Raw genomic sequence first — 576,716 nt, 5'->3', positions numbered from 1 at the left:
TTTTTAACTTTAAGAACTTCAAATTTTAGCCTGCACATATTTTTAACACACTGTAAATCATTTAAAAATTTTCTTTGTCTTTGAATTTCTGTTTACTCTATGTCTCTCTCTGTTTTTCTGACCACATGAGTCTTTCATTTACCAAGCAATCTCAGTAGGACTAAAGCCGTGGCTTTGCTGGCCAGATGTAGCCCATTCCTTAGCTTTCTGCCATTCCAACCTTGTGGCTGAGGTACCGAACAGAGCCGCATTCAGTACCACAAGTCTACAGTGTTTCAAGGTCCTTGCCATCAAAGAGGCTGCAACAGACAACACTCAAGCCCTCTTTCTGTAGCTGGTCCTCCTTCCTCAAACAGTCAGAGTTTGCCGAGGAAGGTCGGCCCAGAAACCCGGCATTTTAAAACAACACAGTTGTTTTCCTGCTACTGCTGAAAACATACAAGCATTCAGTTGGCTTTTATCAACACCATTTAAATGTTTTGTGGCAGGACTTCTTAAGGGCTGCAGGGTTTTGCAGCTGAAGCTGAGTCAGCAAGCCTCTTTAAGATGAGAGCCCTTGCTTTCTTCTAGCAAGCAGAGCAGACCGAGAAATCGCTGCTACCAAGAAAACATGCTTTACTCTTTCCCAAGCTTTCTCAGGCTTTCAGTGGATTCAGTTGTCCACAAGGCTGCAAGCCATTCTGTAGTTATTTGAGAAGCGAGGCTGTGTCCCCAGCACCACGGCCGCATGAAGGTTATGCCTGAAATAAATACACAAAAACTGTATTCTTTTAAACACTGCTGGCCCATTAGATTCAGCATTTTAACCCATTTCTAATAATCAGTGTAGTATAACGAGGTGCACTTACCAGGAAAAGTTCAGCATGTCTGACATGGTGGCTGGCTGCATCGACATCTGCCTCAGAGAGCAGAGCTATTGCATCTGCCGGGGAGAGGGGAGCATGGCTTTTCTGAGCTCACTACCTCTTCCTCCCGGCATTCTATTTTGTTTACTCCACCTACCTATGTTCTAACCTATCAGCTGAAGCGGATTCTTTCTTTAATTAATCAATAAACTTCTTCTGTCACTTTATCCTTTCAACAGCTTGCCCATATAAATCTCCCATGTGTCTTCTGTTGTATAATCTTTCATTTGTAAAGAACTTGCACTCTCAGGGGAGGATTTTTCTGACATCTCTGTGGATGGAGATCATATGAGGAAGATCAGATGAGCAACCATGACAACTCTAATGCTGTAGAGTTAGGTGGACCAGAGATTGATGGCTGACATTCCTGTGCTATGCATCAGATGCCCCTGAACTCTGGCCCTGTTGACAGACAGGCAGACATCAAGTTGGTCACACATACTTAACTCATTCGGGTTCGCAGATACTGTAAATGGAGTTTTAATTCTTCTCCTAAACTAATAAAAAAAACCAAGATTAGGAGAAGAGAAGAGCCTGAAGTAAGGCCTCAAAATGGGTCATTTTGCAAAGGAAAGGTTACCTGCCTCCATGTATGCTGTCTCCCTTTCTTAGTCAAATCCATCCTTCCAGTGTCTAGCTAACAGCTAACCATAGGATTGAACCCAACTGCCTTTGATTTCTGAAATAAGTGCTGTCCCCTTAAGGTCTCATAACAGCACAGGGAGGTTTGTAAGACTGTCCCAGCAACAATTTAAAGCAATTCTAGGACACCAAAGATGCAGCAAATTTGGTTAATTGGTAATATAGATCATTCTGATGGGACAAAATAATTTAGAATTAAAAAAAACAGATTGGTGTACTCACGATGAATTTATGTGATATGGCACACACAGGCTTCTGGTTCTGAATACTTCATGCTCCGTGGGTTTTGGAGATTGTCGTGACCCTGAACCTAGCTGGAGGCTTTGGGGCCTTGAAAGGACAAGACTTAATATTTCAGGACATCCTTATACTTGGTCCCCACTGTTTACTGATTTCCTTACAGAGAATGAGCAGCCATCTACTCCTGCTGCCATGCCTTCCCCACATGAACAGAGAGAAGACCCTATACACACAGGTCGCTTGTATCACATGTGAAGGCATAAGTCACAAACAAACTCCCACAGCAGTTTAGAATTGTGATTAATAGAATGATTAGTTCTTGAAAGGGGAAAAACTTAGAGATCACAATCCCTTACAAAAGCCCTCTGCAGCATCAGAAAAGGAGCCTAGTAGCCGGAAGGGAAGCTCAAGCAAGAGATCAAGCTGAAGGTAGAAGTTGCTTTGTAAAAGAGAGAGAGACCACAACTCAATGGGCTGGTATCTCAGTGGCTATTCAGGAAACATCACAGAGAAAGGATCTGCTTCATGCGTGAGAGTCACCGATGGTTTCCCTTTAAGAAAAAAACCCATCAAAACTCCCAATAACATCATCAGCATTAACAACATGTCTATGATTTCTTTGCCTTGCCTTTGATTGTGCAGTAAATGATGCTGATAGTTAATCTGTGCAATTAATGCAAATTTCCTTGTAACCGACTAGACAGAATTGACAGATTACCTTAAACACAGCAGGGAGTCACTCTACGATGGAACTGGTTCATCATCACCTGTGTGACAGTGACATAATTGAGATCTTTCCTTTGTCTATAAGTCTCATTATGTTCAACATGATATGTTGTCATACAGATTTCTTAGGGTTTTGTCCCACTGGTGGTTTCCTTGGTATGCTTACATAATTTTTTCCAGATCCAATCAGTTTTGACATGCACTCTCAGCTCCCTGTCATTGTGTTCCCCTTATGTTCCAGTCCAGGCATTTTAGACCTCTTGTAACTGTTGTAAGAGTATCTCATGTTCCACCTAAATGATTTAGGGTTTTATTTAGGCTGGGATTTATCTTCCATCACTGAGTTCATTGACTTTCCTTGGGTGTAATTCCTGGGACACTGAGCCTAACTCCTGGGGGATTCCTCCAGTTATTTCTCCTTTCGTAGATAGTTTACACTCTCACTATTACTGTGAGAGTGTTTCTGTAGCAAATATTCTTCTCAAGATGAGAAGAAACTTCAATATTACAATCCATTTGTTATTGTGATTTAAATACACACACACAAACACACACAAGTTAATGCACATACACTGATGATATCTCAATTTATGGGGCCATTCTGGGGATTTCAAGATCGATATCTCTCGAGTGGTTCTCAGAAGGCCATAGGGTGACCCTCTCTAGGTACTTAAGCAGGGAGGAGAAGTTGTCCGCACTGTGACATGTCCCTAGCAACTATGTGTGCCTTGTCCCATAGTCAGACTGATGACTGACTATCTTGAAAACCACCATGGAACTTTTGTTTGGCAAATGATGGAGATCAAGTCAGGGTCAAAATCAGAAAACTAGATGGAGCTTCCAAGCTCCAGTGGAAGAGCAGATGGATGGAGAAAAAGAGCAAGGATGTCAGGAATATAAGGGCTTGGTCCACACTATGAGACACTGTGCCTGAACTAAGGGGATTTCAACTAATCCAGTGACCTGGGAATGAAAGAACATGGGATCAAACTGGAGGCTCTGAATGTGGCTGACAATTGGGGCAGACGGAGAAGCCAAAGATAATGGCACTTGCAATTGTCTGCATATCATACACTGGCTTTTTGTGATCAAATTTTTTGTGGATGCATACCTTGCTAAATCTGGATGGATGAAGGGTGGGCTTGGACTTCCCACAGCTCAAAGTACCCTGCCATCTATTTGGACTGGTGTTTGAGTGGAGAGGTTTATTTGCGGAGCAAGAAGAATGTGGGAGGAGGAAGAGAAGTGGAAAGTTTGATAATTATTATTATGAAGTAATGGAAAAATCAATAGAAAATAACCAATGAGGACATTGGAGCTAGGAAAAAAAAAACATTCATGTGAGTTGTTGACTCAGACCAAAAATTATTTTACAGAAAAAAAAAAACACATAAAGGGGTTGAGTTACTTGGAAAATATGTCTCAAGTAATTGGGAAGAAGATCGGGGTTTTTATTTTGGGTCTTCATGGGGCTGTATGAACAGCATTTTAGGACCTGTATGTTGGATATTTCTGGGGGTTAGTAGGGAAGAAACCTGGCTAGGAGGAGTTTTATGACATAAGTAGAGCCTTGATGATGTCACAAAGCTTTGGTTGGGGGTGGCAACTCTGTTCCACATGAAGCACTAGTCTTCTGTGAAGGTGGGCTTACTATGTTCACGGTGGCTGAGGAGGTCAGTTCAGCTCTTGGGCTCCACAACTGTTCAACCGAATTTCCAGAAGTTGGAATCTAGAGAGCCAAGATATTTTCTTTTGGTAAATATGTTTAGGAAGCAACTAGGACCTCTGTAGTCAAAGAAAGTTTTCTTTCAAATCTGCTCTGGATCCAAAATTTATGTCGTTAACAGCTCCTATATTTGATAGCTGGGGGACGGTTAATGTCAGGTCTTCTCCCCACTCTATCTTTGCTAAAAATGTCCAATTCCCCAGTCCACTTAAATGGCAAAGATCCTCTTTGTCCATATGTGTTTTAAAAGATAATTATTTCTAATAGGTGCTGTTGCACAGATTAATGTTTCTTTCTTTTGGTAGTTTGACTCACAGTACTCACTTTTCTAATGAAGATACAGAATATCTTTATGTAATCAACCTGGATCTGGATCAGGAGACACAATAGAGAGAGCCAGTGGACTGGAGTGCCATGACCTTGGGCAGGTGGTTATAGATCAGCCAACTAACCAGTAGCTTGAGTGGTAAGGAGAGGAGTGGCTGTTCTTTGAATTCTTTGCCATCTGTACAGATATTTCTTTCTCACTTTAGGTATACGCATAGCTTCCTCTCTCATTGATATAGTAAGTCAGGAAGTAGGTTTCTCAGTAGAGGTCAATTGCATTTTGCAGCAGGAATATGTCTCTGATACACATATACTGAGCTGTAGACAAGAGTTTGATAATTTTCCTATTAATTTCTTAAGAACATATTCCATTTAGGTATCCAAATCTATTCAGCCCTGCCTTTTTCACCTGCTCCAAAGTTATTCCTAAAAAGAGCCTTGACCACACATCCTCACCTTCTTATCCTTGCAGGCACTTATGGTGGAGGAAACCACTTTGTGTCTGATTTAAACTGAAGAGTTCTTCCTATGCAGAGATTGGCAGCTATGAAGCCCAAGCACAGAAACAGAGCCAAGAGACAGTGGAACAGGAGTGCTGTGGCCTATCTCAGAAAGTCTCCCGCCAAGATGAAGATGTCTCTTAGTATGAGTTGCATGCCACATCTCCAGAAGAAGAATGGGCCATCGCTCCAGAAGCAAAAACTTAGTAAGCCTTTTGAGGCCCTGGAGAATATTGTTGGCCGCAGAATTTCTCATGGCTGGAAGGAAGCCAATGAACCAGTCACCCATTGGAAAGCCATCATTCTAGATCAACTGCCAACATATCCCTCTCTCTATTTGTTGAAATATGATGGGATTGATTGTGTCTATGGCTTGGAGCTTCATAGTGATGAAAGGATTTTAAACCTGAAGATCCTGCCTAATAATGTGCCATTTCCTCAGGTGACAGACACTCATCTCTCAAACACCATAGTTGGCAGAGCAGTGAAACATACATTCATGGGCACAAATGGCTCTAAGAATGACTGGAACGGGATGGTCCTAGAAGAGGTGCCAATCATGAAGACCTGGTTTTATATTACCTACAGGAAAGACCCCGTCTTGTACATTTACCACTTTCTGGATGACTACCTGGAAGGCAACCTCCACATCATGCCAGGCTCTAAGGAAGAGTGGAGTGGCGTGGTCCCAGATGAGGTGCAGACCATAACGACCTGTTTCTACATTGTCAACGAGAATGATCCGGTCCTGTACCTTTACCACCATCATGATGATTCCATTGAAGGCAACCTCCACATCATGCCTGAATGTCCTACAGTAGAGGTGACTTTGGAATTAGGCAGGGATTCCTTGCAGGGCAAAAGAGTGCAGTACAACAAAAAAGATGGAACCCAAGAGATAGGTAAAATTATTTGCCAAGTTCCCAACAAACCTTCTGTGTATTTCATCAAGTTTGATAATGACTTCCATATCTATGTCTATGATTTGGTGAAGATCTGTTAAAGTGAAATTCTCAAATTTTGAGGGGCAGACTTAATTTTCTCTTTGGGAACGTGTTATTTTCAGAGATACCTCAGGTCTTCTATGAATCCTGGTATCTTTTCCAATGGATTATCCTTTCTCAAAGAATAAAAATTTGTTAACATGTTGTGTTATTTGGTCAATGATGGATTGTGTTTGGTGGATGGGGCATCACAGGAATACATGCCTCCAAACAAAGCAGGATTTATGGTCTTTTCCCCTTGGAGAGTAAAGGACTGGGGATGCGTGGTGTGGTAAAGGACAAGATGGCTGTCAAGGAAGCAGTGGAGAGGGGACAAAAATTTGTATGATCTCGGGGCGGTATGAAGCTTGAGGGAAAACCATGTCAAATGGAATGATGTGACAGATATCAGCGTGAGGTATTGGGACTTAAGAGGATAAAGAGTAGATTAATCAGGAAGGGACACAAATGTATACTCAAAATCAGAGAAAATTAGGTTTCATTTGATGAAAGGGTTAATTCGTACTGGCTGTAAGTCAAAGGATGTTTGATCTCCACTAGAGCATGTTGCTTAGTGAAAAGTGTCTCCGCTCAGTTGCTCTTCTCCAGTAAGTTGGACATCAAGCTACCTACTTAGTTTTGCCAGAATTCTGTCTGCCACCTACTTTGTCATGCCTGGATTCGGTATGCCTTGAACTCTCATAGGTCTTATCCATGCCATCCAACCCTTGTCAGTTCATTTAAATAATTGCCCTGCCATATCTGGAAAACAGTGTTCCCTTTCATTGATCATGTTCTGTAGTACTTGGGCTATAAAACTCATGAACACACTCACCCACACACAGGATAAACATGGACATATGATGCCCACTAGTGTGTGACATGCACACATATGATGAATGCACCGAACTCCATAATATCAGTAAAGTAGGGAATCCCTGATGCTAGGTGGAGTCTGGCAAAGACCCCACACACCCATCAAACCGCCAAATACCAGTATGGTACTGATGTCTGACTCCCATCCTGTAAGGAACCTGCCATCCTGTAACTGGGCTATTTTTGGGTCCTTCATCTTCACAAATTTGGTTAAAATGTTAGAGTTGTCAAACTGGAAGTTAGGGTCCAGCATGTAGATCAGCTGTCCCAGGTCAGGTGATTTGGCTACAATTTGGGTGAGAAATTGTACCAGGGAATTCTGGTACACCCTCTTCTCTTCTTCTCCCTGTCCTCATCATCACTCTTGTGGGTGGGCCTGGAGCACAAAGAAGGTAAAATGGAATAAGCCTCCTCCTTAGTGGAAAACCTTGTCAATCCTTAATTTGACCTGACTCTGAGGGAATGCAGCACATTTTTTCCTACTAGGTCTCCTCATTCATTGGTTCACTCATTTTTCCAAGGAATGATTGAATTCATCCATTCTTCCTTGTCTCTCTCTCTCTTCTTTCTTCCCTTCTTCCACTTCCCCCTTGATTGTAGAAATTTGAGCAGCAGGGCTGCATCCCCATGGGGCCGCCTTGTAAGGTTATGCTCCGAAATAACAACACAAAACTATTCATTTCAACACTGCCTGCCCCATTATTTTCAGCCTCTTAACCCATGTCTAATAATGTATGTTGCAGCACGAGGTGCGCTTAGAAGGAAAGATTTAGCATGTCTGACCTGGTGGCTGGCTGTATCGCCATCTGCCTCAGAGTGCAGAGCTACCATTTCTGCCCATGGGAGAGGTGCATGGCATCTCTAAGCTCAATTCCTATTCCTCCCAGCATTCTCTTATGTTTATTCCACCCACCTATGTTCTAACCTTTCAGGCCAAACAGTTTCTTATTTAATTAACCAATGACCTATACTCCATCATTACTCCTATTTCTGTTTAAACAAGAACGGAATCTTTAACTTTAACATAGCAAAATTACATATAACAAAACAGTTATCAAGCAAGAATTACAGTTACAATATTTATATCTATTTTATCTTTTATCATAACAATGGAAAACTATAACTGTCTATCTATTCTTCAACTCCATCAGAGACTCCAGAATAATACAGTATTACCTAAGCAAACAAAAAGTAAGCCATTTTCAAACTCTATAAATGACAGAGACATCTCGCTGCCTGGACAGTCAATCAAAGTTCCTCTGTACCGTTGGTGTTTCCATCCTCAGCCTACAGGCCCATAGTTTCCAGCAGACATTTCCATGAAGCAGGAAATTTCAAAGGCAGTCACTATCTGCTTGTCTTGAAGAATGTTTTGCTGACCCTTTCCTGAATCAGGAACCCGAAAAGATCATCTGACCTTTAGGCAAGTTCAGTAGTCCTCTCTCTGAGTGTTTTCTGTGTACAGTTTATGCAACAATCCAGGCAAGAGCAGTTTCTTCCCCAAATGGCTATCAAACTCCATAAGGATCCTTTTTGATGCCCATCTTCTTCCTGAAGTAGATATGTGCTGCCAAGAGTAGAGTGTCTCACTGTCATGAAAAACCCTAAGGTACTAAAACATTAAATAGCCTATTTTGTAGTCTAGAGAGATATGAATAATGCCAATCTAACTGAAATATATATATATATATATATATATATATATATATATATATATAAATATATATATATATATATATATGTAGCTAGAAAATCTAACTAACATGACTACAAACTTGATGATTATTAATGATTATCCATTAATAACCTATATACATTATATTTTTAAATGAACTACACAATCACAATACCTTAATGAAGATCAAAAATGCATATACATATAACAAAATTGACCTAAAATCTCTATCAGTAAAGCAAAATCTATACTAATGCAAATATTCATATCTATATCACATCCCACTTTAAATGTAAAAGAACGTTTATAAGCCATATTTGGGAACGTGGGTGCAGTTTTTTCTCTCCAAAATGCTTCCTGCTGAATGGTGGCATCATTATTGATTTATCTCAGTTGGCAGTTGAGCGAAGCAATTTTTTAAAGGTGTTCACAGCAACCTTTAAGTAGGGCGTGGTCCATCCTACCATATTAGGATAGAGGCATCCACAGACTATCACCCTCTGTGAAAACAAAATAGAAACTCCTTTCCAAAGCATCATGTCCTTAGATCCAAATTTCACAGTCAAGGCATTTTCAAAATTTCTATGTTGGATTATTTCAGCAGCTTTTATAAAGAAACATCTTTTAGCAGCTATTGCTACTGCCTCAAAATTCAAATGATTCAAAAAGAGCATAATAGCATACAATATCAAAATTCGCTGTGAATTTTCCATCTTTATGCGCTTCAATTTAACCTCTATTTTGTTTACTTTTCCTTTTTATTTTTTGCCTTTTGAGACAGGTTCTCTGTATCTTTGACCTGGAATAACTCTGTATACCTGTCTGTCCTTGAAGTCTCAGAGATCTGCCTCTCTCTGCCTTTCAGGCATTGGGATTAAAGGTGTATGCTACTACACATTGAACTCACAAAGATCTGTTTGTCTCTGTCTTCAAGGCACTGGGATTAAAGGCGTGTGCTACCTCACCTTGAATGTACAGAGGTGAATCTCCCTCTGCCTCCCATGTGTTGGGTTGACAGGTGTGTACTACCACACCCAACAACTCTCTTCCTTTTTTTAACTTTAAGAACTTCAAATTTTAGCCTGCACATATTTTTAACACACTGTAAATCAGTTAAAAATTTCCTTTGTCTTTGAATCTCTCTTTACTCTATTTCTCTCTCTGTTTTTCTCACCACATGAGTCTTTCATTTACCAAGCAATCTCAGTAGGACTAAAGCCGTGGCTTTGCTGGCCAGATGTAGCCCATTCCTTAGCTTTCTGCCATTCCAACCTTGTGGATGAGGTACCGAACAGAGCCGCATTCAGTGCCACAAGTCTACAGTGTTTCAAGGTCCTTGCCATCAAAGAGGCTGCAACAGACAACACTCAAGCCCTCTTTCTGTAGCTGGCCCTCCTTCCTCAAACAGTCAGAGTTTGCCCAGGCAGGATGGCCCAGAAAGCCGGCATTTTAAAACAACACAGTTTGTTTTCCTGCTACTGCTGAAAACATACAAGCATTCAGTTGGCTTTTATCAACACCATTTAACTGTTTTGTGGCAGGACCTCTTAAGGGCTGCAGGGTTTTGCAGCTGAAGCTGAGTCAGCAAGCCTCTTTTAGATGAGAGCCCTTGCTTTCTTCTAGCAAGCAGAGCAGACCGAGAAATCGCTACTACCAAGAAAACATGCTGTACTCTTTCCCAAGCTTTCTCAGGCTTTCAGTGGATTCAGTTGTCCACAAGGCTGCAAGCCATTCTGTAGTTATTTGAGCAGCGAGGCTGTGTCCCCAGCACCTCGGCCGCATGAAGGTTATGCCTGAAATAAATACACCAAAACTGTATTCTTTTAAACACTGCTGGCCCATTAGATTCAGCATTTTAACCCATTTCTAATAATCAGTGTAGTATAACGAGGTGCACTTACCAGGAAAAATTCAGCATGTCTGACATGGTGGCTGGCTGCATCGACAACTGCCTCAGAGAGCAGAGCTATGGCATCTGCCGGGGAGAGGGGAGCATGGCTTCTCTGAGCTCACTACCTCTTCCTCCCGGCATTCTATTTTGTTTACTCCACCTACCTATGTTCTAACCTATCAGCTGAAGCGGATTCTTTCTTTAATTAATCAATAAACTTCTTCTGTCACTTTATCCTTTCAACAGCTTGCCCATATAAATCTCCCATGTGTCTTCTGTTGTATAATCTTTCATTTGTAAAGAACTTGCACTCTCAGGGGAGGATTTTTCTGACATCTCTGTGGATGGAGATCATATGAGGAAGATCAGATGAGCAACCATGACAACTCTAATGCTGTAGAGTTAGGTGGACCAGAGATTGATGGCTGACATTCCTGTGCTATGCATCAGATGCCCCTGAACTCTGGCCCTGTTGACAGACAGGCAGACATCAAGTTGGTCACACATACTTAACTCATTCGGGTTCACAGATATTGTAAATGGAGTTTTAATTCTTCTCCTAAACTAATAAAAAAACCAAGATTAGGAGAAGAGAAGAGCCTGAAGTAAGGCCTCAAAATGGGTCATTTTGCAAAGGAATGGTTACCTGCCTCCATGTATGCTGTCTCCCTTTCTTAGTCAAATCCATCCTTCCAGTGTCTAGCTAACAGCAAACCATAGGATTGAACCCAACTGCCTTTGATTTCTGAAATAAGTGCTGTCCCATTAAGGTCCATAACAGCACAGGAAGGTTTGTAAGACTGTCCCAGCAACAATTTAAAGCAATTCTAGGACACCAAAGATGCAGCAAATTTGGTTAATTGGTAATATAGATCGTTCTGATGGGACAAAATAATTTAGAATTGAAAAAAAAACAGATTGGTGTACTCACGATGAATTTACGTGATATGGCACACACAGGCTTCTGGTTCTGAATACTCCATGCTCGGTGGGTTTTGAAGATTGTTGTGACCCTGAACCTAGCTGGAGGCTTTGGGGCCTTGAAAAGACAAGACTTAATATTTAAGGACATCCTTGTACTTGGTGCCCACTGTTTACTGATTTCCTTACAGAGAATGAGCAGCCATCTACTCCTGCTGCCAGGCCTTCCCCACATGAACAGAGAGAAGACCCTATACACACAGGTCGCTTGTATCACATGTGAAGGCATAAGTCACAAACAAACTCCCACAGCAGTTTAGAATTGTGATTAATAGAATGATTAGTTCTTGAAAGGGGAAAAACTTAGAGATCACAATCCCTGACAAAAGCCCTCTGCAGGATCAGAAAAGGAGCCTAGTAGCCGGAAGGGAAGCTCAAGCAAGAGATCAAACTGAAGGTAGAAGTTGCTTTTTAAAAGAGAGAGAGACCACAACTCAATGGGCTGGTATCTCAGTGGCTATTCAGGAAACATCACAGAGAAAGGATCTGCTTCATGCATGAGAGTCACCGATGATTTCCCTTTAAGAAAAAAACCCATCAAAACTCCCAATAACATCATCAGCATTCAACAACATGTCTATGATTTCTTTGCCTTGCCTTTGATTGTGCAGTAAATGATGCTGATAGTTAATCTGTGCAATTAATGCAAATTTCCTTGTAACCGACTAGACAGAATTGACAGGTTATCTTAAACACTGCAGGGAGTCACTCTATGATGGAACTGGTTCATCATCACCTGTGTGACAGTGACATAATTGAGATCTTTCCTTTGTCTATAAATCTCATTATGTTCATCATGATATGTTGTCATACAGATTTCTTAGGGTTTTGTCCCACTGGTGGTTTCCTTGGTATGCTTACATAATTTTTGCCAGATCCAATCAGTTTTGACATGCACTCTCAGCTCCATTGTGTTCCCCTTATGTTCCAGTCCAGGCATTTTAGACCTCTTGTAACTGTTGTAAGAGTATCTCATGTTCCACCTAAATGATTTAGGGTTTTATTTAGGCTGGGTTTTATCTTCCATCACTGAGTTCATTGACTTTCCTTGGGTGTAATTCCTGGGACACTGAGCCTAACTCCTGGGGGATTCCTCCAGTTATTTCTCCTTTCTTAGATAGTTTACACTCTCACTATTACTGTGAGAGTGTTTCTGTAGCAAATATTCTTCTCAAGATGAGAAGAAACTTCAATGTTACAATCCATTTGTTATTGTGATTTAAATACACACACACAAACACACACAAGTTAATGCACATACACTGATGATATCTCAATTTATGGGGCCATTCTGGGGATGTCAAGATCGATATCTCTCGAGTGGTTCTCAGAAGGCCATAGGGTGACCCTCTCTAGGTACTTAAGCAGGGAGGAGAAGTTGACCGCACTGTGACATGTGCCTAGGAACTATGTGTTCATTGCCCCATAGTCAGACTGATGACTGACTATCTTGAAAACCACCATGGAACTTTTGTTTGGCAAATGATGGAGATCAAGTCAGGGTCAAAATCAGAAAACTAGATGGAGCTTCCAAGCTCCAGTGGAAGAGCAGATGGATGGAGAAAAAGAGCAAGGATGTCAGGAATATAAGGGCTTGGTCCACACTATGAGACACTGTGCCTGAACTAAGGGGATTTCAACTAATCCAGTGACCTGGGAATGAAAGAACATGGGATCAAACTGGAAGCTCTGAATGTGGCTGACAATTGGGGCAGACGGAGAAGCCAAAGATAACGGCACTTGCAATTGTCTGCATATCATACACTGGCTTTTTGTGATCATATTTTTTGTGGATGCATACCTTGCTAAATCTGGATGGATGAAGGGTGGGCTTGGACTTCCCACAGCTCAAAGTACCCTGCCATCTATTTGGACTGGTGTTTGAGTGGAGAGGTTTATTTGCGGAGCAAGAAGAATGTGGGAGGAGGAAGAGAAGTGGAAAGTTTGATAATTATTATTATGAAGTAATGGAAAAATCAATGGAAAATAACCAATGAGGACATTGGAGCTAGGAAAAAAAAACATTCATGTGAGTTGTTGACTCAGACCAAAAATTATTTTACAGAAAAAAAAACACATAAAGGGGTTGAGTTACTTGGAAAATATGACTCAAGTAATTGGGAAGAAGATTGGGGTTTTTATTTTGGGTCTTCATGGGGCTGTATGAGCAGCATTTTAGGACCTGTATGCTGGATAATTCTGGGGGTTAGTAGGGAAGAAACCTGGCTAGGAGGAGTTTTATGACATAAGTAGAGCCTTGATGATGTCACAAAGCTTTGGTTGGGGGTGGCAACTCTGTTCCACATGAAGCACTAGTCTTCTGTGAAGGTGGGCTTACTATGTTCACGGTGGCTGAGGAGGTCAGTTCAGCTCTTGGGCTCCACAACTGTTCAACCGAATTTCCAGAAGTTGGAATCTAGAGAGCCAAGATATTTTCTTTTGGTAAATATGTTTAGGAAGCAACTAGGACCTCTGTAGTCAAAGAAAGGTTTCTTTCAAATCTGCTCTGGGTCCAAAATTTATGTCGTTAACAGCTCCTATATTTGATAGCTGGGGGACGGTTAATGTCAGGTATTCTCCCCACTCTATCTTTGCTAAAAATGTCCAATTCCTCAGTCCACTTAAATGGCAAAGATCCTCTTTGTCCATATGTGTTTTAAAAGATAATTATTTCCAATAGGTGCTGTTGCACAGATTAATGTTTCTTTCTTTTGGCAGTTTGACTCACAGTACTCACTTCTCTAATGAAGATACAGAATATCTTTATGTAATCAACCTGGATCTGGATCAGGAGACACAATAGAGAGAGCCAGTGGACTGGAGTGCCATGACCTTGGGCAGGTGGTTATAGATCAGCCAACTAACCAGTAGCTTGAGTGGTAATGGAGGAGTATCTGTTCTTTGAATTCTTTGCCATCTGTTCAGATATTTCTTTCTCGCTATAAGTATAGGCATAGCTTCCTCTCTCATTGATATAGTAAGTCAGGAAGTAGGTTTCTCAGTAGAGGTCAATTGCATTTTGCAGCAGGAATATGTCTCTGATACACATATACTGAGCTGTAGACAAGAGTTTGATAATTTTCCTATTAATTTCTTAAGAACATATTCCATTTAGGTATCCAAATCTATTCAGCCCTGCCTTTTTCACCTGCTCCAAAGTTATTCCTAAAAAGAGCCTTGACCTCACATCCTCACCTTCTTATCCTTGCAGGCACTTATGGTGGAGGAAACCACTTTGTGTCTGATTTAAACTGAAGAGTTCTTCCTATGCAGAGATTGGCAGCTATGAAGCCCAAGCACAGAAACAGAGCCAAGAGACAGTGGAACAGGAGTGCTGTGGCCTATCTCAGAAAGTCTCCCGCCATGATGAAGATGCCTCTTAGTATGAGTTGCATGCCACATCTCCAGAAGAAGAATGGGCCATCGCTCCAGAAGCAAAAACTTAGTAAGCCTTTTGAGGCCCTGGAGAATATTGTTGAGCGCAGAATTTCTCATGGCTGGAAGGAAGCCAATGAACCAGTCACCCATTGGAAAGCCATCATTCTAGATCAACTGCCAACATATCCCTCTCTCTATTTGTTGAAATATGATGGGATTGATTGTGTCTATGGCTTGGAGCTTCATAGTGATGAAAGGATTTTAAACCTGAAGATCCTGCCTAATAATGTGCCATTTCCTCAGGTGACAGACACTCATCTCTCAAACACCATAGTTGGCAGAGCAGTGAAACATACATTCATGGGCACAAATGCCTCTAAGAATGACTGGAACGGGATGGTCCTAGAAGAGGTGCCAATCATGAAGACCTGGTTTTATATTACCTACAAGAAAGATCCGGTCTTGTACATTTACCACCTCCTGGATGACTACCTGGAAGGCAACCTCCACATCATGCCAGGCTCTAAGGAAGAGTGGAGTGGCGTGGTCCCAGATGAGGTGCAGACCATAACGACCTGTTTCTACATTGTCAACGAGAATGATCCGGTCCTGTACCTTTACCACCATCATGATGATTCCATTGAAGGCAACCTCCACATCACGCCTGAATGTCCTCCAGTAGAGGTGACTTTGGAATTAGGCAGAGATTCCTTGGAGGGCTAAAGTGTGCAGTACAACAAAAAAGATGGAACCCAAGAGATAGGTAAAATTATTTGCCAAGTTCCCAACAAACCTTCTGTGTATTTCATCAAGTTTGATAATGACTTCCATATCTATGTCTATGATTTGGTGAAGATCTGTTAAAGTGAAATTCTCAAATTTGGAGGGGCAGACTTAATGCTCTCTTTGGGAATGTGTTTTTTCAGAGATACCTCAGGTCTTCTATGAATGCTGGTATCTTTTCCAATGGATTATTCTTTCTCAAAGAATAAAAATTTGTTAACATGTTGTGTTATTTGGTCAATGATGGATTGTGTTTGGTGGATGGGGCATCACAGAAACACATGCCTCAAAACAAAGCAGGATTTATGGTCTTTTCCCCTTGGAGAGTAAAGGACTGGGGATGCGTGGTGTGGTAAAGGACAAGATGGCTGTCAAGGAAGCAGTGGAGAGGGGACAAAAAGTTGTATGATCTCGGGGCGGTATGAAGCTTGAGGGAAAACCATGTCAAATGGAAAGATGTGACCGATATCAGCGTGAGGTATTGGGACTTAAGAGGATAAAGAGTAGATTAATCAGGAAGGGACACAAATGTATACTCAAAATCAGAGAAAATTAGGTTTCATTTGATGAATGGTTTAATTCGTACTGGCTGTAAGTCAAAGGATGTTTGATCTCCACTAGAGCATGTTGCTTAGTGAAAAGTGTCTCCGCTCAGTTGCTCTTCTCCAGTAAGTTGGACATCAAGCTACCTACTTAGTTTTGCCAGAATTCTGTCTGCCACCTACTTTGTCATGCCTGGATTCGGTATGCCTTGAACTCTCATAGGTCTTATCCATGCCATCCAACCCTTGTCAGTTCATTTAAATAATTGCCCTGCCATATCTGGAAAACAGTGTTCCCTTTCATTGATCATGTTCTGTAGTACTTGGGCTATAAAACTCATGAACACACTCACCCACACACAGGATAAACATGTACATATGATGCCCACAGGTGTGAGACAAGCACACATATGATGAATGCACCGAACTCCATAATATCAGTAAAGTAGGGAATCCATGATGCTAGGTGGAGTCTGGCAAAGACCCCACACACCCATCAAACCGCCAAACACCAGTATGGTACTGATGTCTGACTTCCATCCTGTAAGGACCTGCCATCCTGTGACTGGGCTATTTTTGGTTCCTTCATCTTCACAAACTTGGTTAAAATGTTAGAGTTGTCAAACTGGGAGTTAGGGTCCAGCATGTAGATCAGCTGTCCCAGGTCAGGTGATTTGGCTACAATTTGGGTGAGAAATTGTACCAGGGAATTCTGGTACACCCTCTCCTCTTCTTCTCCCTGTCCTCATCATCACTCTTGTGGGTGGGCCTGGAGCACAAAGAAGGTAAAATGGAATAAGCCTCCTCCTTAGTGGAAAACCTTGTCAATCCTTAATTTGAGGGAATGTAGCACATTTTTTTCCTACTAGGTCTCCTCATTCATTGGTTCACTCATTTTTCCAATGAATGATTGAATTCAGCCATTCTTCCTTGTCTCTCTCTCTTCTTTCTTCCCTTCTTCCATTTCCCCCTTGATTGTAGAAATTTGAGCAGCAGGGCTGCATCCCCATGGGGCCGCCTTGTAAGGTTATGCTCCGAAATAACAACACAAAACTATTCATTTCAACACTGCCTGCCCCATTATTTTCAGCCTCTTAACCCATGTCTAATAATGTATGTTGCAGCACGAGGTGCGCTTAGAAGGAAAGATTTAGCATGTCTGACCTGGTGGCTGGCTGTATCGCCATCTGCCTCAGAGTGCAGAGCTACCATTTCTGCCCATGGGAGAGGTGCATGGCATCTCTAAGCTCAATTCCTATTCCTCCCAGCATTCTCTTATGTTTATTCCACCCACCTATGTTCTAACCTTTCAGGCCAAACAGTTTCTTTATTAATTAACCAATGACCTATACTCCATCATTACTCCTATTTCTGTTTAAACAGGAACGGAATCTTTAACTTTAACAAAGATAAATTACATATAACAAAACAGTTATCAAGCAAGAATTACAGTTACAATATTTATATCTATTTTATCTTTTATCATAACAATGGAAAACTATAACTATCTATCTATACTTCAACTCCATCAGAGACTCCAGAATAATACAGTATTACCTAAGCAAACAAAAAGTAAGCCATTTTCAAACTCTAGAAATGACAGAGACACCTCGCTGCCTGGACAGTCAAGTTCCTCTGTACCGTTGGTGTTTCCATCCTCAGCCTACAGGCCCATAGTTTCCAGCAGACATTTCCATGAAGCAGGAAATTTCAAAGTCAGTCACTATCTGCTTGTCTTGAAGAATGTTTTGCTGACCCTTTCCTGAATCAGGAACACGAAAAGATCATCTCACCTTTAGGCAAGTTCAGTAGACCTCTCTCTGAGTGTTTTCTGTGTACAGTTTATGCAACAATCCAGGCAAGAGCAGTTTCTTCCCCAAATGGCTATCAAACTCCATAAGGATCCTCTTTGATGCCCATCTTCTTCCTGAAGTAGATATGTGCTGCCAAGAGTAGAGTGTCTCACTGTCATGAAAAACCCTAAGGTACTAAAACATTAAATAGCCTATTTTGTAGTCTAGAGAGTTATGAATAATGCCTATCTAACTGAAATATATATATCTATGTAGCTAGAAAATCTAACTAACATAACTACAAACTTGACTATTATTAATGATTATCCATTAATAACCTATATACATTATATTTTTAAATGAACTACACAATCACAATACCTTAATTAAGATAAAAAATGCATATACATATAACAAAATTGACCTAAAATCTCTATCAGTAAAGCAAAATCTATACTAATGCAAATATTCATATCTATATCACATCCCACTTTAAATGTAAAAGAACATTTATAAGCCATATTTGGGAACGTGGGTGCAGTTTTTTCTCTCCAAAATGCTTCCTGCTGAATGGTGGCATCATTATTGATTTATCTCAGTTGGCAGTTGAGCGAAGCAATTTTTTAAAGGTGTTCACAGCAACCTTTAAGTAGGGCGTGGTCCATCCTACCATATTAGGATAGAGGCATCCACAGACTATCACCCTCTGTGAAAACAAAATAGAAACTCCTTTCCAAAGCATCATGTCCTTAGATCCAAATTTCAAAGTCAAGGCATTTTCAAAATATCTATGTTGTATTATTTCAGCAGCTTTTATAAAGAAACATCTTTTAGCAGCTATTGCTACTGCCTCAAAATTCAAATGATTCAAAAAGAGCATAATAGCATACAATATCAAAATTCGCTGTGAATTTTCCATCTTTGTGCGCTTCAATTTAACCTCTATTTTGTTTATTTTTCCTTTTTATTTTTTGCCTTTTGAGACAGGTTCTCTGTATCTTTGACCTGGAATAACTCTGTATACCTGTCTGTCCTTGAAGTCTCAGAGATCTGCCTCTCTCTGCCTTTCAGGCATTGGGATTAAAGGTGTATGCTACTACACATTGAACTCACAAAGATCTGTTTGTCTCTGTCTTCAAGGCACTGGGATTAAAGGCGTGTGCTACCTCACCTTGAAGGTACAGAGGTCAATCTCCCTCTGCCTCCCATGTGTTGGGTTGACAGGTGTGTACTACCACACCCAACAACTCTCTTCCTTTTTTTAACTTTAAGAACTTCAAATTTTAGCCTGCACATATTTTTAACACCCTGTAAATCAGTTAAAAATTTTCTTTGTTTTTGAATCTCTCTTTACTCTATTTCTCTCTCTGTTTTTCTGACCACATGAGTCTTTCATTTACCAAGCAATCTCAGTAGGACTAAAGCCGTGGCTTTGCTGGCCAGATGTAGCCCATTCCTTAGCTTTCTGCCATTCCAACCTTGTGGCTGAGGTACCGAACAGAGCCGCATTCAGTGCCACAAGTCTACAGTGCTTCAAGGTCCTTGCCATCAAAGAGGCTGCAACAGACAACACTCAAGCCCTCTTTCTGTAGCTGGCCCTCCTTCCTCAAGCAGTCAGAGTTTGCCCAGGCAGGATGGCCCAGAAAGCCGGCATTTTAAAACAACACAGTTTTTTATCCTGCTACTGCTGAAAACATACAAGCATTCAGTTGGCTTTTATCAACACCATTTAACTGTTTTGTGGCAGGACCTCTTAAGGGCTGCAGGGTTTTGCATGTGAAGCTGAGTCTGCAAGCCTCTTTTAGATGAGAGCCCTTGCTTTCTTCTAGCAAGCAGAGCAGACCGAGAAATCGCTGCTACCAAGAAAACATGCTTTACTCTTTCCCAAGCTTTCTCAGGCTTTCAGTGGATTCAGTTGTCCACAAGGCTGCAAGCCATTCTGTAGTTATTTGAACAGCGAGGCTGTGTCCCCGGCACCACGGCTGCATGAAGGTTATGCCTGAAATAAATACACCAAAACTGTATTCTTTTAAACACTGGTGGCCCATTAGATTCAGCATTTTAACCCATTTCTAATAATCAGTGTAGTATAACGAGGTGCACTTACAAGGAAAAATTCAGCATGTCTGACATGGTGGCTGGCTGCATTGACAACTGCCTCAGAGAGCAGAGCTATGGCATCTGCCGGGGAGAGGGGAGCATGGCTTCTCTGAGCTCACTACCTCTTCCTCCCGGCATTCTATTTTGTTTACTACACCTACCTATGTTCAACCTATCAGCTGAAGTGGATTCTTTCTTTAATTAATCAATAAACTTCTTCTGTCACTTTGTCCTTTCAACAGCTTGCCCATATAAATCTCCCATGTGTCTTCTGTTGTATATTCTTTCATTTGTAAAGAACTTGCCCTCTCAGGGGAGGATTTTTCTGACATCTCTGTGGATGGAGATCATATGAGGAAGATCAGATGAGCAACCATGACAACTCTAATGCTGTAGAGTTAGGTGGACAAGAGATTGATGGCTGACATTCCTGTGCTATGCATCAGATGCCCCTGAACTCTGGCCCTGTTGACAGACAGGCAGGCATCAAGTTGGTCACACATACTTAACTCATTCGGGTTCAGAGATACCGTAAATGGAGTTTTAATTCTTCTCCTAAACTAATAAAGAAACCAAGATTAGGAGAAGAGAAGAGCCTGAAGTAAGGCCTCAAAATGGGTCATTTTGCAAAGGAAAGGTTACCTGCCTCCATGTATGCTGTCTCCCTTTCTTAGTCAAATCCATCCTTCCAGTGTCTAGCTAACAGCTAACCATAGGATTGAACCCAACTGCCTTTGATTTCTGAAATAAGTGCTGTCCCCTTAAGGTCTCATAACAGCACAGGAAGGTTTGTAAGACTGTCCCAGCAACAATTTAAAGCAATTCTAGGACACCAAAGATGCAGCAAATTTGGTTAATTGGTAATATAGATCGTTCTGATGGGACAAAATAATTTAGAATTAAAAAAAAAACAGATTGGTGTACTCACGATGAATTTATGTGATATGGCACACACAGGCTTCTGGTTCTGAATACTTCATGATCGGAGGGTTTTGGAGATTGTCGTGACCCTGAACCTAGCTGGAGACTTTGGGGCCTTGAAAGGACTAGACTTAATATTTCAGGACATCCTTGTACTTGGTTCCCACTCTTTACTGATTTCCTTACAGAGAATGAGCAGCCATCTACTCCTGCTGCCAGGCCTTCCCCACATGAACAGAGAGAAGACCCTATACACACAGGTCACTTGTATCACATGTGAAGGCATAAGTCACAAACAAACTCCCACAGCAGTTTAGAATTGTGATTAATAGAATGATTAGTTCTTGAAAGGGGCAAAACTTAGAGATCACAATCCCTTACAAAAGCCCTCTGCAGGATCAGAAAAGGAGCCTAGTAGCCGGAAGGGAAGCTCAAGCAAGAGATCTAGCTGAAGGTAGAAGTTGCTTTTTAAAAGAGAGAGAGCCCACAACTCAATGGGCTGGTATCTCAGTGGCTATTCAGGAAACATCACAGAGAAAGGATCTGCTTCATGCATGAGAGTCAACGATGATTTCCCTTTAAGCAAAAAACCCATCAAAACTCCCAATAACATCATCAGCATTCAACAACATGTCTATGATTTCTTTGCCTTGCCTTTGATTGTGCAGTAAATGATGCTGATAGTTAATATGTGCAATTAATGCAAATTTCCTTGTAACGGACTAGACAGAATTGACAGGTTATCTTAAACACAGCAGGGAGTCACTCTACGATGGAACTGGTTCATCATCACCTGTGTGACAGTGACATAATTAAGAACTTTCATTGTCTATAAATCTCATTATGTTCAACATGATATGTTGTCATACAGATTTCTTAGGGTTTTGTCCCACTGGTGGTTTCCTTGGTATGTTACATAATTTTTGCCAGATCCAATCAGTTTTGCCATGCACTCTCAGCTCCACGTCATTGTGTTCCCCTCATGTTCCAGTCCAGGCATTTTAGACCTCTTGTAACTGTTGTAAGAGTATCTCATGTTCCACCTAAATGATTTAAGGTTTTATTTAGGCTGGGTTTTATCTTCCATCACTGAGTACATTGACTTTCCTTGGGCGTAATTCCTGGGACACTGAGCCTAACTCCTGGGGGATTCCTCCTGTTATTTCTCCATGCTGAGACAGTTTACACTCTCACTATTACTGTGAGAGTGTTTCTGTAGCAAATATTCTTCTCAAGATGAGAAGAAACTTCAATATTACAATCCATTTGTTATTGTGATTTAAATACACACACACAAACACACACAAGTTAATGCACATACACTAATGATATCTAAATTTATGGGGCCATTCTGGGGATGTCAAGATCGATATCTCTCGAGTGGTTCTCAGAAGGCCATAGGGTGACCGTCTCTAGGTATTTAAGCAGGGAGGAGAATTTGACTGCACTGTGACATGTCCCTAGGAACTATGTGTGCCTTGTCCCATAGTCAGACTGATGACTGACTATCTTGAAAACCACCATGGAACTTTTGTTTGGCAAATGATGGAGATCAAGTCAGGGTCAAAATCAGAAAACTAGATGGAGCTTCCAAACTCCAGTGGAAGAGCAGATGGATGGAGAAAAAGAGCAAGGATGTCAGGAATATAAGGGCTTGGTCCACACTATGAGACACTGTGCCTGAACTAAGGGGATTTCAACTAATCCAGTGACCTGGGAATGAAAGAACATGGGATCAAACTGGAAGCTCTGAATGTGGCTGACAATTGGGGCAGACGGAGAAGCCAAATATAACGGCACTTGCAATTGTCTGCATATCATACACTGGCTTTTTGTGATCATATTTTTTGTGGATGCATACCTTGCTAAATCTGGATGGATGAAGGGTGGGCTTGGACTTCCCACAGCTCAAAGTACCCTGCCCTCTATTTGGACTGGTGTTTGAGTGGAGAGGTTTATTTGCGGAGCAAGAAGAATGTGGGAGGAGGAAGAGAAGTGGAAAGTTTGATAATTATTATTATGAAGTAATGGAAAAATCAATAGAAAATAACCAATGAGGACATTGGAGCTAGGAAAAAAAACATTCATGTGAGTTGTTGACTCAGACCAAAAATTATTTTACAGAAAAAAAAAACACATAAATGGGTTGAGTTACTTGGAAAATATGACTCACGTAATTGGGAAGAAGATTGGGGTTTTTATTTTGGGTCTTCATGGGGCTGTATGAGCAGCATTTTAGGACCTGTATGCTGGATATTTCTGGGGGTTAGTAGGGAAGAAACCTGGCTAGGAGGAGTTTTATGACATAAGTAGAGCCTTGATGATGTCACAAAGCTTTGGTTGGGGGTGGCAACTCTGTTCCAAATGAAGCACTCGTCTTCTTTGAAGGTGGGCTTACTATCTTCACGGTGGCTGAGGAGGTCAGTTCAGCTCTTGGGCTCCACAACTGTTCAACCGAATTTCCAGAAGTTGGAATCTAGAGAGCCAAGATATTTTCTTTTGGTAAATATGTTTAGGAAGCAACTAGGACCTCTGTAGTCAAAGAAAGGTTTCTTTCAAATCTGCTCTGGGTCCAAAATTTATGTCGTTAACAGCTCCTATATTTGATAGCTGGGGGACGGTTAATGTCAGGTATTCTCCCCACTCTATCTTTGCTAAAAATGTCCAATTCCCCAGTCCACTTAAATGGCAAAGATCCTCTTTGTCCATATGTGTTTTAAAAGATAATTATTTCCAATAGGTGCTGTTGCACAGATTAATGTTTCTTTCTTTTGGCAGTTTGACTCACAGTACTCACTTCTCTAATGAAGATACAGAATATCTTTATGTAATCAACCTGGATCTGGATCAGGAGACACAATAGAGAGAGCCAGTGGACTGGAGTGCCATGACCTTGGGCAGGTGGTTATAGATCAGCCAACTAACCAGTAGCTTGAGTGGTAATGGAGGAGTATCTGTTCTTTGAATTCTTTGCCATCTGTTCAGATATTTCTTTCTCGCTATAAGTATAGGCATAGCTTCCTCTCTCATTGATATAGTAAGTCAGGATGTAGGTTTCTCAGTAGAGGTCAATTGCATTTTACAGCAGGAATATGTCTCTGATACACATATACTGAGCTGTAGACAAGAGTTTGATAATTTTCCTATTAATTTCTTAAGAACATATTCCATTTAGGTATCCAAATCTATTCAGCCCTGCCTTTTTCACCTGCTCCAAAGTTATTCCTAAAAAGAGCCTTGACCTCACATCCTCACCTTCTTATCCTTGTAGGCACTTATGGTGGAGGAAACCACTTTGTGTCTGATTTAAACTGAAGAGTTCTTCCTATGCAGAGATTGGCAGCTATGAAGCCCAAGCACAGAAACAGAGCCAAGAGACAGTGGAACAGGAGTGCTGTGGCCTATCTCAGAAAGTCTCCCGCCATGAAGAAGATGCCTCTTAGTATGAGTGGCATGCCACATCTCCAGAAGAAGAATGGGCCATCGCTCCAGAAGCAAAAACTTAGTAAGCCTTTTGAGGCCCTGGAGAATATTGTTGGCCGCAGAATTTCTCATGGCTGGAAGGAAGCCAATGAACCAGTCACCCATTGGAAAGCCATCATTCTAGATCAACTGCCAACATATCCCTCTCTCTATTTGTTGAAATATGATGGGATTGATTGTGTCTATGGCTTGGAGCTTCATAGTGATGAAAGGATTTTAAACCTGAAGATCCTGCCTAATAATGTGCCATTTCCTCAGGTGACAGACACTCATCTCTCAAACACCATAGTTGGCAGAGCAGTGAAACATACATTCATGGGCACAAATGGCTCTAAGAATGACTGGAACGGAATGGTCCTAAAAGAGGTGCCAATCATGAAGACCTGGTTTTATATTACCTACAAGAAAGATCCGGTCTTGTACATTTACCACCTCCTGGATGACTACCTGGAAGGCAACCTCCACATCATGCCAGGCTCTAAGGAAGAGTGGAGTGGCGTGGTCCCAGATGAGGTGCAGACCATAACGACCTGTTTCTACATTGTCAACGAGAATGATCCGGTCCTGTACCTTTACCACCATCATGATGATTCCATTGAAGACAACCTCCACATCACGCCTGAATGTCCTCCAGTAGAGGTGACTTTGGAATTAGGCAGAGATTCCTTGGAGGGCTAAAGTGTGCAGTACAACAAAAAAGATGGAACCCAAGAGATAGGTAAAATTATTTGCCAAGTTCCCAACAAACCTTCTGTGTATTTCATCAAGTTTGATAATGACTTCCATATCTATGTCTATGATTTGGTGAAGATCTGTTAAAGTGAAATTCTCAAATTTGGAGGGGCAGACTTAATGCTCTCTTTGGGAATGTGTTTTTTCAGAGATACCTCAGGTCTTCTATGAATGCTGGTATCTTTTCCAATGGATTATTCTTTCTCAAAGAATAAAAATTTGTTAACATGTTGTGTTATTTGGTCAATGATGGATTGTGTTTGGTGGATGGGGCATCACAGAAACACATGCCTCAAAACAAAGCAGGATTTATGGTCTTTTCCCCTTGGAGAGTAAAGGACTGGGGATGCGTGGTGTGGTAAAGGACAAGATGGCTGTCAAGGAAGCAGTGGAGAGGGGACAAAAAGTTGTATGATCTCGGGGCGGTATGAAGCTTGAGGGAAAACCATGTCAAATGGAAAGATGTGACCGATATCAGCGTGAGGTATTGGGACTTAAGAGGATAAAGAGTAGATTAATCAGGAAGGGACACAAATGTATACTCAAAATCAGAGAAAATTAGGTTTCATTTGATGAATGGTTTAATTCGTACTGGCTGTAAGTCAAAGGATGTTTGATCTCCACTAGAGCATGTTGCTTAGTGAAAAGTGTCTCCGCTCAGTTGCTCTTCTCCAGTAAGTTGGACATCAAGCTACCTACTTAGTTTTGCCAGAATTCTGTCTGCCACCTACTTTGTCATGCCTGGATTCGGTATGCCTTGAACTCTCATAGGTCTTATCCATGCCATCCAACCCTTGTCAGTTCATTTAAATAATTGCCCTGCCATATCTGGAAAACAGTGTTCCCTTTCATTGATCATGTTCTGTAGTACTTGGGCTATAAAACTCATGAACACACTCACCCACACACAGGATAAACATGTACATATGATGCCCACAGGTGTGAGACAAGCACACATATGATGAATGCACCGAACTCCATAATATCAGTAAAGTAGGGAATCCATGATGCTAGTTGGAGTCTGGCAAAGACCCCACACACCCATCAAACCGCCAAACACCAGTATGGTACTGATGTCTGACTTCCAACCTGTAAGGAACCTGCCATCCTGTAACTGGGCTATTTTTGGTTCCTTCATCTTCACAAACTTGGTTAAAATGTTAGAGTTGTCAAACTGGGAGTTAGGGTCCAGCATGTAGATCAGCTGTCCCAGGTCAGGTGATTTGGCTACAATTTGGGTGAGAAATTGTACCAGGGAATTCTGGTACACCCTCTCCTCTTGTTCTCCCTGTCCTCCTCATCACTCTTGTGGGTGGGCCTGGAGCACAAAGAAGGTAAAATGGAATAAGCCTCCTCCTTAGTGGAAAACCTTGTCAATCCTTAATTTGACCTGACTCTCTGAGGGAATGCAGCACATTTTTTTCCTACTAGGTCTCCTCATTCATTGGTTCACTCATTTTTCCAATGAATGATTGAATTCATCCATTCTTCCTTGTCTCTCTCTCTTCTTTCTTCCCTTCTTCCATTTCCCCCTTGATTGTAGAAATTTGAGCAGCAGGGCTGCATCCCCATGGGGCCGCCTTGTAAGGTTATGCTCCGAAATAACAACACAAAACTATTCATTTCAACACTGCCTGCCCCATTATTTTCAGCCTCTTAACCCATGTCTAATAATGTATGTTGCAGCACGAGGTGCGCTTAGAAGGAAAGATTTAGCATGTCTGACCTGGTGGCTGGCTGTATCGCCATCTGCCTCAGAGTGCAGAGCTACCATTTCTGCCCATGGGAGAGGTGCATGGCATCTCTAAGCTCAATTCCTATTCCTCCCAGCATTCTCTTATGTTTATTCCACCCACATATGTTCTAACATATCAGGCCAAACAGTTTCTTTATTAATTAACCAATGACCTATACTCCATCATTACTCCTATTTCTGTTTAAACAGGAACGGAATCTTTAACTTTAACAAAGATAAATTACATATAACAAAACAGTTATCAAGCAAGAATTACAGTTACAATATTTATATCTATTTTATCTTTTATCATAACAATGGAAAACTATAACTATCTATCTATTCTTCAACTCCATCAGAGACTCCAGAATAATACAGTATTACCTAAGCAAACAAAAAGTAAGCCATTTTCAAACTCTAGAAATGACAGAGACACCTCGCTGCCTGGACAGTCAAGTTCCTCTGTACCGTTGGTATTTCCATCCTCAGCCTACAGGCCCATAGTTTCCAGCAGACATTTCCATGAAGCAGGAAATTTCAAAGGCAGTCACTATCTGCTTGTCTTGAAGAATGTTTTGCTGCCCCTTTCCTGAATCAGGAACACGAAAAGATCATCTCACCTTTAGGCAAGTTCAGTAGACCTCTCTCTGAGTGTTTTCTGTGTACAGTTTATGCAACAATCCAGGCAAGAGCAGTTTCTTCCCCAAATGGCTATCAAACTCCATAAGGATCCTCTTTGATGCCCATCTTCTTCCTGAAGTAGATATGTGCTGCCAAGAGTAGAGTGTCTCACTGTCATGAAAAACCCTAAGGTACTAAAACATTAAATAGCCTATTTTGTAGTCTAGAGAGTTATGAATAATGCCTATCTAACTGAAATATATATATCTATGTAGCTAGAAAATCTAACTAACATAACTACAAACTTGAATATTATTAATGATTATCCATTAATAACCTATATACATTATATTTTTAAATGAACTACACAATCACAATACCTTAATTAAGATCAAAAATGCATATACATATAACAAAATTGACCTAAAATCTCTATCAGTAAAGCAAAATCTATACTAATGCAAATATTCATATCTATATCACATCCCACTTTAAATGTAAAAGAACATTTATAAGCCATATTTGGGAACGTGGGTGCAGTTTTTTCTCTCCAAAATGCTTCCTGCTGAATGGTGGCATCATTATTGATTTATCTCAGTTGGCAGTTGAGCGAAGCAATTTTTTAAAGGTGTTCACAGCAACCTTTAAGTAGGGCGTGGTCCATCCTACCATATTAGGATAGAGGCATCCACAGACTATCACCCTCTGTGAAAACAAAATAGAAACTCCTTTCCAAAGCATCATGTCCTTAGATCCAAATTTCAAAGTCAAGGCATTTTCAAAATATCTATGTTGTATTATTTCAGCGGCTTTTATAAAGAAACATCTTTTAGCAGCTATTGCTACTGCCTCAAAATTCAAATGATTCAAAAAGAGCATAATAGCATACAATATCAAAATTCGCTGTGAATTTTCCATCTTTGTGCGCTTCAATTTAACCTCTATTTTGTTTATTTTTCCTTTTTATTTTTTGCCTTTTGAGACAGGTTCTCTGTATCTTTGACCTGGAATAACTCTGTATACCTGTCTGTCCTTGAAGTCTCAGAGATCTGCCTCTCTCTGCCTTTCAGGCATTGGGATTAAAGGTGTATGCTACTACACATTGAACTCACAAAGATCTGTTTGTCTCTGTCTTCAAGGCACTGGGATTAAAGGCGTGTGCTACCTCACCTTGAAGGTACAGAGGTCAATCTCCCTCTGCCTCCCATGTGTTGGGTTGACAGGTGTGTACTACCACACCCAACAACTCTCTTCCTTTTTTTAACTTTAAGAACTTCAAATTTTTGCCTGCACATATTTTTAACACCCTGTAAATCAGTTAAAAATTTTCTTTGTTTTTGAATCTCTCTTTACTCTATTTCTCTCTCTGTTTTTCTGACCACATGAGTCTTTCATTTACCAAGCAATCTCAGTAGGACTAAAGCCGTGGCTTTGCTGGCCAGATGTAGCCCATTCCTTAGCTTTCTGCCATTCCAACCTTGTGGCTGAGGTACCGAACAGAGCCGCATTCAGTGCCACAAGTCTACAGTGCTTCAAGGTCCTTGCCATCAAAGAGGCTGCAACAGACAACACTCAAGCCCTCTTTCTGTAGCTGGCCCTCCTTCCTCAAGCAGTCAGAGTTTGCCCAGGCAGGATGGCCCAGAAAGCCGGCATTTTAAAACAACACAGTTTTTTATCCTGCTACTGCTGAAAACATACAAGCATTCAGTTGGCTTTTATCAACACCATTTAACTGTTTTTTGGCAGGACCTCTTAAGGGCTGCAGGGTTTTGCATGTGAAGCTGAGTCTGCAAGCCTCTTTTAGATGAGAGCCCTTGCTTTCTTCTAGCAAGCAGAGCAGACCGAGAAATCGCTGCTACCAAGAAAACATGCTTTACTCTTTCCCAAGCTTTCTCAGGCTTTCAGTGGATTCAGTTGTCCACAAGGCTGCAAGCCATTCTGTAGTTATTTGAACAGCGAGGCTGTGTCCCCGGCACCACGGCTGCATGAAGGTTATGCCTGAAATAAATACACCAAAACTGTATTCTTTTAAACACTGGTGGCCCATTAGATTCAGCATTTTAACCCATTTCTAATAATCAGTGTAGTATAACGAGGTGCACTTACAAGGAAAAATTCAGCATGTCTGACATGGTGGCTGGCTGCATTGACAACTGCCTCAGAGAGCAGAGCTATGGCATCTGCCGGGGAGAGGGGAGCATGGCTTCTCTGAGCTCACTACCTCTTCCTCCCGGCATTCTATTTTGTTTACTACACCTACCTATGTTCAACCTATCAGCTGAAGTGGATTCTTTCTTTAATTAATCAATAAACTTCTTCTGTCACTTTGTCCTTTCAACAGCTTGCCCATATAAATCTCCCATGTGTCTTCTGTTGTATAATCTTTCATTTGTAAAGAACTTGCACTCTCAGGGGAGGATTTTTCTGACATCTCTGTGGATGGAGATCATATGAGGAAGATCAGATGAGCAACCATGACAACTCTAATGCTGTAGAGTTAGGTGGACCAGAGATTGATGGCTGACATTCCTCTGCTATACATCAGATGCCCCTGAACTCTGGCCCTGTTGACAGACAGGCAGACATCAAGTTGGTCACACATACTTAACTCATTCGGGTTCAGAGATACCGTAAATGGAGTTTTAATTCTTCTCCTAAACTAATAAAGAAACCAAGATTAGGAGAAGAGAAGAGCCTGAAGTAAGGCCTCAAAATGGGTCATTTTGCAAAGGAAAGGTTACCTGCCTCCATGTATGCTGTCTCCCTTTCTTAGTCAAATCCATCCTTCCAGTGTCTAGCTAACAGCTAACCATAGGATTGAACCCAACTGCCTTTGATTTCTGAAATAAGTGCTGTCCCCTTAAGGTCTCATAACAGCACAGGAAGGTTTGTAAGACTGTCCCAGCAACAATTTAAAGCAATTCTAGGACACCAAAGATGCAGCAAATTTGGTTAATTGGTAATATAGATCGTTCTGATGTGACAAAATAATTTAGAATTAAAAAAAAAATAGATTGGTGTACTCACGATGAATTTATGTGATATGGCACACACAGGCTTCTGGTTCTGAATACTTCATGCTCGGAGGGTTTTGGAGATTGTCGTGACCCTGAACCTAGCTGGAGACTTTGGGGCCTTGAAAGGACTAGACTTAATATTTCAGGACATCCTTGTACTTGGTCCCACTCTTTACTGATTTCCTTACAGAGAATGAGCAGCCATCTACTCCTGCTGCCAGGCCTTCCCCACATGAACAGAGAGAAGACCCTATACACACAGGTCACTTGTATCACATGTGAAGGCATAAGTCACAAACAAACTCCCACAGCAGTTTAGAATTGTGATTAATAGAATGATTAGTTCTTGAAAGGGGAAAATCTTAGAGATCACAATCCCTTACAAAAGCCCTCTGCAGGATCAGAAAAGGAGCCTAGTAGCCGGAAGGGAAGCTCAAGCAAGAGATCTAGCTGAAGGTAGAAGTTGCTTTTTAAAAGAGAGAGAGCCCACAACTCAATGGGCTGGTATCTCAGTGGCTATTCAGGAAACATCACAGAGAAAGGATCTGCTTCATGCATGAGAGTCACCGATGATTTCCCTTTAAGCAAAAAACCCATCAAAACTCCCAATAAAATCATCAGCATTCAACAACATGTCTATGATTTCTTTGCCTTGCCTTTGATTGTGCAGTAAATGATGCTGATAGTTAATATGTGCAATTAATGCAATTTTCCTTGTAACTGACTAGACAAAATTGACAGGTTATCTTAAACACAGCAGGGAGTCACTCTACGATGGAACTGGTTCATCATCACCTGTGTGACAGTGACATAATTAAGAACTTTCCTTTTTCTATAAATCTCATTATGTTCAACATGATATGTTGTCATACAGATTTCTTAGGGTTTTGTCCCACTGGTGGTTTCCTTGGTATGTTACATAATTTTTGCCAGATCCAATCAGTTTTGCCATGCACTCTCAGCTCCACGTCATTGTGTTCCCCTCATGTTCCAGTCCAGGCATTTTAGACCTCTTGTAACTGTTGTAAGAGTATCTCATGTTCCACCTAAATGATTTAAGGTTTTATTTAGGCTGGGTTTTATCTTCCATCACTGAGTACATTGACTTTCCTTGGGCGTAATTCCTGGGACACTGAGCCTAACTCCTGGGGGATTCCTCCTGTTATTTCTCCATGCTGAGACAGTTTACACTCTCACTATTACTGTGAGAGTGTTTCTGTAGCAAATATTCTTCTCAAGATGAGAAGAAACTTCAATATTACAATCCATTTGTTATTGTGATTTAAATACACACACACAAACACACACAAGTTAATGCACATACACTAATGATATCTCAATTTATGGGGCCATTCTGGGGATGTCAAGATCGATATCTCTCGAGTGGTTCTCAGAAGGCCATAGGGTGACCGTCTCTAGGTATTTAAGCAGGGAGGAGAATTTGACCGCACTGTGACATGTCCCTAGGAACTATGTGTGCCTTGTCCCATAGTCAGACTGATGACTGACTATCTTGAAAACCACCATGGAACTTTTGTTTGGCAAATGATGGAGATCAAGTCAGGGTCATAATCAGAAAACTAGATGGAGCTTCCAAGCTCCAGTGGAAGAGCAGATGGATGGAGAAAAAGAGCAAGGATGTCAGGAATATAAGGGCTTGGTCCACACTATGAGACACTGTGCCTGAACTAAGGGGATTTCAACTAATCCAGTGACCTGGGAATGAAAGAACATGGGATCAAACTGGAAGCTCTGAATGTGGCTGACAATTGGGGCAGACGGAGAAGCCAAATATAACGGCACTTGCAATTGTCTGCATATCATACACTGGCTTTTTGTGATCATATTTTTTGTGGATGCATACCTTGCTAAATCTGGATGGATGAAGGGTGGGCTTGGACTTCCCACAGCTCAAAGTACCCTGCCCTCTATTTGGACTGTGTTTGAGTGGAGAGATTTATTTGCGGAGCAAGAAGAATGTGGGAGGAGGAAGAGAAGTGGAAAGTTTGATAATTATTATTATGAAGTAATGGAAAAATCAATAGAAAATAACCAATGAGGACATTGGAGCTAGGAAAAAAAAACATTCATGTGAGTTGTTGACTCAGACCAAAAATTATTTAACAGAAAAAAAAATACACATAAATGGGTTGAGTTACTTGGAAAATATGACTCACGTAATTGGGAAGAAGATTGGGGTTTTTATTTTGGGTCTTCATGGGGCTGTATGAGCAGCATTTTAGGACCTGTATGCTGGATATTTCTGGGGGTTAGTAGGGAAGAAACCTGGCTAGGAGGAGTTTTATGACATAAGTAGAGCCTTGATGATGTCACAAAGCTTTGGTTGGGGGTGGCAACTCTGTTCCAAATGAAGCACTCGACTTCTTTGAAGGTGGGCTTACTATCTTCACGGTGGCTGAGGAGGTCAGTTCAGCTCTTGGGCTCCACAACTGTTCAACCGAATTTCCAGAAGTTGGAATCTAGAGAGCCAAGATATTTTCTTTTGGAAAATATGTTTAGGAAGCAACTAGGACCTCTGTAGTCAAAGAAAGGTTTCTTTCAAATCTGCTCTGGGTCCAAAATTTATATCGTTAACAGATCCTATATTTGACAGCTGGGGGACGGTTAATGTCAGGTATTCTCCCCACTCTATCTTTGCTAAAAATGTCCAATTCCCCAGTCCACTTAAATGGCAAAGATCCTCTTTGTCCATATGTGTTTTTAAAGATAATTATTTCTAATAGGTGCTGGTGCACAGATTAATGTTTCTTTCTTTTGGCAGTTTGACTCACAGTACTCACTTCTCTAATGAAGATACAGAATATCTTTATGTAATCAACCTGGATCTGGATCAGGAGACACAACAGAGAGAGCCAGTGGACTGGAGTGCCATGAGCTTGGGCAGGTGGTTATAGATCAGCCAACTAACCAGTAGCTTGAGTGGTAAGGAGAGGAGTGGCTGTTCTTTGAATTCTTTGCCATCTGTTCAGGTATTTCTTTCTCACTTTAGGTATAGGCATAGCTTCCTCTCTCATTGATATGGTAAGTCAGGAAGTTGGTTTCTCATTAGAGGTCAATTGCATTTTGCAGCAGGAATATGTCTCTGATACACATATACTGAGCTGTAGACAAGAGTTTGATAATTTTCCTATTAATTTCTTAAGAACATATTCCATTTAGGTATCCAAATCTATTCAGCCCTGCCTTTTTCACCTGCTCCAAAGTTATTACTAAAAAGAGCCTTGAACTCACATCCTCACCTTCTTATCCTTGCAGGCACTTATGGTGGAGGAAACCACTTTGTGTCTAATTTAAACTGAAGAGTTCTTCCTATGCAGAGATTGGCAGCTATGAAGCCCAAGCACAGAAACAGAGCCAAGAGACAGTGGAACAGGAGTGCTGTGGCCTATCTCAGAAAGTCTCCCGCCATGATGAAGATGCCTCTTAGTATGAGTGGCATGCCACATCTCCAGAAGAAGAATGGGCCATCGCTCCAGAAGCAAAAACTTAGTAAGCCTTTTGAGGCCCTGGAGAATATTGTTGGCCGCAGAATTTCTCATGGCTGGAAGGAAGCCAATGAACCAGTCACCCATTGGAAAGCCATCATTCTAGATCAACTGCCAACATATCCCTCTTTCTATTTGTTGAAATATGATGGGATTGATTGTGTCTATGGCTTGGAGCTTCATAGTGATGAAAGGATTTTAAACCTGAAGATCCTGCCTAATAATGTGCCATTTCCTCAGGTGACAGACACTCATCTCTCAAACACCATAGTTGGCAGAGCAGTGAAACATACATTCATGGGCACAAATGGCTCTAAGAATGACTGGAACGGGATGGTCCTAGAAGAGGTGCCAATCATGAAGACCTGGTTTTATATTACCTACAAGAAAGATCCGGTCTTGTACATTTACCACCTCCTGGATGACTACCTGGAAGGCAACCTCCACATCATGCCAGGCTCTAAGGAAGAGTGGAGTGGCGTGATCCCAGATGAGGTGCAGACCATAACGACCTGTTTCTACATTGTCAACGAGAATGATCCGGTCCTGTACCTTTACCACCATCATGATGATTCCATTGAAGGCAACCTCCACATCACGCCTGAATGTCCTCCAGTAGAGGTGACTTTGGAATTAGGCAGGGATTCCTTGGAGGGCAAAAGAGTGCAGTACAACAAAAAAGATGGAACCCAATAGATAGGTAAAATTATTTGCCAAGTTCCCAACAAACCTTCTGTGTATTTCATCAAGTTTGATAATGACTTCCATATCTATGTCTATGATTTGGTGAAGATCTGTTAAAGTGAAATTCTCAAATTTTGAGGGGCAGACTTAATTTTCTCTTTGGGAACGTGTTATTTTCAGAGATACCTCAGGTCTTCTATGAATCCTGGTATCTTTTCCAATGGATTATCCTTTCTCAAAGAATAAAAATTTGTTAACATGTTGTGTTATTTGGTCAATGATGGATTGTGTTTGGTGGATGGGGCATCACAGGAATACATGCCTCCAAACAAAGCAGGATTTATGGTCTTTTCCCCTTGGAGAGTAAAGGACTGGGGATGCGTGGTGTGGTAAAGGACAAGATGGCTGTCAAGGAAGCAGTGGAGAGGGGACAAAAAGTTGTATGATCTCGGGGCGGTATGAAGCTTGAGGGAAAACCATGTCAAATGGAAAGATGTGACAGATATCAGCGTGAGGTATTGGGACTTAAGAGGATAAAGAGTAGATTAATCAGGAAGGGACACAAATGTATACTCAAAATCAGAGAAAATTAGGTTTCATTTGATGAAAGGGTTAATTCGTACTGGCTGTAAGTCAAAGGATGTTTGATCTCCACTAGAGCATGTTGCTTAGTGAAAAGTGTCTCCGCTCAGTTGCTCTTCTCCAGTAAGTTGGACATCAAGCTACCTACTTAGTTTTGCCAGAATTCTGTCTGCCACCTACTTTGTCATGCCTGGATTCGGTATGCCTTGAACTCTCATAGGTCTTATTAATGCCATCCAACCCTTGTCAGTTCATTTAAATAATTGCCCTGCCATATCTGGAAAACAGTGTTCCCTTTCATTGATCATGTTCTGTAGTACTTGGGCTATAAAACTCATGAACACACTCACCCACACTCAAGATAAACATGGACATATGATGCCCACTAGTGTGTGACATGCACACATATGATGAATGCACCGAACTCCATAATATCAGTAAAGTAGGGAATCCCTGATGCTAGGTGGAGTCTGGCAAAGACCCCACACACCCATCAAACCGCCAAATACCAGTATGGTACTGATGTCTGACTCCCATCCTGTAAGGAACCTGCCATCCTGTAACTGGGCTATTTTTGGGTCCTTCATCTTCACAAATTTGGTTAAAATGTTAGAGTTGTCAAACTGGGAGTTAGGGTCCAGCATGTAGATCAGCTGTCCCAGGTCAGGTGATTTGGCTACAATTTGGGTGAGAAATTGTACCAGGGAATTCTGGTACACCCTCTTCTCTTCTTCTCCCTGTCCTCATCATCACTCTTGTGGGTGGGCCTGGAGCACAAAGAAGGTAAAATGGAATAAGCCTCCTCCTTAGTGGAAAACCTTGTCAATCCTTAATTTGACCTGACTCTCTGAGGGAATGCAGCACATTTTTTCCTACTAGGTCTCCTCATTCATTGGTTCACTCATTTTTCCAAGGAATGATTGAATTCATCCATTCTTCCTTGTCTCTCTCTCTCTTCTTTCTTCCCTTCTTCCATTTCCCCCTTGATTGTAGAAATTTGAGCAGCAGGGCTGCATCCCCATGGGGCCGCCTTGTAAGGTTATGCTCCGAAATAACAACACAAAACTATTCATTTCAACACTGCCTGCCCCATTATTTTCAGCCTCTTAACCCATGTCTAATAATGTATGTTGCAGCACGAGGTGCGCTTAGAAGGAAAGATTTAGCATGTCTGACCTGGTGGCTGGCTGTATCGCCATCTGCCTCAGAGTGCAGAGCTACCATTTCTGCCCATGGGAGAGGTGCATGGCATCTCTAAGCTCAATTCCTATTCCTCCCAGCATTCTCTTATGTTCATTCCACCCACCTATGTTCTAACCTTTCAGGCCAAACAGTTTCTTTATTAATTAACCAATGACCTATACTCCATCATTACTCCTATTTCTGTTTAAACAGGAACGGAATCTTTAACTTTAACAAAGCAAAATTACATATAACAAAACTGTTATCAAGCAAGAATTACAGTTACAATATTTATATCTATTTTATCTTTTATCATAACAATGGAAAACTATAACTATCTATCTATTCTTCAACTCCATCAGAGACTCCAGAATAATACAGTATTACCTAAGCAAACAAAAAGTAAGCCATTTTCAAACTCTAGAAATGACAGAGACATCTCGCTGCCTGGACAGTCACCCAAAGTTCCTCTGTACCGTTGGTGTTTCCATCCTCAGCCTACAGGCCCATAGTTTCCAGCAGACATTTCCATGAAGCAGGAAATTTCAAAGGCAGTCACTATCTGCTTGTCTTGAAGAATGTTTTGCTGACCCTTTCCTGAATCAGGAACACGAAAAGATCATCTCACCTTTAGGCAAGTTCAGTAGACCTCTCTCTGAGTGTTTTCTGTGTACAGTTTATGCAACAATCCAGGCAAGAGCAGTTTCTTCCCCAAATGGCTATCAAACTCCATAAGGATCCTCTTTGATGCCCATCTTCTTCCTGAAGTAGATATGTGCTGCCAAGAGTAGAGTGTCTCACTGTCATGAAAAACCCTAAGGTACTAAAACATTAAATAGCCTATTTTGTAGTCTAGAGAGTTATGAATAATGCCTATCTAACTGAAATATATATATCTATGTAGCTAGAAAATCTAACTAACATGACTACAAACTTCACTATTATTAATGATTATCCATTAATAACCTATATACATTATATTTTTAAATGAACTACACAATCACAATACCTTAATTAAGATCAAAAATGCATATACATATAACAAAATTGACCTAAAATCTCTATCAGTAAAGCAAAATCTATACTAATGCAAATATTCATATCTATATCACATCCCACTTTAAATGTAAAAAAACGTTTATAAGCCATATTTGGGAACGTGGGTGCAGTTTTTTCTCTCCAAAATGCTTCCTGCTGAATGGTGGCATCATTATTGATTTATCTCAGTTGGCAGTTGAGCGAAGCAATTTTTTAAAGGTGTTCACAGCAACCTTTAAGTAGGGCGTGGTCCATCCTACCATATTAGGATAGAGGCATCCACAGACTATCACCCTCTGTGAAAACAAAATAGAATCTCCTTTCCAAAGCATCATGTCCTTAGATCCAAATTTCAAAGTCAAGGCATTTTCAAAATATCTATGTTGGATTATTTCAGCAGCTTTTATAAAGAAACATCTTTTAGCAGCTATTGCTACTGCCTCAAAATTCAAATGATTCAAAAAGAGCAAAATAGCATACAATATCAAAATTCGCTGTGAATTTTCCATCTTTGTGCGCTTCAATTTAATCTCTATTTTGTTTACTTTTCCTTTATATTTTTTGCCTTTTGAGACAGGTTCTCTGTATCTTTGACCTGGAATAACTCTGCATACCTGTCTGTCCTTGAAGTCTCAGAGATCTGCCTCTCTCTGCCTTTCAGGCATTGGGATTAAAGGTGTATGCTACTACACATTGAACTCACAAAGATCTGTTTGTCTCTGCCTTCAAGGCACTGGGATTAAAGGCATGTGCTACCTAACCTTGAAGGTACAGAGGTCAATCTCCCTCTGCCTCCCATGTGTTGGGTTTACAGGTGTGTACTACCACACCCAACAACTCTCTTCCTTTTTTTATCTTTAAGAACTTCAAATTTTAGCCTGCACATATTTTTAACACACTGTAAATCAGTTAAAAATTTTCTTTGTCTTTGAATCTCTCTTTACTCTATTTCTCTCTCTGTTTTTCTGACCACATGAGTCTTTCATTTACCAAGCAATCTCAGTAGGACTAAAGCCGTGGCTTTGCTGGCCAGATGTAGCCCATTCCTTAGCTTTCTGCCATTCCAACCTTGTGGCTGAGGTACCGAACAGAGCCGCATTCAGTGCCACAAGTCTACAGTGTTTCAAGGTCCTTGCCATCAAAGAGGCTGCAACAGACAACACTCAAGCCCTCTTTCTTTAGCTGGCCCTCCTTCCTCAAACAGTCAGAGTTTGCCCAGGCAGGATGGCCCAGAAAGCCGGCATTTTAAAACAACACAGTTTGTTTTCCTGCTACTGCTGAAAACATACAAGCATTCAGTTGGCTTTTATCAACAACATTTAACTGTTTTGTGGCAGGACCTCTTAAGGGCTGCGGGGTTGCAGCTGAAGCTGAGTCAGCAAGCCTCTTTTAGATGAGAGCCCTTGCTTTCTTCTAGCAAGCAGAGCAGACCGAGAAATCGCTGCTACCAAGAAAACATGCTTTACTCTTTCCCAAGCTTTCTCAGGCTTTCAGTGGATTCAGTTGTCCACAAGGCTGCAAGCCATTCTGTAGTTATTTGAACAGCGAGTCTGTGTCCCCAGCACCATGGCCGCATGAAGGTTATGCCTGAAATAAATACACAAAAACTGTATTCTTTTAAACACTGCTGGCCCATTAGATTCAGCATTTTAACCCATTTCTAATAATCAGTGTAGTATAACGAGGTGCACTTACCAGGAAAAATTCAGCATGTCTGACATGGTGGCTGACTGCATCGACATCTGCCTCAGAGAGCAGAGCTATGGCATCTGCCGGGGAGAGGGGAGCATGGCTTCTCTGAGCTCACTACCTCTTCCTCCCGGCATTCTATTTTGTTTACTCCACCTACCTATGTTCTAACCTATAAGCTGAAGTGGATTCTTTCTTTAATTAATCAATAAACTTCTTCTGTCACTTTATCCTTTCAACAGCTTCCCATATAAATCTCCCATGTGTCTTCTGTTGTATAATCTTTCATTTGTAAAGAACTTGCACTCTCAGGGGAGGATTTTTCTGACATCTCTGTGGATGGAGATCATATGAGGAATATCAGATGAGCAACCATGACAACTCTAATGCTGTAGAGTTAGGTGGAGCAGAGATTGATGGCTGACATTCCTGTGCTATGCATCAGATGCCCCTGAACTCTGGCCCTGTTGACAGACAGGCAGACATCAAGTTGGTCACACATACTTAACTCATTCGGGTTCACAGATACTGTAAATGGAGTTTTAATTCTTCTCCTAAACTAATAAAAAAACCAAGATTAGGAGAAGAGAAGAGCCTGAAGTAAGGCCTCAAAATGGGTCATTTTGCAAAGGAAAGGTTACCTGCCTCCATGTATGCTGTCTCCCTTTCTTAGTCAAATCCATCCTTCCAGTGTCTAGATAACAGCTAACCATAGGATTGAACCCAACTGCCTTTGATTTCTGAAATAAGTGCTGTCCCCTTAAGGTCTCATAACAGCACAGGAAGGTTTGTAAGACTGTCCCAGCAACAATTTAAAGCAATTCTAGGACACCAAAGATGCAGCAAATTTGGTTTATTGGTAATATAGTTCGTTCTGATGGGACAAAATAATTTAGATTAAAAAAAAAAACAGATTGGTGTACTCATGATGAATTTATGTGATATGGCACACACAGGCTTCTGGTTCTGAATACTTCATGCTCGGTGGGTTTTGGAGATTGTCGTGACCCTGACCCTAGCTGGAGGCTTTGGGGCCTTGAAAGGACAAGACTTAATATTTCAGGACATCCTTGTACTTGGTGCCCACTGTTTACTGATTTCCTTACAGAGAATGAGCAGCCATCTACTCCTGCTGCCATGCCTTCCCCACATGAACAGAGAGAAGACCCTATACACACAGGTCGCTTGTATCACATGTGAAGGCATAAGTCACAAACAAACTCCCACAGCAGTTTAGAATTGTGATTAATAGAATGATTAGTTCTTGAAAGGGGAAAAACTTAGAGATCACAGTCCCTTACAAAAGCCCTCTGCAGGATCAGAAAAGGAGCCTAGTAGCCGGAAGGGAAGCTCAAGCAAGAGATCAAGCTGAAAGTAGAAGTTGCTTTGTAAAAGAGAGAGAGACCACAACTCAATGGGCTGGTATCTCAGTGGCTATTCAGGAAACATCACAGAGAAAGGATCTGCTTCATGCATGAGAGTCACCGATGATTTCCCTTTAAGAAAAAAACCCATCAAAACTCCCAATAACATCATCAGCATTCAACAACATGTCTATGATTTCTTTGCCTTGCCTTTGATTGTGCAGTAAATGATGCTGATAGTTAATCTGTGCAATTAATGCAAATTTCCTTGTAACTGACTTGACAGAATTGACAGGTTATCTTAAACACAGCTGGGAGTCACTCTACGATGGAACTGGTTCATCATCACCTGTGTGACAGTGACATAATTAAGATCTTTCCTTTGCCTATAAATCTCATTATGTTCAACATGATATGTTGTCATACAGATTTCTTAGGGTTTTGTCCCACTGGTGGTTTCCTTGGTATGCTTACATAATTTTTGCCAGATCCAATCAGTTTTGCCATGCACTCTCAGCTCCACGTCATTGTGTTCCCCTTATGTTCCAGTCCAGGCATTTTAGACCTCTTGTAACTGTTGTAAGAGTATCTCATGTTCCACCTAAATGATTTAGGGTTTTATTTAGGCTGGGTTTTATCTTCCATCACTGAGTTCATTGACTTTCCTTGGGCGTAATTCCTGGGACACTGAGCCTAACACCTGGGGGATTCCTCCAGTTATTTCTCCTTTCTTAGATAGTTTATACTCTCACTATTACTGTGAGAGTGTTTCTGTAGCAAATATTCTTCTCAAGATGAGTAGAAACTTCAATATTACAATCCATTTGTTATTGTGATTTAAATACACACACACAAACACACACAAGTTAATGCACATACACTGATGATATCTCAATTTATGGGGCCATTCTGGGGATGTCAAGATCGATATCTCTCGAGTGGTTCTCAGAAGGCCATAGGGTGACCCTCTGTAGGTACTTAAGCAGGGAGGAGAAGTTGACCGCACTGTGACATGTCCCTAGGAACTATGTGTGCCTTGTCCCATAGTCAGACTGATGACTGACTATCTTGAAAACCACCATGGAACTTTTGTTTGGCAAATGATGGAGATCAAGTCAGGGTCAAAATCAGAAAACTAGATGGAGCTTCCAAGCTCCAGTGGAAGAGCAGATGGATGGAGAAAAAGAGCAAGGATGTCAGGAATATCAGGGCTTGGTCCATACTATGAGACACTGTGCCTGAACTAAGGGGATTTCAACTAATCCAGTGACCTGGGAATGAAAGAACATGGGATCAAACTGGAAGCTCTGAATGTGGCTGACAATTGGGGCAGACGTAGAAGCCAAAGATAATGGCACTTGCAATTGTCTGCATATCATACACTGGCTTTTTGTGATCATATTTTTTGTGGATGCATACCTTGCTAAATCTGGATGGATGAAGGGTGGGCTTGGACTTCCCACAGCTCAAAGTACCCTGCCCTCTATTTGGACTGGTGTTTGAGTGGAGAGGTTTATTTGTGGAGCAAGAAGAATGTGGGAGGAGGAAGAGAAGTGAAAAGTTTGATAATTATTATTATGAAGTAATGGAAAAATCAATAGAAAATAACCAATGAGGACATTGGAGCTAGGAAAAAAAAACATTCATGTGAGTTGTTGACTCAGACCAAAAATTATTTTACACAAAAAAAAAAACATAAAGGGGTTGAGTTACTTGGAAAATATGACTCAAATAATTGGGAAAAAGATTGCGGTTTTTATTTTGGGTCTTCATGGGGCTGTATGAGCAGCATTTTAGGACCTGTATGCTGGATATTTCTGGGGGTTAGTAGGGAAGAAACCTGGCTAGGAGGAGTTTTATGACATAAGTAGAGCCTTGATGATGTCACAAAGCTTTGGTTGGGGGTGGCAACTCTGTTCCACATGAAGCACTAGTCTTCTGTGAAGGTGGGCTTACTATGTTCACGGTGGCTGAGGAGGTAAGTTCAGCTCTTGGGCTCCACAACTGTTCAACCGAATTTCCAATGTTGGAATCTAGAGAGCCAAGATATTTTCTTTTGGTAAATATGTTTAGGAAGCAACTAGGACCTCTGTAGTCAAAGAAAGGTTTCTTTCAAATCTGCTCTGGGTCCAAAATTTATGTCGTTAACAGCTCCTATATTTGATAGCTGGGGGACGGTTAATGTCAGGTATTCTCCCCACTCTATCTTTGCTAAAAATGTCCAATTCCTCAGTCCACTTAAATGGCAAAGATCCTCTTTGTCCATATGTGTTTTAAAAGATAATTATTTCTAATAGGTGCTGTTGCACAGATTAATATTTCTCTCTTTTGGCAGTTTGACTCACAGTACTCACTTCTCTAATGAAGATACAGAATATCTTTATGTAATCAACCTGGATCTGGATCAGGAGACACAATAGAGAGAGCCAGTGGACTGGAGTGCCATGACCTTGGGCAGGTGGTTATAGATCAGCCAACTAACCAGTAGCTTGAGTGGTAAGGAGAGGAGTGGCTGTTCTTTGAATTCTTTGCCATCTGTTCAGATATTTCTTTCTCACTTTAGGTATAGGCATAGCTTCCTCTCTCATTGATATAGTAAGTCAGGAAGTAGGTTTCTCAGTAGAGGTCAATTGCATTTTGCAGCAGGAATATGTCTCTGATACACATATACTGAGCTGTAGACAAGAGTTTGATAATTTTCCTATTAATTTCTTAAGAACATATTCCATTTAGGTATCCAAATCTATTCAGCCCTGCCTTTTTCACCTGCTCCAAAGTTATTCCTAAAAGGAGCGTTGACCTCACATCCTCACCTTCTTATCCTTGCAGGCACTTATGTTGGAGGAAACCACTTTGTGTCTGATTTAAACTGAAGAGTTCTTCCTATGCAGAGATAGGCAGCTATGAAGCCCAAGCACAGAAACAGAGCCAAGAGACAGTGGAACAGGAGTGCTGTGGCCTATCTCAGAAAGTCTCCCGCCATGATGAAGATGCCTCTTAGTATGAGTGGCATGCCACATCTCCAGAAGAAGAATGGGCCATCGCTCCAGAAGCAAAAACTTAGTAAGCCTTTTGAGGCCCTGGAGAATATTGTTGGCCGCAGAATTTCTCATGGCTGGAAGGAAGCCAATGAACCAGTCACCCATTGGAAAGCCATCATTCTAGATCAACTGCCAACATATCCCTCTCTCTATTTGTTGAAATATGATGGGATTGATTGTGTCTATGGCTTGGAGCTTCATAGTGATGAAAGGATTTTAAACCTGAAGATCCTGCCTAATAATGTGCCATTTCCTCAGGTGACAGACACTCATCTCTCAAACACCATAGTTGGCAGAGCAGTGAAACATACATTCATGGGCACAAATGGCTCTAAGAATGACTGGAACGGGATGGTCCTAGAAGAGGTGCCAATCATGAAGACCTGGTTTTATATTACCTACAAGAAAGATCCGGTCTTGTACATTTACCACCTCCTGGATGACTACCTGGAAGGCAACCTCCACATCATGCCAGGCTCTAAGGAAGAGTGGAGTGGCGTGGTCCCAGATGAGGTGCACACCATAACGACCTGTTTCTACATTGTCAACGAGAATGATCCGGTCCTGTACCTTTACCACCATCATGATGATTCCATTGAAGGCAACCTCCACAACATGCCTGAATGTCCTCCAGTAGAGGTGACTTTGGAGTTAGGCAGGGATTCCTTGGAGGGCAAAAGAGTGCAGTACAACAAAAAAGATGGAACCCAAGAGATAGGTAAAATTATTTGCCAAGTTCCCAACAAACCTTCTGTGTATTTCATCAAGTTTGATAATGACTTCCATATCTATGTCTATGATTTGGTGAAGATCTGTTAAAGTGAAATTCTCAAAATTTGAGGGGCAGACTTAATTCTCTCTTTGGGAATGTGTTTTTTCAGAGATACCTCAGGTTTTCTATGAATCCTGGTATCTTTTCCAATGGATTATTATTTCTCAAAGAATAAAAATTTGTTAACATGTTGTGTTATTTGGTCAATGATGGATTGTGTTTGGTGGATGGGGCATCACAGAAATACATGCCTCAAAACAAAGCAGGATTTATGGTCTTTTCCCCTTGGAGAGTAAAGGACTGGGGATGCGTGGTGTGGTAAAGGACAAGATGGCTGTCAAGGAAGCAGTGGAGACGGGACAAAAAGTTGTATGATCTCGGGGCGGTATGAAGCTTGAGGGAAAACCATGTCAAATGGAAAGATGTGACCGATATCAGCGTGAGGTATTGGGACTTAAGAGGATAAAGAGTAGATTAATCAGGAAGGGACACAAATGTATACTCAAAATCAGAGAAAATTAGGTTTCATTTGATGAATGGTTTAATTCGTACTGGCTGTAAGTCAAAGGATGTTTGATCTCCACTAGAGCATGTTGCTTAGTGAAAAGTGTCTCCGCTCAGTTGCTCTTCTCCAGTAAGTTGGACATCAAGCTACCTACTTAGTTTTGCCAGAATTCTGTCTGCCACCTACTTTGTCATGCCTGGATTCGGTATGCCTTGAACTCTCATAGGTCTTATCCATGCCATCCAACCCTTGTCAGTTCATTTAAATAATTGCCCTGCCATATCTGGAAAACAGTGTTCTCTTTCATTGATCATGTTCTGTAGTACTTGGGCTATAAAACTCATGAACACACTCACCCACACACAGGATAAACATGTACATATGATGCCCACTGGTGTGTGACAAGCACACATATGATGAATGCACCGAACTCCATAATATCAGTGAAGTAGGGAATCCATGATTCTAGGTGGAGTCTGGCAAAGACCCCACACACCCATCAAACCGCCAAATACCAGTATGGTACTGATGTCTGACACCCATCCTGTAAGGAACCTGCCATCCTGTTACTGGGCTATTTTTCGTTCCTTCATCTTTACAAACTGGGTTAAAATGTTAGAGTTGTCAAACTGGGAGTTAGGGTCCAGCTTGTAGATCAGCTGTCCCAGGTCAGGTGATTTGGCTACAATTTGGGTGTGAAATTGTACCAGGGAATTCTGGTACACCCTCTCCTCTTCTTCTCCCTGTCCTCATCATCACTCTTGTGGGTGGGCCTGGAGCACAAAGAAGGTAAAATGGAATAAGCCCCCTCCTTAGTGGAAAACCTTGTCAATCTTTAATTTGACCTGACTCTCTGAGGGAATGCAGCACATTTTTTCCTACTAGGTCTCCTCATTCATTGGTTCACTCATTTTTCCAATGAATGATTGAATTCATCCATTCTTCCTTGTCTCTCTCTCTTCTTTCTTCCCTTCTTCCATTTCCCCCTTGATTGTAGAAATTTGAGCAGCAGGGCTGCATCCCCATGGGGCAGCCTTGTAAGGTTATGCTCCAAAATAACAACACAAAAATATTCATTTCAACACTGCCTGCCCCATTATTTTCAGCCTCTTAACCCATGTCTAATAATGTATGTTGCAGCACGAGGTGCGCTTAGAAGGAAAGATTTAGCATGTCTGACCTGGTGGCTGGCTGTATCGCCATATGCCTCAGAGTGCAGAGCTACCATTTCTGCCCATGGGAGAGGTGCATGGCATCTCTAAGCTCAATTCTTATTCCTCCCAGCATTCTCTTATGTTTATTCCACCCACCTATGTTCTAACCTTTCAGGCCAAACAGTTTCTTTATTTAATTAACCAATGACCTATACTCCATCATTACTCCTATTTCTGTTTAAACAAGAACGGAATCTTTAACTTTAACATAGCAAAATTACATATAACAAAACCGTTATCAAGCAAGAATTACAGTTACAATATTTATATCTATTTTATCTTTTATCATAACAATGGAAAACTATAACTATCTATCTATTCTTCAACTCCATCAGAGACTCCAGAATAATACAGTATTACCTAAGCAAACAAAAAGTAAGCCATTTTCAAACTCTAGAAATGACAGAGACATCTCGCTGCCTGGACAGTCACCCAAAGTTCCTCTGTACCGTTGGTGTTTCCATCCTCAGCCTACAGGCCCATAGTTTCCAGCAGACATTTCCATGAAGCAGGAAATTTCAAAGGCAGTCACTATCTGCTTGTCTTGGAGAATGTTTTGCTGACCCTTTCCTGAATCAGGAACACGAAAAGATCATCTCACCTTTAGGCAAGTTCAGTAGTCCTCTCTCTGAGTGTTTTCTGTGTACAGTTTATGCAACAATCCAGGCAAGAGCAGTTTCTTCCCCAAATGGCTATCAAACTCCATAAGGATCCTCTTTGATGCCCATCTTCTTCCTGAAGTAGATATGTGCTGCCAAGAGTAGAGTGTCTCAATGTCATGAAAAACCCTAAGGTAATAAAACATTAAATAGCCTATTTTGTAGTCAAGAGAGATATGAATAATGCCTATGTAACTGAAATATATATATCGATGTAGCTAGAAAATGTAACTAACATGACTACAAACTTGACTATTATTAATGATTATCCATTAATAACCTATATACATTATATTTTTAAATGAACTACACAATCACAATACCTGAATTAAGATCAAAAATGCATATACATATAACAAAATTGACCTAAAATCTCTATCAGTAAAGCAAAATCTATACTAATGCAAATATTCATATCTATATCACATCCCACTTTAAATGTAAGAGAATGTTTATAAGCCATATTTGGGAACGTGGGTGCAGGTTTTTCTTTCCAAAATGCTTCCTGCTGAATGGTGGCATCATTATTGATTTATCTCAGTTGGCAGTTGAGCGAAGCAATTTTTTAAAGGTGTTCCCAGCAACCTTTAAGTAGGGCGTGGTCCATCCTACCATATTAGGATAGAGGCATCCACAGACTATCACCCTCTGTGAAAACAAAATAGAAACTCCTTTCCAAAGCATCATTTCCTTAGATCCAAATTTGAAAGTCAAGGCATTTTCAAAATATCTATGTTGGATTATTTCAGCAGCTTTTATAAAGAAACATCTTTTAGCAGCTATTGCTACTGCCTCAAAATTCAAATGATTCATAAAGAGCACAATAGCATACAATATCAAAATTCGCTGTGAATTTTCCATCTTTGTGCGCTTCAATTTAACCTCTATTTTGTTTATTTTTCCTTTTTATTTTTTGCCTTTTGAGACAGGTTCTCTGTATCTTTGACCTGGAATAACTCTGTATACCTGTCTGTCCTTGAAGTCTCAGAGATCTGCCTCTCTCTGCCTTTCAGGCATTGGGATTAAAGGTGTATGCTACTACACATTGAACTCATAAAGATCTGTTTGTCTCTGCCTTCAAGGCACTGGGATTAAAGGCGTGTGCTACCTCACCTTGAAGGTACAGAGGTCAATCTCCCTCTGCCTCCCATGTGTTGGGTTTACAGGTGTGTACTACCACACCCAACAACTCTCTTCCTTTTTTTAACTTTAAGAACTTCAAATTTTAGCCTGCACATATTTTTAACACACTGTAAATCATTTAAAAATTTTCTTTGTCTTTGAGTCTCTCTTTACTCTATTTCTCTCTCTGTTTTTCTGACCACATGAGTCTTTCATTTAACAAGCAATCTCAGTAGGACTAAAGCTGTGGCTTTGCTGGCCAGATGTAGCCCATTCCTTAGCTTTCTGCCATTCCAGCCTTGTGGCTGAGGTACCGAACAGAGCCGCATTCAGTGCCACAAGTCTACAGTATTTCAAGGTCCTTGCCATCAAAGAGGCTGCAACAGACAACACTCAAGCCCTCTTTCTGTAGCTGGCCCTCCTTCCTCAAACAGTCAGAGTTTGCCCAGGCAGGATGGCCCAGAGAGCCGGCATTTTAAAACAACACAGTTTTTTTTCCTGCTACTGCTGAAAACATACAAGCATTCAGTTGGCTTTTATCAACACCATCTAAATGTTTTGTGGCAGGACCTCTTAAGGGCTGCAGGGTTTTTCAGCTGAAGCTGTGTCAGCAAGCCTCTTTTAGATGAGAGCCCTTGCTTTCTTCTAGCAAGCAGAGCAGACCAAGAAATCGCTGCTACCAAGAAAACATGCTTTACTCTTTCCCAAGCTTTCTCAGGCTTTCAGTGGATTCAGTTGTCCACAAGGCTGCAAGCCATTCTGTAGTTATTTGAGCAGCGAGGCTGTGTCCCCAGCACCACGGCCGCAGGAAGGTTATGCCTGAAATAAATACACAAAAACTGTATTCTTTTAAATACTTCTGGCCCATTAGATTCAGCATTTTAACCCATTTCTGATAATCAGTGTAGTATAACGAGGTGCACTTACCAGGAAAAATTCAGCATGTCTGACATGGTGGCTGGCTGCATCGACATCTGCCTCAGAGAGCAGAGCTATGGCATCTGCCGGGGAGAGGGGAGCATGGCTTCTCTGAGCTCACTACCTCTTCCTCCCGGCATTCTATTTTGTTTACTCCACCTACCTATGTTCTAACCTATCAGCTGAAGCGGATTCTTTCTTTAATTAATCAATAAACTTCTTCTGTCACTTTATCCTTTCAACAGCTTGCCCATATAAATCTCCCATGTGTCTTCTGTTGTATAATCTTTCATTTGTAAAGAACTTGCACTCTCAGGGGAGGATTTTTCTGACATCTCTGTGGATGGAGATCATATGAGGAAGATCAGATGAGCAACCATGACATCTCTAATGCTGTAGAGTTAGGTGGACCTGAGATTGATGGCTGACATTCCTGTGCTATGCATCAGATGCCCCTGAACTCTGGCCCTGTTGACAGACAGGCAGACATCAAGTTGGTCACACATACTTAACTCATTCAGGTTCACAGATACTGTAAATGGAGTTTTAATTCTTCTCCTAAACTAATAAAAAAAACCAAGATTAGGAGAAGAGAAGAGCCTGAAGTAAGGCCTCAAAATGGGTCATTTTGCAAAGGAAAGGTTACCTGCCTCCATGTATGCTGTCTCCCTTTCTTAGTCAAATCCATCCTTCCAGTGTCTAGCTAACAGCTAACCATAGGATTGAACCCAACTGCCTTTGATTTCTGAAATAAGTGCTGTCCCCTTAAGGTCTCATAACAGCACAGGAAGGTTTGTAAGACTGTCCCAGCAACAATTTAAAGCAATTCTAGGACACCAAAGATGCAGCAAATTTGGTTAATTGGTAATATAGATCGTTCTGATGGGACAAAATAATTTAGAATTAAAAAAAAAACAGATTGGTGTACTCACGATGAATTTATGTGATATGGCACACACAGGCTTCTGGTTCTGAATACTTCATGCTCAGTGGGTTTTGGAGATTGTCGTGACCCTGAACCTAGCTGGAGGATTTGGGGCCTTGAAAGGACAAGACTTAATATTTCAGGACATCCTTGTACTTGGTGCCCACTGTTTACTGATTTCCTTACAGAGAATGAGCAGCCATCTACTCCTGCTGCCATGCCTTCCCCACATGAACAGAGAGAAGACCCTATACACACAGGTCGCTTGTATCACATGTGAAGGCATAAGTCACAAACAAAGTCCCACAGCAGTTTAGAATTGTGATTAATAGAATGATTAGTTCTTGAAAGGGGAAAAACTTAGAGATCACAGTCCCTTACAAAAGCCCTCTGCAGGATCAGAGAAGGAGCCTAGTAGCCGGAAGGGAAGCTCAAGCAAGAGATCAAGCTGAAGGTAGAAGTTGCTTTGTAAAAGAGAGAGAGACCACAACTCAATGGGCTGGTATCTCAGTGGCTATTCAGGAAACATCACAGAGAAAGTTCTGCTTCATGCTTGACAGTCACCGATGATTTCCCTTTAAGAAAAAAACCCATCAAAACTCCCAATAACATCATCCGCATTCAACAACATGTCTATGATTTCTTTGCCTTGCCTTTGATTGTGCAGTAAATGATGCTGATAGTTAATCTGTGCAATTAATGCAAATTTCCTTGTAACTGACTAGACAGAATTGACAGGTTATCTTAAAAACAGCAGGGAGTCACTCTACGATGGAACTGGTTCATCATCACCTGTGTGACAGTGACATAATTAAGATCTTTCCTTTGTCTACAAATCTCATTATGTTCAACATGATATGTTGTCATACAGATTTCTTAGGGTTTTGTCCCACTGGTGGTTTCCTTGTTATGCTTACATAATTTTTGCCAGATCCAATCAGTTTTGCCATGCACTCTCAGCTCCACATCGTTGTGTTCTCCTTATGTTCCAGTCCAGGCATTTTAGACCTCTTGTAACTGTTGTAAGAGTATCTCATGTTCCACCTAAATGATTTAAGGTTTTATTTAGGCTGGGTTTTATCTTCCATCACTGAGTTCATTGACTTTCCTTGGGCGTAATTCCTGGGACACTGAGCCTAACTCCTGGGAGATTCCTCCAGTTATTTCTTCTTTCTTAGATAGTTTACACTCTCACTATTACTGTGAGAGTGTTTCTGTAGCAAATATTCTTCTCAAGATGAGAAGAAACTTCAATATTACAATCCATTTGTTATTGTGGTTTAAATATACACACACAAAGGCACACACAAGTTAATGCACATACACTGATGATATCTCAATTTATGGGGCCATTCTGGGGATGTCAAGATCGATATCTCTCGAGTGGTTCTCAGAAGGCCATAGGGTGACCCTCTGTAGGTACTTAAGCAGGGAGGAGAAGTTGACCGCACTGTGACATGTCCCTAGGAACTATGTGTGCCTTGTCCCATAGTCAGACTGATGACTGACTATCTTGAAAACCACCATGGAACTTTTGTTTGGCAAATGATGGAGATCAAGTCAGGGTCAAAATCAGAAAACTAGATGGAGCTTCCAAACTCCAGTGGAAGAGCAGATGGATGGAGAAAAAGAGCAAGGATGTCAGGAATATAAGGGCTTGGTCCACACTATGAGACACTGTGCCTGAACTAAGGGGATTTCAACTAATCCAGTGACCTGGGAATGAAAGAACATGGGATCAAACTGGAAGCTCTGAATGTGGCTGACAATTGGGGCAGACGGAGAAGCCAAAGATAATGGCACTTGCAATTGTCTGCATATCAGACACTGGCTTTTTGTGATCATATTTTCTGTGGATGCATACCTTGCTAAATCTGGATGGATGAAGTGTGTACTTGGACTTCCCACAGCTCAAAGTACCCTGCCCTATATTTGGTCTGGTGTTTGAGTGGAGAGGTTTATTTGCGGAGCAAGAAGAATGTGGGAGGAGGAAGAGAAGTGGAAAGTTTGATAATTATTATTATGAAGTAATGGAAAAATCAATAGAAAATAACCAATAAGGACATTGGAGCTAGGAAAAAAAAAACATTCATGTGAGTTGTTGACTCAGACCAAAAATTATTTTAAAGAAAAAAAAAAAACACATAAAGGGGTTGAGTTACTTGTAAAATATGACTCAAGTAATTGGGAAGAAGATTGGGGTTTTTATTTTGGGTCTTCATGGGGCTGTATGAGCAGCATTTTAGGACCTGTATGCTGGATATTTCTGGGGGTTAGTAGGGAAGAAACCTGGCTAGGAGGAGTTTTATGACATAAGTAGAGCCTTGATGATGTCACAAAGCTTTGGATGGGGGTGGCAACTCTGTTCCACATGAAGCACTAGTCTTCTGTGAAGGTGGGCTTACTATCTTCATGGTGGCTGAGGAGGTCAGTTCAGCTCTTGGGCTCCACAACTGTTCAACCGAATTTCCAGAAGTTGGAATCTAGAGAGCCAAGATATTTTCTTTTGGTAAATATGTTTAGGAAGCAACTAGGACCTCTGTAGTCAAAGAAAGGTTTCTTTCAAATCTGCTCTGGGTCCAAAATTTATGTCGTTAACAGCTCCTATATTTGATAGCTGGGGGACGGTTAATGTCAGGTATTCTCCCCACTCTATCTTTGCTAAAAATGTCCAATTCCTCAGTCCACTTAAATGGCAAAGATCCTCTTTGTCCATATGTGTTTTAAAAGATAATTATTTCTAATAGGTGCTGTTGCACAGATTAATGTTTCTTTCTTTTGGCAGTTAGACTCACAGTACTCACTTCTCTAATGAAGATACAGAATATCTTTATGTAATCAACCTGGATCTGGATCAGGAGACACAATAGAGAGAGCCAGTGGACTGGAGTGCCATGACCTTGGGCAGGTGGTTATAGATCAGCCAACTAACCAGTAGCTTGAGTGGTAAGGAGAGGAGTGGCTGTTCTTTGAATTCTTTGCCATCTGTTCAGATATTTCTTTCTCACTTTAGGTATAGGCATAGCTTCCTCTCTCATTGATATAGTAAGTCAGGAAGTAGGTTTCTCAGTAGAGGTCAATTGCATTTTGCAGCAGGAATATATCTCTGATACACATATACTGAGCTGTAGAAAAGAGTTTGATAATTTTCCTATTAATTTCTTAAGAACATATTCCATTTAGGTATCCAAATCTATTCAGCCCTGCCTTTTTCACATGCTCCAAAGTTATTCCTAAAAAGAGCCTTGACCTCACACCCTCACCTTCTTATCCTTGCAGGCACTTATGGTGGAGATAACCACTTTGTGTCTGATTTAAACTGAAGAGTTCTTCCTATGCAGAGATTGGCAGCTATGAAGCCCAAGCACAGAAACAGAGCCAAGAGACAGTGGAACAGGAGTGCTGTGGCCTATCTCAGAAAGTCTCCCGCCATGATGAAGATGCCTCTTAGTATGAGTTGCATGCCACATCTCCAGAAAAAGAATGGGCCATCGCTCCAGAAGCAAAAACTTAGTAAGCCTTTTGAGGCCCTGGAGAACATTGTTGGCCGCAGAATTTCTCATGGCTGGAAGGAAGCCAATGAACCAGTCACCCATTGGAAAGCCATCATTCTAGATCAACTGCCAACGTATCCCTCTCTCTATTTGTTGAAATATAATGGGATTGATTGTGTCTATGGCCTGGAGCTTCATAGTGATGAAAGGATTTTAAACCTGAAGATCCTGCCTAATAATGTGCCATTTCCTCAGGTGACAGACACTCATCTCCCAAACACCATAGTTGGCAGAGCAGTGAAACATACATTCATGGGCACAAATGGCTCTAAGAATGACTGGAACGGGATGGTCCTAGAAGAGGTGCCAATCATGAAGACCTGGTTTTATATTACCTACAAGAAAGATCCGGTCTTGTACATTTACCACCTCCTGGATGACTACCTGGAAGGCAACCTCCACATCATGCCAGGCTCTAAGGTAGAGTGGAGTGGCATGGTCCCAGATGAGGTGCAGACCATAACGACCTGTTTCTACATTGTCAACGAGAATGATCCGGTCCTGTACCTTTACCACCATCATGATGATTCCATTGAAGGCAACCTCCACATCACGCCTGAATGTCCTCCAGTAGAGGTGACTTTGGAATTAGGCAGGGATTCCTTGGAGGGCAAAAGAGTGCAGTACAACAAAAAAGATGGAACCCAAGAGATAGGTAAAATTATTTGCTAAGTTCCCAACAAACCTTCTGTGTATTTCATCAAGTTTGATAATGACTTCCATATCTATGTCTATGATTTGGTGAAGATCTGTTAAAGTGAAATTCTCAAAATTTGAGGGGCAGACTTAATTCTCTCTTTGGGAATGTGTTTTTTCAGAGATACCTCAGGTCTTCTATGAATCCTGGTATCTTTTCCAATGGATTATTCTTTCTCAAAGAATAAAAATTTGTTAACATGTTGTGTTATTCGGTCAATGATGGATTGTGTTTGGTGGATGGGGCATCACAGAAATACATGCCTCAAAACAAAGCACGATTTATGGTCTTTTCCCCTTGGAGAGTAAAGGACTGGGGATGTGTGGTGTGGTAAAGGACAAGATGGCTGTCAAGGAAGCAGTGGAGAGGGGGCAAAATGTTGTATGATCTCGGGGCGGTATGAAGCTTGAGGGAAAACCATGTCAAATGGAAAGATGTGACCGATATCTGCGTGAGGTATTGGGACTTAAGAGGATAAAGAGTAGATTAATCAGGAAGGGACACAAATGTATACTCAAAATCAGAGAAAATTAGGTTTCATTTGATGAATGGTTTAATTCGTATTGGCTGTAAGTCAAAGGATGTTTGATCTCAAGTAGAGCATGTTGCTTAGTGAAAAGTGTCTCCGCTCAGTTTCTCTTCTCCAGTAAGTTGGACATCAAGCTACCTACTTAGTTTTGCCAGAATTCTGTCTGCCACCTACTTTGTCATGCCTGGATTCGGTATGGCTTGAACTCTCATAGGTCTTATCCATGCCATCCAACCCTTGTCAGTTCATTTAAATAATTGCCCTGCCATATCTGGAAAACAGTGTTCCCTTTCATTGATCATGTTCTGTAGTACTTGGGCTATAAAACTCATGAACACACTCACCCACACACAGGATAAACATGTACATATGATGCCCACTAGTGTGTGACATGCACACATATGATGAATGCACCGAACTCCATAATATCAGTAAAGTAGGGAATCCCTGATGCTAGGTGGAGTCTGGCAAAGACCCCACACACCCATCAAACCGCCAAATACCAGTACCGTACTGATGTCTGACTCCCATCCTGTAAGGAACCTGCCATCCTGTAACTGGGCTATTATTGCTTGCTTCATCTTCACAAACTTGGTTAAAATGTTAGAGTTGTCAAACTGGGAGTTAGGGTCCAGCATGTAGATCAGCTGTCCCAGGTCAGGTGATTTGGCTACAATTTGGGTGAGAAATTGTACCAGTGAATTCTGGTACACCCTCTCCTCTTGTTCTCCCTGTCCTCATCATCACTCTTGTGGGTGGGCCTGGAGCACAAAGAAGGTAAAATGGAATAAGCCTCCTCCTTAGTGGAAAACCTTGTCAATCCTTAATTTGACCTGACTCTCTGAGGGAATGCAGCACATTTTTTCCTACTAGGTCTCCTCTTTCATTGGTTCACTCATTTTTCCAATGAATGATTGAATTCATCCATACTTCCTTGTCTCTCTCTCTTCTTTCTTCCCTTCTTCCATTTCCCCCTTGATTGTAGAAATTTGAGCAGCAGGGCTGTATCTCCAGGGGGCTGCCTTGTAAGGTTATGCTCTGAAATAACAACACAAAACTATTCATTTCAACACTGCCTGCCCCATTATTTTCAGCCTCTTAACCCATGTCTAATAATGTATGTTGTAGCACGAGGTGCGCTTAGAAGGAAAGATTTAGCATGTCTGACCTGGTGGTTGGCTTTATCACCATCTGCCTCAGAGTGCAGAGCTACCATTTCTGCCCATGGGAAAGGTGCATGACATCTCTAAGCTCAATTCCTATTCCTCCCAGCATTCTCTTATGTTTATTCCACCCACCTATGTTCTAACCTTGCAGGCCAAACAGTTTCTTTATTTAATTAACCAATGACCTATACTCCATCATTACTCCTATTTCTGTTTAAACAAGAACGGAATCTTTAACATTAACATAGCAAAATTACATATAACAAAACAGTTATCAAGCAAGAATTACAGTTACAATATTTATATCTATTTTTTCTTTTATCATAACAATGGAAAACTATAACTATCTATCTATTCTTCAACTCCATCAGAGACTCCAGAATAATACAGTATTACCTAAGCAAACAAAAAGTAAGCCATTTTCAAACTCTAGAAATGACAGAGACATCTCGCTGCCTGGACAGTCACCCAAAGTTCCTCTGTACCGTTGGTGTTTCCATCCTCAGCCTACAGGCCCATAGTTTCAAGCAGACATTTCCATGAAGCAGGAAATTTCAAAGGCAGTCACTATCTGCTTGTCTTGAAGAATGTTTTGCTGACCCTTTCCTGAATCAGGAACACGAAAAGATCATGGCACCTTTAGGCAAGTTCAGTAGTCCTCTCTCTGAGTGTTTTCTGTGTACAGTTTATGCAACAATTCAGGCAAGAGCAGTTTCTTCCCCAAATGGCTATCAAACTCCATAAGAATCCTCTTTGATGCCCATCTTCTTCCTGAAGTAGATATGTGCTGCCAAGAGTAGAGTGTCTCACTGTCATGAAAATCCCTAAGGTACTAAAACATTAAATAGCCTATTTTGTAGTCTAGAGAGATATGAATAATGCCTATCTAACTGAAATATATATATCTATGTAGCTAGAAAATCTAACTAACATGACTACAAACTTGACGATTATTAATGATTAATCATTAATAACCTATATACATTATATTTTTAAATGAACTACACAATCACAATACCTTAATGAAGATCAAAAATGCATATACATATAACAAAATTGACCTAAAATCTCTATCAGTAAAGCAAAATCTATACTAATGCAAATATTCATATCTATATCACATCCCACTTTAAATGAAAAAGAACGTTTATAAGCCATATTTGGGAACGTGGGTGCAGTTTTTTCTCTCCAAAATGCTTCCTGCTGAATGGTGGCATCATTATTGATTTATCTCAGTTGGCAGTTGAGTGAAGCAATTTTTTAAAGGTGTTCACAGCAACCTTTAAGTAGGGCGTGGTCCATCCTACCATATTAGGATAGAGGCATCCACAGACTATCACCCTCTGTGAAAACAAAATAGAAACTCCTTTCCAAAGCATCATGTCCTTAGATCCAAATTTCAAAGTCAAGGCATTTTCAAAATATCTATGTTGTATTATTTCAGCAGCTTTTATAAAGAAACATCTTTTAGCAGCTATTGCTACTGCCTCAAAATTCAAATGATTCAAAAAGAGCATAATAGCATACAATATCAAAATTCGCTGTGAATTTTCCATCTTTGTGCGCTTCAATTTAACCTCTTTTTGTTTATTTTTCCTTTTTATTTTTTGCCTTTTGAGACAGGTTCTCTGTTCTTTGACTTGAAATAACTCTGTATACCTGTCTGTCCTTGAAGTCTCAGAGATCTGCCTCTCTCTGCCTTTCAGGCATTGGGATTAAAGGTGTATGCTACTACAAATTGAACTCACAAAGATCTGTTTGTCTCTGCCTTCAAGGCACTGGGATTAAAGGCGTGTGCTACCTCACCTTGAAGGTACAGAGGTCAATCTCCCTCTGCCTCCCATGTGTTGGGTTTACAGGTGTGTACTACCACACCCAACAACTCTCTTCCTTTTTTTAACTTTAAGAACTTCAAATTTTAGCCTGCACATAGTTTTAACACACTGTAAATCATTTAAAAATTTTCTTTGTCTTTGAATCGCTATTTACTCTATTTCTCTCTCTGTTTTTCTGACCACATGAGTCCTTCATTTACCAAGCAATCTCAGTAGGACTAAAGCTGTGGCTTTGCTGGCCAGATGTAGCCCATTCCTTAGCTTTCTGCCATTCCAACCTTGTGGCTGAGGTACCGAACAGAGCCGCATTCAGTGCCACAAGTCTACAGTGTTTCAAGGTCCTTGCCATCAAAGAGGCTGCAACAGACAACACTCAAGCCCCCTTTCTGTAGCTGGCCCTCCTTCCTCAAACAGTCAGAGTTTGCCCAGGCAGGATGGCCCAGAAAGCCGGCATTTTAAAACAACACAGTTTGTTTTCCTGCTACTGCTGAAAACATACAAGCATTCAGTTGGCTTTTATCAACACCATCTAAATGTTTTGTGGCAGGACCTCTTAAGGGCTGCAGGGTTTTGCAGCTGAAGCTGAGTCAGCAAGCCTCTTTTAGATGAGAGCCCTTGCTTTCTTCTAGCAAGCAGAGCAGACCGAGAAATCGCTGCTACCAAGAAAACATGCTTTACTCTTTCCCAAGCTTTCTCAGGCTTTCAGTGGATTCAGTTGTCCAGAAGGCTGCAAGCCATTCTGTAGTTATTTGAGCAGCGAGGCTGTGTCCCCAGCACCACGGCCGCATGAAGGTTATGCCTGAAATAAATACACAAAAACTGTATTCTTTTAAACACTGCTGGCCCATTAGATTCAGCATTTTAACCCATTTCTAATAATCAGTGTAGTATAACGAGGTGCACTTACCAGGAAAAATTCAGCATGTCTGACATGGTGGCTGGCTGCATCGACATCTGCCTCTGAGAGCAGAGCATCTGCCGGGGAGAGGGGAGCATGGCTTCTCTGAGCTCACTACCTCTTCCTCCCGGCATTCTATTTTGTTTACTCCACCTACCTATGTTCTAACCTATCAGCTGAAGCGGATTCTTTCTTTAATTAATCAATAAACTTCTTCTGTCACTTTATCCTTTCAACAGCTTGCCCATATAAATCTCCCATGTGTCTTCTGTTGTATAATCTTTCATTTGTAAAGAACTTGCACTCTCAGGGGAGGATTTTTCTGACATCTCTGTGGATGGAGATCATATGAGGAAGATCAGATGAGCAACCATGACATCTCTAATGCTGTAGAGTTAGGTGGACCTGAGATTGATGGCTGACATTCCTGTGCTATGCATCAGATGCCCCTGAACTCTGGCCCTGTTGACAGACAGGCAGACATCAAGTTGGTCACACATACTTAACTCATTCGGGTTCACAGATACTGTAAATGGAGTTTTAATTCTTCTCCTAAACTAATAAAAAAACCAAGATTAGGAGAAGAGAAGAGCCTGAAGTAAGGCCTCAAAATGGGTCATTTTGCAAAGGAAAGGTTACCTGCCTCCATGTATGCTGTCTCCCTTTCTTAGACAAATCCATCCTTCCAGTGTCTAGCTAACAGCAAACCATAGGATTGAACCCAACTGCCTTTGATTTCTGAAATAAGTGCTGTCCCCTTAAGGTCTCATAACAGCACAGGAAGGTTTGTAAGACTGTCCCAGCAACAATTTAAAGCAATTCTAGGACACCAAAGATGCAGCAAATTTGGTTAATTGGTAATATAGATCGTTCTGATGGGACAAAATAATTTAGAATTAAAAAAAAAACAGATTGGTGTACTCACGATGAATTTATGTGATATGGCACACACAGGCTTCTGGTTCTGAATACTTCATGCTCAGTGGGTTTTGGAGATTGTCTTGACCCTGAACCTAGCTGGAGGCTTTGGGGCCTTGAAAGGACAAGACTTAATATTTCAGGACATCCTTGTACTTGGTGCCCACTGTTTACTGATTTCCTTACAGAGAATGAGCAGCCATCTACTCCTGCTGCCATGCCTTCCCCACATGAACAGAGAGAAGACCCTATACACACAGGTCGCTTGTATCACATGTGAAGGCATAAGTCACAAACAAACTCCCACAGCAGTTTAGAATTGTGATTAATAGAATGATTATTTCTTGAAAGGGGAAAATCTTAGAGATCACAATCCTTTACAAAAGCCCTCTGCAGGATCAGAAAAGGAGCCTAGTAGCCGTAAGGGAAGCTCATGCAAGAGATCAAGCTGAAGGAAGAAGTTGCTTTGTAAAAGAGAGAGAGACCACAGCTCAATGGGCTGGTATCTCAGTGGCTATTCAGGAAACATCACAGAGAAAGGATCTGCTTCATGCATGAGAGTCACCGATGATTTCCCTTTAAGAAAAAAACCCATCAAAACTCCCAATAACATCATCAGCATTCAACAACATGTCTATGATTTCTTTGCCTTGCCTTTGATTGTGCAGTAAATGATGCTGATATTTAATCTGTGCAATTAATGCAAATTTCCTTGTAACCGACTAGACAGAATTGACAGGTTATCTTAAACACAGCAGGGAGTCACTCTACGATGGAACTGGTTCATCATCACCTGTGTGACAGTGACATAATTGAGATCTTTCCTTTGTCTATAAATCTCATTATGTTCAACATGATATGTTGTCATACAGATTTCTTAGGGTTTTGTCCCACTGGTGGTTTCCTTGGTATGCTTACATAATTTTTGCCAGATCCAATCAGTTTTGCCATGCACTCTCAGCTCCACGTCATTGTGTTCCCCTTATGTTCCAGTCCAGGCATTTTAGACCTCTTGTAACTGTTGTAAGAGTATCTCATGTTCCACCTAAATGATTTAGGGTTTTATTTAGGCTGGGTTTTATCTTCCATCACTGAGTACATTGACTTTCCTTGGGCGTAATTCCTGGGACACTGAGCCTAACTCCTGGGGGATTCCTCCAGTTATTTCTCCTTGCTGAGACAGTTTACACTCTCACTATTACTGTGAGAGTGTTTCTGTAGCAAATATTCTTCTCAAGATGAGAAGAAACTTCAAAATTACAATCTACTTGTTATTGTGATTTAAATACACACACACAAACACACACAAGTTAATTCACATACACTGATGATATCTCAATTTATGGGGCCATTCTGGGGATGTCAAGATCGATATCTCTCGAGTGGTTCTCAGAAGGCCATAGGGTGACGCTCTCTAGGTACTTAAGCAGGGAGGAGAAGTTGACTGCACTGTGACATGTCCCTAGGAACTATGTGTGCCTTGTCCCATAGTCAGACTGATGACTGACTATCTTGCAAACCACCATGGAACTTTTGTTTGGCAAATGATGGAGATCAAGTCAGGGTCAAAATCAGAAAACTAGATGGAGCTTCCAAGCTCCAGTGGAAGAGCAGATGAATGGAGAAAAAGAGCAAGGATGTCAGGAATATAAGGGCTTGGTCCACACTATGAGACACTGTGCCTGAACTAAGGAGATTTCAACTAATCCAGTGACCTGGGAATGAAAGAACATGGGATCAAACTGGAAGCTGTGAATGTGGCTGAAAATTGGGGCAGACGGAGAAGCCAAAGATAATGGCACTTGCAATTGTCTGCATATCATACACTGGCTTTTTGTATTCATATTTTTTTGGATGGATACCTTTCTAAATCTGTATGGATGAAGGGTAGGCTTGGACTTTCCACAGCTCAAAGTACCCTGCCCTCTATTTGGACTGGTGTTTGAGTGGAGAGGTTTACTTCCGGAGCAAAAAGAATGTGGGAGGAGGAAGAGAAGTGGAAAGTTTGATAATTATTATTATGAAGTAATGGAAAAATCAATAGAAAATAACCAATGAGGACATTGGAGCTAGGAAAAAGAAACATTCATGTGAGTTGTTGACTCAGACCAAAAATTATTTTACAGAAAAAAAAACACATAAAGGGGTTGATTTACTTGGAAAATATGACTCAATAATTGGGAAGAAGATTGGGTTTTTATTTTGGGTCTTCATGGGGCTGTATGAACAGCATTTTAGGACCTGTATGCTGGAAATTTCTGGGGGTTAAGGGAAGAAACCTGGCTAGGAGGAGTTTTATGACATAAGTAGAGCCTTGATGATGTCAGAAAGCTTTGGTTGGGGGTGGCAACTCTGTTCCACATGAAGCACTGGTCTTCTGTGAAGGTGGGCTTACTATCTTCACGGTGGCTGAGGAGGTCAGTTCAGCTCTTGGGCTCCACAACTGTTCAACCGAATTTCCAGAAGTTGGAATCTAGAGAGCCAAGATATTTTCTTTTGGTAAATATGTTTAGGAAGCAACTAGGACCTCTGTAGTCAAAGAAAGGTTTCTTTCAAATCTGCTCTGGGTCCAAAATTTATGTCGTTAACAGCTCCTATATTTGATAGCTGGGGGACGGTTAATGTCAGGTATTCTCCCCACTCTATCTTTGCTAAAAATGTCCAATTCCTCAGTCCACTTAAATGCAAAGATCCTCTTTGTCCATATGTGTTTTAAAAGATAATTATTTCTAATAGGTGCTGTTGCACAGATTAATGTTTCTTTCTTTGGCAGTTTGACTCACAGTACTCACTTCTCTAATGAAGATACAGAATATCTTTATGTAATCAACCTGGATCTGGATCAGGAGACACAATAGAGAGAGCCAGTGGACTGGAGTGCCATGACCTTGGGCAGGTGGTTATAGATCAGCCAACTAACCAGTAGCTTGAGTGGTAAGGAGAGGAGTGGCTGTTCTTTGAATTCTTTGCCATCTGTTCAGATATTTCTTTCTCACTTTAGGTATAGGCATAGCTTCCTCTCTCATTGATATAGTAAGTCAGGAAGTAGGTTTCTCAGTAGAGATCAATTGCATTTTGCAGCAGGAATATGTCTCTGATACACATATACTGAGCTGTAGAAAAGAGTTTGATAATTTTCCTATTAATTTCTTAAGAATATATTCCATTTAGGTATCCAAATCTATTCAGCCCTGCCTTTTTCACCTGCTCCAAAGTTATTCCTAAAAGAGCTTTCTTATCCTTGCAGGCACTTATGGTGGAGGAAACCACTTTGTGTCTGATTTAAACTGAAGAGTTCTTCCTATGCAGAGATTGGCAGCTATGAAGCCCAAGCACAGAAACAGAGCCAAGAGACAGTGGAACAGGAGTGCTGTGGCCTATCTCAGAAAGTCTCCCGCCATGATGAAGATGCCACTTAGTATGAGTGGCATGCCACCTCTCCAGAAGAAGAATGGGCCATCGCTCCAGAAGCAAAAACTTAGTATGCCTTTTGAGGCCCTGGAGAATATTGTTGGCCGCAGAATTTCTCATGGCTGGAAGGAAGCCAATGAACCAGTCACCCATTGGAAAGCCATCATTCTAGATCAACTGCCAACATATCCCTCTCTCTATTTGTTGAAATATGATGGGATTGATTGTGTCTATGGCTTGGAGCTTCATAGTGATGAAAGGATTTTAAACCTGAAGATCCTGCCTAATAATGTGCCATTTCCTCAGGTGACAGACACTCATCTCTCAAACACCATAGTTGGCAGAGCAGTGAAACATACATTCATGGGCACAAATGGCTCTGAGAATGACTGGAACGGGTTGGTCCTAGAAGAGGTGCCAATCATGAAGACCTGGTTTTATAGTACCTACAAGAAAGATCTGGTCTTGTACATTTACAAAATCCTGTATGACTACCTGGAAGGCAACCTCCACATCATGCCAGGCTCTAAGGAAGAGTGGAGTGGCGTGGTCCCAGATGAGGTGCAGACCATAACGACCTGTTTCTACATTGTCAACGAGAATGATCCGGTCCTGTACCTTTACCACCATCATGATGATTCCATTGAAGGCAACCTCCACATCACGCCTGAATGTCCTCCAATAGAGGTGACTTTGGAATTAGGCAGGGATTCCTTGGATGGCAAAAGAGTGCAGTACAACAAAAAAGATGGAACCCAAGAGATAGGTAAAATTATTTGCCAAGTTCCCAACAAACCTTCTGTGTATTTCATCAAGTTTGATAATGACTTCCATATCTATGTCTATGATTTGGTGAAGATCTGTTAAAGTGAAATTCTCAAATTTTGAGGGGCAGACTTAATGCTCTCTTTGGGAATGTGTTTTTTCAGAGATACCTCAGGTCTTCTATGAATCCTGGTATCTTTTCCAATGGATTATTCTTTCTCAAAGAATAAAAATTTGTTAACATGTTGTGTTATTTGGTCAATGATGGATTGTGTTTGGTGGATGGGGCATCACAGAAATACATGCCTCCAAACAAAGCAGGATTTATGGTCTTTTCCCCTTGGAGAGTAAAGGACTGGGGATGCGTGGTGTGGTAAAGGACAAGATGGCTGTCAAGGAAGCAGTGGAGAGGGGACAAAAAGTTGTATGATCTCGGGGCGGTATGAAGCTTGAGGGAAAACCATGTCAAATGGAAAGATGTGACCGATATCAGCGTGAGGTATTGGGACTTAAGAGGATAAAGAGTAGATTAATCAGGAAGGGACACAAATGTATACTCAAAATCAGAGAAAATTAGGTTTCATTTGATGAATGGTTTAATTCGTACTGGCTGTAAGTCAAAGGATGTTTGATCTCCACTAGAGCATGTTGCTTAGTGAAAAGTGTCTCCGCTCAGTTGCTCTTCTCCAGTAAGTTGGACATCAAGCTACCTACTTAGTTTTGCCAGAATTCTGTCTGCCACCTACTTTGTCATGCCTGGATTCGGTATGCCTTGAACTCTCATAGGTCTTATCCATGCCATCCAACCCTTGTCAGTTCATTTAAATAATTGCCCTGCCATATCTGGAAAACAGTGTTCCCTTTCATTGATCATGTTCTGTAGTACTTGGGCTATAAAACTCATGAACACACTCACCCACACACAGGATAAACATGTACATATGATGCCCACTAGTGTGTGACATGCACACATATGATGAATGCACCGAACTCCATAATATCAGTAAAGTAGGGAATCCATGATGCTAGGTGGAGTCTGGCAAAGACCCCACACACCCATCAAACCCCCAAATACCAGTATGGTACTGATGTCTGACTCCCATCCTGTAAGGAACCTGCCATCCTGTAACTGGGCTATTTTTGGTTCCTTCATCTTCACAAACTGGGTTAAAATGTTAGAGTTGTCAAACTGGGAGTTAGGGTCCAGCCTGTAGATCAGCTGTCCCAGGTCAGGTGATTTGGCTACAATTTGGGTGAGAAATTGTACCAGGGAATTCTGGTACACCCTCTCCTCTTCTTCTCCCTGTCCTCATCATCACTCTTGTGGGTGGGCCTGGAGCACAAAGAAGGTAAAATGGAATAAGCCTCCTCCTTAGTGGAAAACCTTGTCAATCCTTAATTTGACCTGACTCTCTGAGGGAATGCAGCACATTTTTTCCTACTAGGTCTCCTCATTCATTGGTTCCCTCATTTTTCCAATGAATGATTGAATCCATCCATTCTTCCTTGTCTCTCTCTCTTCTTTCTTCCCTTCTTCCATTTCCCCCTTGATTGTAGAAATTTGAGCAGCAGGGCTGCATCCCCATGGGGCCGCCTTGTAAGGTTATGCTCCGAAATAACAACACAAAACTATTCATTTCAACACTGCCTGCCCCATTATTTTCAGCCTCTTAACCCATGTCTAATAATGTATGTTGCAGCACGAGGTGCGCTTAGAAGGAAAGATTTAGCATGTCTGACCTGGTGGCTGGCTGTATCGCCATCTGCCTCAGAGTGCAGAGCTACCATTTCTGCCCATGGGAGAGGTGCATGGCATCTCTAAGCTCAATTCCTATTCCTCCCAGCATTCTCTTATGTTTATTCCACCCACCTATGTTCTAACCTTTCAGGCCAAACAGTTTCTTTATTTAATTAACCAATGACCTATACTCCCTCATTACTCCTATTTCTGTTTAAACAAGAACGGAATCTTTAACTTTAACATAGCAAAATTACATATAACAAAACAGTTATCAAGCAAGAATTACAGTTACAATATTTATATCTATTTTTTCTTTTATCATAACAATGGAAAACTATAACTATCTATCTATTCTTCAACTCCATCAGAGACTCCAGAATAATACAGTATTACCTAAGCAAACAAAAAGTAAGCCATTTTCAAACTCTAGAAATGACAGAGACTTCTCGCTGCCTGGACAGTCACCCAAAGTTCCTCTGTACCGTTGGTGTTTCCATCCTCAGCCTACAGGCCCATAGTTTCCTTCAGACATTTCCATGAAGCAGGAAATTTCAAAGGCAGTCACTATCTGCTTGTCTTGAAGAATGTTTTGCTGACCCTTTCCTGAATCAGGAACACGAAAAGATCATCTCACCTTTAGGCAAGTTCAGTAGTCCTCTCTCTGAGTGTTTTCTGTGTACAGTTTATGCAACAATCCAGGCAAGAGCAGTTTCTTCCCCAAATGGCTATCAAACTCCATAAGGATCCTCTTTGATGCCCATCTTCTTCCTGAAGTAGATATGTGCTGCCAAGAGTAGAGTGTCTCACTGTCATGAAAAACCCTAAGGTACTAAAACATTAAATAGCCTATTTTGTAGTCTACAGAGATATGAATAATGCCTATCTAACTGAAATATATATATCTATGTAGCTAGAAAATCTAACTAACATGACTACAAACTTGACTATTATTAATGATTATCCATTAATAACCTATATACATTATATTTTTAAATGAACTACACAATCACAATACTTTAATGAAGATCAAAAATGCATATACATATAACACAATTGACCTAAAATCTCTATCAGTAAAGCAAAATCTATACTAATGCAAATGTTCATATCTATATCACATCCCACTTTAAATGTAAAAGAACATTTATAAGCCATATTTGGGAACGTGGGTGCAGTTTCTTCTCTCCAAAATGCTTCCTGCTGAATGGTGGCATCATTATTGATTTATCTCAGTTGGCAGTTGAGCAAAGCAAATTTTTAAAGGTGTTCACAGCAACCTTTAAGTATGGCGTGGTCCATCCTACCATATTAGGATAGAGGCATCCATAGACTATCACCCTCTGTGAAAACAAAATAGAAACTCCTTTCCAAAGCATCATGTCCTTAGATCCAAATTTCAAAGTCAAGGCATTTTCAAAATATCTATGTTGGATTATTTCAGCAGCTTTTATAAAGAAACATTTTTAGCAGCTATTGCTACTGCCTCAAAATTCAAATGATTCAAAAAGAGCATAATTTCATACAATATCAAAATTCACTGTGAATTTTCCATCTGTGTGCGCTTCAATTTAACCTCTATTTTGTTTATTTTTCCTTTTTATTTTTTGCCTTTTGAGACAGGTTCTCTGTATCTTTGACCTGGAATAACTCTGTATACCTGTCTGTCCTTGAAGTCTCAGAGATCTGCCTCTCTCTGCCTTTCAGGCATTGGGATTAAAGGTGTATGCTACTACACATTGAACTCACAAAGATCTGTTTGTCTCTGCCTTCAAGGCACTGGGATTAAAGGTGTGTGCTACCTCACCTTGAAGGTACAGAGGTCAATCTCCCTCTGCCTCCCATGTGTTGGGTTTACAGGTGTGTACTACCACACCCAACAACTCTCTTCCTTTTTTTAACTTTAAGAACTTCAAATTTTAGCCTGCACATATTTTTAACACACTGTAAATCATTTAAAAATTTTCTTTGTCTTTGAATCTCTCTTTACTCTATTTCTCTCTCTGTTTTTCTGACCACATGAGTCTTTCATTTACCAAGCAATCTCAGTAGGACTAAAGCCGTGGCTTTGCTGGCCAGATGTAGCCCATTCCTTAGCTTTCTGCCATTCCAACCTTGTGGCTGAGGTACCGAACAGAGTCGCATTCAGTGCCACAAGTCTACAGTGTTTCAAGGTCCTTGCCATCAAAGAGGCTGCAACAGACAACACTCAAGCCCTCTTTCTGTAGCTGGCCCTCCTTCCTCAAACAGTCAGAGTTTGCCTAGGCAGGATGGCCCAGAAACCCGGCATTTTAAAACAACACAGTTTGTTTTCCTGCTACTGCTGAAAACATACAAGCATTCAGTTGGCTTTTATCAACACCATTTCAATGTTTTGTGGCAGGACCTCTTAAGGGCTGCAGGGTTTTGCAGCTTAAGCTGAGTCAGCAAGCCTCTTTTAGATGAGAGCCCTTGCTTTCTTCTAGCAAGCAGAGCAGACCGAGAAATCGCTGCTACCAAGAAAACATGCTTTACTCTTTCCCAAGCTTTCTCATGCTCTCAGTGGATTCAGTTGTCCACAAGGCTGCAAGCCATTCTGTAGTTATTTGAGCAGTGAGGCTGTGTCCCCAGCACCATGGCCGCATGAAGGTTATGCCTGAAATAAATACACAAAAACTGTATTCTTTTAAACACTGCTGGCCCATTAGATTCAGCATTTTAACCCATTTCTAATAATCAGTGTAGTATAACGAGGTGCACATACCAGGAAAAATTCAGCATGTCTGACATGGTGGCTGGCTGCATCGACAACTGCCTCAGAGAGCAGAGCTATGGCATCTGCCACGGAGAGGGGAGCATGGCTTCTCTGAGCTCACTACCTCTTCCTCCCGGCATTCTATTTTGTTTACTCCACCTACCTATGTTCTAGACTATCAGCTGAAGTGGATTCTTTCTTTAATTAATCAATAAACTTCTTCTGTCACTTTATCCTTTCAACAGCTTGCCCATATAAATCTCCCATGTGTCTTCTGTTGTATAATCTTTCATTTGTAAAGAACTTGCACTCTCAGGGGAGGATTTTTCTGACATCTCTGTGGATGGAGATCATATGAGGAAGATCAGATGAGCAACCATTACAACTCTAATGCTGTAGCATTAGGTGGACCAGAGATTGATGGCTGACATTCCTGTGCTATGCATCAGATGCCCCTGAACTCTGGCCCTGTTGACAGACAGGCAGGCATCAAGTTTGTCACACATACTTAACTCATTCGGGTTCGAGGATACTGTAAATGGAGTTTTAATTCTTCTCCTAAACTAATAAAAAAAAACAAGATTAGGAGAAGAAAAGAGCCTGAAGTAAGGCCTCAAAATGGGTCATTTTGCAAAGGAAAGGTTACCTGCCTCCATGTATGCTGTCTCCCTTTCTTAGTCAAATCATTCCTTCCCATGTCTAGCTAACAGCTAACCATAGGATTGAACCCAACTGCCTTTGATTTCTGAAATAAGTGCTGTCCCCTTAAGGTCTCATAACAGCACAGGAAGGTTTGTAAGACTGTCCCAGCAACAATTTAAAGCAATTCTAGGACACCTAAGATGCAGCAAATTTGGGTAATTGTTAATATAGATCGTTCTGATGGGACAAAATAATTTAGAATTAAAAAAAAACCAGATTGGTGTACTCACGATGAATTTGTGTGATATGGCACACACAGGCTTCTTGTTCTGAATACTTCATGCTGGGTGGGTTTTGGAGATTGTCGTGACCCTGAACATAGCTGGAGGCTTTGGGGCCTTGAAAGGACAAGACTTAATATTTCAGGACATCCTTGTACTTGGTCCCCACTGTTTACTGATTTCCTTACAGAGAATGAGCAGCCATCTACTCCTGCTGCCATGCCTTCCCCACATGAACAGAGAGAAGACCCTATACACACAGGTCGCTTGTATCACATGTGAAGGCATAAGTCACAAACAAACTCCCACAGCAGTTTAGAATTGTGATTAATAGAATGATTAGTTCTTGAAAGGGGCAAAACTTAGAGATCACAATCCCTTACAAAAGCCCTCTGCAGGATCAGAAAAGGAGCCTAGTAGCCGGAAGGGAAGCTCAAGCAAGAGATCAAGCTGAAGGTAGAAGTTGCTTTTTAAAAGAGAGAGAGACCACAACTCAATGGGCTGCTATCTCAGTGGCTATTCAGGAAACATCACAGAGAAAGGATCTGCTTCATGCATGAGAGTCACCGATGATTTCCCTTTAAGAACAAAACCCATCAAAACTCCCAATAACATCATCAGCATTCAACAACATGTCTATGATTTCTTTGCCTTGCCTTTGATTGTGCAGTAAATGATGCTGATAGTTAATCTGTGCAATTAATGCAAATTTCCTTGTAACTGACTAGACAGAATTGACAGGTTATCTTAAACACAGCTGGGAGTCACTCTACGATGGAACTGGTTCATCATCACCTGTGTGACAGTGACATAATTAAGATCTTTCCTTTGTCTATAAATCTCATTATGTTCAACATGATATGTTGTCATACAGATTTCTTAGGGTTTTGTCCCACTGGTGGTTTCCTTGGTATGCTTACATAATTTTTGCCAGATCCAATCAGTTTTGCCATGCACTCTCAGCTCCACGTAATTGTGTTCCCCTTATGTTCCAGTCCAGGCATTTTAGACCTCTTGTAACTGTTGTAAGAGTATCTCATGTTCCACCTAAATGATTTAGGCTTTTATTTAGGCTGGGTTTTATCTTCCATCACTGAGTTCATTGACTTTCCTTGGGCGTAATTCCTGGGATACTGAGCCTAACTCCTGGGGGTTTCCTCCAGTTATTTCTCCTTTCTTAGGTAGTTTACACTCTCACTATTACTGTGAGAGTGTTTCTGTAGCAAATATTCTTCTCAAGATGAGTAGAAACTTCAATATTACAATCCATTTGTTATTGTGATTTAAATACACACACACAAACACACACAAGTTAATGCACATACACTGATGATATCTCAATTTATGGGGCCATTCTGGGGATGTCAAGATCGATATCTCTCGAGTGGTTCTCAGAAGGCCATAGGGTGACCCTCTCTAGGTACTTAAGCAGGGAGGAGAAGTTGACCGCACTGTGACATGTCCCTAGGAACTATGTGTGCCTTGTCCCATAGTCAGACTGATGACTGACTATCTTGAAAACCACCATGGAACTTTTGTTTGGCAAATGATGGAGATCAAGTCAGGGTCAAAATCAGAAAACTAGATGGAGCTTCCAAGCTCCAGTGGAAGAGCAGATGGATGGAGAAAAAGAGCAAGGATGTCAGGAATATAAGGGCTTGGTCCACACTATGAGACACTGTGCCTGAACTAAGGGGATTTCAACTAAACCAGTGACCTGGGAATGAAAGAACATGGGATCAAACTGGAAGCTCTGAATGTGGCTGACAATTGGGGCAGACGGAGAAGCCAAAGATAATGGCACTTGCAATTGTCTGCATATCATACACTGGCATTTTGTGATCATATTTTTTGTGGATGCATACCTTGCTAAATCTGGATGGATGAAGGGTGGGCTTGGACTTCCCACAGCTCAAAGTACCCTGCCCTCTATTTGGACGGGTGTTTGAGTGGAGAGGTTTATTTGCGGAGCAAGAAGAATGTGGGAGGAGGAAGAGAATTGGAAATTTTGATAATTATTACTATGAAGTAATGGAAAAATCAATAGAAAATAACCAATGAGGACATTGGAGCTAGGAAAAAAAAAACATACATGTGAGTTGTTGACTCAGACCAAAAATTATTATACAGAAAAAAAAAACACATAAAGGGGTTGAGTTACTTGGAAAATATGCCTCAAGTAATTGGGAAGAAGATTGGGGTTTTTATTTTGGGTCTTCATGTGGCTGTATGAGCAGCATTTTAGGACCTGTATGCTGGATATTTCTGGGGGTTAGTAGGGAAGAAACCTGGCTAGGAGGAGTTTTATGACATAAGTAGAGCCTTGATGTCACAAAGCTTTGGTTGGGGGTGGCAACTCTGTTCCACATGAAGCACTAGTCTTCTGTGAAGGTGGGGTTACTATCTTCACGGTGGCTGAGGACGTCAGTTCAGCTCTTGGGCTCCACAACTGTTCAACCGAATTTCCAGAAGTTGGAATCTAGAGAGCCAAGATATTTTCTTTTGGTAAATATGTTTAGGAAGCAACTAGGACCTCTGTAGTCAAAGAAAGGTTTCTTTCAAATCTGCTCTGGGTCCCAAATTTATGTCGTTAACAGCACCTATATTTGATAGCTGGGGGACGGTTAATGTCAGGTATTCTCCCCACTCTATCTTTGCTAAAAATGTCCAATTCCTCAGTCCACTTAAATGGCAAAGATCCTCTTTGTCCATATGTGTTTTAAAAGATAATTATTTCTAATATGTGCTGTTGCACAGATTAATGTTTCTTTCTTTTGGCAGTTTGACTCACAGTACTCACTTCTCTAATGAAGATACAGAATATCTTTATGTAATCAACCTGGATCTGGATCAGGAGACACAATAGAGAGAGCCAGTGGACTGGGTTGCCATGACCTGGGCAGGTGGTTATAGATCAGCCAACTAACTAGTAGCTTGAGTGGTAAGGAGAGGAGTGGCTGTTCTTTGAATTCTTTGCCATCTGTTCAGATATTTCTTTCTCACTTTAGGTATAGGCATAGCTTCCTCTCTCATTGATATAGTAAGTCAGGAAGTAGGTTTCTCAGTAGAGGTCAATTGCATTTTGCAGCAGGAATATGTCTCTGATACACATATACTGAGCTGTAGACAAGAGTTTGATAATTTTCCTATTAATTTCTTAAGAACATATTCCATTTAGGTATCCAAATCTATTCAGCCCTGCCTTTTTCACCTGCTCCAAAGTTATTCCTAAAAAGAGCCTTGACCTCACATCCTCACCTTCTTATCCTTGCAGGCACTTATGGTGGAGGAAACCACTTTGTGTCTGATTTAAACTGAAGAGTTCTTCCTATGCAGAGATTGGCAGCTATGAAGCCCAAGCACAGAAACAGAGCCAAGAGACAGTGGAACAGGAGTGCTGTGGCCTATCTCAGAAAGTTTCCCGCCTTGAGGAAGATGCCTCTTAGTATGAGTGGCATGCAACATCTCCAGAAGAAGAATGGGCCATCGCTCCAGAAGCAAAAACTTAGTATGCCTTTTGAGGCCCTGGAGAATATTGTTGGCCGCAGAATTTCTCATGGCTGGAAGGAAGCCAATGAACCAGTCACCCATTGGAAAGCCATCATTCTAGATCAACTGCCAACATATCCCTCTCTCTATTTGTAGAAATATGATGGGATTGATTGTGTCTATGGCTTGGAGCTTCATAGTGATGAAAGGATTTTAAACCTGAAGATCCTGCCTAATAATGTGCCATTTCCTCAGGTGACAGACACTCATCTCTCAAACACCATAGTTGGCAGAGCAGTGAAACATACATTCATGGGCACAAATGCCTCTAAGAATGACTGGAACAGGATGGTCCTAGAAGAGGTGCCAATCATGAAGACCTGGTTTTATATTACCTACAAGAAAGATCCGGTCTCGTACATTTACCACCTTCTGGATGACTACCTGGAAGGCAACCTCCACATCATGCCAGGCTCTAAGGAAGAGTGGAGTGGCGTGGTCCCAGGTGAGGTGCAGGTCATAACGACCTGTTTCTACATGGTCAAAGAGAATGATCCGGTCCTGTACCTTTCCCACCATCATGATGATTCCATTGAAGGCAACCTCCACATCACGCCTGAATGTCCTCCAGTAGAGGTGACTTTGGAATTAGGCAGGGATTCCTTGCAGGGCAAAAGAGTGCAGTAAAACAAAAAGATGGAACCCAAGAGATAGGTAAAATTATTTGCCAAGTTCCCAACAAACCTTCTGTGTATTTCATCAAGTTTGATAATGACTTCCATATCTATGTCTATGATTTGGTGAAGATCTGTTAAAGTGAAATTCTCATATTTTGAGGGGCAGACTTAATTCTCTCTTTGGGAATGTGTTTTTTCAGAGATACCGCAGGTCTTCTATGAATCCTGGTATCTTTTCCAATGGATTATTCTTTCTCAAAGAATAAAAATTTGTTAACATATCGTGTGATTTGGTCAATGATGGATTGTGTTTGGTGGATGGGGCATCACAGAAATACATGCCTCAAAAAAAAGCAGGATTTATGGTCTTTTCCCCTTGGAGAGTAAAGGACTGGGGAAGCGTGGTGTGGTAAAGGACTAGATGGCTGTCAAGGAAGCAGTGGAGAGGGGACAAAAAGTTGTATGATCTCGGGGCGGTACGAAGCTTGAGGGAAAACCATGTCAAATGGAAAGATGTGACCGATATCAGCATGAGGTATTGGGACTTAAGAGGATAAAGAGTAGATTAATCAGGAAGGGACACAAATGTATACTCAAAATCAGAGAAAATTAGGTTTCATTTGATGAATGGTTTAATTCGTACTGGCTGTAAGTCAAAGGATGTTTGATCTCCACTAGAGCATGTTGCTTAGTGAAAAGTGTCTCCGCTCAGTTGCTCTTCTCCAGAAAGTTGGACATCAAGCTACCTACTTAGTTTTGCCAGAATTCTGTCTGCCACCTACTTTGTCATACCTGGATTCGGTATGCCTTGAACTCTCATAGGTCTTATCCATGCCATCCAACCCTTGTCATTTCATTTAAATAATTGCCCTGCCATATCTGGAAAACTGTGTTCCTTTTCATTGATCATGTTCTGTAGTACTTGGGCTATAAAACTCATGAACACACTCACCCACACACAGGATAAACATGGACATATGATGCCCACTAGTGTGTGACATGCACACATATGATGAATGCACCGAACTCCATAATATCAGTAAAGTAGAAAATCCATGATGCTAGGTGGAGTCTGGCAAAGACCACACACACCCATCAAACCGACAAACACCATTATGGTACTGATGTCTGACTCCCATCCTGTAAGGAACCTGCCATCCTGTAACTGGGCTATTGTTGGTTCCTTCATCTTCACAAACTTGGTTAAAATGTTAGAGTTGTCAAACTGGGAGTTAGGGTCCAGCATGTAGATCAGCTGCCCCAGGTCAGGTGATTTGGCTACAATTTGGGTGAGAAATTGTACCAGGGAATTCTGGTACACCCTCTCCTCTTCTTCTCCCTGTCCTCATCATCACTCTTGTGGGTGAGCCTGGAGCACAAAGAAGGTAAAATGGAATAAGCCTCCTCCTTAGTGGAAAACCTTGTCAATCCTTAATTTGACCTGACTCTCTGAGGGAAGGCAGCACATTTCTTTCTACTAGGTCTCCTCATTCATTGGTTCACTCATTTTTCCAATGAATGATTGAATTCATCCATTCTTCCTTGTCTCTCTCTCTTCTTTCTTCCCTTCTTCCATTTCCCCCTTGATTGTAGAAATTTGAGCAGCAGGGCTGCATCCCCATGGGGCCGCCTTGTAAGGTTATGCTCCGAAATAACAACACAAAACTATTCATTTCAACACTGCCTGCCCCATTATTTTCACCCTCTTAAACAATATCAAATAATGTATGTTGCAGCACAAGGTGCGCTTAGAAGGAAAGATTTAGCATGTCTGACCTGGTGGCTGGCTGTATCGCCATCTGCCTCAGAGTGCAGACCTACCATTTCTGCCCATGGGAGAGGTGCATGGCATCTCTAAGCTCAATTCCTATTCCTCCCAGCATTCTCTTATGTTTATTCCACCCACCTATGTTCTAACCTTGCAGGCCAAACAGTTTCTTTATTTAATTAACCAATGACCTATACTCCATCATTACTCCTATTTCTGTTTAAACAAGAACGGAATCTTTAACTTTAACATAGCAAAATTACATATAACAAAACAGTTATCAAGCAAGAATTACAGTTACAATATTTATATCTATTTTATCTTTTATCATAACAATGGAAAATTCTAACTATCTATCTATTCTTCAACTCCATCAGAGACTCCAGAATAATACAGTATTACCTAAGCAAACAAAAAGTAAGCCATTTTCAAACTCTAGAAATGACAGAGACATCTCGCTGCCTGGACAGTCACCCAAAGTTCCTCTCTACCGTTGGTGTTTCCATCCTCAGCCTACAGGCCCATAGTTTCCAGCAGACATTTCCATGAAGCAGGAAATTTCAAAGGCAGTCACTATCTGCTTGTCTTGAAGAATGTTTTGCTGACCCTTTCCTGAATCAGGAACACGGAAAGATCATCTCACCTTTAGGCAAGTTCAGTAGTCCTCTCTCTGAGTGTTTTCTGTGTACAGTTTATGCAACAATCCAGGCAAGAGCAGTTTCTTCCCCAAATGGCCATCAAACTCCATAAGGATCCTCTGTGATGCCCATCTTCTTCCTGAAGTAGATATGTGCTGCCAAAAGTAGAGTGTCTCACTGTCATGAAAAACCCTAAGGTACTAAAACATTAAATAGCCTATTTTGTAGTCTAGAGAGATATGAATAATGCCTATCTAACTGAAATATATATATATCTATGTAGCTAGAAAATCTAACTATCATGACGACAAACTTGACTATTATTAATGATTATTCATTAATAACCTATATACATTATATTTTTAAATGAACTACACAATCACAATACCTTAATGAAGGTCAAAAATGCATATACATATAACAAAATTGACCTAAAATCTCTATCAGTAAATCAAAATCTATACAAATGCAAATATTCATATCTATATCACATCCCACTTTAAATGTAAAAGAACGTTTATAAGCCATATTTTGGAACATGGGTGCAGTTTTTTCTCTCCAAAATGCTTCCTGCTGAATGGTGGCATCATTATTGATTTATCTCAGTTGGCAGTTGAGCGAAGCAATTTTTTTACAGGTGTTCACAGCAACCTTTAAGTAGGGCGTGGTCCATCCTACCATATTAGGATAGAGGCATCCACAGACTATCACTCTCTGTGAAAACAAAATAGAAACTCCTTTCCAAAGCATCATGTCCTTAGATCCAAATTTCAAAGTCAAGGCATTTTCAAAATATCTATGTTGGATTATTTCAGTAGCTTTTATAAAGAGACATCTTTTAGCAGCTACTGCTACTGCCTCAAAATTCAAATGATTCAAAAAGAGCATAATAGCATACAATATCAAAATTCGCTGTGAATTTTCCATCTTTGTGTGCTTCAATTTAACCTCTATTTTGTTTATTTTTCCTTTTTATTTTTTGCCTTTTGAGACTGGTTCTCTGTATCTTTGACCTGGAATAACTCTGTATACCTGTCTGTCCTTGAAGTCTCAGAGATCTGCCTCTCTCTGCCTTTCAGGCATTGGGATTAAAGGTGTATGCTACTACACATTGAACTCACAAAGATCTGTTTGTCTCTGCCTTCAAGGCACTGGGATTAAAGGCGTGTGCTACCTCACCTTGAAGGTACAGAGGTCAATCTCCCTCTGCCTCCCATGTGTTGGGTTTACAGGTGTGTACTACCACACCCAACAACTCTCTTCCTTTTTTTAACTTTAAGAACTTCAAATTTTAGCCTGCACATATTTTTAACACACTGTAAATCATTTAAAAATTTTCTTTGTCTTTGAACCTCTGTTTACTCTATGTCTCTCTCTGTTTTTCTGACCACATGAGTCTTTCATTTACCAAGCAATCTCAGTAGGACTAAAGCCGTGGCTTTGCTGGCCAGATGTAGCCCATTCCTTAGCTTTCTGCCATTCCAACCTTGTGGCTGAGGTACCGAACAGAGCCGCATTCAGTGCCACAAGTCGACAGTGTTTCAAGGTCCTTGCCATCAAAGAGGCTGCAACAGACAACACTCAACCCCTCTTTATCCTTCCTCAAACAGTCAGAGTTTGCCCAGGCAGGATGGCCCAGAAAGCCGGCATTTTAAAACAACACAGTTTTTTTTCCTGCTACTGCTGAAAACATACAAGCATTCAGTTGGCTTTTATCAACACCATTTAAATGTTTTGTGGCAGGACTTCTTAAGGGCTGCAGGGTTTTGCAGCTGAAGCTGAGTCAGCAAGCCTCTTTTAGATGAGAGCCCTTGCTTTCTTCTAGCAAGCAGATGAGACCGAGAAATCGCTGCTACCAAGAACACATGCTTTACTCTTTCCCAAGCTTTCTCAGGCTTTCAGTGGATTCAGTTGTCCACAAGGCTGCAAGCCATTCTGTAGTTATTTGAGCAGCGAGGCTGTGTCCCCAGCACCACGGCCACATGAAGGTTATGCCTGAAATAAATACACAAAAACTGTATTCTTTTAAACACTGCTGGCACATTAGATTCAGCATTTTAACCCATTTCTAATAATCAGTGTAGTATAACAAGGGGCACTTACCAGGAAAAATTCAGCATGTCTGACATGGTGGCTGGCTGCATCGACAACTGCCTCAGAGAGCAGAGCTATGGCATCTGCCGGGGAGAGGGGAGCATGGCTTCTCTGAGCTCACTACCTCTTCCTCCCGGCATTCTATTTTGTTTACTCCACCTACCTATGTTCTAACCTATCAGCTGAAGCGGATTCTTTCTTTAATTAATCAATAAACTTCTTCTGTCACTTTATCCTTTCAACAGCTTGCCCATATAAATCTCCCATGTGTCTTCTGTTGTATAATCTTTCATTTGTAAAGAACTTGCACTCTCAGGGGAGGATTTTTCTGACATCTCTGTGGATGGAGATCATATGAGGAAGATCAGATGAGCAACCATGACAACTCTAATGCTGTAGAGTTAGGTGGACCAGAGATTGATGGCTGACATTCCTGTGCTATGCATCAGATGCCCCTGAACTCTGGCCCTGTTGACAGACAGGCAGACATCAAGTTGGTCACACAAACTTAACTCATTCAGGTTCACAGATACTGTAAATGGAGTTTTAAGTCTTCTCCTAAACTAATAAAAAAACCAAGATTAGGAGAAGAGAAGAGCCTGAAGTAAGGCCTCAAATTGGGTCATTTTGCAAAGGAAAGGTTACCTGCCTCCATGTATGCTGTCTCCCTTTCTTAGTCAAATCCATCCTTCCAGTGTCTAGCTAACAGCTAACCATAGGATTGAACCCAACTGCCTTTGATTTCTGAAATAAGTGCTGTCCCCTTAAGGTCTCATAACAGCACAAGAAGGTTTGTAAGACTGTCCCAGCAACAATTTAAAGCAATTCTAGGACACCAAAGATGCAGCAAATTTGGTTAATTGGTAATATAGATCGTTCTGATGGGACAAAATAATTTACAATTAATAAAAAACAGATGGGTGTACTCACGATGAATATGTGATATGGCACACACAGGCTTCTGGTTCTGAATACTTCATGCTCGGTGGGTTTTGGAGATTTTCGTGACCCTGAACCTAGCTGGAGGCTTTGGGGCCTTGAAAGGACAAGACTTATTATTTCAGGACATCCTTGTACTTGGTCCCCACTGTTTACTGATTTCCTTACAGAGAATGAGCAGCCATCTACTCCTGCTGCCATGCCTTCCCCACATGAACAGAGAGAAGACCCTATACACACAGGTCGCTTGTATCACATGTGAAGGCATAAGTCACAAACAAACTCCCACAGCAGTTTAGAATTGTGATTAATAGAATGATTAGTTCTTGAATGGGGAAAAACTAAGAGATCACAATCCCTGACAAAAGCCCTCTGCGGGATCAGAAAAGGAGCCTAGTAGCCGGAAGGGAAGCTCAAGCAAGAGATCAAGCTGAAGGTAGAAGTTGCTTTTTAAAAGAGAGAGAGACCACAACTCAATGGGCTGGTATCTCAGTGGCTATTCAGGAAACATCACAGAGAAAGGATCTGCTTCATGCATGAGAGTCACCGATGATTTCCCTTTAAGAAAAAAACCCATCAAACTCCCAATAACATCATCAGCATTCAACAACATGTCTATGATTTCTTTGCCTTGCCTTTGATTGTGCAGTAAATGATGCTGATAGTTAATCTGTGCAATTAATGCAAATTTCCTTGTAACCGACTAGACAGAATTGACAGGTTATCTTAAACACAGCAGGGAGTCACTCTACGATGGAACTTGTTCATCATCACCTGTGTGACAGTGACATAATTAAGATCTTTCCTTTGTCTATAAATCTCATTATGTTCAACATGATATGTTGTCATACAGATTTCTTAGGGTTTTGTCCCACTGATGGTTTCCTTGGTATGCTTACATAATTTTTGCCAGATCCAATCAGTTTTGCCATGCACTCTCAGCTCCACGTCATTGTGTTCCCCTTATTTTCCAGTCCAGGCATTTTAGACATCTTGTAACTGTTGTAAGAGTATCTCATGTTCCACCTAAATGATTTAGGGTTTTATTTAGGCTGGCTTGTATCTTCTATCACTGAGTTCATTGACTTTCCTTGGGCGTAATTCCTGGGACACTGAGCCTAACCCCTGGAGGATTCCTCCAGTTATTTCTCCTTTCTTAGGTAGTTTACACTCTCACTATTACTGTGAGAGTGTTTCTGTAGCAAATATTCTTCTCAAGATGAGAAGAAACTTCAATATTACAATCCATTTGTTATTGTGATTTAAATACACACACACAAACACACACAAGTTAATGCACATACACTGATGATATCTCAATTTATGGGGCCATTCTGGGGATGTCAAGATCGATATCTCTCATGTGGTTCTCAGAAGGCCATAGGGTGACCCTCTCTAGGTACTTAAGCAGGGAGGAGAAGTTGACCGCACTGTGACATGTCCCTAGGAACTATGTGTGCCTTGTCCCATAGTCAGACTGATGACTGACTATCTTGAAAACCCCCATGGAACTTTTGTTTTGCAAATGATGGAGATCAAGTCAGGGTCAAAATCAGAAACCTAGATGGAGCTTCCAAGCTCCAGTGGAAGAGCCGATGGATGGAGAAAAAGAGCAAGGATGTCAGGAATATAAGGGCTTGGTCCACACTATGAGACACTGTGCCTGAACTAAGGGGATTTCAACTAATCCAGTGACCTGGGAATGAAAGAACATGGGCTCAAACTGGAAGCTCTGAATGTGGCTGACAATTGGGGCAGACGGAGAAGCCAAAGATAATGGCACTTGCAATTGTCTGCATATCATACACTGTCTTTTTGTGATCATATGTTTGTGGATGCATACCTTGCTAAATCTGGATGGATGAAGGGTGGGCTTGGACTTCCCACAGCTCAAAGTACCCTGCCCTCTATTTGGACTGCTGTTTGAGTGGAGAGGTTTATTTGCGGAGCAAGAAGATTGTGGGAGGAGGAAGAGAAGTGGAAAGTTTGATAATTATTATTATGAAGTAATGGAAAAAATCAATAGAAAATAACCAATGAGGACATTGGAGCTAGGAAAAAAAAAACATTCATGTGAGTTGTTGATTCAGACCAAAAATTATTTTACAGAAAAAAAAACCACATAAAAGGGTTGAGTTACTTGGAAAATATGACTCAAGTAATTGGGAAGAAGATTGGGGTTTTTATTTTGGGTCTTCATGGGGCTGTATGAGCAGCATTTTAGGACCTGTATGCTGGATATTTCTGGGGGTTAGTATGGAAGAAACCTGGCTAGGAGGAGATTTATGACATAAGTAGAGCCTTGATGATGTCACAAAGCTTTGGTTGGGGGGTGGCAACTCTGTTCCACATGAATCACTAGTCTTCTGTGAAGGTGGGCTTACTATCTTCACGGTGGCTGAGGAGGTCAGTTCAGCTCTTGGGCTCCACAACTGTTCAACCGAATTTACAGAAGTTGGAATCTAGAGATCCAAGATATTTTCTTTTGGTAAATATGTTTAGGAAGCAACTAAGACCTCTGTAGTCAAAGAAAGGTTTCTTTCAAATCTGCTCTGGGTCCAAAATTTATGTCGTTAACAGCTCCTATATTTGATAGCTGGGGGACGGGTAATGTCAGGTATTCTCCCCACTCTATCTTTGCTAAAAATGTCCAATTTCTCAGACCACTTAAATGGCAAGGATCCTCTTTGTACATATGTGTTTTAAAAGATAATTATTTCTAATAGGTGCTGTTGCACAAATTAATGTTTCTTTCTTTTGGCAGTTTGACTCACAGTACTCACTTCTCTAATGAAGATACAGAATATCTTTATGTAATCAACCTGGATCTGGATCAGGAGACACAATAGAGAGAGCCAGTGGACTGGAGTGCCATGACCTTGGGCAGGTGGTTATAGATCAGCCAACTAACCAGTAGCTTGAGTGGTAAGGAGAGGAGTGGCTGTTCTTTGAATTCTTTGCCATCTGTTCAGATATTTCTTTCTCACTTTAGGTATATGCATAGCTTCGTCTCTCATTGATATAGTAAGTCAGGAAGTAGGTTTCTCAGTAGAGGTCAATTGCATTTTGCAGCTGGAATATGTCTCTTATAAACATATACTGAGCTGTAGACAAGAGTTTGATAATTTTCCTATTAATTTCTTAAGAACATATTACATTTTGGTATCCAAATCTATTCAGCCCTGCCTTCTTCACCTGCTCCAAAGTTATTCCTAAAAAGAGCCTTGACCTCACATCCTCACCTTCTTATCCTTGCAGGCACTTATGGTGGAGGAAACCACTTTGTGTCTGATTTAAACTGAAGAGTTCTTCCTATGCAGAGATTGGCAGCTATGAAGCCCAAGCACAGAAACAGAGCCAAGAGACAGTGGAACAGGAGTGCTGTGGCCTATCTCAGAAAGTCTCCCGCCATGATGAAGATGCCTCTTAGTATGAGTGGCATGCCACATCTCCAGAAGAAGAATGGGCCATCGCTCCAGAAGCAAAAACTTAGTAAGCCTTTTGAGGCCCTGGAGAATATTGTTGGCCGCAGAATTTCTCATGGCTGGAAGGAAGCCAATGAACCAGTCACCCATTGGAAAGCCATCATTCTAGATCAACTGCCAACATATCCCTCTCTCTATTTGGTGAAATATGATGGGATTGATTGTGTCTATGGCTTGGAGCTTCATAGTGATGAAAGGATTTTAAACCTGAAGATCCTGCCTAATAATGTGCCATTTCCTCAGGTGACAGACACTCATCTCTCAAACACCATAGTTGGCAGAGCAGTGAAACATACATTCATGGGCACAAATGGCTCTAAGAATGACTGGAACGGGATGGTCCTAGAAGAGGTGCCAATCACGAAGACCTGGTTTTATATTACCTACAAGAAAGATCCGGTCTTGTACATTTACCATCTCCTGGATGACTACCTGGAAGGCAACCTCCACATCATGCCAGGCTCTAAGGAAGAGTGGAGTGGCGTGGTCCCAGATGAGGTGCAGACCATAACGACCTGTTTCTACATTGTCAACGAGAATGATCCGGTCCTGTACCTTTCCCACCATCATGATGATTCCATTGAAGGCAACCTCCACATCACGCCTGAATGTCCTCCAGTAGAGGTGACTTTGGAATTAGGCAGGGATTCCTTGCAGGGCAAAAGAGTGCAGTACAACAAAAAAGATGGAACCCAAGAGATAGGTAAAATTATTTGCCAAGTTCCCAACAAACCTTCTGTGTATTTCATCAAGTTTGATAATGACTTCCATATCTATGTCTATGATTTGGTGAAGATCTGTTAAAGTGAAATTCTCAAATTTTGAGGGGCAGACTTAATTCTCTCTTTGGGAATGTGTTTTTTTTTCAGAGATACCTCAGGTCTTCTATGAATCCTGGTATCTTTTCCAATGGATTATTCTTTCTCAAAGAATAAAAATTTGTTAACATGTTGTGTTATTTGGTCAATGATGGATTGTGTTTGTTGGATGGGGCATCACAGAAATACATGCCTCAAAACAAAGCAGGATTTATGGTTTTTCCCCTTGGAGAGTAAAGGACTGGGGATGCGTGGTGTGGTAAAGGACAAGATGGCTGTTAAGGAAGCAGTGGAGAGGGGACAAAAAGTTGTATGATCTCGGGGCGGTACGAAGCTTGAGGGAAAACCATGTCAAATGGAAAGATATGACCAATATCAGCGTGAGGTATTGTGACTTAAGAGGATAAAGAGTAGATTAATCAGGAAGGGACACAAATGTATACTCAAAATCAGAGAAAATTAGGTTTCATTTGATGAATGGTTTAATTCGTACTGGCTGTAAGTCAAAGGATGTTGGATCTCCACTAGAGCATGTTGCTTAGTGAAAAGTGTCTCCGCTCAGTTGCTCTTCTCCAGTAAGTTGGACATCAAGCTACCTACTTAGTTTTGCCAGAATTCTGTCTGCCACCTACTTTGTCATGCCTGGATTCGGTATGGCTTGAACTCTCATAGGTCTTATCCATGCCATCCAACCCTTGTCAGTTCATTTAAATAATTGCCCTGCCATATCTGGAAAACAGTGTTCCCTTTCATTGATCATGTTCTGTAGTACTTGGGCTATAAAACTCATGAACACACTCACCCACACACAGGATAAACATGTACATATGATGCCCACTAGTGTGTGACATGCACACATATGATGAATGCACCGAACTCCATAATATCAGTAAAGTAGAAAATCCATGATGCTAGGTGGAGTCTGGCAAAGACCCCACACACCCATCAAACCGCCAAACACCAGTATGGTACTGATGTCTGACTCCCATCCTGTAAGGAACCTGCCATCCTGTAACTGGGCTATTTTTGGTTCCTTCATCTTCACAAACTTGGTTAAAATGTTAGAGTTGTCAAACTGGGAGTTAGGGTCCAGCATGTAGATCAGCTGTCCCAGGTCAGGTGATTTCGCTACAATTTGGGTGAGAAATTGTACCAGGGAATTCTGGTACACCCTCTCCTCTTCTTCTCCCTGGCCTCATCATCACTCTTGTGGGTGGGCCTGGAGCACAAAGAAGGTAAAATGGAATAAGCCTCCTCCTTAGTGGAAAACCTTGTCAATCCTTAATTTGACCTGACTCTCTGAGGGAATGCAGCACATTTTTTCCTACTAGGTCTCCTCATTCATTGGTTCACTCATTTTTCCAAGGAATGATTGAATTCATCCATTCTTCCTTGTCTCTCTCTCTTCTTTCTTCCCTTCTTCCATTTCCCCGCTGATTGTAGAAATTTGAGCAGCAGGGCTGCATCCCCATGGGGCCGCCTTGTAAGGTTATGCTCCGAAATAACAACACAAAACTATTCATTTCAACACTGCCTGCCCCATTATTTTCAGCCTCTTAACCCATGTCTAATAATGTATGTTGCAGCACGAGGTGCGCTTAGAAGGAAAGATTTAGCATGTCTGACCTGGTGGCTGGCTGTATCGCCATCTGCCTCAGAGTTCAGAGCTACCATTTCTGCCCATGGGAGAGGTGCATGGCATCTCTAAGCTCAATTCCTATTCCTCCCAGCATTCTCTTATGTTTATTCCACCCACCTATGTTCTAACCTTGCAGGCCAAACAGTTTCTTTATTTAATTAACCAATGACCTATACTCCATCATTACTCCTATTTCTGTTTAAACAAGAACGGAATCTTTAACTTTAACATAGCAAAATTACATATAACAAAACAGTTATCAAGCAAGAATTACAGTTACAATATTTATATCTATTTTTTCTTTTATCATAACAATGGAAAACTATAACTATCTATCTATTCTTCAACTCCATCAGAGACTCCAGAATAATACAGTATTACCTAAGCAAACAAAAAGTAAGCCATTTTCAAACTCTAGAAATGACAGAGACATCTCGCTGCCTGGACAGTCACCCAACGTTCCTCTGTACCGTTGGTGTTTCCATCCTCAGCCTACAGGCCCATAGTTTCCAGCAGACATTTCCATGAAGCAGGAAATTTCAAAGGCAGTCACTATCTGCTTGTCTTGAAGAATGTTTTGCTGACCCTTTCATGAATCAGGAACACGAAAAGATCACCTCACCTTTAGGCAAGTTCAGTAGTCCTCTCTCTGAGTGTTTTCTGTGTACAGTTTATGCAACAATCCAGGCAAGAGCAGTTTCTTCCCCAAATGGCTATCAAACTCCATAAGGATCCTCTTTGATGCCCATCTTCTTCCTGAAGTAGATATGTGCTGCCAAGAGTAGAGTGTCTCACTGTCATGAAAAACCCTAAGGTACTAAAACATTAAATAGCCTATTTTGTAGTCTACAGAGATATGAATAATGCCTATCTAACTGAAATATATATATCTATGGAGCTAGAAAATCTAACTAACATGACTACAAACTTGACTATTATTAATGATTATCCATTAATAACCTATATACATTATATTTTTAAATGAACTACACAATCACAATACCTTAATGAAGATCAAAAATGCATATACATATAACAAAATTGACCTAAAATCTCTATCAGTAAAGAAAATCTATACTAATGCATATTCATATCTATATCACATCCCACTTTAAATGTAAAAGAACATTTATAAGCCATATTTGGGAACGTGGGTGCAGTTTTTTCTCTCCAAAATGCTTCCTGCGGAATGGTGGCATCATTATTGATTTATCTCAGTTGGCAGTTGAGCGAAGCAAATTTTTAAAGGTGTTCACAGCAACCTTTAAGTAGGGCGTGGTCCATCCTACCATATTAGGATAGAGGCATCCACAGACTATCACCCTCTGTGAAAACAAAATAGAAACTCCTTTCCAAAGCATCATGTCCTTAGATCCAAATTTCAAAGTCAAGGCATTTTCAAAATATCTATGTTGGATTATTTCAGCAGCTTTTATAAAGAAACATCTTTTAGCAGCTATTGCTACTGCCTCAAAATTCAAATGATTCAAAAAGAGCATAATAGCATACAATATCAAAATTTGCTGTGAATTTCCCATCTTTGTGCGCTTCAATTTAACCTCTATTTTGATATTTTCCTTTTTATTTTTTTGCCTTTTGAGACAGGTTCTCTGTATCTTTGACCTGGAATAACTCTGTATACCTGTCTGTCCTTGAAGTCTCAGAGATCTGCCTCTCTCTGCCTTTCAGGCATTGAGATTAAAGGTGTATGCTACTACACATTGAACTCACAAAGATCTGTTTGTCTCTGCCTTCAAGGCACTGGGATTAAAGGCGTGTGCTACCTCACCTTGAAGGTACAGAGGTCAATCTCCCTCTGCCTCCCATGTGTTGGGTTTACAGGTGTGTACTACCACACCCAACAACTCTCTTCCTTTTTTTAACTTTAAGAACTTCAAATTTTAGCCTGCACATATTTTTAACACACTGTAAATCATTTAAAAATTTTCTTTGTCTTTGAATCTCTCTTTACTCTATTTCTCTCTCTGTTTTTCTGACCACATGAGTCTTTCATTTACCAAGCAATCTCAGTAGGACTAAAGCCGTGGCTTTGCTGGCCAGATGTAGCCCATTCCTTAGCTTTCTGCCATTCCAACCTTGTGGCTGAGGTACCGAACAGAGCCGCATTCAGTGCCACAAGTCTACAGTGTTTCAAGGTCCTTGCCATCAAAGAGGCTGCAACAGACAACACTCAAGCCCTCTTTATGTAGCTGGCCCTCCTTCCTCAAACAGTCAGAGTTTGCCCAGGCAGGATGGCCCAGAAAGCCGGCATTTTAAAACAACACAGTTTTTTTTTTCCTGCTACTGCTGAAAACATGCAAGCATTCAGTTGGCTTTTATCAACACCATTTAAATGTTTTGTGGCAGGACCTCTTAAGGGCTGCAGGGTTTTGCAGCTGAAGCTGAGTCAGCAAGCCTCTTTTAGATGAGAGCCCTTGCTTTCTTCTAGCAAGCAGAGCAGACCGAGAAATCACTGCTACCAAGAAAACATGCTTTACTCTTTCCCAAGCTTTCTCAGGCTTTCAGAGGATTCAGTTGTCCACAAGGCTGCAAGCCATTCTGTTGTTATTAGAGCAGCGAGGCTGTGTCCCCAGCACCATAGCCGCATGAAGGTTATGCCTGAAATAAATACACCAAAACTGTATTCTTTTAAACACTGCTAGCACATTAGATTCAGCATTTTAACCCATTTCTAATAATCAGTGTAGTATAACGAGGTGCACTTACCAGGAAAAATTCAGCATGTCTGACATGGTGGCTGGCTGCATCGACATCTGCCTCAGAGAGCAGAGCTATGGCATCTGCCACGGAGAGGGGAGCATGACTTCTCTGAGCTCACTACCTCTTCCTCCCGGCATTCTATTTTGTTTACTCCACCTACCTATGTTCTAACCTATCAGCTGAAGCGGATTCTTTCTTTAATTAATCAATAAACTTCTTCTGTCACTTTATCCTTTCAACAGCTTGCCCATATAAATCTCCCATGTGTCTTCTGTTGTATAATCTTTCATTTGTAAAGAACTTGCACTCTCAGGGTAGGTTTTTTCTGACATCTCTGTGGATGGAGATCATATGAGGAAGATCAGATGAGCAACCATGACAACTCTAATGCTGTAGAGTTAGGTGGACCAGAGATTGATGGCTGACATTCCTGTGCTATGCATCAGATGCCCCTGAACTCTGGCCCTGTTGACAGACAGGCAGACATCAAGTTGGTCACACAAACTTAACTCATTCAGGTTCACAGATACTGTAAATGCAGTTTTAATTCTTCTCCTAAACTAATAAAAAAACCAAGATTAGGAGAAGAGAAGAGCCTGAAGTAAGGCCTCAAATTGGGTCATTTTGCAAAGGAAAGGTTACCTGCCTCCATGTATGCTGTCTCCCTTTCTTAGTCAAATCCATCCTTCCAGTGTCTAGCTAACAGCTAACCATAGGATTGAACCCAACTGCCTTTGATTTCTGAAATAAGTGCTGTCCCCTTAAGGTCTCATAACAGCACAGGAAGGTTTGTAAGACTGTCCCGGAAACAATTTAAAGCAATTCTAGGACACCAAAGATGCAGCAAATTTGGTTAATTGGTAATATAGATCGTTCTGATGGGACAAAATAATTTAGAATTAAAAAAAAAAAAACAGATTGTTGTACTCACGATGAATTTATGTGATATGGCACACACAGGCTTCTGGTTCTGAATACTTCATGCTCGGTGGGTTTTGGAGATTGTCGTGACCCTGAACCTAGCTGGAGGCTTTGGGGCCTTGAAAGGACAAGACTTAATATTTCAGGACATCCCTGTACTTGGTGCCCACTGTTTACTGATTTCCTTACAGAGAATGAGCAGCCATCTACTCCTGCTGCCATGCCTTCCCCACATGAACAGAGAGAAGACCCTATACACACAGGTCGCTTGTATCACATGTGAAGGCATAAGTCACAAACAAACTCCCACAGCAGTTTAGAATTGTGATTAATAGAATGATTAGTTCTTGAAAGGGGAAAAACTTAGAGATCACAATCCCTAACAAAAGCCCTCTGCAGGATCAGAAATGGAGGCTAGTAACAGGAAGGGAAGCTCAAGCAAGAGATCAAGCTGAAGGTAGAAGTTGCTTTGTAAAAGAGAGAGAGACCACAACTCAATGGGCTGGTATCTCAGTGGCTATTCAGGAAACATAACAGAGAAAGGATCTGCTTCATGCATGAGAGTCACCGATGATTTCCCTTTAAGAAAAAAACCCATCAAAACTCCAAATAACATCATCAGCATTCAACGACATGTCTATGATTTCTTTGCCTTGCCTTTGATTGTGCAGTAAATGATGCTGATAGTTAATCTGTGCAATTAATGCAAATTACCTTGTAACTGACTAGACAGAATTGACAGGTTATCTTAAACACAGCAGGGAGTCATTCTACGATGGAACTGCTTCATCATCACCTGTGTGACAGTGACATAATTAAGATCTTTCCTTTGTCTATAAATCTCATTATGTTCAACATGATATGTTGTCATACAGATTTCTTAGGGTTTTGTCTCACTGGTGGTTTCCTTGGTATGCTTACATAATTTTTGCCAGATCCAATCAGTTTTGCCATGCACTCTCAGCTCCACGTCATTGTGTTCCCCTTATGTTCCAGTCCAGGCATTTTAGACCTCTTGTAACTGTTGTAAGAGTATCTCATGTTCCACCTAAATGATTTAGGGTTTTATTTAGGCTGGGTTTTATCTTCTATATCTGAGTTCATTGACTTTCCTTGGGCGTAATTCCTGGGACACTGAGCCTAACTCCTGGGGGATTCCTCCAGTTATTTCTCCTTTCGTAGATAGTTTACACTCTCACTATTACTGTGAGAGTGTTTCTGTAGCAAATATTCTTCTCAAGATGAGAAGAAACTTCAATATTACAATCCATTTGTTATTGTGATTTAAATACACACACACAAACACACACAAGTTAATGCACATACACTGATGATATCTCAATTTATGGGGCCATTCTGGGGATGTCAAGATCGATATCTCTCGAGTGGTTCTCAGAAGGCCATAGGGTGACCCTCTCTAGGTACTTAAGCAGGGAGAAGAAGTTGACCGCACTGTGACATGTCCCTAGGAACTATGTGTGACTTGTCCCATAGTCAGACTGATGACTGACTATCTTGAAAACCCCCATGGAACTTTTGTTTTGCAAATGATGGAGATCAAGTCAGGGTCAAAATCAGAAAACTAGATGGAGCTTCCAAGCTCCAGTGGAAGAGCAGATGGATGGAGGAAAAGAGCAAGGATGTCAGGAATATAAGGGCTTGGTCCACACTATGAGACACTGTGCCTGAACTAAGGGGATTTCAACTAAACCAGTGACCTGGGAATGAAAGAACATGGGATCAATCTGGAAGCTGTGAATGTGGCTGACAATTGGGGCAGACGGAGAAGCCAAAGATAATGGCACTTGCAATTGTCTGCATATCATACACTGGCTTTTTGTGATCATATTTCTTGTGGATGCATACCTTGCTAAATGTGGATGGATGAAGGGTGGGCTTGGACTTCCCACAGCTCAAAGTACCCTGCCCTCTATTTGGACTGGTGTTTGAGTGGAGAGGTTTATTTGCGGAGCAAGAAGAATGTGGGAGGAAGAAGAGAAGTGGAAAGTTTGATAATTATTATTATGAAGTAATGGAAAAATCAATAGAAAATAACCAATGAGGACATTGGAGCTAGGAAAAAAAACATTCATGTGAGTTGTTGACTCAGACCAAAAATTATTTTACAGAAAAAAAAAACATATAAAGGGGTTGAGTTACTTGGAAAATATGACTCAAGTAATTGGGAAGAAGATTGGGGTTTTTATTTTGGGTCTTCATGGGGCTGTATGAGCAGCATTTTAGGACCTGTATGCTGGATATTTCTGGGGGTTAGTAGGGAAGAAACCTGGCTAGGAGGAGTTTTATGACATAAGTAGAGCCTTGATGATGTCACAAAGCTTTGGTTGGGGGTGGCAACTCTGTTCCACATGAAGCACTGGTCTTCTGTGAAGGTGGGCTTACTATGTTCACGGTGGCTGAGGAGGTCAGTTCAGCTCTTGGGCTCCACAACTGTTTAACCGAATTTCCAGAAATTGGAATCTAGAGAGCCAAGATATTTTCTTTTGGTAAATATGTTTAGGAAGCAACTAGGACCTCTATAATCAAAGAAAGGTTTCTTTCAAATCTGCTCTGGTTCCAAAATTTATGTCGTTAACAGCTCCTATATTTGATAGCTGGGGGACGGTTAATGTCAGGTCTTCTCCCCAATCTATCTTTGCTAAAAATGTCCAATTCCTCAGTCCACTGAAATGGCAAAGATCCTCTTTGTCCATATGTGTTTTAAAAGATAATTATTTCTAATAGGTGCTGTTGCACAGATTAATGTTTCTTTCTTTTGGCAGTTTGACTCACAGTACTCCCTTATCTAATGAAGATACAGAATATCTTTATGTAATCAACCTGGATCTGGATCAGGAGACAAAATAGAGAGAGCCAGTGGACTGGAGTGCCATGACCTTGGGCAGGTGGTTATAGATCAGCCAACTAACCAGTAGCTTGAGTGGTAAGGAGTGGAGTGGCTGTTCTTTGAATTCTTTGCCATCTGTTCAGATATTTCTTTCTCACTTTAGGTATAGGCATAGCTTCCTCTCTCATTGATATAGTAAGTCAGGAAGTAGGTTTCTCAGTAGAGGTCAATTGCCTTTTGCAGCAGGAATATGTCTCTGATACACATATACTGAGCTGTAGACAAGTGTCTGATAATTTTACTATTAATTTCTTAAGAACATATTACATTTAGGTATGCAAATCTATTCAGCCCTGCCTTTTTCACCTGCTCCAAAGTTATTCCTTAAAAGAGCCTTGACCTCACATCCTCACCTTCTTATCCTTGCAGGCACTTATGGTGGAGGAAACCACTTTGTGTCTGATTTAAACTGAAGAGTTCTTCCTATGCAGAGATTGGCAGCTATGAAGCCCAAGCACAGAAACAGAGCCAAGAGACAATGGAACAGGAGTGCTGTGGCCTATCTCTGAAAGTCTCCCGCCATGATGAAGATGCCTCTTAGTATGAGTGGCATGCCACATCTCCAGAAGAAGAATGGGCCATCGCTCCAGAAGCAAAAACTTAGTAAGCCTTTTGAGGCCCTGGAGAATATTGTTGGCCGCAGAATTTCTCATGGCTGGAAGGAAGCCAATGAACCAGTCACCCATTGGAAAGCCATCATTCTAGATCAACTGCCAACATATCCCTCTCTCTATTTGTTGAAATATGATGGGATTGATTGTGTCTATGGCTTGGAGCTTCATAATGATGAAAGGATTTTAAACCTGAAGATCCTGCCTAATAATGTGCCATTTCCTCAGGTGACAGACACTCATCTCTCAAACACCATAGTTGGCAGAGCAGTGAAACATACATTCATGGGCACAAATGGCTCTAAGAATGACTGGAACGGGATGGTCCTAGAAGAGGTGCCAATCATGAAGACCTGGTTTTATATTACCTACAAGAAAGATCCGGTCTTGTACATTTACCACCTCCTGGATGACTACCTGGAAGGCAACCTCCACATCATTTCAGGCTCTAAGGAAGCGTGGAGTGGCGTGGTCCCAGATGAGGTGAAGACCATAACGACCTGTTTCTACATTGTCAACGAGAATGATCCGGTCCTGTACCTTTACCACCATCATGATGATTCCATTGAAGGCAACCTCCACATCACGCCTGAATGTCCTCCAGTAGAGGTGACTTTGGAATTAGGCAGGGATTCCTTGGAGGGCAAAAGAGTGCAGTACAACAAAAAAGATGGAACCCAAGAGATAGGTAAAATTATTTGCCAAGTTCCCAACAAACCTTCTGTGTATTTCATCAAGTTTGATAATGACTTCCATATCTATGTCTATGATTTGGTGAAGATCTGTTAAAGTGAAATTCTCAAATTTTGAGGGGCAGACTTAATTAATTCTCTCTTTGGGAACGTGTTTTTTTAGAGATACCTCAGGTCTTCTATGAATCCTGGTATCTTTTCCAATGGATTATTCTTTCTCAAAGAATAAAAATTTGTTAACATGTTGTGTTATTTGGTCAATGATGGATTGTGTTTGGTGGATGGGGCATCACAGAAATACATGCCTCAAAACAAAGCAGGATTTATGGTCTTTTCCCCTTGGAGAGTAAAGGACTGGGGATGCGTGGTGTGGTAAAGGACTAGATGGCTGTCAAGGAAGCAGTGGAGAGGGGACAAAAAGTTGTATGATCTCGGGGCGGTATTAAGCTTGAGGGAAAACCATGTCAAATGGAAAGATGTGACTGATATCAGCGTGAGGTATTGGGACTTAAGAGGAAAAAGAGTAGATTAATCAGGAAGGGACACAAATGTATACTCAAAATCAGAGAAAATTAGGTTTCATTTGATGAATGGTTTAATTCGTACTGGCTGTAAGTCAAAGGATGTTTGATCTCCACTAGAGCATGTTGCTTAGTGAAAAGTGTCTCCGCTCAGTTGCTCTTCTCCAGTAAGTTGGACATCAAGCTACCTACTTAGTTTTGCCAGAATTCTGTCTGCCACCTACTTTGTCATGCCTGGATTCGGTATGCCTTCAACTCTCATAGGTCTTATCCATGTCATCCAATCCTTGTCAGTTCATTTAAATAATTGCCCTGCCATATCTGGAAAACAGCGTTCCCATTCATTGATCATGTTCTGTAGTACTTGGGCTATAAAACTCATGAACACACTCACCCACACACAGGATAAACATGTACATATGATGCCCACTAGTGTGTGACATGCACACATATGATGAATGCACCGAACTCCATAATATCAGTAAAGTAGGGAATCCATGATGCTAGGTGGAGTCTGGCAAAGAACCCTCACACCCATCAAACCGCCAAATACCAGTATGGTACTGATGTCTGACTCCCATCCTGTAAGGAACGTGCCATCCTGGAACTGGGCTATTTTTGGTTCCTTCATCTTCACAAACTTGGTTAAAATGTTAGAATTGTCAAACTGGGAGTTAGGGTCCAGCATGTAGATCAGCTGTCCCAGGTCAGGTGATTTGGCTACAATTTGGGTGAAAAATTGTACCAGGGATTTCTGGTACATCCTCTCCTCTTCTTCTCCCTGTCCTCATCATCAATCTTGTGGGTGGGCCTGGAGCACAAAGAAGGTAAAATGGAATAAGCCTCCTCCTTAGTGGAAAACCTTGTCAATCCTTAATTTGACCTGACTCTCTGAGGGAATGCAGCACATTTTTTCCTACTAGGTCTCCTCATTCATTGGTTCACTCATTTTTCCAATGAATGATTGAATTCATCCATTCTTCCTTGTCTCTCTCTCTTCTTTCTTCCCTTCTTCCATTTCCCCCTTGATTGTAGAAATTTGAGCAGCAGGGCTGCATCCCCATGGGGCCGCCTTGTAAGGTTATGCTCCGAAATAACAACACAAAACTATTCATTTCAACACTGCCTGCCCCATTATTTTCAGCCTCTTAACCCATGTCTAATAATGTATGTTGCAGCACGAGGTGCGCTTAGAAGGAAAGATTTAGCATGTCTGACCTGGTGGCTGGCTGTATCGCCATCTGCCTCAGAGTTCAGAGCTACCATTTCTGCCCATGGGAGAGGTGGATGGCATCTCTAAGCTCAATTCCTATTCCTCCCAGCATTCTCTTATGTTTATTCCACCCAACTATGTTCTAACCTTGCAGGCCAAACAGTTTCTTTATTTAATTAACCAATGACCTATACTCCATCATTACTCCTATTTCTGTTTAAACAAGAACGGAATCTTTAACTCTAACATAGCAAAATTACATATAACAAAACAGTTATCAAGCAAGAATTACAGTTACAATATTTATATCTATTTTATCTTTTATCATAACAATGGAAAACTATAACTATCTATCTAATCTTCAACTCCATCAGAGACTCCAGGATAATACAGTATTACCTAAGCAAACAAAAAGTAAGCCGTTTTCAAACTCTAGAAATGACAGAGACATCTCACTGCCTGGACAGTCACCCAAAGTTCCTCTGTACCGTTGGTGTTTCCATCCTCAGCCTACAGGCCCATAGTTTCCAGCAGACATTTCCATGAAGCAGGAAATTTCAAAGGCAGTCACTATCTGCTTGTCTTGAAGAATGTTTTGCTGACCCTTTCCTGAATCAGGAACACGAAAAGATCACCTCACTTTTAGGCAAGTTCAGTAGTCCTCTCTCTGAGTGTTTTCTGTGTACAGTTTATGCAACAATCCAGGCAAGAGCAGTTTCTTCCCAAAATGGCTATCAAACTCCATAAGGATCCTCTGTGATGCCCATCTTCTTCCTGAAGTAGATATGTGCTGCCAAGAGTAGAGTGTCTCACTGTCATGAAAAACCCTAAGGTACTAAAACATTAAATAGCCTATTTTGTAGTCTAGAGAGATATGAATAATGCCTATCTAACTGAAATATATATATCTATGTAGCTAGAAAATCTAACTAACATGACTACAAACTTGACTATTATTAATGATTATCCATTAATAACCTATATACATTATATTTTTAAATGAACTACACAATCACAGTACCTTAATGAAGATCAAAAATGCATATACATATAACAAAATGACCTAAAATCTCTATCAGTAAAGCAAAATCTATACTAATGCAAATATTCATATCTATATCACATCCCACTTTAAATGTAAAAGAACCTTTATAAGCCATATTTGGGAACGTGGGTGCAGTTTCTACTCTCCAAAATGCTTCCTGCTGAATGGTGGCATCATTATTGATTTATCTCAGTTGGCAGTTGAGCGAAGCAAATTTTTAAAGGTGTTCACAGCAACCTTTAAGTAGGGCGTGGTCCATCCTACCATATTAGGATAGAGGCATCCACAGACTATCACCCTCTGTGAAAACAAAATAGAAACTCCTTTCCAAAGCATCATGTCCTTAGATCCAAATTTCAAAGTCAAGGCATTTTCAAAATATCTATGTTGGATTATTTCAGCAGATTTTATGAAGAAACATCTTTTAGCAGCTATTGCTACTTAATCAAAATTCAAATGATTCAAAAAGAGCATAATAGCATACAATATCAAAATTCGCTGTGAATTTTCCATCTTTGTGCGCTTCAATTTAACCTCTATTTTGTTTATTTTTCCTTTTTATTTTTTGCCTTTTGAGACAGGTTCTCTGTATCTTTGACCTGGAATAACTCTGTATACCTGTCTGTCCTTGAAGTCTCAGAGATCTGCCTCTCTCTGCCTTTCAGGCATTGGGATTAAAGGTGTATGCTACTACACATTGAACTCACAAAGATCTGTTTGTCTCTGCCTTCAAGGCACTGGGATTAAAGGCGTGTGCTACCTCACCTTGAAGGTACAGAGGTCAACCTCCCTCTGCCTCCCATGTGTTGGGTTTACAGGTGTGTACTACCACACCCAACAACTCTCTTCCTTTTTTTAACTTTAAGAACTTCAAATTTTAGCCTGCACATATTTTTAACACACTGTAAATCATTTAAAAATTTCCTTTGTCTTTGAATCTCTCTTTACTCTATTTCTCTCTCTGTTTTTCTGACCACATGAGTCTTTCATTTACCAAGCAATCTCAGTAGGACTAAAGCCGTGGCTTTGCTGGCCAGATGTAGCCCATTCCTTAGCTTTCTGCCATTCCAACCTTGTGGCTGAGGTACCGAACAGAGCCGCATTCAGTGCCACAAGTCTACAGTGTTTCAAGGTCCTTGTCATCAAAGAGGTTGCAACAGACAACACTCAAGCCCTCTTTCTGTAGCTGGCCCTCCTTCCTCAAACAGTCAGAGTTTGCCCAGGCAGGATGGCCCAGAAAGCCGGCATTATAAAACAACACAGTTTTTTTTTCCTGCTACTGATGAAAACATGCAAGCATTCAGTTGGCTTTTATCAACACCATTTCAATGTTTTGTGGCAGGACCTCTTAAGGGCTGCAGGGTTTTGCAGCTGAAGCTGAGTCAGCAAGCCTCTTTTAGATGAGAGCCCTTGCTTTCTTCTAGCAAGCAGAGCAGACCGAGAAATCGCTGCTACCAAGAAAACATGCTTTACTCTTTCCCAAGCTTTCTCAGGCTTTCAGTGGATTCAGTTGTCCACAAGGCTGCAAGCCATTCTGTAGTTATTTGAGCAGCGAGGCTGTGTCCCCAGCACCACGGCCGCATGAAGGTTATGCCTGAAATAAATACACAAAAACTGTATTCTTTTAAACACTGCTGGCCCATTAGATTCAGCATTTTAACCCATTTCTAATAATCAGTGTAGTATAACGAGGTGCACTTACCAGGAAAAATTCAGCATGTCTGACATGGTGGCTGGCTGCATCGACATCTGCCTCAGAGAGCAGAGCTATGGCATCTGCCGGGGAGAGGGGAGCATGGCTTCTCTGAGCTCACTACCTCTTCCTCCCGGCATTCTATTTTGTTTACTCCACCTACCTATGTTCTAACCTATCAGCTGAAGCGGATTCTTTCTTTAATTAATCAATAAACTTCTTCTGTCACTTTATCCTTTCAACAGCTTGCCCATATAAATCTCCCATGTGTCTTCTGTTGTATAATCTTTCATTTGTAAAGAACTTGCACTCTCAGGGGAGGATTTTTCTGACATCTCTGTGGATGGAGATCATATGAGGAAGATCAGATGAGCAACCATGACAACTCAAATGCTGTAGAGTTAGGTGGACCAGAGACTGATGGCTGACATTCCTGTGCTATGCATCAGATGCCCCTGAACTCTGGCCCTGTTGACAGACAGGCAGACATCAAGTTGGTCACACATACTTAACTCATTCGGGTTCACAGATACTGTAAATGGAGTTTTAATTCTTCTCCTAAACTAATAAAAAAACCAAGATTAGGAGAAGAGAAGAGCCTGAAGTAAGGCCTCAAAATGGGTCATTTTGCAAAGGAATGGTTACCTGCCTCCATGTATGCTGTCTCCCTTTCTTAGTCAAATCCATCCTTCCAGTGTCTAGCTAACAGCTAACCATAGGATTGAACCCAACTGCCTTTGATCTCTGAAATAAGTGCTGTCCCCTTAAGGTCTCATAACAGCACAGGAAGGTTTGTAAGACTGTCCCAGCAACAATTTAAAGCAATTCGAGGACACCAAAGATGCAGCAAATTTGGTTAACTGGTAATATAGATCGTTCTGATGGGACAAAATAATTTAGAATTAAAAAAAAAACAGATTGTTGTACTCATGATGAATTTATGTGATATGGCACACACAGGCTTCTGGTTCTGAATACTTCATGCTCGGTGGGTTTTGGAGATTGTCATGACCCTGAACCTAGCTGGAGGCTTTGGGGCCTTGAAAGGACAAGACTTAATATTTCAGGACATCCTTGTACTTGGTCCCCACTGTTTACTGATTTCCTTACAGAGAATGAGCAGCCATCTACTCCTGCTGCCATGCCTTCCCCACATGAACAGAGAGAAGACCCTATACACACAGGTCGCTTGTATCACATGTGAAGGCATAAGTCACAAACAAACTCCCACAACAGTTTAGAATTGTGATTAATAGAATGATTAGTTCTTGAAAGGGGAAAAACTTAGAGATCACAATCCCTAACAAAAGCCCTCTGCAGGATCAGAAAAGGAGCCTAGTAGCCGGAAGGGAAGCTCAAGCAAGAGATCAAGCTGAAGGTAGAAGTTGCTTTTTAAAAGAGAGAGAGACCACAACTCAATGGGCTGGTATCTCAGTGGCTATTCAGGAAACATCACAGAGAAAGGATCTGCTTCATGCATGAGAGTCACCGATGATTTCCCTTTAAGAAAAAAACCCATCAAAACTCCCAATAACATCATCAGCATTCAACAACATGTCTATGATTTCTTTGCCTTGCCATTGATTGTGCAGTAAATGATGCTGATAGATAATCTGTGCAATTAATGCAAATTTCCTTGTAACTGACTAGACAGAATTGACAGGTTATCTTAAACACAGCAGGGAGTCACTCTACGATGGAACTGGTTCATCATCACCTGTGTGACAGTGACATAATTGAGATCTTTCCTTTGTCTATAAATCTCATTATGTTCAACATGATATGTTGTCATACAGATTTCTTAGGGTTTTGTCCCACTGGTGGTTTCCTTGGTATGCTTACATAATTTTTGCCAGATCCAATCAGTTTTGCCATGCACTCTCAGCTCCACGTCATTGTGTTCCCCTTATGTTCCAGTCCAGGCATTTTAGACCTCTTGTAACTGTTGTAAGAGTATCTCATGTTCCACCTAAATGATTTAGGGTTTTATTTAGGCTGGGTTTTATCTTACATCACTGAGTTCATTGACTTTCCTTGAGCGTAATTAATGGGACACTGAGCCTAACTCATGGGGGATTCCCATGGAACTTTTGTTTGGCAAATGATGGAGATCAAGTCAGGGTCAAAATCAGAAACCTAGATGGAGCTTCCAAGCTCCAGTGGAAGAGCAGATGGATGGAGAAAAAGAGCAAGGATGTCAGGAATATAAGGGCTTGGTCCACACTATGAGACACTGTGCCTGTACTAAGGGGATTACAACTAATCCAGCGACCTGGGCATGAAAGAACATGGGATCAATCTGGAAGCTCTGAATGTGGCTGACAATTGGGGCAGACGGAGAAGCCAAAGATAATGGCACTTGCAATTGTCTGCATATCATACACTGGCTTTTTGTGATCATAAATTTTGTGGATGCATATCTTGCTAAATCTGGATGGATGAAGGGTGGGCTTGGACTTCCCACAGCTCAAAGTACCCTGCCCTCTATTTGGACTGGTGTTTGAGTGGAGAGGTTTACTTGTGGAGCAAGAAAAATATGGGAGGAGGAAGAGAAGTGGAAAGTTTGATAATTATTATTATGAAGTAATGGAAAAATCAATAGAAAATAACCAATGAGGACATGGAGCTAGGAAAAAAAAACATTCATGTGAGTTGTTGACTCAGACCAAAAATTATTTTACAGAAGAAAAAAAAAACACATAAAGGGGTTGAGTTACTTGTAAAATATGACTCAAGTAATTGGGAAGAAGATTGGGGTTTTTATTTTGGGTCTTCATGGGGCTGTATGAGCAGCATTTTAGGACCTGTATGCTGGATATTTCTGGGGGTTAGTAGGGAAGAAACCTGGCTAGGAGGAGTTTTATGACATAAGTAGAGCCTTGATGATGTCACAAAGCTTTGGTTGGGGGTGGCAACTCTGTTCCACATGAAGCACTAGTCTTCTGTGTAGGTGGGCTTACTATGTTCACGGTGGCTGAGGAGGTCAGTTCAGCCCTTGGGCTCCACAACTGTTCAACCGAATTTCCAGAAGTTGGAATCTATAGAGCCAAGATATTTTCTTTTGGTAAATATGTTTAGGAAGCAACTAGGACCTCTGTAGTCAAAGAAAGGTTTCTTTCAAATCTGCTCTGGGTCCAAAATTTATGTCGTTAACAGCTCCTATATTTGAGAGCTGGGGGACGGTTAATGTCAGGTATTCTCCCCACTCTATGTTTGCTAAAAATGTCCAATTCCTCAGTCCACTTAAATGGCAAAGATCCTCTTTGTCCATATGTGTTTTAAAAGATAATTATTTCTAATAGGTGCTGTTGCACAGATTAATGTTTCTTTCTTTTGGCAGTTTGACTCACAGTACTCACTTCTCTAATGAAGATACAGAATATCTTTATGTAATCAACCTGGATCTGGCTCAGGAGACACAATAGAGAGAGCCAGTGGACTGGAGTGCCATGACCTTGGGCAGGTGGTTATAGATCAGCCAACTAACCAGTAGCTTGAGTGGTAAGGAGAGGAGTGGCTGTTCTTTGAATTCTTTGCCATCTATTCAGATATTTCTTTCTCACTTTAGGTATAGGCATAGCTTCCTCTCTCATTGATATAGTAAGTCAGGAAGTAGGTTTCTCAGTAAAGGTCAATTGCATTTTGCAGCAGGAATATGTCTCTGATACACATATACTGAGCTGTAGACAAGAGTTTGATAATTTTCCTATTAATTTCTTAAGAACATATTCCATTTAGGTATCCAAATCTATTCAGCCCTGCCTTTTTTACCTGCTCCAAAGTTATTCCTAAAAAGAGCCTTGACCTCACATGCTCACCTTCTTATCCTTCCAGGCACTTATGGTGGAGGAAACCACTTTGTGTCTGATTTAAACTGAAGAGTTCTTCCTATGCAGAGATTGGCAGCTATGAAGCCCAAGCACAGAAACAGAGCCAAGAGACAGTGGAACAAGAGTGCTGTGGCCTATCTCAGAAAGTCTCCCGCCATGATGAAGATGCCTCTTAGTATGAGTTGCATGCCACCTGTCCAGAAGAAGAATGGGCCATCGCTCCAGAAGCAAAAACTTAGTAAGCCTTTTGAGGCCCTAGAGAATATTGTTGGCCGCAGAATTTCTCATGGCTGGAAGGAAGCCAATGAACCAGTCACCCATTGGAAAGCCATCATTCTAGATCAACTGCCAACATATCCCTCTCTCTATTTGTTGAAATATGATGGGATTGATTGTGTCTATGGCTTGGAGCTTCATAGTGATGAAAGGATTTTAAACCTGAAGATCCTGCCTAATAATGTGCCATTTCCTCAGGTGACAGACACTCATCTCTCAAACACCATAGTTGGCAGAGCAGTGAAACATATATTCATGGGCACAAATGGCTCTAAGAATGACTGGAACGGGATGGTCCTAGAAGAGGTGCCAATCATGAAGACCTGGTTTTATATTACCTACAAGAAAGATCCGGTCTTGTACATTTACCACCTCCTGGATGACTACCTGGAAGGCAATGTACCGGCACAAAATAAAGGCAATGGAGATATCAAAGAATATTTACCAGTTTATTGTTAAACTTACTGAACCAAAGTTCCAGCGTAGCACAGGTAGCAAGGAACAAAAGGGACGAGCTGCCTCTCCGCGCACCCTTTATTGGCATGGATTCGCCTGAGGCAAACCCCGCCCTCTAAAGGGAGCTGATTTAACCCCTTCATCTCCCCCTTTTGTCTAAATAAGACACAACTAAACCAAATATAACTATAACAATAATAACAAATGATAAATATAACAAACAATATTGAGAGCAAAAGTTTTGCTAAAGAGTAACTACAATTAAATAATCTTCAACTCCATCAAAGATCTGAGAAGGGAGTAAATATTACTTAACAAAAAAGAGATATCCAAAATGTGCAACAAATGACAGAGACAATTGACTGCCTGGGCAATCACCCAAAATCTCGTTTGTAATGTTGAGTCAACCAACTTTGGCTAAGGCCTAACATAACTGACATACCATTCACATGCAAGGAACTTTCTTAGGATTATCCTACCCTGTCTTGGCAAGATAAGACAATCCTGTTTATATCTTAGTCAGTAGTTGAGGTATGGGTTTTTCTTAACCCAAAGGCCAGTTCTGCCAGGAAGACAAGCTCCCAGTGGAGTGTCTTTGGTGCTCAACGTTCTCTCGGGAGTAGAGTGGTGTTGCCAGGAGTAAATTGTGTCTCAATGGCACATAATTCTAGGTTAGATTAAAGGCCATTTTCTACAGCTCTTCAAAGAGGCTGAAGATTATACTATCTATACTGAAAATAATCTCTATGTATCTAAAAAACCTAATTAACCTAAAAATAATATGACAAACATGTAATTCTCAATACCTATCTAATTTGAAAACTAAGGGAATAAACAATTGTGCAATGTATGAAGACAATGATCTTCACTTGTAAACAATGTCATTACTTATCAAATGTAAACAATGTTATTACATAAATAGGACCAGAGGTAGAAATGTACATTGTGATATGATAGATGTATCCATACAATATAAGCATACCAAAATAGAGGTAGGAACACTCACATTCAATATTCAATATATCAATATACAAGAAACAGTACCAACATAATTTTCTAAAAACAGTAAGTCACAAATACCAATCATCCCATCAACCCAGTTAATCCCCCTCTTTTTTTTTATTTTTTTATTTTATATATATATATCCCTAATTCTATACAATATCTCCCCATCCCCTCACCCCTAAACCAACCACTAAAAGATGTCCCTAACCCTGTGGGCAAACTCTGTTGGGAGAGGGGACGTCGTCCTCTTAGATTGCTTCTAGCTGACATGGGGGCGACGTTCTTCTTAGGGGCCCCTGTGAAAGCAAACGATGGTAAAATTCCCAAATTAACCTTTGACTTAAGAAGACTATAACTAGTCTCTGTGTGTTTCGAGAAGGTCCGGCCAGAGCGTTGTCAAAAATGTGCATCATATGAAATTGTCTCTTGCAATTGGTACCAAAAAACAGATCCAAAATTAGTGCTTAAAAAAAAAAAATTCATGACGTCATAAAAACCAGATTGAGTTGATGTTGTGGGGCCCCATCTTCATCCTGGAAACTTCAACAATTACTGTAGGAAAATATGTTGCTTGTTATGGGAAATTTAAACATTAACAACAAGGACTTATACTGACATATAAAGAAAGACACAGATGTGAGGGAAGGCAAAGAAAGTTTATCAAGTATAAAATTATTCTTATTCTGTCCCATTTCATGGCTCCTGACCTGAGACAGAAACTTTGAAATACCTCTTATCAACAGGCTTGGAATTGAAGAAGGACTGAGCCATAGTCCAACTCCAAAACCAGCTCTACACATTTATAAAGAAGTGTTCAATAAAACATATAAATATACATAAATATATATAAAACCAATACTTACGATACGTATAGAATTTTATTGTTGATGTTTAATGGGTCGTATCTATTTTCCATCCATCAATAATTAAATATTCAGGGTCCCTCAAATTCTTTGGAGATGAATATTTTCCTGTGGAGATAAGAAAAGAACCCTGCCCCCATCCTATTAGTAATCCTTACCATCTGTATGTCGGTCATCCTTGTGAATGAATTGTTATTTATCTTTTCCAAGTGACTTCTCTTCCTCAAACCGAACCTTTATTAATTTTGACGGTATCCATAATTTTTCCTCACCTGTGGAGATAAGAGCAAAACCCCTTCCCCAACGCAGCACATCTCCTGGCTTCAATTGGGAGGTTAGTACATCCTTGAAATAAACTGGTTGATTTAGTTCAGCAGACTTTTCCATTATCCAATGTCTTTCTGCAGCCGTCGTTCCCTTCTCGTTAGCGTTGAGAAAATTCAAGGTTAACAAAGCATTATGTAACCTATTTCTAGGGGTGTTTTCCACCCCTTTCTGTTTGTTCAACATATCCTTTATAGTTCGATTTGATCTTTCTATGACTGCTTGACCTGTAGGATTGTATGGTATACCTGTAACATGCTTGATATTGTAATGATCAAAAAACCGTTTCATCTTCCTAGAGACATAAGCAGGACCATTATCTGTCTTTATTTGTGTAGGTATATCCATGATAGCCATGACTTCTAATAAATGAGTGATTACTGAATCAGCTTTTTCTGAACTTAAAGCAGTTGCCCACTGAAAGCCTGAATAAGTGTCGATGGTGTGATGAACATATTTCAATTTGCCAAATTCTGCAAAGTGGAACACATCCATCTGCCAGATTTCATTTCTATGAGTGCCCTTTGGATTAACTCCTGCTGGCAGTGTCGTTTGGTTATAGAAAGAGCAGGTAGGGCATTTCTTCACAATCTCCTTAGCTTGTTGCCATGTAATAGAAAACTCTTTCTTCAAACCTTTGCTATTAACATGATGTTTTTTATGAAATTCAGAGGCTTGAAGCACACTACCAATCAATAATTGATCAATTTCTGCATTACCTTGTGCTAGAGGACCTGGCAGACCCGTATGGGATCGGATGTGTGTTATGTACATAGGGCAAAGCCTGTTCCTGATCAAATCTTGAACCTGGATAAACAATGAGGTTAGTTCTGTATCATCAGGTATAAATTCAGCAGTTTCAATATGTAAAATAACTCTTTCTGCATATTGTGAATCAGTAACTATATTAATAGGTTCTTTAAAATCTCTTAGTACCATAAGAATGGCATATAATTCTGCCTTCTGACCAGAATCATAAGGACTTTGTTCCACCTTACCCAAGTCTTCTGATTTGTAACCTGCCTTCCCTGATTTATTGGCATCAGTATAGAATGTACGGGCTCCAGTTATTGGAGCATCACGGACTATTCGAGGAAGGATCCAAGAAGTTCTCTTTATGAAGTTGAGACGCTTGCTTTTTGGATAGTTGTTATTAATGTCTCCCAAAAAATTAGCACAAGCTCTTTGCCATGGTTCATTATCTTCCCATAATTTCTTTAGTTCATCAGCAGTGAAAGGCACTATAATTTCTGCTGGGTCTATGCCTGCTAGTTGACGAAGTCTCAGCTTGCCTTTTATAATTAACTCAGAGACTTTTTCCACATAAGTTTTCAGTTTCTTACTTGGTTTATGTGGTAAAAAGATCCATTCCAAGATAATATCATCTCTCTGCATTAAAATTCCTGTAGGAGAAATTTTCGATGGTAATATGACGAGAATACAATCGAGCTCTGGATTCACTCTGTCCACATGTGCCTGTTGTAATTTCTCCTCAATCATTGTCAGTTCCTTTTCTGCTTCAGCTGTTAATTCTCTGGGACTGTTTAAATCTTTATCACCATCCAAGGTCTTGTTCAAATGAATTATTAGATCAGGTGTTATCCCAATAGTTGGTCGTAAACTGGAAATGTCTCCTAACAGTCTTTGAAAGTCATTAAGAGTCCGTAAGCGATCTCTCCAAATTTGTGCCTTCTGTGTCTTAATTTTTTGCAAACCTATTCTATAACCTAAATAATTAACAGAATCTCCCTTCTGAATCTTTTCAGGAGCAATTTGCAATCCCCATTTAGGTAACAGTATCTGTATTTCTTCAAACAGCCTGTTCAAGGTATCTATGTTTGAATCAGATAACAATATGTCGTCCATGTAATGGTATACAATAGATTTGGGAAATTTCTTGCGTATTATTTGCAATGGTTGGTTCACAAAATATTGGCACAGGGAGGGGCTATTTAACATACCCTGGGGGAGGACGGTCCAGTGGTACCTCCTCGAAGGTTGAGAATTGTTATAAGTAGGCACTGTGAAGGCAAATTTTTCTCTATCTTCTTTTTGCAAAGGTATAGTGAAAAAACAATCCTTCAAATCAATAACTATGAGAGGCCATCCTTTTGGTAATAAAGAGGGCAACGGAATTCCAGATTGCAGAGGGCCCATAGGTTGAATAACCTTGTTGATGGCCCTGAGATCTGTCACCATTCTCCATTTACCTGATTTTTTCTTAACCACAAATACAGGAGAATTCCAAGGGCTGGTAGATTCTTCTATATGTCCAGCATCTAGTTGCTCTTGTACCAGCTGTTCTAAAGCCTGTAGCTTTTCCTCAGCTAAAGGCCATTGCTTTGTCCATATTGGTTTCTCAGTCAACCATTTTAGAGGCAAGGCTGTTGGTATTTCTGAAGGGACATCAATTGCTTGTTCCTGCACAGCCCTAATGGCCGGTTTTGTCCTTTTGTAATAACTTTTAATATTCCTTTCAGAAATATGGGCTCTAGAAGTAGCAGGAATGTTAATTTGAGTATTCCATTGTTGTAATAGGTCACGACCCCATAAATTCATTGCAATATTGGCTACATAAGGCCTTAATTTTCCTATTTGTCCCTCAGGCCCTATACATTCAACCCATCTCGTGCTCTGTCTTACTCGAGATAGGGTTCCAATTCCCAGGAGCTGAACATTTACATTCTGAAGAGGCCAATATGGATGCCAAGATTCTGGGGTAATGATACTTACATCAGCACCTGTGTCCAGTAGGCCAGTAATAAAAATGCCATTTACACACACTCTCAGCTTAGGTCTTTGATCATTTATAGAAGTTTGCCAAAACACACGTAACTCATCTTTCTGATTACTATTGCTTGTAACAGTAGGCATGTGGCTTTCTAATTGTCCTGACGAGGCATGTTCTCTGCAGAAACTGGGAATGTCTGAACCATGTTTGCCATGGGGGCCTGAGAGGCCCCCCCTCTCACGTTTACCGTCTGTATCAGGTTGCCTTGTCTATCTCTTGTAGACCTGCATTCATTCGTCCAATGTCTGCCCTTCCCACATCTTCTACATAAACCTGAAGGCTGATTCCTTCTATTCCTGTTATTTCTAGAAGACGCATTATTATTATTTCTGAAAACCCGTTGTTTACAATTCCTTTTCATATGACCCATTTTGCCACAATTAAAACATTTGGTATTCTGGTGTCTCCTTTTACCATTGGAAATTGCTTCTTCTACCCATGCTTCAGTGCCATAGTCAAATGTGTCAACATCTAGTGTATGCAAGACCCATTCTTCCAAGGACGCTGATCTGAACATTAAAGGCCTCAAGATCCTTTTGCATTCCACATTAGCATTTTCGTAAGCCAAAGACTCAATTATTATACGTCTTGCTTCTGGGTCAGGTATCCCCATTTGTACAGCCTTAGTTAATCTTTGTAAAAAGTCACTGAAGGGTTCTCTCTGACCCTGTTTAACTGTGACAAATGATTCCATTCTCTGTCCTGGGTCTTGTACTCTGTCCCAAGCCCTTAAGGCTGCTGTAGTACACATGGAGAGTATGGTTTCATCCAAATTAGCTTGTTCCTGAGGGTCTGAAAAGAGCCCTTCACCTAGAATTTTATCTAGGGAAACGTCAATTCCCTTCGCCTTTTCCTGCTGTTCTAAAAGTCTAGCCTCTTGCCTGAATAAGCATTTCCATTTTAAGTGCGGTCCACTCTCAAGGACCGCGGAGCTCAGCTGGAGCCAGTCCAAGGGGGTTGCTTTGCTTGTTGTGGCCCAAGATTTTAGCATCTCTTTAACAAAAGGGGAGTGCATCCCAAAAGACATGATGGCCTGTTTAATTTCTTTGAGATCATTCATACGGACAGGCTCCCATGTATCTTCCTTGATGACCCTAGGGTTTCTGGAACCAACCACCTTTTCTGTTGTTATTACAGGAAAGGCATGTAGAGCTGTAGGTAGAGCTTTGTGAAAATTTTCCCGGAGGGATTTATCCACAGATGTAGTTAAAATTTGCCTCTCTACCCTTTGCTCTTCTTCATCAGAATTTAGAAATTCCTCAATCTTTTCAATTCTATTCACCATTGCTTTTTGTAATGTCTGAATCTCCATCCCAGAATTATGTTCTAACGCCTTCATTGAGGATTCTAGAGTATGAAATTTGTCCAGTAGAGATAACTTGTCATCTTTGGACATAATTTTTATGGCATAAACCGTGCCTTCTTGTATTGACAATCTTTCCGCCAATCTGTCATAAGCTTTAGACAAAATTCGATTGTCACATTCAGCAGTTTTGAATCTCTCAGTTAACGTTTCAGTTCCTACAGAAAGGGACTGCTGAAACTTACGATCTAATTCAGCTGTTCCTTCTTCCATAGTAATGAATTTCTCCTTAACATCAGAAAGGGACTGCTGAAACTTACGATCCAATTCAGCTGTTCCTTCTTCCATAGTAATGAATTTCTCCTTAACATCAACCTGTACTTTTTTTAGATTTTGCTCAGTTAACCGAGTCATGTTAAACAAAGATTTGTTTTCTTCCTGGAGAACTTCAAACTGATTCTTGAGAAGATTGTTGTCACTCTCAATAGTTTTTAAACGTTCAACCTCTGCCTTAAGAGATTTGATCATTTTCCTATTATCAAACCAAATAGTGCTAAGGAAAATTAAGAATCCCAGGAATATCCATATATGTGGTGTGGTAGACACCTCTTGTAAGATCTCCCAAATGGTGCATTCAAAAGAACTATTGAAATAGGCTGCGGTCACGTTGTCAGACATTATTTAGAAAAGAAAAAGTTCTCTTACCTGTAATAACTGGTTCCTGCCAGTGGTGGCGAAAGAGCCCAGTTGAATCCACGTGTCCTAAATTTGAAATAAAAGGACTCAAAAACAAAATTGAAACAGACACCAAGCTGATAAGTATTTTTTGCCGGGGCTCTCAGGCCGCTGTCACGTGACCTGAGCGCTGGCGGCGGTGGGGGTGGTGGGAGGGGGAGCAGACACAGGCAGCGCGCGCGCCGGTGGGCAGTTGCGCACGGGAAATCTGGCCGGGGCGGCTCGGAACAGAGGCTTAGGCGCTGTTAAAAAGGCTCTGTGGATATCAAACTCACTGCTTGATACTCTAACAAGCAGCAGGGAAAATCGAGTCGCTCAGAATCTCAGCTGTTTCAGCGCGCGCCCAGAGAGACTGCTCAGAATCTCTACTTCTTCCGCGCGCGCCCAGAGAGACCGCCGCAGCGACCCCGGGGTGCAAGAGACTCCGTTCGGGGCCAGTTCTCGGCAAAGCCCCACGGGGGAGGCGCCAGATGTACTGGCACAAAATAAAGGCAATGCAGATATCAAAGAATATTTACCAGTTTATTGTTAAACTTACTGAACCAAAGTTCCAGCATAGCACAGGTAGCGAGGAACAAAAGGGACGAGCCGCCTCTCCACGCACCCTTTATTGGTATGGATTCGCCTGAGGCAAACCCCGCCCTCTAAAGGGAGCTGATTTAACCCCTTTACTCCAGTAGACGTGACTTTGGAATTAGGCAGGGATTCCTTGGAGGGCAAAAGAGTGCAGTACAACAAAAAAGATGGAACCCAAGAGATAGGTAAAATTATTTGCCAAGTTCCCAACAAACCTTCTGTGTATTTCATCAAGTTTGATAATGACTTCCATATCTATGTCTATGATTTGGTGAAGATCTGTTAAAGTGAAATTCTCAAATTTTGAGGGGCAGACTTAATTCTCTCTTTGGGAATGTGTTTTTTCAGAGATACCTCAGGTCTTCTATGAATCCTGGTATCTTTTCCAATGGATTATTCTTTCTCAAAGAATAAAAATTTGTTAACATGTTGTGTTATTTGGTCAATGATGGATTGTGTTTGGTGGATGGGGCATCACAGAAATACATGCCTCAAAACAAAGCAGGATTTATGGTCTTTTCCCCTTGGAGAGTAAAGGACTGGGGATGCGTGGTGTGGTAAAGGACAAGATGGCTGTCAAGGAAGCAGTGGAGAGGAAACAAAAAGTTCTATGATCTCGGGGCGGTATTAAGCTTGAGAGAAAACCATGTCAAATGGAAAGATGTGACAGATATCAGCGTGAGGACTTAAGAGGATAAAGAGTAGATTAATCAGGAAGGGACACAAATGTATACTCAAAATCAGAGAAAATTAGGTTTCATTTGATGAATGGTTTAATTCGTACTGGCTGTAAGTCAAAGGATGTTTGATCTCCACTAGAGCATGTTGCTTAGTGAAAAGTGTCACCGCTCAGTTGCTCTTCTCCAGTAATTTGGACATCAAGGTACCTACTTAGTTTTGCCAAAATTCTGTCTGCCACCTACTTTGTCATGCCTGGATTCGGTATGCCTTGAACTCTCATAGGTCTTATCCATGCCATCCAACCCTTTTCAGTTCATTTAAATAATTGCCCTGCCATATCTGGAAAACAGTGTTCCCTTTCATTGATCATGTTCTGTAGTACTTGGGCTATAAAACTCATGAACACACTCACCCACACAGGATAAGCATGTACATATGATGCCCACTAATGTGTGACATGCACATATATGATGAATGCACCGAACTCCATAATATCAGTAAAGTAGGGAATCCATGATGCTAGGTGGAGTCTGGCAAAGACCCCACACACCCATCAAACCGCCAAATACCAGTATGGTACTGATGTCTGACTCCCATCCTGAAAGGACCCTGCCATCCTGTAACTGGGCTATTTTTGGTTCCTTCATCTTCACAAACTAGGTTAAAATGTAAGAGTTGTCAAACTGGGAGTTAGGGTCCAGCATGTAGATAAGCTGTCCCAGGTCAGGTGATTTGGCTACAATTTGGGTGAGAAATTGTACCAGGGAATTCTGGTACACCCTCTCCTCTTCTTCACCCTGTCCTCATCATCACTCTTGTGGGTGGGCCTGGAGCACAAAGAAGGTAAAATGGAATAAGCCTCCTCCTTAGTGGAAAACCTTGTCAATCCTTAATTTGACCTGACTCTCTGAGGGAATGCAGCACATTTTTTTTCTACTAGGTCTCCTCATTCATTGGTTCACTCATTTTTCCAATGAATGATTGAATTCATCCATTCTTCCTTGTCTCCCTCTCTTCTTTCTTCCCTTCTTCCATTTCCCCATTGATTGTAGAAATTTGTGCAGCAGGGCTGCATCCCCATGGGGCCGCCTGTAAGGTTATGCTCGAAATAACAACACAAAACTATTCATTTAAACACTGCCTGCCCCATTATTTTCAGCCTCTTAACCCATGTCTAATAATGTATGTTGCAGCACGAGGTGCGCTTAGAAGGAAAGATTTAGCATGTCTGACCTGGTGGCTGGCTGTATCGCCATCTGCCTCAGAGTGCAGAGCTACCATTTCTGCCCATGGGAGAGGTGCATGGCAGCTCTAAGCTCAATTCCTATTCCTCCCAGCATTCTCTTATGTTTATTTCACCCACCTATGTTCTAACCTTTCAGGCCAAACAGTTTCTTTATTTAATTAACCAATGACCTATACTCCATCATTACTCCTATTTCTGTTTAAACAAGAATGGAATCTTTAACTTTAACATAGCAAAATTACATATAACAAAACAGTTATCAAGCAAGAATTACAGGTAAATATTTATATCTATTTTATCTTTTATGATAACAATGGAAAACTATAACTATCTATCTCTTCTTCAACTCCATCAGAGACTCCAGAATAATACAGTATTACCTAAGCAAACAAAAAGTAAGCCATTTTCAAACTCTAGAAATGACAGAGACATCTCGCTGCCTGGACAGTCACCCAAAGTTCCTCTGTACCGTTGGTGTTTCCATCCTCAGCCTACAGGCCCATAGTTTCCAGCAGACATTTCCATGAAGCAGGAAATTTCAAAGGCAGTCACTATCTGCTTGTCTTGAAGAATGTTTTGCTGACCCTTTCCTGAATCAGGAACACGAAAAGATCACCTCACCTTTAGGCAAGTTCAGTAGTCCTCTCTCTGAGTGTTTTCTGTGTACAGTTTATGCAACAATCCAGGCAAGAGCAGTTTCTTCACCAAATGGATATCAAACTCCATAAGGATCCTCTGTGATGCCCATCTTCTTCCTGAAGTAGATATGTGCTGCCAAGATTAGAGTGTCTCACTGTCATGAAAAACCCTAAGGTACTAAAACATTAAATAGCCTATTTTGTAGTCTTGAGAGATATTAATAATGCCTATCTAACTGAAATATATATATCTATGTAGCTAGAAAATCTAACTAACATGACTACAAACTTGACTATTATTAATGATTATCCATTAATAACCTATATACATTATATTTTTAAATGAACTACACAATCACAGTACCTTAATGAAGATGAAAAATGCATATACATATAACACAATTGACCTAAAATCTCTATCAGTAAAGCAAAATCTATACTAATGCAAATATTCATATCTATATCACATCCCACTTTAAATGTAAAAGAACGTTTATAAGCCATATTTGGGAACGTGGGTGCAGTTTTTTCTCTCCAAAATGCTTCCTGCTGAATGGTGGCATCATTATTTATTTATCTCAGTTGGCAGTTGAGCGATGCAATTTTTAAAGGTGGTCACAGCAACCTTTAAGTAGGGCGTGGTCCATCCTACCATATTAGGATAGAGGCATCCACAGACTATCACCCTCTGTGAAAACAAAATAGAAACTCCTTTCCAAAGCATCATGTCCTTAGATCCAAATTTCAAAGTCAAGGCATTTTCAAAATATCTATGTTGGATTATTTCAGCAGCTTTTATAAAGAAACATCTTTTAGCAGCTATTGCTACTGCCTCAAAATTCAAATGATTCAAAAAGAGCATAATAGCATACAATATCAAAATTCGCTGTGAGTTTTCCATCTTAGTGCGCTTCAATTTAACCTCTATTTTGTTTATTTTTCCTTTTTATTTTTTGCCTTTTGAGACAGGTTCTCTGTATCTTTGACCTGGAATAACTCTGTATACCTGTCTGTCCTTGAAGTCTCAGAGATCTGCCTCTCTCTGCCTTTCAGGCATTGGGATTAAAGGTGTATGCTACTACACATTGAACTCACAAAGATCTGTTTGTCTCTGCCTTCAAGGCACTGGGATTAAAGGCATGTGCTACCTCACCTTGAAGGTACAGAGGTCAATCTCCCTCTGCCTCCCATGTGTTGGGTTTACAGGTGTGTACTACCACACCCAACAACTCTCTTCCTTTTTTTAACTTTAAGAACTTCAAATTTTAGCCTGCACATATTTTTAACACACTGTAAATCATTTAAAAATTTTCTTTGTCTTGAATCTCTCTTTACTCTATTTCTCTCTCTGTTTTTCTGACCACATGAGTCTTTCATTTACCAAGCAATCTCAGTAGGACTAAAGCCGTGGCTTTGCTGGCCAGATGTAGCCCATTCCTTAGCTTTCTGCCATTCCAACCTTGTTGCTGAGGTACCGAACAGAGCCGCATTCAGTGCCACAAGTCTACAGTGTTTCAAGGTCCTTGCCATCAAAGAGGCTGCAACAGACAACACTCAAGCCCTCTTTCTGTAGCTGGCCCTCCTTCCTCAAACAGTCAGAGTTTGCCCAGGTAGGATGGCCCAGAAAGCCGGCATTTTAAAACAACACAGTTTTTTTTTTCCTGCTACTGCTGAAAACATACAAGCATTCAGTTGGCTTTTATCAACAACATTTAACTGTTTTGTGGCAGGACCTCTTAAGGGCTGCAGGGTTTTGCAGCTGAAGCTGAGTCAGCAAGCCTCTTTTAGATGAGAGCCCTTGCTTTCTTCTAGCAAGCAGAGCAGACCGAGAAATCGCTGCTACCAAGAAAACATGCTTTACTCTTTCCCAAGCTTTCTCAGGCTTTCAGTGGATTCAGTTGTCCACAAGGCTGCAAGACATTCTGTAGTTATTTGAGCAGCGAGGCTGTGTCCCCAGCACCATGGCCGCATGAAGGTTATGCCTGAAATAAATACACAAAAACTGTATTCTTTTAAACACTGCTGGCCCATTAGATTCAGCATTTTAACCCATTTCTAATAATCAGTGTAGTATAACGAGGTGCACTTACCAGGAAAAATTCAGCATGTCTGACATGGTGGCTGGCTGCATCGACATCTGCCTCAGAGAGCAGAGCTATGGCATCTGCATAGGAGAGGGGAGCATGGCTTCTCTGTGCTCACTACCTCTTCCTCCCGGCATTCTATTTTGTTTACTCCACCTACCTATGTTCTAACCTATCAGCTGAAGCAGATTCTTTCTTTAATTAATCAATAAACTTCTTCTGTCACTTTATCCTTTCAACAGCTTGCCCATATAAATCTCCCATGTGTCTTCTGTTGTATAATCTTTCATTTGTAAAGAACTTGCACTCTCAGGGGAGGATTTTTCTGACATTTCTGTGGATGGAGATCATATGAGGAAGATCAGATGAGCAACCATGACAACTCTAATGCTGTAGAGTTAGGTGGACCAGAGATTGATGGCTGACATTCCTGTGCTATGCATCAGATGCCCCTGAACTCTGGCCCTCCTGACCAACAGGCAGACATCAGGTTGGTCACACATACTTAACTCATTCAGGTTCACAGATACTGTAAATGGAGTTTTAATTCTTCTCCTAAACTAATAAAAAAACCAAGATTAGGAGAAGAGAAGAGCCTGAAGTAAGGCCTCAAAATGGGTCATTTTGCAAAGGAAAGGTTACCTGCCTCCATGTATGCTGTCTCCCTTTCTTAGTCAAATCCATCCTTCCAGTGTCTAGCTAACAGCTAACCATAGGATTGAACCCAACTGCCTTTGATTTCTGAAATAAGTGCTGTCCCATTAAGGTCTCATAACAGCACAGGAAGGTTTGTAAGACTGTCCCAGCAACAATTTAAAGCAATTCTAGGACACCAAAGATGCAGCAAATTTGGTTTATTGTAATATAGGTCGTTCTGATGGGACAAAATAATTTAGAATTAAAAAAAACAGATTGGTGTACTCACGATAAATTTATGTGATATGGCACACACAGGCTTCTGGTTCTGAATTCTTCATGCTCGGTGTGTTTTGGAGATTATTGTGACCCTGAACCTAGCTGGAGGCTTTGGGGCCTTGAATGGACAAGACTTAATATTTCAGGACATCCTTGTACTTGGTGCCCACTGTTTACTGATTTCCTTACAGAGAATGAGCAGCCATCTACTCCTGCTGCCATGCCTTCCCCACATGAACAGAGAGAAGACCCTATACACACAGGTCGCTTGTATCACATGTGAAGGCATAAGTCACAAACAATCTCCCACAGCAGTTTAGAATTGTGATTAATAGAATGATTAGTTCTTGAAAGGGGGAATACTTAGAGATCATAATCCCTAACAAAAGCCGTCTGCACGATCAGAAAAGGAGCCTAGTAGCCGGAAAGGAAGCTCAAGCAAGAGATCAAGCTGAAGGTAGAAGTTGCTTTTTAAAAGAGAGAGAGACCACAACTCAATGGGCTGGTATCTCAGTGGCTATTCAGGAAACATCACAGAGAAAGGATCTGCTTCATGCATGAGAGTCACCGATGATTTCCCTTTAAGAAAAAAACGCATCAAAACTCCCAATAACATCATCAGCATTCAACAACATGTCTATGATTTCTTTGCCTTGCCTTTGATTGTGCAGTAAATGATGCTGATAATTAATCTGTGCAATTAATGCAAATTTCCTTGTAACTGACTAGACAGAATTGACAGGTTATCTTAAACACAGCAGGGAGTCACTCTACGATGGAACTGGTTTATCATCACCTGTGTGACAGTGACATAATTAAGATCTTTCCTTTGTCTATAAATCTCATTATGTTCAACATGATATGTTGTCATACAGATTTCTTAGGGTTTTGTCCCACTGGTGGTTTCCTTGGTATGCTTACATAATTTTTTCCAGATCCAATCAGTTTTGCCATGCACTCTCAGCTCCACGTCATTGTGTTCCCCTTATGTTCCAGTCCAGGCATTTTAGACCTCTTGTAACTGCTGTAAGAGTATCTCATGTTCCACCTAAAAGATTTAGGGTTTTATTTAGGCTGGGTTTTATCTTCCATCACTGAGTTCATTGACTTTCCTTGGGCGTAATTCCTGGGACACTGAGCCTAATTCCTGGGGTATTCCTCCAGTTATTTCTCCTTTCTTAGATAGTTTACACTCTCACTATTACTGTGAGAGTGTTTCTGTAGCAAATATTCTTCTCAAGATGAGAAGAAACTTCAATATTACAATCCATTTGTTATTGTGATTTAAATACACACACACAAACACACACAAGTTAATGCACATACACTGATGATATCTCAATTTATGGGGCCATTCTGGGGATGTCAAGATCGATATCTCTCGAGTGGTTCTCAGAAGGCCATAGGGTGACACTCTGTAGGTACTTAAGCAGGGAGGAGAAGTTGACCGCACTGTGACATGTCCCTAGGAACTATGTGTGCCTTGTCCCATAGTCAGACTGATGACTGACTATCTTGAAAACCACCATGGAACTTTTGTTTGGCAAATGATGGAGATCAAGTCAGGGTCAAAATCAGAAAACTAGATGGAGCTTCCAAGCTCCAGTGGAAGAGCAGATGGATGGAGAAAAAGAGCAAGGATGTCAGGAATATAAGGGCTTGGTCCACACTATGAGACACTGTGCCTGAACTAAGGGGATTTCAACTAATCCAGTGACCTGGGAATGAAAGAACATGGGCTCAAACTGGAAGCTCTGAATGTGGCTGACAATTGGGGCAGACGGAGAAGCCAAAGATAATGGCACTTGCAATTGTCTGCATATCATACACTTGCTTTTTGTGATCATATTTTTTGTGGATGCATACCTTGTTAAATCTGGATGGATGAAGGGTGGGCTTGGACTTCCCACAGCTCAAAGTACCCTGCCCTCTATTTGGACTGGTGTTTGAGTGGAGAGGTTTATTTGCAGAGCAAGAAGAATGTGGGAGGAGGAAGAGAAGTGGAACGTTTGATAATTATTATTATGAAGTAATGGAAAAATCAATAGAAAATAACCAATGAGGACATTGGAGCTAAAAAAAAAAAAACATTCATGTGAGTTGTTGACGCAGACCAAAAATTATTTTACAGAAAAAAAAAACATATAAAGCGGTTGAGTTGCTTGGAAAATATTACTCAAGTAATTGAAAAGAAGATTGGGGTTTTTATTTTGGGTCTTCATGGGGCTGTATGAACAGCATTTTAGGACCTGTATGCTGGATATTTCTGGGGGTTTGTAGGGAAGAAACCTGGCTAGGAGGAGTTTTATGACATAAGTAGAGCCTTGATGATGTCACAAAGCTTTGGTTGGGGGTGGCAACTCTGTTCCACATGAAGCACTAGTCTTCTGTGAAGGTGGGCTTACTATGTTCACAGTGGCTGAGGAGGTCAGTTCAGTTCTTGGGCTCCACAACTGTTTAACCTAATTTCCAGAAGTTGGAATCTAGAAAGCCAAGATATTTTCTTTTGGTAAATATGTTTAGGAAGCAACTAGGACCTCTGTAGTCAAAGAAAGGTTTCTTTCAAATCTGCTCTGGGTCCAAAATTTATGTCGTTAACAGCTCCTATATTTGATAGCTGGGGGACGGTTAATGTCGGGTATTCTCCCCACTCTATCTTTGCTAAAAATGTCCAATTCCTCAGTCCACTTAAATGGCAAAGATCCTCTTTGTCCATATGTGTTTTAAGAGATAATTATTTCTAATAGGTGCTGTTGCACAGATTAATGTTTCTTTCTTTTGGCAGTTTGACTCACAGTACTCACTTCTCTAATGAAGATACAGAATATCTTTATGTAATCAACCTGGATCTGGATCAGGAGACACAATAGAGAGAGCCAGTGGACTGGAGTGCCATGACCTTGGGCAGGTGGTTATAGATCAGCCAACTAACCAGTAGCTTGAGTGGTAAGGAGAGGAGTGGCTGTTCTTTGAATTCTTTGCCATCTGTTCAGATATTTCTTTCTCACTTTAGGTATAGGCATAGCTTCCTCTCTCATTGATATAGTAAGTCAGGAAGTAGGTTTCTCAGTAGAGGTCAATTGCATTTTGCATCAGGAATATGTCTCTGATACACATATACTGAGCTGTAGACAAGAGTTTGATAATTTTCCTATTAATTTCTTAAGAACATATTCCATTTAGGTATGCAAATCTATTCAGCCCTGCCTTTTTCACCTGCTCCAAAGTTATTCCTAAAAAGAGCCTTGACCTCACACCCTCACCTTCTTATCCTTGCAGGCACTTATGGTGGAGGAAACCACTTTGTGTCTGATTTAAACTGAAGAGTTCTTCCTATGCAGAGATTGGCAGCTATGAAGCCCAAGCACAGAAACAGAGCCAAGAGACAGTGGAACAGGAGTGCTGTGGCCTATCTCAGAAAGTCTCCCGCCATGATGAAGATGCCTCTTAGTATGAGTTGCATGCCACCTCTCCAGAAGAAGAATGGGCCATCGCTCCAGAAGCAAAAACGTAGTAAGCCTTTTGAGGCCCTGGAGAATATTGTTGGCCGCAGAATTTCTCATGGCTGGAAGGAAGCCAATGAAACAGTCACCCATTGGAAAGCCATCATTCTAGATCAACTGCCAATATATCCCTCTCTCTATTTGTTGAAATATGACGGGATTGATTGTGTCTATGGCTTGGAGCTTCATAGTGATGAAAGGATATTAAACCTGATGATCCTGCCTAATAATGTGCCATTTCCTCAGGTGGCAGACACTCATCTCTCAAACACCATAGTTGGCAGAGCAGTGAAACATACATTCATGGGCACAAATGGCTCTAAGAATGACTGGAACGGGATGGTCCTCGAAGAGGTGCCAATCATGAAGACCTGGTTTTATATTACCTACAAGAAAGATCTGGTCTTGTACATTTACCATCTCCTGGATGACTACCTGGAAGGCAACCTCCACATCATGCCAGGCTCTAAGGAATAATGGAGTGGCGTGGTCACAGATGAGGTGCAGACCATAATGACCTGTTTCTACATTGTCAACGAGAATGATCCAGTCCTGTACCTTTACCACCATCATGATGATTCCATTGAAGGCAACCTCCACATCACGCCTGAATGTCCTCCAGTAGAGGTGACTTTGGAATTAGGCAGGGATTCCTTGGAGGGCAAAAGAGTGCAGTACAACAAAAAAGATGGAACCCAAGAGATAGGTAAAATTATTTGCCAAGTTCCCAACAAACCTTCTGTGTATTTCATCAAGTTTGATAATGACTTCCATATCTATGACTATGATTTGTTGAAGATCTGTTAAAGTGAAATTCTCAAATTTTGAGGGGCAGACTTAATGCTCTCTTTGGGAATGTGTTTTTTTCAGAGATACCTCAGGTCTTCTATGAATCCTGGTATCTTTTCCAATGGATTATGCTTTCTCAAAGAATAAAAATTTGTTAACATGTTGTGTTATTTGGTCAATGATGGATTGTGTTTGGTGGATGGGGCATCACAGAAATACATGCCTCCAAACAAAGCAGGATTTATGGTCTTTTCCCCTTGGAGAGTAAAGGACTGGGGATGCGTGGTGTGGTAAAGGACAAGATGGCTGTCAAGGAAGCAGTGGAGAGGGGACAAAAAGTTGTATGATCTCGGGGCGGTATGAAGCTTGAGGGAAAACCATGTCAAATGGAAAGATGTGACCAATATCAGCGTGAGGTATTGGGACTTAAGAGGATAAAGAGTAGATTAATCAGGAAGGGACACAAATGTATACTCAAAATCAGAGAAAATTAGGTTTCATTTGATGAATGGTTTAATTCGTACTGGCTGTAAGTCAAAGGATGTTTGATCTCCACTAGAGCATGTTGCTTAGTGAAAAGTGTCTCCGCTCAGTTGCTCTTCTCCAGTAAGTTGGACATCAAGCTACCTACTTAGTTTTGCCAGAATTCTGTCTGCCACCTACTTTGTCATGCCTGGATTCGGTATGCCTTGAACTCTCATAGGTCTTATCCATGCCATCCAACCCTTGTCAGTTCATTTAAATAATTGCCCTGCCATATCTGGAAAACAGTTTTCCCTTTCATTGATCATGTTCTGTAGTACGTGGGCTATAAAACTCATGAACACACTCACCCACACACAGGATAAACATGTACATATGATGCCCACTAGTGTGTGACATGCACACATATGATGAATGCACCGAACTCCATAATATCAGTAAAGTAGAGAATCCATGATGGTAGGTGGAGTCTGGCAAAGACCCCACACACCCATCAAACCGCCAAACACCAGTATGGTACTGATGTCTGATTCCCATCCTGTAAGGAACCTGCCATCCTGTAACTGGGCTATTTTTGGTTCCTTCATCTTCACAAACTTGGTTAAAATGTTAGAGTTGTCAAACTGGGAGTTAGGGTCCAGCATGTAGATCAGCTGTCCCAGGTCAGGTGATTTGGCTACAATTTGGTTGAGAAATTGTACCAGGGAATTCTGGTACACCCTCTCCTCTTCTTCTCCCTGTCCTCATCATCACTCTTGTGGGTGGGCCTGGAGCACAAAGAAGGTAAAATGGAATAAGCCTCCTCCTTAGTGGAAAACCTTGTCAATCCTTAATTTGACCTGACTCTCTGAGGGAATGCAGCAAATTTTTTCCTACTAGGTCTCCTCATTCATTGGTTCACCCATTTTTCCAAGGAATGATTGAATTCATCCATTCTTCCTTGTCTCTCTCTCTTCTTTCTTCCCTTCTTCCATTTCCCCCTTGATTGTAGAAATTTGAGCAGCAGGGCTGCATCCCCATGGGGCCGCCTTGTAAGGTTATGCTCGAAATAACAACACAAAACTATTCATTTCAGCACTACCTGCCCCATTATTTTCAGCCTCTTAACCCATGTCTAATAATGTATGTTGCAGCACGAGGTGCGCTTAGAAGGAAAGATTTAGCATGTCTGACCTGGTGGCTGGCTGTATCGCCATCTGCCTCAGAGTGCAGAGCTACCATTTCTGCCCATGGGAGAGGTGCATGGCAGCTCTAAGCTCAATTCCTATTCCTCCCACCATTCTCTTATGTTTATTCCACCCACCTATGTTCTAACCTTTCAGGCCAAACAGTTTCTTTATTTAATTAACCAATGACCTATACTCCATCATTACTCCTATTTCTGTTTAAACAAGAACGGAATCTTTAACTTTAACATAGCAAAATTACATATAACAAAACAGTTATCAAGCATGCTCCCCTCTCCCCGGCAGATGCCATAGCTCTGCTCTCTGAGGCAGATGTCGATGCAGCCAGCCACCATGTCAGACATGCTGAATTTTTCCTGGTAAGTGCAACTCGTTATACTACACTGATTATTAGAAATGGGTTAAAATGCTGAATCTAATGGGCCAGCAGTGTTTAAAAGAATGCAGTTTTTGTGTATTTATTTCAGGCATAACCTTCATGCGGCTATGGTGCTGGGGACACAGCCTAACTCCTGGGGGATTCCTCCAGTTATTTCTCCTTTCTTAGATAGTTTACACTCTCACTATTACTGTGAGAGTGTTTCTGTAGCAAATATTCTTCTCAAGATGAGAAGAAACTTCAATATTACAATCCATTTGTTATTGTGATTCAAATACACACACACAAACACACACAAGTTAATGCAAATACACTGATGATATCTCAATTTATGGGGCCATTCTGGGGATGTCAAGATCGATATCTCTTGAGTGGTTCTCAGAAGGCCATAGGGTGACCCTCTCTAGGTACTTAAGCAGGGAGGAGAAGTTGACCGCACTGTGACATGTCCCTAGGAACTATGTGTGCCTTGTCCCATAGTCAGACTGATGACTGACTATCTTGAAAACCACCATGGAACTTTAGTTTGGCAAATGATGGAGATCAAGTCAGGGTCAAAATCAGAAAACTAGATGGAGCTTCCAAGCTCCAGTGGAAGAGCAGATGGATGGAGAAAAGAGCAAGGATGTCAGGAATATAAGGGCTTGGTCCACACTATGAGACACTGTGCCTGAACTAAGGGGATTTCAACTAATCCAGTGACCTGGGAATGAAAGAACATGGGATCAAACTGGAAGCTCTGAATGTGGCTGACAATTGGGGCAGACGGAGAAGCCAAAGATAATGGCACTTGCAATTGTCTGCATATCATACACTGGCTTTTTGTGATCATATTATCTGTGGATGCATACCTTGCTAAATCTGGATGGATGAAGGGTGGGCTTGGACTTCCCACAGCTCAAAGTACCCTGCCCTCTATTTGGACTGGTGTTTGAGTAGAGGTTTATTTGCGGAGCAAGAAGACTGTGGGAGGAGGAAGAGAAGTGGAAAGTTTGATAATTATTATTATGAAGTAATGGAAAAATCAATAGAAAATAACCAATGAGGACATTGGAGCTAGGAAAAAAAACATTCATATGAGTTGTTGTCTCAGACAAATAATTATTTTACAGAAAAAAAAAACACATAAAGGTGTTGAGTTACTTGGAAAATATGACTCAAGTAATGGGGAAGAAGTTTCGGGTTTTTATTTTGGGTCTTCATGGGGCTGTATGAGCAGCATTTTAGGACCTGTATGCTGGATATTTCTGGGGGTTAGTAGGGAAGAAACCTGGCTAGGAGGAGTTTTATGACATAAGTAGAGCCTTGATGATGTCACAAAGCTTTGGTTGGTGGTGGCAACTCTGTTCCACTTGAAGCACTAGTCTTCTGTGAAGGTGGGCTTACTATCTTCACGGTGGCTGAGGAGGTCAGTTCAGCTCTTGGGCTCCACAACTGGTCAACCGAATTTCCAGAAGTTGGAATCTAGAGAGCCAAGATATTTTCTTTTGGTAAATATGTTTAGGAAGCAACTAGGACCTCTGTAGTCAAAGAAAGGTTTCTTTCAAATCTGCTCTGGGTCCAAAATTTGTGTCGTTAACAGCTCCTATATTTGATAGCTGGGGGACGGTTAATGTCAGGTATTCTCCCCACTCTATCTTTGCTAAAAATGTCCAATTCCTCAGTCCACTTAAATGGCAAAGATCCTCTTTGTCCATATGTGTTTTAAAAGATAATTATTCTAAGAGGTGCTGTTGCACAGATTAATGTTTCTTTCTTTTGGCAGTTTGATTCACAGTACTCACTTCTCTAATGAAGATACAGAATATCTTTATGTAATCAACCTGGATCTGGATCAGGAGACACAATAGAGAGAGCCAGTGGACTGGAGTGCCATGACCTTGGGCAGGTGTTTATAGATCAGCCAACTAACCAGTAGCTTGAGTGGTAAGGAGAGGAGTGGGTGTTCTTTGAATTCTTTGCCATCTGTTCAGATATTTCTTTCTCACTTTAGGTATAGGCATAGCTTCCTCTCTCATTGATATAGTAAGTCAGGAAGTAGGATTCTCAGTAGAGGTCAATTGCATTTTGCAGCAGGAATATGTCTCTGATACACATATACTGAGCTGTAGACAAGAGTTTGATAATTTTCCTATTAATTTCTTAAGAACATATTCCATTTAGGTATCCAAATCTATTCAGCCCTGCCTTTTTCACCTGCTCCAAAGTTATTCCTAAAAAGAGCCTTGACCTCACATCCTCACCTTCTTATACTTGCAAGCACTTATGGTGGAGGAAACCACTTTGTGTCTGATTTAAACTGAAGAGTTCTTCCTATGCAGAGATTGGCAGCTATGAAGCCCAAGCACAGAAACAGAGCCAAGAGACAGTGGAACAGGAGTGCTGTGGCCTATCTCAGAAAGTCTCCCGCCATGATGAAGATGCCTCTTAGTATGAGTTGCATGCCACCTCTCCAGAAGCAAAAACTTAGTAAGCCTTTTGAGGCCCTGGAGAATATTGTTGGCCGCAGAATTTCTCATGGCTGGAAGGAAGCCAATGAACCAGTCACCCATTGGAAAGCCATCATTCTTGATCAACTGCCAACATATCCCTCTCTCTATTTGTTGAAATATGATGGGATTGATTGTGTCTATGGCTTGGAGCTTCATAGTGATGAAAGGATTTTAAACCTGAAGATCCTGCCTAATAATGTGCCATTTCCTCAGGTGACAGACACTCATCTCTCAAACACCATAGTTGGCAGAGCAGTGAAACATACATTCATGGGCACAAATGGCTCTAAGAATGACTGGAACGGGATGGTCCTAGAAGAGGTGCCAATCATGAAGACCTGGTTTTATATTACCTACAAGAAAGATCCGGTCTTGTACATTTACCACCTCCTGGATGACTACCTGGAAGGCAACCTCCACATCATGCCAGGCTCTAAGGAAGAGTGGAGTGGCGTGGTCCCAGATGAGGTGCAGACCATAACGACCTGTTTCTACATTGTCAACGAGAATGATCCGGTCCTGTACCTTTACCACCATCATGATGATTCCATTGAAGGCAACCTCCACATCACGCCTGAATGTCCTCCAGTAGAGGTGACTTTGGAATTAGGCAGGGATTCCTTGGAGGGCAAAAGAGTGCAGTACAACAAAAAAGATGGAACCCAAGAGATAGGTAAAATTATTTGCCAAGTTCCCAACAAACCTTCTGTGTATTTCATCAAGTTTGATAATGACTTCCATATCTATGTCTATGATTTGTTGAAGATCTGTTAAAGTGAAATTCTCAAATTTTGAGGGGCAGACTTAATTCTCTCTTTGGGAATATGTTTTTTCAGAGATACCTCAGGTTTTCTATGAATCCTGGTATCTTTTCCAATGGATTATTCTTTCTCAAAGAATAAAAATTTGTTAACATGTTGTGTTATTTGGTCAATGATGGATTGTGTTTGATGGATGGGGCATCACAGAAATACATGCCTCAAAACAAAGCAGGATTTATGGTCTTTTCCCCTTGGAGAGTAAAGGACTGGGCATGCGTGGTGTGGTAAAGGACAAGATGGCTGTCAAGGAAGCAGTGGAGAGGGCACAAAAGTTGTATGATCTCGGGGCGGTATGAAGCTTGAGGGAAAACCATGTCAAATGGAATGATGTGACCGATATCAGCGTGAGGTATTGGGACTTAAGAGGATAAAGAGTAGATTAATCAGGAAGGGACACAAATGTCTACTCAATATCAGAGAAAATTTGGTTTCATTTGATGAATGGTTTAATTCGTACTGGATGTAAGTCAAAGGATGTTTGATCTCCACTAGAGCATGTTGCTTAGTGAAAAGTGTCTCCGCTCAGTTGCTCTTCTCCAGTAAGTTGGACATCAAGCTACCTACTTAGTTTTGCCAGAATTCTGTCTGCCACCTACTTTGTCATGCCTGGATTCGGTATGCCTTGAACTCTCATAGGTCTTATCCATGCCATCCAACCCTTGTCAGTTCATTTAAATAATTGCCCTGCCATATCTGGAAAACAGTGTTCCCTTTCATTGATCATGTTCTGTAGTACTTGGGCTATAAAACTCATGAACACACTCACCCACACACAGGATAAACATGTACATATGATGCCCACTAGTGTGTGACATGCACACATATGATGAATGCACCGAACTCCATAATATCAGTAAAGTAGGGAATCCATGATGCTAGGTGGAGTCTTGCAAAGACCCCACACACCCATCAAACCGCCAAACACCAGTATGGTACTGATGTCTGACTTCCATCCTGTAAGGAACCTGCCCTCCTCTAACTGGGCTATTTTTGTTTCCTTCATCTTCACAAACTTGGTTAAAATGTTAGAGTTGTCAAACTGGGAGTTAGGGTCCAGCATGTAGATCAGCTGTCCCAGGTCAGGTGATTTGGCTACAATTTGGGTGAGAAATTGTACCAGGGAATTCTGGTACACCCTCTCCTCTTCTTCTCCCTGTCCTCATCATCACTCTTGTGGGTGGGCCTGGAGCACAAAGAAGGTAAAATGAAATAAGCCTCCTCCTTAGTGGAAAACCTTGTCAATCCTTAATTTGACCTGACTCTCTGAGGGAATGCAGCACATTTTTTCCTACTAGGTCTTCTCATTCATTGGTTCACTCATTTTTCCAATGAATGATTGAATTCATCCATTCTTCCTTGTCTCTCTCTCTTCTTTCTTCCCTTCTTCCATTTCCCCCTTGATTGTAGAAATTTGAGCAGCAGGGCTGCATCCCCATGGGGCCGACTTGTAAGGTTATGCTCCGAAATAACAACACAAAACTATTCATTTAAACACTGCCTGCCCCATTATTTTCAGCCTCTTAACCCATGTCTAATAATGTATGTTGCAGCACAAGGTGCGCTTAAAAGGAAAGATTTAGCATGTCTGACCTGGTGGCTGGCTGTATCGCCATCTGCCTCAGAGTGCAGAGTTACCATTTCTGCCCATGGGAGAGGTGCATGGCATCTCTAAGCTCAATTCCTATTCCTCCCAGCATTCTCTTATGTTTATTCCACCCAACTATGTTCTAACCTTGCAGGCCAAACAGTTTCTTTATTTAATTAACCAATGACCTATACTCCATCATTACTCCTATTTCTGTTTAAACAAGAACGGAATCTTTAACTTTAACATAGCAAAATTACATATAACAAAACAGTTATCAAGCAAGAATTACAGTTACAATATGTATATCTATTTTATCTTTTATCATAACAATGGAAAACTATAACTATCTATCTATTCTTCAACTCCATCAGAGACTCCAGAATAATACAGTATTACCTAAGCAAACAAAAAGTAAGCCGTTTTCAAACTCTAGAAATGACAGAGACATCTCGCTGCCTGGACAGTCACCCAAAGTTCCTCTGTACCGTTGGTGTTTCCATCCTCAGCCTACAGGCCCATAGTTTCCAGCAGACATTTCCAAGAAGCAGGAAATTTCAAAGGCAGTCACTATCAGCTTGTCTTGAAGAATGTTTTGCTGACCATTTCCTGAATCAGGAACATGAAAAGATCATCTCACATTTAGGCAAGTTCAGTAGTCCTCTCTCTGAGTGTTTTCTGTGTACAGTTTATGCAACAATCCAGGCAAGAGCAGTTTCTTCCCCAAATGGCTATCAAACTCCATAAGGATCCTCTTTGATGCCCATCTTGTTCCTGAAGTAGATATGTGCTGCCAAGAGTAGAGTGTCTCACTGTCATGAAAAACCCTAAGGTGTTAAAACATTAAATAGCCTATTTTGTAGTCTAGAGAGACATGAATAATGCCTATCTAACTGAAATATATATATCTATGTAGCTAGAAAATCTAACTAACATGACTACAAACTTGACTATTATTAATGATTATCCATTAATAACCTATATACATTATATTTTTAAATGAACTACACAATCACAATACCTTAATCAAGATCAAAAATGCATACACATATAACAAAATTGACCTAAAATCTCTATCCGTAAAGCAAAATCTATACTAATGCAAATATTCATATCTATATCACATCCCACTTTAAATGTAAAAGAACGTTTATAAGCCATATTTGGGAATGTGGGTGCAGGTTTTTCTCTCCAAAATGCTTCCTGCTGAATGGTGGCATCATTATTGATTTGTCTCAGTTGGCAGTTGAGCGAAGCAATTTTTTAAAGGTGTTCACAGCAACCTTTAAGTAGGGCGTGGTCCATCCTACCATATTAGGATAGAGGCATCCACAGACTATCACCCTCTGTGAAAACAAAATAGAAACTCCTTTCCAAAGCATCATGTCCTTAGATCCAAATTTCAAAGTCAAGGCATTTTCAAAATATCTATGTTGGATTATTTCAGCAGCTTTTATAAAGAAACATCTTTTAGCAGCTATTGCTACTGCCTCAAAATTCAAATGATTCAAAAAGAGCATAATAGCATACAATATCAAAATTCGCTGTGAATTTTCCATCTTTGTGCGCTTCAATTTAACCTCTATTTTGTTTATTTTTCCTTTTTATTTTTTGCCTTTTGAGACAGGTTCTCTGTATCTTTGACCTGGAATAACTCTGTATACCTGTCTGTCCTTGAAGTCTCAGAGATCTGCCTCTCTCTGCCTTTCAGGCATTGGGATTAAAGGTGTATGCTACTACACATTGAACTCACAAAGATCTGTTTGTCTCTGCCTTCAAGGCACTGGGATTAAAGGCGTGTGGTACCTCACCTTGAAGGTACAGAGGTCAATCTCCCTCTGCCTCCCATGTGTTGGGTTTACAGGTGTCTACTAGCCACCCCCAACAACTCTCTTCCTTTTTTTAACTTTAAGAACTTCAAATTTTAGCCTGCACATATTTTTAACACACTGTAAATCATTTAAAATTTTTCTTTGTCTTTGAATCTCTCTTTACTCTATTTCTCTCTCTGTTTTTCTGACCACATGAGTCTTTCATTTACCAAGCAATCTCAGTAGGACTAAAGCCGTGGCTTTGCTGGGCAGATGTAGCCCATTCCTTAGCTTTCTGCCATTCCAACCTTGTGGCTGAGGTACCGAACAGAGCCGCATTCAGTGCCACAAGTCTACAGTGTTTCAAGGTCCTTGCCGTCAAAGAGCCTGCAACAGACAACACTCAAGCCCTCTTTCTGTAGCTGGCCCTCCTTCCTCAAACAGTCAGAGTTTGCCCAGGCAGGATGGCCCAGAAAGCCGGCATTTTAAAACAACACAGTTTTAATTTTTCCTGCTACTGCTGAAAACATACAAGCATTCAGTTGGCTTTTATCAACATCATTTAAATGTTTTGTGGCAGGACCTCTTAAGGGCTGCAGGGTTTTGCAGCTGAAGCTGAGTCAGCAAGCCTCTTTTAGATGAGAGCCCTTGCTTTCTTCTAGCAAGCAGAGCAGACCGAGAAATCGCTGCTACCAAGAAAACATGCTTTACTCTTTCCCAAGCTTTCTCAGGCTTTCAGGGGATTCAGTTGTCCACAAGGCTGCAAGACATTCTGTAGTTATTTGAGCAGCGAGGCTGTGTCCCCAGCACCACGGCCGCATGAAGGTTATGCCTGAAATAAATACACAAAAACTGTATTCTTTTAAACAGTGCTGGCCCATTAGATTCAGCATTCTAATCCATTTCTAATAATCAGTGTAGTATAACGAGGTGCACATACCAGGAAAAATTCAGCATGTCTGACATGGTGGCTGGCTGCATCGACATCTGCCTCAGAGAGCAGAGCTATGGCATCTGCCGGGGAGAGGGGAGCATGGCTTCTCTGAGCTCACTACCTCTTCCTCCCGGCATTCTATTTTGTTTACTTCACCTACCTATGTTCTAACCTATCAGCTGAAGCGGATTCTTTCTTTAATTAATCAATAAACTTCTTCTGTCACTTTATCCTTTCAACAGCTTGCCCATATAAATCTCCCATGTGTCTTCTGTTATTAATCTTTCATTTGTAAAGAACTTGCACTCTCAGGGGAGGATTTTTCTGACATCTCTGTGGATGGAGATCATATGAGGAAGATCAGATGAGCAACCATGACAACTCTAATGCTGTAGAGTTAGGTGGACCAGAGATTGATGGCTGACATTCCTGTGCTATGCATCAGATGCCCCTGAACTCTGGCCCTGTTGACAGACAGGCAGATATCACGTTGGTCACACATACTTAACTCATTCGGGTTCACAGATACTGTAAATGGAGTTTTAATTCTTCTCCTAAACTAATAAAAAAACCAAGATTAGGAGAAGAGAAGAGCTTGAAGTAAGGCCTCAAAATGGGTCATTTTGCAAAGGAACGGTTACCTGCCTCCATGTATGCTGTCTCCCTTTCTTAGTCAAATCCATCCTCCCAGTGTCTAGCTAACAGCTAGCCATAGGATTGAACCCAACTGCTTTGATTTCTGAAATAAGTGCTGTCCCCTTAAGGTCTCATAACAGCACAGGAAGGTTTGTAAGACTGTCCCAGCAACAATTTAAAGCAATTCTAGGACACCAAAGATGCAGCAAATTTGGTTAATTGGTAATATAGATCGTTCCGATGGGAAAAAATAATGTAGCATTAAAAAAAACAGATTGGTGTACTCACGATGAATATGTGATATGGCACACACAGGCTTCTGGTTTTGAATACTTCATGCTCGGTGGGTTTTGGAGATTGTTGTGACCCTGAACCTAGTTGGAGGCTTTGGGGCCTTGAAAGGACAAGACTTAATATTTCAGGACATCCTTGTACTTGGTGCCCACTGTTTACTGATTTCCTCACAGAGAATGAGCAGCCATCTACTCCTGCTGCCATGCCTTCCCCACATGAACAGAGAGAAGACCCTAAACACACAGGTCGCTTGTATCACATGTGAAGGCATAAGTCACAAACAAACTCCCACAGCAGTTTAGAATTGTGATTAATAGAATGATTAGTTCTTGAAAGGGGAAAAACTTAGAGATCACAATCCCTTACAAAAGCCCTCTGCAGGATCAGAAAAGGAGCCTAGTAGCCGGAAGGGAAGCTCAAGCAAGAGATCAATCTGAAGGTAGAAGTTGCTTTTTAAAAGAGAGAGAGACCACAACTCAATGGGTTGGTATCTCAGTGGCTATTCAGGAAACATCACAGAGAAAGGATCTGCTTCATGCATGAGAGTCACCGATGATTTCCCTTTAAGAAAAAAACCCATCAAAACTCCCAATAACATCATCAGCATTCAACAACATGTCTATGATTTCTTTGCCTTGCCTTTGATTGTGCAGTAAATGATGCTGATAGTTAATCTGTGCAATTAATGCAAATTTCCTTGTAACTGACTAGACAGAATTGACAGGTTATCTTAAACACAGCAGGGAGTCACTCTACGATGGAACTGGTTCATCATCACCTGTGTGACAGTGACATATTTAAGATCTTTCCTTTGTTTATAAATCTCATTATGTTCAACATGATATGTTGTCATACAGATTTCTTAGGGTTTTGTCCCACTGGTGGTTTCCTTGGTATGCATACATAATTTTTGCAAGATCCAATCAGTTTTGCCATGCACTCTCAGCTCCATGTCATTGTGTTCCCCTTATGTTCCAGTCCAGGCATTTTAGACCTCTTGTAACTGTTGTAAGAGTATCTCATGTTCCACCTAAATGATTTAGGGTTTTATTTAGGCTGGGTTTTATCTTCCATCACTGAGTTCATTGACTTTCCTTGGGCTTAATTCCTGGGACACTGAGCCTAGCTCCTGGGGGATTCCTCCAATTATTTCTCCTTTCTTAGATAGTTTACACTCTCACTATTACTGTGAGAGTGTTCCTGTAGCAAATACTCTTCTCAAGATGAGAAGAATCTTAAATATTACAATCCATTTGTTATTGTGATTTAAATACATACACACACACACACACACACACAAGTTAATGCACATACACTGATGATATCTCAATTTATGGGGCCATTCTGGGGATGTCAAGATCGATATCTCTCGAGTGGTTCTCAGAAGGCCATAGGGTGACCCTCTCTAGGTACTTAAGCAGGGAGGAGAAGTTTACCGCACTGTGACATGTCCCTAGGAACTATGTGTGCCTTGTCCCATAGTCAGACTGATGACTGACTATCTTGAAAACCACCATGGAACTTTTGTTTGGCAAATGATGGAGATCAAGTCAGGGTCAAAATCAGAAAACTAGATGGAGCTTCCAAGCTCCAGTGGAAGAGCAGATGGATGGAGAAAAAGAGCAAGGATGTCAGGAATATAAGGGCTTGGTCCACACTATGAGACACTGTGCCTGAACTAAGGGGATTTCAACTAATTCAGTGACCTGGGAATGAAAGAACATGGGATCAAACTGGAAGCTCTGAATGTGGCTGACAATTGGGGCAGACGGAGAAGCCAAAGATAATGGCACTTGCAATTGTCCGCATATCATACACTGGCTTTTTGTGATCATATTTTTTGTGGATGCATACCTTGCTAAATCTGGATGGATGAAGGGTGGGCTTGGACTTCCCACAGCTCAAAGTACCCTGCCCTCTATTTGGACTGGTGTTTGAGTGGAGAGGTTTATTTGCAGAGCAAGAATAATGTGGGAGGAGGAAGAGAAGTGGAAAGTTTGATAATTATTATTATGAAGTAATGGAAAAATCAATAGAAAATAACCAATGAGGACATTGGAGCTAGGAAAAAAAACATTCATGTGAGTTGTTGACTCAGACCAAAAATTATTTTACAGAAAAAAAAAAAAACACATAAAGGGGTTGAGTTACTTGGAAAATATGACTCAAGTAATTGGGAAGAAGATTGGGGTTTTTATTTTGGGTCTTCATGGGGCTGTATGAGCAGCATTTTAGGACCTGTATGCTGGATATTTCTGGGGGTTTGTAGGGAAGAAACCTGGCTAGGAGGAGTTTTATGACATAAGTAGAGCCTTGATGATGTCACAAAGCTTTGGTTGGGGGTGGCAACTCTGTTCCACATGAAGCACTAGTCTTCTGTGAAGGTGGGCTTACTATCTTCACGGTGGCTGAGGAGGTCAGTTCAGCTCTTGGGCTCCACAACTGTTCAACCGAATTTCCAGAAGTTGGAATCTAGAGAGCCAAGATATTTTCTTTTGGTAAATATGTTTAGGAAGCAACTAGGACCTCTGTAGTCAAAGAAAGGTTTCTTTCAAAACTGCTCTGGGTCCAAAATTTATGTCGTTAACAGCTCCTATATTTGATAGCTGGGGGACGGTTAATGTCAGGTATTCTCCCCACTCTACCTTTGCTAAAAATGTCCAATTCCTCAGTCCATTTAAATGGCAAATATCCTCTTTGTCCATATGTGTTTTAAAAGATAATTATTTCTAATAGGTGCTGTTGCACAGATTAATGTTTCTTTCTTTTGGCAGTTTGACTCACAGTACTCACTTCTCTAATGAAGATACAGAATATCTTTATGTAATCAACCTGGATCTGGATCAGGAGACACAATAGAGAGAGCCAGTGGACTGGAGTGCCATGACCTTGGGCAGGTGGTTATAGATCAGCCAACTAACCAGTAGCTTGAGTGGTAAGGAGAGGAGTGGCTGTTCTTTGAATTCTTTGCCATCTGTTCAGATATTTCTTTCTCACTTTAGGTATAGGCATAGCTTCCTCTCTCATTGATATAGTAAGTCAGGAAGTAGGTTTCTCAGTAGAGTTCAATTGCATTTTGCAGCAGGAATATGTCTATGATACACATATACTGAGCTGTAGACAAGAGTTTGATAATTTTCCTAATCATTTCTTAAGAACATATTCCATTTAGGTATGAAAATCTATTCAGCCCTGCCTTTTTCACCTGCTCCAAAGTTATTCCTAAAAAGAGCCTTGACCTCACATCCTCACCTTCTTATCCTTGCAGGCACTTATGGTGGAGGAAACCACTTTGTGTCTGATTTAAACTGAAGAGTTCTTCCTATGCAGAGATTGGCAGCTATGAAGCCCAAGCACAGAAAAAGAGCCAAGAGACAGTGGAGCAGGAGTGCTGTGGCCTATCCCAGAAAGTCTCCCGCCATGATGAAGATGCCTCTTAGTATGAGTTGCATGCCACCTCTCCAGAAGCAAAAACTTAGTAAGCCTTTTGAGGCCCTGGAGAATATTGTGGGCCGCAGAATTTCTCATGGCTGGAAGGAAGCCAATGAACCAGTCACCCATTGGAAAGCCATCATTCTAGATCAACTGCCAACATATCCCTCTCTCTATTTGTTGAAATATGATGGGATTGATTGTGTCTATGGCTTGGAGCTTCATAGTGATGAAAGGATTTTAAACCTGAAGATCCTGCCTAATAATGTGCCATTTCCTCAGGTGACAGACACTCATCTCTCAAACACCATAGTTGGCAGAGCAGTGAAATATACATTCATGGGCACAAATGGCTCTAAGAATGACTGGAACGGGATGGTCCTAGAAGAGGTGCCAATCATGAAGACCTGGTTTTATATTACCTACAAGAAAGATCCGGTCTTGTACATTTACCACCTCCTGGATGACTACCTGGAAGGCAACCTCCACATCATGCCAGGCTCTAAGGAAGAGTGGAGTGGCGTGGTCCCAGATGAGGTGCAGACCATAACGACCTGTTTCTACATTGTCAACGAGAATGATCCGGTCCTGTACCTTTACCACCATCATGATGATTCCATTGAAGGCAACCTCCACATCACGCCTGAATGTCCTCCAGTAGAGGTGACTTTGGAATTAGGCAGGGATTCCTTGGAGGGCAAAAGAGTGCAGTACAACAAAAAAGATGGAACCCAAGAGATAGGTAAAATTATTTGCCAAGTTCCCAACAAACCTTCTGTGTATTTCATCAAGTTTGATAATGACTTCCATATCTATGTCTATGATTTGGTGAAGATCTGTTAAAGTGAAATTCTCAAATTTTGAGGGGCAGACATAATTCTCTCTTTGGGAATGTGTTTTTTCAGAGATACTTCAGGTCTTCTATGAATCCTGGTATCTTTTCCAATGGATTATTCTTTGTCAAGAATAAAAATATGTTAACATGTTGTGTTATTTGGTCAATGATGGATTGTGTTTGGTGGATGGGGCATCACAGAAATACATGCCTCAAAACAAAGCAGGATTCATGGTCTTTTCCCTTTGGAGAGTAAAGGACTGGGGATGCGTGGTGTGATAAAGGACAAGATGGCTGTCAAGGAAGCAGTGGAGAGGGGACAAAAAGTTGTATGATCTCAGGGCGGTATGAAGCTTGAGGGAAAACCATGTCAAATGGAAAGATGTGACCGATATCAGCGTGAGGTATTGGGACTTACTTAAGGGGATAAAGAGTAGATTAATCAGGAAGGGACACAAATCTATACTCAAAATCAGAGAAAATTAGTTTTCATTTGATGAATGGTTTAATTCGTACTAGCTGTAAGTCAAAGGATGTTTGATCTCCACTAGAGCATGTTGCTTAGTGAAAAGTGTCTCTGCTCAGTTGCTCTTCTCCAGTAAGTTGGACATCAAGCTACCTACTTAGTTTTGCCAGAATTCTGTCTGCCACCTACTTTGTCATGCCTGGATTCGTTATGCCTTGAACTCTCATAGGTCTTATCCATGCCATCCAACCCTTGTCAGTTCATTTAAATAATTGCCCTGCCATATCTGGAAAACAGTGTTCCCTTTCATTGATCATGTTCTGTAGTACTTGGGCTATAAAACTCATGAACACACTCACCCACACACAGGATAAACATGTACATATGATGCCCACTAGTGTGTGACATGCACACATATGATGAATGCACCGAACTCCATAATATCAGTAAAGTAGGGAATCCATGATGCTAGGTGGAGTCTGGCAAAGACCCCACACACCCATCAAACCGCCAAATACCAGTATGGTACTGATGTCTGACTCCCATCCTGTAAGGAACCTGCCATCCTGTAACTGGGCTATTTTTGGTTCCTTCGTCTTCACAAACTTGGTTAAAATGTTAGAGTTGTAAAACTGGGAGTTAGGGTCCAGCATGTAGATCAGCTGTCCCAGGTCAGGTGATTTGGCTACAATTTGGGTGAGAAATTGTACCAGGGAATTCTGGTACACCCTCTCCTCTTCTTCTCCCTGTCCTCATCATCACTCTTGTGGGTGGGCCTGGAGCACAAAGAAGGTAAAATGGAATAAGCCTCCTCCTTAGTGGAAAACCTTGTCAATCCTTAATTTGACCTGACTCTCTGAGGGAATGCAGCACATTTTTTCCTACTAGGTCTCCTCATTCATTGGTTCACTCATTTTTCCAATGAATGATTGAATTCATCCATTCTTCCTTGTCTCTCTCTCTTCTTTCTTCCCTTCTTCCATTTCCCCCTTGATTGTAGAAATTTGAGCAGCAGGGCTGCATCCCCATGGGGCCGCCTTGTAAGGTTATGCTCTGAAATAACAACACAAAACTATTCATTTCAACACTGCCTGCCCCATTATTTTCAGCCTCTTAACCCATGTCTAATAATGTATGTTGCAGCACGAGGTGCGCTTAGAAGGAAAGATTTAGCATGTCTGACCTGGTGGCTGGCTGTATCGCCATCTGCCTCAGAGTGCAGAGCTACCATTTCTGCCCATGGGAGAGGTGCATGGCATCTCTAAGCTCAATTCCTATTCCTCCCAGCATTCTCTTATGTTTATTCCACCCACCTATGTTCTAACCTTTCAGGCGAAACAGTTTCTTTATTTAATTAACCAATGACCTATACTCCATCATTACTCCTATTTCTGTTTAAACAAGAACGGAATCTTTAACTTTAACATAGCAAAATTACATATAACAAAACAGTTATCAAGCAAGAATTACAGTTACAATATTTATATCTATTTTATATTTTTTCATAACAATGGTAAACTATAACTATCTATCTATTCTTCAACTCCATCAGAGACTCCAGAATAATACAGTATTACCTAAGCAAACAAAAAGTAAGCCATTTTCAAACTCTAGAAATGACAGAGACATCTCGCTGCCTGGACAGTCACCCAAAGTTCCTCTGTACCGTTGGTGTTTCCATCCTCAGCCTACAGGCCCATAGTTTCCAGCAGACATTTCCATGAAGCAGGAAATTTCAAAGGCAGTCACTATCTGCTCGTCTTGAAGAATGTTTTGCTGACCCTTTCCTGAATCAGGAACACGAAAAGATCATCTCACCTTTAGGCAAGTTCAGTAGTCCTAACTCTGAGTGTTTTCTGTGTACAGTTTATGCAACAATCCAGGCAAGAGGAGTTTCTTCCCCAGATGGCTATCAAGCTCCATAAGGATCCTCTTTGATGCCCATCTTCTTCCTGAAGTAGATATGTGCTGCCAAGAGTAGAGTGTCTCACTGTCATGAAAAACCCTAAGGTACTAAAACATTAAATAGCCTATTTTGTAGTCGAGAGAGGTATGAATAATGCCTATCTAACTGAAATATATATATATCTATGTAGCTAGAAAATCTAACTAACATGACTACAAACTTGACTATTATTAATGATTATCCATTAATAACCTATATACATTATATTTCTAATGAACTACACAATCACAATACCTTAATTTAGATCAAAAATGCATATACATATAACAAAATTGACCTAAAATCTCTATCAGTAAAGCAAAATCTATACTAATGCAAATATTCATATCTATATCACATCCCACTTTAAATGTAAAAGAACATTTATAAGCCATATTTGGGAACGTGGGTGCAGTTTTTTTCTCTCCAAAATGCTTCCTGCTGAATGGTGGCATCATTATTGATTTATCTCAGTTGGCAGTTGAGCGAAGCAATTTTTTAAAGGTGTTCATAGCAATCTTTAAGTAGGGAGTGGTCCATCCTACCATATTAGGATATAGGCATCCACAGACTATCACCCTCTGTGAAAACAAAATAGAAACTCCTTTCCAAAGCATCATGTCCTTAGATCCAAATTTCAAAGTCAAGGCATTTTCAAAATATCTATGTTGGATTATTTCAGCAGCTTTTATACAGAAACATCTTGTAGCAGCTATTGCTACTGCCTCAAAATTCAAATGATTCAAAAAGAGCATAATAGCATACAATATCAAAATTCGCTGTGAATTTTCCATCTTTGTGCGCTTCAATTTAACCTCTTTTTGTTTACTTTTCCTTTTTATTTTTTGCCTTTTGAGACAGGTTCTCTGTATCTTTGACCTGGAATAATTCTGTATACCTGTCTGTCCTTGAAGTCTCAGAGATCTGCCTCTCTCTGCCTTTCAGGCATTGGGATTAAAGATGTATGCTACTACACATTGAACTCACAAAGATCTGTTTGTCTCTGCCTTCAAGGCACTGGGATTAAAGGCGTGTGCTACCTCACCTTGAAGGTACAGAGGTCAATCTCTCTCTCCCTCCCATGTGTTGGATTTACAGGTGTCTACTAGCCACCCCCAACAACTCTCTTCCTTTTTTTAACTTTAAGAACTTCAAATTTTAGCCTGCACATATTTTTGACACACTGTAAATCATTTAAAATTTTTCTTTGTCTTTGAATCTCTCTTTACTCTATTTCTCTCTCTGTTTTTCTGACCACATGAGTCTTTCATTTACCAAGCAATCTCAGTAGGACTAAAGCCGTGGCTTTGCTGGCCAGATGTTGCCCATTCCTTAGCTTTCTGCCATTCCAACCTTGTGGCTGAGGTACCGAACAGAAACGCATTCAGTGCCACAAGTCTACAGTGTTTCAAGGTCTTGCCATCAAAGAGGCTGCAACAGACAACACTCAAGCCCTCTTTCTGTAGCTGGCCCTCCTTCCTCAAACAGTCAGAATTTGCCCAGGCAGGATGGCCCAGAAAGCCGGCATTTTAAAACAACACAGTTTTTTTTTCCTGCTACTGCTGAAAACATACAAGCATTCAGTTGGCTTTTATCAACAACATTTAAATGTTTTGTTGCAGGACCTCTTAAGGGCTGCAGGGTTTTGCAGCTGAAGCTGAGTCAGCAAGCCTCTTTTAGATGAGAGCCCTTGCTTTCTTCTAGCAAGCAGAGCAGACCGAGAAATCGCTGCTACCAAGAAAACATGCTTTACTCTTTCCCAAGCTTTCTCAGGCTTTCAGTGGATTCTGTTGTCCACAAGGCTGCAACCATTCTGTAGTTATTTGAGAAGCGAGGCTGTGTCCCCAGCACCACGGCCGCATGAAGGTTATGCCTGAAATAAATACACAAAAACTGCATTCATTTAAACACTGCTGGCCCATTAGATTCAGCATTTTAACCCATTTCTAATAATCAGTGTAGTATAACGAGTTGCACTTACCAGGAATAATTCAGCATGTCTGACATGGTGGCTGGCTGCATCGACATCTGCCTCAGAGAGCAGAGCTATGGCATCTGCCGGGGAGAGGGGAGCATGGCTTCTCTGAGCTCACTACCTCTTCCTCCCGGCATTCTATTTTGTTTACTCCACCTACCTATGTTCTAACCTATCAGCTGAAGCAGATTCTTTCTTTAATTAATCAATAAACTTCTTCTGTCACTTTATCCTTTCACCAGCTTGCCCATATAAATCTCCCATGTGTCTTCTGTTGTATAATCTTTCATTTGTAAAGAACTTGCACTCTCAGGGGAGGATTTTTCTGACATCTCTGTGGATGGAGATCATATGAGGAAGATCAGATGAGCAACCATGACAACTCTAATGCTGTAGAGTTAGGTGGACCAGAGATTGATGGCTGACATTCCTGTGCTATGCATCAGATGCCCCTGAACTCTGGCCCTGTTGACAGACAGGCAGACATCAAGTTGGTCACACATACTTAACTCATTCGGGTTCACAGAAACTGTAAATGGAGTTTTAATTCTTCTCCTAAACTAATAAAAAAACCAAGATTAGGAGAAGAGAAGAGCCTGAAGTAAGGCCTCAAAATGGGTCATTTTGCAAAGGAAAGGTTACCTGCCTCCATGTATGCTGTCACCCTTGCTCAGTCAAATCCATCCTTCCAGTGTCTAGCTAAGAGCTAACCATAGGATTGAACCCAACTGCCTTTGATTTCTGAAATAAGTGTTGTCCCCTTAAGGTCTCATAACAGCACAGGAAGGTTTGTAAGACTGTCCCAGCAACAATTTAAAGCAATTCTAGGACACCAAAGACAGCAAATTTGGTTAATTGGTAATATAGATCGTTCTGATGGGACAAAATAATTTAGAATAAAAAAAAACAGATTGGTGTACTCACGATGAATTTATGTGATATGGCACACACAGGCTTCTGGTTCTGAATACTTCATGCTCGGTGGGTTTGGAGATTGTCGTGATCCTGAACCTAGCTGGAGGCTTTGGGGCCTTGAATGGACAAGACTTAATATTTCAGGACATCCTTGTACTTGGTGCCCACTGTTTACTGATTTCCTTACAGAGAATGAGCAGCCATCTACTCCTGCTGCCATGCCTTCCCCACATGAACAGAGAGAAGACCCTATACACACAGGTCGCTTGTATCACATGTGAAGGCATAAGTCACAAACAAACTCCCACAGCAGTTTAGAATTGTGATTAATAGAATGATTAGTTCTTGAAAGGGGAAAAACTTAGAGATCACAATCCCTGACAAAATCCATCTGCAGGATCAGAAAAGGAGCCTAGTAGCCGGAAGGGAAGCTCAAGCAAGAGATCAAGCTGAAGGTAGAAGTTGCTTTTTAAAAGAGAGAGAGACCACAACTCAATGGGCTGGTATCTCAGTGGCTATTCAGGAAACATCACAGAGAAAGGATCTGCTTCATGCGTGAGAGTCACCGATGAATTCCCCTTAAGAACAAAACCCATCAAAACTCCCAATAACATCATCAGCATTCAACAACATGTCTATGATTTCTTTGCCTTGCCTTTGATTGTGCAGTAAATGATGCTGATAGTTAATCTGTGCAATAAATGCAAATTTCCTTGTAACTGACTAGACAGAATTGACAGGTTATCTTAAACACAGCTGTGAGTCACTCTACGATGGAACTGGTTCATCATCACCTGTGTGACAGTGACATAATTAAGATCTTTCCTTTGCCTATAAATCTCATTATGTTCAACATGATATGTTGTCATACAGATTTCTTAGGGTTTTGTCCCACTGGTGGTTTCCTTGGTATGCTTACATAATTTTTGCCAGATCCAATCAGTTTTCCCGTGCACTCTCAGCTCCACGTCCTTGTGTTCCCCTTATGTTCCAGTCCAGGCATTTTAGACCTCTTGTAACTGTTGTAAGAGTATCTCATGTTCCACCTAAATGATTTAGGATTTTATTTAGGCTGGCTTTTATCTTCCGTCACTGAGTTCATTGACTTTCCTTGGGCGTAATTCCTGGGGCACTGAGCCTGACTCCTGGGGGATTCCTCCAGTTATTTCTCCTTTCTTAGATAGTTTACACTCTCACTATTACTGTGAGAGTGTTTCTGTAGCAAATATTCTTCTCAAGATGAGAAGAAACTTCAATATTACAATCCATTTGTTATTGTGATTCAAATACACACACACAAACACACACAAGTTAATGCACATACACTGATGATATCTCAATTTATGGGGCCATTCTGGGGATGTCAAGATCGATATCTCTCGAGTGGTTCTCAGAAGGCCATAGGGTGACCCTCTCTAGGTACTTAAGCAGGGAGGAGAAGTTGACCGCACTGTGACATGTCCCTAGGAACTATGCGTGCCTTGTCCCATAGTCAGACTGATGACTGACTATCTTGAAAACCACCATGGAACTTTTATTTGTCAAATGATGGAGATCAAGTCAGGGTCAAAATCAGAAAACTAGATGGAGCTTCCAAGCTCCAGTGGAAGTGCAGATGGATGGAGATAAAGAGCAAGGATGTCAGGAATATAAGGGCTTGGTCCACACTATGAGACACTGTGCCTGAACTAAGGGGATTTCAACTAATCCAGTGACCTGGGAATGAAAGAACATGGGATCAAACTGGAAGCTATGAATGTGGCTGAAAATTGGGGCAGACGGAGAAGCCAAAGATAATGGCACTTGCAGTTGTCTGCATATCATACACTGGCTTTTTGTGATCATATTTTTTGTGGATGCATACCTTGCTAAATCAGGATGGATGAAGGGTGGGCTTGGACTTCCCACAGCTCAAAGTACCCTGCCCTCTATTTGGACTGGTGTTTGAGTAGAGAGGTTTATTTGCGGAGCAAGAAGAATGTGGGAGGAGGAAAAGAAGTGGAAAGTTTGATAATTATTATTATGAAGTAATGGAAAAATCAATAGAAAATAACAAATGAGGACATTGGAGCTAGGAAAAAAAAACATTCATGTGAGTTGTTGACTCAGACCAAAAATTATTTTACAGAAAAAAACAAAACACATAAAGGGGTTGAGTTACTTGGAAAATATGACTCAAGTAATTGGGAAGAAGTTTCGGGTTTTTATTTTGGGTCTTCATGGGGCTGTATGAGCAGCATTTTAGGACCTGTATGCTGGATATTTCTGGGGGTTAGTAGGGAAGAAACCTGGCTAGGAGGAGTTTTATGACATAAGTAGAGCCTTGATGATGTCACAAAGCTTTGGTTGGGGGTGACAACTCTTTTCCACATGAAGCACTAGTCTTCTGTGAAGGTGGGTTTACTATCTTCACGGTGGCTGAGGAGGTCAGTTCAGCTCTTGGGCTCCACAACTGTTCAACCGAATTTCCAGAAGTTGGAATCTAGAGAGCCAAGATATTTTCTTTTGGTAAATATGTTTAGGAAGCAACTAGGACCTCTGTAGTCAAAGAAAGGTTTCTTTCAAATCTGCTCTGGGTCCAAAATTTAGGTCGTTAACAGCTCCTATATTTGAGAGCTGTGGGACGGTTAATGTCAGGTATTCTCCCCACTCTATCTTTGCTAAAAATGTCCAATTCCTCAGTCCACTTAAATGGCAAAGATCCTCTTTGTCCATATGTGTTTTAAAAGATAATTATTTCTAATAGGTGCTGTTGCACAGATTAATGTTTCTTTCTTTTTGCAGTTTGACTCACAGTACTCACTTCTCTAATGAAGATACAGAATATCTTTATGTAATCAACCTGGATCTGGATCAGGAGACACAATAGAGAGAGCCAGTAGACTGGAGTGCCATGACCTTGGGCAGGCGGTTATAGATCAGCCAACTAACCAGTAGCTTGAGTGGTAAGGAGAGGAGTGGCTGTTCTTTGAATTCTTTGCCATCTGTTCAGATATTTCTTTCTCACTTTAGGTATAGGAATAGCTTCCTCTCTCATTGATGTAGTAAGTCAGGAAGTAGGTTTCTCAGTAGAGGTCAATTGCATTTTGCAGCAGGAATATGTCTCTGATACACATATACTGAGCTGTAGACAAGAGTTTGATAATTTTCCTAATCATTTCTTAAGAACATATTCCATTTAGGTATCCAAATCTATTCAGCCCTGCCTTTTTCACCTGCTCCAAAGTTATTCCTAAAAAGAGCCTTGACCTCACATCCTCACCTTCTTATCCTTGCAGGCACTTATGGTGGAGGAAACCACTTTGTGTTTGATTTAAACTGAAGAGTTCTTCCTATGCAGAGATTGGCAGCTATGAAGCCCAAGCACAGAAACAGAGCCAAGAGACAGTGGAACAGGAGTACTGTGGCCTATCTCAGAAAGTCTCCCGCCATGATGAAGATGCCTCTTAGTATGAGTTGCATGCCACATCTCCAGAAGAAGAATGGGCCATCGCTCCAGAAGCAAAATCTTAGTAAGCCTTTTGTGGCCCTGGAGAGTATTGTTGGCCGCAGAATTTCTCATGGCTGGAAGGAAGCCAATGAACCAGTCACCCATTGGAAAGCCATCATTCTAGATCAACTGCCAATGTATCCCTCTCTCTATTTGTTGAAATTTGATGGGATTGATTGTGTCTATGGCTTGGAGCTTCATAGTGATGAAAGGATTTTAAACCTGAAGATCCTGCCTAATAATGTGCCATTTCCTCAGGTGACAGACACTCATCTCTCAAACACCATAGTTGGCAGAGCAGTGAAACATACATTCATGGGCACAAATGGCTCTAAGAATGACTGGAACGGGATGGTCCTAGAAGAGGTGCCAATCATGAAGACCTGGTTTTATATTACCTACAAGAAAGATCCGGTCTTGTACATTTACCACCTCCTGGATGACTACCTGGAAGGCAACCTCCACATCATGCCAGGCTCTAAGGAAGAGTGGAGTGGCGTGGTCCCAGATGAGGTGCAGACCATAACGACCTGTTTCTACATTGTCAACGAGAATGATCCGGTCCTGTACCTTTACCACCATCATGATGATTCCATTGAAGGCAACCTCCACATCACGCCTGAATGTCCTCCAGTAGAGGTGACTTTGGAATTAGGCAGGGATTCCTTGGAGGGCAAAAGAGTGCAGTACAACAAAAAAGATGGAACCCAAGAGATAGGTAAAATTATTTGCCAAGTTCCCAACAAACCTTCTGTGTATTTCATCAAGTTTGATAATGACTTCCATATCTATGTCTATGATTTGGTGAAGATCTGTTAAAGTGAAATTCTCAAATTTTGAGGGGCAGACTTAATTCTCTCTTTGGGAATGTGTTTTTTCAGAGATAACTCAGGCCTTCTATGAATCCTGGTATATTTTCCAATGGATTATTCTTTCTCAAAGAATAAAAATTTGTTAACATGTTGTGTTATTTGGTCAATGATGGATTGTGTTTGGTGGATGGGGCATCACAGAAATACATGCCTCAAAACAAAGCAGGATTTATGGTCTTTTTCCTTTGGAGAGTAAAGGACTGGGGATGCGTGGTGTGGTAAAGGACAAGATGGCTGTCAAGGAAGCAGTGGAGAGGGGACAAAAAGTTGTATGATCTCGGGGCGGTATGAAGCTTGAGGGAAAACCATGTCAAATGGAAAGATGTGACCAATATCAGCGTGAGGTATTGGGACTTAAGAGGATAAAGAGTAGATTAATCAGGAAGGGACACAAATGTCTACTCAAAATCAGAGAAAATTAGGTTTCATTTGATGAATGGTTTAATTCGTACTGGCTGTAAGTCAAAGGATGTTTGATCTCCATTAGAGCATGTTGCTTAGTGAAAAGTGTCTCCGCTCATTTGCTCTTCTCCAGTAAGTTGGACATCAAGCTACCTACTTAGTTTTGCCAGAATTCTGCCTGCCACCTACTTTGTCATGCCTGGATTCGGTATGCCTTGAACTCTCATAGGTCTTATCCATGCCATCCAACCCTTGTCAGTTCATTTAAATAATTGCCCTGCCATATCTGGAAAACAGTGTTCCCTTTTATTGATCATGTTCTGTAGTACTTGGGCTATAAAACTCATGAACACACTCACCCACACACAGGATAAACATGTACATATGATGCCCACTAATGTGTGACATGCACACATATGATGAATGCACCGAACTCCATAATATCAGTAAAGTAGAGAATCCATGATGCTAGGTGGAGTCTGGCAAAGACCCCACACACCCATCAAACCGCCAAATACCAGTATCTTACTGATGTCTGACTCCCATCCTGTAAGGACCCTGCCATCATGTAACTGGGCTATTTTTGGTTTCTTCATCTTCACAAACTTGGTTAAAATGTTAGAGTTGTCAAACTGGGAGTTAGGGTCCAGCATGTAGATCAGCTGTCCCAGGTCAGGTGATTTGGCTACAATTTGGGTGAGAAATTGTACCAGGGAATTCTGGTACACCCTCTCCTCTTCTTCTCCCTGTCCTCATCATCACTCTTTTGGGTGGGCCTGGAGCACAAAGAAGGTAAAATGGAATAAGCCTCCTCCTTAGTGGAAAACCTTGTCAATCCTTAATTTGACCTGACTCTCTGAGGGAATGCAGCACATTTTTTCCTACTAGGTCTCCTCATTCATTGGTTCACTCATTTTTCCAAGGAATGATTGAATTCATCCATTCTTCCTTGTCTCTCTCTCTTCTTTCTTCCCTTCTTCCATTTACCCCCTGATTGTAGAAATTTGAGCAGCAGGGCTGCATCCCCATGGGGCCGCCTTGTAAGGTTATGCTCCGAAATAACAACACAAAACTATTCATTTTAACACTGCCTGCCCCATTATTTTCAGCCTCTCAACCCATGTCTAATAATGTATGTTGCAGCACGAGGTGCGCTTAGAAGGAAAGATTTAGCATGTCTGACCTGGTAGCTGGCTGTATCACCATCTGCCTCAGAGTGCAGAGCTACCATTTCCGCCCATGTGGGAGGTGCATGGCATCTCTCAGCTCAATTCCTATTCCTCCCAGCATTCTCTTATGTTTATTCCACCCACCTATGTTCTAACCTTTCAGGCCAAACACTTTCTTTATTTAATTAACCAATGACCTATACTCCATCATTACTCCTATTTCTGTTTAAACAAGAACGGAATCTTTAATTTTAACATAGCAAAATTACATATAACAAAACAGTTATCAAGCAAGAATTGCAGTTACAATATTTATATCTATTTTATCTTTTATCATAACAATGGAAAACTATAACTATCTATCTATTCTTCAACTCCATCAGAGACTCCAGAATAATACAGTATTACCTAAGCAAACAAAAAGTAAGCCATTTTCAAACTCTAGAAATGACAGAGACATCTCGCTGCCTGGACAGTCACCCAAAGTTCCTCTGTACCGTTGGTGTTTCCATCCTCAGCCTACAGGCCCATAGTTTCCAGCAGACATTTCCATGAAGCAGGAAATTTCAAAGGCAGTCACTATCTGCTCGTCTTGAAGAATGTTTTGCTGACCCTTTCCTGAATCAGGAACACGAAAAGATCATCTCACCTTTAGGCAAGTTCAGTAGTCCTAACTCTGAGTGTTTTCTGTGTACAGTTTATGCAACAATCCAGGCAAGAGCAGTTTCTTCCCCAAATGGCTATCAAACTCCATAAGGATCCTCTTTGATGCCCATCTTCTTCCTGAAGTAGATATGTGCTGCCAAGAGTAGAGTGTCTCACTGTCATGAAAAACCCTAAGGTACTAAAACATTAAATAGCCTATTTTGTAGTCTAGAGAGATATGAATAATGCCTATCTGACTGAAATATATATATCTATGTAGCTAGAAAATCTAACTAACATGACTACAAACTTGACTATTATTAATGATTATCCATTAATAACCTATATACATTATATTTTTAAATGAACTACACAATCACAATACCTTAATTAAGATCAAAAATGCATATACATATAACAAAATTGACCTAAAATCTCTATCAGTAAAGCAAAATCTATACTAATGCAAATATTCATATCTATATCACATCCCACTTTTAATGTAAAAGAACGTTTATAAGCCATATTTGGGAACGTGGGTGCAGTTTTTTCTCTCCAAATAGCTTCCTGCTGTATGGTGGCATCATTATTGATTTATCTCAGTTGGCAGTTGAGCGAAGCAATTTTTTAAAGGTGTTCACAGCAACCTTTAAGTAGGGCGTGGTCCATCCTACCATATTAGGATAGAGGCATCCACAGACTATCATCCTCTGTGAAAACAAAATAGAAACTCCTTTCCAAAGCATCATGTCCTTAGATCCAAATTTCAAAGTCAAGGCATTTTCAAAATATCTATGTTGGATTATTTCAGCAGCTTTTATAAAGAAACATCTTTTAGCAGCTATTGCTACTGCCTCAAAATTCAAATGATTCAAAAAGAGCATAATAGCATACAATATCAAAATTCGCTGTGAATTTTCCATCTTTGTGCGCTTCAATTTATCCTCTATTTTGTTTATTTTTCCTTTTTAATTTTTGTCTTTTGAGACAGGTTCTCTGTATCTTTGACCTGGAATAACTCTGGATACCTGTCTGTCCTTGAAGACTCAGAGATCTGCCTCTCTCTGCCTTTCAGGCATTGGGATTAAAGATGTATGCTACTACACATTGAACTCACAAAGATCTGTTTGTCTCTGCCTTCAAGGCACTAGGATTAAAGGCGTGTGGTACCTCACCTTGAAGGTACAGAGGTCAATCTCTGTACCTTTGTAAGACTGTCCCAGCAACAATATAAGCAATTCTAGGACACCAAAGATGCAGCAAATTAGGTTAATTGGTAATATAGATCGTTCTGATGGGACAAAATAATTTAGAATAAAAAAAACAGATTGGTGTACTCACGATGAATTTATGTGATATGGCAAACACAGGATTCTGGTACTGAATACTTCATGCTCGGTGGGTTTTGGAGATTGTCGTGACCCTGAACCTAGCTGGAGGCTTTGGGGCCTTGAAAAAACAAGACTTAATATTTCAGGACATCCTTGTACTTGGTGCCCACTGTTTACTGATTTCCTTACAGAGAATGAGCAGCCATCTACTCCTGCTGCCATGCCTTCCCCACATGAACAGAGAGAAGACCCGATACACACAGGTCGCTTGTATCACATGTGAAGGCATAAGTCACAAACAAACTCCCACAGCAGTTTAGAATTGTGATTAATAGAATGATTAGTTCTTGAAAGGGGAAAAACTAAGAGATCACAATCCCGTACAAAAGCCCCCTGCAGGATCAGAAAAGGAGCCTAGTAGCTGGAAGGGAAGCTCAAGCAAGAGATCAAGCTGAAGGTAGAAGTTGCTTTTTAAAAAAGAGAGAGACGACAACTCAATGGGCTGTTATCTCAGTGGCTATTCAGGAAACATCACAGAGAAAGGATCTGCTTCATGCGTGAGAGTCACCGATGAATTCCCTTTAAGAACAAAACCCATCAAAACTCCCAATAACATAATCAGCATTCAACAACATGTCTATGATTTCTTTGCCTTGCCTTTGATTGTGCAGTAAATGATGCTGATAGTTAATCTGTGCAATTAATGCAAATTTCCTTGTAACTGACTAGACAGAATTGACAGGTTATCTTAAGCACAGCAGGGAGTCACTCTATGTTGGAACTGGTTCATCATCACCTGTGTGACAGTGACATAATTAAGATCTAACCTTTGTCTATAAATCTCATTATGTTCAACATGATATGTTGTCATACAGATTTCTTAGGGTTTTGTCCCACTGGTGTGCTTACATAATTTTTGTCAGATCCAATCAGTTTTGCCATGCACTCTCAGCTCCACGTCATTGTGTTCCCCTTATGTTCCAGTCCAGGCATTTTAGACCTCTTGTAACTGTTGTAAGAGTATCTCATCTTCCACCTAAATGATTTAGGGTTTTATTTAGGCTGGGTTTTATCTTCCGTCACTGAGTTCATTGACTTTCCTTGGGCGTAATTCCTGGGACACTGAGCCTAACTCCTGGGGGATTCCTCCAGTTATTTCTCCTTTCTTAGATAGTTTACACTCTCACTATTACTGTGAGTGTGTTTCTGTAGCAAATATTCTTCTCAAGATGAGAAGAAACTTCAATATTACAATCCATTTGTTATTGTGATTCAAATACACACACACAAACACACACAAGTTAATGCACATACACTGATGATATCTCAATTTATGGGGCCATTCTGGGGATGTCAAGATCGATATCTCTCGAGTGGTTCTCAGAAGGCCATAGGGTGACCCTCTCTAGGTACTTAAGCAGGGAGGAGAAGTTGACCGCACTGTGACATGTCCCTAGGAACTATGTGTGCCTTGTCCCATAGTCAGACTGATGACTGACTATCTTGAAAACCACCATGGAACTTTTATTTGTCAAATGATGGAGATCAAGTCAAGGTCAAAATCAGAAAACTAGATGGAGCTTCCAAGCTCCAGTGGAAGAGCAGATGGATGGAGATAAAGAGCAAGGATGTCAGGAATATAAGGGCTTGGTCCACACTATGAGACACTGTGCCTGAACTAAGGGGATTTCAACTAATCCAGTGACCTGGGAATGAAAGAACATGGGATCGAACCGGAAGCTATGAATGTGGCTGAAAATTGGGGCAGACGGAGAAGCCAAAGATAATGGCACTTGCAATTGTCTGCATATCATACACTGGCTTTTTGTGATCATATTTTTTGTGGATGCATACCTTGCTAAATCTGGATTGATGAAGCGTGGGCTTGGACTTCCCACAGCTCAAAGTACCCTGCCCTCTATTTGGATTGGTGTTTGAGTAGAGAGGTTTATTTGCGGAGCAAGAAGAATGTGGGAGGAGGAAAAGAAGTGGAAAGTTTGATAATTATTATTATGAAGTAATGGAAAAATCAATAGAAAATAACCAATGAGGACATTGGAGCTAGGAAAAAAAACATTCATGTGAGTTGTTGACTCAGACCAAAAATTATTTTACAGAAAAAAAAAACACATAAATGGGTTGAGTTACTTGGAAAATATGACTCACGTAATTGGGAATAAGTTTGGGGTTTTTATTTTGGGTCTTCATGGGGCTGTATGAGCAGCATTTTAGGACCTGTATGCTGGATATTTCTGGGGGTTAGTAGGGAAGAAACCTGGCTAGGAGGAGTTTTATGACATAAGTAGAGCCTTGATGATGTCACAAAGCTTTGATTGGGGGTGACAACTCTTTTCCACATGAAGCACTAGTCTTCTGTGAAGGTGGGTTTACTATCTTCACGGTGGCTGAGGAGGTCAGTTCAGCTCTTGGGCTCCACAACTGTTCAACCGAATTTCCAGAAGTTGGAATCTAGAGAGCCAAGATATTTTCTTTTGGTAAATATGTTTAGGAAGCAACTAGGACCTCTGTAGTCAAAGAAAGGTTTCTTTCAAATCTGCTCTGGGTCCAAAATTTATGTCGTTAACAGCTCCTATATTTGAGAGCTGGGGGACGGTTAATGTCAGGTATTCTCCCCACTCTATCTTTGCTAAAAATGTCCAATTCCTCAGTCCACTTAAATGGCAAAGATCCTCTTTGTCCATATGTGTTTTAAAAGATAATTATTTCTAAGAGGTGCTGTTGCACAGATTAATGTTTCTTTCTGTTGGCAGTTTGACTCACAGTACTCACTTCTCTAATGAAGATACAGAATATCTTTATGTAATCAACCTGGATCTGGATCAGGAGACACAATAGAGAGAGCCAGTGGACTGGAGTGCCATGACCTCGGACAGGTGGTTATAGATCAGCCAACTAACCAGTAGCTTGAGTGGTAAGGAGAGGAGTGGCTGTTCTTTGAATTCTTTGCCATCTGTTCAGATATTTCTTTCTCACTTTAGGTATAGGCATAGCTTCCTCTCTCATTGATATAGTAAGTCAAGAAGTAGGTTTCTCAGTAGAGGTCAATTGCATTTTGCAGCAGGAATATGTCTCTGATACACATATACTGAGCTGTAGACAAGAGTTTGATAATTTTCCTATTAATTTCTTAAGAACATATTCCATTTAGGTATCCAAATCTATTCAGCCCTGCCTTTTTCACCTGCTCCAAAGTTATTCCTAAAAAGAGCCTTGACCTCACATCCTCACCTTCTTATCCTTGCAGGCGCTTATGGTGGAGGAAACCACTTTGTGTCTGATTTAAACTGAAGAGTTCTTCCTATGCAGAGATTGGCAGCTATGAAGCCCAAGCACAGAAACAGAGCCAAGAGACAGTGGAACAGGAGTGCTGTGGCCTATCTCAGAAAGTCTCCTGCCATGATGAAGATGCCTCTTAGTATGAGTTGCATGCCACATCTCCAGAAGAAGAAAGGGCCATGGCTCCAGAAGCAAAAACTTAGTAAGCCTTTTCAGGCCGTGGAGAATATTGTTGGCCGCAGAATTTCTCATGGCCATAAGGAAGCCAATGAACCAGTCACCCATTGGAAAGCCATCATTCTAGATCAACTGCCAACATATCCCTCTCTCTATTTGTTGAAATATGATGGGATTGATTGTGTCTATGGCTTGGAGCTTCATAGTGATGAAAGGATTTTAAACCTGAAGATCCTGCCTAATAATGTGCCATTTCCTCAGGTGACAGACACTCATCTCGCAAACACCATAGTTGGCAGAGCAGTGAAACATACATTCATGGGCACAAATGGCTCTAAGAATGACTGGAACGGGATGGTCCTAGAAGAGGTGCCAATCATGAAGACCTGGTTTTATATTACCTACAAGAAAGATCCGGTCTTGTACATTTACCACCTCCTGGATGACTACCTGGAAGGCAACCTCCACATCATGCCAGGCTCTAAGGAAGAGTGGAGTGGCGTGGTCCCAGATGAGGTGCAGACCATAACGACCTGTTTCTACATTGTCAACGAGAATGATCCGGTCCTGTACCTTTACCACCATCATGATGATTCCATTGAAGGCAACCTCCAAATCACACCAGAATGTCCTTCAGTAGAGGTGACTTTGGAATTAGGCAGGGATTCCTTGGAGGGCAAAAGAGTGCAGTACAACAAAAAAGATGGAACCCAAGAGATAGGTAAAATTATTTGCCAAGTTCCCAACAAACCTTCTGTGTATTTCATCAAGTTTGATAATGACTTCCATATCTATGTCTATGATTTGGTGAAGATCTGTTAAAGTGAAATTCTCAAATTTTGAGGGGCAGACTTAATTCTCTCTTTGGGAATGTGTTTTTTTCAGAGATACTTCAGGTCTTCTATGAATACTTGTATCTTCTCCAATGGATTATTCTTTCTCAAAGAATAAAAATTTGTTAACATGTTGTGTTATTTGGTCAATGATGGATTGTGTTTGGTGGATGGGGCATCACAGAAACACATGCCTCAAAACAAAGCAGGATTTATGGTCATTTCCCCTTGGAGAGTAAAAGACTGGAGATGCGTGGTGTGGTAAAGGACAAGATGGCTGTCAAGGAAGCAGTGGAGAGGGGACAAAAAGTTGTATGATCTCGGGGCGGTATGAAGCTTGAGGGAAAACCATGTCAAATGGAAAGATGTGACCGATATCAGCGTGAGGTATTGGGACTTAAGAGGATAAGGAGTAGATTAATCAGGAAGGGACACAAATGTATACTCAAAATCAGAGAAAATTAGGTTTCATTTGATGAATGGTTTAATTCGTACTGGCTGTAAGTCAAAGGATGTTTGATCTCCACTAGAGCATGTTGCTTAGTGAAAAGTGTCTCTGCTCAGTTGCTCTTCTCCAGTAAGTTGGACATCAAGCTACCTACTTAGTTTTGCCAGAATTCTGTCTGCCACCTACTTTGTCATGCCTGGATTCGTTATGCCTTGAACTCTCATAGGTCTTATCCATGCCATCCAACCCTTGTCAGTTCATTTAAATAATTGCCCTGCCATATCTGGAAAACAGTGTTCCCTTTCATTGATCATGTTCTGTAGTACTTGGGCTATAAAACTCATGAACACACTCACCCACACACAGGATAAACATGTACATATGATGCCCACTAGTGTGTGACATGCACACATATGATGAATGCACCGAACTCCATAATATCAGTAAAGTATGGATTCCATGATGCTAGGTGGAATCTGGCAAAGACCCCACACACCCATCAAACCGCCAAATACCAGTATGGTACTGATGTCTGACTCCCATCCTGTAAGGAACCTGCCATCCTGTAACTGGGCTATTTTTGGTTCCTTCATCTTCACAAACTTGGTTAAAATGTTAGAGTTGTCAAACTGGGAGTTAGGGTCCAGCATGTAGATCAGCTGTCCCAAGTCAGGTGATTTGGCTACAATTTGGGTTAGAAATTGTACCAGGGAATTCTGGTACACCCTCTCCTCTTCTTCTCCCTGTCCTCATCATCACTCTTGTGGGTGGGCCTGGAGCACAAAGAAGGTAAAATGGAATAAGCCTCCTCCTTAGTGGAAAACGTTGTCAATCCTTAATTTGACCTGACTCTCTTAGGGAATGCAGCACATTTTTTCCTACTAGGTCTCCTCATTCATTGGTTCACTCATTTTTCCAATGAATGATTGAATCCATCCATTCTTCCTTGTCTCTCTCTCTTCTTTCTTCCCTTCTTCCATTTCCCCCTTGATTGTAGAAATTTGAGCAGCAGGGCTGCATCCCCATGGGGCCGCCTTGTAAGGTTATGCTCCGAAATAACAACACAAAACTATTCATTTCAACGCTGCCTGCCCCATTATTTTCAGCCTCTTAACCCATGTCTAATAATGTATGTTGCAGCATGAGGTGTGCTTAGAAGGAATGATTTAGCATGTCTGACCTGGTGGCTGGCTGTATTGCCATTGCCTCAGAGTGCAGAGCTACCATTTCTGCCCATGGGAGAGGTGCATGGCATCTCTAAGCTCAATTCCTATTCCTCCCAGCATTGTCTTATGTTTATTCCACCCACCTATGTTCTAACCTTTCAGGCCAAACAGTTTCTTTATTTAATTAACCAATGACCTATACTCCATCATTACTCCTATTTCTGTTTAAACAAGAACGGAATCTTTAACTTTAACATAGCAAAATTACATATAACAAAACAGTTATCAAGCAAGAATTACAGTTACAATATTTATATCTATTTTATCTTTTATCATAACAATGGAAAACTATAACTATCTATCTATTCTTCAACTCCATCAGAGACTCCAGAATAATACAGTATTACCTAAGCAAACAAAAAGTAAGCCATTTTCAAACTCTAGAAATGACAGAGACATCTCGCTGCCTGGACAGTCACCCAAAGTTCCTCTGTACCGTTGGTGTTTCCATCCTCAGCCTACAGGCCCATAGTTTCCAGCAGACATTTCCATGAAGCAGGAAATTTCAAAGGCAGTCACTATCTGCTTGTCTTGAAGAATGTTTTGCTGACCCTTTCTGAATCAGGAACACGAAAAGATCATCTCACCTTTAGGCAAGTTCAGTAGTCCTCTCTCTGAGTGTTTTCTGTGTACAGTTTATGCAACAATCCAGGCAAGAGGAGTTTCTTCCCCAGATGGCTATCAAGCTCCATAAGGATCCTCTTTGATGCCCATCTTCTTCCTGAAGTAGATATGTGCTGCCAAGAGTAGAGTGTCTCACTGTCATGAAAAACCCTAAGGTACTAAAACATTAAATAGCCTATTTTGTAGTCTAGAGAGATATGAATAATGCCTATCTCACTGAAATATATATATCTATGTAGCTAGAAAATCTAACTAACATGACTACAAACTTGACTATTATTAATGATTATCCATTAATAACCTATATACATTATATTTTTAAATGAACTACACAATCACAATACCTTAATTAAGATCAAAAATGCATATACATATAACAAAATTGACCTAAAATCTCTATCAGTAAAGCAAAATCTATATTAATGCAAATATTCATATCTATATCACATCCCACTTTAAATGTAAAAGAACGTTTATAAGCCATATTTGGGAACGTGGGTGCAGTTTTTTCTCTCCAAAATGCTTCCTGCTGAATGGTGGCATCATTATTGATTTGTCTCAGTTGGCAGTTGAGCAAAGCAATTTTTTAAAGGTGTTCACAGCAACCTTTAAGTAGGGCGTGGTCCATCCTACCATATTAGGATAGAGGCATCCACAGACTATCACCCTCTGTGAAAACAAAATAGAAACTCCTTTCCAAAGCATCATGTCCTTAGATCCAAATTTCAAAGTCAAGGCATTTTCAAAATATCTATGTTGGATTATTTCAGCAGCTTTTATAAAGAAACATCTTTTAGCAGCTATTGCTACTGCCTCAAAATTCAAATGATTCAAAAAGAGCATAATAGCATACAATATCAAAATTCGCTGTGAATTTTCCATCTTTGTGCGCTTCAATTTAACCTCTATTTTGTTTATTTTTCCTTTTTATTTTTTGCATTTTGAGACAGGTTCTCTGTATCTTTGACCTGGAATAACTCTGTATACCTGTCTGTCCTTGAAGTCTCAGAGATCTGCCTCTCTCTGCCTTTCAGGCATTGGGATTAAAGGTGTATGCTACTACACTTTGAACTCACAAAGATCTGTTTGTCTCTGTCTTCAAGGCACTGGGATTAAAGGCGTGTGCTACCTCACCTTGAAGGTACCGAGGTCAATCTCCCTCTGCCTCCCATGTGTTGGGTTTACAGGTGTGTACTACCACACCCAACAACTCTCTTCCTTTTTTTAACTTTAAGAACTTCAAATTTTAGCCTGCACATATTTTTAACACACTGTAAATCATTTAAAAATTTTCTTTGTCTTTGAATCTCTCTTTACTCTATTTCTCTCTCTGTTTTTCTGACCACATGAGTCTTTCATTTACCAAGCAATCTCAGTAGGACTAAAGCTGTGGCTTTGCTGGCCAGATGTAGCCCATTCCTTAGCTTTCTGGCATTCCAACCTTGTGGCTGAGGTACCGAACAGAGCCGCATTCAGTGCCACAAGTCTACAGTGTTTCAAGGTCCTTGCCATTAAAGAGGCTGCAACAGACAACACTCAAGCCCTCTTTCTGTAGCTGGCCCTCCTTCCTCAAACAGTCAGAGTTTGCCCAGGCAGGATGTTCCAGAAAGCCGGCATTTTAAAACAACACAGTTTTTTTTTCCTGCTACTGCTGAAAACATACAAGCATTCAGTTGGCTTTTATCAACATCATTTAAATGTTTTGTGGCAGGACCTCTTAAGGGCTGCAGGGTTTTGCAGCTGAAGCTGAGTCAGCAAGCCTCTTTTAGATGAGAGCCCTTGCTTTCTTCTAGCAAGCAGAGCAGACCGAGAAATCGCTGCTACCAAGAAAACATGCTTTACTCTTTCCCAAGCTTTCTCAGGCTTTCAGTGGATTCAGTTGTCCACAAGGCTGCAAGACATTCTGTAGTTATTTGAGCAGCGAGGCTGTGTCCCCGGCACCACGGACGCATGAAGGTTATGCCTGAAATAAATACACAAAATCTGTATTCTTTTAAACACTGCTGGCCCATTAGATTCAGCATTTTAACCCATTTCTAATAATCAGTGTAGTATAACGAGGTGCACTTACCAGGAAAAATTCAGCATGTCTGACATGGTGGCTGTCTGCATCGACATCTGCCTCAGAGAGCAAAGCTATGGCATCTGCCGGGGAGAGGGGAGCATGGCTTCTCTGAGCTCACTACCTCTTCCTCCCGGCATTCTATTTTGTTTACTACACCTACCTATGTTCTAACCTATCAGCTGAAGCGGATTCTTTCTTTAATTAATCAATAAACTTCTTCTGTCACTTTATCCTTTCAACAGCTTGCCCATATAAATCTCCCATGTGTCTTCTGTTGTATAATCATTCATTTGTAATGAACTTGCACTCTCAGGGGAGGATTTTTCTGACATCTCTGTGGATGGAGATCATATGAGGAAGATCAGATGAGCAACCATGACAACTCTAATGCTGTAGAGTTAGGTGGACCAGAGATTGATGGCTGACATTCCTGTGCTATGCATCAGATGCCCCTGAACTCTGGCCCTGTTGACAGACAGGCAGACATCAAGTTGGTCACACATACTTAACTCATTCAGGTTCACAGATACTGTAAATGGAGTTTTAATTCTTCTCCTAAACTAATAAAAAAACCAAGATTAGGAGAAGAGAAGAGCCTGAAGTAAGGCCTCAAAATGGGTCTTTTTGCAAAGGAAAGGTTACCTGCCTCCATGTATGCTGTCTCCCTTTCTTAGTCAAATCCATCCTTCCAGTGTCTAGCTAACAGCTAACCATAGGATTGAACCCAACTGCCTTTGATTTCTGAAATAAGTGCTGTCCTCTTAAGGTCTCATAACAGCACAGGAAGGTTTGTAAGACTGTCCCAGCAACAATTTAAAGCAATTCTAGGACACCAAAGATGCAGCAAATTTGGTTAATTGGTAATATAGATCGTTCTGATGGGACAAAATAATTTAGAATTAAAAAAAAACAGATTGGTGTACTCAGGATGAATTTATGTGATATGGCACACACAGGCTTCTGGTTCTGAATACTTCATGCTCAGTGGGTTTTGGAGATTGTCGTGACCCTGAACCTAGCTGGAGACTTTGGGGCCTTGAAAGGACAAGACTTAATATTTCAGGACATCCTTGTACTTGGTCCCCACTGTTTACTGATTTCCTTACAGAGAATGAGCAGCCATCTACTCCTGCTGCCATGCCTTCCCCACATGAACAGAGAGAAGACCCTATACACACAGGTCGCTTGTATCACATGTGAAGGCATAAGTCACAAACAAACTCCCACAGCAGTTTAGAATTGTGATTAATAGAATGATTAGTTCTTGAAAGGGGAAAAACTTAGAGATCACAATCCCTGACAAAAGCCCTCTGCAGGATCAGAAAAGGAGCCTAGTAGCTGGAAGGGAAGCTCAAGCAAGAGATCAAGCTGAAGGTAGAAGTTGCTTTTTAAAAGAGAGAGAGACCACAACTCAATGGGCTGGTATCTCAGTGGCTATTCAGGAAACATCACAGAGAAAGGATCTGCTTCATGCATGAGAGTCACCGATGATTTCCCTTTAAGAAAAAAACCCATCAAAACTCCCAATAACATCATCAGCATTCAACAACATGTCTATGATTTCTTTGCCTTGCCTTTGATTGTGGAGTAAATGATGCTGATAGTTAACCTGTGCAATTAATGCAAATTTCCTTGTAACTGACTAGACAGAATTGACAGGTTATCTTAAACACAGCAGGGAGTTACTCTACGATGGAACTGGTTCATCATCACCTGTGTGACAGTGACATAATTAAGATCTTTCCTTTGTCTATAAATCTCAATATGTTCAACATGATATGTTGTCATACAGATTTCTTAGGGTTTTGTCCCACTGGTGGTTTCCTTGGTATGCTTACATAATTTTTGCCAGATCCAATCAGTTTTGCCATGCACTCTCAGCTCCACGTCCTTGTGTTCCCCTTATGTTCCAGTCCAGGCATTTTAGACCTCTTGTAACTGTTGTAAGAGTATCTCATGTTCCACCTTAATGATTTAGGGTTTTATTTAGGCTGGGTTTTATCTTCCATCACTGAGTTCATTGACTTTCCTTGGGCGTAATTCCTGGGGCACTGAGCCTAACTCCTGGGGGATTCCTCCAGTTATTTCTCCTTTCTTAGATAGTTTACACTCTCACTATTACTGTGAGAGTGTTTCTGTAGCAAATATTCTTCTCAAGATGAGAAGAAACTTCAATATTACAATCCATTTGTTATTGTGATTCAAATACACACACACAAACACACACAAGTTAATGCAAATACACTGATGATATCTCAATTTATGGGGCCATTCTGGGGATGTCAAGATCGATATCTCTCGAGTGGTTCTCAGAAGGCCATAGGGTGACCCTCTCTAGGTACTTAAGCAGGGAGGAGAAGTTGACCGCACTGTGACATGTCCCTAGGAACTATGCGTGCCTTGTCCCATAGTCAGACTGATGGCTGACTATCTTGAAAACCACCATGGAACTTTTGTTTGGCAAATGATGGAGATCAAGTCAGGGTCAAAATCAGAAAACTAGATGGAGCTTCCAAGCTCCAGTGGAAGAGCAGATGGATGGAGAAAAAGAGCAAGGATGTCAGGAATATAAGGGCTTGGTCCACACTATGAGACACTGTGCCTGAACTAAGTGGATTTCAACTAATCCAGTGTCCTGGGAATGAAAGAACATGGGATCAAACTGGAAGCTCTGAATGTGGCTGACAAGTGGGGCAGACGGAGAAGCCAAAGATAATGGCACTTGCAATTGTCTGCATATCATACACTGGCTTTTTGTGATCATATTTTCTGTGGATGTATACCTTGCTAAATCTGGATGGATGAAGGGTGGGCTTGGACTTCCCACAGCTCAAAGTACCCTGCCCTCTATTTGTACTGGTGTTTGAGTGGAGAGGTTTATTTGCGGAGCAAGAAGAATGTGGGAGGAGGAAGAGAAGTGGAAAGTTTGATAATTATTATTATGAAGTAATGGAAAAATCAATAGAAAATAACCAATGAGGACATTGGAGCTAGGAAAAAAAACATTCATGTGAGTTGTTGTCTCAGACAAATAATTATTTTACAGAAAAAAAAACACATAAAGGGGTTGAGTTACTTGGAAAATATGACTCAAGTAATTGGGAAGAAGATTGGGGTTTTTATTTTGGGTCTTCATTGGGCTGTATGAGCAGCATTTTAGGACCTGTATGCTGGATATTTCTGGGGGTTAGTAGGGAAGAAACCTGGCTAGGAGGAGTTTTATGACATAAGTAGAGCCTTGATGATGTCACAAAGCTTTGGTTGGGGGTGGCAACTCTGTTCCACATGAAGCACTAGTCTTCTGTGAAGGTGGGCTTACTATGTTCACGGTGGCTGAGGAGGTCAGTTCAGCTCTTGGGCTCCACAACTGTTCAACCGAATTTCCAGAAGTTGGAATCTAGAGAGCCAAGATATTTTCTTTTGGTAAATATGTTTAGGAAGCAACTAGGACCTCTGTAGTCAAAGAAAGGTTTCTTTCAAATCTGCTCTGGGTCCAAAATTTATGTCGTTAACAGCTCCTATATTTGAGAGCTGGGGGACGGTTAATGTCAGGTATTCTCCCCACTCTATCTTTGCTAAAAATGTCCAATTCCTCAGTCCACTTAAATGGCAAAGATCCTCTTTGTCCATATGTGTTTTAAAAGATAATTATTTCTAAGAGGTGCTGTTGCACAGATTAATGTTTCTTTCTTTTGGCAGTTTGACTCACAGTACTAACTTCTCTAATGAAGATACAGAATATCTTTATGTAATCAACCTGGATCTGGATCAGGAGACACAATAGAGAGAGCCAGTGGACTGGAGTGCCATGACCTTGGGCAGGTGGTTATAGATCAGCCAACTAACCAGTAGCTTGAGTGGTAAGGAGAGGAGTGGCTGTTCTTTGAATTCTTTGCCATCTGTTCAGATATTTCTTTCTCACTTTAGGTATAGGCATAGCTTCGTCTCTCATTGATATAGTAAGTCAGGAAGTAGGTTTCTCAGTAGAGGTCAATTGCATTTTGCAGCAGGAATATGTCTCTGATACACATATACTGAGCTGTAGACAAGAGTTTGATAATTTTCCTATTAATTTCTTAAGAACATATTCCATTTAGGTATCCAAATCTATTCATCCCTGGCTCTTTCACCTGCTCCAAAGATATTCCTAAAAAGAGCCTTGACCTCACATCCTCACCTTCTTATCCTTGCAGGCACTTATGGTGGAGGAAACCACTTTGTGTCTGATTTAAACTGAAGAGTTCTTCCTATGCAGAGATTGGCAGCTATGAAGCCCAAGCACAGAAACAGAGCCAAGAGACAGTGGAGCAGGAGTGCTGTGGCCTATCCCAGAAAGTCTCCCGCCATGATGAAGATGCCTCTTAGTATGAGTTGCATGCCACCTCTCCAGAAGCAAAAACTTAGTAAGCCTTTTGAGGCCCTGGAGAATATTGTGGGCCGCAGAATTTCTCATGGCTGGAAGGAAGACAATGAACCAGTCACCCATTGGAAAGCCATCATTCTAGATCAACTGCCAACATATCCCTCTCTCTATTTGTTGAAATATGATGGGATTGATTGTGTCTATGGCTTGGAGCTTCATAGTGATGAAAGGATTTTAAACCTGAAGATCCTGCCTAATAATGTGCCATTTCCTCAGGTGACAGACACTCATCTCTCAAACACCATAGTTGGCAGAGCAGTGAAATATACATTCATGGGCACAAATGGCTCTAAGAATGACTGGAACGGGATGGTCCTAGAAGAGGTGCCAATCATGAAGACCTGGTTTTATATTACCTACAAGAAAGATCCGGTCTTGTACATTTACCACCTCCTGGATGACTACCTGGAAGGCAACCACCACATCATGCCAGGCTCTAAGGAAGAGTGGAGTGGCGTGGTCCCAGATGAGGTGCAGACCATAACGACCTGTTCTACATTGTCAATGAGAATGATCCGGGCCTGTACCTTTACCACCATCATGATGATTCCGTTGAAGGCAATCTCCACATCACGCCTGAATGTCCTCCAGTAGAGGTGACTTTGGAATTAGGCAGGGATTCCTTGGAGGGCAAAAGAGTGCAGTACAACAAAAAAGATGGAACCCAAGAGATAGGTAAAATTATTTGCCAAGTTCCCAACAAACCTTCTGTGTATTTCATCAAGTTTGATAATGACTTCCATATCTATGTCTATGATTTGGTGAAGATCTGTTAAAGTGAAATTCTCAAATTTTGAGGGGCAGACTTAATTCTCTCTTTGGGAATGTGTTTTTTCAGAGATAACTCAGGTCTTCTATGAATCCTGGTATCTTTTCCAATGGATTATTCTTTCTCAAAGAATAAAAATTTGTTAACATGTTGTGTTATTTGGTCAATGATGGATTGTGTTTGGTGGATGGGGCATCACAGAAATACATGCCTCAAAACAAAGCAGGATTTATGGTCTTTTCCCCTTGGAGAGTAAAGGACTGGGGATGAGTGGTGTGGTAAAGGGCAAGATGGCTGTCAAGGAAGCAGTGGAGAGGGGACAAAAAGTTGTATGATCTCAGGGCGGTATGAAGCTTGAGGGAAAACCATGTCAAATGGAAAGATGTGACCGATATCAGCGTGAGGTATTGGGACTTAAGAGGATAAAGAGTAGATTAATCAGGAAGGGACACAAATGTCTACTCAAAATCAGAGAAAATTAGGTTTCATTTGATGAAAGGGTTAATTCGTACTGGCTGTAAGTCAAAGGATGTTTGATCTCCACTAGAGCATGTTGCTTAGTGAAAAGTGTCTCCGCTCAGTTGCTCTTCTCCAGTAAGTTGGACATCAAGCTACCTACTTAGTTTTGCCAGAATTCTGTCTGCCACCTACTTTGTCATGCCTGGATTCGGTATGCCTTGAACTCTCATAGGTCTTATCCATGCCATCCAACCCTTGTCAGTTCATTTAAAAATTGCCCTGCCATATCTGGAAAACAGTGTTCCCTTTCATTGATCATGTTCTGTAGTACTTGGGCTATAAAACTCATGAACACACTCACCCACACACAGGATAAACATGTACATATGATGCCCACTAGTGTGTGACATGCACACATATGATGAATGCACCGAACTCCATAATATCAGTAAAGTAGGGAATCCATGATGCTAGGTGGAGTCTGGCAAAGACCCCACACACCCATCAAACCGCCAAATACCAGTATGGTACTGATGTCTGACTCCCATCCTGTAAGGAACCTGCCGTCCTGTAACTGGGCTATTTTTGGTTCCTTCATCTTCACAAACTTGGTTAAAATGTTAGAGTTGTCAAACTGGGAGTTAGGGTCCAGCATGTAGATCAGCTGTCCCAGGTCAGGTGATTTGGCTACAATTTGGGTGAGAAATTGTACCAGGGAATTCTGGTACACCCTCTCCTCTTCTTCTCCCTGTCCTCATCATCACTCTTGTGGGTGGGCCTGGAGCACAAAGAAGGTAAAATGGAATAAGCCTCCTCCTTAGTGGAAAACCTTGTCAATCCTTAATTTGACCTGACTCTCTGAGGGAATGCAGCACATTTTTTCCTACTAGGTCTCCTCATTCCTTGGTTCACTCATTTTTCCAATGAATGATTGAATTTATCCATTCTTCCTTGTCTCTCTCTCTTCTTTCTTCCCTTCTTCCATTTCCCCCTTGATTGTAGAAATTTGAGCAGCAGGGCTGCATCCCCATGGGGCCGCCTTGTAAGGTTATGCTCTGAAATAACAACACAAAACTATTCATTTCAACACTGCCTGCCCCATTATTTTCAGCCTCTTAACCCATGCCTAATAATGTATGTTGCAGCACGAGGTGCGCTTAGAAGGAAAGATTTAGCATGTCTGACCTGGTGGCTGGCTGTATCGCCATCTGCCTCAGAGTGCAGAGCTACCATTTCTGCCCATGGGAGAGGTGCATGGCATCTCTAAGCTCAATTCCTATTCCTCCCAGCATTCTCTTATGTTTATTCCACCCACCTATGTTCTAACCTTTCAGGCCAAACAGTTTCTTTATTTAATTAACCAATGACCTATACTCCATCATTACTCCTATTTCTGTTTAAACAAGAACGGAATCTTTAACTTTAACATAGCAAAATTACATATAACAAAACAGTTATCAAGCAAGAATTACAGTTACCATATTTATATCTATTTTATCTTTTATCATAACAATGGAAAACTATAACTATCTATCTCTTCTTCAACTCCATCAGAGACTCCAGAATAATACAGTATTACCTAAGCAAACAAAAAGTAAGCCATTTTCAAACTCTAGAAATGACAGAGACATCTCGCTGCCTGGACAGTCACCCAAAGTTCCTCTGTACCGTTGGTGTTTCCATCCTCAGCCTACAGGCCCATAGTTTCCAGCAGACATATCCAAGAAGCAGGAAATTTCAAAGGCAGTCACTATCTGCTTGTCTTGAAGAATGTTTTGCTGACGCTTTCCTGAATCATGAACACAAAAAGATCATCTCGCCTTTAGGCAAGTTCAGTAGTCCTCTCTCAGAGTGTTTTCTGTGTACAGTTTATGCAACAATCCAGGCAAGAGCAGTTTCTTCCCCAAATGGCTATCAAACTCCATGAGGATCCTCTTTGATGCCCATCTTCTTCCTGAAGTAGATATGTGCTGCCAAGGGTAGAGTGTCTCACTGTCATGAAAAACCCTAAGGTACTAAAACATTAAATAGCCTATTTTGTAGTCTAGAGAGATATGAATAATGCCTATCTAACTGAAATATATATATCTATGTAGCTAGAACATCTAACTAACATGACTACAAACTTGACTATTATTAATGATTATCCATTAATAACCTATATACATTATATTTTTAAATGAACTACACAATCACAATACCTTAATGAAGATCAAAAATGCATATACATATGACAAAATTGACCTAAAATCTCTATCAGTAAAGCAAAATCTATACTAATGCAAATATTCATATCTATATCACATCCCACTTTAAATGTAAAAGAACTTTTTTAAGCCATATTTGGGAACGTGGCTGCAGTTTTTCTCTCCAAAATGCTTCCTGCTGAATGGTGGCATCATTATTGATTTATCTCAGTTGGCAGTTGAGCGAAGCAATTTTTTAAAGGTGTTCACAGCAACCTTTAAGTAGGGCGTGGTCCATCCTACCATATTAGGAAAGAGGCATCCACAGACTATCACCCTCTGTGAAAACAAAATAGAAACTCCTTTCCAAAGCATCATGTCCTTAGATCCAAATTTCAAAGTCAAGGCATTTTCAAAATATCTATGTTGGATTATTTCAGCAGCTTTTATAAAGAAACATCTTTTAGCAGCTATTGCTACTGCCTCAAAATTCAAATGATTCAAAAAGAGCATAATAGCATACAATATCAAAATTCGCTGTGAATTTTCCATCTTTGTGCGCTTCAATTTAACCTCTATTTTGTTTATTTTTCCTTTTTATTTTTTGCCTTTTGAGACAGGTTCTCTGTATCTTTGACCTGGAATAACTCTGTATACCTGTCTGTCCTTGAAGTCTCAGAGATCTGCCTCTCTCTGCCTTTCAGGCATTGGGATTAAAGGTGTATGCTACTACACTTTGAACTCACAAAGATCTGTTTGTCTCTGTCTTCAAGGCACTGGGATTAAAGGCGTGTGCTACCTCACCTTGAAGGTACCGAGGTCAATCTCCCTCTGCCTCCCATGTGTTGGGTTTACAGGTGTGTACTACCACACCCAACAACTCTCTTCCTTTTTTTAACTTTAAGAACTTCAAATTTTAGCCTGCACATATTTTTAACACACTGTAAATCATTTAAAAATTTTCTTTGTCTTTGAATCTCTCTTTACTCTATTTCTCTCTCTGTTTTTCTGACCACATGAGTCTTTCATTTACCAAGCAATCTCAGTAGGACTAAAGCTGTGGCTTTGCTGGCCAGATGTAGCCCATTCCTTAGCTTTCTGGCATTCCAACCTTGTGGCTGAGGTACCGAACAGAGCCGCATTCAGTGCCACAAGTCTACAGTGTTTCAAGGTCCTTGCCATTAAAGAGGCTGCAACAGACAACACTCAAGCCCTCTTTCTGTAGCTGGCCCTCCTTCCTCAAACAGTCAGAGTTTGCCCAGGCAGGATGTTCCAGAAAGCCGGCATTTTAAAACAACACAGTTTTTTTTTCCTGCTACTGCTGAAAACATACAAGCATTCAGTTGGCTTTTATCAACATCATTTAAATGTTTTGTGGCAGGACCTCTTAAGGGCTGCAGGGTTTTGCAGCTGAAGCTGAGTCAGCAAGCCTCTTTTAGATGAGAGCCCTTGCTTTCTTCTAGCAAGCAGAGCAGACCGAGAAATCGCTGCTACCAAGAAAACATGCTTTACTCTTTCCCAAGCTTTCTCAGGCTTTCAGTGGATTCAGTTGTCCACAAGGCTGCAAGACATTCTGTAGTTATTTGAGCAGCGAGGCTGTGTCCCCGGCACCACGGACGCATGAAGGTTATGCCTGAAATAAATACACAAAATCTGTATTCTTTTAAACACTGCTGGCCCATTAGATTCAGCATTTTAACCCATTTCTAATAATCAGTGTAGTATAACGAGGTGCACTTACCAGGAAAAATTCAGCATGTCTGACATGGTGGCTGTCTGCATCGACATCTGCCTCAGAGAGCAAAGCTATGGCATCTGCCGGGGAGAGGGGAGCATGGCTTCTCTGAGCTCACTACCTCTTCCTCCCGGCATTCTATTTTGTTTACTACACCTACCTATGTTCTAACCTATCAGCTGAAGCGGATTCTTTCTTTAATTAATCAATAAACTTCTTCTGTCACTTTATCCTTTCAACAGCTTGCCCATATAAATCTCCCATGTGTCTTCTGTTGTATAATCATTCATTTGTAATGAACTTGCACTCTCAGGGGAGGATTTTTCTGACATCTCTGTGGATGGAGATCATATGAGGAAGATCAGATGAGCAACCATGACAACTCTAATGCTGTAGAGTTAGGTGGACCAGAGATTGATGGCTGACATTCCTGTGCTATGCATCAGATGCCCCTGAACTCTGGCCCTGTTGACAGACAGGCAGACATCAAGTTGGTCACACATACTTAACTCATTCAGGTTCACAGATACTGTAAATGGAGTTTTAATTCTTCTCCTAAACTAATAAAAAAACCAAGATTAGGAGAAGAGAAGAGCCTGAAGTAAGGCCTCAAAATGGGTCTTTTTGCAAAGGAAAGGTTACCTGCCTCCATGTATGCTGTCTCCCTTTCTTAGTCAAATCCATCCTTCCAGTGTCTAGCTAACAGCTAACCATAGGATTGAACCCAACTGCCTTTGATTTCTGAAATAAGTGCTGTCCTCTTAAGGTCTCATAACAGCACAGGAAGGTTTGTAAGACTGTCCCAGCAACAATTTAAAGCAATTCTAGGACACCAAAGATGCAGCAAATTTGGTTAATTGGTAATATAGATCGTTCTGATGGGACAAAATAATTTAGAATTAAAAAAAAACAGATTGGTGTACTCAGGATGAATTTATGTGATATGGCACACACAGGCTTCTGGTTCTGAATACTTCATGCTCAGTGGGTTTTGGAGATTGTCGTGACCCTGAACCTAGCTGGAGACTTTGGGGCCTTGAAAGGACAAGACTTAATATTTCAGGACATCCTTGTACTTGGTCCCCACTGTTTACTGATTTCCTTACAGAGAATGAGCAGCCATCTACTCCTGCTGCCATGCCTTCCCCACATGAACAGAGAGAAGACCCTATACACACAGGTCGCTTGTATCACATGTGAAGGCATAAGTCACAAACAAACTCCCACAGCAGTTTAGAATTGTGATTAATAGAATGATTAGTTCTTGAAAGGGGAAAAACTTAGAGATCACAATCCCTGACAAAAGCCCTCTGCAGGATCAGAAAAGGAGCCTAGTAGCTGGAAGGGAAGCTCAAGCAAGAGATCAAGCTGAAGGTAGAAGTTGCTTTGTAAAAGAGAGAGAGACCACAACTCAATGGGCTGGTATCTCAGTGGCTATTCAGGAAACATCACAGAGAAAGGATCTGCTTCATGCATGAGAGTCACCGATGATTTCCCTTTAAGAAAAAAACCCATCAAAACTCCCAATAACATCATCAGCATTCAACAACATGTCTATGATTTCTTTGCCTTGCCTTTGATTGTGGAGTAAATGATGCTGATAGTTAACCTGTGCAATTAATGCAAATTTCCTTGTAACTGACTAGACAGAATTGACAGGTTATCTTAAACACAGCAGGGAGTTACTCTACGATGGAACTGGTTCATCATCACCTGTGTGACAGTGACATAATTAAGATCTTTCCTTTGTCTATAAATCTCAATATGTTCAACATGATATGTTGTCATACAGATTTCTTAGGGTTTTGTCCCACTGGTGGTTTCCTTGGTATGCTTACATAATTTTTGCCAGATCCAATCAGTTTTGCCATGCACTCTCAGCTCCACGTCCTTGTGTTCCCCTTATGTTCCAGTCCAGGCATTTTAGACCTCTTGTAACTGTTGTAAGAGTATCTCATGTTCCACCTTAATGATTTAGGGTTTTATTTAGGCTGGGTTTTATCTTCCATCACTGAGTTCATTGACTTTCCTTGGGCGTAATTCCTGGGGCACTGAGCCTAACTCCTGGGGGATTCCTCCAGTTATTTCTCCTTTCTTAGATAGTTTACACTCTCACTATTACTGTGAGAGTGTTTCTGTAGCAAATATTCTTCTCAAGATGAGAAGAAACTTCAATATTACAATCCATTTGTTATTGTGATTCAAATACACACACACAAACACACACAAGTTAATGCAAATACACTGATGATATCTCAATTTATGGGGCCATTCTGGGGATGTCAAGATCGATATCTCTCGAGTGGTTCTCAGAAGGCCATAGGGTGACCCTCTCTAGGTACTTAAGCAGGGAGGAGAAGTTGACCGCACTGTGACATGTCCCTAGGAACTATGCGTGCCTTGTCCCATAGTCAGACTGATGGCTGACTATCTTGAAAACCACCATGGAACTTTTGTTTGGCAAATGATGGAGATCAAGTCAGGGTCAAAATCAGAAAACTAGATGGAGCTTCCAAGCTCCAGTGGAAGAGCAGATGGATGGAGAAAAAGAGCAAGGATGTCAGGAATATAAGGGCTTGGTCCACACTATGAGACACTGTGCCTGAACTAAGTGGATTTCAACTAATCCAGTGTCCTGGGAATGAAAGAACATGGGATCAAACTGGAAGCTCTGAATGTGGCTGACAAGTGGGGCAGACGGAGAAGCCAAAGATAATGGCACTTGCAATTGTCTGCATATCATACACTGGCTTTTTGTGATCATATTTTCTGTGGATGTATACCTTGCTAAATCTGGATGGATGAAGGGTGGGCTTGGACTTCCCACAGCTCAAAGTACCCTGCCCTCTATTTGTACTGGTGTTTGAGTGGAGAGGTTTATTTGCGGAGCAAGAAGAATGTGGGAGGAGGAAGAGAAGTGGAAAGTTTGATAATTATTATTATGAAGTAATGGAAAAATCAATAGAAAATAACCAATGAGGACATTGGAGCTAGGAAAAAAAACATTCATGTGAGTTGTTGTCTCAGACAAATAATTATTTTACAGAAAAAAAAACACATAAAGGGGTTGAGTTACTTGGAAAATATGACTCAAGTAATTGGGAAGAAGATTGGGGTTTTTATTTTGGGTCTTCATTGGGCTGTATGAGCAGCATTTTAGGACCTGTATGCTGGATATTTCTGGGGGTTAGTAGGGAAGAAACCTGGCTAGGAGGAGTTTTATGACATAAGTAGAGCCTTGATGATGTCACAAAGCTTTGGTTGGGGGTGGCAACTCTGTTCCACATGAAGCACTAGTCTTCTGTGAAGGTGGGCTTACTATGTTCACGGTGGCTGAGGAGGTCAGTTCAGCTCTTGGGCTCCACAACTGTTCAACCGAATTTCCAGAAGTTGGAATCTAGAGAGCCAAGATATTTTCTTTTGGTAAATATGTTTAGGAAGCAACTAGGACCTCTGTAGTCAAAGAAAGGTTTCTTTCAAATCTGCTCTGGGTCCAAAATTTATGTCGTTAACAGCTCCTATATTTGATAGCTGGGGGACGGTTAATGTCAGGTATTCTCCCCACTCTATCTTTGCTAAAAATGTCCAATTCCTCAGTCCACTTAAATGGCAAAGATCCTCTTTGTCCATATGTGTTTTAAAAGATAATTATTTCTAAGAGGTGCTGTTGCACAGATTAATGTTTCTTTCTTTTGGCAGTTTGACTCACAGTACTAACTTCTCTAATGAAGATACAGAATATCTTTATGTAATCAACCTGGATCTGGATCAGGAGACACAATAGAGAGAGCCAGTGGACTGGAGTGCCATGACCTTGGGCAGGTGGTTATAGATCAGCCAACTAACCAGTAGCTTGAGTGGTAAGGAGAGGAGTGGCTGTTCTTTGAATTCTTTGCCATCTGTTCAGATATTTCTTTCTCACTTTAGGTATAGGCATAGCTTCGTCTCTCATTGATATAGTAAGTCAGGAAGTAGGTTTCTCAGTAGAGGTCAATTGCATTTTGCAGCAGGAATATGTCTCTGATACACATATACTGAGCTGTAGACAAGAGTTTGATAATTTTCCTATTAATTTCTTAAGAACATATTCCATTTAGGTATCCAAATCTATTCATCCCTGGCTCTTTCACCTGCTCCAAAGTTATTCCTAAAAAGAGCCTTGACCTCACATCCTCACCTTCTTATCCTTGCAGGCACTTATGGTGGAGGAAACCACTTTGTGTCTGATTTAAACTGAAGAGTTCTTCCTATGCAGAGATTGGCAGCTATGAAGCCCAAGCACAGAAACAGAGCCAACAGACAGTGGAGCAGGAGTGCTGTGGCCTATCCCAGAAAGTCTCCCGCCATGATGAAGATGCCTCTTAGTATGAGTTGCATGCCACCTCTCCAGAAGCAAAAACTTAGTAAGCCTTTTGAGGCCCTGGAGAATATTGTGGGCCGCAGAATTTCTCATGGCTGGAAGGAAGCCAATGAACCAGTCACCCATTGGAAAGCCATCATTCTAGATCAACTGCCAACATATCCCTCTCTCTATTTGTTGAAATATGATGGGATTGATTGTGTCTATGGCTTGGAGCTTCATAGTGATGAAAGGATTTTAAACCTGAAGATCCTGCCTAATAATGTGCCATTTCCTCAGGTGACAGACACTCATCTCTCAAACACCATAGTTGGCAGAGCAGTGAAATATACATTCATGGGCACAAATGGCTCTAAGAATGACTGGAACGGGATGGTCCTAGAAGAGGTGCCAATCATGAAGACCTGGTTTTATATTACCTACAAGAAAGATCCGGTCTTGTACATTTACCACCTCCTGGATGACTACCTGGAAGGCAACCACCACATCATGCCAGGCTCTAAGGAAGAGTGGAGTGGCGTGGTCCCAGATGAGGTGCAGACCATAACGACCTGTTCTACATTGTCAATGAGAATGATCCGGGCCTGTACCTTTACCACCATCATGATGATTCCGTTGAAGGCAATCTCCACATCACGCCTGAATGTCCTCCAGTAGAGGTGACTTTGGAATTAGGCAGGGATTCCTTGGAGGGCAAAAGAGTGCAGTACAACAAAAAAGATGGAACCCAAGAGATAGGTAAAATTATTTGCCAAGTTCCCAACAAACCTTCTGTGTATTTCATCAAGTTTGATAATGACTTCCATATCTATGTCTATGATTTGGTGAAGATCTGTTAAAGTGAAATTCTCAAATTTTGAGGGGCAGACTTAATTCTCTCTTTGGGAATGTGTTTTTTCAGAGATAACTCAGGTCTTCTATGAATCCTGGTATCTTTTCCAATGGATTATTCTTTCTCAAAGAATAAAAATTTGTTAACATGTTGTGTTATTTGGTCAATGATGGATTGTGTTTGGTGGATGGGGCATCACAGAAATACATGCCTCAAAACAAAGCAGGATTTATGGTCTTTTCCCCTTGGAGAGTAAAGGACTGGGGATGAGTGGTGTGGTAAAGGGCAAGATGGCTGTCAAGGAAGCAGTGGAGAGGGGACAAAAAGTTGTATGATCTCAGGGCGGTATGAAGCTTGAGGGAAAACCATGTCAAATGGAAAGATGTGACCGATATCAGCGTGAGGTATTGGGACTTAAGAGGATAAAGAGTAGATTAATCAGGAAGGGACACAAATGTCTACTCAAAATCAGAGAAAATTAGGTTTCATTTGATGAAAGGGTTAATTCGTACTGGCTGTAAGTCAAAGGATGTTTGATCTCCACTAGAGCATGTTGCTTAGTGAAAAGTGTCTCCGCTCAGTTGCTCTTCTCCAGTAAGTTGGACATCAAGCTACCTACTTAGTTTTGCCAGAATTCTGTCTGCCACCTACTTTGTCATGCCTGGATTCGGTATGCCTTGAACTCTCATAGGTCTTATCCATGCCATCCAACCCTTGTCAGTTCATTTAAAAATTGCCCTGCCATATCTGGAAAACAGTGTTCCCTTTCATTGATCATGTTCTGTAGTACTTGGGCTATAAAACTCATGAACACACTCACCCACACACAGGATAAACATGTACATATGATGCCCACTAGTGTGTGACATGCACACATATGATGAATGCACCGAACTCCATAATATCAGTAAAGTAGGGAATCCATGATGCTAGGTGGAGTCTGGCAAAGACCCCACACACCCATCAAACCGCCAAATACCAGTATGGTACTGATGTCTGACTCCCATCCTGTAAGGAACCTGCCGTCCTGTAACTGGGCTATTTTTGGTTCCTTCATCTTCACAAACTTGGTTAAAATGTTAGAGTTGTCAAACTGGGAGTTAGGGTCCAGCATGTAGATCAGCTGTCCCAGGTCAGGTGATTTGGCTACAATTTGGGTGAGAAATTGTACCAGGGAATTCTGGTACACCCTCTCCTCTTCTTCTCCCTGTCCTCATCATCACTCTTGTGGGTGGGCCTGGAGCACAAAGAAGGTAAAATGGAATAAGCCTCCTCCTTAGTGGAAAACCTTGTCAATCCTTAATTTGACCTGACTCTCTGAGGGAATGCAGCACATTTTTTCCTACTAGGTCTCCTCATTCCTTGGTTCACTCATTTTTCCAATGAATGATTGAATTTATCCATTCTTCCTTGTCTCTCTCTCTTCTTTCTTCCCTTCTTCCATTTCCCCCTTGATTGTAGAAATTTGAGCAGCAGGGCTGCATCCCCATGGGGCCGCCTTGTAAGGTTATGCTCTGAAATAACAACACAAAACTATTCATTTCAACACTGCCTGCCCCATTATTTTCAGCCTCTTAACCCATGCCTAATAATGTATGTTGCAGCACGAGGTGCGCTTAGAAGGAAAGATTTAGCATGTCTGACCTGGTGGCTGGCTGTATCGCCATCTGCCTCAGAGTGCAGAGCTACCATTTCTGCCCATGGGAGAGGTGCATGGCATCTCTAAGCTCAATTCCTATTCCTCCCAGCATTCTCTTATGTTTATTCCACCCACCTATGTTCTAACCTTTCAGGCCAAACAGTTTCTTTATTTAATTAACCAATGACCTATACTCCATCATTACTCCTATTTCTGTTTAAACAAGAACGGAATCTTTAACTTTAACATAGCAAAATTACATATAACAAAACAGTTATCAAGCAAGAATTACAGTTACCATATTTATATCTATTTTATCTTTTATCATAACAATGGAAAACTATAACTATCTATCTCTTCTTCAACTCCATCAGAGACTCCAGAATAATACAGTATTACCTAAGCAAACAAAAAGTAAGCCATTTTCAAACTCTAGAAATGACAGAGACATCTCGCTGCCTGGACAGTCACCCAAAGTTCCTCTGTACCGTTGGTGTTTCCATCCTCAGCCTACAGGCCCATAGTTTCCAGCAGACATATCCAAGAAGCAGGAAATTTCAAAGGCAGTCACTATCTGCTTGTCTTGAAGAATGTTTTGCTGACGCTTTCCTGAATCATGAACACAAAAAGATCATCTCGCCTTTAGGCAAGTTCAGTAGTCCTCTCTCAGAGTGTTTTCTGTGTACAGTTTATGCAACAATCCAGGCAAGAGCAGTTTCTTCCCCAAATGGCTATCAAACTCCATGAGGATCCTCTTTGATGCCCATCTTCTTCCTGAAGTAGATATGTGCTGCCAAGGGTAGAGTGTCTCACTGTCATGAAAAACCCTAAGGTACTAAAACATTAAATAGCCTATTTTGTAGTCTAGAGAGATATGAATAATGCCTATCTAACTGAAATATATATATCTATGTAGCTAGAACATCTAACTAACATGACTACAAACTTGACTATTATTAATGATTATCCATTAATAACCTATATACATTATATTTTTAAATGAACTACACAATCACAATACCTTAATGAAGATCAAAAATGCATATACATATGACAAAATTGACCTAAAATCTCTATCAGTAAAGCAAAATCTATACTAATGCAAATATTCATATCTATATCACATCCCACTTTAAATGTAAAAGAACTTTTTTAAGCCATATTTGGGAACGTGGCTGCAGTTTTTCTCTCCAAAATGCTTCCTGCTGAATGGTGGCATCATTATTGATTTATCTCAGTTGGCAGTTGAGCGAAGCAATTTTTTAAAGGTGTTCACAGCAACCTTTAAGTAGGGCGTGGTCCATCCTACCATATTAGGAAAGAGGCATCCACAGACTATCACCCTCTGTGAAAACAAAATAGAAACTCCTTTCCAAAGCATCATGTCCTTAGATCCAAATTTCAAAGTCAAGGCATTTTCAAAATATCTATGTTGGATTATTTCAGCAGCTTTTATAAAGAAACATCTTTTAGCAGCTATTGCTACTGCCTCAAAATTCAAATGATTCAAAAAGAGCATAATAGCATACAATATCAAAATTCGCTGTGAATTTTCCATCTTTGTGCGCTTCAATTTAACCTCTATTTTGTTTATTTTTCCTTTTTATTTTTTGCCTTTTGAGACAGGTTCTCTGTATCTTTGACCTGGAATAACTCTGTATACCTGTCTGTCCTTGAAGTCTCAGAGATCTGCCTCTCTCTGCCTTTCAGGCATTGGGATTAAAGGTGTATGCTACTACACATTGAACTCACAAAGATCTGTTTGTCTCTGCCTTCAAGGCACTGGGATTAAAGGCGTGTGGTACCTCACCTTGAAGGTACAGAGGTCAATCTCCCTCTGCCTCCCATGTGTTGGGTTTACAGGTGTCTACTAGCCACCCCCAACAACTCTCTTCCTTTTTTTAACTTTAAGAACTTCAAATTTTAGCCTGCACATATTTTTAACACACTGTAAATCATTTAAAATTTTTCTTTGTCTTTGAATCTCTCTTTACTCTATTTCTCTCTCTGTTTTTCTGACCACATGAGTCTTTCATTTACCAAGCAATCTCAGTAGGACTAAAGCCGTGGCTTTGCTGGCCAGATGTAGCCCATTCCTTAGCTTTCTGCCATTCCAACCTTGTGGCTGAGGTACCGAACAGAGCCACATTCAGTGCCACAAGTCTACAGTGTTTCAAGGTCCTTGCCGTCAAAGAGCCTGCAACAGACAACCCTCAAGCCCTCTTTCTGTAGCTGGCCCTCCTTCCTCAAACAGTCAGAGTTTGCCCAGGCAGGATGGCCCAGAAAGCCGGCATTTTAAAACAACACAGTTTTTTTTTCCTGCTACTGCTGAAAACATACAAGCATTCAGTTGGCTTTTATCAACATCATTTAAATGTTTTGTGGCAGGACCTCTTAAGGGCTGCAGGGTTTTGCAGCTGAAGCTGAGTCAGCAAGCCTCTTTTAGATGAGAGCCCTTGCTTTCTTCTAGCAAGCAGAGCAGACCGAGAAATCGCTGCTACCAAGAAAACATGCTTTACTCTTTCCCAAGCTTTCTCAGGCTTTCAGTGGATTCAGTTGTCCACAAGGCTGCAAGACATTCTGTAGCTATTTGAGCAGCGAGGCTGTGTCCCCAGCACCACGGCCGCATGAAGGTTATGCCTGAAATAAATACACAAAAACTGTATTCTTTTAAACAGTGCTGGCCCATTAGATTCAGCATTTTAACCCATTTCTAATAATCAGTGTAGTATAACGAGGTGCACTTACCAGGAAAAATTCAGCATGTCTGACATGGTGGCTGGCTGCATCGACATCTGCCTCAGAGAGCAGAGCTATGGCTTCTGCCGGGGAGAGGGGAGCATGGCTTCTCTGAGCTCACTACCTCTTCCTCCCGGCATTCTATTTTGTTTACTCTACCTACCTATGTTCTAACCTATCAGCTGAAGCGGATTCTTTCTTTAATTAATCAATAAACTTCTTCTGTCACTTTATCCTTTCAACAGCTTGCACATATAAATCTCCCATGTGTCTTCTGTTGTATAATCTTTCATTTGTAAAGAACTTGCACTCTCAGGGGAGGATTTTTCTGACATCTCTGTGGATGGAGATCATATGAGGAAGATCAGATGAGCAACCATGACAACTCTAATGCTGTAGAGTTAGGTGGAGCAGAGATTGATGGCTGACATTCCTGTGCTATGCATCAGATGCCCCTGAACTCTGGCCCTGTTGACAGGCAGGCAGACATCAAGTTGGTCACACATACTTAACTCATTCGGGTTCACAGATACTGTAAATGGAGTTTTAATTCTTCTCCTAAACTCATAAAAAAACAAGATTAAGAGAAGAGAAGAGCCTGAAGTAAGGCCTCAAAATGGGTCATTTTGCAAAGGGAAGGTTACCTGCCTCCATGTATGCTGTCTCCTTTTCTTAGTCAAATCCATACTTCCAGGGTCTAGCTAACAGCTAACCATAGGATTGAACCCAACTGCCTTTGATTTCTGAAATAAGTGCTGTCCCCTTAAGGTCTCATAACAGCACAGGAATGTTTGTAAGACTGTCCCAGCAACAATTTAAAGCAATTCTAGGACACCAAAGATGCAGCAAATTTGGTTAATTGGTAATATAGATCGTTCTGATGGGACAAAATAATTTAGAATTAAAAAAAAACAGATTGGTGTACTCACGATGAATTTATGTGATATGGCACACACAGGCTTCTGGTTCTGAATACTTCATGCTCGGTGTGTTTTGGAGATTGTCGTGACCCTGAAGCTAGCTGGAGGCTTTGGGGCCTTGAAAGGACAAGACTTAATATTTCAGGACATCCTTGTACTTGGTGCCCACTGTTTACTGATTTCCTTACAGAGAATGAGCAGCCATCTACTCCTGCTGCCATGCCTTCCCCACATGAACAGAGAGAAGACCCTATACACACAGGTCGCTTGTATCACATGTGAAGGCATAAGTCACAAACAAACTCCCACAGCAGTTTAGAATTGTGATTAATAGAATGATTCGTTCTTGAAAGGGGAAAAACTTAGAGATCACAATCCCTTACAAAAGCCCTCTGCAGGATCAGAAAAGGAGCCTCGTAGCCGGAAGGGAAGCTCAAGCAAGAGATCAAGCTGAAGGTAGAAGTTGCTTTTTAAAAGAGAGAGAGACCACAACTCAATGGGCTGGTATCTCAGTGGCTATTCAGGAAACATCACAGAGAAAGGATCTGGTTCATGCATGAGAGTCACCGATGATTTCCCTTGAAGAAAAAAACCCATCAAAACTCCCAATAACATCATCAGCATTCAACAACATGTCTATGATTTCTTTGCCTTGCCTTTGATTGTGCAGTAAATGATGCTGATAGTTAATCTGTGCAATTAATGCAAATTTCCTTGTAACTGACTAGACAGAATTGACAGGTAATCTTAAACCCAGCAGGGAGTCACTCTACGATGGAACTGGTTCATCATCACCTGTGTGACAGTGACATAATTGAGATCTTTCCTTTGTCTATAAATCTCATTATGTTCAACATGATATGTTGTCATACAGATTTCTTAGGGTTTTGTCCCACTGGTGGTTTCCTTGGTATGCTTACATAATTTTTGCCAGATCCAATCAGTTTTGCCATGCACTCTCAGCTCCACGTCATTGTGTTCCCCTTATGTTCCAGTCCAGGCATTTTAGACCTCTTGTAACTGTTGTAAGAGTATCTCATGTTCCACCTAAATGATTTAGGGTTTTATTTAGGCTGGGTTTTATCTTCCATCACTGAGTTCATTGACTTTCCTTGGGTGTAATTCCTGGGACACTGAGCCTAACTCCTGGGGGATTCCTCCAGTTATTTCTCCTTTCTTAGATAGTTTACACTCTCACTATTACTGTGAGAGTGTTTCTGTAGCAAATATTCTTCTCAAGATGAGAAGAAACTTCAATATTACAATCCATTTGTTATTGTGATTTAAATACACACACACACACACACACACACACAAGTTAATGCACATACACTGATGATATCTCAATTTATGGGGCCATTCTAGGGATGTCAAGATCGATATCTCTCGAGTGGTTCTCAGAAGGCCATAGGGTGACCCTCTCTAGGTACTTAAGCAGGGAGGAGAAGTTGACCGCACTGTGACATGTCCCTAGGAACTATGTGTGCCTTGTTCCATAGTCAGACTGATGACTGACTATCTTGAAAACCACCAAGGAACTTTTGTTTGGCAAATGATGGAGATCAAGTCAGGGTCAAAATCAGAAAACTAGATGGAGCTTCCAAGCTCCAGTGGAAGAGCAGATGGATGGAGAAAAAGAGCAAGGATGTCAGGAATATAAGGGCTTGGTCCACACTATGAGACACTGTGCCTGAACTAAGGGGATTTCAACTAATCCAGTGACCTGGGAATGAAAGAACATGGGATCAAACTGGAAGCTCTGAATGTGGCTGACAATTGGGGCAGACGGAGAAGCCAAAGATAATGGCACTTGCAATTGTCTGCATATCACACACTGGCTTTTTGTGATCATATTTTTGTGGATGCATACCTTGCTAAATCTGGATGGATGAAGGGTGGGCTTGGACTTCCCACAGCTCAAAGTACCCTGCCCTCTATTTGGACTGGTGTTTGAGTGGAGAGGTTTATTTGCGGAGCAAGAAGAATGTGGGAGGAGAAAGAGAAGTGGAAAGTTTGATAATTATTATTATGAAGTAATGGAAAAATCAATAGAAAATAACCAATGAGGACATTGGAGCTAGGAAAAAAAAAAACATTCACGTGAGTTGTTGACTCAGACCAAAAATTATTTTACAGAAAAAAAAAACACATAAAGGGGTTGAGTTACTTGGAAAATATGACTCAAGTAATTGGGAAGAAGATTGGGGTTTTTATTTTGGGTCTTCAGGGGCTGTATGAGCAGCATTTTAGGACCTGTATGCTGGATATTTCTGGGGGTTAGTAGGGAAGAAACCTGGCTAGGAGGAGTTTTATGACATAAGAAGAGCCTTGATGATGTCACAAAGCTTTGGTTGGGGGTGGCAACTCTGTTCCACATGAAGCACTAGTCTTCTGTGAAGGTGGGCTTACTATGTTCACGGTGGCTGAGGAGGTCAGTTCAGCTCTTGGGCTCCACAACTGTTCAACCGAATTTCCAGAAGTTGGAATCTAGAGAGCCAAGATATTTTCTTTTGGTAAATATATTTAGGAAGAAACTAGGACCTTTGTAGTCAAAGAAAGGTTTCTTTCAAATCTGCTCTGGGTCCAAAATTTATGTCGTTAACAGCTCCTATATTTGATAGCTGGGGGACGGTTAATGTCAGGTATTCTCCCCACTCTATCTTTGCTAAAAATGTCCAATTCCTCAGTCCACTTAAATGGCAAAGATCCTCTTTGTCCATATGTGTTTTAAAAGATAATTATTTCTAATAGGTGCTGTTGCACAGATTAATGTTTCTTTGTTTTGGCAGTTTGACTCACAGTACTCACTTCTCTAATGAAGATACAGAATATCTTTATGTAATCAACCTGGATCTGCATCAGGAGACACAATAGAGAGAGCCAGTGGACTGGAGTGCCATGACCTTGGGCAGGTGGTTATAGATCACCAACTAACCAGTAGCTTGAGTGGTAAGGAGAGGAGTGGCTGTTCTTTGAATTCTTTGCCATCTGTTCAGATATTTCTTTCTCACTTTAGGTATAGGCATAGCTTCGTCTCTCATTGATATAGTTAGTCAGGAAGTAGGTTTCTCAGTAGAGGTCAATTGCATTTGCAGCAGGAATATGTCTCTGATACACATATACTGAGCTATAGACAAGAGTTTGATAATTTTCCTATTCATTTCTTAAGAACATATTCCATTTAGGTATCCAAATCTATTCAGCCCTGCCTTTTTCACCTGCTCCAAAGTTATTCCTAAAAAGAGCCTTGACCTCACATCCTCACCTTCTTATCCTTGCAGGCACTTATGGTGGAGGAAACCACTTTGTGTCTGATTTAAACTGAAGAGTTCTTCCTATGCAGAGATTGGCAGCTATGAAGCCCAAGCACAGAAACAGAGCCAAGAGACAGTGGAACAGGAGTGCTGTGGCCTATCTCAGAAAGTCTCCCGCCATGATGAAGATGCCTCTTAGTATGAGTTGCATGCCACATCTCCAGAAGAAGAATGGGACATCGCTCCAGAAGCAAAAACTTAGTAAGCCCTTTGAGGCCCTGGAGAATATTGTTGGCCGCAGAATTTCTCATGGCTGGAAGGAAGCCAATGAACCAGTCACCCATTGGAAAGCCATCATTCTAGATCAACAGCCAACATATCCCTCTCTCTATTTGTTGAAATATGATGGGATTGATTGTGTCTATGGCTTGGAGCTTCATAGTGATGAAAGGATTTTAAACCTGAAGATCCTGCCTAATAATGTGCCATTTCCTCAGGTGACAGACACTCATCTCTCAAACACCATAGTTGGCAGAGCAGTGAAACATACATTCATGGGCACAAATGGCTCTGAGAATGACTGGAACGGGATGGTCCTAGAAGAGGTGCCAATCATGAAGACCTGGTTTTATATTACCTACAAGAAAGATCCGGTCTTGTACATTTGCCACCTCCTGGATGACTACCTGGAAGGCAACCTCCACATCATGCCAGGCTCTAAGGAAGAGTGGAGTGGATTGGTCCCAGGTGAGGTGCACACCATAATGACCTGTTTCTACATTGTCAACGAGAATGATCCGGTCCTGTACCTTTACCACCATCATGATGATTCCATTGAAGGCAACCTCCACATCACGCCTGAATGTCCTCCAGTAGAGGTGACTTTGGAATTAGGCAGGGATTCCTTGCAGGGCAAAAGAGTGCAGTACAACAAAAAAGATGGAACCCAAGAGATAGGTAAAATTATTTGCCAACTTCCCAACAAACCTTCTGTGTATTTCATCAAGTTTGATAATGACTTCCATATCTATGTCTATGATTTGGTGAAGATCTGTTAAAGTGAAATTCTCAAATTTTGAGGGGCAGACTTAATGCTCTCTTTGGGAATGTGTTTTTTCAGAGATACCTCAGGTCTTCTATGAATCCTGGTATCTTTTGCAATGGATTATTCTTTCTCAAATAATAAAAATTTGTTAACATGTTGTGTTATTTGGTCAATGATGGATTGTGTTTGGTGGATGGGGCATCACAGAAATACATGCCTCAAAACAAAGCAGGATTTATGGTCTTTTCCCCTTGGAGAGTAAAGGACTGGGGATGCGTGGTGTGGTAAAGGACAAGATGGCTGTCAAGGAAGCAGTGGAGAGGGGACAAAAAGTTGTATGATCTCGGGGTGGTATGAAGCTTGAGGGAAAACCATGTCAAATGGAAAGATGTGACCGATATCAGCATGAGGTATTGGAACTTAAGAGGATAAAGAGTAGATTAATCAGGAAGGGACACAAATGTATACTCAAAATCAGAGAAAATTAGGTTTCATTTGATGAATGGTTTAATTCGTTCTGGCTGTAAGTCAAAGGATGTTTGATCTCCACTAGAGCATGTTGCTTAGTGAAAAGTGTCTCCGCTCAGTTGCTCTTCTCCAGTAAGTTGGACATCAAGCTACCTACTTAGTTTGCCAGAATTCTGTCTGCCACCTACTTTGTCATGCCTGGATTCGGTATGCCTTGAACTCTCATAGGTCTTATCCATGCCATCCATCCCTTGTCAGTTCATTTAAATAATTGCCCTGCCATATCTGGAAAACAGTGTTCCCTTTCATTGATCATGTTCTGTAGTACTTGGGCTATAAAACTCATGAACACACTCACCCACACACAGGATAAACATGTACATATGATGCCCACTACTGTGTGACATGCACACATATGATGAATGCACCGAACTCCATAATATCAGTAAAGTAGGGAATCCATGATGCTATGTGGAGTCTGGCAAAGACCCCTCACACCCATCAAACGGCCAAATACCAGTATGGTACTGATGTCTGACTCCCATCCTGTAAGGAACCTGCCGTCCTGTAACTGGGCTATTTTTGGTTCCTTCATCTTCACAAACTTGGTTAAAATGTTAGAGTTGTCAAACTGGGAGTTAGGGTCCAGCATGTAGATCAGCTGTCCCAGGTCAGGTGATTTGGCTACAATTTGGGTGAGAAATTGTACCAGGGAATTCTGGTACACCCTCTCCTCTTCTTCTCCCTGTCCTCATCATCACTCTTGTGGGTGGGCCTGGAGCACAAAGAACGTAAAATGGAATAAGCCTCCTCCTTAGTGGAAAACCTTGTCAATTCTTAATTTGATCTGACTCTCTGAGGGAATGCAGCACATTTTTTCCTACTAGGTCTCCTCATTCATTGGTTCACTCATTTTTCCAAGGAATGATTGAATTCATCCATTCTTTCTTGTCTCTCTCTCTTCTTTCTTCCCTTCTTCCATTTCCCCCTTGATTGTAGAAATTTGAGCAGCAGGGCTGCATCCCCATGGGGCCGCCTTGTAAGGTTATGCTCCGAAATAACAACTCAAAACTATTCATTTCAACACTGCCTGTCCCATTCTTTTCAGCCTCTTAACCCATGTCTAATAATGTATGTTGCAGCACGAGGTGCGCTTAGAAGGAAAGATTTAGCATGTCTGACCTGGTGGCTGGCTGTATCGCCATCTGCCTCAGAGTGCAGAGCTACCATTTCTGCCCATGGGAGAGGTGCATGGCATCTCTAAGCTCAATTCCTATTCCTCCCAGCATTCCCTTATGTTTATTCCACCCACCTATGTTCTAACCTTGCAGGCCAAACAGTTTCTTTATTTAATTAACCAATGACCTATACTCCATCATTACTCCTATTTCTGTTTAAACAAGAACGGAATCTTTAACTTTAACATAGCAAAATTACATATAACAAAACAGTTATCAAGCAAGAATTACAGTTACAATATTTATATCTATTTTATCTTTTATCATAACAATGGAAAACTATAACTATCTATCTCTTCTTCAACTCTGTCATAGACTCCAGAATAATACAGTATTACCTAAGCAAACAAAAAGTAAGCCATTTTCAAACTCTAGAAATGACAGAGACATCTCGCTGCCTGGACAGTCACCCAAAGTTCCTCTGTACCGTTGGTGTTTACATGCTCAGCCTACCGGCCCATAGTTTCCAGCAGACATTTCCATGAAGCAGGAAATTTCAAAGGCAGTCACTATCTGCTTGTCTGGAAGAATGTTTTGCTGACCCTTTCCTGAATCAGGAACACGAAAAGATCATCTCACCTTTAGGCAAGTTCAGTAGTCCTCTCTCTGAGTGTTTTCTGTGTACAGTTTATGCAACAATCCAGGCAAGAGCAGTTTCTTCCCCAAATGGCTATCAAACTCCATAAGGATCCTCTTTGATGCCCATCTTCTTCCTGAAGTAGATATGTGCTGCCAAGAGTAGAGTGTCTCACTGTCATGAAAAACCCTAAGGTACTAAAACATTAAATAGCCTATTTTGTAGTCTAGAGAGATATGAATAATGCCTATCTCACTGAAATATATATATATCTATGTAGCTAGAAAATCTAACTAACATGACTACAAACTTGACTATTATTAATGATTATCCATTAATAACCTATATACATTATATTTTTAAATGAACTACACAATCACAATACCTTAATTAAGATCAAAAATGCATATACATATAACAAAATTGACCTAAAATCTCTATCAGTAAAGCAAAATCTATACTAAAGCAAATATTCATATCTATATCACATCCCACTTTAAATGTAAAAGAACGTTTATAAGCCATATTTGGGAACGTGGGTGCAGTTTTTTCTCTCCAAAATGCTTCCTGCTGAATGGTGGCATCATTATTGATTTGTCTCAGTTGGCAGTTGAGCAAAGCAATTTTTTAAAGGTGTTCACAGCAACCTTTAAGTAGGGCGTGGTCCATCCTACCATATTAGGAAAGAGGCATCCACAGACTATCACCCTCTGTGAAAACAAAATAGAAACTCCTTTCCAAAGCATCATGTCCTTAGATCCAAATTTCAAAGTCAAGGCATTTTCAAAATATCTATGTTGGATTATTTCAGCAGCTTTTATAAAGAAACATCTTTTAGCAGCTATTGCTACTGCCTCAAAATTCAAATGATTCAAAAAGAGCATAATAGCATACAATATCAAAATTCGCTGTGAATTTTCCATCTTTGTGCGCTTCAATTTAACCTCTATTTTGTTTATTTTTCCTTTTTATTTTTTGCCTTTTGAGACAGGTTCTCTGTATCTTTGACCTGGAAAAACTAACTCTGTATACCTGTCTGTCCTTGAAGTCTCAGAGATCTGCCTCTCTCTGCCTTTCATGCATTGGGATTAAAGGTGTATGCTACTACACATTGAACTCACAAAGATCTGTTTGTCTCTGCCTTCAAGGCACTGGGATTAAAGGCGTGTGCTACATCACCTTGAAGGTACAGAGGTCAATCTCCCTCTGCCTCCCATGTGTTGGGTTTACAGGTGTGTACTACCACACCCAACAACTCTCTTCCTTTTTTTAACTTTAAGAACTTCAAATTTTAGCCTGCACATATTTTTAACACACTGTAAATCATTTAAAAATTTTCTTTGTCTTTGAATCTCTCTTTACTCTATTTCTCTCTCTGTTTTTCTGACCACATGAGTCTTTCATTTACCAAGCAATCTCAGTAGGACTAAAGCCGTGGCTTTGCTGGCCAGATGTAGCCCATTCCTTAGCTTTCTGCCATTCCAACCTTGTGGCTGAGGTACCGAACAGAATCACATTCAGTGCCACAAGTCTACAGTGTTTCAAGGTCCTTGCCATTAAAGAGGCTGCAACAGACAACACTCAAGCCCTCTTTCTGTAGCTGGCCCTCCTTCCTCAAACAGTCAGAGTTTGCCCAGGCAGGATGGCCCAGAAAGCCGGCATTTTAAAACAACACAGTTTTTTTTCCTGCTACTGCTGAAAACATACAAGCATTCAGTTGGCTTTTATCAACATCATTTAAATGTTTTGTGGCAGGACCTCTTAAGGGCTGCAGGGTTTTGCAGCTGAAGCTGAGTCAGCAAGCCTCTTTTAGATGAGAGCCCTTGCTTTCTTCTAGCAAGCAGAGCAGACCGAGAAATCGCTGCTACCAAGAAAACATGCTTTACTATTTCCCAAGCTTTCTCAGGCTTTCAGTGGATCCAGTTGTCCACAAGGCTGCAAGCCATTCTGTAGTTATTTGAACAGCGAGGCTGTGTCCCCAGCACCACGGCCGCATGAAGGTTATGCCTGAAATGAATACACAAAAACTGTATTCTTTTAAACACTGCTGGCCCATTAGATTCAGCATTTTAACCCATTTCTAATAATCAGTGTAGTATAACGAGGTGCACTTACCAGGAAAAATTCAGCATGTCTGACATGGTGGCTGGCTGCATCAACATCTGCCTCAGAGAGCAGAGCTATGGCATCTTCCGGGGAGAGGGGAGCATGGCTTCTCTGAGCTCACTACCTCTTCCTCCTGGCATTCTATTTTGTTTACTCCACCTACCTATGTTCTAACCTATCAGCTGAAGCGGATTCTTTCTTTAATTAATCAATAAACTTCTTCTGTCACTTTATCCTTTCAACAGCTTGCACATATAAATCTCCCATGTGTCTTCTGTTGTATAATCTTTCATTTGTAAAGAACTTGCACTCTCAGGGGAGGATTTTTCTGACATCTCTGTGGATGGAGATCATATGAGGAAGATCAGATGAGCAACCATGACAACTCTAATGCTGTAGAGTTAGGTGGACCAGAGATTGATGGCTGACATTCCTGTGCTATGCATCAGATGCCCCTGAACTCTGGCCCTGTTGACAGGCAGGCAGACATCAAGTTGGTCACACATACTTAACTCATTCAGGTTCACAGATACTGTAAATGGAGTTTTAATTCTTCTCCTAAACTAATAAAAAAACCAAGATTAGGAGAAGACAAGAGCCTGAAGTAAGGCCTCAAAATGGGTCATTTTTCAAAGGAAAGGTTACCTGCCTCCATGTATGCTGTCTCCCTTTCTTAGTCAAATCCATCCTTCCAGTGTCTAGCTAACAGCTAGCCATAGGATTGAACCCAACTGCCTTTGATTTGTGAAATAAGTGCTGTCCCCTTAAGGTCTCATAACAGCACAGGAAGGTTTGTAAGACTGTCCCAGAAACAATATAAAGCAATTCTAGGACACCAAAGATGCAGCAAATTTGGTTAATTGGTAATATAGATCGTTCTGATGGGAAAAAATAATGTAGCATTAAAAAAAAAACAGATTGGTGTACTCACGATGAATTTATGTGATATGGCACACACAGGCTTCTGGTTCTGAATACTTCATGCTCAGTGGGTTTTGGAGATTTTCGTGACCCTGAACCTAGCTGGAGGCTTTGGGGCCTTGAAAGGACTAGACTTAATATTTCAGGACATCCTTGTACTTGGTCCCCACTGTTTACTGATTTCCTTACAGAGAATGAGCAGCCATGTACTCCTGCTGCCATGCCTTCCCCACATGAACAGGGAGAAGACCCTATACACACAGGTCACATGTATCACATGTGAAGGCATAAGTCACAAACAAACTCCCACAGCAGTTTAAAATTGTGATTAATAGAATGATTAGTTCTTGAAAGGGGAAAAACTTAGAGATCACAATCCCTTACAAAAGCCCTCTGCAGGATCAGAAAAGGAGCCTAGTAGCCGGAAGGGAAGCTCAAGCAAGAGATCAAGCTGAAGGTAGAAGTTGCTTTTTAAAAGAGAGAGAGACCACAACTCAATGGGCTGGTATCTCAGTGGCTATTCAGGAAACATCACAGAGAAAGGATCTGCTACATGCATGAGAGTCACCGATGATTTCCCTTTAAGAAAAAAAACCATCAAAACTCCCAATAACATCATCAGCATTCAACAACATGTCTATGATTTCTTTGCCTTGCCTTTGATTGTGCAGTAAATGATGCTGATAGTTAATCTGTGCAATTAATGCAAATTTCCTTGTAACCGACTAGACAGAATTGACAGGTTATCTTAAACACAGCAGGGAGTCACTCTACGATGGAACTGGTTCATCATCACCTGTGTGACAGTGACATAATTGAGATCTTTCCTTTGTCTATAAATCTCATTATGTTCAACATGATATGTTGTCATACAGATTTCTTAGGGTTTTGTCCCACTGGTGGTTTCCTTGGTATGCTTACATAATTTTTGCCAGATCCAATCAGTTTTGCCATGCACTCTCAGCTCCACGTCATTGTGTTCCCCTTATGTTCCAGTCCAGGCATTTTAGACCTCTTGTAACTGTTGTAAGAGTATCTCATGTTCCACCTAAATGATTTAGGGTTTTATTTAGGCTGGGTTTTATATTCCATCACTGAGTTCATTGACTTTCCTTGGGCGTAATTCCTGGGACACTGAGCCTAACTCCTGGGGGATTCCTCCAGTTATTTCTCCTTTCTTAGATAGTTTACACTCTCACTATTACTGTGAGAGTGTTCCTGTAGCAAATACTCTTCTCAAGATGAGAAGAATCTTCAGCTCTCCCCCCTCCCTTCCCTGGTGGCAGAGAGCCTCCCTACTCTGCCTGCTTGGGCGCTGGGTCCTAACCCCAAGCGTAGGGTAAAGGGGAGCTCGGGGGCTTGTTTGTCCCCATAGCCCGCCTGCAGCAAGCAGGGTGGGTCTTTGTCTGCGAGCGAACCAAGCAGCATGGAGTTTCATCAGGGCACCTAGTGAGACATCATTGTTGTGAGTGAGTGCTTCAGCACCCGGGAACATCCCGCCTACACTTCCTGATCAACATACAGGGCTACACTGCCCGGTACCTCCTCTCTCTTCCTATCCCATCCAGCTTACATCCAGATCCCCCCACCCTCTGTTTCTCTCCCCCCTCCCTTCCCTGGTGGCAGAGAGCCTCCCTGCTCTGCCTGCTTGGGCGCTGGGTCCTAACCCCAAGCGTAGGGTAAAGGGGAGCTCGGGGGCTTCTTTGTCCCCAAAGCCCGCCTGCAGCAAGCAGGGTGGGCCCTTTGTCTGCGAGCGAACCAAGCAGCATGGAGTTTCATCAGGGCACCTAGTGAGACATCATTGTGGTGAGTGAGTGCTGCGGCACCCGGGAACAGCCCGCCTACACTTCCTGATCAACCTACAGGGCTACACTGCCCGGTACCTCCTCTCTCTTCCTATCCCATCCAGCTTACATCCAGATCCCCCTACCCCCTGTCTCCCTCCATCCCTCCCTTCTTGGAGCAGAGTGCCTCCCTGTTCAGCCTGCCTGGGCGCTGGGACTGAACCCGAAGGTGAGTGCAAAGGGGAAGGTGGTAGCTCCTTTGTCTCCATAACCTGCCTGCAGCAAGCAGGGTGGGCCTTTGTTTGCAAGCTAACCAAGCAGCAAGGAGATTGGAACTGGACTCCAGGAGAAACATCACGGGGGAGTGACATCACTTGGAAGGTACATCAGTTGGCAAGAAGACCTGATCCTGTAAAAGAAGATCCATAGCAGAATATTGGAAGGAAGAGATGGGGAGACGCCAATGCAAGAATTCACCCAACAATCTGAAGAACAACACGAAACCACCAGAAGCCAGCGACCTCACAACAGGAGGACATGAACACCTTAATCATGAAGAAGGAGAAAAAACTTGACTTCATGACAGTGATTGACACCCTTAAACAGCATATAAAAAACGCCCTTATAGAAATGGATGAGAAGTATAACAGAATGTTCGAGGAATTGAGTAAATCAGTGTATGACACCCTAGGAAAGCAAGGAAAAACAATCAAGCAGATAATGGAAACAGTTCATGATTTGAAAAATGAAATGGAGGCAAAGAAGAAAACACAAACAGAGGGCCGGCTGGACATGGAAAATCTAGGTAAACGAATAGAGACTACAGAAACAAGCATAACCAGCAGAATACAAGAGATAGAAGAAAGAATCTCAGAGTCTGAGGATAACATAGAGAAAATAAACGCACTGATCAAAGAAAACAGCAAGTCCAACAAACTCTCATCACAAAACATTCAGGAAATATGGGACACAATAAAAAGACCAAACCTAAGAATAATTGGAGTAGAAGAAGGAGAAGAAGTGCAGCTCAACGGTCCAGAAAATATACTTAACAAAATTATAGAAGAAAACTTTCCCAACCTGAAGAAGGATGTACCTATGAAGGTTCAAGAGGCATACAGAACCCCAAATAGGCTGGATCAAAAAAAACATCCCCTCGCCATATAATAATCAAAACACAAAATATACAGAATAAAGAAAGAATATTAAGAGCCGCAAAGGAAAAAGGCCAACTTACTTATAAAGGTAAACCTATCAGACTTACACCTGACTTCTCTATGGAAACCATGAAAGCCAGAAGGTCCTGGATAGATGTACTGCAAAAACTAAGAGACCATGGATGCAAGCCCAGACTACTATATCCAGCCAAGCTTTCGTTCACCATAAATGGAGAAAAGAAAATTTTCCAGGATAAAAACAAATTTAAGCAATACGTAGCCACAAATCCAGCCTTACAGAAAATAATAGAAGGAAAATCACTAACCAAGGAGTCCAACAAAGACCTCAATAACTCAGACATCTAGAGACCCTTCACCAGCGCAACTCAAAGAAGGGAAACACACAAACCCTACTACTTAAAAAGTGACCGGAGTTAACAACCACTGGTCATTAATATCACTTAATGTCAATGGACTCAACTCACCTATAAAAAGGCACAGGCTAAGAGACTGGATACGAAAACAGGATCCAACATTCTGCTGTCCACAAGAAACACACCTCAACCACAAAGACAGGCACCTACTCAGAGTAAAGGGCTGGGAAAAGGCTTATCAAGCAAATGGACCTAAGAAACAAGCAGGTGTGGCCATACTAATTTCTAACAAAGTTGACGTCAAACTTAAATCAATCAAAAGAGATGGAGAGGGACATTTTATACTCATAACAGGAAAAATTCATCAGGAAGAAATCTCAATCCTGAATATCTATGCCCTAATATCAAAGCACCCACGTATGTAAAAGAAACATTGCTAAAATTCAAGGCAACCATCAAACCGCACACACTAATAGTAGGAGACTTCAACACCCCTCTTTCACCAATGGACAGGTCAATCAGACAGAAACCTAACAGAGAAATTAGAGAATTAATGGAGGTATTGAAGCAAATGGACTTAACAGACATCTATAGAATATTCCACCCAAATAGGAAAGAATATACCTTTTTCTCTGCAGCTCATGGAACCTTCTCGAAAATTGACCACATACTTGGTAACAAAGCTAACTTACACAGCTACAAAAAAATATTACTAACCACCTGTGTCTTATCAGACCACCATGGATTAAAGTTAGAATTCAACAACAATGCTACCCCCAGAAAGCCTACAAACTCATGGAAACTGAACAGTCAACTACTGAACCATACCTGGATTAAGGAGGAAATAAAGAAAGAAATTAAAGTCTTCCTTGAATTCAATGAAAATAAAGAAACAACATACTCGAACTTATGGGACACTATGAAAGCAGTCCTGAGAGGAAAGTTCATAGCACTAAGTGCCCACTTAAAGAAAACAGAGAAAGCACATATTGGAGACTTAACAGCCCACCTGAAAGCTCTAGAAAAAAAAGAAGCAGACTCACCTAGGAGGAGTAGAAGACTGGAAATAATCAAACTGAGGGCTGAAATCAACAAAATAGAAACACAAAAAACAATCCAAAGAATCAATGAATCAAGAAGCTGGTTCCTGGAAAAAATCAACAAGATTGACAAACCCCTATCCAAACTAATCAAACGGCAGAGAGAAAATTTGCAAATTAATAAGATCAGAAATGAAAAGGGGGACATAACCACAAACACAGAGGAAATTCAGAGAGTCATTAGATCTTACTACAAAAGCTTGTATGCCACTAAACTGGAAAATGTAAAAGAAATGGACACTTTCTTAGATAAATACGATTTACCAAAATTAAATCAGGACCAGGTGAACAAGCTAAACAGACCTGTCAGTCGCGAAGAACTAGAAGCTGTTATCAAAAACCTCCCTACCAAAAAAAGCCCAGGGCCAGATGGTTTCAATGCGGAATTCTACCAGAACTTCCAAGAAGACCTAATACCTATACTCCTCAATGTATTCCACAATATAGAAACAGAAGGGTCATTACCAAATTCCTTTTATGAAGCTACAGTTACTCTGATACCAAAACCACACAAAGACTCAACCAGGAAAGAGAATTACAGGCCGATCTCACTCATGAATATCGACGCAAAAATCCTCAACAAAATACTGGCAAACCGAATCCAAGAACACATCCGAAAAATTATCCATTATGATCAAGTAGGCTTCATTCCTGAGATGCAGGGCTGGTTCAACATACGAAAATCTATCAATGTAATCCATCATATAAATAAACTGAAAGAAAAAAAACATATGATCATTTCATTAGATGCTGAAAAAGCATTTGACAAAATTCAACATCCATTTATGTTAAAAGTCTTGGAGAGATTAGGGATACAAGGGTCATACCTAAATATAATAAAAGCTATATACAGCAAGCTGACAGCTAACATCAAATTAAATGGAGAGAAACTCAAAGCCATCCCGCTTAACTCAGGAACACGACAAGGCTGCCCACTTTCGCCATACCTCTTCAATATAGTGCTGGAAGTTCTAGCAATAGCAATAAGACAGCATAATGGGATCAAGGGGATTCGAATTGGAAATGAAGAAGTTAAACTTTCGTTATTCGCAGATGATATGATAGTGTACATAAGCGACCCCCAAAATTCCACCAAAGAACTTTTACAGCTGATAAACAGCTTTAGTAATGTGGCAGGATACAAGATCAACTCCAAAAAATCAGTCGCCCTCCTATACTCAAAGGATATGGAAGCAGAGAGGGAAATCAGAGAAGCTTCTCCATTCACGATAGCCACAAACAGCATAAAATATCTTGGGGTAAATCTAACCAAGGAAGTGAAAGATCTATTTGACAAGAACTTTAAGGCATTGAAGAAAGAAATTGAAGAGGATACCAAAAAATGGATGGACATCCCTTGCTCTTGGATTGGGAGGATCAACATAGTAAAAATGGCAATTCTACCAAAGGCAATTTATAGATTCAATGCAATCCCCATCAAGATCCCATCAAAATTCTTCACAGATCTGGAGAGGACAATAATCAACTTTATATGGAAAAACAAAAAACCCAGGATAGCCAAAACAATCCTATACAATAAAGGATCTTCTGGAGGCATTACCATCCCTGACTTCAAACTCTATTACCGAGCTACAGTAATGAAAACAGGGTGGTACTGGCATAAAAACAGAGAAGTCGACCAATGGAATCGTATAGAAGACCCGGACTTTATCCCACAAACCTATGAACACCTCATTTTCGATAAAGGAGCTAAAAGTTTACATTGGAAGAAAGAAAGCATCTTCAACAAATGGTGCTGGCACAACTGGATGTCAACCTGTAGAAGAATGAAAATAGACCCCTATCTATCACCGTGCACAAAACTCAAGTCCAAATGGATTAAAGACCTCAATATCAGCCCGAAAACACTGAATCTGATAGAAGAGAAAGTGGGCAATACCCTACAACAGATGGGCACAGGCGATCGCTTCTTAGGTATAACCCCAGAAGCACAGACATTAAGGGCAACATTGAATAAATGGGACCTACTAAAACTGAGAAGCTTCTGTAAAGCAAAGGACACTGTCACTAAGACACAAAGGCAACCTACTGACTGGGAGAAGATCTTCACCAACCCCGCAACAGACAAAGGTCTGATCTCCAAAATATATAGAGAACTCAAGAAACTAGACTTTAAAATGCTAATTAACCCAATTAAAAAATGGGGCGCTGAACTGAACAGAGAATTCTCAACAGAAGAAGTTCAAATGACCAAAAGACACTTAAGGTCATGCTCAACCTCCTTAGCGATCAGGGAAATGCAAATCAAAACAACTTTGAGATATCATCTTACACCTGTAAGATTGGCTAAAGTCAAAAACACCAAGGATAGCCTTTGCTGGAGAGGCTGTGGAGGAAGGGGTACCCTCATCCATTGCTGGTGGAAATGCAATCTTGTGCAACCACTGTGGAAGTCAGTGTTTCGGTTTCTCCGGAAATTCGGGATCAACCTACCCCTGGACCCAGCAATACCACTCTTGGGAATTTACCCAAGAGATGCTCTATCACATGTCAAAAGCATTTGTTCAACTATGTTCATAGCAGTATTATTTGTAATAGCCAGAACCTGGAAACAACCTAGATGCCCTTCAATGGAAGAATGGATGAAGAAAGTATGGAATATATACACACTAGAGTACTACGCTGCGGTAAAAAACAATGACTTCTCGAATTTTGCATGCAAATGGATGGAAATAGAAAACACTATCCTGAGTGAGGTATCCCAGGCCCAAAAAGACGAACATGGGATGTACTCACTCATAATTGGTTTCTAGCCATAAATAGGGTTCACGGAGTCTACAATAGGCGAATCTAAAGAAGCTAAGTAAGAAGGTGAACCCAAGGAAAAACATATAGTTATCTTCTTGGATAAGGGAAGTAGACAAAATTGCCGGGGGGGAAAAGTGGGATCTTGGGGGTGGGGTGTGATGGGGGTTAGGGGAGATGGGGAGAGAAAAGGTAGAAGGGAAGGAGGGTGGACTTGGGGAAACAGGAGGATCGGGATAAAGGAAGGTTGGATAGGGGAGCACGGAACCACAATTCTTAGTTAAGGGACCCACTTTAGGGTGGGCAGGAGACTTGACCCTAGAGGGGCTCCCAGGTGCCCAAGCTGAGGTCCCCAGTTAGTTCCCTGGGCAGCTGAGGATAGGGAACCTGAAATGACCCTACCCTAGAGCAATACTGACGAATATATTGCATATCATCCTAGAAATTGCATCTGGCGATGGATGGAGATAGAGACAGAGACCCACACTGGAGCACTGGACTGAGCTCCCAAGGTCCCAATGAGGAGCAGAAGGAGTGAGAACATGAGCAAAGATGTCGGGACCACGAGGAGTGCACCCACCCACTGAGACACTGGAGATGATCTACTGGGAGCTCACCAAGGCCAGCTGGACTGTTACCAGAAAAAGCATGGGATAAAACTGGACTCTCGGAACATGGCGAACAATGAGGGCTGATGAGACGCCAAGACAATGGCATGCGGTTTTGATCCTACGCAATGTGCTGGCTTGGTGGGAGCCTAGCCAGTCTGGATGTTCACCTTCCTAGATATGGATGGAGGGGGGAGGACCTAGGAGGTACCACAGGGCAGGGAACCCTGACAGCTCGATGGACTGGAAAGGGAGGGGGAAAGGGTGGGAGGAAGGGGAGAGGGGTGGGAGGAGGGAAAGAAGAGTGGGAGGAGGGGGAGAAGAGTGGGAGGAGGGGGAAGGAAATGGGAGGCTGGTGGGAGGAGGTGGAAATTTGTTTTTTTTTTCTTTTCTTTATCCTCCTTTTATCAATAAAAAAATTAAAAAAAAATAAAAAAAAAGAAAAAAAAAGAATCTTCAATATTACAATCCATTTGTTATTGTGATTTAAATACACACACACACACAGACACACAAGTTAATGCACATACACTGATGATATCTCAATTTATGGGGCCATTCTGGGGATGTCAAGATCGATATCTCTTGAGTGGTTCTTAGAAGGCCATAGGGTGACCATCTCTAGGTACTTAAGCAGGGAGGAGAAGTTGACCGCACTGTGACTTGTCTATAGGAACTATGTGTGCCTTGTCCCATAGTCAGACTGATGACTGACTATCTTGAAAACCACCATGGAACTTTTGTTTGGCAAATGATGGAGATCAAGTCAGGGTCTAAATCAGAAACCTAGATGGAGCTTCCAAGCTCCAGTGGAAGAGCAGATGGATGGAGAAAAAGAGCAAGGATGTCAGGAATATAAGGGCTTGGTCCACACTATGAGACACTGTGCCTGAACTAAGGGGATTTCAACTAATCCAGTGACCTGGGAATGAAAGAACATGGGATCAAACTGGAAGCTCTGAATGTGGCTGACAATTGGGGCAGACGGAGAAGCCAAAGATAATGCCACTTGCAATTGTCTGCATATCATACACTGGCTTTTTGTGATCATATTTTCTGTGGATGCATACCTTGCTAAATCTGGATGGATGAAGGGTGGGCTTGGACTTCCCACAGCTCAAAGTACCCTGCCCTCTATTTGGACTGGTGTTTGAGTGGAGAGGTTTATTTGCGGAGCAAGAAGAATGTGGGAGGAGGAAGAGAAGTGGAAAGTTTGATAATTATTATTATGAAGTAATGGAAAAATCAATAGAAAATAACCAATGAGGACATTGGAGCTAGGAAAAAAAAAACATTCATGTGAGTTGTTGACTCAGACCAAAAATTATTTTACAGAAAAAAAAACACATAAAGGGGTTGAGTTACTTGGAAAATATGACTCAAGTAATTGGGAAGAAGATTGGGGTGTTTATTTTGGGTCTTCATGGGGCTGTATGAGCAGCATTTTAGGACCTGTATGCTGGATATTTCTGGGGGTTAGTAGGGAAGAAACCTGGCTAGGAGGAGTTTTATGACATAAGTAGAGCCTTGATGATGTCACAAAGCTTTGGTTGGGGGTGGCAACTCTGTTCCACATGAAGCACTAGTCTTCTGTGAAGGTGGGCTTACTATGTTCACGGTGGCTGAGGAGGTCAGTTCAGCTCTTGGGCTCCACAACTGTTCAACCGAATTTCCAGAAGTTGGAATCTAGAGAGCCAAGATATTTTCTTTTGGTAAATATGTTTAGGAAGCAACTAGGACCTCTGTAGTCAAAGAAAGGTTTCTTTCAAATCTGCTCTGGGTCCAAAATTTATGTCGTTAACAGCTCCTATATTTGATAGCTGGTGGACGGTTAATGTCAGGTATTCTCCCCACTCTATCTTTGCTAAAAATGTCCAATTCCTCAGTCCACTTAAATGGCAAAGATCCTCTTTTTCCATATGTGTTTTAAAAGATAATTATTTCTAATAGGTGCTGTTTCACAGATTAATGTTTCTTTCTTTTGGCAGTTTGACTCTCAGTACTCACTTCTCTAATGAAGATACAGAATATCTTTATGTAATCAACCTGCATCTGCATCAGGAGACACAATAGAGAGAGCCAGTGGACTGGAGTGCCATGACCTTGGGCAGGTGGTTATAGATCAGCCAACTAACCAGTAGCTTGAGTGGTAAGGAGAGAAGTGGCTGTTCTTTGAATTCTTTGCCATCTGTTCAGATATTTCTTTCTCACTTTAGGTATAGGCATAGCTTCCTCTCTCATTGATATAGTAAGTCAGGAAGTAGGTTTCTCAGTAGAGGTCAATTGCATTTTGCAGCAGGAATATGTCTCTGATACACATATACTGAGCTGTAGACAAGAGTTTGATAATTTTCCTATTAATTTCTTAAGAACATATTCCATTTAGGTATCCAAATCTATTCAGCCCTGCCTTTTTCACCTGCTCCAAAGTTATTCCTAAAAAGAGCCTTGACCTCACATCCTCACCTTCTTATCCTTGCAGGCACTTATGGTGGAGGAAACCACTTTGTGTCTGATTTAAACTGAAGAGTTCTTCCTATGCAGAGATTGGCAGCTATGAAGCCCAAGCACAGAAACAGAGCCAAGAGACAGTGGAACAGGAGTGCTGTGGCCTATCTCAGAAAGTCTTCCGCCATGATGAAGATGCCTCTTAGTATGAGTTGCATGCCACCTCTCCAGAAGAAGAATGGGCCATCGCTCCAGAAGCAAAAACTTAGTAAGCCTTTTGAGGCCCTGGAGAATATTGTTGGCCGCAGAATTTCTCATGGCTGGAAGGAAGCCAATGAACCAGTCACCCATTGGAAAGCCATCATTCTAGATCAACTGCCAACATATCCCTCTCTCTATTTGTTGAAATATGATGGGATTGATTGTGTCTATGGCTTGGAGCTTCACAGTGATGAAAGGATTTTAAACCTGAAGATCCTGCCTAATAATGTGCCATTTCCTCAGGTGACAGACACTAATCTCTCAAACACCATAGTTGGCAGAGCAGTGAAACATATATTCATGGGCACAAATGGCTCTAAGTATGACTGGAACGGGATGGTCCTAGAAGAGGTGCCAATCATGAAGACCTGGTTTTATATTACCTACAAGAAAGATCTCGTCTTCTACATTTACCACCTCCTGGATGACTACCTGGAAGGCAACCTCCACATCATGCCAGGCTCTAAGGAAGAGTGGACTGGCGTGGTCCCAGATGAGGTGCAGACCATAACGACCTGTTTCTACATTGTCAACGAGAATGATCCGGTCCTGTACCTTTACCACCATCACGATGATTCCATTGAAGGCAACCTCCACATCACGCCTGAATGTCCTCCAGTAGAGGTGACTTTGGAATTAGGCAGGGATTCCTTGGAGGGCAAAAGAGTGCAGTACAACAAAAAAGATGGAACCCAAGAGATAGGTAAAATTATTTGCCAAGTTCCCAACAAACCTTCTGTGTATTTCATCAAGTTTGATAGTGACTTCCATATCTATGTCTATGATTTGGTGAAGATCTGTTAAAGTGAAATTCTCAAATTTTGAGGGGCAGACTTAATTCTCTCTTTGGGAATGTGTTTTTTTCAGAGATACCTCAGGTCTTCTATGAATCCTGGTATCTTTTCCAATGGATTATTCTTTCTCAAAGAATAAAAGTTTGTTAACATGTTGTGTTATTTGGTCAATGATGGATTGTGTTTGGTGGATGGGGCATCACAGAAATACATGCCTCAAAACAAAGCAGGATTTATGGTCTTTTCCCCTTGGAGAGTAAAGGACTGGGGAAGCGTGGTGTGGTAAAGGACAAGATGGCTGTCAAGGAAGCAGTGGAGAGGGGACAAAAAGTTGTATGATCTCAGGGCGGTATTAAGCTTGAGGGAAAACCATGTCAAATGGAAAGATGTGACCGATATCAGCGTGAGGTATTGGGACTTAAGAGGATAAAGAGTAGATTAATCAGGAAGGGACACAAATGTATACTCAAAATCAGAGAAAATTAGGTTTCATTTGATGAGTGGTTTAATTCATACTGGCTGTAAGTCAAAGGATGTTTGATCTCCACTAGAGCATGTTGCTTAGTGAAAAGTGTCTCCGCTCAGTTGCTCTTCTCCAGTATGTTGGACATCAAGCTACCTACTTAGTTTTGCCAGAATTCTGTCTGCCACCTACTTTGTCATGCCTGGATTCGGTATGCCTTGAACTCTCATAGGTCTTATCCATTCCATCCAACCCTTGTCAGTTCATTTAAATAATTGCCCTGCCATATCTGGAAAACAGTGTTCCCTTTCATTGATCATGTTCTGTAGTACTTGGGCTATAAAACTCATGAACACACTCACCCACACACAGGATAAACATGTACATATGATGCCCACTAGTGTGTGACATGCACACATATGATGAATGCACCGAACTCCATAATATCAGTAAAGTAGGGAATCCATGATGCTAGGTGGAGTCTGGTAAAGACCCCACACACCCATCAAACTGCCAAACACCAATATGGTACTGATGTCTAACTCCCATCCTGTAAGGAACCTGCTGTCCTGTAACTATGCTATTTTTGGTTCCTTCATCTTCACAAACTTGGTTAAAATATTAGAGTTGTCAAACTGGGAGTTAGGGTCCAGCATGGAGATCAGCTGTCCCAGGTCAGGTGATTTGGCTACAATTTGGGTGAGAAATTGTACCAGGGAATTCTGGTACACCCTCTCCTCTTCTTCTCCCTGTCCTCATCATCACTCTTGTGGGTGGGCCTGGAGCACAAAGGAGGTAAAATGGAATAAGCCTCCTCCTTACTGGAAAACCTTGTCAATCCTTAATTTGACCTGACTCTCTGAGGGAATGCAGCACATTTTTTCCTACTAGGTCTCCTCATTCATTGGTTCACTCATTTTTCCAAGGAATGATTGAATTCATCCATTTTTCCTTGTCTCTCTCTTCTTTCTTCCCCACTTCCATTTCCCCCTTGATTGTAGAAATTTCAGCAGCAGGGCTGCATCCCCATTTGGGCCGCCTTGTAAGGTTATGCTCTAAAATCACAACACAAAACTATTCATTTCAACACTGCCTGCCCCATTATTTTCAGCCTCTTAACCCATGTCTAATAATGTATGTTGCAGCACGAGGTGCGCTTAGAAGGAAAGATTTAGCATGTCTGACCTGGTGGCTGGCTGTATCGCCATCTGCCTCAGAGTGCAGAGCTACCATTTCTGCCCATGGGAGAGGTGCATGGCATCTCTAAGCTCAATTCCTATTCCTCCCAGCATTCTCTTATGTTTATTCCACCCACCTATGTTCTAACCTTTCAGGCCAAACAGTTTCTTTAGTTACTTAACCAATGACCTATACTCCATCATTACTCCTATTTCTGTTTAAACAAGAACGGAATCTTTAACTTTAACATAGCAAAATTACATATAACAAAACAGTTATCAAGCAAGAATTACAGTTACAATATTTATATCTATTTTATCTTTTATCATAACAATGGAAAACTATAACTATCTATCTATTCTTCAACTCCATCAGAGACTCCAAAATAATACAGTATTACCTAAGCAAACAAAAAGTAAGCCATTTTCAAACTCTAGAAATGACAGAGGCATCTCGCTGCCTGGACAGTCACCCAAAGTTCCTCTGTACCGTTGGTGTTTCCATCCTCAGCCTACAGGCCCATAGTTTCCAGCAGACATTTCCATGAAGCAGGAATTTTCAAAGGCAGTCACTATCTGCTTGTCTGGAAGAATGTTTTGCTGACCCTTTCCTGAATCAGGAACACGAAAAGATCATCTCACCTTTAGGCAAGTTCAGTAGTCCTCTCTCTGAGTGTTTTCTGTGTACAGTTTATGCAACAATCCAGGCAAGAGCAGTTTCTTCCCCAAATGGCTATCAAACTCCATAAGGATCCTCTGTGATGCCCATCTTCTTCCTGAAGTAGATATGTGCTGCCAAGAGTAGAGTGTCTCACTGTCATGAAAAACCCTAAGGTACTAAAACATTAAATAGCCTATTTTGTAGTCTAGAGAGATATGAATAATGCCTATCTAACTGAAATATATATATCTATGTAGCTAGAAAATCTAACTAACATGACTACAAACTTGACTATTATTAATGATTATCCATTAATAACCTATATACATTATATTTTTAAATGAACTACACAATCACAATACCTTAATTAAGATCAAAAATGCATATACATATAACAAAATTGACCTAAAATCTCTATCAGTAAAGCAAAATCTATACTAATGCAAATATTCATATCTATATCACATCCTACTTTAAATGGAAAAGAACGTTTATAAGCCATATTTGGGAACGTGGGTGCAGTTTTTCTCTCCAAAACACTTCCTGCTGAATGGTGGCATCATTATTGATTTATCTCAGTTGGCAGTTGAGTGAAGCAATTTTTTAAAGGTGTTCACAGCAACCGTTAAGTAGGGTGTGGTCCATCCTACCATATTAGGATAGAGGCATCCACAGACTATCACCCTCTGTGAAAACAAAATAGAAACTCCTTTCCAAAGCATCATGTCCTTAGATCCAAATTTCAAAGTCAAGGCATTTTCAAAATATCTATGTTGGATTATTTCAGCAGCTTTTATAAAGAAACATCTTTTAGCAGCTATTGCTACTGCCTCAAAATTCAAATGATTCAAAAAGAGCATAATAGCATACAATATCAAAATTCGCTGTGAATTTTCCATCTTTGTGCGCTTCAATTTAACCTCTAGTTGGTTTATTTTTCCTTTTTATTTTTTGCCTTTTGAGACAGGTTCTCTGTATCTTTGACCTGGAATAACTCTGTATACCTGTCTGTCCTTGAAGTCTCAGAGATCTGCCTCTCTCTGCCTTTCAGGAACTGGGATTAAAGGTGTATGCTACTACACATTGAACTCACAAAGATCTGTTTGTCTCTGCCTTCAAGGCACTGGGATTAAAGGCATGTGCTACCTCACCTTGAAGGTACCGAGGTCAATCTCCCTCTGCCTCCCATGTGTTGGGTTTACAGGTGTGTACTACCACACCCAAAAACTCTCTTCCTTTTTTTAACTTTAAGAACTTCAAATTTTAGCCTGCACATATTTTTAACACACTGTAAATCATTTAAAAATTTTCTTTGTCTTTGAATCTCTCTTTACTCTATTTCTCTCTCTGTTTTTCTGACCACATGAGTCTTTCATTTACCAAGCAATCTCAGTAGGACTAAAGCCGTGGCTTTGCTGGCCAGATGTAGCCCATTCCTTAGCTTTCTGCCATTCCAACCTTGTGGCTGAGGTACCGAACAGAGCCGCATTCAGTGCCACAAGTCTACAGTGTTTCAAGGTCCTTGCCATCAAAGAGCCTGCAACAGACAACACTCAAGCCCTCTTTCTGTAGCTGGCCCTCCTTCCTCAAACAGTCAGAGTTTGCCCAGGCAGGATGGCCCAGAAAGTCGGCATTTTAAAACAACACAGTTTTTTTTCCTGCTACTGCTGAAAACATACAAGCATTCAGTTGGCTTTTATCAACACCATTTAAATGTTTTGTGGCAGGACCTCTTAAGGGCTGCAGGGTTTTGCAGCTGAAGCTGAGTCAGCAAGCCCCTTTTAGATGAGAGCCCTTGCTTTCTTCTAGCAAGCAGAGCAGACCGAGAAATCGCTGCTACCAAGAACACATGCTTTACCCTATCCCAAGCTTTCTCAGGCTTTCAGTGGATTCAGTTGTCCACAAGGCTACAAGATCATTCTGTAGTTATTTGAGCAGCGAGGCTGTGTCCCCAGCACCACGGCCGCATGAAGGTTATGCCTGAAATAAATACACAAAAACTGTATTCTTTTAAACACTGCTGGCCCATTAGATTCAGCATTTTAACCCATTTCTAATAATCAGTGTAGTATAACGAGGTGCACTTACCAGGAAAAATTCAGCATGTCTGACATGGTGGCTGGCTGCATCAACATCTGCCTCAGAGAGCAGAGCTATGGCATCTGCCGGGGAGAGGGGAGCATGGCTTCTCTGAGCTCACTAACTATTCCTCCCGGCATTCTATTTTGTTTACTCCACCTACCTATGTTCTAACCTATCAGCTGAAGCGGATTCTTTCTTTAATTAATCAATAAACTTCTTCTGTCACTTTATCCTTTCAACAGCTTGCCCATATAAATCTCCCATGTGTCTTCTGTTGTATAATCTTTCATTTGTAAAGAACTTGCACTCTCAGGGGAGGATTTTTCTGATATCTCTGTGGATGGAGATCATATGAGGAAGATCAGATGAGCAACCATGACAACTCTAATGCTGTAGAGTTAGGTGGACCAGAGATTGATGGCTGACATTCCTGTGCTATGCATCAGATGCCCCTGAACTCTGGCCCTGTTGACAGACAGGCAGACATCAAGTTGGTCACACATACTTAACTCATTCAGGTTCACAGATACTGTAAATGGAGTTTTAATTCTTCTCCTAAACTAATAAAAAAACCAAGATTAGGAGAAGAGAAGAGCCTGAAGTAAGGCCTCAAAATGGGTCATTTTGCAAAGGAAAGGTTACCTGCCTCCATGTATGCTGTCTCCCTTTCTTAGTCAAATCCATCCTTCCAGTGTCTAGCTAACAGCTAACCATAGGATTGAACCCAACTGCCTTTGATTTCTGAAATAAGTGCTGTCCCCTTTAGGTCTCATAACAGCACAGGAAGGTTTGGAAGACTGTCCCAGCAACAATTTAAAGCAATTCTAGGACACCCAAGATGCGGCAAATTTGGTTAATTGGTATTATAGATCGTTCTGATGGGAAAAAATGATGTAGTATTAAAAAAAAAAACAGATTGGTGTACTCACGATGAATTTATGTGATATGGCACACACAGGCTTTTGGTTCTGAATACTTCATGCTCGGTGGGTTTTGGAGATTGTCGTGACCCTGAACCTAGCTGGAGGCTTTGGGGCCTTGAAAGGACAAGACTTAATATTTCAGGACATCCTTGTACTTGGTGCTCACTGTTTACTGATTTCCTTACAGAGAATGAGCAGCCATCTACTCCTGCTGCCATGCCTTCCCCACATGAACAGAGAGAAGACCCTATACACACAGGTCGCTTGTATCACATGTGAAGGCATAAGTCACAAACAAACTCCCAGAGCAGTTTAGAATTGTGATTAATAGAATGATTAGTTCTTGAAAGGGGAAAAACTTAGAGATCACAATCCCTGACAAAAGCCCTCTGCAGGATCAGAAAAGGAGCCTAGTAGCCGGAAGGGAAGCTCAAGCAAGAGATCAAGCTGAAGGTAGAAGTTGCTTTTCAAAAGAGAGAGAGACCACAACTCAATGGGCTGGTATCTCAGTGGCTATTCAGGAAACATCACAGAGAAAGGATCTGCTTCATGCATGAGAGTCACCGATGATTTCCCTTTAAGAAAAAAACCCATCAAAACTCCCAATAACATCATCAGAATTCAACAACATGTCTATGATTTCTTTGCCTTGCCTTTGATTGTGCAGTAAATGATGCTGATAGTTAATCTGTGCAATTAATGCAAATTTCCTTGTAACTGACTAGACAGAATTGACAGGTTTTCTTAAACAAAGCAGGGAGTCACTCTACGATGGAACTGGTTCATCATCACCTGTGTGACAGTGACATAATTAAGAACTTTCCTTTGTCTATAAATCTCATTATGTTCAACATGATATGTTGTCATACAGATTTCTTAGGGTTTTGTCCCACTGGTGGTTTCCTTGGTATGCTTACATAATTTTTGCCAGATCCAATCAGTTTTGCCATGCACTCTCAGCTCCACGTCATTGTGTTCCCCTTATGTTCCAGTCCAGGCATTTTAGACCTCTTGTAACTGTTGTAAGAGTATCTCATGTTCCACCTAAATGATTTAGGGTTTTATTTAGGCTGGGTTTTATCTTCCATCACAGAGTTCATTGACTTTCCTTGGGCGTAATTCCTGGGAAACTGAGCCTAACTCCTGGGGGATTCCTCCAGTTATTTCTCCTTGCTGAGACTGTTTACACTCTCACTATTACTGTGAGAGTGTTCCTAGAGCAAATACTCTTCTCAAGATGAGAAGAAACTTCAATATTACAATCCATTTGTTATTGTGATTTAAATACACACACAAACACACACAAGTTAATGCACATACAATGATGATATCTCAATTTATGGGGCCATTCTGGGGATGTCAAGATCGATATCTCTCGAGTGGTTCTCAGAAGGCCATAGGGTGACCCTCTCTAGGTACTTAAGCAGGGAGGAGATGTTGACCGCACTGTGACATGTCCCTAGGAACTATGTGTGCCTTGTCCCATAGTCAGACTGATGACTGACTATCTTGAAAACCACCATGGAACTTTTGTTTGGCAAATGATGTAGATCAAGTCAGGGTCAAAATCAGAAAACTAGATGGAGCTTCCAAGCTCCAGTGGAAGAGCAGATGGATTGAGAAAAAGAGCAAGTATGTCAGGAATATAAGGGCTTGGTCCACACTATGAGACACTGTGCCTGAACTAAGGGGATTTCAACTAATCCAGTGACCTGGGAATGAAAGAACATGGGATCAAACTGGAAGCTCTGAATGTGGCTGACAATTGGGGCAGACGGAGAAGCCAAAGATAATGGCACTTGCAATTGTCTGCATATCATACACTGGCTTTTTGTGATCATATTGTTTGTGGATGCATACCTTGCTAAATCTGGATGGATGAAGGGTGGGCTTGGACTTCCCACAGCTCAAAGTACCCTGCCCTCTATTTGGACTGGTGTTTGAGTGGAGAGGTTTATTTGCGGAGCAAGAAGAATGTGGGAGGAGGAAGAGAAGTGGAAAGTTTGATAATTATTATTATGAAGTAATGGAAAAATCAATAGAAAATAACCAATGAGGACATTGGAGCTAGGAAAAAAAAAACATTCATGTGAGTTGGTGACTCAGACCAAAAATTATTTTACGGAAAAAAAAACACATAAAGGGGTTGAGTTACTTGGAAAATATGACTCAAGTAATTGGGAAGAAGATTGGGGTGTTTATTTTGGGTCTTCATGGGGCTGTATGAGCAGCATTTTAGGACCTGTATGCTGGATATTTCTGGGGGTTAGTAGGGAAGAAACCTGGCTAGGAGGAGTTTTATGACATAAGTAGAGCCTTGATGATGTCACAAAGCTTTGGTTGGGGGTGGCAACTCTGTTCCACATGAAGCACTAGTCTTCTGTGAAGGTGGGCTTACTATGTTCACGGTGGCTGAGGAGGTCAGTTCAGCTCTTGGGCTCCACAACTGTTCAACCGAATTTCCAGAAGTTGGAATCTAGAGAGCCAAGATATTTTCTTTTGGTAAATATGTTTAGGAAGCAACTAGGACCTCTGTAGTCAAAGAAAGGTTTCTTTCAAATCTGCTCTGGGTCCAAAATTTATGTCGTTAACAGCTCCTATATTTGATAGCTGGGGGACGGTTAATGTCAGGTATTCTCCCCACTCTATCTTTGCTAAAAATGTCCAATTCCTCAGTCCACTTAAATGGCAAAGATCCTCTTTGTCCATATGTGTTTTAAAAGATAATTATTTCTAATATGTACTGATGCACAGATTAATGTTTCTTTCTTTTTGCAGTTTGACTCACAGTTCTCACTTCTCTAATGAAGATACAGAATATCTTTATGTAATCAACCTGGATCTGGATCAGGAGACACAATAGAGAGAGCCAGTGGACTGGAGTGCCATGACCTTGGGCAGGTGGTTATAGATCAGCCAACTAACCAGTAGCTTGAGTGGTAAGGAGAGGAGTGGCTGTTCTTTGAATTCTTTGCCATCTGTTCAGATATTTCTTTCTCACTTTAGGTATAGGCATAGCTTCCTCTCTCATTGATATAGTAAGTCAGGAAGTAGGTTTCTCAGTAGAGGTCAATTGCATTTTGCAGCAGGAATATGTCTCTGATACACATATACTGAGCTGTAGACAAGAGTTTGATAATTTTCCTATTAATTTCTTAAGAACATATTCCATTTAGGTATCCAAATCTATTCAGCCCTGCCTTTTTCACCTGCTCCAAAGTTATTCCTAAAAAGAGCCTTGACCTCACATCCTCACCTTCTTATCCTTGCAGGCACTTATGGTGGAGGAAACCACTTTGTGTCTGATTTAAACTGAAGAGTTCTTCCTATGCAGAGATTGGCAGCTATGAAGCCCAAGCACAGAAACAGAGCCAAGAGACAGTGGAACAGGAGTGCTGTGGCCTATCTCAGAAAGTCTCCCACCATGATGAAGATGCCTCTTAGTATGAGTTGCATGCCACATCTCCAGAAGAAGAATGGGCCATCGCTCCAGAAGCAAAAACTTAGTAAGCCTTTTGAGGCCCTGGAGAATATTGTTGGCCGCAGAATTTCTCATGGCTGGAAGGAAGCCAATGAACCAGTCACCCATTGGAAAGCCATCATTCTAGATCAACTGCCAACATATCCCTCTCTCTATTGGTTGAAATATGATGGGATTGATTGTGTCTATGGCTTGGAGCTTCATAGTGATGAAAGAATTTTAAACCTGAAGATCCTGCCTAATAATGTGCCATTTCCTCAGGTGACAGACACTCATCTCTCAAACACCATAGTTGGCAGAGCAGTGAAACATACATTCATGGGCACAAATGGCTCTAAGAATGACTGGAACGGGATGGTCCTAGAAGAGGTGCCAATCATGAAGACCTGGTTTTATATTACCTACAAGAAAGATCCGGTCTTGTACATTTACCACCTCCTGGATGACTACCTGGAAGGCAACCTCCACATCATGCCAGGCTCTAAGGAAGAGTGGACTGGCGTGGTCCCAGATGAGGTGCAGACCATAACGACCTGTTTCTACATTGTCAACGAGAATGATCCGGTCCTGTACCTTTACCACCATCATGATGATTCCATTGAAGGCAACCTCCACATCACGCCTGAATGTCCTCCAGTAGAGGTGACTTTGGAATTAGGCAGGGATTCCTTGGAGGGCAAAAGAGTGCAGTACAACAAAAAAGATGGAACCCAAGGGATAGGTAAAATTATTTGCCAAGTTCCCAACAAACCTTCTGTGTATTTCATCAAGTTTGATAATGACTTCCATATCTATGTCTATGATTTGGTGAAGATCTGTTAAAGTGAAATTCTCAAATTTTGAGGGGCAGACTTAATTCTCTCTTTGGGAATGTGTTTTTTCAGAGATACCTCAGGTCTTCTATGAATCCTGGTATCTTTTCCAATGGATTATTATTTCTCAAAGAATAAAAATTTGTTAACATGTTGTGTTATTTGGTCAATGATGGATTGTGTTTGGTGGATGGGGCATCACAGAAATACATGCCTCCAAACAAAGCAGGATTTATGGTCTTTTCCCCTTGGAGAGTACAGGACTGGGGATGCGTGGTGTGGTAAAGGACAAGATGGCTGTCAAGGAAGCAGTGGAGAGGGGACAAAAAGTTGTATGATCTCGGGGCGGTAAGAAGCTTGAGGGAAAACCATGTCAAATGGAAAGATGTGACCGATATCAGCGTGAGGTATTGGGACTTAAGAGGATAAAGAGTAGATTAATCAGGAAGGGACACAAATGTATACTCAAAATCAGAGAAAATTAGGTTTCATTTGATGAATGGTTTAATTCGTACTGGCTGTAAGTCAAAGGATGTTTGATCTCCACTAGAGCATGTTGCTTAGTGAAAAGTGTCTCCGCTCAGTTGCTCTTCTCCAGTAAGTTGGACATCAAGCTACCTACTTAGTTTTGCCAGAATTCTGTCTGCCACCTACTTTGTCATGCCTGGATTCGGTATGCCTTGAACTCTCATAGGTCTTATCCATGCCATCCAACCCTTGTCAGTTCATTTAAATAATTGCCCTGCCATATCTGGAAAACAGTGTTCCCTTTCATTGATCATGTTCTGTAGTACTTGGGCTATAAAACTCATGAACACACTCACCCACACACAGGATAAACATGTACATATGATGCCCACTAGTGTGTGACATGCACACATATGATGAATGCACCGAACTCCATAATATCAGTAAAGTAGGGAATCCATGATGCTAGGTGGAGTCTGGCAAAGACCCCACACACCCATCAAACCGCCAAATACCAGTATGGTACTGATGTCTGACTCCCATCCTGTAAGGAACCTGCCATCCTGTAACTGGGATATTTTTGGTTCCTTCATCTTCACAAACTTGGTTAAAATGTTAGAGTGGTCAAACTGGGAGGTAGGGTCCAGCATGGAGATCAGCTGTCCCAGGTCAGGTGATTTGGCTACAATTTGGGTGAGAAGTTGTACCAGGGAATTCTGGTACACCATCTCCTCTTCTTCTCCCTGTCCTCATCATCACTCTTGTGGGTGGGCCTGGAGCACAAAGAAGGTAAAATGGAATAAGCCTCCTCCTTAGTGGAAAACCTTGTCAATCCTTAATTTGACCTGACTCTCTGAGGGAAGGCAGCACATTTTTTCCTACTAGGTCTCCTCATTCATTGGTTCACTCATTTTTCCAGTGAATGATTGAATTCATCCATTCTTCCTTGTCTCTCTCTCTTCTTTCTTCCCTTCTTTCATTTCCCCCTTGATTGTAGAAATTTGAGCAGCAGGGCTGCATCCACATGGGGCCGCCTTGTAAGGTTATGCTCCGAAATAATAACACAAAACTATTCATTTCAACACTGCCTGCCCCAATCTTTGCAGCCTCTTAACCCATGTCTAATAATGTATGTTGCAGCACGAGGTGCGCTTAGAAGGAAAGATTTAGCATGTCTGACCTGGTGGCTGGCTGTATCGCCATCTGCCTCAGAGTGCAGAGCTACCATTTCTGCCCATGGGAGAGGTGCATGGCATCTCTAAGCTCAATTCCTATTCCTCCCAGCATTCTCTTATGTTTATTCCACCCACCTATGTTCTAACCTTTCAGGCCAAACAGTTTCTTTATTTAATTAACCAATGACCTATACTCCATCATTACTCCTATTTCTGTTTAAACAAGAACGGAATCTTTAACTTTAACATAGCAAAATTACATATAACAAAACAGTTATCAAGCAAGAATTACAGTTACAATATTTATATCTATTTTATCTTTTATCATAACAATGGAAAACTATAACTATCTATCTATTCTTCAACTCCATCAGAGACTCCAGAATAATACAGTATTACCTAAGCAAACAAAAAGTAAGCCATTTTCAAACTCTAGAAATGACAGAGACATCTCGCTGCCTGGACAGTCACCCAAAGTTCCTCTGTACCGTTGGTGTTTCCATCCTCAGCCTACAGGCCCATAGTTTCCAGCAGACATTTCCATGAAGCAGGAATTTTCAAAGGCAGTCACTATCTGCTTGTCTTGAAGAATGTTTTGCTGACCCTTTCCTGAATCAGGAACACGAAAAGATCATCTCACCTTTAGGCAAGTTCAGTAGTCCTCTCTCTGAGTTTTTTCTGTGTACAGTTTATGCAACAATCCAGGCAAGAGCAGTTTCTTCCCCAAATGGCTATCAAACTCCATAAGGATCCTCTGTGATGCCCATCTTCTTCCTGAAGTAGATATGTGCTGCCAAGAGTAGAGTGTCTCACTGTCATGAAAAACCCTAAGGTACTAAAACATTAAATAGCCTATTTTGTAGACTAGAGAGATATGAAGAATGCCTATCTAACTGAAATATATATATCTATGTAGCTAGAAAATCTAACTAACATGACTACAAACTTGACTATTATTAATGATTATCCATTAATAACCTATATACCTTATATTTTTAAATGAACTACACAATCACAATACCTTAATTAAGATCAAAAATGCATATACATATAACAAAATTGACCTAAAATCTCTATCAGTAAAGCAAAATCTATACTAATGCAAATATTCATATCTATATCACATCCTACTTTAAATGGAAAAGAACGTTTATAAGCCATATTTGGGAACGTGGGTGCAGTTTCTTCTCTCCAAAATGCTTCCTGCTGAATGGTGGCATCATTATTGATTTATCTCAGTTGGCTGTTGAGCGAAGCAATTTTTTAAAGGTGTTCACAGCAACCTTTAAGTAGGGCGTGGTCCATCCTACCATATTAGGATAGAGGCATCCACAGACTATCACCCTCTGTGAAAACAAAATAGAAAATCCTTTCCAAAGCATCATGTCCTTAGATCCAAATTTCAAAGTCAAGGCATTTTCAAAATATCTATGTTGGATTATTTCAGCAGCTTTTATAAAGAAACATCTTTTAGCAGCTATTGCTACTGCCTCAAAATTCAAATGATTCAAAAAGAGCATAATAGCATACAATATCAAAATTCGCTGTGAATTTTCCATCTTTGTGCGCTTCAATTTAACCTCTATTTTGTTTACTTTTCCTTTTTATTTTTTGCCTTTTGAGACAGGTTCTCTGTATCTTTGACCTGGAATAACTAACTCTGTATACCTGTCTGTCCTTGAAGTCTCAGAGATCTGCCTCTCTCTGCCTTTCAGGCATTGGGATTAAAGTTGTATGCTACTACACATTGAACTCACAAAGATCTGTTTGTCTCTGCCTTCAAGGCACTGGGATTAAAGGCGTGTGCTACCTCACCTTGAAGGTACAGAGGTCAATCTCCCTCTGCCTCCCATGTGTTGGGTTTACAGGTGTGTACTACCACACCCAACAACTCTCTTCTTTTTTTTAACTTTAAGAACTTCAAATTTTAGCCTGCACATATTTTTAACACACTGTAAATCATTTCAAATTTTTCTTTGTTTTGAATCTCTCTTTACTCTATTTCTCTCTCTGATATTCTGACCACATGAGACTTTCATTTACCAAGCAATCTCAGTAGGACTAAGGCTGTGGCTTTGCTGGCCAGATGTAGCCCATTCCTTAGCTTTCTGCCATTCCAACCTTGTGGCTGAGGTACCGAACAGAGCCGCATTCAGTGCCACAAGTCTACAGTGTTTCAAGGTCCTTGCCATCAAAGAGGCTGCAACAGACAACACTCAAGCCCTCTTTCTGTAGCTGGCCCTCCTTCCTCAAACAGTCAGAGTTTGCCCAGGCAGGATGGCCCAGAAAGCCGGCATTTTAAAACAACACAGTTTCTTTTTCCTGCTACTGCTGAAAACATACAAGCATTCAGTTGGCTTTTTTTTTCAATAAAAATAAGTTTTTTATTGAGCACAGAAACATGAAGCAATTTTATTTATTTTTTTATCAGGCTCTGGGTTGGTTTTAATTTCTGGCCCGTGTCCTTGGACATTCCTTCCACATTTTCTTTTTTTTTTTTTTAATTTATTTATTTATTTAAGATTTCTGTCTCTTCCCTGCCACCGCCTCCAATTTCCCTCCCCCTCCCCCAATTAAGTCTCCCCCCCAGCCCGAAAAGCAATCAGGGTTCCCTGTCCTGTGGGAAGTCCAAGGAACCACCACCTCCATCCAGGTCTACTAAGTTGAGCATCCAAACTGCCTAGGCTCCCACAAAGCCAGTGGCTTTTATCAACACCATTTAAATGTTTTGTGGCAGGACCTCTTAAGGGCTGCAGGGTTTTGCAGCTGAAGCTGAGTCAGCAAGCCTCTTTTAGATGAGAGCCCTTGCTTTCTTCTAGCAAGCAGAGCAGACCGAGAAATCGCTGCTACCAAGAAAACATGCTTTACTCTTTCCCAAGCTTTCTCAGGCTTTCAGTGGATTCAGTTGTCCACAAGGCTGCAAGCCATTCTGTAGTTATTTGAGCAGCGAGGCTGTGTCCCCAGCACCACGGCCACATGAAGGTTATGCCTGAAATAAATACACAAATCTGTATTCTTTTAAACAATGCTGGCCCATTAGATTCAGCATTTTAACCCATTTCTAATAATCAGTGTAGTATAACGAGGTGCACTTACCAGGAAAAATTCAGCATGTCTGACGTGGTGGCTGGCTGCATCGACATCTGCCTCAGAGAGCAGAGCTATGGCATCTGCAGGGGAGAGGGGAGCATGGCTTCTCTGAGCTCACTACCTCTTCCTCCGGGCATTCTATTTTGTTTACTCCACCTACCTATGTTCTAACCTATCAGCTGAAGTGGATTCTTTGTTTAATTAATCAATAAACTTCTTCTGTCACTTTATCCTTTCAACAGCTTGCCCATATAAATCTCCCATGTGTCTTCTGTTGTATAATCTTTCATTTGTAAAGAACTGGCACTCTCAGGGGAGGATTTTTCTGGCATCTCTGTGGATGGAGATCATATGAGGAAGATCAGATGAGCAACCATGACAACTCTAATGCTGTAGAGTTAGGTGGACCAGAGATTGATGGCTGACAATCCTGTGCTATGCATCAGATGCCCCTGAACTCTGGCACTGTAGACAGACAGGCAGACATCAAGTTGGTCACACATACTTAACTCATTCAGGTTCTCAGATACTGTAAATGGAGTTTTAATTCTTCTCCTAAACTAATAAAAAAACCAAGATTAGGAGAAGAGAAGAGCCAGAAGTAAGGCCTCAAAATGGGTCATTTTGCAAAGGAAAGGTTACCTGCCTCCATGTATGCTGTCTCCCTTTCTTAGTCAAATCCATCCTTCCAGTGTCTAGCTAAAAGCTAACCATAGGATTGAACCCAACTGCCTTTGATTTCTGAAATAAGTGCTGTCCCCTTAAGGTCTCATAACAGCACAGGAAGGTTTGTAAGACTGTCCCAGCAACAATTTAAAGCAATTCTAGGACACCAAAGATGCAGCAAATTTGATTAATTGGTAATATAGATCGTTCTGATGGGACAAAATAATTTAGAATTAAAAAAAAAAAGATTGGTGTACTCACGATGAATTTACGTGATATGGCACACACAGGCTTCTGGTTTGAATACTTCATGCTCGGTGGGTTTTGGAGACTGTCGTGACCCTGAACCTAGCTGGAGGCTTTGGGGCCTTGAAAGGACAAGACTTAATATTTCAGGACATCCTTGTACTTGGGGCCCACTGTTTACTGATTTCCTTACAGAGAATGAGCAGCCATCTACTCCTGCTGCCATGCCTTCCCCACATGAACAGAGAGAAGACCCTATACACACAGGTCGCTTGTATCACATGTGAAGGCATAAGTCACAAACAAACTCCCACAGCAGTTTAGAATTGTGATTAATAGAATGATTAGTTCTTGAAAGGGGAAAAACTTAGGGATCACAATCCCTGACAAAAGCCCTCTGCAGGATCAGAAAAGGAGCCTAGTAGCCGGAAGGGAAGCTCAAGCAAGAGATCAAGCTGAAGGTAGAAGTTGCTTTTTAAAAGAGAGAGAGACCACAACTCAATGGGCTGGTATCTCATTGGCTATTCAGGAAACATCACAGAGAAAGGATCTGCTTCATGCGTGAGAGTCACCGATGATTTCCCTTTAAGAAAAAAACCCATCAAACTCCCAATAACATCATCAGAATTCAACAACATGTCTATGATTTCTTTGCCTTGCCTTTGATTGTGCAGTAAATGATGCTGATAGTTAATCTGTGCAATTAATGCAAATTTCCTTGTAACTGACTAGACAGAATTGACAGGTTTTCTTAAACAAAGCAGGGAGTCACTCTACGATGGAACTGGTTCATCATCACCTGTGTGACAGTGACATAATTGAAACCTTTCCTTTGTCTATAAATCTCATTATGTTCAACATGATATGTTGTCATACAGATTTCTTAGGGTTTTGTCCCACTGGTGGTTTCCTTGGTATGCTTACATAATTTTTGCCAGATCCAATCAGTTTTCCCGTGCACTCTCAGCTCCACGTCCTTGTGTTCCCCTTATGTTCCAGTCCAGGCATTTTAGACCTCTTGTAACTGTTGTAAGAGTATCTCATGTTCCACCTAAATGATTTAGGGTTTTATTTAGGCTGGGTTTTATCTTCCATCACTGAGTTCATTGACTTTCCTTGGGCGTAATTCCTGGGACACTGAGCCTAACTCCTGGGGGATTCCTCCAGTTATTTCTCCTTTCTTAGATAGTTTACACTCTCACTATTACTGTGAGAGTGTTTCTGTAGCAAATATTCTTCTCAAGATGAGAAGAAACTTCAATATTACAATCCTTTTGTTATTGTGATTTAAATACACACACACAAACACACACAAGTTAATGCACATACACTGATGATATCTCAATTTATGGGGCCATTCTGGGGATGTCAAGATCGATATCTCTCGAGTGGTTCTCAGAAGGCCATAGGGTGACCCTCTCTAGGTACTTAAGCAGGGAGGAGAAGTTGACCGCACTGTGACATGTCCCTAGGAACTATGTGTGCCTTGTCCCATAGTCAGACTGATGACTGACTATCTTGAAAACCACCATGGAACTTTTGTTTGGCAAATGATGGAGATCAAGTCAGGGTCTAAATCAGAAACCTAGATGGAGCTTCCAAGCTCCAGTGGAAGAGCAGATGGATGGAGAAAAAGAGCAAGGATGTCAGGAATATAAGGGCTTGGTCCACACTATGAGACACTGTGCCTGAACTAAGGGGATTTCAACTAACCAAGTGACCTGGGAATGAAAGAACATGGGATCAAACTGGAAGCTCTGAATGTGGCTGACAATTGGGGCAGACGGAGAAGCCAAAGATAATGCCACTTGCAATTGTCTGCATATCATACACTGGCTTTTTGTGATCATATTTTTTGTGGATGCATACCTTGCTAAATCTGGATGGATGAAGGGTGGGCTTGGACTTCCCACAGCTCAAAGTACCCTGCCCTCTATTTGGACTGGTGTTTGAGTGGAGAGGTTTATTTGCGGAGCAAGAAGAATGTGGGAGGAGGAAAGGAAGTGGAAAGTTTGATAATTATTATTATGAAGTAATGGAAAATCAATAGAAAATAACCAATGAGGACATTGGAGCTAGGGAAAAAAAACATTCATGTGAGTTTTTGACTCAGACAAAAAATTATTTTACAGAAAAAAAAACACATAAAGGTGTTGAGTTACTTGGAAAATATGACTCAAGTAATGGGGAAGAAGATTGGGGTTTTTATTTTGGGTCTTCATGGGGCTGTATGAGCAGCATTTTAGGACCTGTATGCTGGATATTTCTGGAGGATAGTAGGGAAGAAACCTGGCTAGGAGGAGTTTTATGACATAAGTAGAGCCTTGATGATGTCACAAAGCTTTGGTTGGGGGTGGCAACTCTGTTCCACATGAAGCACTAGTCTTCTGTGAAGGTGGGCTTACTATCTTCACGGTGGCTGAGGAGGTCAGTTCAGCTCTTGGGCTCCACAACTGTTCAACCGAATTTCCAGAAGTTGGAATCTAGAGAGCCAAGATATTTTCTTTTGGTAAATATGTTTAGGAAGCAACTAGGAACTCTGTAGTCAAAGAAAGGTTTCTTTCAAATCTGCTCTGGGTCCAAAATTTATGTCGTTAACAGCTCCTATATTTGATAGCTGGGGACGGTTAATTTCAGGTATTCTCCCCACTCTATCTTTGCTAAAAATGTCCAATTCCTCAGTCCACTTAAATGGCAAAGATCCTCTTTGTCCATATGTGTTTTTAAGGATAATTATTTCTAATAGGTGCTGTTGCACAGATTAATGTTTCTTTCTTTTGGCAGTTTGACTCACAGTACTCACTTCTCTAATGAAGATACAGAATATCTTTATGTAATCAACCTGGATCTGGATCAGGAGACACAATAGAGAGAGCCAGTGGACTGGAGTGCCATGACCTTGGGCAGGTGGTTATAGATCAGCCAACTAACCAGTAGCTTGAGTGGTAAGGAGAGAAGTGGCTGTTCTTTGAATTCTTTGCCATCTGTTCAGATATTTCTTTCTCACTTTAGGTATAGGCATAGCTTCCTCTCTCATTGATATAGTAAGTCAGGAAGTAGGTTTCTCAGTAGAGGTCAATTGCATTTTGCAGCAGGAATATGTCTCTGATACACATATACTGAGCTGTAGACAAGAGTTTGATAATTTTCCTATTAATTTCTTAAGAACATATTCCTTTTAGGTATCCAAATCTATTCAGCCCTGCCTTTTTCACCTGCTCCAAAGTTATTCCTAAAAAGAGCCTTGACCTCACATGCTCACCTTCTTATCCTTGCAGGCACTTATGGTGGAGGAAACCACTTTGTGTCTGATTTAAACTGAAGAGTTCTTCCTATGCAGAGATTGGCAGCTATGAAGCCCAAGCACAGAAACAGAGCCAAGAGACAGTGGAACAGGAGTGCTGTGGCCTATCTCAGAAAGTCTCCTGCCATGATGAAGATGCCTCTCAGTATGAGTGGCATGCCACCTCTCCAGAAGAAGAATGGGCCATCGCTCCAGAAGCAAAAACTTAGTAAGCCTTTTGAGGCCCTGGAGAATATTGTTGGCCGCAGAATTTCTCATGGCTGGAAGGAAGCCAATGAACCAGTCACCCATTGGAAAGCCATCATTCTAGATCAACTGCCAACATATCCCTCTCTCTATTTGTTGAAATATGATGGGATTGATTGTGTCTATGGCTTGGAGCTTCATAGTGATGAAAGGATTTTAAACCTGAAGATCCTGCCTAACAATGTGCCATTTCCTCAGGTGACAGACACTCATCTCTCAAACACCATAGTTGGCAGAGCAGTGAAACATACATTCATGGGCACAAATGGCTCTAAGAATGACTGGAACGGGATGGTCCTAGAAGAGGTGCCAATCATGAAGACCTGGTTTTATATTACCTACAAGAAAGATCCGGTCTTGTACATTTACCACCTCCTGGATGACTACCTGGAAGGCAACCTCCACATCATGCCAGGCTCTAAGGAAGAGTGGAGTGGCGTGGTCCCAGATGAGGTGCAGACCATAACGACCTGTTTCTACATTGTCAACGAGAATGATCCGGTCCTGTACCTTTACCACCATCATGATATTTCCATTGAAGGCAACCTCCACATCACGCCTGAATGTCCTCCAGTAGAGGTGACTTTGGAATTAGGCAGGGATTCCTTGGAGGGCAAAAGAGTGCAGTACAACAAAAAAGATGGAACCCAAGATATAGGTAAAATTATTTGCCAAGTTCCCAACAAACTTTCTGTGTATTTCATCAAGTTTGATAATGACTTCCATATCTATGTCTATGATTTGGTGAAGATCTGTTAAAGTGAAATTCTCAAATTTTGAGGGGCAGACTTAATGCTCTCTGTGGGAATGTGTTTTTTCAGAGATACCCTAGGTCTTCTATGAATCCTGGTATCTTTTCCAATGGATTATTCTTTCTCAAAGAATAAAAATTTGTTAACATGTTGTGTTATTTGGTCAATGATGGATTGTGTTTGGTGGATGGGGCATCACAGAAATACATGCCTCAAAACAAAGCAGGATTTATGGTCTTTTCCCCTTGGAGAGTAAAGGACTGGGGATGCGTGGTGTGGTAAAGGACAAGATGGCTGTCAAGGAAGCAGTGGAGAGGGGACAAAAAGTTGTATGATCTCGGGGCGGTATGAAGCTTGAGGGAAAACCATGTCAAATGGAAAGATGTGACCGATATCAGCGTGAGGTATTGGGACTTAAGAGGATAAAGAGTAGATTAATCAGGAAGGGACACAAATGTATACTCAAAATCAGAGAAAATTAGGTTTCATTTGATGAAAGGGTTAATTCGTACTGGCTGTAAGTCAAAGGATGTTTGATCTCCACTAGAGCATGTTGCTTAGTGAAAAGTGTCTCCACTCAGTTGCTCTTCTCCAGTAAGTTGGACATCAAGCTACCTACTTAGTTTTGCCAGAAACTAAGTAGTCTGCCACCTACTTTGTCATGCCTGGATTCGGTATGCCTTGAACTCTCATAGGTCTTATCCATGCCATCCAACCCTTGTCAGTTCATTTAAATAATTGCCCTGCCATATCTGGAAAACAGTGTTCCCTTTCATTGATCATGTTCTGTAGTACTTGGGCTATAAAACTCATGAACACACTCACCCACACACAGGATAAACATGTACATATGATGCCCACTAGTGTGTGACATGCACACATATGATGAATGCACCGAACTCAATAATATCAGTAAAGTAGGGAATCCATGATGCTAGGTGGAGTCTGGCAAAGACCCTACACACCCATCAAAACGCCAAATACCAGTATGGTACTGATGTCTGACTCCCATCCTGTAAGGAACCGGCTTTGCCCTATGTACATAACACACATCCGATCCCTTACGGGTCTGCCAGGTCCTCTAGCACAAGGTAATGCAGAAATTGATCAATTATTGATTGGTAGTGTGCTTCAAGCCTCTGAATTTCATAAAAAACATCATGTTAATAGCAAAGTTTTGAAGAAAGAGTTTTCTATTACATGGCAACAAGCTAAGGAGATTGTGAAGAAATGCCCTACCTGCTCTTTCTATAACCAAACGCCACTGCCAGCAGGAGTTAATCCAAAGGGCACTCATAGAAATGAAATCTGGCAGATGGATGTGTTCCACTTTGCAGAATTTGGCAAATTGAAGTATGTTCATCACACCATCGACACTTATTCAGGCTTTCAGTGGGCAACTGCTTTAAGTTCAGAAAAAGCTGATTCAGTAATCACTCATTTATTAGAAGTCATGGCTATCATGGGTATACCTACACAAATAAAGACAGATAATGGTCCTGCTCATGTCTCTAGGAAGATGAAACGGTTTTTTGATCATTACAATATCAAGCATGTTACAGGTATACCATACAATCCTACAGGTCAAGCAGTCATAGAAAGATCAAATCGAACTATAAAGGATATGTTCAACAAACAGAAAGGAGTGGAAAGCACCCCTAGAAATAGGTTACATAATGCTTTGTTAACCTTGAATTTTCTCAATGCTAACGAGAAGGGAACGACGGCTGCAGAAAGACATTGGATAATGGAAAAGTCTGCTGAACTAAATCAACCAGTTTATTTCAAGGATGTACTGACCTCACAATGGAAGCCAGGAGATGTGCTGCGTTGGGGAAGGGGTTTTGCTCTTATCTCCACAGGTGAGGAAAAATTATGGATACCGTCAAAATTAATAAAGGTTTGGTTTGAGGAAGGGAAGTCACTTGGAAAAGATAAATAACAATTCATTCACAAGGATGACCGACGTACAGATGGTAAGGATTACTAATAGGATGGGGGCAGGGTTCTTTTCTTATCTCCACAGGAAAATATTCATCTCCAAAAAATTTGAGGGACCCTGAATATTTAATTACTGATGGATGGAAAATAGTTACGACCCATTAAACATCAACAATAAAATTCTATACATAGCGTAAGTATTGATTTCATATATATATATATATATATATATATATATATATATATGTTTTATTGAACACTTCTTTATAAATGTGTAGAGCTGGTTTTGGAGTTGGACTATGGCTCAGTCCTTCTTCAATTCCAAGCCTGTTGATAAGAGGTATTTCAAAGTTTCTGTCTCAGGTCAGGAGCCATGAAATGGGACAGAATAAGAATAATTTTATACTTGATAAACTTTCTTTGCCTTCCCTCACATCTGTGTCTTTCTTTATATGTCAGTATAAGTCCTTGTTGTTAATGTTTAAATTTCCCATAACAAGCAACATATTTTCCTGCAGTAATTTTTGAAGTTTCCAGGATGAAGATGGGGCCCCACAACATCAACTCAATCTGGTTTTTATGACGTCATGAATTTTTTTTTTAAGCACTAATTTTAGACCTGTTTTTTGGTACCAACTGCAAGAGACAATTTCATATGATGCACATTTTTGAAAACGCTCTGGCCGGACCTTCTCGAAACACACAGAGACTAGTTATAATTTTCTTAAGTCAAAGGTTAATTTGGGAATTTTACCATCGTTTGCTTTCACAGGGGCCCCTAAGAAGAACGTCGCCCCCATGTCAGCTAGAAGCAATCTAAGAGGACGACGTCCCCTCTCCCAACAGAGTTTGCCCACAGGGTTAGGGACATCTTTTAGTGGTTGGTTTAGGAGTGAGGGGATGGGGAGATATTGTATGTAATTAGGGATAAAAAAGGGGGGGGATTAACTGGGTTGATGGGATGATTGGTATTTGTGACTTACTGTTTTTACAAAATTATGTTGGTACTGTTTCTTGTATATTGATATATTGAATATTGAATGTGAGTGTTCCTACCTCTATTTTGGTATAAGAGTATGCTTATATTGTATGGATACATCTATCATATCACAATGTACATTTCTACCTCTGGTACTATTTATGTAATAACATTGTTTACATTTGATAAGTAATGACATTGTTTACAGGTGAAGATCATTGTCTTCATACATTGCACAATTGTTTATTCCCTTAGTTTTCAAATTAGATAGGTATTGAGAATTACATGTTTGTCATATTATTTTTAGGTTAATCAGGTCTTTTAGATACATAGAGATTATTTTCAGTATAGATAGTATAATCTTCAGCCTCTTTGAAGAGCTGTAGAAAATGGCCTTTAATCTAACCTAGAATTCTGTGCCATCGAGACACAATTTACTCCTGGCAACACCACTCTACTCCCGAGAGAACGTTGAGCACCAAAGACACTCCACTGGGAGCTTGTCTTCCTGGCAGAACTGGCCTTTGGGTTAAGAAAAACCCATACCTCAACTACTGACTAAGATATAAACAGGATTGTCTTATCTTGCCAAGACAGGGTAGGATAATCCTAAGAAAGTTCCTTGCATTTGAGAATGGTATGTCAGTTATGTTAGGCCTTAGCCAAAGTTGGTTGACTCAACATTGCAAACGAGATTTTGGGTGATTGCCCAGGCAGTCAGTTGTCTCTGTCATTTGTTGCACATTTTGGATATCTCTTTTTTGTTAAGTAATATTTACTCCCTTCTCAGATCTTTGATGGAGTTGAAGATTATTTAATTGTAGTTACTCTTTAGCAAAACTTTTGCTCTCAATATTGTTTGTTATATTTATCATTTGTTATTATTGTTATAGTTATATTTGGTTTAGTTGTGTCTTATTTAGACAAAAGGGGGAGATGAAGGGGTTAAATCAGCTCCCTTTAGAGGGCGGGGTTTGCCTCAGGCGAATCCCTGCCAATAAAGGGTGCGCAGAGAGGCGGCTCGCCCCTTTTTTGTTCCTCGCTACCTGTGCTAGCTGGAACTTTGGTTCAGTAAGTTTAACAATAAACTGGTAAATATTCTTTGATATCTGCATTGCCTTTATTTTGTCAGTTCCTTTTCTGCTTCAGCTGTTAATTCTGTGGGACTGTTTAAATCTTTATCACCATCCAAGGTCTTGTTCAAATGAATTATTAGATCAGGTGTTATCCCAATAGTTGGTCGTAAACTGGAAATGTCTCCTAACAGTCTTTGAAAGTCATTAAGAGTCCGTAAGCGATCTCTCCAAATTTGTGCCTTCTGTGTCTTAATTTTTTGCAAACCTATTCTATAACCTAAATAATTAACAGAATCTCCCTTCTGAATCTTTTCAGGAGCAATTTGCAATCCCCATTTAGGTAACAGTATCTGTATTTCTTCAAACAGTCTGTTCAAGGTATCTATGTTTGAATCAGATAACAATATGTCGTCCATGTAATGGTATACAATAGATTTGGGAAATTTCTTGCGTATTATTTGCAATGGTTGGTTCACAAAATATTGGCACAGGGAGGGGCTATTTAACATACCCTGGGGGAGGACGGTCCAGTGGTACCTCCTCGAAGGTTGAGAATTGTTATAAGTAGGCACTGTGAAGGCAAATTTTTCTCTATCTTCTTTTTGCAAAGGTATAGTGAAAAAACAATCCTTTAAATCAATAACTATGAGAGGCCATCCTTTTGGTAATAAAGAGGGCAACGGAATTCCAGATTGCAGAGGGCACATAGGTTGAATAACCTTGTTGATGGCCCTGAGATCTGTCACCATTCTCCATTTACCTGATTTTTTCTTAACCACAAATACAGGAGAATTCCAAGGGCTGGTAGATTCTTCTATATGTCCAGCATCTAGTTGCTCTTGTACCAGCTGTTCTAAAGCCTGTAGCTTTTCCTCAGCTAAAGGCCATTGCTTTGTCCATATTGGTTTCTCAGTCAACCATTTTAGAGGCAAGGCTGTTGGTATTTCTGAAGGGACATCAATTGCTTGTTCCTGCACAGCCCTAATGGCCGGTTTTGTCCTTTTGTAATAACTTTTAATATTCCTTTCAGAAATATGGGCTCTAGAAGTAGCAGGAATGTTAATTTGAGTATTCCATTGTTGTAATAGGTCACGACCCCATAAATTCATTGCAATATTGGCTACATAAGGCCTTAATTTTCCTATTTGTCCCTCAGGCCCTATACATTCAACCCATCTCGTGCTCTGCCTTACTCGAGATAGGGTTCCAATTCCCAGGAGCTGAACATTTACATTCTGAAGAGGCCAATATGGATGCCAAGATTCTGGGGTAATGATACTTACATCAGCACCTGTGTCCAGTAGGCCAGTAATAAAAATGCCATTTACACACACTCTCAGCTTAGGTCTTTGATCATTTATAGAAGTTTGCCAAAACACACGTAAACTCATCTTTCTGATTACTATTGCTTGTAACAGTAGGCATGTGGCTTTCTAATTGTCCTGACGAGGCATGTTCTCTGCAGAAACTGGGAATGTCCGAACCATGTTTGCCATGGGGGCCTGAGAGGCCCCCCCTCTCACGTTTACCGTCTGTATCAGGTTGCCTCGTCTATCTCTTGTAGACCTGCATTCATTCGTCCAGTGTCTGCCCTTCCCACATCTTCTACATAAACCTGAAGGCTGATTCCTTCTATTCCTGTTATTTCTAGAAGACGCATTATTATTATTTCTGAAAACCCGTTGTTTACAATTCCTTTTCATATGACCCATTTTGCCACAATTAAAACATTTGGTATTCTGGTGTCTCCTTTTACCATTGGAAATTGCTTCTTCTACCCATGCTTCAGTGCCATAGTCAAATGTGTCAACATCTAGTGTATGCAAGACCCATTCTTCCAAGGACGCTGATCTGAACATTAAAGGCCTCAAGATCCTTTTGCATTCCACATTAGCATTTTCGTAAGCCAAAGACTCAATTATTATACGTCTTGCTTCTGGGTCAGGTATCCCCATTTGTACAGCCTTAGTTAATCTTTGTAAAAAGTCACTAAAGGGTTCTCTCTGACCCTGTTTAACTGTGACAAATGATTCCATTCTCTGTCCTGGGTCTTGTACTCTGTCCCAAGCCCTTAAGGCTGCTGTAGTACACATGGAGAGTATGTTTTCATCCAAATTAGCTTGTTCCTGAGGGTCTGAAAAGAGCCCTTCACCTAGAATTTTATCTAGGGAAACGTCAATTCCCTTCGCCTTTTCCTGCTGTTCTAAAAGTCTAGCCTCTTGCCTGAATAAGCATTTCCATTTTAATTGCGGTCCACTCTCAAGGACCGCGGAGCTCAGCTGGAGCCAGTCCAAGGGGGTTGCTTTGCTTGTTGTGGCCCAAGATTTTAGCATCTCTTTAACAAAAGTGAGTGCATCCCAAAAGACATGATGGCCTGTTTAATTTCTTTGAGATCATTCATACGGACAGGCTCCCATGTATCTTCCTTGATGGCCCTAGGGTTTCTGGAACCAACCACCTTTTCTGTTGTTATTACAGGAAAGGCATGTAGAGCTGTAGGTAGAGCTTTGTGAAAATTTTCCCGGAGGGATTTATCCACAGATGTAGTTAAAATTTGCCTTTCTACCCTTTGCTCTTCTTCATCAGAATTTAGAAATTCCTCAATCTTTTCAATTCTATTCACCATTGCTTTTTGTAATGTCTGAATCTCCTGCCCAGAATTATGTTCTAAAGCCTTCATTGAGGATTCTAGAGTATGAAATTTGTCCAGTAGAGATAACTTGTCATCTTTGGACATAATTTTTATGGCATAAACCGTGCCTTCTTGTATTGACAATCTTTCCGCCAATCTGTCATAAGCTTTAGACAAAATTCGATTGTCACATTCAGCAGTTTTGATTCTCTCAGTTAACGTTTCAGTTCCTACAGAAAGGGACTGCTGAAACTTACGATCTAATTCAGCTGTTCCTTCTTCCATAGTAATGAATTTCTCCTTAACATCAGAAAGGGACTGCTGAAACTTACGATCTAATTCAGCTGTTCCTTCTTCCGTAGTAATGAATTTCTCCTTAACATCAGAAAGGGACTGCTGAAACTTACGATCTAATTCAGCTGTTCCTTCTTCCATAGTAATGAATTTCTCCTTAACATCAACCTGTACTTTTTCTAGATTTTGCTCAGTTAACCGAGTCATGTTAAACAAAGATTTGTTTTCTTCCTGGAGAACTTCAAACTGATTCTTGAGAAGATTGTTGTCGCTCTCAATAGTTTTCAAATGTTCAACCTCTGCCTTAAGAGATTTGATCATTTTCTTATTATCAAACCAAATAGTGCTAAGGAAAATTAAGAATCCCAGGAATATCCATATATGTGGTGTGGTAGACACCTCTTGTAAGATCTCCCAAATGGTGCACTCAAAAGAACTATTGAAATAGGCTGCAGTCACGTTCTCAGACATTATTTAGAAAAGAAAAAGTTCTCTTACCTGTAATAACTGGTTCCTGCCAGTGGTGGCGAAAGAGTCCAGTTGAATCCACGTGTCCTAAATCTGAAATAAAACGACTCAAAAACAAAATTGAAACAGACACCAGGCTGATAAGTATTTTTTGCCGGGGCTCTCAGGCCGCTGTCACGTGACCTGAGCGCTGGCGGCGGTGGGAGGGGGAGCAGCAGACACAGGCAGCGCGTGCGCCGGCGGGCGGGCATGAGAAATCTGGCCGGGGCGGCATGGAACAGAGGCTTAGGCGCTGGTAAAAAGGCTCTGTCGATATCAAACTCACTGCTTGATACTCTAACAAGCAGCAGGGAAAATCGAGTCGCTCAGAATCTCAGCTGTTTCAGCGCGCGCCCAGAGAGACTGCTCAGAATCTCAACTTCTTCCGCGCACGCCCAGAGAGACCGCCGCAGCGACCGGGGGTGCAAGAGACTCCGATTCGGGGCCGGTTCTCGGCAAAGCCCCACGGGGCAGGCGCCAGATGTTCCCGCGCAAAATAAAGGCAATGCAGATATCAAAGAATATTTACCAGTTTATTGTTAAACTTACTGAACCAAAGTTCCAGCGTAGCACAGGTAGCGAGGAACAAAAAAGGGGCGAGCCGCCTCTCCGCGCACCCTTTATTGGCAGGGATTCGCCTGAGGCAAACCCCACCCTCTAAAGGGAGCTGATTTAACCCCTTCACTTGGGCTATAAAACTCATGAACACACTCACCCACACACAGGATAAACATGTACATATGATGCCCACTAGTGTGTGACATGCACACATATGATGAATGCACCGAACTCCATAATATCAGTAAAGTAGGGAATCCATGATGCTAGGTGGAGTCTGGCAAAGACCCCACACACCCATCAAACCGCCAAATACCAGTATGGTACTGATGTCTGACTCCCATCCTGTAAGGAACCTGCCATCCTGTAACTGGGCTATTTTTGGTTCCTTCATCTTCACAAACTTGGTTAAAATGTTAGAGTTGTCAAACTGGGAGTTAGGGTCCAGCATGGAGATCAGCTGTCCCAGGTCAGGTGATTTGGCTACAATTTGGGTGAGAAATTGTACCAGGGAATTCTGGTACACCCTCTCCTCTTCTTCTCCCTGTCCTCATCATCACTCTTGTGGGTGGGCCTGGAGCACAAAGAAGGTAAAATGGAATAAGCCTCCTCCTTAGTGGAAAACCTTGTCAATCCTTAATTTGACCTGACTCTCTGAGGGAATGCAGCACATTTTTTCCTACTAGGTCTCCTCATTCATTGGTTCACTCATTTTTCCAATGAATGATTGAATTCATCCATTCTTCCTTGTCTCTCTCTCTTCTTTCTTCCCTTATTCCATTTTCCCCTTGATTGTAGAAATTTGAGCAGCAGGGCTGCATCCCCATGGGGCCGCCTTGTAAGGTTATGCTCTGAAATAACAACACAAAACTATTCATTTCAACACTGCCTGCCCCATTATTTTCAGCCTCTTAACCCATGTCTAATAATGTATGTTGCAGCACGAGGTGCGCTTAGAAGGAAAGATTTAGCATGTCTGACCTGGTGGCTGGCTGTATCGCCATCTGCCTCAGAGTGCAGAGCTACCATTTCTGCCCATGGAAGAGGTGCATGGCATCTCTAAGCTCAATTCCTATTCCTCCCAGCATTCTCTTATGTTTATTCCATCCACCTATGTTCTAACCTTTCAGGCCAAACATTTTCTTTATTTAATTAACCAATGACCTATACTCCATCATTACTCCTATTTCTGTTTAAACAAGAACGGAATCTTCAACTTTAACATAGCAAAATTACATATAATAAAACAGTTCTCAAGCAAGAATGACATTTACAATATTTATATCTATTTTATCTTTTATCATAACAATGGAAAACTATAACTATCTATCTATTCTTCAACTCCATCAGAGACTCCAGAATAATACAGTATTACCTAAGCAAACAAAAAGTAAGCCATTTTCAAACTCTAGAAATGACAGAGACATCTCGCTGCCTGGACAGTCACCCAAAGTTCCTCTGTACCGTTGGTGTTTCCATCCTCAGCCTACAGGCCCATAGTTTCCAGCAGACATTTCCATGAAGCAGGAAATTTCAAAGGCAGTCTCTATCTGCTTGTCTGGAAGAATGTTTTGCTGACCCTTTCCTGAATCAGGAACACGAAAAGATCATCTCACCTTTAGGCAAGTTCAGTAGTCCTCTCTCTGAGTGTTTTCTGTGTACAGTTTATGCAACAATCCAGGCAAGAGCAGTTTCTTCCCCAAATGGCTATCAAACTCCATAAGGATCCTCTGTGATGCCCATCTTCTTCCTGAAGTAGATATGTGCTGCCCAGTGAAGAGTGTCTCACTGTCATGAAAAACCCTAAGGTACTAAAACATTAAATAGCCTATTTTGTAGTCTAGAGAGATATGAATAATGCCTATCTAACTGAAATATATATATCTATGTAGCTAGAAAATCTAACTAACATGACTACAAACTTGACTATGATTAATGATTATCCATTAATAACCTATATACATTATATTTTTAAATGAACTACACAATCACAATACCTTAATGAAGATCAAAAATGCATATACATATAACAAAATTGACCTAAAATCTCTATCAGTAAAACAAAATCTATACTAATGCAAATATTCATATCTATATCACATCCCACTTTAAATGTAAAAGAACGTTTATAAGCCATATTTGGGAACGTGGGTGCAGTTTCTTCTCTCCAAAATGCTTCCTGCTGAATGGTGGCATCATTATTGATTTATCTCAGTTGGCAGTTGAGGGAAGCAATTTTTTAAAGGTGTTCACAGCAACCTTTAAGTAGGGCGTGGTCCATCCTACCATATTAGGATAGAGGCATCCACAGACTATCACCCTCTGTGAAAACAAAATAGAAACTCCTTTCCAAAGCATCATGCCCTTAGATCCAAATTTCAAAGTCAAGGCATTTTCAAAATATCTATGTTGGATTATTTCAGCAGCTTTTATAAAGAAACATCTTTTAGCAGCTATTGCTACTGCCTCAAAATTCAAATGATTCAAAAAGAGCATAATAGCATACAATATCAAAATTCGCTGTGAATTTTCCATCTTTGTGCACTTCAATTTAACCTCTATTTTGTTTATTTTTCCTTTTTATTTTTTGCCTTTTGAGACAGGTTCTCTGTATCTTTGACCTGGAATAACTCTGTATACATGTCTGTCCTTGAAGTCTCAGAGATCTGCCTCTCTCTGCCTTTCAGGCATTGGGATTAAAGGTGTATGCTACTACACATTGAACTCACAAAGATCTGTTTGTCTCTGCCTTCAAGGCACTGGGATTAAAGGCGTGTGCTACCTCACCTTGAAGGTACAGAGGTCAATCTCCCTCTGCCTCCCATGTGTTGGGTTTACAGGTGTGTACTACCACACTCAACAACTCTCTTCCTTTTTTTAACTTTAAGAACTTCAAATTTTAGCCTGCACATATTTTTAACACACTGTAAATCATTTAAAAATTTTCTTTGTCTTTGAATCTCTCTTTACTCTATTTCTCTCTCTGTTTTTCTGACCACATGAGTCTTTCATTTACCAAGCAATCTCAGTAGGACTAAAGCCGTGGCTTTGCTGGCCAGATGTAGCCCATTCCTTAGCTTTCTGCCATTCCAACCTTGTGGCTGAGGTACCGAACAGAGCCGCATTCAGTGCCACAAGTCGACAGTGTTTCAAGGTCCTTGCCATCAAAGAGGCTGCAACAGACAACACTCAAGCCCTCTTTCTCTAGCTAGCCCTCCTTCCTCAAACAGTCAGAGTTTTCTCAGGCAGGAAGGCCAGACAGCCGGCATTTTAAAGCAACACAGTTTTTTTTCCTGCTACTGCTGAAAACATACAAGCATTCAGTTGGCTTTTATCAACAACATTTAACTGTTTTGTGGCAGGACCTCTTAAGGGCTGCAGGGTTTTGCAGCTGAAGCTGAGTCAGCAAGCCTCTTTTAGATGAGAGCCCTTGCTTTCTTCTAGCAAGCAGAGCAGACCGAGAAATCGCTGCTACCAAGAAAACATGCTTTACACTTTCCCAAGCATTCTCAGGCTTTCAGTGGATTCAGTTGTCCACAAGGCTGCAAGCCATTCTGTAGTTATTTGAGCAGCGAGGCTGTGTCCCCAGCACAATGGCCGCATGAAGGTTATGCCTGAAATAAATACACAAAAACTGTATTCTTTTAAACACTGCTGGCCCATTAGATTCAGCATTTTAACCCATTTCTAAAAATCAGTGTAGTATAATGAGGTGCACTTACCAGGAAAAATTCAGCATGTCTGACATGGTGGCTGGCTGCATCGACATCTGCCTCAGAGAGCAGAGCTATGGCATCTGCCGGGGAGAGGGGAGCATGGCTTCTCTGAGCTCACTACCACTTCCTCCCGGCATTCTATTTTGTTTACTCCACCTACCTATGTTCTAACCTGTCAGCTGAAGCGGATTCTTTCTTTAATTAATCAATAAACTTCTTCTGTCACTTTATCTTTTCAACAGCTTGCCCATATAAATCTTCCATGTGTCTTCTGTTGTATAATCTTTCATTTGTAAAGAACTTGCACTCTCAGGGGAGGATTTTTATGACATCTCTGTGGATGGAGATCATATGAGGAAGATCAGATGAGCAACCATGACAACTCTAATGCTGTAGAGTTAGGTGGACCAGAGATTGATGGCTGACATTCCTGTGCTATGCATCAGATGCCCCTGAACTCTGGCCCTGTTGACAGACAGGCAGACATCAAGTTGTTCACACATACTTAACTCATTCGGGTTCACAGATAATGTAAATGGAGTTTTAATTCTTCTCCTAAACTAATAAAAAAAACAAGATTAGGAGAAGAGAAGAGCCTGAAGTAAGGCCACAAAATGGGTCATTTTGCAAAGGAAATGTTACCTGCCACCATGTATGCTGTCTCTCTTTCTTAGTCAAATCCATCCTTCCAGTGTCTAGCTAACAGCTAACCATAGGATTGAACCAAACTGCCTTTGATTTCTGAAATAAGTGCTGCCCCTTAAGGTCTCATAACAGAACTGGAAGGTTTGTAAGACTGTACCAGCAACAATTTAAAGCAATTCTAGGACACCAAAGATGCAGCAAATTTGGTTAATTGGTAATATAGATCGTTCTAATGGGACAAAATAATTTAGAATTAAAAAAAAAAACAGATTGGTGTACTCAAGATGAATTTATGTGATATGGCACACACAGGCTTCTGGTTCTGAATACTTCATGCTCGGTGGGTTTTGGAGATTGTCATGACCCTGAACCTAGCTGGAGGCTTTGGGGCCTTGAAAGTACAAGACTTAATATTTCAGGACATCCTTGTACTTGGTGCCCACTGTTTACTGATTTCCTTACAGAGAATGAGCAGCCATCTACTCCTGCTGCCATGCATTCCCCACATGAACAGAGAGAAGACCCTATACACACAGGTCGCTTGTATCACATGTGAAGGCATAAGTCACAAACAAACTCCCACAGCAGTTTAGAATTGTGATTAATAGAATGATTAGTTCTTGAAAGGGGAAAAATTTAGAGATCACAATCCCTTACACAAGTTCTCTGCAGGATCAGAAAAGGAGCCTAGTAGCTGGAAGGGAAGCTCAAGCAAGAGATCAAGCTGAAGGTAGAATTTGCTTTGTAAAAGAGAGAGAGACCACAACTCAATGGGCTGGTATCTCAGTGGCTATTCAGGAAACATCACAGAGAAAGGATCTGCTTCATGCATGAGAGTCACCGATGATTTCCCTTTAAGAAAAAAACCCATCAAAACTCCCAATAACATCATCAGCATTCAACAACATGTCTATGATTTCTTTGCCTTGCCTTTGATTGTGCAGTAAATGATGCTGATAGTTAATCTGTGCAATTAATGCAAATTTCCTTGTAACTGACTAGACAGAATTGACAGGTTATCTTAAACACAGCAGGGAGTCACTCTACGATGGAACTGGTTTATCATCACCTGTGTGACAGTGACATAATTAAGATCTTTCCTTTGTCTATAAATCTCATTATGTTCAACATGATATGTTGTCATACAGATTTCTTAGGGTTTTGTCCCACTGGTGGTTTCCTTGGTATGCTTACATAATTTTTGCCAGATCCAATCAGTTTTGCCATGCACTCTCAGCTCCACGTCATTATGTTCCCCTTATGTTCCAGTCCAGGCATTTTAGACCTCTTGTAACTGTTGTAAGAGTATCTCATGTTCCACCTAAATGATTTAGGGATTTATTTAGGCTGGGTTTTATCTTCCATCACTGAGTTCATTGACTTTCCTTGGGCTTAATTCCTGGGACACTGAGCCTAACTCCTGGGGGATTCCTCCAGTTATTTCTCCTTTCTTAGATAGTTTACACTCTCACTATTGCTGTGAGAGTGTTTCTGTAGCAAATATTCTTCTCAAGATGAGAAGAAACTTCAATGTTACAATCCATTTGGTATTGTGATTTAAATACACACACACAAACACACACAAGTTAAAACAAATACACTGATGATATCTCAATTTATGGGGCCATTCTGGGGATGTCAAGATCGATATCTCTCGAGTGGTTCTCAGAAGGCCATAGGGTGACCCTCTCTAGGTACTTAAGCAGGGATGAGATGTTGACCGCACTGTGACATGTCCCTAGGAACTATGTGTGCCTTGTTCCATAGTCAGACTGATGACTGACTATCTTGAAAACCACCATGGAACTTTTGTTTGGCAAATGATGGAGATCAAGTCAGGGTCAAAATCAGAAAACTAGATGGAGCTTCCAATCTCCAGTGGAAGAGCAGATGGATGGAGAAAAAGAGCAAGGATGTCAGGAATATAAGGGCTTGGTCCACACTATGAGACACTGTGCCTGAACTAAGGGGATTTCAACTAATCCAGTGACCTGGGAATGAAAGAACATGGGATCAAACTGGAAGCTCTGAATGTGGCTGACAATTGGGGCAGACGGAGAAGCCAAAGATAATGGCACTTGCAATTGTCTGCATATCATACACTGGCTTTTTGTGATCATATTTTTTGTGGATGCATACCTTGCTAAATCTGGATGGATGAAGGGTGGGCTTGGACTTCCCACAGCTCAAAGTACCCTGCCCTCTATTTGGACTGGTGTTTGAGTGGAGAGGTTTATTTGCGGAGCAAGAAGAATGTGGGAGGAGGAAGAGAAGTGGAAAGTTTGATAATTATTATTATGAAGTAATGCAAATATCAATAGAAAATAACCAATGAGGACATTGGAGCTAGGAAAAAAAAACATTCATGTGAGTTGTTGACTCAGACCAAAAATTATTTTACAGAAAAAAAAAACACATAAAGGGGTTGAGTTACTTGGAAAATATGACTCAAGTAATTGGGAAGAAGATTGGGGTATTTATTTTGGGTCTTCATGGGGCTGTATGAGCAGCATTTTAGGACCTGTATGCTGGATATTTCTGGGGGTTAGTAGGGAAGAAACCAGGCTAGGAGGAGTTTTATGACATAAGTAGAGCCTTGATGATGTAACAAAGCTTTGTTTGGGGGTGGCAACTCTGTTGCACATGAAGCACTAATCTTCTGTGAAGGTGGGCTTACTATCTTCACGGTGGCTGAGGAGGTCAGTTCAGCTCTTTGGCTCCATAACTGTTCAACAGAATTTCCAGAAGTTGGAATCTAGAGAGCCAAGATATTTTCTTTTGGTAAATATGTTTAGGAAGCAACTAGGACCTCTGTAGTCAAAGAAAGGTTTCTTTCAAATCTGCTCTGGGTCCAAAATTTATGTCGTTAACAGCTCCTATATTTGATAGCTGGGGGACGGTTAATGTCAGGTATTCTCCCCACTCTATCTTTGCTAAAAATGTCCAATTCCTCAGTCCACTTAAATGGCAAAGATCCTCTTTGTCCATATGTGTTTTAAAAGATAATTATTTCTAATAGGTGCTGTTACACAGATTAATGTTTCTTTCTTTTGGCAGTTTGACTCACAGTACTCACTTCTCTAATGAAGATACAGAATATCTTTATGTAATCAACCTGGATCTGGATCAGGAGACACAATAGAGAGAGCCAGTGACTGGAGTGCCATGACCTTGGGCAGGTGGTTATAGATCAGCCAACTAACCAGTAGCTTGAGAGGTAAGGAGAGGAGTGGCTGTTCTTTGAATTCTTTGCCATCTGTTCAGATATTTCTTTCTCACTTTAGGTATAGGCATAGCTTCCTCTCTCATTGATATAGTAAGTCAGGAAGTAGGTTTCTCAGTAGAGGTCAATGGCATTTTGCAGCAGGAATATGTCTCTGATACACATATACTGAGCTGTAGACAAGAGTTTGATACTTTTCCTATTAATTTCTTAAGAACATATTCCATTTAGGTATCCAAATCTATTCAGCCCTGCCTTTTTCACCTGCTCCAAAGTTATTCCTAAAAAGAGCCTTGACCTCACATCCTCACCTTCTTATCCTTGCAGGCACTTATGGTGGAGGAAACCACTTTGTGTCTGATTTAAACTGAAGAGTTCTTCCTATGCAGAGATTGGCAGCTATGAAGCCCAAGCACAGAAACAGAGCCAAGAGACAGTGGAACAGGAGTGCTGTGGCCTATCTCAGAAAGTCTCCCGCCATGATGAAGATGCCTCTTAATATGAGTGGCATGCCAAATGTCCAGAAGAAGAATGGGCCATCGCTCCAGAAGCAAAAACTTAGTAAGCCTTTTGAGGCCCTGGAGAATATTGTTGGCCACAGAATTTCTCATGGCTGGAAGGAAGCCAATGAACCAGTCACCCCTTGGAAAGCCATCATTCTAGATCAACTGCCAACATATCCCTCTCTCTATTGGTTGAAATATGATGGGATTGATTGTGTCTATGGCTTGGAGCTTCATAGTGATGAAAGGATTTTAAACCTGAAGATCCTGCCTAATAATGTGCCATTTCCTCAGGTGACAGACACTCATCTCTCAAACACCATAGTTGGCAGAGCAGTGAAACATACATTCATGGGCACAAATGGCTCTAAGAATGACTGGAACGGGATGGTGCTAGAAGAGGTGCCAATCATGAAGACCTGGTTTTATATTACCTACAAGAAAGATCCGGTCTTGTACATTTACCACCTCCTGGATGACTACCTGGAAGGCAACCTCCACATCATGCCAGGCTCTAAGGAAGAGTGGAGTGGCCTGGTCCCAGATGAGGTGCAGACCATAATGACCTGTTTCTACATTGTCAACGAGAATGATCCGGTCCTGTACCTTTACCACCATCATGATGATTCCATTGAAGGCAACCTCCACATCACGCCTGAATGTCCTCCAGTAGAGGTGACTTTGGAATTAGGCAGGGATTTTTTGCAGGGCAAAAGAGTGCAGTACAACAAAAAAGATGGAACCCAAGAGATAGGTAAAATTATTTGCCAAGTTCCCAACAAACCTTCTGTGTATTTCATCAAGTTTGATAATGACTTCCATATCTATGTCTATGATTTGGTGAAGATCTGTTAAAGTCAAATTCTCAAATTTTGAGGGGCAGACTTAATGCTCTCTTTGGGAATGTGTTTTTTCAGAGATACCTCAGGTCTTCTATGAATCCTGGTATCTTTTCCAATGGATTATTCTTTCTCAAAGAATAAAAATTTGTTAACATGTTGTGTTATTTGGTCAATGATGGATTGTGTTTGGTGGATGGGGCATCACAGAAATACATGCCTCAAAACAAAGCAGGATTTATGGTCTTTTCCCCTTGGAGAGTAAAGGACTGGGGATGCGTGGTGTGGTAAAGGACAAGATGGCTGTCAAGGAAGCAGTGGAGAGGGGACAAAAAGTTGTATGATCTCGGGGCGGTATGAAGCTTGAGGGAAAACCATGTCAAATGGAAAGATGTGACCAATATCAGCATGAGGTATTGGGACTTACTTAAGAGGATAAAGAGTAGATTAATCAGGATGGGACACAAATGTATACTCAAAATCAGAGAAAATTAGGTTTCATTTGATGAATGGTTTAATTCGTACTGGCTGTAAGTCAAAGGATGTTTGATATCCACTAGAGCATGTTGCTTAGTGAAAAGTGTCTCCGCTCAGTTGCTCTTCTCCAGTAAGTTGGACATCAAGCTACCTACTTAGTTTTGCCAGAATTCTGTCTGCCACCTACTTTGTCATGCCTGGATACGGTATGCCTTGAACTCTCATAGGTCTTATCCATGCCATCCAACCCTTGTCAGTTCATTTAAATAATTGCCCTGCCATATCTGGAAAACAGTGTTCCCTTTCATTGATCATGTTCTGTAGTACTTGGGATATAAAACTCATGATCACACTCACCCACACACAGGATAAACATGTACATATGATGCCCACTAGTGTGTGACATGCACACATATGATGAATGCACCGAACTCCATAATATCAGTAAAGTAGGGAATCCATGATGCTAGGTGGAGTCTGGCAAAGACCCCACACACCCATCAACCGCCAAATACCAGTATGGTACTGATGTGTGACTCCCATCTTGTAAGGAACCTGCCGTCCTGTAACTGGGCTATTTTTGGTTCCTTCATCTTCACAAACTTGGTTAAAATGTTAGAGTTGTCAAACTGGGAGTTAGGGTCCAGCATGTAGATCAGCTGTCCCAGGTCAGGTGATTTGGCTACAATTTGGGTGAGAAATTGTACCAGGGAATTCTGGTACACCCTCTCCTCTTCTTCTCCCTGTCCTCATCATCACTCTTGAGGGTGGGCCTGGAGCACAAAGAAGGTAAAATGGAATAAGCCTCCTCCTTAGTGGAAAAACTTGTCAATCCTTAATTTGACCTGACTCTCTGAGGGAATGCAGCACATTTTTTCCAACTAGGTCCCCTCATTCCTTGGTTCACGAATTTTCAAATGAATAATTGAATTTATCCATTCTTCCTTGTCTCTCTCTCTTCTTTCTTCCCTTCTTTCATTTCCCCCTTGTTTGTAGAAATTTGAGCAGCAAGGCTGCATCCCCATGGGGCCGCCTTGTAAGGTTATGCTCCGAAATAACAACACAAAACTATTCATTTCAACACTGCCTGCCCCATTATTTTCAGCCTCTTAACCCATGTCTAATAATGTATGTTGCAGCACGAGGTGCGCATAGAAGGAAAGATTTAGCATGTCTGACCTGGTGGCTGGCTGTATCGCCATCTGCCTCAGAGTGCAGAGCTACCATTTCTGCCCAAGGGAGAGGTGCATGGCTTCTCTAAGCTCGATTCCTATTCCTCCCAGCATTAACTTTTGTTTATTCCACCCACCTATGTTCTAACCTTCAGTCCAAACAGTTTCTTTATCTAATTAACCAATGACCTATACTCCATCATTACTCCTATTTCTGTTTAAACAAGAACGGAATCTTTAACTTTAACATAGCTAAATTACATATAACAAAACAGTTATCAAGCAAGAATTACAGTTACAATATTAATATCTATTTTATCTTTTATCATAACAATGGAAAACTATAACTATCTATCCTTCAACTCCATCAGAGACTCCAGAATAATACAGTATTACCTAAGCAAACAAAAAGTAAGCCATTTTCAAACTCTAGAAATGACAGAGACATCTCGCTGCCTGGACAGTCACCCAAAGTTCCTCTGTTTTGTTGGTGTTTCCATCCTCAGCCTACAGGCCCATAGTTTCCAGCAGACATTTCCATGAAGCAGGAAATTTCAAAGGCAGTCACTATCTGCTTGTCTTGAAGAATGTTTTGCTGACCCTTTCCTGAATCAGGAACACGAAAAGATCATCTCACCTTTAGGCAAGTTCAGTAGTCCTCTCTCTGAGTGTTTTCTGTGTACAGTTTATGCAACAATCCAGGCAAGAGCAGTTTCTTCCCCAAATGGCTATCAAACTCCATAAGGATCCTCTTTGATGCCCATCTTCTTCCTGAAGTAGATATGTGCTGCCAAGTGTAGAGTGTCTCACTGTCATGAAAAACCCTAAGGTACTAAAACATTAAATAGCCTATTTTGTAGACTAGAGAGATATGAAGAATGCCTATCTAACTGAAATATATATATATATATATCTATGTAGCTAGAAAATCTAACTAACATGACTACAGACTTGACTATTATTAATGATTATCCATTAATAACCTATATACATTATATTTTTAAATGAAGTACACAATCACAATACCTTACTTAAGATCAAAAATGCATATACATATAACAAAATTGACCTAAAATCTCTATCAGTAAAGCAAAATCTATACTAATGCAAATATTCATATCTATACCACATCCCACTTTAAATGTAAAAGAACGTTTATAAGCCATATTTGGGAACGTGGGTGCAGTTTTTTCTCTCCAAAATGCTTCCTGCTGAATGGTGGCATCATTATTGGTTTATCTCAGTTGGCAGTTAAGCGAAGCAATTTTTTAAAGGTGTTCACAGCAACCTTTAAGTAGGGCATGGTCCATCCTACCATATAAGGATAGAGGCATCCACAGACTATCACCCTCTGTGAAAACAAAATAGAAACTCCTTTCCAAAGCATCATGTCCTTAGATCCAAATTTCAAAGTCAAGGCATTTTCAAAATATCTATGTTGGATTATTTCAGCAGCTTTTACAAAGAAACATCTTTTAGCAGCTATTGCTACTGCCTCAAAATTCAAATGATTCAAAAAGAGCATAATAGCATACAATATCAAAATTCGCTGTGAATTTTCCATCTTTGTGCGCTCCAACTTAACCTCTATTTTGTTTACATTTCCTTTTTATTTTTTGCCTTTTGAGACAGGTTCTCTGTATCTTTGACCTGGAATAACTCTGTATACCTGTCTGTCCTTGAAGTCTCAGAGATCTGCCTCTCTCTGCCTTTCAGGCATTGGGACTAAAGGTGTATGCTACTACACATTGAACTCACAAAGGTCTGTTTGTCTCTGCCTTCAAGGCACTGGGTTTAAAGGCGTGTGCTACCTCACCTGGAAGGTACAGATGTCAATCTCCCTCTGCCTCCCATGTGTTGGGTTTACTGGTGTGTACTACCACACCCAACAACTCTCTTCCTTTTTTTAACTTTAAGAACTTCAAATTTTTGCCTGTACATATTTTTAACACACTGTAAATCATTTAAAAATTTTCTTTGTCTTTCAATCTCTCTTTACTCTATTTCTCTCTCTGTTTTTCTGACCACATGAGTCTTTCATTTACCAAGCAATCTCAGTAGGACTAAAGCCGTGGCTTTGCTGGCCAGATGTAGCCCATTCCTTAGCTTTCTGCCATTCCAAACTTGTGGCTGAGGTACCGAACAGAGCCGCATTCAGTGCCACAAGTCTACAGTGTTTCAAGGTCCTTGCCATCAAAGAGGCTGCAACAGACAACACTCAAGCCCTCTGTCTGTAGCTGGCCCTCCTTCCTCAAACAGTCAGAGTTTGCCCAGGCAGGATGGCCCAGAAACCCGGCATTTTAAAACAACACAGTTTTTTTTCCTGCTACTGCTGAAAACATACAAGCATTCAGTTGGCTTTTATCAACACCATTTAAATGTTTTGTGGCAGGACCTCTTAAGGGCTGCAGGGTTTTGCAGCTGAAGCTGAGTCAGCAAGCCTCTTTTAGATGAGAGCCCTTGCTTTCTTCTAGCAAGCAGAGCAGACCGAGAAATCGCTGCTACCAAGAAAACATGCTTTACTCTTTCCCAAGATTTCTCAGGCTTTCAGTGGATTCAGTTGTCCACAAGGCTGCAAGCCATTCTGTAGTTATTTGAGCAGCGAGGCTGTGTCCCCAGCACCACGGCCGCATGAAGGTTATGCCTGAAATAAATACACAAAAACTGTATTCTTTTAAACACTGCTGGCCGATTAGATTCAGCATTTTAACCCATTTCTATTAATCAGTGTAGTATAACGAGGTGCACTTACCAGGAAAAATTCAGCATGTCTGATATAGTGGCTGGCTGCATCGACAACTGCCTCAGAGAGCAGAGCTATGGCATCTGCCGGGGAGAGGGGAGCATGGCTTCTCTGAGCTCACTACCTCTTCCTCCCGGCATTCTATTTTGTTTACTCCACCTACCTATGTTCTAACCTATCAGCTGAAGCGGATTCTTTCTTTAATTAATCAATAAACTTCGTCTGTCACTTTATCCTTTCAACAGATTGCCCATATAAATCTCCTATGTGTCTTCTGTTGTATAATCTTTCATTTGTAAAGAACTTGCCCTCTCAGGGGAGGATTTTTCTGACATCTCTGTGGATGGAGATCATATGAGGAAGATCAGATGAGCAACCATGACAACTCTAATGCTGTAGGGTTAGGTGGACTAGAGATTGATGGCTGACATTCCTGTGCTATGCATCAGATGCCCCTGAACTCTGGCCCTGTTGACAGACAGGCAGACATCAAGTTGGTCACACATACTTAACTCATTCAGGTTCACAGATACTGTAAATGGAGTTTTAATTCTTCTCCTAAACTAATAAAAAAACCAAGATTAGGAGAAGAGAAGAGCCTGAAGTAAGGCCTCAAAATGGGTCATTTTGCAAAGGAAAGGTTACCTGCCTCCATGTATGCTGTCTCCCTTTCTTAGTCAAATCCATCCTTCCAGTGTCTCTCTAACAGCTAACCATAGGATTGAACCCAACTGCCTTTGATTTCTGAAATAAGTGCTGTCCCCTTAAGGTCTCATAACAGCACAGGAAGGTTTGTAAGACTGTCCCAGCAACAATTTAAAGCAATTCTAGGACACCAAAGATGCAGCAAATTTGGTTAATTGGTAATATAGATCGTTCTGATGGGACAAAATAATTTAGAATTAAAAAACTGATTGGTGTACTCACGATGAATTTATGTCATATGGCACACACAGGCTTCTGGTTCTGAATACTTCATGCTCGGTGGGTTTTTGAGATTGTCGTGACCCTGAACCTAGCTGGAGGCTTTGGGGCCTTGAAAGGACAAGACTTAATATTTCAGGACATCCTTGTACTTGGTCCCCACTGTTTACTGATTTCCTTACAGAGAATGAGCAGCCATCTACTCCTGCTGCCATGCCTTCCCCACATGAACAGAGAGAAGACCCTATACACACAGGTCGCTTGTATCACATGTGAAGGCATAAGTCACAAACAAACTCCCACAGCAGTTTAGAATTGTGATTAATAGAATGATTAGTTCTTGAAAGGGGAAAAACTTAGAGATCACAATCCCTGACAAAAGCCCTCTGCAGGATCAGAAAAGGAGCCTAGTAGCCGGAAGGGAAGCTCAAGCAAGAGATCAAGCTGAAGGTAGAAGTTGCTTTTTAAAAGAGAGAGAGACCACAACTCAATGGGCTGGTATCTCAGTGGCTATTCAGGAAACATCACAGAGACAGGATCTGCTTCATGCAAGAGAGTCACCGATGATTTCCCTTTAGAAAAAAACCCATCAAAACTCCCCATAACATCATCAGCATTCAACAACTTGTCTATGATTTCTTTTTCTTGCCTTTGATTGTGCAGTAAATGATGCTGATAGTTAATCTGTGCAATTACTGCAAATATCCTTGTAACTGACTAGACAGAATTGACAGGTTATCTTAAACACAGCAGGGAGTCACTCTACGATGGAACTGGTTCATCATCACCTGTGTGACAGTGACATAATTAAGATCTTTCCTTTGTCTATAAATCTCATTATGTTCAACATGATATGTTGTCATACAGATTTCTTAGGGTTTTGTCCCACTGGTGGTTTCCTTGGTATGCTTACATAATTTTTGCCAGATCCAATCAGTTTTGCCATGCACTCTCAGCTCCACGTCATTGTGTTCCCCTTATGTTCCAGTCCAGGCATTTTAGACCTCTTGTAACTGTTGTAAGAGTATCTCATGTTCCACCTAAATGATTTAGGGTTTTATTTAGGCTGGGTTTTGTCTTCCATCACTGAGTTCATTGACTTTCCTTGGGCGTAATTCCTGGGACACTGAGCCTAACTCCTGGGGGATTCCTCCAGTTATTTCTCCTTTCTTAGATAGTTTACACTCTCACTATTACTGTAAGAGTGTTTCTGTAGCAAATATTCTTCTCAAGATGAGAAGAAACTTCAATGTTACAATCCATTTGTTATTGTGCTTTAAATACACACACACAAACACACACAAGTTAATGCACATACACTGATGATATCTCAATTTATGGGGCCATTCTGGGGATGTCAAGATCGATATCTCTCGAGTGGTTCTCAGAAGGCCATAGGGTGACCCTCTCTATGTACTTAAGCAGGGATGAGATGTTGACCGCACTGTGACATGTCCCTAGAAACTATGTGTGCCTTGTCCCATTGTCTGATGACTGACTATCTTGAAAACCACCATGGAACTTTTGTTTGGCAAATGATGGAGATCAAGTCAGGGTCAAAATCAGAAAACTAGATGGAGCTTCCAAGCTCCAGTGGAAGAGCAGATGGATGGAGAAAAAGAGCAAGGATGTCAGGAATATAAGGGCTTGGTCCACACTATGAGACACTGTGCCTGAACTAAGGGGATTTCAACTAATCCAGTGACCTGGGAATGAAAGAACATGGGATCAAACCGGAAGCTCTGAATGTGGCTGACAATTGGGGCAGACGGAGAAGCCAAAGATAATGGCACTTGCAATTGTCTGCATATCATACACTGGCTTTTTGTGATCATATTTTTTGTGGATGCATACCTTGCTAAATCTGGATGGATGAAGGGTGGGCTTGGACTTCCCACAGCTCAAAGTACCCTGCCCTCTATTTGGACTGGTGTTTGAGTGGAGAGGTTTATTTGCGGAGCAAGAAGAATGTGGGAGGGGAAAGAGAAGTGGAAAGTTTTATAATTATTATTATGAAGTAATGGAAAAATCAATAGAAAATAACCAATGAGAACATTGGAGTTGGAAAAAAAAACATTCATGTGAGTTGTTGACTCAGACCAAAAATTATTTTACAGAAAAAAAAAACCACATAAAGGGGTTGAGATACTTGGAAAATATGACTCAAGTAATTGGGAAGACGATTGGGGTTTTTATTTTGGGTCTTCATGGGGCTGTATGAGCAGCATTTTAGGACCTGTATGCTGGATATTTCTGGGGGTTAGTAGGGAAGAAACCTGGCTAGAAGGAGTTTTAAGACATAAGTAGAGCCTTGATGTCACAAAGCTTTGGTTGGGGGTGGCAACTCTGTTCCACATGAAGCACTAGTCTTCTGTGAAGGTGGGCTTCCTATCTTCAAGGTGGCTGAGGAGGTCAGTTCAGCTCTTGGGCTCCACAACTGTTCAACCGAATTTCCAGAAGTTGGAATCTAGAGAGCCAAGATATTTTCTGTTGGTATATATGTTTAGGAAGCAACTAGGACATCTGTAGTCAAAGAAAGGTTTCTTTCAAATCTGCTCTGGGTCCAAAATTTATGTCGTTAACAGCTCCTATATTTGATAGCTGGGGGATGGTTAATGTCAGGTATTCTCCCCACTCTATCTTTGCTAAAAATGTCCAATTCCTCAGTCCACTTAAATAGCAAAGATCCTCTTTGTCCATATGTGTTTTAAAAGATAATTATTTCTAAGAGGTGCTGTTGCACAGATTAATGTTTCTTTCTTTTGGCAGTTTGACTCACAGTACTCACTTCTCTAATGAAGATACAGAATATCTTTATGTAATCAACCTGGATCTGGATCAGGAGACACAATAGAGAGAGCCAGTGGACTGGAGTGCCATGACCTTGGGCAGGTGGTTATAGATCAGCCAACTAACCAGTAGCTTGAGTGGTAAGGAGAGGAGTGGCTGTTCTTTGAATTCTTTGCCATCTGTTCAGATATTTCTTTCTCACTTTAGGTATAGGCATAGCTTCCTCTCTCATTGATATAGTAAGTCAGGAAGTAGGTTTCTCAGTAGAGGTCAATGGCATTTTGCAGCAGGAATATGTCTCTGATACACATATACTGAGCTGTAGACAAGAGTTTGATAATTTTCCTATTAATTTCTTAAGAACATATTCCATTTAGGTATCCAAATCTATTCAGCCCTGCCTTTTTCACCTGCTCCAAAGTTATTCCTAAAAAGAGCCTTGACCTCACATCCTCACCTTCTTATCCTTGCAGGCACTTATGGTGGAGGAAACCACTTTGTGTCTGATTTAAACTGAAGAGTTCTTCCTATGCAGAGATTGGCAGCTATGAAGCCCAAGCACAGAAACAGAGCCAAGAGATAGTGGAACAGGAGTGCTGTGGCCTATATCAGAAAGTCTTCAGCCATGATGAAGATGCCTCTTAGTATGAGTTGCATGCCACATCTCCAGAAGAAGAATGGGCCATCGCTCCAGAAGCAAAATCTTAGTAGGACTTTTGAGGCCCTGGAGAATATTGTTGGCCGCAGAATTTCTCATGGCTGGAAGGAAGCCAATGAACCAGTCACCCATTGGAAAGCCATCATTCTAGATCAACTGCCAACATATCCCTCTCTCTATTTGTTGAAATATGATGGGATTGATTGTGTCTATGGCTTGGAGCTTCATAGTGATGAAAGGATTTTAAACCTGAAGATCCTGCCTAATAATGTGCCATTTCCTCAGGTGACAGACACTCATCTCTCAAACACCATAGTTGGCAGAGCAGTGAAACATACATTCATGGGCACAAATGGCTCTAAGAATGACTGGAACGGGATGGTCTTAGAAGAGGTGCCAATCATGAAGACCTGGTTTTATATTACCTACAAGAAAGATCCGGTCTTGTACATTTACCACCTCCTGGATGACTACCTGGAAGGCAACCTCCACATCATGCCAGGCTCTAAGGAAGAGTGGAGTGGCCTGGTCCCAGATGAGGTGCAGACCATAACGACCTGTTTCTACATTGTCAACGAGAATGATCCGGTCCTGTACCTTTACCACCATCATGATGATTCCATTGAAGGCAACCTCTACATCACGCCTGAATGTCCTCCATTAGAGGTGACTTTGGAATTAGGCAGGGATTCCTTGGAGGGCAAAAGAGTGCAGTACAACAAAATAGATGGAACCCAAGAGGTAGGTAAAATTATTTGCCAAGTTCCCAACAAACCTTCTGTGTATTTCATCAAGTTTGATAATGACTTCCATATCTATGTCTATGATTTGGTGAAGATCTGTTAAAGTGAAATTCTCAAATTTTGAGGGGCAGACTTAATTCTCTCTTTGGGAATGCGTTTTTTCAGAGATACCTCAGGTCTTCTATGAATCCTGGTATCTTTTCCAATGGATTATTCTTTCTCAAAGAATAAAAATTTGTTAACATGTTGTGTTATTTGGTCAATGATGGATTGTGTTTGGTGGATGGGGCATCACAGAAATACATGCCTCAAAACAAAGCAGGATTTGTGATCTTTTCCCCTTGGAGAGTAAAGGACTGGGGATGCGTGGTGTGGTAAAGGACAAGATGGCTGTCAAGGAAGCAGTGGAGAGGGGACAAAAAGTTGTATGATCTCGGGGCAGTATGAAGTTTGAGGGAAAACCATGTCAAATGGAAAGATGTGACCGATATCAACGTGAGGTATTGGGACTTAAGAGGATAAAGAGTAGATTAATCAGGAAGGGACACAAATGTATACTCAAAATCAGAGAAAATTAGGTTTCATTTGATGAATGGTTTAATTCGTACTGGCTGTAAGTCAAAGGATGTTTGATCTCCACTAGAGCATGTTGCTTAGTGAAAAGTGTCTCCGCTCAGTTGCTCTTCTACAGTAAGTTGGACATTAAGCTACCTACTTAGTTTTGCCAGAATTCTGTCTGCCACCTACTTTGTCATGCCTGGATTCGGTATGCCTTGAACTCTCATAGGTCTTATCCATGCCATCCAACCCTTGTCAGTTCATTTAAATATTTGCCCTGCCATATCTGGAAAACAGTGTTCCCTTTCATTGATCATGTTCTGTAGTACTTGGGCTATAAAACTCATGAACACACTCACCCACACACAGGATAAACATGTACATATGATGCCCACTAGTGTGTGACATGCACACATATGATGAATGCACCGAACTCCATAATATCAGTAAAGTAGGGAATCCATGATGCTAGGTGGAGTCTGGCAAAGACCCCACACACCCATCAAACTGCCAAATACCAGTATGGTACTGATGTCTGACTCCCATCTTGTAAGGAACCTGCCATCCTGTAACTGGGCTATTTTTGGTTCCTTCATCTTCACAAACTTGGTTAAAATATTAGAGTTGTCAAAGTGGGAGTTAGGGTCCAGCATGTAGATCAGCTGTCCCAGGTCAGGTGATTTGGCTACAATTTGGGTGAGAAATTGTACCAGGGATTTCTGGTACACCCTCTCCTCTTCTTCTCCCTGTCCTCATCATCACTCTTGTGGGTGGGCCTGGAGCACAAAGAAGGTAAAATGGAATAAGCCTCCTCCTTAGTGGAAAACCTTGTCAATCCTTAATTTGACCTGACTCTCTGAGGGAATGCAGCACATTTTTTCATACTAGGACTCCTCATTCATTGGTTCACTCATTTTTCCAATGAATGATTGAATTCATCCATTCTTCCTTGTCTCTCTCTCTTCTTTCTTCCCTTCTTCCATTTCCCCCTTGATTGTAGAAATTTGAGCAGCAGGGCTACATCCCCATGGGGCCGTCTTGTAAGGTTATGCTCCAAAATAACAACACAAAACTATTCATTTCAACACTGGCAGCCCCATTATTTTCAGCCTCTTAACCCATGTCTAATAATGTATGTTGCAGCACGAGGTGCGCTTAGAAGGAAAGATTTAGCATGTCTGACCTGGTGGCTGGCTGTATCGCCATCTGCCTCAGAGTGCAGAGCTACCATTTCTGCCTATGGGAGTGGTGCATGGCATCTCTAAGCTCAATTCCTATTCCTCCCAGCATTCTCTTATGTTTATTCCACCCACCTATGTTCTAACCTTTCAGGCCAAACAGTTTCTTTGTTCAATTAACCAATGACCTATACTCCATCATTACTCCTATTTCTGTTTAAACAAGAACGGAATCTTTAACTTTAACATAGCAAAATTACATATAACAAAACAGTTATCAAGCAAGAATTACAGTTACAATATTTATATCTATTTTATCTTTTATCATAACAATGGAAAACTATAACTATCTATTCTTCAACTACATCAGAGACTCCAGAATAATACAGTATTACCTAAGCAAACAAAAAGTAAGCCATTTTCAAACTCTAGAAATGACAGAGACATCTCGCTGCCTGGACAGTCACCCAAAGTTCCTCTGTACCGTTGGTGTTTCCATCCTCAGCCTACAGGCCCATAGTTTCCAGCAGACATTTCCATGAAGCAGGAAATTTCAAAGGCAGTCACTATCTGCTTGTCTTGAAGAATGTTTTGCTGACCCTTTCCTGAATCAGGAACACGAAATGATCATCTCACCTTTAGGCAAGTTCAGTAGTCCTCTCTCTGAGTGTTTTCTGTGTACAGTTTATGCAACAATCCAGGCAAGAGCAGTTTCTTCCCCAAATGGCTATCAAACTCCAGAAGGATCCTCTTTGATGCCCATCTTCTTCCTGAAGTAGATATGTGCTGCCAAGAGTAGAGTGTCTCACTGTCATGAAAAACCATAAGGTACTAAAACATTAAATAGCCTATTTTGTAGTCTAGAGAGATATGAAGAATGCCTATCTAACTGAAATATATATATATATATATATATATATATATATATATATATGTAGCTAGAAAATCTAACTAACATGACTACAAACTTGACTATTATTAATGATTATCCATTAATAACCTATATACATTATATTTTTAAATGAACTACACAATCACAATACCTTAATTAAGATCAAAAATGCATATACATGTAACAAAATTGACCTAAAATCTCTATCAGTAAAGCAAAATCTATACTAATGCAAATATTCATATCTATATCAGATCCCACTTTAAATGTAAAAGAATGTTTATAAGCCATATTTGGGAACGTGGGTGCAGTTTTTTCTCTCCAAAATGCTTCCTTCTGAATGGTGGCATCATTATTGATTTATCTCAGTTGGCAGTTGAGTGAAGCAATTTTTTAAAGGTGTTCACAGCAACCTTTAAGTAGGGCGTGGTCCATCCTACCATATTAGGATAGAGGCATCCACAGACTATCACCCTCTGTGAAAACAAAGTAGAAACTCCTTTCCAAAGCAACATGTCCTTAGATCCAAATTTCAAAGTCAAGGCATTTTCAAAATATCTATGTTGGATTATTTCAGCAGCTTTTATAAAGAAACATCTTGTGGCAGCTATTGCTACTGCCTCAAAATTCAAATGATTCAAAAAGAGCATAATAGCATACAATATCAAAATTTGCTGTGAATTTTCCATCTTTGTGCACTTCAATTTAACCTCTATTTTGTTTATTTTTCCTTTTTATTTTTTGCCTTTTGAGACAGGTTCTCTGTATCTTTGACCTGGAATAACTCTGTATACCTGTCTGTCCTTGAAGTCTCAGAGATCTGCCTCTCTCTCCCTTTCAGGCATTGGGATTAAAGGTGCATGCTACTACACATTGAACTCACAAATATCTGTTTGTCTCTGCCTTCAAGGCACTGGGATTAAAGGCGTGTGCTACCTCACCTTGAAGGTACAGAGGTCAATCTCCCTCTGCCTCCCATGTGTTGGGTTTACAGGTGTGTACTACCACACCCAACAACTCTCTTCCTTTTTTTAACTTTAAGAACTTCAAATTTTTGCCTGTACATATTTTTAACACACTGTAAATCATTTAAAAATTTTCTTTGTCTTTCAATCTCTCTTTACTCTATTTCTCTCTCTGTTTTTCTGACCACATGAGTCTTTCATTTACCAAGCAATCTCAGTAGGACTAAAGCCGTGGCTTTGCAGGCCAGATGTAGCCCATTCCTTAGCTTTCTGCCATTCCAACCTTGTGGCTGAGGTACCGAACAGAGCCGCATTCAGTGCCACAAGTCTACAGTGTTTCAAGGTCCTTGCCATCAAAGAGGCTGCAACAGACAACACTCAAGCCCTCTTTCTGTAGCTGGCCCTCCTTCCTCAAACAGTCAGAGTTTTCTCAGGCAGGATGGCCCAGAAACCCGGCATTTTAAAACAACACAGTTTTTTTTTCCTGCTACTGCTGAAAACATACAAGCATTCAGTTGGCTTTTATCAACACCATTTAAATGTCTTGTGGCAGGACCTCTTAAGGGCTGCAGGGTTTTGCAGCTGAAGCTGAGTCAGCCAGCCTCTTTTAGATGAGAGCCCTTGCTTTCTTCTAGCAAGCAGAGCAGACCGAGAAATCGCTGCTACCAAGAAAACATGCTTTAATCTTTCCCAAGCTTTCTCAGGCCTTCAGTGGATTCAGTTGTCCACAAGGCTCCAAGCCATTCTGTAGTTATTTGAGCAGCGAGGCTGTGTCCCCAGCACCACGGCCGCATGAAGGTTATGCCTGAAATAAATACACAAAAACTGTATTCTTTTAAAAACTGCTGGCCCATTAGATTCAGCATTTTAACCCATTTCTAATAATCAGTGTAGTATAACGAGGTGCACTTACCAGGAAAAATTCAGCATGTCTGACATGGTGGCTGGCTGCATCGACATCTGCCTCAGAGAGCAGAGGATGGCATCTGCCGGGGAGAGGGGAGCATGGCTTCTCTGAGCTCACTACATCTTCCTCCCAGCATTCTATTTTGTTTACTCCACCTACCTATGTTCTAACCTATCAGCTGAAGCGGATTCTTTCTTTAATTAATCTATAAACTTCTTCTGTCACTTTATCCTTTCAACAGCTTGCCCATATAAATCTCCCATGTGTCTTCTGTTGTATAATCTTTCATTTGTAAAGAACTTGCACTCTCAGGGGAGGATTTTTCTGACATCTCTGTGGATGGAGATCATATGAGAAAGATCAGATGAGCAACCATGACAACTCTAATGCTGTAGAGTTAGGTGGACCAGAGATTGATGGCTGACATTCCTGTGCTATGCATCAGATGCCCCTGAACTCTGCCCCTGTTGACAGACAGGCAGACATCAAGTTGGTCACACATACTTAACTCATTCAGGTTCACAGATACTGTAAATGGAGTTTTAATTCTTTTCCTAAACTAATAAAAAAACCAAGATTAGGAGAAGAGAAGAGCCTGAAGTAAGGCCTCAAAATGGGTCATTTTGCAAAGGAAAGGTTACCTGCCTCCATGTATGCTGTCTCCCTTTCTTAGTCAAATCCATCCTTCCAGTGTCTAGCTAACAGCTAACCATAGGGTTGAACCCAACTGCCTTTGATTTCTGAAATAAGTGCTGTCCCCTTAAGGTCTCATAACAGCACAGGAAGTTTTGTAAGACTGTCCCAGCAACAATTTAATGCAATTCTAGGACACCAAAGATGCAGCAAATTTGGTTAATTGGTAATATAGATCGTTCTGATGGGACAAAATAATTTAGAATTGAAAGAAAACAGATTGGTGTACTCTCGATGAATTTATGTGATATGGCACACACAGGCTTCTGGTTCTGAATACTTCATGCTCGGTGGGTTTTGGAGATTGTCGTGACCCTGAACCTAGCTGGAGGCTTTGGGGCCTTGAAAGGACAAGACTTAATATTTCAGGACATCCTTGTACTTGGTGCCCACTGTTTACTGATTTCCTTACAGAGAATGAGCAGCCATCTACTCCTGCTGCCATGCCTTCCCCACATGAACAGAGAGAAGACCCTATACACACAGGTCGCTTGTATCACATGTGAAGGCATAAGTCACAAACAAACTCCCACAGCAGTTTAGAATTGTGATTAATAGAATGATTAGTTCTTGAAAGGGGAAAAACTTAGAGATCACAATCCCTTACAAAAGCCCTCTGCAGGATCAGAAAAGGAGCCTAGTAGCCGGAAGGGAAGCTCAAGCAAGAGATCAAGCTGAAGGTAGTAGTTGCTTTTTAAAAGAGAGAGAGACCACAACTCAATGGGCTGGTATCTCAGTGGATATTCAGGAAACATCACAGAGAAAGGATCTGCGTCATGCATGAGAGTCACCGATGATTTCCCTTTAAGAAAAAAACCCATCAAAACTCCCAATAACATATTCAGCATTCAACAACATGTCTATGATTTCTTTGCCTTGCCTTTGATTGTGCAGTAAATGATGCTGATAGTTAATCTGTGCAATTAATGCCAATTTGCTTGTAACTGACTAGACAGAATTGACAGGTTATCTTAAACACAGCAGGGAGTCACTCTACGATGGAACTGTTTCATCATCACCTGTGTGACAGTGACATAATTAGGATCTTTCCTTTGTCTATAAATATCATTATGTTCAACATGATATGTTGTCATACAGATGTCTTAGGGTTTTGTCCCACTGGTGGTTTCCTTGGTATGCTTACATAATTTTTGCCAGATCCAATTAGTTTTGCCATGCACTCTCAGGTCCACGTCATTGTGTTCCCCTTATGTTCCAGTCCAGCTATTTTAGACCTCTTGTAACTGTTGTAAGAGTATCTCATGTTCCACCTAAATGATTTAGGGTTTTATTTAGGCTGGGTTTTATCTTCCATCACTGAGTTCATTGACTTTCCTTGGGCATAATTCCTGGGACACTGAGCCTAACTCCTGGGGGATTCCTCCAGTTATTTCTCCTTTCTGAGATAGTTTACAATCTCACTATTACTGTGAGAGTGTTTCTGTAGCAAATATTCTTCTCAAGATGAGAAGACACTTCAATATTACCATCCATTTGTTATTGTGATTTAAATACACACACACAAACCCACACAAGTAGTGCACATACACTGATGATATCTCAATTTATGGGGCCATTCTGGGGATGTCAAGATCGATATCTCTCGAGTGGTTCTCAGAAGGCCATAGGGTGACCCTCTCTAGGTACTTAAGCAGGGAGGAGAAGTTGACCGCACTGTGACATGTCCCTAGGAACTATGTGTGCCTTGTCCCATAGTCAGACTGATGACTGACTATCTTGAAAACCACCATGGAACTTTTGTTTGGCAAATGATGGAGATCAAGTAAGGGTCAAAATAAGAAAACCAAATGGAGCTTCCAAGCTCCAGTGGAAGAGCAGATGGATGGAGAAAAAGAGCAAGGATGTCAGGAATATAAGGGCTTGGTCCACACTATGAGACACTGTGCCTGAACTAAGGGGATTTCAACTAATCCAGTGACTGGAAATGAAAGAACAAGGGATCAAACTGGAAGCTCTGAATGTGGCTGACAATTGGGGCAGACGGAGAAGCCAAAGATAATGGCACTTGCAATTGTCTGCATATCATACACTGGCTTTTTGTGATCATATTTTTTGTGGATGCATACCTTGCTAAATCTGGATGGATGAAGGGTGGGCTTGGACTTCCCACAGCTCAAAGTACCCTGCCCTCTATTTGGACTGGTGTTTGAGTGGAGAGGTTTATTTGCGGAGCAAGAAGAATGTGGGAGGAGGAAGAGAAGTGGAAAGTTTGATAATTATTATTATGAAGTAATGGAAAAGTCAATAGAAAATAACCAATGAGGACATTGGATCTAGGAAAAAAAAAAAACATTCAAGTGAGTTGTTGACTCAGACCAAAAATTATTTTACAGAAAAAAAAAAAAAAAACACATAAAGGGGTTGAGTTACTTGGAAAATATGACTCAAGTAATTGGGAAGAAGATTGGGGTTTTTATTTTGGGTCTTCATGGGGCTGTATGAGCAGCATTTTAGTACCTGTATGCTGGATATTTCTGGGGGTTAGTAGGGAAGAAACCTGGCTAGGAGGAGTTTTCTGACATAAGTAGAGCCTTGATGATGTCACAAAGCTTTGGTTGGGGGTGGCAACTCTGTTCCACATGAAGCACTAGTCTTCTGTGAAGGTGGGCTTACTATCTTCATGGTGGCTGAGGAGGTCAGTTCAGCTCTTGGGCTCCACAACTGTTCAACCGAATTTCTAGAAGTTGGAATCTAGAGAGCCAAGATATTTTCTTTTGGTAAATATGTTTAGGAAGCAACTAGGACCTCTGTAGTCAAAGAAAGGTTTCTTTCAAATCTGCTCTGGGTCCAAAATTTATGTCGTTAACAGCTCCTATATTTGATAGCTGGGGGACGGTTAATGTCAGGTATTCTCCCCACTCTATCTTTGCTAAAAATGTCCAATTCCTCAGTCCACTTAAATGGCAAAGATCCTCTTTGTCCATATGTGTTTTAAAAGATAATTATTTCTAAGAGGTGCTGTTGCACAGATTAATGTTTCTTTCTTTTGGCAGTTTGACTCACAGTACTCACTTCTCTAATGAAGATACAGAATATCTTTATGTAATCAACCTGGATCTGGATCAGGAGACACAATAGAGAGAGCCAGTGGACTGGAGTGCCATGACCTTGGGCAGGTGGTTATAGATCAGCCAACTAACCAGTAGCTTGAGTGGTAAGGAGAGAAGTGGCTGTTCTTTGAATTCTTTGCCATCTGTTCAGATATTTCTTTCTCACTTTAGGTATAGGCATAGCTTCCTCTCTCATTGATATAGTAAGTCAGGAAGTAGGTTTCTCAGTAGAGGTCAATTGCATTTTGCAGCAGGAATATGTCTCTGATACACATATACTGAGCTGTAGAAAAGAGTTTGATAATTTTCCTATTAATTTCTTAAGAACATATTCCATTTAGGTATCCAAATGTATTCAGCCCTGCCTTTTTCACCTGCTCCAAAGTTATTCCTAAAAAGAGCCTTGACCTCACATCCTCACCTTCTTATCCTTGCAGGCACTTATGGTGGAGGAAACCACTTTGTGTCTGATTTAAACTGAAGAGTTCTTCCTATGCAGAGATTGGCAGCTATGAAGCCCAAGCACAGAAACAGAGCCAAGAGACAGTGGAACAGGAGTGCTGTGGCCTATCTCAGAAAGTCTCCCGCCATGATGAAGATGCCTCTTAGTATGAGTTGCATGCAACATCTCCAGAAGAAGAATGGGCCATCGCTCCAGAAGCAAAAACTTAGTAAGCCTTTTGAGGCCCTGGAGAATATTGTTGGCCGCAGAATTTCTCATGGCTGGAAGGAAGCCAATGAACCAGTCACCAATTGGAAAGCCATCATTCTAGATCAACTGCCAACATATCCCTCTCTCTATTTGTTGAAATATGATGGGATTGATTGTGTCTATGGCTTGGAGCTTCATAGTGATGAAAGGATTTTAAACCTGAAGATCCTGCCTAATAATATGCCATTTCCTCAGGTGACAGACACTCATCTCTCAAACACCATAGTTGGCAGAGCAGTGAAACATACATTCATGGACACAAATGGCTCTAAGAAAGACTGGAACGGGATGGTCCTAGAAGAGGTGCCAATCATGAAGACCTGGTTTTATATTACCTACAAGAAAGATCCGGTCTTGTACATTTACCAACTCCTGGATGACTACCTGGAAGGCAACCTCCACATCATGCCAGGCTCTAAGGAAGAGTGGAGTGGCGTGGTCCCAGATGAGGTGCAGACCATAACACCTGTTTCTACATTGTCAACGAGAATGATCCGGTCCTGTACCTTTACCACCATCATGATGATTCCATTGAAGGCAACCTCCACATCACGCCTGAATGTCCTCCATTAGAGGTGACTTTGGAATTAGGCAGGGATTCCTTGGAGGGCAAAAGAGTGCAGTACAACAAAAAAGATGGAACCCAAGAGGTAGGTAAAATTATTTGCCAAGTTCCCAAGAAACCTTCTGTGTATTTCATCAAGTTTGATAATGACTTCCATATCTATGTCTATGATTTGGTGAAGATCTGTTAAAGTGAAATTCTCAAATTTTGAGGGGCAGACTTAATTCTCTCTTTGGGAATGTGTTTTTTCAGAGATAACTCAGGTCTTCTGTGAATCCTGGTATCTTTCCAATGGATTATTCTTTTTCAAAGAATAAAAATTTGTTAACATGTTGTGTTATTTGGTCAATGATGGATTGTGTTTGGTGGATGGGGCATCACAGGACTACGTGCCTCAAAACAAAGCAGGATTTATGGTCTTTTCCCCTTGGAGAGTAAAGGACTGGGGATGCGTGGTGTGGTAAAGGACAAGATGGCTGTCAAGGAAGCAGTGGAGAGGGGACAAAAAGTTGTATGATCTCGGGCAGTATAAAGTTTGAGGGAAAACCATGTCAAATGGAAAGATGTGACCGATATCAACGTGAGGTATTGGGACTTAAGAGGATAAAGAGTAGATTAATCAGGAAGGGACACAAATGTATACTCAAAATCAGAGAAAATTAGGTTTCATTTGATGAATGGTTTAATTCGTACTGGCTGTAAGTCAAAGGATGTTTGATCTCCACTAGAGCATGTTGCTTAGTGAAAAGTGTCTCCACTCAGTTGCTCTTCTACAGTAAGTTGGACATTAAGCTACCTACTTAGTTTTGCCAGAATTCTGTCTGCCACCTACTTTGTCATGCCTGGATTCGGTATGCCTTGAACTCTCATAGGTCTTATCCATGCCATCCAACCCTTGTCAGTTCATTTAAATATTTGCCCTGCCATATCTGGAAAACAGTGTTCCCTTTCATTGATCATGTTCTGTAGTACTTGGGCTATAAAACTCATGAACACACTCACCCACACACAGGATAAACATGTACATATGATGCCCACTAGTGTGTGACATGCACACATATGATGAATGCACCGAACTCCATAATATCAGTAAAGTAGGGAATCCATGATGCTAGCTGGAGTATGGCAAAGACCCCACACACCCATCAAACTGCCAAATACCAGTATGGTACTGATGTCTGACTCCCATCTTGTAAGGAACCTGCCATCCTGTAACTGGGCTATTTTTGGTTCCTTCATCTTCACAAACTTGGTTAAAATGTTAGAGTTGTCAAAGTGGGAGTTAGGGTCCAGCATGTAGATCAGCTGTCCCAGGTCAGGTGATTTGGCTACAATATGGGTGAGAAATTGTACCAGGGATTTCTGGTACACCCTCTCCTCTTCTTCTCCCTGTCCTCATCATCACTCTTGTGGGTGGGCCTGGAGCACAAAGACGGTAAAATGGAATAAGCCTCCTCCTTAGTGGAAAACCTTGTCAATCCTTAATTTGACTTGACTCTCTGTGGGAATGCAGAACATTATTTCCTACTAGGTCTCCTCATTCATTGGTTCACTCATTTTTCCAATGAATGATTGAATTCATCCATTCTTACTTGTCTCTCTCTCTTCTTTCTTCCCTTCTTCCATTTCCCCCTTGATTGTAGAAATTTGAGCAGCAGGGCTGCATCCCCATGGGGCCGCCTTGTAAGGTTATGCTCCGAAATAACAACACAAAACTATTCATTTCAACACTGGCAGCCCCATTATTTTCAGCCTCTTAACCCATGTCTAATAATGTATGTTGCAGCATGAGGTGCGCTTAGAAGGAAAGATTTAGCATGTCTGACCTGGTGGCTGGCTGTATTGCCATCTGCCTCAGAGTGCAGAGCTACCATTTCTCCCCATGGGAGAGGTGCATGGCATCTCTAAGCTCAATTCCTATTCCTCCCACCATTCTCTTATGTTTATTCCACCCACCTATGTTCTAACCTTTCAGGCCAAACAGTTTCTTTGTTCAATTAACCAATGACCTACACTCCATTATTACTCCTATTTCTGTTTAAACAAGAACGGAATCTTTAATTTTAACATAGCAAAATTACATATAACAAAACAGTTATCAAGCAAGAATTACAGTTACAATATTTATATCTATTTTATCTTTTATCATAACAATGGAAAACTATAACTATCTATTCTTCAACTCCATCAGAGACTCCAGAATAATACAGTATTACCTAAGCAAACAAAAAGTAAGCCATTTTCAAACTCTAGAAATGACAGAGACATCTCGCTGCCTGGACAGTCACCCAAAGTTCCTCTGTACCGTTGGTGTTTCCATCCTCAGCCTACAGGCCCATAGTTTCCAGCAGACATTTCCATGAAGCAGGAAATTTCAAAGGCAGTCACTATCTGCTTGTCTTGAAGAATGTTTTGCTGACCCTTTCCGGAATAAGGAACACGAATAGATCATCTCACCTTTAGCCAAGTTCAGTAGTCCTCTCTCTGAGTGTTTTCTGTGTACAGTTTATGCAACAATCCAGGCAAGAGCAGTTTCTTCCCCAAATGGCTATCAAACTCCAGAAGGATCCTCTTTGATGCCCATCTTCTTCCTGAAGTAGATATGTGCTGCCAAGAGTAGAGTGTCTCACTGTCATGAAAAACCATAAGGTACTAAAACATTAAATAGCCTATTTTGTAGTCTAGAGAGATATGAATAATGCCTATCTAACTGAAATATATATATATATATGTATATATATATATATGTAGCTAGAAAATCTAACTAACATGACGACAAACTTGACTATTATTAATGATTATCCATTAATAACCTATATACATTATATTTTTAAATGAACTACACAATCACAATACCTTAATTAAGATCAAAAATGCATATACATGTAACAAAATTGACCTAAAATCTCTATCAGTAAAGCAAAATCTATACTAATGCAAATATTCATATCTATATCACATCCCACTTTAAATGTAAAAGAATGTTTATAAGCCATATTTGGGAACGTGGGTGCAGTTTTTTCTCTCCAAAATGCTTCCTGCTGAATGGTGGCATCATTATTGATTTATCTCAGTTGGCAGTTGAGTGAAGCAATTTTTTAAAGGTGTTCACAGCAACCTTTAAGTAGGGCGTGGTCAATCCTACCATATTACGATAGAGGCATCCACAGACTATCACCCTCTGTGAAAACAAAATAGAAACTCCTTTCCAAAGCATCATGTCCTTAGATCCAAATTTCAAAGTCAAGGCATTTTCAAAATATCTATGTTGGATTATTTCAGCAGCTTTTATAAAGAAACATCTTGTAGCAGCTATTGCTACTGCCTCAAAACTCAAATGATTCAAAAAGAGCATAATAGCATACAATATCAAAATTTGCTGTGAATTTTCCATCTTTGTGCGCTTCAATTTAACCTCTATTTTGTTTATTTTTCCTTTTTATTTTTTGCCTTTTGAGACAGGTTCTCTGTATCTTTGACCTGGAATAACTCTGTATACCTGTCTGTCTTTGAAGTCTCAGAGATCTGCCTCTCTCTGCCTTTCAGGCATTGGGATTAAAGGTGTATGCTACTACACATTGAACTCACAAATATCTGTTTGTCTCTGCCTTCAAGGCACTGGGATTAAAGGCGTGTGCTACCTCACCTTGAAGGTACAAAGGTCAATCTCCCTCTGCCTCCCATGTGTTGGGTTTACAGGTGTGTACTACCACACCCAACAACTCTCTTCCTTTTTTTAACTTTAAGAACTTCAAATTTTAGCCTGCACATATTTTTAACACACTGTAAATCATTTAAAATTTTCTTTGTCTTTGAATCTCTCTTTACTCTATTTCTTCCTCTGTTTTTCTGACCACATGAGTCTTTCATTTACCAAGCAATCTCAGTAGGACTAAAGCCGTGGCTTTGCTGGCCAGATGTAGCCCATTCCTTAGCTTTCTGCCATTCCAACCTTGTGGCTGAGGTACCGAACAGAGCCGCATTCAGTGCCACAAGTCTACAGTGTTTCAAGGTCCTTGCCATCAAAGAGGCTGCAACAGACAACACTCAAGCCCTCTTTCTGTAGCTGGCCCTCCTTCCTCAAACAGTCAGAATTTGCCCAGGCAGGATGGCCCAGAAAGCCGGCATTTTAAAACAACACAGTTTTTTTTCCTGCTACTGCTGAAAACATACAAGCATTCAGTTGGCTTTTATCAACACCATTTAAATGTTTTGTGGCAGGACCTCTTAAGGGCTGCAGGGTTTTGCAGCTGAAGCTGAGTCAGCCAGCCTTTTTTAGATGAGAGCCCTTGCTTTCTTCTAGCAAGCAGAGCAGACCGAGAAATCGCTGCTACCAAGAAAACATGCTTTAATCTTTCCCAAGCTTTCTCAGGCCTTCAGTGGATTCAGTTGTCCACAAGGCTCCAAGCCATTCTGTAGTTATTTGAGCAGCGAGGCTGTGTCCCCAGCACCACGGCCGCATGAAGGTTATGCCTGAAATAAATACACAAAAACTGTATTCTTTTAAAAACTGCTGGCCCATTAGATTCAGCATTTTAACCCATTTCTAATAATCAGTGTAGTATAACGAGGTGCACTTACCAGGCAAAATTCAGCATGTCTGACATGGTGGCTGGCTGCATCGACATCTGCCTCAGAGAGCAGAGCTATGGCATCTGCCGGGGAGAGGGGAGCATGGCTTCTCTGAGCTCACTACATCTTCCTCCCAGCATTCTATTTTGTTTACTCCACCTACCTATGTTCTAACCTATCAGCTGAAGCGGATTCTTTCTTTAATTAATCTATAAACTTCTTCTGTCACTTTATCCTTTCAACAGCTTGCCCATATAAATCTCCCATGTGTCTTCTGTTGTATAATCTTTCATTTGTAAAGAACTTGCACTCTCAGGGGAGGATTTTTCTGACATCTCTGTGGATGGAGATCATATGAGGAATATCAGATGAGCAACCATGACAACTCTAATGCTGTAGAGTTAGGTGGACCAGAGATTGATGGCTGACATTCCTGTGCTATGCATCAGATGACCCTGAACTCTGCCCCTGTTGACAGACAGGCAGACATCAAGTTGGTCACACATACATAACTCATTCGGGTTCACAGATACTGTAAATGGAGTTTTAATTCTTCTCCTAAACTAATAAAAAAACCAAGATTAGGAGAAGAGAAGAGCCTGAAGTAAGGCTTCAAAATGGGTCATTTTGCAAAGGAAAGGTTACCTGCCTCCATGTATGCTGTCTCCCTTTCTTAGTCAAATCCATCCTTCCAGTGTCTAGCTAACAGCTAACCATAGGGTTGAACCCAACTGCCTTTGATTTCTGAAATAAGTGCTGTCCCCTTAAGGTCTCATAACAGCGAGGAAGTTTTGTAAGACTGTCCCAGCAACAATTTAATGCAATTCTAGGACACCAAAGATGCAGCAAATTTGGTTAATTGGTAATATAGATCGTTCTGATGGGACAAAATAATTTAGAATTGAAAGAAAACAGATTGGTGTACTCTCGATGAATTTATGTGATATGGCACACACAGGCTTCTGGTTCTGAATACTTCATGCTCGGTGGGTTTTGGAGATTGTCGTGACCCTGAACCTAGCTGGAGGCTTTGGGGCCTTGAAAGGACAAGACTTAATATTTCAGGACATCCTTGTACTTGGTGCCCACTGTTTACTGATTTCCTTACAGAGAATGAGCAGCCATCTACTCCTGCTGCCATGCCTTCCCCACATGAACAGAGAGAAGACCCTATACACACAGGTCGCTTGTATCACATGTGAAGGCATAAGTCACAAACAAACTCATACAGCAGTTTAGAATTGTGATTAATAGAATGATTAGTTCTTGAAAGGGGAAAAACTTAGAGATCACAATCTTTTACAAAAGCCCTCTGCAGGATCAGAAAAGGAGCCTAGTAGCCGGAAAAGAAGCTCAAGCAAGAGATCAAGCTGAAGATAGAAGGTGCTTTTTAAAAGAGAGAGAGACCACAACTCAATGGGCTGGTATCTCAGTGGCTATTCAGGTAACATCACAGAGAAAGGATCTGCTTCATGCATGAGAGTCACCGATGATTTCCCTTTAAGAAAAAAACCCATCAAAACTCCCAATAACATATTCAGCATTCAACAACATGTCTATGATTTCTTTGCCTTGCCTTTGATTGTGCAGTAAATGATGCTGATAGTTAATCTGTGCAATTAATGCCAATTTCCTTGTAACTGACTAGACAGAATTGACAGGTTATCTTTTTTTTTTTTTTGTTTTTGTTTTTTTTTTTTTTTTTTTTTTTTTTAAATTTAAATAAAACTGTATTTTGGAATTGTAAAAATTTTAAAATTTACCAGGTATCTTTTCTTTTTTTTTTTTGTTTGTTTGTTTGTTTGTTTTTTTTTTTTAATTTTTTTATTGATAAAAGGAGGATAAAGAAAAGAAAAAAAAACAAATTTCCACCTCCTCCCACCAGCCTCCCATTTCCCTCCCCCTCCTCCCACTCTTCTCCCCCTCCTCCCACTCTTCTCCCCCTCCTCCCACCCCTCTCCCCTTCCCCCCCACTCCTCTCCCCCTCCCTTTCCAGTCCAGAGAGCTGTCAGGGTTCCCTGCCCTGTGGTACGTCCTAGGTCCTCCCCCCTCCATCCATATCTAGGAAGGTGAACATCCAGACTGGCTAGGCTCCCACCAAGCCAGCACATTGCATAGGATCAAAACCGCGTGCCATTGTCCTTGGCGTCTCATCAGCCCTCATTGTTCGCCATGTTCCGAGAGTCCAGTTTTATCCCATGCTTTTTCTGGTAACAGTCCAGCTGGCCTTGGTGAGCTCGCAGTAGATCATCTCCACTGTCTCAGTGGGTGGGTGCACTCCTCGTGGTCCCGACATCTTTGCTCATGTTCTCACTCCTTCTGCTCCTCATTGGGACCTTGGGAGCTCAGTCCAGTGCTCCAGTGTGGGTCTCTGTCTCTATCTCCATCCATCGCCAGATGCAAGTTCTAGGATGGTATGCAATATATTCGTCAGTATTGCTCTAGGGTAGGGTCATTTCAGGTTCCCTATCCTCAGCTGCCCAGGGAACTAACTGGGGACCTCAGCTTGGGCACCTGGGAGCCCCTCTAGGGTCAAGTCTCCTGCCCACCCTAAAGTGGGTCCCTTAACTAAGAATTGTGGTTCCGTGCTCCCCTATCCAACCTTCCTTTATCCCGATCCTCCTGTTTCCTCAAGTCCACCCTCCTTCCCTTCTACCTTTTCTCTCCCCATCTCTCCTAACCCCCATCCCACCCCACCCCCAAGATCCCACTTTTCCCCCCGGCAATTTTGTCTACTTCCCTTATCCAAGAAGATAACTATATGTTTTTCCTTGGGTTCACCTTCTTACTTAGCTTCTTTAGATTCGCCTATTGTAGACTCCGTGAACCCTATTTATGGCTAGAAACCAATTATGAGTGAGTACATCCCATGTTCGTCTTTTTGGGCCTGGGATACCTCACTCAGGATAGTGTTTTCTATTTCCATCCATTTGCATGCAAAATTCGAGAAGTCATTGTTTTTTACCGCAGCGTAGTACTCTAGTGTGTATATATTCCATACTTTCTTCATCCATTCTTCCATTGAAGGGCATCTAGGTTGTTTCCAGGTTCTGGCTATTACAAATAATACTGCTATGAACATAGTTGAACAAATGCTTTTGACATGTGATAGAGCATCTCTTGGGTAAATTCCCAAGAGTGGTATTGCTGGGTCCAGGGGTAGGTTGATCCCGAAATTCCGGAGAAACCGAAACACTGACTTCCACAGTGGTTGCACAAGATTGCATTCCCACCAGCAATGGATGAGGGTACCCCTTCCTCCACAGCCTCTCCAGCAAAGGCTATCCTTGGTGTTTTTGACTTTAGCCAATCTTACAGGTGTAAGATGATATCTCAAAGTTGTTTTGATTTGCATTTCCCTGATCGCTAAGGAAGTTGAACATGACCTTAAGTGTCTCTTGGCCATTTGAACTTCTTCTGTTGAGAATTCTCTGTTCAGTTCAGCGCCCCATTTTTTAATTGGGTTAATTAGCATTTTAAAGTCTAGTTTCTTGAGTTCTCTATATATTTTGGAGATCAGACCTTTGTCTGTTGCGGGGTTGGTGAAGATCTTCTCCCAGTCAGTAGGTTGCCTTTGTGTCTTAGTGACAGTGTCCTTTGCTTTACAGAAGCTTCTCAGTTTTAGTAGGTCCCATTTATTCAATGTTGCCCTTAATGTCTGTGCTTCTGGGGTTATACCTAAGAAGCGATCGCCTGTGCCCATCTGTTGTAGGGTAGTGCCCACTTTCTCTTCTATCAGGTTCAGTGTTTTCGGGCTGATATTGAGGTCTTTAATCCATTTGGACTTGAGTTTTGTGCACGGTGATAGATATGGGTCTATTTTCATTCTTCTACAGGTTGACATCCAGTTGTGCCAGCACCATTTGTTGAAGATGCTTTCTTTCTTCCAATGTAAACTTTTAGCTCCTTTATCGAAAATGAGGTGTTCATAGGTTTGTGGGATAAAGTCCGGGTCTTCTATACGATTCCATTGGTCGACTTCTCTGTTTTTATGCCAGTACCACCCTGTTTTCATTACTGTAGCTCTGTAATAGAGTTTGAAGTCAGGGATGGTAATGCCTCCAGAAGATCCTTTATTGTATAGGATTGTTTTGGCTATCCTGGGTTTTTTGTTTTTCCATATAAAGTTGATTATTGTCCTCTCCAGATCTGTGAAGAATTTTGATGGGATCTTGATGGGGATTGCATTGAATCTATAAATTGCCTTTGGTAGAATTGCCATTTTTACTATGTTGATCCTCCCAATCCAAGAGCAAGGGATGTCCATCCATTTTTTGGTATCCTCTTCAATTTCTTTCTTCAATGCCTTAAAGTTCTTGTCAAATAGATCTTTCACTTCCTTGGTTAGATTTACCCCAAGATATTTTATGTTGTTTGTGGCTATCGTGAATGGAGAAGCTTCTCTGATTTCCCTCTCTGCTTCCATATCCTTTGAGTATAGGAGGGCGACTGATTTTTTGGAGTTGATCTTGTATCCTGCCACATTACTAAAGCTGTTTATCAGCTGTAAAAGTTTTTTGGTGGAATTTTGGGGGTCGCTTATGTACACTATCATATCATCTGTGAATAACGAAAGTTTAACTTCTTCATTTCCAATTCGAATCCCCTTGATCCCATTATGCTGTCTTATTGCTATTGCTAGAACTTCCAGCACTATATTGAAGAGGTATGGCGAAAGTGGGCAGCCTTGTCGTGTTCCTGAGTTAAGCGGGATGGCTTTGAGTTTCTCTCCATTTAATTTGATGTTAGCTGTCGGCTTGCTGTATATAGCTTTTATTATATTTAGGTATGGCCCTTGTATCCCTAATCTCTCCAAGACTTTTAACATAAATGGATGTTGAATTTTGTCAAATGCTTTTTCAGCATCTAATGAAATGATCATATGGTTTTTTTCTTTCAGTTTATTTATATGATGGATTGCATTGATAGATTTTCGTATGTTGAACCAGCCCTGCATCTCAGGAATGAAGCCTACTTGATCATAATGGATAATTTTTCGGATGTGTTCTTGGATTCGGTTTGCCAGTATTTTGTTGAGGATTTTTGCGTCGATATTCATGAGTGAGATCGGCCTGTAATTCTCTTTCCTGGTTGAGTCTTTGTGTGGTTTTGGTATCAGAGTAACTGTAGCTTCATAAAAGGAATTTGGTAATGACCCTTCTGTTTCTATATTGTGGAATACATTGAGGAGTATAGGTATTAGGTCTTCTTGGAAGTTCTGGTAGAATTCCGCATTGAAACCATCTGGCCCTGGGCTTTTTTTGGTAGGGAGGTTTTTGATAACAGCTTCTAGTTCTTCGCGACTGACAGGTCTGTTTAGCTTGTTCACCTGGTCCTGATTTAATTTTGGTAAATCGCATTTATCTAAGAAAGTGTCCATTTCTTTTACATTTTCCAGTTTAGTGGCATACAAGCTTTTGTAGTAAGATCTAATGACTCTCTGAATTTCCTCTGTGTTTGTGGTTATGTCCCCCTTTTCATTTCTGATCTTATTAATTTGCAAATTTTCTCTCTGCCGTTTGATTAGTTTGGATAGGGGTTTGTCAATCTTGTTGATTTTTTCCAGGAACCAGCTTCTTGATTCATTGATTCTTTGGATTGTTTTTTGTGTTTCTATTTTGTTGATTTCAGCCCTCAGTTTGATTATTTCCAGTCTTCTACTCCTCCTAGGTGAGTCTGCTTCTTTTTTTTCTAGAGCTTTCAGGTGGGCTGTTAAGTCTCCAATATGTGCTTTCTCTGTTTTCTTTAAGTGGGCACTTAGTGCTATGAACTTTCCTCTCAGGACTGCTTTCATAGTGTCCCATAAGTTCGAGTATGTTGTTTCTTTATTTTCATTGAATTCAAGGAAGACTTTAATTTCTTTCTTTATTTCCTCCTTAATCCAGGTATGGTTCAGTAGTTGACTGTTCAGTTTCCATGAGTTTGTAGGCTTTCTGGGGGTAGCATTGTTGTTGAATTCTAACTTTAATCCATGGTGGTCTGATAAGACACAGGTGGTTAGTAATATTTTTTTGTAGCTGTGTAAGTTAGCTTTGTTACCAAGTATGTGGTCAATTTTCGAGAAGGTTCCATGAGCTGCAGAGAAAAAGGTATATTCTTTCCTATTTGGGTGGAATATTCTATAGATGTCTGTTAAGTCCATTTGCTTCATTACCTCCATTAATTCTCTAATTTCTCTGTTAGTTTTCTGTCTGATTGACCTGTCCATTGGTGAAAGAGGAGTGTTGAAGTCTCCTACTATTAGTGTGTGCGGTTTGATGGCTGCCTTGAATTTTAGCAATGTTTCTTTTACATACGTGGGTGCTTTTATATTAGGGGCATAGATATTCAGGATTGAGATTTCTTCCTGATGAATTTTTCCTGTTATGAGTATAAAATGTCCCTCTCCATCTCTTTTGATTGATTTAAGTTTGAAGTCAACTTTGTTAGAAATTAGTATGGCCACACCTGCTTGTTTCTTAGGTCCATTTGCTTGATAAGCCTTTTCCCAGCCCTTTACTCTGAGTAGGTGCCTGTCTTTGTGGTTGAGGTGTGTTTCTTGTAGACAGCAGAATGTTGGATCCTGTTTTCGTATCCAGTCTCTTAGCCTGTGCCTTTTTATAGGTGAGTTGAGTCCATTGACATTAAGTGATATTTATGACCAGTGGTTGTTAACTCCGGTCACTTTTTAAGTAGTAGGGTTTGTGTGTTTCCCTTCTTTGAGTTGCGCTGGTGAAGGGTCTCTAGATGTCTGAGTTATTGAGGTCTTTGTTGGACTCCTTGGTTAGTGATTTTCCTTCTATTATTTTCTGTAAGGCTGGATTTGTGGCTACGTATTGCTTAAATTTGTTTTTATCCTGGAAAATTTTGTTTTCTCCATTTATGGTGAACGAAAGCTTGGCTGGATATAGTAGTCTGGGCTTGCATCCATGGTCTCTTAGTTTTTGCAGTACATCTATCCAGGACCTTCTGGCTTTCATGGTTTCCATAGAGAAGTCAGGTGTAAGTCTGATAGGTTTACCTTTATAAGTAAGTTGGCCTTTTTCCTTTGCGGCTCTTAATATTCTTTCTTTATTCTGTATATTTTGTGTTTTGATTATTATATGGCGAGGGGATGTTTTTTTTTGATCCAGCCTATTTGGGGTTCTGTATGCCTCTTGAACCTTCATAGGTACATCCTTCTTCAGGTTGGGAAAGTTTTCTTCTATAATTTTGTTAAGTATATTTTCTGGACCGTTGAGCTGCACTTCTTCTCTTTCTTCTACTCCAATTATTCTTAGGTTTGGTCTTTTTATTGTGTCCCATATTTCCTGAATGTTTTGTGATGAGAGTTTGTTGGACTTGCTGTTTTCTTTGATCAGTGCGTTTATTTTCTCTATGTTATCCTCAGACTCTGAGATTCTTTCTTCTATCTCTTGTATTCTGCTGGTTATGCTTGTTTCTGTAGTCTCTATTCGTTTACCTAGATTTTCCATGTCCAGCCGGCCCTCTGTTTGTGTTTTCTTCTTTGCCTCCATTTCATTTTTCAAATCATGAACTGTTTCCATTATCTGCTTGATTGTTTTTCCTTGCTTTCCTAGGGTATCATTCACTGATTTACTCAATTCCTCGAACTTTCTGTTATACTTCTCATCCATTTCTATAAGGGCGTTTTTTATATGCTGTTTAAGGGTGTCAATCACTGTCATGAAGTCAGTTTTTTCTCCTTCTTCATGATTAAGGTGTTCATGTCCTCCTGTTGTGAGGTCGCTGGCTTCTGGTGGTTTCGTGTTGTTCTTCAGATTGTTGGGTGAATTCTTGCATTGGCGTCTCCCCATCTCTTCCTTCCAATATTCTCCTATGGATCTTCTTTTACAGGATCAGGTCTTCTTGCCAACTGATGTACCTTCCAAGTGATGTCACTCCCCCGTGATGTTTCTCCTGGAGTCCAGTTCCGATCTCCTTGCTGCTTGGTTAGCTTGCAAACAAAGGCCCACCCTGCTTGCTGCAGGCAGGTTATGGAGACAAAGGAGCTACCACCTTCCCCTTTGCACTCACCTTCGGGTTCAGTCCCAGCGCCCAGGCAGGCTGAACAGGGCGGCACTCTGCTCCAAGAAGGGAGGGATGGAGGGAGACAGGGGGTAGGGGGATCTGGATGTAAGCTGGATGGGATAGGAAGAGAGAGGAGGTACCGGGCAGTGTAGCCCTGTAGGTTGATCAGGAAGTGTAGGCGGGCTGTTCCCGGGTGCCGCAGCACTCGCTCACCACAATGATGTCTCACTAGGTGCCCTGATGAAACTCCGTGCTGCTTGGTTCGCTCGCAGACAAAGGGCCCACCCTGCTTGCTGCAGGCAGGCTATGGGGACAAAGAAGCCCCCGAGCTCCCCTTTACCCTGCTTGGGGTTAGGACCCAGCGCCCAAGCAGGCAGAGCAGGGAGGCTCTCTGCCACCAGGGAAGGGAGGGGGAAGAGAAACAGAGGGTGGGGGGATCTGGATGTAAGCTGGATGGGATAGGAAGAGAGAGGAGGTACCGGGCAGTGTAGCCCTGTAGGTTGATCAGGAAGTGTAGGCGGGCTGTTCCCGGGTGCCGCAGCACTCACTCACCACAATGATGTCTCACTAGGTGCCCTGATCGAAACTCCTTGCTGCTTGGTTCGCTCGCAGACAAAGGGCCCACCCTGCTTGCTGCAGGCGGGCTATGGGGACAAAGAAGCCCCCGAGCTCCCCTTTACCCTACGCTTGGGGTTAGGACCCAGCGCCCAAGCAGGCATAGCAGGGAGGCTCTCTCGACAGGTTATCTTAAACACAGCAGGGAGTCACAGGGAGACACAGCAGTGGTAAAGGAGAAGATGGCTGTCAAGGAAGCAGTGGAGAGGGGACAAAAAGTTGTATGATCTCGGGGCGGTATGAAGCTAGAGGGAAAACCATGTTAAATGGAAAGATGTGACCGATATCAGCGTGAGGTATTGGGACTTAAGAGGATAAAGAGTAGATTAATCAGGAAGGGACATAAATGTATACTCAAAATCAGAGAAAATTAGGTTTCATTTGATAAATGGTTTAATTCGTACTGGCTGTAAGTCAAAGGATGTTTGATCTCCACTAGAGCATGTTGCTTAGTGAAAAGTGTCTCCACTCAGTTGCTCTTCTCCAGTAAGTTGGACATCAAGCTACCTACTTAGTTTTGCCAGAATTCTGTCTGCCACCTACTTTGTCATGCCTGGATTCGGTATGCCTTGAACTCTCATAGGTCTTATCCATGCCATCCAACCCTTGTCATTTCATTTAAATAATTGCCCTGCCATATCTGGAAAACAGTGTTCCCTTTCATTGATCATGTTCTGTAGTACTTGGGCTATAAAACTCATGAACACACTCACCCACACACAGGATAAACATGTACATATGATGCCCACTAGTGTGTGACATGCACACATATGATGAATGCACCGAACTCCATAATATCAGTAAACTAGGGAATCCATGATGCTATGTGGAGTCTGGCAAAGACCCCACACACCCATCAAACCGCCAAATACCAGTATGGTACTGATGTCTGACTCCCATCCTGTAAGGAACCTGCCATCCTGTAACTGGGCTATTTTTGGTTCCTTCATCTTCACAAACTTGGTTAAAATATTAGAGTTGTCAAACTGGGAGTTAGGGTCCAGCATGTAGATCAGCTGTCCCAGGTCAGGTGATTTGGCTACAATTTGGGTGAAAAATTGTACCAGGGAATTCTGGTACACCCTCTCCTCTTCTTCTCCCTGTCCTCATCATCACTCTTGTGGGTGGGCCTGGAGCACAAAGAAGGTAAAATGGAATAAGCCTCCTCCTTAGTGGAAAACCTTGTCAATCCTTAATTTGACCTGACTCTCTGAGGGAATGCAGCACATTTTTTCCTACTAGGTCTCCTCATTCATTGGTTCACTCATTTTTCCAAGGAATGATTGAATTCATCCATTCTTCCTTGTCTCTCTCTCTTCTTTTTTCCCTTCTTCCATTTCCAACTTGATTGTAGAAATTTGAGCAGCAGGGCTGCATCCCCATGGGGCCGCCTTGTAAGGTTATGCTCCGAAATAACAACACAAAACTATTCATTTCAACACTGCCTGCCCCATTATTTTCAGCCTCTTAACCCATGTCTAATAATGTATGTTGCAGCACGAGGTGTGCTTAGAAGGAAAGATTTAGCATGTCTGACCTGGTGGCTGGCTGTATCGCCATCTGCCTCAGAGTGCAGAGCTACCATTTCTGCCCATGGGAGAGGTGCATGGCATCTCTAAGCTCAATTCCTATTCCTCCCAGCATTCTCTTATGTTTATTCCACCCACCTATGTTCTAACCTTTCAGGCCAAACAGTTTCTTTATTTAATTAACCAATGACCTATACTCCATCATTACTCCTATTTCTGTTTAAACAAGAACGGAATCTTTAACTTTAACATAGCAAAATTACATATAACAAAACAGTTATCAAGCAAGAATTACAGTTACAATATTTATATCTATTTTATCTTTTATCATAACAATGGAAAACTATAACTATCTATCTATTCTTCAACTCGATCAGAGACTCCAGAATAATAAAGTATTACCTAAGCAAACAAAAAGTAAGCCATTTTCAAACTCTAGAAATGACAGAGACATCTCGCTGCCTGGACAGTCACCCAAAGTTCCTCTGTACCGTTGGTGTTTCCATCCTCAGCCTACAGGCCCATAGTTTCCAGCAGACATTTCCATGAAGCAGGAAATTTCAAAGGCAGTCACTATCTGCTTGTCTTGAAGAATGTTTTGCTGACCCTTTCCTGAATCAGGAACACGAAAAGATCATCTCACCTTTAGGCAAGTTCAGTAGTCCTCTCTCTGAGTGTTTTCTGTGTACAGTTTATGCAACAATCCAGGCAAGAGCAGTTTCTTCCCCAAATGGCTATCAAAGTCCATAAGGATCCTCTTTGATGCCCATCTTCTTCCTGAAGTAGATATGTGCTGCCAAGAGTAGAGTGTCTCACTGTCATGAAAAACCCTAAGGTACTAAAACATTAAATAGCCTATTTTGTAGTCTAGAGAGATATGAATAATGCCTATCTAACTGAAATATATATATCTATGTAGCTAGAAAATCTTACTAACATGACTACAAACTTGACTATTATTAATGATTATCCATTAATAACCTATATACATTATATTTTTAAATGAACTACACAATCACAATACCTTAATTAAGATCAAAAATGCATATACATATAACAAAATTGACCTAAAATCTCTATCAGTAAAGCAAAATCTATACTAATGCAAATATTCATATCTATATCACATCCCACTTTAAATGTAAAAGAACGTTTATAAGCCATATTTGGGAACGTGGGTGCAGTTTTTTCTCTCCAAAATGCTTCCTGCTGAATGGTGGCATCATTATTGATTGATCTCAGTTGGCAGTTGAGCGATGCAATTTTTTAAAGGTGTTCACAGCAACCTTTAAGTGGGGCGTGGTCCATCCTACCATATTAGGATAGAGGCATCCACAGACTATCACCCTCTGTGAAAACAAAATAGAAACTCCTTTCCAAAGCATCATGTCCTTAGATCCAAATTTCAAAGTCAAGGCATTTTCAAAATATCTATGTTGGATTATTTCAGCAGCTTTTATAAAGAAACATCTTTTAGCAGCTATTGCTACTGCCTCAAAATTCAAATGATTCAAAAAGAGCATAATAGCATACAATATCAAAATTCGCTGTGAATTTTCCATCTTTGTGCGCTTCAATTTAACCTCTATTTTGTTTACTTTTCCTTTTTATTTTTTGCCTTTTGAGACAGGTTCTCTGTATCTTTGACCTGGAATAACTCTGTATACCTGTCTGTCCTTGAAGTCTCAGAGATCTGTCTCTCTCTGCCTTACAGGCATTGGGATTAAAGGTGTATGCTACTACACATTGAACTCACAAAGATCTGTTTGTCTCTGCCTTCAAGGCACTGGGATTAAAGGCGTGTGCTACCTCACCTTGAAGGTACAGAGGTCAATCTCCCTCTGCCTCCCATGTGTTGGGTTTACAGGTGTGTACTACCACACCCAACAACTCTCTTCCTTTTTTTAACTTTAAGAACTTCAAATTTTAGCCTGCACATATTTTTAACACACTGTAAATCATTTAAAAATTTTCTTTGTCTTTGAATCTCTCTTTACTCTATGTCTCTCTCTGTTTTTCTGACCACATGAGTCTTTCATTTACCAAGCAATCTCAGTAGGACTAAAGCCGTGGCTTTGCTGGCCAGATGTAGGCCATTCCTTAGCTTTCTGCCATTCCAACCTTGTGGCTGAGGTACCGAACAGAGCCGCATTCAGTGCCACAAGTCTACAGTGTTTCAAGGTCCTTGCCATCAAAGAGGCTGCAACAGACAACACTCAAGCCCTCTTTCTGTAGCTGGCCCTCCTTCCTCAAACAGTCAGAGTTTGTCCAGGCAGGATGGCCCAGAAAGCCGGCATTTTAAAACAACACAGTTTTTTTTCCTGCTACTGCTGAAAACATACAAGCATTCAGTTGGCTTTTATCAATACCATTAAATGTTTTGTGGCAGGACCTCTCAAGGGCTGCAGGGTTTTGCAGCTGAAGCTGAGTCAGCAAGCCTCTTTTAGATGAGAGCCCTTGCTTTCTTCTAGCAAGCAGAGCAGACCGAGAAATCCCTGCTACCAAGAAAACATGCTTTACTTTTTCCAAGTTTTCTCAGGCTTTCAGTGGATTCAGTTGTCCACAAGGCTGCAAGCCATTCTGTAGTTATTTGAGCAGCGAGGCTGTGTCCCCAGCACCACGGCCGCATGAAGGTTATGCCTGAAATAAATACACAAAAACTGTATTCTTTTAAACACTGCTGGCCCATTAGATTCAGCATTTTAACCCATTTCTAATAATCAGTGTAGTATAAAGAGGTGCACTTACCAGGAAAAATTCAGCATGCCTGACATGGTGGCTGGCTGCATCAACATCTGCCTCAGAGAGCAGAGTTATGGCATCTGTCGGGGAGAGGGGAGCATGGCTTCTCTGAGCTCACTACCTCTTTGTCCCGGCATTCTATTTTGTTTACTCCACCTACCTATTTTCTAACCTATCAGCTGAAGCGGATTCTTTCTTTAATTAATCAATAAACTTCTTCTGTCACTTTATCCTTTCAACAGCTTGCCCATATAAATCTCCCATGTGTCTTCTGTTGTATAATCTTTCATTTGTAAAGAACTTGCACTCTCAGGGGAGGATTTTTCTGACATCTCTGTGGATGGAGATCATATGAGGAAGATCAGATGAGCAACCATGACAACTCTAATGCTGTAGAGTTAGGTGGACCAGAGATTGATGGCTGACATTCCTGTGCTATGCATCAGATGCCCCTGAACTCTGGCCCTGTTGACAGACAGGCAGACATCAAGTTGGTCACACATACTTAACTCATTCAGGTTCACAGATACTGTAAATGGAGTTTTAATTTTTCTCCTAAACTAATAAAAAAACCAAGATTAGGAGAAGAGAAGAGCCTGAAGTAAGGCCCCAAATTGGGTCATTTTGCAAAGGAAAGGTTACCTGCCTCCATGAATGCTGTCTCCCTATCTTAGTCAAATCCATCCTTCCAGTGTCTAGCTAACAGCTAACCATAGGATTGAACCCAACTGCCTTTGATTTCTGAAATAAGTGCTGTCCTCTTTAGGTTTCATAACAGCACAGGAAGGTTTGTAAGACTGTCCCAGCAACAATTTAAAGCAATTCTAGGACACCAAAGATGCAGCAAATTTGGTTATTTGGTAATATAGATTGTTCTGAGGGGACAAAATAATGTAGCATTAAAAAAAACAGATTGGTGTACTCACGATGAATTTATGTGATATGGCACACACAGGCTTCTGGTTCTGAATACTTCATGCTCGGTGGGTTTTGGAGATTGTCGTGACCCTGAACCTAGCTGGAGGCTTTGGGGCCTTGAAAGGACAAGACTTAATATTTCAGGACATCCTTGTACTTGGTCCCCACTGTTTACTGATTTCCTTACAGAGAATGAGCAGCCATCTACTCCTGCTGCCATGCCTTCCCCACATGAACAGAGAGAAGACCCTATACATACAGGTCGCTTGTATCACATGTGAAGGCATAAGTCACAAACAAACTCCCACAGCAGTTTAGAATTGTGATTAATAGAATGATTAGTTCTTGAAAGGGGAAAAACTTAGAGATCACAATCCCTTAAAAAAGCCCTCTGCAGGATCAGAAAAGGAGCCTCGTAGCCGGACGGGAAGCTCAAGCAAGAGATCAAGCTGAAGGTAGAAGTTGCTTTTTAAAAGAGAGAGAGACCACAACTCAATGGGCTGGTATCTCAGTGGCTATTCAGGAAACATCACAGAGAAAGGATCTGCTTCATGCATGAGAGTCACCGATGATTTCCCTTTAAGAAAAAAACCCATCAAAACTCCCAATAACCTCATCAGCATTCAACAACATGTCTATGATTTCTTTGCCTTGCCTTTGATTGTGCAGTAAATGATGCTGATAGTTAATCTGTGCAATTAATGCAAATTTCCTTGTATCTGACTAGACAGAATTGACAGGTTATCTTAAACACAGCAGGGAGTCACTCTACGATGGAACTGGTTCATCATCACCTGTGTGACAGTGACATAATTAAGATCTTTCCTTTGTCTATAAATCTCATTATGTTCAACATGATATGTTGTCATACAGATTTCTTAGGGTTTTGTCCCAGTGGTGGTTTCCTTGGTATGCTTACATAATTTTTGCCAGATCCAATCAGTTTTGCCATGCACTCTCAGCTCCACGTCATTGTGTTTCCCTTATGTTCCAGTCCAGGCATTTTAGACCTCTTGTAACTGTTGTAAGAGTATCTCATGTTCCACCTAAATGATTTAGGGTTTTATTTAGGCTGGGTTTTATCTTCCATCACTGAGTTCATTGACTTTCCTTGTGCGTAATTCCTGGGACACTGAGCCTAACTCCTGGGGGATTCCTCCAGTTATTTCTCCTTTCTTAGATAGTTTACACTCTCACTATTACTGTGAGAGTGTTTCTGAAGCAAATATTCTTCTCAAGATGAGAAGAAACTTCAATATTATAATCCATTTGTTATTGTGCTTTAAATACACACACACAAACACACACAAGTTAATGCACATACACTGATGATATCTCAATTTATGGGGCCATTCTGGGGATGTCACGATCGATATCTCTCGAGTGGTTCTCAGAAGGCCATAGGGTGACCCTCTCTAGGTACTTAAGCATGGAGGAGAAGTTGATCGCACTGTGACATTTCCCTAGGAACTATGTGTGCCTTGTCCCATAATCAGACTGATGACTGACTATCTTGAAAACCACCATGGAACTTTTGTTTGGCAAATGATGGAGATCAAGTCAGGGTCAAAATCAGAAAACTAGATGGAGCTTCCAAGCTCCAGTGGAAGAGCAGATGGATGGAGAAAAAGAGCAAGGATGTCCGGAATATAAGGGCTTGGTCCACACTATGAGACACTGTGCCTGAACTAAGGGGATTTCAACTAATCCAGTGACCTGGTAATGAAAGAACATGGGATCAAACTGGAAGCTCTGAATGTGGCTGACAATTGGGGCAGACGGAGAAGCCAAAGATAATGGCACTTGCAATTGTCTGCATATCATACACTGGCTTTTTGTGATCATATTTTTTGTGGATGCATACCTTGCTAAATCTGGATGGATGAAGGGTGGGCTTGGACTTCCCACAGCTCAAAGTACCCTGCCCTCTATTTGGACTGGTGTTTGAGTGGAGAGGTTTATTTGCGGAGCAAGAAGAATGTGGGAGGAGGAAGAGAAGTGGAAAGTTTGATAATTATTATTATGAAGTAATGGAAAAATCAATAGAAAATAACAAATGAGGACATTGGAGCTAGGAAAAAAAAACATTCATGTGAGTTGTTGACTCAGACCAAAAATTATTTACAGAAAAAAAAAAACACATAAAGGGGTTGAGTTACTTGGAAAATATGACTCAAGTAATTAGATGAAGATTGGGGTTTTTATTTTGGGTCTTCATGGGGCTGTATGAGCAGCATTTTAAGACCTGTATGCTGGATATTTCTGGGGGTTAGTAGGGAAGAAACCTGGCTAGGAGGAGTTTTATGACATAAGTAGAGCCTTGATGATGTCACAAAGCTTTGGTTGGGGGTGGCAACTCTGTTCCACATGAAGCACTAGTCTTCTGTGAAGGTGTGCTTACTATCTTCACGGTGGCTGAGGAGGTCAGTTCATGTCTTGGGCTCCACAACTGTTCCACCGAATTTCCAGAAGTTGGAATCTAGAGAGCCAAGATATTTTCTTTTGGTAAATATGTTTAGAAAGCAACTAGGACCTCTGTAGTCAAAGAAAGGTTTCTTTCAAATCTGCTCTGGGTCCAAAATTTATTTCGTTAACAGCTCCTATATTTGATAGCTGGGGGACGGTTAATGTCCTGTATTCTCCCCACTCTATCTTTGCTAAAAATGTCCAATTCCTCAGTCCACTTAAATGGCAAAGATCCTCTTTGTCCATATGTGTTTTAAAAGATAATTATTTCTAATAGGTGCTGTTGCACAGATTAATGTTTCTTTCTTTTGGCAGTTTGACTCACAGTACTCACTTCTCTAATGAAGATACAGAATATCTTTATGTAATCAACCTGGATCTGGATCAGGAGACACAATAGAGAGAGCCAGTGGACTGGAGTGCCATGACCTTGGGCAGGTGGTTATAGATCAGCCAACTAACCAGTAGCTTGAGTGGTAAGGAGAGGAGTGGCTGTTCTTTGAATTCTTTGCCATCTGTTCAGATATTTCTTTCTCACTTTAGGTATAGGCATAGCTTCCTCTCTCATTGATATAGTAAGTCAGGAAGTAGGTTTCTCAGTAGAGGTCAATTGCATTTTGCAGCAGGAATATGTCTCTGATACACATATACTGAGCTGTAGAAAAGAGTTTGATAATTTTCCTATTAATTTCTTAAGAACATATTCCATTTAGGTATCCAAATCTATTCAGCCCTGCCATTTTCACCTGCTCCAAAGTTATTCCTAAAAACAGCCTTGACCTCACATGCTCACCTTCTTATCCTTGCAGGCACTTATGGTGGAGGAAACCACTTTGTGTCTGATTTAAACTGAAGAGTTCTTCCTATGCAGAGATTGGCAGCTATGAAGCCCAAGCACAGAAACAGAGCCAAGATACAGTGGAACAGGAGTGCTGTGGCCTATCTCAGAAAGTCTCCCGCCATGATGAAGATGCCTCTTAGTATGAGTAGCATGCCACATCTCCAGAAGAAGAATGGGTCATCGCTCCAGAAGCAAAAATTTGGTAAGCCTTTTGAGGCCCTGGAGAATATTGTTGGCCGCAGAATTTTCATGGCTGGAAGGAAGCCAATGAACCAGTCACCCATTGGAAAGCCATCCTTCTAGATCAACTGCCAACATATCCCTCTCTCTATTTGTTGAAATTATGATGGGATTGATTGTGTCTATGGCTTGGAGCTTCATAGTGATGAAAGGATTTTAAACCTGAAGATCCTGCCTAATAATGTGCCATTTCCTCAGGTGACAGACACTCATCTCTCAAACACCATAGTTGGCAGAGCAATGAAACATACATTCATGGGCACAAATGGCTCTAAGAATGACGGGAACGGGATGGTCCTAGAAGAGGTGCCAATCATGAAGACCTGGTTTTATATTACCTACAAGAAAGATCCGGTCTTGTACATTTACCACCTCCTGGATGACTACCTGGAGGCAACCTCCACATCATGCCAGGCTCTAAGGAAGAGTGGAGTGGCGTGGTCCCAGATGAGGTGCAGACCATAACGACCTGTTTCTACATTGTCAATGAGAATGATCCGGTCCTGTACCTTTACCACCATCATGATGATTCCATTGAAGGCAACCTCCACATCACGCCTGGATGTCCTCCAGTAGAGGTGACTTTGGAATTAGGCAGGGATTCCTTGCAGGGCAAAAGAGTGCAGTACAACAAAAAAGATGGAACCCAAGAGATAGGTAAAATTATTTGCCAAGTTCCCAACAAACCTTCTGTGTATTTCATCAAGTTTGATAATGACGTCCATATCTATGTCTATGATTTGGTGAAGATCTGTTAAAGTGAAATTCTCAAATTTTGAGGGGCAGACTTAATTCTCTCTTTGGGAATGTGTTTTTTCAGAGATACCTCAGGTCTTCTATGAATCCTGGTATCTTTTCCAATGGATTATTCTTTCTCAAAGAATAAAAATTTGTTAACATGTTGTGTTATTTGGTCAATGATGGATTGTGTTTGGTGGATGGGGCATCACAGAAATACATGCCTCAAAACAAAGCAGGATTTATGGTCTTTTCCCCTTGGAGAGTACAGGACTGGGGATGCGTGGTGTGGTAAAGGACAAGATGGCTGTCAAGGAAGCAGTGGAGAGGGGACAAAAAGTTGTATGATCTCGGGGCGGTATGAAGCTTGAGGGAAAACCATGTCAAATGGAAAGATGTGACCGATATCAGCGTGAGGTATTGGGACTTAAGAGAATAAAGAGTAGATTAATCAGGAAGGGACACAAATGTATACTCAAAATCAGAGAAAATTAGGTTTCATTTGATGAATGGTTTAATTCGTACTGGCTGTAAGTCAAAGGATGTTTGATCTCCACTAGAGCATGTTGCTTAGTGAAAAGTGTCTCCGCTCAGTTGCTCTTCTCCAGCAAGTTGGACATCAAGCTACCTACTTAGTTTTGCCAGAATTCTGTCTGCCACCTACTTTGTCATGCCTGGATTCGGTATGCCTTGAACTCTCATAGGTCTTATCCATGCCATCCAACCCTTGTCAGTTCATTTAAATAATTGCCCTGCCATATCTGGAAAACAGTGTTCCCTTTCATTGATCATGTTCTGTAGTACTTGGGCTATAAAACTCATGAACACACTCACCCACACACGGGATAAAAATGTACATATGATGCCCACTAGTGTGTGACATGCACACATATGATGAATGCACCGAACTCCATAATATCAGTAAAGTAGGGAATCCATGATGCTAGGTGGAGTCTGGCAAAGACCCCACACACCCATCAAACCGCCAAATACCAGTATGGTACTGATGTCTGACTCCCATCCTGTAAGGAACCTGCCATCCTGTAACTGGGCTATTTTTGGTTCCTTCATCTTCACAAACTTGGTTAAAATGTTAGTTGATAACTGGGAGTTAGGGTCCAGCATGTAGATCAGCTGTCCCAGGTCTGGTGATTTGGCTACAGTTTGGGTGAGAAATTGTACCAGGGAATTCTGGTACACCCTCTCCTCTTCTTTTCCCTGTCCTCATCATCAGTCTTGTAGGTGGGCCTGGAGCACAAAGAAGGTAAAATGGAATAAGCCTCCTCCTTAGTGGAAAACCTTGTCAATCCTTAATTTGACCTGACTCTCTGAGGGAATGCAACACATTTTTTTCCTACTAGGTCTCCTCATTCATTGGTTCACTCATTTTCCCAATGAATGATTGAATTCATCCATTCTCCCTTGTCTCTCTCTCCTCTTTCTTCCCTTCTTCCATTTCCCCCTTGATTGTAGAAATTTGAGCAGCAGGGCTGCATCCCCATGGGGCCGCCTTGTAAGGTTATGCTCCGTAATAACAACACAAAACTATTCATTTCAACACTGCCTGCCCCATTATTTTCAGCCTCTTAACCCATGTCTAATAATGTATGTTGCAGCACGAGGTGCGCTTAGAAGGAAAGATTTAGCATTTCTGACCTGGTGGCTGGCTGTATCGCCATCTGCCTCAGAGTGCAGAGCTACCATTTCTGCCCATGGGAGAGGTGCATGGTATCTCTAAGCTCAATTCCTATTCCTCCCAGCATTCTCTTATGTTTATTCCACCCACCTATGTTCTAACCTTTCAGGCCAAACAGTTTCTTTATTTAATTAACCAATGACCTATACTCCATCATTACTCCTATTTCTGTTTAAACAAGAACGGAATCTTTAACTTTAACATAGCAAAATTACATATAACAAAACAGTTATCAAGCAAGAATTACAGTTACAATATTTATATATATTTTATCTTTTATCATAACAATGGAAAACTATAACTATCAACTCCATCAGAGACTCCAGAATAATACAGTATTACCTAAGCAAACAAAAGTAAGCCATTTTCAAACTCTAGAAATGACAGAGACATTTCGCTGCCTGGACAGTTACCCAAAGTTCCTCTGTACCGTTGGTGTTTCCATCCTCAGCCTACAGGCCCATAGTTTCCAGCAGACATTTCCATGAAGCAGGAAATTTCAAAGGCAGTCACTATCTGCTTGTCTTGAAGAATGTTTTGCTGACCCTTTCCTGAATCAGGAACACGAAAAGATCATCTCACCTTTAGGCAAGTTCAGTAGTCCTCTCTCTGAGTGTTTTCTGTGTACAGTTTATGCAACAATCCAGGCAAGAGCAGTTTCTTCCCCAAATGGCTATCAAACTCCATAAGTATCCTCTGTGATGCCCATCTTCTTCCTGAAGTAGGTATGTGCTGCCAAGAGTAGAGTGTCTCACTGTCATGAAAAACCCTAAGGTACTAAAACATTAAATACCCTATTTTGTAGTCTAGAGAGATATGAATAATGCCTATCTAACTGAAACATATATATCTATGTAGCTAGAAAATCTAACTAACATGACTACAAACTTGACTATTATTAATGATTATCCATTAATAACCTATATACATTATTTTTTTTTTTTTTGGTTTTTCGAGACAGGGTTTCTCTGTGGCTTTGGAGCCTGTCCTGGAACCAGCTCTTGTAGACCAGGCTGGTCTCGACTCACAGAGATCCGCCTGCCTCTGCCTCCCGAGTGCTGGGATTAAAGGCGTGCGCCACCATCGCCTGGCTATACAGTATATTTTTAAATGAACTACACAATCACAATACCTTAATGAAGATCAAAAATGCATATACATATTACAAAATTGACCTAAAATCTCTATCAGTAAAGCAAAATCTATACTAATGCAAATATTCATATCTATATCACATCCCACTTTATATGTAAAAGAACGTTTATAAGCCATATTTGGGAACGTGGGTGCAGTTTTTTCTCTCCAAAATGCTTCCTACTGAATGGTGGCATCATTATTGATTGATCTCAGTTGGCAGTTGAGCGAAGCAATTTTTTAAAGGTGTTCACAGCAATTTTTAAGTAGGGCGTGGTCCATCCTACCATATTAGGATAGAGGCATCCACAGACTATCACCCTCTGTGAAAACAAAATAGAAACTCCTTTCCAAAGCATCATGTCCTTAGATCCAAATTTCAAAGTCAAGGCATTTTCAAAATATCTATGTTGGATTATTTCAGCAGCTTTTATAAAGAAACATCTTTTAGCAGCTATTGCTACTGCCTCAAAATTCAAATGATTCAAAAAGAGCATAATAGCATACAATATCAAAATTCGCTGTGAATTTTCCATCTTTGTGCGCTTCAATTTAACCTCTATTTTGTTTATTTTTTCCTTTTTATTTTTTGCCTTTTGAGACAGGTTCTCTGTATCTTTGACCTGGAATAACTCTGTATACCTGTCTGTCCTTGAAGTCTCAGAGATCTGCCTCTCTCTGCCTTTCAGGCATTGGGATTAAAGGTGTATGCTACTACACATTGAACTCACAAAGATCTGTTTGTCTCTGCCTTCAAGGCACTGGGATTAAAGGCGTGTGCTACCTCACCTTGAAGGTACAGAAGTCAATCTCCCTCTGACTCCGATGTGTTGGGTTTACAGGTGTGTACTACCACACCCAACGACTCCCTTCCTTTTTTTAACTTTAAGAACTTCAAATTTTAGCCTGCACATATTTTTAACACACTGTAAATCATTTAAAATTTTTCTTTGTCTTTGAATCTCTCTTTACTCTATTTGTCTCTCTGTTTTTCTGACCACATGAGTCTTTCATTTACCAAGCAATCTCAGTAGGACTAAAGCCGTGGCTTTGCTGGCCAGATGTAGGCCATTCCTTAGCTTTCTGCCATTCCAACCTTGTGGCTGAGGTACCGAACAGAGCCGCATTCAGTGCCACAAGTCTACAGTGTTTCAAGGTCCTTGCCATCAAAAAAGCTACAACAGACAACACTCAAGCCCTCTTTCTGTAGCGGGCCCTCCTTCCTCAAACAGTCAGAGTTTGCCCAGGCAGGATGGCCCAGAAAGCCGGCATTTTAAAACAACACAGTTTTTTTTCCTGCTACTGCTGAAAACATGCAAGCATTCAGTTGGCTTTTATCAACACCATTTAAATGTTTTGTGGCAGGACCTCTTAAGGGCTGCAGGGTTTTGCAGCTGAAGCTGAGTCAGCAAGCCTCTTTTAGATGAGAGCCCTTGCTTTCTTCTCGCAAGCAGAGCAGACCGAGAAATCGCTGCTACCAAGAAAACATGCTTTACTCTTTCCCAAGGTTTCTCAGGCTTTCAGTGGATTCAGTTGTCCACAAGGCTGCAAGCCATTCTGTAGTTATTTGAGCAGCGAGGCTGTGTCCCCAGCACCACGGCCGCATGATGGTTATGCCTGAAATAAATACACAAAAACTGTATTCTTTTAAACACTGCTGGCCCATTACATTCAGCATTTTAACCCATTTCTAATAATCAGTGTAGTATAACGAGGTGCACTTACCAGGAAATATTCAGCATGTCTGACATGGTGGCTGGCTGCATTGACATCTGCCTCAGAGAGCAGAGCTATGGCATCTGCCGGGGAGAGGGGAGCATGGCTTCTCTGAGCTCACTACCTCTTCCTCCCGGCATTCTATTTTGTTTACTCCACCTACTAATGTTCTAACCTATCAGCCGAAGCGGATTCTTTCTTTAATTAATCAATAAACTTCTTCTGTCACTTTATCCTTTCAACAGCTTGCCCATATAAATCTCCCATGTTTCTTCTGTTGTATAATCTTTCATTTGTAAAGAACTTGCACTCTCAGGGGAGGATTTTTCTGACATCTCTGTGGATGGAGATCATATGAGGAAGATCAGATGAGCAACCATGACAACTCTAATGCTGTAGAGTTAGGTGGACCAGAGATTGATGGCTGACATTCCTGTGCTATGCATCAGATGCCCCTGAACTCTGGCCCTGTTGACAGACAGGCAGACATCAAGTTGGTCACACATACTTAACTCATTCGGGTTCACAGATACTGTAAATGGAGTTTTAATTCTTCTCCTAAACTAATAAAAAAACCAAGATTAGGAGAAGAGAAGAGCCTGAAGTAAGGCCTCAAAATGGGTCATTTTGCAAAGGAAAGGTTACCTGCCTCCATGTATGCTGTCTCCCTTTCTTAGTCAAATCCATCCTTCCAGTGTCTAGCTAACAGCTAACCATAGGATTGAACCCAACTGCCTTTGATTTCTGAAATAAGTGCTGTCCCCTTAAGGTCTCCTAACAGCACATGAAGGTTTGTAAGACTGTGTCAGCAACAATTTAAAGCAATTCTAGGACACCAAAGATGCAGCAAATTTGGTTAATTGGTAATATAGATCGTTCTGATGGTACAAAATAATTTAGCATTAAAAAAAAACAGATTGGTGTACTCACGATTAATATATGTGATATGGCACACACAGGCTTCTGGTTCTGAATACTTCATGCTCGGTGGGTTTTGGAGATTGTCGTGACCCTGAACCTAGCTGGAGGCTTTGGGGCCTTGAAAGGACAAGACTTAATATTTCAGGACATCCTTGTACTTGGTGCCCACTGTTTACTGATTTCCTTACAGAGAATGAGCAGCCATCTACTCCTGCTGCCATGCCTTCCCCACATGAACAGAGAGAAGACCCTATACACACAGGTCGCTTGTATCACATGTGAAGGCATAAGTCACAAACAAACTCCCACAGCAGTTTAGAATTGTGATTAATAGAATGATTAGTTCTTGAAAGGGGAAAAACTTAGAGATCACAGTCCCTTACAAAAGCCCTCTGCAGGATCAGAAAAGGAGCCTAGTAGCCGGAAGGGAAGCTCAAGCAAGAGATCAAGCTGAAGGTAGAAGTTGCTTTTTAAAAGAGAGAGAGACCACAACTCAATGGGCTGGTATCTCAGTGGCTATTCAGGAAACATCACAGAGAAAGGATCTGCTTCATGTATGAGAGTCACCGATGATTTCCCTTTCTGAAAAAAAAAACCATCAAAACTCCCAATAACATCATCAGCATTCAACAACATGTCTATGATTTCTTTGCCTTGCCTTTGATTGTGCAGTAAATGATGCTGATAGTTAATCTGTGCAATTAATGCAAATTTCCTTGTAACTGACTAGACAGAATTGACAGGTTATCTTAAACACAGCAGGGAGTCACTCTACGATGGAACTGGTTCATCATCACCTGTGTGACAGTGACATAATTAAGATCTTTCCTTTGTCTATAAATCTCATTATGTTCAACATGATATGTTGTCATACAGATTTCTTAGGGTTTTGTCCCACTGGTGGTTTCCTTGGTATGCTTACATAATTTTTGCCAGATCCAATCAGTTTTGCCATGCACTCTCAGCTCCACGTCATTGTGTTCCCCTTATGTTCCAGTCCAGGCATTTTAGACCTCTTGTAACTGTTGTAAGAGTATCTCATGATCCACCTAAATGATTTAGGGTTTTATTTAGGCTGGGTTTTATCTTCCACCACTGAGTTCATTGACTTTCCTTGGGCGTAATTCCTGGGACACTGAGCCTAACTCCTGGGGGATTCCTCCAGTTATTTCTCCTTGCTGAGACAGTTTACACTCTCACTATTACTGTGAGAGTGTTTCTGTAGCAAATATTCTTCTCAAGATGAGAAGAAACTTCAATATTACTATCCATTTGTTATTGTGATTTAAATACACACACACAAACACACACAAGTTAATGCACATACACTGATGATATCTCAATTTATGGGGCCATTCTGGGGATGTCAAGATCGATATCTCTCGAGTGGTTCTCAGAAGGCCATAGGGTGACCCTCTCTAGGTACTTAAGCAGGGAGGAGAAGTTGACCGCACTGTGACATGTCCCTAGGAACTATGTGTGCCTTGTCCCATAGTCAGACTGATGACTGACTATCTTGAAAAGCACCATGGAACTTTTGTTTGGCAAATGGTGGAGATCAAGTCAGGGTCAAAATCAGAGAACTAGATGGAGCTTCCAAGCTCCAGTGGAAGAGCAGATGGATGGAGAAAAAGAGCAAGGATGTCAGGAATATAAGTGCTTGGTCCACACTATGAGACACTGTGCCTGAACTAAGGGGATTTCAACTAATCCAGTGACCTGGGAATGAAAGAACATGGGATCAAACTGGAAGCTCTGAATGTGGCTGACAATTGTGGCACACGGAGAAGCCAAAGATAATGGCACTTGCAATTGTCTGCATATCATACACTGGCTTTTTGTGATCATATTTTTTGTGGATGCATACCTTGCTAAATCTGGATGGATGAAGGGTGGGCTTGGACTTCCCACAGCTCAAAGTACCCTGCCCTCTATTTGGACTGGTGTTTGAGTGGAGAGGTTTATTTGCGGAGCAAGAAGAATGTGGGAGGAGGAAGAGAAGTGGAAAGTTTGATAATTATTATTATGAAGTAATGGAAAAATCAATAGAAAATAACCAATGAGGACATTGGCGCTAGGGAAAAAAAACATTCATGTGAGTTGTTGACTCAGACCAAAATTATTTTACAGAAAAAAAAAAACACATAAAGGGGTTGAGTTACTTGGAAAATATGACTCAAGTAATTGGGAAGAAGATTGGGGTTTTTATTTTGGGTCTTCATGGGGCTGTATGAGCAGCATTTTAGGACCTGTATGCTGGATATTTCTGGGGGTTAGTAGGGAAGAAACCTGGCTAGGAGGAGTTTTATGACATAAGTAGAGCCTTGATGATGTCACAAAGCTTTGGTTGGGGGTGGCAACTCTGTTCCACATTAAGCACTGGTCTTCTGTGAAGGTGGGCTTACTATCTTCACGATGGCTGAGGAGGTCAGTTCAGCTCTTGGGCTCCACAACTGTTCAACCGAATTTCCAGAAGTTGGAATCTAGAGAACCAAGATATTTTCTTTTGGTAAATATGTTTAGGAAGCAACTAGGACCTCTGTAGTCAAAGAAAGGTTTCTTTCAAATCTGCTCTGGGTCCAAAATTTATGTCGTTAACAGCTCCTATATTTGATAGCTGGGGACGGTTAATGTCGGGTATTCTCCCGACTCTATCTTTGCTAAAAATGTCCAATTTCTCAGTCTACTTAAATGGCAAAGATCCTCTTTGTCCATATGTGTTTTAAAAGATAACTATTTCTAATAGGTGCTGGTGCACAGATTAATGTTTCTTTCTTTTGGCAGTTTGACTCACAGTACTCACTTCTCGAATGAAGATACAGAATATCTTTATGTAATCAATCTGGATCTGGATCAGGAGACACAATAGAGAGAGCCAGTGGACTGGAGTGCCATGACCTTGGGCAGGTGGTTATAGATCAGCCAACTAACCAGTAGCTTGAGTGGTAAGGAGAGGAGTGGCTGTTCTTTGAATTCTTTGCCATCTGTTCAGATATTTCTTTCTCACTTTAGGTATAGGCATAGCTTCCTCTCTCATTGATGTAGTAAGTCAGGAAGTAGGTTTCTCAGTAGAGGTCAATTGCATTTTGCAGCAGGAATATGTCTCTGATACACATGTACTGAGCTGTAGACAAGAGTTTGATAATTTTCCTATTAATTTCTTAAGAACATATTACATTTAAGTATGCAAATCTATTCAGCCCTGCCTTTTTCACCTACTCCAAAGTTATTCCTAAAAAGAGCCTTGACCTCACATCCTCACCTTCTTATCCTTGCAGGCACTTATGGTGGAGGAAACCACTTTGTGTCTGATTTAAACTGAAGAGTTCTTCCTATGCAGAGATTGGCAGCTATGAAGCCCAAGCACAGAAACAGAGCCAAGAGACAGTGGAACAGGAGTGCTGTGGCCTATCTCAGAAAGTCTCCCGCCATGATGAAGATGCCTCTTAGTATGAGTTGCATGCCACATCTCCAGAAGAAGAATGGGCCATTGCTCCAGAAGCAAAAACTTAGTAAGCCTTTTGAGGCCCTGGAGAATATTGTTGGCCGCAGAATTTCTCATGGCTGGAAGGAAGCCAATGAACCAGTCACCCATTGGAAAGCCATCATTCTAGATCAACTGCCAACATATCCCTCTCTCTATTTGTTGAAATATGATGGGATTGATTGTGTCTATGGCTTGGAGCTTCATAGTGTTGAAAGGATTTTAAACCTGAAGATCCTGCCTAATAATGTGCCATTTCCTCAGGTGACAGACACTCATCTCTCAAACACCATAGTTGGCAGAGCAGTGAAACATACATTCATGGGCACAAATGGCTCTAAGAATGACTGGAACGGGATGGTCCTAGAAGAGGTGCCAATCATGAATACCTGGTTTTATATTACCTACAAGAAAGATCTGGTCTTGTACATTTACCACCTCCTGGATGACTACCTGGAAGGCAACCTCCACATCATGCCAGGCTCTAAGGAAGAGTGGAGTGGCGTGGTCCCAGATGAGGTGCAGACCATAACGACCTGTTTCTACATTGTCAACGAGAATGATCTGGTCCTGTACCTTTACCAAAATCATGATGATTCCATTGAAGGCAACCTCCACATCACGCCTGGATGTCCTCCAGTAGAGGTGACTTTGGAATTAAGCAGGGATTCCTTGCAGGGCAAAAGAGTGCAGTACAACAAAAAAGATGGAACCCAAGAGATAGGTAAAATTATTTGCCAAGTTCCCAACAAACCTTCTGTGTATTTCATCAAGTTTGATAATGACTTCCATATCTATGTCTATGATTTTGTAAAGATCTGTTAAAGTGAAATTCTCAAATTTTGAGGGGCAGACTTAATTCTCTCTTTGGGAATGTGTTTTTTTCAGAGATACTTCAGGTCTTCTATGAATCCTGGTATCTTTTCCAATGGATAATTCTTTCTCAAAGAATAAAAATTTGTTAACATGTTGTGTTATTTGGTCAATGATGGATTGTGTTTGGTGGATGGGGCATCACAGAAATACATGCCTCAAAACAAAGCATGATTTATGGTCTTTTCCCCTTGGAGAGTAAAGGACTGGGGATGTGTGGTGTGGTAAAGGACAAGATGGCTGTCAAGGAAGCAGTGGAGTGGGGACAAAAAGTTGTTGTATGAACTCGGGGCGGTATGAAGCTTGAGGGAAAACCATGTCAAATGGAAAGATGTGACCGATATCAGCGTGAGGTTGGGACTTAAGAGGATAAAGAGTAGATTAATCAGGAAGGGACACAAATGTATACTCAAAATCAGAGAAAATTAGGTTTCATTTGATGAATGGTTTAATTCGTACTGGCTGTAAGTCAAAGGATGTTTGATCTCCACTAGAGCATGTTGCTTAGTGAAAAGTGTCTCCGCTCAGTTGCTCTTCTCCAGTAAGTTGGACATCAAGCTACCTACTTAGTTTTGCCAGAATTCTGTCTGCCACCTACTTTGTCATGCCTGGATTCGGTATGCCTTGAACTCTCATAGGTCTTATCCATGCCATCCAACCCTTGTCAGTTCATTTAAATAATTGCCCTGCCATATCTGGAAAACAGTGTTCCCTTTCATTGATCATGTTCTGTAGTACTTGGGCTATAAAACTCATGAACACACTCACCCACACACAGGATAAACATGTACATATGATGCCCACTAGTGTGTGACATGCACACATATGATGAATGCACCGAACTCCATAATATCAGTAAAGTAGGGAATCCATGATGCTAGGTGGAGTCTGGCAAAGACCCCACACACCCATCAAACCGCCAAATACCAGTATGGTACTGATGTCTGACTCCCATCCTGTAAGGAACCTGCCATCCTGTAACTGGGCTATTTTTGGTTCCTTCATCTTCACAAACTTGGTTAAAATGTTAGAGTTGTCAAACTGGGAGTTAGGGTCCAGCATGTAGATCAGCTGTCCCAGGTCAGGTGATTTGGCTACAATTTGGGTGAGAAATTGTACCAGGGAATTCTGGTACACCCTCTCCTCTTGTTCTCCCTGTCCTCATCATCACTCTTGTGGGTGGGCCTGGAGCACAAAGAAGGTAAAATGGAATAAGCCTCCTCCTTAGTGGAAAACCTTGTCAATCCTTAATTTGACCTGACTCTCTGAGGGAATGCAGCACATTGTTTCCTACTAGGTCTCCTCATTCATTGGTTCACTCATTTTTCCAATGAATGATTGAATTCGTCCATTCTTCCTTGTCTCTCTCTCTTCTTTCTTCCCTTCTTCCATGTCCCCCTTGATTGTAGAAATTTGAGCAGCAGGGCTGCATCCCCATGGGATCGCCTTGTAAGGTTATGCTCCGAAATAACAACACAAAAGTATTCATTTCAACACTGCCTGCCCCATTATTTTCAGCCTCTTAACCCATGTCTAATAATGTATGTTGCAGCACGAGGTGCGCTAAGAAGGAAAGATTTAGCATGTCTGACCTGGTGGCTGGCTGTATCGCCAACTTCCTCAGAGTGCAGAGCTACCATTTCTGCCCATGGGAGAGGTGCATGGCATCTCTAAGCTCAATTCCTATTCCTCCCAGCATTCTCTTATGTTTATTCCACCCACCTATGTTCTAACCTTTCAGGCCAAACAGTTTCTTTGTTCAATTAACCAATGACCTATACTCCATCATTACTCCTATTTCTGTTTAAACAAGAACGGAATCTTTAACTTTAACATAGCAAAATTACATATAACAAAACAGTTATCAAGCAAGAATTACAGTTACAATATTTATATCTATTTTATCTTTTATCATAACAATGGAAAACTATAACTATCAACTCCATCAGAGACTCCAGAATAATACAGTATTACCTAAGCAAACAAAAAGTAAGCCATTTTCAAACTCTAGAAATGACAGAGACATCTCCCTGCCTGGACAGTCACCCAAAGTTCCTCTGTACCGTTGGTGTTTCCATCCTCAGCCTACAGGCCCATAGTTTCCAGCAGACATTTCCATGAAGCAGGAAATTTCAAAGGCAGTCACTATCTGCTTGTCTGGAAGAATGTTTTGCTGACCCTTTCCTGAATCAGGAACACGAAAAGATCATCTCACCTTTAGGCAAGTTCAGTAGTCCTCTCTCTGAGTGTTTTCTGTGTACAGTTTATGCAACAATCCAGGCAAGAGCAGTTTCTTCCCCAAATGGCTATCAAACTCCATAAGGATCCTCTTTGATGCTCATCTTCTTCCTGAAGTAGACATGTGCTGCCAAGAGTAGAGTGTCTCATTGTCATGAAAAACCCTAAGGTACTAAAACATTAAATAGCCTATTTTGTATTTTAGAGAGATATTAATAATGCCTATCTAACTGAAATATATATATCTATGTAGCTAGAAAATCTTACTAACATGACTACAAACTTGACTATTATTAATGATTATCCATTAATAACCTATATACATTATATTTTTAAATGAACTACACAATCACAATACCTTAATGAAGATCAAAAATGCATATACATATAACAAAATTGACCTAAAATCTCTACCAGTAAAGCAAAATCTATACTAATGCAAATATTCATATCTATATCACATCCCACTTTAAATGTAAAAGAACGTTTATAAGCCATATTTGGGAACGTGGGTGCAGTTTTTTCTCTCCAAAATGCTTCCTGCTGAATGGTGGCATCATTATTGATTTATCTCAGTTGGCAGTTGAGCGAAGCAATTTTTTAAAGGTGTTCACAGCAACCTTTAAGTAGGGCGTGGTCCATCCTACCATATTAGGATAGAGGCATCCACAGACTATCACCCTCTGTGAAAACAAAATAGAAACTCCTTTCCAAAGCATCATGTCCTTAGATCCAAATTTCAAAGTCAAGGCATGTTCAAAATATCTATGTTGGATTATTTCAGCAGCTTTTATAAAGAAACATCTTTTAGCAGCTATTGCTACTGCCTCAAAATTCAAATGATTCAAAAAGAGCATAATAGCATACAATATCAAAATTCGCTGTGAATTTTCCATCTTTGTGTGCTTCAATTTAACCTCTATTTTGTGTACTTTTCCTTTTTATTTTTTGCCTTTTGAGACAGGTTCTCTATATCTTTGACCTGGAATAACTCTGTATACCTGTCTGTCCTTGAAGTCTCAGAGATCTGCCTCTCTCTGCCTTTCAGGCATTGGCACTAAAGGTGTATGCTACTACACATTGAACTCACAAAGATCTGTTTGTCTCTGCCTTCAAGGCACTGGGATTAGAGGCATGTGCTACCTCACCTTGAAGGTACAGAGGTCAATCTCCCTCTGCCTCCCATGTGTTTGGTTTACAGGTGTGTACTACCACACCCAACAACTCTCTTCCTTTTTTTAACTTTAAGAACTTCAAATTTTAGCCTGCACATATTTTTAACACACTGTAAATCATTTAAAAATTTTCTTTGTCTTTGAATCTCTCTTTACTCTATTTCTCTCTCTGTTTTTCTGACCACATGAGTCTTTCATTTACCAAGCAATCTCAGTAAGACTAAAGCCGTGGCTTTCCTGGCCAGATGTAGCCCATTCCTTAGCTTTCTGCCATTCCAACCTTGTGGCTGAGGTACCGAACAGAGCCGCATTCAGTGCCACAAGTCTCCAGTGTTTCAAGGTCCTTGCCATCAAAGAGGCTGCAACAGACAACACTCAAGCCCTCTTTCTGTAGCTGGCCCTCCTTCCTCAAACAGTCAGAGTTTGCCCAGGCAGGATGGCCCAGAAAACCGGCATTTTAAAACAACACAGTTTTTTTTTTCCTGCTACTGCTGAAAACATACAAGCATTCAGTTGGCTTTTATCAACACCATTTAAATGTTGTGTGGCAGGACCTCTTAAGGGCTGCAGGGTTTTGCAGCTGAAGCTGAGTCAGCAAGCCTCTTTTAGATGAGAGCCCTTGCTTTCTTCTAGCAAGCAGAGCAGACCGAGAAATCGCTGCTACCAAGAAAACATGCTTTACTCTTTCCCAAGCTTTCTCAGGCTTTCAGTGGATTCAGTTGTCCACAAGTCTGCAAGCCATTCTGTAGTTATTTGAGCAGCGAGGCTGTGTTCCCAGCACCACGGCCGCATGAAGGTTATGCCTGAAATAAATACATAAAAACTGTATTCTTTTAAACACTGCTGGCCCATTAGATTCAGCATTTTAACCCATTTCTAATAATCAGTGTAGTATAACGAGGTGCACTTACCAGGAAAAATTCAGCATGTCTGACATGGTGGCTGGCTGCATCGACATCTGCCTCAGAGAGCAGAGCTATGGCATCTGCCGGGGAGAGGGGAGCATGGCTTCTCTGAGCTCACTACCTCTTCCTCCCGGCATTCTATTTTGTTTACTCCACCTACCTATGTTCTAACCTATCAGCTGAAGCGGATTGTTTCTTTAATTAATCAATAAACTTCTTCTGTCACTTTATCCTTTCAACAGCTTGCCCATATAAATCTCCCATGTGTCTTCTGTTGTATAATCTTTCATTTGTAAAGAACTTGCACTCTCAGGGGAGGATTTTTCTGACATCTCTGTGGATGGAGATCATATGAGGAAGATCAGATGAGCAACCATGACAACTCTAATGCTGTAGAGTTAGGTGGACCAGAGATTGATGGCTGACATTCCTGTGCTATACATCAGATGCCCCTGAACTCTGGCCCTGTTGACAGACAGGCAGACATCAAGTTGGTCACACATACTTAACTCATTAAGGTTCACAGATACTGTAAATGGAGTTTTAATTCTTCTCCTAAACTAATAAAAAACCAAGATTAGGAGAAGAGCCTGAAGTAAGGCCTCAAAATGGGTCATTTTGCAAAGGAAAGGTTACCTGCGTCCATGTATGCTGTCTCCCCTTCTTAGTCAAATCCATCCTTCCAGTGTCTAGCTAACAGCTAACCATAGGATTGAACCCAACTGCCTTTGATTTCTGAAATAAGTGCTGTCCCCTTAAGGTCTCATAACAGCACAGGAAGGTTTGTAAGACTGTCCCAGCAACAATTTACAGCAATTCTAGGACACCAAAGATGCAGCAAATTTGGTTAATTGGTAATATAGATCGTTCTGATGGGACAAAATAATGTAGCATTAAAAAAAAAACAGATTGGTGTACTCACGATGAATTTATGTGATATGGCACACACAGGCTTCTGGTTCTGAATACTTCATGCTCGGTGGGTTTTGGAGATTGTCGTGACCCTGAACCTAGCTGGAGGCTTTGGGGCCGTGAAAGGACAAGACTTAGTATTTCAGGACATCCTTGTACTTGGTGCCCACTGTTTACTGATTTCCATACAGAGAATGAGCAGCCATCTACTCCTGCTGCCATGCCTTCCCCACATGAACAGTGAGAAGAACCTATACACACAGGTCGCTTGTATCACATGTGAAGGCATAAGTCACAAACAAACTCCCACAGCAGTTTAGAATTGTGATTAATAGAATGATTAGTTCTTGAAAGGGGAAAAACTTAGAGATCACAATCCCTTACAAAAGCCCTCTGCAGGATCAGAAAAGGAGCCTAGTAGCCGGAAGGGAAGCTCAAGCAAGAGATCAAGCTGAAGGTAGAAGTTGCTTTTTAAAAGAGAGAGAGACCACAACTCAATGGGCTGGTATCTCAGTGACTATTCAGGAAACATCACAGAGAAAGGATCTGCTTCATGCATGAGAGTCACCGATGATTTCCCTTTAAGAAAAAAACCCATCAAAACTCCCAATAACATCATCAGCATTCAACAACATGTCTATGATTTCTTTGCCTTGCCTTTGATTGTGCAGTAAATGATGCTGATAGTTAATCTGTGCAATTAATGCAAATTTCCTTGTAACTGACTAGACAGAATTGACAGGTTATCTTAAACACAGCAGGGAGTCACTCTACGATGTAACTGGTTCATCATCACCTGTGTGACAGTGACATAATTAAGATCTTTCCTTTGTCTATAAATATCATTATGTTCAACATGATATGTTGTCATACAGATTTGTTAGGGTTTTGTCCCACTGGTGGTTTCCTTGGTATGCTTACATAATTTTTGCCAGATCCAATCAGTTTTGCCATGCACTCTCAGCTCCACGTCATTGTGTTCCCCTTATGTTCCATTCCAGGCATTTTAGACCTCTTGTAACTGTTGTAAGAGTATCTCAAGTTCCACCTAAATGATTTAGGGTTTTATTTAGGCTGGGTTTTATCTTCCATCACTGAGTTCATTGACTTTCCTTGGGCGTAATTCCTGGGACACTGAGCCTAACTCCTGGGGGATTCCTCCAGTTATTTCTCCTTGCTGAGACAGTTTACACTCTCACTATTACTGTGAGAGTGTTTCTGTAGCAAATATTCTTCGCAAGATGAGAAGAAACTTCAATATTACAATCCATTTGTTATTGTGATTTAAATACACACACACAAACACACACAAGTTAGTGCACATACACTGATGATATCTCAATTTATGGGGCCATTCTGGGGATGTCAAGATCGATATCTCTCGAGTGGTTCTCAGAAGGCCATAGGGTGACCCTCTCTAGGTACTTAAGCAGGGAGGAGAAGTTGACCGCACTGTGACATGTCCCTAGGAACTAAGTGTGCCTTGTCCCATAGTCAGACTGATGACTGACTGTCTTGAAAACCACCATGGAACTTTTGTTTGTCAAATGATGGAGATCAAGTCAGGGTCAAAATCAGAAAACTAGATGGTGCTTCCAAGCTCCAGTGGAAGAGCAGATGGATGGAGAAAAAGTGCAAGGATGTCCGGAATATAAGGGCTTGGTCCACACTATGAGACACTGTGCCTGAACTAAGGGGATTTCAACTAATCCAGTGACCTGGGAATGAAAGAACATGGGAACAAACTGGAAGCTCTGAATGTGGCTGACAATTGGGGCAGACTGAGAAGCCAAAGATAATGGCACTTGCAATTGTCTGCATATCATACACTGGCTTTTTGTGATCACATTTTTTGTGGATGCATACCTTGCTAAATCTGGATGGATGAAGGGTGGGCTTGGACTTCCCACAGCTCAAAGTACCCTGCCCTCTATTTGGACTGGTGTTTGAGTGGAGAGGTTTATTTGCGGAGCAAGAAGAATGTGGGAGGAGGAAGAGAAGTGGAAAGTTTGATAATTATTACTATGAAGTAATGGAAAAATCAATAGAAAATAACCAATGAGGACATTGGAGTTAGGAAAAAAAACATTCATGTGAGTTGTTGACTCAGACCAAAAATTATTATACAGAAAAAAAAAACACATAAAGGGGTTGAGTTACTTGGAAAATATGACTCAAGTAATTGGGAAGAAGATTGGGGTTTTTATTTTGGGTCTTCATGGGGCTGTATGAGCAGCATTTTAGGACCTGTATGCTGGATATTTCTGGGGGTTAGTAGGGAAGAAACCTGGCTAGGAGGAGTTTTAAGACATAAGTAGGGCCTTGATGATGTCACAAAGCTTTGGTTGGGGGTGGCAACTCTGTTCCACATGAAGCACTAGTATTCTGTGAAGGTGGGCTTACTATCTTCACGGTGGCTGAGGAGGTCAGTTCAGCTCTTGGGCTCCACAACTGTTCAACCGAATTTCCAGAAGTTGGAATCTAGAGAGCCAAGATATTTTCTTTTGGTAAATATGTTTAGGAAGCAACTAGGACCTCTGTAGTCAAAGAAAGGTTTCTTTCAAATCTGCTCTGGGTCCAAAATTTATGTCGTTAACAGCTCCTATATTTGATAGCTGGGGGACGGTTAATGTCAGGTATTCTCCCTACTCTATCTTTGCTAAAAATGTCCAATTCCTCAGTCCACTTAAATGGCAAAGATCCTCTTTGTCCATATGTGTTTTAAAAGATAATTATTTCTAATAGGTGCTGTTGCACAGATTAATGTTTCTTTCTTTTGGCAGTTTGACTCACAGTACTCACTTCTCTAATGAAGATACAGAATATCTTTATGTAATCAACCTGGATCTGGATCAGGAGACACAATAGAGAGAGCCAGTGGACTGGAGTGCCATGACCTTGGGCAGGTGGTTATAGATGAGCCAACTAACCAGTAGCTTGAGTGGTAAGGAGAGGAGTGGCTGTTCTTTGAATTCTTTGCCATCTGTTCAGATATTTTTTTCTCACTTTAGGTATAGGCATAGCTTCCTCTCTCATTGATATAGTAAGTCAGGAAGTAGGTTTCTCAGTAGAGGTCAATTGCATTTTGCAGCAGGAATATGTCTCTGATACACATATACTGAGCTGTAGACAAGAGTTTGATACTTTTCCTATTAATTTCTTAAGAACATATTCCATTTAGGTATCCAAATCTATTCAGCCCTGCCTTTTTCACCTGCTCCAAAGTTATTCCTAAAAAGAGCCTTGACCTCACATCCTCACCTTCTTATCCTTGCAGGCACTTATGGTGGAGGAAACCACTTTGTGTCTGATTTAAACTGAAGAGTTCTTCCTATGCAGAGATTGGCAGCTATGAAGCCCAAGCACAGAAACAGAGCCAAGAGACAGTGGAACAGGAGTGCTGTGGCCTATCTCAGAAAGTCTCCCGCCTTGATGAAGATGCCTCTTAGTATGAGTTGCATGCCACATCTCCAGAGGAAGAATGGGCCATCGCTCCAGAAGCAAAAACTTAGTAAGCCTTTTGAGGCCCTGGAGATTATTGTTGGCCGCAGAATTTCTCATGGCTGGAAGGAAGCCAATGAACCAGTCACCCATTGGAAAGCCATCATTCTAGATCAACTGCCAACATATCCCTCTCTCTATTTGTTGAAATATGATGGGATTGATTGTGTCTATGGCTTGGAGCTTCATAGTGATGAAAGGATTTTAAACCTGAAGATCCTGCCTAACAATGTGCCATTTCCTCAGGTGACAGACACTCATCTCTCAAACACCATAGTTGGCAGAGCAGTGAAACATACATTCATGGGCACAAATGGCTCTAAGAAAGACTGGAACGGGATGGTCCTAGAAGAGGTGCCAATCATGAAGACCTGGTTTTATATTACCTACAAGAAAGATCTGGTCTTGTACATTTACCACCTCCTGGATGACTACCTGGAAGGCAACCTCCACATCATGCCAGGCTCTAAGGAAGAGTGGAGTGGCGTGGTCCCAGGTGAGGTGCAGGCCATAACGACCTGTTTCTACATGGTCAACGAGAATGATCCGGTCCTGTACCTTTACCACCATCATGATGATTCCATTGACGGCAACCTCCACATCACGCCTGAATGTCTTCCAGTAGACGTGACTTTGGAATTAGGCAGGGATTCCTTGGAGGGTAAAAGAGTGCAGTACAACAAAAAAGATGGAACCCAAGAGATAGGTAAAATTATTTGCCAAGTTCCCAACAAACCTTCTGTGTATTTCATCAAGTTTGATAATGACTTCCATATCTATGTCTATGATTTGGTGAAGATCTGTTAAAGTGAAATTCTCAAATTTTGAGGGGCAGACTTAATTCTCTCTTTGGGAATGTGTTTTTTTCTGAGATACCTCAGGTTTTCTATGAATCCTGGTATTTTTTCCAATGGATTATTCTTTCTCAAAGAATAAAAATTTGTTAACATGTTGTGTTATTTGGTCAATGATGGATTGTGTTTGGTGGATGGGGCATCACAGAAATACATGCCTCAAAACAAAGCAGGATTTATGGTCTTTTCCCCTTGGAGAGTAAAGGACTGGGGATGCGTGGTGTGGTAAAGGACAAGATGGCTGTCAAGGAAGCAGTGGAGAGGGGACAAAAAGTTGTATGATCTCGGGGCTGTATGAAGCTTGAGGGAAAACCATGTCAAATGGAAAGATGTGACCGATATCAGCGTGAGGTATTGGGACTTAAGAGGATAAAGAGTAGATTAATCAGGAAGGGACACAAATGTATACTCAAAATCAGAGAAAATTAGGTTTCATTTGATGAATGGTTTAATTCGTCCTGGCTGTAAGTCAAAGGTTGTTTGATTTCCACTAGAGCATGTTGCTTAGTGAAAAGTGTCTCCGCTCAGTTGCTCTTCTCCAGTAAGTTGGACATCAAGCTACCTACTTAGTTTTGCCAGAATTCTGTCTGCCACCTACTTTGTCATGCCTGGATTCGGTATGCCTTGAACTCTCATAGGTCTTATCCATGCCATCCAACCCTTGTCAGTTCATTTAAATAATTGCCCTGCCATATCTGGAAAACAGTGTTCCCTTTCATTGATCATGTTCTGTAGTACTTGGGCTATAAAACTCATGAACACACTCACCCACACACAGGATAAACATGTACATATGATGCCCACTAGTGTGTGACATGCACACATATGATGAATGCACCGAACTCCATAATATCAGTAAAGTAGGGAATCCATGATGCTAGGTGGAGTCTGGCAAAGACCCCACACACCCATCAAACCGCCAAATACCAGTATGGTACTGATTTCTGACTCCCATCCTGTAAGGAAACTGCCATTCTGTAACTGAGCTATTTTTGGTTCCTTCATCTTCACAAACTTGGTTAAAATGTTAGAGTTGTCAAACTGGGAGTTAGAGTCCAGCATGTAGATCAGCTGTCCCAGGCCAGGTGATTTGGCGACAATTTGGGTGAGAAATTGTACCAGGGAATTCTGGTACACCCTCTCCTCTTCTTCTCCCTGTCCTCATCATCACTCTTGTGGGTGGGCCTGGAGCACAAAGACGGTAAAATGGAATAAGCCTCCTCCTTAGTGGAAAACCTTGTCAATCCTTAATTTGACTTGACTCTCTGAGGGAATGCAGAACATTATTTCCTACTAGGTCTCCTCATTCATTGGTTCACTCATTTTTCCAATGAATAATTGAATTCATCCATTCTTCCTTGTCTTTCTCTCTTCATTCTTCCCTTCTTATATTTCCCCCTTGATTGTAGAAATTTGAGCAGCAGGGCTGCATCCCCATGGGGCCGCCTTGTAAGGTTATGCTCCGAAATAACAACACAAAAGTATTCATTTCAACACTGCCTGCCCCATTCTTTTCAGCCTCTTAACCCATGTCTAATAATGTATGCTGCAGCACGTGGTGGGCTTAGAAGGAAAGATTTAGCATGTCTGACCTGGTGGCTGGCTGTATCGCCATCTGCCTCAGAGTGCAGAGCTACCATTTCTGCCCATGGGAGAGGTGCATGGCATCTCTAAGCTCAATTCCTATTCCTCCCAGCATTCTCTTATGTTTATTCCACCCACCTATCTTCTAACCTTTCAGGCCAAACAGTTTCTTTATTTAATTAACCAATGACCTATACTCCATCATTACTCCTATTTCTCTTTAAACAAAAATGGAATCTTTAACTTTAACATAGCATAATTACATATAACAAAACAGTTATCAAGCAAGAATTACAGTTACAATATTTATATCTATTTTATCTTTTATCATAACAATGGAAAACTATAACTATCTATCTCTTCTTCAACACCATCAGAGACTCCAGAATAATACAGTATTCCCTAAGCAAACAAAACGTAAGCCATTTTCAAACTCTTGAAATGACAGAGACATCTCGCTGCCTGGACAGTCACCCAAAGTTCCTCTGTACCGTTGGTGTTTCCATCCTCAGCCTACAGGCCCATAGTTTCCAGCAGACATTTCCATGAAGCAGGAAATTTCAAAGGCAGTCAATATCTGCTTGTCTTGAAGAATGTTTTGCTGACCCTTTCCTGAATCAGGAACACGGAAAGATCATCTCACCTTTAGGCAAGTTCAGTAGTCCTCTCTCTGAGTGTTTTCTGTGTACAGTTTATGCAACAGTCCAGGCAAGAGCAGTTTCTTCCCCAAATGGCTATCAAACTCCATAAGGATCCTCTTTGATGCCCATCTTCTTCCTGAAGTAGATATGTGCTGCCAAGAGTAGAGTGTCTCACTGTCATGAAAAACCCTAAGGTACTAAAACATTAAATAGCCTATTTTGTAGTCTAGAGAGATATGAATAATGCCTATCTAACTGAAATATATATATCTATGTAGCTAGAAAATCTAACTAACATGACTACAAACTTGACTATTATGAATGATTATCCATTAATAACCTATATACATAATATTTTTAAATGAATTACACAATCACAATACCTTAATGAAGATCAAAAATGCATATACATATAACGAAATTGACCTAAAATCTCTACCAGTAAAGCAAAATCTATACTAATGCAAATATTCATATCTATATCACATCCCACTTTAAATGTAAAAGAACGTTTATAAGCCATATTTGGGAACGTGGGTGCAGTTTTTTCTCTCCAAAATGCTTCCTGCTGAATGGTGGCATCATTATTGATTTATCTCAGTTGGCAGTTGAGCGAAGCAATTTTTTAAAGGTGTTCCCAGCAACCTTTAAGTAGGGCGTGGTCCATCCTACCATATTAGGATAGAGGCATCCACAGACTATCACCCTCTGTGAAAACAAAATAGAAACTCCTTTCCAAAGCATCATGTCCTTAGATCCAAATTTCAAAGTCAAGGCATTTTCAAAATATCTATGTTGGATTATTTCAGCAGCTTTTATAAAGAAACATCTTTTAGCAGCTATTGCTACTGCCTCAAAATTCAAATGATTCAAAAAGAGCATAATAGCATACAATATCAAAATTTGCTGTGAATTTTCCATCTTTGTGCGCTTCAATTTAACCTCTATTTTGTTTATTTTTCCTTTTTATTTTTTGCCTTTTGAGACAGGTTCTCTGTATCTTTGACCTGGAATAACTCTGTATACCTGTCTGTCCTTGAAGTCTCAGAGATCTGCCTCTCTCTGCCTTTCAGGCATTGGGATTAAAGGTGTATGCTACTACACATTGAACTCACAAAGATCTGTTTGTCTCTGCCTTCAAGGCACTGGGATTAAAGGCGTGTGCTACCTCACCTTGAAAATACAGAGGTCAATCTCCCTCTGCCTCCCATGTGTTGGGTTTACAGGTGTGTACTACCACACCCAACAACTCCCTTCCTTTTTTTAACTTTAAGAACTTCAAATTTTAGCCTGCACATATTTTTAACACACTGTAAATCATTTAAAAATTTTCTTTGTCTTTGAATCTCTCTTTACTCTATTTCTCTCTCTGTTTTCTGACCACATGAGTCTTTCATTTACCAAGGAATCTCAGTAGGACTAAAGCCGTGGCTTTGCAGGCCAGATGGAGCCCATTCCTTAGCTTTCTGCCATTCCAACCTTGTGGCTGAGGTACCGAACAGAGCCGCATTCAGTGCCACAAGTCTCCAGTGTTTCAAGGTCCTTGCCATCAAAGAGGCTGCAACAGACAACACTCAAGCCCTCTTTCTGTAGCTGGCCCTCCTTCCTCAAACAGTCAGAGTTTGCCCAGGCAGGATGGCCCAGAAAACCGGCATTTTAAAACAACACAGTTTTTTTTTTCCTGCTACTGCTGAAAACATACAAGCATTCAGTTGGCTTTTATCAACACCATTTCAATGTTGTGTGGCAGGACCTCTTAAGGGCTGCAGGGTTTTGCAGCTGAAGCTGAGTCAGCAAGCCTCTTTTAGATGAGAGCCCTTGCTTTCTTCTAGCAAGCAGAGCAGACCGAGAAATCGCTGCTACCAAGAAAACATGCTTTACTCTTTCCCAAGCTTTCTCAGGCTTTCAGTGGATTCAGTTGTCCACAAGGCTGCAAGCCATTCTGTAGTTATTTGAGCAGCGAGGCTGTGTTCCCAGCACCACGGCCGCATGAAGGTTATGCCTGAAATAAATACACAAAAACTGTATTCTTTTAAACACTGCTGGCCCATTAGATTCAGCATTTTAACCCATTTCTAATAATCAGTGTAGTATAACGAGGTGCACTTACCAGGAAAAATTCAGCATGTCTGACATGGTGGCTGGCTGCATCGACATCTGCCTCAGAGAGCAGAGCTATGGCATCTGCCGGGGAGAGGGGAGCATGGCTTCTCTGAGCTCACTCCCTCTTCCTCCCGGCATTCTATTTTGTTTACTCCACCTACCTATGTTCTAACCTATCAGCTGAAGCGGATTCTTTCTTTAATTAATCAATAAACTTCTTCTGTCACTTTATCCTTTCAACAGCTTGCCCATATAAATCTCCCATGTGTCTTCTGTTGTATAATCTTTCATTTGTAAAGAACTTGCACTCTCAGGGGAGGATTTTTCTGACATCTCTGTGGATGGAGATCATATGAGGAAGATCAGATGAGCAACCATGACAACTCTAATGCTGTAGAGTTAGGTGGACCAGAGTTTGATGGCTGACATTCCTGTGCTATACATCAGATGCCCCTGAACTCTGGCCCTGTTGACAGACAGGCAGACATCAAGTTGGTCACACATACTTAACTCATTCAGGTTCACAGATACTGTAAATGGAGTTTTAATTCTTCTCCTAAACTAATAAAAAAACCAAGATTAGGAGAAGAGAAGAGCCTGAAGTAAGGCCTCAAAATGGGTCATTTTGCAAAGGAAAGGTTACCTGCCTCCATGCATGCTGTCTCCCCTTCTTAGTCAAATCCATCCTTCCAGTGTCTAGCTAACAGCTAACCATAGGATTGAACCCAACTGCCTTTGATTTCTGAAATAAGTGCTGTCCCCTTAAGGTCTCATAACAGCACAGGAAGGTTTGTAAGACTGTCCCAGCAACAATTTACAGCAATTCTAGGACACCAAAGATGCAGCAAATTTGGGTAATTGGTAATATAGATCGTTCTGAGGGGACAAAATAATGTAGCATTAAAAAAAAAAAACAGATTGGTGTACTCACGATGAATTTATGTGATATGGCACACACAGGCTTCTGGTTCTGAATACTTCATGCTCGGTGGGTTTTGGAGATTGTCATGACCCTGAACCTAGCTGGAGGCTTTGGGGCCTTGAAAGGACAAGACTTAATATTTCAGGACATCCTTGTACTTGGTCCCCACTGTTTACTGATTTCTTTACAGAGAATGAGCAGCCATCTACTCCTGCTGCCATGCCTTCCCCACATGAACAGAGAGAAGACCCTATACACACAGGTCGCTTGTATCACATGTGAAGGCATAAGTCACAAACAAACTCCCACAGCAGTTTAGAATTGTGATTAATAGAATGATTAGTTCTTGAAAGGGGAAAAACTTAGAGATCACAATCCCTTACAAAAGCCCTCTGCAGGATCAGAAAAGGAGCCTAGTAGCAAGAAGGGAAGCTCAAGCAAGAGATCAAGCTGAAGGTAGAAGTTGCTTTTTAAAAGAGAGAGAGACCACAACTCAATGGGCTGGTATCTCAGTGACTATTCAGGAAACATCACAGAGAAAGGATCTGCTTCATGCATGAGAGTCACCGATGATTTCCCTTGAAGAAAAAAACCCATCAAAACTCCCAATAACATCATCAGCATTCAACAACATGTCTATGATTTCTTTGCCTTGCCTTTGATGGTGCAGTAAATGATGATGATAGTTAATCTGTGCAATTAATGCAAATTTCCTTGTAACTGACTAGACAGAATTGACAGGTTATCTTAAACACAGCAGGGAGTCACTCTACGATGGAACTGGTTCATCATCACCTGTGTGACAGTGACATAATTAAGATCTTTCCTTTGTCTATAAATCTCATTATGTTCAACATGATATGTTGTCATACAGATTTCTTAGGGTTTTGTCCCACTGGTGGTTTCCTTGGTATGCTTACATAATTTTTGCCAGATCCAATCAGTTTTGCCATGCACTCTCAGCTCCACGTCATTGTGTTCATCTTATGTTCCAGTCCAGGCATTTTAGACCTCTTGTAACTGTTGTAAGAGTATCTCATGTTCCACCTAAATGATTTAGGGTTTTATTTAGGCTGGGTTTTATCTTCCATCACTGAGTTCATTGACTTTCCTTGGGCGTAATTCCTGGGACACTGAGCCTAACTCCTGGGGGATTCCTCCAGTTATTTCTCCTTTCTTAGATAGTTTACACTCTCACTATTAATGTGAGAGTGTTTCTGTAGCAAATATTCTTCTCAAGATGAGAAGAAACTTCAATATTACAATCCATTTGTTATTGTGATTTAAATACACACACACACAAACACACACAAGTTAGTGCACATACACTGATGATATCTCAATTTATGGGGACATTCTGGGGATGTCAAGAACGATATCTCTCGAGTGGTTCTCAGAAGGCCATAGGGTGACCCTCTCTAGGTACTTAAGCAGGGAGGAGAATTTGACCGCACTGTGACATGTTCTTAGGAACTATGTGTGCCTTGTCCCATAGTCAGACTGATGACTGACTGTCTTGAAAACCACCATGGAACTTTTGTTTGGCAAATGATGGAGATCAAGTCAGGGTCAAAATAAGAAAACTAAATGGAGCTTCCAAGCTCCAGTGGAAGAGCAGATGGATGGAGAAAAAGAGCAAGGATGTCAGGAATATAAGGGCTTGGTCCACACTATGAGACACTGTGCCTGAACTAAGGGGATTTCAACTAATCCAGTGACCTGGGAATGAAAGAACATGGGATCAAACTGGAACCTCTGAATGTGGCTGACAATTGTGGCAGACGGAGAAGCCAAAGATAATGGCACTTGCAATTGTCTGCATATCATACACTGGCTTTTTGTGATCACATTTTTTGTGGATGCATACCTTGCTAAATCTGGATGGATGAAGGGTGGGCTTGGACTTCCCACAGCTCAAAGTACCCTGCCCTCTATTTGGACTGGTGTTTGAGTGGAGAGGTTTATTTGCGGAGCAAGAAGAATGTGGGAGGAGGAAGAGAAGTGGAAAGATTGATAATTATTACTATGAAGTAATGGAAAAATCAATAGAAAATAACCAATGAGGACATTGGAGTTAGGAAAAAAAACATACATTGAGTTGTTGACTCAGACCAAAAATTATTATACAGAAAAAAAAAAACACATAAAAAGGTTGAGTTACTTGGAAAATATGACTCAAGTAATTGGGAAGAAGATTGGGGTTTTTATTTTGGGTCTTCATGGGGCTGTATGAGCAGCATTTTAGGACCTGTATGCTGGATATTTCTGGGGGTTAGTAGGGAAGAAACCTGGCTAGGAGGAGTTTTAAGACATAAGTAGAGCCTTGATGTCACAAAGCTTTGGTTGGGGGTGGCAACTCTGTTCCACATGAAGCACTAGTATTCTGTGAAGGTGTGCTTACTATCTTCACGGTGGCTGAGGAGGTCAGTTCAGCTCTTGGGCTCCACAACTGTTCAACCGAATTTCCAGAAGTTGGAATCTAGAGAGCCAAGATATTTTCTTTTGGTAAATATGTTTAGGAAGCAACTAGGACCTCTGTAGTCAAAGAAAAGTTTCTTTCAAATCTGCTCTGGGTCCAAAATTTATGTCGTTAACAGCTCCTATATTTGATAGCTGGGGGACGGTTAATGTCAGGTATTCTCCCTACTCTATCTTTGCTAAAAATGTCCAATTCCTCAGTCCACTTAAATGGCAAAGATCCTCTTTGTCCATATGTGTTTTAAAAGATAATTATTTCTAATAGGTGCTGTTGCACAGATTAATGTTTCTTTCTTTTGGCAGTTTGACTCACAGTACTCACCTCTCTAATGAAGATACAGAATATCTTTATGTAATCAACCTGGATCTGGATCAGGAGACACAATAGAGAGAGCCAGTGGACTGGAGTGCCATGACCTTGGGCAGGTGGTTATAGATGAGCCAACTAACCAGTAGCTTGAGTGGTAAGGAGAGGAGTGGCTGTTCTTTGAATTCTTTGCCATCTGTTCAGATATTTCTTTCTCACTTTAGGTATAGGCATAGCTTCCTCTCTCATTGATATAGTAAGTCAGGAAGTAGGTTTCTCAGTAGAGGTCAATTGCATTTTGCAGCAGGAAAATGTCTCTGATACACATATACTGAGCCGTAGACAAGAGTTTGATACTTTTCCTATTAATTTCTTAAGAACATATTCCATTTAGGTATCCAAATCTATTCAGCCCTGCCTTTTTCACCTGCTCCAAAGTTATTCCTAAAAAGAGCCTTGACCTCACATCCTCACCTTCTTATCCTTGCAGGCACTTATGGTGGAGGAAACCACTTTGTGTCTCATTTAAACTGAAGAGTTCTTCCTATGCAGAGATTGGCAGCTATGAAGCCCAAGCACAGAAACAGAGCCAAGAGACAGTGGAACAGGAGTGCTGTGGCCTATCTCAGAAAGTCTCCCGCCTTGATGAAGATGCCTCTCAGTATGAGTTGCATGCCACATCTCCAGAGGAAGAATGGGCCATCGCTCCAGAAGCAAAAACTTAGTAAGCCTTTTGAGGCCCTGGAGAATATTGTTGGCCGCAGAATTTCTCATGGCTGGAAGGAAGCCAAAGAACCAGTCACCCATTGGAAAGCCATCATTCTAGATCAACTGCCAACATATCCCTCTCTTTATTTGTTGAAATATGATGGGATTGATTGTGTCTATGGCTTGGAGCTTCATAGTGATGAAAGGATTTTAAACCTGAAGATCCTGCCTAATAATGTGCCATTTCCTCAGGTGACAGACACTCATCTCTCAAACACCATAGTTGGCAGAGCAGTGAAACATACATTCATGGGCACAAATGGCTCTAAGAAAGACTGGAACGGGAGGGTCCTAGAAGAGGTGCCAATCATGAAGACCTGGTTTTATATTACCTACAAGAAAGATCCGGTCTTGTACATTTACCACCTCCTGGATGACTACCTGAAAGGCAACCTCCACATCATGCCAGGCTCTAAGGAAGAGTGGAGTGGTGTGGTCCCAGGTGAGGTGCAGGCCATAACGACCTGTTTCTACATGGTCAACGAGAATGATCCCGTCCTGTACCTTTACCACCATCATGATGATTCCATTGAAGGCAACCTCCACATCACGCCTGAATGTCCTCCAGTAGACGTGACTTTGGAATTAGGCAGGGATTCCTTGGAGGGCAAAAGAGTGCAGTACAACAAAAAAGATGGAACCCAAGAGATAGGTAAAATTATTTGCCAAGTTCCCAACAAACCTTCTGTGTATTTCATCAAGTTTGATAATGACTTCCATATCTATGTCTATGATTTGGTGAAGATCTGTTAAAGTGAAATTCTCAAATTTTGAGGGGCAGACTTAATTCTCTCTTTGGGAATGTGTTTTTTTCCGAGATACCTCAGGTCTTCTATGAATCCTGGTATCTTTTCCAATGGATTATTCTTTCTCAAAGAATAAAAATTTGTTAACATGTTGTGTTATCTGGTCAATGATGGATTGTGTTTGGTGGATGGGGCATCACAGAAATACATGCCTCAAAACAAAGCAGGATTTATGGTCTTTTCCCCTTGGAGAGTAAAGTACTGGGGATGCGTGGTGTGGTAAAGGACAAGATGGCTGTCAAGGAAGCATTGGAGAGGGGACAAAAAGTTGTATGATCTCGGGGCGGTATGAAGCTTGAGGGAAAACCATGTCATATGGAAAGATGTGACCGATATCAGCGTGAGGTATTGGGACTTAAGAGGATAAAGAGTAGATTAATCAGGAAGGGACACAAATGTATACTCAAAATCAGAGAAAATTAGGTTTCATTTGATGAATGGTTTAATTCGTACTGGCTGTAAGTCAAAGGATGTTTGATCTCCACTAGAGCATGTTGCTTAGTGAAAAGTGTCTCCGCTCAGTTGCTCTTCTCCAGCAAGTTGGACATCAAGCTACCTACTTAGTTTTGCCAGAATTCTGTCTGCCACCTACTTTGTCATGCCTGGATTCGGTATGCCTTGAACTCTCATAGGTCTTATCCATGCCATCCAACCCTTGTCAGTTCATTTAAATAATTGTCCTGCCATATCTGGAAAACAGTGTTCCCTTTCATTGATCATGTTCTGTAGTACTTGGGCTATAAAACTCATGAACACACTCACCCACACACAGGATAAACATGTACATATGATGCCCACTAGTGTGTGACATGCACACATATGATGAATGCACCCAACTCCATAATATCAGTAAAGTAGGGAATCCATGATGCTAGGTGGAGTCTGGCAAAGACCCCACACACCCATCAAACCGCCAAATACCAATATGGTACTGAGGTCTGACTCCCATCCTGTAAGGAACCTGCCATCCTGTAACTGGGCTATTTTTGGTTCCTTCATCTTCACAAACTTGGTTAAAATGTTAGAGTGGTCAAACTGAGAGGTAGGGTCCAGCATGTAGATCAGCTGTCCCAGGTCAGGTGATTTGGCTACAATTTGGGTGAGAAGTTGTACCAGGGAATTCTGGTACACCCTCTCCTCTTCTTCTCCCTGTCCTCATCATCACTCTTGTGGGTGGGCCTGGAGCACAAAGAAGGTAAAATGGAATAAACCTCCTCCTTAGTGGAAAACCTTGTCAATCCTTAATTTGACCTGACTCTCTGAGGGAATGCAGCACATTTTTTCCTACTAGGTCTCCTCATTCATTGGTTCACTCATTTTTCCAAGGAATGATTGAATTCATCCATTCTTCCTTGTCTCTCTCATCTCTTTCTTCCCTTCTTCCATTTCCCCCTTGATTGTAGAAATTTGAGCAGCAGGGCTGCATCCCCATGGGGCCGCCTTGTAAGGTTATGCTCCGAAATAACAACACAAAACTATTCATTTCAACACTGCCTGCCCCATTCTTTTCAGCCTCTTAACCCATGTCTAATAATGTATGTTGCAGCACGAGGTACGCTTAGAAGGAAAGATTTAGCATGTCTGACCTGGTGGCTGGCTGTATCGCCATCTGCCTCAGAATGCAGAGCTACCATTTCTGCCCATGGCAGAGGTGCATGGCATCTCTAAGCTCAATTCCTATTCCTCCCAGCATTCTCTTATGTTTATTCCACCCACCTATGTTCTAACCTTTCAGGCCAAACAGTTTCTTTATTTAATTAACCAATGACCTATACTCCATCATTGCTCCTATTTCTGTATAAACAAGAATGGAATCTTTAACTTTAACATATCAAAATTACATATAACAAAACACTTATCAAGCAAGAATTACAGTTACAATATTTATATCTATTTTATCTTTTATCATAACAATGGAAAACTATAACTATCTATCTATTCTTCAACTCCATCAGAGACTCCAGAATAATACAGTGTTACCTAAGCAAACAAAAAGTAAGCCATTTTCAAACTCTAGAAATGACAGAGACATCTCGCTGCCTGGACCGTCACCCAAAGGTCCTCTGTACCATTGGTGTTACCATCCTCAGCCTACAGGCCCATAGTTTCCAGCAGACATTTCCATGAAGCAGGAAATTTCAAAGGCAGTCACTATCTGATTGTCTTGAAGAATGTTTTGCTGACCCTTTCCTGAATCAGGAACACGAAAAGATCATCTCACCTTTAGGCAAGTTCAGTAGTCCTCTCTCTGAGTGATTTCTGTGTACAGTTTATGCAACAATCCAGGCAAGAGCAGTTTCTTCCCCAAATGGCTATCAAACTCCATAAGGATCCTCTTTGATGCCCATCTTCTTCCTGAAGTAGATATGTGCTGCCAAGAGTAGAGTGTCTCACTGTCATGAAAAACCCTAAGGTACTAAAACATTAAATCGCCTATTTTGTCGTCTAGAGAGATATGAATAATGCCTATCTAACTGAAATATATATATCTATGTAGCTAGAAAATCTAACTAACATGACTACAAACTTGACTATTACTAATAATTATCCATTAATAACCTATATACATTATATTTTTAAATGAACTACACAATCACAATACCTTAATTAAGATCAAAAGTGCATATACATATAACACAATTGACCTAAAATCTCTATCAGTAAAGCAAAATCTATACTAATGCAAATATTCATGTCTATTTTCATCCCACTTTAAATGTAAAAGAATGTTTATAAGCCATATTTGGGAATGTGGGTGCAGTTTTTTCTCTCCAAAATGCTTCCTGCTGAATGGTGGCATCATTATTGATTTATCTCAGTTGGCAGTTGAGCGAAGCAATTTTTTAAAGGTGTTCACAGCAACCTTTAAGTGGGGCGTGGTCCATCCTACCATATTAGGATAGAGGCATCCACAGACTATCACCCTCTGTGAAAACAAAATAGAAACTCCTTTCCAAAGCATCATGTCCTTAGATCCAAATTTCAAAGTCAAGGCATTTTCAAAATATCTATGTTGGATTATTTCAGCAGCTTTTATAAAGAAACATCTTTTAGCAGCTATTGCTACTGCCTCAAAATTCAAATGATTCAAAAAGAGCATAATAGCATACAATATCAAAAGTCGCTGTGAATTTTCCATCTTTGTGCGCTTCAATTTAACCTCTATTTTGTTTATTTTTCCTTTTTATTTTTTGCCTTTTGAGACAGGTTCTCTGTATCTTTGACCTGGAATAACTCTGTATACCTCTCTGTCCTTGAAGTCTCAGAGATCTGCCTCTCTCTGCCTTTCAGGTATTGGGATTAAAGGTGTATGCTACTACACATTGAACTCACAAAGATCTGTTTGTCTCTGCCTTCAAGGCATTGGGATTAAAAGCATGTGCTACCTCACCCTGAAGGTACAGAGGTCAATCTCCCTCTGCCTCCCATGTGTTGGGTTTACAGGTTTGTACTACCACACCCAACAACCCTCTTCCTTTTTTTTAACTTTAAGAACTTCAAATTTTAGACTGCACATATTTTAACACACTGTAAATAATTTAAAAATTTTCTTTGTCTTTGAATCTCTCTTTACTCTATTTCTCTCTCTGTTTTTCTGAGCACATGAGTCTTTCATTTACCAAGCAATCTCAGTAGGACTAAGGCCGTGGCTTTGCTGGCCAGATGTAGCCCATTCCTTAGCTTTCTGCCATTCCAACCTTGTGGCTGAGGTACCGAACAGAGCCGCATTCATTGCCACAAGTCTACAGTGTTTCAAGTTCCATGCCATCAAAGAGTCTGCAACAGACAACACTCAAGCCCTCTTTCTGTAGCTGGCCCTCCTTCATCAAACAGTCAGAGTTTGCCCAAGCAGGATGGCCCAGAAATCTGGCATTTTAAAACAACACAGTTTTTTTCCCTGCTACTGCTGAAAACATACAAGCATTCAGTTGGCTTTTATCAACACCATTTAAATGTTTTGTGGCAGGACCTCTTAAGGGCTGCAGGGTTTTGCAGCTGAAGCTGAGTCAGCAAGCCTCTTTTAGATGAGAGCCCTTGCTTTCTTCTAGCAAGCAGAGCAGACCGAGAAATCGCTGCTACCAAGAAAACATGCTTTACTCTTTCCCAAGCTTTCTCAGGCTTTCAGTGGATTCAGTTGTCCACAAGGCTGCAAGCCATTCTGTAGTTATTTGAGCAGTGAGGCTGTGTCCCCAGCACCACGGCCGCATGAATGTTATGCCTGAAATAAATACACAAAAACTGTATTCTTTTAAACACTGCTGGCCCATTAGATTCAGCATTTTAACCCATTTCTAATAATCTGTGTAGTATAACGAGGTGCACTTACCAGGAAAAATTCAGCATGTCTGACATGGTGGCTGGCTGCATCGACATCTGCCTCAGAGAGCAGAGCTATGGCATCTGCCGGGAAGAGGGGAGCATGGCTTCTCTGAGCTCACTCCCTCTTCCTCCCGGCATTCTATTTTGTTTACTCCACCTACCTATGTTCTAACCTATCAGCTGAAGCGGATTCTTTCTTTAATTAATCAATAAACTTCTTCTGTCACTTTATCCTTTCAACAGCTTGCCCATATAAATCTCCCATGTTTCTTCTGTTGTATAATCTTTCATTTGTAAAGAACTTGCACTCTCAGTGGAGGATTTTTCTGACATCTCTGTGGATGGAGATCATATGAGGAAGATCAGATGAGCAACCATGACAACTCTAATGCTGTAGAGTTAGGTGGACCAGAGATTGATGGCTGACATTCCTGTGCTATGCATCAGATGCCCCTGAACTCTGGCCCTGTTGACAGACAGGCAGACATCAAGTTGGTCACACATACTTAACTCATTCAGGTTCACAGATACTGTAAATGGAGTTTTAATTCTTCTCCTAAACTAAAAAAATCCAAGATTAAGAGAAGAGAAGAGCCTGAAGTAAGGCCTCAAAATGGGTCATTTTGCAAAGGAAAGGTTACATGCCTGCATGTATGCTGTCTCCCTTTCTTAGTCAAATCCATCCTTCCAGTGTCTAGCTAACAGCTAACCATAGGATTGAACCCAACTGCCTTTGATTTCTGAAATAAGTGCTGTCCCCTTAAGGACTCATAACAGCAAGGGAAGGTTTGTAAGACTGTCCCAGCAACAATTTAAAGCAATTCTAGGACACCAAAGATGCAGCAAATTTGGTTAATTGGTAATATAGATCGTTCTGATGGGACAAAATAATTTAGAATTAAAAAAAAACAGATTGGTGTACTCACGATGAATTTATGTGATATGGCACACACAGGCTTCTGGTTCTGAATACTTCATGCTCGGTGGGTTTTGGAGTTTGTCGTGACCTTGAACCTAGCTGGAGACTTTGGGGCCTTGAAAGGAAAGACTTAATATTTCAGGACATCCTTGTACTTGGTCGCCACTGTTTACTGATTTCCTTACAGAGAATGAGCAGCCATCTACTCCTGCTGCCATGCCTTCCCCACATGAACAGAGAGAAGACCCTATACACACAGGTCGCTTGTATCACATGTGAAGGCATAAGTCACAAACAAACTCCCACAGCAGTTTAGAATTGTGATTAATAGAATGATTAGTTCTTGAAAGGGGAAAAACTTAGAGATCACAATCCCTTACAAAAGCCCTCTGCAGGATCAGAAAAGGAGCCTAGTAGCCGGAAGGGAAGCTCAAGCAAGAGATCAAGCTGAAGGTAGAAGTTGCTTTTTAAAAGAGAGAGAGACCACAACTCAATGGGCTGGTATCTCAGTGGCTATTCAGGAAACATCACAGAGAAAGGATCTGCTTCATGCATGAGAGTCACCGATGATTTCCCTTTAGGAAAAAACCCATCAAAACTCCCAATAATATCATCAGCATTCAACAACATGTCTATGATTTCTTTGCCTTGCCTTTGATTGTGCAGTAAATGATGCTGATAGTTAATCTGTGCACTTCATGCAAATTTCCTTGTAACTGACTAGACAGAATTGACAGGTTATCTTAAACACAGCAGGGAGTCACTCTACGATGGAACTGGTTCATCATCACCTGTGTGACAGTGACATAATTAAGATCTTTCCTTTGTCCATAAATCTCATTATGTTCAACATGATATGTTGTCATACAGATTTCTTAGGGTTTTGTCCCACTGGTGGTTTCCTTGGTATGCTTACATAATTTTTGCCAGATCCAATCAGTTTTGCCATGCACTCTCAGCTCCACGTCATTGTGTTCCCCTTATGTTCCAGTCCAGGCATTTTAGACCTCTTGTAACTGTTGTAAGAGTATCTCATGTTCCACCTAAATGATTTAGGGTTTTATTTAGGCTGGGTTGTATCTTCCATTACTGAGTTTATTGACTTTCCTTGGGCTTAATTCCTGGGACACAGAGCCTAACTCCTGGGGGATTCCTCCAGTTATTTCTCCTTTCTTAGATAGTTTACACTCTCACTATTACTGTGAGAGTGTTTCTGTAGCAAATATTCTTCTCAAGATGAGAAGAAACTTCAATAATACATTCCATTTGTTATTGTGATTTAAGTACACACACACAAATACACACAAGTTAATGCACATACACTGATGATATCTCAATTTATGGGGCCATTCTGGGGATGTCAAGATCGATATCTCTCGAGTGTTCTCAGAAGGCCATAGGGTGACCCTCTCTAGGTATTTAAGCAGGGAGGAGAAATTGACCGCACTGTGACATGTCCCTAGGAACTATGTGTGCTCTATCCCATAGTCAGACTGATGACTGACTATCTTGAAAACCACCATGGAACTTTGGTTTGGCAAATGATGGAGATCAAGTCAGGGTCAAAATCAGAAAACTAGATGGAGTTTCCATGCTCCAGTGGAAGAGCAGATGGATGGAGAAAAAGAGCAAGGATGTCAGGAATATAAGGGCTTGGTCCACACAATGAGACACTGTGCCTGAACTAAGGGGATTTCAACTAATCCAGTGACCTGGGAATGAAAGAACATGGGATCAAACTGGAAGCTCTGAATGTGGCTGACAATTGGGGCAGACGGAGAAGCCAAAGATAATGGCACTTGCAATTGTCTGCATATCATACACTGGCTTTTTGTCATCATATTTTTTGTGGATGCATACCTTGCTAAATCTGGATGGATGAAGGGTGGGCTTGGACTTCCCACAGCTCAAAGTACCCTGCCCTCTATTTGGACTGGTGTTTGAGTGGAGAGGTTTATTTGCGGAGCAAGAAGAATGTGGGAGGAGGAAGAGAAGTGGAAAGTTTGATAATTATTATTATGAAGTAATGGAAAAATCAATAGAAAATAACCAATGAGGTCATTGGAGCTAGGAAAAAAAAACATTCATGTGAGTTGTTGACTCAGACCAAAAATTATTTTACAGAAAAAAAAAAAACACATAAAGGGGTTGAGTTACTTGGAAAATATGACTCAAGTAATTGGGTAGAAGATTGGGGTTTTTATTTTGGGTCTTCATGGGGCTGTATGAGCAGCATTTTAGGACCTGTATGCTGGATATTTCTGGGGGTTAGTAGGGAAGAAACCTGGCTAGGAGGAGTTTTATGACATAAGTAGAGCCTTGATGATGTCACAAAGCTTTGGTTGGGGGTGGCAACTCTGTTACACATGAAGCACTAGTCTTCTGTGAAGGTGGGCTTACTATCTTCACGGTGGCTGAGGAGGTCAGTTCAGCTCCTGGGCTCCACAACTGTTCAACCGAATTTCCAGAAGTTGGAATCTAGAGAGCCAAGATATTTTCTTTTGGTAAATATGTTTAGGAAGCAACTAGGACCTCTGTAGTCAAAGAAAGGTTTCTTTCAAATCTGCTCTGGGTCCAAAATTTATGTCGTTAACAGCTCCTATATTTGATAGCTGGGGGACGGTTAATGTCAGGTATTCTCCCCACTCTATCTTTGCTAAAAATGTCCAATTTCTCAGTCCACTTAAAAGGCAAAAATCCTCTTTGTTCATATGTGTTTTAAAAGATAATTATTTCTAATAGGTGCTGTTGCACAGATTAATGTTTCTTTCTTTTGGCAGTTTGACTCACAGTACTCACTTCTCTAATGAAGATACAGAATATCTTTATGTAATCAACCTGGATCTGGATCAGGAGACACAATAGAGAGAGCCAGTGGACTGGAGTGCCATGACCTTGGGCAGGTGGTTATAGATCAGCCAACTAACCAGTAGCTTGAGTGGTAAGGAGAGGAGTGGCTGTTCTTTGAATTCTTTGCCATCTGTTCAGATATTTCTTTCTCACTTTAGGTATAGGCATAGCTTCCTCTCTCATTGATATAGTAAGTCAGGAAGTAGGTTTCTCAGTAGAGGTCAATTGCATTTTGCAGCAGGAATATGTCTCTGATACACATATACTGAGCTGTAGACAAGAGTTTGATAATTTTCCTATTAATTTCTTAAGAACATATTCCATTTAGGTATCCAAATCTATTCAGCCCTGCCTTTTTCACCTGCTCCAAAGTTATTCCTAAAAAGAGCCTTGACCTCACATGCTCACCTTCTTATCCTTGCAGGCACTTATGGTGGAGGAAACCACTTTGTGTCTGATTTAAACTGAAGAGTTCTTCCTTTGCAGAGATTGGCAGCTATGAAGCCCAAGCACAGAAACAGAGCCAAGAGACAGTGGAACGGGAGTGCTGTGGCCTATCTCAGAAAGTCTCCCGCCATGATGAAGATGCCTCTTAGTATGATTGGCATGCCACATCTCCAGAAGAAGAATGGGCCATCGCTCCAGAAGCAAAAACTTAGTAAGCCTTTTGAGGCCCTGGAGAATATTGTTGGCCGCAGAATTTCTCATGGCTGGAAGGAAGCCAATGAACCAGTCACCCATTGGAAAGCCATCATTCTAGATCAACTGCCAACATATCCCTCTCTCTATTTGTTGAAATATGATGGGATTGATTGTGTCTATGGCTTGGAGCTTCATAGTGATGAAAGGATTTTAAAGCTGAAGATCCTGCCTAATAATGTGCCATTTCCTCAGGAGACTGACACTCATCTCTCAAACACCATAGTTGGCAGAGCAGTGAAACATACATTCATGGACACAAATGGCTCTAAGAATGAGTGGAACGGGATGGTCCTAGAAGAGGTGCCAATCATGAAGACCTGGTTTTATATTACCTACAAGAAAGATCCAGTCTTGTACATTTACCACCTCCTGGATGACTACCTGGAAGGCAAACTCCACATCATGCCAGGCTCTAAGGAAGAGTGGAGTGGCGTGGTCCCAGATGAGGTGCAGACCATAACGACCTGTTTCTACATTGTCAACGAGAATGATCCGGTCCTGTACCTTTACCACCATCATGATGATTCCATTGAAGGCAACCTCCACCTCACGCCTGAATGTCCTCCAGTAGAGGTGACTTTGGAATTAGGCAGGGATTCCTTGGAGGGCAAAAGAGTGCAGTACAACAAAAAAGATGGAACCCAAGAGATAGGTAAAATAATTTGCCAAGTTCCCAACAAACCTTCTGTGTATTTCATCAAGTTTGATAATGACTTTTGATAATGATAATATGTCTATGATTTGGTGAAGATCTGTTAAAGTGAAATTCTCAAATTTTGAGGGGCAGACTTAATTCTCTCTGTGGGAATGTGTTTTTTCAGAGATACCTCAGGTCTTCTATGAATGCTGGTATTTTTCCATTGGATTATTCTTTCTCAAAGAATAAAAATTTGTTAACATGTTGTGTTATTTGGTCAATGATGGATTGTGTTTGGTGGATGGGGCATCACAGAAATACATGCCTCAAAACAAAGCAGGATTTATGGTCTTTTCCCCTTGGAGAGTAAAGGACTGGGGATGCGTGGTGTGGTAAAGGACAAGATGGCTGTCAAGGAAGCAGTGGAGAGGGGACAAAAAGTTGTATGTTCTCGGGGCGGTATGAAGCTTGAGGGAAAACCATGTCAAATGGAAAGATGTGACCGATATCAGCGTGAGGTATTGGGACTTAAGAGGATAAAGAGTAGATTAATCAGGAAGGGACACAAATGTATAATCAAAATCAGAGAAAATTAGGTTTCATTTGATGAATGGTTTATTTCATACTGGCTGTAAGTCAAAGGATATTTGATCTCCACTAGAGCATGTTGGTTAGTGAAAAGTGTCTCCGCTCAGTTGCTCTTCTCCAGTAAGCTGGACATCAAGCTACCTACTTAGTTTTGCCAGAATTCTGTCTGCCACCTACTTTGTCATGCCTGGATTCGGTATGCCTTGAACTCTCATAGGTCTTATCCATGCCATCCAACCCTTGTCAGTTCATTTAAATAATTGCCCTGCCATATCTGGAAAACAGTGTTCCCTTTCATTGATCATGTTCTGTAGTACTTGGGCTATAAAACTCATGAACACACTCACCCACACACAGGATAAACATGTACATATGATGCCCACTAGTGTGTGACATGCACACATATGATGAATGCACCGAACTCCATAATATCAGTAAAGTAGGGAATCCATGATGCTAGGTGGAGTCTGGCAAAGACCCCACACACCCATCAAACCGCCAAATACCAGTATGGTACTGATGTCTGACTCCCATCCTGTAAGGAACCTGCCATCCTGTAACTGGGCTATTTTTGGTTCCTTCATCTTCACAAACTTGGTTAAAATGTTAGAGTTGTCAAACTGGGAGTTAGGGTCCAGCATGTAGGTCAGCTGTCCCAGGTCAGGTTATTTGGCTACAATTTGGGTGAGAAATTTTACCAGGGAATTCTGGTACACCCTCTCCTCTTCTTCTCCCTGTCCTCATCATCACTCTTGTGGGTGGGCCTGGAGCACAAAGAAGGTAAAATGGAATAAGCCTCCTCCTTAGTGGAAAACCTTGTCAATCCTTAATTTGACCTGACTCTCTGAGGGAATGCAGCACATTTTTTCCTACTAGGTCTCCTCATTCATTGGTTCACTCATTTTTCCAAGGAATGATTTAATTCATCCATTCTTCCTTGTCTCTCTCTCTTCTTTCTTCCCTTCTTCCATTTCCCCCTTGATTGTAGAAATTTGAGCAGCAGGGCTGCATCCCCATGGGGCCGCCTTGTAAGGTTATGCTCTGAAATAACAACACAAAACTATTCATTTCAACACTGCCTGCCCCATTATTTTCAGCCTCTTAAACCATGTCTAATAATGTATGTTGCAGCACGAGGTGCACTTAGAAGGAAAGATTTAGCATGTCTGACCTGGTGGCTGGCTGTATCGCCATCTGCCTCGGAGTTCAGGGCTACCATTTCTGCCCATGGGAGAGGTGCATGGCATCTCTAAGCTCAATTCCTATTCCCCCCAGCATTCTCTTATGTTTATTCCACCCACCTATGTTCTAACCTTTCAGGCCAAACAGTTTCTTTCTTTAATTAACCAATGACCTATACTCCATCATTACTCCTATTTCTGTTTAAACAAGAACGGAATCTTTATCTTTAACATAGCAAAATTACATATAACAAAACAGTTATCAAGCAAGAATTACAGTTACAATATTTATATCTATTTTATCTTTTATCATAACAATGGAAAACTATAACTATCTATCTATTCTTCAACTCCATCAGAGACTCCAGAATAATACAGTATAACCTAAGCAAACAAAAAGTAAGCCATTTTCAAACTCTAGAAATGACAGAGACATCTCGCTGCCTGGACAGTCACCCAAAGTTCCTCTGTACCGTTGGTGTTTCCATCCTCAGCCTACAGGCCCATAGTTTCCAGCAGACATTTCCATGAAGCAGGAAATTTCAAAGGCAGTCACTATCCGCTTGTCTTGAAGAATGTTTTGCTGACCCTTTCCTGAATCAGGAACACGAAAAGATCATCTCGCCTTTAGGCAAGTTCAGTAGTCCTCTCTCTGAGTGTTTTCTGTGTACAGTTTATGCAACAATCCAGGCAAGAGCAGTTTCTTCCCCAAATGGCTATCAAACTCCATAAGGATACTCTGTGATGCCCATCTTTTTCCTGAAGTAGATATGTGCTGCCAAGAGTAGAGTGTCTCACTGTCATGAAAAACCCTAATGTACTAAAACATTAAATAGCCTATATTGTAGTCTAGAGAGATATGAATAATGCCTATCTGACTGAAATATATATATCTATGTAGCTAGAAAATCTAACTAACATGACTACAAACTTGACTATTATTAATGATTATCCATCAATAACCTATATACATTATATTTTTAAATGAACTACACAATCACAATACCTTAATTAGATAAAAAATGCATATACATATAACAAAATTGACCTAAAATCTCTATCAGTAAAGCAAAATCTATACTAATGCAAATATTCATATCTATATCACATCCGTCTTTACATGTAAAAGAACGTTTATAAGCCATATTTGGGAACGTGGGTGCAGTTTTTTCTCTCCAAAATGCTTCCTGCTGAATGGTGGCATCATTATTGATTTATCTCAGTTGGCAGTTGAGCGAAGCAATTTTTTAAAGGTGTTCACAGCAACCTTTAAGTAGGGCGTGGTCCATCCTACCATATTAGGATAGAGGCATCCACAGACTATCACCCTCCGTGAAAACAAAATAAAAACTCCTTTCCAAAGCATCATGTCCTTAGATCCAAATTTCAAAGTCAAGGCATTTTCAAAATATCTCTGTTGGGTTATTTCAGCAGCTTTTATAAAGAAACATCTTTTAGCAGCTATTGCTACTGCCTCAAAATTCAAATGATTCAAAAAGAGCATAATAGCATACAATATCAAAAGTCGCTGTGAATTTTCCATCTTTGTGCACTTCAATTTAACCTCTATTTTGTTTATTTTTCCTTTTTATTTTTTTGCCTTTTGAGACAGGTTCTCTGTATCTTTGACCTGGAATAACTCTGTATACCTGTCTGTCCTTGAAGTCTCAGAGATCTGCCTCTCTCTGCCTTTCAGGCATTGGGATTAAAGGTGTATGGACTACACATTGAACTCACAAAGATCTGTTTGTCTCTGCCTTCAAGGCACTGGGATTAAAGGCGTGTGCTACCTCACCTTGAAGGTACAGAGGTCAATCTCCCTCTGCCTCCCATGTGTTGGGTTTACAGGTGTGTACTCCCACACCCAACAACTCTCTTCCTTTTTTTTAACTTTAAGAACTTCAAATTTTAGCCTGCACATATTTTTAACACACTGTAAATCATTTAAAAATTTTCTTTGTCTTTGAATCTTTCTTTACTCTATATCTCTCTCTGTTTTTCTGACCACATGAGTCTTTCATTTACCAAGTAATCTCAGTAGGACTAAAGCCGTGGCTTTGCTGGCCAGATGTAGCCCATTCCTTAGCTTTCTGCCATTCCAACCTTGTGGCTGAGGTACCGAACAGAGCCGCATTCAGTGCCACAGGTCTACAGTTTTTCAAGGTCCTTGCCATCAAAGAGGCTGCAACAGACAACACTCAAGACCTCTTTCTGTAGTTGGCCCTCCTTCATCAAACAGTCAGAGTTTGCCCAGGCAGGATGGCCCAGAAAGCTGGCATTTTAAAACAACACAGTTTTTTTTTCATGCTACTGCTGAAAACATACAAGCATTCAGTTGGCTTTTATCAACACCATTTAAATGTTGTGGGGCAGGACCTCTTAAGGGCTGCAGGGTTTTGCAGCTGAAGCTGAGTCAGCAAGCCTCTTTTAGATGAGAGCCCTTGCTTTCTTCTAGCAAGCAGAGCAGACCGAGAAATCGCTGCTACCAAGAAAACATGCTTTACTCTTTCCCAAGCATTCTCAGGCTTTCAGTGGATTCAGTTGTCCACAAGGCTGCAAGCCATTCTGTTGTTATTTGAGCAGCGAGGCTGTGTCTCCAGCACCACGGCCGCATGAAGGTTATGCCTGAAATAAATACACCAAAACTTTATTCTTTTAAACACTGCTGGCCATTAGATTCAGCATTTTAACCCATTTCTAATAATCAGTGTAGTATAACGAGGTGCACTTACCAGGAAAAATTCAGCATGTCTGACATGGTGGCTGGCTGCATCGACATCTGCCTCAGAGAGCAGAGCTATGGCATCTGCCGGGGAGAGGGGAGCATGGCTTCTCTGAGCTCACTACCTCTTCCTCCCGGCATTCTATTTTGTTTACTCCACCTACCTATGTTCTAACCTATCAGCTGAAGCGGATTCTTTCTTTAATTAATCAATAAACTTCTTCTGTCACTTTATCCTTTCAACAGCTTGCCCATATAAATCTCCCATGTGTCTTCTGTTGTATAATCTTTCATTTGTAAAGAACTTGCACTCTCAGGGGAGGATTTTTCTGACATCTCTGTGGATGGAGATCATATGAGGAAGATCAGATGAGCAACCATGACAACTCTAATGCTGTAGAGTAGGGTGGACCAGAGATTGATGGCTGACATTCCTGTGCTATGCATCAGATGCCCCTGAACTCTTGCCCTGTTGACAGACAGGCAGACATCAAGTTGGTCACACATACTTAACTCATTCAGGTTCACAGTTACTGTAAATGGAGTTTTAATTCTTCTCCTAAACTAATAAAAAAACCAAGATTAGGAGAAGAGAAGAGCCTGAAGTAAGGCCTCAAAATGGTCATTTTGCAAAGGAATGGCTACCTGCCTCCATGTATGCTGTCTCCCTCTCTTAGTCAAATCCATCCTTCCAGTGTCTAGCTAACAGCTAACCATAGGATTGAACCCAACTGCCTTTGATTTCTGAAATAAGTGCTGTCCTCTTAAGGTCTCATAACAGCACAGGAAGGTGTGTAAGACTGTCCCAGCAACAATTTAAAGCAATTCTAGGACACCAAAGATGCAGCAAATTTGGTTAATTGGTAATATAGATCGTTCTGATGGGACAAAATAATTTAGAATTAAAAAAAAAACAGATTGGTGTACTCACGATGAATTTATGTGATATGGCACACACAGGCTTCTGGTTCTGAATACTTCATGCTCGGTGGGTTTTGGAGATTGTCGTGACCCTGAACCTAGCTGGAGGCTTTGGGGCCTTGAAAGGACAAGACTTAATATTTCAGGACATCCTTGTACTTGGTCCCCACTGTTTATTGATTTCCTCACAGAGAAAGAACAGCCATCTTCTCCTGCTGCCATGCCTTCCCCACATGAACAGAGAGAAGACCCTATACACACAGGTCGCTTGTATCACATGTGAAGGCATAAGTCACAAACAAAGTCCTACAGCAGTTTAGAATTGTGATTAATAGAATGATTAGTTCTTGAAAGGGGAAAAACTTAGAGATCACAATCCCTGACAAAAGCCCTCTGCAGGATCAGAAATGGAGCCTAGTAGCCGGAAGAGAAGCTCAAGCAAGAGATCAAGCTGAAGGTAGAAGGTGCTTTGTAAAAGAGAGAGAGACCACAACTCAATGGGCTGGTATCTAGTGGCTATTCAGGAAACATCACAGAGAAAGGATCTGCTTCATGCATGAGAGTCACCGATGATTTCCCTTTAAGAAAAAAACCCATCAAAACTCCAAATAACATCATCAGCATTCAACAACATGTCTATGATTTCTTTGCCTTGCCTTTGATTGTGCAGTAAATGATGCTGATAGTTAATCTGTGCAATTAATGCAAATTTCCTTGTAACTGACTAGACAGAATTGACAGGTTATCTTAAGCACAGCAGGGAGTCACTCTAAGATGGAACTGGTTCATCATCACCTGTGTGACAGTGACATAATTAAGATCTTTCCTTTGTCTATAAATCTCATGATGTTCAACATGACATGTTGTCATACAGATTTCTTAGGGTTTTGTCCCACTGGTGGTTTCCTTGGTATGCTTACATAATTTTTGCCAGATCCAATCAGTTTTGCCATGCACTCTCAGCTCCACGTCATTGTGTTCCCCTTATGTTCCAGTCCAGGCATTTTAGACCTCTTGTAACTGTTGTAAGAGTATCTCATGTTCCACCTAAATGATTTAGCGTTTTATTTAGGCTGGGTTTTATCTTCCATCACTGAGTTCATTGACTTTCCTTGGGCGTAATTCCTGGGACACTGAGCCTAACTCCTGGGGGATTCCTCCAGTTATTTCTCCTTTCTTAGATAGTTTATACTCTCACTATTACTGTGAGAGTGTTTCTGTAGCAAATATTCTTCTCAAGATGAGAAGAAACTTCAATGTTACAATCCATTTGTTATTGTGATTTAAATACACACACACAAACACACACAAGTAAGTGCGCATACACTGATGATATCTCAATTTATGGGGCCATTCTGGGGATGTCAAGATCGATATCTCTCGAGTGGTTCTCAGAAGGCCATAGGGTGACCCTCTCTAGGTACTTAAGCAGGGAGGAGAATTTGACCGCACTGTGACATGTCCCTAGGAACTATGTGTGCCTTGTCCCATAGTCAGACTGATGACTGACTATCTTGAAAACCACCATGGAACTTTTGTTTGGCAAATGATGGAGATCAAGTCAGGGTCAAAATCAGAAAACTAGATGGAGCTTCCAAGCTCCAGTGGAAGAGCAGATGGATGGAGAAAAAGAGCAAGGATGTCAGGAATATAAGGGCTTGGTCCACACTATGAGACACTGTGCCTGAACTAAGGGGATTTCAACTAATCCAGTGACCTGGGAATGAAAGAACATGGGATCAAACTGGAAGCTCTGAATGTGGCTGACAATTGTGGCAGACGGAGAAGCCAAAGATAATGGCACTTGCAATTGTCTGCATATCATACACTGGCTTTTTGTGATCATATTTTTTGTGGATGCATACCTTGCTAAATCTGGATGGATGAAGGGTGGGCTTGGACTTCCCACAGCTCAAAGTACCCTGCCCTCTATTTGGACTGCTGTTTGAGTGGAGAGGTTTATTTGCGGAGCAAGAAGAATGTGGGAGGAGGAAGAGAAGTGGAAAGTTTGATAATTATTATTATGAAGTAATGGAAAAATCAATAGAAAATAACCAATGAGGACATTGGAGTTAGGAAAAAAAAAACATTCATGTGAGTTGTTGACTCAGACCAAAAATTATTATACAGAAAAAAAGACACACATAAAAAGGTTGAGTTACTTGGAAAATATGACTCAAGTAATTGGGAAGAAGATTGGGGTTTTTATTTTGGGTCTTCATGGGGCTGTATGAGCAGCATTTTAGGACCTGTATGCTGGATATTTCTGGGGGTTAGTAGGGAAGAAACCTGGCTAGGAGGAGTTTTATGACATAAGTAGGGCCTTGATGATGTCAAAAAGCTTTGGTTGGGGGTGGCAACTCTGTTCTACATGAAGCACTAGTCTTCTGTGAAGGTGTGCTTACTATCTTCACGGTGGCTGAGGAGGTCAGTTCAGCTCTTGGGCTCCACAACTGTTCAACCGAATTTCCAGAAGTTGGAATCTAGAGAGCCAAGATATTTTCTTTTGGTAAATATGTTTAGGAAGCAACTAGGACCTCTGTAGTCAAAGAAAGGTTTCTTTCAAATCTGCTCTGGGTCCAAAATTTATGTCGTTAACAGCTCCTATATTTGATAGCTAGGAGACGGTTAATGTCAGGTATTCTCCCCACTCTATCTTTGCTAAAAATGTCCAATCCCTCAGTCCACTGAAATGGCAAAGATCCTCTTTGTCCATATGTGTTTTAAAAGATAATTATTTCAATAGGTGCTGTTGCACAGATTAATGTTTCTTTCTTTTGGCAGTTTGACTCACAGTACTCACTTCTCTATTGAAGATACAGAATATCTTTATGTAATCAACCTGGATCTGGATCAGGAGACACAACAGAGAGAGCCAGTGGACTGGAGTGCCATGACCTTGGGCAGGTGGTTATAGATCAGCCAACTAACCAGTAGCTTGAGTGGTAAGGAGAGGAGTGGCTGTTCTTTGAATTCTTTGCCATCTGGTCAGATATTTCTTTCTCGCTATAAGTATAGGCATAGATTCCTCTCTCATTGATATAGTAAGTCAGGAAGTAGGTTTCTCAGTAGAGGTCAATTGCATTTTGCAGCAGGAATATGTCTCTGATACACATATACTGAGCTGTAGACAAGAGTTTGATAATTTTCCTATAAATTTCTTAAGAACATATTCCATTTAGGTATCCAAATCTATTCAGCCCTGCCTTTTTCACCTGCTCCAAAGTTATTCCTAAAAAGAGCCTTGACCTCACATCCTCACCTTCTTATCCTTGCAGGCACTTATGGTGGAGGAAACCACTTTGTGTCTCATTTAAACTGAAGAGTTCTTCCTATGCAGAGATTGGCAGCTATGAAGCCCAAGCACAGAAACAGAGCCAAGAGACAGTGGAACAGGAGTGCTGTGGCCTATCTCAGAAAGTCTCCTGCCATGATGAAGATGCCTCTTAGTATGAGTGGCATGCCACATCTCCAAAAGAAGAATGGGCCATCGCTCCAGAAGCAAAAACTTAGTAAGCCTTTTGAGGCCCTGGAGAATATTGTTGGCCGCAGAATTTCTCATGGCTGGAAGGAAGCCAATGAACCAGTCACCCATTGGAAAGCCATCATTCTAGATCAACTGCCAACATATCCCTCTCTCTATTTGTTGAAATATGATGGGATTGATTGTGTCTATGGCTTGGAGCTTCATAGTGACGAAAGGATTTTAAACCTGAAGATCCTGCCTAATAATGTGCCATTTCCTCAGGTGACAGACACTCATCTCTCAAACACCATAGTTGGCAGAGCAGTGAAACATACATTCATGGGCACAAATGGCTCTAAGAATGACTGGAACGGGATGGTCCTTGAAGAGGTGCCAATCATGAAGACCTGGTTTTATATTACCTACAAGAAAGATCCGGTCTTGTACATTTACCACCTCCTGGATGACTACCTGGAAGGCAACCTCCACATCATGCCAGGCTCTAAGGGAGAGTGGAGTCGCGTGGTCCCAGATGAGGTGCAGACCATAACGACCTGTTTCTACATTGTCAACGAGAATGATCCGGTCCTGTACCTTTACCACCATCATGATGATTCCATTGAAGGCAACCTCCACATCACGCCTGAATGTCCTCCAGTAGAGGTGACTTTGGAATTAGGCAGGGATTCCTTGGAGGGCAAAAGAGTGCAGTACAACAAAAAAGATGGAACCCAAGAGATAGGTAAAATTATTTGCCAAGTTCCCAACAAACCTTCTGTGTATTTCATCAAGTTTGATAATGACTTCCATATCTATGTCTATGATTTGGTGAAGATCTGTTAAAGTGAAATTCTCAAATTTTGAGGGGCAGACTTAATGCTCTCTTTAGGAATGTGTTTTTTCAGAGATACCTCAGGTCTTCTATGAATCCTGGTATCTTTTCCAATGGATTATTCTTTCTCAAAGAATAAAAATTTGTTAACATGTTGTGTTATTTGGTCAATAATGGATTGTGTTTGGTGGATGGGGCATCACAGAAATACATGCCTCAAAACAAAGCAGGATTTATGGTCTTTTCCCCTTGGAGAGTAAAGGACTGGGGATGCGTGGTGCGGTAGAGGACAAGATGGCTGTCAAGGAAGCAGTGGAGAGGGGACAAAAAGTTGTATGATCTCGGGGCGGTATGAAGCTTGAGGGAAAACCATGTCAAATGGAAAGATGTGACCGATATCAGCGTGAGGTATTGGGACTTAAGAGGATAAAGAGTAGATTAATCAGGAAGGGACACAAATGTATACTCAAAATCAGAGAAAATTAGGTTTCATTTGATGAATGGTTTAATTCGTACTGGCTGTAAGTCAAAGGATGTTTGATCTCCACTAGAGCATGTTGCTTAGTGAAAAGTGTCTCCGCTCAGTTGCTCTTCTCCAGTAAGGTGGACATCAAGCTACCTACTTAGTTTTGCCAGAATTCTGTCTGCCACCTACTTTGTCATGCCTGGATTCGGTATGCCTTGAACTCTCATAGGTCTTATCCATGCCATCCAACCCTTGTCAGTTCATTTAAATAATTGCCCTGCCATATCTGGAAAACAGTGTTCCCTTTCATTGATCATGTTCTGTAGTACTTGGGCTATAAAACTCATGAACACACTCACCCACACACAGGATAAACATGTACATATGATGCCCACTAGTGTGTGACATGCACACATATGATGAATGCACCGAACTCCATAATATCAGTAAATTAGGGAATCCATGATGCTAGGTGGAGTCTGGCAAAGACCCCACACACCCATCAAACCGCCAAATACCAGTATGGTACTGATGTCTGACTCCCATCCTGTAAGGAACCTGCCATCCTGTAACTGGGCTATTTTTGGTTCCTTCATCTTCACAAACTTGGTTAAAATGTTAGAGTTGTCAAACTGGGAGATAGGGTCCAGCATGTAGATCAGCTGTCCCAGGTCAGGTGATTTGGCTACAATTTGGGTGAGAAATTGTACCAGGGAATTCTGGTACACCCTCTCCTCTTCTTCTCCCTGTCCTCATCATCACTCTTGTGGGTGGACCTGGAGCACAAAGAAGGTAAAATGGAATAAGCCTCCTCCTTAGTGGAAAACCTTGTCAATCCTTAATTTGACCTGACTCTCTGAGGGAATGCAGCACATTTTTTCCTACTAGGTCTCCTCATTCATTGGTTCACTCATTTTTCCAAGGAATGATTGAATTCATCCATTCTTCCTTGTCTCTCTCTCTTCTTTCCTCCCTTCTTCCATTTCCCCCTTAATTGTAGAAATTTGAGCAGCAGGGCTGCATCCCCATGGGGCCGCCTTGTAAGGTTATGCTCCGAACTAACAACACAAAACTATTCATTTCAACACTGCCTGCCCCATTATTTTCAGCCTCTTAACCCATGTCTAATAATGTATGTTGCAGCACGAGGTGCACTTAGAAGGAAAGATTTAGCATGTATGACCTGGTGGCTGGCTGTATCGCCATCTGCCTCAGAATGCAGAGCTACCATTTCTGCCCATGGCAGAGGTGCATGGCATCTCTAAGCTCAATTCCTATTCCTCCCACCATTCTCTTATGTTTATTCCACCCACCTATGTTCTAACCTTTCAGGCCAAACAGTTTCTTTATTTAATTAACCAATGACCTATACTGCATCATTACTCCTATTTCTGTTTAAACAAGAACGGAATCTTTAACTTTAACATAGCAAAATTACATATAACAAAACAGTTATCAAGCAAGAATTACAGTTACAATATTTATATCTATTTTATCTTTTATCATAACAATGGAAAACTATAACTATCTATCTATTCTTCAACTCCATCAGAGACTCCAGAATAATACAGTATTACCTAAGCAAACAAAAAGTAAGCCATTTTCAAACTCTAGAAATGACAGAGACATCTCGCTGCCTGGACAGTCACCCAAAGTTCCTCTGTACCGTTGCTGTTTCCATCCTCAGCCTACAGGCCCATAGTTTCCAGCAGACATTTCCATGAAGCAGGAAATTTCAAAGGCAGTCACTATCTGCTTGTCTGGAAGAATGTTTTGCTGACCCTTTCCTGAATCAGGAACATGAAAAGATCATCTCACCTTTAGGCAAGTTCAGTAGTCCTCTCTCTGAGTGTTTTCTGTGTACAGTTTATGCAACAATCCAGGCAAGAGCAGTTTCTTCCCCAAATGGCTATCAAACTCCATAAGGATCCTCTGTGATGCCCATCTTCTTCCTGAAGTAGATATGTGCTGCCAAGAGTAGAGTGTCTCACTGTCATGAAAAACCCTAAGGTACTAAAACATTAAATAGCCTATTTTGTAGTCTAGAGTGTAGTAGTAAGAGCGGCGGGCTGAGTCCCCACACCCGGCCGCCTGAACGGCTAGCTTTACCCGAAATAATTACACGGAAACTGTATTCTTTTAAACACTGCCTGACCCATTAGTTTCAGTTTCTTATTGGCTAGCTTTTACATATTGATCTAACCCATTTCTATTAATCTGTGTAGCCCACAAGCTGGCTTACCAGGAATGATCTTAACCTGCGTCTGTCTGGAGTGGGAGAACCATGGCGACTCCTTGACTCAGCTTCTTTCTCCCAGCATTCCATTCTGTTTACTCCGCCTACCTAAGGGTTGGCCTATCAAATGGGTCTAGGCAGTTTCTTTATTAATAAGAAATCACTCCCACATCACTAGAGAGTTATGAATAATGCCTATCTGACTGAAATATATATATCTATGTAGCTAGAAAATCTAACTAACATGACTACAAACTTGACTATTATTAATGATTATCCATTAATAACCTATATACATTATATTTTTAAATGAACTACACAATCAAAATACCTTAATGAAGATCAAAAATGCATATACATATAACAAAATTGACCTAAAATCTCTATCAGTAAAGCAAAATCTATACTAATGCAAATATTCATATCTATATCACATCCCACTTTAAATGTAAAAGAACGTTTATAAGCCATATTTGGGAACTTGGGTGCAGTTTCTTCTCTCCAAAATGCTTCCTGCTGAATGGTGGCATCATTATTGATTTATCTCAGTTGGCAGTTGAGCGAAGCAATTTTTTAAAGGTGTTCACAGCAACCTTTAAGTAGGGCGTGGTCCATCCTACCATATTAGGATAGAGGCATCCACAGACTATCACCCTCTGTGAAAACAAAATAGAAACTCCTTTCCAAAGCATCATGTCCTTAGATCCAAATTTCAATGACAAGGCATTTTCGAAATATCTATGTTGGATTATTTCAGCAGCTTTTATAAAGAAACATCTTTTAGCAGCTATTGCTACTGCCTCAAAATTCAAATGATTCAAAAAGAGCATAATAGCATACAATATCAAAATTCGCTGTGAATTTTCCATCTTTGTGTGCTTCAATTTAACCTCTATTTTGTTTATTTTTCCTTTTTATTTTTTGCCTTTTGAGACAGGTTCTCTGTATCTTTGACCTGGAATAACTCTGTATACCTGTCTGTCCTTGAAGTCTCAGAGATCTGCCTCTCTCTGCCTTTCAGGCATTGGGATTAAAGGTGTATGCTACTACACATTGAACTCACAAAGATCTGTTTGTCTCTGCCTTCAAGGCACTGGGATTAAATGCGTGTGCTACCACACCCTGAAGGTACAGAGGTCAATCTCCCTCTGGCTCCCATGTGTTGGGTTTACAGGTGTGTACTACCACACCAAACAACTCTCTTCCTTTTTTTAACTGTAAGAACTTCAAATTTTAGCCTGCACATATTTTTAACACACTGTAAATCATTTAAAAATTTTCTTTGTCTTTGAATCTCTCTTTACTCTATTTCTCTCTCTGTTTTTCTGACCACATGAATCTTTCATTTACAAAGCAATCTCAGTAGGACTAAAGCCGTGGCTTTGCTGGCCAGATGTAGCCCATTCCTTAGCTTTCTGCCATTCCAACCTTGTGGCTGAGGTACCGAACAGAGCCGCATTCAGTGCCACAAGTCTACAGTGTTTCAAGGTCCTTGCCATCAAAGAGGCTGCAACAGACAACACTCAAGCCCTCTTTCTGTAGCTGGCCCTCCTTCCTCAAACAGTCAGAGTTTGCCCAGGCAGGATGGCCCAGAAAGCCGGCATTTTAAAACAACACAGTTTTTTTTCCTGCTACTGCTGAAAACATACAAGCATTCAGTTGGCTTTTATCAACACCATTTAAATGTTTTGTGGCAGGACCCCTTAAGGGCTGCAGGGTTTTGCAGCTGAAGCTGAGTCAGCAAGCCTCTTTTAGATGAGAGCCCTTGCTTTCTTCTAGCAAGCAGAGCAGACCGAGAAATCGCTGCTACCAAGAAAACATGCTTTACACTTTCCCAAGCATTCTCAGGCTTTCAGTGGATTCAGTTGTCCACAAGGCTGCAAGCCATTCTGTAGTTATTTGAGCAGCGAGGCTGTGTCCCCAGCACCATGACCGCATGAAGGTTATGCCTGAAATAAATACACAAAAACTGTATTCTTTTAAACACTGCTGGCCCACTAGACTCAGCATTTTAACCCATTTCTAATAATCAGTGTAGTATAATGAGGTGTACTTACCAGGAAAAATTCAGCATGTCTGACATGGTGGCTGGCTGCATCGACATCTGCCTCAGAGAGCAGAGCTATGGCATCTGCCGGGGAGAGGGGAGCATGGCTTTGCTGAGCTCACTCCCTCTTCCTCCCGGCATTCTATTTTGTTTACTCCACCTACCTATGTTCTAACCTATCAGCTGAAGCAGATTATTTCTTTAACTAATCAATAAACTTCTTCTGTCACTTTATCCTTTCAACAGCTTGCCCATATAAATCCTCCATGTGTCTTCTGTTGTATAATCTTTCATTTGTAAAGAACTTGCACTCTCAGTGGAGGATTTTTCTGACATCTCTGTGGATGGAGATCATATGAGGAAGATCAGATGAGCAACCATGACAACTCTAATGCTGTAGAGTTAGGTGGACCAGAGATTGATGGCTGACATTCCTGTGCTATGCATCAGATGCCCCTGAACTCTGGCCCTGTTGACAGACAGGCAGACATCAAGTTGGTCACATATACTTAACTCATTCAGGTTAACAGATCCTGTAAAAGGAGTTTTAATTCTTCTCCTAAACTAATAAAAAAACCAAGATTAGGAGAAGAGAAGAGCCTGAAGTAAGGCCTCAAAATGGGTCATTTTGCAAAGGAAAGGTTACCTGCCTCCATGTATGCTGTCTCCCTTTCTTAGTCAAATCCATCCTTCCAGTGTCTAGCTAACAGCTAACCATAGGATTGAACCCAACTGCCTTTGATTTCTGAAATAAGTGCTGCCCCTTAAGGTCTCATAACAGCACAGGAAGGTTTGTAAGACTGTCCCAGCAACAATTTAAAGCAATTCTAGGACACCAAAGATGCAGCAAATTTGGTTAATTGGTAATATAGATCGTTCTGATGGGACAAAATAATTTAGAATTGAAAAAAAAACAGATTGGTGTACTCATGATGAATTTATGTGATATGGCACACACAGGCTTCTGGTTCTGAATACTTCATGCTCGTTGGGTTTTGGAGATTGTCGTGACCCTGAACCTAGCTGGAGGCTTTGGGGCCTTGAAAGGACAAGACTTAATATTTCAGGACATCCTTGTACTTGGTGCCCACTGTTTACTGATTTCCTTACAGAGAATGAGCAGCCATCTACTCCTGCTGCCATGCCTTCCCCACATGAACAGAGAGAAGACCCTATACACACAGGTCGCTTGTATCACATGTGAAGGCATAAGTCACAAACAAACTCCCACAGCAGTTTAGAATTGTGATTAATAGAATGATTAGTTCTTGAAAGGGGAAAAACTTAGAGATCACAATCCCTTACAAAAGCCCTCTGCAGGATCAGAAAAGGAGCCTAGTAGCCGGAAGGGAAGCTCAAGCAAGAGATCAAGCTGAAGGTAGAAGTTGCTTTGTAAAAGAGAGAGAGACCACAACTCAATGGGCTGGTATCTCAGTGGCTATTCAGGAAACATCACAGAGAAAGGATCTGCTTCATGCATGAGAGTCACCGATGATTTCCCTTTAAGAAAAAAACCCATCAAAACTCCCAATAACATCATCAGCATTCAACAACATGTCTATGATTTCTTTGCCTTGCCTTTGATTGTGCAGTAAATGATGCTGATAGTTAATCTGTGCAATTAATGCAAATTTCCTTGTAACTGACTAGACAGAATTGACAGGTTATCTTAAACACAGCAGGGAGTCACTCTACGATGGAACTGGTTCATCATCACCTGTGTGACAGTGACATAATTGAGATCTTTCCTTTGTCTATAAATCTCATTATGTTCAACATGATATGTTGTCATACAGATTTCTTAGGGTTTTGTCCCACTGGTGGTTTCCTTGGTATGCTTACATAATTTTTGCCAGATCCAATCAGTTTTGACATGCACTCTCAGCTCCACGTCATTGTGTTCATCTTATGTTCCAGTCCAGGCATTTTAGACCTCTTGTAACTGTTGTAAGAGTATTTCATGTTCCACCTAAATGATTTAGGGTTTTATTTAGGCTGGGTTTCATCTTCCATCACTGAGTTCATTGACTTTCCTTGGGCGTAATTCCTGGGACACTGAGCCTAACTCCTGGGGGATTCCTCCAGTTATTTCTCCTTTCTTAGATAGTTTATACTCTCACTATTACTGTGAGAGTGTTTTTGTAGCAAATATTCTTCTCAAGATGAGAAGAAACTTCAATATTACAATCCATTTGTTATTGTGATTTAAACACACACACACAAACACACACAAGTTAATGCACATACACTGATGATATCTCAATTTATGGGGCCATTCTGGGGATGTCAAGATCGATATCTCTCGAGTGGTTCTCAGAAGGCCATAGGGTGACCCTCTCTAGGTACTTAAGCAGGGAGGAGAAGTTGACCACACTGTGACATGTCCCTAGGAACTATGTGTGCCTTGTCCCATAGTCAGACTGATGACTGACTATCTTGAAAACCACCATGGAACTTTTGTTTGGCAAATGATGGAGATCAAGTCAGGGTCAAAATCAGAAAACTAGATGGAGCTTCCAAGCTCCAGTGGAAGAGCAGATGGATGGAGAAAAAGAGCAAGGATGTCAGGAATATAAGGGCTTGGTCCACACTATGAGACACTGTGCCTGAACTAAGGGGATTTCAACTAATCCAGTGACCTGGGAATGAAAGAACATGGGATCAAACTGGAAGCTCTGAATGTGGCTGACAATTGGGGCAGACAGAGAAGCCAAAGGTAATGGCACTTGCAATTGTCTGCATATCATACACTGGCTTTTTGTGATCATATTTATTGTGGATGCATACCTTGCTAAATCTGGATGGATGAAGGGTGGGCTTGGACTTCCCACAGCTCAAAGTACCCTGCCCTCTATTTGGACTGCTGTTTGAGTGGAGAGGTTTATTTGCGGAGCAAGAAGAATGTGGGAGGAGGAAGAGAAGTGGAAAGTTTGATAATTATTATTATGAAGCAATGGAAAAATCAATAGAAAATAAACAATGAGGACATTGGAGCTAGGAAAAAAAAACATTCATGTGAGTTGTTGATTCAGACCAAAAATTATTTTACAGAAAAATAAAAAACACATAAAGGGGTTGAGTTACTTGGAAAATATGACTCAAGTAATTGGGAAGAAGATTGGGGTTTTTATTTTGGGTCTTCATGGGGCTGTATGAGCAGCATTTTAGGACCTGTATGCTGGATATTTCTGGGGGTTAGTAGGGAAGAAACCTGGCTAGGAGGAGTTTTATGACATAAGTAGAGCCTTGATGATGTCACAAAGCTTTGGTTGGGGGTGGCAACTCTGTTCCACATGAAGCACTGGTCTTCTGTGAAGGTGGGCTTACTATCTTCACGGTGGCTGAGGAGGTCAGTTCAGCTCTTGGGCTCCACAACTGTTCAACCGAATTTCCAGAAGTTGGAATCTAGAGAGCCAAGATATTTTCTTTTGGTAAATATGTTTAGGAAGCAACTAGGACCTCTGTAGTCAAAGAAAGGTTTCTTTCAAATCTGCTCTGGGTCCAAAATGTATGTCGTTAACAGCTCCTATATTTGATAGCTGGGGGACGGTTAATGTCAGGTATTCTCCCCACTCTATCTTTGCTAAAAATGTCCAATTCCTCTGTCCACTTAAATGGCAAAGATCCTCTTTGTCCATATGTGTTTTAAAAGATAATTATTTCTAATAGGTGCTGTTGCACAGATTAATGTTTCTTTCTTTTGGCAGTTTGACTCCCAGTACTCACTTCTCTATTGAAGATACAGAATATCTTTATGTAATCAACCTGGATCTGGATCAGGAGACACAACAGAGAGAGCCAGTGGACTGGAGTGCCATGACCTTGGGCAGGTGGTTATAGATCAGCCAACTAACCAGTAGCTTGAGTGGTAAGGAGAGGAGTGGCTGTTCTTTGAATTCTTTGCCATCTGTTCAGATATTTCTTTCTCGCTATAAGTATAGGCATAGATTCCTCTCTCATTGATATAGTAAGTCAGGAAGTAGGTTTCTCAGTAGAGGTCAATTGCATTTTGCAGCAGGAATATGTCTCTGATACACATATACTGAGCTGTAGACAAGAGTTTGATAATTTTCCTATAAATTTCTTAAGAACATATTCCATTTAGGTATCCAAATCTATTCAGCCCTGCCTTTTTCACCTGCTCCAAAGTTATTCCTAAAAAGAGCCTTGACCTCACATCCTCACCTTCTTATCCTTGCAGGCACTTATGGTGGAGGAAACCACTTTGTGTCTCATTTAAACTGAAGAGTTCTTCCTATGCAGAGATTGGCAGCTATGAAGCCCAAGCACAGAAACAGAGCCAAGAGACAGTGGAACAGGAGTGCTGTGGCCTATCTCAGAAAGTCTCCCGCCATGATGAAGATGCCTCTTAGTATGAGTGGCATGCCACATCTCCAAAAGAAGAATGGGGCATCGCTCCAGAAGCAAAAACTTAGTAAGCCTTTTGAGGCCCTGGAGAATATTGTTGGCCGCAGAATTTCTCATGGCTGGAAGGAAGCCAATGAACCAGTCACCCATTGGAAAGCCATCATTCTAGATCAACTGCCAACATATCCCTCTCTCTATTTGTTGAAATATGATGGGATTGATTGTGTCTATGGCTTGGAGCTTCATAGTGATGAAAGGATTTTAAACCTGAAGATCCTGCCTAATAATGTGCCATTTCCTCAGGTGACAGACACTCATCTCTCAAACACCATAGTTGGCAGAGCAGTGAAACATACATTCATGGGCACAAATGGCTCTAAGAATGACTGGAACGGGATGGTCCTAGAAGAGGTGCCAATCATGAAGACCTGGTTTTATATTACCTACAAGAAAGATCCGGTCTTGTACATTTACCACCTCCTGGATGACTACCTGGAAGGCAACCTCCACATCATGCCAGGCTCTAAGGAAGAGTGGAGTAGCGTGGTCCCAGATGAGGTGCAGACCATAACGACCTGTTTCTACATTGTCAACGAGAATGATCCGGTCCTGTACCTTTACCACCATCATGATGATTCCATTGAAGGCAACCTCCACATCACGCCTGAATGTCCTCCAGTAGAGGTGACTTTGGAATTAGGCAGGGATTCCTTGGAGGGCAAAAGAGTGCAGTAAAACAAAAAAGATGGAACCCAAGAGATAGGTAAAATTATTTGCCAAGTTCCCAACAAACCTTCTGTGTATTTCATCAAGTTTGATAATGACTTCCATATCTATGTCTATGATTTGGTGAAGATCTGTTAAAGTGAAATTCTCAAATTTTGAGGGGCAGACTTAATTCTCTCTTTGGGAATGTGTTTTTCCAGATATACCTCAGGTCTTCTATGAATCCTGGTATCTTTTCCAATGGATTATTCTTTCTCAAAGAATAAAAATTTGTTAACATGTTGTGTTATTTGGTCAATAATGGATTGTGTTTGGTGGATGGGGCATCACAGAAATACATGCCTCAAAACAAAGCAGGATTTATGGTCTTTTCCTTTTGGACAGTAAAGGACTGGGGATGCGTGGTGCGGTAGAGGACAAGATGGCTGTCAAGGAAGCAGTGGAGAGGGGACAAAAAGTTGTATGATCTCGGGGCGGTATGAAGCTTGAGGGAAAACCATGTCAAATGGAAAGATGTGACCGATATCAGCGTGAGGTATTGGGACTTAAGAGGATAAAGAGTAGATTAATCAGGAAGGGACACAAATGTATACTCAAAATCAGAGAAAATTAGGTTTCATTTGATGAATGGTTTAATTCGTACTGGCTGTAAGTCAAAGGATGTTTGATCTCCACTAGAGCATGTTGCTTAGTGAAAAGTGTCTCCGCTCAGTTGCTCTTCTCCAGTAAGGTGGACATCAAGTTACCTACTTAGTTTTGCCAGAATTCTGTCTGACACCTACTTTGTCATGCCTGGATTCGGTATGCCTTGAACTAACATAGGTCTTATCCATGCCATCCAACCCTTGTCAGTTCATTTAAATAATTTCCCTGCCATATCTGGAAAACAGTGTTCCCTTTCATTGATCATGTTCTGTAGTACTTGGGCTATAAAACTCATGAACACACTCACCCACACACAGGATAAACATGTACATATGATGCCCACTAGTGTGTGACATGCACACATATGATGAATGCACCGAACTCCATAATATCAGTAAAGTAGGGAATCCATGATGCTAGGTGGAGTCTGGCAAAGACCCCACACACCCATCAAACCGCCAAATACCAGTATGGTACTGATGTCTGACTCCCATCCTGTAAGGAACCTGCCATCCTGTAACTGGGCTATTTTTGGTTCCTTCATCCTCACAAACTTGGTTAAAATGTTAGAGTTGTCAAACTGGGAGTTAGGGTCCAGCATGTAGATCAGCTGTCCCAGGTCAGGTGATTTGGCTACAATTTGGGTGAGAAATTGTACCAGGGAATTCTGGTACACCCTCTCCTCTTCTTCTCCCTGTCCTCATCATCACTCTTGTGGGTGGGCCTGGAGCACAAAGAAGGTAAAATGGAATAAGCCTCCTCCTTAGTGGAAAACCTTGTCAATCCTTAATTTGACCTGACTCTCTGAGGGAATGCAGCACATTTTTTCCTACTAGGTCTCCTCATTCATTGGTTCACTCATTTTTCCAAGGAATGATTTAATTCATCCATTCTTCCTTGTCTCTCTCTCTTCATTCTTCCCTTCTTCCATTTCCCCCTTGATTGTAGAAATTTGAGCAGCAGGGCTGCATCCCCATGGGGCCGCCTTGTAAGGTTATGCTCCGAAATAACAACACAAAACTATTCATTTCAACACTGCCTCTCCCCTTATTTTCAGCCTCTTAACCCGTGTCTAATAATGTATGTTGCAGCACGAGGTGCACTTAGAAGGAACGATTTAGCATGTCTGACCTGGTGGCTGGCTGTATCGCCATCTGCCTCAGAGTGCAGAGCTACCATTTCTGCCCATGGCAGAGGTGCATGGCATCTCTAAGCTCAATTCCTATTCCTCCCAGCATTCTCTTATGTTTATTCCACCCACCTATGTTCTAACCTTGCAGGCCAAACAGTTTCTTTCTTTAATTAACCAATGACCTATACTCCATCATTACTCCTATTTCTGTTTAAACAAGAACGGAATCTTTAACTTTAACATAGCAAAATTACATATAACAAAACAGTTATCAAGCAAGAATTACAGTTACAATATTTATATCTATTTTATCTTTTATCATAACAATGGAAAACTATAACTATCTATCTCTTCTTCAACTCTATCAGAGACTCCAGAATAATACAGTATTAATTAAGCAAACAAAAAGTAAGCCATTTTCAAACTCTAGAAATGACAGAGACATCTCGCTGCCTGGACAGTCACCCAAAGTTCCTCTGTACCGTTGCTGTTTCCATCCTCAGTCTACAGGCCCATAGTTTCCAGCAGACATTTCCATGAAGCGGGAAATTGCAAGGCAGTCACTATCTGCTTGTCTTGAAGAATGTTTTGCTGACCCTTTCCTGAATCAGGAACACGGAAAGATCATCTCACCTTTAGGCAAGTTCAGTAGTCCTCTCTCTGAGTGTTTTCTGTGTATAGTTTATGCAACAATCCAGGCAAGAGCAGTTTCTTCCCCAAATGGCTATCAAACTCCATAAGGATCCTCTTTGATGCCCATCTTCTTTCTGAAGAAGATATGTGCTGCAAAGTGTAGAGTGTCTCACTGTCATGAAAACCCCTAAGGTACTAAAACATTAAATAGCCTATTTTGTAGTCTAGAGGGATATGAATAATGCCTATCTAACTGAAATATATGGAGCTAGAAAATCTAACTAACATGACTACAAACTTGACTATTATTAATGATTATCCATTAATAACCTATATGCATTATATTTTTTAATGAACTACACAATCACTATACCTTAATTAAGATCAAAAATGCATATACATATAACAAAATTGACCTAAAATCTCTATCAGTAAAGCAAAATCTATAATAATGCAAATATTCATATCTATATCACATCCCACTTTAAATGTAAAAGAACATTTATAAGCCATATTTGGGAACGTGGGTGCAGTTTTTTCTCTCCAAAATGCTTCCTGCTGAATGGTGGCATCATTATTGATTTATCTCAGTTGGCAGTTGAGCGAAGCAATTTTTTAAAGGTGTTCACAGCAACCTTTAAGTAGGGCGTGGTCCATCCTACCATATTAGGATAGAGGCATTCACATACTATCACCCTCTGTGAAAACAAAATAGAAACTCCTTTCCAAAGCATCATGTCCTTAGATCCAAATTTCAAAGTCAAGGCATTTTCAAAATATCTATGTTGGATTATTTCAGCAGCTTTTATAAAGAAACATCTTTTAGCAGCTATTGCTACTGCCTCAAAATTCAAATGATTCAAAAAGAGCATAATAGTATACAATATCAAAATTCGCTGTGAATTTTCCATCTTTGTGTGCTTCAATTTAACCTCTATTTTGTTTATTTTTCCTTTTTTATTTTTTGCCTTTTGAGACAGGTTCTCTGTATCTTTGACCTGGAATTACTCTGTATACCTGTCTGTCCTTGAAGTCTCAGAGATCTGCCTCTCTCTGCCTTTCAGGCATTGGGATTAAAGGTGTATGCTACTACACATTGAACTCACAAAGATTTGTTTGTCTCTGCCTTCAAGGCACTGGGATTAAAGGCGTGTGCTACCTCACCTTGAAGGTACAGAGGTCAATCTCCCTCTGCCTCCCATGTGTTGGGTTTACAGGTGTGTACTACCACACCCAACAACTCTCTTCCTTTTTTTAACTTTAAGAACTTCAAATTTTAGCCTGCACATATTTTTAACACACTGTAAATCATTTAAAAATTTTCTTTGTCTTTGAATCTCTCTTTACTCTATTTCTCTCTCTGTTTTTCTGAGCACATGAGTCTTTCATTTACCAAGCAATCTCAGTAGGACTAAAGCCGTGGCTTTGCTGGCCAGATGTAGCCCATTCCTTAGCTTTCTGCCATTCCAACCTTGTGGCTGAGGTACCGAACAGAGCCGCATTCAGTGCCACAAGTCTACAGTGTTTCAAGGTCCTTGCCATCAAAGAGGCTGCAACAGACAACACTCAAGCATTCTTTCTGTAGCTGGCCCTCCTTCCTCAAACAGTCAGAGTTTGCCCAGGCAGGATGGCCCAGAAAGCCGGCAATTTAAAACAACACAGTTTGTTTTCCTGCTACTGCTGAAAACATACAAGCATTCAGTTGGCTTTTATCAACACCATTTAACTGTTTTGTGGCAGGACCTCTTAAGGGCTGCAGGGTTTTGCAGCTGAAGCTGAGTCAGCAAGCCTCTTTTAGATGAGAGCCCTTGCTTTCTTCTAGCAAGCAGAGCAGACCGAGAAATCGCTGCTACCAAGAAAACATGCTTTACTCTTTCCCAAGCTTTCTCAGGCTTTCAGTGGATTCAGTTGTCCACAAGGCTGCAAGCCATTCTGTAGTTATTTGAGCAGCGAGGCTGTGTCCCCAGCACCACGGCCGCATGAAGGTTATGCCTGAAATAAATACACAAAAACTGTATTCTTTTAAACACTGCTGGCCATTAGATTCAGCATTTTAACCCATTTCTAATAATCAGTGTAGTATAACGAGGTGCACTTACCAGGAAAAATTCAGCATGTCTGACATGGTGGCTGGCTGCATCGACATCTGCCTCAGAGAGCAGAGCTATGGCATCTGCCGGGGAGAGGGGAGCATGGCTTCTCTGAGCTCACTACCTCTTCCTCCCGGCATTCTATTTTGTTTACTCCACCTACCTATGTTCTAACATATCAGCTGAAGCGGATTCTTTCTTTAATTAATCAATAAACTTCTTCTGTCACTTTATCCTTTCAACAGATTGCCCATATAAATCTCCCATGTGTCTTCTGTTGTATAATCTTTCATTTGTAAAGAACTTGCACTCTCAGGGGAGGATTTTTCTGACATCTCTGTGGATGGAGATCATATGAGGAAGGTCAGATGAGCAACCATGACAACTCTAATGCTGTAGAGTTAGGTGGACCAGAGATTGATGGCTGACATTCCTGTGCTATGCATCAGATGCCCCTGAACTCTGGCCCTGTTGACAGACAGGCAGACATCAAGTTGGTCACACATACTTAACTCATTCAGGTTCACAGATACTGTAAATGGAGTTTTAATTCTTCTCCTAAACTAATAAAGAAACCAAGATTAGGAGAAGAGAAGAGCCTGAAGTAAGGCTTCAAAATGGGTCATTTTGCAAAGGAAAGGTTACCTGCCTCCATGTATACTGTCTCCCTTTCTTAGTCAAATCCATCCTTCCAGTGTCTAGCTAACAGCTAACCATAGGATTGAACCCAACTGCCTTTGATTTCTGAAATAAGTGCTGTCCCCTTAAGGTCTCATAACAGCACAGGAAGGTTTGTAAGACTGTCCCAGCAACAATTTAAAGCAATTCTAGGACACCAAAGATGCAGCAAATTTGGTTAATTGGTAATATAGATCGTTCTAATGGGACAAAATCATTTAGAATTAAAAAAAACAGATTGGTGTACTCACGATGAATTTATGTGATATGGCACACACAGGCTTCTGGTTCTGAATACTTCATGCTCGGTGGGTTTTGGAGATTGTCGTGACCCTGAACCTAGCTGGAGGCTTTGGGGCCTTGAAAGGACAAGACTTAATATTTCAGGACATCCTTGTACTTGGTGCCCACTGTTTACTGATTTCCTTACAGAGAATGAGCAGCCATCTACTCCTGCTGCCATGCCTTCCCCACATGAACAGAGAGAAGACCCTATACACACAGGTCGCTTGTATCACATGTGAAGGCATAAGTCACAAACAAACTCCCACAGCAGTTTAGAATTGTGATTAATAGAATGATTAGTTCTTGAAAGGGGAAAAACTTAGAGATCACAATCCCTTACAAAAGCCCACTGCAGGATCAGAAAAGGAGCCTAGTAGCCGGAAGGGAAGCTCAAGCAAGAGATCAAGCTGAAGGTAGAAGTTGCTTTTTAAAGAGAGAGAGACCACAACTCAATGGGCTGGTATCTCAGTGGCTATTCAGGAAACATCACAGAGAAAGGATCTGCTTCATGCATGAGAGTCACCGATGATTTCCCTTTAAGAAAAAAACCCATCAAAACTCCCAATAACATTATCAGCATTCAACGACATGTCTATGATTTCTTTGCCTTGCCTTTGATTGTGCAGTAAATGATGCTGATAGTTAATCTGTGCAATTAATGCAAATTTCCTTGTAACTGACTAGACAGAATTGACAGGTTATCTTAAATACAGCAGGGAGTCACTCTACGATGGAACTGGTTCATCATCACCTGTGTGACAGTGACATAATTGAGATCTTTCCTTTGTCTATAAATCTCATTATGTTCAACATGATATGTTGTCATACAGATTTCTTAGGGTTTTGTCCCACTGGTGGTTTCCTTGGTATGCTTACATAATTTTTGCCAGATCCAATCAGTTTTGACATGCACTCTCAGCTCCACGTCATTGTGTTCCCCTTATGTTCCAGTCCAGGCATTTTAGACCTCTTGTAACTGTTGTAAGAGTATTTCATGTTCCACCTAAATGATTTAGCGTTTTATTTAGGCTGGGTTTTATCTTCCATCACTGAGTTCATTGACTTTCCTTGGGCGTAATTCCTGGGACACTGAGCCTAACTCCTGGGGGATTCCTCCAGTTATTTCTCCTTTCTTAGATAGTTTATACTCTCACTATTACTGTGAGAGTGTTTCTGTAGCAAATATTCTTCTCAAGATGAGAAGAAACTTCAATATTACAATCCATTTGTTATTGTGATTTAAATACACACACACAAACACACACAAGTTAATGCACATACACTGATGATATCTCAATTTATGGGGCCATTCTGGGGATGTCAAGATCGATATCTCTCGAGTGGTTCTCAGAAGGCCATAGGGTGACCCTCTCTAGGTACTTAAGCAGGGAGGAGAAGTTGACCACACTGTGACATGTCCCTAGGAACTATGTGTGCCTTGTCCCAAAGTCAGACTGATGACTGACTATCTTGAAAACCACCATGGAACTTTTGTTTGGCAAATGATGGAGATAAAGTCAGGGTCAAAATCAGAAAACTAGATGGAGCTTCCAAGCTCCAGTGGAAGAGCAGATGGATGGAGAAAAAGAGCAAGGATGTCAGGAATATAAGGGCTTGGTCCACACTATGAGACACTGTGCCTGAACTAAGGGAATTTCAACTAATCCAGTGACCTGGGAATGAAAGAACATGGGATCAAACTGGAAGCTCTGAATGTGGCTGACAATTGGGGCAGACAGAGAAGCCAAAGATAATGGCACTTGCAATTGTCTGCATATCATACACTGGCTTTTTGTGATCATATTTTTTGTGGATGCATACCTTGCTAAATCTGGATGGATGAAGGGTGGGCTTGGACTTCCCACAGCTCAAAGTACCCTGCCCTCTATTTGGACTGGTGTTTGAGTGGAGAGGTTTATTTGCGGAGCAAGAAGAATGTGGGAGGAGGAAGAGAAGTGGAAAGTTTGATAATTATTATTATGAAGTAATGGAAAAATCAATAGAAAATAACCAATGAGGACATTGGAGCTAGGAAAAAAAAAACATTCATGTGAGTTGTTGATTCAGACCAAAAATTATTTTACAGAAAAATAAAAAACACATAAAGGGGTTGAGTTACTTGGAAAATATGACTCAAGTAATTGGGAAGAAGATTGGGGTTTTTATTTTGGGTCTTCCTGGGGCTGTATGAGCAGCATTTTAGGACCTGTATGCTGGATATTTCTGGGGGTTAGTAGGAAGAATCCTGGCTAGGAGGAGTTTTAGGACATAAGTAGAGCCTTGATGATGTCACAAAGCTTTGTTTGGGGGTGGCCACTCTGTTGCACATGAAGCACTAGTCTTCTGTGAAGGTGGGCTTACTATCTTCACGGTGGCTGAGGAGGTCAGTTCAGCTCTTGGGCTCCACAACTGTTCAACCGAATTTCCAGAAGTTGGAATCTAGAGAGCCAAGATATTTTCTTTTGGTAAATATGTTTAGGAAGCAACTAGGACCTCTGTAGTCAAAGAAAGGTTTCTTTCAAATCTGCTCTGGGTCCAAAATTTATGTCGTTAACAGCTCCTATATTTGATAGGTGGGGGACGGTTAATGTCAGGTATTCTCCCCACTCTATCTTTGCTAAAAATGTCCAATTCCTCTGTCCACTTAAATGGCAAAGATCCTCTTTGTCCATATGTGTTTTAAAAGATAATTATTTCTAATAGGTGCTGTTGCACAGATTAATGTTTTTTTCTTTTGGCAGTTTGACACACAGTACTCACTTCTCTATTGAAGATACAGAATATCTTTATGTAATCAACCTGGATCTGGATCAGGAGACACAACAGAGAGAGCCAGTGGACTGGAGTGCCATGACCTTGGGCAGGTGGTTATAGATCAGCCAACTAACCAGTAGCTTGAGTGGTAAGGAGAGGAGTGGCTGTTCTTTGAATTCTTTGCCATCTGTTCAGATATTTCTTTCTCGCTATAAGTATAGGCATAGATTCCTCTCTCATTGATATAGTAAGTCAGGAAGTAGGTTTCTCAGTAGAGGTCAATTGCATTTTGCAGCAGGAATATGTCTCTGATACACATATACTGAGCTGTAGACAAGAGTTTGATAATTTTCCTATTAATTTCTTAAGAACATATTCCATTTAGGTATCCAAATCTATTCAGCCCTGCCTTTTTCACCTGCTCCAAAGTTATTCCTAAAAAGAGCCTTGACCTCACATCCTCACCTTCTTATCCTTGCAGGCACTTATGGTGGAGGAAACCACTTTGTGTCTCATTTAAACTGAAGAGTTCTTCCTATGCAGAGATTGGCAGCTATGAAGCCCAAGCACAGAAACAGAGCCAAGAGACAGTGGAACAGGAGTGCTGTGGCCTATCTCAGAAAGTCTCCCGCCATGATGAAGATTCCTCTTAGTATGTGTGGCATGCCACATCTCCAAAAGAAGAATGGGCCATCGCTCCACAAGCAAAAACTTAGTAAGCCTTTTGAGGCCCTGGAGAATATTGTTGGCCGCAGAATTTCTCATGGCTGGAAGGAAGCCAATGAACCAGTCACCCATTGGAAAGCCATCATTCTAGATCAACTGCCAACATATCCCTCTCTCTATTTGTTGAAATATGATGGGATTGATTGTGTCTATGGCTTGGAGCTTCATAGTGACGAAAGGATTTTAAACCTGAAGATCCTGCCTAATAATGTGCCATTTCCTCAGGTGACAGACACTCATCTCTCAAACACCATAGTTGGCAGAGCAGTGAAACATACATTCATGGGCACAAATGGCTCTAAGAATGACTGGAACGGGATGGTCCTAGAAGAGGTGCCAATCATGAAGACCTGGTTTTATATTACCTACAAGAAAGATCCGGTCTTGTACATTTACCACCTCCTGGATGACTACCTGGAAGGCAACCTCCACATCATGCCAGGCTCTAAGGAAGAGTGGAGTGGCGTGGTCCCAGATGAGGTGCAGACCATAACGACCTGTTTCTACATTGTCAAAGAGAATGATCCGGTCCTGTACCTTTACCACCATCATGATGATTCCATTGAAGGCAACCTCCACATCACGCCTGAATGTCCTCCAGTAGAGGTGACTTTGGAATTAGGCAGGGATTCCTTGGAGGGCAAAAGAGTGCAGTACAACAAAAAAGATGGAACCCAAGAGATAGGTAAAATTATTTGCCAAGTTCCCAACAAACCTTCTGTGTATTTCATCAAGTTTGATAATGACTTCCATATCTATGTCTATGATTTGGTGAAGATCTGTTAAAGTGAAATTCTCAAATTTTGAGGGGCAGACTTAATGCTCTCTTTGGGAATGTGTTTTTTCAGAGATACCTCAGGTCTTCTATGAATCCTGGTATCTTTTCCAGTGGATTATTCTTTCTCAAAGAATAAAAATTTGTTAACATGTTGTGTTATTTGGTCAATGATGGATTGTGTTTGGTGGATGGGGCATCACAGAAATACATGCCTCAAAACAAAGCAGGATTTATGGTCTTTTCCCCTTGGAGAGTAAAGGACTGGGGATGCGTGGTGCGGTAGAGGACAAGATGGCTGTCAAGGAAGCAGTGGAGAGGGGACAAAAAGTTGTATGATCTCGGGGCGGTATGAAGTTTGAGGGAAAACCATGTCAAATGGAAAGATGTGACCGATATCAGCCTGAGGTATTGGGACTTAAGAGGATAAAGAGTAGATTAATCAGGAAGGGACACAAATGTATACTCAAAATCAGAGAAAATTAGGTTTCATTTGATGAAAGGGTTAATTCGTGTTGGCTGCAAGTCAAAGGATGTTTGATCTCCACTAGAGCATGTTGCTTAGTGAAAAGTGTCTCCGCTCAGTTGCTCTTCTCCAGTAAGGTGGACATCAAGTTACCTACTTAGTTTTGCCAGAATTCTGTCTGCCACCTACTTTGTCATGCCTGGATTCGGTATGCCTTGAACTCTCATAGGTCTTATCCATGCCATCCAACCCTTGTCATTTCATTTAAATAATTGCCCTGCCATATCTGGAAAACAGTGTTCCCTTTCATTGATCATGTTCTGTAGTACTTGGGCTATAAAACTCATGAACACACTCACCCACACACAGAATAAACATGTACATATGATGCCCACTAGTGTGTGACATGCACACATATGATGAATGCACCGAACTCCATAATATCAGTAAAGTAGGGAATCCATGATGCTAGGTGGAGTCTGGCAAAGACCCCACACACCCATCAAACCGCCAAATACCAGTATGGTACTGATGTCTGACTCCCATCCTGTAAGGAACCTGCCATCCTGTAACTGGGCTATTTTTGGTTCCTTCATCTTCACAAACTTGGTTAAAATGTTAGAGTTGTCAAACTGGGAGTTAGGGTCCAGCATGTAGATCAGCTGTCCCAGGTCAGGTGATTTGGCTACAATTTGGGTGAGAAATTGTACCAGGGAATTCTGGTACACCCTCTCCTCTTCTTCTCCCTGTCCTCATCATCACTCTTGTGGGTGGGCCTGGAGCACAAAGAAGGTAAAATGGAATAAGCCTCCTCCTTAGTGGAAAACCTTGTCAATCCTTAATTTGACCTGACTCTCTGAGGGAATGCAGCACATTTTTTCCTACTAGGTCTCCTCATTCATTGGTTCACTCATTTTTCCAAGGAATGATTGAATTCATCCATTCTTCCTTGTCTCTCTCTCTTCTTTCTTCCCTTCTTCCATTTCCCCCTTGATTGTAGAAATTTGAGCAGCAGGGCTGCATCCCCATGGGGCCGCCTTGTAAGGTTATGCTCCGAAATAACAACACAAAACTATTCATTTCAACACTGCCTGCCCCATTATTTTCAGCCTCTTAACCCATGTCTAATAATGTATGTTGCAGCACGAGGTGCGCTTAGAAGGAAAGATTTAGCATGTCTGACCTGGTGGCTGGCTGTATCGCCATCTGCCTCAGAGTGCAGAGCTACCATTTCTGCCCATGGCAGAGGTGCATGGCATCTCTAAGCTCAATTCCTATTCCTCCCACCATTCTCTTATGTTTATTCCACCCACCTATGTTCTAACCTTTCAGGCCAAACAGTTTCTTTATTTAATTAACCAATGACCTATACTCCATCATTACTCCTATTTCTGTTTAAACAAGAACGGAATCTTTAACTTTAACATAGCAAAATTACATATAACAAAACAGTTATCAAGCAAGAATTACAGTTACAATATTTATATCTATTTTATCTTTTATCATAACAATGGAAAACTATAACTGTCTATCTATTCTTCAACTCCATCAGAGACTCCAGAATAATACAGTATTACCTAAGCAAACAAAAAGTAAGCCATTTTCAAACTCTAGAAATGACAGAGACATCTCGCTGCCTGGACAGTCACCCAATGTTCCTCTGTACCGTTGCTGTTTCCATCCTCAGCCTACAGGCCCATAGTTTCCAGCAGACATTTCCATGAAGCAGGAAATTTCAAAGGCAGTCACTATCTGCTTGTCTGGAAGAATGTTTTGCTGACCCTTTCCTGAATCAGGAACATGAAAAGATCATCTCACCTTTAGGCAAGTTCAGTAGTCCTCTCTCTGAGTGTTTTCTGTGTACAGTTTATGCAACAATCCAGGCAAGAGCAGTTTCTTCCCCAAATGGCTATCAAACTCCATAAGGATCCTCTTTGATGCCCATCTTCTTCCTGAAGTAGATATGTGCTGCCAAGAGTAGAGTGTCTCACTGTCATGAAAAACCCTAAGGTACTAAAACATTAAATAGCCTATTTTGTAGTCTAGAGTGTAGTAGTAAGAGCGGCGGGCTGAGTCCCCACACCCGGCCGCCTGAACGGCTAGCTTTACCCAAAATAATTACACGGAAACTGTATTCTTTTAAACACTGCCTGACCCATTATTTTCAGTTTCTTATTGGCTAGCTTTTACATATTGATCTAACCCATTTCTATTAATCTGTGTAGCCCACAAGCTGGCTTACCAGGAATGATCTTAACCTGCGTCTGTCTGGAGTGGGAGAACCATGGCGACTCCTTGACTCAGCTTCTTTCTCCCAGCATTCCATTCTGTTTACTCCGCCTACCTAAGGGTTGGCCTATCAAATGGGTCTAGGCAGTTTCTTTATTAATAAGAAATCACTCCCACATCATTTCCCCTTTTTCTGTTTAAACAAAAAAGAAAGGCTTTAACTTTAACATAATAAAATTACATATAGCAAAACAGTTATTAAGCAAGAATCACAGTTACAATATTTATATCTATTTTATCTTTTATCATAACAATGGAAAACTATAACTACCTATACATTCTTCAACTCCATCAAAGACTCCAGAAGGATATAATATTACCTAAGTAAACAAGAAAATGACAGAGACATCTCGCTGCCTGTACAGTCACCCAAAATTCCTCTGTACCATTGGGGCATCCATCTTCAGCCTTCAGGCCCATAGTATCCAGCAGACATTTCCATGAAGCAGGCAATTTCAAAGACAGTTCAGTCACTATCTGCTGTGTCCTGCAGAATGTCTCGCAGACTCTTTCATGAGTCATGAACCCCAAAAGACCGTCTCACCTTTAGGCAAGTTCAGCAGTCCTCTCTCTGCGGGTTCTCTGTGTCCATTTTATGCAACAGTCCAGGCAAGAGCAGTTTCTTGCCCAAATGGCTATCAAACTCCATAAGGATCCTCTTCGATGCCCATCTTCTTCTTGAAGTAGATTGGTGCTACCAGGAGCAGAGTGTCTCATTGTCATGAAAAGTCCTAAGTTATTAAAACATTAAATGCCATATTCTGCAGTCTTTGAAAGATATGAAGAATGTCTATCTAACTGAAATGTATCTCTATATATCTAGAAAATCTAACTAATATGACTACAAGCTTGACTATTACTGATGATTATCCATTAACCTATATTTCTTAATTATACATTACATTTTTTAATGAACTACACAATCACAATACCTTAATCAAGATCAGAAATACATATACATATAACAAAATTGACTGTAAAATCCATACCAATGCAAATTATTCATACCTATATCATACCCCCCTTTAAATGTAAAAGAACATTTATAAACAATTTTTGGGAATATGGGCGCAGTTTTTTCTCTCCAAACTGCTTCCTGCTGAATGGGGGCGTCGTTAATTAAGTCTTTCATGGTATAACCTGTGTGCCAGGGTCATCTCAGTTGGCAGTTGAGTGAAGTAATTTTTTGAGGGTGTTACAGCAACCTTTCAGGAGGGCGTGGTCTATCATACCAAATTGGAATAGAAGAAATCCACAGGGTCTGGTCCTCTGTGAAAACAAAAGAAGACCCTTTCCGAAGCATCATATCCTTAGACCCAAATTTTGAAATCGTAATACCCTTATATCCATTCTGGTTTAGCTTGGCAGCCCATGTAATGAAATGTCTCTCTGTACTTAGCTCCTTCACAGTCAAAAATTTTAAAGAAAACACAATGTACATAATCCAGACTTTCTGTGAATTTTCCATTTTTACGTGGCTTATTTTTCTTTATTTCTTTTAATCTCTTAACTATCTGTACTCTGTCTCTTTAAAGACTTTACCTTTTTTTTTTTAAACCATTAACTTTATTCTCTATATTCTTTTTCTTCTCTCTCTCAAGCCTACGTACATTCATCCAACAGTATGGTCTTTTATGTCTGAATCTGTTTTATTGTGAATCTGTAACATTTTTTTTACTATCCAGGAGCATTTCTTAAAATGTTAAGCAGTTCTTAAAAACTTAAGTTGCACCATGTACAGGTAATACGGTAATAAGGTACAGCCTGTTTCCTGCCCAATCTAAACCTTAACTGCGCTGTTTTTATGGTAATTACGGTAGTTCCTACCTGAGACCAGCACAGTTCAGCATGGCGGAGCTGCTCAGCTCCTGCCTTAGAGCCATTTGGTGCCCCTGAGCCACACACAGTTCCAGGCACACAGCAGTCCACATTGCCATCAACCAAGCCGTAGAGCTTTACTCCAAATGCTCCATTCAAAAGCTCTGTCTCCCACAGAGGCCAGACAGAGATCGCAATGGCGGCACAGCCCAGAAAGCCGGCATTTTAAAACAGCCAGTTTTTTCCTGCTGCTGAGTCAGGACAATTTCTTTGTGGCGCGCAACCCACAAACAGCAAAAAGCTGTCTAAAATTCTCTCTCTCTCTCTCTCTCTCTCTCTCTCTCTCTCTCTCTCTCTCTCTCTCCTTTTTAAGCCCTCTCAGGTTTTACGTGGAGTTCATTAGCACGTTGGGTGCCACTCTGTAGTAGTAAGAGCGGCGGGCTGAGTCCCCACACCCGGCCGCCTGAACGGCTAGCTTTACCCGAAATAATTACACGGAAACTGTATTCTTTTAAACACTGCCTGACCCATTAGTTTCAGTTTCTTATTGGCTAGCTTTTACATATTGATCTAACCCATTTCTATTAATCTGTGTAGCCCACAAGCTGGCTTACCAGGAATGATCTTAACCTGCGTCTGTCTGGAGTGGGAGAACCATGGCGACTCCTTGACTCAGCTTCTTTCTCCCAGCATTCCATTCTGTTTACTCCGCCTACCTAAGGGTTGGCCTATCAAATGGGTCTAGGCAGTTTCTTTATTAATAAGAAATCACTCCCACATCACTAGAGAGTTATGAATAATGCCTATCTGACTGAAATATATATATCTATGTAGCTAGAAAATCTAACTAACATGACTACAAACTTGACTATTATTAATGATTATCCATTAATAACCTATATACATTATATTTTTAAATGAACTACACAATCAAAATACCTTAATGAAGATCAAAAATGCATATACATATAACAAAATTGACCTAAAATCTCTATCAGTAAAGCAAAATCTATACTAATGCAAATATTCATATCTATATCACATCCCACTTTAAATGTAAAAGAATATTTATAAGCCATATTTGGGAACGTGGGTGCAGTTTCTTCTCTCCAAAATGCTTCCTGCTGAATTGTGGCATCATTATTGATTTATCTCAGTTGGCAGTTGAGCGAAGCAATTTTTTAAAGGTGTTCACAGCAACCTTTAAGTAGGGCGTGGTCCATCCTACCAAATTAGGATAGAGGCATCCACAGACTATCACCCTCTGTGAAAACAAAATAGAAACTCCTTTCCAAAGCATCATGTCCTTAGATCCAAATTTCAATGACAAGGCATTTTCAAAATATCTATGTTGGATTATTTCAGCAGCTTTTATAAAGAAACATCTTTTAGCAGCTATTGCTACTGCCTCAAAATTCAAATGATTCAAAAAGAGCATAATAGCATACAATATCAAAATTCGCTGTGAATTTTCCATCTTTGTGTGCTTCAATTTAACCTCTAATTTGTTTATTTTTCCTTTTTATTTTTTGCCTTTTGAGACAGGTTCTCTGTATCTTTGACCTGGAATAACTCTGTATACCTGTCTGTCCTTGAAGTCTCAGAGATCTGCCTCTCTCTGCCTTTCAGGCATTGGGATTAAAGGTGTATGCTACTACACATTGAACTCACAAAGATCTGTTTGTCTCTGCCTTCAAGGCACTGGGATTAAAGGCGTGTGCTACCACACCCTGAAGGTACAGAGGTCAATCTCCCACTGGCTCCCATGTGTTGGGTTTACAGGTGTGTACTACCACACCCAACAACTCTCTTCCTTTTTTTAACTTTAAGAACTTCAAATTTTAGCCTGCACATATTTTTAACACACTGTAAATCATTTAAAAATTTTCTTTTTCTTTGAATCTCTCTTTACTCTATTTCTCTCTCTGTTTTTCTGACCACATGAATCTTTCATTTACAAAGCAATCTCAGTAGGACTAAAGCCGTGGCTTTGCTGGCCAGATGTAGCCCATTCCTTAGCTTTCTGCCATTCCAACCTTGTGGCTGAGGTACCGAACAGAGCCGCATTCAGTGCCACAAGTCTACAGTGTTTCAAGGTCCTTGCCATCAAAGAGGCTGCAACAGACAACACTCAAGCCCTCTTTCTGTAGCTGGCCGTCCTTCCTCAAACAGTGAGAGTTTGCCCAGGCAGGATGGCCCAGAAAGCCGGCATTTTAAAACAACACAGTTTTTTTTCCTGCTACTGCTGAAAACATACAAGCATTCAGATGGCTTTTATCAACACCATTTAAATGTTTTGTGGCAGGACCTCTTAAGGGCTGCAGGGTTTTGCAGCTGAAGCTGAGTCAGCAAGCCTCTTTTAGATGAGAGCCCTTGCTTTCTTCTAGCAAGCAGAGCAGACCGAGAAATCGCTGCTACCAAGAAAACATGCTTTACACTTTCCCAAGCATTCTCAGGCTTTCAGTGGATTCAGTTGTCCACAAGGCTGCAAGCCATTCTGTAGTTATTTGAGCAGCGAGGCTGTGTCCCCAGCACCACGACCGCATGAAGGTTATGCCTGAAATAAATACACAAAAACTGTATTCTTTTAAACACTGCTGGCCCACTAGACTCAGCATTTTAACCCATTTCTAATAATCAGTGTAGTATAATGAGGTGCACTTACCAGGAAAAATTCAGCGTGTCTGACATGGTGGCTGGCTGCATCGACATCTGCCTCAGAGAGCAGAGCTATGGCATCTGCCGGGGAGAGGGGAGCATGGCTTCTCTGAGCTCACTACCTCTTCCTCCCGGCATTCTATTTTGTTTACTCCACCTACCTATGTTCTAACCTATCAGCTGAAGCAGATTCTTTCTTTAATTAATCAATAAACTTCTTCTGTCACTTTATCCTTTCAACAGCTTGCCCATATAAATCCCCCATGTGTCTTCTGTTGTATAATCTTTCATTTGTAAAGAACTTGCACTCTCAGTGGAGGATTTTTCTGACATCTCTGTGGATGGAGATCATATGAGGAAGATCAGATGAGCAACCATGACAACTCTAATGCTGTAGAGTTAGGTGGACCAGAGATTGATGGCTGACATTCCTGTGCTATGCATCAGATGCCCCTGAACTCTGGCCCTATTGACAGACAGGCAGACATCAAGTTGGTCACATATACTTAACTCATTCAGGTTCACAGATCCTGTAAAAGGAGTTTTAATTCTTCTCCTAAACTAATAAAAAAAACAAGATTAGGAGAAGAGAGGAGCCTGAAGTAAGGCCTCAAAATGGGTCATTTTGCAAAAAAAAGGATACCTGCCTCCATGTATGCTGTCTCCCTTTCTTATTCAAATCCATCCTTCCAGTGTCTAGCTAACAGCTAACCATAGGATTGAACCCAACTGCCTTTGATTTCTGAAATAAGTGCTGTCCCCTTAAGGTCTCATAACAGCACAGGAAGATTTGTAAGACTGTCCCAGCAACAATTTAAAGCAATTCTAGGACACCAAAGATGCAGCAAATTTGGTTAATTGGTAATATAGATCGTTCTGATGGGACAAAATAATTTAGAATTGAAAAAAAAACAGATTGGTGTACTCACGATGAATTTATGTGATATGGCACACACAGGCTTCTGGTTCTGAATACTTCATGCTCGGTGGGTTTTGGAGATTGTCGTGACCCTGAACCTAGCTGGAGGCTTTGGGGCCTTGAAAGGACAAGACTTAATATTTCAGGACATCCTTGTACTTGGTGCCCACTGTTTACTGATTTCCTTACAGAGAATGAGCAGCCATCTACTCCTGCTGCCATGCCTTCCCCACATGAACAGAGAGAAGACCCTATACACACAGGTCGCTTGTATCACATGTGAAGGCATAAGTCACAAACAAACTCCCACAGCAGTTTAGAATTGCGATTAATAGAATGATTAGTTCTTGAAAGGGGAAAAACTTAGAGATCACAATCCTTTACAAAAGCCCTCTGCAGGATCAGAAAAGGAGCCTAGTAGCCGGAAGGGAAGCTCAAGCAAGAGATCAAGCTGAAGGTAGAAGTTGCTTTGTAAAAGAGAGAGAGACCACAACTCAATGGGCTGGTATCTCAGTGGCTATTCAGGAAACATCACAGAGAAAGGATCTGCTTCATGCATGAGAGTCACCGATGATTTCCCTTTAAGAAAAAAAACCATCAAAACTCCCAATAACATCATCAGCATTCAACAACATGTCTATGATTTCTTTGCCTTGCCTTTGATTGTGCAGTAAATGATGCTGATAGTTAATCTGTGCAATTAATGCAAATTTCCTTGTAACTGACTAGACAGAATTGACAGGTTATCTTAAACACAGCAGGGAGTCACTCTACGATGGAACTTGTTCATCATCACCTGTGTGACAGTGACATAATTGAGATCTTTCCTTTGTCTATAAATCTCATTATGTTCAACATGATATGTTGTCATACAGATTTCTTAGGGTTTTGTCCCACTGGTGGTTTCCTTGGTATGCTTACATAATTTTTTTCAGATCCAATCAGTTTGGACATGCACTCTCAGCTCCACGTCATTGTGTTCATCTTCTGTTCCAGTCCAGGCAATTTAGACCTCTTGTAACTGTTGTAAGAGTATCTCATGTTCCACCTAAATGATTTAGCGTTTTATTTAGGCTGGGTTTCATCTTCCATCACTGAGTTCATTGACTTTCCTTGGGCGTAATTCCTGGGACACTGAGCCTAACTCCTGGGGGATTCCTCCAGTTATTTCTCCTTTCTTAGATAGTTTATACTCTCACTATTACTGTGAGAGTGTTTCTGTAGCAAATATTCTTCTCAAGATGAGAAGAAACTTCAATATTACAATCCATTTGTTATTGTGATTTAAATACACACACACAAACACACACAAGTTAATGCACATACACTGATGATATCTCAATTTATGGGGCCATTCTGGGGATGTCAAGATCGATATCTCTCGAGTGGTTCTCAGAAGACCATAGGGTGACCCTCTCTAGGTACTTAAGCAGGGAGGAGAAGTTGACCACTGTGACTTGTCCCTAGGAACTATGTGTGCCTTGTCCCAAAGTCAGACTGATGACTGACTATCTTGAAAACCACCATGGAACTTTTGTTTTGCAAATGATGGAGATCAAGTCAGGGTCAAAATCAGAAACCTATATGGAGCTTCCAAGCTCCAGTGGAAGAGCAGATGGATGGAGAAAAAGAGCAAGGATGTCAGGAATATAAGGGCTTGGTCCACACTATGAGACACTGTGCCTGAACTAAGGGGATTTCAACTAATCCAGTGACCTGGGAATGAAAGAACATGGGATCAAACTGGAAGCTCTGAATGTGGCTGACAATTGGGGCAGACGGAGAAGCCAAAGATAATGGCACTTGCAATTGTCTGCATATCATACACTGGCTTTTTGTGATCATATTTTTTGTGGATGCATACCTTGCTAAATCTGGATGGATGAAGGGTGGGCTTGGACTTCCCACAGCTCAAAGTACCCTGCCCTCTATTTGGACTGGTGTTTGAGTGGAGAGGTTTATTTGCGGAGCAAGAAGAATGTGGGAGGAGGAAGAGAAGTGGAAAGTTTGATAATTATTATTATGAAGTAATGGAAAAATCAATAGAAAATAAGCAATGAGGACATTGGAGCTAGGAAAAAAAAACATTCATGTGAGTTGTTGACTCAGACCAAAAATTATTTTACAGAAAAAAAAAACACATAAAGGGGTTGAGTTACTTGGAAAATATGACTCAAGTAATTGGGAAGAAGATTGGGGTTTTTATTTTGGGTCTTCCTGGGGCTGTATGAGCAGCATTTTAGGACCTGTATGCTGGATATTTCTGGGGGTTAGTAGGGAAGAAACCTGGCTAGGAGGAGTTTTATGACATAAGTAGAGCCTTGATGATGTCACAAAGCTTTGGTTGGGGGTGGCAACTCTGTTCCACATGAAGCACTGGTCTTCTGTGAAGGTGGGCTTACTATCTTCACGGTGGCTGAGGAGGTCAGTTCAGCTCTTGGGCTCCACAACTGTTCAACCGAATTTCCAGAAGTTGGAATCTAGAGAGCCAAGATATTTTCTTTTGGTAAATATGTTTAGGAAGCAACTAGGACCTCTGTAGTCAAAGAAAGGTTTCTTTCAAATCTGCTCTGGGTCCAAAATTTATGTCGTTAACAGCTCCTATATTTGAGAGATGGGGGACGGTTAATGTCAGGTATTCTCCCCACTCTATCTTTGCTAAAAATGTCCAATTCCTCTGTCCACTTAAATGGCAAAGATCCTCTTTGTCCATATGTGTTTTAAAAGATAATTATTTCTAATAGGTGCTGTTGCACAGATTAATGTTTCTTTCTTTTGGCAGTTTGACTCCCAGTACTCACTTCTCTAATGAAGATACAGAATATCTTTATGTAATCAACCTGGATCTGGATCAGGAGACACAATAGAGAGAGCCAGTGGACTGGAGTGCCATGACCTTGGGCAGGTGGTTATAGATCAGCCAACTAACCAGTAGCTTGAGTGGTAAGGAGAGGAGTGGCTGTTCTTTGAATTCTTTGCCATCTGTTCAGATATTTCTTTCTCGCTATAAGTATAGGCATAGCTTCCTCTCTCATTGATATAGTAAGTCAGGAAGTAGGTTTCTCAGTAGAGGTCAATTGCATTTTGCAGCAGGAATATGTCTCTGATACACATATACTGAGCTGTAGACAAGAGTTTGATAATTTTCCTATTAATTTCTTAAGAACATATTCCATTTAGGTATCCAAATCTATTTAGCCCTGCCTTTTTCACCTGATCCAAAGTTATTCCTGAAAAGAGCCTTGACCTCACATCCTCACCTTCTTATCCTTGCAGGCACTTATGGTGGAGGAAACCACTTTGTGTCTGATTTAATCTGAAGAGTTCTTCCTATGCAGAGATTGGCAGCTATGAAGCCCAAGCACAGAAACAGAGCCAAGAGACAGTGGAACAGGAGTGCTGTGGCCTATCTCAGAAAGTCTCCCGCCATGATGAAGATGCCTCTTAGTATGAGTGGCATGCCACATCTCCAGAAGAAGAATGGGCCATCGCTCCAGAAGCAAAAACTTAGTAAGCCTTTTGAGGCCCTGGAGAATATTGTTGGCCGCAGAATTTCTCATGGCTGGAAGGAAGCCAATGAACCAGTCACCCTTTGGAAAGCCATCATTCTAGATCAACTGCCAACATATCCCTCTCTCTATTTGTTGAAATATGATGGGATTGATTGTGTCTATGGCTTGGAGCTTCATAGTGATGAAAGGATTTTAAACCTGAAGATCCTGCCTAATACTGTGCCATTTCCTCAGGTGACAGACACTCATCTCTCAAACACCATAGTTGGCAGAGCAGTGAAACATACATTCATGGGCACAAATGGCTCTAAGAATGACTGGAACGGGATGGTCCTAGAAGAGGTGCCAATCATGAAGACCTGGTTTTATATTACCTACAAGAAAGATCCGGTCTTGTACATTTACCACCTCCTGGATGACTACCTGGAAGGCAACCTCCACATCATGCCAGGCTCTAAGGAAGAGTGGAGTGGCGTGGTCCCAGATGAGGTGCAGACCATAACGACCTGTTTCTACATTGTCAACGAGAATGATCCGGTCCTGTACCTTTACCACCATCATGATGATTCCATTGAAGGCAACCTCCACATCACGCCTGAATGTCCTCCAGTAGAGGTGACTTTGGAATTAGGCAGGGATTCCTTGGAGGGCAAAAGAGTGCAGTACAACAAAAAAGATGGAACCCAAGAGATAGGTAAAATTATTTGCCAAGTTCCCAACAAACCTTCTGTGTATTTCATCAAGTTTGATAATGACTTCCATATCTATGTCTATGATTTGGTGAAGATCTGTTAAAGTGAAATTCTCAAATTTTGAGGGGCAGACTTAATGCTCTCTTTGGGAATGTGTTTTTTCAGAGATACCTCAGGTCTTCTATGAATCCTGGTATCTTTTCCAATGGATTATTCTTTCTCAAAGAATAAAAATTTGTTAACATGTTGTGTTATTTGGTCAATGATGGATTGTGTTTGGTGGATGGGGCATCACAGAAATACATGCCTCAAAACAAAGCAGGATTTATGGTCTTTTCCCCTTGGAGAGTAAAGGACTGGGGATGCGTGGTGTGGTAAAGGACAAGATGGCTGTCAAGGAAGCAGTGGAGAGGGGTCAAAAAGTTGTATGATCTCGGGGCGGTATGAAGCTTGAGGGAAAACCATGTCAAATGGAAAGACATGACCGATATCAGCGTGAGGTATTGGGACTTAAGAGGATAAAGAGTAGATTAATCAGGAAGGGACACAAATGTATACTCAAAATCAGAGAAAATTAGGTTTCATTTGATGAAAGGGTTAAATCGTACTGGCTGTAAGTCAAAGGATGTTTGATCTCCACTAGAGCATGTTGCTTAGTGAAAAGTGTCTCCGCTCAGTTGCTCTTCTCCAGTAAGGTGGACATCAAGTTACCTACTTAGTTTTGCCAGAATTCTGTCTGCCACCTACTTTGTCATGCCTGGATTCGGTATGCCTTGAACTCTCATAGGTCTTATCCATGCCATCCAACCCTTGTCAGTTCATTTAAATAATTGCCCTGCCATATCTGGAAAACAGTGTTCCCTTTCATTGATCATGTTCTGTAGTACTTGGGCTATAAAACTCATGAACACACTCATCCACACACAGGAGAAACATGTACATATGATGCCCACTAGTGTGTGACATGCACACATATGATGAATGCACCGTACTCCATAATATTAGTAAAGTAGGGAATCCATGATGCTAGGTGGAGTCTGGCAAAGACCCCACACACCCATCAAACTGCCAAATACCAGTATGGTACTGATGTCTGACTCCCATCCTGTAAGGAACCTGCCATCCTGTAACTGGGCTATTTTTGGTTCCTTCATCTTCACAAACTTGGTTAAAATGTTAGAGTTGTCAAACTGGGAGTTAGGGTCCAGCATGTAGATCAGCTGTCCCAGGTCAGGTGATTTGGCTACAATTTGGGTGAGAAATTGTACCAGGGAATTCTGGTACACCCTCTCCTCTTCTTCTCCCTGTCCTCATCATCACTCTTGTGGGTGGGCCTGGAGCACAAAGAAGGTAAAATGGAATAAGCCTCCTCCTTAGTGGAAAACCTTGTCAATCCTTAATTTGACCTGACTCTCTGAGGGAATGCAGCACATTTTTTCCTACTAGGTCTCCTCATTCATTGGTTCACTCATTTTTCCAAGGAATGATTGAATTCATCCATTCTTCCTTGTCTCTCTCTCTTCTTTCTTCCCTTCTTCCATTTCCCCCTTGATTGTAGAAATTTGAGCAGCAGGGCTGCATCCCCATGGGGCCGCCTTGTAAGGTTATGCTCCGAAATAACAACACAAAACTATTCATTTCAACACTGCCTGCCCCATTATTTTCAGCCTCTTAACCCATGTCTAATAATGTATGTTGCAGCACGAGGTGCGCTTAGAAGGAAAGATTTAGCATGTCTGACCTGGTGGCTGGCTGTATCGCCATCTGCCTCAGAGTGCAGAGCTACCATTTCTGCCCATGGGAGAGGTGCATGGCATCTCTAAGCTCAATTCCTATTCCTCCCACCATTCTCTTATGTTTATTCCACCCACCTATGTTCTAACCTTTCAGGCCAAACAGTTTCTTTATTTAATTAACCAATGACCTATACTCCATCATTACTCCTATTTCTGTTTAAACAAGAACGGAATCTTTAACTTTAACATAGCAAAATTACATATAACAAAACAGTTATCAAGCAAGAATTACAGTTACAATATTTATATCTATTTTATCTTTTATCATAACAATGGAAAACTATAACTATCTATCTATTCTTCAACTCCATCAGAGACTCCAGAATAATACAGTATTACCTAAGCAAACAAAAAGTAAGCCATTTTCAAACTCTAGAAATGACAGAGACATCTTGCTGCCTGGACAGTCACCCAAAGTTCCTCTGTACCGTTGGTGTTTCCATCCTCAGCCTACAGGCCCATAGTTTCCAACAGACATTTCCATGAAGCAGGAAATTTCAAATGCAGTCACTATCTGCTTGTCTGGAAGAATGTTTTGCTGACCCTTTCCTGAATCAGGAACATGAAAAGATCATCTCACCTTTAGGCAAGTTCAGTAGTCCTCTCTCTGAGTGTTTTCTGTGTACAGTTTATGCAACAATCCAGGCAAGAGCAGTTTCTTCCCCAAATGGCTATCAAACTCCATAAGGATCCTCTTTGATGCCCATCTTCTTCCTGAAGTAGATAAGTGCTGCCAAGAGTAGAGTGTCTCACTGTCATGAAAAACCCTAAGGTACTAAAACATTAAATAGCCTATTTTGTAGTCTAGAGAGATATGAATAATGCCTATCTAACTGAAATATATATATCTATGTAGCTAGAAAATCTAACTAACATGACTACAAACTTGACTATTATTAATGATTATCCATTAATAACCTATATACATTATATTTTTAAATGAACTACACAATCACAATACCTTAATTAAGATAAAAAATGCATATACATATAACAAAATTGACCTAAAATCTCTATCAGTAAAGCAAAATCTATACTAATGCAAATATTCATATCTATATCACATCCCACTTTAAATGTAAAAGAACGTTTATAAGCCATATTTGGGAACGTGGGTGCAGTTTCTTCTCTCCAAAATGCTTCCTGCTGAATGGTGGCATCATTATTGATTTATCTCAGTTGGCAGTTGAGCGAAGCAATTTTTTAAAGGTGTTCACAGCAACCTTTAAGTAGGGCGTGGTCCATCCTACCATATTAGGATAGAGGCATCCACAGACTATCACCCTCTGTGAAAACAAAATAGAAACTCCTTTCCAAAGCATCATGTCCTTAGATCCAAATTTCAATGACAAGGCATTTTCAAAATATCTATGTTGGATTATTTAGCAGCTTTTATAAAGAAACATCTTTTAGCAGCTATTGCTACTGCCTCAAAATTCAAATGATTCAAAAAGAGCATAATAGCATACAATATCAAAATTCGCTGTGAATTTTCCATCTTTGTGTGCTTCAATTTAACCTCTATTTTGTTTATTTTTCCTTTTTATTTTTTGCCTTTTGAGACAGGTTCTCTGTATCTTTGACCTGGAATAACTCTGTATACCTGTCTGTCCTTGAAGTCTCAGAGATCTGCCTCTCTCTGCCTTTCAGGCATTGGGATTAAAGGTGTATGCTACTACACATTGAACTCACAAAGATCTGTTTGTCTCTGCCTTCAAGGCACTGGGATTAAAGGCGTGTGCTACCACACCCTGAAGGTACAGAGGTCAATCTCCCTCTGCCTCCCATGTGTTGGGTTTACAGGTGTGTACTACCACACCCAACAACTCTCTTCCTTTTTTTAACTTTAAGAACTTCAAATTTTAGCCTGCACATATTTTTAACACACTGTAAATCATTTAAAAATTTTCTTTGTCTTTGAATCTCTCTTTACTCTATTTCTCTCTCTGTTTTTCTGACCACATGAATCTTTCATTTACAAAGCAATCTCAGTAGGACTAAAGCCGTGGCTTTGCTGGCCAGATGTAGCCCATTCCTTAGCTTTCTGCCATTCCAACCTTGTGGCTGAGGTACCGAACAGAGCCGCATTCAGTGCCACAAGTCTACAGTGTTTCAAGGTCCTTGCCATCAAAGAGGCTGCAACAGACAACACTCAAGCCCTCTTTCTGTAGCTGGCCCTCCTTCCTCAAACAGTCAGAGTTTGCCCAGGCAGGATGGCCCAGAAAGCCGGCATTTTAAAACAACACAGTTTTTTTTCCTGCTATTGCTGAAACATACAAGCATTCAGTTGGCTTTTATCAACACCATTTAAATGTTTTGTGGCAGGACCTCTTAAGGGCTGCAGGGTTTTGCAGCTGAAGCTGAGTCAGCAAGCCTCTTTTAGATGAGAGCCCTTGCTTTCTTCTAGCAAGCAGAGCAGACCGAGAAATCGCTGCTACCAAGAAAACATGCTTTACACTTTCCCAAGCATTCTCAGGCTTTCAGTGGATTCAGTTGTCCACAAGGCTGCAAGCCATTCTGTAGTTATTTGAGCAGCGAGGCTGTGTCCCCAGCACCACGACCGCATGAAGGTTATGCCTGAAATAAATACACAAAAACTGTATTCTTTTAAACACTGCTGGCCCACTAGACTCAGCATTTTAACCCATTTCTAATAATCAGTGTAGTATAATGAGGTGCACTTACCAGGAAAAATTCAGCATGTCTGACATGGTGGCTGGCTGCATCGACATCTGCCTCAGAGAGCAGAGCTATGGCATCTGCCGGGGAGAGGGGAGCATGGCTTCTCTGAGCTCACTACCTCTTCCTCCCGGCATTCTATTTTGTTTACTCCACCTACCTATGTTCTAACCTATCAGCTGAAGCGGATTCTTTCTTTAATTAATCAATAAACTTCTTCTGTCACTTTATCCTTTCAACAGCTTGCCCATATAAATCCCCCATGTGTCTTCTTTTGTATAATCTTTCATTTGTAAAGAACTTGCACTCTCAGTGGAGGATTTTTCTGACATCTCTGTGGATGGAGATCATATGAGGAAGATCAGATGAGCAACCATGACAACTCTAATGCTGTAGAGTTAGGTGGACCAGAGATTGATGGCTGACATTCCTGTGCTATGCATCAGATGCCCCTGAACTCTGGCCCTGTTGACAGACAGGCAGACATCAAGTTGGTCACATATACTTAACTCATTCGGGTTCACAGATACTGTAAAAGGAGTTTTAATTCTTCTCTTAAACTAATAAAAAAAACAAGATTAGGAGAAGAGAAGAGCCTGAAGTAAGGCCTCAAAATGGGTCATTTTGCAAAGGAAAGGTTACCTGCCTCCATGTATGCTGTCTCCCTTTCTTAGTCAAATCCATCCTTCCAGTGTCTAGCTAACAGCTAACCATAGGATTGAACCCAACTGCCTTTGATTTCTGAAATAAGTGCTGTCCCCTTAAGGTCTCATAACAGCACAGGAAGGTTTGTAAGACTGTCCCAGCAACAATTTAAAGCAATTCTAGGACACCAAAGATGCAGCAAATTTGGTTAATTGGTAATATAGATCGTTCTGATGGGACAAAATAATTTAGAATTGAAAAAAAAACAGATTGGTGTACTCACGATGAATTTATGTGATATGGCACACACAGGCTTCTGGTTCTGAATACTTCATGCTCGGTGGGTTTTGGAGATTGTCGTGACCCTGAACCTAGCTGGAGGCTTTGGGGCCTTGAAAGGACAAGACTTAATATTTCAGGACATCCTTGTACTTTTTGCCCACTGTTTACTGATTTCCTTACAGAGAATGAGCAGCCATCTACTCCTGCTGCCATGCCTTCCCCACATGAACAGAGAGAAGACCCTATACACACAGGTCGCTTGTATCACATGTGAAGGCATAAGTCACAAACAAACTCCCACAGCAGTTTAGAATTGCGATTAATAGAATGATTAGTTCTTGAAAGGGGAAAAACTTAGAGATCACAATCCTTTACAAAAGCCCTCTGCAGGATCAGAAAAGGAGCCTAGTAGCCGGAAGGGAAGCTCAAGCAAGAGATCAAGCTGAAGGTAGAAGTTGCTTTGTAAAAGAGAGAGAGACCACAACTCAATGGGCTGGTATCTCAGTGGCTATTCAGGAAACATCACAGAGAAAGGATCTGCTTCATGCATGAGAGTCACCGATGATTTCCCTTTAAGAAAAAAAACCATCAAAACTCCCAATAACATCATCAGCATTCAACAACATGTCTATGATTTCTTTGCCTTGCCTTTGATTGTGCAGTAAATGATGCTGATAGTTAATCTGTGCAATTAATGCAAATTTCCTTGTAACTGACTAGACAGAATTGACAGGTTATCTTAAACACAGCAGGGAGTCACTCTACGATGGAACTGGTTCATCATTACCTGTGTGACAGTGACATAATTGAGATCTTTCCTTTGTCTATAAATCTCATTATGTTCAACATGATATGTTGTCATACAGATTTCTTAGGGTTTTGTCCCACTGGTGGTTTCCTTGGTATGCTTACATAATTTTTTCCAGATCCAATCAGTTTTGACATGCACTCTCAGCTCCACGTCATTGTGTTCATCTTATGTTCCAGTCCAGGCATTTTAGACCTCTTGTAACTGTTGTAAGAGTATCTCATGTTCCACCTAAATGATTTAGCGTTTTATTTAGGCTGGGTTTTATCTTCCATCACTGAGTTCATTGACTTTCCTTGGGCGTAATTCCTGGGACACTGAGCCTAACTCCTGGGGGATTCCTCCAGTTATTTCTCCTTTCTTAGATAGTTTACACTCTCACTATTACTGTGAGAGTGTTTCTGTAGCAAATATTCTTCTCAAAATGAGAAGAAACTTCAATATTACAATCCATTTGTTATTGTGATTTAAATACACACACACAAACACACACAAGTTAATGCACATACACTGATGATATCTCAATTTATGGGGCCATTCTGGGGATGTCAAGATCGATATCTCTCGAGTGGTTCTCAGAAGGCCATAGGGTGACCCTCTGTAGGTTCTTAAGCAGGGAGGAGAAGTTGACCGCACTGTGACATGTCCCTAGGAACTATGTGTGCCTTGTCCCATAGTCAGACTGATGACTGACTATCTTGAAAACCACCATGGAACTCTTGTTTGGCAAATGATGGAGATCAAGTCAGGGTCAAAATCAGAAAACTAGATGGAGCTTCCAAGCTCCAGTGGAAGAGCAGATGGATGGAGAAAAAGAGCAAGGATGTCAGGAATATAAGGGCTTGGTCCACACTATGAGACACTGTGCCTGAACTAAGGGAATTTCAACTAATCCAGTGACCTGGGAATGAAAGAACATGGGATCAAACTGGAAGCTCTGAATGTGGCTGACAATTTGGGCAGTAGGAGAAGCCAAAGATAATGGCACTTGCAATTGTCTGCATATCATACACTGGCTTTTTGTGATCATATTTTTTGTGGATGCATACCTTGCTAAATCTGGATGGATGAAGGGTGGGCTTGGACTTCCCACAGCTCAAAGTACCCTGCCCTCTATTTGGACTGGTGTTTGAGTGGAGAGGTTTATTTGCAGAGCAAGAAGAATGTGGGAGGAGGAAGAGAAGTGGAAAGTTTGATAATTATTATTATGAAGTAATGGAAAAATCAATAGAAAATAAGCAATGAGGACATTGGAGCTAGGAAAAAAAAACATTCATGTGAGTTGTTGATTCAGACCAAAAATTATTTTACAGAAAAAAAAAAACACATAAAGGGGTTGAGTTACTTGGAAAATATGACTCAAGTAATTGGGATGAAGATTGGGGTTTTTATTTTGGGTCTTCCTGGGGCTGTATGAGCAGCATTTTAGGACCTGTATGCTGGATATTTCTGGGGGTTAGTAGGGAAGAAACCTGGCTAGGAGGAGTTTTATGACATAAGTAGAGCCTTGATGATGTCACAAAGCTTTGGTTGGGGGTGGCAACTCTGTTCCACATGAAGCACTGGTCTTCTGTGAAGGTGGGCTTACTATCTTCACGGTGGCTGAGGAGGTCAGTTCAGCTCTTGGGCTCCACAACTGTTCAACCGAATTTCCAGAAGTTGGAATCTAGAGAGCCAAGATATTTTCTTTTGGTAAATATGTTTAGGAAGCAACTAGGACCTCTGTAGTCAAAGAAAGGTTTCTTTCAAATCTGCTCTGGGTCCAAAATTTATGTCGTTAACAGCTCCTATATTTGATAGCTGGGGGACGGTTAATGTCAGGTATTCTCCCCACTCTATCTTTGCTAAAAATGTCCAATTCCTCTGTCCACTTAAATGGAAAAGATCCTCTTTGTCCATATGTGTTTTAAAAGATAATTATTTCTAATAGGTGCTGTTGCACAGATTAATGTTTCTTTCTTTTGGCAGTTTGACTCCCAGTACTCACTTCTCTAATGAAGATACAGAATATCTTTATGTAATCAACCTGGATCTGGATCAGGAGACACAATAGAGAGAGCCAGTGGACTGGAGTGCCATGACCTTGGGCAGGTGGTTATAGATCAGCCAACTAACCCGTAGCTTGAGTGGTAAGGAGAGGAGTGGCTGTTCTTTGAATTCTTTGCCATCTGTTCAGATATTTCTTTCTCGCTATAAGTATAGGCATAGCTTCCTCTCTCATTGATATAGTAAGTCAGGAAGTAGGTTTCTCAGTAGAGGTCAATTGCATTTTGCAGCAGGAATATGTCTCTGATACACATATACTGAGCTGTAGACAAGAGTTTGATAATTTTCCTATTAATTTCTTAAGAACATATTCCATTTAGGTATCCAAATCTATTCAGCCCTGCCTTTTTCCTGCTCCAAAGTTATTCCTGAAAAGAGCCTTGACCTCACATCCTCACCTTCTTATCCTTGCAGGCACTTATGGTGGAGGAAACCACTTTGTGTCTCATTTAAAATGAAGAGTTCTTCCTATGCAGAGATTGGCAGCTATGAAGCCCAAGCACAGAAACAGAGCCAAGAGACAGTGGAACAGGAGTGCTGTGGCCTATCTCAGAAAGTCTCCCGCCATGATGAAGATGCCTCTTAGTATGAGTGGCATGCCACATCTCCAGAAGAAGAATGGGCCATCGCTCCAGAAGCAAAAACTTAGTAAGCCTTTTGAGGCCCTGGAGAATATTGTTGGCCGCAGAATTTCTCATGGCTGGAAGGAAGCCAATGAACCAGTCACCCATTGGAAAGCCATCATTCTAGATCAACTGCCAACATATCCCTCTCTCTATTTGTTGAAATATGATGGGATTGATTGTGTCTATGGCTTGGAGCTTCATAGTGATAAAAGGATTTTAAACCTGAAGATCCTGCCTAATACTGTGCCATTTCCTCAGGTGAAAGACACTCATCTCTCAAACACCATAGTTGGCAGAGCAGTGAAACATACATTCATGGGCACAAATGGCTCTAAGAATGACTGGAACGGGATGGTCCTAGAAGAGGTGCCAATCATGAAGACCTGGTTTTATATTACCTACAATAAAGATCCGGTCTTGTACATTTACCACCTCCTGGATGACTACCTAGAAGGCAACCTCCACATCATGCCAGGCTCTAAGGAAGAGTGGAGTGGCGTGGTCCCAGATGAGGTGCAGACCATAACGACCTGTTTCTACATTGTCAACGAGAATGATCCGGTCCTGTACCTTTACCACCATCATGATGATTCCATTGAAGGCAACCTCCACATCACGCCTGAATGTCCTCCAGTAGAGGTGACTTTGGAATTAGGCAGGGATTCCTTGGAGGGCAAAAGAGTGCAGTACAACAAAAAAGATGGAACCCAAGAGATAGGTAAAATTATTTGCCAAGTTCCCAACAAACCTTCTGTGTATTTCATCAAGTTTGATAATGACTTCCATATCTATGTCTATGATTTGGTGAAGATCTGTTAAAGTGAAATTCTCAAATTTTGAGGGGCAGACTTAATGCTCTCTTTGGGAATGTGTTTTTTCAGAGATACCTCAGGTCTTCTATGAATCCTGGTATCTTTTCCAATGGATTATTCTTTCTCAAAGAATAAAAATTTGTTAACATGTTGTGTTATTTGGTCAATGATGGATTGTGTTTGGTGGATGGGGCATCACAGAAATACATGCCTCAAAACAAAGCAGGATTTATGGTCTTTTCCCCTTGGAGAGTAAAGGACTGGGGATGCGTGGTGTGGTAAAGGACAAGATGGCTGTCAAGGAAGCAGTGGAGAGGGGACAAAAAGTTGTATGATCTCGGGGCGGTATGAAGCTTGAGGGAAAACCATGTCAAATGGAAAGATGTGACCGATATCAGCGTGAGGTATTGGGACTTAAGAGGATAAAGAGTAGATTAATCAGGAAGGGACACAAATGTATACTCAAAATCAGAGAAAATTAGGTTTCATTTGATGAAAGGGTTAATTCGTACTGGCTGTAAGTCAAGGATGTTTGATCTCCACTAGAGCATGTTGCTTAGTGAAAAGTGTCTCCGCTCAGTTGCTCTTCTCCAGTAAGGTGGACATCAAGCTACCTACTTAGTTTTGCCAGAATTCTGTCTGCCACCTACTTTGTCATGCCTGGATTCGGTATGCCTTGAACTCTCATAGGTCTTATCCATGCCATCCAACCCTTGTCAGTTCATTTAAATAATTTCCCTGCCATATATGGAAAACAGTGTTCCCTTTCATTGATCATGTTCTGTAGTACTTGGGCTATAAAACACACTCACCCACACACAGGATAAACATGTACATATGATGCCCACTAGTGTGTGACATGCACACATATGATGAATGCACCGAACTCCATAATATCAGTAAAGTAGGCAATCCATGATGCTAGGTGGAGTCTGGCAAAGACCCCACACACCCATCAAACCGCCAAATACCAGTATGGTACTGATGTCTGACTCCCATCCTGTAAGGAACCTGCCATCCTGTAACTGGGCTATTTTTGGTTCCTTCATCTTCACAAACTTGGTTAAAATGTGAGAGTTGTCAAACTGGGAGTTAGGGTCAAGCTTGTAGATCAGCTGTCCCAGGTCAGGTGATTTGGCTACAATTTGGGTGAGAAATTGTACCAGGGAATTCTGGTACACCCTCTCCTCTTCTTCTCCCTGTCCTCATCATCACTCTTGTGGGTGGGCCTGGAGCACAAAGAAGGTAAAATGGAATAAGCCTCCTCCTTGGTGGAAAACCTTGTCAATCCTTAATTTGACCTGACTCTCTGAGGGAATGCAGCACATTTTTTCCTACTAGGTCTCCTCATTCATTGGTTCACTCGTTTTTCCAAGGAATGATTGAATTCATCCATTCTTCCTTGTCTCTCTCTCTTCTTTCTTCCCTTCTTCCATTTCCCCCTTGATTGTAGAAATTTGAGCAGCAGGGCTGCATCCCCATGGGGCCGCCTTGTAAGGTTATGCTCCGAAATAACAACACAAAACTATTCATTTCAACACTGCCTGCCCCATTATTTTCAGCCTCTTAACCCATGTCTAATAATGTATGTTGCAGCACGAGGTGCGCTTAGAAGGAAAGATTTAGCATGTCTGACCTGGTGGCTGGCTGTATCGCCATCTGCCTCAGAGTGCAGAGCTACCATTTCTGCCCATGGCAGAGGTGCATGGCATCTCTAAGCTCAATTCCTATTCCTCCCACCATTCTCTTATGTTTATTCCACCCACCTATGTTCTAACCTTTCAGGCCAAACAGTTTCTTATTTAATTAACCAATGACCTATACTCCATCATTACTCTTATTTCTGTTTAAACAAGAACGGAACCTTTAACTTTAACAAAGCAAAATTACATATAACAAAACAGTTATCAAGCAAGAATTACAGTTACAATATTTATATCTATTTTATCTTTTATCATAACAATGGAAAACTATAACTATCTATCTATCCTTCAACTCCATCAGAGACTCCAGAATAATACAGTATTGCCTAAGCAAACAAAAAGTAAGCCATTTTCAAACTCTAGAAATGACAGAGACATCTCGCTGCCTGGACAGTCACCCAAAGTTCCTCTGTACCGTTGCTGTTTCCATCCTCAGCCTACAGGCCCATAGTTTCCAGCAGACATTTCCATGAAGCAGGAAATTTCAAAGGCAGTCACTATCTGCTTGTCTGGAAGAATGTTTTGCTGACGCTTTCCTGAATCAGGAACACGAAAAGATCATCTCACCTTTAGGCAAGTTCAGTAGTCCTCTCTCTGAGTGTTTTCTGTGTACAGTTTATGCAACAATCCAGGCAAGAGCAGTTTCTTCCCCAAATGGCTATCAAACTCCATAAGGATCCTCTTTGATGCCCATCTTCTTCCTGAAGTAGATATGTGCTGCCAAGAGTAGAGTGTCTCACTGTCATGAAAAACCCTAAGGTACTAAAACATTAAATAGCCTATTTTGTAGTCGAGAGAGATATGAATAATGCCTATCTAACTGAAATATATATATCTATGTAGCTAGAAAATCTAACTAACATGACTACAAACTTGACTATTATTAATGATTATCCATTAATAACCTATATACATTATATTTTTAAATGAACTACACAATCACAATACCTTAATTAAGATCAAAAATGCATATACATATAACAAAATTGACCTAAAATCTCTATCAGTAAAGCAAAATCTATACTAATGCAAATATTCATATCTATATCACATCCCACTTTAAATGTAAAAGAACGTTTATAAGCCATATTTGGGAACGTGGGTGCAGTTTCTTCTCTCCAAAATGCTTCCTGCTGAATGGTGGCATCATTATTGATTTATCTCAGTTGGCAGTTGAGCGAAGCAATTTTTTAAAGGTGTTCACAGCAACCTTTATGTAGGGCGTGGTCCATCCTACCATATTAGGATAGAGGCATCCACAGATTATCACCCTCTGTGAAAACAAAATAGAAACTCCTTTCCAAAGCATCATGTCCTTAGATCCAAATTTCAATGTCAAGGCATTTTCAAAATATCTATGTTGGATTATTTCAGCAGCTTTTATAAAGAAACATCTTTTAGCAGCTATTGCTACTGCCTCAAAACTCAAATGATTCAAAAAGAGCATAATAGCATACAGTATCAAAATTCGCTGTGAATTTTCCATCTTTGTGCGCTTCAATTTAACCTCTATTTTGTTTATTTTTCCTTTTTATTTTTTGCCTTTTGAGACAAGTTCTCTGTATCTTTGACCTGGAATAACTCTGTATACCTGTCTGTCCTTGAAGTCTCAGAGATCTGCCTCTCTCTGCCTTTCAGGCATTGGGATTAAAGGTGTATGCTACTACACATTGAACTCACAAAGATCTGTTTGTCTCTGCCTTCAAGGCACTGGGATTAAAGGCGTGTGCTACCTCACCTTGAAGGTACAGAGGTCAATCTCCCTCTGCCTCCCATGTGTTGGGTTTACAGGTGTGTACTACCACACCCAACAACTCTCTTCCTTTTTTTAACTTTAAGAACTTCAAATTTTAGCCTGCACATATTTTTAACACACTGTAAATCATTTAAAAATTTTCTTTGTCTTTGAATCTCTCTTTACTCTATTTCTCTCTCTGTTTTTCTGACCACATGAGTCTTTCATTTACCAAGCAATCTCAGTAGGACTAAAGCCGTGGCTTTGCTGTCCGGATGTAGCCCATTCCTTAGCTTTCTGCCATTCCAACCTTGTGGCTGAGGTACCGAACAGAGCCGCATTCAGTGCCACAAGTCTACAGTGTTTCAAGGTCCTTGCCATAAAAGAGGCTGCAACAGACAACACTCAAGCCCTCTTTCTGTAGCTGGCCGTCCTTCCTCAAACAGTCAGAGTTTGCCCAGGCAGGATGGCCCAGAAAGCCGGCATTTTAAAACAACACAGTTTTTTTTCCTGCTACGGCTGAAAACATACAAGCATTCAGTTGGCTTTGATCAACAACATTTAAATGTTTTGTGGCAGGACCTCTTAAGGGCTGCAGGGTTTTGCAGCTGAAGCTGAGTCAGCAAGCCTCTTTTAGATGAGAGCCCTTGCTTTCTTCTAGCAAGCAGAGCAGACCGAGAAATCGCTGCTACCAAGAAAACATGCTTTACACTTTCCCAAGCATTCTCAGGCTTTCAGTGGATTCAGTTGTCCACAAGGCTGCAAGCCATTCTGTAGTTATTTGAGCAGCGAGGCTGTGTCCCCAGCACCACGACCGCATGAATGTTATGCCTGAAATAAATACACAAAAACTGTATTCTTTTAAACACTGCTGGCCCACTAGACTCAGCATTTTAACCCATTTCTAATAATCAGTGTAGTATAACGAGGTGCACTTACCAGGAAAAATTCAGCATGTCTGACATGGTGGCTGGCTGCATCGACATCTGCCTCAGAGAGCAGAGCTATGGCATCTGCCGGGGAGAGGGGAGCATGGCTTCTCTGAGCTCACTACCTCTTCCTCCCGGCATTCTATTTTGTTTACTCCACCTACCTATGTTCTAACCTATCAGCTGAAGCGGATTCTTTCTTTAATTAATCAATAAACTTCTTCTGTCACTTTATCCTTTCAACAGCTTGCCCATATAAATCTCCCATGTGTCTTCTGTTGTATAATCTTTCATTTGTAAAGAACTTGCACTCTCAGGGGAGGATTTTTCTGACATCTCTGTGGATGGAGATCATATGAGGAAGATCAGATGAGCAACCATGACAACTCTAATGCTGTAGAGTTAGGTGGACCAGAGATTGATGGCTGACATCCCTGTGCTATGCATCAGATGCCCCTGAACTCTGGCCCTGTTGACAGACAGGCAGACAACAAATTGGTCACACATACTTATCTCATTCAGGTTCACAGATACTGTAAATGGAGTTTTAATTCTTCTCCTAAACTAATAAAGAAACAAAGATTAGGAGAAGAGAAGAGCCTGAAGTAAGGCCTCAAAATGGGTCATTTTGCAAAGGAAAGGTTACCTGCCTCCATGTATGCTGTCTCCCTTTCTTAGTCAAATCCATCCTTCCAGTGTCTAGCTAACAGCTAACCATAGGATTGAACCCAACTGCCTTTGATTTCTGAAATAAGTGTTGTCCCCTTAAGGTCTCATAACAGCACAGGAAGGTTTGTAAGACTGTCCCAGCAACAATTTAAAGCAATTCTAGGACACCAAAGATGCAGCAAATTTGGTTAATTGGTAATATAGATCGTTCTAATGGGACAAAATAATTTAGAATTAAAAAAAAAACAGATTGGTGTACTCACGATGAATTTATGTGATATGGCACACACAGGCTTCTGGTTCTGAATACTTCATGCTCATTGGGTTTTGGAGATTGTCGTGACCCTGAACCTAGCTGGAGGCTTTGGGGCCTTGAAAGGACAAGACTTAATATTTCAGGACATCCTTGTACTTGGTCCCCACTGTTTACTGATTTCCTTACAGAGAATGAGCAGGCATCCACTCCTGATGCCATGCCTTCCCCACATGAACAGAGAGAAGACCCTATACACACAGGTCGCTTGTATCACATGTGAAGGCATAAGTCACAAACAAACTCCCACAGCAGTTTAGAATTGTGATTAATAGAATGATTAGTTCTTGAAAGGGGAAAAACTTAGAGATCACAATCCCTGACAAAAGCCCTCTGCAGCATCAGAAAAGGAGCCTAGTAGCCGGAAGGGAAGCTCAAGCAAGAGATCAAGCTGAAGGTAGAAGTTGCTTTGTAAAAGAGAGAGAGACCACAACTCAATGGGCTGGTATCTCAGTGGCTATTCAGGAAACATCACAGAGAAAGGATCTGCTTCATGCATGAGAGTCACCGAAGATTTCCCTTTAAGAAAAAAAACCCATCAAAACTCCCAAAAACATCATCAGCATTCAACAACATGTCTATGATTTCTTTGCCTTGCCTTTGATTGTGCAGTAAATGATGCTGATAGTTAATCTGTGCAATTAATGCAAATTTCCTTGTAACTGACTAGACAGAATTGACAGGTTATCTTAAACACAGCAGGGAGTCACTCTACGATGGAACTTGTTCATCATCACCTGTGTGACAGTGACATAATTAAGATCTTTCCTTTGTCTTTAAATCTCATTATGTTCAACATGATATGTTGTCATACAGATTTCTTAGGGTTTTGTCCCACTGGTGGTTTCCTTGGTATGCTTACATAATTTTTGCCAGATCCAATCAGTTTTGACATGCACTCTCAGCTCCACGTCATTGTGTTCCCCTTAGGTTCCAGTCCAGGCATTTTAGACCTCTTGTAACTGTTGTAAGAGTATCTCATGTTCCATCTAAATGATTTAGGGTTTTATTTAGGCTGGGATTTATCTTCCATCACTGAGTTCATTGACTTTCCTTGGGCGTAATTCCTGGGACACTGAGGCTAACTCCTGGGGGATTCCTCCAGTTATTTCTCCTTTCTTAGATAGTTTACACACTCACTATTACTGTGAGAGTGTTTCTGTAGCAAATATCCTTCTCAAGATGAGAAGAAACTTCAATATTACAATCCATTTGTTATTGTGATTTAAATACACACACACAAACACACACAAGTTAATGCACATACACTGATGATATCTCAATTTATGGGGCCATTCTGGGGATGTCAAGATCGATATCTTTTGAGTGGTTCTCAGAAGGCCATAGGGTGAACCTCTTTACGTACTTAAGCAGGGAGGAGAAGTTGAACGTGCTGTGACATGTCTCTAGGAACTATGTGTGCCTTGTCCCATAGTCAGACTGATGACAGACTATCTTGAAAACCACCATGGAACTTTTGTTTGGCAAATGATGGAGATCAAGTCAGGGTCAAAATCAGAAACCTAGATGGAGCTTCCAAGCTCCAGTGGAAGAGCAGATGGATGGAGAAAAAGAGCAAGGATGTCAGGAATATAAGGGCTTGGTCCACACTATGAGACACTGTGCCTGAACTAAGGGGATTTCAACTAATCCAGTGACCTGGGAATGAAAGAACATGGGATCAAACTGGAAGCTCTGAATGTGGCTGACAATTTGGGCAGTAGGAGAAGCCAAAGATAATGGCACTTGCAATTGTCTGCATATCATACACTGGCTTTTTGTGATCATAATTTTTGTGGATGCATACCTTGCTAAATCTGGATGGATGAGGGTGCGCTTGGACTTCCAACAGCTCAAAGTACCCTGCCCTCTATTTGGACTGGTGTTTGAGTGGAGAGGTTTATTTGCGGAGCAAGAAGAATGTGGGAGGAGGAAGAGAAGTGGAAAGTTTGATAATTATTATTATGAAGTAATGGAAAAATCAATAGAAAATAACCAATGAGGACATTGGAGCTAGGAAAAAAAAGCATACATGTGAGTTGTTGACTCAGACCAAAAATTATTTTACAGAAAAAAAAAACACATAAAGGGGTTGAGTTACTTGGAAAATATGACTCAAGTAATTGGGAAGAAGATTGGGGTTTTTATTTTGGGTCTTCATGGGGCTGTATGAGCAGCATTTTAGGACCTGTATGCTGGATATTTCTGGGGGTTAGTAGGGAAGAAACCTGGCTAGGAGGAGTTTTATGACATAAGTAGAGCCTTGATGATGTCACAAAGCTTTGGTTGGGGGTGGCAACTCTGTTCCACATGAAGCACTGGTCTTCTGTGAAGGTGGGCTTACAATCTTCACGGTGGCTGAGGAGGTCAGTTCAACTCTTGGGCTCCACAACTGTTCAACCGAATTTCCAGAAGTTGGAATCTAGAGAGCCAAGATATTTTCTTTTGGTAAATATGTTTAGGAAGCAACTAGGACCTCTGTAGTCAAAGAAAGGTTTCTTTCAAATCTGCTCTGGGTCCAAAATTTATGTCGTTAACAGCTCCTATATTTGATAGCTGGGGGACGGTTAATGTCAGGTATTCTCCCCACTCTATCTTTGCTAAAAATGTCCAATTCCTCAGTCCACTTAAATGGCAAAGATCCTCTTTGTCCATATGTGTTTTAAAAGATAATTATTTCTAATAGGTGCTGTTGCACAGATTAATGTTTCTTTCTTTTGGCAGTTTGACTCCCAGTACTCACTTCTCTAATGAAGATACAGAATATCTTTATGTAATCAACCTGGATCTGGATCAGGAGACACAATAGAGAGAGCCAGTGGACTGGAGTGCCATGACCTTTGGCAAGTGGTTATAGATCAGCCAACTAACCAGTAGCTTGAGTGGTAAGGAGAGGAGTGGCTGTTCTTTGAATTCTTTGCCATCTGTTCAGATATTTCTTTCTCACTTTAGGTATAGGCATAGCTTCCTCTCTCATTGATATAGTAAGTCAGGAAGTAGGTTTCTCAGTAGAGGTCAATTGCATTTTGCAGCAGGAATATGTCTCTGATACACATATACTGAGCTGTAGACAAGAGTTTGATAATTTTCCTATTAATTTCTTAAGAACATATTCCATTTAGGTATCCAAATCTATTCAGCCCTGCCTTTTTCACCTGCTCCAAAGTTATTCCTAAAAAGAGCCTTGACCTCACATCCTCACCTTCTTATCCTTGCAGGCACTTATGGTGGGGGAAACCACTTTGTGTCTGATTTAATCTGAAGAGTTCTTCCTATGCAGAGATTGGCAGCTATGAAGCCCAAGCACAGAAAAAGAGCCAAGAGACAATGGAACAGGACTGCTGTGGCCTACCTCAGTAAGTCTCCCGCCATGATGAAGATGCCTCTTAGTATGAGTTGCATGCCACATCTCCAGAAGAAGAATGGGCCATCGCTCCAGAAGCAAAATCTTAGTAAGCCTTTTGAGGCCCTGGAGAATATTGTTGGCCGCAGAATTTCTCATGGCTGGAAGGAAGCCAATGAACCAGTCACCCATTGGAAAGCCATCATTCTAGATCAACTGCCAACATATCCCTCTCTCTATTTGTTGAAATATGATGGGATTGATTGTGTCTATGGCTTGGAGCTTCATAGTGATGAAAGGATTTTAAACCTGAAGATCCTGCCTAGCAATGTGCCATTTCCTCAGGTGACAGACACTCATCTCTCAAACACCATAGTTGGCAGAGCAGTGAAACATACATTCATGGGCACAAATGGCTCTAAGAATGACTGGAACGGGATGGTCCTAGAAGAGGTGCCAATCATGAAGACCTGGTTTTATATTACCTACAAGAAAGATCCGGTCTTGTACATTTACCATCTCCTGGATGACTACCTGGAAGGCAACCTCCACATCATGCCAGGCTCTAAGGAAGAGTGGAGTGGCGTGGTCCCAGATGAGGTGCAGACCATAACGACCTGTTTCTACATTGTCAACGAGAATGATCCGGTCCTGTACCTTTACCACCATCATGATGATTCCATTGAAGGCAACCTCCACATCACGCCTGAATGTCCTCCAGTAGAGGTGACTTTGGAATTAGGCAGGAATTCCTTGGAGGGCAAAAGAGTGCAGTACAACAAAAAAGATGGAACCCAAGAGATAGGTAAAATTATTTGCCAAGTTCCCAACAAACCTTCTGTGTATTTCATCAAGTTTGATAATGACTTCGATATCTATGTCTATGATTTGGTGAAGATCTGTTAAAGTGAAATTCTCAAATTTTGAGGGGCAGACTTAATGCTCTCTTGGGGAATGTGTTTTTTCAGAGATACCTCAGGTCTTCTATGAATCCTGGTATCTTTTCCAATGGATTATACTTTCTCAAAGAATAAAAATTTGTTAACATGTTGTGTTATTTGGTCAATGATGGGTTGTGTTTGGTGGATGGGGCATCACAGAAATACATGCCTCAAAACAAAGCAGGATTTATGGTCTTTTCCCCTTGGAGAGTAAAGGACTGGGGATGCGTGGTGTGGTAAAGGACAAGATGGCTGTCAAGGAAGCAGTGGAGAGGGGACAAAAAGTTGTATGATCTCGGGGCGGTATGAAGCTTGAGGGAAAACCATGTCAAATGGAAAGATGTGACCGCTATCAGCGTGAGGTATTGGAACTTAAGAGGATAGAGAGTAGATTAATCAGGAAGGGACACAAATGTATACTCAAAATCAGAGAAAATTACGTTTCATTTGATGAATGGTTTAATTCGTACTGGCTGTAAGTCAAAGGATGTTTGATCTCCACTAGAGCATGTTGCTTAGTGAAAAGTGTCTCCGCTCAGTTGCTCTTCTCCAGTAAGTTGGACATCAAGCTACCTACTTAGTTTTGCCAGAATTCTGTCTGCCACCTACTTTGTCATGCCTGGATTCGGTATGCCTTGAACTCTCATAGGTCTTATCCATGCCATCCAACCCTTGTCAGTTCATTTAAATAATTGCCCTGCCATATCTGGAAAACAGTGTTCCCTTTCATTGATCATGTTCTGTAGTACTTGGGCTATAAAACTCATGAACACACTCACCCACACACAGGATAAACATGTACATATGATGCCCACTAGTGTGTGACATGCACACATATGATGAATGCACCGAACTCCATAATATCAGTAAAGTAGGGAATCCATGATGCTAGGTGGAGTCTGGCAAAGACCCCACACACCCATCAAACCGCCAAATACCAGTATGGTACTGATGTCTGACTCCCATCCTGTAAGGAACCTGCCATCCTGTAACTGGGCTATTTTTGGTTCCTTCATCTTCACAAACTTGGTTAAAATGTTAGAGTTGTCAAACTGGGAGTTAGGGTCCAGCATGTATTTCAGCTGTCCCAGGTCAGGAGATTTGGCTACAATTTGGGTGAGAAATTGTACCAGGGAATTCTGGTACACCCTCTCCTCTTCTTCTCCCTGTCCTCATCATCACTCTTGTGGGTGGGCCTGGAGCACAAAGAAGGTAAAATGGAATAAGCCTCCTCCTTAGTGGAAAACCTTGTCAATCCTTAATTTGACCTGACTCTCTGAGGGAATGCAGCACATTTTTTCCTACTAGGTCTCCTCATTCATTGGTTCACTCATTTTTCCAAGGAATGATTGAATTCATCCATTCTTCCTTGTCTCTCTCTCTTCTTTCTTCCCTTCTTCCATTTCCCCCTTGATTGTAGAAATTTGAGCAGCAGGGCTGCATCCCCATGGGGCCGCCTTGTAAGGTTATGCTCCGAAATAACAACACAAAACTATTCATTTCAACACTGCCTGCCCCATTATTTTCAGCCTCTTAACCCATGTCTAATAATGTATGTTGCAGCACAGGTGCGCTTAGAAGGAAAGATTTAGCATGTCTGACCTGGTGGCTGGCTGTATTGCCATCTGCCTCAGAGTGCAGAGCTACCATTTCTGCCCATGGGAGAGGTGCATGGCATCTCTAAGCTCAATTCCTATTCCTCCCAGCATTCTCTTATGTTTATTCCACCCACCTATGTTCTAACCTTTCAGGCCAAACAGTTTCTTTATTTAATTAACCAATGACCTATACTCCATCATTACTCCTATTTCTGTTTAAACAAGAACGGAATCTTTAACAAGCAAAATTACATATAACAAAACAGTTATCAAGCAAGAATTACAGTTACAATATTTATATCTATTTTATCTTTTATCATAACAATGGAAAACTATAACTATCTATCTATTCTTCAACCTCATCAGAGACTCCAGAATAATACAGTATTGCCTAAGCAAACAAAAAGTAAGCCATTTTCAAACTCTAGAAATGACAGAGACATCTCGCTGCCTGGACAGTCACCCAAAATTCCTCTGTACTGTTGGTGTTTCCATCCTCAGCCTACAGGCCCCTAGTTTCCAGCAGACATTTCCATGAAGCAGGAAATTTCAAAGGCAGTCACTATCTGCTTGTCTTGAAGAATGTTTTGCTGACCCTTTCCTGAATCAGGAACACGAAAGATCATCTCACCTTTAGGCAAGTTCAGTAGACCTCTCTCTGAATGTTTTCTGTGTACAGTTTATGCAACAATCCAGGCAAGAGCAGTTTCTTCCCCAAATGGCTATCAAACTCCATAAGGATCCTCTTTGATGCCCATCTTCTTCCTGAAGTAGATATGTGCTGCCAAGAGTAGAGTGTCTCACTGTCATGAAAAACCCTAAGGTACTAAAACATTAAATAGCCTATTTTGTAGTCTAGAGAGTTATGAATAATGCCTATCTGACTGAAATATATATATCTATGTAGCTAGAAAATCTAACTAACATGACTACAAACTTGACGATTATTAATGATTATCCATTAATAACCTATATACATTATATTTTTAAATGAACTACACAATCACAATACCTTAATGAAGATCAAAAATGCATATACATATAACAAAATTGACCTAAAATCTCTATCAGTAAAGCAAAATCTATACTAATGCAAATACTCATATCTATATCACATCCCACTTTAAATGTAAAAGAAAGTTTATAAGCCATATTGGGAACGTGGGTGCAGTTTTTTCTCTCCAAAATGCTTCCTGCTGAATGGTGGCATCATTATTGATTTATCTCAGTTGGCAGTTGAGCGAAGCAATTTTTTAAAGGTGTTCACAGCAACCTTTAAGTAGGGTGTGGTCCATCCTACCATATTAGGATAGAGGCATCCACAGACTATCACCCTCTGTGAAAACAAAATAGAAACTCCTTTCCAAAGCATCATGTCCTTAGATCCATTTTCAAAGTCAAGGCATATTCAAAATATCTATGTTGGATTATTTCAGCAGCTTTAATAAAGAAACATCTTTTAGCAGCTATTGCTACTGCCTCAAAATTCAAATGATTCAAAAAGAGCATAATAGCATACAATATCAAAATTCGCTGTGAATTTTGCATCTTTGTGCGCTTCAATTTAACCTCTATTTTGTTTATTTTTCCTTTTTATTTTTTGCCTTTTGAGACAGGTTCTCTGTATCTTTGACCTGGAATAACTCTGTATACCTGTCTGTCCTTGAAGTCTCAGAGATCTGCCTCTCTCTGCCTTTCAGGCATTGGGATTAAAGGTGTATGCTACTACACATTGAACTCACAAAGATCTGTTTGTCTCTGCCTTCAAGGCACTGGTATTAAAGGCATGTGCTACCTCACCCTGAAGATACAGAGGTCAATCTCCCTCTGCCTCCCATGTGTTGGGTTGACAGGTGTGTACTACCACACCCAACAACTCTCTTCCTTTTTTTAACTTTAAGAACTTCAAATTTTAGCCTGCACATATTTTTAACACACTGTAAATCATTTAAAAATTTTCTTTGTCTTTGAATCTCTCTTTACTCTATTTCTCTCTCTGTTTTTCTGACCACATGAATCTTTCATTTACCAAGCAATCTCAGTAGGACTAAAGCCGTGGCTTTGCTGGCCAGATGTAGCCCATTCCTTAGCTTTCTGCCATTCCAACCTTGTGGCTGAGGTACCGAACAGAGCCGCATTCAGTGCCACAAGTCTACAGTGTTTCAAGGTCCTTGCCATCAAAGAGGCTGCAACAGACAACACTCAAGCCCTCTTTCTGTTGCTGGTCCTCCTTCCTCAAAGAGTCAGAATTTGCCCAGGCAGGATGGCCCAGAAAGCCGGCATTTTAAAACAACACAGTTTTTTTTCCTGCTACTGCTGAAAACATACAAGCATTCAGTTGGCTTTTATCAACACCATTTAAATGTTTTGGGGCAGGACCTCTTAAGTGCTGCACGGTTTTGCAGCTGAAGCTGAGTCAGCAAGCCTCTTTTAGATGAGAGCCCTTGCTTTCTTCTAGCAAGCAGAGCAGACCGAGAAATCGCTGCTGCCAAGAAAACATGCTTTACTCTTTCCCAAGCTTTCTCAGGCTTTCAGTGTTTCAGTTGTCCACAAGGCTGCAAGCCATTCTGTAGTTATTTGAGCAGCGAGGCTGTGTCCCCAGCACCACGGCCGCATGAAGGTTATGCCTGAAATAAATACACAAAAACTGTATTCTTTTAAACACTGCTGGCCCATTAGATTCAGCATTTTAACCCATTTCTAATAATCAGTGTAGTATAACGAGGTGCACTTACCAGGAAAAATTCAGCATGTCTGACATGGTGGCTGGCTGCATCGACATCTGCCTCAGAGAGCAGAGCTATGGCATCTGCCGGGGAGAGGGGAGCATGGCTTCTCTGAGCTCACTACCTCTTCCTCCCGGCATTCTATTTTGTTTACTCCACCTACCTATGTCCTAACCTATTAGCTGAAGCGGATTCTTTCTTTAATTAATCAATAAACTTCTTCTGTCACTTTATCCTTTCAACAGCTTGCCCATATAACTCTCCCATGTGTCTTCTGTTGTATAATCTTTCATTTGTAAAGAACTTGCACTCTCAGGGGAGGATTTTTCTGACATCTCTGTGGATGGAGATCATATGAGGAAGATCAGATGAGCAACCATGACAACTCTAATGCTGTAGAGTTAGGTGGACCAGAGACTGACGGCTGACATTCCTGTGCTATGCATCAGATGCCCCTGAACTCTGGCCCTGTTGACAGACAGGCAGACATCAAGTTGGTCACACATACTTTACTCATTCGGGTTCACAGATACTGTAAATGGAGTTTTAATTCTTCTCCTACACTAATAAAAAAATCAAGATTAGGAGAAGAGAAGAGCCTGAAATAAGGCCTCAAAATGGGTCATTTTGCAAAGGAAAGGTTACCTGCCTCCATGTATGCTGTCTCCCTTTCTCAGTCAAATCCATCCTTCCAGTGTCTAGCTAACAGCTAACCATAGGATTGAACCCAACTGCCTTTGATTTCTGAAATAAGTGCTGTCCCCTTAAGGTCTCATAACAGCACAGGAAGGTTTGTAAGACTGTCCCAGCAACAATTTAAAGCAATTCTAGGACACCAAATATGCAGCAAATTTGGTTAATTGGTAATATAGATCGTTCTGATGGGACAAAATAATTTAGAATTAAAAAAACCAGATTGGTGGACTCACGATGAATTTATGTGATATGGCACACACAGGCTTCTGGTTCTGAATACTTCATGCTCGGTGGGTTTTGGAGATTGTCGTGACCCTGAACCTAGCTGGAGGCTTTGGGGCCTTGAAAGGACAAGACTTAATATTTCAGGACATCCTTGTACTTGGTCCCCACTGTTTACTGATTTCCTTACAGAAAATGAGCAGCCATCTACTCCTGCTGCCATGCCTTCCCCACATGAACAGAGAGAAGACCCTATACACACAGGTCGCTTGTATCACATGTGAAGGCATAAGTCACAAACAAACTCCCACAGCAGTTTAGAATTGTGATTAATAAAATGATTAGTTCTTGAAAGGGGAAAAACTTAGAGATCACAATCCCTTACAAAAGCCCTCTGCAGGATCAGAAAAGGAGCCTAGTAGCCGGAAGGGAAGCTCAAGCAAGAGATCAAGCTGAAGGTAGAAGTTGCTTTTCAAAAGAGAGAGAGACCACAACTCAATGGGCTGGTATCTCAGTGGCTATTCAGGAAACATCACAGAGAAAGGATCTGCTTCATGCATGAGAGTCACCGATGATTTCCCTTTAAGAAAAAAACCCATCAAAACTCCCAATAACATCATCAGCATTCAACAACATGTCTATGATTTCTTTGCCTTGCCTTTGATTGTGCAGTAAATGATGCTGATAGTTAATCTGTGCAATTAATGCAAATTTCCTTGTAACCGACTAGACAGAATTGACAGGTTATCTTAAACACAGCAGGGCGTCACTCTACGATGGAACTGGTTCATCATCACCGGGGTGACAGTGACATAATTAAGATCTTTCCTTTGTCTATAAATCTCATTATGTTCAACATGATATGTTGTCATACAGATTTCTTAGGGTTTTGTCCCACTGGTGGTTTCCTTGGTATGCTTACATAATTTTTGCCAGATCCAATCAGTTTTGCCATGCACTCTCAGCTCCACGTCATTGTGTTCATCTTATGTTCCAGTCCAGGCATTTTAGACCTCTTGTAACTGTTGTAAGAGTATCTCATGTTCCACCTAAATGATTTAGGGTTTTATTTAGGCTGGGTTTTATCTTCCATCACTGAGTTCATTGACTTTCCTTGGGCGTAATTCCTGGGACACTGAGCCTAACTCCTGGGGGATTCCTCCAGTTATTTCTCCTTTCTTAGATAGTTTACACTCTCACTATTACTGTGAGAGTGTTTCTGTAGCCAATGTTCTTCTCAAAATGAGAAGATACTTCAATATTACAATCCATTTGTTATTGTGATTTAAATACACACACACAAACACACACAAGTTAATGCACATACACTGATGATATCTCAATTTATGGGGCCATTCTGGGGATGTCAAGATCGATATCTCTCGAGTGGTTCTCAGAAGGCCATAGGGTGACCCTCTTTAGGTACTTAAGCAGGGAGGAGAAGTTGAACGTACTGTGACATGTCCCTAGGAACTATGTGTGCCTTGTCCCATAGTCAGACTGATGACTGACTATCTTGAAAACCACCATGGAACTTTTGTTTGGCAAATGATGGAGATCAAGTCAGGGTCAAAATCAGAAAACTAGATGGAGCTTCCAAGCTCCAGTGGAAGAGCAGATGGATGGAGAAAAAGAGCAAGGATGTCAGGAATATAAGGGCTTGGTCCACACTATGAGACACTGTGCCTGAACTAAGGGGATTTCAACTAATCCAGTGACCTGGGAATGAAAGAACATGGGATCAAACCGGAAGCTCTGAATGTGGCTGACAATTGGGGCAGACAGAGAAGCCAAAGATAATGGCACTTGCAATTGTCTGCATATCATACACTGGCTTTTTGTGATCATATTTTTTGTGGATGCATACCTTGCTAAATCTGGATGGATGAAGGGTGGGCTTGGACTTCCCACAGCTCAAAGTACCCTGCCCTCTATTTGGACTGGTGTTTGAGTGGAGAGGTTTATTTGCGGAGCAAGAAGAATGTGAGAGGAGGAAGAGAAGTGGAAAGTTTGATAATTATTATTATGAAGTAATGGAAAAATCAATAGAAAATAACCAATGAGGACATTGGAGCTAGGAAAAAAAAAACATTCATGTGAGTTGTTGATTCAGACCAAAAATTATTTTACAGAAAAAAAAACACATAGAGGGGTTGAGTTACTTGGAAAATATGACTCAAGTAATTGGGAAGAAGATTGGGGTTTTTATTTTGGGTCTTCATGGGGCTGTATGAGCAGCATTTTAGGACCTGTATGCTGGATATTTCTGGGGGTTAGTAGGGAAGAAACCTGGCTAGGAGGAGTTTTATGACATAAGTAGAGCCTTGATGATGTCACAAAGCTTTGGTTGGGGGTGGCAACTCTGTTCCACATGAAGCACTAGTCTTCGGTGAAGGTGGGCTTACTATCTTCACGGTGGCTGAGGAGGTCAGTTCAGCTCTTGGGCTCCACAACTGTTCAACCGAATTTCCAGAAGTTGGAATCTAGAGAGCCAAGATATTTTCTTTTGGTAAATATGTTTAGGAAGCAACTAGGACCTCTGTAGTCAAAGAAAGGTTTCTTTCAAATCTGCTCTGGGTCCAAAATTTATGTCGTTAACAGCTCCTATATTTGATAGCTGGGGGACGGTTAATGTCAGGTATTCTCCCCACTCTATGTTTGCTAAAAATGTCCAATTCCTCAGTCAACTTAAATGGCAAAGATCCTCTTTGTCCATATGTGTTTTAAAAGATAATTATTTCTAATAGGTGCTGTTGCACAGATTGATGTTTCTTTCTTTTGGCAGTTTGACTCACTGTACTCACTTCTATAATGAAGATACAGAATATCTTTATGTAATCAACCTGGATCTGGATCAGGAGACACAATAGAGAGAGCCATGGACTGGAGTGCTATGACCATGGGCAGGTGGTTATAGATCAGCCAACTAACCAGTAGCTTATGTGGTAAGAAGAGGAGTGGCTGTTCTTTGAATTCTTTGCCATCTGTTTAGATATTTCTTTCTCACTTTAGGTATAGGCATAGCTTCCTCTCTAATTGATATAGTAAGTCAGGAAGTAGGTTTCTCAGTAGAGGTCAATTGCATTTTGCAGCAGGAATATGTCTCTGATACACATATACTGAGCTGTAGACAAGAGTTTGATAATTTTCCTATTAATTTCTTAAGAACATATTCCATTTAGGTATCCAAATATATTCAGCCCTGCCTTTTTCACCTGCTCCAAAGTTATTCCTAAAAAGAGTCTTGACCTCACATCCTCACCTTCTTATCCTTGCAGGCACTTATGGTGGAGGAAACCACTTTGTGTCTGATTTAATCTGAAGAGTTCTTCCTATGCAGAGATTGGCAGCTATGAAGCCCAAGCACAGAAACAGAGCCAAGAGACAATGGAACAGGAGTGCTGTGGCCTACCTCAGTAAGTCTCCCGCCATGATGAAGATGCCTCTTAGTATGAGTTGCATGCCACATCTCCAGAAGAAGAATGGGCCATCGCTCCAGAAGCAAAAACTTAGTAAGCCTTTTGAGGCCCTGGAGAATATTGTTGGCCGCAGACTTTCTCATGACCGGAAGGAAGCCAATGAACCAGTCACCCATTGGAAAGCCATCATTCTAGATCAACTGCCAACATATCCCTCGCTCTATTTGTTGAAATATGATGGGATTGATTGTGTCTATGGCTTGGAGCTTCATAGTGATGAAAGGATTTTAAACCTGAAGATCCTGCCTAGCAATGTGCCATTTCCTCAGGTGACAGACACTCATCTCTCAAACACCATAGTTGGCAGAGCAGTGAAACATACATTCATGGGCACAAATGGCTCTAAGAATGACTGGAACGGGATGGTCCTAGAAGAGGTGCCAATCATGAAGACCTGGTTTTATATTACCTACAAGAAAGATCCGGTCTTGTACATTTAACACCTCCTGGAAGACTACCTGGAAGGCAACCTCCACATCATGCCAGGCTCTAAGGAAGAGTGGAGTGGCGTGGTCCCAGATGAGGTGCAGACCATAACGACCTGTTTCTACATTGTCAACGAGAATGATCCGGTCCTGTACCTTTACCACCATCATGATGATTCCATTGAAGGCAACCTCCACATCACGCCTGAATGTCCTCCAGTAGAGGTGACTTTGGAATTAGGCAGGGATTCCTTGGAGGGCAAAAGAGTGCAGTACAACAAAAAAGATGGAACCCAAGAGATAGGTAAAATTATTTCCCAAGTTCCCAACAAACCTTCTGTGTATTTCATCAAGTTTGATAATGACTTCCATATCTATGTCTATGATTTGGTGAAGATCTGTTAAAGTGAAATTCTCAAATTTTGAGGGGCAGACTTAATTCTCTCTGTGGGAATGTGTTTTTTCAGAGATACCTCAGGTCTTCTATGAATCCTGGTATCTTTTCCAATGGATTATTCTTTCTCAAAGAATAAAAATTTGTTAACATGTTGTGTTATTTGGTCAATGATGGATTGTGTTTGGTGGATGGGGCATCACAGAAATACATGCCTCAAAACAAAGCAGGATTTATGGTCTTTTCCCCTTGGAGAGTAAAGGACTGGGGATGCGTGGTGTGGTAAAGGACAAGATGGCTGTCAAGGAAGCAGTGGAGAGGGGACAAAAAGTTGTATGTTCTCGGGGCGGTATGAAGCTTGAGGGAAAACCATGTCAAATGGAAAGATATGACCGATATCAGCGTGAGGTATTGGGACTTAAGAGGATAAAGAGTAGATGAATCAGGAAAGGACACAAATGTATACTCAAAATCAGAGAAAATTAGGTTTCATTTGATGAATGGTTTAATTCGTACTGGCTGTAAGTCAAAGGATGTTTGATCTCCACTAGAGCATGTTGCTTAGTAAAGTGTCTCCGCTCAGTTGCTCTTCTCCAGTAAGTTGGACATCAAGCTACCTACTTAGTTTTGCCAGAATTCTGTCTGCCACCTACTTTGTCATGCCTGGATTTGGTATGCCTTGAACTCTCATAGGTCTTATCCATGCCATCCAACCCTTGTCAGTTCATTTAAATAATTGCCCTGCCATATCTGGAAAACAGTGTTCCCTTTCATTGATCATGTTCTGTAGTGCTTGGGCTATAAAAATCATGAACACACTCACCCACACACAGGATAAGCATGTACATATGATGCCCACTAGTGTGTGACATGCACACATATGATGAATGCACCGAACTCCATAATATCAGTAAAGTAGGGAATCCATGATGCTAGGTGGAATCTGGCAAAGAACCCACACACCCATCAAACCGCCAAATACCAGTATGGTACTGATGTCTGACTCCCATCCTGTAAGGAACCTGCCATCCTGTAACTGGGCTATTTTTGGTTCCTTCATCTTCACAAACTTGGTTAAAATGTTAGAGTTGTCAAACTGGGAGTTAGGGTCCAGCATGTAGATCAGCTGTCCCAGGTCAGGTGATTTGGCTACAATTTGGGTGAGAAATTGTACCAGGGAATTCTGGTACACCCTCTCCTCTTCTTCTCCCTGTCCTCATCATCACTCTTGTGGGTGGGCCTGGAGCACAAAGAAGGTAAAATGGAATAAGCCTCCTCCTTAGTGGAAAACCTTGTCAATCCTTAATTTGACCTGACTCTCTGAGGGAATGCAGCACATTTTTTCCTACTAGGTCTCCTCATTCATTGGTTCACTCATTTTTCCAAGGAATGATTGAATTCATCCATTCTTCCTTGTCTCTCTCTCTTCTTTCTTCCCTTCTTCCATTTCCCCCTTGATTGTAGAAATTTGAGCAGCAGGGCTGCATCCCCATGGGGCCGCCTTGTAAGGTTATGCTCCGAAATAACAACACAAAACTATTCATTTCAACAGTGCCTGCCCCATTATTTTAACCCTCTTAACCCATGTCTACTAATGTATGTTGCAGCACGAGGTGCGCTTAGAAGGAAAGATTTAGCATGTCTGACCTGGTGGCTGGCTGTATCGGCATCTGCCTCAGAGTGCAGAGCTACCATTTCTGCCCATGGGAGAGGTGCATGGCATCTCTAAGCTCAATTCCTATTCCTCCCAGCATTCTCTTATGTTTATTCCACCCACCTATGTTCTAACCTTTCAGGCCAAACAGTTTCTTTATTTAATTAACCATCATTACTCCTATTTCTGTTTAAACAAGAACGGAATCTTTAACTTTAACATAGCAAAATTACATATAACAAAACAGTTATCAAGCAAGAATTACAGTTACAATATTTTTATCTATTTTATCTTTTATCATAACAATGGAAAACTATAACTGTCTATCTATTCTTCAACTCCATCAGAGACTCCAGAGTAATACAGTATTACCTAAGCAAACAAAAAGTAAGACATTTTCAAACTCTAGAAATGACAGAGACATCTCGCTGCCTGGACAGTCACCCAAAGTTCCTCTGTACCGTTGCTGTTTCCATCCTCAGCCTACAGGCCCATAGTTTCCAGCAGACATTTCCATGAAGCAGGAAATTTCAAAGGCAGTCACTATCTGCTTGTCTTGAAGAATGTTTTGCTGACCCTTTCCTGAATCAGGAACACGAAAAGATCATCTCACCTTTAGGCAAGTTCAGTAGTCCTCTCTCTGAGTGTTTTCTGTGTACAGTTTATGCAACAATCCAGGCAAGAGCAGTTTCTTCCCCAAATGGCTATCAAACTCCATAAGGATCCTCTTTGATGCCCATCTTCTTCCTGAAGTAGATATGTGCTGCCAAGTGTAGAGTGTCTCACTGTCATGAAAAACCCTAAGGTACTAAAACATTAAATAGCCTATTTTGTAGTCTAGAGATTTATGAATAATGCCTATGTGACTGAAATATATATATCTATGTAGCTAGAAAATCTAACTAACATGACTACAAACTTGACTATTATTAATGATTATCCATTAATAACCTATATACATTATATTTTTAAATGAACTACACAATCACAATACCTTAATTAAGATCAAAAATGCATATACATATAACAAGATTGACCTAAAATCTCTATCAGTAAAGCAAAATCAATACTAATGCAAATATTCATATCTATATCACATCCCACTTTAAATGTAAAAGAACGTTTATAAGCCATATTTGGGAACGTTGGTGCAGTTTCTTCTCTCCAAAATGCTTCCTGCTGAATGGTGGCATCATTATTGATTTATCTCAGTTGGCAGTTGAGTGAAGCAATTTTTTAAAGGTGTTCACAGCAACCTTTAAGTAGGGAGTGGTCCATCCTACCATATTAGGATAGAGGCTTCCACAGACTATCACCCTCTATGAAAACAAAATAGAAACTCCTTTCCAAAGCATCATGTCCTTAGATCCAAATTTCAAAGTCAAGGCATTTTCAAAATATCTATGTTGGATTATTTCAGCAGCTTTAATAAAGAAACATCTTTTAGCAGCTATTGCTACTGCCTCAAAATTCAAATGATTCAAAAAGAGCATAATAGCATTCAATATCAAAATTCGCTGTGAATTTTCCATCTTTGTGTGCTTCAATTTAACCTCTATTTTGTTTATTTTTCCTTTTTATTTTTTGCCTTTTGAGACAGGTTCTCTGTATCTTTGACCTGGAATAACTCTGTATACCTGTCTGTCCTTGAAGTCTCAGAGATCTGCCTCTCTCTGCCTTTCAGGCATTGGGATTAAAGGTGTATGCTACTACACATTGAACTCACAAAGATCTGTTTGTCTCTGCCTTCAAGGCACTGGAATTAAAGGCGTGTGCTACCTCACCCTGAAGGTACAGAGGTCAATCTCCCTCTGCCTCCCATGTGTTGGGTTGACAGGTGTGTACTACCACACCCAACAACTCTCTTCCTTTTTTTAACTTTAAGAACTTCAAATTTTAGCCTGCACATATTTTTAACACACTGTCAATCATTTAAAAATTTTCTTTGTCTTTGAATCTCTCTTTACTCTATTTCTCTCTCTATTTTTCTGACCACATGAATCTTTCATTTACCAAGCAATCTCAGTAGGACTAAAGCCGTGGCTTTAATGGCCAGATGTAGCCCATTCCTTAGCTTTCTGCCATTCCAACCTTGTGGCTGAGGTACCGAACAGAGCCGCATTCAGTGCCACAAGTCTACAGTGTTTCAAGGTCCTTCCCATCAAAGAGGCTGCAACAGACCACACTCAAGCCCTCTTTCTGTAGCTGGCCCTCCTTCCTCAAACAGTCAGAGTTTGCCCAGGCAGGATGGCCCAGAAACCCGGCATTTTAAAGCAACACAGTTTTTTTTTTCCTGCTACTGCGGAAAACATACAAGCATTCAGTTGGCTTTTATCAACACCATTTCAATGTTTTGTGGCAGGACCTCTTAAGGGCTGCAGGGTTTTGCAGCTGAAGCTGAGTCAGCAAGCCTCTTTTAGATGAGAGCCCTTGCTTTCTTCTAGCAAGCAGAGCAGACCGAGAAATCGCTGCTGCCAAGAAAACATGCTTTACTCTTTCCCAAGCTTTCTCAGGCTTTCAGTGGATTCAGTTGTCCACAAGGCTGCAAGCCATTCTGTAGTTATTTGAGCAGCGAGGCTGTGTCCCCAGCACCACGGCCACATGAAGGTTATGCCTGAAATAAATACACAAAAACTGTATTCTTTTAAATACTGCTGGCCCATTAGATTCAGCATTTTAACCCATTTCTAATAATCAGTGTAGTATAACGAGGTGCACTTACCAGGAAAAATTCAGCATGTCTGACATGGTGGCTGGCTGCATCGACATCTGCCTCAGAGAGCAGAGCTATGGCATCTGCCGGGGAGAGGGGAGCATGGCTTCTCTGAGCTCACTACCTCTTCCTCCCGGCATTCTATTTTGTTTACTCCACCTACCTATGTTCTAACCTATCAGCTGAAGCAGATTCTTTCTTTAATTAATCAATAAACTTCTTCTGTCACTTTATCCTTTCAACAGCTTGCCCATATAAATCTCCCATGTGTCTTCTGTTGTATAATCTTTCATTTGTAAAGAACTTGCACTCTCAGGGGAGGATTTTTCTGACATCTCTGTGGATGGAGATCATATGAGGAAGATCACATGAGCAACCATGACAACTCTAATGCTGTAGAGTTAGGTGGACCAGAGACTGATGGCTGACATTCCTGTGCTATGCATCAGATGCCCCTGAACTCTGGCCCTGTTGACAGACAGGCAGACATCAAGTTGGTCACACATACTTAACTCATTCAGATTCACAGATACTGTAAATGGAGTTTTAATTCTTCTCCTAAACTAATAAAAAAACCAAGATTAGGAGAAGAGAAGAGCCTGAAGTAAGGCCTCAAAATGGGTCATTTTGCAAAAAAAAGGATACCTGCCTCCATGTATGCTGTCTCCCTTTCTTAGTCAAATCCATCCTTCCAGTGTCTAGCTAACAGCTAACCATAGGATTGAACCCAACTGCCTTTGATTTCTGAAATAAGTGCTGTCCCCTTAAGGTCTCATAACAGCACAGGAAGGTTTGTAAGACTGTCCCAGCAACAATTTAAAGCAATTCTAGGACACCAAATATGCAGCAAATTTGGTTAATTGGTAATATAGATCGTTCTGATGGGACAAAATAATTTAGAATTAAAAAAAACCAGATTGGTGTACTCACGATGAATTTATGTGATATGGCACACACAGGCTTCTGGTTCTGAATACTTCATGCTCGTTGGGTTTTGGAGATTGTCGTGACCCTGAACCTAGCTGGAGGCTTTGGGGCCTTGAAAGGACAAGACTTAATATTTCAGGACATCCTTGTACTTGGTCCCCACTGTTTACTGATTTCCTTACAGAGAATGAGCAGCCATCTACTCCTGCTGCCATGCCTTCCCCACATGAACAGAGAGAAGACCCTATACACACAGGTCGCTTGTATCACATGTGAAGGCATAAGTCACAAACAAACTCCCACAGCAGTTTAGAATTGTGATTAATAGAATGATTAGTTCATGAAAGGGGAAAAACTTAGAGATCACAATCCCTTACAAAAGCCCTCTGCAGGATCAGAAAAGGAGCCTAGTAGCCGGAAGGGAAGCTCAAGCAAGAGATCAAGCTGAAGGTAGAAGTTGCTTTTCAAAAGAGAGAGAGACCACAACTCAATGGGCTGGTATCTAAGTGGCTATTCAGGAAACATCACAGAGAAAGGATCTGCTTCATGCATGAGAGTCACCGATGATTTCCCTTTAAGAAAAAAACCCATCAAAACTCCCAATAACATCATCAGCATTCAACAACATGTCTATGATTTCTTTGCCTTGCCTTTGATTGTGCAGTAAATGATGCTGATAGTTAATCTGTGCAATTAATGCAAATTTCCTTGTAACCAACTAGAAGGAATTGACAGGTTATCTTAAACACAGCAGGGAGTCAATCTACGATGGAACTGGTTCATCATCACCTGTGTGACAGTGACATAATTAAGATCTTTCCTTTGTCTATAAATCTCATTATGTTCAACATGATATGTTGTCATACAGATTTCTTAGGGTTTTGTCCCACTGGTGGTTTCCTTGGTATGCTTACATAATTTTTGCCAGATCCAATCAGTTTTGCCATGCACTCTCAGCTCCACGTCATTGTGTTCCCCTTATGTTCCAGTCCAGGCATTTTAGACCTCTTGTAACTGTTGTAAGAGTATCTCATGTTCCACCTAAATGATTTAGGGTTTTATTTAGGCTGGGTTTTATCTTCCATCACTGAGTTCATTGACTTTCCTTGGGCGTAATTCCTGGGACACTGAGCCTAACTCCTGGGGGATTCCTCCAGTTATTTCTCCTTTCTTAGATAGTTTACACTCTCACTATTACTGTGAGAGTGTTTCTGTAGCAAATATTCTTCTCAATGAGAAGAAACTTCAATATTACAATCCATTTGTTATTGTGCTTTAAATACACACACACAAACACACACACAAGTTAATGCACATACACTGATGATATCTCAATTTATGGGGCCATTCTGGGGATGTCAAGATCGATATCTCTCGAGTGGTTCTCAGAAGGCCATAGGGTGACCCTCTCTAGGTACTTAAGCAGGGAGGAGAATTTGACCGCACTGTGACATGTCCCTAGGAACTATGTGTGCCTTGTCCCATAGTCAGACTGATGACTGACTATCTTGAAAACCACCATGGAACTTTTGTTTGGCAAATGATGGAGATCAAGTCAGGGTCAAAATCAGAAAACTAGATGGAGCTTCCAAGCTCCAGTGGAAGAGCAGATGGATGGAGAAAAAGAGCAAGGATGTCAGGAATATAAGGGCTTGGTCCACACTATGAGACACTGTGCCTGAACTAAGGGGATTTCAACTAATCCAGTGACCTGGGAGTGAAAGAACATGGGATCAAACTGGAAGCTCTGAATGTGGCTGACAATTGGGGCAGACGGAGAAGCCAAAGATAATGGCACTTGCAATTGTCTGCATATCATACACTGGCTTTTTGTGATCATATTTTTTGTGGATGCATACCTTGCTAAATCTGGATGGATGAAGGGTGGGCTTGGACTTCCCACAGCTCAAAGTACCCTGCCCTCTATTTGGACTGGTGTTTGAGTGGAGAGGTTTATTTGCGGAGCAAGAAGAATGTGGGAGGAGGAAGAGAAGTGGAAAGATTGATAATTATTATTATGAAGTAATGGAAAAATCAATAGAAAATAACCAATGAGGACATTGGAGCTAGGAAAAAAAAACATTCATGTGAGTTGTTGACTCAGACCAAAAATTATTTTACAGAAAAAAAAAACACATAAAGGGATTGGGTTACTTGGAAAATAAGACTCATGTAATTGGGAAGAAGATTGGGGTTTTTATTTTGGGTCTTCATGGGGCTGTATGAGCAGCATTTTAGGACCTGTATGCTGGATATTTCTGGGGGTTAGTAGGGAAGAAACCTGGCTAGGAGGAGTTTTATGACATAAGTAGAGCCTTGATGATGTCACAAAGCTTTGGTTGGGGGTGGCAACTCTGTTGCACATGAAGCACTAGTCTTCTGTGAAGGTGGGCTTACTATCTTCATGGTGGCTGAGGAGGCCAGTTCAACTCTTGGGCTCCACAACTGTTCAACCGAATTTCCAGAAGTTGGAATCTAGAGAGCCAAGATATTTTCTTTTGGTAAATATGTTTAGGAAGCAACTAGGACCTCTGTAGTCAAAGAAAGGTTTCTTTCAAATCTGCTCTGGGTCCAAAATTTATGTCGTTAACAGCTCCTATATTTGATAGCTGGGGAACGGTTAATGTCAGGTATTGTCCCCACTCTATCTTTGCTAAAAATGTCCAATTCCTCAGTCCACTTAAATGGCAAAGATCCTCTTTGTCCATATGTGTTTTTAAAGATAATTATTTCTAATAGGTGCTGTTGCACAGATTAATGTTTCTTTCTTTTGGCAGTTTGACTCACAGTACTCACTTCTCTAATGAAGATACAGAATATCTTTATGTAATCAACCTGGATCTGGATCAGGAGACACAACAGAGAGAGCCAGTGGACTGGAGTGTCATGACCTTGGGCAGGTGGTTATAAATTAGCCAACTAACCTGTAGCTTGAGTGGTAAGGAGAGGAGTGGCTGTTCTTTGAATTCTTTGCCATCTGTTCAGATATTTCTTTCTCACTTTGGTATAGGCATAGCTTCCTCTCTCATTGATATAGTAAGTCAGGAAGTAGGTTTCTCAGTAGAGGTCAAATGCATTTTGCAGCAGGAATATGTCTCTGATACACATATACTGAGCTGTAGACAAGAGTTTGATAATTTTCCTATTAATTTCTTAAGAACATATTCCATTTAGGTATCCAAATCTATTCAGCCCTGCCTTTTTCACCTGCTCCAAAGTTATTCCTAAAAAGAGCCTTGACCTCACATCCTCACCTTGTTATCCTTGCAGGCACTTATGGTGGAGGAAACCACTTTGTGTCTGATTTAACCTGAAGAGTTCTTCCTATGCAGAGCTTGGCAGCTATGAAGCCCAAGCACAGAAACAGAGCCAAGAGACAGTGGAACAGGAGTGCTGTGGCCTATCTCAGAAAGTCTCCCGCCATGATGAAGATGCCACTTAGTATGAGTGGCATGCCACCTCTCCAGAAGAAGAATGGGCCATCGCTCCAGAAGCAAAAACTTAGTAAGCCTTTTGAGGCCCTGGAGAATATTGTTGGCCGCAGAATTTCTCATGGCTGGAAGGAAGCCAATGAACCAGTCACCCATTGGAAAGCCATCATTCTAGATCAACTGCCAACATATCCCTCTCTCTATTTGTTGAAATATGATGGGATTGATTGTGTCTATGGCTTGGAGCTTCATAGTGATGAAAGGATTTTAAACCTGAAGATCCTGCCTAATAATGTGCCATTTACTCAGGTGACAGACACTCATCTCTCAAACACCATAGTTGTCAGAGCAGTGAAACATACATTCATGGGCACAAATGGCTCTAAGAATGACTGGAACGGGATGGTCCTAGAAGAGGTGCCAATCATGAATACCTGGTTTTATATTACCTACAAGAAAGATCCGGTCTTGTACATTTACCACCTCCTGGATGACTACCTGGAAGGCAACCTCCACATCATGCCAGGCTCTAAGGAAGAGTGGAGTGGCGTGGTCCCAGATGAGGTGCAGACCATAACGACCTGTTTCTACATTGTCAACGAGAATGATCCGGTCCTGTACCTTTACCACCATCATGATGATTTCACTGAAGGCAACCTCCACATCACGCCTGAATGTTCTCAAGTAGAGGTTACTTTGGAATTAGGCAGGGATTCCTTGGAGGGCAAAAGAGTGCAGTACAACAAAAAAGATGGAACCCAAGAGATAGGTAAAATTATTTGCCAAGTTCCCAACAAACCTTCTGTGTATTTCATCAAGTTTGATAATGACTTCCATATCTATGTCTATGATTTGGTGAAGATCTGTTAAAGTGAAATTCTCAAATTTTGAGGGGCAGACTTAATTCTCTCTTTGGGAATGTGTTTTTTCAGAGATACCTCAGGTCTTCTATGAATCCTGGTATCTTTTCCAATGGATTATTCTTTCTCAAAGAATAAAAATTTGTTAATATGTTGTGTTATTTGGTCAATGATGGATTGTGTTTGTTGGATGGGGCATCACAGAAATACATGCCTCAAAACAAAGCAGGATTTATGGTCTTTTCCCCTTGGGGAGTAAAGGACTGGGGATGCGTGGTGTGGTAAAGGACAAGATGGCTGTCAAGGAAGCAGTGGAGAGGGGACAAAAAGTTGTATGATCTCGGGGCGGTATGAAGCTTGAGGGAAAACCATGTCAAATGGAAAGATGTGACCGATATCAGCGTGAGGTATTGGGACTTAAGAGGATAAAGAGTAGATTAATCAGGAAGGGACACAAATGTATACTCAAAATCAGAGAAAATTACGTTTCATTTGATGAATGGTTTAATTCGTACTGGCTGTAAGTCAGAGGATGTTTGATCTCCACTAGAGCATGTTGCTTAGTGAAAAGTGTCTCCGCTCAGTTGCTCTTCTCCAGTAAGGTGGACATCAAGCTACCTACTTAGTTTTGCCAGAATTCTGTCTGCCACCTACTTTGTCATGCCTGGATTAGGTATGCCTTGAACTCTCATAGGTCTTATCCATGCCATTCAACCCTTGTCAGTTCATTTAAATAATTGCCCTGCCATATCTGGAAAACAGTGTTCCCTTTCATTGATCATGTTCTGTAGTACTTGGGCTATAAAACTCATGAACACACTCACCCACACACAGGATAAACATGTACATATGATGCCCACTAGTGTGTGACATGCACACATATGATGAATGCACCGAACTCCATAATATCAGTAAAGTTGGGAATCCATGATGCTAGGTGGAGTCTGGCAAAGACCCCACACACCCATCAAACCGCCAAATACCAGTATGGTACTGATGTCTGACTCCCATCCTGTAAGGAACCTGCCATCCTGTAACTGGGCTATTTTTGGTTCCTTCATCTTCACAAACTTGGTTAAAATATTAGAGTTGTCATACTGGAAGTTAGGGTCCAGCATGTAGATCAGCTGTCCCAGGTCAGGTGATTTGGCTACAATTTGGGTGAGAAATTGTACCAGGGAATTCTGGTACACCCTCTCCTCTTCTTCTCCCTGTCCTCATCATCACTCTTGTGGGTGGGCCTGGAGCACAAAGAAGGTAAAATGGAATAAGCCTCCTCCTTAGTGGAAAACCTTGTCAATCCTTAATTTGACCTGACTCTCTGAGGGAATGCAGCACATTTTTTCCTACTAGGTCTCCTCATTCATTTGTTCACTCATTTTTCCAATGAATGATTGAATTCATCCATTCTTCCTTGTCTCTCTCTCTTCTTTCTTCCCTTCTTCCATTTCCCCCTTGATTGTAGAAATTTGAGCAGCAGGGCTGCATCCCCATGGGGCCGCCTTGTAAGGTCATGCTCCAAAAAAACAACACAAAACTATTCATTTCAACACTGCCTGCCCCATTATTTTCAGCCTCTTAACCCATGTCTAATAATGTATGTTGCAGCACGAGGTGCGATTAGAAGGAAAGATTTAGCATGTCTGACCTGGTGGCTGGCTGTATCGGCATCTGCCTCAGAGTGCAGAGCTACCATTTCTGCCCATGGGAGAGGTGCATGGCATCTCTAAGCTCAATTCCTATTCCTCCCAGCATTCTCTTATGTTTATTCCACCCACCTATGTTCTAACCTTTCAGGCAAAACAGTTTCTTTCTTTAATTAACCAATGACCTATACTCCATCATTACTCCTATTTCTGTTTAAACAAGAACGGAATCTTTAAATTTAACATAGCAAAATTACATATAACAAAACAGTTATCAAACAAGAATTACAGTTACAATATTTATATCTATTTTATCTTTTATCATAACAATGGAAAACTATAACTATCTATCTATTCTTCAACTCCATCAGAGACTCCGGAATAATACAGTATTACCTAAGCAAACAAAAAGTAAGCCATTTTCAAACTCAAGAAATGACAGAGACATCTCGCTGCCTGGACAGTCAACCAAAATCCCTTTGTACAGTTGGTGTTTCCATCCTCAGCCTACAGGCCCATAGTTCGCAGCAGACATTTCCTTGAAGCAGGAAATTTCAAAGGCAGTCACTATCTGCTTGTCTTGAAGAATGTTTTGCTGACCCTTTCCTGAATCAGGAACACAAAAAGATCATCTCACCTTTAGGCAAGTTCAGTAGTCCTCTCTCTGAGTGTTTTCTGTGTACAGTTTATGCAACAATCCAGGCAAGAGCAGTTTCTTCCCCAAATGGCTATCAAACTCCATAAGGATCCTCTTTGATGCCCATCTTCTTCCTGAAGTAGATATGTGCTGCCAAGAGTAGAGTGTCTCACTGTCATGAAAAACCTTAAGGTACTAAAACATTAAATAGCCTGTTTTGTAGTCTAGAGAGATATGAATAATGCCTATCTAACTGAAATATATATATCTATGGAGCTAGAAAATCTAAATAACATGACTGCAAACTTGACTATTATTAATGATTATCCATTAATAACCTATATACATTATATTTTTAAATGAACTACACAATCACAATACCTTAATTAAGATCAAAAATGCATATACATATAACACAATTGACCTAAAATCTCTATCAGTAAAGCAAAATCTATACTAATGCAAATATTCATATCTATATCACATCCCACTTTAAATGTAAAAGAACGTTTATAAGCCATATTTGGGAACGTGGGTGCAGTTTTTTCTCTCAAAAAGGCTTCCTGCTGAATGGTGGCATCATTATTGATTTATCTCAGTTGGCAGTTGAGTGAAGCAATTTTTTAAAGGTGTTCACAGCAATTTTTATGTAGGGCGTGGTCCATCCTACCATATTAGGATAGAGGCATCCACAGACTATCACCCTCTGTGAAAACAAAATAGAAACTCCTTTCCAAAGCATCATGTCCTTAGATCCAAATTTCAATGTCAAGGCATTTTCAAAATATCTATGTTGGATTATTTCAGCAGCTTTTATAAAGAAACATCTTTTAGCAGCTATTGCTACCGCCTCAAAATTCAAATGATTCAAAAAGAGCATAATAGCATACAATATCAAAATTCGCTGTGAATTTTCCATCTTTGTGCGCTTCAATTTAACCTCTATTTTGTTTATTTTTCCTTTTTATTTTTTGCCTTTTGAGACAGGTTCTCTGTATCTTTGACCTGGAATAACTCTGTATACCTGTCTGTCCTTGAAGTCTCAGAGATCTGCCTCTCTCTGCCTTTCAGGCATTGGGATTAAAGGTGTATGCTACTACACATTGAACTCACAAAGATCTGTTTGTCTCTGCCTTCAAGGCACTGGGATTAAAGGCGTGTGCTACCTCACCTTGAAGGTACAGAGGTCAATCTCCCTCTGCCTCCCATGTGTTGGGTTTACAGGTGTGTACTACCACACCCAACAACTCTCTTCCTTTTTTTAACTTTAAGAACTTCAAATTTTAGCCTGCACATATTTTTAACACACTGTAAATCATTTAAAATTTTTCTTTGTCTTTGAATCTCTCTTTACTCTATTTCTCTCTCTGTTTTTCTGACCACATGAGTCTTTCATTTACCAAGCAATCTCAGTAGGACTAAAGCCGTGGCTTTGCTGGCCAGATGTAGCCCATTGCTTAGCTTTCTGCCATTCCAACCTTGTGGCTGAGGTACCGAACAGAGCCGCATTCAGTGCCACAAGTCTACAGTGTTTCAAGGTCCTTGCCATCAAAGAGGCTGCAACAGACAACACTCAAGCCCTCTTTCTGTAGCTGGCCCTCCTTCCTCAAACAATCAGAGTTTGCCCAGGCAGGATGGCCCAGAAACCCGGCATTTTAAAACAACACAGTTTTTTTTTTCCTGCTACTGCTGAAAACATACAAGCATTCAGTTGGCTTTTATCAACACCATTTAAATGTTTTGTTGCAGGACCTCTTAAGGGCTGCAGGGTTTTGCAGCTGAAGCTGAGTCAGCAAGCCTCTTTTAGATGAGAGCCCTTGCTTTCTTCTAGCAAGCAGAGCAGACCGAGAAATCGCTGCTACCAAGAAAACATGCTTTACTCTTTCCCAAGCTTTCTCAGGCTTTCAGTGGATTCAGTTGTCCACAAGGCTGCAAGCCATTCTGTAGTTATTTGAGCAGCGAGGCTGTGTCCCCAGCACCATGGCCGCATGAAGGTTATGCCTGAAATAAATACACAAAAACTGTATTCTTTTATACACTGCTGGCCCATTAGATTCAGCATTTTAACCCATTTCTAATAATCAGTGTAGTATAACGAGGTGCACTTACCAGGAAAAATTCAGCATGTCTGACATGGTGGCTGGCTGCATCGACATCTGCCTCAGAGAGCAGAGCTATGGCATCTGCCGGGGAGAGGGGAGCATGGCTTCTCTGAGCTCACTACCTCTTCCTCCCGGCATTCTATTTTGTTTACTCCACCTACCTTTGTTCTAAACTATCAGCTGAAGCGGATTCTTTCTTTAATTAATCAATAAACTTCTTCTGTCACTTTATCCTTTCAACAGCTTGCCATAGAAATCACCCATGTGTCTTCTGTTGTATGATCTTTCATTTGTAAAGAATTTGCACTCTCAGGGGAGGATTTTTCTGACATCTCTGTGGATGGAGATCATATGAGGAAGATCAGATGAGCAACCATGACAACTCTAATGCTGTAGAGTTAGGTGGACCAGAGATTGATGGCTGACATTCCTGTGCTATGCATCAGATGCCTCTGAACTCTGGCCCTTTGACAGACAGGCAGACATCAAGTTGGTCACACATACTTAACTCATTCAGGTTCACAGATACTGTAAATGGAGTTTTAATTCTTCTCCTAAACTAATAAAAAAACCAAGATTATGAGAAGAGAAGAGCCTGAAGTAAGGCCACAAAATGGGTCATTTTGCAAAGGAAAGGTTACCTGCCTCCATGTATGCTGTCTCCCTTTCTTAGTCAAATCCATCCTTCCAGTGTCTAGCTAACAGCTAACCATAGGATTGAACCCAACTGCCTTTGATTTCTGAAATAAGTGCTGTCCCCCTAAGGTCTCATAACAACACAGGAAGGATTGTAATACTGTCCCAGCAACAATTTAAAGCAAGTCTAGGACACCAAAGATGCAGCAAATTTGGTTAATTGGTAATATAGATCGTTCTGATGGGACAAAATAATTTAGAATTAAAAAATAAACAGATTGGTGTACTCACGATGAATTTATGTGATATGGCACACACAGGCTTCTGGTTCTGAATACTTCATGCTCGGTGGGTTTTGGAGATTGTCGTGACCCTGAACCTAGCTGGAGGCTTTGGGGCCTTGAAAGGACAAGACTTAATATTTCAGGACATCCTTGTACTTGGTCCCCACTGTTTACTGATTTCCTTACAGAGAATGAGCAGCCATCTACTCCTGCTGCCATGCCTTCCCCACATGAACAAGAGAAGGCCCTATACACACAGGTCGCTTGTATCACATGTGAAGGCATAAGTCACAAACAAACTCCCACAGCAGTTTAGAATTGTGATTAATAGAATGATTAGTTCTTGAAAGGGGAAAAACTTAGAGATCACAATCCCTTACAAAGCCCTCTGCAGGATCAGAAAAGGAGCCTAGTAGCCGGAAGGGAAGCTCAAGCAAGAGATCAAGCTGAAGGTAGAAGTTGCTTTTTTTTTTTTTTTTGTTAATTTCTATTTATTATTTATTTTGCAATGCTGGGATTGAAACTGGGGACTTGTACCTGTTCAAAATGCTTTACCCACAACCCTTTCAAATAAAATATTTTTTTTTTTTTTTTTTTTTAAATAGAGAACACACACTCCTCCAACAAAGGTAGGTGCTAATTATAGCACCTTTTTTTTTTTTTTTTTTTTTTAATTTTTTTATTGATAAAAGGAGGATAAAGAAAAGAAAAAAAAAACAAATTTCCACCTCCTCCCACCAGCCTCCCATTTCCCTCCCCCTCCTCCCACTCTTCTCCCCCTCCTCTCACTCTTCTCCCCCTCCTCCCACCCCTCTCCCCTTCCCCCCACTCCTCTCCCCCTCCCTTTTCAGTCCAAAGAGCTGTCAGGGTTCCCTGCCCTGTGGTACGTCCTAGGTCCTCCCCCCTCCATCCATATCTAGGAAGGTGAACATCCAGACTGGCTAGGCTCCCACCAAGCCAGCACATTGCATAGGATCAAAACCGCGTGCCATTGTCCTTGGCGTCTCATCAGCCCTCATTGTTCGCCATGTTCCGAGAGTCCAGTTTTATCCCATGCTTTTTCTGGTAACAGTCCAGCTGGCCTTGGTGAGCTCCCAGTAGATCATCTCCACTGTCTCAGTGGGTGGGTGCACTCCTCGTGGTCCCGACATCTTTGCTCATGTTCTCACTCCTTCTGCTCCTCATTGGGACCTTGGGAGCTCAGTCCAGTGCTCCAGTGTGGGTCTCTGTCTCTATCTCCATCCATCGCCAGATGCAAGTTCTAGGATGATATGCCATATATTCGTCAGTATTGCTCTAGGGTAGGGTCATTTCAGGTTCCCTATCCTCAGCTGCCCAGGGAACTAACTGGGGACCTCAGCTTGGGCACCTGGGAGCCCCTCTAGGGTCAAGTCTCCTGCCCACCCTAAAGTGGGTCCCTTAACTAAGAATTGTGGTTCCGTGCTCCCCTATCCAACCTTCCTTTATCCCGATCCTCCTGTTTCCCCAAGTCCACCCTCCTTCCCTTCTACCTTTTCTCTCCCCATCTCCCCTAACCCCCATCCCACCCCACCCCCAAGATCCCACTTTTCCCCCGGCAATTTTGTCTACTTCCCTTATCCAAGAGGATAACTATATGTTTTTCCTTGGGTTCACCTTCTTACTTAGCTTCTTTAGATTCGCCTATTGTAGACTCCGTGGACCCTATTTATGGCTAAAAACCAATTATGAGTGAGTACATCCCATGTTCGTCTTTTTGGGCCTGGGATACCTCACTCAGGATAGTGTTTTCTATTTCCATCCATTTGCATGCAAAATTCGAGAAGTCATTGTTTTTTACCGCAGCGTAGTACTCTAGTGTGTATATATTCCATACTTTCTTCATCCATTCTTCCATTGAAGGGCATCTAGGTTGTTTCCAGGTTCTGGCTATTACAAATAATACTGCTATGAACATAGTTGAACAAATGCTTTTGACATGTGATAGAGCATCTCTTGGGTAAATTCCCAAGAGTGGTATTGCTGGGTCCAGGGGTAGGTTGATCCCGAATTTCCGGAGAAACCGAAACACTGACTTCCACAGTGGTTGCACAAGATTGCATTCCCACCAGCAATGGATGAGGGTACCCCTTCCTCCACAGCCTCTCCAGCAATGGCTATCCTTGGTGTTTTTGACTTTAGCCAATCTTACAGGTGTAAGATGATATCTCAAAGTTGTTTTGATTTGCATTTCCCTGATCGCTAAGGAGGTTGAGCATGACCTTAAGTGTCTTTTGGTCATTTGAACTTCTTCTGTTGAGAATTCTCTGTTCAGTTCAGCGCCCCATTTTTTAATTGGGTTAATTAGCATTTTAAAGTCTAGTTTCTTGAGTTCTCTATATATTTTGGAGATCAGACCTTTGTCTGTTGCGGGGTTGGTGAAGATCTTCTCCCAGTCAGTAGGTTGCCTTTGTGTCTTAGTGACAGTGTCCTTTGCTTTACAGAAGCTTCTCAGTTTTAGTAGGTCCCATTTATTCAATGTTTCCCTTAATGTCTGTGCTTCTGGGGTTATACCTAAGAAGCGATCGCCTGTGCCCATCTGTTGTAGGGTATTGCCCACTTTCTCTTCTATCAGATTCAGTGTTTTCGGGCTGATATTGAGGTCTTTAATCCATTTGGACTTGAGTTTTGTGCACGGTGATAGATATGGGTCTATTTTCATTCTTCTACAGGTTGACATCCAGTTGTGCCAGCACCATTTGTTGAAGATGCTTTCTTTCTTCCAATGTAAACTTTTAGCTCCTTTATCGAAAATGAGGTGTTCATAGGTTTGTGGGATAAAGTCCGGGTCTTCTATACGATTCCATTGGTCGACTTCTCTGTTTTTATGCCAGTACCACCCTGTTTTCATTACTGTAGCTCGGTAATAGAGTTTGAAGTCAGGGATGGTAATGCCTCCAGAAGATCCTTTATTGTATAGGATTGTTTTGGCTATCCTGGGTTTTTTGTTTTTCCATATAAAGTTGATTATTGTCCTCTCCAGATCTGTGAAGAATTTTGATGGGATCTTGATGGGGATTGCATTGAATCTATAAATTGCCTTTGGTAGAATTGCCATTTTTACTATGTTGATCCTCCCAATCCAAGAGCAAGGGATGTCCATCCATTTTTTGGTATCCTCTTCAATTTCTTTCTTCAATGCCTTAAAGTTCTTGTCAAATAGATCTTTCACTTCCTTGGTTAGATTTACCCCAAGATATTTTATGCTGTTTGTGGCTATCGTGAATGGAGAAGCTTCTCTGATTTCCCTCTCTGCTTCCATATCCTTTGAGTATAGGAGGGCGACTGATTTTTTGGAGTTGATCTTGTATCCTGCCACATTACTAAAGCTGTTTATCAGCTGTAAAAGTTCTTTGGTGGAATTTTGGGGGTCGCTTATGTACACTATCATATCATCTGCGAATAACGAAAGTTTAACTTCTTCATTTCCAATTCGAATCCCCTTGATCCCATTATGCTGTCTTATTGCTATTGCTAGAACTTCCAGCACTATATTGAAGAGGTATGGCGAAAGTGGGCAGCCTTGTCGTGTTCCTGAGTTAAGCGGGATGGCTTTGAGTTTCTCTCCATTTAATTTGATGTTAGCTGTCGGCTTGCTGTATATAGCTTTTATTATATTTAGGTATGACCCTTGTATCCCTAATCTCTCCAAGACTTTTAACATAAATGGATGTTGAATTTTGTCAAATGCTTTTTCAGCATCTAATGAAATGATCATATGGTTTTTTTCTTTCAGTTTATTTATATGATGGATTACATTGATAGATTTTCGTATGTTGAACCAGCCCTGCATCTCAGGAATAAAGCCTACTTGATCATAATGGATAATTTTTCGGATGTGTTCTTGGATTCGGTTTGCCAGTATTTTGTTGAGGATTTTTGCGTCGATATTCATGAGTGAGATCGGCCTGTAATTCTCTTTCCTGGTTGAGTCTTTGTGTGGTTTTGGTATCAGAGTAACTGTAGCTTCATAAAAGGAATTTGGTAATGACCCTTCTGTTTCTATATTGTGGAATACATTGAGGAGTATAGGTATTAGGTCTTCTTGGAAGTTCTGGTAGAATTCCGCATTGAAACCATCTGGCCCTGGGCTTTTTTTGGTAGGGAGGTTTTTGATAACAGCTTCTAGTTCTTCGCGACTGACAGGTCTGTTTAGCTTGTTCACCTGGTCCTGATTTAATTTTGGTAAATCGTATTTATCTAAGAAAGTGTCCATTTCTTTTACATTTTCCAGTTTAGTGGCATACAAGCTTTTGTAGTAAGATCTAATGACTCTCTGAATTTCCTCTGTGTTTGTGGTTATGTCCCCCTTTTCATTTCTGATCTTATTAATTTGCAAATTTTCTCTCTGCCGTTTGATTAGTTTGGATAGGGGTTTGTCAATCTTGTTGATTTTTTCCAGGAACCAGCTTCTTGATTCATTGATTCTTTGGATTGTTTTTTGTGTTTCTATTTTGTTGATTTCAGCCCTTAGTTTGATTATTTCCAGTCTTCTACTCCTCCTAGGTGAGTCTGCTTCTTTTTTTTCTAGAGCTTTCAGGTGGGCTGTTAAGTCTCCAATATGTGCTTTCTCTGTTTTCTTTAAGTGGGCACTTAGTGCTATGAACTTTCCTCTCAGGACTGCTTTCATAGTGTCCCATAAGTTCGAGTATGTTGTTTCTTTATTTTCATTGAATTCAAGGAAGACTTTAATTTCTTTCTTTATTTCCTCCTTAATCCAGGTATGGTTCAGTAGTTGACTGTTCAGTTTCCATGAGTTTGTAGGCTTTCTGGGGGTAGCATTGTTGTTGAATTCTAACTTTAATCCATGGTGGTCTGATAAGACACAGGTGGTTAGTAATATTTTTTTGTAGCTGTGTAAGTTAGCTTTGTTACCAAGTATGTGGTCAATTTTCGAGAAGGTTCCATGAGCTGCAGAGAAAAAGGTATATTCTTTCCTATTTGGGTGGAATATTCTATAGATGTCTGTTAAGTCCATTTGCTTCATTACCTCCATTAATTCTCTAATTTCTCTGTTAGGTTTCTGTCTGATTGACCTGTCCATTGGTGAAAGAGGAGTGTTGAAGTCTCCTACTATTAGTGTGTGCGGTTTGATGGCTGCCTTGAATTTTAGCAATGTTTCTTTTACATACGTGGGTGCTTTTATATTAGGGGCATAGATATTCAGGATTGAGATTTCTTCCTGATGAATTTTTCCTGTTATGAGTATAAAATGTCCCTCTCCATCTCTTTTGATTGATTTAAGTTTGAAGTCAACTTTGTTAGAAATTAGTATGGCCACACCTGCTTGTTTCTTAGGTCCATTTGCTTGATAAGCCTTTTCCCAGCCCTTTACTCTGAGTAGGTGCCTGTCTTTGTGGCTGAGGTGTGTTTCTTGTAGACAGCAGAATGTTGGATCCTGTTTTCGTATCCAGTCTCTTAGCCTGTGCCTTTTTATAGGTGAGTTGAGTCCATTGACATTAAGTGATATTAATGACCAGTGGTTGTTAACTCCGGTCACTTTTTAAGTAGTAGGGTTTGTGTGTTTCCCTTCTTTGAGTTGCGCTGGTGAAGGGTCTCTAGATGTCTGAGTTATTGAGGTCTTTGTTGGACTCCTTGGTTAGTGATTTTCCTTCTATTATTTTCTGTAAGGCTGGATTTGTGGCTACGTATTGCTTAAATTTGTTTTTATCGTGGAAAATTTTGTTTTCTCCATTTATGGTGAACGAAAGCTTGGCTGGATATAGTAGTCTGGGCTTGCATCCATGGTCTCTTAGTTTCTGCAGGACATCTATCCAGGACCTTCTGGCTTTCATGGTTTCCATAGAGAAGTCAGGTGTAAGTCTGATAGGTTTACCTTTATAAGTAAGTTGGCCTTTTTCCTTTGCGGCTCTTAATATTCTTTCTTTATTCTGTATATTTTGTGTTTTGATTATTATATGGCGAGGGGATGTTTTTTTTTGATCCAGCCTATTTGGGGTTCTGTATGCCTCTTGAACCTTCATAGGTACATCCTTCTTCAGGTTGGGAAAGTTTTCTTCTATAATTTTGTTAAGTATATTTTCTGGACCGTTGAGCTGCACTTCTTCTCCTTCTTCTACTCCAATTATTCTTAGGTTTGGTCTTTTTATTGTGTCCCATATTTCCTGAATGTTTTGTGATGAGAGTTTGTTGGACTTGCTGTTTTCTTTGATCAGTGCGTTTATTTTCTCTATGTTATCCTCAGACTCTGAGATTCTTTCTTCTATCTCTTGTATTCTGCTGGTTATGCTTGTTTCTGTAGTCTCTATTCGTTTACCTAGATTTTCCATGTCCAGCCGGCCCTCTGTTTGTGTTTTCTTCTTTGCCTCCATTTCATTTTTCAAATCATGAACTGTTTCCATTATCTGCTTGATTGTTTTTCCTTGCTTTCCTAGGGTATCATTCACTGATTTACTCAATTCCTCGAACTTTCTGTTATACTTCTCATTCATTTCTATAAGGGCGTTTTTTATATGCTGTTTAAGGGTGTCAATCACTGTCATGAAGTCAGTTTTTTCTCCTTCTTCATGATTAAGGTGTTCATGTCCTCCTGTTGTGAGGTCGCTGGCTTCTGGTGGTTTCGTGTTGTTCTTCAGATTGTTGGGTGAATTCTTGCATTGGCGTCTCCCCACCTCTTCCTTCCAATATTCTCCTATGGATCTTCTTTTACAGGATCAGGTCTTCTTGCCAACTGATGTACCTTCCAAGTGATGTCACTCCCCCGTGATGTTTCTCCTGGAGTCCAGTTCCGATCTCCTTGCTGCTTGGTTAGCTTGCAAACAAAGGCCCACCCTGCTTGCTGCAGGCAGGTTATGGAGACAAAGGAGCTACCACCTTCCCCTTTGCACTCACCTTCGGGTTCAGTCCCAGCGCCCAGGCAGGCTGAACAGGGAGGCACTCTGCTCCAAGAAGGGAGGGATGGAGGGAGACAGGGGGTAGGGGGATCTGGATGTAAGCTGGATGGGATAGGAAGAGAGAGGAGATACCGGGCAGTGTAGCCCTGTAGGTTGATCAGGAAGTGTAGGCGGGCTGTTCCCGGGTGCCGCAGCACTCACTCACCACAATGGTGTCTCACTAGGTGCCCTGATCGAACCTCCGTGCTGCTTGGTTCGCTCGCAGACAAAGGGCCCACCCTGCTTGCTGCAGGCGGGCTATGGGGACAAAGAAGCCCCCGAGCTCCCCTTTACCCTGCGCTTGGGGTTAGGACCCAGCGCCCAAGCAGGCAGAGCAGAGAGGCACTCTGCCACCAGGGAAGGGAGGGGGGAGAGAAACAGAAGGTGGGGGGATCTGGATGTAAGCTGGATGGGATAGGAAGAGAGAGGAGGTACCGGGCAGTGTAGCCCTGTAGGTTGATCAGGAAGTGTAGGCGGGCTGTTCCCGGGTGCCGCAGCACTCACTCACCACAATGGTGTCTCATTAGGTGCCCTGATCGAAACTCCGTGCTGCTTGGTTCGCTCGCAGACAAAGGGCCCACCCTGCTTGCTGCAGGCGGGCTATGGGGACAAAGAAGCCCCCGAGCTCCCCTTTACCCTGCGCTTGGGGTTAGGACCCAGCGCCCAAGCAGGCAGAGCAGAGAGGCACTCTGCCACCAGGGAAGGGAGGGGGGAGAGAAACAGAAGGTGGGGGGATCTGGATGTAAGCTGGATGGGATAGGAAGAGAGAGGAGGTACCGGGCAGTGTAGCCCTGTAGGTTGATCAGGAAGTGTAGGCGGGCTGTTCCCGGGTGCCGCAGCACTCACTCACCACAATGGTGTCTCACTAGGTGCCCTGATCGGAACTCCGTGCTGCTTGGTTCGCTCGCAGACAAAGGGCCCACCCTGCTTGCTGCAGGCGGGCTATGGGGACAAAGAAGCCCCCGAGCTCCCCTTTACCCTGCGCTTGGGGTTAGGACCCAGCGCCCAAGCAGGCAGAGCAGAGAGGCACTCTGCCACCAGGGAAGGGAGGGGGGAGAGAAACAGAAGGTGGGGGGATCTGGATGTAAGCTGGATGGGATAGGAAGAGAGAGGAGGTACCGGGCAGTGTAGCCCTGTAGGTTGATCAGGAAGTGTAGGCGGGCTGTTCCGGGGTGCCGCAGCACTCACTCACCACAATGGTGTCTCACTAGGTGCCCTGATCGAACCTCCGTGCTGCTTGGTTCGCTCGCAGACAAAGGGCCCACCCTGCTTGCTGCAGGCGGGCTATGGGGACAAAGAAGCCCCCGAGCTCCCCTTTACCCTGTGCTTGGGGTTAGGACCCAGCGCCCAAGCAGGCAGAGCAGAGAGGCACTCTGCCACCAGGGAAGGGAGGGGGGAGAGAAACAGAAGGTGGGGGGATCTGGATGTAAGCTGGATGGGATAGGAAGAGAGAGGAGATACCGGGCAGTGTAGCCCTGTAGGTTGATCAGGAAGTGTAGGCGGGCTGTTCCCGGGTGCCGCAGCACTCACTCACCACAATGGTGTCTCACTAGGTGCCCTGATCGAAACTCCGTGCTGCTTGGTTCGCTCGCAGACAAAGGGCCCACCCTGCTTGCTGCAGGCGGGCTATGGGGACAAAGAAGCCCCCGAGCTCCCCTTTACCCTGCGCTTGGGGTTAGGACCCAGCGCCCAAGCAGGCAGAGCAGAGAGGCACTCTGCCACCAGGGAAGGGAGGGGGGAGAGAAACAGAAGGTGGGGGGATCTGGATGTAAGCTGGATGGGATAGGAAGAGAGAGGAGGTACCGGGCAGTGTAGCCCTGTAGGTTGATCAGGAAGTGTAGGCGGGCTGTTCCCGGGTGCCGCAGCACTCACTCACCACAATGGTGTCTCACTAGGTGCCCTGATCGAAACTCCGTGCTGCTTGGTTCGCTCGCAGACAAAGGGCCCACCCTGCTTGCTGCAGGCGGGCTATGGGGACAAAGAAGCCCCCGAGCTCCCCTTTACCCTGCGCTTGGGGTTAGGACCCAGCGCCCAAGCAGGCAGAGCAGAGAGGCACTCTGCCACCAGGGAAGGGAGGGGGGAGAGAAACAGAAGGTGGGGGGATCTGGATGTAAGCTGGATGGGATAGGAAGAGAGAGGAGATACCGGGCAGTGTAGCCCTGTAGGTTGATCAGGAAGTGTAGGCGGGCTGTTCCCGGGTGCCGCAGCACTCACTCACCACAATGGTGTCTCACTAGGTGCCCTGATCGAAACTCCGTGCTGCTTGGTTCGCTCGCAGACAAAGGGCCCACCCTGCTTGCTGCAGGCGGGCTATGGGGACAAAGAAGCCCCCGAGCTCCCCTTTACCCTGCGCTTGGGGTTAGGACCCAGCGACCAAGCAGGCAGAGCAGAGAGGCACTCTGCCACCAGGCAAGGGAGGGGGGAGAGAAACCTAGAAGTTGCTTTTTAAAAGAGAGAGAGACCACAACTCAATGGGCTGGTATCTCAGTGGCTATTCAGGAAACATCACAGAGAAAGGATCTGCTTCATGCATGAGAGTTACCGATGATTTCCCTTTAAGAAAAAAACCCATTAAAACTCCTAATAACATCATCAGCATTCAACAACCTGTCTATGATTTCTTTGCCTTGCCTTTGATTGTGCAGTAAATGATGCTGATAGTTAATCTGTGCAATTAATGCAAATTTCCTTGTAACTGACTAGACAGAATTGACAGGTTATCTTAAACACAGCAGGGAGTCACTCTATGATGGAACTGGTTCATCATCACCTGTGTGACAGTGACATAATTAAGATCTTTCCTTTGTCTATAAATCTCATTATGTTCAACATGATATGTTGTCATACAGATTTCTTAGGGTTTTGTCCCACTGGTGGTTTCCTTGGTATGCTTACATAATTTTTGCCAGATCCAATCAGTTTTGCCATGCACTCTCAGCTCCACGTCATTGTGTTCCCTTTATGTTCCAGTCCAGGCATTTTAGACCTCTTGTAACTGTTGTAAGAGTATCTCATGTTCCACCTAAATGATTTAGGGTTTTATTTAGGCTGGGTTTTATCTTCCATCACTGAGTTCATTGACTTTCCTTGGGCGTAATTCCTGGGACACTGAGCCTAACTCCTGGGGGATTCCTCCAGTTATTTCTCCTTGCTGAGGGAGTTTACACTCTCACTATTAGTGTGAGAGTGTTTCTGTAGCAAATATTCTTCTCAAGATGAGAAGAAACTTCAATATTACAATCCATTTGTTATTGTGATTTAAATACACACACACAAACACACACAAGTTAATGCACATACACTGATGATATCTCAATTTATTGGGCCATTCTGGGGATGTCAAGATCGATATCTCTTGAGTGGTTCTCAGAAGGCCATAGGGTGACCCTCTCTAGGTACTTAAGCAGGGAGGAGAAGTTGACCGCACTGTGACATGTCCCTAGGAACTATGTGTGCCTTGTCCCATAGTCAGACTGATGACTGACTATCTTGAAAACCACCATGGAACTTTTGTTTGGCAAATGATGGAGATCAAGTCAGGGTCAAAATCAGAAAACTAGATGGAGCTTCCAAGCTCCAGTGGAAGAGCAGATGGATGGAGAAAAAGAGCAAGGATGTCAGGAATATAAGGGCTTGGTCCACACTATGAGACACTGTGCCTGAACTAAGGGGATTTCAACTAATCCAGTGACCTGGGAGTGAAAGAACATGGGATCAAACTGGAAGCTCTGAATGTGGCTGACAATTGGGGCAGACGGAGAAGCCAAAGATAATGGCACTTGCAATTGTCTGCATATCATACACTGGCTTTTTGTGATCATATTTTTTGTGGATGCATACCTTGCTAAATCTGGATGAATGAAGGGTGGGCTTGGACTTCCCACAGCTCAAAGTACCCTGCCCTCTATTTGGACTGGTGTTTGAGTGGAGAGGTTTATTTGCGGAGCAAGAAGAATGTGGGAGGAGGAAGAAAAGTGGAAAGTTTTATAGTTATTATTATGAAGTAATGGAAAAATCAATAGAAAATTACCAATGTGGACATTGGAGCTAGGAGAAAAAAACATTCATGTGAGTTGTTGAGTCAGACCAAAAATTATTTTACAGAAAAAGAAAACACATAAAGGGGTTGAGTTACTTGAAATATATGACTCAAGTAATTGGGAAGAAGATTGGGGTTTTTATTTTGGGTCTTCATGGGGCTGTATGAGCAGCATTTTAGGACTTGTATGCTGGATATTTCTGGGGGTTAGTAGGGAAGAAACCTGGCTAGGAGGAGTTTTATGACATAAGTAGAGCCTTGATGATGTCACAAAGCTTTGGTTGGGGGTGGCAACTCTGTTCCACATGAAGCACTAGTCTTCTGTGAAGGTGTGCTTACTATCTTCACGGTGGCTGAGGAGGTCAGTACAGCTCTTGGGCTCCACGACTGTTCAACCACATTTCCAGAAGTTGGAATCTAGAGAGCCAAGATATTTTCTTTTGGTAAATATGTTTAGGAAGCAACTAGGACCTCTGTAGTCAAAGAAAGGTTTCTTTCAAATCTGCTCTGGGTCCAAAATTTATGTCGTTAAGAGCTCCTATATTTGATAGCTGGGGGACGGTTAATGTCGGGTATTCTCCCCACTCTATCTTTGCTAAAAATGTCCAATTCCTCAGTCCACTTAAATGGCAAAGATCCTCTTTGTCCATATGTGTTTTAAAAGATAATTATTTCTAATAGGTGCTGTTGCACAGATTAATGTTTCTTTCTTTTGGCAGTTTGACTCACAGTACTCCCTTCTCAAATGAAGATACAGAATATCTTTATGTAATCAACCTGGATCTGGATCAGGAGACACAATAGAGAGAGCCAGTTGACTGGAGTGCCATGACCTTGGGCAGGTGGTTATAGATCAGCCAACTAACCAGTAGCTTGAGTGGTAAGGAGAGGAGTGGCTGTTCTTTGAATTCTTTGCCATCTGTTCAGATATTTCTTTCTCACTTTAGGTATAGGCATAGCTTCCTCTCTCATTGATATAGTAAGTCAGGAAGTAGGTTTCTCAGTAGAGGTCAATTGCTTTTTGCAGCAGGAATATGTCTCTGATACACATATACTGAGCTGTAGACAAGAGTTTGATACTTTTCCTATTAATTTCTTAAGAACATATTCCATTTAGGTATCCAAATCTATTCAGCCTTGCCTTTTTCACCTGCTCCAAAGTTATTCCTAAAAAGAGCCTTGACCTCACATCCTCACCTTCTTATTCTTACAGGCACTTATGGTGGAGGAAACCACTTTGTGTCTGATTTAAACTGAAGAGTTCTTCCTATGCAGAGATTGGCAGCTATGAAGCCCAAGCACAGAAACAGAGCCAAGAGACAGTGGAACAGGAGTGCTGTGGCCTATCTCAGAAAGTCTCCCACCATGATGAAGATGCCTCTTAGTATGAGTGGCATGCCACCTCTCCAGAAGAAGAATGGGCCATTGCTCCAGAAGCAAAAAATTAGTAAGCCTTTTGAGGCCCTGGAGAATATTGTTGGCCGCAGAATTTCTCATGGCTGGAAGGAAGCCAATGAACCAGTCACCCATTGGAAAGCCATCATTCTAGATCAACTGCCAACATATCCCTCTCTCTATTTGTTGAAATATGATGGGATTGATTGTGTCTATGGCTTGGAGCTTCATAGTGATGAAAGGATTTTAAACCTGAAGATCCTGCCTAATAATGTGCCATTTCCTCAGGTGACAGACACTCATCTCTCAAACACCATAGTTGGCAGAGCAGTGAAACATACATTCATGGGCACAAATGGCTCTAAGAATGACTGGAACGGGATGGTGCTAGAAGAGGTGCCAATCATGAAGACCTGGTTTTATATTACCTACAAGAAAGATCCGGTCTTGTACATTTACCACCTCCTGGATGACTACCTGGAAGGCAACCTCCACATCATGTCAGGCTCTAAGGAAGAGTGGAGTGGCATGGTCCCAGATGAGGGTCAGGCCATAACGACCTGTTTCTACATTGTCAACGAGAATGATCCGGTCCTGTACCTTTACCACCATCATGATGATTCCATTGAAGGCAACCTCCACATGACGCCTGGATGTCCTCCAGTAGAGGTGACTTTGGAATTAGGCAGGGATTCCTTGGAGGGCAAAAGAGTGCAGTACAACAAAAAAGATGGAACCCAAGAGATAGGTAAAATTATTTGCCAAGTTCCCAACAAACCTTCTGTGTATTTCATCAAGTTTGATAATGACTTCCATATCTATGTCTATGATTTGGTGAAGATCTGTTAAAGTGAAATTCTCAAATTTTGAGGGGCAGACTTAATGCTCTCTTTGGGAATGTGTTTTTTCAGAGATACCTCAGGTCTTCTATGAATCCTGGTTTCTTTTCCAATGGATTATTCTTTCTCAAAGAATAAAAATTTGCTAACATGTTGTGTTATTTGTTCAATGATGGGTTGTGTTTGGTGGATGGGGCATCACAGAAATACATGCCTCAAAACAAAGCAGGATTTATGGTCTTTTCCTTTTGGACAGTAAAGGACTGGGGATGCGTGGTGTGGTAAAGGACAAGATGGCTGTCAAGGAAGCAGTGGAGAGGGGACAAAAAGTTGTATGATCTCGGGGCGGTATGAAGCTTGAGGGAAAACCATGTCAAATGGAAAGATGTGACCGATATCAGCGTGAGGTATTGGGACTTAAGAGGATAAAGAGTAGATTAATCAGGAAGGGACACAAATGTATACTCAAAATCAGAGAAAATTAGGTTTCATTTGATGAATGGTTTAATTCATACTGGCTGTAAGTCAAAGGATGTTTGATCTCCACTAGAGCATGTTGCTTAGTGAAAAGTGTCTCCGCTCAGTTGCTCTTCTCCAGTAAGGTGGACATCAAGCTACCTACTTAGTTTTGCCAGAATTCTGTATGCCACCTACTTTGTCATGCCTGGATTCGGTATGCCTTGAACTCTCATAGGTCTTATCCATGCCATCCAACCCTTGTCAGTTCATTTAAATAATTGCCCTGCCATATCTGGAAAACAGTGTTCCCTTTCATTGATCATGTTCTGTAGTACTTGGGCTATAAAACTCATGAACACACTCACCCACACACAGGATAAACATATACATATGATGCCCACTAGTGTGTGACATGCACACATATGATGAATGCACCGAACTCCATAATATCAGTAAAGTAGGGAATCCATGATGCTAGGTGGAGTCTGGCAAAGACCCCACACACCCATCAAACCGCCAAATACCAGTATGGTACTGATGTCTGACTCCCATCCTGTAAGGAACCTGCCATCCTGTAACTGGGCTATTTTTGGTTCCTTCATCTTCACAAACTTGGTTAAAATGTTAGATTTGTCAAACTGGGAGTTAGGGTCCAGCATGTAGATCAGCTGTCCCAGGTCAGGTGATTTGGCTACAATTTGGGTGAGAAATTGTACCAGGGAATTCTGGTACCCCCTCTCCTCTTGTTCTCCCTGTCCTCATCATCACTCTTGTGGGTGGGCCTGGAGCACAAAGAAGGTAAAATGGAATAAGCCTCCTCCTTAGTGGAAAACCTTGTCAATCCTTAATTTGACCTGACTCTCTGAGGGAATGCAGCACATTTTTTCCTACTAGGTCTCCTCATTCATTGGTTCACTCATTTTTCCAATGAATGATTGAATTCATCCATTCTTCCTTGTCTCTCTCTCTTCTTTCTTCCCTTCTTCCATTTCCCCCTTGATTGTAGAAATTTGAGCAGCAGGGCTGCATCCCCATGGGGCCGCCTTGTAAGGTTATGCTCCGAAATAACAACACAAAACTATTCATTTCAACACTGCCTGTCCCATTATTTTCAGCCTCTTAACCCATGTCTAATAATGTATGTTGCAGCACGAGGTGCGCTTAGAAGGAAAGATTTAGCATGTCTGACCTGGTGGCTGGCTGTATCGCCATCTGCCTCAGAGTGCAGAGCTACCATTTCTGCCCATGGGAGAGGTGCATGGCATCTCTAAGCTCAATTCCTATTCCTCCCAGCATTCTCTTATGTTTATTCCACCCACCTATGTTCTAACCTTGCAGGCCAAACCGTTTCTTTATTTAATTAACCAATGACCTATACTCCATCATTACTCCTATTTCTGTTTAAACAAGAACGGAATCTTTAACTTTAACATAGCAAAATTACATATAACAAAACAGTTATCAAGCAAGAATTACAGTTACAATATTTATATCTATTTTATCTTTTATCATAACAATGGAAAACTATAACTATCTATCTATTCTTCAACTCCATCAGAGACTCCGGAATAATACAGTATTACCTAAGCAAACAAAAAGTAAGCCATTTTCAAAATCAAGAAATGACAGAGACATCTCGCTGCCTGGACAGTCACCCAAAGTTCCTCTGTTTTGTTGGTGTTTCCATCCTCAGCCTACAGGCCCATAGTTTCCAGCAGACATTTCCATGAAGCAGGAAATTTCAAAGGCAGTCACTATCTGCTTGTCTTGAAGAATGTTTTGCTGACCCTTTCCTGAATCAGGAACACGAAAAGATCATCTCACCTTTAGGCAAGTTCAGTAGTCCTCTCTCTGAGTGTTTTCTGTGTACAGTTTATGCAACAATCCAGGCAAGAGCAGTTTCTTCCCAAATGGCTATCAAACTCCATAAGGATCCTCTTTGATGCCCATCTTCTTCCTGAAGTAGATATGTGCTGCCAAGAGTAGAGTGTCTCACTGTCATGAAAAACCCTAAGGTACTAAAACATTAAATAGCCTGTTTTGTAGTCTAGAGAGATATGAATAATGCCTATCTAACTGAAATATACATATCTCTGTGTAGCTAGAAAATCTAACTAACATGACTACAAACTTGACTATTATTAATGATTATCCATTAATAACCTATATACATTATATTTTTAAATGAACTACACAATCACAATACCTTAATTAAGATCAAAAATGCATATACATATAACACAATTGACCTAAAATCTCTATCAGTAAAGCAAAATCTATACTAATGCAAATATTCATATCTATATCACATCCCACTTTAAATGTAAAAGAACGTTTATAGGCCATATTGGGGAACGTGGGTGCAGTTTTTTCTCTCCAAAATGCTTCCTGCTGAATGGTGGCATCATTATTGATTTATCTCAGTTGGCAGTTGAGCGAAGCAATATTTTAAAGGTGTTCACAGCAACCTTTAAGTAGGGAGTGGTCCATCCTACCATATTAGGATAGAGGCATCCACAGACTATCACCCTCTGTGAAAACAAAATAGAAACTCCTTTCCAAAGCATCATGTCCTTAGATCTAAATTTCAAAGTCAAGGCATTTTCAAAATATCTATGTTGGATTATTTCAGCACCTTTTATAAAGAAACATCTTTGAGCAGCTATTGCTACTGCCTCAAAATTCAAATGATTCAAAAAGAGCATAATAGCATACAATATCAAAATTCGCTGTGAATTTTCCATCTTTGTGCGCTTCAATTTAACCTCTATTTTGTTTATTTTTCCTTTTTATTTTTTGCCTTTTGAGACAGGTTCTCTGTATCTTTGACCTGGAATTACTCTGTATACCTGTCTGTCCTTGAAGTCTCAGAGATCTGCCTCTCTCTGCCTTTCAGGCATTGGGATTAAAGGTGTATGCTACTACACATTGAACTCACAAAGATCTGTTTGTCTCTGCCTTCAAGGCACTGGGATTAAAGGCGTGTGCTACCTCACCTTGAAGGTACAGAGGTCAATCTCTCTCTGCCTCCCATGTGTTGGGTTTACAGGTGTGTACTACCACACCCAACAACTCCCTTTTTTTTTTTTTAACTTTAAGAACTTCAAATTTTAGCCTGCACATATTTTTAACACACTGTAAATCATTTAAAAATTTTCTTTGTCTTTGAATCTCTCTTTACTCTATTTCTCTCTCTGTTTTTCTGACCACATGAGTCTTTCATTTACCAAGCAATCTCAGTAGGACTAAAGCCGTGGCTTTAATGGCCAGATGTAGCCCATTCCTTAGCTTTCTGCCATTCCAACCTTGTGGCTGAGGTACCGAACAGAGCCGCATTCAGTGCCACAAGTCTACAGTGTTTCAAGGTCCTTGCCATCAAAGAGGCTGCAACAGACAACACTCAAGCACTCTTTCTGTAGCTGGCCCTCCTTCCTCAAACAGTCAGAGTTTGCCCAGGCAGGATGGCCCAGAAAGCCGGCATTTTAAAACAACACAGTTTTTTTTTCCTGCTACTGCTGAAAACATACAAGCATTCAGTTGGCTTTTATCAACACCATTTAAATGTTGTGTGGCAGGACCTCTTAAGGGCTGCAGGGTTTTGCAGCTGAAGCTGAGTCAGCAAGCCTCTTTTAGATGAGAGCCCTTGCTTTCTTCTAGCAAGCAGAGCAGACCGAGAAATCGCTGCTACCAAGAAAACATGCTTTACTCTTTCCCAAGCTTTCTCAGGCTTTCAGTGGATTCAGTTGTCCACAAGGCTGCAAGCCATTCTGTAGTTATTTGTGCAGCGAGGCTGTGTCCCCAGCACCACGGCCGCATGAAGGTTATGCCTGAAATAAATACACAAAAACTGTATTCTTTTAAACACTGCTGTCCCATTAGATTCAGCATCTTAACCCATTTCTAATAATCAGTGAAGTATAACGAGGTGCACTTACCAGGAAAAATTCAGCATGTCTGACATGGTGGCTGGCTGCATCGACATCTGCCTCAGAGAGCAGAGCTATGGCATCTGCCGGGGAGAGGGGAGCATGTCTTCTCTGAGCTCACTCCCTCTTGCTCCCGGCATTCTATTTTGTTTACTCCACCTACCTATGTTCTAACCTATCAGCTGAAGCGGATTCTTTCTTTAATTAATCAATAAACTTCTTCTGTCACTTTATCCTTTCAACAGCTTGCCCATATAAATCTCCCATGTGTCTTCTGATGTATAATCTTTCATTTGTAAAGAACTTGCACTCTCAGGGGAGGATGTTTCTGACATCTCTGTGGTTGGAGATCATATGAGGAAGATCAGATGAGCAACCATGACAACTCTAATGCTGTAGAGTTAGGTGGACCAGAGATTGATGGCTGACATTCCTGTGCTATGCATCAGATGCCCCTGAACTCTGGCCCTGTTGACAGACAGGCAGACATCAAGTTGGTCACACATACTTAACTCATTCAGGTTCACAGATACTGTAAATGGAGTTTTAATTCTTCTCCTAAACTAATAAAAAACCAAGATTATGAGAAGAGAAGAGCCTGAAGTAAGGCCTCAAAATGGGTCATTTTGCAAAGGAAAGGTTACCTGCCTCCATGTATGCTGTCTCCCCTTCTTAGTCAAATCCATCCTTCCAGTGTCTAGCTAACAGCTAACCATAGGATTGAACCCAACTGCCTTTGATTTCTGAAATAAGTGCTGTCCCCTTAAGGTCTCATAACAGCACAGGAAGGTTTGTAAGACTGTCCCAGCAACAATTTAAAGCAATTCTAGGACACCAAAGATGCAGCAAATTTGGTGTATTGGTAATATAGATCGTTCCGATGGGAAAAAATAATGTAGCATTAAAAAAAATACAGATTGGTGTACTCACGATGAATTTATGTGATATGGCACACACAGGCTTCTGGTTCTGAATACTTCATGCTCGGTGGGTTTTGGAGATTGTCGTGACCCTGAACCTAGCTGGAGGCTTTGGGGCCTTGAAAGGACAAGACTTAATATTTCAGGACATCCTTGTACTTGGTGCCAACTGTTTACTGATTTCCTTACAGAGAATGAGCAGCCATCTACTCCTGCTGCCATGCCTTCCCCACATGAACAGAGAGAAGACCCTATACACACAGGTCGCTTGTATCACATGTGAAGGCATAAGTCACAAACAAACTCCCACAGCAGTTTAGAATTGTGATTAATAGAATGATTAGTTCTTGAAAGGGGAAAAACTTAGAGATCACAATCCCTGACAAAAGCCCTCTGCAGGATCAGAAAAGGAGCCTAGTAGCCGGAAGGGAAGCTCAAGCAAGAGATCAAGCTGAAGGTAGAAGTTGCTTTTTAAAAGAGAGAGAGACCACAACTCAATGGGCTGGTATCTCAGTGACTATTCAGGAAACATCACAGAGAAAGGATCTGCTTCATGCATGAGAGTCACCGATGATTTCCCTTTAAGAAAAAAACCCATCAAAACTCCCAATAACATCATCAGCATTCAACAACATGTCTATGATTTCTTTGCCTTGCCTTTGATGGTGCAGTAAATGATGCTGATAGTTAATCTGTGCAATTATGCAAATTTCCTTGTAACTGACTAGACAGAATTGACAGGTTATCTTAAACACAGCAGGGAGTCACTCTACGATGGAACTGGTTCATCTTCACCTGTGTGACAGTGACATAATTAAGATCTTTCCTTTGTCTATAAATCTCATTATGTTCAACATGATATGTTGTCATACAGATTTCTTAGGGTTTTGTCCCACTGGTGGTTTCCTTGGTATGCTTACATACTTTTTGCCAGATGCAATCAGTTTTGCCATGCACTCTCAGCTCCACGTCATTGTGTTCCCCTTATGTTCCAGTCCAGGCATTTTAGACCTCTTGTAACTGTTGTAAGAGTATCTCATGTTCCACCTAAATGATTTAGGGTTTTATTTAGGCTGGGTTTTATCTTCCATCACTGAGTTCATTGACTTTCCTTGGGCGTAATTCCTGGGACACTGAGCCTAACTCCTGGGGGATTCCTCCAGTTATTTCTCCTTTCTTAGGTAGTTTACACTCTCACTATTACTGTGAGAGTGTTTCTGTAGCAAATATTCTTCGCAAGATGAGAAGAAACTTCAATATTACAATCCATTTGTTATTGTGATTTAAATACACACACACAAACACACACAAGTTAGTGCACATACACTGATGATATCTCAATTTATGGGGCCATTCTGGGGATGTCAAGATCGATATCTCTCGAGTGGTTCTCAGAAGGCCATAGGGTGACCCTCTCTAGGTACTTAAGCAGGGAGGAGAAGTTGACCGCACTGTGACATGTCCCTAGGAACTATGTGTGCCTTGTCCCATAGTCAGACTGATGACTGACTGTCTTGAAAACCACCATGGAACTTTTGTTTTGCAAATGATGGAGATCAAGTCAGGGTCAAAATCAGAAAACTAGATGGAGCTTCCAAGCTCCAGTGGAAGAGCAGATGGATGGAGAAAAAGAGCAAGGATGTCAGGAATATAAGGGCTTGGTCCACACTATGAGACACTGTGCCTGAACTAAGGGGATTTCAACTAATCCAGTGACCTGGGAATGAAAGAACATGGGATCAAACTGGAAGCTCTGAATGTGGCTGACAATTGTGGCAGACGGAGAAGCCAAAGATAATGGCACTTGCAATTGTCTGCATATCATACACTGGCTTTTTGTGATCATACTTTTTGTGGATGCATACCTTGCTAAATCTGGATGAATGAAGGGTGGGCTTGGACTTCCCACAGCTCAAAGTACCCTGCCCTCTATTTGGACTGGTGTTTGAGTGGAGAGGTTTATTTGCGGAGCAAGAAGAATGTGGGAGGAGGAAGAGAAGTGGAAAGTTTGATAATTATTACTATGAAGTAATGGAAAAATCAATAGAAAATAACCAATGAGGACATTGGAGTTAGGAAAAAAAACATACATTGAGTTGTTGACTCAGACCAAAAATTATTATACAGAAAAAAAAAACACATAAAAAGGTTGAGTTACTTGGAAAATATGACTCAAGTAATTGGGAAGAAGATTGGGGTTTTTATTTTGGGTCTTGATGGGGCTGTATGAGCAGCATTTTAGGACCTGTATGCTGGATATTTCTGGGGGTTAGTAGGGAAGAAACCTGGCTAGGAGGAGTTTTAAGACATAAGTAGGGCCTTGATGATGTCACAAAGCTTTGGTTGGGGGTGGCAACTCTGTTCCACATGAAGCACTAGTATTCTGTGAAGGTGTGCTTACTATCTTCACGGTGGCTGAGGAGGTCAGTACAGCTCTTGGGCTCCACAACTGTTCAACCGAATTTCCAGAAGTTGGAATCTAGAGAGCCAAGATATTTTCTTTTGGTAAATATGTTTAGGAAGCAACTAGGACCTCTGTAGTCAAAGAAAGGTTTCTTTCAAATCTGCTCTGGGTCCAAAATTTATGTCGTTAACAGCTCCTATACTTGATAGCTGGGGGACGGTTAATGTCAGGTCTTCTCCCCACTCTATCTTTGCTAAAAATGTCCAATTCCTCAGTCCACTTAAATGGCAAAGATCCTCTTTGTCCATATGTGTTTTAAAAGATAATTATTTCTAATAGGTGCTGTTGCACAGATTAATGTTTCTTTCTTTTGGCAGTTTGACTCACAGTACTCACTTCTCTAATGAAGATACAGAATATCTTTATGTAATCAACCTGGATCTGGATCAGGAGACACAATAGAGAGAGCCAGTTGACTGGAGTGCCATGACCTGGGCAGGTGGTTATAGATCAGCCAACTAACCAGGAGCTTGAGTGGTAAGGAGAGGAGTGGCTGTTCTTTGAATTCTTTGCCATCTGTTCAGATATTTCTTTCTCACTTTAGGTATAGGCATAGCTTCCTCTCTCATTGATATAGTAAGTCAGGAAGTAGGTTTCTCAGTAGTGGTCAATTGCATTTTGCAGCAGGAATATGTCTCTGATACACATATACTGAGCTGTAGACAAGAGTTTGATACTTTTCCTTTAATTTCTTAAGAACATATTACATTTAGGTATCCAAATCTATTCAGCCCTGCCTTTTTCACCTGCTCCAAAGTTATTCCTAAAAAGAGCCTTGACCTCACATCCTCACCTTCTTATCCTTGCAGGCACTTATGGTGGAGGAAACCACTTTGTGTCTGATTTAAACTGAAGAGTTCTTCCTATGCAGAGATTGGCAGCTATGAAGCCCAAGCACAGAAACAGAGCCAAGAGACAGTGGAACAGGAGTGCTGTGGCCTATCTCAGAAAGTCTCCCGCCTTGATGAAGATGCCTCTTAGTATGAGTGGCATGCCACATCTCCAGAAGAAGAATGGGCCATCGCTCCAGAAGCAAAAACTTAGCCTTTTGAGGCCCTGGAGAATATTGTTGGCCGCAGAATTTCTCATGGCTGGAAGGAAGCCAATGAACCAGTCACCCATTGGAAAGCCATCATTCTAGATCAACTGCCAACATATCCCTCTCTCTATTTGTTGAAATATGATGGGATTGATTGTGTCTATGGCTTGGAGCTTCATAGTGATGAAAGGATTTTAAACCTGAAGATCCTGCCTAATAATGTGCCATTTCCTCAGGTGACAGACACTCATCTCTCAAACACCATAGTTGGCAGAGCAGTGAAACATACATTCATGGGCACAAATGGCTCTAAGAATGACTGGAACGGGATGGTCCTAGAAGAGGTGCCAATCATGAAGACCTGGTTTTATATTACCTACAAGAAAGATCCGGTCTTGTACATTTACCAACTCCTGGATGACTACCTGGAAGGCCACCTCCACATCATGCCAGGCTCTAAGGAAGAGTGGAGTGGCGTGGTCCCAGGTGAGGTGCAGACAATAACGACCTGTTTCTACATTGTCAACGAGAATGATCCGGTCCTCTACCTTTACCACCATCATGATGATTCCATTGAAGGCAACCTCCACATCACGCCTGAATGTCCTCCAGTAGAGGTGACTTTGGAATTAGGCAGGGATTCCTTGGAGGGCAAAAGAGTGCAGTACAACAAAAAAGATGGAACCCAAGAGATAGGTAAAATTATTTGCCAAGTTCCCAACAAACCTTCTGTGTATTTCATCAAGTTTGATAATGACTTCCATATCTATGTCTATGATTTGGTGAAGATCTGTTAAAGTGAAATTCTCAAATTTTGAGGGGGAGACGTAATGCTCTCTTTGGGAATGTGTTTTTTTCAGAGATACCTCAGGTCTTCTATGAATCCTGGTATCTTTTCCAATGGATTATTCTTTCTCAAAGAATAAAAATTTGTTAACATGTTGTGTTATTTGGTCAATGATGGATTGTGTTTGGTGGATGGGGCATCACAGAAATACATGCCTCAAAACAAAGCAGGATTTATGGTCTTTTCCCCTTGGGGAGTAAAGGACTGGGGATGCGTGGTGTGGTAAAGGACAAGATGGCTGTCAAAGAAGCAGTGGAGAGGGGACAAAAAGTTGTATGATCTCGGGGCGGTATGAAGCTTGAGGGAAAACCATGTCAAATGGAAAGGTGTGACCGATATCAGCGTGAGGTATTGGGACTTAAGAGGATAAAGAGTAGATTAATCAGGAAGGGACACAAATGTATACTCAAAATCAGAGAAAATTAGGTTTCATTTGATGAATGGTTTAATTCGTACTGGCTGTAAGTCAAAGGATCTTTGATCTCCACTAGAGCATGTTGCTTAGTGAAAAGTGTCTCCGCTCAGTTGCTCTTCTCCAGTAAGTTGGACATCAAGCTACCTACTTAGTTTTGCCAGAATTCTGTCTGCCACCTACTTTGTCATGCCTGGATTCGGTATGCCTTGAACTCTCATAGGTCTTATCCATGCCATCCAACCCTTGTCAGTTCATTTAAATAATTGCCCTGCCATACCTGGAAAACAGTGTTCCCTTTCATTGATCATGTTCTGTAGTACTTGGGCTATAAAACTCATGAACACACTCACCCACACACAGGATAAGCATGTACATATGAAGCCCACTAGTGTGTGACATGCACACATATGATGAATGCACCGAACTCCATAATATCAGTAAAGTAGGGAATCCATGATGCTAGGTGGAGTCTGGCAAAGACCCCACACACCCATCAAACCGCCAAACACCTGTATGGTACTGATGTCTGACTCCCATCCTGTAAGGAACCTTCCATCCTGTAACTGGGCTATTTTTGGTTCCTTCATCTTCACAAACTTGGTTAAAATGTTAGAGTTGTCAAACTGGGAGTTAGGGTCCAGCATGTAGATCAGCTGTCCCAGGTCAGGTGATTTGGCTACAATTTGGGTGAGAAATTGTACCAGGGAATACTGGTACACCCTCTCCTCTTCTTCTCCCTGTCCTCATCATCACTCTTGTGGGTGGGCCTGGAGCACAAAGAAGGTATAATGGAATAAGCCTCCTCCTTAGTGGAAAACCTTGTCAATCCTTAATTTGACCTGACTCTCTGAGGGAATGCAGCACATTTTTTCCTACTAGGTCTCCTCATTCATTGGTTCACTCATTTTTCCAATGAATGATTGAATTCATCCATTCTTCCTTGTCTCTCTCTCTTCTTTCTTCCCTTCTTCCATTTCCCCCTTGATTGTAGAAATTTGAGCAGCAGGGCTGCATCCCCATGGGGCCGCCTTGTAAGGTTATGCTCCGAAATAACAACACAAAACTATTCATTTCAACACTGCCTGCCCCATTATTTTCAGCCTCTTAACCCATGTCTAATAATGTATGTTGCAGCACAAGGTGCGCTTAGAAGGAAAGATTTAGCATGTCTGACCTGGTGGCTGGCTGTATCGCCATCTGCCTCAGAGTGCAGAGCTACCATTTCTGCCCATGGGAGAGGTGCATGGCATCTCTAAGCTCAATTCCTATTCCTCCCAGCATTCTCTTATGTTTATTCCACCCACCTATGTTCTAACCTTGCAGGCCAAACAGTTTCTTTATTTAATTAACCAATGACCTATACTCCATCATTACTCCTATTTCTGTTTAAACAAGAACGGAATCTTTAACTTTAACAAAGCAAAATTACATATAACAAAACAGTTATCAAGCAAGAATTACAGTTACAGTATTTATATCTATTTTATCTTTTATCATAACAATGGAAAACTATAACTATCTATCTATTCTTCAACTCCATCAGAGACTCCAGAGTAATACAGTATTACCTAAGCAAACAAAAAGTAAGCCATTTTCAAACTCTAGAAATGACAGAGACATCTCGCTGCCTGGACAGTCACCCAAAGTTCCTCTGTACCGTTGCTGTTTCCATCCTCAGCCTACAGGCCCATAGTTTCCAGCAGACATTTCCATGAAGCAGGAAATTTCAAAGGCAGTCACTATCTGCTTGTCTTGAAGAATGTTTGCTGACCCTTTCCTGAATCAGGAACACGAAAAGATCATCTCACCTTTAGGCAAGTTCAGTAGTCCTCTCTCTGAGTGTTTTCTGTGTACAGTTTATGCAACAATCCAGGCAAGAGCAGTTTCTTCCCCAAATGGCTATCAAACTCCATAAGGATCCTCTTTGATGCCCATCTTCTTCCTGAAGTAGATATGTGCTGCCAAGAGTAGAGTGTCTCACTGTCATGAAAAACCCTAAGGTACTAAAACATTAAATAGCCTGTTTTGTAGTCTAGAGAGATATGAATAATGCCTATCTAACTGAAATATATATATATATCTATGTAGCTAGAAAATCTAACTAACATGACTACAAACTTGACTATTATTAATGATTATCCATTAATAACCTATATACATTATATTTTTAAATGAACTACACAATCACAATACCTTAATTAAGATCAAAAATGCATGTACATATAAAAAAATTGACCTAAAATCTCTATCAGTAAAGCAAAATCTATACTAATGCAAATATTCATATCTATATCACATCCCACTTTAAATGTAAAAGAATGTTTATAGGCCATATTGGGGAACGTGGGTGCAGTTTTTTCTCTCCAAAATGCTTCCTGCTGAATGGTGGCATCATTATTGATTTATCTCAGTTGGCAGTTGAGCGAAGCAATTTTTTAAAGGTGTTCACAGCAACCTTTAAGTAGGGCGTGGTCCATCCTACCATATTAGGATAGAGGCATCCACAGACTATCACCCTCTGTGAAAACAAAATAGAAACTCCTTTCCAAAGCATCATGTCCTTAGATCCAAATTTCAAAGTCAAGGCATTTTCAAAATATCTACGTTGGATTATTTCAGCAGCTTTTATAAAGAAACATCTTTTAGCAGCTATTGCTACTGCCTCAAAATTCAAATGATTCAAAAAGAGCATAATAGCATACAATATCAAAATTCGCTGTGAATTTTCCATCGTTGTGCGCTTCAATTTAACCTCTATTTTGTTTATTTTTCCTTTTTATTTTTTGCCTTTTGAGACAGGTTCTCTGTATCTTTGACCTGGAATAACTCTGTATACCTGTCTGTCCTTGAAGTCTCAGAGATCTGCCTCTCTCTGCCTTTCAGGCATTGGGATTAAAGGTGTATGCTACTACACATTGAACTCACAAAGATCTGTTTGTCTCTGCCTTCAAGGCACTGGGATTAAAGGCGTGTGCTACCTCACCTTGAAGGTACAGAGGTCAATCTCCCTCTGCCTCCCATGTGTTGGGTTGACAGGTGTGTACTACCACACCCAACAACTCTCTTCCTTTTTTTAACTTTAAGAACTTCAAATTTTCGCCTGCACATATTTTTAACACACTGTAAATCATTTAAAAATTTTCTTTGTCTTTGAATCTCTCTTTACTCTATTTCTCTCTCTGTTTTTCTGACCACATGAGTCTTTCATTTACCAAGCAATCTCAGTAGGACTAAAGCCGTGGCTTTGCTGGCCAGATGTAGCCCATTCCTTAGCTTTCTGCCATTCCAACCTTGTGGCTGAGGTACCGAACAGAGCCGCATTCAGTGCCACAAGTCTACAGTGTTTCAAGGTCCTTGCCATCATATGGCTGCAACAGACAACACTCAAGCCCTCTTTCTGTAGCTGGCCATCCTTCCTCAAACAGTCAGAGTTTGCCCAGGCAAGATGGCCCAGAAAGCCGGCATTTTAAAACAACACAGTTTTTTTTCCTGCTACTGCTGAAAACATACAAGCATTCAGTTGGCTTTTATCAACACCATTTAAATGTTTTGTTGCAGGACCTCTTAAGGGCTGCAGGGTTTTGCAGCTGAAGCTGAGTCAGCAAGCCTCTTTTAGATGAGAGCCCTTGCTTTCTTCTAGCAAGCAGAGCAGACCGAGAAATCCCTGCTACCAAGAAAACATGCTTTACTCTTTCCCAAGCATTCTCAGGCTTTCAGTGGATTCAGTTGTCCACAAGGCTGCAAGCCATTCTGTAGTTATTTGAGCAGCGAGGCTGTGTCCCCAGCACCACGGCCGCATGAAGGTTATGCCTGAAATAAATACACAAAAACTGTATTCTTTTAAACACTGCTGGCCCATTAGATTCAGCATTTTAACCCATTTCTAATAATCAGTGTAGTATAATGAGGTGCACTTACCAGGAAAAATTCAGCATGTCTGACATGGTGGCGGGCTGCATCGACATCTGCCTCAGAGAGCAGAGCTATGGCATCTGCCGGGGAGAGGGGAGCATGTCTTCTCTGAGCTCACTCCCTCTTGCTCCCGGCATTCTATTTTCTTTACTCCACCTACCTATGTTCTAACCTATCAGCTGAAGCGGATTCTTTCTTTAATTAATCAATAAACTTCTTCTGTCACTTTATCCTTTCAACAGCTTGCCCATATAAATCTCCCATGTGTCTTCTGTTGTATAATCTTTCATTTGTAAAGAACTTGCACTCTCAGGGGAGGATTTTTCTGACATCTCTGTGGATGGAGATCATATGAGGAAGATCAGATGAGCAACCATGACAACTCTAATGCTGTAGAGTTAGGTGGACCAGAGATTGATGGCTGACATTCCTGTGCTATACATCAGATGCCCCTGAACTCTGGCCCTGTTGACAGACAGGCAGACATCAAGTTGGTCACACATACTTAACTCATTCAGGTTCACAGATACTGTAAATGGAGTTTTAATTCTTCTCCTAAACTAATAAAAAAACCAAGATTAGGAGAAGAGAAGAGCCTGAAGTAAGGCCTCAAAATGGGTCATTTTGCAAAGGAAAGGTTACCTGCCTCTATGTATGCTGTCTCCCCTTCTTAGTCAAATCCATCCTTCCAGTGTCTAGCTAACAGCTAACCATAGGATTGAACCCAACTGCCTTTGATTTCTGAAATAAGTGCTGTCCCCTTAAGGTCTCATAACAGCACAGGAAGGTTTGTAAGACTGTCCCAGCAACAATTTAAAGCAATTCTAGGACACCAAAGATGCAGCAAATTTGGTGTATTGGTAATATAGATCGTTCCGATGGGAAAAAATAATGTAGCATTAAAAAAAAAAAACAGATTGGTGTACTCAAGATGAATTTATGTGATATGGCACACACAGGCTTCTAGTTCTGAATACTTCATGCTCGGTGGGTTTTGGAGATTGTCGTGACCCTGAACCTAGCTGGAGGCTTTGGGGCCTTGAAAGGACAAGACTTAATATTTCAGGACATCCTTGTACTTGGTGCCCACTGTTTACTGATTTCCTTACAGAGAATGAGCAGCCATCTACTCCTGCTGCCATGCCTTCCCCACATGAACAGAGAGAAGACCCTATACACACAGGTCGCTTGTATCACATGTGAAGGCATAAGTCACAAACAAACTCCCACAGCAGTTTAGAATTGTGATTAATAGAATGATTAGTTCTTGAAAGGGGAAAAACTTAGAGATCACAATCCCTGACAAAAGCCCTCTGCAGGATCAGAAAAGGAGCCTAGTAGCCGGAAGGGAAGCTCAAGCAAGAGATCAAGCTGAAGGTAGAAGTTGCTTTTTAAAAGAGAGAGAGACCACAACTCAATGGGCTGGTATCTCAGTGGCTATTCAGGAAACATCACAGAGAAAGGATCTGCTTCATGCATGAGAGTCACCGATGATTTCCCTTTAAGAAAAAAACCCATCAAAACTCCCAATAACATCATCAGCATTCAACAACATGTCTATGATTTCTTTGCCTTGCCTTTGATTGTGCAGTAAATGATGCTGATAGTTAATCTGTGCAATTATGCAAATTTCCTTGTAACTGACTAGACAGAATTGACAGGTTATCTTAAACACAGCAGGGAGTCACTCTACGATGGAACTGGTTCATCATCACCTGTGTGACAGTGACATAATTAAGATCTTTCCTTTGTCTATAAATCTCATTATGTTCAACATGATATGTTGTCATACAGATTTCTTAGGGTTTTGTCCCACTGGTGGTTTCCTTGGTATGCTTACATAATTTTTGCCAGATCCAATCAGTTTTGCCATGCAATCTCAGCTCCACGTCATTGTGTTCATCTTATGTTCCAGTCCAGGCATTTTAGACCTCTTGTAACTGTTGTAAGATTATTTCATGTTCCACCTAAATGATTTAGGATTTTATTTAGGCTGGGTTTTATCTTCCATCACTGAGTTCATTGACTTTCCTTGGATGAAATTCCTGGGACACTGAGCCTAACTCCTTGGGGATTCCTCCAGTTATTTCTACTTTCTTAGATAGTTTACACTCTCACTATTACTGTGAGAGTGTTTCTGTAGCAAATATTCTTCTCAAGATGAGAAGAAACTTCAATATTACTATCCATTTGTTATTGTGATTTAAATACACATACACAAACACACACAAGTTAATGCACATACACTGATGATATCTCAATTTATGGGGCCATTCTGCGGATGTCAAGATCGATATCTCTCGAGTGGTTCTCAGAAGGCCATAGGGTGACCCTCTCTAGGTACTTAAGCAGGGAGGAGAAGTTGACCGCACTGTGACATGTCCCTAGGAACTATGTGTGCCTTGTCCCATAGTCAGATTGATGACTGACTATCTTGAAAACCGCCCTGGAACTTTTGTTTTGCAAATGATGGAGATCAAGTCAGGGTCAAAATCAGAAAACTAGATGGAGCTTCCAAGCTCCAGTGGAAGAGCAGATGGATGGAGAAAAAGAGCAAGGATGTCAGGAATATAATGGCTTGGTCCACACTATGAGACACTGTGCCTGAACTAAGGGGATTCAACTAATCCAGTGACCTGGGAATGAAAGAACATGGGATCGAACTGGAAGTTCTGAATGTGGCTGACAATTGGGGCAGACGGAGAAGCCAAAGATAATGGCACTTGCAATTGTCTGCATATCATACACTGGCTTTTTGTGATCACATTTTTTGTGGATGCATACCTTGCTAAATCTGGATGGATGAAGGGTGGGCTTGGACTTCCCACAGCTCAAAGTACCCTGCCCTCTATTTGGACTGGTGTTTGAGTGGAGAGGTTTATTTGCGGAGCAAGAAGAATGTGGGAGGAGGAAGAGAAGTGGAAAGTTTGATAATTATTATTATGAAGTAATGGAAAAATCAATAGAAAATAACCAATGAGGACATTGGAGCTAGGAAAAAAAAAACATTCATGTGAGTTGTTGACTCAGACCAAAAATTATTTTACAGAAAAAAAAAAGGGGGGGTTGAGTTACTTGGAAAATATGACTCAAGTAATTGGGAAGAAGATTGGGGTTTTTATTTTGGGTCTTCATGGGGCTGTATGAGCAGCATTTTAGGACCTGTATGCTGGATATTTCTGGGGGTTAGTAGGGAAGAAACCTGGCTAGGAGGAGTTTTATGACATAAGTAGGGCCTTGATGATGTCACAAAGCTTTGGTTGGGGGTGGCAACTCTGTTCCTCATGAAGCACTAGTCTTCTGTGAAGGTGGGCTTACTATCTTCACCGTGGCTGAGGAGGTCAGTTCAGCTCTTGGGCTCCATAACTGTTCAACCGAATTTCCAGAAGTTGGAATCTAGAGAGCCAAGATATTTTCTTTTGGTAAATATGTTTAGGAAGCAACTAGGACCTCTGTAGTCAAAGAAAGGTTTCTTTCAAATCTGCTCTGGGTCCAAAATTTATGTCGTTAACAGCTCCTATACTTGATAGCTGGGGGACGGTTAATGTCGGGTATTCTCCCCACTCTATCTTTGCTAAACATGTCCAATTCCTCAGTCCACTTAAATGGCAAAGATCCTCTTTGTCCATATGTGTTTTAAAAGATAATTATTTCCAATAGGTGCTGTTGCACAGATTAATGTTTCTTTCTTTTGGCAGTTTGACTCACAGTACTCACTTCTCTAATGAAGATACAGAATATCTTTATGTAATCAACCTGGATCTGGATCAGGAGACACAATAGAGAGAGCCAGTGGACTGGAGTGCCATGACCTTGGGCAGGTGGTTATAGATCAGCCAACTAACCAGTAGCTTGAGTGGTAAGGAGAGGAGTGGCTGTTCTTTGAATTCTTTGCCATCTGTTCAGATATTTCTTTCTCACTTTAGGTATAGGCATAGCTTCCTCTCTCATTGATATAGTAAGTCAGGAAGTAGGTTTCTCAGTAGAGGTCAATTGCATTTTGCCGCAGGAATATGTCTCTGATACACATATACTGAGCTGTAGACAAGAGTTTGATAATTTTCCTATTAATTTCTTAAGAACATATTCCATTTAGGTATCCAAATCTATTCAGCCCTGCCTTTTTCACCTGCTCCAAAGTTATTCCTAAAAAGAGCCTTGACCTCACATCCTCACATTCTTATCCTTGCAGGCACTTATGGTGGAGGAAACCACTTTGTGTCTGATTTAAACTGAAGTTCTTCCTATGCAGAGATTGGCAGCTATGAAGCCCAAGCACAGAAACAGAGCCAAGAGACAGTGGAACAGGAGTGCTGTGGCCTATCTCAGAAAGTCTCCCGCCATGATGAAGATGCCTCTTAGTATGAGTGGCATGCCACCTCTCCAGAAGAAGAATGGGCCATCGCTCCAGAAGCAAAAACTTAGTAAGCCTTTTGAGGCCCTGGAGAATATTGTTGGCCGCAGAATTTCTCATGGCTGGAAGGAAGCCAATGAACCAGTCACCATTGGAAAGCCATCATTCTAGATCAACTGCCAACATATCCCTCTCTCTATTTGTTTAAATATGATGGGATTGATTGTGTCTATGGCTTGGAGCTTAATAGTGATGAAAGGACTTTAAACCTGAAGATCCTGCCTAATAATGTGCCATTTCCTCAGGTGACAGACACTCATCTCTCAAACACCATAGTTGGCAGAGCAGTGAAACATACATTCATGGGCACAAATGGCTCTAAGAATGACTGGAACGGGATGGTCCTAGAAGAGGTGCCAATCATGAAGACCTGGTTTTATATTACCTACAAGAAAGATCCGGTCTTGTACATTTACCACCTCCATGATGACTACATGGAAGGCAACCTCCACATCATGCCAGGCTCTAAGGAAGAGTGGAGTGGCGTGGTCCCAGATGAGGTGCAGGCCATAACGACCTGTTTCTACATTGTCAACGAGAATGATCCGGTCCTGTACCTTTACCACCATCATGATGATTCCATTGAAGGCAACCTCCACATCACGCCTGAATGTCCTCCAGTAGAGGTGACTTTGGAATTAGGCAGGGATTCCTTGGAGGGCAAAAGAGTGCAGTACAACAAAAAAGATGGAACCCAAGAGATAGGTAAAATTATTTGCCAAGTTCCCAACAAACCTTCTGTGTATTTCATCAAGTTTGATAATGACTTCCATATCTATGTCTATGATTTGGTGAAGATCTGTTAAAGTGAAATTCTCAAATTTTGAGGGGCAGACTTAATGCTCTCTTTGGGAATGTGTTTTTTCAGAGATACCTCAGGTCTTCTATGAATCCTGGTATCTTTTCCAATGGATTATTCTTTCTCAAAGAATAAAAAAATTAGTTAACATGTTGTGTTATTTGGTCAATGATGGATTGTGTTTGGTGGATGGGGCATCACAGAAATACATGCCTCAAAACAAAGCAGGATTTATGGTCTTTTCCCCTTGGAGAGTAAAGGACTGGGGATGCGTGTTGTGGTAAAGGACAAGATGGCTGTCAAGGAAGCAGTGAAGAGGAGACAAAAAGTTGTATGATCTCGGGGCGGTACGAAGCTTGAGGGAAAACCATGTCAAATGGAAAGGTGTGACCGATATCAGCATGAGGTATTGGGACTTAAGAGGATAAAGAGTAGATTAATCAGGAAGGGACACAAATGTATACTCAAAATCAGAGAAAATTAGGTTTCATTTGGTGAATGGTTTAATTCGTACTGGCTGTAAGTCAAAAGATGTTTGATCTCCACTAGAGCATGTTGCTTAGTGAAAAGTGTCTCCGCTCAGTTGCTCTTTCCAGTAAGTTGGACATCAAGCTACCTACTTAGTTTTGCCAGAATTCTGTCTGCCACCTACTTTGTCATGCCTGGATTCGGTATGCCTTGAACTCTCATAGGTCTTATCCATGCCATCCAACCCTTGTCAGTTCATTTAAATAATTGCCCTGCCATACCTGGAAAACAGTGTTCCCTTTCATTGATCATGTTCTGTAGTACTTGGGCTATAAAACTCATGAACACACTCACCCACACACAGGATAAACATGTACATATGATGCCCACTAGTGTGTGACATGCACACATATGATGAATGCACCGAACTCCATAATATCAGTAAAGTAGGGAATCCATGATGCTAGGTGGAGTCTGGCAAAGACCCCACACACCCATCAAACCGCCAAATACCAGTATGGTACTGATGTCTGACTCCCATCCTGTAAGGAACCTGCCATCCTGTAACTGGGCTATTTTTGGTTCCTTCATCTTCACAAACTTGGTTAAAATGTTAGAGTTGTCAAACTGGGAGTTAGGGTCCAGCATGTAGATCAGCTGTCCCAGGTCAGGTGATTTGGCTACAATTTGGGTGAGAAATTGTACCAGGGAATTCTGGTACACCCTCTCCTCTTCTTCTCCCTGTCCTCATCATCACTCTTGTGGGTGGGCCTGGAGCACAAAGAAGGTAAAATGGAATAAGCCTCCTCCTTAGTGGAAAACCTTGTCAATCCTTAATTTGACCTGACTCTCTGAGGGAATGCAGCACATTTTTTCCTACTAGGTCTCCTCATTCATTGGTTCACTCATTTTTCCAAGGAATGATTGAATTCATCCATTCTTCCTTGTCTCTCTCTCTTCTTTCTTCCCTTCTTCCATTTCCCCCTTGATTGTAGAAATTTGAGCAGCAGGACTGCATCCCCATGGGGCCGCCTTGTAAGGTTATGCTCCGAAATAACAACACAAAACTATTCATTTCAACACTGCCTGCCCCATTATTTTCAGCCTCTTAACCCATGTCTAATAATGTATGTTGCAGCACGAGGTGCGCTTAGAAGGAAAGATTTAGCATGTCTGACCTGGTGGCTGGCTGTATCACCATCTGCCTCAGAGTGCAGAGCTACCATTTCTGCCCATGGGAGAGGTGCATGGCATCTCTAAGCTCAATTCCTATTCCTCCCAGCATTCTCTTATGTTTATTCCACCCACCTATGTTCTAACCTTTCAGGCCAAAGAGTTTCTTTATTTAATTAACCAATGACCTATACTCCATCATTACTACTATTTCTGTTTAAATAAGAACGGAATCTTTAACTTTAACAAAGCAAAATTACATATAACAAAACAGTTATCAAGCAAGAATTACAGTTACAATATTTATATCTATTTTATCTTTTATCATAACAATGGAAAACTATAACTATCTATCTCTTTTTCAACTCCATCAGAGACTCCAGAATAATACAGTATTACCTAAGCAAACAAAAAGTAAGCCATTTTCAAACTCTAGAAATGACAGAGACATCTCGCTGCCTGGACAGTCACCCAAAGTTCCTCTGTTTTGTTGGTGTTTCCATCATCAGCCTACAGGCCCATAGTTTCCAGCAGACATTTCCATGAAGCAGGAAATTTCAATTGCAGTCACTATCTGCTTGTCTTGAAGAATGTTTTGCTGACCCTTTCCTGAATCAGGAACACGAAAATATCATCTCACCTTTAGGCAAGTTCAGTAGTCCTCTCTCTGAGTGTTTTCTGTGTACAGTTTATGCAACAATCCAGGCAAGAGCAGTTTCTTCCCCAAATGGCTATCAAACTCCATAAGGATCCTCTGTGATGCCCATCTTCTTCCTGAAGTAGATATGTGCTGCCAAGAGTAGAGTGTCTCACTGTCATGAAAAACCCTAAGGTACTAAAACATTAAATAGCCTATTTTGTAGTCTAGAGAGTTATGAATAATGCCTATCTGACTGAAATATATATATCTATGTAGCTAGAAAATCTAACTAACATGACTACAAACTTGACTATTATTAATGATTATCCATTAATAACCTATATACATTATATTTTTAAATGAACTACACAATCACAATACCTTAATGAAGATCAAAAATGCATATATATATAACAAAATTGACCTAAAATCTCTATCAGTAAAGCAAAATCTATACTAATGCAAATATTCATATCTATATCACATCCCACTTTAAATGTAAAAGAACGTTTATAAGCCATATTTGGAACGTGGGTGCAGTTTTTTCTCTCCAAAATGCTTCCTGCTGAATGGTGGCATCATTATTGATTTATCTCAGTTGGCAGTTGAGCGAAGCAATTTTTTAAAGGTGTTCACAGCAACCTTTAAGTAGGGAGTGGTCCATCCTACCATATTAGGATAGAGGCATCCACAGACTATCACCCTCTGTGAAAACAAAATAGAAACTCCTTTCCAAAGCATCATGTCCTTAGATCCAAATTTCAAAGTCAAGGCATTTTCATAATATCTATGTTGGATTATTTCAGCAGCTTTTATAAAGAAACATCTTTTAGCAGCTATTGCTACTGCCTCAAAATTCAAATGATTCAAAACGAGCATAATAGCATACAATATCAAAATTCGCTGTGAATTTTCCATCGTTGTGCGCTTCAATTTAACCTCTATTTTGTTTATTTTTACTTTTTATTTTTTTGCCTTTTGAGACAGGTTCTCTGTATCTTTGACCTGGAATAACTCTGTATACCTGTCTGTCCTTGAAGTCTCAGAGATCTGCCTCTCTCTGCCTTTCAGGCATTGGGATTAAAGGTGTATGCTACTACACATTGAACTCGCAAAGATCTGTTTGTCTCTGCCTTCAAGGCACTGGGATTAAAGCCGTGTGCTACCTCACCTTGAAGGTACAGAGGTCAATCTCCCTCTGCCTCCCATGTGTTGGGTTTACAGGTGTGTACTACCACACCCAACAACTCTCTTCCTTTTTTTAACTTTAAGAACTTCAAATTTTAGCCTGCACATAGTTTTAACACACTGTAAATCATTTAAAAATTTTCTTTGTCTTTGAATCTCTCTTTACTCTATTTCTCTCTCTGTTTTTCTGACCACATGAATCTTTCATTTACCAAGCAATCCCAGTAGGACTAAAGCCGTGGCTTTGCTGGCCAGATGTAGCCCATTCCTTAGCTTTCTGCCATTCCAACCTTGTGGCTGAGGTACCGAACAGAGCCGCATTCAGTGCCAGAAGTCTACAGTGTTTCAAGGTCCTTGCCATCAAAGAGGCTGCAACAGACAACACTCAAGCCCTCTTTCTGTAGCTGGCCGTCCTTCCTCAAACAGTCAGAATTTGCCCAGGCAGGATGACCCAGAAAGCCGACATTTTAAAACAACACAGTTTTTTTTCCTGCTACTGCTGAAAACATACAAGCATTCAGTTGGCTTTTATCAACACCATTTAAATGTTTTGTGGCAGGACCTCTTAAGGGCTGCAGGGTTTTGCAGCTGAAGCTGAGTCAGCAAGCCTCTTTTAGTTGAGAGCCCTTGCTTTCTTCTAGCAAGCAGAGCAGACCGAGAAATCGCTGCTACCAAGAAAACATGCATTACTCTTTCCCAAGCTTCCTCAGGGTTTCAGTGGATTCAGTTGTCCACAAGGCTGCAAGCCATTCTGTAGTTATTTGAGCAGCGAGGCTGTGTCCCCAGCACCACGGCCGCATGAAGGTTAAGCCTGAAATAAATACACAAAAACTGTATTCTTTTAAACACTGCTGGCCAATTAGATTCAGCATTTTAACCCATTTCTAATAATCAGTGTAGTATAACGAGGTGCACTTACCAGGAAAAATTCAGCATGTCTGACATGGTGGCTGGCTGCATCGACAACTGCCTCAGAGTGCAGAGCTATGGCATCTGCCGGGGAGAGGGGAGCATGGCTTCTCTGAGCTCACTACCTAATCCTCCCGGCATTCTATTTTGTTTACTCCACCTACCTATGTTCTAACCTATCAGCTGATGCGGATTCTTTCTTTAATTAATCAATAAACTTCTTCTGTCACTTTATCCTTTCAACAGCTTGCCCATAGAAATCTCCCATGTGTCTTCTGTTGTATAATCTTTCATTTGTAAAGAACTTGCACTCTCAGGGGAGGATTTTTCTGACATCTCTGTGGATGGAGATCATATGAGGAAGATCAGATGAGCAACCATGACAACTCTAATGCTGTAGAGTTAGGTGGACCAGAGATTGATGGCTGACATTCCTGTGCTATGCATCAGATGCCCCTGAACGCTGGCCCTGTTGACAGACAGGCAGACATCAAGTTGTTCACATATACTTAACTCATTCGGCTTCACAGATACTGTAAATGGAGTTTTAATTCTTCTCCTAAACTAATAAAAAAACCAAGATTAGGAGAAGAGAAGAGCCTGAAGTAAGGCCTCAAAATGGGTCATTTTGCAAAGGAAAGGTTACCTGCCTCCATGTATGCTGTCTCCCTTTCTCAGTCAAATCCATCCTTCCAGTGTCTAGCTCACAGCTAACCATAGGATTGAACCTAACTGCCTTTGATTTCTGAAATAAGTGCTGTCCCCTTAAGGTCTCATAACAGCACAGGAAGGTTTGTAAGACTGTCCCAGCAACAATTTAAAGCAATTCTAGGACACCAAAGATGCAGCAAATTTGGTTAATTGGTAATATAGATCGTTCTGATGGACAAAATAATTTAGAATTAAAAAAAAACAGATTGGTGTACTCACGATGAATTTACGTGATATGGCCCACACAGGCTTCTGGTTCTGAATACTTCATGCTCGGTGGGTTTTGGAGATTGTCGTGACCCTGAACCTAGCTGGAGGCTTTGGGGCCTTGAAAGGACAAGACTTAATATTTCAGGACATCCTTGTACTTGGTGCCCACTGTTTACTGATTTCCTTACAGAGAATGAGCAGCCATCTACTCCTGCTGCCATGCCTTCCCCACATGAACAGAGAGAAGACCCTATACACACAGGTCGCTTGTATCACATGTGAAGGCATAAGTCACAAACAAACTCCCACAGCAGTTTAGAATTGTGATTAATAGAATGATTAGTTCTTGAAAGGGGAAAAACTTAGAGATCACAATCCCTTACAAAAGCCCTCTGCAGGATCAGAAAAGGAGCCTAGTAGCCGGAAGGGAAGCTCAAGCAAGAGATCAAGCTGAAGGTAGAAGTTGCTTTTTAAAGAGAGAGAGACCACAACTCAATGGGCTGGTATCTCAGTGGCTATTCAGGAAACATCACAGAGAAAGGATCTGTTCATGCGTGAGAGTCACCGATGATTTCCCTTTAAGAAAAAAACCCATCAAAACTCCCAATAACATCATCAGCATTCAACAACATGTCTATGATTTCTTTGCCTTGCCTTTGATTGTGCAGTAAATGATGCTGATAGTTTATCTGTGCAATTAATGCAAATTTCCTTGTAACAGACTAGACAGAATTGACAGGTTATCTTATAAACAGCAGGGAGTCACTCCTCGATGGAACTGGTTCATCATCACCTGTGTGACAGTGACATAATTAAGATCTTTCCTTTGTCTATAAATCTCATTATGTTCAACATGATATGATGTCATACAGATTTCTTAGGGTTTTGTCCCACTGGTGGTTTCCTTGGTATGCTTACATATTTTTTGCCAGGTCCAATCAGTTTTGCCATGCACTCTCAGCTCCACGTCATTGTGTTCCCCTTATGTTCCAGTCCAGGCATTTTAGACCTCTTGTAACTGTTGTAAGAGTATCTCATGTTCCACCTAAATGATTTAGGGTTTTATTTAGGCTGGGTTTTATCTTCCATCACTGAGTTCATTGACTTTCCTTGGGTGTAATTCCTGGGACACTGAGCCTAACTCCTGGGGGATTCCTCCAGTTATTTCTCCTTTCTTAGATAGGTTACACTCTCACTATTACTGTGAGAGTGTTTCTGTAGCAAATATTCTTCTCAAGATGAGAAGAAACTTCAATATTACTATCCATTTGTTATTGTGATTTAAATACACACACACAAACACACACAAGTTAATTCACATACACTGATGATATCTCAATTTATGGCGCCATTCTGGGGATGTCAAGATCGATATCTCTCGAGTGGTTCTCAGAAGGCCATAGGGTGACCCTCTCTAGGTACTTAAACAGGGAGGAGAAGTTGTCCACACTGTGACATGTCCCTAGGAACTATGTGTGCCTTGTCCCATAGTCAGACTGATGACTGACTATCTTGAAAACCACCATGGAACTTTTGTTTGGCAAATGATGGAGATCAAGTCAGGGTCAAAATCAGAAAACTAGATGGAGCTTCCAAGCTCCAGTGGAAGAGCAGACGGATGGAGAAAAAGAGCAAGGATGTCAGGAATATAAGGGCTTGGTTCACACTATGAGACACTGTGCCTGAACTAAGGGGATTTAAACTAATCCAGTGACCTGGGAATGAAAGAACATGGGATCAAACTGGAAGCTCTGAATGTGGCTGACAATTGGGGCAGACGGAGAAGCCAAAGATAATGGCACTGTCACTTGTCTGCATATCATACACTGGCTTTTTGTGATCATATTTTTTGTGGATGCATACCTTGCTAAATCTGGATGGATGAAGGGTGGGCTTGGACTTCCCACAGCTAAAGTACCCTGCCCTCTATTTGGACTGGTGTTTGAGTGGAGAGGTTTATTTGCCGAGCAAGTAGAATGTGGGAGGAGGAAGAGAAGTGGAAAGTTTGATAATTATTATTATGAAGTAATGGAAAAATCAATAGAAAATAACCAATGAGGACATTGGAGCTAGGAAAAAAAAAACATTCATGTGAGTTGTTGACTCAGACCAAAAATTATTTTACAGAAAAATAAAAAACACATAAAGGGGTTGAGTTTCTGGAAAATATGACTCAAGTAATTGGGAAGAAGATTGGGGTTTTTATTTTGGGTCTTCATGGGGCTGTATGAGCAGCATTTTAGGACCTGTATGCTGGATATTTCTGGGGGTTAGTAGGGAAGAAACCTGGCTAGGAGGACTTTTATGACATAAGTAGAGCCTTGATGATGTCACAAAGCTTTGGTTGGGCGTGGCAACTCTGTTCCACATGAAGCACTAGTCTTCTGTGAAGGTGTGCTTACTATCTTCACGGTGGCTGAGGAGGTCAGTTCAGCTCTTGGGCTCCACAACTGTTCAACCGAATTTCCAGAAGTTGGAATCTAGAGAGCCAAGATATTTTCTTTTGGTAAATATGTTTAGGAAGCAACTAGGACCTCTGTAGTCAAAGAAAGGTTTCTTTCAAATCTGCTCTGGGTCCAAAATTTATTTCGTTAACAGCTCCTATATTTGATAGCTGGGGGACGGTTAATGTCAGGTATTCTCCCCACTCTATCTTTGCTAAACATGTCCAATTCCTCAGTCCACTTAAATGGCAAAGATCCTCTTTGTCCATATGTGTTTTAAAAGATAATTATTTCTAATAGGTGCTGTTGCACAGATTAATGTTTCTTTCTTTTGGCAGTTTGACTCACAGTACTCACTTCTCTAATGAAGATACAGAATATCTTTATGTAATCAACCTGGATCTGGATCAGGAGACACAATAGAGAGAGCCAGTGGACTGGAGTGCCATGACCTTGGGCAGGTGGTTATAGATCAGCCAACTAACCAGGAGCTTGAGTGGTAAGGAGAGGAGTGGCTGTTCTTTGAATTCTTTGCCATCTGTTCAGATATTTCTTTCTCACTTTATGTATAGGCATAGCTTCCTCTCTCATTGATATAGTAAGTCAGGAAGTAGGTTTCTCAGTAGAGGTCAATTGCTTTTTGCAGCAGGAATATGTCTCTGATACACATATACTGAGCTGTAGACAAGAGTTTGATACTTTTCCTATTAATTTCTTAAGAACATATTCCATTTAGGTATCCAAATCTATTCAGCCCTGCCTTTTTCACCTGCTCCAAAGTTATTCCTAAAAAGAGCCTTGACCTCACATCCTCACCTTCTTATCCTTGCAGGCACTTATGGTGGAGGAAACCACTTTGTGTCTGATTTAAACTGAAGAGTTCTTCCTATGCAGAGATTGGCAGCTATGAAGCCCAAGCACAGAAACAGAGCCAAGAGACAGTGGAACAGGAGTGCTGTGGCCTATCTCAGAAAGTCTCCCGCCATGATGAAGATGCCTCTTAGTATGAGTGGCATCCCACATCTCCAGAAGAAGAATGGGCCATCGCTCCAGAAGCAAAAACTTAGTAAGCCTTTTGAGGCCCTGGAGAATATTGTTGGCCGCAGAATTTCTCATGGCTGGAAGGAAGCCAATGAACCAGTCACCCATTGGAAAGCCATCATTCTAGATCAACTGCCAACATATCCCTCTCTCTATTTGTTGAAATATGATGGGATTGATTGTGTCTATGGCTTGGAGCTTCATAGTGATGAAAGGATTTTAAACCTGAAGATCCTGCCTAATAATGTGCCATTTCCTCAGGTGACAGACACTCATCTCTCAAACACCATAGTTGGCAGAGCAGTGAAACATTCATTCATGGCCACAAATGGCTCTAAGAATGACTGGAACGGGATGGTGCTAGAAGAGGTGCCAATCATGAAGACCTGGTTTTATATTACTTACAAGAAAGATCCGGTCTTGTACATTTACCACCTCCTGGATGACTACCTGGAAGGCAACCTCCACATCATGCCAGGCTCTAAGGAAGAGTGGAGTGGCATGGTCCCAGGTGAGGTGAAGGCCATAATGACCTGTTTCTACATGGTCAACGAGAATGATCCGGTCCTGTACCTTTACCACCATCATGATGATTCCATTGAAGGCAACCTCCACATCACGCCTGAATGTCCTCCAGTAGATGTGACTTTGGAATTAGGCAGGGATTCCTTGGAGGGCAAAAGAGTGCAGTACAACAAAAAAGATGGAACCCAAGAGATAGGTAAAATTATTTGCCAAGTTCCCAACAAACCTTCTGTGTATTTCATCAAGTTTGATAATGACTTCCATATCTATGTCTATGATTTGGTGAAGATCTGTTAAAGTGAAATTCTCAGATTTTGAGGGGCAGACTTAATTCTCTCTTTGGGAATGTGTTTTTTCAGAGATACCTCAGGTCTTCTATGAATCCTGGTATCTTTTCCAATGGATTATTCTTTCTCAAAGAATAAAAATTTGTTAACATGTTGTGTTATTTGGTCAATGATGGATTGTGTTTGGTGGATGGGGCATCACAGAAATACATGCCTCAAAACAAAGCAGGATTTATGGTCTTTTCCCCTTGGAGAGTAAAGGACTGGGGATGCGTGGTGTGGTAAAGGACAAAATGGCTGTCAAGAAAGCAGTGAAGAGGGGACAAAAAGTTGTATGATCTCGGGGCGGTACGAAGCTTGAGGGAAAACCATGTCAAATGGAAAGATGTGACCGATATCAGCGTGAGGTATTGGGACTTAAGAGGATAAAGAGTAGATTAATCAGGAAGGGACACAAATGTATACTCAAAATCAGAGAAAATTACGTTTCATTTGATGAATGGTTTAATTCGTACTGGCTGTAAGTCAAAGGATGTTTGATCTCCACTAGAGCATGTTGCTTAGTGAAAAGTGTCTCCGCTCAGTTGCTCTTCTCCAGTAAGTTGGACATCAAGCTACCTACTTAGTTTTGCCAGAATTCTGTCTGCCACCTACTTTCTCATGCCTGGATTCGGTATGCCTTGAACTCTCATAGGTCTTATCCATGCCATCCAACCCTTGTCAGTTCATTTAAATAATTGCCCTGCCATATCTGGAAAACAGTGTTCCCTTTCATTGATCATGTTCTGTAGTACTTGGGCTATAAAACTCATGAACACACTCACCCACACACAGAATAAACATGTACATATGATGCCCACTAGTGTGTGACATGCACACATATGATGAATGCACCGAACTCCATAATATCAGTAAAGTAGGGAATCCATGATGCTAGGTGGAGTCTGGCAAAGACCCCACACACCCATCAAACTGCCAAATACCAGTATGGTACTGATGTCTGACTCCCATCCTGTAAGGAACCTGCCATCCTGTAACTGGGCTATTTTTGGTTCCTTCATCTTCACAAACTTGGTTAAAATGTTAGAGTTGTCAAACTGGGAGTTAGGGTCCAGCATGTAGATCAGCTGTCCCAGGTCAGGTGATTTGGCTACAATTTGGGTGAGAAATTGTACCAGGGAATTCTGGTACACCCTCTCCTCTTCTTCTCCCTGTCCTCATCATCACTCTTGTGGGTGGGCCTGGAGCACAAAGAAGGTAAAATGGAATAAGCCTCCTCCTTAGTGGAAAACCTTGTCAATCCTTAATTTGACCTGAATCTCTGAGGGAATGCAGCACATTTTTTCCTACTAGGTCTCCTCATTCATTGGTTCACTCATTTTTCCAATGAATGATTGAATCCATTCATTCTTCCTTGTCTCTCTCTATTCTTTCTTCCCTTCTTCCATTTCCCCCTTGATTGTAGAAATTTGAGCAGCAGGGCTGCATCCCCATGGGGCCGCCTTGTAAGGTTATGCTCCGAAATAACAACACAAAACTATTCATTTCAACACTGCCTGCCCCATTATTTTCAGCCTCTTAACCCATGTCTAATAATGTATGTTGCAGCACAAGGTGCGCTTAGAAGGAAAGATTTAGCATGTCTGACCTGGTGGCTGGCTGTATCGCCATCTGCCTCAGAGTGCAGAGCTACCATTTCTGCCCATGGGAGAGTTGCATGGCATCTCTAAGCTCAATTCCTATTCCTCCCAGCATTCTCTTATATTTATTCCACCCACCTATGTTCTAACCTTTCAGGCCAAACAGTTTCTTTATTTAATTAACCAATGACCTATACTCCATCATTACTCCTATTTCTGTTTAAACAAGAATGGAATCTTTAACTTTAACATAGCAAAATTACACATAACAAAACAGTTATCAAGCAAGAATTACAGTTACAATATTTATATCTATTTTATCTTTTATCATAAAAATGGAAAACTATAACTATCTATCTATCCTTCAACTCCATCAGAGACTCCAGAGTAATACAGTATTACCTAAGCAAACAAAAAGTAAGCCATTTTCAAACTCTAGAAATGACAGAGACATCTCGCTGCCTGGACAGTCACCCAAAGTTCCTCTGTACCGTTGGTGTTTCCACCCTCAGCCTACAGGCCCATAGTTTCCAGCAGACATTTCCATGAAGCAGGAAATTTCAAAGGCAGTCACTATCTGCTTGTCTTGAAGAATGTTTTGCTGACCCTTTCCTGAATCAGGAACACGAAAAGATCATCTCACCTTTAGGCAAGTTCAGTAGTCCTCTCTCTGAGTGTTTTCTGTGTACAGTTTATGCAACAATCCAGGCAAGAGCAGTTTCTTCCCCAAATGGCTATCAAACTCCATAAGGATCCTCTTTGATGCCCATCTTCTTCCTGAAGTAGATATGTGCTGCCAAGAGTAGAGTGTCTCACTGTCATGAAAAACCCTAAGGTACTAAAACATTAAATAGCCTATTTTGTAGTCTAGAGAGATATGAATAATGCCTATCTAACTGAAATATATATATCTATGTAGCTAGAAAATCTAACTAACATGACTACAAACTTGACTATTATGAATGATTATCCATTAATAACCTATATACATTATATTTTTAAATGAACTACACAATCACAATACCTTAATTAAGATCAAAAATGCATATACATATAACACAATTGACCTAAAATCTCTATCAGTAAAGCAAAATCTATACTAATGCAATTATTCATGTCTATATCACATCCCACTTTAAATGTAAAAGAATGTTTATAAGCCATATTTGGGAATGTGGGTGCAGTTTTTTCTCTCCAAAATGTTTCCTGCTGAATGGTGGCATCATTATTGATTTATCTCAGTTGGCAGTTGAGCGAAGCAATTTTTTAAAGGTGTTCACAGCAACCTTTAAGTAGGGCGTGGTCCATCCTACCATATTAGGATAGAGGCATCCACAGACTATCACCCTCTGTGAAAACAAAATAGAAACTCCTTTCCAAAGCATCATGTCCTTAGATCCAAATTTCAAAGTCAAGGCATTTTCAAAATATCTATGTTGGATTATTTCAGCAGCTTTTATAAAGAAACATCTTTTAGCAGCTATTGCTACTGCCTCAAAATTCAAATGATTCAAAAACAGCATAATAGCATACAATATCAAAATTCGCTGTGAATTTTCCATCTTTGTGCGCTTCAATTTAACCTCTATTTTGTTTATTTTTCCTTTTTATTTTTTGCCTTTTGAGACAGGTTCTCTATCTTTGACCTGGAATAACCTTGTATACCTGTCTGTCCTTGAAGTCTCAGAGATCTGCCTCTCTCTGCCTTTCAGGCATTGGGATTAAAGGTGTATGCTACTACACATTGAACTCACAAAGATCTGTTTGTCTCTGCCTTCAAGGCACTGGGATTAAAGGCGTGTGCTACCTCACCTTGAAGGTACAGAGGTCAATCTCCCTCTGCCTCCCATGTGTTGGGTTTACAGGTGTGTCCTACCACACCCACCAACTCTCTTCCTTTTTTTAACTTTAAGAACTTCAAATTTTGGCCTGCACATATTTTTAACACACTGTAAATCATTTAAAAATTTTCTTTGTCTTTGAATCTCTCTTTACTCTATTTCTCTCTCTGTTTTTCTGACCACATGAGTCTTTCATTTACCAAGCAATCTCTGTAGGACTAAAGCCGTGGCTGTGCTGGCCAGATGTAGCCCATTCCTTAGCTTTCTGCCATTCCAACCTTGTGGCTGAGGTACCGAACAGAGCCGCATTCAGTGCCACAAGTCTACAGTGTTTCAAGGTCCTTGCCATCAAAGAGGCTGCAACAGACAACACTCAAGCCCTCTTTCTGTAGCTGGCCCTCCTTCCTCAAACAGTCAGAGTTTGCCCAGGCAGGATGGCCCAGAAAGCCGACATTTTAAAACAACACAGTTTTTTTTCCTGCTACTGCTGAAAACATACAAGCATTCAGTTGGCTTTTATCAACACCATTTAAATGTTTTGTGGCAGGACCTCTTAAGGGCTGCAGGGTTTTGCAGCTGAAGCTGATTCAGCAAACCTCTTTTAGATGAGAGCTCTTGCTTTCTTCTAGCAAGCAGAGCAGACCGAGAAATCGCTGCTACCAAGAAAACATGCTTTACTCTTTCCCAAGCTTTCTCAGGGTTTCAGTGGATTCAGTTGTCCACAAGGCTGCAAGCCATTCTGTAGTTATTTGAGCAGCGAGGCTGTGTCCCCACCACCACGGCCGCATTAAGGTTATGCCTGAAATAAATACACAAAAACTGTATTCTTTTAAACACTGCTGGCCCATTAGATTCAGCATTTTAACCCATTTCTAATAATCAGTGTAGTATAATGAGGTGCACTTACCAGGAAAAATTCAGCATGCCTGACATGGTGGCTGGCTGCATCGACATCTGCCTCAGAGAGCAGAGCTATGGCATCTGCCGGGGAGAGGGGAGCATGGCTTCTCTGAGCTCACTACCTCTTCCTCCCGGCATTCTATTTTGTTTACTCCACCTACCTATGTTCTAATCTATCAGCGGAAGCGGATTCTTTCCTTAATTAAGCAATGAAATTCTTCCATCACTTTAACCTTTCAACAGCTTGCCCAAATTAATTTCCCTTGTGTCTTCTGTTGTATAATCTTTCATTTGTAAAGAACTTGCTCTCTCAGGGGACTATTTTTTGACATCTCTGTGGATGGAGATCAGATGAGGAAGATCAGATGAGCAACCATGATAACCCTTATGCTGTAGAGTTAGGTGGAGCAGAGGTTGATGGCTGACATTCCTGTGCTATGCATCAGATGCCCATGAACTCTAGCCGTGTTGACAGACAGGCAGACATCAAGTTGTTCACACATACTTAACTCATTCAGGTTCACAGATACAGTAAATGGAGTTTTAATTCTTCTCCTAAACTAATAAAGAAACCAAGATTAGGAGAAGAGAGGAGCCTGAAGTAAGGCCTCAAAATGGGTCATTTTGCAGAGGAAAGGTTACCTGCCTCCATGTATGCTGTCTCCCTTTCTTAGTCAAATCCATCCTTCCAGTGTCTAGCTAAAAGCTAACCATAGGATTGAACCCAACTGCCTTTGATTTCTGTAATAAGTGCTGTCCCCTTAAGGTCTCATAACAGCACAGGAAGGTTTGTAAGACTGTCCCAGCAACAATTTAAAGCAATTCTAGGACACCAAAGATGCAGCAAATTTGGTTAATTGGTAATATAGATCGTTCTGATGGACAAAATAATTTAGAATTAAAAAAAAACAGATTGGTGTACTCACGATGAATTTACGTGATATGGCACACACAGGCTTCTGGTTCTGAATACTTCATGCTCGGTGGGTTTTGGAGATTGTCGTGACCCTGAACCTAGCTGGAGGCTTTGGGGCCTTGAAAGGACAAGACTTAATATTTCAGGACATCCTTGTACTTGGTGCCCACTGTTTACTGATTTCCTTACAGAGAATGAGCAGCCATCTACTCCTGCTGCCATGCCTTCCCCACATGAACAGAGAGAAGACCCTATACACACAGGTCGCTTGTATCACATGTGAAGACATAAGTCACAAACAAACTCCAACAGCAGTTTAGAATTGTGATTAATAGAATGATTAGTTCTTGAAAGGGGAAAAACTTAGAGATCACAATCCCTTACAAAAGCCCTCTGCAGGATCAGAAAAGGAGCCTAGTAGCCGGAAGGGAAGCTCAAGCAAGAGATCAAGCTGAAGGTAGAAGTTGCTTTTTAAAAGAGAGAGAGACCACAACTCAATGGGCTGGTATCTCAGTGGCTATTCAGGAAACATCACAGAGAAAGGATCTGTTCATGCGTGAGAGTCACCGATGATTTCCCTTTAAGAAAAAAACCCATCAAAACTCCCAATAACATCATCAGCATTCAACAACATGTCTATGATTTCTTTGCCTTGCCTTTGATTGTGCAGTAAATGATGCTGATAGTTAATCTGTGCAATTAATGCAAATTTCCTTGTAACAGACTAGACAGAATTGACAGGTTATCTTATAAACAGCAGGGAGTCACTCCTCGATGGAACTGGTTCATCATCACCTGTGTGACAGTGACATAATTAAGATCTTTCCTTTGTCTATAAATCTCATTATGTTCAACATGATATGATGTCATACAGATTTCTTAGGGTTTTATCCCACTGGTGGTTTCCTTGGTATGCTTACATATTTTTTGCCAGGTCCAATCAGTTTTGCCATGCACTCTCAGCTCCACGTCATTGTGTTCCCCTTATGTTCCAGTCCAGGCATTTTAGACCTCTTGTAACCGTTGTAAGAGTATCTCATGTTCCACCTAAATGATTTAGGGTTTTATTTAGGCTGGGTTTTATCTTCCATCACTGAGTTCATTGACTTTCCTTGGGTGTAATTCCTGGGACACTGAGCCTAACTCCTGGGGGATTCCTCCAGTTATTTCTCCTTTCTTAGATAGTTTACACTCTCACTATTACTGTGAGAGTGTTTCTGTAGCAAATATTCTTCTCAAGATGAGAAGAAACTTCAATATTACTATCCATTTGTTATTGTGATTTAAATACACACACACAAACACACACAAGTTAATTCACATACACTGATGATATCTCAATTTATGGCGCCATTCTGGGGATGTCAAGATCGATATCTCTCGAGTGGTTCTCAGAAGGCCATAGGGTGACCCTCTCTAGGTACTTAAACAGGGAGGAGAAATTGTCCACACTGTGACATGTCCCTAGGAACTATGTGTGCCTTGTCCCATAGTCAGACTGATGACTGACTATCTTGAAAACCACCATGGAACTTTTGTTTGGCAAATGATGGAGATCAAGTCAGGGTCAAAATCAGAAAACTAGATGGAGCTTCCAAGCTCCAGTGGAAGAGCAGACGGATGGAGAAAAAGAGCAAGGATGTCAGGAATATAAGGGCTTGGTTCACACTATGAGACACTGTGCCTGAACTAAGGGGATTTCAACTAATCCAGTGACCTGGGAATGAAAGAACATGGGATCAAACTGGAAGCTCTGAATGTGGCTGACAATTGTGGCAGACGGAGAAGCCAAAGATAATGGCACTGTCACTTGTCTGCATATCATACACTGGCTTTTTGTGATCATATTTTTTGTGGATGCATACCTTGCTAAATCTGGATGGATGAAGGGTGGGCTTGGACTTCCCACAGCTAAAGTACCCTGCCCTCTATTTGGACTGGTGTTTGAGTGGAGAGGTTTATTTGCCGAGCAAGTAGAATGTGGGAGGAGGAAGAGAAGTGGAAAGTTTGATAATTATTATTATGAAGTAATGGAAAAATCAATAGAAAATAACCAATGAGGACATTGGAGCTAGGAAAAAAAAAACATTCATGTGAGTTGTTGACTCAGACCAAAAATTATTTTACAGAAAAATAAAAAACACATAAAGGGGTTGAGTTTCTGGAAAATATGACTCAAGTAATTGGGAAGAAGATTGGGGTTTTTATTTTGGGTCTTCATGGGGCTGTATGAGCAGCATTTTAGGACCTGTATGCTGGATATTTCTGGGGGTTAGTAGGGAAGAAACCTGGCTAGGAGGACTTTTATGACATAAGTAGAGCCTTGATGATGTCACAAAGCTTTGGTTGGGCGTGGCAACTCTGTTGCACATGAAGCACTAGTCTTCTGTGAAGGTGTGCTTACTATCTTCACGGTGGCTGAGGAGGTCAGTTCAGCTCTTGGGCTCCACAACTGTTCAACCGAATTTCCAGAAGTTGGAATCTAGAGAGCCAAGATATTTTCTTTTGGTAAATATGTTTAGGAAGCAACTAGGACCTCTGTAGTCAAAGAAAGGTTTCTTTCAAATCTGCTCTGGGTCCAAAATTTATGTCGTTAACAGCTCCTATATTTGATAGCTGGGGGACGGTTAATGTCAGGTATTCTCCCCACTCTATCTTTGCTAAACATGTCCAATTCCTCAGTCCACTTAAATGGCAAAGATCCTCTTTGTCCATATGTGTTTTAAAAGATAATTATTTCTAATAGGTGCTGTTGCACAGATTAATGTTTCTTTCTTTTGGCAGTTTGACTCACAGTACTCACTTCTCTAATGAAGATACAGAATATCTTTATGTAATCAACCTGCATCTGGATCAGGAGACACAATAGAGAGAGCCAGTGGACTGGAGTGCCATGACCTTGGGCAGGTGGTTATAGATCAGCCAACTAACCAGGAGCTTGAGTGGTAAGGAGAGGAGTGGCTGTTCTTTGAATTCTTTGCCATCTGTTCAGATATTTCTTTCTCACTTTATGTATAGGCATAGCTTCCTCTCTCATTGATATAGTAAGTCAGGAAGTAGGTTTCTCAGTAGAGGTCAATTGCTTTTTGCAGCAGGAATATGTCTCTGATACTGAGCTGTAGACAAGTGTTTGATACTTTTCCTATTAATTTCTTAAGAACATATTCCATTTAGGTATCCAAATCTATTCAGCCCTGCCTTTTTCACCTGCTCCAAAGTTATTCCTAAAAAGAGCCTTGACCTCACATCCTCACCTTCTTATCCTTGCAGGCACTTATGGTGGAGGAAACCACTTTGTGTCTCATTTAAACTGAAGAGTTCTTCCTATGCAGAGATTGGCAGCTATGAAGCCCAAGCACAGAAACAGAGCCAAGAGACAGTGGAACAGGAGTGCTGTGGCCTATCTCAGAAAGTCTCCCGCCATGATGAAGATGCCTCTTAGTATGAGTGGCATCCCACATCTCCAGAAGAAGAATGGGCCATCGCTCCAGAAGCAAAAACTTAGTAAGCCTTTTGAGGCCCTGGAGAATATTGTTGGCCGCAGAATTTCTCATGGCTGGAAGGAAGCCAATGAACCAGTCACCCATTGGAAAGCCATCATTCTAGATCAACTGCCAACATATCCCTCTCTCTATTTGTTGAAATATGATGGGATTGATTGTGTCTATGGCTTGGAGCTTCATAGTGATGAAAGGATTTTAAACCTGAAGATCCTGCCTAATAATGTGCCATTTCCTCAGGTGACAGACACTCATCTCTCAAACACCATAGTTGGCAGAGCAGTGAAACATTCATTCATGGCCACAAATGGCTCTAAGAATGACTGGAACGGGATGGTCCTAGAAGAGGTGCCAATCATGAAGACCTTGTTTTATATTACTTACAATAAAGATCCGGTCTTGTACATTTACCACCTCCTGGATGACTACCTGGAAGGCAACCTCCACATCATGCCAGGCTCTAAGGAAGAGTGGAGTGGCATGGTCCCAGGTGAGGTGAAGGCCATAATGACCTGTTTCTACATGGTCAACGAGAATGATCCGGTCCTGTACCTTTACCACCATCATGATGATTCCATTGAAGGCAACCTCCACATCACGCCTGAATGTCCTCCAGTAGATGTGACTTTGGAATTAGGCAGGGATTCCTTGGAGGGCAAAAGAGTGCAGTACAACAAAAAAGATGGAACACAAGAGATAGGTAAAATTATTTGCCAAGTTCCCAACAAACCTTCTGTGTATTTCATCAAGTTTGATAATGACTTCCATATCTATGTCTATGATTTGGTGAAGATCTGTTAAAGTGAAATTCTCAGATTTTGAGGGGCAGACTTAATTCTCTCTTTGGGAATGTGTTTTTTCAGAGATACCTCAGGTCTTCTATGAATCCTGGTATCTTTTCCAATGGATTATTCTTTCTCAAAGAATAAAAATTTGTTAACATGTTGTGTTATTTGGTCAATGATGGATTGTGTTTGGTGGATGGGGCATCACAGAAATACATGCCTCAAAACAAAGCAGGATTTATGGTCTTTTCCCCTTGGAGAGTAAAGGACTGGGGATGCGTGGTGTGGTAAAGGACAAAATGGCTGTCAAGAAAGCAGTGAAGAGGGGACAAAAAGTTGTATGATCTCGGGGCGGTACGAAGCTTGAGGGAAAACCATGTCAAATGGAAAGATGTGACCGATATCAACGTGAGGTATTGGGACTTAAGAGGAAAAAGAGTAGATTAATCAGGAAGGGACACAAATGTATACTCAAAATCAGAGAAAATTAGGTTTCATTTGATGAATGGTTTAATTCGTACTGGCTGTAAGTCAAAGGATGTTTGATCTCCACTAGAGCATGTTGCTTAGTGAAAAGTGTCTCCGCTCAGTTGCTCTTCTCCAGTAAGTTGGACATCAAGCTACCTACTTAGTTTTGCCAGAATTCTGTCTGCCACCTACTTTGTCATGCCTGGATTCGGTATGCCTTGAACTCTCATAGGTCTTATCCATGCCATCCAACCCTTGTCAGTTCATTTAAATAATTGCCCTGCCATATCTGGAAAACAGTGTTCCCTTTCATTGATCATGTTCTGTAGTACTTGGGCTATAAAACTCATGAACACACTCACCCACACACAGGATAAACATGTACATATGATGCCCACTAGTGTGTGACATGCACACATATGATGAATGCACCGAACTCCATAATATCAGTAAAGTAGGGAATCCATGATGCTAGGTGGAGTCTGGCAAAGACCCCACACACCCATCAAACTGCCAAATACCAGTATGGTACTGATGTCTGACTCCCATCCTGTAAGGAACCTGCCATCCTGTAACTGGGCTATTTTTGGTTCCTTCATCTTCACAAACTTGGTTAAAATGTTAGAGTTGTCAAACTGGGAGTTAGGGTACAGCATGTAGATCAGCTGTCCCAGGTCAGGTGATTTGGCTACAATTTGGGTGAGAAATTGTACCAGGGAATTCTGGTACACCCTCTCCTCTTCTTCTCCCTGTCCTCATCATCACTCTTGTGGGTGGGCCTGGAGCACAAAGAAGGTATAATGGAATAAGCCTCCTCCTTAGTGGAAAACCTTGTCAATCCTTAATTTGACCTGACTCTCTGAGGGAATGCAGCACATTTTTTCCTACTAGGTCTCCTCATTCATTGGTTCACTCATTTTTCCAATGAATGATTGAATCCATCCATTCTTCCTTGTCTCTCTCTCTTCTTTCTTCCCTTCTTCCATTTCCCCCTTGATTGTAGAAATTTGAGCAGCAGGGCTGCATCCCCATGGGGCCGCCTTGTAAGGTTATGCTCCGAAATAACAACACAAAACTATTCATTTCAACACTGCCTGCCCCATTATTTTCAGCCTCTTAACCCATGTCTAATAATGTATGTTGCAGCACAAGGTGTGCTTAGAAGGAAAGATTTAGCATGTCTGACCTGGTGGCTGGCTGTATCGCCATCTGCATCAGAGTGCAGAGCTACCATTTCTGCCCATGGGAGAGGTGCATGGCATCTCTAAGCTCAATTCCTATTCCTCCCAGCATTCTCTTATATTTATTCCACCCACCTATGTTCTAACCTTTCAGGCCAAACAGTTTCTTTATTTAATTAACCAATGACCTATACTCCATCATTACTCCTATTTCTGTTTAAACAAGAATGGAATCTTTAACTTTAACATAGCAAAATTACACATAACAAAACAGTTATCAAGCAAGAATTACAGTTACAATATTTATATCTATTTTATCTTTTATCATAAAAATGGAAAACTATAACTATCTATCTATCCTTCAACTCCATCAGAGACTCCAGACTAATACAGTATTACCTAAGCAAACAAAAAGTAAGCCATTTTCAAACTCTAGAAATGACAGAGACATCTCGCTGCCTGGACAGTCACCCAAAGTTCCTCTGTACCGTTGCTGTTTCCACCCTCAGCCTACAGGCCCATAGTTTCCAGCAGACATTTCCATGAAGCAGGAAATTTCAAAGGCAGTCACTATCTGCTTGTCTTGAAGAATGTTTTGCTGACCCTTTCCTGAATCAGGAACACGAAAAGATCATCTCACCTTTAGGCAAGTTCAGTAGTCCTCTCTCTGAGTGTTTTCTGTGTACAGTTTATGCAACAATCCAGGCAAGAGCAGTTTCTTCCCCAAATGGCTATCAAATTCCATAAGGATCCTCTTTGATGCCCATCTTCTTCCTGAAGTAGATATGTGCTGCCAAGAGTAGAGTGTCTCACTGTCATGAAAAACCCTAAGGTACTAAAACATTAAATAGCCTATTTTGTAGTCTAGAGAGATATGAATAATGCCTATCTAACTGAAATATATATATCTATGTAGCTAGAAAATCTAACTAACATGACTACAAACTTGACTATTATGAATGATTATCCATTAATAACCTATATACATTATATTTTTAAATGAACTACACAATCACAATACCTTAATTAAGATCAAAAATGCATATACATATAACACAATTGACCTAAAATCTCTATCAGTAAAGCAAAATCTATACTAATGCAAATATTCATGTCTATATCACATCCCACTTTAAATGTAAAAGAATGTTTATAAGCCATATTTGGGAATGTGGGTGCAGTTTTTTCTCTCCAAAATGTTTCCTGCTGAATGGTGGCATCATTATTGATTTATCTCAGTTGGCAGTTGAGCGAAGCAATTTTTTAAAGGTGTTCACAGCAACCTTTAAGTAGGGCGTGGTCCATCCTACCATATTAGGATAGAGGCATCCACAGACTATCACCCTCTGTGAAAACAAAATAGAAACTCCTTTCCAAAGCATCATGTCCTTAGATCCAAATTTCAAAGTCAAGGCATTTTCAAAATATCTATGTTGGATTATTTCAGCAGCTTTTATAAAGAAACATCTTTTAGCAGCTATTGCTACTGCCTCAAAATTCAAATGATTCCAAAACAGCATAATAGCATACAATATCAAAATTCGCTGTGAATTTTCCATCTTTGTGCGCTTCAATTTAACCTCTATTTTGTTTATTTTTCCTTTTTATTTTTTGCCTTTTGAGACAGGTTCTCTATCTTTGACCTGGAATAACCTTGTATACCTGTCTGTCCTTGAAGTCTCAGAGATCTGCCTCTCTCTGCCTTTCAGGCATTGGGATTAAAGGTGTATGCTACTACACATTGAACTCACAAAGATCTGTTTGTCTCTGCCTTCAAGGATTAAAGGCGTGTGCTACCTCACCTTGAAGGTACAGAGGTCAATCTCCCTCTGCCTCCCATGTGTTGGGTTTACAGGTGTGTCCTACCACACCCATCAACTCTCTTCCTTTTTTTAACTTTAAGAACTTCAAATTTTAGCCTGCACATATTTTTAACACACTGTAAATCATTTAAAAATTTTCTTTGTCTTTGAATCTCTCTTTACTCTATTTCTCTCTCTGTTTTTCTGACCACATGAGTCTTTCATTTACCAAGCAATCTCAGTAGGACTAAAGCCGTGGCTTTGCTGGCCAGATGTAGCCCATTCCTTAGCTTTCTGCCATTCCAACCTTGTGGCTGAGGTACCGAACAGAGCCGCATTCAGTGCCACAAGTCTACAGTGTTTCAAGGTCTTTGCCATCAAAGAGGCTGCAACAGACAACACTCAAGCCCTCTTTCTGTAGCTGGCCCTCCTTCCTCAAACAGTCAGAGTTTGCCCAGGCAGGATGGCCCAGAAAGCCGGCATTTTAAAACAACACAGTTTGTTTTCCTGCTACTGCTGAAAACATACAAGCATTCAGTTGGCTTTTATCAACACCATTTAAATGTTTTGTGGCAGGACCTCTTAAGGGCTGCAGGGTTTTGCAGCTGAAGCTGACTCAGCAAACCTCTTTTAGATGAGAGCCCTTGCTTTCTTCTAGCAAGCAGAGCAGACCGAGAAATCGCTGCTACCAAGAAAACATGCTTTACTCTTTCCCAAGCTTTCTCAGGGTTTCAGTGGATTCAGTTGTCCACAAGGCTGCAAGCCATTCTGTAGTTATTTGAGCAGCGAGGCTGTGTCCCCACCACCACGGCCGCATTAAGGTTATGCCTGAAATAAATACACAAAAACTGTATTCTTTTAAACACTGCTGGCCCATTAGATTCAGCATTTTAACCCATATCTAATAATCAGTGTAGTATAATGAGGTGCACTTACCAGGAAAAATTCAGCATGTCTGACATGGTGGCTGGCTGCATCGACATCTGCCTCAGAGAGCAGAGCTATGGCATCTGCCGGGGAGAGGGGAGCATGGCTTCTCTGAGCTCACTACCTCTTCCTCCCGGCATTCTATTTTGTTTACTCCACCTACCTATGTTCTAACCTATCAGCGGAAGCGGATTCTTTCTTTAATTAAGCAATGAAATTCTTCCATCACTTTATCCTTTCAACAGCTTGCCCAAATTAATCTCCCTTGTGTCTTCTGTTGTATAATCTTTCATTTGTAAAGAACTTGCTCTCTCAGGGGACTATTTTTTGACATCTCTGTGGATGGAGATCAGATGAGGAAGATCAGATGAGCAACCATGATAACCCTTATGCTGTAGAGTTAGGTGGAGCAGAGGTTGATGGCTGACATTCCTGTGCTATGCATCAGATGCCCATGAACTCTGGCCGTGTTGACAGACAGGCAGACATCAAGTTGTTCACACATACTTAACTCATTCAGGTTCACAGATACAGTAAATGGAGTTTTAATTCTTCTCCTAAACTAATAAAGAAACCAAGATTAGGAGAAGAGAGGAGCCTGAAGTAAGGCCTCAAAATGGGTCATTTTGCAGAGGAAAGGTTACCTGCCTCCATGTATGCTGTCTCCCTTTCTTAGTCAAATCCATCCTTCCAGTGTCTAGCTAACAGCTAACCATAGGATTGAACCCAACTGCCTTTGATTTCTGTAATAAGTGCTGTCCCCTTAAGGTCTCATAACAGCACAGGAAGGTTTGTAAGACTGTCCCAGCAACAATTTAAAGCAATTCTAGGACACCAAAGATGCAGCAAATTTGGTTAATTGGTAATATAGATCGTTCTGATGGACAAAATAATTTAGAATTAAAAAAAAACAGATTGGTGTACTCACGATGAATTTACGTGATATGGCACACACAGGCTTCTGGTTCTGAATACTTCATGCTCGGTGGGTTTTGGAGATTGTCGTGACCCTGAACCTAGCTGGAGGCTTTGGGGCCTTGAAAGGACAAGACTTAATATTTCAGGACATCCTTGTACTTGGTGCCCACTGTTTACTGATTTCCTTACAGAGAATGAGCAGCCATCTACTCCTGCTGCCATGCCTTCCCCACATGAACAGAGAGAAGACCCTATACACACAGGTCGCTTGTATCACATGTGAAGGCATAAGTCACAAACAAACTCCCACAGCAGTTTAGAATTGTGATTAATAGAATGATTAGTTCTTGAAAGGGGAAAAACTTAGAGATCACAATCCCTTACAAAAGCCCTCTGCAGGATCAGAAAAGGAGCCTAGTAGCCGGAAGGGAAGCTCAAGCAAGAGATCAAGCTGAAGGTAGAAGTTGCTTTTTAAAAGAGAGAGAGACCACAACTCAATGGGCTGGTATCTCAGTGGCTATTCAGGAAACATCACAGAGAAAGGATCTGTTCATGCGTGAGAGTCACCGATGATTTCCCTTTAAGAAAAAAACCCATCAAAACTCCCAATAACATCATCAGCATTCAACAACATGTCTATGATTTCTTTGCCTTGCCTTTGATTGTGCAGTAAATGATGCTGATAGTTAATCTGTGCAATTAATGCAAATTTCCTTGTAACAGACTAGACAGAATTGACAGGTTATCTTATAAACGGCAGGGAGTCACTCCTCGATGGAACTGGTTCATCATCACCTGTGTGACAGTGACATAATTAAGATCTTTCCTTTGTCTATAAATCTCATTATGTTCAACATGATATGATATCATACAGATTTCTTAGGGTTTTGTCCCACTGGTGGTTTCCTTGGTATGCTTACATATTTTTTGCCAGGTCCAATCAGTTTTGCCATGCACTCTCAGCTCCACGTCATTGTGTTCCCCTTATGTTCCAGTCCAGGCATTTTAGACCTCTTGTAACTGTTGTAAGAGTATCTCATGTTCCACCTAAATGATTTAGGGTTTTATTTAGGCTGGGTTTTATCTTCCATCACTGAGTTCATTGACTTTCCTTGGGTGTAATTCCTGGGACACTGAGCCTAACTCCTGGGGGATTCCTCCAGTTATTTCTCCTTTCTTAGATAGTTTACACTCTCACTATTACTGTGAGAGTGTTTCTGTAGCAAATATTCTTCTCAAGATGAGAAGAAACTTCAATATTACTATCCATTTGTTATTGTGATTTAAATACACACACACAAACACACACAAGTTAATTCACATACACTGATGATATCTCAATTTATGGGGCCATTCTGGGGATGTCAAGATCGATATCTCTCGAGTGGTTCTCAGAAGGCCATAGGTTGACCCTCTCTAGGTACTTAAACAGGGAGGAGAAGTTGTCCACACTGTGACATGTCCCTAGGAACTATGTGTGCCTTGTCCCATAGTCAGACTGATGACTGACTATCTTGAAAACCACCATGGAACTTTTGTTTGGCAAATGATGGAGATCAAGTCAGGGTCAAAATCAGAAAACTAGATGGAGCTTCCAAGCTCCAGTGGAAGAGCAGATGGATGGAGAAAAAGAGCAAGGATGTCAGGAATATAAGGGCTTGGTTCACACTATGAGACACTGTGCCTGAACTAAGGGGATTTCAACTAATCCAGTGACCTGGGAATGAAAGAACATGGGATCAAACTGGAAGCTCTGAATGTGGCTGACAATTGGGGCAGACAGAGAAGCCAAATGTAATGGCACTTGCAATTGTCTGCATATCATACACTGGCTTTTTGTGATCATATTTTTTTGTGGATGCATACCTTGCTAAATCTGGATGGATGAAGGGTGGGCTTGGACTTCCCACAGCTAAAGTACCCTGCCCTCTATTTGGACTGGTGTTTGAGTGGAGAGGTTTATTTGCCGAGCAAGTAGAATGTGGGAGGAGGAAGAGAAGTGGAAAGTTTGATAATTATTATTATGAAGTAATGGAAAAATCAATAGAAAATAACCAATGAGGACATTGGAGCTAGGAAAAAAAAAACATTCATGTGAGTTGTTGACTCAGACCAAAAATTATTTTACAGAAAAATAAAAAACACATAAAGGGGTTGAGTTTCTGGAAAATATGACTCAAGTAATTGGGAAGAAGATTGGGGTTTTTATTTTGGGTCTTCATGGGGCTGTATGAGCAGCATTTTAGGACCTGTATGCTGGATATTTCTGGGGGTTAGTAGGGAAGAAACCTGGCTAGGAGGAGTTTTATGACATAAGTAGAGCCTTGATGATGTCACAAAGCTTTGGTTGGGGGTGGCAACTCTGTTCCACATGAAGCACTAGTCTTCTGTGAAGGTGGGCTTTCTATCTTCACGGTGGCTGAGGAGGTCAGTTCAGCTCTTCGGCTCCACAACTGTTCAACCGAATTTCCAGAAGTTGGAATCTAGAGAGCCAAGATATTTTCTTTTGGTAAATATGTTTAGGAAGCAACTAGGACCTCTGTAGTCAAAGAAAGGTTTCTTTCAAATCTGCTCTGGGTCCAAAATTTATGTCGTTAACAGCTCCTATATTTGATAGCTGGGGGACGGTTAATGTCAGGTATTCTTCCCACTCTATCTTTGCTAAACATGTCCAATTCCTCAGTCCACTTAAATGGCAAAGATCCTCTTTGTCCATATGTGTTTTAAAAGATAATTATTTCTAATAGGTGCTGTTGCACAGATTAATGTTTCTTTCTTTTGGCAGTTTGACTCACAGTACTCACTTCTCTAATGAAGATACAGAATATCTTTATGTAATCAACCTGCATCTGGATCAGGAGACACAATAGAGAGAGCCAGTGGACTGGAGTGCCATGACCTTGGGCAGGTGGTTATAGATCAGCCAACTAACCAGGAGCTTGAGTGGTAAGGAGAGGAGTGGCTGTTCTTTGAATTCTTTGCCATCTGTTCAGGTATTTCTTTCTCACTTTATGTATAGGCATAGCTTCCTCTCTCATTGATATAGTAAGTCAGGAAGTAGGTTTCTCAGTAGAGGTCAATTGCTTTTTGCAGCAGGAATATGTCTCTGATACTGAGCTGTAGACAAGTGTTTGATACTTTTCCTATTAATTTCTTAAGAACATATTCCATTTAGGTATCCAAATCTATTCAGCCCTGCCTTTTTCACCTGCTCCAAAGTTATTCCTAAAAAGAGCCTTGACCTCACATCCTCACCTTCTTATCCTTGCAGGCACTTATGGTGGAGGAAACCACTTTGTGTCTCATTTAAACTGAAGAGTTCTTCCTATGCAGAGATTGGCAGCTATGAAGCCCAAGCACAGAAACAGAGCCAAGAGACAGTGGAACAGGAGTGCTGTGGCCTATCTCAGAAAGTCTCCCGCCATGATGAAGATGCCTCTTAGTATGAGTGGCATCCCACATCTCCAGAAGAAGAATGGGCCATCGCTCCAGAAGCAAAAACTTAGTAAGCCTTTTGAGGCCCTGGAGAATATTGTTGGCCGCAGAATTTCTCATGGCTGGAAGGAAGCCAATGAACCAGTCACCCATTGGAAAGCCATCATTCTAGATCAACTGCCAACATATCCCTCTCTCTATTTGTTGAAATATGATGGGATTGATTGTGTCTATGGCTTGGAGCTTCATAGTGATGAAAGGATTTTAAACCTGAAGATCCTGCCTAATAATGTGCCATTTCCTCAGGTGACAGACACTCATCTCTCAAACACCATAGTTGGCAGAGCAGTGAAACATTCATTCATGGCCACAAATGGCTCTAAGAATGACTGGAACGGGATGGTCCTAGAAGAGGTGCCAATCATGAAGACCTGGTTTTATATTACTTACAAGAAAGATCCGGTCTTGTACATTTACCACCTCCTGGATGACTACCTGGAAGGCAACCTCCACATCATGCCAGGCTCTAAGGAAGAGTGGAGTGGCATGGTCCCAGGTGAGGTGAAGGCCATAATGACCTGTTTCTACATGGTCAACGAGAATGATCCGGTCCTGTACCTTTACCACCATCATGATGATTCCATTGAAGGCAACCTCCACATCACGCCTGAATGTCCTCCAGTAGATGTGACTTTGGAATTAGGCAGGGATTCCTTGGAGGGCAAAAGAGTGCAGTACAACAAAAAAGATGGAACCCAAGAGATAGGTAAAATTATTTGCCAAGTTCCCAACAAACCTTCTGTGTATTTCATCAAGTTTGATAATGACTTCCATATCTATGTCTATGATTTGGTGAAGATCTGTTAAAGTGAAATTCTCAAATTTTGAGGGGCAGACTTAATTCTCTCTTTGGGAATGTGTTTTTTCAGAGATACCTCAGGTCTTCTATGAATCCTGGTATCTTTTCCAATGGATTATTCTTTCTCAAAGAATAAAAATTTGTTAACATGTTGTGTTATTTGGTCAATGATGGATTGTGTTTGGTGGATGGGGCATCACAGAAATACATGCCTCAAAACAAAGCAGGATTTATGGTCTTTTCCCCTTGGAGAGTAAAGGACTGGGGATGCGTGGTGTGGTAAAGGACAAAATGGCTGTCAAGAAAGCAGTGAAGAGGGGACAAAAAGTTGTATGATCTCGGGGCGGTACGAAGCTTGAGGGAAAACCATGTCAAATGGAAAGATGTGACCGATATCAGCGTGAGGTATTGGGACTTAAGAGGATAAAGAGTAGATTAATCAGGAAGGGACACAAATGTATACTCAAAATCAGAGAAAATTAGGTTTCATTTGATGAATGGTTTAATTCGTACTGGCTGTAAGTCAAAGGATGTTTGATCTCCACTAGAGCATGTTGCTTAGTGAAAAGTGTCTCCGCTCAGTTGCTCTTCTCCAGTAAGTTGGACATCAAGCTACCTACTTAGTTTTGCCAGAATTCTGTCTGCCACCTACTTTCTCATGCCTGGATTCGGTATGCCTTGAACTCTCATAGGTCTTATCCATGCCATCCAACCCTTGTCAGTTCATTTAAATAATTGCCCTGCCATATCTGGAAAACAGTGTTCCCTTTCATTGATCATGTTCTGTAGTACTTGGGCTATAAAACTCATGAACACACTCACCCACACACAGGATAAACATGTACATATGATGCCCACTAGTGTGTGACATGCACACATATGATGAATGCACCGAACTCCATAATATCAGTAAAGTAGGGAATCCATGATGCTAGGTGGAGTCTGGCAAAGACCCCACACACCCATCAAACTGCCAAATACCGGTATGGTACTGATGTCTGACTCCCATCCTGTAAGGAACCTGCCATCCTGTAACTGGGCTATTTTTGGTTCCTTCATCTTCACAAACTTGGTTAAAATGTTAGAGTTGTCAAACTGGGAGTTAGGGTCCAGCATGTAGATCAGCTGTCCCAGGTCAAGTGATTTGGCTACAATTTGGGTGAGAAATTGTACCAGGGAATTCTGGTACACCCTCTCCTCTTCTTCTCCCTGTCCTCATCATCACTCTTGTGGGTGGGCCTGGAGCACAACAAAGGTATAATTGAATAAGCCTCCTCCTTAGTGGAAAACCTTGTCAATCCTTAATTTGACCTGACTCTCTGAGGGAATGCAGCACATTTTTTCCTACTAGGTCTCCTCATTCATTGGTTCACTCATTTTTCCAATGAATGATTGAATCCATCCATTCTTCCTTGTCTCTCTCTATTCTTTCTTCCCTTCTTCCATTTCCCCCTTGATTGTAGAAATTTGAGCAGCAGGGCTGCATCCCCATGGGGCCGCCTTGTAAGGTTATGCTCCGAAATAACAACACAAAACTATTCATTTCAACACTGCCTGCCCCATTATTTTCAGCCTCTTAACCCATGTCTAATAATGTATGTTGCAGCACGAGGTGCGCTTAGAAGGAAAGATTTAGCATGTCTGACCTGGTGGCTGGCTGTATCGCCATCTGCCTCAGAGTGCAGAGCTACCATTTCTGCCCATGGGAGAGGTGCATGGCATCTCTAAGCTCAATTCCTATTCCTCCCAGCATTCTCTTATGTTTATTCCACCCACCTATGTTCTAACCTTGCAGGCCAAACAGTTTCTTTATTTAATTAACCAATGACCTATACTCCATCATTACTCCTATTTCTGTTTAAACAAGAATGGAATCTTTAACTTTAACATAGCAAAATTACACATAACAAAACAGTTATCAAGCAAGAATTACAGTTACAATATTTATATCTATTTTATCTTTTATCATAAAAATGGAAAACTATAACTATCTATCTATCCTTCAACTCCATCAGAGACTCCAGAATAATACAGTATTACCTAAGCAAACAAAAAGTAAGCCATTTTCAAACTCTAGAAATGACAGAGACATCTCGCTGCCTGGACAGTCACCCAAAGTTCCTCTGTACCGTTGGTGTTTCCACCCTCAGCCTACAGGCCCATAGTTTCCAGCAGACATTTCCATGAAGCAGGAAATTTCAAAGGCAGTCACTATCTGCTTGTCTTGAAGAATGTTTTGCTGACCCTTTCCTGAATCAGGAACACGAAAACATCATCTCACCTTTAGGCAAGTTCAGTAGTCCTCTCTCTGAGTGTTTTCTGTGTACAGTTTATGCAACAATCCAGGCAAGAGCAGTTTCTTCCCCAAATGGCTATCAAACTCCATAAGGATCCTCTTTGATGCCCATCTTCTTCCTGAAGTAGATATGTGCTGCCAAGAGTAGAGTGTCTCACTGTCATGAAAAACCCTAAGGTACTAAAACATTAAATAGCCTATTTTGTAGTCTAGAGAGATATGAATAATGCCTATCTAACTGAAATATATATATCTATGTAGCTAGAAAATCTAACTAACATGACTACAAACTTGACTATTATGAATGATTATCCATTAATAACCTATATACATTATATTTTTAAATGAACTACACAATCACAATACCTTAATTAAGATCAAAAATGCATATACATATAACACAATTGACCTAAAATCTCTATCAGTAAAGCAAAATCTATACTAATGCAAATATTCATGTCTATATCACATCCCACTTTAAATGTAAAAGAATGTTTATAAGCCATATTTGGGAATGTGGGTGCAGTTTTTTCTCTCCAAAATGTTTCCTGCTGAATGGTGGCATCATTATTGATTTATCTCAGTTGGCAGTTGAGCGAAGCAATTTTTTAAAGGTGTTCACAGCAACCTTTAAGTAGGGCGTGGTCCATCCTACCATATTAGGATAGAGGCATCCACAGACTATCACCCTCTGTGAAAACAAAATAGAAACTCCTTTCCAAAGCATCATGTCCTTAGATCCAAATTTCAAAGTCAAGGCATTTTCAAAATATCTATGTTGGATTATTTCAGCAGCTTTTATAAAGAAACATCTTTTAGCAGCTATTGCTACTGCCTCAAAATTCAAATGATTCAAAAACAGCATAATAGCATACAATATCAAAATTCGCTGTGAATTTTCCATCTTTGTGCGCTTCAATTTAACCTCTATTTTGTTTATTTTTCCTTTTTATTTTTTGCCTTTTGAGACAGGTTCTCTATCTTTGACCTGGAATAACCTTGTATACCTGTCGGTCCTTGAAGTCTCAGAGATCTGCCTCTCTCTGCCTTTCAGGCATTGGGATTAAAGGTGTATGCTACTACACATTGAACTCACAAAGATCTGTTTGTCTCTGCCTTCAAGGCACTGGGATTAAAGGCGTGTGCTACCTCACCTTGAAGGTACAGAGGTCAATCTCCCTCTGCCTCCCATGTGTTGGGTTTACAGGTGTGTCCTACCACACCCACCAACTCTCTTCCTTTTTTTAACTTTAAGAACTTCAAATTTTAGCCTGCACATATTTTTAACACACTGTAAATCATTTAAAAATTTTCTTTGTCTTTGAATCTCTCTTTACTCTATTTCTCTCTCTGTTTTTCTGACCACATGAGTCTTTCATTTACCAAGCAATCCCAGTAGGACTAAAGCCGTGGCTTTGCTGGCCAGATGTAGCCCATTCCTTAGCTTTCTGCCATTCCAACCTTGTGGCTGAGGTACTGAACAGAGCCGCATTCAGTGCCACAAGTCTACAGTGTTTCAAGGTCCTTGCCATCAAAGAGGCTGCTACAGACAACACTCAAGTCCTCTTTCTGTAGCTGCCCCTCCTTCATCAAACAGTCAGAGTTTGCCCAGGCAGGATGGCCCAGAATGCCGGCATTTTAAAACAACACAGTTTTTTTTCCTGCTACTGCTGAAAACATACAAGCATTCAGTTGGCTTTTATCAACACCATTTAAATGTTTTGTGGCAGGACCTCTTAAGGGCTGCAGGGTTTTGCAGCTGAAGCTGAGTCAGCAAGCCTCTTTTAGATGAGAGCCCTTGCTTTCTTCTAGCAAGCAGAGCAGACCGAGAAATCGCTACTACCAAGAAAACATGCTTTACTCTTTCCCAAGCTTTCTCAGGCTTTCAGTGGATTCAGTTGTCCACAAGGCTGCATTCCATTCTGTAGTTATTTGAGCAGCGAGACTGTGTCCCCAGCACCACAGCCGCATGAAGGTTATGCCTGAAATAAATACACAAAAACTGTATTCTTTTAAACACTGCTGGCCCATTAGATTCAGCATTTTAACCCATTTCTAATAATCAGTGTAGTATAACGAGGTGCACTTACCAGGAAAAATTCAGCATGTCTGACATGGTGGCTGGCTGCATCGACATCTGCCTCAGAGAGCAGAGCTATGGCATCTGCCGGGGAGAGGGGAGCATGGCTTCTCTGAGCTCACTACCTCTTTCTCCCGGCATTCTATTTTGTTTACTCCACCTACCTATGTTCTAACCTATCAGCTGAAGCGGATTCTTTCTTTAATTAATCAATAAACTTCTTCTGTCACTTTATCCTTTCAACAGCTTGCCCATATAAATCTCCCATGTGTCTTCTGTTGTATAATCTTTCATTTGTAAAGAACTTGCACTCTCAGGGGAGGATTTTTCTGACATCTCTGTGGATGGAGATCATATGACGAAGATCACATGAGCAACCATGACAACTCTAATGCTGTAGAGTTAGGTGGACCAGAGATTGATGGCTGACATTCCTGTGCTATGCATCAGATGCCCCTGAACTCTGGCCCTGTTGACAGACAGGCAGACATCAAGTTGGTCACACATACTTAACTCATTCAGGTTCACAGATACTGTAAATGGAGTTTTAATTCTTCTCCTAAACTAATAAAAAAACCAAGATTAGGAGAAGAGAAGAGCCTGAAGTAAGGCCTCAAAATGGGTCATTTTGCAAAGGAAAGGTTACCTGCCTCCATGTATGCTGTCTCCCTTTCTTAGTCAAATCCATCCTTCCAGTGTCTAGCTAACAGCTAACCATAGGATTGAACCCAACTGCCTTTGATTTCTGAAATAAGTGCTGTCCCCTTAAGGTCTCATAACAGCACAGGAAGGTGTGTAAGACTGTCCCAGCAACAATTTAAAGCAATTCTAGGACACCAAAGATGCAGCAAATTTGGGTAATTGGTAATATAGATCGTTCTGATGGGACAAAATAATGTAGCATTAAAAAAAAAAACAGATTGGTGTACTCACGATGAATTTATGTGATATGGCACACACAGGCTTCTGGTCCTGAATACTTCATGCTCGGTGTGTTATGGAGATTGTCGTGACCCTGAACCTAGCTGGAGGCTTTGGGGCCTTGAAAGGACAAGACTTAATATTTCAGGACATCCTTGTACTTGGTCCCCACTGTTTACTGATTTCCTTACAGAGAATGAGCAGCCATCTACTCCTGCTGCCATGCCTTCCCCACATGAACAGAGAGAAGACCCTATACACACAGGTCGCTTGTATCACATGTGAAGGCATAAGTCACAAAAAAACTCCCACAGCAGTTTAGAATTGTGATTAATAGAATGATTAGTTCTTGAAAGGAGAAAAACTTAGAGATCACAATCCCTTACAAAAACCCTCTGCAGGATCAGAAAAGGAGCCTAGTAGCCGGAAGGGAAGCTCAAGCAAGAGATCAAGCTGAAGGTAGAAGTTGCTTTTTAAAAGAGAGAGAGACCACAACTCAATGGGCTGGTATCTCAGTGGCTATTCAGGAAACATCACAGAGAAAGGATCTGCTTCATGCATGAGAGTCACCGATGATTTCCCTTTAAGAAAAAAACCCATCAAAACTCCCAATAACATCATCAGCATTCAACAACATGTCTATGATTTCTTTGACTCGCCTTTGATTGTGCATTAAATGATGCTGATAGTTAATCTGTGCACTTAATGCAAATTTCCTTGTAACTGACTAGACAGAATTGACAGGTTATCTTAAACACAGCAGGGAGTCACTCTACGATGGAACTGGTTCATCATCACCTGTGTGACAGTGACATAATTAAGATCTTTCCTTTGTCTATAAATCTCATTATGTTCAACATGATATGTTGTCATACAGATTTCTTAGGGTTTTGTCCCATTGGTGGTTTCCTTTGTATGCTTACATAATTTTTGCCAGATCCAATCAGTTTTGCCATGCACTCTCAGCTCCACGTCATTGTGTTCCCCTTATGTTCCAGTCCAGGCATTTTAGACCTCTTGGAACTGTTGTAAGAGTATCTCATGTTCCACCTAAATGATTTAGGGTTTTATTTAGGCTGGGTTTTATCTTCCATCACTGAGTTCATTGACTTTCCTTGGGCGTAATTCCTGGGACACTGAGCCTAACTCCTGGGGGATTCCTCCAGTTATTTCTCCTTTCTTAGATAGTTTACACTCTCACTATTACTGTGGGAGTGTTTCTGTAGCAAATATTCTTCTCAAGATGAGAAGAAACTTCAATATTACAATCCATTTGTTATTGTGATTAAAATACACATACACAAACACACACAACTAAATTCACATACACTGATGATATCTTAATTTATGGGGCCATTCTGGGGATGTCAAGATCGATATCTCTCGAGTGGTTCTCAGAAGGCCATAGGGTGACCCTCTCTAGGTACTTAAGCAGGGAGGAGAAGTTGACCGCACTGTGACATGTCCCTAGGAACTATGTGTGCCTTGTCCCATAGTCAGACTGATGACTGACTATCTTGAAAACCACCATGGAACTTTTGTTTGGCAAATGATGGAGATCAAGTCAGGGTCAAAATCAGAAAACTAGATGGAGCTTCCAAGCTCCAGTGGAAGAGCAGATGGATGGAGAAAAAGAGCAAGGATGTCAGGAATATAAGGGCTTGGTCCACACTATGAGACACTGTGCCTGAACTAAGGGGATTTCAACTAATCCAGTGACCTGGGAATGAAAGAACATGGGATCAAACTGGAAGCTCTGAATGTGGCTGACAATTGGGGCAGAGGGAGAAGCCAAAGATAATGGCACTGTCACTTGTCTGCATATCATACACTGGCTTTTTGTGATCATATTTTTTGTGGATGCATACCTTGCTAAATCTGGATGGATGAAGGGTGGGCTTGGACTTCCCACAGCTCAAAGTACCCTGCCCTCTATTTGGACTGGTGTTTGAGTGGAGAGGTTTATTTGCGGAGCAAGAAGAATGTGGGAGGAGGAAGAGAAGTGGAAAGTTTGATAATTATTATTATGAAGTAATGGAAAAATCAATAGAAAATAACCAATGAGGACATTGGAGTTAGGAAAAAAAAAACATTCATGTGAGTTGTTGACTCAGACCAAAAATTATTATACAGAAGAAAAAAAAAAACACACATAAAAAGGTTGAGTTACTTGGAAAATATGACTCAAGTAATTGGGAAGAAGATTGGGGTTTTTATTTTGGGTCTTCATGGGGATGTATGAGCAGCATTTTAGGACCTGTATGCTGGATATTTCTGGGGGTTAGTAGGGAAGAAACCTGGCTAGGAGGAGTTTTATGACATAAGTAGGGCCTTGATGATGTCACAAAGCTTTGGTTGGAGGTGGCAACTCTGTTCCACATGAAGCACTAGTCTTCTGTGAAGGTGGGCTTACTATCTTCATGGTGGCTGAGGAGGTCAGTTCAGCTCTTGGGCTCCACAACTGTTCAACCGAATTTCCAGAAGTTGGAATCTAGAGAGCCAAGATATTTTCTTTTGGTAAATATGTTTAGGAAGCAACTAGGACCTCTGTAGTCAAAGAAAGGTTTCTTTCAAATCTGCTCTGGGTCCAAAATTTATGTCGTTAACAGCTCCTATATTTGATAGCTGGGGGACGGTTAATGTCAGGTCTTCTCCCCACTCTATCTTTGCTAAAAATGTCCAATTCCTCAGTCCACTTAAATGGCAAAGATCCTCTTTTTCCATATGTGTTTTAAAAGATAATTATTTCTAATAGGTGCTGTTGCACAGATTAATGTTTCTTTCTTTTGGCAGTTTGACTCACAGTACTCACTTCTCTAATGAAGATACAGAATATCTTTATGTAATCAACCTGGATCTGGATCAGGAGACACAATAGAAAGAGCCAGTGGACTGGAGTGCCATGACCTTGGGCAGGTGGTTATAGATCAGCCAACTAACCAGGAGCTTGAGTGGTAAGGAGAGGAGTGGCTGTCCTTTGAATTCTTTGCCATCTGTTCAGATATTTCTTTCTCACTTTAGGTGTAGGCATAGCTTCCTCTCTCATTGATATAGTAAGTCAGGAAGTAGGTTTCTCAGTAGAGGTCAATTGCATTTTGCAGCAGGAATATGACTCTGATACACATATACTGAGCTGTAGACAAGAGTTTGATACTTTTCCTATTAATTTCTTAAGAACATATTCCATTTAGGTATCCAAATCTATTCAGCCCTGCCTTTTTCACCTGCTCCAAAGTTATTCCTAAAAAGAGCCTTGACCTCACATCCTCACCTTCTTATCCTTGCAGGCACTTATGGTGGGGGAAACCACTTTGTGTCTGATTTAAACTGAAGAGTTCTTCCTATGCAGAGATTGGCAGCTATGAAGCCCAAGCACAGAAACAGAGCCAAGAGACAGTGGAACAGGAGTGCTGTGGCCTATCACAGAAAGTCTCCCGCCATGATGAAGATGCCTCTTAGTATGAGTGGCATGCCACATCTCCAGAAGAAGAATGGGCCATCGCTCCAGAAGCAAAAACTTAGTAAGCCTTTTGAGGCCCTGGAGAATATTGTTGGCCGCAGAATTTCTCATGGCTGGAAGGAAGCCAATGAACCAGTCACCCATTGGAAAGCCATCATTCTAGATCAACTGCCAACATATCCCTCTCTCTATTTGTTGAAATATGATGGGATTGATTGTGTCTATGGCTTGGAGCTTCATAGTGATGAAAGGATTTTAAACCTGAAGATCCTGCCTAATAATGTGCCATTTCCTCAGGTGACAGACACTCATCTCTCAAACACCATAGTTGGCAGAGCAGTGAAACATACATTCATGGGCACAAATGGCTCTAAGAATGACTGGAACGGGATGGTCCTAGAAGAGGTGCCAATCATGAAGACCTGGTTTTATATTACCTACAAGAAAGATCCGGTCTTGTACATTTACCACCTCCTGGATGACTACCTGGAAGGCAACCTCCACATCATGACAGGCTCTAAGGAAGAGTGGAGTGGCGTGGTCCCAGATGAGGTGCAGGCCATAACGACCTGATTCTACATGGTCAACGAGAATGATCCGGTCCTATACCTTTACCACCATCATGATGATTCCATTGAAGGCAACCTCCACATCACGCCTGAATGTCCTCCAGTAGAGGTCACTTTGGAATTAGGCAGGGATTCCTTGGAGGGCAAAAGAGTGCAGTACAACAAAAAAGATGGAACCCAAGAGATAGGTAAAATTATTTGCCAACAAACCTTCTGTGTATTTCATCAAGTTTGATAATGACTTCCATATCTATGACTATGATTTGGTGAAGATCTGTTAAAGTGAAATTCTCAAATTTTGAGGGGCAGACTTAATTCTCTCTTTGGGAATGTGTTTTTTTCAGAGATACCTCAGGTCTTCTATGAATCCTGGTATTTTTTCCAATGGATTATTCTTTCTCAAAGAATAAAAATTTGTTAACATGTTGTGTTATTTGGTCAATGATGGATTGTGTTTGGTGGATGGGGCATCACAGAAATACATGCCTCAAAACAAAGCAGGATTTATGGTCTTTTCCCCTTGGAGAGTAAAGGACTGAGGATGCGTGGTGTGGTAAAGGACAAGATGGCTGTCAAGGAAGCAGTGGAGAGGGGACAAAAAGTTGTATGATCTCGGGGCGGTACGAAGCTTGAGGGAAAACCATGTCAAATGGAAAGATGTGACCGATATCAGCGTGAGGTATTGGGACTTAAGAGGATAAAGAGTAGATTAATCAGGAAGGGACACAAATGTATACTCAAAATCAGAGATAATTAGGTTTCATTTGATGAATGGTTTAATTCGTAATGGCTGTAAGTCAAAGGATGTTTGATCTCCACTAGAGCATGTTGCTTAGTGAAAAGTGTCTCTGCTCAGTTGCTGTTCTCCAGTAAGTTGGACATCAAGCTACCTACTTAGTTTTGCCAGAATTCTGTCTGCCACCTACTTTGTCATGCCTGGATTCGGTATGCCTTGAACTCTCATAGGTCTTATCCATGCCATCCAACCCTTGTCAGTTCATTTAAATAATTGCCCTGCCATATCTGGAAAACAGTGTTCCCTTTCATTGATCATGTTCTGTAGTACTTGGGCTATAAAACTCATGAACACACTCACCCACACACAGGATAAACATGTACATATGATGCCCACTAGTGTGTGACATGCACACATATGATGAATGCACCGAACTCCATAATATCAGTAAAGTAGGGAATCCATGATGCTAGGTGGAGTCTGGCAAAGACCCCACACACCCATCAAACCGCCAAATACCAGTATGGTACTGATGTCTGACTCCCATCCTGTAAGGAACCTGCCATCCTGTAACTGAGCTATTTTTGGTTCCTTCATCTTCACAAACTTGGTTAAAATGTTAGAGTTGTCCAACTGGGAGTTAGGGTCCAGCATGTAGATCAGCTGTCCCAGGTCAGGTGATTTGGCTACAATTTGGGTGAGAAATTGTACCAGGGAATTCTGGTACACCCTCTCCTCTTCTTCTCCCTGTCCTCATCATCACTCTTGTGGGTGGGCCTGGAGCACAAAGAAGGTAAAATGGAATAAGCCTCCTCCTTAGTGGAAAACCTTGTCAATCCTTAATTTGACCTGACTCTCTGAGGGAATGCAGAACATTATTTCCTACTAGGTCTCCTCATTCATTGGTTCACTCATTTTTCCAATGAATAATTGAATTCATCCATTCTTCCTTGTCTCTCTCTCTTCATTCTTCCCTTCTTCCATTTCCCCCTTGATTGTAGAAATTTGAGCAGCAGGGCTGCATCCCCATGGGGCCGCCTTGTAAGGTTATGCTCCGAAATAACAACACAAAACTATTCATTTCAACACTGCCTGCCCCATTCATTTCAGCCTCTTAACCCATGTCTAATAATGTATGCTGCAGCACGAGGTGGGCTTGGAAGGAAAGATTTAGCATGTCTGACCTGGTGGCTGGCTGTATCGCCATCTGCCTCAGAGTGCAGAGCTACCATTTCTGCCCATGGGAGAGGTGCATGGCATCTCTAAGCTCAATTCCTATTCCTCCCAGCATTCTCTTATGTTTATTCCACCCACCTATGTTCTAACCTTTCAGGCCAAACAGTTTTTTTATTTAATTAACCAATGACCTATACTCCATCATTACTCCTATTTCTGTTTAAACAAGAACGGAATCTTTAACTTTAACATAGCAAAATTACATATAACAAAACAGTTATCAAACAAGAATTACAGTTACAATATTTATATCTATTTTATCTTTTATCATAACAATGGAAAACTATAACTATCTATCTTTTCTTCAACTCCATCTGAGACTCCAGAATAATACAGTATTATCTAAGCAAACAAAAAGTAAGCCATTTTCAAACTCTAGAAATGACAGAGACATCTCGCTGCCTGGACAGTCACCCAAAGTTCCTCTGTACCGTTGGTGTTTCCATCCTCAGCCTACAGGCCCATAGTTTCCAGCAGACATTTCCATGAAGCAGGAAATTTCAAAGGCAGTCACTGTCTGTTTGTCTTGAAGAATGTTTTGCTGACCCTTTCCTGAATCAGGAACACGAAAAAATCATCTCGCCTTTAGGCAAGTTCAGTAGTCCTCTCTCTGAGTGTTTTCTGTGTACATTTTATGCAACAATCCAGGCAAAAGCAGTTTCTTCCCCAAATGGCTATCAAACTCCATAAGGATCCTCTTTGATGCCCATCTTCTTCCTGAAGTAGATATGTGCTGCCAAGAGTAGAGTGTCTCACTGTCATGAAAAACCCTAAGGTACTAAAACATTAAATAGCCTATTTTGTAGTCTAGAGAGATATGAATAATGCCTATCTAACTGAAATATATATATATATGGAGCTAGAAAATCTAACTAACATGACTACAAACTTGACTATTATTAAAGATTATCCATTAATAACCTATATACATTATATTTTTAAATGAACAACACAATCACAATACCTTAATTAGGATCAAAAATGCATATACATATAACACAATTGACCTAAAATCTCTATCAGTAAAGCAAAATCTAAACTAATGCAAATATTCATATCTATATCACATCCCACTTTAAATGTAAAAGAACATTTATAAGCCATATTTGGGAACGTGGGTGCAGTTTTTTCTCTCCAAAATGCTTCCTGCTGAATGGTGACATCATTATTGATTTATCTCAGTTGGCAGTTGAGCGAAGCAATTTTTTAAAGGTGTTCACAGCAACCTTTAAGTAGGGCGTGGTCCATCCTACAATATTAGGATAGAGGCATCCACAGACTATCACCCTCTGTGAAAACAAAATAGAAACTCCTTTCCAAAGCATCATGTCCTTAGATCCAAATTTCAAAGTCAAGGCATTTTCAAAATATCTATGTTGGATTATTTCAGCAGATTTTATAAAGAAACATCTTTTAGCAGCTATTGCTACTGCCTCAAAATTCAAATGATTCAAAAAGAGCATAATAGCATACAATATCAAAATTCGCTGTGAATTTTCCATCTTTGTGCGCTTCAATTTAACCTCTATTTTATTTACTTTTCCTTTTTATTTTTTGCCTTTTGAGACAGGTTCTCTGTATCTTTGACCTGGAATAACTCTGTATACCTGTCTGTCCTTGAAGTCTCAGAGATCTGCCTCTCTCTGCCTTTCAGGCATTGGGATTAAAGGTGTATGCTACTACACATTGAACTCACAAAGATCTGTTTGTCTCTGCCTTCAAGGCACTGGGATTAAAGGCGTGTGCTACCTCACCTTGAAGGTACAGAGGTCAATCTCCCTCTGCCTCCCATGTGTTGGGTTTACAGGTGTGTACTACCACACCCAACAACTCTCTTCCTTTTTTTAACTTTAAGAACTTCAAATTTTAGCCTGCACATATTTTTAACACACTGTAAATCATTTAAAAATTTTCTTTGTCTTTGAATCTCTCTTTACTCTATTTCTCTCTCTGTTTTTCTGACCACATGAGTCTTTCATTTACCAAGCAATCTCTGTAGGACTAAAGCCGTGGCTTTGCTGGCCAGATGTAGCCCATTCCTTAGCTTTCTGTCATTCCAACATTGTGGCTGAGGTACCGAACAGAGCCGCATTCAGTGCCACAAGTCGACAGTGTTTCAAGGTCCTTGCCATCAAAGAGGCTGCAACAGACCACACTCAAGCCCTCTTTCTGTAGCTGGCCCTCCTTACTCAAACAGTCAGAGTTTGCCTAGGCAGGATGGCCCAGAAAGCCGGCATTTTAAAACAACACAGTTTTTTTTTCCTGCTATGCTGAAAACATATAAGAATTCAGTTTGCTTTTATCAACACCATTTAACTGTTTTGTGGCAGGACCTCTTAAGGGCTGCAGGGTTTTGCAGCTGAAGCTGAGTCAGCAAGCCTCTTTTAGATGAGAGCTCTTGCTTTCTTCTAGCAAGCAGAGCAGACCGAGAAATCGCTGCTACCAAGAAAACATGCTTTACTCTTTCCCATGCTTTCTCAGGCTTTCAGTGGATTCAGTTGTCCACAAGGCTACAAGCCATTCTGTAGTTATTTGAGCAGCGAGACTGTGTCCCTAGCACCACGGCCGCATGAAGGTTATGCCTGAAATAAATACACAAAAACTGTATTCTTTTAAACACTGCTGGCCCATTAGATTCAGCATTTTAACCCATTTCTAATAATCAGTGTAGTATAACGAGTTGCACTTACCAGGAAAAATTCAGCATGTCTGACATGGTGGCTGGCTGCATCGACAACTGCCTCAGAGAGCAGAGCTATGGCATCTGCCGGGGAGAGGGGAGCATGGCTTCTCTGAGCTCACTACCTCTTCCTCCCGGCATTCTATTTTGTTTACTCCACCTACCTATGTTCTAACCTATCAGCTGAAGCGGATTCTTTCTTTAATTAATCTATAAACTTCTTCTGTCACTTTATCCTTTCAACAGCTTGCCCATAGAAATCTCCCATGTGTCTTCTGTTGTATAATCTTTCATTTGTAAAGAACTTGCACTCTCAGGGGAGGATTTTTCTGACATCTCTGTGGATGGAGATCATATGAGGAAGATCAGATGAGCAACCATGACAACTCTAATGCTGTAGAGTTAGGTGGACCAGAGATTGATGGCTGACATTCCTGTGCTATGCATCAGATGCCCCTGAACTCTGGCCCTGTTGACAGACAGGCAGACATCAAGTTGGTCACACATACTTAACTCATTCAGATTCACAGATACTGTAAATGGAGTTTTAATTCTTCTCCTAAACTAATAAAAAAACCAAGATTAGGAGAAGAGAAGAGCCTGAAGTAAGGCCTCAAAATGGGTCATTTTGCAAAGGAAAGGTTACCTGCCTCCATGTATGCTGTCTCCCTTTCTTAGTCAAATCCATCCTTCCAGTGTCTAGCTAACAGCTAACCATAGGATTGAACCCAACTGCCTTTGATTTCTGAAATACGTGCTGTCCCCTTAAGGTCTCATAACAGCACAGGAAGGTGTGTAAGACTGTCCCAGCAACAATTTAAAGCAATTCTAGGACACCAAAGATGCAGCAAATTTGGTTAATTGGTAATATAAATCGTTCTGATGGGACAAAATAATTTAGAATTGAAAAAAAAACAGATTGGTGTACTCACGATGAATTTATGTGATATGGCACACACAGGCTTCTGGTTCTGAATACTTCATGCTCGGTGGGTTTTGGAGATTGTCGTGACCCTGAACCTAGCTGGAGGCGTTGGGGCCTTGAAAGGACAAGACTTAATATTTCAGGACATCCTTGTACTTGGTGCCCACTGTTTACTGATTTCCTTACAGAGAATGAGCAGCCATCTACTCCTGCTGCCATGCCTTCCCCATATGAACAGAGTGAAGACCCTATAGACACAGGTCGCTTGTATCACATGTGAAGGCATAAGTCACAAACAAAGTCCCACAGCAGTTTAGAATTGTGATTAATAGAATGATTAATTCTTGAAAGGAGAAAAACTTAGAGATCACAATCCCGTACAAAAGCCCTCTGCAGGATCAGAAAAGGAGCTATTAGCCAGAAGGGAAGCTCAAGCAAGAGATCAAGCTGAAGGTAGAAGTTGCTTTTTAAAAGAGAGAGAGACCACAACTCAATGGGCTGGTATCTCAGTGGCTATTCAGGAAACATCACAGAGAAAGGATCTGCTTCATGCATGAGAGTCACCGATGATTTCCCTTTAAGGAAAAAACCCATCAAAACTCCCAATAACATCATCAGCATTCAACAACATGTCTATGATTTCTTTGCCTTGCCTTTGATTGTGCAGTAAATGATGCTGATAGTTAATCTGTGCAATTAATGCAAATTTCCTTGTAACTGACTAGACAGAATTGACAAGTTATCTTAAACACAGCTGGGAGTCACTCTACGATGGAACTGGTTCATCATCACCTATGTGACAGTGACATAATTAAGATCTTTCCTTTGTCTATAAATCTCATTATGTTCAACATGATATGTTGTCATACAGATTTCTTAGGGTTTTGTCCCACTGGTGGTTTCCTTGGTATGCTTACATAATTTTTGCCAGGTCCAATCAGTTTTGCCATGCACTCTCAGCTCCACGTCATTGTGTTCCCCTTATGTTCCAGTCCTGGCATTTTAGACCTCTTGTAACTGTTGTAAGAGTATCTCATGTTCCACCTAAATGATATAGGGTTTTATTTAGGCTGGGTTTTATCTTCCATGACTGAGTTCATTGATTTTCCTTGGGCATAATTCCTGGGACACTGAGCCTAACTCCTGGGAGATTCCTCAAGTTATTTCTCCTTTCTTAGATAGTTTACACTCTCACTATTACTGTGAGAGTGTTTCTGTAGCAAATATTCTTCTCAAGATGAGAAGAAACTTCAATATTACAATCCATTTGTTATTGTGATTTAAATACACACACACAAACACACACAAGTTAGTGCACATACACTGATGATATCTCAATTTATGGGGCCATTCTGGGGATGTCAAGATCGATATCTCTCGAGTGGTTCTCAGAAGGCCATAGGGTGACCCTCTCTAGGTACTTAAGCAGGGAGGAGAAGTTGACCGCACTGTGACATGTCCCTAGGAACTATGTGTGCCTTGTCCCATACTCAGACTGATGACTGACTATCTTGAAAACCACCATGGAACTTTTGTTTGGCAAATGATGGAGATCAAGTCAGGGTCAAAATCAGAAAACTAGATGGAGCTTCCAAGCTCCAGTGGAAGAGCAGATGGATGGAGAAAAAGAGCAAGGATGTCAGGAATATAAGGGCTTGGTCCACACTATGAGACACTGTGCCTGAACTAAGGGGATTTCAACTAATCCAGTGACCAGGGAATGAAAGAACATGGGATCAAACTGGAAGCTCTGAATGTGGCTGACAATTGGGGCAGACGGAGAAGCCAAAGATAATGGCACTTGCAATTGTCTGCATATCATACACTGGCTTTTTGTGATCATATTTTTTGTGGATGCATACCTTGCTAAATCTGGATGGATGAAGGGTGGGCTTGGACTTCCCACAGCTCAAAGTACCCTGCCCTCTATTTGGACTGGTGTTTGAGTGGACAGGTTTATTTGCGGAGCAAGAAGAATGTGGAAGGAGGAAGAGAAGTGGAAAGTTTGATAATTATTATTATGAAGTAATGGAAAAATCAATAGAAAATAACCAATGAGGACATTGGAGTTAGGAAAAAAAAAACATTCATGTGAGTTGTTGACTCAGACCAAAAATTATTATACAGAAAAAAAAACACACATAAAAAGGTTGAGTTACTTGGAAAATATGACTCAAGTAATTGGGAAGAAGATTGGGGTTTTTATTTTGGGTCTTCATGGGGCTGTATGAGCAGCATTTTAGGACCTGTATGCTGGATATTTCTGGGGGTTAGTAGGGAAGAAACCTGGCTAGGAGGAGTTTTATGACATAAGTAGGGCCTTGATGATGTCACAAAGCTTTGGTTGGGGGTGGCAACTCTGTTCCACATGAAGCACTAGTCTTCTGTGAAGGTGGGCTTACTATCTTCACGGTGGCTGAGGAGGTCAGTTCAGCTCTTGGGCTCCACAACTGTTCAACCGAATTTCCAGAAGTTGGAATCTAGAGAGCCAAGATATTTTCTTTTGGTAAATATGTTTAGGAAGCAACTAGGACCTCTGTAGTCAAAGAAAGGTTTCTTTCAAATCTGCTCTGGGTCCAAAATTTATTTCGTTAATAGCTCCTATATTTGATAGCTGGGGGACGGTTAATGTCAGGTATTCTCCCCACTCTATCTTTGCTAAAAATGTCCAATTCCTCAGTCCACTGAAATGGCAAAAATCCTCTTTGTCCATATGTGTTTTAAAAGATAATTATTTCTAATAGGTGCTGTTGCACAGATTAATGTTTCTTTCTTTTGGCTGTTTGACTCACAGTACTCACTTCTCTAATGAAGATACAGAATATCTTTATGTAATCAACCTGGATCTGGATCAGGAGACACAATAGAGAGAGCCAGTGGACTGGAGTGCCATGACCTTGGGCAGGTGGTTATAGATCAGCCAACTAACCAGTAGCTTGAGTGGTAAGGAGAGGAGTGGCTGTTCTTTGAATTCTTTGCCATCTGTTCAGATATTTCTTTCTCACTTTATGTATAGGCATAGCTTCCTCTCTCATTGATATAGTAAGTCAGGAAGTATTTTTCTCAGTAGAGGTCAATTGCATTTTGCAGCAGGAATATGTCTCTGATACTGAGCTGTAGACAAGAGTTTGATACTTTTCCTATTAATTTCTTAAGAACATATTCCATTTAGGTATCCAAATCTATTCAGCCCTGCCTTTTTCACCTGCTCCAAAGTGATTCCTAAAAAGAGCCTTGACCTCACATCCTCACATTCTTATCCTTGCAGGCACTTATGGTGGAGGAAACCACTTTGTGTCTGATTTAAACTGAAGAGTTCTTCCTATGCAGAGATTGGCAGCTATGAAGCCCAAGCACAGAAACAGAGCCAAGAGACAGTGGAACAGGAGTGCTGTGGCCTATCTCAGAAAGTGTCCCACCATGATGAAGATGCCCCTTAATATGAGTGGCATGCCACATCTCCAGAAGAAGAATGGGCCATCGATCCAGAAGCAAAAACTTAGTAAGCCTTTTGAGGCCCTGGAGAATATTGTTGGCCGCAGAATTTCTCATGGCTGGAAGGAAGCCAATGAACCAGTCACCCATTGGAAAGCCATCATTCTAGATCAACTGCCAACATATCCCTCTCTCTATTTGTTGAAATATGATGGGATTGATTGTGTCTATGGCTTGGAGCTTCATAGTGACGAAAGGATTTTAAACCTGAAGATCCTGCCTAATAATGTGCCATTTCCTCAGGTGACAGACACTCATCTCTCAAACACCATAGTTGGCAGAGCAGTGAAACATACATTCATGGGCACAAATGGCTCTAAGAATGACTGGAACGGGATGGTCCTAGAAGAGGTGCCAATCATGAAGACCTGGTTTTATATTACCTACAAGAAAGATCCGGTCTTGTACATTTACCACCTCCTGGATGACTACCTGGAAGGCAACCTCCACATCATGCCAGGCTCTAAGGAAGAGTGGAGTGGCGTGGTCCCAGATGAGGTGCAGACCATAACGACCTGTTTCTACATTGTCAACGAGAATGATCCGGTCCTGTACCTTTACCACCATCATGATGATTCCATTGAAGGCAACCTCCACATCACGCCTGAATGTCCTCCAGTAGATGTGACTTTGGAATTAGGCAGGGATTCCTTGGAGGGCAAAAGAGTGCAGTACAACAAAAAAGATGGAACCCAAGAGATAGGTAAAATTATTTGCCAAGTTCCCAACAAACCTTCTGTGTATTTCATCAAGTTTGATAATGACTTCCATATCTATGTCTATGATTTGGTGAAGATCTGTTAAAGTGAAATTCTCAAATTTTGAGGGGCAGACTTAATGCTCTCTTTGGGAATGTGTTTTTTCAGAGATACCTCAGGTCTTCTATGAATCCTGGTATCTTTTCCAATGGATTATGCTTTCTCAAAGAATAAAAATTTGTTAACATGTTGTGTTATTTGGTCAATGATGGGTTGTGTTTGGTGGATGGGGCATCACAGAAATACATGCCTCAAAACAAAGCAGGATTTATGGTCTTTTCCCCTTGGAGAGTAAAGGACTGGGGATGCGTGGTGCGGTAGAGGACAAGATGGCTGTCAAGGAAGCAGTGGAGAGGGGTCAAAAAGTTGTATGATCTCGTGGCGGTATGAAGCTTGAGGGAAAACCATGTCAAATGGAAAGATGTGACCGATATCAGCGTGAGGTATTGGGACTTAAGAGGATAAAGAGTAGATTAATCAGGAAGGGACACAAATGTATACTCAAAATCAGAGAAAATTAGGTTTCATTTGATGAATGGTTTAATTCGTACTGGCTGTAAGTCAAAGGATGTTTGATCTCCACTAGAGCATGTTGCTTAGTGAAAAGTGTCTCCGCTCAGTTGCTCTTCTCCAGTAAGGTGGACATCAATTTACCTACTTAGTTTTGCCAGAATTCTGTCTGCCACCTACTTTGTCATGCCTGGATTCGGTATGCCTTGAACTCTCATAGGTCTTATCCATGCCATCCAACCCTTGTCAGTTCATTTAAATAATTGCCCTGCCATATCTGGAAAACAGTGTTCCCTTTCATTGATCATGTTCTGTAGTACTTGGGCTATAAAACTCATGAACACACTCACCCACACACAGGATAAACATGTACATATGATGCCCACTAGTGTGTGACATGCACACATATGATGAATGCACCGAACTCCATAATATCAGTAAATTAGGGAATCCATGATGCTAGGTGGAGTCTGGCAAAGACCCCACACACCCATCAAACCGCCAAATGCCAGTATGGTACTGATGTCTGACTCCCATCCTGTAAGGAACCTGCCATCCTGTAACTGGGCTATTTTTGGTTCCTTCATCTTCACAAACTTGGTTAAAATGTTAGAGTTGTCAAACTGGGAGTTAGGGTCCAGCATGTAGATCAGCTGTCCCAGGTCAGGTGATTTGGCTACAATTTGGGTGAGAAATTGTACCAGGGAATTCTGGTACACCCTCTCCTCTTCTTCTCCCTGTCCTCATCATCACTCTTGTGGGTGGACCTGGAGCACAAAGAAGGTAAAATGGAATAAGCCTCCTCCTTAGTGGAAAACCTTGTCAATCCTTAATTTGACCTGACTCTCTGAGGGAATGCAGCACATTTTTTCCTACTAGGTCTCCTCATTCATTGGTTCACTCATTTTTCCAAGGAATGATTGAATTCATCCATTCTTCCTTGTCTCTCTCTCTTCTTTCTTCCCTTCTTCCATTTCCCCCTTGATTGTAGAAATTTGAGCAGCAGGGCTGCATCCCCATGGGGCTGCCTTGTAAGGTTATGCTCCGAAATAACAACACAAAACTATTCATTTCAACACTGCCTGTCCCATTATTTTCAGCCTCTTAACCCATGTCTAATAATGTATGTTGCAGCACGAGGTGCGCTTAGAAGGAAAGATTTAGCATGTCTGACCTGGTGGCTGGCTCTATCGCCATCTGCCTCAGAGTGCAGAGCTACCATTTCTGCCCATGGCAGAGGTGCATGGCATCTCTCAGCTCAATTCCTATTCCTCCCAGCATTCTCTTATGTTTATTCCACCCACCTATGTTCTAACCTTGCAGGCCAAACAGTTTCTTTATTTAATTAACCAATGACCTATACTCCATCATTACTCCTATTTCTGTTTAAACAAGAACGGAATCTTTAACTTTAACATAGCAAAATTACATATAACAAAACAGTTATCAAGCAAGAATTACAGTCACAATATTTATATCTATTTTATCTTTTATCATAACAATGGAAAACTATAACTATCTATCTATTCTTCAACTCCATCAGAGACTCCAGAATAATACAGTATTACCTAAGCAAACAAAAAGTAAGCCATTTTCAAACTCTAGAAATGACAGAGACATCTCGCTGCCTGGACAGTCACCCAAAGTTCCTCTGTACCGTTGGTGTTTCCATCCTCAGCCTACAGGCCCATAGTTTCCAGCAGACATTTCCATGAAGCAGGAAATTTCAAAGGCAGTCACTATCTGCTTGTCTGGAAGAATGTTTTGCTGACCCTTTCCTGAATCAGGAACATGAAAAGATCATCTCACCTTTAGGCAAGTTCAGTAGTCCTCTCTCTGAGTGTTTTCTGTGTACAGTTTATGCAACAATCCAGGCAAGAGCAGTTTCTTCCCCAAATGGCTATCAAACTCCATAAGGATCCTCTGTGATGCCCATCTTCTTCCTGAAGTAGATATGTGCTGCCAAGAGTAGAGTGTCTCACTGTCATGAAAAACCCTAAGGTACTAAAACATTAAATAGCCTATTTTGTAGTCTAGAGTGTAGTAGTAAGAGCGGCGGGCTGAGTCCCCACACCCGGCCGCCTGAACGGCTAGCTTTACCCGAAATAATTACACGGAAACTGTATTCTTTTAAACACTGCCTGACCCATTAGTTTCAGTTTCTTATTGGCTAGCTTTTACATATTGATCTAACCCATTTCTATTAATCTGTGTAGCCCACAAGCTGGCTTACCAGGAATGATCTTAACCTGCGTCTGTCTGGAGTGGGAGAACCATGGCGACTCCTTGACTCAGCTTCTTTCTCCCAGCATTCCATTCTGTTTACTCCGCCTACCTAAGGGTTGGCCTATCAAATGGGTCTAGGCAGTTTCTTTATTAATAAGAAATCACTCCCACATCATTTCCCCTTTTTCTGTTTAAACAAAAAAGAAAGGCTTTAACTTTAACATAATAAAATTACATATAGCAAAACAGTTATTAAGCAAGAATCACAGTTACAATATTTATATCTATTTTATCTTTTATCATAACAATGGAAAACTATAACTACCTATACATTCTTCAACTCCATCAAAGACTCCAGAAGGATATAATATGACCTAAGTAAACAAGAAAATGACAGAGACATCTCGCTGCCTGTACAGTCACCCAAAGTTCCTCTGTACCATTGGGGCATCCATCTTCAGCCTTCAGGCCCATAGTATCCAGCAGACATTTCCATGAAGCAGGCAATTTCAAAGACAGTTCAGTCACTATCTGCTGTGTCCTGCAGAATGTCTCGCAGACTCTTTCATGAGTCATGAACCCCAAAAGACCGTCTCACCTTTAGGCAAGTTCAGCAGTCCTCTCTCTGCGGGTTCTCTGTGTCCATTTTATGCAACAGTCCAGGCAAGAGCAGTTTCTTGCCCAAATGGCTATCAAACTCCATAAGGATCCTCTTCGATGCCCATCTTCTTCTTGAAGTAGATTGGTGCTACCAGGAGCAGAGTGTCTCATTGTCATGAAAAGTCCTAAGTTATTAAAACATTAAATGCCATATTCTGCAGTCTTTGAAAGATATGAAGAATGTCTATCTAACTGAAATGTATCTCTATATATCTAGAAAATCTAACTAATATGACTACAAGCTTGACTATTACTGATGATTATCCATTAACCTATATTTCTTAATTATACATTACATTTTTTAATGAACTACACAATCACAATACCTTAATCAAGATCAGAAATACATATACATATAACAAAATTGACTGTAAAATCCATACCAATGCAAATTATTCATACCTATATCATACCCCCCTTTAAATGTAAAAGAACATTTATAAACAATTTTTGGGAATATGGGCGCAGTTTTTTCTCTCCAAACTGCTTCCTGCTGAATGGGGGCGTCGTTAATTAAGTCTTTCATGGTATAACCTGTGTGCCAGGGTCATCTCAGTTGGCAGTTGAGTGAAGTAATTTTTTGAGGGTGTTACAGCAACCTTTCAGGAGGGCGTGGTCTATCATACCAAATTGGAATAGAAGAAATCCACAGGGTCTGGTCCTCTGTGAAAACAAAAGAAGACCCTTTCCGAAGCATCATATCCTTAGACCCAAATTTTGAAATCGTAATACCCTTATATCCATTCTGGTTTAGCTTGGCAGCCCATGTAATGAAATGTCTCTCTGTACTTAGCTCCTTCACAGTCAAAAATTTTAAAGAAAACACAATGTACATAATCCAGACTTTCTGTGAATTTTCCATTTTTACGTGGCTTATTTTTCTTTATTTCTTTTAATCTCTTAACTATCTGTACTCTGTCTCTTTAAAGACTTTACCTTTTTTTTTTTAAACCATTAACTTTATTCTCTATATTCTTTTTCTTCTCTCTCTCAAGCCTACGTACATTCATCCAACAGTATGGTCTTTTATGTCTGAATCTGTTTTATTGTGAATCTGTAACATTTTTTTTACTATCCAGGAGCATTTCTTAAAATGTTAAGCAGTTCTTAAAAACTTAAGTTGCACCATGTACAGGTAATACGGTAATAAGGTACAGCCTGTTTCCTGCCCAATCTAAACCTTAACTGCGCTGTTTTTATGGTAATTACGGTAGTTCCTACCTGAGACCAGCACAGTTCAGCATGGCGGAGCTGCTCAGCTCCTGCCTTAGAGCCATTTGGTGCCCCTGAGCCACACACAGTTCCAGGCACACAGCAGTCCACATTGCCATCAACCAAGCCGTAGAGCTTTACTCCAAATGCTCCATTCAAAAGCTCTGTCTCCCACAGAGGCCAGACAGAGATCGCAATGGCGGCACAGCCCAGAAAGCCGGCATTTTAAAACAGCCAGTTTTTTCCTGCTGCTGAGTCAGGACAATTTCTTTGTGGCGCGCAACCCACAAACAGCAAAAAGCTGTCTAAAATTCTCTCTCTCTCTCTCTCTCTCTCTCTCTCTCTCTCTCTCTCTCCTTTTTAAGCCCTCTCAGGTTTTACGTGGAGTTCATTAGCACGTTGGGTGCCACTCTGTAGTAGTAAGAGCGGCGGGCTGAGTCCCCACACCCGGCCGCCTGAACGGCTAGCTTTACCCGAAATAATTACACGGAAACTGTATTCTTTTAAACACTGCCTGACCCATTAGTTTCAGTTTCTTATTGGCTAGCTTTTACATATTGATCTAACCCATTTCTATTAATCTGTGTAGCCCACAAGCTGGCTTACCAGGAATGATCTTAACCTGCGTCTGTCTGGAGTGGGAGAACCATGGCGACTCCTTGACTCAGCTTCTTTCTCCCAGCATTCCATTCTGTTTACTCCGCCTACCTAAGGGTTGGCCTATCAAATGGGTCTAGGCAGTTTCTTTATTAATAAGAAATCACTCCCACATCACTAGAGAGTTATGAATAATGCCTATCTGACTGAAATATATATATCTATGTAGCTAGAAAATCTAACTAACATGACTACAAACTTGACTATTATTAATGATTATCCATTAATAACCTATATACGTTATATTTTTAAATGAACTACACAATCAAAATACCTTAATGAAGATCAAAAATGCATATACATATAACAAAATTGACCTAAAATCTCTATCAGTAAAGCAAAATCTATACTAATGCAAATATTCATATCTATATCACATCCCACTTTAAATGTAAAAGAACGTTTATAAGCCATATTTGGGAACGTGGGTGCAGTTTTTTCTCTCCAAAATGCTTCCTGCTGAATGGTGGCATCATTATTGATTTATCTCAGTTGGCAGTTGAGCGAAGCAATTTTTTAAAGGTGTTCACAGCAACCTTTAAGTAGGGCGTGGTCCATCCTACCATATTAGGATAGAGGCATCCACAGACTATCACCCTCTGTGAAAACAAAATAGAAACTCCTTTCCAAAGCATCATGTCCTTAGATCCAAATTTCAATGACAAGGCATTTTCAAAATATCTATGTTGGATTATTTCAGCAGCTTTTATAAAGAAACATCTTTTAGCAGCTATTGCTACTGCCTCAAAATTCAAATGATTCAAAAAGAGCATAATAGCATACAATATCAAAATTCGCTGTGAATTTTCCATCTTTGTGTGCTTCAATTTAACCTCTATTTTGTTTATTTTTCCTTTTTATTTTTTGCCTTTTGAGACAGGTTCTCTGTATCTTTGACCTGGAATAACTCTGTATACCTGTCTGTCCTTGAAGTCTCAGAGATCTGCCTCTCTCTGCCTTTCAGGCATTGGGATTAAAGGTGTATGCTACTACACATTGAACTCACAAAGATCTGTTTGTCTCTGCCTTCAAGGCACTGGGATTAAAGGTGTGTGCTACCACACCCTGAAGGTACAGAGGTCAATCTCCCTCTGGCTCCCATGTGTTGGGTTTACAGGTGTGTACTACCACACCCAACAACTCTCTTCCTTTTTTTAACTTTAAGAACTTCAAATTTTAGCCTGCACATATTTTTAACACACTGTAAATCATTTAAAAATTTTCTTTGTCATTGAATCTCTCTTTACTCTATTTCTCTCTCTGTTTTTCTGACCACATGAATCTTTCATTTACAAAGCAATCTCAGTAGGACTAAAGCCGTGGCTTTGCTGGCCAGATGTAGCCCATTCCTTAGCTTTCTGCCATTCCAACCTTGTGGCTGAGGTACCGAACAGAGCCGCATTCAGTGCCACAAGTCTACAGTGTTTCAAGGTCCTTGCCATCAAAGAGGCTGCAACAGACAACACTCAAGCCCTCTTTCTGTAGCTGGCCCTCCTTCCTCAAACAGTCAGATTTTGCCCAGGCAGGATGGCCCAGAAAGCCGGCAATTTAAAACAACACAGTTTTTTTTCCTGCTACTGCTGAAAACATACAAGCATTCAGTTGGCTTTTATCAACACCATTTAAATGTTTTGTGGCAGGACCTCTTAAGGGCTGCAGGGTTTTGCAGCTGAAGCTGAGTCAGCAAGCCTCTTTTAGATGAGAGCCCTTGCTTTCTTCTAGCAAGCAGAGCAGACCGAGAAATCGCTGCTACCAAGAAAACATGCTTTACACTTTCCCAAGCATTCTCAGGCTTTCAGTGGATTCAGTTGTCCACAAGGCTGCAAGCCATTCTGTAGTTATTTGAGCAGCGAGGCTGTGTCCCCAGCACCACGACCGCATGAAAGTTATGCCAGAAATAAATACACAAAACTGTATTCTTTTAAACACTGCTGGCCCACTAGATTCAGCATTTTAACCCATTTCTAATAATCAGTGTAGTATAATGAGGTGCACTTACCAGGAAAAATTCAGCATGTCTGACATGGTGGCTGGCTGCATCGACATCTGCCTCAGAGAGCAGAGCTATGGCATCTGCCGGGGAGAGGGGAGCATGGCTTCTCTGAGCTCACTACCTCTTCCTCCCGGCATTCTATTTTGTTTACTCCACCTACCTATGTTCTAACCTATCAGCTGAAGCAGATTCTTTCTTTAATTAATCAATAAACTTCTTCTTTCACTTTATCCTTTCAACAGCTTGCCCATATAAATCCCCCATGTGTCTTCTGTTGTATAATCTTTCATTTGTAAAGAACTTGCACTCTCAGTGGAGGATTTTTCTGACATCTCTGTGGATGGAGATCATATGAGGAAGATCAGATGAGCAACCATGACAACTCTAATGCTGTAGAGTTAGGTGGACCAGAGATTGATGGCTGACATTCCTGTGCTATGCATCAGATGCCCCTGAACTCTGGCCCTGTTGACAGACAGGCAGACATCAAGTTGGTCACATATACTTAACTCATTCAGGTTCACAGATACTGTAAAAGGAGTTTTAATTCTTCTCCTAAACTAATAAAAAAAACAAGATTAGGAGAAGAGAAGAGCCTGAAGTAAGGCCTCAAAATGGGTCATTTTGCAAAGGAAAGGTTACCTGCCTCCATGTATGCTGTCTCCCTTTCTTAGTCAAATCCATCCTTCCAGTGTCTAGCTAACAGCTAACCATAGGATTGAACCCAACTGCCTTTGATTTCTGAAATAAGTGCTGTCCCCTTAAGGTCTCATAACAGCACAGGAAGGTTTGTAAGACTGTCCCAGCAACAATTTAAAGCAATTCTAGGACACCAAAGATGCAGCAAATTTGGGTAATTGGTAATATAGATCGTTCTGATGGGACAAAATAATTTAGAATTGAAAAAAAAAACAGATTGGTGTACTCACGATGAATTTATGTGATATGGCACACACAGGCTTCTGGTTCTGAATACTTCATGCTCGGTGGGTTTTGGAGATTGTCGTGACCCTGAACCTAGCTGGAGGCTTTGGGGCCTTGAAAGGACAAGACTTAATATTTCAGGACATCCTTGTACTTGGTGCCCACTGTTTACTGATTTCCTTACAGAGAATGAGCAGCCATCTACTCCTGCTGCCATGCCTTCCCCACATGAACAGAGAGAAGACCCTATACACACAGGTCGCTTGTATCACATGTGAAGGCATAAGTCACAAACAAACTCCCACAGCAGTTTAGAATTGTGATTAATAGAATGATTAGTTCTTGAAAGGGGAAAAACTTAGAGATCAAAATCCCTTACAAAAGCCCACTACAGGATCAGAAAAGGAGCCTAGTAGCCGGAAGGGAAGCTCAAGCAAGAGATCAAGCTGAAGGTAGAAGTTGCTTTGTAAAAGAGAGAGAGACCACAACTCAATGGGCTGGTATCTCAGTGGCTATTCAGGGAACATCACAGAGAAAGGATCTGCTTCATGCATGAGAGTCACCGATGATTTCCCTTTAAGAAAAAAACCCATCAAAACTCCCAATAACATCATCAGCATTCAACAACATGTCTATGATTTCTTTGCCTTGCCTTTGATTGTGCAGTAAATGATGCTGATAGTTAATCTGTGCAATTAATGCAAATTTCCTTGTAACTGACTAGACAGAATTGACAGGTTATCTTAAACACAGCAGGGAGTCACTCTACGATGGAACTGCCGTTCATCATCACCTGTGTGACAGTGACATAATTGAGATCTTTCCTTTGTCTATAAATCTCATTATGTTCAACATGATATGTTGTCATACAGATTTCTTAGGGATTTGTCCCACTGGTGGTTTCCTTGGTATGCTTACATAATTTTTTCCAGATCCAATCAGTTTTGACATGCACTCTCAGCTCCACGTCATTGTGTTCATCTTATGTTCCAGTCCAGGCATTTTAGACCTCTTGTAACTGTTGTAAGAGTATCTCATGTTCCACCTAATTGATTTAGCGTTTTATTTAGGTTGGGTTTCATCTTCCATCACTGAGTTCATTGACTTTCCTTGGGCGTAATTCCTGGGACACTGAGCCTAACTCCTGGGGGATTCCTCCAGTTATTTCTCCTTTCTTAGATAGTTTATACTCTCACTATTACTGTGAGAGTGTTTCTGTAGCAAATATTCTTCTCAAGATGAGAAGAAACTTCAATATTACAATCCATTTGTTATTGTGATTTAAATACACACACACAAACACACACAAGTTAATGCACATACACTGATGATATCTCAATTTATGGGGCCATTCTGGGGATGTCAAGATCGATATCTCTCGAGTGGTACTCAGAAGGCCATAGGGTGACCCTCTCTAGGTACTTAAGCAGGGAGGAGAAGTTGACCGCACTGTGACATGTCCCTAGGAACTATGTGTGCCTTGTCCCAAAGTCAGACTGATGACTGACTATCTTGAAAACCACCATGGAACTTTTGTTTTGCAAATGATGGAGATCAAGTCAGGGTCAAAATCAGAAAACTAGATGGAGCTTCCAAGCTCCAGTGGAAGAGCAGATGGATGGAGAAAAAGAGCAAGGATGTCAGGAATATAAGGGCTTGGTCCACACTATGAGACACTGTGCCTGAACTAAGGGGATTTCAACTAATCCAGTGACCTGGGAATGAAAGAACATGGGATCAAACTGGAAGCTCTGAATGTGGCTGACAATTGGGGCAGACGGAGAAGCCAAAGATAATGGCACTTGCAATTGTCTGCATATCATACACTGGCTTTTTGTGATCATATTTTTTGTGGATGCATACCTTGCTAAATCTGGATGGATGAAGGGTGGGCTTGGACTTCCCACAGCTCAAAGTACCCTGCCCTCTATTTGGACTGGTGTTTGAGTGGAGAGGTTTATTTGCGGAGCAAGAAGAATGTGGGAGGAGGAAGAGAAGTGGAAAGTTTGATAATTATTATTATGAAGTAATGGAAAAATCAATAGAAAATAACCAATGAGGACATTGGAGTTAGGAAAAAAAAACATTCATGTGAGTTGTTGACTCAGAACAAAAATTATTATACAGAAAAAAAAACACACATAAAAAGGTTGAGTTACTTGGAAAATATGACTCAAGTAATTGGGAAGAAGATTGGGGTTTTTATTTTGGGTCTTCATGGGGCTGTATGAGCAGCATTTTAGGACCTGTATGCTGGATATTTCTGGGGGTTAGTAGGGAAGAAACCTGGCTAGGAGGAGTTTTATGACATAAGTAGGGCCTTGATGATGTCACAAAGCTTTGGTTGGGGGTGGCAACTCTGTTCCACATGAAGCACTAGTCTTCTGTGAAGGTGGGCTTACTATCTTCACGGTGGCTGAGGAGGTCAGTTCAGCTCTTGGGCTCCACAACTGTTCAACCGAATTTCCAGAAGTTGGAATCTAGAGAGCCAAGATATTTTCTTTTGGTAAATATGTTTAGGAAGCAACTAGGACCTCTGTAGTCAAAGAAAGGTTTCTTTCAAATCTGCTCTGGGTCCAAAATTTATGTCGTTAACAGCTCCTATATTTGATAGCTAGGGGACGGTTAATGTCAGGTATTCTCCCCACTCTATCTTTGCTAAAAATGTCCAATTCCTCTGTCCACTTAAATGGCAAAGATCCTCTTTGTCCATATGTGTTTTAAAAGATAATTATTTCTAATAGGTGCTGTTGCACAGATTAATGTTTCTTTCTTTTGGCAGTTTGACTCACAGTACTCACTTCTCTAATGAAGATACAGAATATCTTTATGTAATCAACCTGGATCTGGATCAGGAGACACAATAGAGAGAGCCAGTGGACTGGAGTGCCATGACCTTGGGCAGGTGGTTATAGATCAGCCAACTAACCAGTAGCTTGAGTGGTAAGGAGAGGAGTGGCTGTTCTTTGAATTCTTTGCCATCTGTTCAGATATTTCTTTCTCACTTTATGTATAGGCATAGCTTCCTCTCTCATTGATATAGTAAGTCAGGAAGTATTTTTCTCAGTAGAGGTCAATTGCATTTTGCAGCAGGAATATGTCTCTGATACTGAGCTGTAGACAAGAGTTTGATACTTTTCCTATTAATTTCTTAAGAACATATTACATATAGGTATCCAAATCTATTCAGCCCTGCCTTTTTCACCTGCTCCAAAGTTATTCCTAAAAAGAGCCTTGACCTCACATCCTCACCTTCTTATCCTTGCAGGCACTTATGGTGGAGGAAACCACTTTGTGTCTCATTTAAACTGAAGAGTTCTTCCTATGCAGAGATTGGCAGCTATGAAGCCCAAGCACAGAAACAGAGCCAAGAGACAGTGGAACAGGAGTGCTGTGGCCTATCTCAGAAAGTGTCCCACCATGATGAAGATGCCTCTTAATATGAGTGGCATGCCACATCTCCAGAAGAAGAATGGGCCATCGATCCAGAAGCAAAAACTTAGTAAGCCTTTTGAGGCCCTGGAGAATATTGTTGGCCGCAGAATTTCTCATGGCTGGAAGGAAGCCAATGAACCAGTCACCCATTGGAAAGCCATGATTCTAGATCAACTGCCAACATATCCCTCTCTCTATTTGTTGAAATATGATGGGATTGATTGTGTCTATGGCTTGGAGCTTCATAGTGACGAAAGGATTTTAAACCTGAAGATCCTGCCTAATAATGTGCCATTTCCTCAGGTGACAGACACTCATCTCTCAAACACCATAGTTGGCAGAGCAGTGAAACATACATTCATGGGCACAAATGGCTCTAAGAATGACTGGAACGGGATGGTCCTAGAAGAGGTGCCAATCATGAAGACCTGGTTTTATATTACCTACAAGAAAGATCCGGTCTTGTACATTTACCACCTCCTGGATGACTACCTGGAAGGCAACCTCCACATCATGCCAGGCTCTAAGGAAGAGTGGAGTGGCGTGGTCCCAGGTGAGGTGCAGACCATAACGACCTGTTTCTACATTGTAAACGAGAATGATCCGGTCCTGTACCTTTACCACCATCATGATGATTCTATTGAAGGCAACCTCCACATCACGCCTGAATGTCCTCCAGTACAGGTGACTTTGGAATTAGGCAGGGATTCCTTGGAGGGCAAAAGAGTGCAGTACAACAAAAAAGATGGAACCCAAGAGATAGGTAAAATTATTTGCCAAGTTCCCAACAAACCTTCTGTGTATTTCATCAAGTTTGATAATGACTTCCATATCTATGTCTATGATTTGGTGAAGATCTGTTAAAGTGAAATTCTCAAATTTTGAGGGGCAGACTTAATTCTCTCTTTGGGAATGTGTTTTTTCAGAGATACCTCAGGTCTTCTATGAATCCTGGTATCTTTTCCAATGGATTATTCTTTCTCAAAGAATAAAAATTTGTTAACATGTTGTGTTATTTGGTCAATGATGGATTGTGTTTGGTGGATGGGGCATCACAGAAATACATGCCTCAAAACAAAGCAGGATTTATGGTCTTTTCCCCTTGGAGAGTAAAGGACTGGGGATGCGTGGTGTGGTAAAGGACAAGATGGCTGTCAAGGAAGCAGTGAAGAGGGGACAAAAAGTTGTATGATCTCGGGGCGGTACGAAGCTTGAGGGAAAACCATGTCAAATGGAAAGATGTGACTGATATCAGCATGAGGTATTGGGACTTAAGAGGATAAAGAGTAGATTAATCAGGAAGGGACACAAATGTATACTCAAAATCAGAGAAAATTAGGTTTCATTTGATGAATGGTTTAATTCGTACTGGCTGTAAGTCAAAGGATGTTTGATCTCCACTAGAGCATGTTGCTTAGTGAAAAGTGTCTCCGCTCATTTGCTCTTCTCCAGTAAGTTGAACATCAAGCTACCTACTTAGTTTTGCCAGAATTCTGTCTGCCACCTACTTTGTCATGCCTGGATTCGGTATTACTTGAACTCTCATAGGTCTTATCCCTGCCATCCAACCCTTGTCAGTTCATTTAAATAATTGCCCTGCCATATCTGGAAAACAGTGTTCCCTTTCATTGATCATGTTTTGTAGTACTTGGGCTATAAAACTCATGAACACACTCACCCACACACAGGATAAACATGTACATATGATGCCCACTAGTGTGTGACATGCACACATATGATGAATGCACCGAACTCCATAATATCAGTAAAGTAGGGAATCCATGATGCTAGGTGGAGTCTGGCAAAGACCCCACACACCCATCAAACCGCCAAATACCAGTATGGTACTGATGTCTGACTCCCATCCTGTAAGGAACCTGCCATCCTGTAACTGGGCTATTTTTGGTTCCTTCATCTTCACAAACTTGGTTAAAATGTTAGAGTTGTCAAACTGGGAGTTAGGGTCCAGCATGTAGATCAGCTCTCCCAGGTCAGGTGATTTGGCTACAATTTGGGTGAGAAATTGTACCAGGGAATTCTGGTACACCCTCTCCTCTTCTTCTCCCTGTCCTCATCATCACTCTTGTGGGTGGGCCTGGAGCACAAAGAAGGTAAAATGGAATAAGCCTCCTCCTTAGTGGAAAACCTTGTCAATCCTTAATTTGACCTGACTCTCTGAGGGAATGCAGAACATTATTTCCTACTAGGTCTCCTCATTCATTGGTTCACTCATTTTTCCAAGGAATGATTGAATTCATCCATTCTTCCTTGTCTCTCTCTCTTCTTTCTTCCCTTCTTCCATTTCCCCCTTGATTGTAGAAATTTGAGCAGCAGAGCTGCATCCCCATGGGGCCGCCTTGTAAGGTTATGCTCCGAAATAACAACACAAAACTATTCATTTCAACACTGCCTGCCCCATTATTTTCAGCCTCTTAACCCATGTCTAATAATGTATGTTGCAGCACGAGGTGCGCTTAGAAGGAAAGATTTAGCATGTCTGACCTGGTGGCTGGCTGTATCGCCATCTGCCTCAGAGTGCAGAGCTACCATTTCTGCCCATGGCAGAGGTGCATGGCATCTCTAAGCTCAATTCCTATTCCTCCCAGCATTCTCTTATGTTTATTCCACCCACCTATGTTCTAATCTTGCAGGCCAAACAGTTTCTTTATTTAATTAACCAATGACCTATACTCCAACATTACTCCTATTTCTGTTTAAACAAGAACGGAATCTTTAACTTTAACATAGCAAAATTACATATAACAAAACAGTTATCAAGCAAGAATTACAGTCACAATATTTATATCTATTTTATCTTTTATCATAACAATGGAAAACTATAACTATCTATCTCTTCTTCAACTCTATCAGAGACTCCAGAATAATACAGTATTACCTAAGCAAACAAAAAGTAAGCCATTTTCAAACTCTAGAAATGACAGAGACATCTCGCTGCCTGGACAGTCACCCAAAGTTCCTCTGTACCGTTGGTGTTTCCATCCTCAGTCTACAGGCCCATAGTTTCCAGCAGACATTTCCATGAAGCGGGAAATTGCAAGGCAGTCACTATCTGCTTGTCTTGAAGAATGTTTTGCTGACCCTTTCCTGAATCAGGAACACGGAAAGATCATCTCACCTTTAGGCAAGTTCAGTAGACCTCTCTCTGAGTGTTTTCTGTGTATAGTTTATGCAACAATCCAGGCAAGAGCAGTTTCTTCCCCAAATGGCTATCAAACTCCATAAGGATCCTCTTTGATGCCCATCTTCTTCCTGAAGTAGATATGTGCTGCCAAGAGTAGAGTGTCTCACTGTCATGAAAAACCCTAAGGTACTAAAACATTAAATAGCCTATTTTGTAGTCTAGAGGGATATGAATAATGCCTATCTAACTGAAATATATGGAGCTAGAAAATCTAACTAACATGACTACAAACTTGACTATTATTAATGATTATCCATTAATAACCTATATGCATTATATTTTTAAATGAACTACACAATCACAATACCTTAATTAAGATCAAAAATGCATATACATATAACAAAATTGACCTAAAATCTCTATCAGTAAAGCAAAATCTATACTAATGCAAATATTCATATCTATATCACATCCCACTTTAAATGTAAAAGAACATTTATAAGCCATATTTGGGAACGTGGGTGCAGTTTTTTCTCTCCAAAATGCTTCCTGCTGAATGGTGGCATCATTATTGATTTATCTCAGTTGGCAGTTGAGCGAAGCAATTTTTTAAAGGTGTTCACAGCAACCTTTAAGTAGGGCGTGGTCCATCCTACCATATTAGGATAGAGGCATTCACATACTGTCACCCTCTGTGAAAACAAAATAGAAACTCCTTTCCAAAGCATCATGTCCTTAGATCCAAATTTCAAAGTCAAGGCATTTTCAAAATATCTATGTTGGATTATTTCAGCAGCTTTTATAAAGAAACATCTTTTAGCAGCTATTGCTACTGCCTCAAAATTCAAATGATTCAAAAAGAGCATAATAGCATACAATATCAAAATTCGCTGTGAATTTTCCATCTTTGTGCGCTTCAATTTAACCTCTATTTTGTTTATTTTTCCTTTTTATTTTTTGCCTTTTGAGACAGGTTCTCTGTATCTTTGACCTGGAATAACTCTGTATACCTGTCTGTCCTTGAAGTCTCAGAGATCTGCCTCTCTCTGCCTTTCAGGCATTGGGATTAAAGGTGTATGCTACTACACATTGAACTCACAAAGATCTGTTTGTCTCTGCCTTCAAGGCACTGGGATTAAAGGCGTGTGCTACCTCACCTTGAAGGTACAGAGGTCAATCTCCCTCTGCCTCCCATGTGTTGGGTTGACAGGTGTGTACTACCACACCCAACAACTCTCTTCCTTTTTTTAACTTTAAGAACTTCAAATTTTAGCCTGCACATATTTTTAACACACTGTAAATCATTTAAAAATTTTCTTTGTCTTTGAATCTCTCTTTACTCTATTTCTCTCTCTGTATTTCTGAGCACATGAGTCTTTCATTTACCAAGCAATCTCAGTAGGACTAAAGCCGTGGCTTTGCTGGCCAGATGTAGCCCATTCCTTAGCTTTCTGCCATTCCAACCTTGTGGCTGAGGTACCGAACAGAGCCGCATTCAGTGCCACAAGTCTACAGTGTTTCAAGGTCCTTGCCATCAAAGAGGCTGCAACAGACAACACTCAAGCCTTCTTTCTGTAGCTGGCCCTCCTTCCTCAAACAGTCAGAGTTTGCCCAGGCAGGATGGCCCAGAAAGCTGGCAATTTAAAACAACACAGTTTTTTTTTCCTGCTACTGCTGAAAACATACAAGCATTCAGTTGGCTTTTATCAACACCATTTAACTGTTTTGTGGCAGGACCTCTTAAGGGCTGCAGGGTTTTGCAGCTGAAGCTGAGTCAGCAAGCCTCTTTCAGATGAGAGCCCTTGCTTTCTGCTAGCAAGCAGAGCAGACCGAGAAATCGCTGCTACCAAGAAAACATGCTTTACTCTTTCCCAAGCTTTCTCAGGCTTTCAGTGGATTCAGTTGTCCACAAGGCTGCAAGCCATTCTGTAGTTATTTGAGCAGCGAGGCTGTGTCCCCAGCACCACGACCGCATGAAGGTTATGCCTGAAATAAATACACAAAAACTGTATTCTTTTAAACACTGCTGGCCCATTAGATTCAGCATTTTAACCCATTTCTAATAATCAGTGTAGTATAACGAGGTGCACTTACCAGGAAAAATTCAGCATGTCTGACATGGTGGCTGGCTGCATCGACATCTGCCTCAGAGAGCAGAGCTATGGCATCTGCCGGGGAGAGGGGAGCATGGCTTCTCTGAGCTCACTACCTCTTCCTCCGGCATTCTATTTTGTTTACTCCACCTACCTATGTTCTAACATATCAGCTGAAGCGGATTCTTTCTTTAATTAATCAATAAACTTCTTCTGTCACTTTATCCTTTCAACAGCTTGCCCATATAAATCTCCCATGTGTCTTCTGTTGTATAATCTTTCATTTGTAAAGAACTTGCACTCTCAGGGGAGGATTTTTCTGACATCTCTGTGGATGGATATCATATGAGGAACGTCAGATGAGCAACCATGACAACTCTAATGCTGTAGAGTTAGGTGGACCAGAGATTGATGGCTGACATTCCTGTGCTATGCATCAGATGCCCCTGAACTCTGGCCCTGTTGACAGACAGGCAGACATCAAGTTGGTCACACATACTTAACTCATTCAGGTTCACAGATACTGTAAATGGAGTTTTAATTCTTCTCCTAAACTAATAAAGAAACCAAGATTAGGAGAAGAGAAGAGCCTGAAGTAAGGCTTCAAATTGGGTCATTTTGCAAAGGAAAGGTTACCTGCCTCCATGTATACTGTCTCCCTTTCTTAGTCAAATCCATCCTTCCAGTGTCTAGCTAACAGCTAACCATAGGATTGAACCCAACTGCCTTTGATTTCTGAAATAAGTGCTGTCCCCTTAAGGTCTCATAACAGCACAGGAAGGTTTGTAAGACTGTCCCAGCAACAATTTAAAGCAATTCTAGGACACCAAAGATGCAGCAAATTTGGTTAATTGGTAATATAGTTCGTTCTGATGGGACAAAATAATTTAGAATTAAAAAAAACAGATTGGTGTACTCACGATGAATTTATGTGATATGGCACACACAGGCTTCTGGTTCTGAATACTTCATGCTCGGTGGGTTTTGGAGATTGTCGTGACCCTGAACCTAGCTGGAGGCTTTGGGGCCTTGAAAGGACAAGACTTAATATTTCAGGACATCCTTGTACTTGGTCCCCACTGTTTACTGATTTCCTTACAGAGAATGAGCAGCCATCTACTCCTGCTGCCATGCCTTCCCCACATGAACAGAGAGAAGACCCTATACACACAGGTCGCTTGTATCACATGTGAAGGCATAAGTCACAAACAAACTCCCACAGCAGTTTAGAATTGTGATTAATAGAATGATTAGTTCTTGAAAGGGGAAAAACTTAGAGATCACAATCCCTGACAAAAGCCCTCTGCAGGATCAGAAAAGGAGCCTAGTACCCGGAAGGGAAGCTCAAGCAAGAGATCAAGCTGAAGGTAGAAGTTGCTTTGTAAAAGAGAGAGAGACCACAACTCAATGGGCTGGTATCTCAGTGGCTATTCAGGAAACATCACAGAGAAAGGATCTGCTTCATGCATGAGAGTCACCGATGATTTCCCTTTAAGAAAAAAACCCATCAAAACTCCAAATAACATCATCAGCATTCAACAACATGTCTATGATTTCTTTGCCTTGCCTTTGATTGTGCAGTAAATGATGCTGATAGTTAATCTGTGCAATTAATGCAAATTTCCTTGTAACTGACTAGACAGAATTGACAGGTTATCTTAAATACAGCAGGGAGTCACTCTACGATGGAACTGGTTCATCATCACCTGTGTGACAGTGACATAATTGAGATCTTTCCTTTGTCTATAAATCTCATTATGTTCAACATGATATGTTGTCATACAGATTTCTTAGGGTTTTGTCCCACTGGTGGTTTCCTTGGTATGCTTACATAATTTTTTCCAGATCCAATCAGTTTTGACATGCACTCTCAGCTCCACGTCATTGTGTTCATCTTCTGTTCCAGTCCAGGCATTTTAGACCTCTTGTAACTGTTGTAAGAGTATCTCATGTTCCACCTATATGATTTAGCGTTTTATTTAGGCTGGGTTTCATCTTCCATCACTGAGTTCATTGACTTTCCTTGGGCGTAATTCCTGGGACACTGAGCCTAACTCCTGGGGGATTCCTCCAGTTATTTCTCCTTTCTTAGATAGTTTATACTCTCACTATTACTGTGAGAGTGTTTCTGTAGCAAATATTCTTCTCAAGATGAGAAGAAACTTCAATATTACAATCCATTTGTTATTGTGGTTTAAATACACACACACAAACACACACAATTTAATGCACATACACTGATGATATCTCAATTTATGGGGCCATTCTGCGGATGTCAAGATCGATATCTCTCGAGTGGTTCTCAGAAGGCCATAGGGTGACCCTCTCTAGGTACTTAAGCAGGGAGGAGAAGTTGACCACACTGTGACATGTCCCTAGGAACTATGTGTGCCTTGTCCCAAAGTCAGACTGATGACTGACTATCTTGAAAACCACCATGGAACATTTGTTTTGCAAATGATGGAGATCAAGTCAGGGTCAAAATCAGAAAACTAGATGGAGCTTCCAAGCTCCAGTGGAAGAGCAGATGGATGGAGAAAAAGAGCAAGGATGTCAGGAATATAAGGGCTTGGTCCACACTATGAGACACTGTGCCTGAACTAAGGGAATTTCAACTAATCCAGTGACCTGGGAATGAAAGAACATGGGATCAAACTGGAAGCTCTGAATGTGGCTGACAATTGGGGCAGACAGAGAAGCCAAAGATAAAGGCACTTGCAATTGTCTGCATATCATACACTGGCTTTTTGTGATCATATTTTTTGTGGATGCATACCTTGCTAAATCTGGATGGATGAAGGGTGGGCTTGGACTTCCCACAGCTCAAAGTACCCTGCCCTCTATTTGGACTGGTGTTTGAGTGGAGAGGTTTATTTGCGGAGCAAGAAGAATGTGGGAGGAGGAAGAGAAGTGGAAAGTTTGATAATTATTATTATGAAGTAATGGAAAAATCAATAGAAAATAACCAATGAGGACATTGGAGCTAGGAAAAAAAAAACATTCATGTGAGTTGTTGATTCAGACCAAAAATTATTTTACAGAAAAATAAAAAACACATAAAGGGGTTGAGTTACTTGGAAAATATGACTCAAGTAATTGGGAAGAAGATTGGGGTTTTTATTTTGGGTCTTCATGGGGCTGTATGAGCAGCATTTTAGGACCTGTATGCTGGATATTTCTGGGGGTTAGTAGGGAAGAAACCTGGCTAGGAGGAGTTTTATGACATAAGTAGAGCCTTGATGATGTCACAAAGCTTTGGTTGGGGGTGGCAACTCTGTTCCACATGAAGCACTGGTCTTCTGTGAAGGTGGGCTTACTATCTTCACGGTGGCTGAGGAGGTCAGTTCAGCTCTTGGGCTCCACAACTGTTCAACCGAATTTCCAGAAGTTGGAATCTAGAGAGCCAAGATATTTTCTTTTGGTAAATATGTTTAGGAAGCAACTAGGACCTCTGTAGTCAAAGAAAGGTTTCTTTCAAATCTGCTCTGGGTCCAAAATTTATGTCGTTAACAGCTCCTATATTTGATAGCTGGGGGACGGTTAATGTCAGGTATTCTGCCCACTCAATCTTTGCTAAAAATGTCCAATTCCTCTGTCCACTTAAATGGCAAAGATCCTCTTTGTCCATATGTGTTTTAAAAGATAATTATTTCTAATAGGTGCTGTTGCACAGATTAATGTTTTTTTCTTTTGGCAGTTTGACACACAGTACTCACTTCTCTATTGAAGATACAGAATATCTTTATGTAATCAACCTGGATCTGGATCAGGAGACACAACAGAGAGAGCCAGTGGACTGGAGTGCCATGACCTTGGGCAGGTGGTTATAGATCAGCCAACTAACCAGTAGCTTGAGTGGTAAGGAGAGGAGTGGCTGTTCTTTGAATTCTTTGCCATCTGTTCAGATATTTCTTTCTCGCTATAAGTATAGGCATAGATTCCTCTCTCATTGATATAGTAAGTCAGGAAGTAGGTTTCTCAGTAGAGGTCAATTGCATTTTGCAGCAGGAATATGTCTCTGATACACATATACTGAGCTGTAGACAAGAGTTTGATAATTTTCCTATAAATTCCTTAAGAACATATTCCATTTAGGTATCCAAATCTATTCAGCCCTGCCTTTTTCACCTGCTCCAAAGTTATTCCTAAAAAGAGCCTTGACCTCACATCCTCACCTTCTTATCCTTGCAGGCACTTATGGTGGAGGAAACCACTTTGTGTCTCATTTAAACTGAAGAGTTCTTCCTATGCAGAGATTGGCAGCTATGAAGCCCAAGCACAGAAACAGAGCCAAGAGACAGTGGAACAGGAGTGCTGTGGCCTATCTCAGAAAGTCTCCCGCCATGATGAAGATGCCTCTTAGTATGAGTGGCATGCCACATCTCCAAAAGAAGAATGGGCCATCGCTCCAGAAGCAAAAACTTAGTAAGCCTTTTGAGGCCCTGGAGAATATTGTTGGCCGCAGAATTTCTCATGGCTGGAAGGAAGCCAATGAACCAGTCACCCATTGGAAAGCCATCATTCTAGATCAACTGCCAACATATCCCTCTCTCTATTTGTTGAAATATGATGGGATTGATTGTGTCTATGGCTTGGAGCTTCATAGTGACGAAAGGATTTTAAACCTGAAGATCCTGCCTAATAATGTGCCATTTCCTCAGGTGACAGACACTCATCTCTCAAACACCATAGTTGGCAGAGCAGTGAAACATACATTCATGGGCACAAATGGCTCTAAGAATGACTGGAACGGGATGGTCCTAGAAGAGGTGCCAATCATGAAGACCTGGTTTTATATTACCTACAAGAAAGATCCGGTCTTGTACATTTACCACCTCCTGGATGACTACCTGGAAGGCAACCTCCACATCATGCCAGGCTCTAAGGAAGAGTGGAGTGGCGTGGTCCCAGGTGAGTGGCAGACCATAACGACCTGTTTCTACATTGTCAACGAGAATGATCCGGTCCTGTACCTTTACCACCATCATGATGATTCCATTGAAGGCAACCTCCACATCACGCCTGAATGTCCTCCAGTAGAGGTCACTTTGGAATTAGGCAGGGATTCCTTGCAGGGCAAGAGAGTGCAGTACAACAAAAAAGATGGAACCCAAGAGATAGGTAAAATTATTTGCCAAGTTCCCAACAAACCTTCTGTGTATTTCATCAAGTTTGATAATGACTTCCATATCTATGTCTATGATTTGGTGAAGATCTGTTAAAGTGAAATTCTCAAATTTTGAGGGGCAGACTTAATGCTCTCTTTGGGAATGTGTTTTTTCAGAGATACCTCAGGTCTTCTATGAATCCTGGTATCTTTTCCAATGGATTATGCTTTCTCAAAGAATAAAAATTTGTTAACATGTTGTGTTATTTGGTCAATGATGGGTTGTGTTTGGTGGATGGGGCATCACAGAAATACATGCCTCAAAACAAAGCAGGATTTATGGTCTTTTCCCCTTGGAGAGTAAAGGACTGGGGATGCGTGGTGCGGTAGAGGACAAGATGGCTGTCAAGGAAGCAGTGGAGAGGGGTCAAAAAGTTGTATGATCTCGTGGCGGTATGAAGCTTGAGGGAAAACCATGTCAAATGGAAAGATGTGACCGATATCAGCGTGAGGTATTGGGACTTAAGAGGATAAAGAGTAGATTAATCAGGAAGGGACACAAATGTATACTCAAAATCAGAGAAAATTAGGTTTCATTTGATGAAAGGGTTAATTCGTACTGGCTGTAAGTCAAAGGATGTTTGATCTCCACTAGAGCATGTTGCTTAGTGAAAAGTGTCTCCGCTCAGTTGCTCTTCTTCAGTAAGGTGGACATCAAGTTACCTACTTAGTTTTGCCAGAATTCTGTCTGCCACCTACTTTGTCATGCCTGGATTCGGTATGCCTTGAACTCTCATAGGTCTTATCCATGCCATCCAACCCTTGTCAGTTCATTTAAATAATTGCCCTGCCATATCTGGAAAACAGTGTTCCCTTTCATTGATCATGTTCTGTAGTACTTGGGCTATAAAACTCATGAACACACTCACCCACACACAGAATAAACATGTACATATGATGCCCACTAGTGTGTGACATGCACACATATGATGAATGCACCGAACTCCATAATATCAGTAAATTAGGGAATCCATGATGCTAGGTAGAGTCTGGCAAAGACCCCACACACCCATCAAACCGCCAAATACCAGTATGGTACTGATGTCTGACTCCCATCCTGTAAGGAACCTGCCATCCTGTAACTGGGCTATTTTTGGTTCCTTCATCTTCACAAACTTGGTTAAAATGTTAGAGTTGTCAAACTGGGAGTTAGGGTCCAGCATGTAGATCAGCTGTCCCAGGTCAGGTGATTTGGCTACAATTTGGGTGAGAAATTGTACCAGGGAATTCTGGTACACCCTCTCCTCTTCTTCTCCCTGTCCTCATCATCACTCTTGTGGGTGGACCTGGAGCACAAAGAAGGTAAAATGGAATAAGCCTCCTCCTTAGTGGAAAACCTTGTCAATCCTTAATTTGACCTGACTCTCTGAGGGAATGCAGCACATTTTTTCCTACTAGGTCTCCTCATTCATTGGTTCACTCATTTTTCCAAGGAATGATTGAATTCATCCATTCTTCCTTGTCTCTCTCTCTTCTTTCTTCCCTTCTTCCATTTCCCCCTTGATTGTAGAAATTTGAGCAGCAGAGCTGCATCCCCATGGGGCCGCCTTGTAAGGTTATGCTCCGAAATAACAACACAAAACTATTCATTTCAACACTGCCTGCCCCATTATTTTCAGCCTCTTAACCCATGTCTAATAATGTATGTTGCAGCACGAGGTGCGCTTAGAAGGAAAGATTTAGCATGTCTGACCTGGTGGCTGGCTGTATCGCCATCTGCCTCAGAGTGCAGAGCTACCATTTCTGCCCATGGCAGAGGTGCATGGCATCTCTAAGCTCAATTCCTATTCCTCCCAGCATTCTCTTATGTTTATTCCACCCACCTATGTTCTAACCTTGCAGGCCAAACAGTTTCTTTATTTAATTAACCAATGACCTATACTCCAACATTACTCCTATTTCTGTTTAAACAAGAACGGAATCTTTAACTTTAACATAGCAAAATTACATATAACAAAACAGTTATCAAGCAAGAATTACAGTTACAATATTTATATCTATTTTATCTTTTATCATAACAATGGAAAACTATAACTATCTATCTATTCTTCAACTCCATCAGAGACTCCAGAATAATACAGTATTACCTAAGCAAACAAAAAGTAAGCCATTTTCAAACTCTAGAAATGACAGAGACATCTCGCTGCCTGGACAGTCACCCAAAGTTCCTCTGTACCGTTGCTGTTTCCATCCTCAGCCTACAGGCCCATAGTTTCCAGCAGACATTTCCATGAAGCAGGAAATTTCAAAGGCAGTCACTATCTGCTTGTCTGGAAGAATGTTTTGCTGACCCTTTCCTGAATCAGGAACATGAAAAGATCATCTCACCTTTAGGCAAGTTCAATAGTCCTCTCTCTGAGTGTTTTCTGTGTACAGTTTATGCAACAATCCAGGCAAGAGCAGTTTCTTCCCCAAATGGCTATCAAACTCCATAAGGATCCTCTGTGATGCCCATCTTCTTCCTGAAGTAGATATGTGCTGCCAAGAGTAGAGTGTCTCACTGTCATGAAAAACCCTAAGGTACTAAAACATTAAATAGCCTATTTTGTAGTCTAGAGTGTAGTAGTAAGAGCGGCGGGCTGAGTCCCCACACCCGGCCGCCTGAACGGCTAGCTTTACCCGAAATAATTACACGGAAACTGTATTCTTTTAAACACTGCCTGACCCATTAGTTTCAGTTTCTTATTGGCTAGCTTTTACATATTGATCTAACCCATTTCTATTAATCTGTGTAGCCCACAAGCTGGCTTACCAGGAATGATCTTAACCTGCGTCTGTCTGGAGTGGGAGAACCATGGCGACTCCTTGACTCAGCTTCTTTCTCCCAGCATTCCATTCTGTTTACTCCGCCTACCTAAGGGTTGGCCTATCAAATGGGTCTAGGCAGTTTCTTTATTAATAAGAAATCACTCCCACATCATTTCCCCTTTTTCTGTTTAAACAAAAAAGAAAGGCTTTAACTTTAACATAATAAAATTACATATAGCAAAACAGTTATTAAGCAAGAATCACAGTTACAATATTTATATCTATTTTATCTTTTATCATAACAATGGAAAACTATAACTACCTATACATTCTTCAACTCCATCAAAGACTCCAGAAGGATATAATATTACCTAAGTAAACAAGAAAATGACAGAGACATCTCGCTGCCTGTACAGTCACCCAAAGTTCCTCTGTACCATTGGGGCATCCATCTTCAGCCTTCAGGCCCATAGTATCCAGCAGACATTTCCATGAAGCAGGCAATTTCAAAGACAGTTCAGTCACTATCTGCTGTGTCCTGCAGAATGTCTCGCAGACTCTTTCATGAGTCATGAACCCCAAAAGACCGTCTCACCTTTAGGCAAGTTCAGCAGTCCTCTCTCTGCGGGTTCTCTGTGTCCATTTTATGCAACAGTCCAGGCAAGAGCAGTTTCTTGCCCAAATGGCTATCAAACTCCATAAAGATCCTCTTCGATGCCCATCTTCTTCTTGAAGTAGATTGGTGCTACCAGGAGCAGAGTGTCTCATTGTCATGAAAAGTCCTAAGTTATTAAAACATTAAATGCCATATTCTGCAGTCTTTGAAAGATATGAAGAATGTCTATCTAACTGAAATGTATCTCTATATATCTAGAAAATCTAACTAATATGACTACAAGCTTGACTATTACTGATGATTATCCATTAACCTATATTTCTTAATTATACATTACATTTTTTAATGAACTACACAATCACAATACCTTAATCAAGATCAGAAATACATATACATATAACAAAATTGACTGTAAAATCCATACCAATGCAAATTATTCATACCTATATCATACCCCCCTTTAAATGTAAAAGAACATTTATAAACAATTTTTGGGAATATGGGCGCAGTTTTTTCTCTCCAAACTGCTTCCTGCTGAATGGGGGCGTCGTTAATTAAGTCTTTCATGGTATAACCTGTGTGCCAGGGTCATCTCAGTTGGCAGTTGAGTGAAGTAATTTTTTGAGGGTGTTACAGCAACCTTTCAGGAGGGCGTGGTCTATCATACCAAATTGGAATAGAAGAAATCCACAGGGTCTGGTCCTCTGTGAAAACAAAAGAAGACCCTTTCCGAAGCATCATATCCTTAGACCCAAATTTTGAAATCGTAATACCCTTATATCCATTCTGGTTTAGCTTGGCAGCCCATGTAATGAAATGTCTCTCTGTACTTAGCTCCTTCACAGTCAAAAATTTTAAAGAAAACACAATGTACATAATCCAGACTTTCTGTGAATTTTCCATTTTTACGTGGCTTATTTTTCTTTATTTCTTTTAATCTCTTAACTATCTGTACTCTGTCTCTTTAAAGACTTTACCTTTTTTTTTTAAACCATTAACTTTATTCTCTATATTCTTTTTCTTCTCTCTCTCAAGCCTACGTACATTCATCCAACAGTATGGTCTTTTATGTCTGAATCTGTTTTATTGTGAATCTGTAACATTTTTTTTACTATCCAGGAGCATTTCTTAAAATGTTAAGCAGTTCTTAAAAACTTAAGTTGCACCATGTACAGGTAATACGGTAATAAGGTACAGCCTGTTTCCTGCCCAATCTAAACCTTAACTGCGCTGTTTTTATGGTAATTACGGTAGTTCCTACCTGAGACCAGCACAGTTCAGCATGGCGGAGCTGCTCAGCTCCTGCCTTAGAGCCATTTGGTGCCCCTGAGCCACACACAGTTCCAGGCACACAGCAGTCCACATTGCCATCAACCAAGCCGTAGAGCTTTACTCCAAATGCTCCATTCAAAAGCTCTGTCTCCCACAGAGGCCAGACAGAGATCGCAATGGCGGCACAGCCCAGAAAGCCGGCATTTTAAAACAGCCAGTTTTTTCCTGCTGCTGAGTCAGGACAATTTCTTTGTGGCGCGCAACCCACAAACAGCAAAAAGCTGTCTAAAATTCTCTCTCTCTCTCTCTCTCTCTCTCTCTCTCTCTCTCTCTCTCCTTTTTAAGCCCTCTCAGGTTTTACGTGGAGTTCATTAGCACGTTGGGTGCCACTCTGTAGTAGTAAGAGCGGCGGGCTGAGTCCCCACACCCGGCCGCCTGAACGGCTAGCTTTACCCGAAATAATTACACGGAAACTGTATTCTTTTAAACACTGCCTGACCCATTAGTTTCAGTTTCTTATTGGCTAGCTTTTACATATTGATCTAACCCATTTCTATTAATCTGTGTAGCCCACAAGCTGGCTTACCAGGAATGATCTTAACCTGCGTCTGTCTGGAGTGGGAGAACCATGGCGACTCCTTGACTCAGCTTCTTTCTCCCAGCATTCCATTCTGTTTACTCCGCCTACCTAAGGGTTGGCCTATCAAATGGGTCTAGGCAGTTTCTTTATTAATAAGAAATCACTCCCACATCACTAGAGAGTTATGGATAATGCCTATCTGACTGAAATATATATATCTATGTAGCTAGAAAATCTAACTAACATGACTACAAACTTGACTATTATTAATGATTATCCATTAATAACCTATATACATTATATTTTTAAATGAACTACACAATCAAAATACCTTAATGAAGATCAAAAATGCATATACATATAACAAAATTGACCTAAAATCTCTATCAGTAAAGCAAAATCTATACTAATGCAAATATTCATATCTATATCACATCCCACTTTAAATGTAAAAGAACGTTTATAAGCCATATTTGGGAACGTGGGTGCAGTTTCTTCTCTCCAAAATGCTTCCTGCTGAATGGTGGCATCATTATTGATTTATCTCAGTTGGCAGTTGAGCGAAGCAATTTTTTAAAGGTGTTCACAGCAACCTTTAAGTAGGGCTTGGTCCATCCTACCATATTAGGATAGAGGCATCCACAGATTATCACCCTCTGTGAAAACAAAATAGAAACTCCTTTCCAAAGCATCATGTCCTTAGATCCAAATTTCAAAGTCAAGGCATTTTCAAAATATCTATGTTGGATTATTTCAGCAGCTTTTATAAAGAAACATCTTTTAGCAGCTATTGCTACTGCCTCAAAATTCAAATGATTCAAAAAGAGCATAATAGCATACAATATCAAAATTCGCTGTGCATTTTCCATCTTTGTGTGCTTCAATTTAACCTCTATTTTGTTTATTTTTCCTTTTTATTTTTTGCCTTTTGAGACAGGTTCTCTGTATCTTTGACCTGGAATAACTCTGTATACCTGTCTGTCCTTGAAGTCTCAGAGATCTGCCTCTCTCTGCCTTTCAGGCATTGGGATTAAAGGTGTATGCTACTACACATTGAACTCACAAAGATCTGTTTGTCTCTGCCTTCAAGGCACTGGGATTAAAGGCGTGTGCTACCACACCCTGAAGGTACAGAGGTCAATCTCCCTCTGGCACCCATGTGTTGGGTTTACAGGTGTGTACTACCACACCCAACAACTCTCTTCCTTTTTTTAACTTTAAGAACTTCAAATTTTAGCCTGCACATATTTTTAACACACTGTAAATCATTTAAAAATTTTCTTTGTCTTTGAATCTCTCTTTACTCTATTTCTCTCTCTGTTTTTCTGACCACATGAATCTTTCATTTACAAAGCAATCTCAGTAGGACTAAAGCCGTGGCTTTGTGGCCAGATGTAGCCCATTCCTTAGCTTTCTGCCATTCCAACCTTGTGGCTGAGGTACCGAACAGAGCCGCATTCAGTGCCACAAGTCTACAGTGTTTCAAGGTCCTTGCCATCAAAGAGGCTGCAACAGACAACACTCAAGCCCTCTTTCTGTAGCTGGCCCTCCTTCCTCAAACAGTCAGAGTTTGCCCAGGCAGGATGGCCCAGAAAGCCGGCATTTTAAAACAACACAGTTTTTTTTCCTGCTACTGCTGAAAACATACAAGCATTCAGTTGGCTTTGATCAACACCATTTAAATGTTTTGTGGCAGGACCTCTTAAGGGCTGCAGGGTTTTGCAGCTGAAGCTGAGTCAGCAAGCCTCTTTTAGATGAGAGCCCTTGCTTTCTTCTAGCAAGCAGAGCAGACCAAGAAATCGCTGCTACCAAGAAAACATGCTTTACACTTTCCCAAGCATCCTCAGGCTTTCAGTGGATTCAGTTGTCCACAAGGCTGCAAGCCATTCTGTAGTTATTTGAGCAGCGAGGCTGTGTCCCCAGCACCACGACCGCATGAAGGTTATGCCAGAAATAAATACACAAAAACTGTATTCTTTTAAACACTGCTGGCCCACTAGACTCAGCATTTTAACCCATTTCTAATAATCAGTGTAGTATAATGAGGTGCACTTACCAGGAAAAATTCAGCATGTCTGACATGGTGGCTGGCTGCATCGACATCTGCCTCAGAGAGCAGAGCTATGGCATCTGCCGGGGAGAGGGGAGCATGGCTTCTCTGACCTCACTACCTCTTCCTCCCGGCATTCTATTTTGTTTACTCCACCTACCTATGTTCTAACCTATCAGCTGAAGCAGATTCTTTCTTTAATTAATCAATAAACTTCTTCTGTCACTTTATCCTTTCAACAGCTTGCCCATATAAATCCCCCATGTGTCTTCTGTTGTATAATCTTTCATTTGTAAAGAACTTGCACTCTCAGTGGAGGATTTTTCTGACATCTCTGTGGATGGAGATCATATGAGGAAGATCAGATGAGCAACCATGACAACTCTAATGCTGTAGAGTTAGGTGGACCAGAGATTGATGGCTGACATTCCTGTGCTATGCATCAGATGCCCCTGAACTCTGGCCCTGTTGACAGACAGGCAGACATCAAGTTGGTCACATATACTTAACTCATTCAGGTTCACAGATCCTGTAAAAGGAGTTTTAATTCTTCTCCTAAACTAATAAAAAAAACAAGATTAGGAGAAGAGAAGAGCCTGAAGTAAGGCCTCAAAATGGGTCATTATGCAAAGGAAAGGTTACCTGCCTCCATGTATGCTGTCTCCCTTTCTTAGTCAAATCCATCCTTCCAGTGTCTAGCTAACAGCTAACCATAGGATTGAACCCAACTGCCTTTGATTTCTGAAATAAGTGCTGTCCCCTTAAGGTCTCATAACAGCACAGGAAGGTTTGTAAGACTGTCCCAGCAACAATTTAAAGCAATTCTAGGACACCAAAGATGCAGCAAATTTGGTTAATTGGTAATATAGATCGTTCTGATGGGACAAAATAATTTAGAATTGAAAAAAAAACAGATTGGTGTACTCACGATGAATTTATGTGATATGGCACACACAGGCTTCTGGTTCTGAATACTTCATGCTCAGTGGGTTTTGGAGATTGTCGTGACCCTGAACCTAGCTGGAGGCTTTGGGGCCTTGAAAGGACAAGACTTAATATTTCAGGACATCCTTGTACTTGGTGCCCACTGTTTACTGATTTCCTTACAGAGAATGAGCAGCCATCTACTCCTGCTGCCATGTCTTCCCCACATGAACAGAGAGAAGACCCTATACACACAGGTCGCTTGTATCACATGTGAAGGCATAAGTCACAAACAAACTCCCACAGCAGTTTAGAATTGTGATTAATAGAATGATTAGTTCTTGAAAGGGGAAAAACTTAGAGATCACAATCCCTTACAAAAGCCCTCTGCAGGATCAGAAAAGGAGCCTAGTAGCCGGAAGGGAAGCTCAAGCAAGAGATCAAGCTGAAGGTAGAAGTTGCTTTGTAAAAGAGAGAGAGACCACAACTCAATGGGCTGGTATCTCAGTGGCTATTCAGGAAACATCACAGAGAAAGGATCTGCTTCATGCATGAGAGTCACCGATGATTTCCCTTTAAGAAAAAAACCCATCAAAACTCCCAATAACATCATCAGCATTCAACAACATGTCTATGATTTCTTTGCCTTGCCTTTGATTGTGCAGTAAATGATGCTGATAGTTAATCTGTGCAATTAATGCAAATTTCCTTGTAACTGACTAGACAGAATTGACAGGTTATCTTAAACACAGCAGGGAGTCACTCTACGATGGAACTGGTTCATCATCACCTGTGTGACAGTGACATAATTGAGATCTTTCCTTTGTCTATAAATCTCATTATGTTCAACATGATATGTTGTCATACAGATTTCTTAGGGTTTTGTCCCACTGGTGGTTTCCTTGGTATGCTTACATAATTTTTTCCAGATCCAATCAGTTTTGACATGCACTCTCAGCTCCACGTCATTGTGTTCATCTTCTGTTCCAGTCCAGGCATTTTAGACCTCTTGTAACTGTTGTAAGAGTATCTCATGTTCCACCTATATGATTTAGCGTTTTATTTAGGCTGGGTTTCATCTTCCATCACTGAGTTCATTGACTTTCCATGGGCGTAATTCCTGGGACACTGAGCCTAACTCCTGGGGGATTCCTCCAGTTATTTCTCCTTTCTTAGATAGTTTATACTCTCACTATTACTGTGAGAGTGTTTCTGTAGCAAATATTCTTCTCAAGATGAGAAGAAACTTCAATATTACAATCCATTTGTTATTGTGATTTAAATACACACACACAAACACACACAAGTTAATGCACATACACTGATGATATCTCAATTTATTGGGCCATTCTCGGGATGTCAAGATCGATATCTCTCGAGTGGTTCTCAGAAGGCCATAGGGTGACCCTCTCTAGGTACTTAAGCAGGGAGGAGAAGTTGAACGCACTGTGACATGTCCCTAGGAACTATGTGTGCCTTGTCCCAAAGTCAGACTGATGACTGACTATCTTGAAAACCACCATGGAACTTTTGTTTTGCAAATGATGGAGATCAAGTCAGGGTCAAAATCAGAAAACTAGATGGAGCTTCCAAGCTCCAGTGGAAGAGCAGATGGATGGAGAAAAAGAGCAAGGATGTCAGGAATATAAGGGCTTGGTCCACACTATGAGACACTGTGCCTGAACTAAGGGGATTTCAACTAATCCTGTGACCTGGGAATGAAAGAACATGGGATCAAACTGGAAGCTCTGAATGTGGCTGACAATTGGGGCAGACGGAGAAGCCAAAGATAATGGCACTTGCAATTGTCTGCATATCATACACTGGCTTTTTGTGATCATATTTTTTGTGGATGCATACCTTGCTAAATCTGGATGGATGAAGGGTGGGCTTGGACTTCCTACAGCTCAAAGTACCCTGCCCTCTATTTGGACTGGTGTTTGAGTGGAGAGGTTTATTTGCGGAGCAAGAAGAATGTGGGAGGAGGAAGAGAAGTGGAAAGTTTGATAATTATTATTATGAAGTAATGGAAAAATCAATAGAAAATAACCAATGAGGACATTGGAGCTAGGAAAAAAAAACATTCATGTGAGTTGTTGATTCAGACCAAAAATTATTTTACAGAAAAAAAAAAAACACATAAAGGGGTTGAGTTACTTGGAAAATATGACTCAAGTAATTGGGAAGAAGATTGGGGTTTTTATTTTGGGTCTTCATGGGGCTGTATGAGCAGCATTTTAGGACCTGTATGCTGGATATTTCTGGGGGTTAGTAGGGAAGAAACCTGGCTAGGAGGAGTTTTATGACATAAGTAGAGCCTTGATGATGTCACAAAGCTTTGGTTGGGGGTGGCAACTCTGTTCCACATGAAGCACTGGTCTTCTGTGAAGGTGGGCTTACTATCTTCACGGTGGCTGAGGAGGTCAGTTCAGCTCTTGGGCTCCACAACTGTTCAACCGAATTTCCAGAAGTTGGAATCTAGAGAGCCAAGATATTTTCTTTTGGTAAATATGTTTAGGAAGCAACTAGGACCTCTGTAGTCAAAGAAAGGTTTCTTTCAAATCTGCTCTGGGTCCAAAATTTATGTCGTTAACAGCTCCTATATTTGAGAGATGGGGGACGGTTAATGTCAGGTATTCTCCCCACACTATCTTTGCTAAAAATGTCCAATTCCTCTGTCCACTTAAATGGCAAAGATCCTCTTTGTCCATATGTGTTTTAAAAGATAATTATTTCTAATAGGTGCTGTTGCACAGATTAATGTTTTTTTCTTTTGGCAGTTTGACTCACAGTACTCACTTCTCTAATGAAGATACAGAATATCTTTATGTAATCAACCTGGATCTGGATCAGGAGACACAATAGAGAGAGCCAGTGGACTGGAGTGCCATGACCTTGGGCAGGTGGTTATAGATCAGCCAACTAACCAGTAGCTTGAGTGGTAAGGAGAGGAGTGGCTGTTCTTTGAATTCTTTGCCATCTGTTCAGATATTTCTTTCTCGTTATAAGTATAGGCATAGCTTCCTCTCTCATTGATATAGTAAGTCAGGAAGTAGGTTTCTCAGTAGAGGTCAATTGCATTTTGCAGCAGGAATATGTCTCTGATACACATATACTGAGCTGTAGACAAGAGTTTGATAATTTTCCTATTAATTTCTTAAGAACATATTCCATTTAGGTATTTAAATCTATTCAGCCCTGCCTTTTTCACCTGCTCCAAAGTTATTCCTGAAAAGAGCCTTGACCTCACATCCTCACCTTCTTATCCTTGCAGGCACTTATGGTGGAGGAAACCACTTTGTGTCTGATTTAATCTGAAGAGTTCTTCCTATGCAGAGATTGGCAGCTATGAAGCCCAAGCACAGAAACAGAGCCAAGAGACAGTGGAACAGGAGTGCTGTGGCCTATCTCAGAAAGTCTCCCGCCATGATGAAGATGCCTCTTAGTATGAGTGGCATGCCACATCTCCAGAAGAAGAATGGGCCATCGCTCCAGAAGCAAAAACTTAGTAAGCCTTTTGAGGCCCTGGAGAATATTGTTGGCCGCAGAATTTCTCATGGCTGGAAGGAAGCCAATGAACCAGTCACCCATTGGAAAGCCATCATTCTAGATCAACTGCCAACATATCCCTCTCTCTATTTTTTGAAATATGATGGGATTGATTGTGTCTATGGCTTGGAGCTTCATAGTGATGAAAGGATTTTAAACCTGAAGATCCTGCCTAATAATGTGCCATTTCCTCAGGTGACAGACACTCATCTCTCAAACACCATAGTTGGCAGAGCAGTGAAACATACATTCATGGGCACAAATGGCTCTAAGAATGACTGGAACAGGATGGTCCTAGAAGAGGTGCCAATCATGAAGACCTGGTTTTATATTACCTACAAGAAAGATCCGGTCTTGTACATTTACCACCTCCTGGATGACTACCTGGAAGGCAACCTCCACATCATGACAGGCTCTAAGGAAGAGTGGAGTGGCGTGGTCCCAGATGAGGTGCAGACCATAACGACCTGTTTCTACATTGTCAACGAGAATGATCCGGTCCTGTACCTTTACCACCATCATGATGATTCCATTGAAGGCAACCTCCACATCACGCCTGAATGTCCTCCAGTAGAGGTGACTTTGGAATTAGGCAGGGATTCCTAGGAGGGCAAAAGAGTGCAGTACAACAAAAAAGATGGAACCCAAGAGATAGGTAAAATTATTTGCCAAGTTCCCAACAAACCTTCTGTGTATTTCATCAAGTTTGATAATGACTTCCATATCTATGTCTATGATTTGGTGAAGATCTGTTAAAGTGAAATTCTCAAATTTTGAGGGGCAGACTTAATGCTCTCTTTGGAAATGTGTTTTTTCAGAGATACCTCAGGTCTTCTATGAATCCTGGTATCTTTTCCAATGGATTATTCTTTCTCAAAGAATAAAAATTTGTTAACATGTTGTGTTATTTGGTCAATGATGGATTGTGTTTGGTGGATGGGGCATCACAGAAATACATGCCTCAAAACAAAGCAGGATTTATGGTCTTTTCCCCTTGGAGAGTAAAGGACTGGGGATGCGTGGTGCGGTAAAGGACAAGATGGCTGTCAAGGAAGCAGTGGAGAGGGGACAAAAAGTTGTATGATCTCGGGGCGGTATGAAGCTTGAGGGAAAACCATGTCAAATGGAAAGATGTGACCGATATCAGCGTGAGGTATTGGGACTTAAGAGGATAAAGAGTAGATTAATCAGGAAGGGACACAAATGTATACTCAAAATCAGAGAAAATTAGGTTTCATTTGATGAAAGGGTTAATTCGTACTGGCTGTAAGTCAAAGGATGTTTGATCTCCACTAGAGCATGTTGCTTAGTGAAAAGTGTCTCCACTCAGTTGCTCTTCTCCAGTAAGGTGGACATCAAGTTACCTACTTAGTTTTGCCAGAATTCTGTCTGCCACCTACTTTGTCATGCCTGGATTCGGTATGCCTTGAACTCTCATAGGTCTTATCCATGCCATCCAACCCTTTTCATTTCATTTAAATAATTGTCCTGCCATATCTGGAAAACAGTGTTCCCTTTCATTGATCATGTTCTGTAGTACTTGGGCTATAAAATTCATGAACACACTCATCCACACACAGAATAAACATGTACATATGATGCCCACTAGTGTGTGACATGCACACATATGATGAATGCACCGAACTCCATAATATCAGTAAAGTAGGGAATCCATGATGCTAGGTGGAGTCTGGCAAAGACCCCACACACCCATCAAACCGCCAAATACCAGTATGGTACTGATGTCTGACTCCCATCCTGTAAGGAACCTGCCATCCTGTAACTGGGCTATTTTTGGTTCCTTCATCTTCACAAACTTGGTTAAAATGTTAGAGTTGTCAAACTGGGAGTTAGGGTCCAGCATGTAGATCAGCTGTCCCAGGTCAGGTGATTTGGCTACAATTTGGGTGAGAAATTGTACCAGGGAATTCTGGTACACCCTCTCCTCTTCTTCTCCCTGTCCTCATCATCACTCTTGTGGGTGGGCCTGGAGCACAAAGAAGGTAAAATGGAATAAGCCTCCTCCTTAGTGGAAAACCTTGTCAATCCTTAATTTGACCTGACTCTCTGAGGGAATGCAGCACATTTTTTCCTACTAGGTCTCCTCATTCATTGGTTCACTCATTTTTCCAATGAATGATTGAATTCATCCATTCTTCCTTGTCTCTCTCTCTTCTTTCTTCCCTTCTTCCATTTCCCCCTTGATTGTAGAAATTTGAGCAGCAGAGCTGCATCCCCATGGGGCCGCCTTGTAAGGTTATGCTCCGAAATAACAACACAAAACTATTCATTTCAACACTGCCTGCCCCATTATTTTCAGCCTCTTAACCCATGTCTAATAATGTATGTTGCAGCACGAGGTGCGCTTAGAAGGAAAGATTTAGCATGTCTGACCTGGTGGCTGGCTGTATCGCCATCTGCCTCAGAGTGCAGAGCTACCATTTCTGCCCATGGGAGAGGTGCATGGCATCTCTAAGCTCAATTCCTATTCCTCCCACCATTCTCTTATGTCTATTCCACCCACCTATGTTCTAACCTTGCAGGCCAAACAGTTTCTTTATTTAATTAACCAATGACCTATACTCCATCATTACTCCTATTTCTGTTTAAACAAGAACGGAATCTTTAACTTTAACATAGCAAAATTACATATAACAAAACAGTTATCAAGCAAGAATTACAGTTACAATATTTATATCTATTTTATCTTTTATCATAACAATGGAAAACTATAACTATCTATCTATTCTTCAACTCCATCAGAGACTCCAGAATAATACAGTATTACCTACGCAAACAAAAAGTAAGCCATTTTCAAACTCTAGAAATGACAGAGACATCTCGCTGCCTGGACAGTCACCCAAAGTTCCTCTGTACCGTTGGTGTTTCCATCCTCAGCCTACAGGCCCATAGTTTCCAGCAGACATTTCCATGAAGCAGGAAATTTCAAATGCAGTCACTATCTGCTTGTCTGGAAGAATGTTTTGCTGACCCTTTCCTGAATCAGGAACATGAAAAGATCATCTCACCTTTAGGCAAGTTCAGTAGTCCTCTCTCTGAGTGTTTTCTGTGTACAGTTTATGCAACAATCCAGGCAAGAGCAGTTTCTTCCCCAAATGGCTATCAAACTCCATAAGGATCCTCTGTGATGCCCATCTTCTTCCTGAAGTAGATATGTGCTGCCAAGAGTAGAGTGTCTCACTGTCATGAAAAACCCTAAGGTACTAAAACATTAAATAGCCTATTTTGTAGTCTAGAGAGATATGAATAATGCCTATCTAACTGAAATATATATATCTATGTAGCTAGAAAATCTAACTAACATGACTACAAACTTGACTATTATGAATGATTATCCATTAATAACCTATATACATTATATTTTTAAATGAACTACACAATCAAAATACCTTAATGAAGATCAAAAATGCATATACATATAACAAAATTGACCTAAAATCTCTATCAGTAAAGCAAAATCTATACTAATGCAAATATTCATATCTATATCACATCCCACTTTAAATGTAAAAGAACGTTTATAAGCCATATTTGGGAACGTGGGTGCAGTTTCTTCTCTCCAAAATGCTTCCTGCTGAATGGTGGCATCATTATTGATTTATCTCAGTTTGCAGTTGAGCGAAGCAATTTTTTAAAGGTGTTCACAGCAACCTTTAAGTAGGGCGTGGTCCATCCTACCATATTAGGATAGAGGCATCCACAGATTATCACCCTCTGTGAAAACAAAATAGAAACTCCTTTCCAAAGCATCATGTCCTTAGATCCAAATTTCAAAGTCAAGGCATTTTCAAAATATCTATGTTGGATTATTTCAGCAGCTTTTATAAAGAAACATCTTTTAGCAGCTATTGCTACTGCCTCAAAATTCAAATGATTCAAAAAGAGCATAATAGCATACAATATCAAAATTCGCTGTGCATTTTCCATCTTTGTGTGCTTCAATTTAACCTCTATTTTGTTTATTTTTCCTTTTTATTTTTTGCCTTTTGAGACAGGTTCTCTGTATCTTTGACCTGGAATAACTCTGTATACCTGTCTGTCCTTGAAGTCTCAGAGATCTGCCTCTCTCTGCCTTTCAGGCATTGGGATTAAAGGTGTATGCTACTACACATTGAACTCACAAAGATCTGTTTGTCTCTGCCTTCAAGGCACTGGGATTAAAGGCGTGTGCTACCACACCCTGAAGGTACAGAGGTCAATCTCCCTCTGGCACCCATGTGTTGGGTTTACAGGTGTGTACTACCACACCCAACAACTCTCTTCCTTTTTTTAACTTTAAGAACTTCAAATTTTAGCCTGCACATATTTTTAACACACTGTAAATCATTTAAAAATTTTCTTTGTCTTTGAATCTCTCTTTACTCTATTTCTTTCTTTGTTTTTCTGACCACATGAATCTTTCATTTACAAAGCAATCTCAGTAGGACTAAAGCCGTGGCTTTGCTGGCCAGATGTAGCCCATTCCTTAGCTTTCTGCCATTCCAACCTTGTGGCTGAGGTACCGAACAGAGCCGCATTCAGTGCCACAAGTCTACAGTGTTTCAAGGTCCTTGCCATCAAAGAGGCTGCAACAGACAACACTCAAGCCCTCTTTCTGTAGCTGGCCGTCCTTCCTTAAACAGTCAGAGTTTGCCCAGGCAGGATGGCCCAGAAAGCCGGCATTTTAAAACAACACAGTTTTTTTTCCTGCTACTGCTGAAAACATACAAGCATTCAGTTGGCTTTTATCAACACCATTTAAATGTTTTGTGGCAGGACCTCTTAAGGGCTGCAGGGTTTTGCAGCTGAAGCTGAGTCAGCAAGCCTCTTTTAGATGAGAGCCCTTGCATTCTTCTAGCAAGCAGAGCAGACCGAGAAATCGCTGCTACCAAGAAAACATGCTTTAGGCTTTCCCAAGCATTCTCAGGCTTTCAGTGGATTCAGTTGTCCACAAGGCTGCAAGCCATTCTGTAGTTATTTGAGCAGCGAGGCTGTGTCCCCAGCACCACGACCGCATGAAGGTTATGCCAGAAATAAATACACAAAAACTGTATTCTTTTAAACACTGCTGGCCCACTAGACTCAGCATTTTAACCCATTTCTAATAATCAGTGTAGTATAATGAGGTGCACTTACCAGGAAAAATTCAGCATGTCTGACATTGTGGCTGGCTGCATCGACATCTGCCTCAGAGAGCAGAGCTATGGCATCTGCCGGGGAGAGGGGAGCATGGCTTCTCTGAGCTCACTACCTCTTCCTCCCGGCATTCTATTTTGTTTACTCCACCTACCTATGTTCTAACCTATCAGCTGAAGCAGATTCTTTCTTTAATTAATCAATAAACTTCTTCTGTCACTTTATCCTTTCAACAGCTTGCCCATATAAATCCCCCATGTGTCTTCTGTTGTATAATCTTTCATTTGTAAAGAACTTGCACTCTCAGTGGAGGATTTTTCTGACATCTCTGTAGATGGAGATCATATGAGGAAGATCAGATGAGCAACCATGACAACTCTAATGCTGTAGAGTTAGGTGGACCAGAGATTGATGGCTGACATTCCTGTGCTATGCATCAGATGCCCCTGAACTCTGGCCCTGTTGACAGACAGGCAGACATCAAGTTGGTCACATATACTTAACTCATTCGGGTTCACAGATACTGTAAAAGGAGTTTTAATTCTTCTCCTAAACTAATAAAAAAAACAAGATTAGGAGAAGAGAAGAGCCTGAAGTAAGGCCTCAAAATGGGTCATTTTGCAAAGGAAAGGTTACCTGCCTCCATGTATGCTGTCTCCCTTTCTTAGTCAAATCCATCCTTCCAGTGTCTAGCTAACAGCTAACCATAGGATTGAACCCAACTGCCTTTGATTTCTGAAATAAGTGCTGTCCCCTTAAGGTCTCATAACAGCACAGGAAGGTTTGTAAGACTGTCCCAGCAACAATTTAAAGCAATTCTACGACACCAAAGATGCAGCAAATTTGGTTAATTGGTAATATAGATCGTTCTGATGGGACAAAATAATTTAGAATTGAAAAAAAAAAAACAGATTGGTGTACTCACGATGAATTTATGTGATATGGCACACACAGGCTTCTGGTTCTGAATACTTCATGCTCGGTGGGTTTTGGAGATTGTCGTGACCCTGAACCTAGCTGGAGGCTTTGGGGCCTTGAAAGGACAAGACTTAATATTTCAGGACATCCTTGTACTTGGTGCCCACTGTTTACTGATTTCCTTACAGAGAATGAGCAGCCATCTACTCCTGCTGCCATGCCTTCCCCACATGAACAGAGAGAAGACCCTATACACACAGGTCGCTTGTATCACATGTGAAGGCATAAGTCACAAACAAACTCCCACAGCAGTTTAGAATTGTGATTAATAGAATGATTAGTTCTTGAAAGGGGAAAAACTTAGAGATCACAATCCCTTACAAAAGCCCTCTGCAGGATCAGAAAAGGAGCCTAGTAACCGGAAGGGAAGCTCAAGCAAGAGATCAAGCTGAAGGTAGAAGTTGCTTTGTAAAAGAGAGAGAGACCACAACTCAATGGGCTGGTATCTCAGTGGCTATTCAGGAAACATCACAGAGAAAGGATCTGCTTCATGCATGAGAGTCACCGATGATTTCCCTTTAAGAAAAAAACCCATCAAAACTCCCAATAACATCATCAGCATTCAACATGTCTATGATTTCTTTGCCTTGCCTTTGATTGTGCAGTAAATGATGCTGATAGTTAATCTGTGCAATTAATGCAAATTTCCTTGTAACTGACTAGACAGAATTGACAGGTTATCTTAAAAACAGCAGGGAGTCACTCTACGATGGAACTGGTTCATCATTACCTGTGTGACAGTGACATAATTGAGATCTTTCCTTTGTCTATAAATCTCATTATGTTCAACATGATATGTTGTCATACAGATTTCTTAGGGTTTTGTCCCACTGGTGGTTTCCTTGGTATGCTTACATATTTTTTTCCAGATCCAATCAGTTTTGACATGCACTCTCAGCTCCACGTCATTGTGTTCATCTTATGTTCCAGTCTAGGCATTTTAGACCTCTTGTAACTGTTGTAAGAGTATCTCATGTTCCACCTAAATGATTTAGCGTTTTATTTAGGCTGGGTTTTATCTTCCATCACTGAGTTCATTGACTTTCCTTGGGCGTAATTCCTGGGACACTGAGCCAAAATCCTGGGGGATTCCTCCAGTTATTTCTCCTTTCTTAGATAGTTTACACTCTCACTATTACTGTGAGAGTGTTTCTGTAGCAAATATTCTTCTCAAAATGAGAAGAAACTTCAATATTACAATCCATTTGTTATTGTGATTTAAATACACACACACAAACACAGACAAGTTAATGCACATACACTGATGATATCTCAATTTATGGGGCCATTCTGGGGATGTCAAGATCGATATCTCTCGAGTGGTTCTCAGAAGGCCATAGGGTGACCCTCTCTAGGTACTTAAGCAGGGAGGAGAAGTTGACCGCACTGTGACATGTCCCTAGGAACTATGTGTGCCTTGTCCCATAGTCAGACTGATGACTGACTATCTTGAAAACCACCATGGAACTTTTGTTTGGCAAATGATGGAGATCAAATCAGGGTCAAAATCAGAAAACTAGATGGAGCTTCCAAGATCCAGTGGAAGAGCAGATGGATGGAGAAAAAGAGCAAGGATGTCAGGAATATAAGGGCTTGGTCCACACTATGAGACACTGTGCCTGAACTAAGGGGATTTCAACTAATCCAGTGACCTGGGAATGAAAGAACATGGGATCAAACTGGAACCTCTGAATGTGGCTGACAATTGGGGCAGACGGAGAAGCCAAAGATAATGGCACTTGCAATTGTCTGCATATCATACACTGGCTTTTTGTGATCATATTTTTTGTGGATGCATACCTTGCTAAATCTGGATGGATGAAGGGTGGGCTTGGACTTCCCAGAGCTCAACGTACCCTGCCCTCTATTTGGACTGGTGTTTGAGTGGACAGGTTTATTTGCAGAGCAAGAAGAATGTGGGAGGAGGAAGAGAAGTGGAAAGTTTGATAATTATTATTATGAAGTAATGGAAAAATCAATAGAAAATAAGCAATGAGGACATTGGAGCTAGGAAAAAAAAACATTCATGTGAGTTGTTGACTCAGACCAAAAATTATTTTACAGAAAAAAAAAAACACATAAAGGGGTTGAGTTACTTGGAAAATATGACTCAAGTAATTGGGAAGAAGATTGGGGTTTTTATTTTGGGTCTTCCTGGGGCTGTATGAGCAGCATTTTAGGACCTGTATGCTGGATATTTCTGGGGGTTAGTAGGGAAGAAACCTGGCTAGGAGGAGTTTTATGACATAAGTAGAGCCTTGATGATGTCACAAAGCTTTGGTTGGGGGTGGCAACTCTGTTCCACATGAAGCACTGGTCTTCTGTGAAGGTGGGCTTACTATCTTCACGGTGGCTGAGGAGGTCAGTTCAGCTCTTGGGCTCCACAACTGTTCAACCGAATTTCCAGAAGTTGGAATCTAGAGAGCCAAGATATTTTCTTTTGGTAAATCTGTTTAGGAAGCAACTAGGACCTCTGTAGTCAAAGAAAGGTTTCTTTCAAATCTGCTCTGGGTCCAAAATTTATGTCGTTAACAGCTCCTATATTTGATAGCTGGGGGACGGTTAATGTCAGGTATTCTCCCCACTCTATCTTTGCTAAAAATGTCCAATTCCTCTGTCCACTTAAATGGAAAAGATCCTCTTTGTCCATATGTGTTTTAAAAGATAATTATTTCTAATAGGTGCTGTTGCACAGATTAATGTTTCTTTCTTTTGGCAGTTTGACTCCCAGTACTCACTTCTCTAATGAAGATACAGAATATCTTTATGTAATCAACCTGGATCTGGATCAGGAGACACAATAGAGAGAGCCAGTGGACTGGAGTGCCATGACTTTGGGCAGGTGGTTATAGATCAGCCAACTAACCAGTAGCTTGAGTGGTAAGGAGAGGAGTGGCTGTTCTTTGAATTCTTTGCCATCTGTTCAGATATTTCTTTCTCGCTATAAGTATAGGCATAGCTTCCTCTCTCATTGATATAGTAAGTCAGGAAGTAGGTTTCTCAGTAGAGGTCAATTGCGTTTTGCAGCAGGAATATGTCTCTGATACACATATACTGAGCTGTAGACAAGAGTTTGATACTTTTCCTATTAATTTCTTAAGAACATATTCCATTTAGGTATCCAAATCTATTCAGCCCTGCCTTTTTCACCTGCTCCAAAGTTATTCCTAAAAAGAGCCTTGACCTCACATCCTCACCTTCTTATCCTTGCAGGCACTTATGGTGGAGGAAACCACTTTGTGTCTGATTTAAACTGAAGAGTTCTTCCTATGCAGAGATTGGCAGCTATGAAGCCCAAGCACAGAAACAGAGCCAAGAGACAGTGGAACAGGAGTGCTGTGGCCTATCTCAGAATGTCTCCCGCCATGATGAAGATGCCTCTTAGTATGAGTGGCATGCCACCTCTCCAGAAGAAGAATGGGCCATCGCTCCAGAAGCAAAAACTTAGTAAGCCTTTTGAGGCCCTGGAGAATATTGTTGGCCGCAGAATTTCTCATGGCTGGAAGGAAGCCAATGAACCAGTCACCCATTGGAAAGCCATCATTCTAGATCAACTGCCAACATATCCCTCTCTCTATTTGTTGAAATATGATGGGATTGATTGTGTCTATGGCTTGGAGCTTCATAGTGATGAAAGGATTTTAAACCTGAAGATCCTGCCTAATAATGTGCCATTTCCTCAGGTGAAAGACACTCACTCTCAAACACCATAGTTGGCAGAGCAGTGAAACATACATTCATGGGCACAAATGGCTCTAAGAATGACTGGAACGGGATGGTCCTAGAAGAGGTGCCAATCATGAAGACCTGGTTTTATATTACCTACAAGAAAGATCCGGTCTTGTACATTTACCACCTCCTGGATGACTACCTGGAAGGCAACCTCCACATCATGCCAGGCTCTAAGGAAGAGTGGAGTGGCGTGGTCCCAGATGAGGTGCAGACCATAACGACCTGTTTCTACATTGTCAACGAGAATGATCCGGTCCTGTACCTTTACCACCATCATGATGATTCCATTGAAGGCAACCTCCACATCACGCCTGAATGTCCTCCAGTAGACGTGACTTTGGAATTAGGCAGGGATTCCTTGGAGGGCAAAAGAGTGCAGTACAACAAAAAAGATGGAACCCAAGAGATAGGTAAAATTATTTGCCAAGTTCCCAACAAACCTTCTGTGTATTTCATCAAGTTTGATAATGACTTCCATATCTATGTCTATGATTTGGTGAAGATCTGTTAAAGTGAAATTCTCAAATTTTGAGGGACAGACTTAATTCTCTCTTTGGGAATGTGTTTTTTCAGAGATACCTCAGGTCTTCTATGAATCCTGGTATCTTTTCCAATGGATTATTCTTTCTCAAAGAATAAAAATTTGTTAACATGTTGTGTTATTTGGTCAATGATGGATTGTGTTTGGTGGATGGGGCATCACAGAAATACATGCCTCAAAACAAAGCAGGATTTATGGTCTTTTCCCCTTGGAGAGTAAAGGACTGGGGATGCGTGGTGCGGTAAAGGACAAGATGGCTGTCAAGGAAGCAGTGGAGAGGGGACAAAAAGTTGTATGATCTCGGGGCGGTATGAAGCTTGAGGGAAAACCATGTCAAATGGAAAGATGTGACCGATATCAGCGTGAGGTATTGGGACTTAAGAGGATAAAGAGTAGATTAATCAGGAAGGGACACAAATGTATACTCAAAATCAGAGAAAATTAGGTTTCATTTGATGAAAGGGTTAATTCGTACTGGCTGTAAGTCAAAGGATGTTTGATCTCCACTAGAGCATGTTGCTTAGTGAAAAGTGTCTCCGCTCAGTTGCTCTTTTCCAGTAAGGTGGACATCAAGCTACCTACTTAGTTTTGCCAGAATTCTGTCTGCCACCTACTTTGTCATGCCTGGATTCGGTATGCCTTGAACTCTCATAGGTCTTATCCATGCCATCCAACCCTTGTCAGTTCATTTAAATAATTGCCCAGCCATATATGGAAAACAGTGTTCCCTTTCATTGATCATGTTCTGTAGTACTTGGGCTATAAAACACACTCACCCACACACAGGATAAACATGTACATATGATGCCCACTAGTGTGTGACATGCACACATATGATGAATGCACCGAACTCCATAATATCAGTAAAGTAGGGAATCCATGATGCTAGGTGGAGTCTGGCAAAGACCCCACACACCCATCAAACCGCCAAATACCAGTATGGTACTGATGTCTGACTCCCATCCTGTAAGGAACCTGCCATCCTGTAACTGGGCTATTTTTGGTTCCTTCATCTTCACAAACTTGGTTAAAATGTGAGAGTTGTCAAACTGGGAGTTAGGGTCAAGCTTGTAGATCAGCTGTCCCAGGTCAGGTGATTTGGCTACAATTTGGGTGAGAAATTGTACCAGGGAATTCTGGTACACCCTCTCCTCTTCTTCTCCCTGTCCTCATCATCACTCTTGTGGGTGGGCCTGGAGCACAAAGAAGGTAAAATGGAATAAGCCTCCTCCTTAGTGGAAAACCTTGTCAATCCTTAATTTGACCTGACTCTCTGAGGGAATGCAGCACATTTTTTCCTACTAGGTCTCCTCATTCATTGGTTCACTCATTTTTCCAAGGAATGATTGAATTCATCCATTCTTCCTTGTCTCTCTCTCTTCTTTCTTCCCTTCTTCCATTTCCCCCTTGATTGTAGAAATTTGAGCAGCAGGGCTGCATCCCCATGGGGCCGCCTTGTAAGGTTATGCTCCGAAATAACAACACAAAACTATTCATTTCAACACTGCCTGCCCCATTATTTTCAGCCTCTTAACCCATGTCTAATAATGTATGTTGCAGCACGAGGTGCGCTTAGAAGGAAAGATTTAGCATGTCTGACCTGGTGGCTGGCTGTATCGCCATCTGCCTCAGAGTGCAGAGCTACCATTTCTGCCCATGGGAAAGGTGCATGGCATCTCTAAGCTCAATTTCTATTCCTCCCAGCATTCTCTTTTGTTTATTCCACCCACCTATGTTCTAACCTTTCAGGCCAAACAGTTTCTTATTTAATAAACCAATGACCTATACTCCATCATTACTCTTATTTCTGTTTAAACAAGAATGGAATCTTTAACTTTAACAAAGCAAAATTACATATAACAAAACAGTTATCAAGCAAGAATTACAGTTACAATATTTATATCTATTTTATCTTTTATCATAACAATGGAAAACTATAACTATCTATCTATCCTTCAACTCCATCAGAGACACCAGAATAATACAGTATTGCCTAAGCAAACAAAAAGTAAGCCATTTTCAAACTCTAGAAATGACAGAGACATCTCGCTGCCTGGACAGTCACCCAAAGTTCCTCTGTACCGTTGGTGTTTCCATCCTCAGCCTACAGGCCCATAGTTTCCAGCAGACATTTCCATGAAGCAGGAAATTTCAAAGGCAGTCACTATCTGCTTGTCTGGAAGAATGTTTTGCTGACGCTTCCCTGAATCAGGAACACGAAAAGATCATCTCACCTTTAGGCAAGTTCAGTAGTCCTCTCTCTGAGTGTTTTCTGTGTACAGTTTATGCAACAATCCAGGCAAGAGCAGTTTCTTCCCCAAATGGCTATCAAACTCCATAAGGATCCTCTGTGATGCCCATCTTCTTCCTGAAGTAGATATGTGCTGCCAAGAGTAGAGTGTCTCACTGTCATGATAACCCTAAGGTACTAAAACATTAAATAGCCTATTTTGTAGTCTAGAGAGATATGAATAATGCCTATCTAACTGAAATATATATATCTATGTAGCTAGAAAATCTAACTAACATGACTACAAACTTGACTATTATTAATGATTATCCATTAATAACCTATATACATTATATTTTTAAATGAACTACACAATCAAAATACCTTAATTAAGATCAAAAATGCATATACATATAACAAAATTGACCTAAAATCTCTATCAGTATAGCAAAATCTATACTAATGCAAATATTCATATCTATATCACATCCCACTTTAAATGTAAAAGAACGTTTATAAGCCATATTTGGGAACGTGGGTGCAGTTTCTTCTCTCCAAAATGCTTCCTGCTGAATGGTGGCATCATTATTGATTTATCTCAGTTGGCAGTTGAGCGAAGCAATTTTTTAAAGGTGTTCACAGCAACCTTTAAGTAGGGCGTGGTCCATCCTACCATATTAGGATAGAGGCATCCACAGATTATCACCCTCTGTGAAAACAAAATAGAAACTCCTTTCCAAAGCATCATGTCCTTAGATCCAAATTTCAATGTCAAGGCATTTTCAAAATATCTATGTTGGATTATTTCAGCAGCTTTTATAAAGAAACATCTTTTAGCAGCTATTGCTACTGCCTCAAAACTCAAATGATTCAAAAAGAGCATAATAGCATACAATATCAAAATTCGCTGTGAATTTTCCATCTTTGTGCGCTTCAATTTAACCTCTATTTTGTTTATTTTTCCTTTTTATTTTTTGCCTTTTGAGACAGGTTCTCTGTATCTTTGACCTGGAATAACTCTGTATACCTGTCTGTCCTTGAAGTCTCAGAGATCTGCCTCTCTCTGCCTTTCAGGCATTGGGATTAAAGGTGTATGCTACTACACATTGAACTCACAAAGATCTGTTTGTCTCTGCCTTCAAGGCACTGGGATTAAAGGTGTGTGCTACCTCACCTTGAAGGTACAGAGGTCAATCTCCCTCTGCCTCCCATGTGTTGGGTTTACAGGTGTGTACTACCACACCCAACAACTCTCTTCCTTTTTTTAACTTTAAGAACTTCAAATTTTAGCCTGCACATATTTTTAACACACTGTAAATCATTTAGAAATTTTCTTTGTCTTTGAATCTCTCTTTACTGTATTTCTCTCTCTGTTTTTCTGACCACATGAGTCTTTCATTTACCAAGCAATCTCAGTAGGACTAAAGCCGTGGCTTTGCTGGCCGGATGTAGCCCATTCCTTAGCTTTCTGCCATTCCAACCTTGTGGCTGAGGTACCGAACAGAGCCGCATTCAGAGCCACAAGTCTACAGTGTTTCAAGGTCCTTGCCATAAAAGAGGCTGCAACAGACAACACTCAAGCCCTCTTTCTGTAGCTGGCCGTCCTTCCTCAAACAGTCAGAGTTTGCCCAGGCAGGATGGCCCAGAAAGCCGGCATTTTAAAACAACACAGTTTTTTTTCCTGCTACTGCTGAAAACATACAAGCATTCAGTTGGCTTTTATCAACACCCTTTAAATGTTTTGTGGCAGGACCTCTTAAGGGCTGCAGGGTTTTGCAGCTGAAGCTGAGTCAGCAAGCCTCTTTGAGATGAGAGCCCTTGCTTTCTTCTAGCAAGCAGAGCAGACCGAGAAATCGCTGCTACCAAGAAAACATGCTTTACACTTTCCCAAGCATTCTCAGGCTTTCAGTGGATTCAGTTGTCCACAAGGCTACAAGCCATTCTGTAGTTATTTGAGCAGCGAGGCTGTGTCCCCAGCACCACGACCGCATGAAGGTTATGCCTGAAATAAATACACAAAAACTGTATTCTTTTAAACACTGCTGGTCCACTAGACTCAGCATTTTAACCCATTTCTAATAATCAGTGTAGTATAACGAAGTGCACTTACCAGGAAAAATTCAGCATGTCTGACATGGTGGCTGGCTGCATCGACATCTGCCTCAGAGAGCAGAGCTATGGCATCTGCCGGGGAGAGGGGAGCATGGCTTCTCTGAGCTCACTACCTCTTCCTCCCGGCATTCTATTTTGTTTACTCCACCTACCTATGTTCTAACCTATCAGCTGAAGCGGATTCTTTCTTTAATTAATCAATAAACTTCTTCTGTCACTTTATCCTTTCAACAGCTTGCCCATATAAATCTCCCATGTGTCTTCTGTTGTATAATCTTTCATTTGTAAAGAACTTGCACTCTCAGGGGAGGATATTTCTGACATCTCTGTGGATGGAGATCATATGAGGAAGATCAGATGAGCAACCATGATAGAGTTAGGTGGACCAGAGATTGATGGCTGACATCCCTGTGCTATGCATCAGATGCCCCTGAACTCTGGCCCTGTTGACAGACAGGCAGACAACAAATTGGTCACACATACTTAACTCATTTGGGTTCGCAGATACTGTAAATGGAGTTTTAATTCTTCTCCTAAACTAATAAAGAAACAAAGATTAGGAGAAGAAAAGAGCCTGAAGTAAGGCCTCAAAATGGGTCATTTTGCAAAGGAAAGGTTACCTGCCTCCATGTATGCTGTCTCCCTTTCTTAGTCAAATCCATCCTTCCAGTGTCTAGCTAACAGCTAACCATAGGATTGAACCCAACTGCCTTTGATTTCTGAAATAAGTGTTGTCCCCTTAAGGTCTCATAACAGCACAGGAAGGTTTGTAAGACTGTCCCAGCAACAATTTAAAGCAATTCTACGACACCAAAGATGCAGCAAATTTGGTTAATTGGTAATATAGATCGTTCTAATGGGACAAAATAATTTAGAATTAAAAAAAAAAACAGATTGGTGTACTCACGATGAATTTATGTGATATGGCACACACAGGCTTCTGGTTCTGAATACTTCATGCTCATTGGGTTTTGGAGATTGTCGTGACCCTGAACCTAGCTGGAGGCTTTGGGGCCTTGAAAGGACAAGACTTAATATTTCAGGACATCCTTGTACTTGGTCCCCACTGTTTACTGATTTCCTTACAGAGAATGAGCAGCCATCCACTCCTGATGCCATGCCTTCCCCACATGAACAAAGAGAAGACCCTATACACACAGGTCGCTTGTATCACATGTGAAGGCATAAGTCACAAACAAACTCCCACAGCAGTTTAGAATTGTGATTAATAGAATGATTAGTTCTTGAAAGGGGAAAAACTTAGAGATCACAATCCCTGACAAAAGCCCTCTGCAGGATCAGAAAAGGAGCCTAGTAGCCGGAAGGGAAGCTCAAGCAAGAGATCAAGCTGAAGGTAGAAGTTGCTTTGTAAAAGAGAGAGAGACCACAACTCAATGGGCTGGTATCTCAGTGGCTATTCAGGAAACATCACAGAGAAAGGATCTGCTTCATGCATGAGAGTCACCGAAGATTTCCCTTTAAGAAAAAAAACCCATCAAAACTCCCAATAACATCATCAACATTCAACGACATGTCTATGATTTCTTTGCCTTGCCTTTGATTGTGCAGTAAATGATGCTGATAGTTAATCTGTGCAATTAATGCAAATTTCCTTGTAACTGACTAGACAGAATTGACAGGTTATCTTAAACACAGCAGGGAGTCACTCTACGATGGAACTGGTTCATCATCACCTGTTTGACAGTGACATAATTAAGATCTTTCCTTTGTCTATAAATCTCATTATGTTCAACATGATATGTTGTCATACAGATTTCTTAGGGTTTTGTCCCACTGGTGGTTTCCTTGGTATGCTTACATAATTTTTGCCAGATCCAATCAGTTTTGACATGCACTCTCAGCTCCACGTCATTGTGTTCCCCTTAGGTTCCAGTCCAGGCATTTTAGACCTCTTGTAACTGTTGTAAGAGTATCTCATGTTCCACCTAAATGATTTAGGGTTTTATTTAGGCTGGGTTGTATCTTCCATCACTGAGTTCATTGACTTTCCTTGGGCGTAATTCCTGGGACACTGAGCCTAACTCCTGGGGGATTCCTCCAGTTATTTCTCCTTTCTTAGATAGTTTACACACTCACTATTACTGTGAGAGTGTTTCTGTAGCAAATATCCTTCTCAAGATGAGAAGAAACTTCAATATTACAATCCATTTGTTATTGTGATTTAAATACACACACACAAACACACACAAGTTAATGCACATACACTGATGATATCTCAATTTATGGGGCCATTCTGGGGATGTCAAGATCAATATCTCTCGAGTGGTTCTCAGAAGGCCATAGGGTGACCCTCTTTAGGTACTTAAGCAGGGAGGAGAAGTTGAACGTACTGTGACATGTCTCTAGGAACTATGTGTGCCTTGTCCCATAGTCAGACTGATGACAGACTATCTTGAAAACCACCATGGAACTTTTGTTTGGCAAATGATGGAGATCAAGTCAGGGTCAAAATCAGAAACCTAGATGGAGCTTCCAAGCTCCAGTGGAAGAGCAGATGGATGGAGAAAAAGAGCAAGGATGTCAGGAATATAAGGGCTTGGTCCACACTATGAGACACTGTGCCTGAACTAAGGGGATTTCAACTAATCCAGTGGGATCAAACTGGAAGCTCTGAATGTGGCTGACAATTGGGGCAGACGGAGAAGCCAAAGATAATGGCACTTGCAATTGTCTGCATATCATACACTGGCTTTTTGTGATCATAATTTTTGTGGATGCATACCTTGCTAAATCTGGATGGATGAAGGGTGGGCTTGGACTTCCCACAGCTCAAAGTACCCTGCCCTCTATTTGGACTGGTATTTGAGTGGAGAGGTTTATTTGCGGAGCAAGAAGAATGTGGGAGGAGGAAGAGAAGTGGAAAGTTTGATAATTATTATTATGAAGTAATGGAAAAATCAATAGAAAATAACCAATGAGGACATTGGAGCTAGGAAAAAAAAACATTCATGTGAGTTGTTGACTCAGACCAAAAATTATTTTACAGAAAAATAAAAAACACATAAAGGGGTTGAGTTACTTGGAAAATATGACTCAAGTAATTGGGAAGAAGATTGGGGTTTTTATTTTGGGTCTTCATGGGGCTGTATGAGCAGCATTTTAGGACCTGTATGCTGGATATTTCTGGGGGTTAGTAGGGAAGAAACCTGGCTAGGAGGAGTTTTATGACATAAGTAGAGCCTTGATGATGTCACAAAGCTTTGGTTGGGGGTGGCAACTCTGTTCCACATGAAGCACTGGTCTTCTGTGAAGGTGGGCTTACAATCTTCACGGTGGCTGAGGAGGTCAGTTCAGCTCTTGGGCTCCACAACAGTTCAACCGAATTTCCAGAAGTTGGAATCTAGAGAGCCAAGATATTTTCTTTTGGTAAATATATTTAGGAAGCAACTAGGACCTCTGTAGTCAAAGAAAGGTTTCTTTCAAATCTGCTCTGGGTCCAAAATTTATGTCGTTAACAGCTCCTATATTTGATAGCTGGGGGACGGTTAATGTCAGGTATTCTCCCCACTCTATCTTTGCTAAAAATGTCCAATTCCTCAGTCCACTTAAATGGCAAAGATCCTCTTTGTCCATATGTGATTTAAAAGATCATTATTTCTAATAGGTTCTGTTGCACAGATTAATGTTTCTTTCTTTTGGCAGTTGGACTCCCAGTACTCACTTCTCTAATGAAGATACAGAATATCTTTATGTAATCAACCTGGATCTGGATCAGGAGACACAATAGAGAGAGCCAGTGGACTGGAGTGCCATGACCTCGGACAGGTGGTTATAGATCAGCCAACTAACCAGTAGCTTGAGTGGTAAGGAGAGGAGTGGCTGTTCTTTGAATTCTTTGCCATCTGTTCAGATATTTCTTTCTCACTTTAGGTATAGGCATAGCTTCCTCTCTCATTGATATAGTAAGTCAGGAAGTAGGTTTCTCAGTAGAGGTCAATTGCATTTTGCAGCAGGAATATGTCTCTGATACACATATACTGAGCTGTAGACAAGAGTTTGATAATTTTCCTATTAATTTCTTAAGAACATATTCCATTTAGATATCCAAATCTATTCAGCCCTGCCTTTTTCACCTGCTCCAAAGTTATTCCTAAAAAGAGCCTTGACCTCACATCCTCACCTTCTTATCCTTGCAGGCACTTATGGTGGAGGAAACCACTTTGTGTCTGATTTAAACTGAAGAGTTCTTCCTATGCAGAGATTGGCAGCTATGAAGCCCAAGCACAGAAACAGAGCCAAGAGACAGTGGAACAGGAGTGCTGTGGCCTATCTCAGAATGTCTCCCGCCATGATGAAGATGCCTCTTAGTATGAGTGGCATGCCACCTCTCCAGAAGAAGAATGGGCCATCGCTCCAGAAGCAAAAACTTAGTAAGCCTTTTGAGGCCCTGGAGAATATTGTTGGCCGCAGAATTTCTCATGGCTGGAAGGAAGCCAATGAACCAGTCACCCATTGGAAAGCCATCATTCTAGATCAACTGCCAACATATCCCTCTCTCTATTTGTTGAAATATGATGGGATTGATTGTGTCTATGGCTTGGAGCTTCATAGTGATGAAAGGATTTTAAACCTGAAGATCCTGCCTAATAATGTGCCATTTCCTCAGGTGAAAGACACTCATCTCTCAAACACCATAGTTGGCAGAGCAGTGAAACATACATTCATGGGCACAAATGGCTCTAAGAATGACTGGAACGGGATGGTCCTAGAAGAGGTGCCAATCATGAAGACCTGGTTTTATATTACCTACAAGAAAGATCCGGTCTTGTACATTTACCACCTCCTGGATGACTACGTGGAAGGCAACCTCCATATCATGCCAGGCTCTAAGGAAGAGTGGAGTGGCGTGGTCCCAGGTGAGGTGCAGACCATAACGACCTGTTTCTACATTGTCAACGAGAATGATCTGGTCCTGTACCTTTACCACCATCATGATGATTCCATTGAAGGCAACCTCCACATCACGCCTGAATGTCCTCCAGTAGAGGTGACTTTGGAATTAGGCAGGGATTCCTTGGAGGGCAAAAGAGTGCAGTACAACAAAAAAGATGGAACCCAAGAGATAGGTAAAATTATTTGCCAAGTTCCCAACAAACCTTCTGTGTATTTCATCAAGTTTGATAATGACTTCCATATCTATGTCTATGATTTGGTGAAGATCTGTTAAAGTGAAATTCTCAAATTTTGAGGGGCAGACTTAATTCTCTCTTTGGGAATGTGTTTTTTCAGAGATACCTCAGGTCTTCTATGAATCCTGGTATCTTTTCCAATGGATTATTCTTTCTCAAAGAATAAAAATTTGTTAACATGTTGTGTTATTTGGTCAATGATGGATTGTGTTTGGTGGATAGGGCATCACAGAAATACATGCCTCAAAACAAAGCAGGATTTATGGTCTTTTCCCCTTGGAGAGTAAAGGACTGGGGATGCGTGGTGTGGTAAAGGACAAGATGGCTGTCAAGGAAGCAGTGGAGAGGGGACAAAAAGTTGTATGATCTCGGGGCGGTATGAAGCTTGAGGGAAAACCATGTCAAATGGAAAGATGTGACCGATATCAGCGTGAGGTATTGGGACTTAAGAGGATAAAGAGTAGATTAATCAGGAAGGGACACAAATGTATACTCAAAATCAGAGAAAATTAGGTTTCATTTGATGAAAGGGTTAATTCGTACTGGCTGTAAGTCAAAGGATGTTTGATCTCCACTAGAGCATGTTGCTTAGTGAAAAGTGTCTCCGCTCAGTTGCTCTTTTCCAGTAAGGTGGACATCAAGCTACCTACTTAGTTTTGCCAGAATTCTGTCTGCCACCTACTTTGTCATGCCTGGATTCGGTATGCCTTGAACTCTCATAGGTCTTATCCATGCCATCCAACCCTTGTCAGTTCATTTAAATAATTGCCCAGCCATATATTGAAAACAGTGTTCCCTTTCATTGATCATGTTCTGTAGTACTTGGGCTATAAAACACACTCACCCACACACAGGATAAACATGTACATATGATGCCCACTAGTGTGTGACATGCACACATATGATGAATGCACCGAACTCCATAATATCAGTAAAGTAGGGAATCCATGATGCTAGGTGGAGTCTGGCAAAGACCCCACACACCCATCAAACCGCCAAATACCAGTATGGTACTGATGTCTGACTCCCATCCTGTAAGGAACCTGCCATCCTGTAACTGGGCTATTTTTGGTTCCTTCATCTTCACAAACTTGGTTAAAATGTGAGAGTTGTCAAACTGGGAGTTAGGGTCAAGCTTGTAGATCAGCTGTCCCAGGTCAGGTGATTTGGCTACAATTTGGGTGAGAAATTGTACCAGGGAATTCTGGTACACCCTCTCCTCTTCTTCTCCCTGTCCTCATCATCACTCTTGTGGGTGGGCCTGGAGCACAAAGAAGGTAAAATGGAATAAGCCTCCTCCTTAGTGGAAAACCTTGTCAATCCTTAATTTGACCTGACTCTCTGAGGGAATGCAGCACATTTTTTCCTACTAGGTCTCCTCATTCATTGGTTCACTCATTTTTCCAAGGAATGATTGAATTCATCCATTCTTCCTTGTCTCTCTCTCTTCTTTCTTCCCTTCTTCCATTTCCCCCTTGATTGTAGAAATTTGAGCAGCAGGGCTGCATCCCCATGGGGCCGCCTTGTAAGGTTATGCTCCGAAATAACAACACAAAACTATTCATTTCAACACTGCCTGCCCCATTATTTTCAGCCTCTTAACCCATGTCTAATAATGTATGTTGCAGCACGAGGTGCGCTTAGAAGGAAAGATTTAGCATGTCTGACCTGTTGGCTGGCTGTATCGCCATCTGCCTCAGAGTGCAGAGCTACCATTTCTGCCCATGGGAAAGGTGCATGGCATCTCTAAGCTCAATTTCTATTCCTCCCAGCATTCTCTTTTGTTTATTCCACCCACCTATGTTCTAACCTTTCAGGCCAAACAGTTTCTTATTTAATAAACCAATGACCTATACTCCATCATTACTCTTATTTCTGTTTAAACAAGAACGGAATCTTTAACTTTAACAAAGCAAAATTACACATAACAAAACAGTTATCAAGCAAGAATTACAGTTACAATATTTATATCTATTTTATCTTTTATCATAACAATGGAAAACTATAACTATCTATCTATCCTTCAACTCCATCAGAGACACCAGAATAATACAGTATTGCCTAAGCAAACAAAAAGTAAGCCATTTTCAAACTCTAGAAATGACAGAGACATCTCGCTGCCTGGACAGTCACCCAAAGTTCCTCTGTACCGTTGGTGTTTCCATCCTCAGCCTACAGGCCCATAGTTTCCAGCAGACATTTCCATGAAGCAGGAAATTTCAAAGGCAGTCACTATCTGCTTGTCTGGAAGAATGTTTTGCTGACGCTTCCCTGAATCAGGAACACGAAAAGATCATCTCACCTTTAGGCAAGTTCAGTAGTCCTCTCTCTGAGTGTTTTCTGTGTACAGTTTATGCAACAATCCAGGCAAGAGCAGTTTCTTCCCCAAATGGCTATCAAACTCCATAAGGATCCTCTGTGATGCCCATCTTCTTCCTGAAGTAGATATGTGCTGCCAAGAGTAGAGTGTCTCACTGTCATGATAACACTAAGGTACTAAAACATTAAATAGCCTATTTTGTAGTCTAGAGAGATATGAATAATGCCTATCTAACTGAAATATATATATCTATGTAGCTAGAAAATCTAACTAACATGACTACAAACTTGACTATTATTAATGATTATCCATTAATAACCTATATACATTATATTTTTAAATGAACTACACAATCAAAATACCTTAATTAAGATCAAAAATGCATATACATATAACAAAATTGACCTAAAATCTCTATCAGTAAAGCAAAATCTATACTAATGCAAATATTCATGTCTATATCACATCCCACTTTAAATGTAAAAGAACGTTTATAAGCCATATTTGGGAACGTGGGTGCAGTTTCTTCTCTCCAAAATGCTTCCTGCTGAATGGTGGCATCATTATTGATTTATCTCAGTTGGCAGTTGAGCGAAGCAATTTTTTAAAGGTGTTCACAGCAACCTTTAAGTAGGGAGTGGTCCATCCTACCATATTAGGATAGAGGCATCCACAGATTATCACCCTCTGTGAAAACAAAATAGAAACTCCTTTCCAAAGCATCATGTCCTTAGATCCAAATTTCAATGTCAAGGCATTTTCAAAATATCTATGTTGGATTATTTCAGCAGCTTTTATAAAGAAACATCTTTTAGCAGCTATTGCTACTGCCTCAAAACTCAAATGATTCAAAAAGAGCATAATAGCATACAATATCAAAATTCGCTGTGAATTTTCCATCTTTGTGCGCTTCAATTTAACCTCTATTTTGTTTATTTTTCCTTTTTATTTTTTGCCTTTTGAGACAGGTTCTCTGTATCTTTGACCTGGAATAACTCTGTATACCTGTCTGTCCTTGAAGTCTCAGAGATCTGCCTCTCTCTGCCTTTCAGGCATTGGGATTAAAGGTGTATGCTACTACACATTGAACTCACAAAGATCTGTTTGTCTCTGCCTTCAAGGCACTGGGATTAAAGGCGTGTGCTACCTCACCTTGAAGGTACAGAGGTCAATCTCCCTCTGCCTCCCATGTGTTGGGTTTACAGGTGTGTACTACCACACCCAACAACTCTCTTCCTTTTTTTAACTTTAAGAACTTCAAATTTTAGCCTGCACATATTTTTAACACACTGTAAATCATTTAAAAATTTTCTTTGTCTTTGAATCTCTCTTTACTCTATTTCTCTCTCTGTTTTTCTGACCACATGAGTCTTTCATTTACCAAGCAATCTCAGTAGGACTAAAGCCGTGGCTTTGCTGGCCAGATGTAGCCCATTCCTTAGCTTTCTGCCATTCCAACCTTGTGGCTGAGGTACCGAACAGAGCCGCATTCAGAGCCACAAGTCTACAGTGTTTCAAGGTCCTTGCCATAAAAGAGGCTGCAACAGACAACACTCAAGCCCTCTTTCTGTAGCTGGCCGTCCTTCCTCAAACAGTCAGAGTTTGCCCAGGCAGGATGGCCCAGAAAGCCGGCATTTTAAAACAACACAGTTTTTTTTCCTGCTACTGCTGAAAACATACAAGCATTCAGTTGGCTTTTATCAACACCCTTTAAATGTTTTGTGGCAGGACCTCTTAAGGGCTGCAGGGTTTTGCAGCTGAAGCTGAGTCAGCAAGCCTCTTTTAGATGAGAGCCCTTGCTTTCTTCTAGCAAGCAGAGCAGACCGAGAAATCGCTGCTACCAAGAAAACATGCTTTACACTTTCCCAAGCATTCTCAGGCTTTCAGTGGATTCAGTTGTCCACAAGGCTACAAGCCATTCTGTAGTTATTTGAGCAGCGAGGCTGTGTCCCCAGCACCACGACCGCATGAAGGTTATGCCTGAAATAAATACACAAAAACTGTATTCTTTTAAACACTGCTGGTCCACTAGACTCAGCATTTTAACCCATTTCTAATAATCAGTGTAGTATAACGAAGTGCACTTACCAGGAAAAATTCAGCATGTCTGACATGGTGGCTGGCTGCATCGACATCTGCCTCAGAGAGCAGAGCTATGGCATCTGCCGGGGAGAGGGGAGCATGGCTTCTCTGAGCTCACTACCTCTTCCTCCCGGCATTCTATTTTGTTTACTCCACCTACCTATGTTCTAACCTATCAGCTGAAGCGGATTCTTTCTTTAATTAATCAATAAACTTCTTCTGTCACTTTATCCTTTCAACAGCTTGCCCATATAAATCTCCCATGTGTCTTCTGTTGTATAATCTTTCATTTGTAAAGAACTTGCACTCTCAGGGGAGGATTTTTCTGACATCTCTGTGGATGGAGATCATATGAGGAAGATCAGATGAGCAACCATGACAACTCTAATGCTGTAGAGTTAGGTGGACCAGAGATTGATGGCTGACATCCCTGTGCTATGCATCAGATGCCCCTGAACTCTGGCCCTGTTGACAGACTGGCAGACAACAAATTGGTCACACATACTTAACTCATTTGGGTTCGCAGATACTGTAAATGGAGTTTTAATTCTTCTCCTAAACTAATAAAGAAACAAAGATTAGGAGAAGAAAAGAGCCTGAAGTAAGGCCTCAAAATGGGTCATTTTGCAAAGGAAAGGTTACCTGCCTCCATGTATGCTGTCTCCCTTTCTTAGTCAAATCCATCCTTCCAGTGTCTAGCTAACAGCTAACCATAGGATTGAACCCAACTGCCTTTGATTTCTGAAATAAGTGTTGTCCCCTTAAGGTCTCATAACAGCACAGGAAGGTTTGTAAGACTGTCCCAGCAACAATTTAAAGCAATTCTAGGACACCAAAGATGCAGCAAATTTGGTTAATTGGTAATATAGATCGTTCTAATGGGACAAAATAATTTAGAATTAAAAAAAAAACAGATTGGTGTACTCACGATGAATTTATGTGATATGGCACACACAGGCTTCTGGTTCTGAATACTTCATGCTCATTGGGTTTTGGAGATTGTCGTGACCCTGAACCTAGCTGGAGGCTTTGGGGCCATGAAAGGACAAGACTTAATATTTCAGGACATCCTTGTACTTGGTCCCCACTGTTTACTGATTTCCTTACAGAGAATGAGCAGCCATCCACTCCTGATGCCATGCCTTCCCCACATGAACAAAGAGAAGACCCTATACACACAGGTCGCTTGTATCACATGTGAAGGCATAAGTCACAAACAAACTCCCACAGCAGTTTAGAATTGTGATTAATAGAATGATTAGTTCTTGAAAGGGGAAAAACTTAGAGATCACAATCCCTGACAAAAGCCCTCTGCAGGATCAGAAAAGGAGCCTAGTAGCCGGAAGGGAAGCTCAAGCAAGAGATCAAGCTGAAGGTAGAAGTTGCTTTTTAAAAGAGAGAGAGACCACAACTCAATGGGCTGGTATCTCAGTGGCTATTCAGGAAACATCACAGAGAAAGGATCTGCTTCATGCATGAGAGTCACCGAAGATTTCCCTTTAAGAAAAAAAACCCATCAAAACTCCCAATAACATCATCAACATTCAACGACATGTCTATGATTTCTTTGCCTTGCCTTTGATTGTGCAGTAAATGATGCTGATAGTTAATCTGTGCAATTAATGCAAATTTCCTTGTAACTGACTAGACAGAATTGACAGGTTATCTTAAACACAGCAGGGAGTCACTCTACGATGGAACTGGTTCATCATCACCTGTTTGACAGTGACATAATTAAGATCTTTCCTTTGTCTATAAATCTCATTATGTTCAACATGATATGTTGTCATACAGATTTCTTAGGGTTTTGTCCCACTGGTGGTTTCCTTGGTATGCTTACATAATTTTTGCCAGATCCAATCAGTTTTGACATGCACTCTCAGCTCCACATCATTGTGTTCCCCTTAGGTTCCAGTCCAGGCATTTTAGACCTCTTGTAACTGTTGTAAGAGTATCTCATGTTCCACCTAAATGATTTAGGGTTTTATTTAGGCTGGGTTGTATCTTCCATCACTGAGTTCATTGACTTTCCTTGGGCGTAATTCCTGGGACACTGAGCCTAACTCCTGGGGGATTCCTCCAGTTATTTCTCCTTTCTTAGATAGTTTACACACTCACTATTACTGTGAGAGTGTTTCTGTAGCAAATATCCTTCTCAAGATGAGAAGAAACTTCAATATTACAATCCATTTGTTATTGTGATTTAAATACACACACACAAACACACACAAGTTAATGCACATACACTGATGATATCTCAATTTATGGGGCCATTCTGGGGATGTCAAGATCAATATCTCTTGAGTGGTTCTCAGAAGGCCATAGGGTGACCCTCTTTAGGTACTTAAGCAGGGAGGAGAAGTTGAACGTACTGTGACATGTCTCTAGGAACTATGTGTGCCTTGTCCCATAGTCAGACTGATGACAGACTATCTTGAAAACCACCATGGAACTTTTGTTTGGCAAATGATGGAGATCAAGTCAGGGTCAAAATCAGAAACCTAGATGGAGCTTCCAAGCTCCAGTGGAAGAGCAGATGGATGGAGAAAAAGAGCAAGGATGTCAGGAATATAAGGGCTTGGTCCACACTATGAGACACTGTGCCTGAACTAAGGGGATTTCAACTAATCCAGTGACCTGGGAATGAAAGAACATGGGATCAAACTGGAAGCTCTGAATGTGGCTGACAATTGGGGCAGACGGAGAAGCCAAAGATAATGGCACTTGCAATTGTCTGCATATCATACACTGGCTTTTTGTGATCATAATTTTTGTGGATGCATACCTTGCTAAATCTGGATGGATGAAGGGTGGGCTTGGACTTCCCAGAGCTCAACGTACCCTGCCCTCTATTTGGACTGGTGTTTGAGTGGAGAGGTTTATTTGCGGAGCAAGAAGAATGTGGGAGGAGGAAGAGAAGTGGAAAGTTTGATAATTATTATTATGAAGTAAGGAAAAATCAATAGAAAATAACCAATGAGGACATTGGAGCTAGGAAAAAAAAACATTCATGTGAGTTGTTGACTCAGACCAAAAATTATTTTACAGAAAAATAAAAAACACATAAAGGGGTTGAGTTTCTTGGAAAATATGACTCAAGTAATTGGGAAGAAGATTGGGGTTTTTATTTTGGGTCTTCATGGGGCTGTATGAGCAGCATTTTAGGACCTGTATGCTGGATATTTCTGGGGGTTAGTAGGGAAGAAACCTGGCTAGGAGGAGTTTTATGACATAAGTAGAGCCTTGATGATGTCACAAAGCTTTGTTTGGGGGTGGCAACTCTGTTCCACATGAAGCACTGGTCTTCTGTGAAGGTGGGCTTACAATCTTCACGGTGGCTGAGGAGGTCAGTTCAGCTCTTGGGCTCCACAACTGTTCAACCGAATTTCCAGAAGTTGGAATCTAGAGAGCCAAGATATTTTCTTTTGGTAAATATGTTTAGGAAGCAACTAGGACCTCTGTAGTCAAAGAAAGGTTTCTTTCAAATCTGCTCTGGGTCCAAAATTTATGTCGTTAACAGCTCCTATATTTGATAGCTGGGGGACGGTTAATGTCAGGTATTCTCCCCACTCTATCTTTGCTAAAAATGTCCAATTCCTCAGTCCACTTAAATGGCAAAGATCCTCTTTGTCCATATGTGATTTAAAAGATAATTATTTCTAATAGGTGCTGTTGCACAGATTAATGTTTCTTTCTTTTGGCAGTTTGACTCCCAGTACTCACTTCTCTAATGAAGATACAGAATATCTTTATGTAATCAACCTGGATCTGGATCAGGAGACACAATAGAGAGAGCCAGTGGACTGGAGTGCCATGACCTCGGACAGGTGGTTATAGATCAGCCAACTAACCAGTAGCTTGAGTGGTAAGGAGAGGAGTGGCTGTTCTTTGAATTCTTTGCCATCTGTTCAGATATTTCTTTCTCACTTTAGGTATAGGCATAGCTTCCTCTCTCATTGATATAGTAAGTCAGGAAGTAGGTTTCTCAGTAGAGGTCAATTGCATTTTGCAGCAGGAATATGTCTCTGATACACATATAGTGAGCTGTAGACAAGAGTTTGATAATTTTCCTATTAATTTCTTAAGAACATATTACATATAGGTATCCAAATCTATTCAGCCCTGCCTTTTTCACCTGCTCCAAAGTTATTCCTAAAAAGAGCCTTGACCTCACATCCTCACCTTCTTATCCTTGCAGGCACTTATGGTGGGAGAAACCACTTTGTGTCTGATTTAATCTGAAGAGTTCTTCCTATGCAGAGATTGGCAGCTATGAAGCCCAAGCACAGAAACAGAGCCAAGAGACAATGGAACAGGAGTGCTGTGGCCTACCTCAGTAAGTCTCCCGCCATGATGAAGATGCCTCTTAGTATGAGTTGCATGCCACATCTCCAGAAGAAGAATGGGCCATCGCTCCAGAAGCAAAATCTCTGTAAGCCTTTTGAGGCCCTGGAGAATATTGTTGGCCGCAGAATTTCTCATGGCTGGAAGGAAGCCAATGAACCAGTCACCCATTGGAAAGCCATCATTCTAGATCAACTGCCAACATATCCCTCTCTCTATTTGTTGAAATATGATGGGATTGATTGTGTCTATGGCTTGGAGCTTAATAGTGATGAAAGGATTTTAAACCTGAAGATCCTGCCTAATAATGTGCCATTTCCTCAGGTGACAGACACTCATCTCTCAAACACCATAGTTGGCAGAGCAGTGAAACATACATTCATGGGCACAAATGGCTCTAAGAATGACTGGAACGGGATGGTCCTAGAAGAGGTGCCAATCATGAAGACCTGGTTTTATATTACCTACAAGAAAGATCCGGTCTTGTACATTTACCAGCTCCTGGATGACTACCTGGAAGGCAACCTCCACATCATGCCAGGCTCTAAGGAAGAGTGGAGTGGCGTGGTCCCAGATGAGGTGCAGACCATAACGACCTGTTTCTACATTGTCAACGAGAATGATCCGGTCCTGTACCTTTACCACCATCATGATGATTCTATTGAAGGCAACCTCCACATCACGCCTGAATGTCCTCCAGTAGAGGTGACTTTGGAATTAGGCAGGGATTCCTTGCAGGGCAAAAGAGTGCAGTACAACAAAAAAGATGGAACCCAAGAGATAGGTAAAATTATTTGCCAAGTTCCCAACAAACCTTCTGTGTATTTCATCAAGTTTGATAATGACTTCCATATCTATGTCTATGATTTGGTGAAGATCTGTTAAAGTGAAATTCTCAAATTTTGAGGGGCAGAATTAATTCTCTCTTTGGGAATGTGTTTTTTCAGAGATACCTCAGGTCTTCTATGAATCCTGGTATCTTTTCCAATGGATTATTCTTTCTCAAAGAATAAAAATTTGTTAACATGTTGTGTTATTTGGTCAATGATGGGTTGTGTTTGGTGGATGGGGCATCACAGAAGTACATGCCTCAAAACAAAGCAGGATTTATGGTCATTTCCCCTTTGAGAGTAAAGGACTGGGGATGCGTGGTGTGGTAAAGGACAAGATGGCTGTCAAGGAAGCAGTGGAGAGGGGACAAAAAGTTGTATGATCTCGGGGCGGTATGAAGCTTGAGGGAAAACCATGTCAAATGGAAAGATGTGACTGCTATCAGCGTGAGGTATTGGGACTTAAGAGGATAGAGAGTAGATTAATCAGGAAGGGACACAAATGTATACTCAAAATCAGAGAAAATTACGTATCATTTGATGAATGGTTTAATTCGTACTGGCTGTAAGTCAAAGGATGTTTGATCTCCACTAGAGCATGTTGCTTAGTGAAAAGTGTCTCCGCTCAGTTGCTCTTCTCCAGTAAGTTGGACATCAAGCTACCTACTTAGTTTTGCCAGAATTCTGTCTGCCACCTACTTTGTCATGCCTGGATTCGGTATGCCTTGAACTCTCATAGGTCTTATCCATGCCATCCAACCCTTGTCAGTTCATTTAAATAATTGCCCTGCCATATCTGGAAAACAGTGTTCCCTTTCATTGATCATGTTCTGTAGTACTTGGGCTATAAAACTCATGAACACACTCACCCACACACAGGATAAACATGTACATATGATGCCCACTAGTGTGTGACATGCACACATATGATGAATGCACCGAACTCCATAATATCAGTAAAGTAGGGAATCCATGATGCTAGGTGGAGTCTGGCAAAGACCCCACACACCCATCAAACCGCCAAATACCAGTATGGTACTGATGTCTGACTCCCATCCTGTAAGGAACCTGCCATCCTGTAACTGGGCTATTTTTGGTTCCTTCATCTTCACAAACTTGGTTAAAATGTTAGAGTTGTCAAACTGGGAGTTAGGGTCCAGCATGTATTTCAGCTATCCCAGGTCAGGAGATTTGGCTACAATTTGGGTGAGAAATTGTACCAGGGAATTCTGGTACACCCTCTCCTCTTCTTCTCCCTGTCCTCATCATCACTCTTGTGGGTGGGCCTGGAGCACAATGAAGGTAAAATGGAATAAGCCTCCTCCTTAGTGGAAAACCTTGTCAATCCTTAATTTGACCTGACTCTCTGAGGGAATGCAGCACATTTTTTCCTACTAGGTCTCCTCATTCATTGGTTCACTCATTTTTCCAAGGAATGATTGAATTCATCCATTCTTCCTTGTCTCTCTCTCTTCTTTCTTCCCTTCTTCCATTTCCCCCTTGATTGTAGAAATTTGAGCAGCAGGGCTGCATCCCCATGGGGCCGCCTTGTAAGGTTATGCTCCCAAATAACAACACAAAACTATTCATTTCAACACTGCCTGCCCCATTATTTTCAGCCTCTTAACCCATGTCTAATAATGTATGTTGCAGCACAGGTGCGCTTAGAAGGAAAGATTTAGCATGTCTGACCTGGTGGCTGGCTGTATCGCCATCTGCCTCAGAGTGCAGAGCTACCATTTCTGCCCATGGGAGAGGTGCATGGCATCTCTAAGCTCAATTCCTATTCCTCCCAGCATTCTTTTATGTTTATTCCACCCACCTATGTTCTAACCATTCAAGCCAAACAGTTTCTTTATTTAATTAACCAATGACCTATACTCCATCATTACTCCTATTTCTGTTTAAACAAGAACGGAATCTTTAACAAGCAAAATTACATATAACAAAACAGTTATCAAGCAAGAATTACAGTTACAATATTTATATCTATTTTATCTTTTATCATAACAAAGGAAAACTATAACTATCTATCTATTCTTCAACCTCATCAGAGACTCCAGAATAATACAGTATTACCTAAGCAAACAAAAAGTAAGCCATTTTCAAACTCTAGAAATGACAGAGACATCTCGCTGCCTGGACAGTCACCCAAAGTTCCTCTGTACCGTTGGTGTTTCCATCCTCAGCCTACAGGCCCATAGTTTCCAGCAGACATTTCCATGAAGCAGGAAATTTCAAAGGCAGTCACTATCTGCTTGTCTTGAAGAATGTTTTGCTGACCCTTTCCTGAATCAGGAACACGAAAAGATCATCTCACCTTTAGGCAAGTTCAGTAGACCTCTCTCTGAATGTTTTCTGTGTACAGTTTATGCAACAATCCAGGCAAGAGCAGTTTCTTCCCCAAATGGCTATCAAACTCCATAAGGATCCTCTTTGATGCCCATCTTCTTCCTGAAGTAGATATGTGCTGCCAAGAGTAGAGTGTCTCACTGTCATGAAAAACCCTAAGGTACTAAAACATTAAATAGCCTATTTTGTAGTCTAGAGAGTTATGAATAATGCCTATCTGACTGAAATATATATATCTATGTAGCTAGAAAATCTAACTAACATGACTACAAACTTGACTATTATTAATGATTATCCATTAATAACCTATATACATTATATTTTTAAATGAACTACACAATCACAATACCTTGATGAAGATCAAAAATGCATATACATATAACAAAATTGACCTAAAATCTCTATCAGTAAAGCAAAATCTATACTAATGCAAATATTCATATCTATATCACATCCCACTTTAAATGTAAAAGAAAGTTTATAAGCCATATTGGGAACGTGGGTGCAGTTTTTTTCTCTCCAAAATGCTTCCTGCTGAATGGTGGCATCATTATTGATTTATCTCAGTTGGCAGTTGAGCGAAGCAATTTTTTAAAGGTGTTCACAGCAACCTTTAAGTAGGGCGTGGTCCATCCTACCATATTAGGATAGAGGCATCCACAGACTATCACCCTCTGTGAAAACAAAATAGAAACTCCTTTCCAAAGCATCATGTCCTTAGATCCAAATTTCAAAGTCAAGTCATTTTCAAAATATCTATGTTGGATTATTTCAGCAGCTTTAATAAAGAAACATCTTTTAGCAGCTATTGCTACTGCCTCAAAATTCAAATGATTCAAAAAGAGCATAATAGCATACAATATCAAAATTCGCTGTGAATTTTCCATCTTTGTGCGCTTCAATTTAACCTCTATTTTGTTTATTTTTCCTTTTTATTTTTTGCCTTTTGAGACAGGTTCTCTGTATCTTTGACCTGGAATAACTCTGTATACCTGTCTGTCCTTGAAGTCTCAGAGATCTGCCTCTCTCTGCCTTTCAGGCATTGGGATTAAAGGTGTATGCTACTACACATTGAACTCACAAAGATCTGTTTGTCTCTGCCTTCAAGGCACTGGGATTAAAGGCATGTGCTACCTCACCCTGAAGGTACAGAGGTCAATCTCCCTCTGCCTCCCATGTGTTGGGTTTACAGGTGTGTACTACCACACCCAACAACTCTCTTCCTTTTTTTAACTTTAAGAACTTCAAATTTTAGCCTGCACATATTTTTAACACACTGTAAATCATTTAAAAATTTTCTTTGTCTTTGAATCTCTCTTTACTCTATTTCTCTCTCTGTTTTTCTGACCACATGAGTCTTTCATTTACCAAGCAATCTCAGTAGGACTAAAGCCGTGGCTTTGCTGGCCAGATGTAGCCCATTCCTTAGCTTTCTGCCATTCCAACCTTGTGGCTGAGGTACCGAACAGAGCCGCATTCAGTGCCACAAGTCTACAGTGTTTCAAGGTCCTTGCCATAAAAGAGGCTGCAACAGACAACACTCAAGCCCTCTTTCTGTTGCTGGCCCTCCTTACTCAAAGAGTCAGAATTTGCCCAGGCAGGATGGCCCAGAAAGCCGGCATTTTAAAACAACACAGTTTTTTTTCCTGCTACTGCTGAAAACATACAAGCATTCAGTTGGCTTTTATCAACACCCTTTAAATGTTTTGTGGCAGGACCTCTTAAGGGCTGCAGGGTTTTGCAGCTGAAGCTGAGTCAGCAAGCCTCTTTTAGATGAGAGCCCTTGCTTTCTTCTAGCAAGCAGAGCAGACCGAGAAATCGCTGCTACCAAGAAAACATTCTTTACTCTTTCCCAAGCTTTCTCAGGCTTTCAGTGGATTCAGTTGTCCACAAGGCTGCAAGCCATTCTGTAGTTATTTGAGCAGCGAGGCTGTGTCCCCAGCACCACGACCGCATGAAGGTTATGCCTGAAATAAATACACAAAAACTGTATTCTTTTAAACACTTCTGGCCCATTAGATTCAGCATTTTAACCCATTTCTAATAATCAGTGTAGTATAACGAGGTGCACTTACCAGGAAAAATTCAGCATGTCTGACATGGTGGCTGGCTGCATCGACATCTGCCTCAGAGAGCAGAGCTATGGAATCTGCTGGGGAGAGGGGAGCATGGCTTCTCTGAGCTCACTACCTCTTCCTCCCGGCATTCTATTTTTTTTACTCCACCTACCTATGTCCTAACCTATTAGCTGAAGCGGATTCTTTCTTTAATTAATCAATAAACTTCTTCTGTCACTTTATCCTTTCAACAGCTTGCCCATATAACTCTCCCATGTGTCTTCTGTTGTATAATCTTTCATTTGTAAAGAACTTGCACTCTCAGGGGAGGATTTTTCTGACATCTCTGTGGATGGAGATCATATGAGGAAGATCAGATGAGCAACCATGACAACTCTAATGCTGTAGAGTTAGGTGGACCAGAGATTGACGGCTGACATTCCTGTGCTATGCATCAGATGCCCCTGAACTCTGGCCCTGTTGACAGACAGGCAGACATCAAGTTGGTCACACATACTTAACTCATTCGGGTTCACAGATAATGTAAATGGAGTTTTAATTCTTCTCCTAAACTAATAAAAAAATCAAGATTAGGAGAAGAGAAGAGCCTGAAATAAGGCCTCAAAATGGGTCATTTTGCAAAGGAAAGGTTACCTGCCTCCATGTATGCTGTCTCCCTTTCTCAGTCAAATCCATCCTTCCAGTGTCTAGCTAACAGCTAACCATAGGATTGAACCCAACTGCCTTTGATTTCTGAAATAAGTGCTGTCCCCTTAAGGTCTCATAACAGCACAGGAAGGTTTGTAAGACTGTCCCAGCAACAATTTAAAGCAATTCTAGGACACCAAATATGCAGCAAATTTGGTTAATTGGTAATATAGATCATTCTGATGGGACAAAATAATTTAGAATTAAAAAAAACCAGATTGGTGTACTCACGATGAATTTATGTGATATGGCACACACAGGCTTCTGGTTCTGAATACTTCATGCTCGGTGGGTTTTGGAGATTGTCGTGACCCTGAACCTAGCTGGAGGCTTTGGGGCCTTGAAAGGACAAGACTTAATATTTCAGGACATCCTTGTACTTGGTCCCCACTGTTTACTGATTTCCTTACAGAGAATGAGCAGCCATCTACTCCTGCTGCCATGCCTTCCCCACATGAACAGAGAGAAGACCCTATACACACAGGTCGCTTGTATCACATGTGAAGGCATAAGTCACAAACAAACTCCCACAGCAGTTTAGAATTGTGATTAATAAAATGATTAGTTCTTGAAAGGGGAAAAACTTAGAGATCACAATCCCTTACAAAAGCCCTCTGCAGGATCAGAAAAGGAGCCTAGTAGCCGGAAGGGAAGCTCAAGCAAGAGATCAAGCTGAAGGTAGAAGTTGCTTTTCAAAAGAGAGAGAGACCACAACTCAATGGGCTGGTGTCTCAGTGGCTATTCAGGAAACATCACAGAGAAAGGATCTGCTTCATGCATGAGAGTCACCGATGATTTCCCTTTAAGAAAAACACCCATCAAAACTCCCAATAACATAATCAGCATTCAACAACATGTCTATGATTTCTTTGCCTTGCCTTTGATTGTGCAGTAAATGATGCTGATAGATAATCTGTGCAATTAATGCAAATTTCCTTGTAACCAACTAGACAGAATTGACAGGTTATCTTAAACACAGCAGGGCGTCACTCTACGATGGAACTGGTTCATCATCACCTGTGTGACAGTGACATAATTAAGATCTTTCCTTTGTCTATAAATCTCATTATGTTCAACATGATATGTTGTCATACAGATTTCTTAGGGTTTTGTCCCACTGGTGGTTTCCTTGGTATGCTTACATAATTTTTGCCAGATCCAATCAGTTTTGCCATGCACTCTCAGCTCCACGTCATTGTGTTCCCCTTATGTTCCAGTCCAGGCATTTTAGACCTCTTGTAACTGTTGTAAGAGTATCTCATGTTCCACCTAAATGATTTAGGGTTTTATTTAGGCTGGGTTTTATCTTCCATCACTGAGTTCATTGACTTTCCTTGGGCGTAATTCCTGGGACACTGAGCCTTACTCCTGAAGGATTCCTCCAGTTATTTCTCCTTTCTTAGATAGTTTACACTCTCACTATTACTGTGAGAGTGTTTCTGTAGCAAATATTCTTCTCAAGATGAGAAGAAACTTCAATATTACTATCCATTTGTTATTGTGCTTTAAATACACACACACAAACACACACAAGTTAATGCACATACACTGATGATATCTCAATTTATGGGGCCATTCTGGGGATGTCAAGATCGATATCTCTCGAGTGGTTCTCAGAAGGCCATAGGGTGACCCTCTCTAGGTACTTAAGCAGGGAGGAGAAGTTGACCGCACTGTGACATGTCCCTAGGAACTATGTGTGCCTTGTCCCAAAGTCAGACTGATGACTGACTATCTTGAAAACCACCATGGAACTTTTGTTTGGCAAATGATGGATATCAAGTCAGGGTCAAAATCAGAAAACTAGATGGAGCTTCCAAGCTCCAGTGGAAGAGCAGATGGATGGAGAAAAAGAGCAAGGATGTCAGGAATATAAGGGCTTGGTCCACACTATGAGACACTGTGCCTGAACTAAGGGGATTTCAACTAATCCAGTGACCTGGGAATGAAAGAACATGGGATCAAACTGGAAGCTCTGAATGTGGCTGACAATTGGGGCAGACGGAGAAGCCAAAGATAATGGCACTTGCAATTGTCTGCATATCATACACTGGCTTTTTGTGATCATATTTTTTGTGGATGCATACCTTGCTAAATCTGGATGGATGAAGGGTGGGCTTGGACTTCCCACAGCTCAAAGTACCCTGCCCTCTATTTGGACTGGTGTTTGAGTGGAGAGGTTTATTTGCGGAGCAAGAAGAATGTGGGAGGAGGAAGAGAATTGGAAAGTTTGATAATTATTATTATGAAGTAATGGAAAAATCTATAGAAAATAACCAATGAGGACATTGGAGCTAGGAAAAAAAAAACATTCATGTGAATTGTTGACTCAGACCAAAAATTATTTTACAGAAAAAAAAAACACATAAAGGGGTTGAGTTACTTGGAAAATATGACTCAAGTAATTGGGAAGAAGATTGGGGTTTTTATTTTGGGTCTTCATGGGGTTGTATGAGCAGCATTTTAGGACCTGTATGCTGGATATTTCTGGGGGTTAGTAGGGAAGAAACCTGGCTAGGAGGAGTTTTATGACATAAGTAGAGCCGTGATGATGTCACAAAGTTTGGTTGGGGGTGGCAACTCTGTTCCACATGAAGCACTGGTCTTCTGTGAAGGTGGGCTTACTATCTTTACGGTGGCTGAGGAGGTCAGTTCAGCTCTTGGGCTCCACAACTGTTCAACCGAATTTCCAGAAGTTGGAATCTAGAGAGCCAAGATATTTTCTTTTGGTAAATATGTTTAGGAAGCAACTAGGACCTCTGTAGTCAAAGAAAGGTTTCTTTCAAATCTGCTCTGGGTCCAAAATTTATGTCGTTAACAGCTCCTATATTTGATAGCTGGGGGATGGTTAATGTCAGGTATTCTCCCCACTCTATCTTTGCTAAAAATGTCCAATTCCTCAGTCCACTTAAATGGCAAAGATCCTCTTTGTCCATATGTGTTTTTAAAGATAATTATTTCTAATAGGTGCTGTTGCACAGATTAATGTTTCTTTCTTTTGGCAGTTTGACTCCCAGTACTCACTTCTCTAATGAAGATACAGAATATCTTTATGTAATCAACCTGGATCTGGATCAGGAGACACAATAGAGAGAGCCATGGACTGGAGTGCCAAGACCTTGGGCAGGTGGTTATAGATAAGCCAACTAACCAGTAGCTTGAGTGGTAAGGAGAGGAGTGGCTGTTCTTTGAATTCTTTGCCATCTGTTCAGATATTTCTTTCTCACTTTAGGTATAGGCATAGCTTCCTCTCTCATTGATATAGTAAGTCAGGAAGTAGGTTTCTCAGTAGAGGTCAATTGCATTTTGCAGCAGGAATATGTCTCTGATACACATATACTGAGCTGTAGACAAGAGTTTGATAATTTTCCTATGAATTTCTTAAGAACATATTCCATTTAGGTATCCAAATCTATTCAGCCCTGCCTTTTTCACCTGCTCCAAAGTTATTCCTAAAAAGAGCCTTGGCCTCACATCCTCACCTTCTTATCCTTGCAGGCACTTATGGTGGAGGAAACCACTTTGTGTCTGATTTAAACTGAAGAGTTCTTCCTATGCAGAGATTAGCAGCTATGAAGCCCAAGCACAGAAACAGAGCCAAGAGACAGTGGAACAGGAGTGCTGTGGCCTATCTCAGAAAGTCTCCCACCATGATGAAGATGCCTCATAGTATGAGTTGCATGCCACATCTCCAGAAGAAGAATGGGCCAACGCTCCAGAAGCAAAAACTTAGTAAGCCTTTTGAGGCCCTGGAGAATATTGTTGGCCGCAGAATTTCTCATGGCCGTAAGGAAGCCAATTAACCAGTCACCCATTGGAAAGCCATCATTCTAGATCAACTGCCAACATATCCCTCTCTCTATTTTTTGAAATATGATGGGATTGATTGTGTCTATGGCTTGGAGCTTCATAGTGATGAAAGGATTTTAAACCTGAAGATCCTGCCTAATAATGTGCCATTTCCTCAGGTGACAGACACTCATCTTTCAACACCATAGTTGGAAGAGCAGTGAAACATACATTCATGGGCACAAATGGCTCTAAGAATGACTGGAACGGGACGGTCCTAGAAGAGGTGCCAATCATGAAGACCTGGGTTTATATTACCTACAAGAAAGATCCGGTCTTGTACATTTACCACCTCCTGGATGACTACCTGGAAGGCAACCTCCACATCATGCCAGGCTCTAAGGAAGAGTGGTGTGGCGTGGTCCCAGATGAGGTGCAGACCATAACGACCTGTTTCTACATTGTCAACGAGAATGATCCGGTCCTGTACCTTTACCACCATCATGATGATTCCATTGAAGGCAACCTCCACATCACGCCTGAATGTCCTCCAGTAGAGGTGACTTTGGAATTAGGCAGGGATTCCTTGGAGGGCAAAAGAGTGCAGTACAACAAAAAAGATGGAACCCAAGAGATAGGTAAAATTATTTGCCAAGTTCCCAACAAACCTTCTGTGTATTTCATCAAATTTGATAATGACTTCCATATCTATGTCTATGATTTGGTGAAGATCTGTTAAAGTGAAATTCTCAAATTTTGAGGGGCAGACTTAATTCTCTCCTTGGGAATGTGTTTTTTCAGAGATACCTCACGTCTTCTATGAATCCTGGTATCTTTTCCAATGGATTATTCTTTCTCAAAGAATAAAAATTTGTTAACATGTTGTGTTATTTGGTCAATGATGGATTGTGTTTGGTGAATGGGGCATCACAGAAATACATGCCTCAAAACAAAGCAGGATTTATGGTCTTTTCCCCTTGGAGAGTAAAAGACTGGGGATGCGTGGTGTGGTAAAGGACAAGATGGCTGTCAAGGAAGCAGTGGAGAGGGGACAAAAAGTTGTATGATCTCGGGGCGGTATGAAGCTTGAGGGAAAACCATGTCAAATGGAAAGATGTGACTGCTATCAGCGTGAGGTATTGGGACTTAAGAGGATAGAGAGTAGATTAATCAGGAAGCGACACAAATGTATACTCAAAATCAGAGAAAATTACGTTTCATTTGATGAATGGTTTAATTCGTACTGGCTGTAAGTCAAAGGATGTTTGATCTCCACTAGAGCATGTTGCTTAGTGAAAAGTGTCTCCGCTCAGTTGCTCTTCTCCAGTAAGTTGGACATCAAGCTACCTACTTAGTTTTGCCAGAATTCTGTCTGCCACCTACTTTGTCATGCCTGGATTCGGTATGCCTTGAACTCTCATAGGTCTTATCCATGCCATCCAACCCTTGTCAGTTCATTTAAATAATTGCCCTGCCATATCTGGAAAACAGTGTTCCCTTTCATTGATCATGTTCTGTAGTACTTGGGCTATAAAACTCATGAACACACTCACCCACACACAGGATAAACATGTACATATGATGCCCACTAGTGTGTGACATGCACACATATGATGAATGCACCGAACTCCATAATATCAGTAAAGTAGGGAATCCATGATGCTAGGTGGAGTCTGGCAAAGACCCCACACACCCATCAAACCGCCAAATACCAGTATGGTACTGATGTCTGACTCCCATCCTGCAAGGAACCTGCCATCCTGTAACTGGGCTATTTTTGGTTCCTTCATCTTCACAAACTTGGTTAAAATATTAGAGTTTTCAAACTGGGAGTTAGGGTCCAGCATGTAGATCAGCTGTCCCAGGTCAGGTGATTTGGCTACAATTTGGGTGAGAAATTGTACCAGGGAATTCTGGTACACCCTCTCCTCTTCTTCTCCCTGTCCTCATCATCACTCTTGTAGGTGGGCCTGGAGCACAAAGAAGGTAAAATGGAATAAGCCTCCTCCTTAGTGGAAAACCTTGTCAATCCTTAATTTGACCTGACGCTCTGAGGGAATGCAGCACATTTTTTCCTACTAGGTCTCCTCATTCATTGGTTCACTCATTTTTCCAAGGAATGATTGAATTCATCCATTCTTCTTTGTCTCTCTCTCTTCTTTCTTCCCCTCTTCCATTTCCCCCTTGATTGTAGAAATTTGAGCAGCAGGGCTGCATCCACATGTGGCTGCCTTGTAAGGTTATGCTCCGAAATAACAACACAAAACTATTCATTTCAACACTGCCTGCCCCATTATTTTCAGCCTCTTAACCCATGTCTAATAATGTATGTTGCAGCACAGGTGCGCTTAGAAGGAAAGATTTAGCATGTCTGACCTGGTGGCTGGCTGTATTGCCATCTGCCTCAGAGTGCAGAGCTACCATTTCTGCCCATGGGAGAGGTGCATGGCATCTCTAAGCTCAATTTCTATTCCTCCCAGCATTCTCTTATGTTTATTCCACCCACCTATGTTCTAACCTTTCAGGCCAAACAGTTTCTTTATTTAATTAACCAATGACCTATACTCCTATTTCTGTTTAAACAAGAACGGAATCTTTAACTTTAACATAGCAAAATTACATATAACAAAACAGTTATCAAGCAAGAATTACAGTTACAATATTTATATCTATTTTATCTTTTATCATAACAATGGAAAACTATAACTATCTATCTCTTCTTCAACTCCATCAGAGACTCCAGAATAATACAGTATTACCTAAGCAAACAAAAAGTAAGCCATTTTCAAACTCTAGAAATGACAGAGACATCTCGCTGCCTGGACAGTCACCCAAAGTTCCTCTGTACCGTTGGTGTTTCCATCCTCAGCCTACAGGCCCATAGTTTCCAGCAGACATTTCCATGAAGCAGGAAATTTCAAAGGCAGTCACTATCTGCTTGTCTTGAAGAATGTTTTGCTGACCCTTTCCTGAATGAGGAACACGGAAAGATCATCTCACCTTTAGGCAAGTTCAGTAGTCCTCTCTCTGAGTGTTTTCTGTGTACAGTTTATGCAACAATCCAGGCAAGAGCAGTTTCTTCCCCAAATGGCTATCAAACTCCATAAGGATCCTCTTTGATGCCCATCTTCTTCCTGAAGTAGATATGTGCTGCCAAGAGTAGAGTGTCTCACTGTCATGAAAAACCCTAAGGTACTAAAACATTAAATAGCCTATTTTGTAGTCTAGAGAGATATGAATAATGCCTATCTAACTGAAATATATATATCTATGTAGCTAGAAAATCTAACTAACATGACTACAAACTTGACTATTATTAATGATTATCCATTAATAACCTATATACATTATATTTTTAAATGAACTACACAATCACAATACCTTAATGAAGATCAAAAATGCATATACATATAACGAAATTGACCTAAAATCTCTACCAATAAAGCAAAATCTATACTAATGCAAATATTCATATCTATATCACATCACACTTTAAATGTAAAAGAACGTTTATAAGCCATATTTGGGAACGTGGGTGCAGTTTTTTCTCTCCAAAATGCTTCCTGCTGAATGGTGGCATCATTATTGATTGATCTCAGTTGGCAGTTGAGCGAAGCAATTTTTTCAAGGTGTTCACAGCAACCTTTAAGTAGGGAGTGGTCCATCCTACCATATTAGGATAGAGGCATCCACAGACTATCACCCTCTGTGAAAACAAAATAGAAACTCCTTTCCAAAGCATCATGTCCTTAGATCCAAATTTCAAAGTCAAGGCATTTTCAAAATATCTATGTTGGATTATTTCAGCAGCTTTTATAAAGAAACATCTTTTAGCAGCTATTGCTACTGCCTCAAAATTCAAATGATTCAAAAAGAGCATAATAGCATACAATATCAAAATTCGCTGTGAATTTTCCATCTTTGTACGCTTCAATTTAACCTCTATTTTGTTTATTTTTCCTTTTTATTTTTTGCCTTTTGAGACAGGTTCTCTGTATCTTTGACCTGGAATAACTCTGTATACCTGTCTGTCCTTGAAGTCTCAGAGATCTGCCTCTCTCTGCCTTTCAGGCATTGGGATTAAAGGTGTATGCTACTACACATTGAACTCACAAAGATCTGTTTGTCTCTGCGTTCAAGGCACTGGGATTAAAGGCGTGTGCTACCTCACCTTGAAAATACAGAGGTCAATCTCCCTCTGCCTCCCATGTGTTGGGTTTACAGGTGTGTACTACCACACCCAACAACTCCCTTCCTTTTTTTAACTTTAAGAACTTCAAATTTTAGCCTGCACATATTTTTAACACACTGTAAATCATTTAAAAATTTTCTTTGTCTTTGAATCTCTCTTTACTCTATTTCTCTCTCTGTTTTTCTGACCACATGAGTCTTTCATTTACCAAGCAATCTCAGTAGGACTAAAGCCGTGGCTTTGCTGGCCAGATGTAGCCCATTCCTTAGCTTTCTGCCATTCCAACCTTGTGGCTGAGGTACCGAACAGAGCCGCATTCAGTGCCACAAGTCTACAGTGTTTCAAGGTCCTTGCCATCATAAGGCTGCAACAGACAACACTCAAGCCCTCTTTCTGTAGCTGGCCCTCCTTCCTCAAACTGTCAGAGTTTGCCCAGGCAGGATGGCCCAGAAAGCCGGCATTTTAAAACAACACAGTTTTTTTTCCTGCTACTGCTGAAAACATACAAGCATTCAGTTGGCTTGTATCAACACCATTTAAATGTTGTGTGGCAGGACCTCTTAAGGGCTGCAGGGTTTTGCAGCTGAAGCTGAGTCAGCAAGCCTCTTTTAGATGAGAGCCCTTGCTTTCTTCTAGCAAGCAGAGCAGACCGAGAAATCGCTGCTACCAAGAAAACATGCTTTACTCTTTCACAAGCTTTCTCAGGCTTTCAGTGGATTCAGTTGTCCACAAGGCTGCAAGCCATTCTGTAGTTATTTGTGCAGCGAGGCTGTGTCCCCAGCACCACGGACGCATGAAGGTTATGCCTGATATAAATACACAAAAACTGTATTCTTTTAAACACTGCTGGCCCATTAGATTCAGCATTTTAACCCATTTCTAATAATCAGTGTAGTATAACGAGTTGCACTTACCAGGAAAAATTCAGCATGTCTGACAATGTGGCCGGCTGCATCGACATCTGCCTCAGAGAGCAGAGCTATGGCATCTGCCGGGGAGAGGGGAGCATGGCTTCTCTGAGCTCACTACCTCTTCCTCCCGGCATTCTATTTTGTTTACTCCACCTACCTATGTTCTAACCTATCAGCTGAAGCGGATTCTTTCTTTAATTAATCAATAAACTTCTTCTGTCACTTTATCCTTTCAAAAGCTTGCCCATATAAATCTCCCATGTGTCTTCTGTTGTATAATCTTTCATTTGTAAAGAACTTGCAATCTCAGGGGAGGATTTTTCTGACATCTCTGTGGATGGAGATCATATGAGGAAGATCAGATGAGCAACCATGACAACTCTAATGCTGTAGAGTTAGGTGGACCAGAGATTGATGGCTGACATTCCTGTGCTATGCATCAGATGCCCCTGAACTCTGGCCCTGTTGACAGACAGGCAGACATCAAGTTGGTCACACATACTTAACTCATTCAGGTTCACAGATACTGTAAATGGAGTTTTAATTCTTCTCCTAAACTAATAAAAAACCAAGATTAGGAGAAGAGAAGAGCCTGAAGTAAGGCCTCAAAATGGGTCATTTTGCAAAGGAAAGGTTACCTGCCTCCATGTATGTTGTCTCCCTTTCTTAGTCAAATCCATCCTTCCAGTGTCTAGCTAACAGCTAACCATAGGATTGAACCCAACAGCCTTTGATTTCTGAAATAAGTGCTGTCCCCTTAAGGTCTCATAACAGCACAGGAAGGTTTGTAAGACTGTCCCAGCAACAATTTACAGCAATTCTAGGACACCAAAGATGCAGCAAATTTGGTTAATTGGTAATATAGATCGTTCTGATGGGACAAAATAATTTAGAATTAAAAAAAAAACAGATTGGTGTACTCACGATGAATTTATGTGATATGGCACACACAGGCTTCTGGTTCTGAATACTTCATGCTCAGTGGGTTTTGGAGATTGTCGTGACCCTGAACCTAGCTGGAGGCTTTGGGGCCTTGAAAGGACAAGACTTAATATTTCAGGACATCCTTGTACTTGGTCCCCACTGTTTACTGATTTCCTTACAGAGAATGAGCAGCCATCTACTCCTGCTGCCATGCCTTCCACACATGAACAGAGAGAAGACCCTATACACACAGGTCGCTTGTATCACATGTGAAGGCATAAGTCACAAACAAACTCCCACAGTAGTTTAGAATTGTGATTAATAGAATGATAAGTTCTTGAAAGGGGAAAAACTTAGAGATCACAATCCCTGACAAAAACCCTCTGCAGGATCAGAAAAGGAGCCTAGTAGCCGGAAGGGAAGCTCAAGCAAGAGATCAAGCTGAAGGTAGAAGTTGCTTTTTAAAAGAGAGAGAGACCACAACTCAATGGGCTGGTATCTCAGTGGCTATACAGGTAACATCACAGAGAAAGGATCTGCTTCATGCATGAGAGACATCGATGATTTCCCTTTAAGAAAAAAACCCATCAATACTCCCAATAACATAATCAGCATTCAACAACATGTCTATGATTTCTTTGCCTTGCCTTTGTTGTGCAGTAAATGATGCTGATAATTAATCTGTGCACTTAATGCAAATTTCCTTGTAACTGACTAGACAGAATTGACAGGTTATTTTTAACACAGCAGGGAGTCACTCTATGATGGAACTGGTTCATCATCACCTGTGTGACAGTGACATAATTAAGATCTTTCCTTTGTCTATAAATCTCATTATGTTCAACATGATATGTTGTCATACAGATTTCTTAGGGTTTTGTCCCACTGGTGGTTTCCTTGGTATGCTTACATAATTTTTGCCAGATCCAATCAGTTTTGCCATGCACTCTCAGCTCCACGTCATTGTGTTCCCCTTATGTTCCAGTCCAGGCATTTTAGACCTCTTGTAACTGTTGTAAGAGTATCTCATGTTCCACCTAAATGATTTAGGGTTTTATTTAGGCTGGGTTTTATCTTCCATCACTGAGTTCATTGACTTTCCTTGGGTGTAATTCCTGGGACACTGAGCCTGACTCCTGGGGGATTCCTCCAGTTATTTCTCCTTGCTGAGACAGTTTACACTCTCACTATTACTGTGAGAGTGTTTCTGTAGCAAATATTCTTCTATAGATGAGAAGAAACTACAATGTTACAATCCACTTGTTATTGTGATTTAAATACACACACACAAACACACACAAGTTAATGCACATACACTGATGATATCTCAATTTATGGGGCCATTCTGGGGATGTCAAGATCGATATCTCTCGAGTGGTTCTCAGAAGGCCATAGGGTGACCCTCTCTAGGTACTTAAGCAGGGAGGAGAAGTTGACCGCACTGTGACATGTCCCTAGGAACTATGTGTGCCTTGTCCCATAGTCAGACTGATGACTCACTATCTTGGAAACCACCATGGAACTTTTGTTTGGCAAATGATGGAGATCAAGTCAGGGTCAAAATCAGAAAACTAGATGGAGCTTCCAAGCTCCAGTGGAAGAGCAGATGGATGGAGAAAAAGAGCAAGGATGTCAGGAATATAAGGGCTTGGTCCACACTATGAGACACTGTGCCTGAACTAAGGGGATTTCAACTAATCCAGTGACCTGGGAATGAAAGAACATGGGATCAAACTGGAAGCTGTGAATGTGGCTGATAATTGGGGCAGACGGAGAAGCCAAAGATAATGGCACTTGCAATTGTCTGCATATCATACACTGGCTTTTTGTGATCATATTTTTTGTGGATGCATACCTTGCTAAATCTGGATGGATGAAGGGTGGGCTTGGACTTCCCACAGCTCAAAGTACCCTGCCCTCTATTTGGACTGGTGTTTGAGTGGAGAGGTTTATTTGCGGAGCAAGAAGAATGTGGGAGGAGGAAGAGAAGTGGAACGTTTGATAATTATTATTATGAAGTAATGGAAAAATCAATAGAAAATAACCAATGAGGACATTGGAGCTAGGAAAAAAAAACATTCATGTGAGTTGTTGACTCAGACCAAAAATTATTTTACAGAAAAAGAAAACACATAAAAAGTTGAATTACTTGGAAAATATGACTCAAGTAATTGGGAAGAAGATTGGGGTTTTTATTTTGGGTCTTCATGGGGCTGTATGAGCAGCATTTTAGGACCTGTATGCTGGATATTTCTGGGGGTTAGTAGGGAAGAAACCTGGCTAGGAGGAGTTTTATGACATAAGTAGAGCCTTGATGATGTCACAAAGCTTTGGTTGGGTGTGGCAACTCTGTTGCACATGAAGCACTAGTCTTCTGTGAAGGTGGGCTTACTATCTTCACCGTGGCTGAGGAGGTCAGTTCAGCTCTTGGGCTCCATAACTGTTCAACCGAATTTCCAGAAGTTGGAATCTAGAGAGCCAAGATATTTTCTTTTGGTAAATATGTTTAGGAAGCAACTAGGACCTCTGTAGTCAAAGAAAGGTTTCTTTCAAATCTGCTCTGGGTCCAAAATTTATGTTGTTAACAGCTCCTATATTTGATAGCTGGGGGACGGTTAATGTCAGGTCTTCTCCCCACTCTATCTTTGCTAAAAATGTCCAATTCCTCAGTCCACTTAAATGGCAAAGATCCTCTTTGTCCATATGTGTTTTAAAAGATAATTATTTCTAATAGGTGCTGTTGCACAGATTAATGTTTCTTTCTTTTGGCAGTTTGACTCACAGTACTCACTTCTCTAATGAAGATACAGAATATCTTTATGTAATCAACCTGGATATGGATCAGGAGACACAATAGAGAGAGCCAGTGGACTGGAGTGCCATGACCTTGGGCAGGTGGTTATAGATCAGCCAACTAACCAGTAGCTTGAGTGGTAAGGAGAGGAGTGGCTGTTCTTTGAATTCTTTGCCATCTGTTCAGATATTTCTTTCTCACTTTAGGTATAGGCATAGCTTCCTCTCTCATTGATATAGTAAGTCAGGAAGTAGGTTTCTCAGTAGAGGTCAATTGCATTTTGCCGCAGGAATATGTCTCTGATACACATATACTGAGCTGTAGACAAGAGTTTGATAATTTTCCTATTAATTTCTTAAGAACATATTCCATTTAGGTATCCAAATCTATTCAGCCCTCCCTTTTTCACCTGCTCCAAAGTTATTCCTAAAAAGAGCCTTGACCTCACATCCTCACCTTCTTATCCTTGCAGGCACTTATGGTGGAGGAAACCACTTTGTGTCTGATTTAAACTGAAGAGTTCTTCCTATGCAGAGATTGGCAGCTATGAAGCCCAAGCACAGAAACAGAGCCAAGAGACAGTGGAACAGGAGTGCTGTGGCCTATCAGAGAAAGTCTCCCGCCATGATGAAGATGCCTCTTAGTATGAGTGGCATGCCACATATCCAGAAGAAGAATGGGCCATCGCTCCAGAAGCAAAAACTTAGTAAGCCTTTTGAGGCCCTGGAGAATATTGTTGGCCGCAGAATTTCTCATGGCTGGAAGGAAGCCAATGAACCAGTCACCATTGGAAAGCCATCATTCTAGATCAACTGCCAACATATCCCTCTCTCTATTTGTTGAAATATGATGGGATTGATTGTGTCTATGGCTTGGAGCTTCATAGTGATGAAAGGATTTTAAACCTGAAGATCCTGCCTAATAATGTGCCATTTCCTCAGGTGACAGACACTCATCTCTCAAACACCATAGTTGGCAGAGCAGTGAAACATACATTCATGGGCACAAATGGCTCTAAGAATGACTGGAACGGGATGGTCCTAGAAGAGGTGCCAATCATGAAGACCTGGTTTTATATTACCTACAAGAAAGATCCGGTCTTGTACATTTACCACCTCCTGGATGACTACCTGGAAGGCAACCTCCACATCTGCCAGGCTCTAAGGAAGACTGGAGTGGCGTGGTCCCAGGTGAGGTGCAGACTATAACGATCTGTTTCTACATTGTCAACGAGAACGATCCGGTCCTGTACCTTTACCACCATCATGATGATTCCACGGAAGGCAACCTCCACATCACGCCTGAATGTCCTCCAGTAGAGGTGACTTTGGAATTAGGCAGAGATTCCTTGCAGGGCAAAAGAGTGCAGTACAACAAAAAAGATGGAACCCAAGAGATAGGTAAAATTATTTGCCAAGTTCCCAACAAACCTTCTGTGTATTTCATCAAGTTTGATAATGACTTCCATATCTATGTCTATGATTTGGTGAAGATCTGTTAAATTGAAATTCTCAAATTTTGTGGGGCAGACTTAATTCTCTCCTTGGGAATGTGTTTTTTCAGAGATACCTCAGGTCTTCTATGAATCCTGGTATCTTTTCCAATGGATTATTCTTTCTCAAAGAATAAAAAATTAGTTAACATGTTGTGTTATTTGGTCAATGATGGATTGTGTTTGGTGGATGGGGCATCACAGAAATACATGCCTCAAAACAAAGCAGGATTTATGGTCTTTTCCGCTTGGAGAGTAAAGGACTGGGGATGCGTGTTGTGGTAAAGGACAAGATGGCTGTTAAGGAAGCAGTGAAGAGGAGACAAAAAGTTGTATGATCTCGGGGCGGTATGAAGCTTGAGGGAAAACCATGTCAAATGGAAAGGTGTGACCGATATCAGCGTGAGGTATTGGGACTTAAGAGGATAAAGAGTAGATTAATCAGGAAGGGACACAAATGTATACTCAAAATCAGAGAAAATTAGGTTTCATTTGGTGAATGGTTTAATTCGTACTGGCTGTAAGTCAAAGGATGTTTGATCTCCACTAGAGCATGTTTCTTAGTGAAAAGTGTCTCCGCTCAGTTGCTCTTCTCCAGTAAGTTGGACAACAAGCTACCCACTTAGTTTTGCCAGAATTCTGTCTGCCACCTACTTTGTCATGCCTGGATTCGGTATGCCTTGAACTCTCATAGGTCTTATCCATGCCATCCAACCCTTGTCAGTTCATTTAAATAATTGCCCTGCCATATCTGGAAAACAGTGTTCCCTTTCATTGATCATGTTCTGTAGTACTTGGGCTATAAAACTCATGAACACACTCACCCACACACAGGATAAACATGTACATATGATGCCCACTAGTGTGTGACATGCACACATATGATGAATGCACCGAACTCCATAATATCAGTAAAGTAGGGAATCCATGATGCTAGGTGGAGTCTGGCAAAGACCCCACACACCCATCAAACCGCCAAATACCAGTATGGTACTGATGTCTGACTCCCATCCTGTAAGGAACCTGCCATCCTGTAACTGGGCTATTTTTGGTTCCTTCATCTTCACAAACTTGGTTAAAATGTTAGAGTTGTCCAACTGGGAGTTAGGGTCCAGCATGTAGATCATGTCCCAGGTCAGGTGATTTGGCTACAATTTGGGTGAGAAATTGTACCAGGGAATTCTGGTACACCCTCTCCTCTTCTTCTCCATGTCCTCATCATCACTCTTGTGGGTGGGCCTGGAGCACAAAGAAGGTAAAATGGAATAAGCCTCCTCCTTAGTGGAAAACCTTGTCAATCCTTAATTTGACCTGACTCTCTGAGGGAATGCAGCACATTTTTTCCTACTAGGTCTCCTCATTCATTGGTTCACTCATTTTTCCATGGAATGATTGAATTCATCCATTCTTCCTTGTCTCTCTCTCTTCTTTCTTCCCTTCTTCCATTTCCCCCTTGATTGTAGAAATTTGAGCATCAGGGCTGCATCCCCATGGGGCCGCCTTGTAATGTTATGCTCCGAAACAACAACACAAAACTATTCATTTAAACACTGCCTGCCCCATTATTTTCAGCCTCTTAACCCATGTCTAATAATGTATGTTGCAGCACGAGGTGCGCTTAGAAGGAAAGATTTAGCATGTCTGACCTTGTGGCTGGCTGTATCGCCATCTGCCTCAGAGTGCAGAGCTACCATTTCTGCCCATGGGAGAGGTGCATGGCATCTCTAAGCTCAATTCCTATTCCTCCCAGCATTCTCTTATGTTTATTCCACCCACCTATGTTCTAACCTTTCATGCCAAACAGTTTCTTTATTTAATTAACCAATGACCTATACTCCATCATTACTCCTATTTCTGTTTAAACAAGAACGGAATCTTTAACTTTAACATAGCAAAATTACATATAACAAAACAGTTATCGAGCAAGAATTACAGTTACAATATTTATATCTATTTTATCTTTTATCATAACAATGGAAAACTATAACTATCTATCTATTCTTCAACTCCATCAGAGACTCCAGAATAATACAGTATTACCTAAGCAAACAAAAAGTAAGCCATTTTCAAACTCTAGAAATGACAGAGACATCTCGCTGCCTGGACAGTCACCCAAAGTTCCTCTGTACCGTTGGGGTTTCCACCCTCAGCCTACAGGCCCATAGTTTCCAGCAGACATTTCCATGAAGCAGGAAATTTCAAAGGCAGTCAGTATCTGCTTGTCTTGAAGAATGTTTTGCTGACCCTTTCCTGAATCAGGAACACGAAAAGATCATCTCACTTTTAGGCAAGTTCAGTAGTCCTCTCTCTGAGTGTTTTCTGTGTACAGTTTATGCAACAATCCAGGCAAGAGCAGTTTCTTCCCCAAATGGCTATCAAACTCCATGAGGATCCTCTTTGATGCCCATCTTCTTCCTGAAGTAGATATGTGCTGCCAAGAGTAGAGTGTCTCACTGTCATGAAAAACCCTAAGGTACTAAAACATTAAATAGCCTATTTTGTAGTCTAGAGAGATATGAATAATGCCTATCTAACTGAAATATATATATCTATGTAGCTAGAAAATCTAACTAACATGACTACAAACTTGACTATTATTAATGATTATCCATTAACAACCTATATACATTATATTTTTAAATGAACTACACAATCACAATACCTTGATGAAGATCAAAAATGCATATACATATAACAAAATTGACCTAAAATCTCTATCAGTATAGCAAAATCTATACTAATGCAAATATTCATATCTATATCACATCCCACTTTAAATGTAAAAGAACGTTTATAAGCCATATTTGGGAACGTGGGTGCAGTTTTTTCTCTCCAAAATGCTTCCTGCTGAATGGTGGCATCATTATTGATTTATCTCAGTTGGCAGTTGAGTGAAGCCATATTTTAAAGGTGTTCACAGCAACCTTTAAGTAGGGCGTGGTCCATCCTACCATATTAGGATAGAGGCATCCACAGACTATCACCCTCTGTGAAAACAAAATAGAAACTCCTTTCCAAAGCATCATGTCCTTAGATCCAAATTTCAAAGTCAAGGCATTTTCAAAATATCTATGTTGGATTATTTCAGCAGCTTTTATAAAGAAACATCTTTTAGCAGCTATTGCTACTGCCTCAAAATTCAAATGATTCAAAAAGAGCATAATAGCATACAATATCAAAATTCGCTGTGAGTTTTCCATCTTTGTGCGCTTCAATTTAACCTCTATTTTGTTTATTTTTCCTTTTTATTTTTTGCCTTTTGAGACAGGTTCTCTGTATCTTTGACCTGGAATAACTCTGTATACCTGTCTGTCCTTGAAGTCTCAGAGATCTGCCTCTCTCTGCCTTTCAGCCATTGGGATTAAAGGTGTATGCTACTACACATTGAACTCACAAAGATCTGTTTGTCTCTGCCTTCAAGGCACTGGGATTAAAGGCGTGTGCTACCTCACCTTGAAGGTACAGAGATCAATCTCCCTCTGCCTCCCATGTGTTGGGTTTACAGGTTTGTACTACCACACCCAACAACTCTCTTCCTTTTTTTAACTTTAAGAACTTCAAATTTTAGCCTGCACATATTTTTAACACACTGTAAATCATTTAAAAATTTTCTTTGTCTTTGAATCTCTCTTTACTCTATTTCTCTCTCTGTTTTTCTGACCACATGAGTCTTTCATTTACCAAGCAATCTCAGTAGGACTAAAGCCGTGGCTTTGCTGGCCAGATGTAGCCCATTCCTTAGCTTTCTGCCATTCCAACCTTGTGGCTGAGGTACCGAACAGAGCCGCATTCAGTGCCACAAGTCTACAGTGTTTCAAGGTCCTTGCCATCAAAGAGGCTGCAACAGACAACACTCAAGCCCTCTCTCTGTAGCTGGCCCTTTTTCCTCAAACATTCAGAGTTTGCCCAGGCAGGATGGCCCAGAAAGCCGGCATTTTAAAACAACACAGTTTTTTTTCCTGCTACTGCTGAAAACATACAAGCATAAAGTTGGCTTTTATCAACACCATTTAACTGTTTTGTGGCAGGACCTCTTAAGGGCTGCAGGGTTTTGCAGCTGAAGCTGAGTCAGCAAGCCTCTTTTAGATGAGAGCCCTTGCTTTCTTCTAGCAAGCAGAGCAGACCGAGAAATCGCTGCTACCAAGAAAACATGCTTTACTCTTTCCCAAGCTTTCTCAGCTTTCAGTGGATTCAGTTGTCCACAAGGCTGCAAGCCATTCTGTAGTTATTTGAGCAGCGAGGCTGTGTCACCAGCACCACGGCCGCATTAAGGTTATGCCTGAAATAAATACACAAAAACTGTATTCTTTTAAACACTGCTGGCCCATTAGATTCAGCATTTTAACCCATTTCTAATAATCAGTGTAGTATAACGAGGTGCAATTACCAGGAAAAATTCAGCATGTCTGACATGGTGGCTGGCTGCATCGACATCTGCCTCAGAGAGCAGAGCTATGGCATCTGCAGGGGAGAGGGGAGCATGGCTTCTCTGAGCTCACTACCTCTTCCTCCCGGCATTCTATTTTGTTTACTCCACCTACCTATGTTCTAACCTATCAGCTGAAGCGGATTCTTTCTTTAATTAATCAATAAACTTCTTCTGTCACTTTATCCTTACAACAGCTTGCCCATATAAATCTCCCATGTGTCTTCTGTTGTATAATCATTCATTTGTAAAGAACTTGCACTCTCAGGGGAGGATTTTTCTGACATCTCTGTGGATGGAGATCATATGAGGAAGGTCAGATGAGCAACCATGACAACTCTAATGCTGTAGAGTTAGGTGGACCTGAGATTGAAGGCTGACATTCCTGTGCTATGCATCAGATGCCCCTGAACTCTGGCCCTGTTGACAGACAGGCAGACATCAAGTTGGTCACACATACTTAACTCATTCAGGTTCACAGATACTGTAAATGGAGTTTCAATTCTTCTCCTAAACTAATAAAAAAACCAAGATTAGGAGAAGAGAAGAGCCTGAAGTAAGGCCTCAAAATGGGTCATTTTGCAAAGGAAAGGTTACCTGCCTCCATGTATGCTGTCTCCCTTTCTTAGTCAAATCCATCCTTCCAGTGTCTAGCTAACAGCTAACCATAGGATTTAACCCAACTGCCTTTGATTTCTGTAATAAGTGCTGTCCCCTTAAGGTCTCATAACAGCACAGGAAGGTTTGTAAGACTGTCCCAGCAACAATTTAAAGCAATTCTAGGACACCAAAGATGCAGCAAATTTGGTTAATTGGTAATATAGATCGTTCTGATGGGACAAAATAATTTAGAATTAAAAAAAAAAACAGATTGGTGTACTCACGATGAATTTATGTGATATGGCACACACAGGCTTCTGGTTCTGAATACTTCATGCTCGGTGGGTTTTGGAGATTGTCGTGACCCTGAACCTAGCTGGAGGCTTTGGGGCCTTGAAAGGACAAGACTTAATATTTCAGGACATCCTTGTACTTGGTGCCCACTGTTTACTGATTTCCTTACAGAGAATGAGCAGCCATCTACTCCTGCTGTCATGCCTTCCTCACATGAAGAGAGAGAAGACCCTATACACACAGGTCGCTTGTATCACATGTGAAGGCATAAGTCACAAACAAACTCCCACAGCAGTTTAGAATTGTGATTAATAGAATGATTAGTTCTTGAAAGGGGAAAAACTTAGAGATCACAATCCCTTACAAAAGCCCTCTACAGGATCAGAAAAGGAGCCTAGTAGCCAGAAGGGAAGCTCAAGCAAGGGATCAAGCTGAAGGTAGAAGTTGCTTTTTAAAAGAGAGAGAGAGACCACAACTCAATGGGCTGGTATCTCAGTGGCTATTCAGGAAACATCACAGAGAAAGGATCTGCTTCATGCATGAGAGTCACCGATGATTTCCCTTTAAGAAAAAAACCCATCAAAACTCCCAATAACATCATCAGCATTCAACAACATGTCTATGATTTCTTTGCCTTGCCTTTGATGGTGCAGTAAATGATGCTGATAGTTAATCTGTGCAATTAATGCAAATTTCCTTGTAACTGACTAGACAGAATTGACAGGTTATCTTAAACACAGCAGCTAGTCACTCTACGATGGAACTGGTTCATCATCACCTGTGTGACAGTGACATAATTAAGATCTTTCCTTTGTCTATAAATCTCATTATGTTCAACATGATATGTTGTCATACAGATTTCTTAGGGTTTTGTCCCACTGGTGGTTTCCTTGGTATGCTTACATAATTTTTGCCAGATCCAATCAGTTTTGCCATGCACTCTCAGCTCCACGTCATTGTGTTCCCCTTATGTTCCAGTCCAGGCATTTAAGACCTCTTGTAACTGTTGTAAGAGTATCTCATGTTCCACCTAAATGATTTAGGGTTTTATTTAGGCTGGGTTTTATCTTCCATCACTGAGTTCATTGACTTTCCTTGGGCGTAATTCCTGGGACACTGAGCCTAACTCCTGGAGGATTCCTCCAGTTATTTCTCCTTTCTTAGATAGTTTATACTCTCACTATTACTGTGAGAGTGTTTCTGTAGCAAATATTCTTCTCAAGATGAGAAGAAACTTCAATATTACAATCCATTTGTTATTGTGATTTAAATACACACACACAAACACACACAAGTTAATGCACATACACTGATGATATCTCAATTTATGGGGCCATTCTGGGGATGTCAAGATCGCTATCTCTCGAGTGGTTCTCAGAAGGCCATAGGGTGACCCTCTCTAGGTACTTAAGCAGGGAGGAGAAGTTGACCGCACTGTGACATGTCCCTAGGAACTATGTGTGCCTTGTCCCATAGTCAGACTGATGACTGACTATCTTGAAAACCACCATGGAACTTTTGTTTGGCAAATGATGGAGATCAAGTCAGGGTCAAAATCAGAAAACTAGATGGAGCTTCCAAGCTCCAGTGGAAGAGCAGATGGATGGAGAAAAAGAGCAAGGATGTCAGGAATATAAAGGCTTGGTCCACACTATGAGACACTGTGCCTGAACTAAGGGGATTTCAACTAATCCAGTGACCTGGGAATGAAAGAACATGGGATCAAACTGGAAGCTGTGAATGTGGCTGACAATTGGGGCAGACGGAGAAGCCAAAGATAATGGCACTTGCAATTGTCTGCATATCATACACTGGCTTTTTGTGATCATATTTTTTGTGGATGCATACCTTGCTAAATCTGGATGGATGAAGGGTGGGCTTGGACTTCCCACAGCTCAAAGTACCCTGCCCTCTATTTGGACTGGTGTTTGAGTGGAGAGGTTTATTTGCGGAGCAAGAAGAATGTGGGAGGAGGAAGAGAAGTGGAAAGTTTGATAATTATTATTATGAAGTAATGGAAAAATCAATAGAAAATAACCACTGAGGACATTGGAGCTAGGAAAAAAAAACATTCATGTGAGTTGTTGACTCAGACCAAAAATTATTATACAGAAGAAAAAAAAACACACATAAAAAGGTTAAGTTACTTGGAAAATATAACTCAAGTAATTGGGAAGAAGATTGGGGTTTTTATTTTGGGTCTTCATGGGGCTGTATGAGCAGCATTTTAGGACCTGTATGCTGGATATTTCTGGGGGTTAGTAGGGAAGAAACCTGGCTAGGAGGAGTTTTATGACATAAGTAGGGCCTTGATGATGTCACAAAGCTTTGGTTGGGGTGGCAACTCTGTTCCACATGAAGCACTAGTCTTCTGTGAAGGTGGGCTTACTATCTTCACGGTCGCTGAGGAGATCAGTTCAGCTCTTGGGCTCCACAACTGTTCAACCGAATTTCCAGAAGTTGGAATCTAGAGAGCCAAGATATTTTCTTTTGGTAAATATGTTTAGGAAGCAACTAGGACCTCTGTAGTCAAAGAAAGGTTTCTTTCAAATCTGCTCTGGGTCGAAAATTTATGTCGTTAACAGCTCCTATATTTGATAGCTGGGGGACGGTTAATGTCAGGTATTCTCTCCAGTCTATCTTTGCTAAAAATGTCCAATTCCTCAGTCCACTTAAATGGCAAAGATCCTCTTTGTCCATATGTGTTTTAAAAGATAATTATTTCTAATAGGTGCTGTTGCACAGATTAATGTTTTTTTTCTTTTGGCAGTTTGACTCACAGTACTCACTTCTCTAATGAAGATACAGAATATCCTTATGTAATCAACCTGGATCTGGATCAGCAGACACAAGAGAGAGAGCCAGTGGACTGGAGTGCCATGACCCTGGGCAGGTGGTTATAGATCAGCCAACTAACCAGTAGCTTGAGTGGTAAGTAGAGAAGTGGCTGTTCGTTGAATTCTTTGCCATCTGTTCAGATATATCTTTCTCACTTTAGGTATAGGCATAGCTTCCTCTCTCATTGATATAGTAAGTCAGGAAGTAGGTTTCTCAGTAGAGGTCAATTGCATTTTGCAGCAGGAATATGTCTCTGATACACATATACTGAGCTGTAGAGAAGAGTTTGATACTTTTCCTATTAATTTCTTAAGAACATATTCCATTTAGGTATCCAAATCTATTCAGCCCTGCCTTTTTCACCTGCTCCAAAGTTATTCCTAAAAAGAGCCTTGACCTCACATCCTCACCTTCTTATCCTTGCAGGCACTTATGGTGGAGGAAACCACTTTGTGTCTGATTTAAACTGAAGAGTTCTTCCTATGCAGAGATTGGCAGCTATGAAGCCCAAGCACAGAAACAGAGCCAAGAGACAGTGGAACAGGAGTGCTGTGGCCTATCTCAGAAAGTCTCCCGCCATGATGAAGATGCCTCTTAGTATGAGTTGCATGCCACATCTCCAGAAGAAGAATGGGCCATCGCTCCAGAAGCAAAAACTTAGTAAGCCTTTTGAGGCCCTGGAGAATATTGTTGGCCGCAGAATTTCTCATGGCTGGAAGGAAGCCAATGAACCAGTCACCCATTGGAAAGCCATCATTCTAGATCAACTGCCAACATATCCCTCTCTCTATTTGTTGAAATATGATGGGATTGATTGTGTCTATGGCTTGGAGCTTCATAGTGATGAAAGGATTTTAAACCTGAAGATCCTGCCTAATAATGTGCCATTTCCTCAGGTGACAGACACTCATCTCTCAAACACCATAGTTGGCAGAGCAGTGAAACATACATTCATGGGCACAAATGGCTCTAAGAAAGACTGGAACAGGATGGCCCTAGAAGAGGTGCCAATCATGAAGACCTGGTTTTATATTACCTACAAGAAAGATCCGGTCTTGTACATTTACCACCTCCTGGATGACTACCTGGAAGGCAACCTCCACATCATGCCAGGCTCTAAGGAAGAGTGGAGTGGCGTGGTCCCAGGTGAGGTGCAGACCATAACGACCTGTTTCTACATTGTCAACGAGAATGATCCGGTCCTGTATCTCTACCACCATCATGATGATTCCATTGAAGGCAACCTCCACATCACGCCTGAATGTCCTCCAGTAGAGGTGACTTTGGAATTAGGCAGGGATTCCTTGGAGGGCAAAAGAGTGCAATACAACAAAAAAGATGGAACCCAAGAGATAGGTAAAATTATTTGCCAAGTTCCCAACAAACCTTCTGTGTATTTCATCAAGTTTTATAATGACTTCCATATCTATGTCTATGATTTGGTGAAGATCTGTTAAAGTGAAATTCTCAAATTTTGAGGGGCAGACTTAATTCTCTCTTTGGGAACATGTTTTTTTCAGAGATACCTCAGGTCTTCTATGAATACTGGTATCTTTTCCAATGGATTATTCTTTCTCAAAGAATAAAAATTTGTTAACATGTTGTGTTATTTGGTCAATGATGGATTGTGTTTGGTGGATGGGGCATCACAGAAATACATGCCTCAAAACAAAGCAGGATTTATGGTCTTTTCCCCTTGGAGAGTAAAGGACTGGGGATGCGTGGTGTGGTAAAGGACTAGATGGCTGTCAAGGAAGCAGTGGAGAGGGGACAAAAAGTTGTATGATCTCGGGGTGGTACAAAGCTTGAGGGAAAACCATGTCAAATGGAAAGATGTGACCGATATCAGCGTGAGGTATTGGGACTTAAGAGGATAAAGAGTAGATTAATCAGGAAGGGACACAAATGTATACTCAAAATCAGAGAAAATTAGGTTTCATTTGATGAATGGTTTAATTCGTACTGGCTGTAAGTCAAAGGATGTTTGATCTCCACTAGAGCATGTTGCTTAGTGAAAAGTGTCTCCGCTCAGTTGCTCTTCTCCAGTAAGTTGGACATCAAGCTACCTACTTAGTTTTGCCAGAATTCTGTCTGCCACCTACTTTGTCATGCCTGGATTCGGTATGCCTTGAACTCTCATAGGTCTTATCCATGCCATCCAACCCTTGTCAGTTCATTTAAATAATTGCCCTGCCATATCTGGAAAACAGTGTTCCCTTTCATTGATCATGTTCTGTAGTACTTGGGCTATAAAACTCATGAACACACTCACCCTCACACAGGATAAACATGTACATATGATGCCCACTAGTGTGTGACATGCACACATATGATGAATGCACCGAACTCCATAATATCAGTAAAGTAGGGAATCCATGATGCTAGGTGGAGTCTGGCAAAGACCCCACACACCCATCAAACCGCCAAATACCAGTATGGTACTGATGTCTGACTCCCATCCTGTAAGGAACCTGCCATCCTGTAACTGGGCTATTTTTGGTTCCTTCATCTTCACAAACTTGGTTAAAATGTTAGAGTGGTCAAACTGAGAGGTAAGGTCCAGCATGTAGATCAGCTGTCCCAGGTCAGGTGATTTGGCTACAATTTGGGTGAGAAGTTGTACCACGGAATTCTGGTACACCCTCTCCTCTTCTTCTCCCTCTCCTCATCATCACTCTTGTGGGTGGGCCTGGAGCACAAAGAAGGTAAAATGGAATAAGCCTCCTCCTTAGTGGAAAACCTTGTCAATCCTTAATTTGACCTGACTCTCTGAGGGAATGCAGCACATTTTTTCCTACTAGGTCTCCTCATTCATTGGTTCACTCATTTTTCCAAGGAATGATTGAATTCATCCATTCTTCCTTGTCTCTCTCTCCTCTTTCTTCCCTTCTTCCATTTCCCCCTTGATTGTAGAAATTTGAGCAGCAGGGCTGCATCCCCATGGGGCCGCCTTGTAAGGTTATGCTCCGAAATAACAACACAAAACTATTCATTTCAACACTGCCTGCCCCATTATTTTCAGCCTCTTAACCCATGTCTAATAATGTATGTTGCAGCACGAGGTGCGCTTAGAAGGAAAGATTTAGCATGTCTGACCTGGTGGCTGGCTGTATCGCCATCTGCCTCAGAGTGCAGAGCTACCATTTCTGCCCATGGGAGAGGTGCATGGCATCTCTAAGCTCAATTACTATTCCTCCCAGCATTCTCTTATGTTTATTCCACCCACCTATGTTCTAACCTTTCAGGCCAAACAGTTTCTTTATTTAATTAACCAGTGACCTATACTCCATCATTACTCCTATTTCTGTTTAAACAAGAACGGAATCTTTAACTTTAACATAGCAAAATTACATATAACAAAACGGTTATCAAGCAAGAATTACAGTTACAATATTTATATCTATTTTATCTTTTATCATAACAATGGAAAACTATAACTATCTATCTATTCTTCAACTCCATCAGAGACTCCAGAATAATACAGTGTTACCTAAGCAAACAAAAAGTAAGCCATTTTCAAACTCTAGAAATGACAGAGACATCTCGCTGCCTGGACAGTCACCCAAAGGTCCTCTGTACCTTTGGTGTTACCATCCTCAGCCTACAGGCCCATAGTTTCCAGCAGACATTTCCATGAAGCAGGAAATTTCAAAGGCAGTCACTATCTGCTTGTCTTGAAGAATGTTTTGCTGACCCTTTCCTGAATCAGGAACACGAAAAGATCATCTCACCTTTAGGCAAGTTCAGTAGTCCTCTCTCTGAGTGATTTCTGTGTACAGTTTATGCAACAATCCAGGCAAGAGCAGTTTCTTCCCCAAATGGCTATCAAACTCCATAAGGATCCTCTGTGATGCCCATCTTCTTCCTGAAGTAGATATGTGCTGCCAAGAGTAGAGTGTCTCACTGTCATGAAAAACCCTAAGGTACTAAAACATTAAATAGCCTATTTTGTAGTCTAGAGAGATATGAATAATGCCTATCTAACTGAAATATATATATCTATTTAGCTAGAAAATCTAACTAACATGACTACAAACTTGACTATTACTAATAATTATCCATTAATAACCTATATACATTATATTTTTAAATGAACTACACAATCACAATACCTTAATTAAGATCAAAAGTGCATATACATATAACACAATTGACCTAAAATCTCTATCAGTAAAGCAAAATCTATACTAATGCAAATATTCATGTCTATATCACATCCCACTTTAAATGTAAAAGAACGTTTATAAGCCATATTTGGGAACGTGGGTGCAGTTTTTTCTCTCCAAAATGCTTCCTGCTGAATGGTGGCATCATTATTGATTTATCTCAGTTGGCAGTTGAGCGAAGCAATTTTTTAAAGGTGTTCACAGCAACCTTTAAGTAGGGAGTGGTCCATCCTACCATATTAGGATAGAGGCATCCACAGACTATCACCCTCTGTGAAAACAAAATAGAAACTCCTTTCCAAAGCATCATGTCCTTAGATCCAAATTTCAAAGTCAAGGCATTTTCAAAATATCTATGTTGGATTATTTCAGCAGCTTTTATAAAGAAACATCTTTTAGCAGCTATTGCTACTGCCTCAAAATTCAAATGATTCAAAAAGAGCATAATAGCATACAATATCAAAATTCGCTGTGAATTTTCCATCTTTGTGCACTTCAATTTAACCTCTATTTTGTTTATTTTTCCTTTTTATTTTTTGCCTTTTGAGACAGGTTCTCTGTATCTTTGACCTGGAATAACTCTGTATACCTGTCTGTCCTTGAAGTCTTAGAGATCTGCCTCTCTCTGCCTTTCAGGCATTGGGATTAAAGGTGTATGCTACTACACATTGAACTCGCAAAGATCTGTTTGTCTCTGCCTTCAAGGCACTGGGATTAAAGCCGTGTGCTACCTCACCCTGAAGGTACAGAGGTCAGTCTCCCTCTGCCTCCCATGTGTTGGGTTTACAGGTTTGTACTACCACACCCAACAACCCTCTTCCTTTTTTTTTAACTTTAAGAACTTCAAATTTTAGCCTGCACATATTTTTAACACACTGTAAATCATTTAAAAATTTTCTTTGTCTTTGAATCTCTCTTTACTCTATTTCTCTCTCTGTTTTTCTGACCACATGAGTCTTTCATTTACCAAGCAATCTCAGTAGGACTAAAGCCGTGGCTTTGCTGGCCAGATGTAGCCCATTCCTTAGCTTTCTGCCATTCCAACCTTGTGGCTGAGGTACCGAACAGAGCCGCATTCAGTGCCACAAGTCTACAGTGTTTCAGGTTCCTTGCCATCAAAGAGGCTGCAACAGACAACACTCAAGCCCTCTTTCTGTAGCTGGCCCTCCTTCATCAAACAGTCAGAGTTTGCCCAGGCAGGATGGCCCAGAAATCTGGCATTTTAAAACAACACAGTTTTTTTCCCTTCTACTCCTGAAAACATACAAGCATTCAGTTGGCTTTTATCAACACCATTTAAATGTTTTGTGGCAGGACCTCTTAAGGGCTGCAGGGTTTTGCAGCTGAAGCTGAGTCAGCAATCCTCTTTTAGATGAGAGCCCTTGCTTTCTTCTAGCAAGCAGAGCAGACCGAGAAATCGCTGCTACCAAGAAAACATGCTTTACTCTTTCCCAAGCTTTCTCAGGCTTTCAGTGGATTCAGTTGTCCACAAGGCTGCAAGCCATTCTGTAGTTATTTGAGCAGTGAGGCTGTGTCCCCAGCACCACGGCCGCATTAAGGTTATGCCTGAAATAAATACACAAAAACTGTATTCTTTTAAACACTGCTGGCCCATTAGATTCAGCATTTTAACCCATTTCTAATAATCAGTGTAGTATAACGAGGTGCACTTACCAGGAAAAATTCAGCATGTCTGACATGGTGGCTGGCTGCATCGACATCTGCCTCAGAGAGCAGAGCTATGGCATCTGCCGGGGAGAGGGGAACATGGCTTCTCTGAGCTCACTACCTCTTCCTCCCGGCATTCTATTTTGTTTACTCCACCTACCTATGTTCTAACCTATCAGCTGAAGCGGATTCTTTCCTTAATTAAGCAATGAAATTCTTCCATCACTTTAACCTTTCAACAGCTTGCCCAAATTAATCTCCCTTGTGTCTTCTGTTGTATAATCTTTCATTTGTAAAGATCTTGCTCTCTCAGGGGACTATTTTTTGACATCTCTGTGGATGGAGATCAGATGAGGAAGATCAGATGAGCAACCATGATAACCCTTATGCTGTAGAGTTAGGTGGAGCAGAGGTTGATGGCTGACATTCCTGTGCTATGCATCAGATGCCACTGAACTCTAGCCATGTTGACAGACAGGCAGACATCAAGTTGTTCACACATACTTAACTCATTCAGGTTCACAGATACTGTAAATGGAGTTTTAATTCTTCTCCTAAACTAATAAAGAAACCAAGATTAGGAGAAGAGAGGAGCCTGAAGTAGGCCTCAAAATGGGTCATTTTGCAGAGGAAAGGTTACCTGCCTCCATGTATGCTGTCTCCCTTTCTTAGTCAAATCCATCCTTCCAGTGTCTAGCTAACAGCTAACCATAGGATTGAACCCAACTGCCTTTGATTTCTGTAATAAGTGCTGTCCCCTTAAGGTCTCATAACAGCACAGGAAGGTTTGTAAGACTGTCCCAGCAACAATTTAAAGCAATTCTAGGACACCAAAGATGCAGCAAATTTGGTTAATTGGTAATATAGATCGTTCTGATGGACAAAATAATTTAGAATTAAAAAAAACAGATTGGTGTACTCACGATGAATTTACGTGATATGGCACACACAGGCTTCTGGTTCTGAATACTTCATGCTCGGTGGGTTTTGGAGATTGTCGTGACCCTGAACCTAGCTGGAGGCTTTGGGGCCTTGAAAGGACAAGACTTAATATTTCAGGACATCCTTGTACTTGGTCCCCACTGTTTACTGATTTCCTTACAGAGAATGAGCAGCCATCTACTCCTGCTGCCATGCCTTCCCCACATGAACAGAGAGAAGACCCTATACACACAGGTCGCTTGTATCACATGTGAAGGCATAAGTCACAAACAAACTCCCACAGCAGTTTAGAATTGTGATTAATAGAATGATTAGTTCTTGAAAGGGGAAAAACTTAGAGATCACAATCCCTTACAAAAGCCCTCTGCAGGATCAGAAAAGGAGCCTAGTAGCCGGAAGGGAAGCTCAAGCAAGAGATCAAGCTGAAGGTAGAAGTTGCTTTTTAAAAGAGAGAGAGACCACAACTCAATGGGCT

Source organism: Microtus pennsylvanicus, chromosome Y (assembly GCF_037038515.1).
Source record: "Microtus pennsylvanicus isolate mMicPen1 chromosome Y, mMicPen1.hap1, whole genome shotgun sequence".
Taxonomy (NCBI): domain Eukaryota; kingdom Metazoa; phylum Chordata; class Mammalia; order Rodentia; family Cricetidae; genus Microtus; species Microtus pennsylvanicus.
The sequence above is the reverse complement of the archived record's forward strand: the minus strand, read 5'-3'. Positions refer to the sequence as shown.